At 42.0% G+C, this 576,716-nt stretch overlaps 2 protein-coding genes across 14 annotated transcripts; both read right to left on the bottom strand.

The window, feature by feature from the left end:
• Positions 1-34,804: 34,804 nt before the first annotated feature.
• NRP2 (neuropilin 2) lies at positions 34,805-135,499 on the bottom strand. Of its 10 annotated transcripts, none has more exons than XM_054208715.1 (21): positions 135,358-135,499; positions 133,821-134,103; positions 133,335-133,498; positions 126,628-126,770; positions 126,301-126,404; positions 111,775-111,952; positions 95,251-95,432; positions 90,664-90,894; positions 89,943-90,098; positions 87,900-88,069; positions 86,700-86,855; positions 78,530-78,674; positions 77,978-78,327; positions 76,718-76,862; positions 72,853-72,969; positions 70,161-70,313; positions 60,174-60,436; positions 58,145-58,241; positions 55,648-55,689; positions 38,906-38,974; positions 34,805-38,281 (listed from the first exon to the last, which is right to left on the bottom strand). In XM_054208715.1, exons 5-21 carry the CDS (start codon positions 126,398-126,400, stop codon positions 37,977-37,979), a joined length of 2,859 nt encoding a protein of 952 aa, XP_054064690.1. In that variant the 5' UTR covers positions 126,401-126,404; positions 126,628-126,770; positions 133,335-133,498; positions 133,821-134,103; positions 135,358-135,499; the 3' UTR covers positions 34,805-37,976. The 10 variants fall into 10 exon arrangements, with proteins under 10 accessions (XP_054064690.1, XP_054064694.1, XP_054064691.1 ...); XM_054208719.1 differs by having other exon boundaries at positions 34,805-38,230; positions 135,358-135,498; XM_054208716.1 differs by having other exon boundaries at positions 55,669-55,689; positions 135,358-135,498.
• A 10,554-nt stretch (positions 135,500-146,053) lies between these two features.
• Positions 146,054-572,661, bottom strand: PARD3B (par-3 family cell polarity regulator beta). 4 transcript variants are annotated; one of them, XM_054210091.1, is made up of 23 exons: positions 572,386-572,661; positions 543,837-543,938; positions 438,516-438,687; positions 419,353-419,462; positions 388,577-388,668; positions 378,851-378,937; positions 375,163-375,288; positions 370,445-370,803; positions 365,917-366,056; positions 365,014-365,142; positions 351,088-351,273; positions 344,689-344,859; positions 341,179-341,308; positions 335,444-335,543; positions 333,340-333,455; positions 321,315-321,359; positions 289,759-289,965; positions 288,540-288,774; positions 245,827-245,937; positions 228,109-228,393; positions 197,325-197,460; positions 176,707-176,786; positions 146,054-150,717 (listed from the first exon to the last, which is right to left on the bottom strand). In XM_054210091.1, exons 1-23 carry the CDS (start codon positions 572,503-572,505, stop codon positions 150,363-150,365), a joined length of 3,594 nt encoding a protein of 1,197 aa, XP_054066066.1. In that variant the 5' UTR covers positions 572,506-572,661; the 3' UTR covers positions 146,054-150,362. The 4 variants fall into 4 exon arrangements, with proteins under 4 accessions (XP_054066066.1, XP_054066067.1, XP_054066069.1 ...); XM_054210092.1 differs by having other exon boundaries at positions 344,701-344,859; XM_054210094.1 differs by lacking the exon at positions 321,315-321,359.
• Between the last annotated feature and the right edge of the window lie 4,055 nt (positions 572,662-576,716).

Below are 576,716 nucleotides of genomic sequence, written 5' to 3'. Positions count from 1 at the left end.
CAGCTTCAGGTTCTTACCTGTTTAATTTTAAAACCTTTGTTTTCATGCCATGCAACTCCCGGTGGAAGAAACCCCCTGTAACCAGCCAGCAACTGTCCCAGGGGGCTCTTGCAAATCTGATCTGCGGGGCCCTCTGTGATGCCCACCAGGTAGCTGATGCTGGTTAGGCTGCTGACATGGACGTAAATGCTGTCCTGATGACCAATATTTTCTCACAGCTCCCTTGTGTTCTGCAAGCCTACATTTCCTAGGAGGGTGTCATGGACTTCAGCCTCTTCCAGCTTCCCCATTGCAGCCATATCAGATGCAGCGGTGGCCTTTTGCAGCAGGAGAGAAAGTGCTGTGGTGAGAGGGAGGGGAGAGAGTCTTTCCAGCTGCAGACCAGGGCTGTGACCCCAGGGAGGGCAGCAAGGCTTGCGAGGAGCACAGCTGGCACAAAAAAAAAATCTTGGTTTCTCTTGGGTTTTAAGTGCGTTGGAGCGTTTCTCTTCAAGCTGTGGCTTTCTTGCACGGAGGCTTTGCGTGTGCTGAGAGTGGCAGTGCTCACGAAGAAATGCATTGGGCTCAAACTCCAGGTAAAGAAGTAGCAGCAACCCTGCCTCACCCGGCTGGTGCCAAAGCAACGGCAAGAACAGAGAGGCTGATTTGTGTCAGATTTGGGCCAGTACTCAAGCTGCGAGTCTCCGTTACAACACTGCCCCATCGTCTGAGTTGGTCCACGTTTGTGCCAGTGGAATTTGTGCAGAACTGGACCCTTGCAGTGTTCACAGATATTTCCCAAAGTGATTATTGTCGCCATTTCTACACGGGACACGTGGTACCCAGTTACAGCTTCCCCGTGTCTCTCCATGGTGGTGCTGATCCCCTCCAGCACTGGGACACCTGCCTGAGTCTGGGGGCCTTGAAGCTCTTACAACTGGTTTTGGGCAGGTCTTCAAAATAACGCCTTTGTTGGATTTTATTTTCCATTTGCTAAAGAAAAATATTCTTTAGCGTCACCACATTAGGATGAACCCAACTGGGTTGGGGAGAGAGGTCTAAGGGGTGACTCTATAAGTGCCTAGAAGCATACGGATGGGTTAAATCCAAGACACATGAGGCATCTGGGGTTCTTCTCCGTACATTCCTGTTGCCTGTTGGTGCAGACGTTTATGCAGACGGTGATGCTGCCTGAACCGAGACACACATTAGCATCAGCAGAGGATACCTCCTTCAGTGTGCAGTCTTCTATAATTTGTGCTCTCAGCAATTTGCATGCATTTGCTATGGCTGCTTTAGTAAAGAGCTTTTCCAGTCCAGCTGAGTGTTCAAAGTCAGCAAAGCCACTTGACTTATAGCTGAGAGCACTTGGTGGTTTTTTATTGGTTTTTGTCGTGTGTGTTCCCTCTCCCCACCTGCCCCACCCCCCAAGTTTAATGCCTTGTTTAAGCCTGCAGAATTTAATTTTTCCTGTTAAACAGCATTTGCTCAGTGGAGCTAGCTAGTTTCCTCTGTTATTAATCTCATTTATTCTGCTCTCCCTTGGGTCCTACTGTTTAATATAACTTTTGGGGTTTTTTTCCTCCTCCTTTTTTGCCCAGTGTTTTGCCTATTCCATTTGTCTTGTCTTCTCCATCTCCTTTTTCCTCAGACTGCAACTGAAATTGTTGCTGAAGAGATTCTGGTAAGCAAAATTAGATTCCTAGAACTCAGAATTGTTCCTTGTCAGACCTTATCCTCTTCACTTGGCTCCTTTATCTCTACCAGCTCTGCCCAGGTACGAGGCCTTGCTTGGCAGAGCTACTCCTAATACCCCTAATTAAGAAATTAGAATCAGTCAAGGTCTTGTACAAATATATATGTTGCCTGAGGTAGGCCCTTTCAAAGATGGTGGAGATGAGGATCTTGACAAATAATCTCTCTCAGAAAAATTCAGTGAAGCTGCTGCGACATTTCGCATGCCATGCAAAGCTGGCTGCCTGTAGCAAATTTCCTGTGATGATGCACCAAAAAGATGATGCCTTTATCAGACACTGTTTCCCATTAAAAATGCTTAGAAAGCTACCAGTCCTGCTCGTACCGGTTCCCGGTTTGCCGTGGTGTCGGCTGCTTTCACACAGCCCTGTGCTACAGGGAGCAGTGTGTTTCACGGAGGCTGTGCTGTGTCTCCCTGCTTTTGGGCAGACTTTGCCCACAGGCATCTGCCAGGTGACAAGAGAGCGGGGTGGGTGGGTGGCAGCTCAACTCTTATTCAATTAATTGAATACTTGCAGGCACTCTTTTCCTTAATTTCCCCCCAGTAACATGGGATATTTATCTGCAAGCTTTCTACCTGTTCTGCTTCTTCCTGGATTTCATGACTGGTGCTCAACCAATGCCAGAATCTGTACTGGGCTGCTCTAAGCTGAGTCTGTAAGAGACCAACAATGCATGGATCTTCTAGTGGCTCTAAATGTAATCTAAACTGTACAGAAAATGATGGAGGATACCAGCAGAAAAGAGTAAGTGACTCAATGTGACTAAACCTGTTCATCATCAGTGGGTGACACAAAAAGACACTGTCCTTATCTTTCAGTGCTGGTGCCTGCATGCATTTTGGAAGCCCATCTCACAGGCTGTCCGCTGTCCCGTGCACCTCACCGTCCCTGTGGCACCTGGCAGCACAGCTGGCTTCACCATCACCTTGTGAACTCTTCGCTCCACATCTTCCTCCTTGTCTATGTGTTGCCCAGTGGCTGTCTCCTCCGGCGGACACCCTGCAGGTTTTGCTGTCTTACACCCCAACCTACTCTGGTGGAACCAAGCTCTTTCTAGCAGCGCTCTCTGGTCCTCTCTGGCCTGCTTTTGTCTCTTGTTCAAAGCTCCAGTTCGCAGTCTGTGGAACTATGACAGACACTATTTTTCATCCTCTTGCTGCCTTATCAGGGCCCCCCAGCCCACGTTGCTCACCCTGTCCGATACGGGCAGCTATCCAGGTGTGAAACTGCCTGGCTGGAAAACTGGTGGTTTTTAAACCCATGTTACTCTCTGGTCCTGTAATTGAAATACAGTCTGTGGTGCGTAATTCTTAAGTACATCGAAACTATAAAAGAAAATCCTCTTTCTACTTTGGTCATCCCTAATGCCATAAAAATAAATCCACTCATTCGTATAATTCATAATTCAGCCTCATTTTCCTTCTGCCCTGTTTTTTCACCAGCTGTTTGGGACTTGATTTGCAGTGGAAGGTGGTGTTTGATGGAAGGGATGCACCGATGAGAGCAAATGGCTTCAACCTCTTGCACTCAGAGTATTAAGTTTTATGGCTTTCCCAGTGCTATAAAACAAACACATCCTATCTTATTTTTCATTTTGGTCATCATTCTGTTTATTTTTCTTGCAAGGTTTTATACCAAGATAAGCGTTCTCAGAGGTTTTTGTTTACTCTGGGAAAATGGCTTGGCAAAGGACGGTATTACTGTGCAAGGCTTGCATTGTGAAATTGGCTTATGCCTGTAATTTTTATGTGAAAGATGCCAGGCTGTTAACAATTGAGAATTAAGTTTTCTACCTCTATTTTCAAACAGGTAATTTGCTAATTATTTACCTAGGGATCGTTCCTCGCTAATAGCCTATCTGAGTCCATGCCATGCTTATAATAGTCCTGCTGTCATGATCTGTGCAGGGGAGAAATGCCGTTCCTGGGGCAAAAGTGGAGAAGGAAGGCTGTGGCGAGAGGAGGGCAGCAGCCCGGGAGGTGTCTCGCTCTCCCCTGCAGTCGCCCCGGCTGCCTCGCCGGAGGATGCGTACGGCATGCAGTGCTCAGCAGAGACCCAGTTTCTCGAAGGACGTAAGGTAGCGTTAATGCTGTTAACCACAAAGGTCCATTTGCCCCAGCTGCAGAGCCGGACCCAGGTGGGTGCCTGCTGGGTTGCTCTCCACACAAGCGTGCAATGGTGGAAGAGCGTCACCATCGCAGATTCAAGTATGGCTAAGGCAGGACTGTAGTATATTCTTTCTTGAGATTCAGGCTGTTTTATGCAACACAAGACCGGGACCTGAAAGCCGTGTTTTTGAATCATTTTAACTTTACAGCTGTGATCCATGTTCAGTCTCAGACAGAACCACAACACAGTGGCCGTCTGTCAAGTGCACTCCCTGGTGGTGAGACCTCTCTGTTGGATCAGAAGGCTTCAAATCAAAAGGTTTGCATTTTCTCTTTTCTTCACCGATGAACACTTGCTGGCAGTGCAACACGGCTCTGGTGTTTAGTCCCCCTATGTCTGAACTACACTCAAACAGACCTGTGTCCTCCAGACCAGCACTGGTGTTGATGCTACCCCTGACCTGTGCCAGGCTGGCAGGGCTGTTTGAAGGGACCTCAGTCAGAAGTGTGGTCCTCAGCAAGCACGTGGAGCTGCTGAACATAGTGTCGGGTGCTGGAAAGGTACAAGCAGCGAGAACACAAGCAGATGGCCAAGGGCAGGGGTAAAGGTGCTACAGCTTGCCGCGGAGGGTGACAACCTACTTGGTCCATCAGCTTTAGTTTTTCATTCCTGGTTTTATTTTGTTGCTCAAACTCTGCAAGGAGCAGCAGGCCATTGTAAGAGGTTTTTGTAATACAAATGTTGCCCGAGTCTTTAATAATCAACCCAAAGTTGTTCCTGACCTTCCTGACCAGGTTTATTCCAGAGCATCCATGACGGCACTGATGGCGCGTGCCTGGCAGAAGCAACAGTGCATGAGCTGCGAGACTGGGGCTGGGCAGGGGATGCTGAGGAGCAGGACGGCATCCTCGGTTCCAATTGTTCTTTTCAAACCCAGAAATTATGTCCTGCAATACGTGGTATAGTCTGTGCAGAGGCTCACATGTGCAGAACCGATGCTTTCCAAGCAGCGTGAGATAAGGGAAAGCGTGGGGAAGTGGAATATCTTTATTACTTTTTTCAAGGGAGATTCTCTTTCACTTTTCATTTCCTCTTGTGTTTCCTTTCTGTATTTGTGCTTTAACATTAGGTTTGATATTCTGTCTTGATAGCATTCAAGTGAAGGCTTACACATTTCATCAGGATTGTCTCTTTGGTTTTCAGGGCTGAAAGTCCCAAACAATATGAAGCAGTCACAGCCGCGTACACATCTGGAGTCCTTTCATCCGCTCCAAACAGGCACTTTCCTTTATTCCCATTCACCCTCATTACTTAATTTCCTAAAGAGGCTGCAGCTCTTTAATGCCTGAGTGACGTATGTCAAAATGTCTCGCTAGGCTCTTCCAGTATGTGATAATTCAGTATATCCTGTTTCCAGAGCTGAGGAAATACGTTTCCTTCACTTTAGCTCATTACTCTTTAGGAAATTGCTTTTCTTCAATTATCCTGACAACCTGAATTTTGACAGCTCCAGACTCACTGGATGAAGCTCCTGCATCTCTGCAAACACTTTTTTCCTTGAGACCTCTCTGTCTGTCATCTATCACGTCCTTCCTAGAGAGGACCTTTCGTTTGGGACTTTTCTTACCTCTGCCGATGGAGGCTGGGTGTCAGGACACAATTAACAATGCTGATCCTGAAGGTTTACAAAAAACTGGTTTACCGTCTCCTCTCCGACAAGGTAATACGTTGTTTTGCAGGCTCACGATCTCCATAGGTGAACTTGTATTACCCATTCCTGTGCTAATGTAACTTTTATGGCTAAGTTTTGTAAAAAGAGCCATCACTTGCGTTGTCTGGAAGAGGATCTTAAAGAAAGCATTAGCAAAGATAAACTACAGGGAGCACTCCTCAGCACTTTCTCATCCAAGAGCCACTTAACCTATCCAGAGGAAAAACCACAGATTATCTTGCAGAGAGCTGTCACAAGAGCTTTCACTTACGACCAAATACAGATGAGCCCAAACTTCATCAGTCTGAATATTGCTCTGCTTCCTCCTCTGCGATATTACTTCTAGATGTAGGAAGATGGCCTCCCCCTGCCCCACACCTCGTAGTCCCCAAGCTCCCTCCCCAGCAGCAGCTGGGGGAACTGGCACGGCCCTCGCTGTACTGGTTTGGTCAGTAACTCCAGAGACTTCTTGCTGGTCCTTTCCCAGTGCTTTGTGGTGTCCTCTGATGTTGTTTTAGGAAGCTCAGGTCCAGAGGGAGCATGTCCTCATGCTGAGGCACCTCGTTATCTCATGGCTAAACCAGAAATGTCCTGTGCTCCTGCACATGCTTCTTGATGCTGTAGGCTGCTAATAGCACCTTCCTACCTCTTGGGTACAAGAAGAGAAGCACGTGGCTGTGAGGAGTTCCCATGCCATGTGAGGGAGGAGGCAGCACAGATGGAAATCTAGACCAGTTCATCAGAACAAAACACTATGCCAACATGAGGGACTATTTATACTTAATGAGAGTCTTGCATTTGAATCCTAGACCTCAGTAAGCCCATTTTTTTCTTCAAAGCTCCTTCATTTCACCCACACAAGGGTCATGACTGCAAACCACCCCAACTCTTCTGGGGACTGACGCAGTCAGTCGTCTGTCTGCTGCAGAAATCCCCTTTGCAAGCAGAGTGATTCTCCTTGTTTTCAGTTTCCATTAGCTCTAGGTGACAAGCTGGAGAATGTCAGTCCATGGATCCCCCTGGCCTCTCGCAGGAAAGAGCCTCCCGGCCCTCCCCTTTCACCATACCCCACCAAGAATTACATGTGTTTTATGGTAAAGTTTCCCTTTCTTTAACCAGCCTTCCACTGGCAACATTGGTTAAGATGTGTTTATTCTCCTATGAAGGCAGGCTGAGAGAGTTGGGGTTGTTCAGCCTGGAGAAGAGAAGGCTCCGGGAAGACCTTACAGCAGCCTTCCAGTACCTGAAGGGGGCCTACAGGAAAGCTGGGGAGGGGCTGTTTGCAAGGGCATGTAGCGATAGGACGAGGGACAATGGTTTTAAACTAGAGCAGGGTAGATTTAGATTAGACATTAGGATGAAGTTCTTTACAATGAGGGTGGTGAAACACTGGCACAGGTTGCCCAGAGAGGTGGTGGAGGCCCCATCCCTGGAGACATTCAAGGCCAGGCTTGATGAGGCTCTGAGCGACCTGATCTAGTTAAAGATGTCCCTGCTTACTGCAGGGGGGTTGGACTAGATGAACTTTAAGGGTCCCTTCCAACCCAACACATTCTATGATTCTACGATTTGCTGGAGACCTGCAGACACATGTTGACGTTACTGCCTTCCTAACTGCTGCTCTGAACATGTATCTCATTTTCAGCTGTAATGGACTTCTCTAAGCTTCTCCTTGTCTCATCTTTGACTCTGAACGTTTTTTGGCAGTTTCACATGACAATCTGACGGGAAAGAAGCTTTGCTAGATGAGCGTACCGCTTGCTGATTGTTTTTTTCCTCTTTTGTGATGAAAAAGTTGGGTATTCATAACCTGGGCTCTCCTTCAGGAGATAAGATAGAGTGCCTGGCAGCAGCTTCAGCATTAATGGGATGTCAGGTAACTGGGTCTCATGGTCTCTTTAGGGACAAGCAACTGTGCCTGCCCAGCTCCGCAAGTGGCAGCAGCCTTCTGCAGGCTTCACCAGCTTGCCTTAATTTGGTCCTGGGTTTCATAGCTGTTTTGTCGCTGCTTTTAAGGCAGTCTCGAACCCGCAGGTGTGCTTTCCTGTCGACAACTCTTTTGCCTGCAGTCAAAACCAGACACCAAACTGTGGGGAAAATTAATGGCACCTGCAAATTACGTGTGCTTAAATACTGAGCTGCTTCATTTGCAAGTATAATCGGGTATTTTGGTGTCTGAGGCCTGTGCCTCATGCATCCGCATATCTTAAGCATGTAAACAGCTGGAATTTGCTCTGCAGAATGTTTGCGTTGGCAGGCAGGCACGCTGGTGTGGCTGTGCACAGCACAGTGGAGACGGCTCCTCTGCGCATCCAGCGTTGTGCATGCGATGTTCGTGATCCCTGCCAAAAACACAGCTCTTGCTCTTCCCCTGTCCCCCAGGGGCTTTGGGAACGGCTCTCTGCAGTTCCCCTCAGCACACGTGATTGTTGCTGAGGAACTGAGACTCACCTTAAACCTCACACCAGGGAACCCCTAGCCCAGCTGAGGTCCTGCACCACAGCCAGAAGGTAAGATCTAGGTCCAGGAGACCTGCCTGGCCCTTACTGAGCCCAGCACAGCCTTGGCTACTTATGAAGAGGACCCACGTGCCCTTGGCCAAGAGTGCAGTATTGCCTCATCTTTGCAGAAAGGCAGCATGTGCGTGGTGTGCAAGCAGTTAAATCGAGCAGGGATGCGCTGCTCTTCCTCTCTCTGTTGTTTCCCTCCAGCTAATCTCAAGTAATTTTGAAAGTTCATATTTTGATCTCGCTGTGTACAGAAAACATAACAGCTCCAAACCCTCATCCCGGCAGCACATGGGAATGCCATTGTGCTCACCATCAGCACACATAGCTTTCTGTCCTGTCCCAGGGCTCGGGGCAGCGGGCAGAGTTCTCCTGTGGTGCTCCCCAGCTGGTGGGGCTCAGGCAGCTGCAACACCCTCACAGCCCATCTAGCGGGACCTCATGCTGGGGAATATGGGTGGAGGTCACACCCCAGCCCCATGCATCTGTCGGAGAGCAGGGAGAGGGGAGTTCAGCAGCGGGGTGGGGAGGGGGTCGCATTGCCGGCAGAGGCGGCCGTGCCTGTTGGCAGCCCTGAGCTCTCACCCGTGGGGCTGCTGGGGCAAGGGCACACGGGAACTTCCTGGGGAAATGGAAACAGTGCTCTTTGAATCCAAAATGGCACCTTCTCTGCCAGGTTGATTTGCGGGTGACTGGGAAGTCGGAGGCTCACGGCACTGTCCTCAGGCTCTCTGCTGCCCCACCGGGAGCCAAAAGCCCGAGGGACACGGTTGGCCCCAGGGCTCAGGGCAGGAGCTGGCAGGGTGCAGGACCAACATCGCCTCTTCAGTGTCATGAACACATAGAGCACAACACATGGCAAATCCTAATTTTAATTCTAACATTTCATTGCTGGAGCAGCTGCTTGACCCCAGGCCCTCCATCCTCCTGTATGGTGGATACAGCAGGTGTATGGCTGACGGGCTGTCTGCGCTTCCTCCTGTGGCTGAGGTTGGTGATGTTTCCTGGTCCCCAGGGGGCAGCTTTGATGCCCAGTGGTGTGCAGAGCAACCCTGTGCTTGGCCAGGGGATGCCCGCTGCCCTCCTTCTCCTGCCCCAGCTTCCTCACCTCTCGGGAAGAGCTGAGGCTGCCGTCTCCTCCATGGTCCGGCCGTGGGCAGTGCCGTGCGAGGCCGGTGCTCACCGTCTCATGGCCTGGCCCTTGTGCTGGATAAGGGGGAAACACATCTCCAAAGTGGGATTGCTGAGAAGAGGCTGGGCTGGGTGTGGGACAGGCAGAGTGAGCTGCCGTGCAAGTGGCTGCCCCGCAGGACAGACGGACGATGTGTAATCATTAGACAGGCGAGTGAGCCATGATCAAACGGAGCAGAATTACCTGCAAATGCAAAAAATCAAAGTGTGTCAGGGAAAGCAGGAACACAGAAGGGATAAAGAGCTCAGCATTAGCCTCCTCTTGGGAAGAGCGTCAGGGCAATAATAACTTGCCAGGGCTTTGATTTCTGCTGAATGCCTACGATGTGAGTGATTTGTTCACTGCTGGTGGAAGATTTTGTCGGGGGTGAGGAGACTGGGGGAGCAGCCCACGCTTGTCGGCTCTCTCCGGATAAGGAACTGTTTGATGTTGCGGCACCTCTGCCATGAGAATGAGGAGAGCTGATGGGCTGCTCTGCATGGGCACCTCAGTCCAGCCAGCAGCACGCATGGTCCTTTATTGCTATTTCTTATTATTATTGTAATTGTTGTTATTGTTATTATTCCTATTATTTGTTATTACGGACGCCTGCCAAGACACACAAGCCGTTTTTCCTGCCTTCCAAAATTCCAGCACCTCTTTTGTTAGCTCTGAATCCGTGGGCACGTATCTGGGCAAGCCACAGGCCTGTGGGTGGCAGTGTGGGGGTGTTCACGGGGGCCTGAACTGGGCCAGGTGCTGGGGGGGGCAGTCTGTGCACATCCATAAGACAAACTGTCATTTCTTAATCGTCCTGCTCTTTCCTCCGTACTGCATTGCCCAGACCAGGTAAAATGGAGCTCCAGTACATGGAGTAATGCATTTCTCTGTACCCTTTTGGATGACCAAGCCTTGGTGTCTCACAGGGCTGCGGCCTGGGTGTGTTTGTGTCAAGTTCCTGACACATCTGTGGAAAGTCAGAGCTAAAAGCTAAGTGGTGATGTTTTCAGGGGCAGAAAAACTGACTGACTAAGACCATTTGGCATCCTGTGCACTGGACTCCTGCCCTGGAACATCAAAGGCAATTTGGGAATCAGGCGCCCAACGCTATTCACGGGGAGGGTCAATGTACATTTACATCCAGGCCCTAGACCACACAGACAAGGGTAACAGGGGTCAGGCCCCCTTAGAAGCAAGGCAAGACGTTGCAGTGACTTAGCTGGCATGGGGCTGAGCCTCAGGCCAGGAGAGGTGTGTAGGTGGTGGGATCTGTGACGCAGCCTCCATAAAACAAGGTTAAAGCCAACGGTGCTGTGGCTGGCAGGTAGCCAGGGCAAAGGCGGGATCACTGTTGGCGAAGCTCTTGCAGACCCTGATTTACACTTGCTCCTGTCTTTTCTGGCACAAAGGTGCACGGAGGAGGTGGGCGATGTCCAGATCGAGCTGATTCACAAGGTGGAAGCAGCCAGCCAAGGTCTCCCCTCCGACAGAGGTCTATGTGCCGGCACAGCACCCTGCTAGCTTGGCCGTTAGCCCTCTCTGGGCCCTTTCCAGGTGCAGACATGGTGTGCGGCACCAGCTCTGAAACACACCGCACATGGTGGCAGGAGCACTGCGAGACTGTGGGAAAGCCTGGGCTGCTTGATGAGGCTGTTAGCGCTCTTTAGAAGTCTCCTTATGAGAAGACTCTGGCTTAATCTCATCTCAACTGGAAAAATGCCGATGACTGGAAATGTCATCAGCTGCCTGTGGGCCAGGCTGGCCCTGAGCTGATAAGGAGCAACGCAGAATAAAAATGTCAACAGAAAATTGGAGAAACACAGAGGCTGGTTGCATCTCTTCTCCATCCCGCAGAAAGCAGGGTCCCTCTGCTGCCAGTCCTTCCAGCAGCTGGACTTTCCCAAAAGTCGCAGTGAGAAACTCTGCACTCTATCAAAAAGGAAGTGGCTGATCTCAGTGCTGCAGAGAAAAACTGAAACCCTTGCCCCATAGACTTAAAGGGGGTAAGTAAACCCAAGTTTTGTTGCTTTCTTTAACTTTTTAAGGCAAATCTCGCAATGTTCTGGGCTGGAACCTCGCTTTTTTGAAGCTCTGGCAGATGGTGGGGGAAGGAGACCCAACCAGAAGGAGAGCTGACCCACCTCCCTCGTTGGTCACCTGGAAGGTGGGCTTGGAGCACCACCTGAGCACTAGGTATGGGCAGCAGCTCCTCTCACCCCATGCAACATGTGCACTCGGGACCCCATAGGAACACCAAATACTGCGGCCCTTGGGCAAGGAGTGATGCCAGAAGTAACTATCTAATCTTCCCTCTCTGGCGGGAGGGACATGTTAATTCTCCACAGAGAATGGGGTGCAAAGCTCAAACCTTGCGATTTCCAGAGCAGAAAGGTGTCTGAAAATGTCACCCGGGCCTTGAATACATCTGCATCCCTTCCCTGAGTTTATAGAGAAAATAAAATCTAAAGAAGTTTAGGGAACTATACTTGCACAGCCAGCAGATTATAAATAATTTATGAACTCCTGAAAGCAACCTGTGGCCATTTCCATCTGTGTTTTATTGGGGAATCTTTGAAAGAAAGCTAGGAGCTGGGAGGAAGAGGGGCAAAGAGTGATTTACAAAGGCTGCAGCTGGCATCAGTGCTGCCTTTATGTCACTAAAGCACTGGGATTTATGACTGAGGGAAGATGCAAGTGTCCCTCACGCCACTGGATTCCTTGGCCAAACTCCCACCCTGGGACTTGCTCATTCTGCTCAAGATGGAGAAGCCACCCAGGTTGGTCTCCTCATACTTTACCACACCAGCCCTGATGTCAGCTCTGCCCCGCGAGGCTCCAGGGTGGGGGGGTGTTGTGCATCGTGCATGTGTACCCAGAGGGTAGCGGGATGTTTGTGGATGGTCTTTTAGAGGCTATTGTTTCTCCAGCCAGGAATGCGGGGACAGTCCATTACCAACTCAAACAAACCCCCCTGGCCGAATTTCCCCCAGATCCCTTTTTGACAGCGTGGGATCATCTTAGTGTCTGAACCCCCAAACTCTCTGCCCGGTTCTGGTCTCGCCTTCACCCCCACGGACCCTGTGGGCAGCCGAGCGGTGGCCCCTGACTTACATCGGTGCCGGGGAGCTCCGGATGGGGGCTGACAGCTCCTGGCGGCACCGATGTCCTATTGCTGTCCCTATTGCCCCCGGCATTTCCAGGGGGGCAATTTGGGAAGGGGTGACGGCCGGCCGGGCTCGGCTGGGCTGGGCAGGTCCCGTCCCCGCTAGGTGGCACTCGGGGCTCAGACACCGGTAGCCCGGGCCGCCTCCGCCCGCCGCCGGCGGGGATGGCGGGCGGGGAACGGGCCGTGAGGGTCAGCACGAAAAATGTCACCCCCGCCGGTGCCGTGTCTCTGAAGGGCCGTGGCAGAGGTGGGGTGCGAGGAGGGACGTGGCGGCGCCTTGCAGAGAGGTGGCCGTGCAGGGCCTCGAACTCCGGGTGGGTGCGCAGACGTAGGAGAAAAGAGAAAAGCTTTGCTAGAACTCCTGTTTTTCAAATGGATAGTTTAATCAGTGGCACTAAGTCCTCCCAATTATTTCTTGCCCTGGGTACTGCCCACTGATTAATTTGCTTCGCGTGAATCCAGCCAGCTGTTGTCACGCGGCAAGTAAACAAAAGCACCCGAGTTTTGATGGGACCGCATAAAAGTAATCGAAGAGGTTAATTATCGCTGTTAATTACTTGCTTTGCAGACTTGGTCACGCACAGCACCACCTGGTGCCCCCGGTGCTTGGAAAGCCAGGGTGATGGGGCTGGGGCAATGGCGGCAGCAGGGAAGCCCTGCCACTGGCAGGACACGTGTGGAAGGACCGACGGTTGGGTGGGTGTCTGTAGGTCCAGGCTGGGACAAGGTGGTTTTGTGGAGGCCTCTGGGCACCAGTGGTGTGACCAGGAGCGCGTTTCCTTACCTTCCAGAGTGATTTGCTTAATCAGCCTTGACTTCCTGCTCAATCAGCCCCGGGCAGCGCTGCCGGAGGGCCTTCGAGGGAAAAGAAGAAGGTTCAGAGGCTGGAAAACTTTCCCTGGAGGGAGTCATGAAGGAAGTTTAAACTAATTTAGCATAACAAAGGAAAGGTTAAGAGGTGACTGGATCATCATCTCTAAGTACTTATTTAGGAATGAGACTTCTGGGAGCAGAGGGCTGTTTAATTAGGAGGACAAAGGCATAACAACATACAATGCCTGAAAGATGAAAAGAGGCAAAAAAAGGGGCGTCTCCCTTTTTAATGCTTAAGGTTATCTACTAATGTACTCAGAGACGGTAGAGTTTCCATCCTTCAGTATCTTTAAATCTGGATTAAAGATCTTTCTGAAAGACGTGCCTGGGGTCAGAGAGAAATTGTGAATTTGTTATTCTGTGGCCTGTGTCTAGTAGGAGTTCATATTAAAAGATTTTATCTGATCCTTTGGCCTTAAAATCTATACATCTCCTTAAAATCTATACATCTATACATCTCCTATACACAAACCTACTATGTCATCTGGTAATTTGCACATGACCATGATGTGACACACTTTGTGTCCACCTCACCCCAAAACATGGTCCTGATGTACAGCTGGGACTGCTGTGCTGTCACAGACAGCGGGGTGCCCCTTGAGCCCCACTTTTCCCTCAAGTGGATTTCGGTGGTGCAGCATTTTCCCCCCGTTGGTTTTCTGTCCAGGGATGGCTGAAGACTTGCTGCTGCACAATTTGATGAAAGCATATTTTGTGGTCTGGGCTCTGCTGTTTGCCAGGGACTACTGAGGTGTACAGCATCGTCTGCAGAGGCCGTACGGCTTCATTTCTGCTGAGCTCTGACTACTCTGAAAAGTAACTGTCACTGAATAGTGACAGGGAAACAATACCTGCTTTTACAGAAAACTTTCCAGTTTGGGAGAAGCTGTCCTATCCTGCCCCCAAGAAATGTTCATGTTTCTATTGGCCAAGTCCAAATTTGCCTGATGGGGGCATGAACCTAAAGATTTCGCCTGCCAACTCCTCCTAATTTAAGGCTGCAGCGGTTTGAATTTCTTCTCCTCGGAGTCCTTGAGTTGCTCAGCTGAGCCTTGTGTTAATGCTGGGCTTTGAATTTGCTATTCCACCCTTGAACCGCTATGCTCTGTTGCCCAACCATGCGGTAGTTCCTCAGCTGATGTAAATCAGTTTAGCTCCGCTGCCTTCGCTCCTCTGTCAGGCACCCTGGCTCATGCTGCCTCCCCACAGCCCAGCGCCCCAAGGCAGCCACCGCAGCAGCCTTGCTTGCCCCCACGGGCCCTGCATCGGAAGGTGAGGTTTAGCTAGAGACGCCAATTAAAGTCGGCTGGGGCAGAGCTTCGGTGGAGCGATGCTCTTGTCCTCTCGGTCCTGGGGCTGGGACTGGGCTCTCGTATCTCCCACCCTTTGGAACAGGCAGGTGAAGTGTTGCTGTCTGTCAGCCCCCTCAGTGCTGGCCGTGTGGACGGTTCACCATGGTGAACGTTGCCATGAACAATACGTAAGAAGTCAGTGTCCCTCCGCTAGATCCTTGACTTCAGCAGGCTTCCTGGTGGATTCAGACTTCCAGCATGACTCAGGGTATTGCAGTGTGTCCTTAAGATAACATCTTTTGCTTGCCAGCATGTAGGCTGGCTGCCAACGGTGGGGGAGGAGATCTGTTGTGAGTCTTTTGTATGTGCTCATAGTAAATAGATACATGCCAAATTGATTGCACTTGCCTTTCTATTTCCCTGCTAGGAATTGAAGGAAAAGAAGATGTAGTCTTCCGTGGTCTGCCCCAAACCACTGCCCCACACTGCTTGGTTCCATGGGTGCCTGCAGCCCCTCGCCGCTGCTGCAGCCAGCACGCACCCCAGAAACAACAGCATGGGGATCCAGTTTTTGCAGCATGGTTCAAGATCCCCAACTAGGATGTTCTCCCACTCTGCGTCTGGACATACTGCCGGATGAGAGAGGTGCTGATGTCCCTGGCGATGGGTGAAGGGAACCGGGGCGCAGCAAGGCAATGTGACACAGGGGTGACAGTAGCTGGGGTCAGAGCTGCCCATGGCGAGGGCACCCTGCCTGGGTCAGCCCTTGTCCTGCAGAGCTGAGCAGTGTGCTGGGCCAGCTCAGCCCCACCTCACACCCTTGGTCCTTGCCTATTTGCAAAACCCCAGGACAGCATCAGTTTTTGATCTACTGCCTTGTTGCCAAACCATTAACTTTCCAGTTTAAATGCTTAATACAACGGCCTTATTTTGAAGACTGCCAGCTGAGCTGCCTCTGCTTAGGACTATCATTTCCAACTGTTCTCTGGCAAGATGCTTTCTCAAATGATTTGAAAAAAAATAATCAAAGTTGTAACCACATCTGTGGCTGCCTTTATCTCTGGGAGCAGGGAAAATTAGCTCGGAGGCCGTGAGGTGCTTTCTGAAATGGAAGTCTTCTCCTGCAGACAGCACAGCTCCTGGTGGTGGAAAAGACCAGCCGCTAATGTGGCTCTCACTGAAATCTCCGACACTGGTGTTCTGTGGCTGAGTGAAAAGAGCAGCCTAAAAGCCACCTGATTTAGGCTGTTATCCTAAATCAGCTGTGGGTTCTCTTTATGCACACCATCCAGCTGCGCTGATATATTGGCAGGCTGACCCAGTAAGGAGATCTATAGTGTTAGTGAGTGGTTTTATTTAAATGCTTCTCTTTTTCTATTAGTTCTTCCTAGGTTCTTCCTAGGCTGCGATATCGGTCCTCCACCCTCTCCCAGCACAGCTGACAGAGGAGGAAGCAACGGAAATTTTTGCCTTAGCGGCAGAGAACAGCAAAGGTACAGAGCACATCTGGGGCTGTCTCCTGTGCGTTGCTCCTGAATCAGCAAGCCAAATTGTCCGCTGGTGTAAAAAAAAACCCACCTCAATGGCATACCAATGAGGTTTCACTGGTTTACTGTAGCTGAGGCTCTGTCCGCATCATCTCTAGGAAAAGTTGATTAGGTCCAGTGGATTGCTGACTTCTTTTATGAAGAAGCTGTAAAAAGTTCTTTTCTTCTGCTAGTGCTTCTCTCCGGGGAGTTGTTGGCAGAGCGAGCCGAGTCTCTCAGCAATAATACATTTCAAAGTTATGCCAGCAGAAAAGAAACACAAGGATTTGAACTTGGTAATATATATTTTTTTATGACAGGCCAGAACACTAAAGGGAACCACCCCCCCCGCTGTGCAGACCTCCCCGGGTCTGCGGGGCGCCTGGCTCGCTGCGCCACGGGATGGCGACGGCTCCGACTGGGACCCCATTTCAGGGCTAATCCCAGGGGAGGTCAATAATACGGCTCTTGGTTTCGGCGGCTGTGTCTTGCCACCGAGCCAGCTCCTGTGCTTGCTGGGAGGGACGTAGATTTGGATGGAGCTTGGCCAGCCTCTGGGGCATGTCCCTTCTTCTGACTGCAGACAGATGGGGTCACCTTCTCTCTCCACCCCACTGCTGTAACGCACCTACTGGTCATGGTGATGTATTCAGGTGGCGAGTGGTGCAGCCAAGCCCAAATCTTTGTGCTGCTGTGGTAATAATAATGCTTTCACATAGGAAATGAGTGAATTGTCAGCTGAGACCTCCTCTTTTTGTAATGATTAACCCTCCACTAATGATTTGATATAATATCGGACGACGTTGAGTGCTGCAATATTGATGTTTAATGTGGTCCAAAGCAAGGGCTCAGGAAGCAATAAAGATTTACTCCAGCTAATGTGCGAGGGCTGGGTTGTCCCTGGGCCCCATGCTAGCTGATGGCTTCAAGTGTTTGCTGTGGTGTGGCAGCCTTGCCTAACAGAAGCTGAATTTCTAGCTAATAATTTAATGAAGGCGTCGCTGTATTTCCAATTTCTGGAAAAAGCCATGATTCTTCTTTTGCTACATGTTATAAAATCAGCCCTTCGTACTCCACAGAGACAGGGAAGAGCACCTCATCCCTCTCTTTGAGCTCCTAATGGGTCCTGCAGCAAAGCCTGCACAGGGCCGGGAGGCAGCTCCCAAATGGAGGAGGGTAGGAGAAGTGGAGCACCGCATTGGAGCATCTACCCGATCCCAGGACCCTCCCTGCCCTGCGTATGGCTGAGGTAGATGGAGCTGGCGCAGACTGGTGCCACAAATAAGTTGGCGTGGGAGGAAAACTTGGAAGGACAAATTACCGGGAGTATTGATTCCCCCAGCTGCTTGCAGAGGAATTTCATTTCGCAGCACTGCCAATGACATTATGTGCAGGATCTTGTCCATGGCTGGTTTGGTGGCATTAAGAGAATTACTTTGCCCTAATGAATAGGAATAAGAATATTTCAACCTCCTCCCTGGAAAGTAATGGTGGATCATCAAGTGTGCAGCCAAGTTCAAGTCTAGTCACTTGCCAAGTGAATGCAAATGACAGGTTGTTTTATTTAATGGAGACCATGATGTGTTGGCCAAAACTGTTGTCTCTTTTCTCTGTGGATTGGTTCCCCTCCCCCTTCTAAATCAGACTTTGTCTCTGCTCCTGACTGGCTTTTTTTTTTTTTTTTCCAAGCATAGGAGATTTTTGCTGACTCTTGCACTGAGTCTGTCTGTAGATTGCACCAAAACTCCTGGATCGGCTCTATTTTATGCTGCGCTATGGGAGGAGGTAGGAGCTGGTGTGCTGGTGGTGTTCACCGCCAGCCAGCACTGGAGACGGAGCTCCCTGTCTTCTTCCAGCTTGGAGCCGGTGAGATGCTCCATCGCTGCCCTATCCTGCCGAGACCAAAGTGACATTGTGGAGCCCCACACCCTGGCATCGGGCCCTTTGCTGCCACGGTGGCGTGGGAGCACCTGGGCTGCGATGCACTTTGGTTTGGACCAACCGCTCACTCTTGCAGCACACCAACGCCTCTGCTGCTCAGCTGCCCTTCAGCCCGCCAGCTGCTCCCTTCCAAAGCCCATCCCTCCTCCTCCTCCTCCTCCTCGCTTCCCTGAGCCACCGCAGTTACCCAGAGGTGTGCAGGGGTAGAAGGCCCTGCGAAGGGCCAGCCCCTTGGCTGCTGTACAGGCACACAGCCCAAATGCTGGGCAGATGCGCTGGGCTGCGGGGTCCGGGTGGTGCAAAAGCAGGGCTGAACCCCCAGCCCAGCGCAGGCTCCAGCAAACCAAGGCCAGGAATGCTGCAGGCAAGGAGGAGTCCCATCCGATCAAGGATTTAATTTATGCTACACTTACACGGACTTATTAAACTCTTCAAACAAAGGCCGTGCCTCACCACAGCTCACAAACTAGATCAGTGTGAGACAAAATACTTAACCATTACGAACATGCATTTTCAGCTGAGCCGTGGCATTTTGCTTCATACAACAGTGATGATTTGTAACAGTCACGGCTGAGGGTGGGTTTTTTTCCCTGGTCTTTTGTAAAAAAACAGAAAGTGTTTGCAAAGTTGACTCTGACATCTCAGCTGCAGACCAGTCACCTTTCAAATGCAATGGCTGTGACTGCTCACCGGTGGTTAATCCTCGCATGAAGATTTTTGCTTCAAGAGCTGTAGGGAAGCGGGGGTTTTGTTTATTTGTTCAGAATCAGGGTTCTTTCCTAATTAATTTTTAGTTGACAGGGAGAACAGGTTTCTGCTTTGTTTCGCCAAGTGTTTTGATGTACGAGCAGAGATGTCGTGCGGGATCTGTGTTTGCAAAAGAGGCTGACAGGAAAGATCAAAACTGATTTGTTACGTTTGCAGAGAAAGAGGCTCCGTATCCACAAAACAGAGCAGGGAGTGACTGAAGGCCCCAGACACCAGCATTTTGGAGCTGAAATTGTGGCTGTAAGCTGGTGACCAGAGTCCTGTTGACCTTCCAGCAGCTGTGACTTCATGCCAGGTATCTATCATGTCCTGGCCCCCCGCTCCCACTCCCAGTCTCTGACCTGCCCCGGGCAATGTAACTCGGCACAGCTCTGGGCCTTTCTCCTGTGGGATGAGACCAAGGGTGCCTCCAGCTCCAAGGCTGGGCAGGGCAGGGGCTGCTGGGCAGTTTGGGAATGAGCTGTGCTGGGAGAGGTGCTAGAGGGGTCTCTGACCATTTGCAAGCAAGCCGCAGAATCATGCTGACAATAGGCCTGCAAAGCTGCCTTTTGGTTGGAACCACGCCTGGAAAATCTATTTCCCAAGCGGGGACTTCAGCAGTTATGAATCCCTGACTGATGTGGTCGAAGGACATGGCAAACACATGACCTGTTACCATGATCCGCCAGGCTGGATCCTGCTAATGTGCTTGTTTAACCCTCTCTGACACCACCCAGAGAGGTGGCTTCGGCCTCCGAGTGCCGCCAGTGTCAGCCCTCCCTGGCGCAAAACCCCCATCCCCGCAGGCAGGGGCAGATGGGAGCTCCCTGGAGGAGAGCTGGCTTGGCTGCTGGGAAAGCAGCAGTGGAGAGCATGGGAACAGGCAAGGAACTGGATGCACTGCTCCCATGGAGAGCCCGAGAGCGACTGCTTGCACAAAGGCACACCAGGGCGGTGGCACCAATGGTCCTTGAGGTGGGGGGAATGTCACGTCTTTCCTGACACATGATTGGTCCCCCGGCTCTTTTTCTCCTGTCTAATCCTTCATTTGCAGCCTTTGTCCTTTGCGGCACACCACTGCCAGGGTGGGTGGGCTGTGGTGTGGGATTCTGTGCTGAGATGGGTGGAGGTAGAATGGAAGTCCTGCTTGGGCTCCACAGCCAAAACCTGTGCTTTCTGGGCATGACAGCATGGCTTTGGGGACCCTCAACAGCATGGGCACCATGTGGGAAGCTCTCTGTCTCACCCCACTGATTGCTGAGAAAGTTCGCCTTCATGGACAGGCAGCAGCAGTGAGCTGCCATAGTCCTTCAGGAGAAGTCCTAGCTTGTCTCTAACTGGTCTCTAACAGCACAGCCCTCCTGGGCTGATTGTCATCCACAGTGACACCGTGGCTGGGCCTGAAGTTGTTGCTGGCTGAGGTGCACAGGCGTGGAGCTGGCTGCTCTCACCTCTCCACAGAGCCACGGCACTGCATCCTGACGTTGGCATGAGCCGGTGCTGTGCTCTGTGAGTTCAGGGGATGTTTTTACACAATTGAGGCTGGGAAGGATTGAAGGGATTTTCTTTTTCTTCCCCCTTTTAAACAATAAATAATGGCAAAATCCATCTCCTGCCTTTTTTAAAAACAGCTTCTTTTCCTGATGGATAGATAGATATAATGAGATTCTCAAAGTCGTAAATCTGCTGCGACTTTATTACCTGCATCTGTTGGAGATGATGTGAAGAGAACTTCATACAGAGAGGACTCTTGAAAGGTTACAAAGGGAACCAGCAGTCTTCAGAAAATCTTCATCTAGAGAAAACAGCCAAGAAAACCCGCTTAGAAAAAAAAAAAAGCACTTGAGCTGGATGAATAGGTGTCAGGGCTGAATGCGAGCGACACGGGCAGCGGGGCACCTTGCTGTGAAAGTGAGCTGAAGCCTGAACCCTGCGTGGGCAGCTCTGGTGCAGGAGCCAGCCTGTGGCTGCCATGCACAGCCCTCGCCCCCAGCACCGGGCGTGCGAGGGGCTGGCCGGCACCCCTGCCCTCGCACAGCTGAACAACACACCACAAACGGCAGCAGTGTTAAAGCAAAAAAGCAGAGCTCAAATGCATTGTTGCTTTTTTTTTTTACCCCTGAGGAATCTGCCACCATTTCAGCCTCTGCCCTGGGGCAGGGAGATGGGTGAGAGGCAGCCCCGGGGCTCAGACCTTGCTCTGCGCTGCTGGGTCTCCCAGAGCGGATAACCCCATGGGTGGAGTGATGGCACATCATGGCCTCACCATATCCGCACACTGCCCCACCTTCCCTCTGGGCTCTCACAAGGTCACCAGTGGGTGTCTGACACAAGAATGGGGAAGGATGTAGGAAATGGGCACAGAAAATAATTCTTTTTTAAGATGGTCAGTAGATGAGTGAGGATCTGACTGGCTCCCAGGTGTGCTTGGTGTGGAGCCCTGGCCCAGGAACGGGCAAAACCCTGGAAAGATCCCAGTGACTCCTGAGCAGGTTGGCCATTTCTCAGCTGGGACAGGTACCTGCTCGATGCGGCTGTGGCCAAGAAAACAGCAGGTAAATGAGGCTGTCCCAGCCCGTGCCTTGCCGCAGGGCCAGTCCCAGCGCTGTCAGGGCGCTGCGATTGCCAGAGGTGGTGAAAATGGGCTGGAGATGGTACTGGGAAGTGCAGCCTACTCCTGGAGCACAACGAGCTGTCATGCAAGGTCATGTCTGTGGTGCAATGCAATGACATCTTCAGGATGTCATGGTGCAAGGTGGCAGTTATTTCAGTGGCAGAGAGGCTTAAACCTTCCTCTCCCCGTCGCAAGGAGGAAGATGAAAGGAGGAGCTTTGCTTGCTGGCTTTGCTGCCCCAAGTAGCCTCTGCTCTCACTGACACCTCACCCTTGCTGAGCCAGGGAGGCAATCCAGAAAGCAGAGCTGCAAGCAGGGAGAGAGCAGACGACATCTTTAAGCTGTGATCATTGAAGAATATTAACTGATCTCGGGCTTTGTGACTGCCAAAAAGCGATGCTTGAGCAACGTGGCGCCAGGAATCCTGAAGTCACTTTCGTAGCCTTGGAAAACGCAGCTGCTTTGGGATTTCAGCCCAAGACGGCTGTTATTATCCACTGTGCAGAATGAAGCTTCTGTTGGGAGCTTTTACAAAGGCCATCAGTCTTCCGAAGTAGTGGTTGTTTTTATCACCTGGCAGTAATGATACTCTCTGGTCCCTTTAATATCCGAGCGTGTTCCCAAAGTGAGACCGGGAAACTCATTTAGGGCTCACCCCCTCCAAGGGAAACAGCTTACAATTTTCTGCCAGGTAGCCCTTGCCGTTGTGAGAATGGGCACAGCTCACCTAATAAAAACCTCGCTGACAGACACGACCTCCTGGAGGTTTATCCAAGTCGTTTGTTGTGGAGCAGAGCAACATATATCACGGCTGAAATACGGGCCAAGCAGCAATCCTCATGCATGCGGCGTCTCTGCTGTAATTGATTCGCAGGCAGGACAAATACCTGGCGGAGAGCGCGAGGGTCTCTGAGTGCTCTCCTGGCTAAACCCATATAACGGTGTGTGAAATGGTATTGCTGAAGCCCGTGGCTAAAATCCAGCTGGCTGGCTGTAAAACCACAGCACCCAAAATATGCCCGTCCCTGCATGTGTCAGCTGGGGCACCCGGGATCCAGCTCAGAAGGTAACACTTTAAAAACCAGATCAAAAGTGGTGATCGTTTCCAGTAATGTGTGTGCAGCATCGCATGTGCATTGACTTCCCTTTTTTGGCCAATGCTGAGATTTATTGTTCCTTCAGGTAAATGTTGAATGAGGAAAAGCTTGTTTTGGTTGGTGAATGCAGCAGGTGCCCTGGGTGGGAGGTGCTGCCACCTGCCATCTGGGACCTGTATGTCTTGACACCCCCCTCCCAGGGATGGGGTGAGTGACGGGACTGACGCCACTTCAAACCACAGGGAGTTGTGAATTTTAGGGATACATAAAGTTGACAGGGATGACTCTGTGTGGCACCGTGGTTCCTTTCCCACCCTGGCTGTAAAGCATGGGGTGGCTCTGAGCACACCCAAGTACCTCCAGTAGGAAACAGCCCTCAATTGTGTTGCCTATCCAGCATCTCATATGCACAGGTGGGCGCAGCTGCAGAACTGCCTCCCCATCACTCAGTGAGTGGGGAACATGGGGCGCGGAGGTGCTCAGAGAGGTGTGAAACCCCACCGGACACCCCTAAGCAGCCTCCCCAAAAATATGGGCTGGCTGGGGGAGCAGGTGGCGGGGAAAGGCTGCCATCTCCCAGCAAGCTGCTTAATTTCATCAGCTGCATGGGGCTGCTTTGCCACACGTCCCCCCTGCACGGGATCAGGCGGTATTAGAGACTTGATCCTTGGGAGGTGCTGGGGGAAATGTCTTACGGTGCGAAACCGGAGGAGCTCAGCCTGTTTAGCTTATTAAAAAGAAGATCAAGAGGTGACTTAATTGTGCTGTGTGAGGTACCTTCACAGGGAGAGAAAGGCAGGTATTAAAGGGCTGTTTAATCTAGAGGAGAAAGGCATTGCACGAGCCCGCGCCTGGAAGCTGAAGCCAGACAAATTCAAATTGGGAATCAAACAGACCTTTTAAAAAGTGAGTGTTAATAAAGATTAAACTACCCAGGAGAGTGGCGCATTCCCTTGCCTTTGATACATTTAGACCCAGGCAGGATGCGTTTTTGCGCCATACACTTTAGCCAAGCAGGAGTTACCGGGCTCGGTACAGGAGTAATTGGATGCCAGACGGCCCTGCGTCAGAGAGAGGTCAGGCGGGATGATCTAATGGTCTCCGCTGGCTGTAGGTCCTCCCGGGCCCGGCGGCTGTGATTTGTGTGCTTGTGGCTGGACGGCTGACGGGAACGTGGCTCTACCAAGAAAAATCGGTGGGGAAGCTCAAGGAACATGGCACTGTGTCAGCAGGGACGAGAAGAAGACGGGTGAAGACTGACAGGCATGTGGGGAGAGTCAAAATATTAGAAAGAAAAGGCTTTTAGCCAGAAAGTGTCTTTTTATAAAAAAAAATAAAAATTAACTCTGTGGATGTTAGCAGACATGTAAATTTTTTTGCATAGCCACCCCTAATTTTTGTCACAATTCCTTAAATATAAAACCACCTCTCAAGCTTTATATTGGCCAGAAAATCATGGTTTCAATAGGAAAGCTGCATTTTGGGGAAGGAAAAAGACAAACCATATCCCAATTTCATGTAAGAAGGGTATGTTGAACCGACACCTGAAAACCTCAGTGAGATCCAGGAGCAGCTCAGGAACCACTGAACCAATGCTGAAGTACATTGTGAAATTATTTCCCTCTTTATTTTTATGAGCCGCTCCTGAGGGCGGGCAGGCGAGTATGGCTGCGGAGAGGAGCCTTGGGTTGCCCCTCATCATTTTTAATAACGCAGTGATCCGGCAGAGCTTATCTCCCACTCGGTGCCTGGAGTCACTGCCCCGTCCCTGTGGGACTGCACACCGGGAGCGGGATTTTGAGATGCTGCCCAAAAGTGTGGAGGCATGTGCTGAGCCTCGGATGCCCCCAGCTGAGCCACGGGCTCCTTCAGGAGAGGATGGAGCCTGCGGAGGACTCCTGCTGAGAAGTTGTTGTTCAAGGTGCTTTTCATAATATTTAAAAATATGTGTTTGCTTCCTCTTGCAAATGTTCAAACATCTTTAAAGTGTCTGTGGTGCCAAGCTGCTTCTCGCCCTGTTTTAAGAGAAAATAAGCTTTCTTTAAGGAAAAGGAGCCACAAAAAGCGCAGCAAGCCCAAAGTTAACAGCGAGCAGACCGAAACTAAATTAACACCAGCAAGATTTCAGCTGCCCCTCCAAAATATTGTGTCTCACGGCAAAGGGTCCGGGAAAAGATGGGAGAACAGATTGTTTTAGTGTAGCTTCGTGGTGTCTCTGCGGCACAGATGAAGCTCAGGCTGGGTCCCCTTCCCCTTGCCAAGCCTGCTGGGGGGACTCCCAGCCCCAGAAGTGGACAGCTGGGGGCACAGGCTCGGTAGGGCCATGAGCACCAGTGAGTCCAGCACCGGGGAGAATGTGAGTCGGGACGCTGCAGCTGGCCAGTTTGGAGAAGCATCACCTGCAAAACTGGAGCACGAGCCTGAAAAAGATGCCTGGCAGTGAGAAGGACGCAAGGGACAGGGAAGGAGAGCCTGGCCTTTCTCTGCTGCCATATAGGCGGGGGCGAGAGCGCGGGAGCGTCAGCTTTCGGCCGTGGTGTCACAGCTCCGTGAGGATTACATTGGCCAGCTTCAGTGATGGAAATAGGCAGCTAACAGTGAGTTCCTCTTTGTAACAGATAATAGTCAAAACAGCTTGAAAACTATTCATAATGAGAGCTCTGAGAACAGCCAGTGCTACACACACACAGAGCGAATACTGTCATTAAGCGCTCTTTGGATGACAGTCCCAGCAGTTCATTATCCCCCATCACTGCTTGGGGAGGGCGGAGGAGGAGAGAAAGGGGTGAGGTTGGTTTTTTTTTTTTAAATAAGGCTTTTCTTTTTTTTTTCCTAAATTAATTTCCACTGCAAAGCAGAGCAACAAAGGAGCAGTATAAAGACGGCATCCTGCCTCACCAGTGCCCTCTGAGCTTGGAGCTTGGGGGTCTTGCAAGAACCAGTCAGGAAAACTGGGCACAGTCTGGTGGGGGAAGCAGGGAAGCCTCATGGCGAGCTGCCTGTCTCAGCAGGGCTGAGGGATTGGAGCCCCCAACAGAAGAACGGCATGGACTTGTTGGAGCGAGTCCAGAGGAGGGCCACAAAGATGATCAGAGGGCTGGAGCACCTCTCCCATGAAGACAGGCTGAGAGAGTTGAGGTGGTTCAGCCTGGAGAAGAGAAGGTTCCGGGGAGACCTTATAGCAGCCTTCCAACACTTAAAGAGGGCCTACAGGAAAGCTGGGGAGGGACTCAGGGAGTGGAGTGATACGACAAGGGGTAACGGTTTTAAACTGAAAGTGGATAGATTTAGATTAGATATTGGGAAAAAATTCTTTACTGTGAGGGTGGTGAGGCACTGGAACAGGTTGCCCAGAGAAGTTGTGGGTGCCCCATCCCTGGAAGTGTTCAAGGCCAGGCTGGATGGGGCTTTGAGCAGCCTGGTCTAGTGGGAGGTGTCCCTGCCCAGGGCAGGGGGGATGGACCTAGATGATCTTTAAGATCCCTTCCAACTCTAACCATTCTATGATTCTATGATTGTGGCCGGCACAGGGATCTGCTGCCATGGATGTGAGCTAATGGCACTCCTGTGGGGCTGCAGGGCCTGCAGCGGTGGTGCGGGGAGGGGAAAGGCCAGGCTGCGGATTAGATACGTGTGTGCAAGCCTGGCACAGCCAACAGCAGCCCACGCACCTGCACGGCCATTTGTCACACTCCCTCTGCGTGTCTGCCACAGCACGGCACACGGGATGCCTCTGGGCAGGCAGCCTGCACTCTGCGCCCACACCCCGAGTTCACCCTGCATGGAGCCAGGTGTGCAGGAGTGCCAGAAGCTTGTCAAAAACCCACACAGGGGCTGACACATGTCGCCTTGGGGCACGGAGCCGGCGGGGGGCACCTGTCTGACCCGTTTGCCAGATGTGCAGTGCCTCGCAGGGTGCCTGCACACCTGGCAGCACCTGGGCTGTTCTAGCACTGCAGAGGGTCCGTAGCCACTCGACAGAGGGCAGCTGGGAAGTGGGTCAGATCTCTGGCTCTTTCCTTCCCTTTTCTTGCATGGGTGTTTTTCATTCGGCCCGCGGCTGGCACTGCCACAGCTAATCACACCCATCCCCGCCAGCCGTGGAGGGAGAGCCCGTGCAGGGCTCTGGTCCTTGCGGCACATCCCTGGGAAAGCTTTGCTGCTCAGTGCCACCAAAACGCAATTCCAGCCTTAATTCATTTAGTTTATTTTGCTAACGAATTGTATTTATCTCCATGTTTTCCTTCTTTTTTTAAGATATGGTTTGTAGGTGTATTTTTTTCCTCTGGAAGTGCAAACAAAAGTTTACTTTTAAGACCCTGGCTAACATTTCTGACCCACATTAGGCGGTGGCTCCAGCAGACGTCAGCTCCAGCCTCACCACTCCTTCACAGCGAATGATGCACCAAGTGCCGGGAGCCTCCTTCTCCACGTGAAGATGCTCGTGAGCAGGTTGCAACTTCCTCATGTGGATGCAGGTGGGTGTCTGGGGCTGTGCTGCTGAAGTCCCTGCACACGTGTAGGGCCCCGTCCACATGGGGACTGTGGGGCAGGGGGGCAGCTGGGAGGAGCGGGTCTCCCGGCTCTTGTCCTGCAGTGGATTAAATCCTGTAGTTACCAGTGCTCAGGGAGGAGGTGCAGGATGCCGAGCCTGGTGCGGGCACAGGGGCTGGCAGCACTGTCCGTGTTTGCAGACCAAGCCAAACAGTATCCTGCCTAGGCTAGGTGGGGGCATCAAGAGGCGGTGTTTTATAATAAGCCTCCACATTTGAAAAAGAAGCATTTGTTTAACAGCTTTAAGGTGCAGCTTGAGTCGCCTGACCAGAGGTTTTTTTAGGATGTGAAAATCCCTGCATGCCCAGAGGAGACCTCTGCGCCCTGCTCGCCTGGCTGGAGGAGCCCGGCACCCTGCCACTGCCATCCAAATTTGTCAGGGCATCTCTCAGGCATCAGGAGGAACGCCGACAGGGCTTGTTAAAACTTGTACAAATATTTTCCTAGCCTGCCAAGTCACCCGGGCAGCTGCAATGAGTCACTGTGGCTGCACTGTCAATCCGTCCCTGCGCTTCATCAGCATTATCTCCCCTTCATCTTCAGTATCTGGGGGAATCATCATCACTTATTCCTGAGTCAGGATGCTGAATCTCTTCAATTCCAGCAACATCGCTGCGTTCACAACCTTGTCATTATCCTGAGGCTGATAACCTCAGGCAGAGGTGTTCATTTTTTAAGTCATTGAGCGAAGTCCTGTTTGTGACACCATGAATATCCAGACATACTAGATACGGCAGCCTTTTCCGTCCTCCCAAATCACCTGCCAAACCCTCCACCGTTTGACCCAGCCTCACCGTCCTGTTTAGCCCTTGAAATTGATCCTGGTTTAGAGGAGCTTGGCTGCAGGTCACATTATAGCCCCCTCCTCATGTGCCACGGTCTGGCATCGCTGAGCAGCCCGGCCTGCTGGGGACTGCAGATTGCTATTTTAATGGTTTTATCATGACACCCAAAGCATTACACTGACTCGTTCCCACATGTGTCAGTACTCTGTTTTAATGAGCTTTGGAGATTGCATTGGCAGCGTGGACCTGGCTGTTTGATGGCGGTCAGCGGAGCTAATTAATCTGGTGTGCGCCCAGGGCCCCGCGCCTGCCTGCGGCCCCGGCTGGGGCAACGCTGATAGCGCGGCTGGGCTGTGGCTGGGACCTGAAACTGCCTGAGAAAGTGTGCTTAAAGGGGCCTGTTCTTACCCAGTTCTCCCCCTTAAATTGAGGCTCACACTGTCTCTAATCTCAAAGTCTGACATCTTCCTTTGAAAAAAAAAAAAAGGGGGACTATTTTTGAAATAACGTCCAAGTGGGACTCTGTGACTCGCTCCGTAACGGTGCCATGCCCAGATGAGGATGCTCCTTGCTGGTACTTTGTCTGCATCTGGGCTTCACAGAGCTGGCGGGGCTGGGGCTCACCATCCCAAGGAGAGGGGATGAGCCCACCCCCGAGCCCCCAGGGCACGCAGCCCCATGGGGTGCCTGAGGGAAGGGTTAAGAGAGCTGCTGCCTTTGCCTTTGGCCTCTCTGGCGTGTTTCCCTCTGTGTTTCCCCCAGCCCTTCGGCAGCCTGTGTTGCTGCTGAAGCTGGAAGGAGCTGCTTGGACGGTACCGAGGTGTTTGTGTATTTGAAATTCAGAAAAGCGAGAGCTGCCGAGATGGTTTTTCCTTTCCAGAAGGAAAGCCAGAGTCAGGGCTGGGCTTTTCTTCCTCCTCCTTCTCCCTAAACCAAACCAAAACAAAGTTTTAGCTGCTTCAGCAGTTAATCACTCCCTGTGTGTCAGAAAGAGCCATAGAAAACCCCCTTTGCTCCATAAAACCAAGCAGACACATCCGTCACCCTCCTCGACACAGCTGTCCTGCCGTGTGTTGGCAGGGAAGTGGCACCTTCCAGACACTGGGATTTTCCTGCAGGGCAGCCTGCGGCGGGAGGCGGCACGGCTCCCCTGCCTGTCCCTGTCCTCATCCCTGTCCGGGCTGTGAAGGATGGGTGATCCCAGCGTGGCGCTTGGCTCAGTCACGGCACAGGGCAGGAGGTGTTTGGGCAGGGACCCCAGCACCCAGGGAAGCCCCCCTGGCAGAGGGCTGGGCTCCCCTGGCCCCCTACATGGGTGCAGGACCAGGATGCTGTGGCTCCCCATCAACCTGGCTCAAACGGCACGTGTCACCCATAGGAAGTACCAGGACTGGTTTTCTATGTGTTTGCAGGATGTCTCCTCATCCAGGAAAATAAATAAATCGATAAATAAGAATCGCCGGGCGAGAAGTGATGGCAGGGTGCCAGTCCCAGCCCAGCCAATTCATTTGCAGTTCTCATTAATTTGGGCTGACCTTTGCTCACATTTCCACCACGAGCACGTTCAAAACAAGGCAGACATTTAACTTTGTTTTGGGCAATGTTACTCTAATGTGGCTTTTTTCCGCATAGCGCTCTCTTTTATGGTAATCAAATGTACTGCCAACTTTTCTCTTGCTATGTACACCAGCGAAGGGAACCAGATGCTTTGTGTTTTCCTCTGAAATGTATCTGAATGTTTTTTTTTGTTTAGTGTTTCGGAGGGAGGGCTGGCTTACAGACAGCGTTTCATAAATCCAGCCCTCCCTGCACCCTGTTTCCCAGCTTGCGGCGGGTCCTGGCTGTGGCTCCCGGCTGGATTTGCAGCCTCTCCCCAGCATCGCATGGCAGCAGCCCCCGCGGCGCTGCGGGGCCGATCCCCAGCCGTCCCGGGCTCAGCGGGACAGGGCTGCCACCGGGGGACACCCCATGGGAAGGGTCCCCAGTGACGTGGGGCGAAAGGCGTGTGGGGTTGGGCTGGTCCATCCCACTGACTTCTTGCACCACAGAGCATCTGCAGCCTGACCATGTTGTGCAACTGGCCACAGCTCTTGGGGAACTCCCGGGGGAGCCGAGCCCTGGTTCAGGAGCGGGTTCTGCTGCTCACGGGGAGCAGGATGTGTGGATTTGCGCGGCGATTGCTGGTCGGCCTCTGGAAAGGGAGGCGTTGTGCTCCAGCGCGGCTGAGGACACTGGGACGGTATGGGGCTCACCCCTCCTCGCCGGGCGGTTTGAAGCTGGTGCTCTGCATGGCAGGGGCTGCTCCTCCTTCTGTCCACCCAGGCTCTGAGTTGTTGAAGGCCACCCACGGAATTCCTGCTGTGCAAGAAAAGAAAAACAAGGGGTCTCGGGCAGGACTGACAAAAATACCTGTGCCACCAGGGAACTTCTGGCCATTTTTTATAATTTCTCTTCTCTGCCTCCATCTGTACTTCTGCTGCTATTTTTATAATCGATCCTCTGCTTTCAACTCCTTATCTTCTTTAGCTTTCCCTCTCCTTTTCACTCTTTATGCCCTAAAATCTTTTCATCACCTTTTTTTTTTTTCTTTTTGGGTCTGATTGGGCTTTATTTCTTCTCCTCTGCCAGATTTATATGAGTTGTCAAGTCCTGCAGCCGTTTGTCTCTGCCTGATGACAGACTTGCCTTCCCCCTCCCACCCCAGATCAGATTCATGGCTGTTCTTTAAGGCCCTTTAATATTTTAATGCTCTGACTATAAATTTCATTTTCTTTAAGCTTCAATCCTTCTGTGGGCCTTCCCGGGGCTGGGCTGGCGGGACCCCCCCCCCCGCACCCCGGTGTGATTTGCGGCATGTCACAGGCAGCATTTGGGGTGGCTTTGCTCCGTGCACAGGAGTGGAGGGCAGGGGAGGGGAGTGTAGCAGGAATTCGCTTTTCCTTAAGCTCAGACGATTCTTCAAAACTTGACAGGAATTGACTTTTTTTTTTCTTGCTTCCAAGCCGTGATTTGTTGTGGGCTTGTTGTGCTTTTTATTAAAATGCTCTCGTGGAGTGCTTAAAAAGGTTGGCTTTACCCAGCCCCAGCTTCCGTCTTTAATAAATGCAGCCTCGGCTTACAGTTTTTCCCTCTGATGTGTCAGCTGGGGGACTCGCTCTCCATCTCAAATACACCCAGACTGCTTAAATCATCCTTATTTCTCTCGAAGGGAGAGACTTTTTGCTCTCCAAAACTTTTCACACCCTAAGTTAATAAAACTTCTCTGCTGAAAGGGATGGATGTGACACTGTGCTGAGGATTTCATGGCCGAGCGCTGGATTATTGCTGCGGTGTAAAGGGCTCCCCAGCTCTGGTAAGCACATTGAATGTCTTCTTAAAATATGAGGTTGAAATTCATTTGGCAACGGCTGTCCCTGAATGCTGCTGGAAGAGCTTCCCCCCTGTGCCAGTGCAGTGGAGCAGGATGGCTCTGGAGAAGGACAGCTCTGGGAAGCTCTTCCCAAGGGGCAGCACAGCCCAGGGCCACCTCTGCGTTGTCCCACACAGCCCATGGGGGAGGTGGTGGGGCAAGAGAAGAGCTGCCCTGTGCCTCGGCTGAAGGCCACTCCGGTTGGGAGCGTGCTTCGAGGGCCACAAAGAAAGCTGGGCTTGAAGCCAGGGCAGAGTTACTCTCGGTATAAACCCGAGAGACCAGGAGAGCAAAAACAGTGCCAGAAATTTTGATGGCATTTGTAAAGAAGTCAGTCAGCTCCGTTATTAAGCATGAGATTGGCAGCTCATCCGAAGGGTGACAAAGCAGCCCTGCACCGTGCCAGGAGGGACCTGATAGGAAATTATCAGCAACATCTGGGGCAGCTATTTCCTCTGCATTTGTAAACATTTAACCAAGGAAATGTTAGCAAAGTCTTTTGCAGCAAACAGTCCTCAGCCACCAGCCCACGCTGGCTCATCCCGCAGCCCTCCACCCACCGCAGCAACACAAGGAAGCCGCACTGTATTTCTTCCCTTGATTTTTGGCACCCGGGCCAAGGCGGGGGTAGAGCTGCCGAGTGTTTAATTCAGCGCTTTCCATTTCGGATATTAGTGGTGCAACTGAGTTATGATACAGGAGCCTAGAGAGGAGTCATTCCCTCTCAACACATTATGGATTAGTTATTTTCCTATTAAACTGCTTTCGTCATGGTGAGTTTGTTGCGTTAAACGGGTCGCTGTGTGTAACAGGCTAGGATAGGAAAGCGTTATGCTACCTGACCAGTGCGAGTGACAATACAGACAATAAGATAATACAGAATGCAATGCAAATTTTGCTATGGACATGTACAGAACAAAACTTGGGGTCCCCTCCATGTTTACAGCCACAGGGCTCTGCTGAGCACCCACCGGAGCAGCCAAAATAAGGCTGAAAGGTCACAGCTTGGATGCAGCAAGCAGTGGCACTGGCTGCAGCGGGGTCCCCAGTACTCAGCTCACAGGAGTCCACGCCTGGGGGTTCACCACCGCCTCTTATGTCCAGATGGGGTTTTGGTGCATCTGGGCTGTAGAGTTGGAAGGTGTGAACTAATTCAGCAAAGCTACAGTAAACAACAATCGAACTTCCCCCCGAGGAGGGGCAGCAGGAGCTGCCCAGCGGGGAGAAGGTGCCTTTATAGGTGCCAGTCTTCATGGTCTGAGCATATGGAACCTGGCAGATGTGGAGATGTGAAGGCAAGGTGCTGCAATGGGCAGGGTCCCGTGGGGAGGGGATGTGAGCACCACCCTCCATCCTGCCTGCCAAAGTCACTGCCCACGGCAAAGCCGGCACTAGGTTTCGCTCAATCCCCTTGGACGGTTGAGGATAGCGCCAGGCTCCAGGAGACGGAGGAGCTCTTCAGAGAGAGACGGAGAGAGAGGCGACGGGAGGCTCCACTTGCACCTGCCTGCAATTAATTAATTACGAATCCACTCATTAGCTCAGCCCATGGCTCCCCCTCACTGCCAAGCCCCCAGCTGTCCAGAGAGCAAGTCATTATTTGAAAAGATTTTCCCATTAAACCAGAAAGCAAAAGAATATTTCAAAGAAGAAGGGGCGAGAGAGACAGCAAGGGTGCGAGCACGATTGCAATCAGCTCTCGAGGACGTGCTGGAGCGGCTGGATCACCATCTTGAAGCAGCCTGAGAATGGTGAGATCGATTTCATTAGCCCGCTCAGCCACTGATTGCTCTTGTGCCACATGGAACAGCCCCGTGGCCCCCCCCACGCTCCAGCCTCCGCTGGTGGTGGGTACCCAGTGTGTGCATGGCAAATGCAGCAGGGAAACGGGCCCCCCCGGGTCCCACCCCATGCTGCCAGCCACAGACCAGCCCACCCAAATGCAATCACAGCTTGTGCTAAAAAGAGCCCTAAAGATTTCAGTCTCCTGAAGTGGGCGCCTGCCTCCCCTTCATGCCCAGGCGGCAGCTGCAGCCCAGCTATCAGGCTTTTAACCCAGCCAGTGCACACAGCTGCTTCGCCGCCCGTTTTTCTATTACCTGCTTTCTGCTCCTTGCTTTAGCGGAGGCGCCTCTTTAACCGCAGTGATTTACCGGCGGTGTTACGGCAGGACAGGTCTGACACTGATTGAGTCGCTTATCTGCCGTCTCCGTCCTGCTCGCTGACAGCCTCTCCCCCAGGTATCAATCTGCACATCAGTTCTTTATTCCTGGGTGAGGTAAGAGCTGTCAAGGTTCCAGCTACACTGTCATCTTCATCTAAGCTGCCAGCTGCCCTTCATCGCTTAAAGACCCTCTTAACACACGCACGCTTTGGGAGGGGGCCACCATGTTGGAGGTAAGGAGACAGCAGCAAAATTTCATTTGCTCTGGAGGTGCCCAGGGCTTGATGGATTGGCTCGTGTTTGTCAGATTGTCTTGTTTGTCACCCATAAATAAACAAGAGTTTCCACACTGAGGTTCAGCCCCACTGCTTCTCCAGCCAGCTCCCTGCAGCCCCCGCCGCAGGCTCCTGGCCGGCCGGTGCAGGGCGAGTGGCAGGGTCCTGGGACTCCTGCAAGACACGAGGCTCCCCTGGGCCAGGGCCACCATCAGGGTGGTGGGACAGAGTGGAGAGAAGGTGGAGAAGACACGCGTGTGGGCCAGGCTTGGCTTTGGGATTTGTCAGGAGTCCCTGCTGCCGGACACCTCTGGTGACAACCAAGGTGGGGCTGAAGCCAAATCGCAGAGGACCATGCCGTCCCGGTCACCATCACGGGGCCATGGGACCGGGGCAGGGGCATGCTTGCTCCCAGCACCTGCTCCCTGGCGAGGTGGCCGAGCTGGGACAGTCTGTCCCCCTGCGTGCCCCCGAAGCTGGCTGGAAGGAGGCAGAGAGGGCGCAGGCAGCTCCCTGCATGGTGCCTGTGCCACCGCGCTCTGAGTCACCCCCAGCACTGCCTGCAGCCGAGGTGTCTCCATGGTGTGCCCCCAACCCTCATCCCATCCCTGGCCGGCTGTTACCATGCTATGTGGTTGCACTTCAAAGCCTTGAGTACACCTTTCTGAGCTTTTTTCGTCCTAAATGATGTTTTTCTTAGCCGAGAACTGCACTCCTCTCCAGGATGGCTGACAGCGCTCGGCAGCAGCGCAGAGCGGCAGGAAGGGACCCGTGTCCACTTCTGGGTTTGTGCTCGGCTGCTGTTCCTGGGCCAGAGCAGCCTCCAGCCGTCCCTGGCTCCGGGAGGAGAGGCCGTGTCCGAGCGGAAGGATGCGTGTGTGCACAGGGTCTGCATTACAGCCCTACGTCACCGCGGGGTGACAGGCAGCCTGGGGTGACCTCCCCAGGGGGATGGGTGGCCTGTAGCAAGGGAGGGCGGTGGGCACAGCCCTGCACACCTCCAGCCGTGCCTCGGTTTCCCTGGAGGTTTCTGGCTGCCCATAATCCTCTCAGTTCAGTTTTCTTGTTGTTGCTCTTTCATAAATAAAAAGCCACTGAAACATAATCTCTACCATAATGTTTATTAAATAGTAATTTTAAAAGGTTTTTATACAAATCATATAAACACAGTTTGATTTTTTTTTTGTTTTTTTTTGTTTGTTTGTTTTTTTACACTGAAGAATCACAGTAAAAGCTCTTTAAGTCCATAAGTCCTGGCTCAGCCAGTGAATGGTCAAATACCTTGAACTGCAAACCTTGGAGAAGTTCCATTTCTGCATATAATTTCTTAATGGTTTAATTCCCATGCTCACCCCCGGCACCTTCCCACAAAATGAAATCACCCAGCACTCCCGCCCGCCCGTTAGCGACACATCCTCGCCACGGGAAGGGTGTGGAGGCAAGAGCCCATTTCAGCAAAGGCATTAATACTGATTTCTTTTTTTTTTTTCTTTTCTCTTTTCTGAATTTCACAGAGGGAATTGCGATCGTCAAATCTAATCTATTCGCAGAGGAGGATGTAATGAATTGAATGCACTGACTACTTTTTTTTGTTTTTTCTTTTTCCCTGTTGAAGTTACAATCAAACACAGTTTTCTGTAGAAGAACAGTAAAGCACCCAGCAGAGGTAAGTGAGGTATCGGCTTTGCAGCATTATTGGCCTTGCTCCTGCCCGGCAAGCGCAGCCGTGCAGGCCCTGCCCCATCTGGAAGGGGCGAGCGGGACACGCAGGGGCGGACGCTTCACTGGGCCCGTGCCAAGTTAGTGCCAAGATCAGCAGTACTCTCCTGCCCCAGATCAAGAGATATAGTAACACGAGTCAGTCCCACGGAATAAGTCACATACACGATACATACAGAGAATTCACGTGCGTGTGCAAACACACAATTTCTGAATATATGTATATACGAACTCTTCTCTCTGTACGCCTACTAGACACCATAACATCACCTTTTTAATTATATATTTTCACCTATTGTTCGCCTAAGTCGACTTTTCTACTGTACGGTCCTTTTCCATTCATCCTTCCCCTCACCTGTGGTTTAAAGGGGATAGAATCATCGAGCAGCAGCAATCCAGCTTTGAAATGGTCTGGTACATTTCCTCTTGCTGCCTCTGTTTCTTTTACACAGTTAAATAACACCCCTGTGGAATTTGTCCACCAAGAATGCTAAAAGAAATAAGGTGATTTGAAAGGAGAATCTGAGATACGTTTACTGCCGTTTCTGTGGGACGCACAGTGTGAATGAAAAAAAAATGAAGGCCTTTGTGTGCACGCATCTCTGCGTGTGCGTGTACGAACCGTGGATGTTTTGATGACACAGCTGCTGGTATCTGCTTCCCTGGTAACACATGTGTCTTTCTTACAGTGGAGAAGTCTTTTTTTTTTTTTTTTTTTAAAAAAGAAACTTACTGTCTGTTGGAGCTTTTCGTGAAATACTACACAAATGTTCCTATTCCCACCGCAGCGAGGAGCAGCTGTGGCACTGTCCGTGCTCATCTCCTCTCCAGATGTTGCTCATCTCCGCGAACACCTGGCCTCCCTCCTGCAGGATGTGTTTGCAGGGGCTGCGCAAACTGAGCTTCGCAGCACATCACACCTTCAGCACTCCGCGGTTAGCGAGCAAAAAAAAATCCATCCCCAACCCAAACTATTTGCTAGGCAAAATGTGAAATCAGGATATGTCAGGTATTTCCAAAGAGCTCCTGGAAAAGCAAACCCAACATGCTGGAAAGGTTTCTCACTTGTATGTGTGCAAGCTGATAGGGGCGATCTGTCTGTACTGAATTGGAAATGAAGGCATTGGTTTGGGGCCCAGCACTTGAACTCTTTTTTTCTCCATTAAATTGTTTTCATAACATTCCTCTCCCACGCACAGTGGTAAGTGGAGAGGTATCAGCTGCCAGACAATGTAGCCAGACCACTTGAAAGTAGAAGGACCAGACTTCTTCAGCCGGGCTCTCCCCGGTAGAGAGCGGTGAAGAAGAGTGTTTTGCCGGGGGAAGGATGAAGGCCTCACTTGTTTGACACAGCACTGATCATCAGATGGAGGAAAAATACTTCTAAGGCACTTGTTCAAAGTAAAACAAAACACAGCTCATAAATAAAACTTCGGGTTTTTGCTACTGATCAGGGGCAGCGCAGCTTTGCTCCGAAGGGGATGCGACGGCAGCCATTTGGTCCATCGGCGCTGACGGCGCCAGCTCATGCCCACCAGCTCCAAGGAGAAGGGGAGCACCGCCAAGGCGAAGGGGGCCAGTGGGTGTCACGGCCGGGCTCCCGGGGCTGCAGGCACCCCTCCAGTCTCCTTCCCTGTTCATTTTCCCTCCCTGGCACTTCGGAGAGGCCCCCTTCCCAAAGCTGTCGCCCGAGTGCCAGGAGCTGACTGGCTCTATCTTTTGTTTGCTGCAATTTTCTCATTATAGCAAAAAAAAAAAAAAAAAAAAAAAGAAAAAGGGCAGGATCAAGAGGGGTGGGAGATTCAAAGAAAGGCCTTCCTGATGGAGGCCTCAGCTGTTGCAATCCAAGATCTGGATTTAATAAATGGCTCTTATTCACAAATCACTTTAAGGCTCTTCAGCTTCTCTCAAAGAGGCGCTTCTACACATAGGGTTTCCTTTCTATTTTATTTCTTAATGACTTCAGAAAGCGCTGCTGTTACCATCGACACTAAACCCAGTATCCCACCTTTCCCTCCTACCCGGAGAAGGAAAGTTGAAGGTAACAACATGCTTCCATTTTCAGGACTGGAAACTGCAGCTTCCTGGACTTAGTGTGAAGTGCACAACTCCCTACAGCCAAAGCGGTATCTGGACGGGGTCTAAAATGGACAGGGTCTGTGTGTGTTATTTCCAAAGACAGGGTGGCTAAAGAAATCCCTCAGACTTCTCAGCAACTCCCCAGAGAAAGGAGGTGGGAAATTAAGGTCAGCATTTAGTTTCTCACATCCAAAAGGTAAACCAGTCTCCCTCATCACGTCCCAGCCACTCACATCAGCAGAAAATGAAGATGAACCAACAAACAAGGGTCTCAGTCCCCCCTTGCCCAGCACAGTCTGGTTTGCGGGAACGCCTGCTCGGTCCCGGCGGAGTGCGATCCGCCGGCGGGACCTGGCGGCAGGAGCAGCGCCTCCCCTCGCTCCTCCCGCGCCCCTCGTTCCCTGTTATGGCATTCAGTTCCCATAGAAAACAGCAAAAAAAGTAAACCCCGCCAGCCCACCTCACTGGGCACAATGCCAAGGGTGATCCCCAGGGCACCCGTCAGGCCTCCGAACAGCACTTCTGGTGGTTCATCTTGACCTTGTGCTTGATGCCATCGTACAGCTCGAAGTTGTAGTTCTCCAGCGTGGTGGAGCTCCGTGAGGACAGCCCAGCGTACGAGCACGTGCAGTAGAGTAGCAGACCGGCACAGATGGCCCCGAGGAGGACGCCAAGGGAGCTCATTGCTATGATGGTCACCAGGATGGGATCCAGGGTGTAGAGCCAGCTTTTTTCTTTGTCCAGCTTCGGGGTTCCTGGAGAGTTAGTAGAGAACAGTGTGTCGTTCCTATCCGATCCAAAGTAATCTGCAGTGGAATGGGCACTTATTATCCAGGGATCACTTTGCTTTTCCCCAACCTTTATGCATTTCTCACTTGGAGTTGTGATGGCCTTACAAGAGTATAAGCTCCTCCATGGGTATATCTCAGCAGGGTTTGCTAACCCAGGTCTAGAAGTCATGCAAAGCACCAAACTACCAAGAAAGTTAGTCACCCTAATTAACTTTTACATCTCAGGCGATGTAAACAGCATGCTAGCGCTTTACACCCACTGAAACTCTGGCCCTTCAGGTGCCACTAGGTTCAAAACTATGGAAACAATCTGTCACGGCTCCCAGACTTAATTTTCTCCATTTACAAGTCAAAATGCCACGCAAGCAGCAATTAATGCTTGAAAGATCAGTTCCACTTGTCCTAACACAAATACAATATATTGACTTTGCAAGCTTGCTGGCTGTTTAAAGAGGAAAACAAGAAAAGAAAACTAATATCTTTGTCCAGGCACTAAGGCACCACTTGAGCAGCTCAGTTTTCAAGCATGTTCTAACTCGGAACTCCCATTAAAGCTGAGGTTCGTGAGTGATTGTAGCATCTGATACCGAAACACAAGCTCCCCCAGATAAATTGCCCATGTGGCATTTCAGTACCAACCTGGATCATCGTTGTCTTCGAAGTCTTGCTCAGAGATCGGAAAGTCATCCTCCATTCTTGGGAAGTTCACTAGAAAAACAAAATGGGAAGCACTGTTTGTTTAAAGGGGCCTTTCAAGGAGCTTTATTGCCACTAGTTGCTGGATTACGAGACTGGCCAGAAGAAAGAAATAGTTAAACTACGGCAAGGCTCTTCCTCATGGAAGGAGGAAGTCATCGTCTTCTTCCTTTGGCCTAACTCAATGAATACTCTTGCACACTCGAGAGAACAGGATCTTCCCACTACATCACATTTCATGACCACCAAATGACCAGCTTTTAAGAAGAAAAGAGAGCGAGCGAAAAGCAAAGAAACCAGATAACTTGAATAGCATTAAAATATTGTCATTGGTGCCTGCATAATGGCCATAATTCACTATTAACATACTCACGGGTATTATCGTTACAACTTTGAACAGGATCTTACTGACTATCATTACTTGCCACTAATGCTAGAGCCATTTAGCACACTCTACTTTTCATCTTTTCCCATACATCTTACCGGACACAGAGCTTCAATGACCCAGTTTCTCTTTGGGTTTCAGATGAATTCATAGTAATTTGAGGAAGTCATGTATCATCATTATATGTTTTAATGCAAAAGCTGGTTGAAATGGGGAGAGCGGCAAATGGGTGTCCATATCTAGGCATTTATGTTAACATTTCTCTGATCCAAATTCCTTTTAGTGGTGACATTTCTTTTTATTGTTCAGCACAGATCAAGCACCAGTAACCAAATGCACATGCTGTAATCTGAGCAGAAGTAAGTTATTTTCCTCTGCAGCCTTCCTAGCATTATCTCTACATAGAGTTACCATGGCTCTTTTTCAGTTTTTCAAAAGAAAATGCCCTTTCATTTCCATCTGCTTAGATATTCCAAAGCTGTCTGTAACGGGGTGCTCAACTGAGAAGGCACCTTGAAATGATCAGGAATGCAGAAAATCAGGGACTACTAGAAAGTGGTAGAAGTCTCACCCTTGAAACAGCTGTGGTTGAAAACTAAGGCTACTGCGCGTCTTGTGCAAAAACAGCAAGAAGAGTTTAAAAAGGTTACTTACAAACAACCAAAACCAAAGAATGTAACTTGTGCTCAAAAAGCCATGAAAAGCAAAGAAATTATTCAAAACCTTATAAAAGAATATTTGTGCATATTTGCACGGAGATTTAGGACTTGAAAAGGCCTCCTGAATTGTCAAATCCAATTTTTTGGTATCACAGGCAATGGCATCAGGCAATCCCCGCCAGGGACACTTCAGGTTTCGCATCCAGAGCAGGGGACTCTGCCCAACGCTACGCTGTCCCAACGCCACCTGACTGCAGAGATCCTCCATGCTGGTACTAACGATACCTTCCCAAATACGCATTCTTTGGGCAGAATTGTCTTTTGACCTCAGCGCTCAAAGGATTAAAGGATTTCTTTGAATTTTCAGCAAACGTGGCAACAGAAACACACAAACCCCAACAACTTGCCCCTCCTGACGATGATCTGCGTCTAGTGAGCCACGTAATTAAGCTGACTTGAGGCTGCTGGTAGCTTGTTGAAGAAACATAGGTGCGCACCATCTTCTGTAAATCCCCACTTTAACAGCGAGTTCACATGATTTCTCAACACTTCCAGAACTGACAGGCCCAGATGGCAACATCTTAGGGCTGGGAGAACTGCCTGAGGGGCTCTTGCAAACATTTAGAGCCGAACATGTGGAAAAATAACTTGCAAAGCAGTTCACACGCGGAGTTGTCTGCTTTCCTAGTCCTCCGCCAGAAGACAAGCAGTGAAATTTGCCATCCATGTCACCCACACCACCCTACAGGAACCATAGGTTGCTCGAATATGAGCAAAGGTCGAAATTGGACCATGGTCTGCCCAAGGAGCCCATATGTGGGGAAAGGCTGTTGGAAGTCTTTTGCCTTTCCGTGTTGTAGCTCCTCTAAATTTTGTGTGAGAATAAGCTAGCAATTTGGTGCTTTTTTATTTCCCAGGGTGGCCTTGAGGGAAAAGCCAGAAAAAACAAAGTATCGGTTAATCAACACTTTCAGAAGAACACCAGTTCTTCCAGCCTGAAAGGAAGGAGCGCTGGGAAAACTTGAAAAGAGAGAACATTTATACAAAAAGCCCAGCCCAAAATCTATTTACTCTGCTAGCAGTTTTCTCAGTTCCCCATGCTAATATGACTCCGAGTCCTGCTTAAATGATATCGTCCTCCTCACCCATTCTCCTTCCTCCTCAGGCCTGTGGTAGGCCCTCATTCTTCTGTTCCCCACACGCCATTTCATTGCTATCAGATTGTATTTTGTCATGCAGGGCTTTACGCTGCCTTTGGAAAAAAAATCAGCTCAACGTTTCTTTTTCCATACTGGGGTTTCTCAAGTCATTAACAAAATCAGCTCTGGCTGTGTGGCTGTCTGTGGGAATTGGAGCTGGTGGTCTCAGTTCAGTTCCTAGTGGAGATGATTTCCCGTCACAGAGACTAGCCTGCTATTTGTCATCAATTAGGCTCCTTTGTGACAAATCTCAGCAATATTGTCACAAGCGGAGCAGGCCATGCAAAGTGATCCCCTTGGAAAGCAGCCCCCAGAAAAGCCCTGCAAGCTGCTGGGCAGAATGGGGAAAAGATGCATCGCCCTGTGATGTGGAGAGCTGCTTCCTTGAAGGGCAGCTTTCAGGCACAATTTACTTTGCATTTTAAAAGGCGAAAATGTATACTGGAGAAGGGTAGACAAGAAAGTTAGGGGGAACTGTGTTTAAACAGGAGGAACGCTTTCTCCTGAGTGAAAGGCCCTTTTTAAAGCGTGTATGCTGAACGATGGCTGTGAGTACCTAGCCGGTCGTGCCCAAAAGATGATGTTAGTGATGCTGTTGGAACAGCCGGATGCCGAGAAAGGGCTATTATCTGTTGGATCTGAGAGCACTGCCAGCTAAAAGGCTAATTTGTGGGACCTGAAAAAGGAAGATGAGATTCTAATCAAAGACAAGGAGCGACTTAAGTACCATGTTGGTATGAACTCACATGGAGGGAGAGCAGGAGAGAATTAGTATTTCCAGAGATTAAGGAGCTTTAATGTATATCTGTTGTAAAATAGTAGCAGGGGTGGGAGGGATTGGGGCAGGGAGAGGGTTACTGGAAGGGGGTTGTGTGACACGTGCTCAATACGCTTTGCCAGGGGGGATGGGGGGGACATAAGAGCAGACAAGGTTCTCCAGTGGCCTACCACAGACATACACGTGCTTCCTGCAGGAAAGCTCTCCAAACCTGCCCAAGGCAGTTCACCTCTGCGAAGCCGCCGTCACTGCATCATAAGGACCGGCATGTAATTCCCGGCACCACGCGTGCTCAGCGCCAGCCTGCCTGCATGGGCTCACCAGCAGTGCCCACTGCCGCAGGCAGAGGCCTTTGCACCAAGACAAGAGCCATTGCTTTGGAGATGAAACCCAGTCCCAATTGCTGGAGCCTAAAGACACATTCCTCCAAGGCAAATGACCACCACTGAGAATAAAACTGCTATTTCTTTCTAGATTGACTTTGTCTGGCTTAAGCCTGGGCACCGAGCGCTCGCTGCCTCCTCCAATCCAGGGCAGAGCTCTATCACCACGCATCTCTACACACAGGCATTTGCCGATGGTGGCCGTGGCAGCTCTCGGGCTCATTGTAGGTGAGCAAAATGAGCCTCTCGGCAAGAGGTGCCTTTCCCAAATGATAAATCAAACTTGCAGCAATTTCCAGACCTTTTTGTTGCCTACCTGCAGCCTCTCTGGCACGGGGCAGCCTGGCCTGGAGGGCGCCTGGGATGCACTCTTGCCATCCCAGTGCTCCCCACAGGGGTCTGCGGGCTCTGGGGCTGACCAGGGATGTAGCAGGTGGTGGTGGCTTGTGGGCTCTGCTACCAACATCTTTCACCCCCCAAGAACATCCGCAGCTGTGCCTCCTTGTACAAAAGAGGAGTAGCTGTCTGTCCTCTGGCCCTTTCCACAGCAGGAAACAACCATGTGCTGCTCACATCCCCGAAAACAGCAAGCGCCCTCCTACGTGCTCACCCCTCTCTCCTGCTGCTACAGCATCCATCTCGGTCAGTGCTATCCCGCCCAGCAAGGGGAGTGTCAGAGGTGCAACAGCTGCTCTACTGCCCAACAGCACCCACGAGGGTCTGAAACATTAAATCCAGCTAAGCCCAGGAAAAGGGGGTCAGAAATTACCACTCCCCAGCCTTGTCAGAGAGAGGCAGAGCTCCAGCGCCGCTCTAATCCCCGCTTTTCTCCCTTTGCTCATTCCCAGCCCTTTTCTCTCCGCAGCAATAGCGTGACTCCAACACACATCATTTTGTTTTGACATAGCAGAGCAGCCGCCGTGGCCTCGCCTTGACACCGCTCCATTTGGCAGCGGTGGCGGCGGAGCTGCTCCTCTGGCTGGGAGCCCCGGGGGCTGGGGGGCAACACCTCCCGCCCCCGGTGAATGGGAAAGCGCTTCCCAAAGAAGCAGCACAGGCACCAGGCAGAAACACTCCCTCTGAGCCCCCACTGCTCTATTTCCAGCCGAAAATCTGCCTCACTTCTCTCTTCCCAGCTCCTCCAGAAACAGAGAATGATTTTAGTTTACAAAAGGCTTAAATTCCTGCCAAATTTCAAATTAAAACAGTGCTTTGGCTACAGCTGAGCATTAAAAGAAAGCAAACAAGCAGCCTCTCCCCTGGCCTGGCAGCCCTCCACAGCGCGGGAACACCCAGACCTTATCCTCAGATTGCCTTGGGACTGCCCTGGTGACGGTGCACACCGACTGCGGCACCATCTTCAAACCGGGGGACACCGAGCAGCATCTTGGGCTTCCCGTTCGCAGGGGAAGTGTGGCTGGGCAGGTGAGGACCCCCCCCACCAAAAGCGCTCAGGCGGCGTGCAGTCGGGCTGGGCGCTCGGTGTGGAGGCAAAGGCAAGCAGGCAGCTATTTCCAGCCCCGGCGCTGCCCTGTCACGCGTGGCACCCTGCCCTCGCCGCACGCACGGCAGGTGGCCAAGGCGGCTGCCCAAAACGGGGGCCCCTGCCAGACCCTCCCTGCAGCAGCCATGTCCCCTGTTGCAGCCCGACGCTTTCCCCGGCGCGTCCTGCTTTTTGCACTTCTTGTCGTCACTGACAAAAGGCCAGGGAAAGGGTGGCGGCGGCGTGCATATGTACAGCATTACAGTGGCATCATATAGCATGGTTTTCCTCTCCCTTGCTCTTAGCACTGGACTACCCAGGCAAGAAGCCACCATTGGGGTTCAGTGCTCTCTGCCGGAGCTCACCAGTCCCAAAACGAGCAGCTCCTCGGCACATGAGCAGCGCAAGGGCTCGGAGCTGGGGGAGAAGCCGGCAGCTCTGCGGCATCCTGATATGTTTATCGCCCTCCCCGTTGTTGCTGTTTGTTTTTACAGCAGCAATGGCTAACGACACTATTCCTCAAACTGGCAGTTGCGCCTGCAATCGCTGCTAAGAGCCGCCAAAGCCACTGATGGAGGAGCTGTGGCAGAAAGCCAAGAGGCTGTCCGAGCTCGCCTTGGGGCCCTTGCCTGGTGTCTGCGCACCAAATTCTGCTGCCCTGACACGGGGTAAGCTGGGGCAGCCCTCGTGGAGTCAGCAGGTTTTCACAGGTTTCCTAGAAGGTCAAAAATCCCAACACAGCCCTGCACACAATCCGGTTTCTACCTCATTCCCTTGCATTCCCAGCAGAGGCATTGGAACCCCTCCCTGCCCAGGAAAAATCCAGCCTCACCCTTACAGTCCCGGGGAGAGCAGCCCCACGTTCCCTGCAGCAACCGTGGAGATAAAAAGACACCGTGATCCCACATACAACCAGGGGAGCCATGTTGGGACCCTCCCTGCGGCGCACAGGAGACACCAGGCTTCCACCCTTAATGCCACTTGCTGAAATATGGAGCCCCTACTGCCACCTTTTTTTTTAAAGCAGGCTCTTATACGCCTGAGGTTACCTGCAAAGAGGGTTGCATCAAAATCACACTGAGTTGTATTTACTTTTTTAAACAAAGAGTGCTAATTTTAGCTGCTTTCTTCACTATGATGTGCTACAGACTGAGCAGCACCCAACTCTCTGGTCAATCTGGCTGCGGTGTACATACGGAATAATTAAATCCTGAACGATTCCTCCCTTTTCGTCTGTTTACTTAACAGAATTTTTTTCTTCCTCGTTGGGAAGCCATCAGCCAGTCTCTCCCTCCCTGTTTTTCGCATGTGCATATTTGTTTTGAATATTGCTTGGACAGTCACTGAAGTGTACAAAATGCAAATTACAAGTGTATGGGCTTTGCTGTACAATTGGAGCAAAAAAAAAAAAAGTGGCATGGGTCCACAGCTTTGCTCGTGTTTGAACAGCCAAAGTGAGGGATCACATTTGAATTATTTTTTTGTTGATGGCCTGAATTCCTAGTAAAGCCAGGAAGTTTCATTGCAAAGCTGAGCTGTATGCCAGGGTAAAGAGTACGATAGAAGGAAAATAAATGCAGGAGGGAAAGAAAAACCTCTCAAACTGGCAGCAAAATAAATTTCACGTGAAATGTGATGCTGCTGGCTCCTCTAAAGGGGCAAAAGGTGCACCTGAAGAAGGTGGGAAGGACAAATGCTGTAGCAGAGGTCCCTGTAACAAGCTGGGAGAACTCGGGTGGAGGGAAGGCAGGGCATGCACACCTCTCCAAACCCTCGGTGCTGCGGCACCTCTCCTCCACAGCCCGACACGCAGAGGCCAAGCAAGGATTTTACAGAAGAGGAATGCATTGCCTTTTTCATTATTAATTTTGGTAATGGCTTACCCAGTTTTCGGTGTGCTCAGGGAAGGAGTGCATGGCTCAGCTGAGCTGGCAGCCAAGCCGGCCCCCGGGGCCCTGGTAAGTCGGATGTCCTGTCTCCAGGGGCCCCGGCTGGAGAAATTCTGCATAATCACATCGAGCAATTTAGCACTTAAGCAATATTAGCGAAATCCCCAAACAATCTTAAGTGTCAGTCCAGCCGCCCAAAACTCCCACTAAAGACCAGTACAAATGTAATGGATCTAAAAGCTGCTATTAATGGCGTGATCCCGAGTGCAGCGAGGCTGGGTGCGCGCACCAGCTGGGCTGCTGGGAGCTGGGGCTTAGCCCCAGGTCTGCAGCAGGAACGGGGACTTCACTTTCCTAAAGGATAGAGCCCTGATGCTCCGAAAGGAAACATGGAATTCTGAACACACCACTTTGCTTCAACTGAGTGTTCTTGTTAGCAAAGAAAGAAGGAAGAAAAACCCCACATATTTGTATAAAAATAATCATCATTTTATTACATTCCACACAATACATCTTCAAAGAGTTTCAAATTTCCACAAGATATTTTTCACACACAGGCAACTGGGCAATGTTGGGGATGTCAGGGCTCGAGGAGCGGGGGAGAACTGGGAATAAAAATCTTGAAGTGACCTGTTTTGTCTTTGGTGATTTTGGTTTGAAAGACAGGGTGCCACATTCTCCTCTCTGACACACCGATGCGCACTTGCTAAAGTCCATGGGAGTGAACTTGGTCGAAGCGAGGGGATCGTCTGACCTAGGGAGATTGAACTGACTTTGGAAACGTGATGGTATCATCTGCTGACATGGCTTGGGCTGATCTGAAAATGCAGCAAGCGCATGCCAATATCTCGCATCTGTTCTAATTTGCAGCTGGCTGGGGGGTGTGGGGTGTGTGTGGGATTCCACATTACAAACCATACGCACCGCAACACCAAATGCTGCGTAACAAGGAGGCTCATAGAGAAAGCACCCCGGCCCTGGAAGCCCCTCTCCTGCAAGGTGGCAGGAGCTCTCCTGGGGTCCTTTACACCTCTGCTGGGACAGGCACATCCCTGCCGCTCTGAAAAAGCTTGTGGGAGCCAGGCCTCGGGGGGAATGCTGCTCTGAGCACCCACCACCCTTAATGTCTTCGCCATGCCAAGTCACCCTGGCTTTTTCTGCACTCCCTGTGCGTTTTAGACACTGGCTGCTGCAGCTGAGGGGTCCTGCTGAAATCTATTGAGTAAACAGCATGAAGAGCTGAAACAGGCTGCATGAGTAAAGGCAAGGAGGGAGGGCAGAGTGACACCCCCATCAACAGAGATCCCCTGGGGAGAGGGCTCCTCTGCCATAGGAGCCAACACCACGCATGCAAGCACCATTTGCATTTCCACTTTTTCCCCAGACCAAAAGGTAGCTCAAGACTGCAGGGAATTTAACAGGGCTGCTCGCCTCGATTCATTTATGCAATATTCATGGACAAAGGAGGGGTGGGGAGCACTAGCAAGTTTAGGAGGGGGCAGGGAATCTGATCACTCATCACAAATGAACACAAACAAGATGGAGAACCTTGCTCACTGGAGGTACTTTTTTTGCCTGCAAACAGATTAGAGTTAACGATTCAAACCACTTTTGCATGTCATCATTCAGTAATTTATATAAGGCATTTCCACTACAATACGCTGGGCCATTCAACAGTCGGAGGCGTGTTGGAGGCTCCATCTCGCCTCCCCGGTTAAAGCAGCAGCAAGAGCTGGGCCCCCCAGACGCGCCTGCTAGGCTTTGCTTGCTAAATGTTACTGACGCTTTAAGAAGCAGAACATTAGCAAACGCAAAACTAATTGACATTCTAAAACGTCAACTGGCAATTTTTATGATTCAGCAGCTATGAATTGGGCAGAGAAAAAAACCAAACTCAAAACCCAGAAAGGGGAGTTATACTTGTCCCTTGAACATTTCTAGCAGAAAGACAAGGAGGAGCCCTCTCCCCCTTCCCCGTGTAAAAGCAAAACCATCAGCACCTAGAGGGAGGATACTTACAAAATAAATAACCCTTCAATTCTCAAGAAACTACAGTATTTAGCATCCACCTTAGACCTGCTGAAGTCTATGTGTTACCCTAAGGCCAGCTTTAACAGATACAAACAAAACATTCATTATGAGCTTCTCTGATATAAGGCAACTTTAAATAGATTCACTTGCGGGTGCGGAAAGAGGAGGGTCTCCCCCCTCCCCTTCCAAACAATGGCTGTGTTGTCATGTTGGCTGCAGAAAGAATAAGATGGAGAGATCTTACTTTTTGGACGTCTATGAACCTCTCTGGATTCTTCTAGCCATCTGAGGTGGACATTCCTACTGTCCAGCCTGGCCTCCTCTTCTCATTTTGCACCCGAGACATTAACGCTATCAAACAAGAAACCCAGCCAAAGCTAGATAAGGCAACAAAAAAGCATCGCTGTTTTCCCCAAGTAAACAAATCAGGGTATTTACCACAAATGTGTCCCAGACCTTCCAGAGGGGAGGCAGGAAGGGGGAAAATTAAAAAAAAAAAAAAAAAAGCATTCCCTGTGCAAGTAGAAGCAACAACAAGCAAATTAAAAAGGGGCTGTTTCTAAATATACATTCAGTCAGTCAGATGCACGCGCTCCCATGCACTTGCATACACAGATTCAGCACACCACGCGCACGAGCTGCACACACACGCTTCCAGGCTCGCCCTCAAGTTTCCTTGCAGGTTGCCTACCGGGAGGAGAAAAAAACCCAAACAAACCTACCAACAAAAAAATACTCCCCAAACAAACAAACACAACAAAACAAAAAAAACCCCACCCGACACCCCAAGAGTCCTCGAAAAGTAATCGAAAGGGAGCGTTCACTTCTGAAGTGAAGGGGCGGTGTGTCTCTTCTGGCGATCCAAGATGCAGCATTAGTTTAGAGTTTGTAAAAGATTCGGGGAGGGCTGGGGGGTCGGAGAAGGGACGGAGATGTCTAAGAGTTCACACGTATGCTAGGTAAGGAAAAAAGTGCAAAACTGAGGCAACGTATTTGAAGTCTTAGTTTCTGTCTGTCTGTTTTGTGTTTTGTTTGCTCTCTCGTTCCTGTTCGGCTCTCAGCAGCGTGAGCTGGGGTCTTGCTCTAGTTTTATGGTTAGGGTGGGCTCCACGGCCACGGGGGCCCCGTTGGCATAGTGGGAGGTTTTGTAGGTGATGGAGTGATCGCTCTTCTTGGCCGCATAGCGGAACCGGTGATAGTGGAGCACAAGGGCCAGCGCGACGGAGACCAGCACCACAACAGCACCTCCGGCGGCAATAACGTAATACCAGTAGGCTGGGATGGGCTGCACTGACACCGTGTCCACTGTGGGCTCGGTCCCTGGCAGGAGGGTTGCCCCTGGGGAGGAGACACAGAACAGGGTTGCTAGGTGGGAGGCATGCAGACGCACAAAAAGAAACACACATGCTTTCAAGAGTACAGCACGGAGTAACACGAGGTCCCGGGGCCACCTCCAGTTACGGGGTGTGCTCCTAGGGGGAGGGAGCACAGCCTTGTGTTTGCTGAGCCTGTATATTCAAGTGCCTTTTTTCTTCCCTTTTAATTAATCAGGCTGCCTGGATCGCAATACAAATTCCATATGCACACTATTATTACTGTTATTTCTGGCATCAACAAATGTTTTTTCCCCTTCTTTTTTTTGGCCTTCTCCAGATCAGCCGCCTGGTTTTGTCTCCACATGGCAGATGTAGTCAAGCAGTGACAAAACACATCGCGTTCCTAATTGGAGGAAGAGCATAATTTCAGATGGCCAAGGAAGTTACCACAGGAGACTGGGAAAGAAATTACAGGGAGAAACATTTGTTGTTCTTACGGAAAAGGCAGAGAAGACCAACTCTGTCTGAAAGTGCTCTGCACACAGATCTGGTCTCACTAGGTGCCCCCTTTGCAGACTTACAGATTTCCTTATTAAAGTGAGAAAGGATGGTTATGGTTATTTACACAGGACAGGCTGTGAAATTCAACCCAACACTCACATAAGAAACTCATGCTCTCCGCAGCTTAAGCAAGCCAGGACTATGAATTCATGCCGATGAAGCAAACACACCTAGGGAGGGCTGGAAGAGCACCTGCCTCCCTTGAATTCAAGGGCAGGCAGCGCCCAGGCTCAGCCCAGCCCTGCTTAACCCTTCCTACTCTTGCAGCTGCAGCACGCTGGGAGGCAGGGCATGGCTGCAAGGAGTTGCTCCTGCTTCCCAGGTCATCCTGGGACAGCTCAGCCCACATCTGGTGGCCAGAGGCGCATAGGACCTCACCGCTGGTCCGCAGAATCATGCAGGCACCCGTGCCTGCGGCAGGCACCGAAGAGAGGAGCGCCAGTGTCTGTGCTCACGCCCACAGCCCCAGAGCAGCTCTGTGCTATTATTCCTCCTGCACAGGCTGCTCCCACCTCCCCAGCTTGCGAAGGCACACTGTTAATAACTGGGGAGAGATACACTTTTGCACCACATTTATTTACTGGCTACTTCAAGGGGAACAAAGTCCCCAGGGAAACTCTCCAAAGGGTTTGCTCTGCTGCTGGACACGTTAACCCCCTACTCTGCTCGCCCTCTCGTCTTGCCCCTGGCCCACGGGCTGGGGGCAGCCCCCTGGCTAGGTGCCGGCACACAGAATTTTGGGGGCTCCTACAGCTTGGTGTCAGCATATTGTTGAGCTCTGCGCTAACCAAACTCCTGTTTTGGTTGCTGAGCAGGCTCAGAGGACGCCAAGGGGAGAAAATCAAAACAGTGCAGGATGCACCCAGCTTTGCTAGCAGCAAGGGCGTCTCACAGCATGGCCTCTGCCCTCCCCCCCAAGCACTGCCCTGCCAGCAGAGCCATCGGCTGGCACGTTTGGGATGGAGACGGCTTTTCTGCTGCTGGTGGCACAGGCAATGAGGCAAAAGGATGGTTTCTTTGCCAGTCACAAGGCTTTCCTCCCCATCCCCCAAAACCCAGGCACAGGGAGTGAAAATAAGAATGAACGCTGCACCCAGATGCATAGCTACAACAAAAAAACCCCTCAAAACCAAGAAAAAAAAACACACAGGCAAGACAAATCCTGCTTTTACAGAGCAGGAGGCTGAGAACCACCCACATATTCGTCATTGTAGGCAAGAAATTCGGATGTCTCAGGAGAAGCCTACCTGCCAGATACGCCGCCATCACCCTGTCTTACCCCAGCTGCCTGTTGCCACCAGCAATGGGGGTGGCCCTGTCCCTCCTGCCCACCAAAAGTGCCTGTGGAAGTGTGGGCTGGGCTGTGGGGTGGTGAAGGCAGGGAGCAGGCAGCTCTCCGACCACCTCCATCTCCACCAGCCACCATGGTGCTGGGGAACAAAAGCAGCACATCCCTGCACCTCCCTGAGAAGCTGCTGCCCCTCAGCCAGCTGCATGGGGGACAGCCCATGGGGGCTGCCACCAGCCCCTCACTGGCGCAAGCATGTTCAACGCTACCCTGAGCTTCACTGATAACCTGCCGCTGTCTCCCACTGCAGATCCAGCCAGCCGAGCCGTCCCAGGCCCATACGCATCCCACCACCATCCCCAATGGATCACCATCACCTCGCCTGTGCCTGACAGCACCAGGGCGCAGGGCCAACCCCCAGGAAGACCACGGGGCTGCTTGCTATGCAGAGGCCACTCGTGTTTATGCTTGGTGACAGTCTGTGCTTACATAGCGCCTTGCTCCAGCGAGAGATTTACAGGCAAACAGCCTCTCACACCACTGATATGCACTGGGCCAGGCTGGTGGAAACTGGGTAGGGAGACGAGGGGCAGGTGTCAGGGATGCTGATGGCTCCTAAGCCTGTGGGGGCGCTCCCTTCTGAAAAACAGAGGGGGGGAAAAGTTTCCGTGGCTTCCCAATGTCCGTACATTGCCCAGTGCAGGGCTGGGAGTACAAAGGGTGGGTCTGGCCATAGAGAAGCCCGTGCCATGGTGCCCAGCCTGCAGCCGCTGCCCCTTCTTCACGCACCCCTGCCCTCTGCCTGCATGGGGGTGGAGGGAGACAGCGTGATGCACCTCAGATGATCCTGCTTGTGGGAAGGATCCCTGGGGAATCTCGAGGCATCTGCGAGTTCAGATGCCTCTGCTTGGCTCTGACCTGCTCCAGATGTCCCCATGCAGCAGCCACGGCTGCAAATGTGAGGGGTGGTGCAGACCCCCTCCTTGGCCCCCATTTCCACACCTTATGGCCCTCCTGGGGAGATAGCAGAAATCTGGAGAGTTCATTTAGCAACTGAAGTCATTAAGGAATCACACTCAGTTGTCTCTAAGCCCTAACGAAGCCAATTCCCAACATTAATGATTGTTCTTCCTCACACTGTCAGCCACTAAATATAGCTGCCTGTCCACTCGGCACACAGTGCTGATGTTATCTGTTCTGTTTTTACTGGCTCTCCTGCTCTCTGGAAGTATTCTCTTATATCAGTGGAAAAGTTCTCTGCTCAGGGAGATGGAAGAAAAAAATCCATCTTCTTAACTTAATTTTTCCACTCCCCTTTGCCTTCCACCACACACACACACACACACACACTTGCCCTTCCTTATTTATTCACTAAAGTTCTCATCTTAACAAAGAAATGCCTCCTGATGTTCCTGTCAAGTCTGTGGGTGCTGTGTTTATGCACATCTTGGGGCACAGGTCAGTTGAAACCCAATTTAATCACTACAGGGTGGATGATTTCACGTGGCTGTGCTGCTGGGCTCACACCTCCCACCTGGACAGGTACAGCCCCCTTGAGTCTTACAGGGACCAGTTTTAGAGCCATGCAGCAGAAATCAAAACCCAAAATAAGCAAGAACAAAAGTCATCTGGGGAAAAAACGGAGAAAACCCTTTCCAGAGAGCCTCCTAGAGGGCTGCCTGCTTTGCTCTGCCACTGCCATGTCACAGCTCATATTCCTCTCTAAAATCACTGACATTAACTGCTGTGGACAAGGAACACAGCTGGACTTTTCGTAGATGGCACAGATGAAAGCGAGCATTACGCTCATCTAATCTGAATGCCACAAAACAGGTGTCAGCCTCAACCCCTTAATTGCTACCTGTCATTTCTCCAGGAAGATATCCCTGTCTTGATTTCAGGATACCTAGTGTGGGAGAATCCACCAGTTAGAAAGGAAAATTCTCCCCGCAGTTTGTCTCCACACTCTTTGGAATATGTCTCTTATTTTTAGCCTGGTATTTATCTAACTCCTTGCTTCCAGCCATTTGTTATACCTTTTCTTTATGGGTGAGACGCATCAACTCTCAAATGCAGCACAGTTTAAGCACACTTGACTGGTCTTGTAAGATCCCGACCCACTAGCTGAAAGATATTCCACCCACACAATTCTCTTCTTATTATTTGCCTTGTGATCCTGGAACCTGTAAGGTGCATATTTTCAGCTTTGCTTCCAAGCCAGGAGAGAAAGGATTTGCTATTATTTTTAATGGCACCTGACTTTTTCAGCTCATGATGTAATTGCAGGCGTGGGGGCTACAGAACATCTCAATACTTCCTGCACAGTCTTTTCACTTGAGGTCCCTTTTTTCCTTCAGCCAGGGACTTCTTCCCCTCTTTTTGCCCTCTCCTGTTGGGCATCTCCGTCTTCCCCTCATTTTAATTGCTATATTGCTTTCTCCAGTCTTCATCTTCACTTCTCCATGTTTTCCCTGTGCATTTTGTTCCTTCTCTGGTGTCCTGATTCCAGTGGGAATAGGGTTAATTTTCACCAGGAGCTGGGACAGGACACAGCCTGGACGGCTGACCCAAACTAGCCAAAGGGGTATTTGATGCCATGATGTGACACCACACTCAGTATCTAGCTGGGGGAGCTGGCTGGGGTGGGGAGGGCCAAGAATCGCTTCTTGGGCGCGGGCTGGGTTTTCTGGGTTCCAGTCAGTGAGCAGTTGTATATTAATTGTGTTTCATATATTCCTTTATCAGTATTATTGTTGTTCTTTTCCCCTTTCTTTTGTTGTTCTGTTAAACTGCCTTTATCTCAAGCCATGAGTTTTGCCTTTTCTTCCAGTTGTCCCCCATCCTGCTGTGGGGCTGGGGGAGTGAGCGAATGGCCATGTGTTTCTTTGTTGCCGGCTGGGGCTAAACCATGACACCTGGTCACTCCATCCCTCTGCCCCATCTATGGGATGGCCTGTCAGCCAGGGAAACCTCTTCAATCTTTTGCTGCAGTTGTTCCCCTGTTGTGAGCGGTGCTAGGATGTCCTCCAAGGAGCTGGCAATGGGCAGGCGCCCACTGGCGCGAGGTGGAGCGCTCCTGTGTGAAGGGGAGGTGTGCCTGCAACAGCATCTGCCTGTGGTGCTCAGGGACCTCACTGTGCTGGGCACAGCAAACACTGTCCCTACCCAGCCAGCGTGCCCTGGGGAATATGACAGGGAAATGGAGGCATACAGGCAGCAGGGCATGGGGTGAAGGGCAAAACAAACAACATGAGTTAGGAGGACTTTGGGATAGACTCAATGTGACGTTCAAACTGAATATGACATGCATGTTACAACCCCCAAAAGACAAGGATGCTGTTTGCAAAATAGGTACCAGACCAGGTCCAGAAGAATATAGAGATGGTTTAAGTACGGAAGGGTTGTGAGGCTTTAACTGTCAGCTGAGAATATTGCAGTAGCTTTTCAGTAACACCACAAGCCTGAGCAGCAGATAAATAAGCAGCCTACAAACAAGCAAGCCCAAGTTTGTAGCTATTATACTATGGGTATGACTGTAAAATACGGTGTTATGCTTTGCGCGTGTTCCTCCTGTTGGTAACGCTCCACAGCCTGCCTCACACCCCAGGAATGGAGTCGCGCACGTGAGTTCAGTCTCAGTGTCTACTTTTCTTTTACTGCCACAGCTTCCAGTGCACATACCCACCAGAGACAGCTTGCCCCACACAGATGTGCAGCTGCTTCTAGGGTAGACCCCAGCCATATTTAACAGCCCACCAGCAGAGTAGGGCATGGGAAGAGTACGGACATCATGTCCAACTGAAAGCAAAGGGCGCATTGACTGAACTGGCAAAACAACTTTCAAAGTTAAGGGGAGCCCAAAGTTCACTCTTTATCGCAACACAACCCCCAGATGCATCCCAGAAGAGGCAGGCAGGAAAATAAAATCAAAAATCAAAACATGGGGATAAACCTCAGACTAAACTGTTCTTCCCTGCAAAAGCAGATAGCTTTTCCCACCCCAGAGCAAGACAAACAGCATCACCGCTGACTGCTCAAAGAGTGAGGCAGTTTTTCCAAGTTCCTCACCTTTTCTCTTACTCTGTAGGTTTGATCAGAGAAATGATGGTTTCTATCCTTCAGGCTAATATTAAGCTATTAAATGCATCATTTCACCTTGTTTTCCTTTTATTGACTGTCACCTTCAAAGCTCCTTATGGCAGTTTGCTCTCCCACTTCTACCTCCCAGCTCCCTTCCCCTTCCAAGCAGACAGGCCCCACCGTTAATTTACCAGCAGCTCAAACACCACCATTGCCAGAGCATCCATAAACTAGAGAACAACCTTCCCCCATGCTGACATAAGTCATTGCCACCTCATTTCACTTTTATTTGGCTACCGGTTTTTCATTTAAATCAGTTGATAACTACCCTTTACTCCTTAGCCTTCACATTTTGGGTCTGCTGCCCTTCAGGAGGCTGGGTGCCTCGTGATGGCAGGTTTCCTAATGCTGCTCAGCCCCAAGACAGTGGGACTTGTCTGTTTGTCTGCTCCCTGTCACCTAGCAGGAGTCAGAGGGTGCCACCTCCTGCTGCTGCGGCGGGGGAGGTTTAGCACACGCTTGCCATTTCACTGCTCAGAACATTTGCTGTTTGTACAAGCACGCACATCTCTCTCCTTCGATGTAAAAGCCCATGCCAGCAGAAAGAAACCACCGAGAGGAGTGCAATTTTACCTGGAGAGTAGAAGTTCTCACCTGGGAAAGCTGTGATGGGTTCTGCAAAGGGAAAAAAAAACAACCTAGTATTAGAGAGGGGAATACTACACAAAAGGCCACAGTTCACATCTCCGTTATCTGTAGCAGCCAAGCAGAGCAGGCATGTGGCTGTGCCCCACAGAAGCCACTGGCTGGGAACAACGTGGGGGTGCTTGCCAACCTCAGCGGGACAGGGAGAAACCCTGTTTCAGCGGAGGACTGACCAGACACAATAAGCTTCAACTCAGACACAGGCTTCAGAGAAAAATATGTCTTAGGTTGAAGACCATTTGGATACAGCTGTCTGGCCTGAGTCACCCAAAGAAAAAGCCCCACCTGGCCCAGTGATGAAACCCTGAAACCCCCTAAAATTTCCAAGAGCAGTTTGGTTTCTGGCTCAACTCTGGCATCATTATTCACATGGGAACTGCATTACTTCTGGGCATCGATGCCATGCTTCTCTCCATCTCAGTGCCAAGAAACAAAGGCAAGTGATTTTTTTCCTCTTTCAAGATACTTTGAAGAAGTAATCTATTACAAATTACTGGATCTGAAAAGCAATAATCAGTACTTATTACTGATTACTTTCTCACAGAAGTAATAGACTTCTGATTATTTTTAGATTACTTCTGCATTATGCTTGTGAGTCACAGAAGCAGATTCTGGCTCTACCGAGTGCTATGAAATCATCACTCAAGTTCAGAATGCGAATGACACATTTGTCAAAGGAAAAAATTATTGTGACTTATTAGTGTTCTTTCACGCTAAAAAGGAATCAGATTACTTCCCAGGATTACATTTGAAAAAACAGTAGCCTGTGCTAGAGTCAGCTATTCTCATGGCTCTGGCAGAGAGAGAGCAGCACTGTATCTCTGCTGTTTCATTATTATTTTGATGACATCGGAAATGACCCATGAGTTATGTTAAAGTTTGCAGTGGGAGCCCTTTGTTAGAAATGATCTGAAACAAACTATCCTTATCGGTTTTAAGATTCCCATTCAACTTCCTGGAAATGGACAAATAATTTTGTGTAGCAGTTTGGTGTTATTTTTAGGGCTGGCAATGCTTGAAACTTTGTAATTTATTAATGCTTTTGTTTTGAAATATTAAGCTTTAGGTTCATGAGGCCCAAGACACAGTAACACTGGAGCTAGGTGAATTGCTGAGCTCAAAAGAAGTTAGTAGGAAATGCCATTAGTGTTAATCATCAGTCTTGCTTCTCTTTAATGCCATAGAAGGCAAGGGATTAAAACACCACTGTCAAGCCTTAAATACAGGGAATTTGACATACAGAGTATTAGCTCCTTTGGCAGATGAGAGACCAGCAGAGTTCAAAGCATCAAAGAAACTGGGACCAACGGTGCTCAAGAGCATCTCTGGGGCAGCCCCAATCCCCTGTTCTATTATTAATGCTGGTGCCTGCACCATCTTCACCAGCGCCTGCCTGCACTGGGCAGCATGCGACATGACCAGCCCTTCCCAGGCACAATTCATCCCGTGCCTCCACCCCTGGGCTATAATGCCTCAAAGAGAGTCTGTCCCGCTTGGGTTAGGAGGCACCAGGATCCTTCCCTCCCTCAGCAGAGAAGAGCGGCTTCACTGAATGGGACCTTTCAAAGACCAAATGGGAGAGAGGCCCTGCTCCACCTGACTTTTGGGTTGGACATGGCCATTTTGCGAGTGTTTAATAGTGAAACATGCCTCCCCGGGGTCATGCAGAAGAGCAGGGCCTCACTCTTGCGGGCAGCTCTCAGCACAAATCCCACTAATTGAGTACTGCTGGTCCCATCCTCAACTGGCATGGCTCTAAATCCACATCCGAGCTAGGTGGCGACTGGACCCATCACAGTGTGTGCATGGATATGCCAGCTAGAGGAATAGGGTAGGGCAATGGCTTCGCCAGCAAACTGCTAAAACACATTTTTCGCTCTCCCTCTTTTTTTTTTTAAAGTCCTCTCTGTCTTTCACATTGAACGAATCCACCTGGCTCTTGGCCTGGTTTGGGGAACGGTGAATTCTAGGACAAAAATTTCTTTTGTTATTCTGTTAACATTGCTGTAAAACCCCTCTGCTATTTTATTTCTTATTAGAGAAGACTCCTTTTGAACTCATCGGCCCCTCTAAGCATGTAATACTGACTGACAGCTGGTTTCTTTTGTCCAGCACTTTCCTTTTAAATTTCGTGTATGTCCTTATCACACAGAATAGTCCTTGGTAACCCTCAGCTGCTCTTTCAGCTTTGCTCGGCAGAGACATGTGCTTCCTGCCTCTCACACCAACACAGAGCCTCCCCCCTAGAGACTGAGTCCCCCTCATTTCTTTCATGGGCAAGGAAAGTCCCAGATGAGATCCGGAAACTCCCAGTAACTCAAGCAGGGGAAAAGCAGTGGCCAACTAGCAGCCTGCAAGAGAAGGCTCTCCAGCCCCAGCTTCACCCACCGCCATCCCCAAGCCCGCGGCCGGACACAGCACGTACCCATGCAGTTCTCCAGTGGGATGTCGGTGCCTAGCCGAATGTCATCAAGGGCGAGCTCTCCTGAGTGGCCATTGCGTATAAATCCCTCAAACACAATCTGTGAGAAATCAGAACAGAAATGTCAAGGCTAAGCTGGGAGGCAGAGAGCAGCTGCTGCTCCTGAGGGAGAGGGCAGGAGATCTGCTCCTGACTTCCCCTGCACACCTCCAGATGACCTGAGACTAGTGCTGCTTCCTTGCCCTGCCTCTGCCACCCCTTCCCCAGAGAAAACTACTCTGCAGGGACAGGTTCGGTGGAAAGATCGTTACCTGGTCTGTCAGCACTCGGCTTGTAGTTTGTTCAACTAAATGTCTCTTGCATGGAATAGAGTCAGTGAATCAATGTTCAGCATCACAGGCCATCCCCCGCCCTTGCACAAATGATGCAAGTGGCACAACACTGACTTACAGCAGCAGCAGATTTGGCCCATGATATTAACTGGACTATGATCAGGAAAAGGAAGGGAAGGACACAAAATGCACTGCTACATTAACTGTAAAGTGCTGTTCCCATCAACATTACATAAGAAGCATTGAAATGTTAGAGGAGAAGGGTCAATTTATTCCTACTTAATCACAGGCAAAATATATTTACAAAAATAAATAGAGTCGTTAGCTCTGAGAACTGCTGAGTGGAGAGACTTGCACTATTTACATAATGATGCTGTTATTTAGCTAGTACTGGTATATTCACATTTAACGCACAAAGTAGTCAGCCAGTGCCCATCACTCTTATCTGTAGGCATAGTGCGTTTACTGGTATTTTATTAAAAAGGCAAACACACACATGCAAACTAGTCATGCAGCTCTGGTGCAAAGCTTTTGCTTTCTATCTCCCTGACTACTCTCAAGGGTCCAAATAATTTCCTGGGGCTATGTATTTCACAAACTTCCTCTCCCCACTTTAGTGCCCCCTTTCTCTGGGGTGGCTGTGCAGCCCGATCCTATGCCTGCCTCCAAGGAGACCTCCCTGAAGGGCCAGGTGTCCGTCTGCGCACAGGACAGAGTGTCAGTTCGTCCTTGGGACCACGCAGGAAGCAGCAGTTTGGAGGGGTCAGTGCCTGACAGCAGCAGCTCCCCGGGGCAGGGTCGGGCTGGAAGCAGCCAGAGCAAGGCTCCCTACCAGGGTGGTCATCAAAGCACTGCCTCAGGTCTGCAAGTGAGTGTTTCCTTCTGCTTGGAGGGTGCTGCATGCTGTGCCGATCCTCATTAACAAGTGACAAGAGCAGCCCTGGCTCCCTGGCAAACAGCACGCTGCCTGGAAGGGCTAACCGTGCCAAAGGCACTCCTGGAAGCAGCAGCCTCTCCGCAGGGTGCTAGCGTGGCCGTGCCAGAGGGGCTTAGGTGGCTGCGGTGAGCAGCACGGCTCCCTCCAGCTCATCCCTTCTTTTCCACTGATCTCCTGACATGGGACTGGGCCTTGATCCCACAGTGCTGCACCCAGCCCTCTGATCTGGTCTAAGGTATCTGAGAATTGGATTCACAAATGAACCCGCATTCTCCCTTCCTTCTCCCATGCCAGCACTTGCAGCCGAGGCTGCAGAAGGGCTGTTTGCTGCCTGCCCTTAAGAGCTGGCCATGCCCCCTCCCAGCTTCCCACTTCTCCTGGCTGCAGGGTTTGGGTTTGCTCCCTGGAGCTGTGCACCTGCCTGTGGTCAGACTATCTGATGACCATCAGTTGGGGGGGGGAAATGCACAAAACAAAATGAAAATAAAAGAAGGGAAAATAATTGCTAAAAGAAGGGAAAATAATTGCAAAGCGGGAGATTTGAGGAATATAGAAGGCAACAGGCTGAACAAAGGCCCAAGTCTGTGCGGAAGACAGGCACTCTCTGAATAACAAACAGTGTCGTTTAGTTACTATAGTAACTCGAGAAACACAATGAAAACAGCGACATTCCCTAATGATGAATGGGCCCTGGCTCTGAAACACTGACATAAAGATGCTGAAGATGCTGCCTCGTGCAGCACACCTTCCCCGAGCATCTTACCCGGTACTCCATGTCATAGCTGGGCAAGATGATGCGGCCTTCTCTCCACTCCTCCCCTTGGTCCTCCGTGATGACCCACAGCGCCTTGTGCTCCTGGCTGGCTTCCCGCCAGACCCGCAGCATTACCCCATTGCTGCCCCACGCCTGGTACTGGAAGACCATGCAGACAGCGCTCCGGGGCAGATAGATGATGGGGCTGATGAGCCGGGCTCGCTGGACTTCCCTCCTTCCGCTGCTCTGCAGCTGCAGGTAGTTCTTGCCATCTGTTCAAAGAGGAAAACACCATTATATTATTTTCTGCGGCCACTTGCAACAAGTGTCTCGCCTCCTGCCAGGTGGCTTTGGCAGTGCTGGGGAGACTCTCACACCCATGCAGGAGTGGGGTCTCCCACCAGCACCCTCCCTGTGTGCAGCACTCCGTGCCGCTGCTGCACCCTGGGCAGCCTGGGCTGAGGAGCACACCTCCTTCACCAGCCACCACCGCCTGGCAGGAGACCGACAGCAAAACCAGAAAGTGGTAAGCCAAAGAATCAATATAATTAGGAGAAGTTAAAGAGCAGTTTTTGTCAGAAGTGATGCCACAATAATGACATTGGGAGGGGGTTGTGTTTATTTTGTTGGGAGCTTAGTGAACAAGCCTGAGGCGGGTTTTTCTAACTGCTGGTGCTGAAAACTCGTCTTGGGATGGGGATCTCAAGCTGTGTTCATCCTGCCTCTTTTCATCCCCAGCGGTAAATACTGCACAATCAGGGTCTAGCTGACAAGTTTGTTTTGAGGACACGCACGACAAAATGAAAACCTGGCACTCGTTTTTTCTGTAATGCAGCAAAACAGCCCCTAAAGCACAGCACAGAGGAAGAACGTGGTCCCAGTGAGTCAAGTATGCACAGGTGACAACCAGGTAGCTGCAAACTTGAAGGTTGTTGAAATACCTACAGTAGGGGATTCACTTGCTTTAATATTACATTTTAAATTCTGTCATGCTTTTTGTCAATCCTCAGGGAGGAGATTTGGTACATTTGATATCCCAGGCTGAGACTAGAATTGGAGATACTTGATCTGAGTACCAATAGCAGCAAAAGCCCATGGATACAAATCCCTGGGCACAGCTGATTTGGTCTGGAATCAGTGGTTTCCAGACCTCTCTGATGAGAAGCCTCCTCAAGGAGTTCCCCATTTGCAGCTTGGATGCCTGAAGTCCCTGAGCACAGACTGAAAGCCAAGCACGTAGCTGATCTGATCCTTAACTGCCCCCTCCCATCATGACCAATGGCAGGACAGAGTCCCTTGGGTTGCTCTGACTGCAGTGCCTGCAGTACAAGGTGACACAGACAGGCCAATGACAGATATTGCTGTATTTTGCGTTTCACTCAACAGAGGGATGAACATGCTTGCTTGTGCTACACAGTGGGCAAGTGCCACTGGTGCTTCATGCCAGCACGTGCGAGCCCTGCTGCAGCCCGGGGGGGCTACCTCTGCCCCAGGACCACACCTAAAGGTCTGTTGCTTCCTTTTCCCACGTCTTAGCCTGCTGCGCTTGACAGGCAAAGCTCTGAGCAGCAGCTTGCCTCCTGCTCGCCCTGCTCCTTCTGTGGCTTCAGTGCCCACAGCAACTGCAGAAGAGCAGCGTCTGCACTGAGAATGTTTGCAAAGTGCACCCAAAACACCTCCAAAACTTCAACTAGTGAGACCTGAACTTAGATCCCAATTCCCGAGCATTGAAAGACAGGTCCCACCCAGAAAACAGCAGCAGACCTTGCTGCTGCTCAGCAATCCGGTGACATCCCAGGCCGAGGGAGATTTATCAGTGGTTGCACAGCCACTGGCCCTGGTACAAGTTTGTCACTGCCAGAGAGCTGGGCTGAAACCAACCACCGTGATCTACACAGCTTTCTAAAATAAATTTAGGACAAGACAGCAGAAAGATTTGCCATCACTCTGCTCCTGGGATGTATGATCAAAATATTTCAAAGGCATATCCACTCCATATGAACTTTCGCTGATTTTGCTGCGTGAAGGACAAATCTGTCCCTGACTGGCCACATAAAGAAAGGGCAACATTTTCAGCAATATTTTCTAGCACCTATGAAATGTACTTGGGCCACTTGGCACTTTATGCCAACAAACAGTAGCAGAAAAAAAAGATGAAAGCATGTTTGCTCACTCCTGTTTGAGTGAATCACTTGAAAAAGTACCATGCCGTTCTCTAATGGAGTGTTCTTGTGATTTACCTCGGAGTGGTAGTGGTGGAGGAGGAGATGTGGGAGATAAACAAGTGGAGGAAGAAAAAAAAAAAGAACAAGCTGTACTCCATGCCTAAGGAGCGATAAGGCATAATAAGTCATCAAGGTCTCCTGAATTAAAATCCTCTTTTAGTAATTCACTACAAGCCTCTTCAAAGAAAAAAGCAACAACAACAAGAAAAAAGCAGCAACAACAAACAAGTTGGAAGAGCAAATCAGTCTATGATCGTACAATTATCTCACAGCTGAAATAGTCTCACAGGCAAAACCTTAATAAAAGCGCCAGCCAGGCTCAAGAAGGATAAAATCCAGGTTCTCAAAGTTCAAGACTGACCTTTGGTAATCACAGCCTGCTTGAGTGCAGGGATGTGAGCCACCCTTGGTTCCACCCAAAGCCCACAGCTGACCACAGGGGACTATGTTAATTGCACAGCTGGACACCCCCCCCCCCCATCATCCACACACCTCACTGGGAGTTCATGGTACCCAGCGTTCCTGCCTCCTCTGCTCCAGCAAAAGAGCCTGTGTGCCTCTGAGTCACATCCCTCCCAGGGATAACACTGACCTCCGATTTGTTCCCATTCCTATCAGGCTGTGAAATCAAAGAACCTCCTGAACCGCACCCAAAACCAATGCCCCCCCTAACCACACAGGCTCTTTCAGAGTTGCGGGACCCCTCCCAACCCCTGCTGCATCTTCTGTGGGGAGGCTCAGCCTTTGGGCAATGAACCCAGCTTCTCCCCTGCAAGTAGCAGTGGGTTTGGGTACCATGTGCTCCCGCTCCTGGTAACAGGAGCTTCTGGAATGGAGAGCAGAGCACAAGAAGACATGACTTTCTGTGTCATTTGAAGATGAAATGGCTGGATCACTCTAATGGCTAGTTGGACCTTCTGAAAAGCCCCGCGAATTTGCTGAGACTGACTGAACAAGGGCACTGTGGAGCTAATTGTTGGAACAGCATGTGGGAGCCTGGTGGTTCCAGTAGTCGCTCTGTTTGATACAGTAAATGGAAGCCCTTGGCACAGAAAGCACCTGAAAGGCTGATTTCCCCTGCTAAAACGCTTGAAGGGAGCCTTGCAATGATGAGCTGATCAATTCTTCCAGGATCAGAAGTGCATTTTAATCTCTTTCCCAGAACTTTGCTTTGCAGCCTCTATTCCAGCTAACACGGCAGCTACATCCCCCACTGAACTGGCACTGGTAGTTCAAAGCGCCGGCTCAAAGAAGGCAGGACAAACCTTCTCAGGCGTTTTAACCTACTGCTGTTTTTCCAACTGATGCCACGGCATAAATCTCATGGAAGATTTATGGGATCATCTGGATGTAGGGGAGCCAGAGGAGCGTGAACATGCAACCATCCCCAACCAGACGATGGCAGAGTCGCTTGTACGTGCACGGCAGTGAGCCCCGGATAAATCACCAGCCAGGCCCTGCAAACAAACCATCTGGCCAATGCGGTTTCCTCTTGGCGTGCCTGTCCCCTCCTGCTAGCAAGCCATCTGAGAGGACATTAGGGGCAGCAGGGGATGAAGCCTCGCGGTTTGGGTCAGGCTGCAACCACGAGCCATGGCAGCCGCTCCCTCCGCAAGGTCAGCCTGCCTGTGCTTGGGTCCTGCACATCTCACCCCCTCTCCCGAGAAAAGCACCTTCCCACATCGGTCTCAGCAGCACATCTGGAGGCTTTCCAGCAAAACATGTCGGGCAGGATGTACACAAGCAATTACTGAGATTTCAGATTCCCTCTGCGTTTTTCCCTTGCTGGATATTGTTGAGTTACAGCTGCTGCTCCTACAGAGGACCCACGCTGAATTGCCTTCACTTATGTCCCTCCAAAGGTCACCACACTCTCCTTCGTTGCAGAGCTTGTTTCACAGTGTGTTTTAGTGGTAGCACCGCAGCCCTCTGGCAGCCACCTCGTCTGCCAAATCCCACAGGTGACATCTCTGCTTCGGGCCCTGTCTGCTGCCTGCACAGCCCCAAATGCCACTCCTGACCGTGATATGTCAGGGCTGGGGAGATGTCCCAGTGAGGCCTGATCCTGCTGTCCTTCTACATCAGTCCTTGCCTTTCCCAGGGAGCAGATCAACTCAGAGCCCCTCACAACTGCAGGGTGCTCTGGTAGCAGGGGGATGGCAGCTGCATGAATATGCAGATTGAAACTGGATAGTTATTATATTTTTAATTTTTTTTGGCAAATCATGCAAATTCACCTCAAAAGGCTGCTGTCGTAATTTCAGTGACAGGCCTCTCCTCAATGACAGACTTTCATTTACGAAGGGAAATCAATCCTCCGTAGAACTAATATTTATATTAACTAGATCACTGCGTCTGCTGGAAAATCCCCTCAATTTTGATTATGTGTTAATTAGCCTGCCAAGTCCTTGCCATTTCAGTCTCTAAATCAGTCCGTGAAAAGGCATAAAACCCCACACCTGCCCAGAACCAAGCCCTCCGCCTGCTCTCTGGAGCCTTTCTAATGGACGGGCCATTACATCCTCTCTCTTAATTAAGCCTCACGTCCTCAACAGCGCGGCACAACTGTGAGTCCCACTGCCTCCCCCCAGGAGCGCAGGGAGGGCACGGTGTCCCTGACAAACCAAATGCCAATTAGAGCCTGACATTTATGCTAAGCGAGCTGCTTACCACCGCGCTGCGTCCACCGCCAGCCTGGCAGGCACCCTGCACGCCCCTACATGAAAGGGTGTTCACAGACCCACCTGCGCCGGGCGTTTGTGCATGCACAATTAAAGGCATTAACCGAGCCAGCGCTTCCACCGCACAGGCTTGCACATTATGGCTTGCTCGCGTGCGCACGCTTTCCCGAATCGGGCTCTGTGACTCACAGGCTGCTAAGTCACTGCTGCGAAGCGATGGAGTGATGCACGCGCTAAGTTTTGAGAGACAGTGTCTTGCTTTCCAGAGAGCATTCCAGCCCGGTTTATAAGCAGTGTGTGTCACTGGTGTTTGGGTCCAAAATGTGACTAAGGACTCAGACAGGCGAGCAATGAAGAAACGGGCAAGCCCTAGAGGAATGGTTTCTTCTCCTCTGCCTGCAGCCCGGCCCAAGCGTGCAGGAGCTTTGCTGGCAATGCAGGGACAGACTGTGGCCGTGCCCCTTCTCTCATTACAGACAGTATGGGCAAGAGGATGGCCACAGCCTGGCCTTAGACTGCAGCCAGGGTACTTGCACAGCCCAGACGACGCTCAGCAAACCTCTCATGATGTGGGTACCGGGGTGTCCCAACTCTACTGTGCTGCAGGCAGCCAAGGCATGAAGGACTTCTTAGGGTTTGCTGTCCTCACTGTGCAAACAAGGGTCAGGAGAGCTGCGTACAGCTTTGCTGAGAGGCAATCTGCACCACACATAGTGGGAGCGGGGAGAGAGCGAGCCGAGTATGTGGTTCTCCTTCCCACAGCATGCAGCTGCTCACTCATTGCACAGAAGTGCTTGATTTTCACACCACCCCACATACAAAACTCCCTCCTACTTCAAAGGGGACAGGATTGACCCTAGAGGTCAAAATGTGTCCCCAAGGCAGAAGCCCTGAGAGTAAGTCTCATGAGAGTAAGTGCAGATATCCAATTCAGTCCAGCCCTGCTCCATTAACACCATGAAAATGTTTCTGCTGGTTTGGACAGAGTAGGATCAAGGCCTTCAGGCAGAAGTTCTCATGGACTGCAGGAAAAATATGAAACTTTCCCTTTTAAAGATCCCATGGGAAAAACACAGGAATGGTAAAGGGTCACCATTAGCTTAAAAACAGCTCAACATTTGTTTTCCTTAAAAAATAAGCTCTTAGGAAACTTCAGAGCACTACAAACATTCCTCTGCTGGAAACGCTTTGAAACAAATAAACCTTTCCCTGCAGCGCCTGCAACCTGAATGAGCAGCATTCCTGACCCTCAAAGCCAGCGAGGCCACGGCCCACAGCAGAAGGTCTTGGTGGGTTTTTGCAGCCCAGCCCAAGAGCTATGTGGTCAGGAGAGCTGCAATGTTAAAATCACTTCCTCTTCTGCGTGCGTGTACAGCTGCCAACATCTGAACAGCATGGGGTTCACAATGCTGCCGTGGCTCTGACCCTGACACTGTGCTCACCCGAATGAGAAGCAGCACGTGGCAGAGGTGCAGACCCCACAGTGCTATTCTAGGACCACAAGGTATTTACTTAATGACTGCAAGAAAAAAGGAGGGGAAAAAAAGTGGCTAACACACCAATTCCAGCTTTTCAGTCCTGACTTATTCGCGTAGCATCACTGAGAGCAATGCAACCGCACCTACCAGCTAAGGATATGACCCAGGATCTTTACACCCTTCAGGATCAAGACCCCGGTGAAATTCAAACACAGGGAAGAGTTGAGGTGCCCAACTTACCAACCCAGATTTATTTTCAGGTCTTAAGACCTCTATCTTGACACCAATGGCACATTGCCATTGCATGCAGCAGGAACGGGGGATGAAATCTCATTGAAACTTGAACTTGTTGCTCCTTGAAGCTTGGTAGGTGCAGCTAAGGGGAATCTTTCTACAGATGGGAAGCATCTGAAAATCCATAGAGGGAAAAATCCTGGCAATCTCTCATGGGGGCATGGAAAAGGGAGCAACAGTATTTTTGAGGCTTGTAAAGGGCACGGTAACAGCTGGAACCATGCTGGGTTTCTGCTGAGTTTGGCACTTTGGGTCCACTTTCACCAATGGAGTCCCCAGACGTGTAACAGGAGCCTGCAGGAGAGGATGTGGAGCTAATCCATGGTGCGAAGAGCCCAAGGAACACAGGGCTAAAAAAAGAAATGCAGAGCTGCCTGAAAGAGTATCTTGGAAATAAAAATAGTGGAAGGAGAGCAGTGGGTGTCTTGTCAGTCTCGAGAAGAAGTTCTCCGCGCCAAAGACGAGGAGGAATTGCATGCAGCGCATAAAATGAAATCAGGAGATATCTGAGGAATTCAGGCCTGTCTCTCAGCAGACTTTTCTAATCAAGTGCCTCACAGAGGATATTTCACCATGGTCATTTCCTTCCCCCTCTCTCTCTCATGCAGACTGAGCCAGGGCTCCTCCTTTCATTATTATTTTTTCCCTTTTAATTTTAATTTTTGTTTTGCCATTTTCAGAAGAAATAGAAACATACACCACATGGCTCTTAAAGGCACAGCACATTTACTTGCTACTGTGGAGCAGCCACAGCCTCTAGCTAGGGCCAGCACCTTTAAATCAGAGTAAATGGGGCTCCAGCGGCTTTGAGTTCCCGTTAGCTTTTGCCCTGCCTCTAAACCAAGCACAGCTGCTCTCTGTCACCCAACTGCTCACCCTGGGGTGGGGAATTCACAAGAAAAGACCACCCCGAACAAGGGCTTTTCATTCCTTGCTCCCTGGAGTCTGAGGATGAATTTTCTAAGTAGAAACAAAGTGCTGGAGGGAGCGCAAGGGAAAGGCAGAGGAAGAATGGGGGAGTGTGAACCAAACAATGCTTCGATTCTGTCCCCGCCGAGGGGCTGGCATCGCCTCTTTTTCATGTTTCTCGAGTTGCTTTTAAAAGCCGTGCGGGGAGCAAAAAAGCAAATAGTTGTTTCCTTTTGTGTTATGTCTTCTTAATTTCTAAGAGCAGGACCAAAGCGAGGCGTGGCAGCGGCGCCTTTGCGTGTCGGCCCCTCTGCAGCTCTGGGCTGTGTGGGCAAGGCAGCAGCGTGGCTGCCGGGAGGGCACATCCCCACCCGACCCAGCTGGGAGGCTGATCCCATGGCAGTGCCAACAACTGTCCCTCAGCCTGTGCCTGGTGTCTGCTGATGACTTCTTTCACTGCTGTGGGCAACTCACTTCAGGCCCCTGGAGCTGCTGCCTCCTCCCCTTCCTCTGCCTGTACAGCCTGCAACTTGCCGGGTGCCTGCCTGCACCCCAAAGGTGCTCCAGTGCCTGACTCAGCACAGCACCGTAAGAGAGAGCTCTCCACGCTGGCACGAAACCAGATCACTGAACTCAGCAGGAAAATGTCCCCCCACAGCTGCACTGATGAGTTTTTGCAACTCGTAACTAACTAAGAAAGAGAATAAAGGGTAGAAGGGTAAAAAACAGAACTGCGTGCTGTCTGAGGCAGCACCGGGCTCTCCCGAGCTGTGCAAGTGCGCACACACACGCGTGCGCACTTACAACAGAGTCTTCTAAGAAACTATGGCCAACTAATTGTAGGGAGACCCAGGGGAGAGGAAATGAAATGAAAAATTGAGTCTGAGTTATAAAAATAAGTAATTTTTATCCTACTTGCAGGAGGCTTATATTAATTAAACATTATTACAGTGAATGAGATGGGGAGGGTTATTAAGTCTGGGGCTGGTTGTAAGTGTTCTCTCCTGTTGCCTGAGGCTCCACTGAGCTCCAGATATTAATCTTCTAAAGCACTCAAATGCTGAAGAGATAAACACTTGAAATATGAAAATGTTTTTCTCCATAGCAGACACTGTGACCCTATGTCACGCCAAAGAATTTGTCAGATGTCCATATAGGCTGCACTTACAGCATTACCCTGTCTCTTCGAAAAATGCCGGGCACCTCAGGAGCTGAAGAGAGAAATGATGTGTGCATTTGTGTGGGGGTGATTTGTGTGTGGAGATGTAGCAGATTCTCCTCTTCCCATATGTTTCTGGAATACATATTTTCCTCTTTAGCACTGCCTACCAGGTGTTGGCTGCACGGCTTTCCAACTGGCTGGCGGCACTGCCAATCTGGCCAGTGCCTCTGCCAGGTGGCTAACAGGTTCGCCCGAATGTTTGCATTTTGAGACTCAACCTCACCAGGGGGAGGACAGGGAGGAGCCCGCAGCATGCACAGCTCCCTGGGCACATGGTATGCAGGCACTGGAGTCACTGGGCATCAGGGCAGAGCCGAAGCCAGGTGAGATCAGCCAGTTCTCCCTGGGGGACCCTTGAGTTTCATAAGCAACGAATGACAGTGAAGAGAGGTGATGTCACGGTGATGTAATCTACAGTTATAAGGAAATTGGAAAATGTTCTTTGTGCCACCGGTGCCACAAAGTCAACAAGGGTAAGGACAGGGCACTAGTCCCGGGGTGAGTTCCAAGATGTGAAGCTGAAGAACTTGATATATCAACCACACTGCCAGAGACATAAATTAGCCCTCCAACCCTTCCAACCCATGCCAGCACATCTCAGTGAGGTCCTCCATAAATTAGGCTCTGCCACGCTCATGCAAATCTTCTGCTTCCAAAGCACAGAAGAGAAAAAGAGCAAAAGTCAAACAGCAAGAAGCTGGCATATTTCTGCATTCTTAGGGTTTAGCTCATTCTTCACTTGGAGGAGGCTGAAATCCAGCCTATGCAAGCCCAGAGTACAGAATAGTTGAAGACTACAGGCAATCTGAGCAACATATGGGAAGAAGAAATGCATCTCTGACAAAAGAGGAAATGCATTTTGGGGAAAAAGCATTGGGTCCTACAGAGGACATGTGGATCAGGATGTGGAACAAAGCCCAGACTAACCTACATGGTCACAGTGGATTCAAAGCCCAGTGTCCAATTCAAGGCTATCTCAAGAGGACAGTTAGGATAATTCAGTGCCAGCGGTCACAATCCTATAAATAAGTCATGAACCCATAAAGCAAAGCATCTGACAGCTTCCACAAAAGAAAACGTTCAGGTCTGCACAGCCTTCACGGCTCTTGATAGCTGTACAATAATCAGTCCTACTGAGCCCCATCAGCTCCCTCTTCCTGACTTTGGTATGGTATTAACCATCTTACCAGGCACAGTCTCAGGGCTTGGTTCAGAGTTGCCAATCCAGGTGCTTGTAGGCTGAAAAGACCATGTATAACCCGTTGCCAAGTCGTGTGACCAACCACAGAGGTCTTCAGGGAGATCAAAATTGCAGTTGAAATTTGCAGGGAGACGGAAATCTTATAAAAAGAAATAGAAGCAAAATAAAGTTGGATTAAAAAATGACCCACCCATGAAGGGTTGCTATAAAAAAAACAACCTGAAAGTAAAATAGCTGGCAAGCCATAAATACTGAAGAAAGCATGAAATCTCACTCACGCTCATGCTTTTAACCTGTCTCACATTTCGTCAGCTCCAGGGATCAGCCTTAAGTTCTGCATCATCAAAATGCTCATACCATGTCCTGCGGCTAATCCACCAAACTAAGCAAATATAAAAGCAAGTACCAAATGCTTCCAGACTCTAATCAGCACCTTCTCTTCATCCCCTAGAGCGGTCAAATATTAAATGCCTTCTTAAATGTCAGGGAAGAGCACTTCCTGAGTGCCCTGTGCTCATCAGCCTGTGCTCTGGTTCCAAAACGAGAATCTCAAGTGCTCCAGAAACCCAGCTCCTGAGTGACAGATCTAGCCACTTGCACCAGACGGGAGCTGTCTGTCAACGTGGTGAGCTGTCACTCACCACTTCCTACCTTCTCGTGGAAATGCTACCAGGGGAAACATGGGGCCACCATGAGCTCAAGCTTTTGGATTCTGAGTGAAAGGAGCCAGCCTCTATTTCTAGCTCCACTACGGACTCACCACATGGTCTTTGGGCGAGTCATTTAACTTTTCATCTGTGAAACAGGAGTGGAGCTAATTCCCCTGTGTCAACAGCTTTAAAAGCTCTGGAGAGCCTTCGCGCAGAGACGGGTCTGTGGGCAGGAGGGCACTTGCCAGGGCCTGCACGTAGCAGCGAGGCAGCTGCTGGCTCCTTCGGTTGGGGAAGCAGCCATAAGGCACGGAGGCTGCAGAAACGGTCTGAGACCATCCCAAGCACGTCAGAGACCAATTATAGGCCGGGTTTTTCCTGAGCGAAGAGGAAGTTTTAAATCACAGTGCCCACAAAGTGAGCGATAGCCAGAAGGAGTTGAGTGACTCAAGCAATAGGCATCAGGGGAACTTTGCTGCGAGGGGCAAAGGGCCTTCTTTACATAATCCCTCTTCGAAATAAAACAATGCAGATCATGGATCCTTTTATTTCAATCTAATCTCATACCCTGGAGAGCAGCATTGTTTCTGTTTGGCTGTCATAAATCTGATTGTCCAGAGAAACACACTCATTGTTTACGGAGTATGAGAATGAAAATTGTTGCTAAACTGAGGGAAGCTGGTGGGGAGGCTGGTTCCACGCTCCACGGCATACTCTGCTCGCTCTCTTGCCCTGGACTGCACCCAGGAATCATGTTGTTGCAGAGACTATTACTGGCCTAAATTTCCTGTCGGCAGCTTCCCAAGTGCCTTAGTGGTAGCAGAGTTGCACAGACTTATCACTGAGGCAAAGCAATGAGAATCAGGCCCGTTGAGCTACTTCTGCAACTTGCATTTCCAGAACTGAACTACAGCAGAATCCCGATGCGAGGTGTGAAAAAGCCAATTAATGTTCTTTTTTTAATTTATGTATTTTAAAACCCATTAATTTTTTCTCTGGGACTGGAAGCTGAAGTGACAGAAGTCCTAGGAGCTATCTCAAAGGATATCTTTTCCTCCTGAGATTTCTCGTTGAAGTCCTTGTGTAAATGCCCAAGCCCCAGCGCTGAGGCCCACGCTCTGCTGTCTGCCCAGGGGTGTGCATCTCCTGCACACTGTGCTGCACAACTAACCCTGCACAGCTCTGCCGTGCCCACTCCCCTTAATCTGGACATGTCAAAGCTTTAGATGCTCACATGCCCCCTTGCAAGGAGCAGAAAAATATGATGTCTGCTTTTACTGGTAGGGATCTGAGGCAGAGAGGATTAGTTGCCCCCAGCATTGTCTCTTCACAAGCACAGCGTGTCGTCTAAACTAACATTCAGCCTCTTCTGTAGTCAGAAGAGGCAGGCAAGCACCACAGATACCAAACCATTCCCTGTACATCTGACAGCCATCTAAGACTGGAGGGATGAATTCCTGCCTGGAGTTACTGTTCCCCTCTCTCTGCTGCCTGCACAATCAGCCCAGACTGTCCTCCTAAATTTTAAGCAGTTAATATTAGGGAAGATGATCCTTAACAGATAGGTTTTCAGGACATCAGCCTTCTCTACATGTTGTGATTTACTCCCACAGTTGTGACCTCTGCAAAAGGAGTCTTCCATACCAGGCAGTCTGAATCTCTCCCCTGAATCGCCTTCTGAATTTATGACACCCAGCCAAGGGGATCTGGAACGGAGGTGGCTCTAAACAAGGCACTAAGTGAGTTGCATCAGGTCATGTAAGGAAGCTGGGAGAGCAGCTCTTCGAGTCTTGTACCCTAGGGACTGAATTAGCTGCTATCTCTTGCTCTTGCATCCTTTCTTGATATAACTTATCAGATTTTGGCAAGTTTTGTTTGTTGCATTTTTTTATCTTGGCCTATTACTAATAATATTACTCTAAGCTTTCCAGGAATCAGCTCCATGCATAGAAGCAAATGGGAAGATAAGAGTATTTGATAGCTTTTAACCCATCATTTATTGAGACAAAGATGTGCTCTGATACATACCCTCCTCTTCTCCACAGCTATCACCACAGTCGGTTGCCTCTTCATCAGTTGGGTATGGGGTGGTGGTCTCTTCGCTCTTCAAAGTGGGCATCAGTGTCTCTGCAGTGGGCTTTACATCTGAAAAAAACAGACTAGAGATGCTATTTGCAATAGACAGTACAAAAAGCCCATGTAGGAGGAAACAAAGCAAAAAAAATAATTTCTCATGTTCTTATAATGGCAGGAAGAGATAGAACAAGAACACCATGAAATTTCTACATGCTACAAATGTCAGCATGGTTTGAACTTCAAGTGAACTGGCTGTTTCCGTACGGGAGTTCCTTTGATTTAGAGTCCCTGTTGGACAAGACTCTCCTCTAGACATACATGCTACTTTTTCTCTTAATTTTTTAATCTACGCTAGTGTTGGCAATCCGCTTAGCTGTCATTACTGGATAAGAGAGATCACAGGCAGAATGTCTTTTTCTTTCATAAAGGCATATGACACGTTAAAAAAACACACACAACATTCCCACCAATTGTGCCAATTTATAAAACAAGTCACTCAAACCCACAAATGACGTAACCGCAAACGGACCCAGAGGATCCCCTAGCGTGCTCTGGCTCGCTGCAGAAAGCATCTGGTTTCACAGTCCAGGTTCCTGACTACACTTTCAAAGGGTCTCTGTCCAATTTCCCTCTCTCCAACATGGCCCGTGTGAAACAACCTCCAGGCAGGTGTCAGGGGAAATTTAAGCAAGAAGGGGAAGGATATTAAGATCAACAGTAAACGACATTAGGTTCCAGCAGTCTCTCCTTTTATGAGTACAGCAGGCTTGATTCTTTCCACTTTTGAAAAGAGGCTGCTTTGCTCAGTTATGTGCGATTGTGTTTCTTTGTCGGCACCCTTCAGGATATCATTTAATAAAGCCAGAAGCAGGAGGAAATGCCTAAATACATTGAATATTTTCCATAGGCTCCTTTCTGCCCTTTTATTTTCCTGTTATTAAACATGTTGCACATAAACTCTCCGGGGTTTTTTTACTTTTTTTTTTTTCCCAGTGTCTGTCTTTTGTTCAGGATAAAATACCAAATAACCTCAAAGTCTCTTAATTTGTAAGTTTAAATTTGTTACAACCCCATAAAACCTCAAACACAACCAAGAAGCAAATTGCAAGCAGCCAGGCACAGAAATGTGTCATAAAAAAGAAAAGAAAAAAAAAGCAGCAGGTGAAGGCAACATATCAAAAGCTGCAAGTTATTTAGAGCTGGTACATTTTTTTAGGTTGTTGTTCTTGTATATTGAGATTTATAGCTGAAATGTGACAATGTGGAAGGACCTTGAAAGCCAAGTCCCATACGGGACACAGATGCTGAGCGGATGTAAATCAACAGTGTTGCATTGCCCTGGACAAGCCGCAGAAATATATCTTGAAAAATCAGTTACCATGGCAGAGCTGCAACACGATGGTTACAAGAGATAATGAAAATAGCAGAGAGGACAACGTGATGTGTGAAATGGAAAGTGAAAAAGAGAGGTCTGGCTTGCTCGCTTTCTCTCTCTCCCTGGCCCAGCAAGTGTCTGTGCAACTGGTGGTAACTGCTGATCAAAATGCAAAGTCACTGAGCAATTGAAGCCAGATGTTTGGAACTTCAAAGGAGAGAAAACCAGCTGCAAGTGAACATTCATCAATCTCGACTCTTCAGAAGAAAAAATTTGGCAGGTCTTTGAAAGAAGTCAATTGCTGACTGCCTGCTTCCCAATTTTTGAGCTACTAGCCAACTAGTTTGTGAGTCCAGTTGCTGTTAAATTATCTGTTTGACTCAATAATTAAGATGCCTGTAGCTGATAAGAAATTAAAACAACTGGGCAGGGTACGCATGGGCTTAGGCCCTCACTTGAGTATATTTTCAATCAGCTTGTTTTAATCCCTCTCTTAATCTTGTTCCCAAGCAAGTGCAATTGCCTGGGTTTTCACAGCCAGTTCTGTAACGTGCCTGGGTCCTCCCAGCAAAGGAGGGCTGTATCTTGGCGTTGTCAAGGACTGCTGCATGTAGCCAGCCTGGATTTAGCGTGTAGATAATGCCATGGGCTATCTCTGCTCTCCAGGTTGCATCAGGGATATAAATGCTTTTTATAACATAGTGAATCCACAAGATTACAAGCCCTGCTCTGATTACAAAGCTGAATGCCTGTAGATCAATAAAGCTACGAATATTTATGACTTGGCAGTTGAGTTTTAAACATTACAATGTGCAAATGATTAGACGGCCACTCTGGGAAATGACCATAAAGCACCCTGCCCGGAAAAAACATGAGCTGTTGCTGCTGATATTGAAACTGAACGTGGACATAGCTGTAAAAGAAAATTTGGATCCAAAAATAGCACAAGAAGTTGAGGATGCCAAACCCCTCTTATTCTCTAATTTGGAGGATTGCAATGGAGGGGCTGACATATCCGTGGTCAGAGCTCTTGTGCGACTGCCTCCCTTTGTGGCAGTAATGCCGCACTGTGATGCACCAGCCACCAACGGTCTGCAGAGATCTGGCAGCTGGAGATTCCTGGGAGCTGCCTGATGCAACGATGCGGGAGCTGCCTGACCACTTCTGCATGAAGCTTCAGCTCCCACTGCTTGCAGGACAGCCATGGCGCCTGCTTCTCCTACAACATCCCAAAGATGTTGTAAGATTTAAATTAAGATCTAAGCTTGATCTAAAGTTTAAATCATTTACAATGGATTCCCAGTCCAGGTGGAGATTTGCCATTGACTTCAAAGGTGACAAATTATCATTATTAATTGTGTGTATGTGTGTTCTGTGATTTGCTATTAAGTGTTTGTAATGCATCTCACAGCATATCACAGGAGGAAGGGGTAGTAAAGACTCCACAAAAGGGTGGGAAAAAGCTCTTTGTCTTTTAAGCTTCCTAGAATGGGAATTCTTACAAGAAAATGCCTTCTACAGATGTGTTTATAAAATGGAAATCATACTTCTTTATCACTGACATCTGGACACCAGATTCAGATTTAAGCAGATTATTAAAAAATAAAATAGGTTAGAAAAAGGCACAACTAGCCTCTGGCACTGAAAAACTAGCTTCAGACACAATGAGCTGTTGGGTGCATTTTTGTCTTTTGGGGATGAAACTATGGAGCAATCAATCACCATCAAGCCTCAAAAGGGTCAGAGGTACAACCTCTACCGGTCTCAGTGAGTGTGTTAGACAGTTTTCACCTCTGTATTAAAAGTAATGGTGGCTGCAAGGCATACCGCTTGTGAAAAACAGGTGGGCAAAAGTGAACAAACTTCCCTGGTCTTAGGGATATTGTAGAGATGTTGGAGAGTTAAATCCCCAACCTTGTCTGCAGAAGGATTTCCACATGGGGTTCAATGAGAGAGGAACAGATGTTTTTACATCAAAACCTTATTTTGTCAGCTCAAGATACCTGTACCGGTCACTGAACCCCTCTTTTGCACCTCTGCTTCTCTTCCTATTTTTTTGTCTTATCCATTTGGATTAAAAAGCCCAAATGTTATCTAACACAGAGAGTGGGAAAGCCTGCACAACATCCAGTTAAAAGTTCTGAAAGGAGGGAGAAGGGAGCTGGGGACAAATCCCGGGTGGGTCTCTGTGCAAAAGCTTGGATGGGGGTTCAAACATTGCTGCTACATGCTGTGTCAAGGCCAGTTCCTTTTAAAGTAGAAGTAAAAAGATGGGTTCAGGCCACACTGCAAATCCTGCCATCACGGCTGCAGTCTCCCTGCCACAGTATGACCCTGAGATGGGACAGCAGGGAGAGAAATAACCTTACACTTGCACCTTGCTGGTTTAGCGCCCACCATGACCCTGATGGAGCTGGTGGGCAGAGGCACAGGGGCTCCTACCTGTCCAGTCGCAGCCCAGCACCTCCAGGCGCATTCCTATTCCTGCTGGAGACCACCTCTCTGGGTGCACTCGGACATACTGGGCAGGAACAGGGTCAAATCTTCGGACTTCAGGGATATCGTAATGGATGTTGCCTTCAAAAAGCTACAGAGAGAGAGAAAAAAGGCAAGTGATGTATGCATCCCACATGCTCTCCACCAGACTTGATAATTTGGGTCTGGCAGGGCACAGACACAGCCTGAAATAGTTTAGCTGTCCGACTCACGGCCATTGAGTCCAGCTGAGCAAAAATTGGGCTGTTCCTCCTCAGTTTCAAGAGGACCAGAGAGGCTGTTTCTAAGAAACCTGTACAATCTCTCTTGGCCTCTGCTTTATATCCAGGGGTCAGATTCTGATCCAAGCCACACAGGGAAAGTTGGGGGAACATCTACTAACTTCACATACAAATAAGATCAGATTTGTCCTTTGGCAAATAAAGAAGCTACTGCATGTTCTAGGATAGTGTAAACGCTCAGTTTTCCTCACAGTCCAAGTACTGCTGCTTTTCAGCTTACGTGCATGATCTCAAGTCTGTGGGGAATAAACAGAGTGCTATAGATAGCGCCAGGCCTTCTAAGATTCATTTGTAGGATCAGAAAAAATTAAAACTTCCCCAAATTTTCAGAAGCAGATGAGTTTGCATAAAAACAGAACAGGCAGTATCTTAGAACTCATTAATTTCTTAAGCTCCCTGCCACTCCCATACCACTAAGCAGAAAGACCATGGGGAACTCCGATGATATGGTAAAAGCACAGGGAATTTCAGGGTCACACCAGTGTGGCAAAAGAGACTTCAGATATAGCAAATTTCCCAAAGAGAAGTTGTGATTTATCTTCCTTTTCCAGAGGTGCAAGCCACAACAGCAACACCCTTCCCCTTAAAATATGTAATTAATTTGTGCCAAACATAATTGAATACACCAACTTGTGGGCTTTGACCTGCAGGAGCTGGGAGGAGCAGAAGGTGATGTCCACATCCCCAGGCCTGGTCCACAATAAGAAATTAAGGGAAATTGCCATCTCTGGAGCAAGGTGGAACCTACATCCTCTAATATGGCTTAGGAGCAGGATCAGGGGACACAACCTGGGATTTCATGGTGACAACCCAAACTTCCATGGTCTCTATGGGGAGAGACAGCTAATTTTCCAAGACCCCATCAGGCAGACTAAAGATAGCCAGAAATGTATCTCGCTTTGCAGCTGCTCCAGGCAGTGCCTACCTTGGCTTGCATTGTTTTAGGGTCCTGGATGAAGTCCCAGTCCTTTCCATTCATGCTGTAGGCCACCTTAAACTTCTTCACAAAGGAGCGGGACTCAGTGGTGGTCACGCTGTCCCCTCCACGAGCCCCCTGGATAATGACTCCTTTGATATTCTTTGGGACGCCAAGGTCCACCTGCAGCCACTCCTCCCCAGGCTGGGCTTGAGGGACGCGAGGAAACCAGCCTGAGCGGCTGCTCACCAGGCGGGCCATGCTGGGAGACCAGTCATAGCTTCTGATGGAAGAGGCTGAGATCTGCGAGTCAGGGATGAGGCCAGAAAGCATTCCCAACAAGTTGGAGCAGGGTGAATCTGCAGGGAAGGAAACGGCATGAACAGGCTTCCCCCCTGCCTCCGGGGCCTGGGTGCCTGTCCCCCCAAGCGCATCCCTTGGGATGGGTGCCTCCATGCTGGTCACAGTGTCACCGTTCGCATGCCAAGCAGCCATGACAGCTGCGGGGGGACAGCACCCTGGGACAGGTTGTCAGAGGGACAGGGAGGAGGCAAGCCTCACCGGTGATGCGGCAGCCATACAGCTCCAGCCTTAGGGCGATGCCGTTTTGCCAGCTCTGGGGACGGATGCGCACGAAGCGTGTGAGCACCGGGCTGTGTATCTTGTTGAGAACCACCTCCGTGGCATCCTCGTTGGCCTGAAATGTCTGCAAGGGAGATGGGGCAGAAATACAGTTATGTCCTTTTCAGGTAGAAAGAAATAACCAGATTAGCAGTCAAAATAATCTCAGCAGGGAAAACTGAGGAGAGGCTTTCTGGGAAGGGCCAGCCTCTGGCCAGGGCAAACACCCAGGGGCAGGCAGGGAGAGCTGAGCCGCTGGCAGAACAGCACGGTGGGTGGATGAACTCACCCACCAGGCAGGAGACCCAGGAGCTTGCTGCCCCACTGCCTCTCACGGCACTCCAAGGCACCCCGGACTGTCAGGCCACAGCAGCTTCCAGCTCACGCCCAAACCTAGAGCCACTCCAACACAAATGGCCAGATGTCCCCAAATGCTGCGTAAGATCTTGCCTCCCCTCTGCGGACAAATGGGCTGACATCATAACATGTCCTCGTACTGAGCTCCACCGGGAAACATCGTGTTCAAGCAGCGTCACGAGCCAGGAGGGTGGTGCCTCTGCCTGGGGCGATGAGCCACTGTCCCAGCCAGCCCCTCGCTCCTGCCTCTCTGGCGAACACGCAGCCCGCCACACAGAGACAGCTTTTCGGGGGAGTTTATGATCCGACATGATATGAAAAGGCTGCTGCCTTACCAGATGGCCATAATCAATAACTACCAGATGGACGTTACATCTATCCCTCGTTCCCATTTTTTTAATAGGCCAGATCAGGACTGTATACTTGTGTTTCTGTTTCAGGCTGCAGAGCCATAGCGGGGAAGAAAAGGGGGAAAAGAGGAAATACCAAACCTGAGGGTAATTTTCAACCCTTTCTCTGCCCCCAGCATAAAGCACTAAAGCTCTCGGACTGAGTCTGCAGGCGTTGCCCACTTCCCCTCCAAGCACGCAGGGTCTCAGGACAGGGCTAGGGCATCCTCCGATCTCAGCCAGAAGCCGCATCTGAGATTTTGGCTGGGCTCTTCTGCAGGCTCCTACCCTGCATATGCCATACTAAGCACAGGGGCTCCTGCTACGTTTGTCTCAGAACGAAGCAGGAGCATGTAATCTCTGGCATCAATCTCCTGTCTGAGGCAAGAGTCAAACAATCCACCTGCAGATCCCCATGATCTGGGACAGAAAAAGGGGTGAGGCCATATCCTGGCTCTGGCCTTGAATAGCGGTTAAGAAGCATTTTATAAGCCTCTCACCGCTCTAGGCCTGTAGACAGCACATGTTACTGCTCCTCTCCCAGGATCCAGCACACCATGGTGCACAGAGAGGGACAGCAGCTGTTTGGAGCACCACAACCAGCTGCGGGCTGCCCCTGTGCATCCCCGTCCAGACCGGGACGGCGACACTCCCGGCAGGGCAGGGAGAAGCCACCCTGCAGAGGGCCTTGGTTGCAAATCTGGATGGTAATTGGGATTTGGGGTTGATGTGAACTTGAGCAGAAATGCTAATCTGGAGAATATACATCATGCTGCTACCGTTTAGCAACACAGCATGGTTTATGTGTTTTTAATATCCTATTTTATCCTGTCTGACCCCACTTCCCATCCTTTTCCTTGCTCAGCAGACACCAAATACCCTTTTTTCCAGCAGGAGGGCTATAAGAAGAGTGGTTACTGTGAAACACTCTCCAGGCATGCGTGTGTGTGTGTCTTGTAAACCTGTGGGAACACACACAAACACAGGCTGAAAGGATACATTTCCACACCACAGCAAAGCCTCCAGCTTTCTGTCAACACAGGAGCTGACACACAAGACCTTACCTCTGAACCTAACACCGGAGGACAGGAAATATTTATCTGAGCTGGTGCAACTATTTTAGTACGAGGAGCAGCACATCAGGTCAGCCCAAAGGTCCCTCTGTTGGGGTGGCTCCTCATGGTGGCCCCCAGCAGATGTCTGGGGGCAGCAAGCCTGGGGGAGTCTTCTCCTGGCAACCTCTCTTCGCTTCCCACAATCAGCAGTTTGAAGACTCCATGAGCCAAAGGTTGCATATGGACCAGCATGTTTAACAGTCACTGATGAGGTTTGCTGCTCTTTTTGGTTTAACATATTTCCAGTTTTGTTCTTTTTTAGCTCACTTCGCACATATGAGCATCAGGGGCCAGAATCCAAATTTACACCAGCGTAATTTGTTGCTGACTTCTGCAAAGTCAAGCTTGACAGAAAGCAGAAGCAGGACTGAGCCCAAAAACTTTATCACTACCACATGCATTGCTGAAAGCATCTCTTACACGACCTTAGTCCTAACCACCTGCTTCCAAGAAGAGCAACCTCAATTCTGCTTTAGATTTGGGGACCGGTAATTTCCTCAGGACTAGATCACATTCAACAAGCTACATAACTCAGAATCGGGGCCTTGACACTCTGGACTGCCAGTTTATGAGGGCAGAAACAGCATCCGACTTCCAACGCTAGTATCAGCCACACTGGCAGGACCTGCCCCAGTGAACCTTGTTTCTGAAGAGCCCAAACTGATCACAGCAAACCATTGCTACGCACCCCGTTCAGCGTAACAGAAAGGGGCCATTTTCAGAGGGCAGGTGCTTAGTGCTGTTAGAGAAGCGGGGTCCTCCTGTGTGCCTGCCCTTTCAGCCTCCTTCCCAAGTGGAAATGCATCGTAAGCTCGCAGGTCCCGATGCTGCCGACCAGGGTCTGACCCTGAGCGAATGGTTTCTCTGCACTGAAAACGCTGACCCCAGAGCCCAAGTGCGCCGTGGAGAGTCCCATTGACTCGAACAGGCTCTATATCCTGCTTCAAATTAGCACTCACGGCATGGGAAGAAGTAGCAGGAAAACGTGTGAAATTGGGAGCGCCAAGAAAGCAAAGATTTCTTCCCCCTTACCAAAATAGAACATTGCTATTCCTCCCATCCTATCTGCTTCTCATCCCACTCAGCACATATTTTGAGCCAAGTCTTCGAATGGTGTAAATCAACATATCACCATCGAAGTATAAGAAGTCACAGTAATTTACACCAGCAGAAAAAAAAATATCTGGCTGCGATCTAAGGAGATAGATATATACACACTCAGCAGAGAGCACACATACGCACGCGCATGCACACGCACGCACACACGCTAAAGGATGACGGAGCCAGAAAATGAATGGGAAAACCATTAACAAATTAAAAGCACCTTCCAAGAAGCAGTCAAGGGAACTCATTTTCTCTGCTGCATCAACAAGCTGCCCATCCCCATCCCGTATACTTTACATTTACTTCTATTTTAGTCCAGTCGGCAGGTCTACACATAAGATTAAATTGATAATCAATGAGAGCTGACCTGCTTAATTAATTTGCTGCAGAAAGCAAGTGGTGGGAGATGATGTCTAGGCTAGAGGAGGACTGGGCAAGTTTTCCATGTGCACACACATGCAGGCTCCACACCAACACTTACAAGTCTTATTTCTGACACGCTGGAACCGCTGCAGGGCGATGGGGAGATTTCTGAAGCTGCATTAGTTCCAGTGGGTATGGGAATTGTGCCAACGGCAGAGTTTGGAGTGAAGGGAGTGGAGGGAGTGAAGGACGCGGAGACAAAAAGCACCGTGAAGTTGAAGAGGCAGCGAGTCAGAGAGGGGGCAGGAGGTAACCTCTCTCCTGCTTTATTTATTGTGCTCCTTGGCCACTACGCAATTTCTTGGGGAGCTACAGAAAGTGGCTGGGGGAGGCAGAGGAGAAGGCCAAGGATGGCAGCAGCCCTGCCTTCATCCGTATGTATGTGTCTCTCTGGACCCACTAGATTTACTGCAGGATTATGTTACTCCCGTGGAGACAGAGCCCTGGAACAGAGCATGCTAACAGGATTAGGGCTTCAGGATTTAGACAGAGAAGCATGAAGGAGAAAAGTAGGGGAGATTATTTCCCTTGTCAGATAGGGAAGGCATAAAATGGGGCATATTTGATGGTGGGAGGATTCTGGCTCGAGCGGAGGGTGGATAGTTCCGGATTTATTAAATCCAGGAATAAGGAGGTAAAAGAAAAATGATACTTGGCAACACTCAACAAAGCACAGACGTCTGGGCAAGGCACGGTGTGCTGGGCTGGGCTTGCCAGCACCATGTCTTTGAGAGGTTCCACTCAGATCTGGGAGTCACCAGGGGCATGAGGAGTGGCACTCTGTTAGCCTGCAAAGGAGATATCAGGCCCAGAAGTACAAAGCTGCAGCCTTGCTAGGAAAGCCAGGGCTGTAATTCTCCCCTGGTACTGCACCAAGGGTGAATGCATGGGGCTGCCTTTCCCAAAGCCTGACATCTTTGTCCTGCCTGTGAAAGCAGCAGAAGCAGGTTGGGGCCTGGGGATGCTTCTGAGCAAACCCTCTGCACCATGATGTCTCTGTGCAGAAGCACTCGTGGCCTTCTGGCTGATCACACAAGCGTTTCCTGAGTTTTCCAGATAAAGAAGACACAGGACTGAAGGCTTTTCTCTCCCTCCCCAGGTGAATGAACACAGAAGACCTCATTAAGAACTGAAAGGACAGAGGAATGTTCCTAAGGGAAGGCACAAGGGTCTCCAAAGAGTCATCCTCAATATTCTCTGCCAGCACCAAACACCTCTGACATCCCCAGCTCCATGCACAGTGGAGATATTCAGCTCTTTGCAGCAATTCAACCTGCCTTCTTGCATCCACCTGAAATACCACCCAGGAAGGCTAGCTGATAACGAACACAAAGCCATCAAAATGAGTAGGAAATGGAAAGTGCATATCAGCTGGATCTTGCTGCCATTTCTCATCCATTGATTTGTACAGGTTCTGAGAGCAAATGTTTCAGTTCCATACTCCCATTTTACATACAGAGCAATGAAGGCAGTGAGAGCACACATTCCCAACCCAACCTGAATCCTGAAACCCATCCCATCCCCCAGTCCCTCGCCACACTAGATGGTCCCCGTGAACTGATCTCCACAGTTACTAAGATGGGCGGCTCCGACCACACGGGAGCTGGAACTCGAGACCCTACAAAGAAGGAAGTGGATCAGAATGGATGAGCACTTTGTTTTCTGATAAAATCGTAATAGCTGAATCTGTCCGAAGAAAATGGCCAAAAATAAAAGGTCAAATCCTGCAAGGTGCTCTTTTCCTTCCTTGGGTTGAAGAACGAGATGTTGTTTTCTAAAGACATTTGCAAACCGCTAGATAAGATCTCGGCGCGCACAGTGGGGTCAGTGCCTGGAAGATAACCTCTGGGGCCATCGACCCTGGATGACACAGAGCGGGCATGCAACAGGGAGGGCCAGAGCCAGAGCAGCCTTTCTGGGGCAGGGGTTGTTTGGCCCTGTCTCAAGGGGATGTGCTGTTAGGTAGTAAGGGGCGAGTGTGGGGCAACATGTGGTGGTGGCTGCTCTTCTCCCTGTCTCCTTTCTCAGAGGACACACAGGAAGACAGCTCTGCACCTTCACCCAGGTCGCTGGGTTAGCTTCTCCCCCTGGTCCCACACCCTGGGCAAGGACAGAGCATCACCCCCTGGACAGGGGGGGATGTCTGAGGTGCGCTGGACTAGGCTTTGTGAGGAGCGGGCTGCCAGGCAGGGGGAAAGCCCAGCAGGGATAGGGTGGGAAGGGGAAGGTGTGAGTGTGAGGCTCCTCTGCTGCCTGCTGCAGACCAGCCGCTGCCTTCCCACTGCCTCCCCACCCCAGAAAGGCAGCAGCACTTGACATGGAAACAGCCCAGCCAGTTCTGTCTGCTGCAAGCACATATTAATCTTTTTTTCTTCTGCCTCATCCTGCCTTTCCCGTTTCCCTCACTGAGAGTGCCAGTGGCTGGGGACTTAAAGGTGAGCCATCATGTTCCGCAGGGAAACACCCTGGTCCCACTCTCCTCCGAAACACTGGAGGGAGGAGCAGCGGGTGATGAAAGGGAGGAGGTCAGAGCTCCCCATCCTCAGCAGAGAGCATCATCCCCTCCCCACCCCTCCTGCACTCGCTGGTTTTCTCTTGCTTTAGTTCCTTGATGAAGATGTAAATGTTAGCTGACCTGCCTATAACATGGCAGAGCTTTGCTTTTGGCCCACACAGACGGCAAAATTTCAGAGCAGTGTTTGATATACCCCATATGCCTATGTGTGCATGTGCATATATATATATACACGTATGTGTATATATATATAAATATATATATATATATACTTACATATCTGCATGTATATGGAGGAATAGAGAGTCCCTGTCTGTCCACCCCCTCCTCTCCCTCCCCGCTCCTCATGGCACCAAATCAAGCTGCGGCAGACTTGACAAATCTATTTGGCATGGTTCGCTCCACCGTTGCAGCCTGAACTGTGCGGAGCGCCGCACTGACGCAGGGAGGAATCTGCACCTTGAATACAGACATCTGGGAGCTTGCCTAATGCGGGAACAGCGGGGACTCACGTGGGCTGGGAATGCAGGGCCAGAGCCCCCCAGCAGCATGCCCGTGAGCCAGGGGCTTTGCCCTGGCCCCACTGCGGCTTGGCAGCTGTTGTTCGGTGGGGAGGGAAAGCAGTCACCAGGATGCAAGGGGTATGTGAGCCACCAAAAAGCAATTACTTATCCTCCAGCCTTGGAAAGGGTCTGCTAAATTGAGGGCAGAACATGGGAACGAAGAGAACCCTTTCCATGGGCTGCCCAGGGTGAGGAGAGACAGCCCCTGTTCACAGAAAGGTCTGCCGCAGCCAGTGGGTCCCAGGACAGCACAGAGCCTCCGCACCAGCACATGGCCACTACGTTAGGGTTATACATGAGCTTTGCCATGAGCTGCGGCCCCATAGTCAGCCCGCCCGAGGTCTAGAGAAACCCCGCTGCTGCCTCTCCTATGGGGTGCTGCGCTGCCCTGTGCCTCCATTTCCCTACCCCTAAAATAGGTCTAACACCACCTCACTGGCACTCAAGGAGCTTAAGTACTCCAAATATTGCAGGTATGAGACCCTGCTCAGGGCCTCTGCACAGAGAGGACTCATTCTGGGAAGCAGAGTGAATTTGAACTGTGAGACACACTTGTGGGGAAGGGGAAATCACATGGCCCGGAAGGGAAGGAAATGTCTGGATGAATCCTGGACAAGGCAAACTGCTGCATTTCATGCCAGCAGTGCCTGTGCCAGCAAAGGGAGGGGACAGCTAATTTAACAGAAGTGCTGAGGAAGCAGAAATTGCTGGGACACGCATGCGGCGGGAGGTGTGTGGGACCCCAGCCACCGAGTTCAGGCAGACAGATTATGGCACAGCAATGGGGAGGACCTGAACCATGGCAGCAGTGCTGGTGAGCACCACAGAAGAGCAGGGAAGGGCTTTCCCGAGGTGCCCTTAACCAGGGGACAACCACACGACCAAGGCAAGTGACAGAGCAGGAGCAGCCCAGCACCACAGCTGAATTAACCCCCCTCCCCATATGCCAGAGCTCCCATGCAGACCACCTCGAGCTTGCCTCGCCTGGCCCCACAGCAGCACACGCAAGGCTTGGAAGGGCCGAACACCCATATTTACCCTCCCTCCCACTGACTCCCATCTCTGTGTGCCTCCCAGAAACATGGCAAGAGCGTGCAGCACCTCCCAGGGCTCAATGCACCCTTGCCGACCATGCCTGCTAGCGCAGATCCCACAGCTCCGGCAGACTGAATTGCTCCTCATTATTTATTGTTCATTTTGTTCTCTGGGATGGTGCGATCCCCTCTTAGGATTTGTGCCCTTTCATTTCCAGGCCTCAATAACTCCTGAACTACAGTTTCATGTGGTTTTGTGATTGTTAACCCAGCATGCAGACGGGGCTACAGCCATAAAAGCTCAATGGATCTTGTATGGCAAAACACAGGCTGTGAAAACATTTTCTCCTTCATTTGCAGTCAAATAACATACTCTCACCACCACGAAAGATGCAACAGCAGCCAGGTTTTCCAAGGAATAGTATTTCCTCATTGCTGTGCAAAGGAGAAAGGACTGTTTCTGCTCAGAGCATCATCAGTCTTTTAGCTCTCATCAGAAAAAGGGTCCCGCACAGATTAAACCCTCCAGGCCTGTAAAATCTGTTCTAGTCCCTTCCACCGGCTGCAAGACTCACCAAGGTACATGCAAAAGAGACAAAAAAGCTTTTACCTTGTGGTTTTTCCCATGTCGGTACATCATCCAGTCCTCCCCATTGGTGCTGACCTCCAGCTTATAGGTACGGACATAGTAGCCATTCTGGGTTTCTCTGGAGATGGCACCCTGTGTGGCAATGGCTGTGAGCACAGTCAGGAAGTGGAGGTCCACCTTTCCAGGGGAAAAAGGGACAAGAGAGAAAATGGTGACCACCTGAGAGCCCAGGTTGGCTAGTTAGTTCCTCCCTCTGTCTCTGAAACATGAAAAGGTGCAAATTCAGTCTGTCTCACTCCATCTGTGGGTGCACATTTCAGCAGGTACAAACCCCCTGGGCTAAATTCAGCAGGATGCTTGCAGATAGGACCATAGTAGAAGAGTGACTAAGGATCTTGATGTCTGTCCGTATGGGACCATCACAAAGCCTTCTTCCTGACTCAGACCAAGCAACAGGATCTGCACAGAAGCTCGTGTCCATTAAAGCAGGACAGAGCCTGACTTTTTCCATGTAAAATAAAAGCATGATGTCCAATTAGCAAGTGCTGCAGTTCCTGGTTTTCCCTTCCTCTTTTTTTTTACAATGTGGGTTGAGAAAGGTCAGCAGAAATGGCTTGGTAGCACTGCCATGAATGAAGAATGAGACGTCTGCTAGAGGCAATGACATTCACCACCTCCCATTCCTACTGCCCTTTAGCAAGCGGCGTCTTACAGTGATGTGACACAGCCAGAAGCCCTGGGCAGGCACAGAGTGTGGATCTAACCAGCTCCCAGGGAAAGCCTTTGCTCTGTCAGCCCCCAACCTAACGTTAGACCCCTCACACTCCCTGCATCGCTGATGAGATAAATATTATTCTAGTTGTTTTTCCACATGCCTCCTGGAGACTTTGGTCCTCAGGCCAGTAGTGGAGTCAGTGGCCCTTGTAAGTGCCAGAGGTCCCTCAGTCTCAGGCAGTATGATGGAAAGTCCATCAAGGTTTTAGGCAGGAAGGAGGGGGGTGGGAGAGGGACGGCAGGTCGAGTCAGCCCTCATGCAGGCGTGCTAATGTGAGAGCCAGCCTGTCGCATTTCATGGAGGCACTGCAGCTCCCCTGCTGCTCACTCCCCATGAGCCACAGAGGCAATAAAAAATTCAACAAGCCTTATGGTCAAGGGTCAGTTCAACAGCGTGATGCTCCATTTGGTGGGGGAAGAGGTGAGGGGGCTGGAAAATGTGCGTACCTGGAGGTACTCTTTGTTGCTGTCTACATTGGGGGTCCAGCCGTTGTCATCACTGTTGAGCCGGCTCTGTTGAGGGGTCCACCGCCCATCTGAGTAGGTGGAGGACGCACTGATCTGCATGTTGGAGATCCTGCCAGACTCCATCCCCAGCGGCACGTTGCACTGGAAATCTGGAGCAGACACACACATGCAGACACAGAGATCATCTTACAGTCTCTGTACTTGCCTCTCAAGTGGAAGGCAGCCCTAAACTATCCTCCCCAGCTAACCCCGAGCAAAGCTGCCTGCCTGGAAAGATGAACAGGATCTGCACTATCTTGCAGGTTGTGTGTGCTCACAGAACGGCACTGAAAAATTAAAGATGGGGCAGCTTTATGTTTGCATGGCCTGAAAATGAATATGAAAACAAATACAGTCCAGATCTTTCTTCCTTTCTCTACCTCCTTCATCTTTGCACAGTTTTGACACAATTCTGTCCCTTCCCTCCCTCCATCTCCACCAAGAAGTCCTAAGTCCCCTTGCCACAAAGTTCCCCATCTTCTTTAAGTCCAGAGGTGAAATCTAAGCACTGACAAGGCAAGGAAAATGGGCGAGCACACCGGGAGGGTACTTACTGTTGTGCTGCCAGCAGGAACATTGATGCCTGGAATGGGAAGGTCTAAAGGTTTTGTGTGCATGTGAGAGTATGGATGCATGTGTGTATGTGTCTATGTATATGTATATGTGCATGTGCTATATGTGTTATCAGGCCCACAGGAATTAACCAGCCAAGAAGCTTTAAAAGTCACAATTAGCTCAATCTTATTGTGTATCTCATATATTTTATGGCAACTGTTTCGTAGAAACAATAGCAAAGAAAACTATAGGAAATAGGAAATACTGCATGGGCCCAAGCATGCTACTGCTGCTGTAAACCAATGGGGCTTCACCAAACTGCCTGTGTTTTTAATGTGGTCAAGTCAACCTTGTGTGGAAATGATGGGCCAAGTTATGATCTCAGTGGTATTATTAAAGTTTAAATTTTACACCACCATAAATAAAAACAGGCCTGGCCCTTTAGCAGCTCTTGTGCTTGATTTCTCAAGCTTTGGGTGTCATCCACATTTTATTTCCCAATCCTTGTAAAGAACAGAATAGAAAGGGGATTAAAGAACAGATCAACTGAGTGTGGATATAGGTAATAGTGAAGAGCTCATGCTTGTCTGTAACTCTCACAGCCTCAGCACAACATCCCTAACCCAATCACACAGCAAGAGCCTGTAACACAGCTGCCCTGGTGCTGCACAACCGGTACTCTACCCTGCTCTCCATCATGGGCTTTCAGTGTTGGGTCAGGGACCCCCTCTCTTTCTCTGGGACTGAGGCATGTCCTGAAGGCTGCTTCTGTTGTATCACAGGTTCACTGCTAACAGAGGTCAAGAACTGCAGCTCTGATGTAAAAATACCATGGGAAAACAAACCGAATCTTTCCTTGCCTGCAAGCATTATCACAAAGAACCAAAATGCTCTTCATTCTCAAAACACACAACTTACTTCCTCGCTCCACATCAATTTACTTCCCTTAATAAGGGTTTTAAAACAAATTTTGGTTTGAAATTCTTAGAGCTTTAGGCATTTTTTAATTAGACAGTCAAGAAATTCCAATTTGTAGTTTGGGGCTGTGCATTTTTGGAAAACCAGAGAGAGGGAGAGACTATTTTCCCCCGTGCTTTAATGAATCTGCTGCACCCTCTGGGCTGAAGTCCTCCCCTAAATCCTTTGGGCTGAGCACATACGTGAAGGATTCTATCCCAAAAGGTATTGAGAAGATTTCACAAGCAAGTGAAAAGTCAAAGAAAGGTCAAAAAGTGTGATTCTTACTAAAATCTCACTTCTGTGAGAAACAGAGAACACACCTAGTGTAACTGCTGTCTGCATTGCCAATGGGGGACCAGCCCCTGGACACACTCCTGCCTGCCTCACTCTCACATGTGCCAAGTGAAAGACTTGGGAGAAACAGGTGACACGACTGCCTAAAGTCATATGCACACATTTCCAACTTACTTTCTGGGACTTCCTGCTGGATCAAGTAGTACTGAGCAGAGAAACCATCTTTAGCCACTGCCAGGTCTGTGTGGAAAGTCAGCGAGAGGACGCCGGTGGTTGAGCGGATGTCCGACGGCATCTTAGTGCCACAGTACCTGCCTATCAAGGGGCCGACTGCAAAAGAAAGCACCAAAGGTAACGCCTGCTTTTCCACCGGCCTCCTGGGTCACTAGCAGATTGGCATCACTCAGCAGGGATGCCTTAGCGGGACCGATTGGGATAAAAGAAAGGCTTTGGGGATGGGCTATTTTTCACATTCGCTGGCACAGTGCCATGCAGTGCGCCGTGCAGAAATATCCACTGCAGCAGGCGTTGCTCTGCAATTGCTGGGAAATGCTCCAATCTGCTCTGTTTCCTGCTGTTGGTATGGGTAGGGAGGTCCTCCCAACACTGCATGAACCCACTGCCCTTCCCTGAGGGAGGACGGTGCAATCTTGGAGTACCCCACGGGGCTTTTCAGATCAGTGGTTCCAACAGAGCATTAGTTTGGGGTTTAATACACACAGTCTTCTGCAAGCACACCATCCCCACAGCCGGCCACGGAGCACTGTGATGGTAGGCTGCGTGCTGTAGCCCCATCTGAGGATAGGCACCTTTGGTGTTCAGGCACAGACTGCACAGTTTTGGAGCTCTGTGAGACACCAAGAGAGGCTGAGGACAGCAGCACAGCATGGCTTACCCTGAGGGATGCCATCCCAGATGTCCAGCCAGTCGTACTTGCAGTCTCCTTCCCCAGCCTGCAGCGGGTCATGCTCAAGGTCGAAGAGCAGAAAATGGAGGAGGATTTCTGTCTTTGGCTTGGCTATGATGGTGAAGATACAGTCCAGGTTGTGTGGATACTTGTCAGGGAAACCTGGAGACTCAATAGTGCCATTAGAGGCAGTGAAGTTTCTGGAGCAGTCCTCAGAGCCTGTTGTGTCAGAAAAAAACCCGCAGCCTTAGCAACAATGCAACTTAATACCAACAGCTTGATACACTGTGGAAACCCCATTTTGAGCTTAAAGGCGTTGTGTATTCACTTCTGGAAATGTCCTGTAACCCAAGAGCTGTGTGAATTCCTGCAAGGACCAAGACGGTGATTTTCAAAGCTTTCCACAGGTGGAGAGACAAGGTCTGTGCATTCACTGGAGTGGACAGCATGTGTCTAGATCCCTCACACAGCTCTGCAAATGTAAGCTGTATGCCACTGCTGATCCCCATGCCAATTACTCCAAAAACAAGACTAGGAAAGGGATCCCATCCAAAGGCACCCAAAGCCACGGCTGCAATTTGGTAGGCCATGTCCCCCATGCCAGTGGTGGTGGCCCTGGTGGGGAAGGGAGGCCATGGGAGGCTTCCCCTGCCAGCCCTACCCACTCTCTGCTGGGCTCCCCAGTCACCTGCCAGGAGACCTGTGTCCACTGCCCCAAAGCCTGCAGAGGGGCTGGCCAGCACGCAGGGGGCTGCCGTATGTGGTCCTCGCTGCCGCGACTGCCACCCCTGCTGGCAAAGGGCCACAGCAGCTCCAGGTCTGATGGAGGAGACCCTGTCTGGGGAGGACGCTGCCTGGGAAGGGGCAGAGAGGAGTGACAGGGATGCCATCTCTTTGGAAGAAGCTGTTCCCAGGGGCTGGTCTCCTGCAACCTCTCCCCCTCTCGCATGGACATCTGTGCCTCAGTTTCCTCTTGAGAAAATCAGGAAGCACAAATATTTACACAGTGAAAGGGTCCGGGGGAGGGTGCCAATGTCTCCACTGTTAGCTGGAAACCCTTGGGAAGCATGTGGTTAGGCTGCAGCCCCCCACCCCGAGATCCACGCAAGGCATGAGGGCCAGCTCCAGCATACATCCCTGCTCTATGGCCACTGCAGGAGCAGGGGTAACAGGGGCCGTGGCAGGGAGATCTGTGCTGAGAGGAGGAACAGAGCCCTCTTTCTCACAGACTGAGCCATCCGCACCAGAAATGCAAGTTATTTCTATCCTTAAGGAAGATCTCTGCGTGGCGAGGAGAGCAGACAATGTTGCCTCTTATTTATTGCTGACCTCAGCACTGGCCTCAGCTGCAGCCAGGCCAGCTCTGTGCCCCCTCTCACACAGCCAAGGTGCCTCAGGGTGGCCGGGGAAAGGGGAATTTGTGTCAAGGGGAATTTGTGTCGTATTCATACAACTTTGAAACCTCTGCGCTGTGGAGACAGGACAATAGGCAACAGAAATCGGTAGCCTGGAGCGATCAGAGGCGAAAGGGAATGTTAGAGATGCTGCTGGCCACTGCTGCAACCCGGCGTTAGCATTCACAAAGGTTTCCGCTTTAGTTTTACTGGGACACCCTCCTTCTCCTCTACAAACGCTTCTGCTCCGGCTCTTCCAGGCAGCACGAGCCTTTCCAGGACTAATGGGAGACTTGTTATTCAATTCAGCATTAACCTACAGGAGTCAGGCCAGCAGCCCACAGTAATAGCAGGATCCTAGCACTGCATTATGCAGAGCCTAGCTGGAGAGCTACTCAGGAGAGGCTCTTAATTGACTACCTAATGAAGCAGCCAGCTTTTCTGGTGTGAACCTGTGGGGTAAAACATAGAGGCAAAAAATAAGGCCAAACACAAATCACAGCATAATGCCGTGAACAGGGATAAGGGTGCACTTCGTTCCAAACAGCTTGAAAGACAAATAGATAAATAGGGAAAATAACACAAGCTCTGAGCTAGGGAGAAAATCAAAGACTAAACCTAGAGTTGGGGACTGTCCTCTAGAGACAGGAGAGAGACATAACTATGTCACTGCATTAGGCAACAACAGTTTCCTCATGTGGGGCTCTTACCACGTTTGGCATCTTTGTCTACAGTTTGTCTGATAGCAGCAAACACAACGATCAGGTTTTTTTATAGGGAAGCTGCAGATAATCAACATGAGTCATGCTGGCTTCAGCAGCAAAAACCAGCCTGAGAGGAGACTTTGATGCCCAGCGATGGAGAGCTCAGGCCAGCCCTGCCAAACTGACTCACAAAGCGAGCAGCAAGGAGGCTGGACCAGCCAGGGCAGGCGGCTCTTTTGTCAGTCCACAGACCACTGACTGATACCCATCAGGGGATTCAAAGACTGGTATGCAGTTGTTTGTATGCAGATTGCTTCACGCTCACACCGTGATAAGGGAAATTTAGCACAAGGTGTGGAAATAAATGCTCAGTTGAAAAGAGTTGGTTTTTTTAGGTCACCTTTAAGAAAGAAAGAAGCTGCAGCCACACTGCCTTTACTGATGTAGACAATGACAATCCGATGACCTTTAAAGCTGGTGACACCCTTGCTGGCTATTGTGACTGCTTAGATGGAAGCTTCGCCCATGCCTGCCTGCCTGCAAACAAAAGGCAGGGTTTGCTTGTACGACGGTGGCCCCGCAGCCAGCGCTGCCCACCACCCTCCCTGGGAGCCCCGGGCAGGGGGAAGAGGGGCTGGGCAGGCAAAGTGGGCTGGGGTGCTCCCGGATCACAGGCTCATCTCTGCTCCTGTGCCAAAAGCTGCCTTGCCAGGCTGGATTTCGTGGGCTGTGGCTGGAAGAAAGCATGGCTATTTCTGGAGAGGATGGCTGCCTGTGGGGGAGGCTGCTGGCTATAAGAGCCCCACCACCGCTTCAGGCATGAGGGCAGCTCTGCAGGGACCTACACCAAGGTCTCAAACTCAGCTCTAGGCTCCATCCAACATCCGCTCCCTCCCACATCAGCCCTTGCTTCCTCTCCCTCCCTACCAGCAGCAACAAAATCTCCTTTTCCCATTAATTTGGCCCCTTGCTGGCTCTCACCCAGGCAGACAGGGTTCCTGCCTGCCATCCCTTCCCACAGCCACACTCAGCCTAGCCTAGCCACCTCAGCCAGCTGGACCATTCCACTCTGCCCTGTGCCCCAACTCAGGGCATGGACCCGATGTGAAGACAAGCACAACCCAGCACAGTCTGCTGGGCACAGAGGGGTTGCATGTACAGGGAGAGAGAGACAGGGGAGGCTGAGGTGGGTCGGCAGTCTTCCCACCCGAACACAGGCACTCGCCTCAGCAAACCCCAATAGCCAGATGAACCACTGAACTCTTTTTGGACTAACCTGCATCTTAACAATTAACAAATAGCCGTATGAGCTGGCTGAACCACAACAGCTCGATGGCCAGTTATACAGCCCAGGCAACCACCAGCAACAGCACTTTCCTCATCCACCTGAACCTCCAGACACTGCCTGTCCTCAGCATTTCACAATGAATTTGGGGGGTCCCATTCCCATCCTCTTGCAGCAGAATCTCCACGTTCACATCTACCTGTGACCAGGCTGTGGGCTGCCTGCACACCTCTGCCTGCTGCGCAGCTGGGCCAGGGCCCCTGGGCACCAGTGCCTGTGCTCCCTGCCTTCCTTTTGAAGAGGCTTGGTAAGCCACCCGGTTGTGGCTTACCTTTCTGGTTCTTCACCAGGCACAGGCATTTTTCTTGTGCTGGATCTGATGACGTGAAAGCTGCATTTGTGTTTTCTTCCAGCACACCACTGAAGGAATGTGCGCACAGGGCAGGTGCCCGCGTCCCCATGCAAAGCACACTCTTGTTCCCTCGGTGCACAGGCACACCTCTCTCACCCACACATACTCACAGAGCAAGCACAGAGTGGGTTTTATTTTCTCAAGCCTCCTTCTTCCCAGACACACAATTCTGGCAAATATTTAGACAGAAACACTATTAAAAGGCCTTTGAGCAGCTTTTCCTTTCCTCAATAATAGTTCGGTATTAAACAGAATTATGAATAGTTCCTCTTATATCTGCCTGGAAAGGCGCCGTCTCGGCCCTTGACAGCACTGCTGACAGCAGTCCCTTAAAAACCAGAGCTCCCCAGTTACAAACCCCACTTCCAGGGAGAGAAAACACAGTGTCATTGATCAGCCCTGAATCGCAGCTCCACAGGAGGGGGAGCTCCATGCACTCCTAACGGAGGGACAATCCCCACTTAGCCCTAACAAGCTCCACACATGCCAGGCAGAATACAAGAAAATGCCTCGAATACAAGAGAGCATTTAACGAGTAACCCTGCTTTTGATGCCACACTGTGATCCAAAAATGCATTACCATGCGCCACTAATATCTTTACCTTCTTGCAAATGTGATGCAGCAGACTTGCTTAAATTAAAAAAAAAAAAAAAAAAAAAGAGCCATTTATCTCTGTAAAGCATGCTAAAAATCATATTGAAAAGGTGACCAAAGACATCTCCTTGTGAAGATCATCATGGCAAACAGCCTGAGAGACAGGCACTGACTCAGACACTCACCTGTCTTGTAGATCTCGTAGCGCAGGGAGAAGCCAGCACCTTGTCGTGCATAGTCCGAGGTGAACTTGATATAGAGAGAGGGGCCAGAAGAGATGATGGTAGGAGGTGCTATGTTCCCACAGTGCTTGCCCAGCAGGTCTGCTGCTTCACTGTCCCCATCTCGGATCTCGATGTAGTCATACCTGTGGAGACAGGTGAAATGGCAGTCAAACCATCTGTCAGGGAGATGCTTCGGGATGCCAGGAACAAACACAGAACACTTCTTTATATCTGCATATTTTACAGAACATCTTCCAGATGGGCACCTGGGACTCCGTCACTCACACCACACCACACCACACCCTCCCCAGTACATTTTTCCTTTTTGTCTGTCTGGCTACATTTGAGTCTCCTCCTCTGTCGCTCCTCACTTCATTAATTTATTGCACCCACATCTACTTCAACTTCAGAGGCAACATGCAAAATTTAGAATAAAATTTAACTCCTTTTCCCCAATACTCCTTCAGCATGGGCGAAGCTCAGATACAACTCTCCCGGGGCTGCTCTTCTTCCCTTACCTCACTCCTTAAGTGCCATCCTGCTACTTAGCACAGCTCAGTTTATTCCACTATCCAGGTGGGATTTTGCCAAGCATGCACCAAGAATGAACATAGTCAATGTTCAATCCATGTGAGCGGGTAGCGATTTTGTGCACTGTCTGACACCACACTGGTCCTTTAACAAGCATGGCCAGTACACTTACTTATCACTTGGACCGTAATACTGATCCTCTTCTATTAAGCGCTGAGAAAGGTTTTCTGTGGATGAGAAGTGCTGCGTAAGAGCTCGGTAACCACATTCACTATTGCCTGATCCCTGTATACCCTGTAACCACAACCTGCCTTTGCTAAATCCTACCTGGAGATGTCCCACCTGCCCACTGACGTGGCTCCTGGGCATCTGAATGATCTGGGGAAGGAATGTGAAGGGCTGGAAGAACTGCCTCTCGGTGCAGAGACAAAAACTTGTTGCAAAGTCTGGCTGAAAGGTGAAACTTCCAGATTCTTTCATATTTTTTCATATTTTCTAGGCCATGACTAATGGCAAGGTAGTTATCAGGCTCTGCGTGCTGTGAAGAAACAAACAGCTTTTACGTGAACATCTTGTTCTTCAGCTGCTTTCTAACACCCGCGCTCTCCCGCCCCTCTTCTCCTCTCTGGCCAGCACGCTGCTATTTACAGAAACTGCCCAACTCCGACTGTTTATTCACTTTCTATCAACCTGTTTGAACAACATGCTACAGCTCTTCTCATGGGGCCAGGGAGGAAAAAAGCATTTCCAGGCTGCCAGGAATCTGCCTTTCTTCTTTGTCACAAGATCTCCTGTTTGGGAATGGAGAGTTGAAAGGAGAAGTAGCTTGCTGGATACAGCGATGATCCTCATGTGACTCATTCCTGTTCTGCAAAGCACACATCGGCAGGCAACAATCTCAAAACAAACTTCCAGGAACTCAGTGTGCTCCTCCACAAAGAAAGATGGCCTGGACAGCTTCGGTTTCACTCCTTTCTGGGACTAAATCAGGCTGAGAGCCAGGGGCAAAATGCCTGCAGATAAAATCCTGTCTATGCTGGACCAAGCACTCAGCTAGCTGCAATCACCCAGCCTTTAACTTCGTTACAGACTCAGTTGGCTTGGCCAAGGTGAAATCCAAGTGGTCTTGAGAAGAGGCACTCGCGCAGGAAGAGAATTTGGCTTGGTTGGTGGGTGGATGCACATTGATGTAAATGAAGATCTGTTTCCTCTGCTCTCTCCTCAGCTCTGTGTAGCTCCCTATCACCTCGTGACCCCTTATTACCCTGACATTGTCCAGCAGCACCCTGCGTGACCCCACTAATGTCCATCATGTGTGGCTTGATCCCACTGCCTCCCCAGGGATGAGGAACATGGTAGTGTTAGTGCTTCTTTTAAGTAGAATTTTTTCCTCCTTGTTTGTCTATTTGTTTAAAGTAACACTGAGCAAGCAGCGGGGACATTTTGTTCTCTAAATAACTACTTGTTCTCAGTGTGCTTGCAGCCTTTCCACATCCCAAGTACACATCTGTGCCACAGGACTACCGGCTACTAGTGAAATCATGAATATGTAGCAAAATATTAATTTGGCAAAAAAAAGAATGTTGGCAAAACACTGTTAAGGGAGAGGATTACAAAAGCTGCCATTTGCATGGCACAGGCAGAGGTTAGCTACATCCCAGGGAATCACATCTGTTTGTGTCCTCGTGGGGTTATAACTCGCCAACATAGTACATGGCTTCAACTACTTGACTGTAATGATCACAGCTTCTGCTGTAGCCAACACACCAAACATCCTAGCACTGTCCACATGGCTCCTCAAACCACCCAGTGCTGTGAAGCACATTCTGGACCAAGAAATATTTGCTTATTGAATGGGTGAATAACTTCCAATAATACATACAATTTGGGAATATTGCAATCTGCTCATGGGCAATTTGCAAATGGAAAATTAAAAGAATGAATCTGGTAAGTAAATCATCAGGAAATATTTGCCTCTCTGAATTAAACCCTGTTTGGCTTCATCCAAGCATCTAACTGAACTTTCTCCTACTGGAGCTAATCCTTAATAAATCAAATGTTACAAACAAGTAAAAAAGCCCCTATGAGAAGGTCAGGGAATCATTTTTGCCAAATGTAAAATGAACATAAATGCATGAGTTTTCTTCCCTAGTTAAAAAAGTCTTGGCCCAAGCCCTCTGCTCCTCATGAGGCAAAGCTCTCTTTCTTCAGGTCATATAAACAGTGTGAGTTAGGCAAATGTTACGCTCAGGAGACAACTCCTGCCCAGATGAGCAGGAGCACCTACTTCCTCTCCAACATAGCAATTAAACTTTAGGCTTTCAAAATGAACACCAAAGACACCCGGGCCAAACCATGAAACTTTCAGACTTCAGCAAGAACACCGGCTAAACCCCACCAGAGACTCTTGACATCATGTGCTTCAGTCGTGTCCACGCCTTGGCCCACAATCAAACAAGCTGATAAACCCCATTCTCCTTATGTTGGGTCACTGACCATGTTAAAATCTAGTTTGGCCAGACCTTTGCTTCTGTTAAGCTTAAGCACGGTTTCCAGATTTTGTTCCTCCCGTGTGAAAAACAAGAAACAAAATAGGAAAGAAGAAAGCCCACCCTGGGGATGCTTCCTACTCTCAGCATTTTGAGATAATTACAGACTAGGGCACAGCTGGGTGGGACACATTATGCAACGATGGCATCCAGTGCCCAGCAATTTGCATTTCACTCATATAACCAAATCCTTTGTTCCAGTCAATGTGCACCGACATCCTTGTGGGTTGACCTCCCTGGCATTACCTCCACTGGGCAAGCCGCCATCTCCAAGCACGTTTCATGGCCACTTCTCCCCATCTAGGCACTGCTCCAAAACGAGCCAACCATAAATATGTGAGGGCAGGGTGTAGCATCCGTAACCCACAAGTATGGGTTGGATTAACCAAGTCTTCTTGCGGCCATGGTGGCCGCAGTTGGCTGGTCCTCCAGCAACAGGATATTTTCGGCTGTTGCTTAAGCGGGAAGGCCAGCCAGCTGGTTTGAAACTACCTCAAACAGAGGCTTCCACTAGGAAGTTTTAAGGAAGGGAGGCTAAGCTGAAGTGCTTTTAACTTCCCAGACAAAAGGGGGTTGAGAAAGGAGGGAAACGCATTGCTTAGATGCTCTTCTTGGAGCTGTTTAAAAGAATTAAATGGAAAATGTACAATGCTTACAAATATTGCTGCATTTTTATTAAAGATTTTTAGTAGAAAGTACTTTGCTGATGTTAAGAGAGCTTTTATAAACTAATTATAAAGCACTTCTAATGCCTGTATTACTCATGCTTTCTTGCTTGTTTTTTCCTCCCGTCAACCCTCTCTGCTTCCCAGTCTTTCCTATTTTCTCTAAGCCACTTTGCCGCCGGCTGTCCAAAAAAAGGCTGTGAAGCACAATAAAGGTAAACAAGCCCCAATTGCAGTGATTATGAGAAGGCCTCCACCTTTTCAGTCCTTTTCTGCTGTGAACTAGCTAATCTGCTCCCTGGCCATTGAGCTGTGCTGCACATTCCCCCGAGGCCAGCACAGACCTCCCAGGTGCCCACCCAGGCACTGGTGAGCTCCAGAAACGCTGCGACCCATCTGGGGAGCAGCACCGGAGAGCCCGCACCATTCCTCTGGGTGCTCCTTTCCTGAGGCACACAATTCAGCACAAAGCACAGTTTTGGGACTCATACTGCTCCACACACAATCAACAAACCTATTGCCCCTCAGCCCCAGCTCCTAAGAGATGCTGAGTCTTTCCCCACTGAAACATGCTTCAAGGACATTATGGGGACATGAGCTTAGGATGGGGAGATATACAAATGATAAATAATTCATATGTTTACAGCCATAATATGAGCCCTCCCAACGCATAAACTTGTGCAAGCTTTGCTTCAAAGCCCGAGGAGGGTTAGCTCCCCAGACCAAGTTCTGACCTAGCTGGCAGCTTTCTCAGTGTCTTTGCAGAGCTATGATTTCAAGTAGGTGAGGGCTCTCACGCAGCTAAGCCTGGTTTCCAGTGCTTGCCAGGGCCGGAGAGAGCTGCAAGGCTCTAACCTGAAGTTCCCCAATGTTTCATTTGGAGCTGTTATTTATAGGCACTTCCATGGGGTTTATGACTGCACCTGGCAAACAATAATGATGGGATCCTCCCAAGACCCCAGGACGTGGGAAGGCAGAGAGCAGTGGCTGGCCCAAGGTCACAGAAGAAATTTGCAGCACTGCCAAATAGAAAACTAGCCTTGATTAGACAGATTATATTATATTGGAGGAGTCTGGCCTAGCTAGAGAGAGAGACAAATAGGTACTGACTGCATGCCAACAGCCCCAAATTTGGGAATGTCCCATGTTGACTTGAGCCTTCCAGATCCCTGGTCTGCTTGAACCATTATGTCATGATGTCTCAAATGCATCTGCTGAGAATAGGAAGAGAAACTGCAATTCTAGTGAAATTCAGCAGGTGTTAATACTCTGCAGGTAGCTGGGGCAGGGTGTGGGGAACCTGCTTAGCCACAACGGCAGCTGGGAAATGCAATTGTTCCCTTTGAAAAGGTGGCAGGTAGTTTGTTTCTCAGAAATTACAAATGTTATTAGAGGCATAAAGTTTTTTAAACATCCCCTAAAAAAAGGCTCACTCTTAGAAATGAAATAGCAGCTGCAGTATAGAGATGGTTAAGAAATGGTGAACCAGCAGCTCCGTGCTTGTTTTGCAATCAAGGCGGCGGCTAGAATTAATGTCCATTACATGCTAGCTGGCTTAGTCGATTTTTCTGTGTCACCACCCATCTTCATGCTATTTCATATGCCACCTTCAAACCAAATCCTTATTTCATGGGTGGTTATGTTGTGAAAGACAAGAAAACTTTTCTGTGATGTTTATACAATCTTGAGCAACTGCAGGACATACCCTTCAAAGGTTACATTGCTGCAGAAGCTACTGCAAAATGGTATTTTTTTCATAGCTGTGATAGCAGAGGCAAGCACCTCTGCTGTCTGATGAAACAAGAGCAATGAAGTTTGATCTTAGCTGCCAGCCCTTAATCAAAGTAATTAATTATAAATACAGCAGATGAATTGGATTCTCCTTTGACTTGAACTGGTTTTACACATGTGTAACTCATCATTTTAAGGGTAATCACTCTTAATTTATCCTGGGGTGAGAAGAGAATCGGTCCTCATAGACAGATTTGTGCACAGACCTAAAAAAGCTTTTTACATATGTACATAAAAAGCTGTATCATATGTAGCTTTAGCCTACTAAACGTCCTCTGCTCTCAGTAGAGGCAGACTCCTTGCACCCAGTTTGGGATGAGTTTAATTGTTCTGCACTGACAACAGAGGTAGTTTAAAGCACTCTCGCTGACTGGACTTGGACTTTGGGTGGCTGAACATCGGAGAGATGAATCTGGTCTCAGTCCGCAGCTTGTGGGACCGTTTTTGTCCATGCTGAGGCAAAAGTTGCACAGAGAGCAGGCAGAGCTTGCCCTTGTTTTGCCCTGATGGAAATAACCACCCCTGGCAACAGCAGAGAAAAATAGGCTATCATTGCTCTGCATCTTAAGGGATTTCAGTGACTAAAATGACCAAAATCTGATGGCAGCAGGGGAAGAACCAGGCCTGGGGGGGGGCATAATTGCTTAGGATTTCTCGGAAGTTTGTTTTGAATTTGATGCATCCCATTACATCTTGTGTAATCACAGTATTGTAGGGTTTTGTAATCATTCCACTGTGCTTTGGATTATTTTCTTATCTCTCCTCAAAAGTCTGACCAGAATTTCTGAGAAATGAGAAAAATCCAGTCAGTCAAAAAAAAAGAAAAAGAAAAAAGAGAGACAGAGAGGGAAAGAAAATAACCCTAACAGATTGGAAAACTTCTTCAAAAATGCCTTGAAGACAAAAAATGGAAACTACAAATAGCCTCTATTTATACTCCTTGGGTTGTTTTCACCCCCGTACAAGCACCACTGATGGGAAGAGTGTTTCAGCAGTTACTGCTAACTTATGCGGAAAATAAAAAAAAAAAGGTAGCCAAAATACATCTTGCAAAGGGAAGAATAAAACATAGCTGCAAACTGCTCCTGTGGCAAGTTCTGATTCAGGAGGGAATTTCAGCTCCTAGCTGCTGCGTGCCGCTGCCCCCCCAGAGACAGGAGAGCAAAGGCTCCCCCACACTTTGCCGTTCATCCTCAGGCTGCCTTCTTCAAGCTGTGTTGCCAGATCACTGCAGAAAGGCGCGTTGGAGTAGAGAAGTGCTCTCATCTGGGGCATGTCTGGAAAACCGTTCATTATATAAGAAAACAAGATGTGCTAATGTGCACTTTAGGGGTTTTCTGCAGGCTGTTGTTCAGGAGTTACACATGGCTGTTAATTTTATTTCTGTCTCCAAAACCATCTTTATAAATTCCTCACCCTTCTATCTTTAGCTACAGGGGTCTTTTGTTGCAAGATGTTTTGGGTATTCTTTGGGGGGAAAAAATGATGGTAAAACCAGGAATAAAATATATGAAGCATGTTAAGAATAGCCCCCCTTTCCGTGGCATTCTGCCTTCTGTTGCTGCTCTAAGGGAACTGAGGCAACTCACAACCTTTTCATACCCCAAAATGCAGGACACTTGAGAAAGTGCATTTGCACTTTCCTCCTTCTGCTACAATCCATCTGTGGAAAAAATTAGACTTTGGTTTCTATGTCATTTTCCTGTCACCACTCACAGGCACTTGATCACTAAGAGAAAGAAAAAAAAATGGGTATAATAAAAGATAACAACCACAAGAGGAAAATTTACTGGCGAAAAGCAGCAGAGCAGGCAGAAGGCAGGGGGCAAACGTCCACTTTGCTCGCTTTGCAGTGAGGGGAACAGGCTTTCATCTCCTGTTGGGATCCGGTGCCCAGCAGTCCAGGTGATAGACAGAGACCAGTTTGGGCCAGGCTGGCTCCAGTGGCTGATGGTCTGGGGACTGGCTAGTGGGTGCAGATGAGGATTAGGGGATGCTCACATGCTCTGCTGGGCCAGCCTCATTCCCGGGGAAAACACCCTCCATGGAGCCATAGTGAGGGATGTCCCATCGCATCTCGCTGGCACGGTATCAGTCATGGCCTTAGACACAACATGCCATGAAGAACGAAGGAGCTGGTAATGACTGGGATCAGATGGGAGCTTTGCAGCTCAGCTTTCCACATATCACTCATTTGCACTGGCTTTTCTCAGCACAAAACCGAAACAAACACCTCATTAAGCACCAATTGTATAAAGGAGGTTGCAAGAACAGAGCCCCGACCAGCCCACCCTCATGCTCCTGGCTGCCTACGTCCCTCGTTAATGATGGACGGCCTCCCTAGGACTGGCCCACCATGGGGTGGCTTTCTGACCCTGCGCTTTCTCAGACACAGCCTGTTCACAGCCCAGCTCCTGCCTTAGCCGATGCACAAGTAAGCAAAGCTGTGCCGCCAAGGCTGGCCTGCAGCCTCTGCTATTTGGGCACTTCCACAACAACCTGACCGTGCCAGCTTGTAGTAAGAGCGGTTTCTGGGGCAAACAGCACACCAAACCTGCCTGATCCCTCCTTGCATGCTGTGTAAGTAGCACAGCACAGCATCTCCTACCCCCGTCTCCCCCCAAACTATGGGCACGTGCAGCTCAACAGCCATCTGAACCAAGCCTTGCTGAGGGTCTGAGCACAATCAATGCCTGGACGAGGGTGAGCACTGTGCTGTGCACACACCATGCCTTGCAGCAGCGGTGGCCTCCCGCCCAGGTCTCGGGGGCAGCGGCATCTATCTGGGATGTGGGAGGAACTAGCCACCTGTGAGGGCTGGTCGGTACCCCTGAGGTGAGCTCAGTCCTGCCTGGGACAGCAGGTCGGAGAGGCAGCTCCATTCGAGACGGAAGAGGGAGGCAGAGACGAGGGAGTGGGCTGCTGCAGGGAGCTGGTCGGTACCTTTTCTCCTTAACGCGCTCTGGGAACAGGGGGATGGGAGCGTCCCTGTTTCTCCCACAAACAAGGCCCCCACCACTGCTTTGTTCGGGAGGATTTTCTTTGAAGCAACCTTTTGTGTCACCCTCTCGCTCAGCCACGGCAGTGTGTCTGCTTTGTCCTGCCAGCTCAGCCATGGAGTGTTTACAAGCCTCCCTCACCCTTCCAGGCTGTGGTTCAGCTCCATTGACACTGAAGGCAACAGACTCCTTTCTCGGCGTGTGATGAATCAATTACTTCCTCTGACACTCTATTACTATAGCCCTTACATCTCCAGATTGCAGATGAAAAGACAGGCTGAGAAGGGGGACAGGGAAGGGGAGAGGTCTCCTGAGGTCTCCTTCAATTGAGTTATTGGACATCTGAAGAAATCCCCATCTGCCATATTTAAAGACACAGAGAGATGTTTTGCTCCTGAACGGCAGAAAAATCAGAGGATTTTCACAAAAGAAAACCTAAGAAATCAAATGGGTCAAAAAACTTCAACAAGATGCAGTGAACACAGATCAATGGTGAGTCAGTCCCCTCTGCTGATGGAGATCCCAGACCTTGTTCCTGGCCATGATTATCAGCCAAACATCAGCATTACCAAAGGAACAATGTGTGAGAGCCAGGCATTACACCTTCCCTTTTCACTGCAAAATAACAATGTAAATGAAACCTCACATCAACAGAAGAGGAAGGAAGCTGAGCACATGCTTCAAACTCCCGTGCTGGCGGCAGGGGGGTCCTACTCCTTGTTGGACATCCGTCAACAACCCCAGCTCTGAGGGTTCCCTGGGGGTTTCTAATGCATTGAGCACTTCCCATGCAAACACCCTGCACGCGGCATGGCCCCAGCGGGCACGGGGCTGAGCGCGGGGGCTCTCCCACTGCCAGCAGGCACGTGCTGCCTGTCTCAGCAAAGGGAGATCCCACCTCAAAAAACAGGGACGCACCCTTCTTCACGCTGACCACAGTATCTTCTGTACCTCTGCAAGAAGTGATGTTTGGGGCACCCACAGCACACACTGAGGGCAACTGCCCTGCCAGTTTCTGTGCTGTTTGTAACAGGACTAAGTCTTTGGCATGGGATTTCTGCTATCAGACCCCGCTGCATCAGGGTCTGCTTCTAGCAATTTATTAAACACTAATATCTCCATGTCTGACCCAGCGCTACTTTAAAACTATCACCATACTCCTGGACTGAGATTGCTCAGCAATGCTGTACGTAGATCGCAATAATTCCTTGGGATTCGAGGGGGGAAAAAGAACCACAAAAACCCCCAGGTTATTCGCTCTTTCTAACATTCTACTGATCTACTTGCTAAGCCAGCATAAGGAAGGCTTTCTATGGTGTGTTTGAACTGATATATCAAAGACAGTTGCTTAAAACATCCTAGCTGTGATTAGTAGACCATGACTGCTATTAACTTATAAGGAATTCCAGGATCACCAGACTGTGGTTTGCAACATATTATTACATTGCCATTCAATGGTGGTGTGCAGCCGCTTGATTTAAAGAAAAGGGAGAACTAGTCTCAGACTAAAAACTAACCTCCCCCAATTTTTTCAAATAAGCTCTGTGCTGAGCTCTGGCCAAAAGCAACCAGAAATTTCTTCTGTTTTCAGTCTGCTCTTCGCAGTCTGTTCTTTTTATTTTGCATTCATATTTAATTGCAGAATTCACACCCGGCCAGAAAAGGCTGGGAACGAACCAATCACCGTCTGCAGCGCTCTGACCTGCTCCTGCGTGATGCTGCTACGCGGCAGCCTTTGGAGGAGAGTGTGCAATGCACTGTTGCGATCTAGGCTGGGTTTTTTGCCTGCAGATGCCCAGGTCTTCTCATCTTTATAGGGCGAGGAATTTAAAGTGATTTGCCAAAGCAGGAACAGTAAATCGACAGCAGGGAAGGGGAAGAACCCAAATCTCACAACTCCCAGCCCTGATATTGCTGACGAGTCTGCCACTCCCCTGTTACAGCCTGACAATAGGGATGATATCCATTAAAAAGACTGCACGTAGCTAAGGCAAACAGTTGCTCATTAAAAGCCTAAACTAGTTCCTGTGGAAATCAAGGTAAAACCTCCTGCTGCCTTTACTGGGCTTTGCATCCCTCAGTGGCCAGAGAGGCTGAGTAAGAAGAGAGTACACCACCACTACCTCCTCCTCCTCTCTAGCAGGAAGGAGGGGGAGAGGTCTCTATCTCTAATGCTATTGTTCCCAGTGTCACCAGCTGGGCCTCAATTTGTCATCATGCCAACAGGAAACAAGGTGCAAAACCAGATCTGACTCCTACACACAGGATATTGGTGAGCCGGCGGGACATAGGAGACCCCAGGAGAGTGCCTTTGAGGCCATCATCTTCTGCAGAGCCTGGACTCGGCCTGTCCCTCCAGGGAGAGGGTCTTAGGCACCGGGAAGCACAGCCGTAGGCTGAGCAGCTCTGCGGATAGGCAGCAGAGAGGAGAGATGTGAACAACCTTGAACTGTTAACTCATGTATTGGTTGAACACCGTCACAGCTAACACATTCATTGACGTTTCATTTCGGAAAATAACCCGGGCTTGACGGGAATTATGAACCATATAGCGGATGCTGGACAGAGTTAAAAAACAGTAGAAGCTCATTTGAAGACAAGTTGAGCTGCAGTGTCATGTTACCCAGACTGAATTATTTCCTGTACGTTAGAAATGTTGCTTCTGGCTACCCATGCCACAAATGTATGAGCAAGTAAATGCCTTCCTTAACATCTCATCTTTGACTTCCCCTCTGCACAGTGCCGCAGGAGACACAGTCACTTCCCCTTGCATCCCAGCAAAGAACCTTCCCAAGCCCTGGCATTCTGTAGTGCTTCAAAAGTATTTCTCTTTTCTAAGCATTTTCCCAATCTCAAGATGAACTGCATTATTTCTAAAATGTTTACTAATAAGCTAATTATGCATACTTTTCAAAGCATTTACTAATTAGCTGTCCATAATTGCTGCCTTGTCTACTCTTAACCTTCGCCGGTGGAAGGATGGCTTCTTGCAATATTGTGCTTTTGTTTGAAGGAGATGGTCAAGAGCGCCAGGCTGGATACTGCAGCCACCAGCTGCCTGCCTGCCTGTGGGCACTGGGGCTGGCTGCAGCTCCCCCTGACACCTGAGCGAGGGAATTGGGCCAGCATCTCTGCTGCTCTCTAGGAAGGATGCAGAACTGTTTTGTTCCAGTGCCCAGCTTCCTGGAAGCACAGGAGAGGGCCATGCTGCCACAAGAGGCCTTCACTGGCTAGCTGAGCTCACATGCCTCACCCTTTGTACTGTGGCCCAGGAACACCAGTGCGTTACTGCCAGTGTCCCCTGGAAGGCAGCGCTCTGCGAGATGGGCACTGGGAGCATGTTGTCTTCCTTTACCAAACCTTGGTCCCCTCTGCCCTTCAGGCTGGGAGCAGGGGCATCTCCTGCCACACCTGCTCAGTATCCAGCATACATCAGTTTGCTGAACTTCGTTCAACTCTCTTGGCACCACCGTGGCACTTACGAGGTGGTGACAAACACATAAATTTCCTCATTACAGTGGCCCCAGTTCCTGTTTCTGGAAACCCCCAGGACTTGACATGGGGAGCCAAAGGCAGGAGGAAGAGCCTGACTGCGCCGCTCTGGGCTGTCTCCAATTTGCCAGCTCCTGCACGGTTTTGGAACTGCGGGCCCCTGTCTCCAGAGACCTTCACCAGCATTTGGCATGTGCCACCAGAGGGGGCTGCGAGCCACGGCAGCAGTCCCCCAAATCCTTACTAGGCAGGGATCCCACTGATCTCAATCCTGCTGCAGCATGCGTTAGAAAGGACTACAGAAAAACCCACTGGCGCAGTTTGATTATCAGTCAGGCTTTTTTAAAAAAAAATAAAAAAAATAACGTTCCTCTGGTGCAGATGTTATGACTCAGCTGAAAGGTCTTCTGCTTGCAGAGGGAGCCTGAGGCCATCCGCTGCAGTCTGGAGGGAGCGTGCCCCTGCCATGTGTGTACAGCAACGTCCCGGCACTCAACGGCAGCTCTGCCCAGCCTAATCCTCTGGCAGAGTCAGCCTGAGTGTGGCCGGGGATGGCAGAGTCAGTAGCCAGTCTCGGGAGGGAGCTTTTAATGGTCCAAAGAGAAGCCCAGCAGTGGGAGGGAAGCACGAATGGAAAAGGTGGTTACAAATGTAGTGATTCACACAGAGCTGAGGTTTCTGACTTGGATTTTCCAAGCAAGTAGCGCAGACAGAACGGCGAAATGGCAATCAGGAAGGAGCGGGCAGCATGGCCACGTGGACTGTGCGAGTGGGGGGCCAGCCTCCCCTATTGCACGCCTATTGCAAAAGGTTCAGGTCACTCCTGGGATCACAGATAAACCCCGGCACACACAAGGCTGCCCAGCTACCACCATGCCATGCAGGGAGGGAGTAGAAAAATTTCACCACAGCAGTAGCAGTGTCCTCTTTTCCACTGGATACCACTTCCCTGTTCAGAGAGGAGATACTGACAGTGCGGGGTCGCAGTGTCCGAGCAACAGCTGCGCTTGCAGCACGGAGAGGAAGAAACAGCAAGCAGACGGGCTATTACAATTATTTCCGAATAGTTTGGCAGGTCTCTTATCGGAGCATCAAACTTCCCTTTTGGCTCTGCCATTACTGCTGTGGCCCCACGGCTGCAGGACAGTGCGATCAGCAGCCTGGGTCCCATCCTCCCTGTCACAGCGTGCCCACCCTCCCGCAACAGGGATCCCTGCTGTGCTGGCGCACAAGAGCCATAACGGCAGGAGGAGGCCAATTTTCTTAACCTGAAGTGCCTTCCCAAAGTAAGGCACTTACTTACTCAGAGCATGGGTGAAGCACAGAGACAGAGAGAAATATGTTCTGGGGCTTCAATTACACCCAATTACTCCTTTCATAATGGTGATGGTGGGAGTGCAGTTACTTCTTAATGCAGCTGGACACAGCTGAAAAATAGAAGCCCAGATGTGCCTCCAGAAAAACAATAGCAACAGTCAGCACCGAGCAGCCGCCCCTGGCTACCATCTCCGAGCTCCATCCCCATCTGATGCTCCCGCCTCCGTGCAGTGAGGGCCGGCTGCCGAAGCCGCTGTCAGCAGCCTGCTCTCACTGCTCCGGCGTCCGGGCAGCAGCAGGTACGCAGGCCCTTTCCGGCCAGCTGCCCGGCAAGGGGAAATCACTGACCTTTCCGCAGAGGTCCCCAGGGTGCCAGGCACTGTACAAAACACAGGAGGAAACACCTCCCGTCCCAAAGGGAAATCTAAAACTGACACAAGGAAGGCCAGAAAGAACACAGTAAAACTAAAAAGACTTTTGCAGATATTTTTGTAGGCCTTAGAATGGGTTTTAGGAATGTAAATGTTATGCTTTATGAGGGAGAAACTTTAGCCTAATAAGGTAAAATGAGAAGTCGAAGGAAGAAGTGACAGACGAAGGGGTTATGGTGTTTACCTCTGGCAGCTGGAAGCACAGACTGGCCCCGCTCCCGCTCCGATAGCTGCCAGGTAGCAATACCAGAGTAGAGGGAACCCTGCCTGCCCAGAGACAGGGTGCCACAGCGGGGTTCATCAGCCTGTCACCTTTGTGTGAATATGCTCTATATTAATGATCAGATGTCAAAAGAAGGGCTCTGCCCTGGACTATATTTCTTTGATGTTGAACTCCTGCTCCTGTTAAGGTTCCCACCTGCAGCTGCAATGAGGGCTTTGCTTCTTCATAAAATACCCTCTGATGCTCACATGAGATTTATTACTAGATCGTCACCTATTAGTACTGCTTAATGCCCAAGCATTACACAGTGTTAATAATTGTCTCCTTCTGCTAGGTCACTTGAAAAAAATTAAAAGAATCTCCCTCCTATCATTTTCTTTCAGGCACTGTTTATCATGCACTGCTTTCACTTGTTTGGTTATGCTTTCTGTAAAGCACTGTTCATGAAGTTCTTTCAAATCCACACCTTTGCAGTGCTGGCTCTGGGGAGCAGGCACCCAAAGTCAGCTTGGCTCCCAGCTCATACGTGTGGCCAGCAGAAGCCCAAGTGCACTGTGGATGAACCCTGTTTCACTTGCACACAGGTGGCAGCTGAGGGGATAGAGATGCAGGCAAACTTCACTTTCAGAAGACGTTTGATGTTAATACCTGGTTTCTAGAGAGCAATGTTGCCACAGGAGCTGAGCTGAATCAGAGACCCTGACAAATCCTCCATTCATGCCCCACATGGACCAAAACCCTCCAACTCAAACCTTTCTGCTTTAACTAAAGGCTCCCTTGTGCATGTACATGCAGAAAGGGAAAGGGCGAGACCACGTAGCAGCTCCTCAGAAGATCTGCAACAGCAAAGTAGAAAGCAGCAAAGGGACATCATCTCCAACGCTCAGGCAGCCCCTCCAGCACACACCACTTGCAGCTCAGGATCAGACCGCGCCCTCTCACAGGCAGCCAAACATGGCAAGAGTTGTCCAAAGCGCTCAGAGCTAAAACTGACAGCTTCCTACACATGGAGGAAAAGCCAGGTGCCCATGGGGGTTGCTGGCTCTCTGACCAAATTGGCTTTGCTTGCCCAAGACCTTGGAGAGGCAGAAGCTGGAGTCCCTCCTGCCCAGGCTCAACCCCTGCCCTGCCCAATACATACTACATACTCTGCAGACTGCAAATATAGGCCTATAAAGCTTTTATTACTGTGAATTTGGGGCAACTGGATTACCTATGAGAAGGCTATACAGTTCAGCCTGTACAAGCAATAACAAAATCTGACAGCAACCATCATTCTCACGCGCACTGCCGAGGCCTTGATGTATTCATCTATGCCCACATTAAGCCTTTCTCTACCTTTTCCCCCCTCTCTAAACACAGGCCTGATCCTGCAAAGCTCTAAACGCCTTGCACACACAGTGACTTCAGGGAGAGTTCATGGTGCTCGAAGCCTTATTAGCCCAAGCTTTATCTATAGGGGGTGATGAGATCCCCAGTGACATCAATCAGCACACCTTCATTAGAGTTAGAGGAGGTACACTGATTTATGGTAGCTAAGGATCCAGCTCTACACTTCATAACCTTCAGTACATCATCAAACCCATGCTGAATTCTTTGTTCTCCACAGGACTGATTCTACAGCCCCATAAATGCTTCCCCTGTCCCTCTGTCCTTTTTGAAAACAGAGTTCCCCTCTCCATATATAACCCCCTTTTAATCAACAGGACCAGCGTGTCTGGCAAGACTGCTGTGTCAGGCCTGTTTTAGGAGACCCTAAGCTCCTTCACAGCTCAGGCATCCCCGTAGCTGGCTGTGGATTCCAGATTAAACACACAGGTTTATACGTCTGCTGAGACCATGTTATTAACTCAGCCCTTTATGGTGCCCTTTGATGCCATTAATTATTCTTTACTAGCTGTTAATTGTTTTTCCCGGACATCTAGTTTCCGAGTCCCTTCTTAGAAGAAAAGAGGAAAAAAAAGCAAAGCAAACCAAACTAAACCCCCAGTTTACCAAACGCAGCAGAATAAGCACTGTGGAGAGTCAGATCCAGCCCAAACAGCTCAGGCCCGCCAAGCCCCCAGCCTCACGTGGCCCAAGCCTGAGTCTCCAGCCCTAGGGCACTCTCTGCCATATCACTGCCTAGTTACACTCCAGGAAATTGCTCTGCTCTCCCAGCACAGTTTAAAAGGACAGGGAGGCCACTTTAACACAGAAAAACAAGCTGCCTTTGAACCAAAGTCAAAATAGGCTGAAAGCCAGCTTGCTCTTGCTTTCAGGTGATATCAGGCTGAGTTAAGAACCACCAGTCCAATCCAGAGTCAGCTCATCTTACGTGTCCAAAGCAGCATCTTATAACCATCCAGTTGGTAGAGGCACACTTTCCCCTGAAAGGCAACGAGACACAGGGCTACAGGGACTCAGGACGATGCGTGCTTTCACGTGCTAGGCAAAAGTGGGAAGAGGAGGTGACTATGTACTAGAGAGGAAAAGGAAGGCTCTTACTTGCAGTCATGCTTTTCGATTTCAAAGTGAGGGTTGAAGTTGAGGATAATCTTCTGGTTGGATTCAGGGGCGTAGATGACCCACTCGCAGTTCTGGTGGGAGGGGTAGTCATTGGGGTACCCCGGGGAGGTGATGTACCCGGCATCCTTGGAGTTCAGGCGGCCCCCGCACGGCTGAGCTGCGGAGACACAGAAGGGAAAAAGGCATTGAAATGGGTTCTGGACATCAGCCACGCAGAGTCGGTCCCTTTGGGCCACTGCTAGGGGTGGTCTGATAAAGGCCATTCTCCCGGCTGTTGACATCCATTTAGTACTCTAATATTTCATATTAATCTTTGGGCAAGAGCAATTATTCTACACAACAAACCTACTCCTTTTCCCCTCCACCTCCTGCCACACATACACACCACATTTCACACAGACCAGAGAAGAGAAATAAATGCTCTTGCCGAGGCAATTACGGAGCCATAAAGTAAGAGACAGATTGATATCAGATCATTTGGAGCCGCCTCATTTTATCCCTTCTTTTGCCTCCTTAGCAAGCTGCTCTGTGGCAGTCTCCCACAGCTGCCTCAGGAGACACTGAAGTTTGGACGCATACAACCCTTGATCCAGCTGCAGGAGTGCAGAAAGCTTTGCTGTACCCAAGGAAGGAAACCGAGGCACAGCAGGGCTGATGGCAAGCCCAGACCCGCCGGTGGCAGACCTGAGGACAGCGTCCAGCCCTCCTGGCCCCCGTCCACAGCCCCACGACAGCCCTTTTCCACTCGTTGTGCTCTCCCTCCCCAACCACGCCTGCCCCCACTACCCCATCTCGGCAGATTGGCCTCCTGCCTCCCAAAACCTTTCAAGCTAACCCAGCCGTTGGAACTGCAGACATGGATAATCAGCAGTGGCGGTTTTGTGGGGCTAGCCCACAAATGGCTGGCAACAGCTGCGTGGTGAGTGGAGGAAGCACTCTCAGCTTTGGGTTAGAACAGGCCCTGGAGGGTGATTTCATCTTCAAAAAAACATTTAATCTCATGAACGCTGCAAATCAAATTTATTATTGCATTACTTGCTGGGAGGAAAATCTGCATCACAGGGTCAATTGATAACGCACTACAAATCCCAACAAAGCCCCTTTCTCCATGGGCCCCCTACCACGTGCCACCCTCCCCTGCCACCAGCCCGTCCCAGCGCCACAGCCCCACAGGCTGACACAGCTGCCCTTGGTAGACAGCATTGCCTCCTTACACCCAGCAAAATGGACAAAAACAGCAAAATGGGTAAAACTCAGCAAAGCCCAGGTCTCTCCACAGGGCAGGCTGGCCATAATAGAGGGTGACCCTGATCCATGTTGTAGAAAGGCTTACCCCTCCCTGACAATAAGCAATGGGGTACAACATAGGATACAAACCTTCGTGGGTTGTCCCCACTGTGGGGCTGTCCCCACAGCCTCCCCTCAGTCCCAGAGAGCTATGATCCCACAGAAGGGTGCAGGTGGGCTGTCCTAGGGCCCAGGTGTGCACACCTTGGGATGGGGACAGAGGCACATCCCGTGCCTCAAAGGGCGCTGAGGCACAGGACATCACCCTTGGTGCAGGACAGTAACCACATGTCCCATGCCCCATGGGCTCTCCGAGCCAAAGATCTCCCCACTGCCCTGGTCCTGAGGGTTGTCCCTGTCCCTCCCACAGTGGCACTCGTTGCAAAGCCCCAGGACCACCCAGGAGAAGTAAAGCCTGTGGGCTCAACCCCGTGCCGCAGGTCTGGCTCTGTCCCTCTGCCATGGGGCCCACCAGGTCCCAGGGGTGTGTGTCCCCTGCCAGGTTGTCACAAGCCTGCCTGCTCTCAGTGAGGACATCCCAGCCCTCCTTCAAACTGCCCTCTTGTCACAGCCAACGCAAGCAGCAGGAGCGAAGCAGGACCCCTTGGTGGCAATGCTTCCTGGAAAAAAGCACTTTGAATAAACAACCTGCTGCCTGCACCCTGTCTGCACACTACCTGCACGCTGTCTGCAGAAAATGCACGTGCCCTGTGCAGGAACAAGGACAACAGGAGGACTTTTCATGGGGGAGCAATGCTTCCTCCGCCATGAAAAAGCACTATCTCAGCTTCCTCCGTATTTTTCATGCCCTCTAACACATTAATTCTTCAAAATAACTTTCTTCTCACACACCCAAAGGCATCTCTGCAGCCTTCTCTTTTTTTCTTAAAATAATCCTGTTAGTATCCTGAAAAATATGAGGGGAAAAATCGCAACACCACCACAGAAGAGCTGAGAATATTCAAAAACATCTGGTTTTGTTCCACAGGAGAGCTTGCTCAACACACAAACATTTACAAACCTATGTTCTTGCACAAATCTCTTCTCTCAGCAAGGCATATTTGCCCACACACGTGTCTATGTGGGTTTGAGGGGAGAGAGAGAGAAAAAGAGAGACATTCACGTGGAAGGAAGAAATTCACGGACTTGTTGACATCAACGTACAAATAGACGTGTAATTCACACTTCACTCATGTACGCACTTTCACACCTTCTCATAAAAATTCACACCTCGTTTGCACACATGTCCACCCCCTCCAGCAAAGAGAAATATTCAAGCTGCAGATTATTTTTCTTGGAAAGGGCAAAGTCTCGAAGCAATGAAAATACAGTCAATACTTCCACACCTCGTCATCCCCTCCCCGTCTCTCCAGCTTTCACACACATGCTACCCGCTAGGCTGATACCACCAACATCACCCAGCGCTCAGAAGTTGCTAGCCCCTTACTCGCGCCGGATACTATGAATACTCTGTGAGCTGTTGCAACTCAACCAGTTGGAGGGGAACTGCAATGTGAACAGGGGCGTCAGCTCCAGCTTGCTCCTGCTCTTCCCTGACAAATGAACTCAGGAGCAGAAACCCAGGTTTGCCCTGATCTCAAAACCTCTCCCTTGCCCTGCAAGGCCATCGCAGGTCAGCGGGACTGAGCTAAGGAAATCCCTGGGCTTGATCCTGATTTCAGGTCAGTTTGGTGCCCAAGTCAAACTGCTGGTGGCAGTGAGGACAGCCTGAGTGAGAGGGCCTGGAGCCCAGCTCTCTGTGACTGTGGTCTCTGCAGCAAAACAGGACAAGCAGGCAAAACCACTGAGCGGACAGGAGAACAGCCACATCCCTCAGGTGTTCAGATACCACCAGGAAAATTTCACCATCTTTCTGCAGCAGAAAAAGCCTTCCGCCCACAGAAGACTTATCTGTGTCTCTCAGAGGAATGGATTTTGCCCTCGCATTCATCTCTCCCCAAGAAGGTCCAGAGAAATGAAGGGGGCTGCTTCAGTGCAGCGCTGCCTTGTCCACACACAGCACCAGGCCATGTGATGGGCAATAGCGTACCAGGGAAATAGGGTCTTCTTAGAGTTATCTGAAGAGCAAAATGATTTCAATATCTTTGTAATTGTTCTGTTGGGCTTCTTCTCTTCTGATTCACTGGTATCTAGCAGATAAACACCCACAACAACAACAAAAAAACTATCACTGTGCCCACTGACAGGCAAAGGCTTTGCCTTAGCAGACATGCCAAGCACTGGCTTTCTGTATAAAATCAGGCCTGTTTTGTACACAGTAGAGGGTCAGGCTTCTATATAAATGTGTCTTTTCAAACTGATGCAAACCGTGCAAAAATAAAAAAAAAAAAAGAAAAAAGGTGAGCGGCATGGCTACTGCCCAGGCTGCGTGCTTTGGAAGTGAGACGTGCTCCACAGCTAATGGGCTCTGGCAGCTTTTGCCAGCCCTGAATTCACTTAATAAAATTAAAATTAAATTCTGAAGTTTAAGCCAAGTCTGCCAGGTGCGTGGGACATCCCGTTGCTCAGTAAGCAAAACGCAGGCATTGAAAGCAAACTGTTGGGGCCCCAGCCAGCTTGCAGGATGGAGGGGCCAGTGGAGCACTGTGCCAATGGCAAGGCCACAGGAGAGCAGCCAGGCTCTTCAACAGCTACAGAGGTCGGCACTCGCCAGCATGTTGGAGCAGGCTATGTTCAGGATGGGAAATCCCCAGATCCCCTCCTTCGTTACTGTCCACCACATGACTTATGCTATCCCAGCAATCCTCTCCTTGCAGGACCACCCAACAGGGGAACTACACAAGAGGATGACAAACAAGCCATAGGGACGGGAAAGGAAGACCTGGAGAAGCTCACGAGGGCAGATTCCTGCAAACGCCACAACGTACAGCTGGCAACTGCAAAGCTTCCATGGAGATGGGTATCTGCAGCTGAGCTCCTCACCCTTTTCGAGGGGCAGACCCCTCTTTCCCTGCCCTGACCCGCTGGAGACATCCAGGCTGATGAAATCTCCCCCTGCCTGCAACAAGCAATCATCACTCAGGGGACCCAAAAATAACAGCCAGGCCCCAGGAACCTCCACCCACATTTGGGGTTTTTCAGCTCTGCAGTTCATCAGCACATGCTGAAACCTTAGGCCAGGAGCAGAGCATTCTCCTACTTGAATTTCCTGCCGATTAAACCCCTCTGGATTTCCCTCACCCCAGGAGAGCAGGGCTCACTGTTATTATTGGACCTTCAACACAGAAACTAAAGCCAACTCTGCCTGTTACAAAAATAATCATCACCAGAGAGGCCCATTTCACAACAAACACACATACTACAGCCTCTCAGAGCCTGTAGCGTCCAGCAGAAAACTATCACGTGTTTTGATCTGCTGGGTTCAGTTTACTTTAGGGATGTAATTCAGGGCTGCGCAGAAAATTTAAGACCTTCTTGTTGCCTTAGAGGCAAGCAGCAGCAGCATTGGTGTCTGTGCTGCTCAGAAAGAAAGAGCAGCCTTTGAGGGCAGCAAAGGAGGAAGGGAGAGAGATCCCAGGAATCCCACAGCGGAGGGGTGCATCGCCTGGCCTTGTCACTTATTTCTCTTCTTCTCACGAGGCCCTCACAGCCCAGCTCCACACTCTCATCCAACCACCACAGAAAATTTCTGCGTCCCGGCGTTCAGAGCTGGGCAGAGGAGATTTGCCCTGCCAACCTTCCAACAGCGCAGCAAAATACGGGTCCTGGCACGCACGACCTACTGCTCTCAGAGCTGCTGAACTTAGTGCGAGCCTTTGTGCAGCAAACCCTGCGTTTCAGTCCCTTTAGAGTCAAACAGCTCTTTGAGAAGCAAACTTTTTCAAGGTCCATGTGCGTCCAAGCATTTTGCCAAACCCTGGCACGGAGGGGAGAAACAGATTTCGTCTGCTGAGGATTCATTACCGTTAATGGTCATCCTGCCTCATTACCCAGGCTCTGGGCCTGGGGGAGAGTCTGGGCATGGCTAACGTGGCAGGGGCTCTCCCCTCAAACTGTACGGCACAACGCTCACATCAGGCAGGAACACAAATGCGAACTCTCAGATTTAAATGATACAGCTTAGCCATTGGCCAAGGAGAGAGACATAGTGCAGAGGAAGCTAATAAGATTAGATATTTTATCCCCAGTAGCATAGATCATTTTAGCAGAAGCGTGTTTGCTTTGGATTGCAAGATAAAGCTTCAAAGGCTTCCTGAACAAATTAATGGACAAACACACCCAAACACCACAAAGCACTTCCACGCACATTTCATCCCAGAGCGGTACCCACATCCACCTCTTGGGATTTCACACAACCAGGGAAAGTCCCCTGAACGTTTCAGCGTGGGCTTTTACCAGTTTAACTAAAATTTCACTTAAAAATAGAGGCACAGCAGAGCAGAATTTAAAGACTGCTTCTGTGGTCTGAACTAGGATTTTGTCTGATTCAAAGTGTCTCAAGCCTGTCACAAGACAGGCTCATAAAAACACTGTCTGGGCTTAAGCAAGAGAGGAACGCGCCAATCCATCAGTTGAGGAATGCAGCCGTTTGACCACTTCCTAAGGCAACCGGGGAGGGATGCAATATATTCACTTTATAGCGCTGGACAGCAGTGAGAGGGGAGCGCCGGAAAGCTCAGCAAATGGAACATTTTAGCTGTGAGCCTTTGCAAAAACGGATCATTTTAAATTATTTTTAAATAAGAAGGGAGTGTTGGAGGGCGGAAGAAAGAGGAGATTTGGAGGTTTCTGATACCTGCGCTTTCTTTGCCATGTTAATCCACAGAAGAATTAAGTGGAAACCTGAAATAGAGACCTACTCAAGCTTCACTACGGAAAATGAGAGGGCCAAATCCTGCATGCAAATCCAGGTAATTTGCTTTGAAATCACTGGAGTTCAGCTGATTTCCACACCTGCAGTTCTGGATAGCCTCCTTCCGGGGGTGGCATATCTTTGTACCACTTGAGTCAGTGAAAACCTTGAGCTTTAAATGTTGCCACTTTGGGGTGCTGGTGGTTCCTCCCCCCACTCGCCACCCCCCGCCTTGAATCTTTGATGAGATTTCATATCCTGGTTTTACATGGTGCCACCTCCACTAACTTTGTTATTTGTCATCTTATATCACAGGCAAATGCAATTCCAATAGGGCAACTGGATTAATAGTGTTAAGTCTTTATATAGATATGCACACACGCAATCCTCCCGGCTTGCCTGTGAATGTAATCGGTGGGTCTGGAATTACAACTCCCGGCTACTCCGGTAATCATTCAGGAGAGCATGTGAGTGTGTGTGTGCACGTGCAAGGGAGGGGGATAATTGCATATTGAACTTGCAGGAATCACGCCTGTTTCTCCTGCCTCTGTGTTAGGCTTCCAAGGGTTTTAAGTCTCGTGGAAACACACCGCCATCTCCCAGGAATAGGTGGCAGCTTCAGGAGATCTTCAAGCTGCAGATCGGGCAGTTTCTGAGGAAACCTTGCCGGTACTGCAGGCTGGGAAACAGAGACTCAGGGAAGCTTGAAGGCTCAGAGTAGAAGCAGGAATAAGGCAGAGGCTTCCTGCATGGCAGCCTGCCACCCTACCTATAGGCTACACTAGGAAATAATATGAGGATGAAACAATTTGCTGAGCCACCCTTGTGAATGCTATCAAGAACAGGCTCGTTTGAGGGCCACAGAGAAAAAGCGAGAGACATTTCTAATTCCACACATTAAAGAGCGAGCCATGGATTCACCTAGGATTCCTCTCTAAAGAGCTTCAGGCTTGATGAAAGGTGTTCAATGCCTCTGAAATACTAATTAGCATTGTTATTACGACAAATTCAAGAAGAAAAAAAGCCTATCTTGTCTCTCATCTCCCCTTGTGCCCTCCCAGCTCCCTCACACCTTTCGAGCCCATCTGTCACAGTCCGTTCTTCATAAAAACTGAATCTTGGCTTTCCCCACCGGGCAATGGCAGTTTATTCCTGCCTCTTCCCAAAGCGTCTGGCAGAGCTTCGCCAAATCCCACACGACCCCTGGCTCAGCCCTCCCTTCCAAGGGCCCTGTTGGAGCCGCAGAGCAAAAGCCGGTGCCTTGTCAGTGGGCAGCCCCATGGATGGGATGGAAGGGGAGGGGATGGGAGGAGAAGCAGCCCCTCCGGAGCCCCCCGGGAAGAGGCCCCACGGCAGCTCCCTCCACACACGCTGCCGAGCAGCAGCGGCTTCAGCCTTTATGACGGCTTGCTCAAATCCAGCTACTGCTGAGCCTCACTGCTAGCGCTGAAGTTATTACACATTCTGGCGAGTGTCTTAAACACATTGTTTCCTGCTGAGCACATATTCAGCGGTCAAACAGAAAGAGAGGAAAGCAGGAGCATGCCTGGGGGTGTGCATGAGGGAGAAAGTTGCCAAGGGGCTGTGGGAGCATGCGGGGAAGGGAAGGATGCAGGACCATGTGTGTGTGCGTGTGTCGCAGGCAGCAAGGTGGGGGGGACCAGAGGGGCTCTATGCAAAAGAGAAGAGGTAGAGATTTGTGTGCTTGTGAGGAGAAAGGAGGAACCAGGGAGACAGTAAGCGTGTGCATACATGTCTACATACAACAAGGGGTTGGGGTTTTCCTCCCTCCTCTCCCCACAGGCACCCCCTGAAAAACAGGGTCCAAAGCAGCCTTTGAACAAAATGTAAGCAGAGTGAAAGGACAGCGTCTTTTTGGCTTCACCATCTTCCTAGAAGGGACACAGAGAAAGGCAGGCATTCAAGCCCCACACAGAGAGCACTTCACAGCTAGGGGTGACCCACCAGAACAGCTGGGGCAGATGTCTTGCCTTTGTCTCAAATGCATGGGGAGAAATCAGGGCAGGTTTCAAAGACCCAGAGCCCAGCACTTCATCTCTGGGGCCCGTTTTCTTTGACTCGTCAAGTATGAAGAGGGGGAGAAGCATTCAGACAGAAAGTCTCTGCAGCCATCCATCCCTGCAAGTACTACTTCGGGCTACTCTGCATGCCAACCCGCTGCTTGTACCCCTTTCCCCAACCTGTTTGGGAAGAGGCTGCCTCACCAAGGCTGCGGTCAGGGCCCTGGCCCCCCAGCATTACCCTAGCTGTCCTCCCCCATGCAATCCACAGGCACCACTTGCACGTAGAAAGGGTTACAGATACGAGTTGTGATTTTGAGTGTTTGGCCCTGTGCCTGCTGACCTCGTGCTGACAAACCTCTCCTCCGTGTCTGCGCTTGTGTCTTTTCACTGCACAGGCATCAAGCCTGGCTCAGGATTCGGCCTTCTGAGACTGCGATTTGGCTCAGGCAGGGAGAAGGCTGACCCTTTGATTCTGAGTAAGATTAAAACCATGCTACTGTAGCGCTAAGCCGTGTGCAACACTGCTAGCAACAGCCCTGATTTATGTTGTTGCTAGTATTGCGGTTTCCACCAGGGTGTAGACAGGGATTTCGAAAATAGCCCAGCTACCTCTTTGTCTGTGTGTGTATTATAATTAGAAATGTGTCAAAGGGCTGTTACGGAGTGAGGGTAGAGCTGGAAACGTTCACACCCCGCTTCTGCCCCCACCTCCGTGCCGACACCATCAGCTCCAGCTTGGGTGTGTGCAAGCACATCAGCTCTCCACACTTCCCGGATTAGACAACTGTATTTCCGAGACCCCATGGGGAGACGGTGGCGGTGACTTCACCACACAATGGAGAGCAAGTTTAGCAGCTTCCAGTTTGCTCTCAAGTTGCTGCAATCTGCCCCCACCATCGTGGCTAAATGCAGACTTTTTCTATTTCGATTTCAGATAGGATCACGGGTCTCCGATACAGACGATTTATTTTCCTAGCGCAGCTGTTCTGTCAGAGGTCATATAATTTGGCAGCAATCCCAGTGCTTAAAAATTAATTTTTCCTTATTAATACAACTGGGGGTCCCATAGGATAGGATCCCAGCCTTATCTGAACCTGACAGCTTCCTAAACCCCATGAAGGATACTTTCTCCTTTCAGGCTATCATCTGCGATACAAGGCCACCACGTCCTGGAGCTCAGTGGCACTGGAATTTTCTGCTAAGAAACAAACCCACCCACCTGCCTGGAGCAGCATGCTCCTGGGACAGGGAGCGCTGCCTTCTCCAGCCCAGCAAAGTGAGTTGCTTTCTCATTTTAACCTTTTAGGCCATGCACGAGGTACCAAACACAGAGTAAATATGGAGAAGGGGTCTGGGGGTGGGGGGGGAAGGAATAGGGCAGGGAGATGGGAAGCACCTCCATAAAGCCCCCAGGACCAGTATGCCTGCCTGTCACTCCAGACACCACACACCGTGATTTTTCTGCAGCAGAAAAGTTAGGAAAACAAAATGCAGCATCCTAACCTGGGTCAGAGCCCCCCACTGAGCTTGTATCAGTCGTTTTCGGTGATGCTCCTGACAACTGTCTGACTTCTAGGCTAAAAAAGCTTTTGTTCCCAGTAAGAGCTGAGTTAACAGCACAACGGGCAAAAGGCATTACGCTCAAGGCTTGCGTGGGTGTGTGTGTGTGCATGTTTGTATGTGTGTGGCGGTGTGCCTGCTTGGCAGCAATTTGTTTTGGTCCCTCTCCCCACCTTGCTCCATCTCCTCAGTCATTACTGAAAATACTGGCTTTTAAGCAAAGTATTTGGAAGGCTTCAAGAGTGAGCTTTGCTTGGAGCTGCATAAACATCATCTGAATGGCTCAGTACTTGGGTCACTCAAATCTGTTACTTTCTTACTTGATTGCTTTTTACGGGAAGATGAAAAACACACAGACATCCAGCAGCCTTCAGATTTATCTTCCAGGGTCTCCCACCCACTCCCCTCCGTGGTTATCTCAGGGTTTGCTTGGTTACATACAAATTGGCAGCTGCACTGTTTATCTCTTACTGTAGAAATATTGCACGAGGGTTTTTTCCATGTAGATTATCATATTATTGTCTATTAAAAACATCTCCCCTCTCTACTAACCTCCCTTAGGGAACCTTAAGAGGGACTTTCATAATGGGGGAAGGCTTTCAGATACACCAGACTGAAACATAAATCCATCTACCTCTGGCATGTTTTTCTTACTAGGCTGGCTATTTTACTGGAGCTGAGCATAGCCTGATTGAGGTTTGCGTCCTGTTACCCCGTACCTTTCCTCACTGGGCTAGCCATAAAGTCATTTGGCTGGGTTTGCAGCACCACAACAACATCTCAGCAAACAGCCGCTGGTGTCAGCTGCAGAGAGACAACTTCCTTGCTGGCTCCAACACCATGTGATGCTCTGCTTAGCCGGGAAAACCCTGCGTTCAAATAAACATTTCTTACAGCGACTGAATGGCCTCAGAGACACGGTTGGCTCATAAACCCCTTCCCAGTTAGAAGTCCTGATCCCGAGCCCATTCACGGATAGAAGGAGGTACAAACACAGGCACAGGCACACAGTCGGGCTCTGCAGCCACAGGGATTGCAGCCAGGCTGGCCAGTGCACCCTCAGGAGCCAGCCTCAGGTTACAGCCCGATCTGCCTCAGCACAATACCCACTCCAGGATACCAGACACTGCCTCTGCAACAGGGACCATCTGAAAAGACTGTCGCACTTGGCAGGGGCCTCCCAGGACCTTGCCCTTTCTCTTCACCCCATCGAGTGCCTATTCATTTGTTTTCCTATTTGAACAAAAGATGGGATTGTTGTTTTTTTCTTTCCTTTATAACCATAAGGAAGGAGGCGATGCCAACCGGCAACTGAATGTACACGAAGCATGTTTGCTGGGAACGTCTGTGCTTCGCTGCTGCAAAAAAAGAGGGACTTTCTCAGGCGGCAGAGACTCTCCCCTTTCAAAGGGGTAGCTGGTGGCCGTGCTGCCCCAGGGAGGGGGAAGGCAGGGACCAACACACATCACGCCTCGCCATCCAACGCTGCCTGGATCAGACCGTGGCTCAGGACCTTGTGTCCCCACAGGCTGTCCCAGGTATGTCCCAAGGCCCCGGCTAACAGGAAGGGAAACCCACAGCTCAGCAGCTGCTGGCTTGGTACCACCATCCTACCAGGCAGCTCCCGGGTTGCTGACCGCAGAAGGAGCCCAAAGAGAGCGGTTGACGGCTGGATGAGGCATACCCTTTTCCCCCAGTGACTGCTCCAGGTGGGGACCCTGCTGCCCCCACCAGCCAGACTCAGAGCCAGTGGCCGGGGAGCACAGGACCCGGCCTCAGCCCGCCCTTGCCCCTCTCCCGTCCCCAACGCAAACACCGGGGCTTCATCCCAGCACCTCCTGACAGCCCAGCCTAGCTCTTCAGCGAAGACCAGAAAAACACACTCACACCCCAAAACCTGCCACGAACCCGCCATGTCCCGGGACACCCCGGCGTTCGTAAAGTAAGTGCGGGTCCCGCAGGTACCGCGGGCAGGCTTTCCCGGGGGGCTGCCCGGAGGCTGCCTCCCACGGGCGGGTGCCGCCACCGCCGCAAGCCTCGCCTGCTCCCAGCGCCGCCCTGCACGGCTGCTTGCTCCCTGCCAGATGATTTTAATTTCTCACCTAAAGTTTCCCGAGATTGTGAGCGGGCACGGAGCCGCGGGCATCCGGATGCGGGTGTCCGTGATGCGGCTGGTCCCTAACCGCCTCCCCTCCCTTCCCCCGTGCCTCCCCCCAAAAAAACAGCACGCAACTTTCCAATGTGGCTCCTCGCCCCTTCACGCCGGGCGATGGGAGCTGCGCGGCTACACCCGCTGAGCGCCTTGCCGGGGGGGCCGCCCCATCCCCGCCCCGCCACACGCACCAACCCCCCCCAAAACCCGTACTGCGAAAGCTGCGCGGCGCCGCCGATCCCTCACTTATTCCCTTATGCGATGCCCCAGGCCGGGCAAAGCCCCTGTGCGTGTACCCGGGACCGCGCACGGGCACCCGAAAGTTGGGCGGGCGGGGAGGGCTCCCTCGCCCATGCGTGGCCGAGGGCATCCCCCGCCCTGGCGGGCGCCTTACCTGTCTCCGCCGTGCCTCCGGAGCCGGGCAAGCACAGCCCTAGAAATCCCCACGCGAGAAGAAACGTATCCATCCTTCGGAAGAATTTTTTTTTTAAAAATAATAATAATAATAATAATAATAAAAAAAAATAAAATACAACACCCGAGGCGGCGGGGCCGGGTTTCCCCTCCCTGCCCCGGGAGCGCCGCGTGGGCGCCCCACGCGTGAGAGGCACCGGCGGGTCTCAGCGGGGGCCGGCGGCCTCCCCCGGGCCGGGGCTGCGGTGCCGGCGGAGCGCCTGTCCCCTAGGGCGACCCGCGGGGCCGGCGCCTCGGCATCCCCCGGGGCGCGGTGGTGGCAGCGGCGGCGGTGGCGGTGCGGGCTGGGGCGCCGTCTGCGCCTCCTCTCCCTCCCCGCCGGCGCCTCGCAGCCTTTTCAGGCAGGGCGGCATGTGGCTGTCAGCGCCGAGCGCCGGCGCCGCCCCCCGCACCCGCGCACCGCCCCCTCGGGGCTCCCGCGCCCGCGCACCGCCCTCAGCGGGGCGGTGCGCGGGCGCGGGGCGGTGCGCGGGGAAACGCGGAGGCTCCCGCAGCGCTGGGACGATGGTGAGGGATGGGGGGGTGGGAGGCAGCGCGGTGCGCGGAGCGGTTCCGCGGTGCCCGGCGCATCCCCGGCTGCGCCGCCTTCCCCGAGCGCTCCCCGGGCTGGCAGCTCAAACAAGGAATCAAAAAGAAAAAAAAAAAAAAAAAAACAAGAAAAAAAAACCCAAACCAAACACCAACCCGATGGAAATAATTGCAAAAGAGCAGGGCTGCGCGAAAGGGGAGACACGCAGAAATTGTCAGATGGGGGAGCATCAGGACAAGGATTGTCCCTGCTCCTGGGTTTCCTGCCGCTGCCGGCCGAGATCCAGAGGCGCCGTGCCTCGGCCGGAGCCGCCGTGCCACAGCGGGAGGGTTTACTCCCGTGTTTGTGGTGTAAAGGCTGCTTTAAGGGACGAACGCAAAAGCTCTGCGGGACCGCACCGCAGTTGGCTTGCATGCTCCCAACCAGTTTTCATGACTATGCTCTTTAAAAACGCCAGCCGAGAGCAGTGTTCACGTAGTTCACCTTAAGAGTGCTCAGAAAGTTTGTTGTCTGTGCCCCCGAGAAGGCGAGGAGTCCCTGCCTGGGTCAGAACCACCGGGACCTCGCATTTACTTGCCGTTTAAATTCACAGACCACAACAGGCTTAAAAACTGGCGCCTGGCAAACTGGAGCTAACTCGCACCTCCATCCTGTTCGAGAGCCGAAATTTCAAAGCACACAAGTAAAATGAGCCCTAAAACCCTGCACCAAAAAGCTACTTAAAACCAAATTATTCTTGTTGTTGATCAGTCTCTGGATCATAGATTCCAATTTCCAAATATACAGTAGACAAAGGGATTGAAATTATGTTATCTCAGTTTCTTTAAGTTGGTAATTAGTGAAGAGATACTGGCATGTGGCAGAAGTGAGATACATCATTGTGTGGGTGAGAGGGAAAGTACGAACGTTTCACTGGTATTCATTTAGGGTGATGAGACTAATTATTTTGTACTCTGCTGTCTATCAGTTACGAGTAGCATCACCAGCTCACGTCAATGAAATCACAATGCCAACCTGTTTGAGCGCATTGACACAACACGAACGCACTGAGTTCCTCCGAGGCCAGTGGAAGTTCATTGACAGCAACAGATTTGGCCTGACAGATAGATCTGATATTTCAGCCGTTACCCTGAGGGCTGTAGCATCCCTCTCCCTTCTGTGTGTTTTGATACCTGATTTTGCATGTTCTGTGGCTCAAATGTGCTCCACCACCTGTCGAAGTCAAGGCAAAGCCAGTGGCAACTGAGTCTACTGCCTTATTTATTGTACTTTGATGTGGAATTATGCAACTATTATTTACTACTTGCTTATAGTTAGACTACTATCAAGCTAGCAAAGTGTGATATTTTGTGTATATAAATAGCCCTCACAGACCATAACACAGATATTGGAGCATAATATAAACCCACAGCATGAATCATTCCTCTCTTGAGATGTGCTTGGAAAAGAAAGAGGTTACCAAACCCTAATCAGACATAGCCCCATCTCACACACACCATACAGCACAGGGGCAAATTTCCTCCCATTACATTCAGTCAGAGTTTCCTCTGGTTAAGGTCAATAGAAGAGGGCAAACATGACCTTCAACTGATATCAGCTCTGATCTGCTACTGAGTGAAGAGAAGATAACCCTAGGAAAAAAAATGGTGATGGGAAATGAAGTTACCTGCTGCTCCACAGAGGCTTCTCTCAGCTGCTTTGGAATAGCTCTCCCCAAATCCAGCCCTGTGTTCGGTGTCAGATCTCAGGTCTCCTCTCCACAACATGCCGCTGTCAGGAAAGGAAAGGCACAACTGAAATACCAGGCAGTGCTACTGCAGTTTCAACCACTGCAGGTGTTCAGGACAGGATGACAACCAAGCTGGTGACACCTGCTAGTCCAACTCAGGTACAAAAGAGTTGAAAAATACTTCTTTTGGGAGCATTTAAGACCCAGATCCTCTTTCAGGTGAAGGAACTGAGCACAAGGTGAAGCTATTCACCTTGAACTTACCTCTGCCTGTTTACAGGGGCAGCTGCTGCTGCTGTGGGCGTTGCTCCTCGCCCCAAGCAAGGCTGGACCTCATCAGCTCTCCATGCCGGCAAAGTCCCGCTTCTGCCAAAGGGCTCAGGGCTCTGGCTCTCTGTTCAGTCCTCCTGTGGGTATTTAAAACCCATGAGTAAGCACTCGCCAAACCCATCGGGAACTGCAGCATTTTTCCATATTTGTATGTCAGAAACATCCACAAAACCTCACAGAAAATGAGATAATATGTAATTTAATGGAACTGTAATATTTAATGTACCATCTGCATTAAATTTGGTTGAAAGAATTTTGCAGCCCAAGCGTTAGTCAGATGTGATGCAGTGAAATTTCCCCCATCTCTCTCCTCTCCTCCAGCAGAAAGCCTTCGTCTCCTCAAACGCTGCCCAGTTCCCTGCTGCCGACCCGAAGGCCCGCACACCCAGGGTTTTCCCTGGCACTCTTCAGCTCTGCTCTTCTCTTCCCTCTAATTGCAGCTCCTTTTCCACACTGATCATACAGCCTCATTTATTGGCAATCACAGCTTCCACTTTCTAAATGAGTCCTTCTCACCCCATGAACTGACCATCAGGAGGTGTCTGTAAAGCAGGAAACCCACCAGCTTTTCCTTAGAGCCTTTCTCAATCCTGATTTAAAAGAAAATAAAATTAAAACCAAGGCGTCATGTATTCCTGTAACCTTCTCTGGGCTCCAGAGTAGCTGGACAAACAGGGTCTCTCCCCCAGTTTTATGTCAAAACACACTATTTCCAATGCAGAACTTGACAGCCTTCCAGAGAAAACAACACGGCAGAACTGAAATGGGGTTAGGAATGAGAGTGGGGAAAAATGATACCCAGCCTAGATAAAACCATAACTATTGTCAGTCAGCAGGAGAGCAAGGACTCATACGTTTTTGGCAGGATACCCACGGAGTGGGAGTCAGGGCATGGGGGCAGACGGCGTGGGTTGTCTCCCCAGCGCCCCACGGGAGCGCAGACTTCTTGCTGCAGTTTTCCTCCTCCAGACAGTGCTTTGAGATCCTCAGCTAAAAAGCTCTAAGTGCATCATATAAAATGTTTTTATTAGTCTATCAGGTGCATGATTACGAGATCTCATTTTATAGCCACAAATAGCCAATAATTACCTTAGCATCCCATTAGCCCTAGTCTTCAGCCAGACTATTTGCTCGGGAATTTCTCCATATTCAAAAAGCAGGCCAATACCCCAACTTGGAGAAAGCAGTTTGGCATGTTGCATTCAAGTCCATAAACTTCCAGTGTAGAGGTGGCTTAATTAGCATGCTGCCCAGTTAATTTTTCATGGGGAGTACTGTGGCTGCTAACCTGCGGCTGAAAGCAGCGGCTGCCGGGTGAGCCCAGTGGCTACCCCTTTGGCTCTGTGGGTGCTGTGCAGGCCAGTGCTTGCCCACCGACCCTGCTCCTGCCCACCCCGTTACTGCTCGCCTCCTCCTAACATGTCCACCCCATATTTTTCCAAGCTGACAGCCCAACTGCAGGGGCGTCAGGGAGCTGCTTTCTCCCCCCCCCCTCCTGCTGACAGATATTTCGTACAGGAGGAGCGTTGCTGGCGTGCAGAGGCTACTCCAGCCTTCACGCTGAAGCTCAGGCGGCCGCCGTGGGCCCCGGGCCAGTACCGCCCTGCCGTGGTGCCAGGAGCTGGCAGAGGGCTGCGAAGAGAGATGGGGAGAAACACCACTGCAAGGGAAACAAGGGGAGTGCTGAGGCAGCCTGGAAAGGAGAGAGGAAAAGAAGGGAGGGAAAAAACAGAGGAAGAAGGAGAGAAGAGAGGAGAAGGGAGGTGGCAAAAGAAACAAAGAGACAGAACTAGGAGACCGGGGAAAATAAATAAACAGCAGAAAACAGGGAAGAGAACAGAGGAAGTGAACTAATGGAGTTAAAATCCATCATCGGATTAGCAGAGAGAGGAAGAGCGATTCCTCACGGCTCAGGAGGTGCTTGGCCGTGGGAGAGGTGCAGGCGTGCTGCTGGGGGCCTGCTCGGAGCAGCAGCCTGTGCGGGGGGGTCGGCAGTGCTGGCTGGGGGGAAGGAAAGCCCCTGCATCTTCAGAGTTAATAAAAAAAAGCTTTCAGACTTCAGCAGGCTGACTAAATTAGGCTGAATATAAAGGTGCTGTATTATTTCTCAATACGGCAGCAGTATGAAAGGAGGCAATGGGTTCCTTTTGAAGCAGCTGCTGCGTAATCCAGGGCTTTCAGGTGTACTTCAACCAAACGCTCTCCCGGTTTCAGCAGGTTAACTTCATTAAAGGCTCCATCTACTGCTTTAATGTTCACTGAAATCCCACTGGGTGGGTACATTAGGCAGAAATAACCCCCACAAGATGATTGCATGCTGTTGTTTGGCACAGTGAATGGACCTGTGAGGGGAAATGGAGGAGAGGAGGGGGTCACACAGTGACCCAGGCTGGAGAGGACAGATTCTGAACCACTATAACACACCAACGGGCCTCTCCCTTTGCTAACGGCAGCAGAGGCCACTGCATCAAAACCCCAAGCCTGCAGCAAGCCATCCCTCCTGACCCAACCTCTGCAAATAACCTGCTTGGTTTCCACTTTGTTTCAGTACCCTCCTCCGTGCAGGCACTGGTGCTGGTGCCCAGCTTGTGAGGAAGGCGCTGATCCCCCACAGCTTCTCCTCACCTGCAAAGAGGAGACCATGGAGCTGTAAAAGCCATCTGTCCCTCCACCAGATCCTGGCAATTCTGGCCTTGCTACTGAGGGCTTTGTACTGGGCTTGAGTTTCTTACCCCACTATAACCGTGGGGGTGCAGTTAAGACTCCTGAAAAATCAAATAACCTCTTGTTAGTGTGAGGTGACCCAAGCTCTGGGCATTCATCTGCTAAAAGCACCCAAAATGGCCCACCGACTGTGGCCTCTGCAGGTGCCTACCCACAGAGCAGCATCTGGTCAGCTTCATGCTGGAGAAGGTCCAGTTGGACCACGCTCCAGGTTAAGGTCAACAGCAAATTTTCCAGACTGAATTAGAGGGGCACATTTGTGGACCCCTACCCAGTTACAGTCACAAACCAAGGGCCTCATTTAAAGTCTGCTGAAGCTGGTGAGAGTTCATCCATCAACTTCACTGACGTCTGGATGTGACCCAAGTGGCTGAGCCCTGCAAAGCCAGCATGACGTCTTTAACTGTAAGTGCTGCCATCGACTTCCGCCGGGCTGGCTTCCATGGTGTAAGTGTCATGCTCTGTAGTAAGTACTTACAGGGCTGTGTGCTCGGTATTATAAAGGGCCACGCCAGCAATCTTATTAAAACACCCCTTAAAAATACACAAATTCTTAAAACAACAAGTCATTTAGACACCCCCCCCTCCCCTCGCCTGCAACTTGGCAAACAAATTCTTAGGCCAGAAGCGATTTCTTTTTCCTTATGAACAAAATGCCATTACCATGCTTTGGCTCTTGGCTTGATAGATCCTGGCAAGAAAATGTGTGTGTATATTTTAAAGGGCTTTCTTCTTTGCTTATCATGCTTTAGCTTTTGACCTCTCCTCTCCCCCCTTGCCCAGGCGCATTCCGGTGTTGGCTCCCATGGTGGTACATCGCACAGCCCTCCCAGCAACTGGGGTTAGACACCCCCTACAGCAGATGATAGCACATTCTTCTGGAGCACTGTCATGGGGGGAAGCCTTGAGCTATGAAAGGTTTTATTTCCCTTTTAATCTTTTATTTTCTTTGATGTTCATTTTAAAATAAATTATTGTGCCTTATTTGTATTACGGTACCTGTCTCTGCAAGGACTGGGACCCCTCTGCTGTCCAAACACAGAGTCAAAGACAGTTCTTGCCTCAAACAGTTTACAATCTGAAGAGACAAAGCAGACAAAACCCAAGAGCCAGATACAACGTGGATGACAAGCCTGTGGATTACTTTTGCATTTAGTTAAGTTGTAAACTGTTGAGGGAGAGATTGCCTTTTGACTGTGCCTGTGCAATATCAGAGGTAGGAACTTTCTTTGGATGCTGCTGGATACCCAGTGGTGTGGAGATAGATTTTCAACATGGAGTGCTTAGGTGAGGACGTCCCAGAAAGTCAGTGATTCCTAAGGGAGCCACTGCTTTTCAGCTGATGCCACCAAAAATATGTCAGTGACCCCAAAAAACAATCTCGCAACAGAAAAAGCCATGTATATTCTGCTAATAAAAGACAGATGAGGACAGGAAACGGAACAGATCTAGAGGATCCCAGCTGATAGCTGGAAGCAAGGCAGAGCTGTGTTTTCATCATAGCCAAACACTCCTGTGCCTTGAGAACATTTCAAAGCATGTTTGGCACAGAACTTGCGTACATGCTTACCTTCCTAAAAATGTCATAGTAATGCTATGATCTTGCTGGAGACAGCTCTGCTGGATGTATCAGGCTGAAGATCGTCTTCATAATCCTCCCTTTGACATACGTGCACATCTCAAGTTAGACTTCGCATTTACGCCACTTCTTAGACAAGAAATCCATAATCTCAGAGGAGATCTACCCTGCTTCCTTTCCCTTTCTATGAACATTCTGAGTCACAGTCACCACCCTTTCCCTCTGGGGATGGGGCTGCTTCCTTATCATTGCAGAGTAGTCTTTTTCCCAAGAGGCGTCTTCCCTCTCTCCCCGGGATCCTACGCACAGACCCCATTGATTTTTCAGTGTAACTTCTCATAGAAATCAATGGTGCTAAGACTGCTTCACAGTCAATAGGATGGCACTGAGGCTCATGCCTCAAATAACTACACTGGATGGTCCTTCAGGGAACTGGGATGTGCAGAACAATAATCAGGAAGTTGCCTGGTTTTGGGCAGCTTGTACAGCACATCAGTGTTTTTGCTCTTGTGCTCAGTGCTCAGCTGCCTTCACAAGACATTAGGAGCACGTGGCCTTCCGCAGATTCAGGCTGTGCTTCCCAGAAGTTCAAACTTAGAGCTTAGCACCAAGAATTTGCTGAAATGGAGACATGCACTAGAATAACAACTAATAGGCATGGTGAAATGAGGGGTGGTTTTGTGTCCATGCAGCCACAGATTAGGGGAATCAGTAGGGTCTTTTGGTCTTCTTGAGCCAGAGAAGTGACCCAGGACACAAACCAGTGTAAGCCTGTGGGCAGTACTGGAACTTTACCACACTGTGTTTCACTTCCATGTCAGCAAAATAGGAACAGCTGATACCTTTTCTCTCCCACCCCTTGTCTGACTTCTCTGCTCGATTTCGAACTCCTGAATGGTCTCTCCCCATGCACAGCACAGTGGGTCCAGTGGATACTGTAATACAAACAATCCTCAGTTGCAGGTTTTTCTTTTTCCTCCTCAGTGCGCTACATTTATCAGCACCAGCCATGAGCCCAGCACAGTCAGGCTTTCCCTTGCTCTCAGCACCTCAGAGCATTTGGGTTCGCAAATCTTGCTATTAATAATACATTGTGCAAAGTTGGTACAGAGCTCAAAGTTTTCCATGTGTGTGCTGGAGTTTGATTGTAACTGTGGGTATCATTATCATCAAAGAGACTGAGGAATGGCAGCTTTTAGTTAAACAAATGGAAAGCTGTATTTAGTCTCTTTTGCCACATTGTGATAGGAAAGAATAAAGGCTTTTAAATATATTTTACAGCTGCCGTTTCTTAGGTTTTTCTGCCTTACAATAGTCTCTGTGGTTCTGACTGGGAAGTTGTTGCAAAAGCGTTTTGTTTTTAAGCCTCCTATTGAAATAATACATATTAATTACCTCATTCCTGAGTTGTTTGTTGTGGTGGAAATTTCAGATTGCGGGGTGGAGGGATGAGCTGTAAAGCATCAACAGCTGAGAGGGGGTGCCCTGGGTGAGTAATGAGAGAAGGGGCTTAGATGACACACCGCTAGCAGAGTGCAAAGGAGAAGAAATGTCTCCCTGGAAAGTGAGAAGACAATTGTCAGAGGAGTCCAGGGTTCTTTGTGGGGAGCAGGGCAGAGGCAGAGCTGGGAATGAGGAACGGAAAGTGCTCAGCAAGGAGGCCAGATGGGAGAACGGACAATGCTAGAAAGGAGCAGCATGAGAGCATACTCTTATAAGAGAAAAAAAAAAGAGCTGGATTCATCATACCGTGGCCACCAAAAATGAATATCAATGAAGCAATTAGCTTCATTAGGGACATACAAACGCTGCTTTCCTAGAGGTGTTTAGCATGCGGTTGGATCCACAGGTGTATAATAAAGGTTGAGCTCAGGTTTGTCCTGTTGTGATGGCACTAATATGGTCTCTCTGTCCTATCTCCCCAGCTGTTTTCACAAACCTTGCAGGAGATTTGTATTTCTGATGAAATTGCCCAATGGTTCAAAAGTTACTGTGGCAGCAGCACAGAAACGCATGGCCAAATACCATACATAAGCCTCTTCTTTTCCTTACAAACTTAAGCTAAATGTTTATACGTATAGCCTAATTCTTGCAACACAGTGGTATCCCAAAGGGCTAGGTAGGTTAGGAAAGCCATACTGATTGCAGTTACTCCATTTTACATGATACAACACAGAGTTACTAGACCCATTCCGGGCAGAGCAGAGGCCGCTGTGCTCCTCACCACCACTCACGTCTCTCCTCTATGCTCTAAGAAACATTTTGCCCTTTCACCTGCCAGTGATGAAAAACATGGAGGCCGTAGCTTTCTCTTCAAAGTGCTCTAACATGTTCATACCAAAGATGCCCAGGGAAGGCAATGTGAGCTCCCTCCTTCTCTCGACGCAGTCCCACAGCACTGCCATGGGTCCCGTGAACACCAGGTCCTGGGTGGCTGTCATCCAGAAGAGAGCGGTTACAGTGCCCACGCCAAACAGAAGGTGAACAGCAAAGAAGTCTCATCTGTTAAACACATGAAAGGTGAATTGACGGGAGTTCAAGCCAAGTACTGAAATCTAGCTGTGAATCTGAAAGAAACTAGTCCCACTTTAAAATAAGTCCAAAAAATCCCATCCTGCTTCCATTGAAGTCAATGGCAAAATTCCCACTGGTTTAACCAGGAACAGGATCAGGCCACTTCCAGACAGATTTACAGCCAACACATGCTGTAACGCTCACATACTGCATGCACTTACTTCTATTTCCAGCCATGTTAAAAAATTATAGCAAATGCCTATGGATTTGTGCTATGAGTTATTGTGCTGCTAATGAGAGGAAGAATTACCCGAACATGGTTTAGATGGTCATCGGTTGCCAGCACAGATGAAATTGCTGGGTCATTCACTGGCTTCGTATCGCTGTTCATCCCATTAGCATTTCCATTAGAATTATTGCAAAATGTAACTCAATTTCTCTTTTTTTTTTGGCGGATGTGGGCAGGGCTGTGTTTGCAATTAGATCTGCTAAGAACTGAAGTCCTACGCACACTCTTGTGCCACGCTGCAGGCACCAACGGGACGCCCCTCTGTCAGGACCGCTTCTGCTTAACTGGGGGAGTAGGAGAGGTTCTAGGTAATGAAACAAAACAAAATGACTTCTTACAGCTGAAGGCCTCTACATGTAATGAATGTATGCTCATGCATTGGAAAGCTTTGCCTAATTTGTTCCCACATGCTCCTTGCTTTGGGCAGCTGAGTCCTCTTAAATGTTAACAAGTTTGCGGTCTAAACCCCACACACGGATCTTGTTTTTCAAAAGTGCTGCCGAGAGCCAGCAACCAGTGGGCTCCCCAGAAGCCGCTGTTTGCTGTCCCTTCAGCAACTAGGCTCCATGTTCTTTGCAGCTATCATTACCAAAAAAAAAGAAGAAAATCATCTCATGGCTGAAGCCTCCCTCCCCTCATTCCTCCCACTTGGAAAAAAAACCCATCTATTGTTTTCCTGTAATTGATGAAGCATAAACATTCAGCTCTACAGTTTTACGACTAATCACTCTACTTCTAAGACACGTGTTTGCAGCTATGCAAGGCACCAGCTGCTGTCATTCCAATGGATATTAATTTATATTGTCTCCCGCTCCCGTCCTCCCTGCGCCGACACACAAAGGGAATGGGGTGGCGGCAGGAGCTTTAGATGAAGACATCTGCTTGAAAGGCAGACAGTAGCCGCGCTGCCGAGATTGCACCTGGACTCTCACTAGAAAATCAGACACACCAGTTGCTTCCTGGCACTCCAGGCTTCGGTACACACACAGGGCTTTGACTGCCGTTATTTACTTATGTACCTTACTCCAAGGGAAATGAAATGCTGGGACACAGGGAGGGAGGCAGCTTTCAGGATTAAAACTGAGCTGACTGAAAGAAAATGCCACAGACGTGCGATGCGGTGCAGGGAGTGTGGAGGAAGAACAGGAAAGATGGAGCCTCTAATTTTGCCCCCTAAAAACGTTCTCTCATTATGGTTGGCTATGCTCAGCTCCTCTCCAGAGTGAACTGGCAGCTGCCTGGGCTCCCATGCAGGCTGAACCCAGACACCTGCAGCCCTGGGAAGAGGAGGTAGAGGAGAAGAGGACATGTTGGTTGTCCTTCTGTGAGATTCTACAGAGAAAGAGTGAGCACGACCCTGGTAGCTTAAGCCTCTGACCCCCACTGCAGCATACAAAGTTGGTCTCCCCCTCACTCCCCCCAGCCAGCTCCCAATAACTGAGCTTAAAAGCATCGCACAGAAACTCACAAGCTCTCCCTATCCGCGGTGTGAAGCCACAGCCCTGCATGCAGCAGGCAGAAGGGAGGCTCACAAACCACCGCAGAGTCTGCCACAGACCTCCTCTGGGACTGCCACAAGCCACTTCTCCTTCAGCCGGCACCTCCAGGGGAAAGTCCTGTGCACAGGGACACAGACGGACTAAGGCACTCTGGTAGAACAGCCTGTTCTGCTAAAGCATTCAGATACCATCTCCCAGATAAAACAAAGCTGAGGGTTTGAGTATAGGGGATATGAAAGATTTCTTTCTCCTAAGAGCAGGGCTGTTTCCCAATCCCTTCGCGTTCGCTAATCAAATACCAACGTGACTGGGGTCACATTACATTATGCCTGTCAGCTCTAAGCGCTTACTGTATTTTTCATGTCCTGTCCTGGTCTGCTGTGTTGTGTTGCCGTTTTACCCCCAGAGGCAGCACTAGAAGACTTTTCCTTTTTACTTGCCTTGTGGTTTTACTTGGAAGCCCAGGTCCAGGCTTGGACCCTGTGCTCCCACATCCCATGCAAATGACTAGTCAAAAGTTTACTAAGCAAAGAAGTTCATTAAGCAGTTGCTCTGTGGAATTTAACTACACTAGTAAAGAGCTGAGGGATGGTAACGTGCAGTTCAGATGTGAGGTGCTGTTTGCCTGTGTTTCCTGCAGCAATTTTTCAAACTAAAGAACCATGCTCAAAGTGGGGACATATTTCACTCTTTTTAAGACCCAGATGAACACGAAGGTTTGGGATCCTTTTTTTATAATGTCTGAGCTAGCAGGGTTCCTGAGACAAATCTAAAAATCCTTTCTTTTTATTACATTACATGCCTGAATTCCCACTGCTGTATACCACATGAAGTCACTTACCCTCTGCGAGTATGTATAAAATACTGCTTCTGGTGGAGAATTCTTATCTAGGCATGTTTTATTTCGCTTTTTGCCCAAGGTAAATGAGAATGTGGGTGCAGGTTGGGGAGGGCATCTTTCTTCTCCAATTTTTTCATTACCGTAAGCTGAACCTATTGATTCTGTTGGTAATCGCCTCAGAGCCTGTAGTTATGGGAAGGTGACAGAAACATCTCTTTTTGCTCCACAAAATTTTCCCTGTTCCCTCAGCTTATGGTTTCACTCCCCTGCTCTCCCCACAGGTCTCCAGAGAGCTCTGCTTCCCCAGGGATGTGCAAGTCACAGTGCACCAGCCACGTGAAATATTAGTGCTCCCTCTACATATACACCCTCAAATAAGTCAAGATATTTTGGGATAGAAGTGTTATTTTTAGCATCCCTGTCCCTCTGCAGCAGCCACTGCGAGGAGGAAGCTAAGGAGGAGCACTGACCGTTGTGCCATTAGACAGTTTTGACTGACTAGTCCCACTGAAATATATGACTCCTCAAAGATGACGTTGGGAAGTAATACGTTTTAACAGACGCTCGCCACCCCCTTCTTTTCTATAAACAGAGACGACATCTCGAAGGGGCAAGCTGCAGATGGTATTGTTTGTCTCTTAGCGACATGCATATCCCAGGTTGAAGTTTCATGGGGAATTGTACCCAGGCCACTGGTAAGTCAATATCTCTGAAGTAGTGCCCATTTAAAGGGCTGCTTTCTAGCTGCACTGTCAGGCAGAGACCTAAGGTCTTGAGGCAGATCAGGGAAGAGTTATATCTTACAGTCTCATGTTCCCCAAAACCCTTCTGCTGGATTTCCCAGTCCATTATCCATACTTTCTGTCAAGGTTGTCCAGATTCCTAGGACAGCTGAGCCAGATGATGTTGGGATGATTTACTGAGGGTGTGAGATGACAAACAGGCTGTGGCAAACCTTTCCTTGTGGAAAGAGCTTGGGGAGTGACAGGGGCTATGAAGCATGCACAGCAGAAACTACCACTGCCCCAGCCTATGCCACTTTTTGTCCACACTGAAATCCTCACAGAGCACACCCCCATCAAAGGGAGAAGATTTTTTTTTTGGTATTAGATAAACTCTTAGATGTAATCCGGGATCAAAATCTCAGGGCTTGCCCACACATTGATCTGTATACTGCACCTCCACAATACAACTCCGCGTACAGACCTGTATTTGAAATAACAGCTGTTTTTTTTGGAGGGTGGGGGAGTGCTTACCCTGCTTTTCAGAGTGCCAGTGATTTCTGTGTGCAGCCAGTGCTTCTCTCCATGTAGGAGACGAGTAGTGTTTCTCGCTCTTGCAAGGGTTAATTTTGTTGTGTTTGTAAAGATCTTGGAGAGCTCCAATCTCTGAGTGCCAAGTCATCTCCTGCTTGCTCTCCCTTCCAACTATTATGATTCTGTGGGCCAAATACAAGTTACTTTTACACGTACTGTAGCTCAGTCCAAGAGAGAGTAAGGGTGCAGCTCCGATCTCCAAGCCCTTTCTATACCCACATAGTGCCTTTGTGTCCTGGGGCTCTCTGCAGGAGGGACTCACATAGGTCAGGCTATTGGGGTGCCAAGGCTTTAAAGCTGTGGCCTTGGGAAGGCACAGAGCAGCTGTAAGACAGCTAAGCTAAACACTTTATCCAGCCTCCATCCAGGACCACCAGTTATCCACAGGATCACCAATTGCTGGCACCACTGAGGAGAACCATCCCTTGAAATGCAGCCAAGTCCCCAGGACCTCTTGTCACAGAGGTGAAGGGGACAGCTCGACCCTCCATGGGACAGGAAAACCCCCAAGTGCCCGTGACTATGACCCGACTATGCAAGTGCCCAGGAGAGGTGGAACTGGAAAATGACCCCCTCAGCCCTACCATCCCTCTCCTGCCTCCCTGCTGCTGCCAGCATTTCTCCGCTTGCGCCATGGCAAGGGGGGTGACAAGGGGACACAAGGACCCTCTTTCCCTGACTTTTTGCAGGAGATGCAGATGAATAAGTGGCTGGAGTAGAGGAATATTCTGTGATGCCCAGCACTGTGGGGCTCAGAGCAGATGGGGCCCTGCAGGAGCCAGCAGAGGCCAGGACGCAGGACCTGGAGGAGGCCCCCATCTTGATCCCTAGACATGGGGTGAAGGGCTGTGGAAAAGAGTAGCGGAGGGCTGGGAGGGGGCCAGGCATGAGGCTGCAGCAGGAAAATCCTTCTCCTAGTTGTGCTTCAGACATGTTAGCAAGCCTGGTGCTTGACCCCGGCTGATCAAAGCCTCAATAGGACATTGCCCTCATCCTCCTGCCCTGTCACAGCCAGTGGGGGCATGAGTTATTCCTCTTTTGTCTGTGAGGCCCTCCTCCTGGGGACCTCATCTTCCCACTAATCAAATAATCAGATGCGTTTATTGTTGTGGAAATCATGCCCTCCCCTGAAATGCCTGACCAGCAACAGCTTCCTGGCTTTGTCTGCAGCCCAGCAACCTGGATCCCACCTCTCCTCTGTGTGGCCTGTGGGCCTGCATGAGGGCAGGGGGATGGTCCTCCATATGTTGTGCCTGCAGGAGGTTTGCATTCAGAGAAGATACCGTGTCGCTGGGACACATGAGTGATGGGGAGGATGGCCACAACTATGGTGCTTCCCCTGCCTCTGCAGAAGCTGGCTGAGGAGCCTGGATGCTCTCCACGTCCAGCCACAGTGGCTGTGGGGCATGACACGCCAGCCTGTCCCACCCCGGTTTCCCCCTGAGGCTGAGGGAAGCTGGCTGGGAGCTCTGCTCGCGTGTAGAGCTCTCCCCGGCTGCGGTGGAGCAGCCGCGAGGCAGGCGGGCCCCGCGCCGGGACCCTCACCCGACCTGCCGCCCCTGCTGCTGCTCGCCCCTTCGCCGCCAGGGCCTGAACCGAGACCAGCCGCGCACCATGGCCGGGCCCTGCTGGCCTCCTCACCTGCCCACAGCCCCGGACGCACCACGCCAGGGACCTGCTGCTGAACTGTCTCGTTTCACGGGCTCTCCAACTCAGCCAACAACATCTTTAATTTGTCTGCTGACCCCCCTTGCCCCCCAGACACACATTACATAATGCATATTTTTTTTCCTCTGATCATAATACATATTTTTTTCCTCTGATCCCATGTCCTGTTAGGAAAAAAATGTCCTGACTGCACAGCGCCAGCCTGAATTTTTTGGGTGGATTTTTGTTTTGTTTCTTTTGTTTTGTTTTGTTTTGTTTTTTTGGTACCGTTCTTTTCTTGTGTTTACACTCCCACAGAGCAGCATTTATTAATCTGAGGCTAAGGACAGCTTAGAACACCTTAGCTTGAGAAGGCTTGCACCGGGGGCAAAAGTAAACTGAGCCCGCTCCCTGCTCAATCACCAGCCTGTGCTGGCCCATCGTGCCAGCGCGGCCCCCGGCAGCCGTCCCTGCACACAGACCCGCTCGGATGTGGACAGGACGGCACGTTTGTCTGCCTGCAGCTGAATCACTGTATCTGGAGCCTGCCTGCCTGCCTGCCTTGCACCTGGACCTGCGCAACGCACCTGTCTCTGCTTGGCGTTTGTTGGGCCTATTTTGTGTTTTTGGCGGTCTGGCTTGTAAGCCAAGGCTCTGGCTGCAGGAGGTGTGGGGAGAAGGGCAAGACAGAAGTGAAAGGAGCGGAGTGAACTGATAGGAAGAGTGGTTTTTTTAAATAAATAAAGGATTTCTTAAACATAAAAAGGCTTAGCAAATTAAAGCAGACAAGCAGGTTACTTGGCAGCTAGAGGACAAAACTGAACAACATCCTGGGCACGTAAAGCTTGAAAGGATTCCCCAAAGCAGAGGGCCCTGAGAGCTGCCCTGTGGGCATGGTACCCACACCCTGCTCCGGCAAGGCTGTTTGCAAAGTGTGTTTTCATTCCTGCTCCAGGGAGCACGAGGACAAGCACACGTGCCCAGGCTCTGCTGGGATGGGGCAGCCGATGGGCGCATTGTTGGCTCCCTACACCTAAAGCACAAATCCAGCTGGACTCAACCTCCTTGAAGTCGGTGAGAGAACAAGTGCCTCTTGTTCAGCATAAACATCCAAAAGGAGACGTGCAACCAAACAGCCAAAACAAAAGCCGCACTCCTTGAAACACTGCCTCAAACACTGCCCGTGCCGGGCCAAGGGCTCCCATTGTTCTCCCAGAGTCTGCAGGGCCAGGGAGGACCCCGAGCTCAGCTGGCAGACGGGCTCCTTTTTTGCCTTTGGGACCCAGGGAGCACTGGCCAAATGTCACCGTTGCCAGCCAAACCCGTGACTGATACAAACCACATTGCAGGGTGACTTGAATCATTTGCTGGCATCCCTGAGCCAGCCCCTGTCAGGGGAACAAAAAAGTCCTACAGAAAAACCACCATGATCAGAGCCCCTGCCATGACAGTGACCACCCTGGCCATGCTTTGGGACCTGTTGTGGTCACCACTTTGTCGTCCCCTGTACCCCTCACACGGGAGTCTTTGGGCAGCAGCTATCCTGAGCTGAGGAAGCCCAAGTAGGTGGGAACCTCAGCATGTCCTGCACAGCTGGGCCCACAAATATACTGCCTCCCCCGGTGCCCTGTGTCCCGAGGCCATCAAGGTGACACGTGTTACCCCCAGTCTGTAAGGGAGAGAAGGGTCCCAGGGCTCCCTGTTGTCTCCACACATAACTCATCCCAGGAAGGGGAAAAGCCACAGCCTAAGTGAAGCTTCACAATTCCCCCTCTTTTCCTAATGCTGAACGCAGATGAAAATCCACAGGCGAGAGCCTCAGGAATTCAAACTTGGTGAATGCTGCCTCTGCTCTCAGGAAACTTGGCCAGAAGTAAATGTGCAGAGGAATGTAACCGTTGCAGAAGATGGTGCTTGGCTTTTCAAATCCAAGCTCCTAAATACACTGCGCTTTGGCTGTGATTTAGCGTTCTTGCTTTTCTTTTCCTTTTCTGTTTTGTAGCAACGGCAGTCTAACCACTCTCCAACCCATCCTCACACCCCCCAGCTTTGTTCCCTTCACCGCTCTATCCATTCTGTTGTGCCATCAAAGCAATTTGGAGGACTGAGTTGGGAAATGATCCATGTTAAAAACAGCCCAGGGAAGAAAAAACAAGTCGGTCCTTTTTTCAATAGCAGCTCAGTTACCTTTGTCCTCTCACAGCAATGAGAATCCCTAAAACTGGGGAAGGAGAAAGGATGTGGGGGATGGGGTGGGACCAAGTACTTAGGAGGGAGGGATAGGGCAGGAGGGGGAAAGAGGCAGCACGACTGCGTTAAATGCACGTTGGACTGAGGCCTCACTGTCCTCTTCTTACAGATAAAGAAAAATGACTGGCCTGGAGGGCTTACTTCCAAGGGAGGGAAGAGAAGAACAAGGAATAAGGGAAGCAAGGAAAGACGTTCTCCATGGTAAAGAGGATGTGTGCATGCGCCTCTGTGAACAGACCCAGAAACACCCTTCTTGCACTTAACACTCCCATAACTGAATTAGTTCTGATTGATTTGGCCAAACCTGAATGCAGAGCTGGCAAGTGGTCATGCTAAGAGTGCCTTTGACTTCCTCTGCTTGCTGAAATAACCAGCAGGCTGTTAGGCTGCTTAACATAATCTTAAAGCAGCCTCGTGATTGCTCTAACTTATGCCCTAGTTCCCATCTCCCTAGACGTGCCACCTGCCTTTCCCATCCTGGCCAGGCCAGTGAGGACACGGCCGCTGTGCCATGGCCCCAGTGCCTGCCCGGGAGCGCTCACCAACTGTGGCAACCTCAGCAAATCCTTTCCATATCTGGGGCAGGGACCTCCCTGCAAACTCAACCCACCTCTGCAAATTGTCACTTACAGAGGTGCAGGCGTTGGAGCGACACATAGCATGTGGAAATGCTGCTCTGTCTGAAAACTTCCTCCTGGCTTTGCCGTGCGCAGCTCAGTCCCAGTTGTTCTGTACATCCATCCACTCACGAACTAGGACATCACCGTTTTTACCTCTTGTCTCACTTGCATACATCACTGTAGCCACGGGCTCTCCTTCCCAGAGAGGGAATGGCTAGAAATAAGTTGGAAAAGTAAACTAGCTTTTAGATCAAAAGCAGCAACACCTAAGTATATATGCATGTATTTATTTGCATATATATACCTAGGAGGAAGGGAAAAGGGAGGGAAGAAGGAAAGGAGGACTGTTTTATTTACTTTTATTTACTTATAAACTAGTTTCTTCATATTTGCTCTATTTTTTGTACTCTTTTCATTCCTAGAAAAATTATGGCAGATGAAGCCACTTAAAATTGAAGCTTGCTGGTTTGAAAATCTAGGATGCAATTTTTTATCTTTTTTTTTTTGTACTTTGGATTGAAGGATGTGAAGTATGAAAACTCCAATTTAACAGAGCCTAGAGATTAAATCACATTGCGTAGGTAAGGTTTTGGCAGTGAAGCAGACAGTGCTTCCTAACCAGTACCAAGAATTCAGAGAAGAATGGGGTAGATTTTAATGTAAGTTTACTTTTCTTGTAATGAATTTTAATGACAGCTTTCACGACTGCTTCTGTGATTCATAAGAGAAAATTAAAAACCTACACCTTGAAACTTATACGACAATGCTGCTAACATCTTGCAGCTTCTGGCATTATCTTGGAGAACCTTTCAGTCCTGTTTCTATGCCACATTGTTTTCCTCACAAAATGTATTTTAAATATAAAACATTGAATGTTCATTGCTGCTTTATATCATTTTTATTCATTACCTGCTGGAGGCAAAGGGCACAGTTTTATATAGAATCCTCATTGAATGTCTTATTTTGCAATTTTACTCTACTGTACATATTTCCCAATAAATTATTTTCTTTCAGATGCAGATATTCTTCTGGAAAAGCAAAGCAGGGCTGTTTCCTCTGCATTGAGTTTTTTTGCCATGAGCACAGCCAGCTCGTCTGGCTTGGGTTAGTTTGTCAGGCATATTTTGGGAATGGTTTGAGAACTAATTCCGTTTTAAAGACCATAATCACCTTTTTGGCCCCTGAAAACAGTTCAGGATTTTTGTGCCAGGCCAGCAATAAAACAACTTTTGCGCATGTCAAAGGCTTGTTCTAGACAAGCAAAAAGACGGTTGAGATAAAAATCTGTGTCTTTCTTGCAATCTATACCCACAAAGGAAGTGACTCAAAAGTGCCTGCAACTTGTCCCTGTCTGTAACTACGGCACAGCCCCGGCCCGCACTGCGCGGGAATGCCAGCCCTGGGGGCCGCATGCTTTGATTCCGTATCACTTTCAGGTGCCAGTAGAACTGGTGTTGGTTACCTACCCTCACAGATGGCTCAAGGCTTCTCAGCAGCGAAGGCAAAAGTTGTGTTTGAAGGTCAATGTGGCTTTGAGGATGTCAGCGATCAGGGGGAACCAGGGATGAAAGAGGCAGTTAGGGAAGGGGACGTTGTGGTGTCAGTGGTACCCAGGGAGGTGAAGGGAGGCGTGTGGGGAGCAGGCCATGAGATTTGGGTGGCAGGATGTGATGTAGGGGAGGGGGCAGTGATAGGTGAGGGGTGCCTCTCTCTCCCCATGCTGCTTGATGGGCTTCCTCACAATTCCTACTTGCCCTCCTGCTTCCTCCCTCAGGCACGGGTAGATTTGTGCTGCAAACAGATCCCGACTCTGGGCTCAGTGGAGAGAAAATGCAAGCCTGGGATGCAAAATGGAAATAGGGGAGCAGGGGTCAGCCTCTCAGAAAGCGACACCGTCCTTGTTGGCATGTGAACTTCACACATTGGGGACAATCCTCTCTTCTCTCCACCACCTATTTCCTGATGCCCCCCACCTTCCCCTTCCCAACCTATTTTAATTTCTTATCCCTTTTCCTTTGCTCCAGTTACCTCTCCCTGTGATTTCCCACTCTCCTCCCCCTCACCTCTCCTTCCCAATCCCCAGAGCAATCCTGTCTCTCCGGTTGCCTACATCAGGCATTCCCTTCCAGCTCATGAGGAAAAAGAGCGGCAGAGCTGCCCTCCATGGAGCAGATCCCGTGCTTGGGAAGTAGAATCCCTTCTGTCTCACCTGTTTCCACACTTTCCCAAGCCATTCCTCAGCGCCTCTGCACCCCCTCTGCAGGGACGAGCGCACCAAGCGCAGGCAGCCTGAACAACCTCCTCAGGAGGCCTCCGGAGCAGCTGCCTTTGAGCCAGAGACCTCTGTGGCTTATTAAAAGCCCCAAACGCCTTCTGGGAGGCTGCAGGAGCAGCCCTGCTCCTCTCCAATCTTGATAATGGCATTTTGCTTCCCGAAAGCCTCCCAAGTTGCCCAGCTGCCGTGGTCCTCACCCCCGAGCTGCTGCTACGTTCTGCCCACAGGTAGTGCTCACCTGGTGTCACACTGCAGCAGGTCACCGCGTTTCTGCTGGGGTGAGTAACCAGCTCTGAGACCCTCCGTGGGGAAAGGCACTACATCCCATGCTGCTTACAGCAGAGTGCAGGTCTCTATAAGGGTGTAATCTGGTTCATTAAAATTAATTAACAGTCAAATGGCTCCATACACTTCTTTACGCACACAGGGCAGTGACTGCAAGAGAGATCTTAATTTAAGCCCAGGTCCCAGGGAAGTGAGTGGTGCTGTGGGGAAACCACGGGATACCACCACCAAGGCAGAAGGAGTACCTTCTGAAACTGTGGTCACTGAGTTTCCACTCAGTTTTCCTAGTTTGTCTTTTGTCACTCTTTGTACAACTTTAGCAGAAGGAGAAACTGAGGTATCAGGGTTTCATTTGTCCAGTTTTGAGCTATGAGTGCAAGTTATGACCCAATAACTTTTAAACTTGGCATCTATGTGAATTATAATGTAATACATGCTAAAATTGACTCAGAGTTGCCCATGAACTGTCTCGGACATAAATACAAATATCTGCATTCAAAATGTTTTGGAGTATAGTACACATTAATTTTTACGGAACCATTACTACAATTTCTGCCATATCTTGTGTTGTAAACCTTCTGCACTTTTCTATCCTTCCATTTTGTTCTTTTACTCTCTCCTTTTTCTTTATAGTAAACCAAAATTTTCATCTCAGGCTACATTCTTCCTTCTCCCTGTTCTACTGACTTTTCACTTTAATATCTGCTATTTTGAAAATTACTTCATCTAACATAACGCTCTTGCCTGAACCTCAGTGTGCTCTGCAACCCATAGCTCTGATCCTACAAAGATTTATGCTTCCACATAATCTGGAGTATGAAAAGTAGTGTCATCAGCTTCAGTGAAATGACCCACGTACCTCAAGTTAAGTACCTGTGTAAAACTTTCAAGGAGTCCTAAATCTCTGGCAAGATAGTGCTGCAGCTGTCTCGCTGAAATACAGCCTCAGCTGGCTGGACCTGGTACCTGCTACACAGCCGCCAAACAGCTCGGTTGATACCGACAGCAAGAGAAGACCTCGATGTTGAGATGAAACTGTCTGGGGAACTTCAGCAACGAAGATGTAGTTGCCTAAGCTGAAATTCGCCAAGACGGCAAGGGACTTCTCTCTTGCTTCTCCTTTCAGCCAGGGCTATGAAACCAGGACTCCGGCTCTACAACTGACGACAATGCAAATTTGAGAGGAAATCAAGTTAAGCCCCATGATGTGTTTTTTTTTTTTTCCTACAAGGCAGCGCATGGCTGTTGTGGTTTGTTTTTTTTTTTTAAAAGTCACCTTACCAATTCTGATCTGGCCTCATCACGCGTGATCTTCTATTACCAAATCACATCCAGTGGTGAGGAGGACATTGTAGATACAAAGAAGAGAAAGACTCAACATACAAATACATAATCATATATAGTCTTAAAGCCTTTATTTTAATGCAAAATAAAACAGGTAAAATTTATATAGCCATATGTAACAAAAGATCAAAATCTTTGATGTGGTACTAGAAAAAACCTCTCAAATTGTGTGTTGAATTTCTCCCCCAAAACGATCACACATGATTTTGAAATCAGTTTCACCTAAACGCACAGGTATTGTCAGGATCACAAACACCTCTCTCTCCCCACCAATAACAGAATAATGTCTTACAAAGCCTTCTCTTCTATGCAGAGATAAGTGAATAGGGCTTCCGATTTTGCACATAAGGCTTAGAGACTCTGCAGAACAACTGTGACGGAGAGCAGAGGTGTAGGGCCTTTTGGAAGTGCAAAGCAGCCCCTGCTCAGAGCAGAGGGTCAGGATGGGGCCCTGGTGGAGCAGTCGGTAGGATTCACTCACCACGCTAACTCTCTGATAAACAAATCTGTGATGGCTGGGAGGAGGAGGTAGCACAATTCATCTGTAAAAAAATTAGGCAGCATGTGAAGCTATTTCTAGATCAGGAAGCTGGAGTGAATTGGAATTCAGGGCTGCATGCACTTTTTCAAGGCAGGAGCCTTTTTTTTTTTAATGCTTAGTTCCCCTTTTTTTTTTCCCCTCAAAGGGCAATTGGTATTTCTTTATTCATTTGAGGGGTGCCTATAGAGACTTCTGCATCATAATATATCACAGTGGTAATGTCTGCTCGCGGGCCAAGATCATGGCTCACTAGTGGGTGGTCACTCAGAAAATCCACAGGCTCTTTTTCTATCTCTTAATCTTTCAACTGCTGGGCCCAGCTGGCCCCGCGCCAGAGCCAGAAAATGCAGGCTGCACGCCACCAGCTCAGGAAATCAAAGCTTCCAGCTTCACGCAGGAGCGGGCCTCTCTCCCCCTTGTCTTGACTCCTGTTCACACGCACGCTTATGGCACGCTGCTCCTGCGGCAAACCCAAGCTCTCCCTTCACACCCGCTACGTCAGTAACTTTACTGCTGGACTGGCACATTTTGGATGAGGGAGTGCGAGGCAATTACGTGTCAAGAGCATTTCAGACTCATAATTTTCCCAAACATATGGACATATGGGGAAAAGAACAACTTGTTACTTAACGGCTCTTTTGGATTTTGCAAGTGTGTATTTTCAACCGTCAGTTGTAGCACCTCGTGAATTCTGCGCGGTACATATTTTTCCACAATATGGTGCTAAAATCATACGTTTTACACTGCAGAGAAGCTGACTATATATACTGTAGTTACACATTATACTTTTGAAAATACCGTACCTCTACCAGATATTAAACCAGCAAATGGCAATTTTCTCCCAGAACAATGGCACCAGAGATTGATGAGATTCTCTGTAATGCTTTTCGGTCTTATTCCCCCAGCTAAGTCAGACCGTTCTTCCTCCTTAGCTCCTCACCTGTAGGATGCATCCATATATTATACTTGTAGCACTTTTTTCTTTTTTTTTTTTTGTAGCTCTGTACTGATCTAACAGCAGAAGCATCATTTAATAACGTGTTGGGTAACAACTCAGAAGGTGTTCATTTGATCTGTCCACCTCAACCGAGTGGAGTCGATGCAGTGAAGGGGAGCTGTTAAGGAGAGAATTCAGGTTGTGGGGAGACAATTGCGCAGGTCCTTCAAAGGCTATAAATAACCCAGGAACTGTTTCCATCCAGATTTTATTTGGCCCTGGCTCTTGAAATACTGTAAATAAGTTCTGTTCACTGTGCTGTGACGCCATTTGAAGGGTTAGTTGAGAGTGATTTATAAAGGCAGTAGCTTATATTCAGAGCTGTTCTTAATTGTGGCCTGGCTTGATAAAGCCACTGTTGCAAACATCTTAGTTTCTTTACAGTTGGATCAAATGTATCAGGGGTTCTATTTCAAGGAGGGAAAGGAAAGTATTTTAATTTGTTTTCGCATCACTTTCAGCGGGCCTTCATAACACCAGTGGCTACCCTGTGGCTGCCAAGTCCTGGCTGAGTATCCCACAGAATCTAAAACTCTCTGAGAGAAGTACAAGGCTGTGTACAGCACGTACACGACAGGCAGAGTTTCCTTAGGGAATGTGCCTTATTTACGGAGGGTACCGAGAGACATCCAGCTTTACATCCAACCCTCCCTCCAGAGGTTTTTCCCCTCCTACATTACTAGGGAAGAGGGCAGAAAGAAATGGAACAAGAATCAAACACACTTGCTTCATAATCGGTTGCATTCCTCTCCCTCTCTCCCTCCCACCAGTGCTTCTTCCTGACTGGGTTTAGAGCTGTGTCTGCCCCTGCCCCAGGGAGTCCAGCCCTGTATCTGAATTACGGACACGTTCCCCCACCACCCCAAAGCCGTCTCCTCTCCCCTGCTTCCCAGCCAGGCTGGTGGGTAGAGATCGGTGTGAATACAAACGCTAGAGCCTGCTGGGCCAGCTGGACTGCTGCAAGTGCTCCCCATGCCCTGCGTTATGCCAGCCTCTCACCAGCATTAGCAGCACAGAAGAAACATTGGCTGAGATTAAAAGCTGCTTCTCATGAGGGCCATTACCTGCCAGCTGTGGCCTCTGGAAAGCAGCAGTGCATAGACGCACCCTGCCCTGCGCTTCATGGACCTCTTACTCTAACGAGCCCTTTTCCCAGGGATATCTAGTAAAGAGACACGCTCCTAGCAGGACAGATCTTCCCGGTGATATTTAATGCCTGGGAAGTGACCTATGTGATTTAATCTGTTGCATACCAAAGGTGTCAAAAAGACATCAAAGAAATCCTTGTGCTTAATCCTTAGCCAGGTCACAGTCTCTCCCTGATGAGGAGATGAGCCCAAATGGTTTAATAAAGCTCCCAAAAGGCAATAGTCGAGGAATTAAGGACACTTGAAAACTTCACCAAAATATATTTCTAGGTGGCAAGACTGTATGGTTTCCCTGTGACAAAATCCTTGAGCCAAATCTCTGAGCACCCACAGCCCTGCTGGGGTGGGTAGCACAGGTCCCTGTGATGGGGACATGGATCTCTGACCTCCTCCCAGGCAGGCTGGCTGGCTGCAAGGCAAGCTCAGGCCACATGGGGCAAAGAGCTGGCAGGTACCCCACCGCCCTGTCCCCCCACGGCTCTGCTGCACTGCCAGCCCCCTCTCCCCACCCACACCTTCTCTCTTCCTACGCACTGCTACAAGTAACTTGCTACGAACAGCTATTCTCTCCTCTTCCTCCCAGGCTACAGGGTCTTTAAGCCCCCCTGTTGCTTTCCTTGTCTTTTCCCTCGCCCCTCACTGCGAAAAGCCCCTTTCCCTGCTGATCTGATGGCCCCTGGCTGCGGGAACTCGAGTAGTTTGGCACTTGGCACCAGCCTGGTGCTGCCCAAGGCTGAGCTTCCCTTGCAGGAGCAAGGGTGGACCCGCAGGGACAGGTGCCTTCCCGTGGTGGCAGGGCACGCCACTGGCAGGCACTTCGCTGTAACCCTGGCCAGAGCGGGACGGGAAGGGGCTGCCCTGCCGGAGCCAAGGCAGCACCTGATACAGTAACTTAATATGAGTTATGGAGTCCATGCTCAGCCACTTCTCCCAGGCCAGCTCCACTGAAACCCCAAGAGCGACACTTATTAACAGCAGCTGAGGATCCATTTAAGGAGTGCACACTGTACAACTAAGAAATGCTCGCAAGCACACACACGCACATCTACAGACACACACTTCTCAGGTGGCTGGCTGCCTTGTCCTCTGTGAGCCTGCCCAAGCATGGCGCATAAAGGTTTTCGCCTTACTTCTAATGCAGCAGGTGCGATGAGAGGAGAATCTTGCTACACGAGCGGCAAAAAATGAAGGCTGCAAGATAAATGCTGCCACCACCAAAGAGAAAGAGGAAGACAGAGGCCAGATTACAAATCTGGAAACTGCAGCATCCCATAAAGCGCAGAGCTGCTGGTCTGAACGTGCCTGGAATGCGCCGCTAACTCCACAGCGGTCCCTTGTCAACTCACGGTCACAGCACAGGATTACACAAGATCCCCAGCTCTGCACGAAGTCCGTACTGCATGTTGTGTTCTCACTTAAAGGCTCTACAACAGCACTCTGAAGTAAACTCTGGTGACACCACTGCCCTTATACAGATGGCTACATACTGTATAGGTGTAACTGGATTCGGTGAATAGCCCTGAGGTGTATTAAGTGTTGCGCTTCATTTCCAGCAGCCATTTTTCTATTTTTAAAAGGAATTAAAAAATACTCAACTGGTACCTCATGTACTCAAAACACATCGTACCTCACGCGGCTTTAGTTCGCCTGTTAGAAAGCACCTACGCTGAGCCCAGCTCAGTAAGAACGACTCCAGGTCTCGTGTGCCATTCTTACAGGCAGCTACGCTTGGGAACAACTCTACAAGGATGGTGTCCGGCGGGATTCCTCCCAGGCTTCGCTGGCGAGTCCAGTGCATGGCTATACAGCTGCAGTCATGGGGTTCTTCTGCCTGGGATCCTGTTGCCGGTACTGGTACTGGTCTGGACTGGTCCCACGGTGTCGGACAATTTCATTATAAGCTGGTGCTCGGTGGGACTGAGGAGGAGAAGGTGGCACATCCTGCCGGAGGGGTCCTTTATGCTGGTTTGTGACGGGCTGGGCTGGGTAGTACTGGGGGTACCTCAGTTCGGCCACTCTTGTGTCTGGCGCACGGATGTAGTTCCCCTTAGATGGGTGGACAACAGGCTGTCCTCCTTGGTAGTAGGGAAGATCTCTCTCTTTGTATATTACCCGTGGCCCTGTTAAATATTCCAGTGGCTCTGCAGGTCCACGCCTGAGGAGGAAAAACATAATAAAGCACATAAAAAGGCAGTCTACTAGCTGAGAGACACATTATTGTACTCACAATATATGTTTACTTTGGGAAAGGAAATGCCACCCCAAGCATGACAGATCCAGATGAATCAAAAGAACTTCTGAAGGATAACAAGCCTCCCACCTGCATGCTACAAAAGTCTGTAACACCCAGGACGCTGGAGGAAGGGTCCAGCGCACATCACAGCCCTTTTACAATGGGGGAGCACTGGAGCCCTTCAGCTCCCAAAGTCAGCCTCCTGTGATCCATTTGCCATAATGGAAACAAAGCTCCTTTAAACAATGCATGTTTGACTGAATCTTATCTAGCCTGAGGATAAACAGATGAGTTGGGTCTGCAAGTCTGCAAATCCCATAAGCTTTACATGCACAAATATTCACGCTTTCCAAGCCATTTCCCACTATTTTTTCTTCTAACATGTCAGACTGTAAAACTTTCCAAACACCATAGCTGGAAAAACTGGAACTCCTGGAAGAAACGCTAGGGATGTCAGGATACGATACCTGTGTTTAACGGGCAAGCTGCCAACGGGGTTTCAAAAAAACTCCTGTGATCTAGAAGGTCTGATGTTACAACAGCCTTGTAACTTGTCTGCATCAGTATGGATCTGAGAAGCTCTAGTTCACGTGAAAAGCAACATGTGAACATGTCATCCCTGAGGATGTGCCATGAAGCCCTCTCTGTAGCTTTCTGCATCTTAATTCCATGATTTGCACTAATGAAGCATTGATATTTTTCCCTAGCACAGCTTAACTTGTGATACTTTTGAAATGGCAAAAATAATTGTTCTCACAGACATGTCACCAGAGCATCCCCAAAAGTTCAACTCAATTAGGAATTTTTGCGAGTCTGATTGCAAATGTCTCTGCACTTTGGGCAAAACCTCCCATTGACTGCAGAGGAAGCTTCTCTCCGAGTGAGAGCTAAAGGAAGACGGCAGGGTTTTGACCCAAAACAGGGGCTGAAAGTATAAATCAATTACACCTGCTTTGTGGCTTTGGGACTGAACTCATCAACTGTTTAAATATTCTTTGCATAGATTTATTAAAAAAGTCATCATTCTGGTACAGCAGATCAGGTGTTCACAATTCGTCAATGCCTCTCTTTTGTTCACACAGAGATTTTACAAGCGTGCTCCCCCATTCTTAATCTGGGCTCCCAGACTCCACTGGAACTTGTTTTGCACAAAATAAAACAAAACATGTGGTTTTCTGCTGCACTCGTTTAAGCCCATGGGGTAAATCATGGACATAGGCAATGAACAAACATTATCTGCCTTGAAATGAACCTACAGTTCTCCCCCTGGAATAACTTAGTGCAAATGTTTCCTGTTTAAAATGGAAAGAGCAAAAGGAAGAATTCCAGGCCTTGGACTTTTAGGACCCTACGCTCCCCAGAGACTTTTTGCTTTAAAAACAGAACATTATAAAAGACAGGCACTCCTGGCTTTCCCCCCCCTCCTCCTGGTGAGACAGTCCAGACAAAGTGCTGAAGGGCCTGCAGCCACCCTCTGAGATACTAAAAGGACTCTTAACTGCATGTATTGAGACAACTGCTGTCTCTGCTCACACACCTACGCCTTGCAACAAAGCCTAATTTCCACAGCAGGCCAAAGACTTGTTCCACGCACTTCTATATGAAGACTTGCTCACTAGTCCCATCACACTCAGCATTTAATTCCTCTGTGTGCAAAAACGCACTTCCAATCATAAAAGGCTTCTGTGATGGCAGGAACTGCTTTCTGTCAAGCAGCAAAACAACAGGAACAAATGTCAAACCTACACCCATCATCTTTTAATGTAAGGATAATGCTCAAAATCCTGTATGTTAGATTTTAGAAGATGTTCTCATCAACAGCTAGAATCAACCAAATTCTTGTGGAAAACATTAAAAAGGGACTGTGCTTGGAATCAGATCCAGAATTCACTGAAGAGACAGGTAGCTTTTGGACAGAGCTCTAACTGCAGAATTGAATTACTCTAAAGTAACAAATTCAAAGTTAATTGGTACCAAAATAACTGTTGAGAACAGGACTGAGCCACCAGCATCAACTACTGAGCCTTCAGCACACAGCTCATCCCTCAAGTCACATAAGAGGTCTGGATGTTGCCGCAAAAGAGGTAGATGTGTTTTGCCATCCAGCCAAAAGAGCCATTTCCAGGAGAGCTCAGCCAGTGCCGTTCTAGGAGACAGTGTGACACCGCTGCCACAGAAGCTGTGACGGTGCAGAGGGCAGCACATCCAGGCAGCTTTGACCTAGGACTGTGCAGTGAAGGTGAGCCAAAGCATAAGCATACCAGACCTGAGGCATGTACCCAAGCAGCTTGAGCTTATGCCATCAGGTTGTCATTGCTGTTACCTATGCTACAAAACTAAATCCACCATTGGTTCACTTACAGCTAATACTGTCCCTGGTTGTGTAGACAAATTGCAGAGGGGAACATGCGGGAAGGGCAAAATCTTTCTTTAAAAAATAAAGAAATATCCAAGTTTTTCACTCTCAGCATCAGTTTCCCTTCTCCGAGGGTGAAACACCAATGAAATGTATCATTCTTGAGTTTCTTCCCCAGAGTCAAGGCTTAGCAGCTGGGAGGAGAGGCTGCACACAGAGATAAGGCTTGAATCCACTTCACAGGGATCCTTTAGGAAAGCCCAGAAAGACAGAAGGTATGTGAGGTTTTTTTTAGGAACCTTGGCATTAACAGAAGCAGTGATCTAAACAATGATTACCAGAACTCTCACATGAGTAAAACCTTGGGAAACCCTGGGGAAATTCCATGAAAGATACACTCATGGCTGCACCACACTCTCCAGCTCACTTCCCCTGGTGATCCGCGTGGGTGTTATGCATGCAGATACACATGCTACTATGACGACATTTTTCTTCCCTTTTATGACCAGCATTGCATGTTGAAGCCGAGTTATTTCCTGAGGATTCATTCTTCCCCACCTACCAGCCATGCCCGGTGAAGTCTGCTCTTAGGGAGCTGCTCACAGTGCAAACCACCAGCCTGGGGAGTCTCCTTGAACCTCTCACATGAACCTGCATCTGACAAGTCTGAAAATACAGGAAATCAACAGCCCTTCACTTCCCAAGTGTGTCGAATTAACCATCAGAAAGTCAATCTTTTTAAGGTAGAAGAAACACCTACAGATACCAAGCTCTGGCTGTAGAAATACTGTCACCATTAGGAGTAAGTCTGGGACACTGGGGGCAGCTCCTGGCAGGACGAGCAAGGCTCCTCTGAAGCAACGCCATTCTCACTTGATAGCTCATGGTGTAAAAGTATATGCTGTTGTTTATCCTTAAAGAAATTGCCATAACAACCCAAACCAAACACTTTCTACTTGGCAGCCCCTTGTAGATGCTATGTTTGTTTCTGCAAGAAGCAAAACAACCCCTGCCTTTTTGCTCGGCAGACATTGCCACCTCTGAGGAGGCCCTAATGAAATTCTCCTCCCCTCCCTCACTGTTTTTGTTGGCTCCTGATGAGTTCAGAGTTCACAGGGCCATATCACACCTCCCAAGTGACCCACAGTTTGGGGGTCAAACCAATAACCTCAAGTGGAAAATCAGTGACCCAGGGGAGTGATCAAAAATCCACAAATTGGGTCAAGCAGGTCCAGCCACTCAAAACGACCGGGCCAGGAGTGTGCTCTCTGAGAGGACATGCTGAGTAGGAGCTGCTCTGACCGTCAGCTGTTTTCCAGATTTTTGGCCAGTTGTTTGACCTGGGGGTCCAGTGAAATTAATGGCAGGCAGAAGGTAGGGAAGCTGACACAACATCCTGGGAAGGAACTGATCTCAGAGCTCAAAAAGTGTTTTTGCTGATAGTTAGCTCTGCTGGCTCCCAGTGGAAGATGCATCACTGATGTGGGTCTAGCTAAAGGCAGAGGCTGCCGCTGAAGGAAGCAGCGGAAGGAGTGGAGATAGAAGCACCAAGTTCAAGAAAGGAGCGAAACTGGTAGGGCAGCGTGGAAATGCACTCCTCAAAAATGTAATAGGCAAGGTGCCCCTTAAAATGTTCATTTTATTGTGAGGAAGCGAAATCTCACCTTCCCCTGCAGAGAAATTACAGATCACACGCAGAGATAACTGCAAACACGTTTCATAGACCTGGTTAGCAGCTCTACTGGTTTATCTTCTACATGATTCACCAGATAAGAACTGCGGTTCCTTTTGAGCTTTAAGAGCACAAAGTAGCCTTGTCCAAATAAAGCTTGAGACTGATGTTCCATTAACAGTACATGTGTTGTTATTTTCTCTAGGACAAGTAAAGCCTGAAGTAGTTTGTTTTTCTGCCCTTGCTTTATTTACCTTCCAAGCACAAAGGATATAAAATATAATATTTTCTGGCATTTCTGCAGAATTTTTAAGAGCTTCTGGGTTTATTTAAAACTGAATCAAAGGATTCAAAATACTAAAAGAAAGGCTTCTTTTACCCAAAATATTAGTCATTGAAGTCAAATGGGTATCTGTAGGTGTCAAAAAACCTAACTAAACCACTTTTTGCTTTCTGCAGTTCCCATTTTTTTTAAAGCTCCTATTTCAGTAATTCTTAAGTTGTAGAGAATCTCACAGGGTAGACTGGCCTGAATATCTATTGCTTCAAAAAACAACCAGAAAAAAACCCCATTTCATTTCAGGTTTACTGTGTTTCATTGTTAACCCCCATTTGCAGGTCACCTTTAACATCAGCCATGCGACACATGCTTGGGTTATCTGAAAAGAAAGGAAATCAAAATGACGGTCTGGCTGTTCATGCTGTGCCCCATCATGTTGGGGGTTTGTATTTCATCATGACAAAGAGTTTTTCTTGCCTCTGTTCTATAGGGAGAATCACAGAGGTCACCCTCTTAATACCTGGTAAAAAGCAAGGAAGGGAATGCTCTCTTCTTACATCACTGTCTCCTTCTCACTGCTGAGGGAATATTTTGCAAGGGATATAATCTCACATGAAAAACTGCCTCCTTGCTTTGTCAGGGACTACTTCTTCAAATAAACTTCAAAGACAGTCAGAGACTAAGTGGCAAATGGAAAGCCTGCATTTGGCTGCAGTCTCTTTCATGTCTAAGCAAGACATACAGAGACTCTGGGTGATGGCATCAGGCAGCTCAGCCTGTGATTAAAGAACAGGAGAAAGCAACAAGGTCCTATCTGCGTCCAAATTCTCACTGGAGAACTCTATTGTATGCATTATGATTGCAGGCTGTTTGTTGTCAGCCAGGAGGATCTACTTTTAAAGAAAGGAGAAGCAGATGTAAGAATTAAATTATGCAAACAATCTTACGGTATCAAATACATTACACTGTCTTTTTAAAGCTCATCTCAACATACACTAAAAACAACTGACTGAGAAGACCGTGTAGTCCTTATCTTTCCTGATACAGTATTAAAGACACTGCGGCGCTGTTTGTAGTCAGCGGCACTAAGAACTTCTGTTGCATAATATTCAATGTGCAGATAACTTAAAAAAAATTTTTTTTTTTAAATCACTGCAGGTTTCGAAAAAATCACTGCATGACTCTGAGCTTCATTAAAGTCTGTCTCTGTATCTTAATAGGTGAGATACTCCTATAACAAATATTCTTTGCTGTTTCAGACCAATACTTTCTATAGCCGATGATGGGGTTTGCATTTAAAAAGCCACAGGAAATCAAATTTGGTATCTTAGTGCTAGGAAGAATCTGCAGCACAAGGAAGTGCTCAGTGGCTGCTGTCTGTGAGAAAGGTTTGTACCTCTCAGAAGGCAGCAGATGTCTAGCAATGTCATACTAACCTCAAACACACCACACACAGATTATTTATGGGCTGAGCTGGTGGAGGTGCTTTCTTCTCCTCTTCTTTTATCAACAATGCAAGGCTAAAAAATCAGATAACATAAACGAATACAATCCCTGGCGCTCATGTAGCACATGCCATGTGGTGAGAGCTGTTTTTAGTTTGAGGACTGTGTTTGGAATTCCTTCAGTGTCAGGTTTCCAGTTACCAGACCCTCATCCCTGGGCCAGGCACGGCTGCGGTTGGACTGGATTAGCAGAACACTCTGCAATGTATATTACATAGCTTTGACTTCTATAGGCTTTGCAGACCCATAAAAGTAATGATCATCTCATGACTGCATTACTGGGGGGAAAAACAGAGCAGAAAAATCTCTCTTCTCCCCTTTTTAAAGAACTCCTATTTGTTTTGGATTTGGAGAGGAGGGATGCACACAAGTTTGTTTGAAGAGCACATTTCAGATGCAATGCAGGCAGGCCTGATGCTTTTCCCTTGCATGCAATTTTGCAAAGTTTAACAGTGGCCTTGACTGGTCTGAACGTAAGAGAGCTTATATGCATAGTTTTTCTCTCTCTACAGTACTACGGCTTGGAATATTTAGAAGCAAACAGCAAAAGCACCACAATCCTGGAAGGTAAGTGCATAGACATGTTTATATTACTCTAGATGAAGTCTAGCCTTAAAGCGGCTGGAGAACAAATTCCTTTATTATTTGCAGAGGGACACATTTTGAGAGATGTTGGGCCCCGGCAGCTCCTTGGGCAGTTTTTCACAATTGGAGACATTAAGGCGCCCCACTTGTTTTTACATCCAGGACCAAGCATAAAGTTTAGTCAGATACTAGCTTTCCTTGCAGATAAGCAGACTGCAGAAACAACTGTAAGAAAGGAAAAGAGTAGTCTGATAGATTTAAAACTTTACTATAAGATTATATAAGTTTTCTTATGACAGCATGAACAGCATTTTTCACGCAAGCAAATTGATTGTTCTCAATCCCTAACACAGCAAACTATGTCACAGATTGGTTAACATGAGAATTTAGAGTGCCATTTAATTAAACCCTCTCCCATCAGCAACAAAGCCATAAAACATCGTGTTGCTCCTTCACTCCAGCATTAGTTTATTTTCCACAGCAAATCTCAGACCAGCTTCTGATAATCCCATCCTACAGGCAAAGCTCCCCTTTCTTTCCTTCCCCAAATCCAACCTACAAATATAGGAACTGAGATAATCAGGATTAAAACCCTCAAATCAACAGCAACAAAAACCCAAATATGCTAGCTGGTGCTCTATAAATGCCCAATACGTATTCAAACCAACTAGTCCAATAATCCTTCCTACTCAATTCCCCACTTGTTTTGTTCATATGCTCTCAGGCATGATACATCTCTTCTACCAGGAGGCATAAAATAAAGTAGCACCTATTGAACAAGACATCGCTATTCTGTGATTTCTTCAAGCTTAAAGGGATCTTAAATAGATTGGTACTTTAAGTAGCGAGTCATTACAACATGTGTCATTTCATATGTTACTCATTATTCAACACAACATAATACCGTGTGAGTCATTAACCTCTTGGCATTGGTAACCTACTCTCAATGCTAAGCAGTCATGCTTGTTGCTCAGGAACCCCCAATGCTCTGTTGGGGAGAGACCTGGATGAGGTTTTAAGGTCCCTTTGGTCTTTTGTTTTGCAGATCAGCAGGGGCCGAAAGCTCTTCCCATAGACTAAAAGAGTTCTTGGCCTTTGGTCTCTTGTGACGATGCTGGCCAAGTTACATCGGAGGGGAGAAAACTTCTTTTTAAAGGACATATGCATCTTAAGCCAGCAAGAGAAGCAAATGTTTACATTTCTCAGCTGAATTTTGGATTTCAACGCAGGCTTAAACTAATACAAAAAAGTACTGAACACATGCAGAACTGCCACCACTGGTGCGAGATCCTAAAAAGTTAAATCTTTCTTACGATAATATTTGTACTGCATTATTGTGCAGTAGCTCCAATGGACATCCCTGCCATGAGAAGAGCCAGCTACTTCCCTCAAGAGCAGGCAAGCAATGAGAAGGGAGAGAGACACAGAGGGTGAGACTCCAACGCTGGCCCCAGCACAGCAGCAGCACAAAACCCAGAAATACTATCCAGATCTCTCTGCCTCACCCTAACCTACACTGCAGATCTTTGCTTTTTTAGAGGCTATCAGGGTAGAAATTGAAGGTCCTGTGCTGATTCAGACGATTTTAATTTTATTTAAAAGAAATTCTGTTGCCATAGTCAAAATTCTTCTTCAGAGGGAAACAAACTCAGCTCCAGGAGAGCTCCTCGCGAGCAAGGAAGCCTCCTCCCTTCGCCTATCCTTCACAGCGCTACTGCTATGCACGCTGTTTTTGTAAAGTGCTTTCAAAGACACATAAACCCAAATTCTATCCTGTTCTCATTTTTCACGTGAAATGAATTTAAAGCGTGGTGATTATTCAGCTGTGCTGTTCAAATGATTTTCAACAAATAACAGAAGTCATTAAAAGAATCTTCCTAGGCAATAACAACCTGGGCCCAGGTCTTTACTATTCAGCCGCTGGGATCTTAACACGCTGTCTGATCTTTAGTGGGCTAGTAAAAACCTGTAAGAAGTGGTTATTAATGTTATTACCAAGCTTTTAGGCTTTTTTTTTTTTTTTAAAGCATCTCCCATTTAAATTAAAGCATTCCTTGCAGCGTTTTCTCCCATTGCCATGATGAAGCATGGCTGTCAATTCTGCCTCCAATGGCACAAACTGGGTAGTAAAACCATGCTTCAATAAAAAAAGGAAAATGATTTTTGAAACTGATTGTAGCTGGTTATTTTTTCCTCCATTTCGTCTATTTCTGGGTCCAGACATTCTGTTAAACTCACCGGGATGTGCTATTCCCTTTTTTCCCCTTTACAACAAAGGCAAAGCTCAAGAGCCAGAGGAGAATGATGGCTGCTTTTTGGGGGCGAGGGTGACCTTAAAAACAGGCGGCTCTTATTTCTCTCTTCAGGCAGTATTTCAGTCTCCATTGTTCCCCTACTGCTCATGTACTGATTTGTTCCTAAATAGCACAAACAGCCTGTACGTACATCCTCCCCCCGCTATATGTTCTTTTGTTAGAACCATTAATTTCTATACAGGCATTAGATTATAGATTTCCTGGCTTGCCGCACTCCATTAACACTCTGGGAACCACCCCTTTTCCAGCCAGCCATTAAACACCACCTTTAATAATTGAGATTTAAAGGCTCAGGGCATGATAAACAGCTGAAGTTATAACTTTACAGCTGCCTCTACAGAAGTGTGTAAATCTCCAGATTTGGATAGGCAAATCAGTTAATTAGACTTGCATTAAGTCACAAACTTTGCGGGTGCTCTGACAGCAGACGTCCTGAAGCTGAGCTTTAAATAACAAGGGTCAAACCCCTAAATCCCACCGGGCTGGGAGAGACGGAAACGTCCCACCCGGTGCCCAGAGAGCAGTAGCACTGACTGCAGCTGCCGTGACTTGCAGACGGCCGTGAGCGCCCTGCGACTGCAGCCCCTTCCAGCTGTGTTTATGCTGGCTTCTTCCTTAAGAGCTTCTACAGTTACACGAACATCAGTGCAGCTGCAGCAAGCCCAGCCACTGCTGACTGGACATGCTCTATCTGCTGCCCACGGTGGAGACAACCCTTGTTTTACCACCCCGCATTTCCCCCCTGCCAGCACACAGGTTGCTCTTAGAAAGTGGGGCCCTGCAAGTCACAGGGGCTGAGCGCAGCTTCCCCCTGCCCCTAGAGGAAATGCTGCATGGATGGCCCTGCCTCACTGCTAGCCAGTAAATGTTCAAAGCTGGTGAGATTCAGAGCTGCGGGGCCACTGGCCTCTTTAGGGATGCGGGCAGTAAGAGGTTAACCTTCGGTCGTGAGGCCCAAGTGCCTGTGTTCCATCTCTGCATCAGTTATCTCCCTGTTGCTGCATTTAAAAATACTGTATGTAATTAACTGTTATCAGGTTGTTAAGCAGTGTGCTGAAGTGTGAACTTATCATTCAATTGTTTCCTTTATTTACAAAGTCGCTGCCATTCTCTGAGGCGGCAGCCTGGGACAGGCTGTTGACTTGCTCAGATGAGGAGGGTTTAGCACACCAGATTCTGGTAGCAGAAGCAGATTCGGAAGAGGTGAGACATAGCCGTGAATCTGCTTGGTTCCTCAAACACCCCCTCAACACACCCTGCAGAATAGCTGTGTGCGAATGAGACACACACGCATGCCACTGCTACCAAATCCATCACTCTAACGTTGCTTTGAGACCTGAACCACACAGCATGGGAGAAACGCACAATACAGCTCCCAACCCCTGTAACCCAGCCTTACGGTTGTAGGCAGAGTTTTTACTCATATATATGTCACTAACTTTAATGCCTATAGATATATAAAGCTATGTGGTCCATCCACAGATGAAGATGACATAACTGCTTACTTTCATGCACTTCTACACTCAATTCTTCCCCTTCCTCTTTTCATTTGCTGGACTTTTGTTTCTTTAAGAAAAGTAAATCTGGAAGTCAAAAGTCAACATCACGTTAGAGCACAGGCTGGAGATGGGAGGACATGACAACAAGGCAAGATGCCACATCGCTTGCTGTCCTTTCTGCCCCCCTCCACAAGGCCCAGGTTTGGTTTCCTGGAGACCATGGCTCCCACCACTTTTTTTGGCCACTTTCCCCTCCTGGCCTGGCTTCTATTCTCTTATTTGCTTTCTTTCCCAGCGGCAGCAGCCCTAGCAGTGCCTGCAAGGAGTCCAAGATGACATAAGACATCATCAGATCTATGTGATTTTCTTCTGGGCATTCCTGGTCTGGGGCAGCACCATTCATCCCCGGGTGTGTGGCATCCTTTGCTCTTTGGGAACTCGTGCAATCGTCAATATCCCAGATCCATGTGCATCCCCCCCGCCCCAACACTTGTAATAGAGGAGATATGTAGCTTCTAAACAAATTTCTTCTTTGCCATCTGCACACCATGCCGCATGCCAGATGACAAAATAAAATTTGCAACAGCAAAGTTCTTGGAGCACAGCAACCTTCTAGAGAGCAAGCACAGCCTGTGGCAACACGGTTATATCAGCTTAGTCATGGACCTAGAACAGAAGACATCAGGATGCTGAAACTGGAAGCTGGAGCACACATCAGAAGGCAGAAAAAAATGCTTTAAAAACACACGAAAACACTGCATCCCTGAGCAACGGGAAAGCCATGCCAACAGCTGGGAATTAGCGATACCTTACAGAGGTGACAGCACAGCAGTTGGAAGATAGGAGCAAGTCAATATTGAGATAGAGGGGCTTTGGACAGCACCACCAGGTGCAGACGGCAATTTCTTTTGAACACATATATACATCATGTGTCAAAGACTACCACCTGCAGTGGAGTCTTATGTGCAAGACGTGATGCTGTCAGTAGCTTCAGCTTAGATTATGATGAACATCACCACAATCAGAGAGGCACCCCTGCTCCACCCAGGAGGGCTACTAAATGCCGTCACTGAGAAAAAGAGAAGCAAAAGCACTTCCTGATCTGAACCTGGTAAGAACCTGGCAAAGATTCCAGACAGCATGTCTCAATTTGGCTGGGGGAAAAAAAAAATTAAATAAAAACACCCTCTAACTTGAAACAATCTTTTACATAATGAATCAATCAAACAATTATCTTTGCTCTAGTATGTTCAAATCAAGGGAATCATCATTGAAAATAACAACGAATTTATATAGCTCATTTAAAGCCACAGTAAGCTACGCTGCTGATTCACTAATGAACAATAAAGGTCACTACTACAATATCATTATAAGTATTTTCAGATTGTGCAGTGTGATAGACTTGAAGTGGCATGTTCATGAAAAAAACATCAAGATACTTTGGAGAGGGAGGTAAAGATGGAAAGATATCTGGGCTCTACCTATATACCAGATGGAGAATAGGGAATAACTTGATGGGATGAGGAACTTTGTGCCCCAGACTCATCCGGCCTCAGCCAAAGCCTCTGGATGTCAATGGAAGCGTTTCAATGAGCTTTGGATTAGGCTCTTGTATAGAAGAATGGTATCTGAAAGGGGAGGAGAGGGCAAGGAGAGAATGAGACATCTGTATCCTGGAATGAAGTCAGGAAGTTAAGGCCTGACAGCCTTAGACAGCAAATAAATAGCTAGAGTACTAGATGTGGGTTGCTGAAATGCCACACTCCACGTGGAAACATTCCTTTTCAATTGTATTCAGAGAAAAGACTGACCAAAACGCATCTAATTTATTTTTTACTTTTTGAGAGTTCATGATTCAGAGGGGGGTACATGTACGCAATTACTAAGAAACAAAACATTCTACCAGGATGTACCGCACACCTTTGCTCGTGGACGTTACATCTATGAGTTTTAATAATGTGGCAAATGGGGCAATATAGCAGACCGTGCTCTGAATTGCAGCATCACTCTTTGACTGTTACCAGAACCAGATGCTTCAGAGGAAGCTGCAGTTAGTCAGCAGTTAGTAGGTTCCATAGACCTTACATCATAAAAGCAACCTCTCCACCCCAGAAACTAACTCAAAACAAAGCAACAAAGGTCTAAGTCCAGGTTTGCAGAAAGATGTAGGTTTCAGAAACACAAAACACTTGATGGCATGTCTGTACTTACAAATGTTGACATAAAAAAATAAACCCCATAATATTTAACCTTGACAGATCTACTATTTGAACACCTAGGAAAAAAGCACAATATAGTAGAGAGCCCGTGGTGACTTGAGAAGAATGATGACTTTTCCAAACGTCAATGTTAAATCTCTAATGCTGTGTTGGGTTCCTCTCTAACAAAAATATGTGTACTTCTACTTCCAGTAAAACACCATTTTCTTTAAAAGAACTTTGCAACATTTCAAAGATCGCTCGTTTTTTAATGATCATAAAGTAAAAGGGAGAAATTTCGTATCGTATCAAGCAGCTCCAATATAAACTCAGGAAAACATTCCAGTTTCTAAGTCAGAAAAGCACAAAGCAGCAATACTATTCTAAGGATGCAAAATGGTCTCCAAAAAAGTATAAAACTTGTGGTATAAACTAGTACAACTGAAAATGAAATGTCTAAGGAGGGAAAGACCAGGGTTAAGGGTTCTGTATTGATTTTTTTTTTCCCACATTGGGATTAAAGTGATTTCAGCTGGGACCCAGCACTACAGATGTAATTATAATTTCCATTTATATTTTTAGACTGTGTACAAAGAAGTGTAATAATGGACAGCTGAACATTTTCCATTGTCCATTAAAAACGAAATGTTTCTGTTGAAATCTCTGTAAGACCAAGGACCACTGCAGTAATCTCTCAATAACAGAGCTTTCTTCAGATGTTTGGTGACGAGACAGAAGGGAGAGCTGTCAGCCCTTCACACAAAGAAATCAAACCAAAATGGCATTAAGGTTGTTATTCCCCTCAATAATACTAAAGAAATTCCAAGTTAAGATCAGTAACAAGTCTCTTCAAAGAAAAAGTCAGATTATTCATTAAATAACCTTTCGTGATATTATTTACAGGATATTTAACAAAAAGCATTGCACTAAGGCAACGCTAAGGAGGCATTATTTAAACAACAGAAAGTGCAGGGAGTGAAAAAGTGAGATTTCTCCAAGTACCACTGCCTGTCTGCCATCCTTTACCATGCATGTTTAAGTCCAGGTTTCCTGGAGGCCTCTGATAGCTAGGCAATGATTGCTATTGAAAAGTAAAATGTATTCAAGGTAAAGCAGGTGCTTAAGTGCTCTGATGGATCTGGGCCTAAAAATTCAAGTTGTAAACCCCAACTCAATTTCAAACGACTAATTGAATTAGTCTTTTTTTTTTTTTTTGGTTAAATTCCCTTTCGTTTCAAACCGATCTGCTCTGTGCTTCCTGCCATAAAGCGTGATGCAGTCAGTGCTGCCGCACAGCCCGTACCACCGAGCTGCTTCCACTCGCCATTCCAGAGGGGGCTGCAGCACACACACTACGCGGCAAAGACATCCTTACAGAAAATGCTCAAAACCAGCACGGGTATATTCAGGCAGGCTAAATTCAGCTCAATTCCCCAGTCAGCGAGAAACCCAAATACGTTCAGAGACCCCCACAAAGCTAATTAGAGGACTAACAGAAGTCGAGTCAGCCAGTAAGAAACAGTACGCACAGCGAAGTCGCATAGGCTTTCTGAGCACAGCTACTGGGATCTATCAAGCTTTTAACTGATTTTGGAAACCTTTAATTGCTGAACATATAGTGTGTTTTGCTGACTGAGGATCTTTGGAAGAAAGACTGTTAGTATGTCCTTCTACTCTTTTTGTCCCAGCTATTGTTTTGGGTGGTTGATTTCAATTCAAGAGCATATCACTATTACCTCTTTAAGAAAGCAAAACAAAGGGGAAAACTGTGACCATACCATGCTTCTAAAAATACATGCTTTTTATACTGAAGACATCTCGGTTCTCAGTAAACAAATATTCCTTTTCTTTAAAGCGCAGCATCTCGGATCGAGCCAAAATACATAACAAGAATGCTAAATGAGGGACCAAAACCTGGTGACGCATGGGTATGTACAACAGCACGCTAACACCTAGATCCAAGCAAAAAGCCATTCACATGGATTTTCAACTGTGAAATCCTGCTGAGATTGGTTTTGCTTGCCAGATTTTGTCATGATCTACAACAGACTGCTCTCAAAGTACTTCCCTTCACCAGGAAAACAAAGGCTATTTTTCTTCTTTAAATGAAGAAAAGTGTCAGCTACTCAATACCCAAGGACCCCCGTTGGCTTGGGGTTTTACTTGATAACCTGGGCTGGGTTTTGTTCACACATTTACCGCCCTCTCTCTCCACCCTTGGCTGGAACTGGCTGCCAATTTCCAAGGTGCTGTTTCAGACTATCTAATGCACAGATCCAATCTCCTTGCTGAATTACATCTGGAGTGGAACAACAATGGCAGATAATTCACTTTCTATTAAAGTTAACACTCTCCTCCTCTTGCTTCCCACATATGTTATACAGTTGGACGCGTTCGCATGTTCTGCTCTGTTTTTTCAGCTGTTGCAAGTGCATGAGCTGTCAGTTACTCTGTGTGCAGAGAGAGGACAGTGACTTGAGGAACAGCTTCCAGTTTACATGACTCCTCACCTCATCATCGCTCAAACTTTTAAATGAATCCTGTTGGGCTAGAGGCCCGAAGCAGAGAGACCCTTAGGTGCTCTCTCCCCCGCCATTTTCCCCCTCATTGAATGGTTAATTAGAGCAGGCTAACTTTTAAAACTAATATTTATTCAAACAGCTGGAGGATCCCATCTGCTCCCGCAGAACAGAGCGCAGAAGTGGCGGAGGCATCACTGATACCAGACAAAAGCCAGCAGAAGGTATGAATTCTGTCAATATCGCCATAGTCAGATTAAGTGACGTTTGGCAGACAAAGTTTTCGAGTACAGCAAAGACGCTACCGTTACTGTAAAGATGTGGTTAAGTTTTTAGCATATGCATTATGGTATTTACTATATTTCCAAAATACAGCTTGCTGAAAGTCTGACTAGTGGCCTACGTGCTACTTAACACCAACCACGTGCCAACAAAGTTTTGCTGGTGTGCTTCTGGCATACCCATAACATCTTTACCAGTGGAAAAGATGCTCTATAGCTCATGCAGATTTTCCCAAATAAGCATCAACAACAGAGCAGTATCACTGTGCATCTTGTGCTTTGTTTATGCCGTATTTTAAAGAACTGTTCTACTAGAAAATTTTGTACAGGTGCTAAGTGACAAAATTACTGCTAATTTACATAACTATTAAATGCTAGAACAATGCAATCTTTTCCAAGCCTAGAGATGAGGGTAAAGATTCTTAAGAAAGCAGGAGTTAATTTTCTCTGACAGGGTACAACAGGGGTTTTTAGCTCCGTGCTTGCTCTTAAAGTTATGGTCCATAACTGCTGAACGTTTGCAATTCTTCAACAACCCTGAATTATGTTCATTTTTTAAGTCCTATTTTTACTTCACTTATCTGTGGTAAGATGGGATGTGGTGGTGAAGAACATAGAGAGCAGGCAAAGATATATTCCTTTTTCCAGGATCTCCAAAATATGGAGAGATTGGGACTGTGAATATTGGTGGGCAGAGTTCTCTGGGAAAAAACAAATACCCTAATCAGAGTTTATCAAATTACTACCAGACTGACCCAAACAGCACAGAAATGAAGGAATATGCTTTAACAGTGATCGCATTTCAGTCTAAACCTACTGCTGACTGCAATCGGTAGGAACACATCCATGGATCGCAGTCGTTCTGGATCAGGCTCACACTAGCTTCTACAACATTTCTTGTAGAATAAGGTGTTACTCAACCTGGATCGACACATCCAAAGCACGATTTTCTGAAGTGTCATAGTTGAGGAGCAACATAAAAGCGTTAGGTGAATATATGGGCAAAGAAAGCTGGACAAAAACTTGTGGATTTTAGAATACTCTCTTGATATGTGCTTAAGAGACTTCTGTGCAGAGAAATTAAATATGTCACCTACTTCTGAAATGGAAGCCGTTTGGCTGCCAATTGTATGAGCTGTGTTGAAACAGCTGCTCTAGCAACTGTTTTTACTATTAAATTCTTCAGTGATTCTCTTAATCCCAAATTAGACACCTCTTTCCTTTAATCACCAGTTTATATAAAAGCTCTCTCCTCATAAGGCAGGGTTTCACCACGGATAACAATCACAAACAACTGCAGGTCTGCTTAAAGCGCTGCCCTTGTGTTTCTCTACGGCTCGCGTCTCCCCCACCCTGTTTCTTATTTCTCAGTGGGTGGCACGCTGAGTGCTCACGACTCTGTCCCCTATGTGTTTGTAAAAGAACCCAGAACTATATTTGAGTTCTTAAGATTTCACAGCCTGTCATTACCTTACAGCATGCAATTAAGACTGTCCGCATACAATTCACTTTCCTACTTTATCATCATTATCTCCTTTCCTCTTTCATAGAAGTGTACCTAAGAATACCTATAACTGAACTCACTTTAAATGACTTGCTATTAGAAGATGAAACTTGCCATTGCTTCCTTGTTTTTAACATTTTTCCTGTTGTTTTTTTTTTTTTTTCTGAACCTACTTTGCGAAGATTGGATAAAGGAACGGGATGGATTATGGAGAACTAACTGCAGTCTGCCTCTGAGCGATGGGTGCCATCACAAAGCTGCTGTTTGATTCCAGGAACCTGGCTGAGCGGTGATAGAACATACAGGAGGTTCACGCACAATGCCGTCAGAGCTGCAGGAAGCTTGCTCAAAAAATCCTGATCCAACACCCTTGAAAATCATACGTATTTACACCCGATGCTGTTGGCTTCCTACATTTCTCCTTTTTTAAGTTGTTTTTAAAGCATGTTCACTGACAACCATCTTTCAGTCACACCTCCAGACCCATTTATCATGAGAAAGCCAAAGCCAAGAACTGCAGTGGAATTGTCTTATTTTACAATTAATTTTCTCACAGAAAGAAAAAAAGCTTATTTCCTCACTTTTGCAGCCTAGAGTCCACACTTTTTGATCAGTTCTGATTTATAACCCAACATAAGTAGCAATGTTTTTATTCCAAATATCTGTACCTACAAAGCAGCCAGCTGAGCTTCAGCAGCCTGTTGGTCTCCTGAGCAATTTCAATATCCATCTCAACAATGTAAAGAGAGTATTTGCATTTTGTAGCACACATCTTATTCCCCAGGTTTCACTCAGCACATTACTCTGTTGATGCATTCTATGGGACATATGCTTTTGTTTTTTAATTCGATTTTCTTTTTAATTTGCTACTCACTTATCTTTTTTCCACAGATCCTTCATCTCAACCTAACCATTTTGTACTGACACTTCTTTCTTTCATTAATATTTTGTTCCCTAACAGTTGTTTTGTTCTTTTACTCACTGGAGGCATAACTAATACAGCTTTCTTTTCTGAGGCAATGCCTCCATGACTTCATTAAATTTTATAATATTAATCCAAGCCCTTTTGTTCAAAGGCAGTATTTTCCTCCATCTTTGTATTTTTAGGCTGAATTTGGTGCCCTTAGTTTGAGTGGGAGGTCCTTATGCCTGGTTATACACTAAAATCCATACCAGATCCATGTTTTTTGTAAATGTGACACTTGAAAGTATTTGTATTTACTCCGGCTAGTATCTCCTTGCAAAAAAGGCTGGCTGTTTAGTTTCAAAATATTAATTGACTTTTAAACTATTCCATATTGCATCAACTGGCTTTTTGCTATGAGGAGTTGACTGACTTATTAGAAAAATTGACAAAACCCATCCCTGTCTGCCTCCTTCTACACTTCTAAAGTATTCTTCTGGGACATCTGGTTTTTAGTGTTTTTTTTTCAAGCCATGTCCCAGTTGTTGCAGACATTTTCTTTGCTCAATTTTCTTTAGTTATTCCCATGGAAATTATAGAAGTGGGCTGCTAGCCACAATCCAGGATCTGATGTCATGAACCTTGACCTTTCTGAAGTTCTAAAGTATACTTTTTCAGAATTAAGACTTAATTTGGTTTGGAGAGAGGCATCCTGTTCATTTCAACTGATATTTCTATTTTATTAGAAAGCTGGAGGTATCTTTTACAACCAAATCTCCTTCCTTTTTCATTCAACTTAGAGATTTCTGTAATTGTGATCCTGTTTACAATTTTCTTTCCTCCTTTCAGCCAAGTTTGAGAGAAAGACAGAAGACCATTTTTTGAAACGTCTACAGTATGCTGATCCTTTCCTACCTGCTCTGCTTTTAACGTCTGAGACTCTCCCTGTAGAAGGTATGCACAAGTTATTTATGAACTCTGCATGTTTTTGGACAAATGTGTTTTGACACCATACACAAAAAAGCGCCTTCAGACTTCACAGATGACACCGAGATGATATTAGCATCATGGCACACTGCAGCAGAGTAACCGAAACGAGGTAAAACAGAACAAGTTGCAACAGAGCACTTCCAGCCTTCTCCTGCATGTACGTATCACAAATCCGGTCTCCCACAATGGATTTGGACCCTGTCCTTCTTGAAATACAATGACTTCCCTGACATCTCAGAGACACTGGGCAGTTTCCACAGCAATCAGTTTTATTACCTTGCAGAGTTAAGTAAAGTTAGCTAAGCAAATCTTAAACTGTTTGATATTGGATTTAAGCTAATCTCTTAATGAGCACATCAGCTTGGTTCCCAAGCTTGTGCTCTAGCGTGTGAGAATGATCTTTTTTCTTTGCCTGTATTTCATCTTGGCTGGTTTATTGCAACGTATCTTGGAGGTCCTTGAGTAGGACCAGTATTTCCATTAAAACTGATTCTAAATTCATCTGCCAGGACTTAAAACCCAACTAAAACCATACACATATTTCATTTATAATGAGATCACCACATTGGAAGATACAGACAGATAAGATTTTGCTGCATTTCCAAGGAAAGTACAGCTGTCAAGATAAAGATCCTATTTAAAAAATATCCCTGAGTTACTGATATTACTTTAGATGATTAAAACAGAAGAGGAAGTTAATAATCAAGTATACCATAGAATGTCCTGTTTGAATATTATTTATATTTCACATGACTAGGATGGTGAAATTGAGTGGGCCATTCATTTTTGTGCCCTACTTAGTTCTAATACTACTTAGGACTCCAAATTATCAAGTCTTCTTAGTTTTGCAGTTATGTCAGAGGAATATATATTAAAAAAAAAATTTACATTGAAAATTAAAAAAAGACCACTCACAATTGGTTCCCTTGACCCTCTTCTCTTTATTTTAATCCATAGGAGAAATGGGGGAGATAGATACAGACTTTTTTCAGCTACACAAAACTAAAAAATACTTGCCCATCACTCTGCCCTTCACTGGTTTGTACCACTTTGGAGGGCCTTATTAAAAATATTGTGTATCATATTATGCACCAAAAGTTAATAGGTTTGCTCTGTACCTGTATAATATAAGTCCAGAATCATAGTTTCACTGATAGACTGTGACTTTGGTGACTCTGGACTGCATTGATAAGTTATTACACTGCCATTGAAGTTTTGGTAACATGCTCCCCCTCCCCCCATTTATAAAAATATATCTGCAGGTGCTCTTTTTAACCAGGTGAACAATGCTCCGATTTAAACAGTGCTGCAAGGCAGCAATGGCATTCCCTGTGATACCTGCAAATTCAGTAGAGTCATGTAACAAAGTCAGCTGAAGAGAGAAAGAGTGGAAAATGGAGAGGCAGACTAAGAAGTGGCTGAGCACCAAGAAGGTAACTCGTCAGAAGAATATTTGGCAGAAGATAACTTGGCAGAAGAGCAGCAGTAGTGCAAGACAGAGCAACACTGTCACCGTTACTGAGAACTGCTGTGCCACCGCAGATGGGTCAACACCAAAAAACAACAAGAACATCACATCCCTCAGCTGAGGGCTATAACCACAACTGCACTGCTGGGTCAATGCGGTGTGACATACTGTTGGATGTCGAGGAGGAATGTAAAAATTAAATCAAAGTGATTTAAAGCAAAAAAATAATAATTGTGATTTAAACCAACAAGCAGGGAATTTTGATTTAAGTAACTGATTAAACCTTGCCTTTTTATCTGTGCTCCTTGGTTAGTCAATTCCCATAGGTCGGGAATGCTCTGACAAGTTGATTTGCAGCTAATTATAGTCTGCACTAAAATTGAGATTATTTTTTTTTTGCTAACCAGGAGAATACACTATATACATATTTAAGTAATGTCAGTATATTAATTTCAGATTCTGCTAGACAATGGTGAATGATGACTCTTATTTAATAGACAATTAACTTTTTCTTGTGATTTGTGTCAAGTCACTTTCTGATGGCATTTTTGGGATTCAATTAAATTGCAGAAATCCTGTCTTTTCAAATAAGCTTGGTTAGTAAAATAAAGGTAAGAGCACTAAGATGCAAGAAAAAGCTAATGAAGCTTGCTAAGTAATCCATTCCTTCTCTTTGAGCAACCTTATTTCTTCATGACAGAGGTGTTACAGAAACTTTGCTTTTGATCCAAAGAGTTGGAAATGTTTTTGACTCAACTCTAGAGGCTACCTCATAAATTGACTGCATGGGGACGCCGTCCCCTTGAGTCAATGCTGTTTTCATGCTCTATAGTGTAAGACCTAAGCGCTCAATCCATTCAAATTATTGAAAGGGAGCTTAAAAGATAACATAAACGATCACTGCATAGAAATACTGAAGGAGAGGCAGTTTGCAGGCTTGACTCTTAAAATCTAGCAGAAAAAATATCTACCACAGTAGCCAGAAACTGAAATCGGCTAATTTCAGATTTAGAGGGAAAAAAAGGCATGATCCTTTTAAACAGTGAAATAATTAACCTCTGAAGAATGTAATGAATTCTCCACAATGTGACATCTTAATTCTAAGTTAGATGCTTTTGTAAATACATTTATGAAAGTAATGCAATGGATCAAAATTGGGATTTAGTTTGATACAGAAATGTAGGTCTTTGAGGGCTCAGGCAAGGTGATCAAAATTGTCCTTTCTGGCTTCATACCTAGAAATGGAGGATGTGCTGCTTTTAGCTACTGCTTTAAGAAGTGCAAGTTGCATGTTCAATCTGAAGAGAAGTTTCCAGCATGGTAAGACTACGTGCTGCCACTGTACTGCAAGGCCAGTTCCTTAAGGCGTTTGCAAGTTTCCCAGTTTTAAGATGCATGTAACATTTAAGACAGATATTCCCGTGAGCCAATTACCAGTTTGCTCAGTGTTCTCCTCCCAGCCACAGCAACAGAGCTGAACTCAGCTATGCAGCCTGAACTCATTTTTCCGTGCTAGCATTTTTCTAATGCTCTTACTGCCTTTTCAGCCCCACTCCTTTCTCAACAAAAACATCTGTTTTTCAATAATATGAGGATTCTAGAGAAAGTCTGGAGCATTAGCTTTCCTTTGGAAGCAGCATTTTTTACGAGGAAGATGGCTGAGCTTTCTGATCTACACTCTTGTCACCAGTGTCCCATCTCAGTGTCTGTCAGTCTGCTTTTGGTCACAGCCAGCTTTTCCATCAGCACAGAAATGAACGTGTCCTCGAACACGAGATTTCTCCAAACAAGGCTGCCATTGGCAAGACTGTGATTTACATTAAGACAGATTTCCATAAAAGCAAGCTCAAAAATAAAACTATGAACAAAGAGAGCAGCTTCAGCTTCATATCTGTTCCACAGCTCCACCAGGAAAATATTCTGGATTGCACGACCCAAAAAACAGGCATTAAAAATAGTTTAAATAATACAAGCGTTTTTCTGGCTCCCACACCCTTGCTGTGCTCCTTTTCCCAAAAGATGAGGCTAAAAGGTATAAAAATCAAGCCATTCTCCTCCTAAGCAGGAGGATTTAACATTGCTTAATACTACTACTCAGCACTACTTAGCTGTAGCCCCAGGGCAACACGTAAGTACTGAGCGCAAAGAACTGTATCGCTCTTGCAAAGCCTTCCATTCTGTCTTCCCCACTTTGCTGCTTTTCTGCAGACAGAGCAGCACAATGCCGTGCGAGATGAAGACCTGCCACTCTCCTGCCACGGCCACTTATCATCTAATTCAGATGTTTGCCTCTGTAGACATTTCCAAACTGAGTCTACAGACTGGCATTATTTTACCTAGAAACTTAACTACGTAACTCAGCTGGCCGCTCATTAAGCCAGTCACATACAAAGCCTTCCTCCAAAGGCTGCCGCCTCCTGTTTTCAGCTTTTAATTAAAAATGTAACCTTACACAGGAACAGATCCTCCTCTCAAAGGCAAAAAGGGCATCACTGAGCTCAGTGAGAGCGGGACACTGGATTTGCTGCTTCACCTACTGAAAAGGCAAGCACGCTTGACACAGCTGAAGTCCTCAAATACAGCTAATACAGACTTATATCACCTGAATTTGGCCCATCATATCTAGGCTTAACTTAGCAGCTTCAGAGAAAGACAGAAAAATACAAAACAAAAGGGCAAAGCAGCAACGATGTTTCAAAGCTTAGATTTTTACAGCCCAGCAGCCATGTTCGGGTGGTGCTGGCAATCTGACTTCCTCTCCGTGCAGGGTGTGTGCCTTTGCGTAGGAATGCAGGGACACCAGACATCCATAAAGCTATTTGGCAGGCGATCATTCCTCTTTCTTGCCCAGTGGGGAGGAAAACCAAAGCTCTCTTACTCAGTTTGTCCATGCCCACACACACTGGCATGACTCCTGCTGGCTTCCAGGTAAGCAGAACAGTTTCTCTGTCTAGGTCCCAGCTACTCCTGACATGGCACAGATCCCCTCCTCCCCCCTCATCCAGTGAAACTGGCTGCAGTCCAAGCGCTTTCCTCTCTTTCCTTGTGTGGTGCCACACCAGAGCAGCAGGCAAAGGTCATATCCTCCTGGACTCAACACAATACTGCAATAAGAGTCTGTTTTCCTGCATCTACAACCCTCATCTGAAGCCTCTTTAAGCATCTCTTATTAAACTACTTAAACGGCTAAGCATGCAATTATATACCACGTCCATACCAAATGGAGCTCAGTGGTTTGACCAAGGTGAGGACAGGGACAAAACAAGGGCAGGAAACCATGAGCTAATACTAGAATGCTGGGGAAATGAAAGCTGCTCTTTGAGGAACTACTACCTCTGTATTTCTTTCTACCTGCCTATTTCTTTCTCTTTTTTTTTTAATAATGCTGCCTGTTACAGTAGTATTTGTGGATCCTCCACTGAGAATAGGCTGGCAAATGGGTTGTTTTTACCTGGATTCTTCTTTACTCCTGGGCAGTCAGCCATGAGAACAAAAGAAATCACTCATTTCCATTAGTGGCTGGCAATGAGACTGCATCCCCTTCTTCTGGATTTAGACTTCACTGTAGCAATCTAGTCATTTGTGACTGCCAGGGCTTAATTACTGCAGTAACATGAAACTGCAAAACTTACAAAACCTAAGTATATAAGGCAGCGGGCGGTTGCTGGACTGCAGGCGCACCCAAGCGTGTGCTGTCCCAAAGCTCTGCTCCTGCCAGCATGGAAACCCTCTGGAGACGCGCGGTAATGGCACGGCCTGTGTGCGGCAGCGTGAGTGTTTGGGTCTGGAAGCACACGACCCCTCGGAAGCGTAGGCCCTCTCCCTCTCCAGCATAATCTCCTTAGGCACTGAGAGAAATTACATTCTTCACACCGATCTGCAAAAGCTTATTGAATGTTTGGATGACTTCCGACATGGCGAGTTCCAGCCAGCTAAATACTCAAACCTGTCAGAAGAGCTACAGAGTCACGATTCCAGCAAGTTAAATGGCGGTTTTGGGAAGAACACCGTGAGATTCATGATCTGATTCAGACAGACGTACTTTTTTTAAAAAACCCCAAACCCCAAAACTGCGGGGCGAGCAGTACACACACCTCAGGGACATGCCGAGGATGCAGCGTGTTTGAAAAGGAAGGGGATAGAAGGAATACACAGAACTACAGCAGAATACACTGCTGCATAAAGCAAGGGCACGCCTGCATCTGCAGGGTCGTGCTCAGTTCTGATCATCCTCGCTCAAAAGGAATACCAGTGAAACAAGAAGAATTCAGAGTGATGGAAGTTACTTCACTGGGAAATGTCCATTTTAGAAAGACTGAAAAAAATAAGGTTGATTAGCTTGAAGGGAAGGAAAACGAATAAAAGGAAACATGATACGGGAATGCGAAAACTGTTGTACAGACATACACTGGGCACCAATTGCTAATTTATTCTTGTAATTCACAAGGAAGTACTCAACAAAATCAAAGTTTAAAATAGATAAAAAAGAGTGTGCTTAATTAAACTACACCTAACCAACCTGCAAAAATCACTGCTAAAAACATGCCAGGAGACATGAGTGTTGGAGGACTATGAAAAAAGGTGGCTGTTTACTCAGGAAAGTAAGAATATCCACACTCAGTCAGGAAATATGTACAGGACACGCTGCTGGAAAGCAGGATTCTGTTGTAAAAGCCAGTTACTGCACAGGATGAATTTCCAAAACGCAGACTGACACAAATATCATTTGAAGGCAGTAACTAAACGACAGACACATCTTTTGGTTTAGAAACCATGGACATTAAAAATGCCTACAAACACTCAATAATATCTTGTGAGACAGCCTTTATATATTGGTTTCCAAAAGTAAGATAGACTATGTATTTTCACCTGGAATTGGACATAGCATTACTTATTTATCAATCAGTCTCTCCAGTGACACCTTTGAATGTAAATAGCTCAGTGGAAAAAGAAGCAAAAAGAAATTATTCACTGATTTCCTAAATGCCAGCACTACTTCACAACAAAGAATCTCTTCTTGCTTGTAAATAGCTATTTTTGCTTTGCTTTTACAAGTTATCTTGCTTGCAGGTCCAAGAAGTAGAACGGGCAACCCCTCTAAGGTCTTTCCCAGCCCTCTAATTCTAAAGGGGAAATATTTTCTATTTTTGTTTTCCTACAACTGCTTCCCGCTATCTCTTATAGCATCCTCTCACTGCCCTTTCTCGCTTGCTAAATCTTACACTCCGCTATTAGAACTCCCATAGAAACGGGACTGAAATCTCTGAAACGCTTCCTTTTTGTTATGCCCCACTGGTTTCAGACTAGAATTACTCTTCATTGAGTTGATAAGGATTAAAAATTAAAAAAAGCCCTTGGAGAATTCATTCTCATTTCCACAGTGTTCGGTTAAAGCACAGAGATGCGCTACTGGAACAGAACTGCTAGTCAGACGGTCTTTGCAGCAACAGTGGGATTTCAGTAGCCGTGGCTGCTGTAGCGGAGGCTTTCCACAGCAGTACTCTGTCAATGCCAGCTAGGATTATATCACTATAAACTCGGTCGTTTATGCCCTGCTACGACCTGTTATAACTCTTGCAGAGCCAGCTTCCTCAATGTCATGTTCTCTACCTGTGGATCATGACTCTTGCTGACATGTTCAATGAGAGAGCTTTTTTTTTTTTTAAATTCAAAAGTCCAAATTAATAGTACAGTTATAAAGGTGGCACTAAATCAGCAGCAAAAGGTGACAAGACAAAATTGCAAAATAATCTCTCCTGTTGGAGCTGGACATCAGCTGTGGGCCCATCGGAGGGAGGGTGAATCAGTGTGTGTGTATGAGGCTCGGCGCCGTACCTGGGTAAGGATGCGTACTGCCTCTCCATCCCCTCGAAGTGGAGATTGTATGAGCTCCCATCTGGACCTTTTCCAGGCACCTGTGGAGAGAAGAGTAATTAGAGATGAAGATCAATTATGCAGCCCAGCTACTAACAATGCATCTCAAAACGATAAGCAGAGAGCACATGATGCTGCAACATGCCAAAATCAACAAAAGAAAGGCAGGGGCTCAAAGAAGCTCCAAATCCCATACATAATCTTATCACCGCTAACAAGAAAGGCTTCCATATCAAAGAACAGTTTAGAACGGGTACAATCTTCAGAGCCTTTTCCTCATCTGCGCGCTAGCTGGAATACTCTCTCTCCTTCCCTGGCTGGCCTTCCTCCTAGAATTCAGTTACATGAGGACGTAATCTAATTAAGTAAGCACACCCCTTCTGATGCCAGTGGCATAACTGCTTGAATCAAAGCTCGCATCTTAGTACCGAGTTTGCTGGTTTTTCTCCGCTTGTGTGTTTTGCTCGAGTATAAAACGTGATATAAACAGGCTTTGCTTTCATTCTTAACACAAATCCAGAAACTTTCCCTAACGCCACTGCAAAATTAAGTATCCAGCTGGGAGTTAAGTGCATTTATCATGCTCTGGTGCCATTTCAGAAGTGAAGCATTAGTGCACTCAGTCAAAATGCCAGCTCGCTACTTGGTTTGTTTTCAAGATGGCAACTGGCGTTGGCTGGAGAGCACAATTCTATCAGGAAAGCTCCAACTGGGGTACAAAACGGTGAACTTCAATGCTTTTAGCACACAGGAGCTCTCCCAATTTCACTCACTCAATGCCTGCTGATGGCCCAAAGTGTTAAGAGCCTTGTTAAAATGGAGCTATTAGTCTTTTCCTCCATAAATGCAGGAGGCTCTGACTGCCTTCAGTGTTTCCTACATTAGTATGTATTCCTATTCCGGTGCTGCTAGAATCAGCAGTTTTATAAAGCAATATACTAAGAGGCCATTTAAAATCCCCTTCCCCTTTCACGGATTAATAGCAGAAAGAAAGATTTAATGCCTTTTCAAACATTTTTAACAATTCATTAAAAGGAAAAGAATAAATCACATCAAGCTTTCGGCAAATGCCTGATTACAAAAAAGAGACAACAAACAAAAATTAACATGTTTTTCACATTCTACAGGTTAGAGCACATTTCTGTCAGTCCTTCAATTTATGCACAATACATCATTTTCACTGAAGGGATGTAAAAGCTTCTACAATGGGAAAGGTTATGCACTCAGGTGTAGCAGGTCTAATCTAGCTTTACATAGCATTTCTGTGTACAATTTCTTGTGGACCCATTACAGAAGCCAAGTCCAATGCAAAGAGAGGCACTGTCCCCTGGAGCTACTAGGCAAGCTTAGGAATTGTTCTAGACAAATACCGTTATGCACCTTGCCACTCACTGAACATCCAAGATACTCATAAGTGAAAAAAATTATTTAGCACAGACCTCTTGCTAACTCCCCTTTGTCTGACTCAAAACAGAAAGGAGTCCTCACGGAACTGACGGACACAAGAAATAACCACCTCTGATTTGAACTGACCCATGCTTTAGCAGTGCCTGACTTTGGACGAGCAAAATATAACAGTAATTGCCCTACATTTCAAAAAGAGGGCAGTAGGCTAAATGGATCATTCATTCATTTTTTCCACCGGAAAAAATGACATGTAGAGAGAATTTATAAAGATAGAGTCACTTAGGCTGAGAGTCACAGCCACTTTGGCTGTTCTTACACTGCTAATTTGATCAGGTTGATGATTTCCCTTAATTCACCAGGTACGCCGGTGAGAGAAGAGCTTCCACATTTCTGCTGTTTGATGAAGAAGAATGAGGGGAAAAGAAATGAATGTATAATTTGGTTCACGCAGCACAAAAGCCACGTAGTATACGGTCTGCCTCCATGGCTGTAGATAGGCTATTCATCATGTGCAGCAGCAAGATGTTTATGAGCTAAAGGATGTGCCCGGTAACTCTGTGCATTTGCAACCCTGTGCAAGTTTCCCGGTGATGACTCTCACGCCTAGCAGGAGTGACAGCAGCCAGTCAACGTGCAAAAACACAAACAGATTTGGAATTGCACCAGCATCAAGCAGCGATCCCAAAACTTATACCAGTCACCAGAAAGTAAAAAAATATTTACATCGCAAGGGTGTTTTGCAGCCTGAAACCACCCCTTTTCCGATGGTTTTCCTACAGACCAAATAAAAGGCGATACCCCCCACCAGGTCTGTTTGTATATATGATTTGAGAGACAGTTGCCATAGAAACACCCTGGTGGTGGATACACAATTTTGCTAATTTGGATCCATCGAGCGGCTGAGTCTCCACACCCTATATAAAACCCCCGACGCACTGGAAAAGCATGCTCTGGCTCTGCACAGCTAATTAAAGACTCAGCCATTTCTTCTTCTTTCCCTTCTCCATCTGTCCATGCGACAGTAAAAACGTATCATCACTCAGCCACCAGCAAAATGGTGCCCGGAATAAAATACTATCCTGATGAAGAGAGAAACCGCAAAAATGGAAACACCTCCCTCGTAAAAGTTATTTATGTTTCAGAGAGAGTCAAAGCAAAGGGTTCCTTGCTGCCTTTTACAACAAACTAAGCTAAAAATCGGTGTGAAAGGTACTAATTAACAAGATCAAAATATTCCGGCTTCTCTTCTTTCCCCAAAACAGGACGTTCGCAGCTGGCCCTCAGTACAGGTGCGGAGGTTTTAACCGCACAGTTAATAATCACAAAATGTTTAGGCAAGCAAACAGTAGTCTTAATAAAAAGGATTAAAACCTGGAAGTCCTATCAAAGCTAAACAGACGCTGACCACGAGGTGACCAGTGAGGCATGGGAGCTGACGGAAGGTGCATTACTTTGCTGAGTCCATATCGGAGATGGCTTTTGAGACCAACACCCCAATCAGGAAAGAGAGAACACGACAGCAGATGAAATACACATTTCACAAATGTATGGTAATGAGCAACAGAAAGAATGATCCAAAACACGCTCCCATATTTTTAGGGTTTAAATTAACGACATCAACTTAAATAAGAGCCATCATTATGAAGAGATCATCTCTTAGTCTAGAGCAGCCTCTGCAGCCTCAACTAACAAGCAAAACATGAATATGCAAAAATAATGGGGTAGAGATAAACACAGAAACAGCCATCATCCCATCAGTGCAATTAAAAGAGCAGCATGCTTAAACTGAGGAAAGGAAATGCTATCTTTATCAAAAAACAACAACAAACAATTCATGAAACTTAACTGTTCTGAAGTATCGGTATGGCCAAGCCCTTTGTAGCATGGAAAATTAATAAACTGGATATGCATACGAATCCAAACAACTAGCATCAGGTTGGCAGAAGACAGTAAAGCCTTCGACAGGTTGAAGAAAGGTAAAGCCTCAAAGAATCAGCCATTCCCCAAAAGGCAGAGGAGGCAAAAACCTCTGCACTGGCAGGTTATTCTCCTAATAGCCCCTTTGGGAGTCCCAGTGGATTCTCTGAAGCACGTAGCAGTGGCCACACTTGGAGACAAGGCACCAGAAAATGGGCACGACATCACATCCGTATAACTCGATGCCTTCATGGTCAGGATTTTCGGTGTGCTGGAAAGGCATTTTTCCTACATAGCTAGTAACATTTTTGCTGTACAGGTTGACACCTCTGCATCTTTACGTAAGTCCCTGCCAGCCCTCAGAGGCAGAGCCAGGCTGGTGGATGCGCAGACTGGAGGGATGTGGGCACTGCGCGCTGCTCTCCTCTCTCCCACTCACAGCCCTCAGCAGGGGACCAACGTGAACGGCCAAAAGGCAGAGAAGAACAAGCGCAGGCTGGGACTCCTTCTGCTTCCCTGGACAAATGGAATCCACATTTGTGTAAAGGCAGAAAACTGTAGAAAAATTCATAGTTTCACCTTTCACATGCAGATCCAAAACAGATAGAGAGGGAAAGCAACTGTAAAGAAACAGAGAAAACAAAAGCTGTGCAGGTGTCACTGCAAGCTATGTCCCTGGCAAATACTCTAACCGCAGGGCACTTTGAGTTTTCTAATACACAAGTGTATTAGAAAAATGTATTATCAACACACAAAGTGATAAGCTAGCAGCAAATATCTCTAACCCGTCAATTCTCCCTAGGAAAACTTCCCAAGAAAAAAAAAAAAAAAAGGTGACGTGAACATGCACATGTAGATCAAGCCAGAAACAAATATCTTAGAGCATTCAAATATTTGCAAATAGATTATAAGGCATAAGTAGAGAATACCTGCAGGCAGGTATCATGAAATAAGTCTAGGATACGCCTACAGGAAAATTCTGGGGCTGCAGAAAAACAATTCTTTAAGAGCAGAAAAAGGATTTACTTAATCCTGAAGCTTGAGACTACCTTGAAAACTGCAGAGAAGTGCAAGAGGCCATGTTTTTTCCCAGGAGACACCGCATTTGATTCCTCCTCACCTGCCTACACTGCCTTCCTTCTGGAGCATTTGTTAAAGGCTGAAAGACCAGCTGCTAGCAGCAAAGCCTCCCTTGCCCCTTCCACATAGATCAAGGTGTTTGGGGTTGGACACCCGTTGCGGTGTGAACAATAACAGCTATAGCGATCTTTTTTAAAGTTTCGTGAAGCCAGAATCAACTTTGCCTTGCGCACGTGCACACAGCTGATGGTGAGAGCTACCACACCGCAAATGGAAGCCAGCAGCAGCTCCTTACCCCTAGCAGTGGGGACACACTCGGTAGGACAGCGCGTTTTCACCTGGGGCTCTACCTCCTCACACAAATTCCCACCTGAGCTACCTGAGCTCTGTGCTCCAGGTTCATCCGGAGCGAAGTCGGGAGGCTGAAGACTCAAGACCTTGGCTACTGCTCGTAAGGAAAAGAATGACACGGAGCCATTTTTAGGGTGGCTGTCTCAGAAAGCCACCGTCACCATTCCCTCTCCTGCAGGTATTTCATTTAGAGCTGACTATAGGAAACTTTGATCATCTTTGCAGAGATCAGTTTGTTAAAAAATTTTTTTAAAGCTTTTTAACCAGCTATAGAAAAATCACAGCTCAGAGTTGTAAGTTTCATGCTCTTAAAAAGGAATAATACACACTGGGTGTTGCATTCAGGCTTATTCATTTTTCACTTACACACTAAACATCTCCTTTGCGCTTTTCATTTTTTTCTTTTCAACCCTTTGTTTTCCCCACTTCTGAACAACAAGCCTCCTCCAAACATTTCATCATTAAGATAAAAAAGAAAATGAGGAGTTTGTACTGTCCATTAGATAAGTAGCAACAGCGTAACTTCATCAAGGCTGATGTGATTTTAGCTACACATTTGTGAACCCAGTGCAAAACACTGCTGACTCCACGCTTGAGTCATGCCTGACTTACTTAAAATTATGGGAGATCAGGAAGAGCTTATGAAGATGGGAGTCCTGGGACTCCTAACTTTTTCAACTTATTCACTCTGTACACTCAGGAAAGTCACTTGAGCTCGTGCATTGTGGTTTTCTCCCCATCAAAAATAGCGAGATACTACCGTTGTATGTTATATGACTGACATGCGCTAAAAGACAGGAGCCATCCCAGGAAGGCTGCAGAGCGAGGCATCTGCTCTGCCATCACCCAAGTGCTTGGAAAATGCCACCCAGTTCTCCTTTTTGCCTGAAAGTCTGTGTATAAACATGGCACATGGTACCGCTGCATTGCTAGTACATTTTTCAATAGTCTTGTGATCATCTGTTAAAGGACTTGATTCAGATGCTGGTTTGACCTCTGTTCTCAAAGCTCTTCTTTTGTCTGTGAGCGTTTCTAATCACATGGGTTGAGATTCAGCATGCCAAAAAAGAGCCGTGGTATAACGGAATTTGCCCTTTAACCTTCAGGTCTCCCCTCTGCTGAGACACAGTTGGTTTTTGTTTTCAATTAAGTGAAAACTGAAGAAAAACTGAGAGAGGTAAAAGTGGATTTGTTCCCCACCCCCGCCTCAATGTTTCAAACACAGGTGAAGCACCAAAATTCACCCATTTTATTTTTTTGCATTTCAACACTGTGCCTGGTTTTAGGGACTGCAAGTGAGATTTAAAAGCACTATTTGACTTGCTAACACTTTCTTTAGCTGTCAAAACAGAGGTGGGTTATGTAAGGCAGTGAACTGGATGTTCCATGTGAAATGGGGGAAGTTGATCTACAGGGTCTTCTTAGTGCCTTGCCTTACTGCTGTGATATCCTAATTATCCCACCCTCCAAGACCTCCAGCATTTCCACAGAAAACATGTTTTCCTCCATCCAGCTTTTCTATGTTTTCCATCAAAAGGTAAAAATTAAAAATTCTACCAGTGTCCACGACTCAAAAGAATTTTCCTGATGTTTTCCTTACATACACAAAGAAGGATGTATTTTGCTTTCCTGGTTTTGCAATGAAAGTTGAAACAGTGATTTTGCGTTATTATAACACTCATCATTTCTCCCTCTAATTTGGATGGTTTTTAATAAAGCTCCATTGATTCCACTGAAAGAAATCCCTCCTGGCAAAAGCAGAACACACACGCTGATTGCTAAATATGCGGCAATTATCATATTCAGCAGCGCACTTTAATATCTTATTTATAGATGTATCTATCTATAATTTGCTTTAATTAAGTTGCATTGATTTTAATGACAGAAGCAGTCCTCAAAGAAGAGTCTAATGTTATACGAGCCCATCAGTACTGCTTTACCATTGTTTGGATATAAGACAGCACCTTTAATACTTCTTTTTGATATTCTTAATGGTGCTTTTCTTTGCTCAGTGGCTGCAATGGCAAACCAAGATGATGTTCCACCGGAACTCTCAAAACCACCTTCACCACTAGAGAGAAAGCACTTTCAAATTCCCTGTTACAAACTTGCTTGTAGGACAGTTTTCAAGAATAAGGAAGGAAGCAGTATCTTCCCAGCAGGTCCTGAGAAATCTTGCGTTTCTGTTCCTGCTCCATTTTACAGACATTTTGGGAGTGTAATTGTTAGAGGTTCTCAAATCATGGTCTGATGCCTTCAAAGTTTGTTTTGGATAGTCTGGCAACTAATGTAAACTTTTTTTCTTGTCAACAGCAAATACAGGGTAAATAATTTGGGAAGGTGAATCAACAGATGGCTATAGGTGCCTGTTCACAGCCCAGGCACCAAGTCATGATCTTGCAGATTTTTGAAGTTCTGTTTTCTGGGCTCAGTCACAGGGAATGTTGAGCCTTCTTTCTCTTAAGCACACGCTCACTTTAAGCATTCTATACTATAGTCTGGTCTTGAGATTATTCCAAAAAACACTTGATGCTATTAGAACTGTGACTAAGTTTGTCAAAAAACATCTTGAAGAGCTAAAGGAAGGTATCGCTGCACTCCTAGTAGAGTCTCACAGCCTTGGTTTCTGCTGGGTGCTACCACATACCTTGGCCCTGATTCAGGAAAGCATGCTAAACACTGATGAGGGTGGTTTGTTTTAATTTCAATAGCATTTGATTCCTCTTGGAGGCATTCCCAAAGCTGACATACACCTGCATCTCTCAGTGGCTGTATCTTCTTTTTGGGTGAAAATACACAGGAAAAACATCTCTATCTCTGTATCCAGAACACGTCTTCACACACTTGAATGCAGAATTCTAGTGATGATGATCTCGGCATCTCCATCTCTGAAGTAACCCCATAAGATATTACTGGTTCACATCAATTGAGGATCTATCTCAGAGACTATTGAGGTAGCTTTATAACATTACTTATGCAGATCCTAATGTATCATTCACTGTTAGTATTTTTTTTTAAAGTGAAAAATAAGTGTTTTTTTTAAAAAATCACTGCCTTTTGGAATATATCAGCACTAATTTTGTAAGAATTGTTCATGTTAACGTGCAAGGGCGTGATCTCAAAGGAAAAGCGCCAAAGTAGCTATGCAAGTACACTTTCAGTTTCTGGTCATCATTTTTCATTCACTGATTATTGCTTAAGTGTTGATTAATAGTTATGTTCATGCTGCTAGAATGCATTTCCCTTGGGTGAGAAAAACATCCTTGTCTAAAGGAAAAAAGAGATAGTAATCAAACCATCCTTCCTCTTCCCCGTAAGAAATGCAGACGCACACTCCAGAGTCACTGATGATCTTGGTTTTGCTGGTGAGTAGTTTTGACGATTTTCACTTAGAAAATCAGCTGTATGCAATCAGAACACTACTCGGTCCGTCAGATTGCTATTATTAGCAATTAATTAAATGCTCCCCTTCTGTCTCTCTCTCTATACGCATATATACACATATGTACACATATATACACGCAGGTACACAAATGTACATACTTACAGGCATTGTCCCTTCTCCCTATGCAACAAACACCAGGAACACTGACAGCAGTGCTCCATGCTGGAATTAAGCAGGGCTGATTATCTCAGGATTTACTTTTCCTCCTCAGTAATGCCCTACCTCTTGTTCAAGGAGGTGAAACTAATGGTTTAGGTTTAGAGAGAGCGGAAAATTCTCTATAAAGGCAATAGACTGAGGGAAATACAAACACAGATGGGAACTTTAAAAGGGAAACAGGCTGTTCCCATAACAGTTTAAAAACATGGCAATTGCCTTAGCTTAGTAGAAAACAAGCTCTCAGCATTTGCTGTATCTTGCAACAGTAAGTAGAGAGAAAATAGCAAAGATGGAGGTGAAGCCAAAACTGTGTTTTCAAAAGTGTTTTCGCACAGCCCCACAAAGATAATACTCTGCTTTCTGAACCCTAGCTCCGCCATCCCCCGATCCCTGCTGCTGCAGGACTATGGTTTCCTGTGACCATGCAAAATGAGATCATTTCCTGGCCTGTGTCTGTCTCTGTGGGTGGCTTCTTTTTCCATTAGTCGTATAATATGTTTTGGTTAATTCTACCTCTTAATTGTCTTTAATGAGCACCAGATTTGCGACACCCTCACTTGCAAACGTATTTTCAGAGTAGAGGCAGAGGCCCTTGAGCTGAGAGCAAAACTTAAAAGCAGCAAAACAAAAAAACCTCAGCACCCATCAGCATCCATTCTTTCCAACTACAAGGGGGCATTTCAATTGCTCTTCCACTGAACTAGGCCAATGTAATTAATCTCTTCCCAGCCGCTAGAGAGAATAACTTACCTTGTCACTGAGATACACTTGTGATGCAATATACAGCGCACATAATACGTACGTGTGAATACATTTCTAAAGCAGATCTCCTGTAGTTGTTCTACAATACTGTGCACAATTCCTTCCCCCCCATGAAACCACCCCTCTGCCTTAGCCCGTTTGAAACTAAGCTGCTTCTTGTTCCTCCCAGTCTTGCATTCTTTGCTTCTCTTCTCACTGTAATTAGTTTACAAGACTACTTATCCAGCTGATTACGGCTTTTAAATGACAGTCGTCTTTTCTTTTACTCCAGTTCATTGTTGTGTATCATTTTGCCTTGCTATCTGAATACCCAGTTCTCTAAAGCATTTTCTCATTATGTTATCTCCTGATATAAGGCATTTTGAAATACTTCGTGAGAGACACTGTATGAAGTAAATTGAATTGAATTTTCTCTCAAAGTCGGGGGCTTTCAGCATCTTTCTCTAGCTAAGTCAGCAGAGTTCTTGGCACCAATGCCAGGGTGTAATGGCGATGTTTTGCAGCCCAGCTATAAGCTTGTGTTCTTTTTAGGGAAAATGAAATGACAGTGTCAGTACCTGGAAAGCAAACAGGGGGGAGATCAATATTTCCATTTATGATGAGGATGGCAAAACGAAAATGTCTGGGGTATTTTTGAGGTTTTTAACGCACACGTTGAGCTAATGCTATTTTGCCGTATCTACCTACATCTGGTGTTGGTGCTGAATGTGTACACGGGGGGTATATGCATGCGTATGTCAGGGAAGGAAAGAGGGAGGGAAGGGGGAAATAGCAGGGCATGGAACTAAATTGCAGAGCAAGTAGTGGAAATAGACAGTGAAAAGCTTCCTGCAGGCAGGCGGCTTCACAGGAGAGAGCGAGCCTTTCATTGTCTATAAAATCATGCCTTGCTGGAGGTCCTCAAGAGTAGAAGGGGTAGCGCCTAGAGGCAGTAAATCTCTCACTGTTGTATTATTACATTCTAAACACTTAGCTACTGTACAAACCAGCACACTGCTTCAAGAGAAGAAAAGGAGGAAGAAGGGGGGAAAATGAACAAAGGGAAGAAAAGGAAGATGGCAATAAAATTGGGGAACAACCCCCTGCCACAACTCTCCCCAAGAATAGTTCACATCAAAGAAAAAGAGTAAATCGTCATGGAGTTAAAAGTTAACCTCAACTCCTTCCATTGTGATTTGACACCACTCTGGAACAGCACTCCTAGAATCTGAATGGTTAGTCTGTAGCACAGGGTATTAAATCCACCTTAATCCTGTTAAACATAGATGCCACTAAAGAGAGGCGCTTTCTCAATGGCATCATGACAAAAGCTCTCCACACTGCAAATTCAATATGGTTAACAAAAAAAAAAAAGAAAAAATCCCAAACCTGGGTTAATACTGAGCAAACAACATCAGCATAAACAGGCTTAGAGAGAGGAATTGCTTTCCATATGCTATGGCATCAGGTTCCTCCGGATCTTCAGATACCAGTCTGTAAATGTTACAGACATTGTTTCTCCTGCTTGCAACTGCTGTTGGGTGGCGACCTTCTTTGCTTGCTGATACCAATTTAGCAGTTGGTACAGTTTCTCTGCGATTTGGTACTGTCTGTTGTTTGCTGGTACCAGATGGATACCAGATGGGTAACTGTGGGCAATGGTTCCTCTGTGTTCCAGTCCCAAAAATCATTGCCTATAGGGTCAGTCTTGTCAGTTGACTCCTAAATGGCACTTCAAAGCAGCATTCTGAAAAACCTCAACATCTGTTCCTTACTCCTAATGACCTTAAAAAAATGTTGCAGACATACCTTCCTTTAGCCAGGAGTTACTGTGCATCTGCAGGAAAAATACAACCTTGCAGATGCTCGCAGCCATCAAACTCACTCCTCACTAATGGCAGCTCCAGAAGCCACCACCTCAACTCTGAAAGTCAGCAGCGAATGTGAAGTATAATCAATATATTCTTTTCTGTGGTACCTCCACAATGCAGGAGTTCAGAGATATTTCAAGGCATTTTTCAAACAGTACTTTCAGCAGTGAAGTGGAAGAACAAGAAAACAAAAAACTTAAAGTGCCTTTGAAAGGCGGCAGTGATACCTGAGGGCCAAACGTAAAGCGTGGAGGGAAAGCAAGGAGAGATAAAGTGATGGAAGAGATCTATTTTAAGTATTAATTTGCAATTGGTCTTTCAAATTGTTGACCTAGTTGCCAAACTATAGACAGGAGCTGAAAGGTCAGTTAATGGCTTTGAATACTGCCTACTGCAGTTTCCTCGTACGTTATTCCATATGACTGCTTCTGCTTCTAAGAAAGGGAAAAAAGTTTATTTAGAACAGTGCAGGAGCATTTTGGTAAATTCTCTATATGTGCTACAGCAGAATGCTGTCTACAGAAAAATATAGCTGACATCAAAGCATGTTCCCCACCCCCTGTCTTGCTTCCTGGAGAAGTTATGATAAACAGGTTATGTGTTCCCTAAGGTTACCATGGAAACTCATTCTTTTCAGGCCATCATTTGCAAAGGTAAAATTTGCATTAAAATGTGATGGAATTTGATTTTGTGCATGTGTGTGTGAAACTCAAGTGGGGTCATGCTACCACGCAGTATAGCTATTATTTCAAACCCAGGAGCACACGCTTAAGAGGGAGATCTATTAATCCAAGTAAACACCTCAGTGACCAAATTACAGTTTAATTGCTAACTTGACAGGTATCTTCCCAGCAAATTAAGAGAAATACTTTGAAAATTAGCTTCAAATGCAAATGTAAGTGTTAATACTGATCCACTGGTGGGTACCACTAGGTACTATTTTGCTAAATTCCCCTATAATCATTCCACAGGAAAGACTGAATTTAGATTGTCAGAATTACTTTGTTTTGATGATTGCAGACCAGGGATGGAAGGCACAGACAGGTATTTCAAATTATAAATTTTTACCTTATCTTGAAGGAGTTATCATCAAATTATGAAGTACAGAATATAATTTGATATAACCATGCTCACTGCAATACGAGAAACTTCTGGATCCTCTTAGAATCCCAATTTGCTCACTTTGTTTTGAGTCATATCATAACTTTAAAGTCATACTTTCACTCTAGGTATCTGCTAATCTGACTTTTCTTGGAATACCTGATGGTCTAAAGCCTACACCTGGTCCAGGCCTCCCCTGGGTCCATGTTTCTTGAGAGCCACTGACGTTATTTGTTGCCATGTGCAGCATTGGTCTTCCTAACTTGGGAGTGCGTTGTTTGCAATAGTAATTTTGACAATCATTACTTCCAGCCTATCAAGAAAACGGATGAATGGACTAAACCCAGAAAAATCTTACAATTGGTGACCAGGCTGCATTTTAGAAGAGATACGAGTTTTTGTCCTCTTGCTCCGTCATACACATTCACAACATACATGCTGAATTTTATATACTACTTTATGAAATCTATACTACTCTGGGACACTGGATTATTCACATATCATCTGCCTTGAATAGCAGGACCCCTTTGCAGGCAGCAGGGCCAGAACTCCTATTTCTGCTCGGAAGGCAGACATCCCAGTATCACCTGGATTACAGAATACTCAATATTTCCTATCATACAGGACTTATGACATACAGTTCAGCTGGAATGGCTCTACTTAATATTGGGCAATGTGACACTTAACACAGCACCCAGGCCATTTGATGAGGAAAAAGCATCAAAACCACAGACAGCAGTATTTGCTGCTCTTACTTTCTTATTGTTAATAAATACGGTTGCACAGCAAGTGTTTCAAAAACACTAAAAAAATTTAAAATAATTAAATCAAAATGAACCCTTCAGATTAGGTTGCATAGTGTCAGTATTTTATCAGATTCTTTTCGGCTTTGGAAGTTCCTGCTTACAAATTCAATTTACTAAACAAAGCAAGAACATTAAAGAAGGTTTAAAAAACTAAATGCAAACAAAAATGAAATTGATTACTAACTTCTGCATAACTTCTCAAAACTCAGCACGTTCAATAGAAGGAATGTGTGTTCTAGTTGGATCCCATATTGAGCAAGAAAGACGGCGCTAGTGTTCTTTTTCCAAGTGTTCTTTAACAGCCAGAGTTGAAGTTGAAAGTTGAAAAGAGCTGGCCTTGAGCAGAAAAGCCAAACTCACGTACAGCATCAGCCTTACAGGGTAAATGGAGTTCTCCCTTCCCATATTTTTTACTTTATTTTAATGCAGTCTTGATATTAGATTAGCATCTGCACTACAGACCTTAGACTGGGAACTAATAAAGTTATCCGCCCAATCTCTCTGTGTCTGAGTCAGTGACTTTCTTTTTCATTTTAAATAATTATAACAATGTCGCCTGTTTGTTGAGAAAAATAGAGCCTTTATATATTCATAGATAATTGCTTATACCCAGCACCCAGCGATACATTCTAATTACTTTTCACACCTTGGCTGTGCACTTTTTAGTGTTTTTAACTGCAAGACAACAGTGTAGCCAGAGCACTGACACCCTGACTGCTGAAACTGTGCCTAGGATGAAATTTAACAAGCAGTTCTGCTAATGCATTTTGCAGTGAGGAACTTCACCAAAACTCAAGAAGACCCAAGGCCTCCACCTCGGATCTTGTACTGCAATAATGAGAAGTGCTGCATAGATATACAATAGAAGAACTCAATCCAGAAATCAAAAGTAATCAAAAGTCCATTATTTCAGTTGGCTTCTTTCACGTACTTAAGTATAACAAATAAAAAGATCTGTACTCTGTAGCAGCCTCAATGACATAGTTGTATTGCTTGACCCAGCTTCTTTCAAGCTCGACCTTGTTCTGCAGACACTGGGCAACCGTTGCTGTTTGCCTGACTGAGGTCATTCTGCTTTCCATTATGTTAAATGGACAAATTTTGCAGTCCTTTGTGAAAACTGCTATCTGTTTGACTGGGATGTTATCCCTAGCAGGCAGAGCTGGACAGTGACCAGCATCTTTAGGAAACAGGGTGCTGTCTGGGACAACGGTAGCTAGGCAACTCTTTGGATCATCAGTATTTTTTAGGGAAGAGATTTCTTTTTAATCAGCAACGCACTGAAAAAGAACATAACCCAGGGAGATTAAGCTGTAAGAATTCAAAAAGAAGTCAACCGTGTCAGCATCTATTTGATAAATGCACCAGATACCTGGTAGTAAAGGCAAAAGCTTGTGCCTAAGAAGGGGTCAGCTTTGAGGCCCAGTCTTAGGCCTGATCTAATAAATACCCAAGCACATGCTTAGCTTCAGACATGAATTTCAATGGCATTACAGGCTTGTCTCGTGATGAAAAAATGAGCGTTGTTGTAACTGGGGCCCCTTTCCAGAAGTTGAAGCAGGCCTCTTACTAATGGCCTGAGGAAGAGGAGGTCAATTTTAAAAGGAAACCTACTTTTTTTCTCCCCCTTGTAGTCAGACCCATGAGCAGCTGTATTTGATTCTATGGTATGTGGGGCACTGACTTGCTAGGGGTCGGGACCGAGCTGTCATGGAGAAGTACGTATCGCTGAGGGTAAGGGAAGGTTCAAAGTGCAAAGTGTTAGCTTTAGCAACCCTACATGTGAAGGCTCGGTGTTAAAATCTCAATCCTCTTCCAGCTTCCCCATGGGATGCTGGCCTGAGATTTGACAGAGTGGACGCACACGCTCAGGGAAAGTGGCCACACAGTCGCCTATCTATGGAGTGATCAACAAGCAGACTGAAAACTCTTAAAGCCTATACTGGCAGAAGCTTGCCAAAACCGAAGCAAATCTGAAAGACCCAGCTACCGTGCTACTCAGACCTGCAGTGAAGCCAGATTACAGCCTAGCTCTGAGATGGCTGTTTCTGTGCCCGTTCAACTGTGCCCCAAAGGATAAAAGCTGCAGAGCTGCGGCCTCTCTACGTGCACAACTGCACTACCTGTTCAGCACACTACGTAGCATGGATTACTGTTCACAAACTCCCTTCACCAATATAATTATTACCAGTTAAAGGTTTGTTTCCTGCCTCCCGAAACATACTGGCAAATTAGGAAAAAAATATATTCAACAGAAAACCTCTAGGGCCCTTCATATCATATCAACATGATCTGTGGCAGCTGTCACGATCTCCGTGATGCCCCACTCAAGCTCTCTGTTTGGGCAACATCAGAAGAAACTCTCCTAACTGCAAGGGACACGACTGCTGGCACATGTGTTAATGTGGAACCTCTTGGTGCTGTGAGCCTGCAAGGATGGCCTCAGCCCAGCAACACCTCATGGTTTTGTTTGATGTATGAAATAAGAGAAATGCTTAGTGTTTGTCCTCCTCAGAACTCCCCCCCCCCGCATTGAAATACAACAAAAAGCAGCTGTGTGACGAGGTACCTTGTGGAATAGATGGCATGATGTATTTCTGGAATTCACATAATATTGTTGGGTATAAATAGTACTAGTGGGTTTTGATAAGACGACATATGGCACCAGAACTGTTTCCCTTGGTAAATAAGAGTGTGTACATAGCGTTAGCACAAAGACATGAGCATTTCAGACTCCCCTCTGGTTCCGATAATCTATGCCAAATTCAACCTTTGTGTAAGTAGGAATGACTCCAAACAAGTTAGAAGAGTCAGTCTTTATTACTAGTATTAATGGAATTGAATTTGGCTCTCCTTGCATGTGCCATTTGGAATAGTTTATTTTTCACATGAGGTTTGGCAGGGATTTCTCCAAAATAATTTCCCCCCAAACCTACCCCCAAAAGCCAGCCTGTAAATTTCAAAATCTCTCTGCTTAGTTTGAACAGCTTTTTAGAATACACCCCAATCTGAAACCTTTGTTATACCGAGATAAGTAGTGACTATAAGAAGTTCTTGATTGGTAAGTTAATCATACACCCTAATAAAATGTTTTACATACTGTCATAATTAATACTTTAATAACATATACAGAAATACTTCCGATCCATGGTTTTCAAAGCAGCTATACTCTAAGTAAGTTACCATCTTTTTTTTTTGGTAAATTCAATGTTTTCTACTAATAGTCTGTGGGCTCAGAAAGTCTGGAATTCACAGCAGTTTCTGCTATATGGTTTCACATAGTACATAAAATTGTCAGCTTCTCCCATTGCGCTAGAAGACAGGAATGTTATTATTCTAGAAGCTGGAATTTTGGTTTCTAACTATGGTCCAACACAAACGTCTGTGCTTTTTGGGAACCTAACCTATTTGAAATGCAACATCCTGAACCTGGAATTAATTGATCATGAAAAGTACAAACAGCTCCTTATTCATCCTGAAGCACGCACAGAACCCTTTGACACATTATGGAAAAATAATGCAGTTCTTAACGCTCCTTTTTTTGTTCTGGTTGATTTTTAGGCTTGGATCCCTGCCAGGCACACAATAAAGTACTTGGCCTTTAACATAGACAGGCATGATTCTTCTTTCATACTCTCAACTGGGAACTGACAAAACTCAGTACATTAGAGATTTGTTCCAATCGAAATGTGCACAGCCAGTATCCAGAGATAGGTTTTCTTATATCTTTAGGTTATTTATCAGCTCGCAAATCAGATCTGCAAATAAGAAAACGGCTTTTAGAACCACTTACCATAAGGTTTGGTACAGTGAAGCTGATGTGGTCACTAACAGGTGAAGAACTATTTGCAATGTGGACGGTGTTACATGCATGGACATTAAAAAAAGATAAAATTTCAAGGATTTACTGCCACCCTGAAGGAAAGAATTGATGTTTTAAGTAACTGGATTTGTACAAAGTCGGTAAGAAAATCCAAGTAAATCCTCAAATAGATGATTAATTCCTCATTATTTAAATGCCCCTAAATACAAGTGCAGATGCGAACTTCACAGCTTTGTCTTGACGGCTCCTTCTCTATTTCTCATGATCTGTTATTAGTCTGTGACTCACCCTGAAAAAGAGTGCCCCATGAAAAAGCCCTCCGGCTCCTAGGGAGTCTTGTTCTTGTAGCTTATTGCTTACGTAGTTCTCTCAGGTTTTGACTGACACTGCAGTATATGATAATTCTGCATAAACATATTATGCCTCTTTCTGTAGACCAGTATTAGGTTTGTATAGGATATGTTCATGAGCGCTTTTACTATCTGATGTCCTACTAAGACACGAGTATGTATGCACATGCCTGAACTCTATCTTGCGCTGATACTTCTCAATACACCCTTGCTGTCAGAAAATTTTAGGGTAATACACGTTATACTGACAACAACAGGCACTCATTTTCCTAGACAATATTTATACTTATCATCAGCCTGTCTTTTGGTTAACTAGCTGAGGTTTACTTGAAGATTTGTGATCCACCCTATAGAATTTGGCTTATCCTAGTTCTAAACCTGAAAGGGGGGTGAGGGGAGGAGTCCAAAGGATGCAAAACTCAACAACAAACCAAACCACAAAGGAACTGGAAAAGAATTCCAAAGAATCTGGCTATATACATGTGTCTGTTTATGGAGACACACTAAACTGAATTATTCAGTCAGTTACAAAAAGAAAAAGAACAGACTGTGGGGAAGGGAGAGCAGAATGAAGGTGCAAGAGAGCAAAAAATTCATCCAGCAACAGATGAGAACAGAGGAGAACTGGAAAATGGATGCAGGGGGGAGGAATGGATGACGAAAGAATAGCAGGCCTATTTAAAATGAATTTTTGACCTTATTTTTAAAACATTTATGGATCCCAATTGCCTGTCATGAGATCATTTTCCCTTACAATGCTAGCTTTTCAGCCGGCTCTGCACTTTAATTTGATTTACCCCACTTTAAAAAAAGTAGATTGTTAGAAATACCCCTCCTATTAGAAATTCTGTCCCATTACAGTGTCAGCTAAAGGCCACTTGTCAATGTCAGCTTTATCAGATAGAAATTTGCCTCATGAGTTCTCAGATACTTTTTTGGAGGACAAGACCCAGGGTCCGTTACTGAGGCTGTTGATTTGCAATGGGATAGTGTCTTCTCAAATTATCCTTCGTTTTTCCCAACTTATCTGCATGTTTCATGAGATGGTGGGAAGTGATTACAGCAGCTGCTGTACATTAGAAAGACATCTTATAGGAAAAGCTGGCTTAGGTAAAACAGCTGACTGACAAAAGCATAGAAAGAACTAATGGAGTATTAAAAATAAATAGGGAGACCCAGCATCTTCTTCCCAGCTGCAGCTTCCCTGGTGTCATAACCTCGTGTGGGAAGGAAGAAAACTTATACCAGAAGGTTCTCCTCCTCCTCAGCTGTCTGTTGACTCTTTAAAGAAAGACCTGACATCCTAAAGATTAGAGTAAGTTTTTATTTATTTGCGATTATGCAATTAGTCATCAGCACGTCTCTTCACTGATGAGTAAAGGTGGAAAAAATCAGCTGTTGTTCAGTCTGTATTACCACAGTACTGCTGAGGGTCAGCAGCCCGAGGTGGGAAAGACTACATTGCTTAGAAAATATCATGAGGACTCTCCTGGCAAGATGCTTTGAGACATTTGTTTTCTTTTTAATATTTGATTCTATTTTTGTTTCTTCTTTTCTGTCTGAATGGATTGATGTAACATGTATTTTAAGGGTAAAATTACATGTCAGTGTACAAATTTCAGCCAAGAGTCGAAAGAGAGAAGCTGGGGCCACACTATTTTCCATACCGAAAGACAATGCCCATGAAAGCAAGGCTGGGTGGATCAATGGATGATATTGTTGCAGTGAAGAGATCAGAAGTCTTTGAAATTTGTAAAACACTTCAACGAGAGGAACTGTTGCAGCAACAAACTTCAGAGAATAAAGCCCTCAAGGTAAACTCTGATTTTTGAGCAGACTGCCATTCCTCACCACAATAACATCTAAAAATGTTCTGCATTGGAAGGACAAAAAGAAACAATCCCGATGCCACTATTATTAATCAGTTCAAGATTGAGATACTTAAAGCTCCCTTTCAGGTGCTCTGATTAAGGACAACTTGCCTCACAGGAAAAGCAAAGCCTTGGAAATCAGTAATCTCTGGGCATTATACCTAATAGGAAAGGCTTAAAAGGGATTACCTAGAAGAAACCTTTGTGAATCTTAGGAAACTACACTGGACCATAAATCTCAGCCTCCTCTGAGGATTAATAAAGCTTTATCAGTTTCAGATAAGAAGAAGAAATTCTCAGGCTGCTGAAGAGGCACCACTGGCCCAGTCTGGAGCCTTTGTCAGGACACTTAACATGCCATACAATTTCAACAGAAAGACACATTTGATGCATATTCTCATTTTAGTTTACAAAAGCTACTCAGAAGAAGAATGGCAGCCACATGGATTCCCCAAATTGGGTCACAAAATTTAAGGCAGTAGATTAAAGTTTTATTTTGCTGAAGGTGACAGTTTTGGTAACTGAATCAGAATAATATATACAACAATATTTTTTTTGGTTAATGAACAAATATATATGATAATTTATGTAAAAACACCCCATTTAACTCTATGTCTCTGTGATTGCAATAAAGTCTAGTCTTTCATGGTTTTTTTTGGACTACAACCCCAATCATTGAAGATTTCACTTCAGCATTCACACTGGTAGTTTGGGGGACATTAACACCTACAATGTTAGTTCAAACTTCAGGTGTATTTAGATTCTTATGATTTTAACATAATTCTGTCTCTTTTTAAACTAGAATTTCAAATTTAGCATAAATTGCACCTTATCAAAGTTACATTTTTGAATGCTGGTTGATTATAATTACTTCTAAAGAGACAGAATCCAACTCTTAAACCTGCTCAGGTGGAGCTCTTGAGTACCGCAGTTGTGATCCCATAGACTATAGCTGTTGTATTTATTTAATGCATTCAAAAATCCGTCACTCTTGATTTAATCTCTGGTTCTACCGTGGGTTACTCTTTGGTAGTGGGGTAGATAGGTAATACATCTCTGTGAAGTGTGACTCCTACATGTAAAACAGGGAATACAGCATGTCTGTAACAGTTCTATAGTGTTGGTAGAATGTTATAAGATCCTTTGATGGGAGAGGAGCAAATTATTGCAATTTTCACTTTATAAAAAGTTACTGAGGATGTATCGTGGCCACATTGCTACTGCCCAGTGGGCAGAAGGAAGGGCAGGAGCAGACATGCCTCTATTTCCTCCCTCTCACTTTACAGCTAAGCACAGTGAATAATACTCTCGTTAACCCGGGGAATCACTGGATGAACGACCAGAGTACCATAAATCCTGCTGAAAAGCCTTGATGCTACCACATGTGACGAAGTTTGGCAATGACTGCGTATCTTGGGCTTAAAGAGAGGAAACCTGGGCCTAAATCAAACACAGCAAACAGACAAGTTATTTTTAGCCAAGTTTTCATGTTATTAATGCTTTCTTTGGTGGGCTGGCATTAAGGATTTCTCCATTTCTACCAACCCCCCAAATTCATGTTAAGCTGACACAGGATTTCTGGAAAACACAAATAAATCAGCACCTTCTTCTAACCCTGAATTCTGCAAAAGCACTTTGCATCGCATTGTGGACCTACCCAACGCTGGTCGTAATCAGATGGCTGTGTTCTTCCTTCGTCATCCTCATAGAAAGGTAAGCCTTCTCGCCTGGCCTGATGGTACTCCTTCCGTAACTTCTGGATACGATCAGCGTTCCCACCACCTGTGCAGCCACTGAGAGAAACAAAAAAATGCTAAATAAAACTCACATGTACACACATATTTAACACTTACCAGGTACCCACACACACCGATTTGCCACACCTGAGACAAATGGATTATGAACGTTTGATTGTTCTGACTTACATAGTGCCCATTGGCCCGTATCACACTTATTTTTGCTTTCTTGTATTAATAAAGCTGCTAATTGCGAACTTGATCCCCATTTTTAAAAAAGGCTGTCCCTGTCCAAAGAACTTAACAATTCCAGTACAAGACAAGAGACAACAGATGGATGCAGACAGATGGGGGAGCACAAGGAAACTTTTAACATTCCTATGAGCAGCTATAAATGGCTATCATATTTTAATAATAATGATGATGATGATGATAAGCTGCCAGAAAAATGTTTCCTTTTGCTCCCACGCTAAATGTGGAATTTCCCTAAAATTACATTTGTTCAAGGTAAAGAATAGACTATGTTCACAGAGAAGTGCAGAACGAAGATTTATCTCATAAAAAACAACCTCCCTCCCAATTATACAAAGAACTAAAACATCAACCATGAAAGTACAGGGAAGGTAAGAGATTTTTTTTTTAAAGTGGTAATTAAACAGTAATCCATTTAGTAATCCACAAAGACTTCAGTTTGTATGCTGAACTGCATACACTGCAAACTGCCGTGGTAAAGCTAGTGGAGTTGCTTAGTTTGTCATGTTAAACACACGCCTGTCTGTGTGGATTTTGACCCTGATGAGCCTTCCAAAGCCTTACATCTGGACTTGTGCAACTGTGAAAGCTCAAGCTATACCTGGAAGGATTAAAAAAACAATCCTGAAAATGGCTAAGTATTCAAAAAAACACAGCCATATTGAAAATGAATACGTTAAAAGTTTCCCACAGCTATATCCAGCCCTGCTCTAGTCAGCACTGGGGTGAATACTGACTGTATGGCTCAGTAGCACTTACTGGCATTCACAGAAAATTGTTGTAGAATTTATTTGTGTCCGCCTCCTAAACTCAGACCATTGTTTCTGCAGCACTTCATCATATATTCTCTTAATCTGCAACCTTAACTCTACCTCACCAACAATGAGCTATAGAGATACAGGTTTACTCACATGAGCACAGACTCAGTGGAGCACCTCGTCACTCTGCACTCCACCACCAGCATGCCAGAATCTAGAGAAGCCTTTTATAGGATTTGCACAGCAAACTGAATGTGGAAAGCACATACAAAAGACTGGACATAAACCTATCAGTTCAATAACAAGTAGTTTCTAGTATCTAATAGCAATGTAGATTGGCTGGACATTCATTACCAATGAAGGGAAATTCCACGTGGGGTGCAAATGCAACTGACTATGCAGCCAGGACTGGAAGTGTTTGTTTGCAGCACCAGTATGTTTCCATGAAGAATCAAACACTTAAGTTACTTGCCTTCCCTGGATCCTAAATTATCCAGCCCTCTACTCTACGCAGTCCCAGAGGTTTCAGGCTTCTCTGGCTGATTTACCAAGCTCTTCCAGAGCATACAAAATTTTTCTCATGATCTGCCAAGACAGTGTAGAAAGCTTGCACAAATTCCGTGGACTATTGAGGAGGGGAAAAAAAAAAAAAGTACATTCCCTTTTCCCCTTGACTCCTTCCACAGATAAATGCCTCTGTTCCTTGCATGAATTCTTGTCAAATAGTGGAGAACCTTTTCCAGTTTGCAAAACCCTGGAACTGAGCACTAGCTAATGGGAGCTATCACTTAGAACAGTGGAGCTTGGTCCACAGCTCATGAGCAATACAATACCTGTGAAATCCCCTGACTTTACTTGTGAGTACAGATAAAGCATTTAATTAGGGCTGCTAACATACAGATAAGGCCCAAAGTGCAATGTTGTCCCTGTTGCTTTGCCAACATCATTACCCAAAGCAGCACCAGCTAAGAGAAGGAAACACTAAAATACAGGCAAGGGGTCTAGTTTGATTCCAGCCAATCTGGCTCCCTGCAGCTCTCTGCAAACTGTATTAGCACCTGCCACCAGGGGCCTGATGGCCACATACCCACTTTCTACCTCCAGGTATTTCGTCTGAAGAGATAATCTGAAAATACCATACATATTTTTTTCCCCTTTTTCAAATGCAGTCTGAGATTTACATTGTAAGAGGCAGTACGAGCAGCCTGTTCTGCATTTACTGGAGATCTCCTATAGGTGAACTTCCTTCTGCTTAAACCCATCTAGCCAGTAAGTGGAAGTAGGTGCTGCAGAGATCAAGCTGATTATATATTATTATATATTATACGTTGCAGCTTTTTCTTTGGCAAACCTCTGCCACACCATATTAAAGTACAAACCCTAACCATGAGAATGAGTAGGAACGTTTGAGTGAAAGATAGCAGCACATGGGAAGTTATCCATCTGGATTAGTGTGAAAACACAAGCATAATCTCTGTGGAAACAAGCAGCTCCGTGAAGTCTGATTTCCTGTTCTTCTCTCCTGTGAGTTCTCTGGTGTCCGATAATGGGACTGAGTTCACACTGCAGCCTTTCTCCCCAGCAAGGGCATTCATCTGGGTCTCTCTAGCAGGCTGCTTATTTTCATGAAACTTAGTGATCCAGTATCTTTTGAACACTGAATCACCTCTCAAGTCTGGTCAAAAATGGCCAGCAGGTTCAGAATTTGTTAAAAAGGTTGGGGGAACAGGTTGAAGAGGCTCAGTCAGCACATCAGCTTCGTTTTTTCAGGAAACAGTTAAAGCACCCCCCCCCCCCCCCTTCTCCATGACTGTTTACAGGCACAAATGTAAAAGACATTGGCTTTTGAAAGAGCTGCATATCTAGCTTACCATGAAAGTTCTACCCACTCCTGAGTAATGTGAGATGAATATGATGCCCTGTGCAATGCTCATGAAACAGTTCTGAATTTCAAGTTGGCTCCTGACAATTATGTGAATATATGAACCACATTCAAACTCACCAGATGAATTCAATCAGCACTGTGCAAATATCGCATACATAATCTATTAGTTTACCCCAAAGAAACTGAAGCATTGAATTCAAACAGAATGAAGTCATCAGTAATAAAAAAAAGAAACTGATAAGGCAATATTAAAAAAAAAAAACAACACAATTTTCCAAGATTTGCAGGGAAGATCATACATTGACTGTAAACTATTCTCCCATCTGCCTATAAATACATAATTAAAAAATATTGGTTTGATCAGATAGCAGTTCTCAGACAGGGAAACAGCAGATGAATACCAGTTCAAATGTTTCGGATGCATGACTATTTATACTGAAAAGGGGCCTGAACTTACGGAAGAAATATAAAAACAATACTCCAATCAAAGTCAATTTATATTAAGGAGACTTACGGAAGCTTTTCACCAAGCCTAGTAAGTAGAGCAAACAGATTTCTTTTACAGTAGCTTTACATTTAATGTAGTGCTCCCTCCTTGAGGAGATATAAATATTACAGTCCTCATCATACCTACAGTTTTGTGCAGATCTCACTTCCCTGACATGGCTCCCTGTGCTACATGTTCTTCAGAGAACCGTGCAACCACACATCTGCCATTCCCCTCCACCACCACGTGTTCCCAGGCTCTAACATTTAACGTACCCATGGACTTCTCAGTTGTCACAAGATCGTAAGAGAACCGTCCACTCCGTATTTTGCAATTGATTTCAGAACTATTTCCTAAAAGTATGCTACATGTAAAGAGACTGATTCAGAAGCAGCTGATACTGGGAGAGAACCTGAAACTTTTTAGGGAAGGTTTTAAATAACATCTATCTGGGGGAAAACCTCTGAGAAACTTTACAAAGAATTTAGCAAAGACTCAGATGATGATTTCAAACAACAGTGACAAGACCTGTCCAAAATCCCATGCCACAAACAATCTTAAAGAGAAGTTCAACAGTTCATTGAATAAGCTGCACACATTGCAAGGATTTTATTTTTTTTAATAGAAAAAATAAGTAGTAAATAAAGAGGAAAAAACACATCCCCATCAGCCATTCTGTAGTTTTGCTAGATACAATCCTTACAAAACCAAGGCTTTCTTCTGGCCTGGGAGAAAGAAAGAAAAAAAAAAATAGTCCATGCGATTGTTCTAACCCTCGCTGCTGGGGCTGTACTACCAACTAGATAAACAACCGCCAGAAATCACCATCTTCTGCCCTGTGCCTCAATCTGTCAGAGGCACCATACAGGTTCCACCTTGCCCACTGCGACCGTAAGGGCACCTGCTACGATGTTGGAATAGGCATCCCAAAACAAAAGGGAAACTGTAATTTGGCACAGATTTAGCTTCAAGCTAGCTCTAACATTACGTAAAATATGACTGTGAAATTTCATCCCGTCATCTCTGAAGAGATAGATGAACAAGCACCGTAGCAATAACATTATACACGCAATATGACAGACAAGTTATTTTTTCAAAGAATCAAAATATCATCATCAGTATTTAATACATATGGCTCAGGTTTTGCACCATAAAATCTTCCCCTGTTCTTCCTCTGAGTTGCTAATCTGTATTTCAATCATTCAGGTTAAAAATGTCATTTTTTAAATTAGTGACTTCTTACTGCAGCTCTCTAGATAATACAAAATTAAAAACAAGTGTTGCATGTACAGAGTAAGATGAACCACTTAAAGCTGTATATAAACATACATTTAAAGAGGCAATAAACATTTTGTTTCCAGTGGTTTTCCTAAACACATTAATATTGCACAGGGCTTTTTTGCCAGCCAGTTCTTTCAAACACAGATTTCACCCAGCTGACTGTCAGCCTCTACACAAACAACTGGGGCTTCCAAGTTAAAAAAAAAAAAAAAAAAAAAGAAAAATAAAAATGATTCTTTTAGTGAATTTTCCACTAACAAACAAATCCAAGACAAAACGTGATTCACAGACTCAAGAGAATGGACAATCTTCCATTCACAATCTGCTATAAAACAAAACTAATTTTATATCCTAAAAGGAACATAGTGGTCTGCAAAGATATACAGTATAAATGAGTCCAACAGAGCATGTAAGAGTATCTTTCACTTAAGATAAACTTTTATTTTGAAGTGATAACAAATAAATATTTGAGTATGTTACTCTCTCAGTTCCAGCCCTTGTCTTTCTACCCTGAAGTATTACATTGCTTATGAAGATTTTTCTGCAACCTCAGTAGTAAGAGGGAATAAAAAGAATGGTGGGAAGCGATAAAAAGAAAATCAATGATAAGAACATAATTCTGCAATATTTCAGCTTTCATCTTTGTCAAGCACCAAGAGAAAGAGAGTTTAGGAAGAAATGAACAACTGTTGTTTTCATATGCACTTGAGTAAATGAATAATACTGCAATGAAGACTTGCCAGAAATACCTCGTTGACATCACCGATATTGCCTTGCAGGCTCAGGACTCATCTTTGATGCTCAGCCAGAGCCAGCCTGGGTTTTGGCTATACACACCCCACGCTGAGGACCCAACTTAGGAACTATGTCTTTCTAGCTACTGGAACCATGCAAATGGTTTTATTGGTCTCCGTAGCACTTGCTTTCCTGCTCTGGGCAAAAATACACCCTATGTATAGACAATTACTGTCTTCATCAACAGAGAGGGACCCCACTTAGGACACTTGATTTGGAAAACAAACTACGCTGAAGAAGCTATTTACACTTATTTGAGTTTATTTGAATGTGTACACTAAAGTCCCCGAGTCTTAACCTGCTTTACAGTATTTAAAAAAGTCGTAACCGTGCTTCAGCAGAACATACGCTGTCACCTTTCAATTCTTCAGGCTAACATAAAAGCAGTACTATCACTTCTGTCCAAAAGGTCAAAGACTCCTAGGGCAGCACATGACTACCATTTGTCTGGATGTAAATTGAGCCCTACTGACCCTGTAACATCGCTACTGACCTCTTGACATTAGGAGCTTAGCAGAAAGAAAGAAGATGGTATTCTTAGGTTCATACAGACTGATTAGGAAGAAAGAAGGAAAGAGAACCTTGCATGATATGATTTAGCAGTGTCGTTAACCTTTTCTTTCCCCAAATAACTAATAATATGTTTACAGAAGCCTCAAAAGAACGATTTGAAGATTGAGACCAACAGATTTGTATCACTTTCAGTTTTTCCAAACTGTTTATAAAATATCTCTCAGTGGCTTGACACAAAGCATCCTTTTACAGTTCCCTCCTTTCACATGACATACAACACCTTTTCCTGTTTGTCATGGCAGATGGCCTAGACATTCAGATGAGCATCATCTTTTCAATCCAGGCCACTTCACATCTCCATCACTCTCGTTAATAACTTACAGTTGACTACAGCTGGCCAGAAATAAGGGAAGGTATAGCCTAATTTGTTGCTTTACAGAAACTGAGATTTAACTTCACTGTAACAGCAGATATGGTATGTACTACTCTAACATTAACAGGTTATTTGCAATCGAGTAGGAATGAAACAAAACAAGGGGACATTTTCTTGTTTGTAGCCAGCTTGTCATCTTTACTTCAGAGAAGAGACTTTTTTTTTTCCTTTTTTTCTGCTCAATGTGTTGTGCCTCATCAAGGAAGGCAATCACCAGATTTTAACTAATAATAATAAAAAAAAAAGACGCCTTACAGTTCAAGCTGGTTAATGGCAATGTCTGTTTCTGGCATGTGACCAGTTTACTGCTGTCTTGTTGATCCGAGATGTGCACGTGTCTCTGAAGGGCTAGGAAAGCAGGGAGATTAGGGACTCGGCTGCTGACAACAACCAAACTCTCTATAAACAATACACAATGAAAATAATGAAAAACAGATTTTCCTGGTATTTTCAGTAGCCTCTAGACAATGCAACAGTTTCTGGTTTCTTCACTAAAGATGATATCAATTATGCCTTTTATCCATCATGCAGAAGTCACGTGTGAGGCATAATTCTCTCCAAGGTAATTTCTTCTGGATTTACAGGGCAAAGTACTTAAATTGCCTTTTTTGGCACTTTGTATTACAACACGGCTTGGGAGGGGGTATTTTACTTTACTGATGTAAAGCAGCTGGCATATTTACAATAGATAGGTCACATCAACACAGAGCAGATTTTCAGCCCTGCAAACTCCATTTACAGCAGCTTTAACAATTCAACAAAACAAACGCTGAATGCTAAACTCTTGCATGGAAACGTAGCTCTATTTCTTAACGGCTATCACACCTGCCTGCAACTGGCAGCTACTTTTTTTCACTTGCAGACTATTGCTTTTTGCACTACAGTTTATTAAACTTATTGCTAAAGCTGAAATAATAAGTACTTTACAGACTTCCAATGAATTAGCCATTCAAGAGTCCCTCAGGAATTCCCTTTAGCACACACAAAGCGAAGGCAGGAGGGAGAGAAGGTGACAATTCAGTGCAGTTTCAATTTCTGTACTCCCTTGTGAGGGAAGAATCGACAACCTAAGAATTCTCTCACAGGAGATGCTGCTGCCCGCGTTCTAAAACATATATTGTTGAAAACTACAAAGCCCGGAGAAACTACCCGTCTTTCTCCCAGAAATTAGCTCTCCAAGTTTCACACTAGAGACTATATCCTGCTCTTCATTACACACGTACAAATCTATGCCACTGGCAGAATGGCAGCAACTAATCCTCTATGTGGTTTGTTTTTAGAACACCTGGCCCAGGTACAAATGAGGTAGAAATCTCAACCTCAGCTAAAAAAAAAAAAAAAATAGTCTCTGCGTCTGTAATCCTTTACAGATATAGTTTGCGTTAAAGAAGAAAAAAAAGAAAAAGAAAAAAGAAAGAATTCATTTATACCATGTGCAAAGCATCAGAGAAAAGCATAGATCCCAGCCAAAATGCATCCTTACCATAAAGGGGGCTTTTTTGAGTGTTTTTAATGAATGGTCACTGTGAGGATAACATTAATCCAGCCTTAGGACTTTTACGGGAAAAAAATACAAACGTAATTTATCTTTTTTAACTGTCAGCTGCATTTCTAAAGCTTTAAAGTCTGTAGCTTCCAGCAGCCTTTTGTCTTTCTGCCATGGCAGGAATATCTTGGACAGCTGTAAGAGCTTTGTAAGCTATCTTTCTCAAAATCCATTAGCTAATTCAAGGAACCTAATTAGAGCTGCCATTTTGATGGAGCATATTGAATGCTCTGTATAAACTAGTAACACCATCAATGTTTATTAAAAATTGCAAGAACCAAAGCTCTCAGTTCCGTATAAATATTAATGGACAGATACACAATACTTATTGAAATATAGACGGCGTTATGTCCACAGAAATACTCACAGGTACACTTAAAACCCAGTGTGATGCATTTACTCACAAAGGCTGAAGTACAGAAGGAAAACCTAGGGACAATTTTACACAAACTGTTGAAAATTGACCGGCTTCCATTTACACTATCCTTATGTGCATTAAAGGAAGCAAAGCATACTAAAGATGATTTGTTTCTTGTGTTTTTCCTGAGTAGTATGCTGACAATTTGGAGTGTATTTTGAGCTTACCTCAAGAATGCACTCCAGCTGGAACCGTTTTATAGCTCCTCTTAAACCAGCCACTCCAATCACTGTACTCTGTAGACATTTACACATATTCCAGTACTACACTGTTTAAGGGCATCCAAAGATTCAAAGGGAATTTGCACTGTAGAGCTAAAACTCAAATTTTGCTGTAGACAGCAACAAAATCGGTGAAAGGAGCCAGACATCTGGAGCAATGCTCTCCTACGTTCTGCTATGTAAAAGCCCAACTACAATGAAAAAGCAACTTGCAGACAATGCTACAACACATGAAATACTGACCATTCTAAGAATGTATCAAAGACCTCATTAGGTTAAGCTGTACAAGCATATGCCTTTGGCTGCAGAAATAAAAAGTTTTCTGGCTACTTCACAGCTTCGTTTTTAACTTGATACTTCATAAATGGAACTGCAGAAAACCTCATATGTTACCATTTCAATCTGACGTACACTTTATACGCATCTAACGGTGCCTGGATTCTATTTATATGTACAACTAAATATACGTGCACAGAAAAATCATCAGATTTGCTACAGAAAGACAGCAGATGTTCTTATTAAGCCACTGGCACATGCAAGGTGAAGCATGTAAGCCTTATAAGGAAAGCATTTAACGTTCCAACTACAAGCTAAAGAAAAGCAAAGACAACAAATGAAATTATTTCTAACATATTTCGCTAGCCGCGAGTGCAATGCACAGCAAAAGGAAGGCACCGTTGAGCACGTCTGAATGACTCTTACAATACACGGGGCTTCTCACAGAGGGGAGTATAATCCACATGCACTCTTTGGAACATCCAAACTCCAATATTAATGATCCAAAGTTCACTTCTTCTGAATATATACTAAAATGACACATGAAGCATTTAACAGATGTGCAAGAGAAACAGGCTTCATTATATTTTCTACACTGTAGTAGTGCAAGGGGCTAAAAATCTTATGACAATCTTACCATGGGGACAAATCCTGAAGGAAATTCATTTTAGTTCTCTGACAGAGCGGTATTTCCAAACTACAACTGAGATCTGAGCAGTTTCACAGGAACACGCTCAAAAGTCAAAACATCAGTTACCGCTATCTTCTCTCAGGAATCATATATGGCAAATTTAGCTTGTGGTTATTGCTCAACAGAAACCCTGCCAGATGCTGAAGCGGCTGATGGATTTTGCGAAGTTCTGCCGCCTTCAAGGCCACCTTGCCCACCCTTCCAGCAGCCCTCTTCCTCGGGCACCTCTCCCCCGTGCAGCTGGGCTCCTCGGAGCACATTCCTTCAACTAGCTTTCATCACAAGCTCCGCATCAACAGAATTAAACACTTTTTAAACCGAACTGCATTTCGGAGAAATAGTTCTCAACTCAGGGGCCTAAAGTTAGCAATGTAACTTTATTACTTTTACTATGCAGGAAGCTCCTGGACTTCCAGACATGCACAGCTCTTCTAACTCCTCCTCCTCATGGCTGCAGCTCCACTGCACCTCTGAAATTACTCCCGATTTTCCACTTGGAGAAGTCAGGGCTGATTTTCAGGTGTTTAAGATTGAAAGTAAGCCCTAGTCCTTTTCAGTAACTGTTTTGAAAAATGCTAAATTAAAATAGAAAAACCAAGGTAATGGAATTTTCAAACTACACACAACCATTTCCTGGGGTATCTCACCTGGAAGAGGAAGAGCAAACCTATCGCTCTGCATTTGGGTGGGAAGTCCCAGAAATGCTAAAGCCAGCGTTCTCGTTCAGGCCCATCTCTGTCCCTAGAGAATGATTCTCATATGGTTTCAACTGCCGTGTTTAGAGACACCCCTTACATATCCTTCCACATCTGTTTTTGTCTTGCTCCCTTCATTCCCTGCTCTCATCCTGATGTTTGGAAGTCTTTCCCTTTATACCTTTCAGCCAAGGATGCCAATTTCCTCCAACCATTTACTGGCTCCCCATACAAGCACATCCCTGTCCCACAGGCTGCTCTAGTACAGAAACACCTCCCCTGGTGTGCCTGGGTCAGCGTTTCTCCTTCCAGCACTCCTTGAAACCCATCTCTCAGAAGCATTTCACAAAGCAGTCTGCCAATAATGATGAGGCCATAGGTGGCTTGGGGCACCCAACAGCACTTCTTCCTTTCTGCACTGGTTCAAATGAGCGTGCTCATGTCTAATGCACTAACAGAACGTTAAACTTGCACTACCGGTAAACTTCTCTCTACTCTGAAACACCCACTTATTGCCCACAACTCCGCCCTGACCCAGCACTCTTCCTTTATTGTCCCCATCCTCTGGCTGCTCCAGCAATCCTGCCTCCTTCTCTGTTCCTATTCTTGTCCTGCCCATCCATGGCATTTCTTAGGCTTCTGCGTTCAAATCAGCTCACCCTTCCGCTCCCTGGAAGGTGGGGTGTATGGGCAAGGAGACACTGATCATGCCCTGTTCACCTCATCCTTCATTCCTGGACCAGGAACCTCTCTGGTCCCTGCAGCAGCCAGGAGAACCTACTACTGGAAAAGCATGTGTAGGCTCTGGCAGTTCAGGATGAGCACTTTTGGTGAAGTCAGGAGCCAAGTTTCTATCATGTGTGTGGGAAGTACTCTAAATCTTATAACTTAGTCAATTTGTCAGTGTTCAAAGGGTGGCAAAAAGGCAGAGTCTGGTATAAGACTAGGCTGTGTTCCCTTCCTAAATATAAAGCCCCCGTCTCAGCGTATGGAAAGACTACAGCTTCTTATTGAAAGAATCATATGCTGCTTATTTTTACTTTTTACAGAGACAAAACAACCCCTTGTCTTCTCCCTTCAGCACCCCCCAAAACAGCTACCATCATGTTCCATAAAAATTCAGCTTCAGCACGCCTCCTACATAGGCATTTTCAACCCAAATGGTTGACTGCTCTTTATTAACAGGTGGAAATACAGTTTTCCAATGGAAGTCAGGCCAGCAACTCCCCTCACACAACGGGTGCAGCCCAGGTTTGTATGGCTGTCCCCATCCCTGCCCTGTAGTACTGCGGGCTCCCTGGTCCAGCCACTGGCTGCGTGCTCCTGAAGGCAGCATAAAGCTGGTTTGCTCCTGGCATCCGCGGGATGAGCACCCCTTAACAACAACCACCAGGCACCTTTGAGGTACAGCCTGGTAAGCACATAGTACTCCTGCATGTGCTCCAGATTAAGCTGTAGTCAGCTTAATGAGAGACTTAATTGATGAGTGCTACTTCCTTCACTTGTCCATTAAGATAAGTACAGCACATGGACATTTCAACCCATCAAAGACAAGAAAATGCATTAATTTTGGTTTTCTTAGAGCTGTTAATAAATCTGACACTGTCTGGCAGTTTTCTTCATTTCCTACCATTTGACAGATACTGTGATCACAAGTTACAGAAGATGTTTTTCCTCTGAAATTATCACTCTGGGAATACAAGCCGGAAGGAAACTTTATCAAGATACTGAGAAGCTGGGTATCGTTTTTATTTTTAACTTTTTGTGGTTGGTTTGTGAATATCTCAATGTGATAAAAAAATAAATTCCATCCGGTACTATTAAAAACACATATACACACACATACACTCTACAAATGACTGTATTACAGCAAATAATCACACTGTGTATTTATTAGTAAAAGTCAGTATTCCTCTCGTATAATCAGCCTGGCTCTACTTAGACCCCTTTTACTGTAAGAACTCCTGCAACTGTTTTCTTCCTCTTTCTCTCTCTCAAGTTGACATTTGTATGGAATCAAGAAAAATCTTCCTTAATAATTTTTCATTACTAATGGCTTTTTTTGGTATGTGTATTTGGGAGGAGGGAAGGCAAAGGGCAGGAAAAAGCAGCTTTAAGTGCTCTGCAAATGATCCTCCTGAATCTGGGCCTCATAAATCCGATCAAATGTTATATTTCATCAATAGGCTGGAAAAGCTTTTTTCTCTGCAATGATGAAGCCTGGCTTTAAAATTTATGGTTTCATTTTAGAAATGGACTATAAAAAGAGTCTGACTTAGCTGTCTATCAACTGTAGCTGACATTAGCAAGTTAGGTGTGGACTTTCACAACGTTATATGTATTTTTTTATTTATTATACATGTACATACATACAGAGATATAGGAGGACATGCATATCACTGTGGGTTTGTGCACGCATAAGGACGCAGCTGGCTTTTTTATTTTTAATTTTGTCTTAAAAAAGCATTTTCTTCCAATGCAAGAGGATCTGAGATATTCAGCAGATTAGATTGCAAAGTGATAAAGGTGTCCAGACCAGAGTTGGCTCAAAGATCTGCAGCAACAGAAGCAAATTGCATTTTCCTGCCCAAATGATCGAGATAAAGCAGTTTATTTTGTTCTCATTCGTGGGTTGGTAAAATGCAATTCGGCAATGGCAGAGCAAGTTTCGTGGGGAGGCAGGGAGGGTTTCAATAGGCTGGGGGGAAAAAAAGAGGAGGAGGGCAGGAAAGAATCAAAACGGTTCAGGTGACGGAAGACAATTAGCAAAGGACTGATAGATTCAGGAAGAGGGGGTGCAGACCTTCTGCACCTCTCATGCATGGGGAAGGAGACAGACCCCCCTGCCTCTGTGCAACTCCTACTTCTACTCCCTTCCACAAGCCCTGGAAAAAGAGTTCTGCCTCCCCAAAGAGCGGCTCCTACTTACTCTCCTGCAGTCTCCAGGGAAGGTGAGTGCTGAGAATGTGCCTCCTATTCCTGTTGATGCCAATGTTGATGGGAGCCATGTGAGTGCCACAGCTGGCCTCTACAAGCCCAAAAGCTTTATCTGGCAGCCACAGCAGCAGCTTCCTCAGATGGAGGAGGAGACAGTCTGTGCGTGCTGCCGAAACACCCACTTCTCCTCTCCGGCCTCACCACCAGAGCTGGAGGTCTGCAGCCAGTGACTACTACTTAGTTTCCCCTATGCTTAAAGGCAGCCTCAAAGTGCTAATAGATAATTAGTAATGCTTCTAATAGAAGCATTACTGCTCCCCCAAATCCTCATGCTTGAAAAAGCAAACCACGTTCAAAAAAACCCAACAGAGAAATAAAGTGACATAGCCGCAGCTGGAGAAAGTGAAGCTACACTCAGAATGTTGGGGACCCCATCTCTCTCGATCCGCTACAGAAGAACCTAGTTTCCTAACTCAGACAATCCATGATGGATTATGTGAAAACAGCAAATCAGATCACGCTGTTGAGGCATTATATGAACTAAACAGAAGAGCAGTTAATCTAAATCTCATGTGGGATGGTTATTATTGTGTGTTGCTATTGTTGCTGCTGAGTCCAGCTATAACATCGGTTTTGGTGGCAACACACAGAAAAACCTGAAAGTCCTGTTCCTCATTATAAAATGTGGAGAAATCTTGCCCTGGGGAACATGGTCAAAGCTCATAAGTGATTACTACAGAAAAGGTTGGGGGGAGTGGTTAATGGTAAATGTATTCTGAGTCAAGACCAAGAAAACAAATCTCTTCTTCCATTGCCTCTGTTTCGCAACACAAACAAGATGAATAAATAAAAGAACCTGTTCATGGATGCTGAGGATGTGTTATACCGTGGCCTCAGTTCACTCCTGAAATACCCTGTTGGGAGGACATTCGCCAAGGTTCCTGTCGCCAGCCCCACTGGGGACAGTGGAGGGAGGCACTGGAGCAGCAGGCAGCGAGGGCAGGACCCCACTGCTGCTCCTCTAGCACACCTGCTCCAGGAGCCTCTGCGGACTGTCGAAGGAACCTGGCTCTGTCACCGCGGTCAGTGATGGCACATGCTAGCAAGGGATAATCACTCCTTTGGTATTATCAAGCAGCGGAACACGTAGGGGAAATACCACCTCATCCACTTTCCCCAAATAAAAATGTGTTCTGCTTCCAGCACTACGTTTCTCCTGTAAGTATACAAAATACATTGTGCCTACACCAATTTATGGAAATGAGCTGAAACTGCCTCTATTTCCACAAATGGGTATTTGTATTAACAAAAGGAACTTTATCAAAATTTGATCTATAGACAGCACACCTCTGGTATTCCACATTTTTTACTAGAAGGAGGTATGTAGCAGCGTCACATCACATGAGCAGAAGTTACTTAAAAAAATAAAATCTTGAAATGTTTCAGATTCATACATATTAACCCCATTTAACAATGAAATTGAAAACAATATTGACATGATAGTGTTTTCAAACACAAACACGCTTATTCCAGAAGACATCACAAATATATCTAGCAGTATATTTCTTTCCATAGTTTTCCCATATGTTTCTCCTTGAAGGCTTCAAAATAATCAAACAATTCAGCTTTTCCTGTAACTCATGGACTTTTTCAAACCTGAATTAACTCTTCTATACACAAACATCTTTTTGCCAGTCTGCAAAGAGAAGCTGATGGCACTGCTCAAATTTTTAATTTTTTCCCTTTTCAAAATATTTTCATCTGATTTCCCCCTCCCCCCAAAGGATGCTTTTTAAGTTTTGTTATTCCTTCTTCTTTCCTTGTCTCTTTATTTCCCCAGCTCTTGCCTGAGACTCATCTCCAGCTTTTCTTTTCTTTTTTGTATTTTGCTTGAGCTCTTATGACCTGTTTACAAAGAAAAAACCCACAGAGCTCAAGGGCTAATGTTTTACCCCTTACTCACTATCCCGTATCTGGCTGCAGTCAACAGCAACCAGAATTCATCATCATCAGTGGATTTTCAGTGACATGCACTGTATTTGCTCAGATAATGGCCCCATATATTGCCTTTGAAACGAGGGTGTGACCATTACTTAGGGATATTCTCAAGAGTCAGTAATTGGCATTGCTGCGGGACATGTTTGCTTTGTGTTTTGAAGGCAGACCTGCAGAAAAGCAAGCTTTGAAGTTTTTTTTTTGGATGGTACTGTGCTCTCAGAAGGACACACCAATAGTAACGTAAGCACCATCACCTTTGGATTGGAGCAGGCCATTTGCTAGCTGGTCTGGAGCACAGGGGAGGCACAGGCATACGCTGCCTCTGAAAGGTCAGGCAGACACATGAGGGTACAAGACCTTTCCAAATTCTGTAGCGAGGGCCAGGATAAACAATGTAGGCTGGAGTGGCCTCACTCCAGCTTCTGACAGGTATCTTTCTTACCTCCACATAGTTTTGAGATGGCCTTCAAATCTTTCATGACCGTCTCTGGGACACCTGCAGACAAAACACCACTGCAAGGTCCTCATCAGAGATACAACTCTCCTTGCAATAGGCTCTGCACAGATGTGTAATAAAAAGACAGTCCTGTTCCCACACAGCACAATGACGGAAACAGTAAAAGCAGGTGGGGGAGCGCAAGACAGTATGGAAACGATACTGGTTTGCAGGATGCCTGACAGCAATACTCGGTGTTTCAGGAAGGAGGCAAATGTAACATGCCTATACAGGCTCCAAAGACAATTTCAGAGTTTCTGAGCCTCACTGCTGTTTAAGGTGACTACAGACAGACAGCATACCATTTGCTTGATTTAAAAGAACTCACAACTAGGTAGAGCTACTGGACTAATGGGACCAAGTCACTTTGGTGCCAGGTAACTGTAAAAAGTGTGCACAGAATACCTGTGAGAATGCAGCCTCCAAAATTACTATTTCCAGTGTAGGATAAATGTCCATCCACTTCTCTAGCCCTTAACTTTGTAAGCTCGCCAACTGAGCGCAAACGTGGATCACAGCCTCCATTTCTGGAGCAGGAGAGATGGACATGCTGTATCCAGTCCAGTTCTGTTCACTTGTCCCACCTGGAGAGAGGAAAGCAAGCCAGCCCACCAAGATCTGGGAGAAGAAGGAGGAGAGATCACTTCCATCTGCTGTATTTTTTCTGTAATGGCCAAGGTTTAAAACCCCATGGATGTGCATTATCACTGACTTAAGCACAGTGACCGTATGATTTTTCCTTTCCTCATTTTTTTCTATTCAAGTATATTCTCCATTAATGCACAAAATTACCCTTTTTCCCCCCCATCTAATCCACTGCTCCCCATGGGACAGCCATTAAAATTGATTCATGAATACACTACACTTACAGGCAAAAGTGGGAACGGAGAAACCCCCTCCCCATCATGTCCGTCTCCAGGAGGGAGTGTGAGATACATTGAACAAAGAACCCTCAGATCTTCTGGCACACAGCTTAGAAATCAGAATGTGATTTCCAGTCTGTATCTCCTGCTTCATTACAAAAGATATGGCCCTTAAAATAGGCAATTGGCTTTGACCAGTAATGTTTCAGCCTCTAGCTTCTAGTTTAGTTTTTGTTTTTTTTTTTTGTTTTTTTTTTTTTTCCCCTGTAGATTCCACACTGCAGCAGGCGGCTTCCCTCCCTCCCTCCCTCCCTCCCTCACTCCCCCCAGTCCTCCCCACAACCCCAGCTGCAGCAGTGAAGACACCTAAAGGATTCAGGCAGCTGGACAAAATGCAAGACTCTGGCTCTCAGGCCTCATCTGTGTTACACTCCTTTCACTCCTCAACACACATCTGGATTTGACAAAGTCATGCTTATCAGACAGATGAGCAGATAGTCTGCTATCTGTGCTGTGGTGCAGAATTAGGTCAGAAGAGCATTCTGCCAGCTTGTGTTTTGCTGTTTAATCCTGCATAGAATAGTTGCGGAGACAGCAATAAAGGACAACTCATCACACTAATGAAATTCTTCACCCGCTAAATCCTGGTCAATTTTCCAACCTTGAGAGGAAAATGAAATAAAAATCATATGTTACTACTATTTAACTGCATATTCCAATAGCATAAACTTATGAGAATACAACTGAGGCCAGGAGGCAAATTTATTTTATAAAAATAAATCATGTTTGAGGGCAAACTGAATGTTATAAAAATAAAATCTGAAGAACGGTAGTTCTCAATGTTTAAGCTGTCGTTTTTTGTGATGCCATAGCTGGGTCTTCCAACCGGCCTCGCCAGATGGCCACGTTGGTCACCATCAGAATAGCAGTCTGGAAACAAGTGCCCTACAGCCCTGCCTCAGCATCTGAGCTGGAATGCACTCTGAGGCAGCAGTTCTGTACTCACAGTTCAGAGATATTCCCAGTGCACTTGCTTAAGAATTCCTGAAATTTGTGAAGAGATTAAAGCCAAACTTCTGGTCCCATAGAGGTCAGGGAAAATAACCGAATGTCGATTACTAGCTTTTAAATGTTAATCATCGCTACTCACACTAAAACCTTGTTATACCAAACACAACCCCTCTCCACACCAGCACGTAGTATGAAAATCTGCTTAAAAATACTATTTTAAAAACAAGGAATTTTCTCCTAAGCAGTAGGTAAGCTCAGCTGCAGAGGATTCCAGCACCTACATACAATTTATTGTTTCATGGAGACCGTGCAACCATTCCTCCTCTTACATACCACTGTGCAAATCAGTGTGTTAGTGATGCTTTTGCAAAGAGGGTTTGACAACAATAGAGAGTCCCCAGCCTGCTAAATAAGAAGTGACAACTCCATTTGAAAGCTGTCTCTGGATGTGTTTTATGTGCAGAAATTATCTGTGACAGTTCAGATCAAAATAGAGTTTTCATTTCATGTGGGAGGTAAATGGACGGTAGAATAGGTTACTTTAAATGCTGTAGTCTAGTCCAATTAATGTTTCAGACTTTTTTTGTATGGATTTCTTCCGTATTCTGTGCTCTAAACTTTGGGTAAAAAAAACGTAAACCTCATTTTGTCAATAGCATGATGCGAAGAACAGGCCAAAAGGTAATAAAAGTGGTTAACAAAAACAGTCATGCAGAAGTATGGCAAAAAAAGCTCAAGTTACAGTAATCTGGCTGTGAAACTAATAAGTATAAAACAGAAAAGAAAACATCACTTCATCATTCTTTCAGGGAGAACCAGGCAGGGGAATCAGTTCTTATTTCCCACCTCAATCAACAGAAATTTTGCCACTTACTTTGATGGAAACTGGACTTGCACACCAGTCGTCTTTCCGAGCAGCAGATACAACTCCACATGCTATCATTTGCCTTTCAGATTGCACAACACAAATTTACAATTTCTAGCTTATGTAACTGTACCAACGACAAAATTTATACTTCAAAAAAATGTCAGATCCAAGATATTGCTTTGGCCTCTGACGCAAGGTTGCAGATTTTCATGTTTTGCAGAACATCATACCTGCTGATTTGTTCGAAGATATGCCCCATTAAGTACCAGGCACACTATGTTACTGGAAATAAGACAGGATACAATATGAAAGCATTAATGATTTCATCTGTTCTTGTATCCTTTTATGTACTGTGGCAACTGCTGCGATCTTATCATATACAGTCACTATCACGTTACTACCTACATCTACAGAAAGGATGCATCCACTACCAAATTTATGTGTTTATCTAAATTCAGATGTGCACTGTCACTTTTCTTCCCAGTAAACACAAATTCACATTTATTACCTGCAAATCAATCAGCTGTTTTCTGACCCATTTTAAAGAAACATGTTTTCTTAAAAGGTCTGGAGCCACTGCTGTGTTACTGAAGCACAACAGTGGCTCTTCATGTAGAACCGAAGGGAGCTGTGCTGATTCAGTGCCCGTAGATTCCTAGCTATCTTTTTCAAAGTCGCTGGGGAAACCAGTGGTTCATACATTATATTTTAAGTGTAAGCACAAAGTATTGTTAGTAGAGAAGGTACAGACTCACAAATGAGTGATCTCATCCCAAACAAGGGCCCACAAAGCTTACATAATCTATTTTGTTTATTGCACACTTCAAACAATACATATTTTGAATCTTTTCTGAGAAACAGCATTTTTCTTGGCATGATTTTCAATTTCCACCCACTTGGAAGAGCAGGTGTCTTTACGTATCATCTCTCTACCCTGGGAATAAAGAAAACATTTAGAATAAATGTCGAAGTTGCTTTCCTAAAGTCAAGGGACATTAATTTAAGGTTCCATGGGCATTACAGAAGAACAGACCTCCACTATAAATGCACTGAGCTAGTAAAAACATTAACTGAGACAAAGCATTCAGAAGATAGGCGACCTCAGTATCTCTACCAGCCAAAGACTGAATGCTGGTAATCTTATTCCTCAGAGGCAGGTTTTAACACAAAAGAGAAATTAACATCTATCTATGCACTAGGGTCTTGAAAAGAAAAACAACAGAACAATGAAGCTGCTCAGACATCTGGTATATTTTCCATAGCTAATAGTAATGAGATAGCGGGCAGAGTGCAGATTAAAGGTGAAAAGGTATGAAGGAATACTGTTAATCATTTCAGAAGCCACACAGATATGTAAAAAAAAAATACCAGTACTCAGGCTAATGCGTCAAAATTTTGGGAGGAATTTTCGAGCACTTATCGTATTTAGATTGATAATCTATTTGTAGTGACGCTCAAAGAAAGAGAATTAGACTTCTGCCTATTCATTTTTGGAGACAGAACATGTCACTAAGTACAAGAGACTTTTCAAGCTCTGTAGCAAAGAGGTCAAAGCATCACCACTGATGCAGACAGTGGTATTTACAGAGAAAAGGAGGAAAAGATCAATCTCTTCCCCCCAGTCCCCTTTACTCTCCCTCTCTGAAGCAGCCGCTGCTTAAACATTGCCATTGTATACAGAGGCACAAAATAATTGCCTCCTGCTTTTTTTCAAATCAGGGACAGCAGAAGATGTTAGAGGAAGAAAACAACACCTTATTCAAGTGAAGGACTGCAGACTGTCTGCTTGTAATTTGTGTACTAACAATCAATAACAATTAGGAACAGGTTTATTGCTGTGATGCTGTTCCCCAACCCTCCTCCACAACCTCACACCCCTTTGTCACGTTATGGAGGTATCTGCAGATATGTAAAGCAGGGGCTCCGGCCGCAGAAGGCCTCCTCTGTCATTAACTGAGAGCAGAGCAGAAGCAATCCAGGTCCCCTGGTTAGCAGCACGCTTATGGCATACAAGTGCTCAATTAAAACAGTCCTTTCAGACAATTATTGAGCATTATGGTGGCTCAGGCATAGAAAATAGTTGCCCTCTCCCCACCTTGTCACAAGACAGACCACGTTTTGAACGTGTTTTCATCCCTCTGAAAGAGCATTGCTGCTTACTTTGCAATTGCCAGGCCATGTACAACACTTGCATTAGAAACATGTTCTATGCTTAAACTTACAGGCCAGACTCAAAATAATTGTTTTCCATGCATTTTATGTAAATACCATAATGATCATTTGCGGTTGATTCCCATTTACAAGGTAACAACCATATCCAGGACTAAGTAGGCATCAAAGCCTAAGGGCAGAAGTGTTTATAACAGATAAACTCCACAGCTGAAGGATATGTTCCAGCTAATACTGTTTTGAGAAGAAATGCCCCTAAGATACTATTATGCTGAAAAATTTTATTTAAGATTAAAATTTTAAGTGAATGAAGAAATTAAACCATAAACATGGGTCAAAGACTCAATGATAAGATGTTTGAAATGTTAAAACATTAGTTGGCTCTTTCTCATTTCTCCTCAATGCTTCCAAGTCACCGGAGGGAAGGGGCTTATATCCTCCCAGAGTGCAGATTCAGCAGAGCACTGTGACACTGCAAAACTGTCACACTGACCTACTGGTACACGATTAGGAAACTGGAGAGAAACAAGAAGGGGGGAAAAAAAGTTAAGAGAGCATTTATTGCTCTACAAGTATGTTTTATTTTATTTCATTTTTCTAGCAGTATCTCACACTCACTCCTCTTGCATCTTTTTTTTATCATGAGGTTTTTTTTTTTGTTTTTCTCCACCTCAGCTTGGTGGACTGAAAAAGTGAAGGCAGCTACCTGTTTTGCAGGCAACTGAAGAGTACAAAATCTTTCATGCAACCACTCTCCACTGCTCTCTAAAAATGGCCTCCAAACATCAAGGACAAGTTAGTGATAAAAAAAGATAACCAGTGTGGTTATCTGAAGCAACATGATTTTCTCACACCCTTCTGTCCTAATGAAAGACCTCACTTTCTCTCTGATGCAGGCCACAATGTAGTTTAAGACAAGTTATTTATTTCATTTGCTATAACAGTCTAACATCACTCTCCACAAAATAGTCACAATTCTCTTAGACCATCCCAAGATCAATACCAATACCTTGATCGATATCAACAAATGCTTTGCTGCTGCATGGCCTGCCAGAGAAACTGCTCCTTAGCTACATTACACGTGGACTCCATACGGTGCGAGGTCTCCTTGTGGGGATGTAAGGACAGTCACAGAGGTTGAGAGTATATACCAACTTAACTACATCAGAAGACTTGAGCTGATGAAACAATAAACTATTTCTTGGCTTACTATGACCCCTTGGATTACTGTCTGTGTCAGTGGACTTGTGATCATGGATTGAAAAATAGCACGTTTTAGAGTTTGTCATTGACTGTATGCTCTGCACAGCTGTCAGACAATAATCACAATTATTCTCTTTTTATTCAGCATCCTGTTGCCTATTAAGCCATTTCTATCACATCTTGTCAGTCCTCCCAATATTTTTGCTAGCACAATATTGAGTGATTTTCAGCTTTTCAAAAAACATCCATTCTTACCGTTTTCTGCTGACCAAAAGATCTGGTTCATGCTTCTGCCTACACTTGCTGCCAGCAATGCAGCTTACGAGGTGCTTGGGTAACCTTTCACCACTGGCATCTTGACACAAGCAGGGAGCAAGGTTCCTGGACTCCTTTTAGGAGCAGCTGTTTTATCCTGCTGTTGGATGCATGAACCCTCCATGAGAAGGTTCCCATCAACTCATTCTGAGGTCAGATCTGTGGCCCTGTTAGATCTTTTGTATCTTATTATGTTGAAAGTTAAGTCACTCAGTGGAACAAAAGAATTACGATTAGCAGAAAAATCTTAAAGATCTGCCAGTGTAAATCCCTGCAGAATAATCAGTGTAAAAACAATCTTTTCGGAATATGTCAAGAATTCCCTACATCTTACAGGTGCATAGAGATGACAACGGTTAAGCTGTATCAGTACCATACAGATCTAAGCACTTTGCCGGGGCAAGAGCAGTCATGCTGGAAAACCCTACCAGAGTTACTGCATTGTTCCTGGTGGCAGCAAAACCTGGCAATGCTGGTAGGTCTGCGGTGTGCCCCATGGTTCCCTGTGCTGCAGTCATCTCAACTGGTGTAACAACAAATTCCTGGTGAACTGAGAAAACCAACTGACTGTTTATTTGGAGAACGTATGAGAAACTGGGGGATGTCACTTGAAGGCTCTCAGGACTCCGGCTCCTCACTGCTTAATGAGGTCAGGGGCTGGGGATTGTTCTACCTGTAGCTCAGAAGAACCTGTTAGCACAGGTCCCGCTGACCTTGGATAACATCAAACAGAAGTGAAGAACACTGTGAAAACATTTCTCATGGCTCCACTCAGTCTATGTCCATTTTTCCTGTCACAACTAAGAGTTGCTTCTTTATCCTTATTAGACAGGTATCACTGCTGTCTTGCCTGGAATTACTCAGCATTTTGAAGCAGTCTGGTGATAGCCCTTTTCTCCCCTCTCCTGCAAACTTAACCCTTTGTCCATTACTTTAAGATTTCTGGGAAAGGATGCTTTGTCTCCCAACAAACTTGGACTATTTTTTAAAAATAGCTTGACCAGAAGCCACTAATTTAGCTCAACAAAGTGAAAAGTCAGGACAGAGCTTGCTGTGAACTCATGTCACCACCTGGAGTCTGAACATACAGATGCTCATACATGTGAGCTGGTCTACGCTCCTCATGTCCAACCTCTTCCACCTCCAAAAAACACAGATTCTTAGTATGTACAGACTTAAAAGTCTAGCACAACCAAATCCCATACCCTCACCTGGTGGTCAGTTTTTCTATACCAAGATTATCTCTACAATGAAAGAAAGAATCCCTTTCTTCCATTTAACTAGTAGCACCTAGGAAAGAGGAGTTTTTTGAAAGCCCTGGTTATGGATAGAGTGCGATCTCCCTGAGGTCAGCACTGACACTGGGCTACACGGCAAAGCCTGCACAAGGCCAAGTCACCAGGCCTTTCTCTGGAATACTTGTGTATCCAGAAGCTGGGAGGTGGTAAAGTGAAATGACTACGTTGGGAAGCTGAGGGAAAACCAGCAGATAGTTAACAAAAAGATTGGGAACTGGGCTGAGAGAAAGGGAAAACAAAAGAAAAACAAACAGTTTCTTGGCAAAGGACTTGCTGGAAGGACAAGCCTCACAACTGTGAGCAGCATAATGACCTTCTGCTTGTTGTTTCTTCAATCAGGGAAATGGGACTAGGTTAACATTTATCATTTAACCAGAACTGCAGTGCAGAATAAACCTGACTGAAAACACACCTTTTTTCTTCTTTTTTTTTTTCTTTTTTCTTAGCTAGAGCAACTCTGCAAGGCTAACAATGGGGCCAAAGAGACTCATTCTGACAGAAGACAACCAGGAGCAATGAAAAGCTGGGCATTTTGAAAACCCTAAAGTGTATGAAAGAGAACGGACTACTGAAAAGTAGTGGGAAAACAGAACCACACCAGATTTAACCAGGTCCCTTACACTTTAATTAAAATAAGACTTAGCAATTTTATTTCAGATTACCAAATTCTCACAGGAAGTGCATTTCTCTGTCTGTACTGCTACCAGACAACTGCTAATTAGGAAGAAAATACACAAAGCTACATCCATCCATAATGTGTATCCAGTAAGGTGGATTTCCTTGTTCGAGGAAAATATCCTAGTTACATTGCTTGCCTGCTAAATGGAAATACCACATGCTATTAGGGTTTGCACTTTAAGTATGGAAGTGACTGGCCTATAAACAAGATTTTAACAGCTTCTCTTTTGAACAACTCTGACTGTTTAATTAATCTTCAGCCATTAACCATTCATTTAAAATGCCACTTACGAAATCTTAATTTTGCACATTATCAGCTGGTTCACAAATAGCTATCTATGAGCAGAAGTGTAATGATCTTCCTCTCTCTCTCTTGGAGCTTACCAGCCTTATAGTCATTTCTGGCTTCTTAATTAACCGCACACACATATTAGCATTTAAAATTAAATGCTGTTTTGTTAAAAAAATATCGTGCAGAGAAAAGTTAATACATACACACATTATTCTGGTGCTGATTAAAGGGGCAAGTATGAGCTTTTGGTCAAACAACATCCTGCATAAAGACAGGATTTAGCATCTCTTGCTCACACTAGGAAATACACTATGGCAGGAACACATGCAAGGCCATATGATTTCATTCCAGCTGCATGGACGATCTCATTTTGTCTTTATTTGTATATTTAAGAGGCTGACAACACCACCTGCATTTCACTCTGTATCCTCTGGTATGGTCTCATCTTCCAGTAACAGACCTGCTCTTTCTCCAGGGACCTATCTTTTGCATTTGCATCCAAACGACTGAAAAAATGGGACATTACCAATAAATAGGCAAAATTAACGTAAAATAATTCCATGCAATAATATATCACATAAGAAAAGACAGGGCTGGAGGGGAAAAAAACCAACCACCCAACCCTGAATGCATATGAATGCTGAACACAGCTGCCAAAACTCAGGCTCACCAGCATCTGCAGCAGGACAGTCACAAGGGAGTTGTGGGAGAGCAGTATATAAAATTTTACACATCTGTCAATAAGTGAGGTGATCCAAATGCAAACCCTAGCAGGCAGGATGCACGCAGGCAGATTTGTGACTATTCCTGACAGAATTTATTTCTGCTGAAGAATGCATGGCCTCGAACAAGCATGCACACATTACATGGCAGTGGCTGCTCTGCTCTGGTTAAAGTCTGACAACATCCTTCTGTTTAGACACGCTCTAAAATGCTCAGGGTCACCTGAGTTCCATGAAATCCGGGGTTTCCATGAGAAGCAAACGATAGGGCTAGGGTCCCAAAGTTGGAAGGATCTGGATGAGGAGTTCCTGGGAAATAGTACTTTGAACTCTATCTATAAAGTAGTTTTTCTTGACTTTTTTCCCCCATATAGGCAGGAAATAAAACCAAGGCTCATTTAAATGTGTCCCAGGAGGTCCAGGTACTCAACATTTTCCCTAGTTAGCATAGTGAGTATGCAGTACCCATTCGTCCTTTCTGAGGAAGAAAACCTCAGAAAGGATAAACAGTATCAGGAAACAAAAAACGCAGTACAAGTATAACTCCAGTGGCACTACCTACACTTCTGTTCCACAGGAATTTCTGGACTGCCCTGCTCCCATGAGCAGGACACCTCTACTGAGGGCCACCAGGAACCACCGAACCTCTGCTGTGCTTGCCAATGCCAGTTCAAATTTAACTGTTGTCAGAAATGTATCGGCCAGGAAGGACAGTGAACTGCCAAAGTTAAGTTTCGGTTTAACATTATGGGGAACAGTGCCCAGATCGCAGCCAAAGGTTCAGAAGACCCTGCGGTACCTTTCAGAAAAAATAAATTCCAGAGGTAAGGGAGTCAAAGACAGTCCCAGGAGGTACTGGATAGTAAAGGACAGGGAAACAGCGTAGATGATTTTAGGACACCAAGCAGAAGAGGCTATGTGGCAAGAGAGAGCGCATGGCTTCCTCATACTTGTCATGCTTTGTAAATCAAAATATTTCAATGCATAGTCATAATTCTATTTCCAGTGTAAGACAAGGTATAGTGGCAAAGGGTACGTAGATACCGCACAGCCTCATTCAATTTCTACCTTGCCTCCACACCATCCATCTTAAAAGAATAACCATTCCTCAGTAAAGGACCATCCACTCCTAGGGCAGCGGATTGCTTTTTTGCTATTCAGTGACAAAAGGTGTTGTAGATGGATGCACAGTGAGCGATGCCAACTGCACTTTGTTCTGAGAACAGTCAATTTCTGGCTGACTAGAAATATAGGACTAAGTAACATACCTGGGCAACCCTAACTTGTCCTTTTTGAACAAAGCGTTTTCTGTGCAGCTCTGGATTCCTACAGCCTTTGATTGAGCAGGACGGCAATGACCTACACCTGCCCAAAAGACAAGTGTTTATCCTGCTTTTTTAGTTAAAAATGCTCCCTTTGCTAAATTTCAAACCTCCAGACCCTTCTTACCGTCCTCTCAGGCTTACACATAGCTTACGCGTGCCATTTGGTTTCTCAGGACACGCACAGCAATTTTTTCCTTTGATCTTTTGCAGGGAGAGGCAAACTGCTCAATGTCTTGCCCCTCTCTCTCATGACTCCGGCCAGCTCTGAGGGTGGGACGCGAGGGGCAGAGTTAGGGTCACAAAGAGGTATGGCTTTCATTTCCTCGTTTTCAACTTTGTATGCTGCTAGATTGAACATTCTGGAAGAGTGCAAGTTTCCATAAGGAAACTTTCACTCTGAAATAAGGAAGATCCATTTTTCAATTAATTAACTAACATTGTAAAGTATAAGATCTTGCACAGTGGGATCCAGTATAGCATCTCCAAAAACACAAAGCTGGATCAGACTGGGGCTTTGGGCTCTACTCCTATGTAATAAAAAAGTGTTGGGGTTTTTATTAGTATTTTTAAAAATATGCACCAAGATACAGCTCTGAATCTATTCTTACTAAACAAAGGAAATCTGTATTCATTTTTGTCAGACCAGCACTTTGAAATTCCCCAAGATAAGACACATAAATAAATGAAGAATTATACTTGGCAATGAGTTTGGCATCAGACTTTAAACGTTTCATAGTTCTGGGCTGAGGAAATAAGTCGAGCAAAGTCTCTAGAACCTTTCTGGAGATGTACTCGGGGTGTTTGGATATACTTGACAGCACCATGTTTAAGGGAGGAAAAAAGAGGAAATTGCTTATTCGAAACGTGAGAAAGGGTTGCACCATGTGACATGCCTGACATTTAAGTGATAATAGCGTTGTGCATATGCTCTTTTGGCTTTGGTCTGACACCTAAACTCTGCCATGGTGCAACTTAGCACTGTCATGGTACAGCCTTGATGACTAAACTCGGAGTGATGTGACTTACCACCCGTTTCGGGAACATATGGGCCACAGATCACCCAGCCCCTGCCACAGGCTGGGGAAACGTACAGCAGCTCAGCAAAGACCCTGCGAGTTCCCCAGCTGCACAAGGTGGCTGTGCAGGCTGCACCATCCTTTGGGATGTCATTTGCATTACAGAAAATTGTGGCTAATTAGAAATAAACAGAAAAATGCTTGATTTACAAAGAAATGTGTGATTTTGCCAGCTGATTTTTTTTCACTCTCTTTAACTTAACATTCACAGAATACACTGATCATGCTAATGCTTTCGCAATATTCATTAATAAGGACAATTTACATTTATATAGCACCTCTCTTAGTTAAGAATTCCAAAGCTTTCAGCAAAATATACACAAAAAATTACATCTATTTCACTGAATATAGTCATCGTCGGAATGAAAATCAACAATTGTGAAGCAGTGCAGAAGAACGTTACACAACAGTTGCAAATAAGACACAAAGCAAACACCCAAAAACCAAAAAAGCAAAAAAAACCCCTGAGCTGCCGGATGCAAGTGTAGGTAAAGGGGACGTTAGTATGCGAACAGCAATGTGAAGCAGGTCTGTGTGTGCCCTGAGGAGCAGTGCTCGGAGCAGCAGACATACTTCATAACGATTAAAGCAACAGACTTCATACATGTGCAGCCTCTTGCTTTTCTGCATAGGGAGATTCTCAGTTTAAACTGCGAATCTACTGAGAAGAATGAACCAGGAACACTAGGTGGATTCTGGTGATGTGAAAAGGGAAGGTAAGCGTACACATATCGTGAACAGCACTTATCTGGCCACTACGCTTACTTTACAAATGCCGTCCTAATTTTAAAAGGCATTAATTATGCCAATACATTGCTCTGCAAAAAATAAAATAAAATAAAAATGCACTTCTTGTTTCAAATGATGAGTTTTAATTCTCTACCATAATGATGCATAACTGGAATTCCCAGACTGAAATGAAATAATCTATTCTCTCTGTGTTCAAATCCCCTTTCTATCCCCAAACCCATTTACTTTAGTCACTGATCAAGCTGCACACACTATATTACAAGTTGAGAGTCAGAGGTGGGAGAAAAAGCCATCCATCTAAAGTAAAAATAATAGCAAAACTTTGAGAGAGAGCATGCATGCATTAGCAAGACCAAAGCATGAGCTATTACATGACAAATGTGTTGATAAATGTTCAGCCCTGCAAACACAAAATAACTTTGGTTTGGCTAATAAGCATCCATTATAGCCCTTTCCCATCATTTTGAGGCAGACAAGGTAGTTTTCATACTTGACCCTTGAAAGCAGATTTGGTTTTGTAATTAACATGTTATCCAGGCATTTTTCTTCTCACATCTCTTTCTCCTTCCAGTACTCTCCCTCTAGCACAGATAGATTTTCTTGCCTGAAGTTGCCACTATATTCAACAACTGCTGGCTGAGACCTCACGACCCACTGCATAAATTCACATAAAATTATTCACATTTGGCACATTTTCTCCTGGCAAATAACAACAACCTTTTTGTCTCTGAGACAAAGGAGAGAAAGATTTTTAAAAGGAACAAAGGCAGCCTAATAAGAATCCCACATTTCCTATTTTTTCCTAATCTGGTTAAACAGCCTCTACAAGCCTGAAAAATTCAACAAAGTGAAGTTGTTGTGGACTGTTTGTCTTTCAGTACCGAAACAACACAGATGGAACAGCCTCTCAGCATGACTTCTGATCACGGGCTCAGATATGAGGTAACTTTTCTTGCCTGATAGATGTTCTGGTTTTAGCTTCTCACTGAGTTATTGTGCTATCATGCCATTACAGCTAAATCCACACTAAAATCCAGGATCCCAACACCGAATCCAAACCTGGTTGGGACTTCAGTCTTGTTCACATAGCAAGCCAAGAGTTCATTCAGTTTAGCTACAACCACAATAGAAGCAATCAAATACGAGACGCCAGAGAGAAAGGCTTGAGCATTTCTTTTTGCTGCATGGAAAAACAATGTAGGGACTACACTTCAAAAGTGAAAACATTCACCCTCTTCACCCTTATGCAGTAGAAGAGTTAATAATATGGAAGAAGAAAATTAGCAACGTTATTATGTTTGGAAAGATCTTTACCATACTGTATTTAGGTGAAAAAGAGAGATACTTGGCCCATTCCCTGCTACAAACTTAGATTTATGTCAGAAGTGTTTTATTACTATTTATAACAATGACTCAGTAGACTTTTTAAAGTACTATGATGCCACAAACTGAAAACACTCCTCTATCTGTGCTCGCATATTTCTCCAAAACTAACGAGTGTGGTATCAAATAGCACAGATTGAGGCTATGTGGAGACACTACAGATTGTAACATGAACTCAAAGCATGAACAATTCCTCAAGTCCCCCATGTCTTACTCTGTCAGCTCTTCTTTTCACGTAGACGTGTGTATCTTGCCTACAGACTCATATGTTGGTTTGAAAAACCCAACATCGATATATTAACACCATGATGGTAATGAAGTCTTACATTCTTTTAGCCCCCAAATTCCAGAATCAACCAGTTTTAAAATCATCATAATGGTGGCTACATCATCAACTCAAAGGAATTTCTGTTTTCTTTTTAACCCAGGGAAAAACTTGACCATCTTTCTTTAATGCTATCAACCTGGAAGCTTGACAGTAAGGATTAAAAATTGCTCTTTCCTTCCCACTTGGTTATTGGAAAGACTATGAAAGGCAATCAGTCTTGTGAAGCCACACTTCACAGTCTGCATAAAAATGCCATGATTCCCAGTCCTCCCCCCAACCTAATTGAAAGTGCATAATATCACACAGCTAGGGAAAACTAAACTGTAAACATATGCAATATATCATGCTATCATACAAAACCTGTTACTAATAAGCACTTGATGATCAGCAGGATCGAAAGGGATCTGAAAACAGAGATTATTTTTGCTGCAGGGTAAGAACTTTTCCCCATTGAAAGAGGGAAAAACACTCTCTCAGCAGTGCGGGAATTGGATTGGAGTCAGTTCATTCATTCTGTTTGTGAAATATGGACTTTTCTTTAATGATTTCTGTTTGACTGCTGCCTTGCTCAGATGCTTTGGGGGTACCGCTGCAGCAAATCATGGTTTTGGTTAAGAGGAAATCCATGACTTTCTAGTCAGTAAATACAGGGGTTTGGTGCATCTGAAGAGCCCCCCCGCCTAGTCCCAGGCTCCCTCCCCACCAAGCTATCATTGTTTGTAATGCCAGGTGGCAATATTACCTGTCACCGGGAGCCTGCGGGTAGTGCTGCTTGTTTATTTTTGCATACAGTCCTTCCAAATGCTCCCTCTCCATTGGTGCCGAAGGAGAATCACGTGGATATACAAAGGTTTCTGCCACTGCTGGTGATGATGGCCTGTATATGCTTGCTGCTGGATAAGCCTCTCGGAAGTGGTTTACTCTGGCATAATTTGGATCCACCTCATCATCATCAATGTCAGGTCCAGAATAATCGCTCAGGCCTCTCAGTTGCTTTTGCCGTAACTCCTGATGCTTTGCACCAATCCTAACAATGAAAAAGAAAGCACAAATAGACAGTTGGATCTGCCTCAACAGTGACCACAGACACTGATTCATCACAGAAATTTGGAGCACCATCCCCGAACCCAACTGTTTAGATCTTCCAGTACACTGTGAAACTGGTGCCAGATGCTGCATGCAGCAATTCTGTTCTTTACCTCCAGCAATCACCTTTGTAACCAATGTTGGTTGTCATTCTGATGAAAAAGATTAATGCTGGATATAGTGTGGCTTTTCACAAGCATGTATGCGCGTGTGCGTATGCATGAACACATACAGTTTTAATTCTACACCTATCCTCCACTTTGCAGTTAATATACCTAACACAATCCTGAAACTTTTTATCTAAATTAGCCAGTAAAATTGTTACTGCCCCTTGGTCACTTGACCCACCTAGATTCTCTTAAATACATTAACTTGTGAAAAGTGGATTAAATGTGAACATAAATGGAGAGATGGCACAGTTGTCTCAAATCAAAGGACCACAGTTAATTTGCTGAAGATTTAATTTTTTTAATTTATTTTATTTTGGCTACATAAATGTGGAAATCATGCCTTATTATATAGGGGATAGGGACAAAGTAAAACAGCAAAGAAATTAATAGAAACCTGACAGAGATGAATTGGAACATATAAGTGAATTAAAGACTATTACTGGCAGTACTCCACTGTGATAAAGCCTTAAGTGGTATTACAAAATGCTGCTGCTAATCAGGGCCATTGTGTAATCTCTTTGGAATAGTAAAACATATTCAGGTAAATTTCTAACTCAGCTGATATTCAATGATTCAACATTCATGCTGGAAGGAAAAAAAAACCCTATAGCAAGGCTTTGTGAGCACACAACTTCTGTTAACTGCTCAGCTACTCTTCAGCACAGTGTAATTAAATGCAGTGAGATGGATCTGGCAGAATGCTGACCACAGTACACGATAAACAGCATTTACAGAAAATAATGGAGCATGGAGGAAAAAACAAAGAATGGAAGACAGATACAGAGACGTGTTGCCTGACAGAAGTCAACATTTGCTGTTGACTGTATCTGAAGCATAGCAGCAGCGTAGAAAGAACAGTGTAATTTGTACCACAGGAGAGTAAGTAAGAAGGGTCTACGAGATTTGGTCACCCCAGTGAAGCGTAGGCCTCAGGACTCCACATAGTGAAAGAAGAAGATGTTCTAGAGAAAGTCTTTAAAAGGCATGGAGAAAAGAGTTCCCTAAAGAAACAGATGAGCACATTGGGAGCTTCCAGTCTGACGGACAGGAGCTATTAAATGCAGAATGGGATTTATACTGTTTATTTTATTAGAATTGTATCATCAAAACAAATGCTAATACTTTTCAAATAATTTGTAGCTAAAAAGGCTCACAAATAATTCTAATGACAACAATATGCCTTTCTACACACACACTTGAGTACATTAATATGTATCACGCATTTTTACCACTTGCACCGCTCCAGTAACTGTGCCAGGACGTATCTAGAAGTCGTGCTAGTTTGTAACACTTACAATGTAGTCGTACTTTACAGCGGGATACGCCTGAATGATACAGTCCTTGACAAGTAAAGGAGGTGCCCACTATCCGCTCTGCCTTTCCTCAGTGAAGATGACCTTTCTGCTCCCTAGTACTCGAATGCTGTGTGCCCCACCTCAAGTGCTGCGTGCAGTTTTGGGTGCCTCAATATAAGAAGAAATCAAAGTCTTAGAATGCGTCCAGAGGAGGTCCACCAAGATGGTGAAAGGCCTCAAGGGCAAGATTTAGGAGAAGTGGCCGAGGTCACTTGGTTTGTTCAGCTTGGAGAAGAAAAGGCCGAGGGGTGCCCCCATGGCAGTCTACACCTTCCCCAAGGGAAGGTGCTGATCTCTCTCTGGTGATCATCAGTAGGACGTGAGGAAATGGAATGAAGCTGTGTCATGAATTTCAGATTGGACATCAGGAAAAGGTTCTTCACTGAGAGGGTGTTTGGTGACTGGAACAGGCTCCCCAGAGAAGTGGTCACAGCACCAAGCCTCTCAGTTCAAGGAACGTCTAGATGATGCTCTTAGTTATATGGTTTAGTTTTAGGTAGTCCTGCAAGGAGCAGGGAGTTGGACTTGATGATCCTTCCAACTTGAGATATTCTATGATTCTATGAAATATTTTAATATAAAGACCATGTGAGAGAATAATATCTTCCTAACACACCACTTCTGCTTTCCTCAAGCTCCTGATCCCAGCCCAGATCGTTCATTTTCTTTGATTTTTCTTCAGGTATCATTAAAAATACACACAAGAACTTAATGTAATCTATTACAGTAGTTCTTGGAGATGAAAGGATAAGAAGAAATAAGCTACAATCCATCTATATCCTTAACACCTCTCAAGTTTCTACACTGAGGCTTCCAAAGAATTCCTAAGAATCTCTCCTTTTTTTTTCTTCCTGGAGTTTCTTTCCATGTACAACCACCACCTCCTCCCATAGCGACCTTCACTCCATTTCTCTTTTACTTCACGGTTTCATACCACACACATTCCCTGTTTTGAATTTGAATGGTGCCCCAGGTGAGGACGGGTGCTGTCCTCAAGTGCAACCTCACCCAGGGTAAGGCAGTACCTTGAAGAAGTTGCAGACTTCAAAATGACACAATTATGACTCTATCCACAAGGGAGATTTTATTGGAGGATCGTATGGAGGGCATAGTCTGGTGTCCATATGTGGTAAATTCCATTAGTAAGGCAGATAGTCTCTCTCATTTTACTGCCACTTGCAGTGGCTTAGCTGGCTGATGTGTTCTTGGGACAGCGAGAGTTTAATGGCATTTGCAGAACGATGAGACGTACAACTTATTCTTTGTAAAACTAATGGTGATAGTGGCGCAGACCTTGGTAGAAATCATGCTTTTATTCATAAAGCAATGGACAATGGCACGGGGACAAAGTCAACACTGAGGAGCTGTATATGAAAACAGAAATGAAAAAGCAGTGGTCAGCTCACTTTTCTATCTAAACCACAAACCATTGCTAGCAAATGAGTAATAATTAGAGAACAGCTGAAAGTGCGGAAAGCCTTTATCCTCCAAGGGTTTGTGAATAAAGATAAAAGAGAGATTATGCAGCACGGAGTGGTGGAGGGAGCCAGTCTGCCTGTGTCCGTGAGTGAAGCACCACATTCATCATTCGCATAAAGGAATTTGGGGCAAAGTTATCACTTGGCCCATTCATGTAAAAAACCAACCTTTTTAGGTGGCTCATCATCTGAGAGCACTTGTCGTACTACAAGGACAGGAGTAGATTTCCATTGCAAACAAGGCCTCAAACATCAATGAAGCAGGGAGGGAGGTCTACGCTGCTGTTCTCCATCTTTTATACATGCAGGCACTTCAAGAGAAACCCTCTTGCAGAAGGATTAATATTTTACATGTCCCACATGGGATTATGTCAGAAATGTAAAAACGAAGGCAGTATTTTTGTTTAAAACAAAAATCATGCAAGTAACTGTTAGCAACTGCACCCAATAACTGTCAGTTTGGTAGTAGTCCTTCCATCCAATTATCCTGCTCTTCTTCTACTAAAACGCATAAAGTACTTTGAGATTATTGCCGTCTTCCAGATAAACTCTGAAGAAGCACCGAATGTTCTTAAAAACCTGGGAAACTGTGGAGGGCTTCACCCTCAATTAGGGACCAAAAAAGCCCAAACACAGACTTCAGTGCAGGAATATACCATACGAGGTACAAGTTTCATGGCACACACAGGTCCATGTGGGATGATACAGGCAGAAAAATGGGAAGACACTGCATTTCAGGGAATGGTCTTGTCACACACCAGTGCGGAAGGCATGGCACACAGTCCTGAGAAGAGTCACAGCAGTTTCTCAGAAAATGATGAGCTATAATGTGCTTTGGACCAATACATCACCTGTCCCCATGGTATTTAAGACCTATTTGAAAGTAGTGCAGCACGGCAGCATCACGTGAATCTTGCTTTCATGTCTGACAGAGAGAGTAATTTGTCCTGCTATCAATACTGGTATATTCTGCACAACAAAAGCTGGAATTAGGTCACCACAATTTTCTTTTGTTCCAGTGAATAAGTCTAGTTTCTTCAACTTCTCCTTCTGACTGCAATCTTCAATCGCTGCCACTATTATAAGTCGAACCTGCTCAAGAACAATTATTTCCATTCTATATTATACGGACCAGTCAATACCAGGTTATGTGAAATTCTTCATGATCAATGTTTCATCTTTTCAATATGGCTATTATAATTGCATTAATATTTCTTGTTTCCTTTTTACTCTTCTCCAGAAACCTCAGTGATCAATGATCACTCAGCGATCACGGTGATTTGCTCAGTGATCTCTTTTTCATTTCAATCCAAATGTTCAAATTGGGATAGGGAAACAAACTATCAGATGGCTGGGTTTTTTTTCTTTCTATTTACCTGACCGTCCATGACTTCTCTTATGTTTTTCACCTTTGAAGTTTCTTCACATTTTTGTGAAGTTTTAAATATCATCACTGTATTTCAGCATCACGTTTTCACCCAGTTTTAAACCAATCTCTTCTATAGCACAGCCCAGTAGGTGCCCAGGAATTCTTTTACTGAGGTACAAAAAAATTAACTTGCTGTTCCTTCCATCAGTTCTGTAAATCTCTGCCAACCCTGCTAAGCAGGCTACTTCTGCTATAGCCATTTCTGCACCTACCTCTGCATTTCGCACTATCTGAAACAGCAGTGTCTTTACTCCCCATCACACACACAAAAAAATAAAAATCTTCCAAATCGACACAACTATCATAGCAACCGGCTTACAGTTATTACGAACAATTACTACGAGAGCGCCCCAAACTCGCAGCACAGGATGGGTCTGGTTAAACAACTGGTGCAAATTTGCAACAAAAGATAAAATGTCACTCAGCACCATGATGCTGGCAGTGAAACCAGAGATGAGGAGAGGCACAGGTCACCATCTGAACAATTTAGTGTAGCACTAAAGTTTCTACAAACTTCCTGATGAGGGAAAGGGAAGAGAAAAACTCACACAGAATGAAGGGAAGTTAGATATATTTCCTTTTGGGTATCCCATATCAATCCTGCTTGCTCTCTTCCGCCACCTGAACACCATGCTCTCCAGTTAAATCACTGCACGACAACTACATCAACTTCCCTTAGTGTGTTGCTGTAAAAACACAACCTTTGCACACAAGGAGCCAGAGGACAGGCAACAGAAGTGCCGTACGAAGCAATGCTCTTTTTTTTTTCCCTGTGACCTGTCTTTTTCTCAGTAGTATCCAAACACGTACCCTATCCTAATCTTTTCTGTTGCTTTTGAGACCCACCAGCTATCATGAGAACCTTTCTTTTAAACAAATAATTTCAGCAAAAGAATATTGTTTGATAAAACATATAACCTCAACAGAACTATAGGTAATATTTCCAAAACACGCTGCATCCCATTTTTGGAAGTCAAATGAGGACAGGTTCCTATATACCTAATGTACTTCTGGAAGCAGGACGTGGTATTTTGAAAATGCTTCTCTACACCTCACATACTGTTCAGTAGCACACCCCTGGAGCTATAAATCAAGGAAACGCTGTCATTTATCCTTCAAACAATCTTCCTATCTGACATATCCACACAAATCATATGTGGTGATTTTTCGTGCACTAACACATGGAAAGCTCCATAAACCCAGAGTGCAGCAGCCACAAAAGGGTTAACAGCCCAAATAGCTCCTTCCAGCTGCAGCTCAGACACACGATTGAGTTACTGTGGCTTAACAAGTTATTGTGTTTCTGCTGAGCTACTGTCAATGACCACATATGTATTCGCCGCCTGTGACAAACACAATGTAAAACGCTTTAGCCTGACATCAGTGACAGAGATACTGACAGGCAAAAGCTGGCTTAAAAGACTGCAGCGCACGCAGAGCGAGGCAGCTGCAGGAAGGGATATGGACCACCTCAAGAAAACTCCAGAAGAGCTGAGCAGAAGTGACTTTTGGAGCAGACCCAGAAACGCTTTTGGGAACGGAATGAGGGAGCTAGGAAAAGCGGTAAGAGATACTCCTCGTCTCTTGGCCCACCAGGTGGGAAGCTGGGTGGGTGGCTGGGTTGCGAGCAGGGAACAAGGAAATGCTGAAGCTTCTAAAACCGGTGCGCTAAGCCCCTGTGCAAATTAAAATGCAGCACTTTTATGTTACCAGCACAGTAGCTCAAAGAAGGCCAGGGTCATGAAAAGCCGTGGAACGGAAAGACTGCCTTCAACGGGGAATAAACAGCAAGATATTGGATGCAGTTCTGGAGGCCCAACACCAGCCCTAGCTGCCCAACAGGAGACATGAGAAGCAACTCAGTGGCACCACCAGCTATTAGACCTGGCCACAGTGCAAAAGCTGTGAGAAGCTCAGCCCAGGGGAGACCGTGGACTTTCTTACTTGGAAAGCTGCAAGGCCGCACTTCGCATCAGAACAGTTTTAGATGGGGAAAACCAACCAAAACAGACCCGCAACAAAAAAGCACAACCTTTCCTGAGGTGTTTGAACTCCTCCTCCCTCGTACTCCCCATAAGCTCTGGGTGATTCTGTTTCTTCTGACTTTCCAGGGAAAATGTAAAAGTGATGCAACGTTTTTTTATTTATCATGTACTGATCGGCGTGCTTAGTACTGAGCAGAGCACAAAGAATGACATGGTTTGAGCCCGAAGGTGCCTATTAGGTCTAAGTAGTCAAACCCAGGACAGAAAATGTGGTTGCTGACCAAAACAGCTTATTTCACAAAGGGACCTTGTTTTCTACTTCAGATGAATACAGCAACATTTCTTGTAGGGTGGATTAAAAGCAATAGACTTTGTGGAAGCACAAACAGGTACACGAATGAGCAAGATGCTGGCTAGGTCAATGGAAGATGTTCCTGGGGGCGAAGGACAAATAACAAGCAAAGAAAAAATGTGTAACAGAAACAGGGCCATAGGTCTTTTAGGATAATTTCTGTTCTGATTGCAATAGGAGGAGTAGAATAAAAGCAGGTAGGAGAGTGTGCGTGCAATCAATTTGAGGTATACCTAAACTCCAAAAAAGGACCTTTAAGTCTTCTGAGATCACTGAGATGCTAAACATTCTTCCACTCATTTGGTTTTTCCTTGTGAACAGCAGAACAAAAGCTGCTGCATTGCTTTTTTCCCCACTCATGTGACTCTCCCTGAGATCTACATACCGCAACGATTACTCAATTTACATCTGATTTAGTATCTTAATACTTCAACTGTGATTTTACATAACATTTCTGCTTTTGTCTCTCATTTACCTAATTCATACATATATTGAGTAACGGGTTGTCTAGAGGAAAGCAGCCCATTTCTGCAGGAGGTCACTTAGATTTCCATTGGGTTTAATGTTTTAATTCCTTTCTAGCTGCTAGCAAAATATATTTTGGTAACTAAAATCTTGTATTTTCATTCATTTACATAATAGTGGACTGAATACATCCTGCCTTCAGATATTCATAAGCCATAATCACTGATGGGAATGGGTATATTTCACTTGAATATCTGAGGAGATAATTTCAGTACAGTGCTTTTAATTTTTTTATTTCATAATCTTTTTTCAGACAGACATGGTCTATAATGACATTAACAATCTTATTCAAACCTGCATCTTTTATCAGGAAAAGATTAATTTGTATTTTTTCAACCATCACCTAGGAAGACTCTAGAGGCAGGCAAGTCTCATAGCTAAAAAAATTAAAATAAAATAAAAATCCACCTCTTGCCAGTAAACTGAGGACATCTGATATGGACTCATCAAGACTCAAACAATATCTAATTTAGTATTATCTTTCAGGGTATTCTACTGGAGGCATATTTGTCGAAAACATCTTCCCCATAAGCTATGCAAGTGTTTCTTCATTCCAGCTCATTCTATTCTGCTGGATTTGAACATATTCTCCCCCATAATTAGTATCCGTAATTGTAAACAAGAACAGAAACAGTTTCGGAAATAAAAAAAAAAGGCAAGCCACAAATCCAGGGCAGTAAGAGACTGTAAGTGAGGCTAAACAAGACAGATCTTACATCAGCACTAACTGGCCCTATGATAAAAAACCACCAGGGATACACAGAAAATATTGCCTATTCTAGGCAACTACCCCATACCCGAATAACACTGAACTGACCAAAGAAGCTGCTTTTGGAAGGCTGTACACAAAGAAACAGAGGAAAGAAAAACCTAAGAAGGAGATAGAGCTACACTGACCTTAAAATTTAAGATTATGACAAACTGAAGATCAAACATAGCGCTTTCATGCCACAAAATGAGAAGTGTGAGCTTTGGATAGACAAGACTGAGGTCTTAATGTTCTTCCATTTATTTCAGAGGTGACAGGGAGTGATTACCAACTTACACAGGATCCTGCCCTCTAAAGAAAATCCTGGCTCTAATGAGGTCAGTGCATTTTCCCCCGCCCTGGGAACTTCAATGAGAACAGGATTTTAACTTTGCTGTTAAACCTGAGGAAGTTTTTCTGTCTCTCTTTCGTCCACATTAGTTGTACACTGGGTGAAATGCAGTGGATTATGGAAAGCCAACTACTGGAAAAGCCAAGTATATTATATTCTGTATTTTACTACATTATGTAATTTTCTTTACTCATGACTATCCTGAGTTATTTTTTGAAGCGACAATATCAGAAAGATTTCGGTTGGAAGGAACCCTCTGAAGGTCACTCTGCTCAATCTACTGCTGAAGGCAAGGTTCCTCAGTCTCCTGTCAACAGGATGTTCGTTGTTTTGTGACAATGTGGATTAGATAGTAGAATCATTCCAGGTTTGTCAAAATTACTTTGGCATCTTTCACCTGAGACATTCTGAGGTCTTTAGGAGCTCCAAGCTCCTCCTGCAAAATGGTCTTGAGTCTGTGGGGACTTTGCAGACCATAGGTAAATTGCAGGCCTAGTTCTCAACGCTGATTTAAAGGAATTCTCACGCTTCTGTAATTTGTACTTTTCTGTTAAAAAGATAAGTAAGGTGCTGTGTACATCATACCTGAGTCCCTTTTGCTAACATCAGCTCATTCTGGAACAAATAATCATGAAAACAGAATCAAAATAACAGAATACTCCTAGAAAGCAAGATTTAACTTTGCTTATGTTTTAGTCATTAGGAATGGAAACAACACCAATTGCAGTCAAAGGCACAAATTCACCTCTCCAACCAAGACATCAAGTGAATTATTTCAGAGAAGTTCATCATCAACAAGTATACAGTAACTGCAGTAGACCTGCAGAAAAAAATATGGAGAGACAGACACATCAGTCTATGAACTTATTCATTGCTACTGACTAGCTCAGCTCCAGCAATTGCTGTAGTAGGTATCAGTCAAAACCACTGAGGATTGTAACGCTGTCTTAAAAAAAATACCAGAGACACTGTAATGACCGTGGGAAAACACAACATTGATTTGACACCTCATGAAAACCCAACATCCACAACCACATGCAGTAACAGCTCAGAACAGACCCAGCAAGACTGACACCTACAGAGTTGCCAGGGCCGCCTGTGTTCAGTAGGTGGACATTCTTGGAACATCATCTCCTGCATAGATACCCGCAGCTCCACTTAGCTAGTGAGACCTAATGAGTTCACACAACCACCTCTGCAACTGCATAAACATTATGCCTTCATTTGAATGAAACCCTACTAGTGGAAGGCACAAGCCTAGCTCCGGGTGATACGATATTCCATGCAGGTTTCTTTATTCTACACATGTGACATTGAATCTGGAACCTACTGAACAGAATCTCTCTGTTCAAGAACAGGAATAGTCTCCATCTTTTAGTCTGGGATTCACAGTTTGTTTCTAATTAACAGTCTTGGATTAGAAAGCAAAACTCAGGTCTGACTGAGCAGACAAAGGTATAAGACTTTCAGGTATTTTCGTTTAAGATCACTATGGAGAATCACACGTGCAAACCGATTCCCTGCCTGACGGTCTATCCCCACAAGTTGTATACTCATTTTTATCTTGTAGGTAAGGGAGTTTGAGAACGGGAATTCTGTGCTGCAGCGCTACTTCAAAGTGCATGCTGAAGATTTATGGTAGACTGTCATAAATCACATATGGAAGGGCAAGGAATGAAATGCAGCTTCCAAGTCATTCTTATGCCCTTATTGATTTTGGTGTAGGCAAGAGCTGACCTACATTCAGTACTGCATCAAAGAAAACCCTATGCCAGATTAGTCCGTTTCCTAGAAAGCACTCTATTATTCAGATTGGCTAGTACATTGGCCAGTTTCATGTGTAAAATTTTCTAAGAGCAGTATTTCCGTTTTACAGTGTCATTTTAGAAAATATCAAGTAATAAAACTCCAATATATACAGAAAAGAACCACACATTGGACCATTTATGCAAGAAAGAGCCAGGCTATTGCCCCCGAGCTGCTCTGACCTTTTAGGTGGGCATGTGGCACAGCTTGTGAAAACTGGTCTCCAGAGCAAAATGAAAGAGTGCCTCAATGAAGGATAAACCGAGGATTCTGAATGGCTTGGATGAGAATTTGGGTGCTGAAATTTAGAGGGCATGGCTATGACACCTGGAAAATGCTATTTCCATCCGTCTCCAATACCTGGAATAGTACTGTGACAGATAAAGAAAAAAGCCAATGCCACGTGCCATTCTGTTATCCTCAATTCTTAAAGTTCTTGAGCCATGACAACGTGGGATAAACTCTCAGCCTAATGTTGTCTTAAAAATGTCCTCCAGCAGTGGATTAGCCACATGAAGCAGCTCAAAAATTACCGTTTGGCTTTAAACGCCACATCACAGCCTGTGAAAGGTAGGTGAGAGACGTCTACCTCAGCTACCCATAATCAAACACCAGTCTCTCAATGTTCAGTGGTAGGCTTTTATTACATGTTCTGGTATGCAGAGCAGCAGCAGATCTAAAATGAGAATCATTCAGAATCAATGGGTTGGGATTAATCTGTCCTCCTGTCCAGTGCAAGTGCTGCTACAGTAATAAACAGAAATCTGATAACTTCATACTGTCAGCACAAAATGAAACTATGACCTTGACCTGTGCAACATCATCCAGTAATTTTTTCATAACTTCAACATACCATACTACACGGCTATGATCTAATAAGAATCTAAAAGTAATTAACTGGAATTTTTGAAAACTGAAGCCTTAATCAAATATGTATTCTTATCAGGGTTGCAAGCCAGCAATAAATTGGGACATTTAAAAAACTGGGATCCAATCCAATCCGTGATCTGATCAGGGTTCAATGGTTATAATAAATTGGGAGTATTAAAACTGGGATCACATCCAACACTTTATTTTGTCTAAACCACAGGACCTAGCTGTGCTGCAAAGTCAGGAATACTCAATGAACAGATATACCATGTTGGATTAACCCTTAATAAATAATGATGCACAAACTCATGAGTCCCAAACACACGTGGTTTAGCACAGAGCCTAATGGTGAGAAGAGCAATTACCGACATTTTGTCAGACATCAGGATGAACTATAAGCAGCCATAACAATGCTTTTAGAATTGGCAAGTGGATAACACAAGCACAAAAGCTACACGGGTTCGGTAACAACGTTTGTGTGTATGAGCATGCTTTAAGATGTACTACACATTTAAAAATCATACTTTTTGTAACAGTCTGAGTTTCAACTTTTGATTCAAAACAATTTGGCTTTTCTACTGTACTGCCATGCATGCAGCTATTCCTGTTTTCTTTTTGATGTCCAGTAACACACAAACTGTTTGTAATTAAATATAATGAAACAAATGCTGACAGAAATGGAAAGGAGTTTCACTCACAAGTATTCTCTCATATATAAGTGGTCTCTAAATGTTTTTATTTCTGTAAGATGCATTCCCTTCGTACAGGGATCTTGCAGCTGCAAAATTAAACCTCTGTTTGCCAAATATCAAAAACATATGTATTGATTTTTTTAACTATGGGAACAGGCAACAGGCATCAGAGCTGATAAGACAAGAGAGAAATGCTCTTCAGTCGCTGGAAGGTTTCTGAGAAGTAAAGGAAATTCAGTCTTTAATATGAAAACTGAAACCATTTAATTTTACCCAAATTTGAGATTCACTGTAACTTTGGCATTCAGTTGACACGTTTAGAAAGCAAGGGCCAGATGTTGCTTCTGCTGCTCTAACAATCTACTCAAAACCATAATACGATTAAAAACAAATTCCTCGCTTACTTAATTCCAATGAGGACTACAAACCCAAGACTGTTTTAACAAAACAGCAAACTACTACTACAAACAAGTGCAGAGTATTATTTTTTACATAGAGTCCTTCTTTATTCACCAACTCATATGCTACTTTTAAAAATCACCCCGTTTTCAACAAGATGCTTCATTTTGTGAAATTTTATTCTAACTTCAAGGAAATGTTCAACTCTGCTGGAAGAGAGACTTTGGTCTCAGCAGGAATATTTCAGTAAAATAATCCTAAACAAACAGGAAAAAATAGTTTTCTTCCAATTGATAGTCACTTTATTTGCATTTGAAAGGCAAACAAATTATTATGTGTAAAACTCAAGTGCCTAATATATTTATCTATTTTGTTTTACGATGATTTGCAAACGTTAGAAAATTAAAAAACAACCCCAAATGAGTGGGGAAAAAGATGGAGGAAGGGAGGGAAAGAAATCTCGTTTTGAGGGAAAGAAAAGAGAGGACCTCTTCCAGTATTTAATAATGTAGTGAACATCTCATTGTTAAAATGATAAATTCTGAGTAATTTATACAAAACACACTAAAAATACAGATTTGAGTCAGCTTGATCAAAATAAACCTCAGACACAGCATTTGCCTCTTCCTTTTATGGGCAGATTCTAGACCTTTGGAGCACATGCTTTATTACAGCCAAACTCTTTGAAGCATGAACAAAATGATGAGCTTATTTGAAATAGGGCCTCAGTCCAATGAAGCACTGGACTTGTGTCAGGAAGGACAAACCACCACCTTAGAGAACTGTATCACCACTTCAGTCAGTCCTCCTAAACTATCCATGTCATGAACTTCTGGCTTTCTCCAGCCAACTTTCAGTGACACTGCATTGCTGCAGCACAAGGAACGCTAAGGGAGGTAGGGGGAAAAGAAGAAAATTGTGAAATTTAGAGGAGGTGCTGACTTCATATTCAATTGGACACAGATAAGGCTATTACTAAACAGGGAATGCCTAACATCCTAAGTTCCCATTAACCGCTTGAAGCCTGCAGAAGTAGCAGTTGTATAATAAAATACTGGCTTTGAAAACAAAGAAGGCCTGGGGCTGAGGTCTGGAACAAATTCCTAGCCTGACAAGGACCTTTTAGGAACCTGGACAAGCAGCTGCACTGCCTGCAAGTCAGATTCCTACCCACAGGACATTTTTTTTTTTTTCCTGCCAGATTTTCTCTCTTCTACCTCAACTGTAAGTGCTTGGGGTCAGGCCCAGGTTTCCCTAACAGCAACGAGCACAATGAGACCTTGATCTTGGTGGGGATTGCTAGGGAATACGAGCAGTAAAAAAAATAATGATGTCAGCATTTCAGTGCAGGATGTGGAGCTGCTTCAGAGAACTGCAGCTACAAGGCAGCGCAGAGAGTTGTACTGAAAACTGAGAATAGGACAATGTGAAATGGAATTAAAAATTACTAGGCTAGAGAAATAACACATTCATTTTCATTTTTTGATGTTCAAATCTGAAACTTGGTGGCCCGTAAAAGGGGTTGCCAGGCAAATCTGTGCTGAGGACCAATGTGCAAGCAAGTCCAATCCTTTTGGGAAGCATCTGCACTACAGAGTGAGTGCTGTATACTCTGTCTGCATACGCCTACTAGCTCTAACACATTCTGGATGTGCCAGACTTGTTGCACATGCACCGTACAATTCCTTCTCTGTGCAAGCAGGAAATTCGACCTATTCTGAGCATGATGGACTTACATTCACGCAGCACACCTACGTAAGATCTGATGTTTCCTGTCAGAGACAGAGTCACTGAGCCTGTACCGCACAGACAACCCATAATTGTGCAGTGAACACATCTGACATTTCTGCATGTCTGTAAATCCTGTCAAAATTTCTGGAAGAAGGCTGCATCCTTTATGCAAGGCCTATCCCAGGAATTTTGTGAGATGTTATTGCACCTATCCAATACCAATCAAAAAACTCTTTGCAAAACTGAGACATGGCCTACTCCTGTAAACTAGAAATGCACTTCCGACTGAAAAATATTTCTCAGCTGAGATCTTGGAACAGTATTCTGTTTTCTGGAGAGCTGCCAAGCATATATTGCATGCAAAACCAACATCCAAAACCATGCGAGGTCCACAGCTGCTAAGATGCTGAAATGCACTTGATCATTAATCCTGTCACACCCAGACCAGAAATCAACTATTTTGACCTCTCCCACTAATGTCTAAAATGGACAGCTCACTCTCTGAAAAAAACTGTCAGATGAAAAAATCATAGTATCAGTTAGTACGACAGATCCTGAAATATTTAGGCAGTCAACATTTAAGAAAACTGAAGTTTAAGCAAAACCCCTGACTTTAAGATCGTAATTATTGGATTGAGGATCTTAAAAAGAATTACTTATATAGCTAATCTTCAAAAGATAAAATTAGGTGCGTGTTAACTCTAAAAAAGTTAAATGTTAGAACAGCCATTTATATTTCGTTCAAGCTGTTAAATACAGGATTTGTTCACAAGGGACAAAACATCCTACATTTCTATCCCTGTTCTGTAGTCTATTCTACTATTATATCCCCAGTAGTTTTAGCATATACTCATTTCATTCTCAACAAGAAAAGATTTGAAAATATGCCTACGTTCTAGTAAGCTTCAGTGAAGCTTGGTTTTATAAATATGAGACCAAGTATGCAGGATCGCAGCTAGTGAAGTCATAGAAGCCGAAGATCTATGGTGTGAATGTGCCACAAGGTTTTCTTTGCCAATATCTGCATTAAAATCTTGGACTTGAATTACATTATAGAATTACTAAATCTTGGGACAGAGCTATAAAACGCGTCTTTACTGTCTTATCGAGCATCATCACTAGGTGAACAGTCAACAACTAAGCAAAAGGACTGAATTACCTTCAAGTCAGATAATGCTTCCTTCCACTGATTTTAATCAATTCCCTAAACAAGTTCTTACCCATATATGAGAACTAGCTTCCTTATATAATTCTCCCCTAGGAAAGATAAAGTCTATTCTGTTTTATGATCAACTCAAGAAGGGTTCAATAGTCAGCCTGTAGATAGCCTTATGTGGGCTAACACATACAGCCATGCTCTTACTTCATTTAGAAAGTTGAAGTGAATTGCTGGTTTTTACAGCATGTGTTGCATTGCTTTGAAGATAAAGCAATTGCTTTATCTTGCTCCTCTTCTGTTTTTTTATTTTTAAATTTTAATCCTCCAAACATATAAGCTGTATTACCCGATAAAAAAATAATGTGATATTTCTATTCTTGTTCATTATAGGAGAAGAATCAAATAAGTGAGTTAAAAATATCATCTTGGTTCATCCACTTCTCAACACACCTGCTGTTCTCCATTTCAGTCACAAACTCTTCCAGGTCAAAACTGAAATCATTACTAGAGAAACCAGAATGATGAAGACATTGAGCTGCCAGTTTCTAATGCAGCCTTACCAAGTTACTGTCAATCAGCGACTGTAGTTTAAAAAAAAAAAGCATACAACACTAAAGAAATATTAAGAACAATTATCTTGTGTCCAATTGGAATGTTAGACCCCTGGACAGAAGGGTTCATTCCTTGCAGCCTGCCAACATTTTAGTAAATGACACTGTCCCTTTAACAGATGGGATACATGCTTCTTAGCTTGCCAGGATCCTAATAAAAGACACTGGCTTCTTTAAAATGAAGGACACATACCTCTCAAATTGCCAGTATCCAAATTGGGAGTCAGCAGTTTAAAATAAAGGCACTCATCAATCTGGCAAAATCAAGGACACGGCACAGAAATTTTAAAACAAATGGCACAAAGTTTCTCCTGACATTACTTAACTTAGATGAACTAAATACTTAAACACCGGCTAAGCATATCCAGTAGCAGCACTGTAGCAACTGGATACATTACCAGCTTTTAAGACCGTATATATCAGCAGCAGACTTCAAGGGTTGGGGTTTGGATTTATTCCTGTTCCCCATCAAACCCATTAGCTACCACGTACACGTCTGACCACGCACTGCATGACTGGAATGAAAGCAGGGCGTCTTTTCCCTGGCACTGACCAGCATCACAAAGGCTGGCCCATGTGGAAAGACCCTGCCTGCCCAAAAGGAACCTGTTTCTATTCCATCTCCCAGAGGCAGGATGCTCCAGTGAAGGAAAGAGACTTCTGAAAGCTTTTCCCACGCCCTGACAACCCATATTACTAAAACTTCGACAGTTTTACAGCAACTGCACACACCTCTTAAGAGGCAACAAGTATGCATTCTTAAACTTTTCTGATAGCGGCAATCAGAGGGAAACAAAGAACTCCCTTCAGCATATCACGAAATGCATCTGGAGGAGTTGGGGAAGGGGAGAGAGGAGCTTGCTGAGCCTTGTCAGTACTTATAAACTGTCCCCAGTTCCTGAAGGGCAGACATGGGGGAAAGCAGAAATTCTCTTTGGAAAGATAACAAAGCTGCTAAGATTCAGCACAAAAAAGGAGTATTTTATGAACAAGACAGAGAACCAGGCCTATTGACATCAGCAGTTCTGTTTGTTTCAGTCTCAGAGCAATACGGCAACTCCCAGTGGGCACGCATCCAGGTTCTTGCCTTGCCCATCTCACCCACCCCACTGCTTGCAGACCCCTGCCTCTTCAGACTGATTTTAACCACTTGAACCTGCCTTCTTCCTGCTGTCTCTTGGCATACCCTAGCATTTGTTGACTAGATATTTCTGTAACATGTGGGTAACCAGCAAACTCTGTGCGGAAAAGAAGATGCCCAAGTACAAAAACTACCATTTGATGGCCCAGCCAGCTGAATCCAAAGAGATGTGAAATGATGGAAAACACAGCAGAGGCTGTCAGGAAAGAAGGGAGGAAGTTCTTGCTTTAGAGAAGTAGAGAAAAAAGTTACCAAGTCACCTAGTCATGGGAACGGGCATAGCTGAAACAGCTTTTGACGGAACTGATCTTCACCAGGCTTAGCAGAAGTTGGGATCTGAATAGCAGCTACCACAGTGAAGTGCACAGAAACTGCAGGAGACAGACAAGCTCCTGTCATACAGCAGCCCTGCCTCAGCCAGGAGACCAGTCTAAAGCTCTGCATTGCCTGGACCTGATTGCCAGTGGGCATGGTCTGGGACATCTCCAACCAGGCTGTCTGTCCCTTCAAGCAATCCCTTGCTTTGAAGTTTTTCATCCGATGAACAAAGATGCTGTCACCATTTACTCACCTTTCACGTTCATCTTTCATTTTCTCCAGCTCCTCCTCTTTAAGTATGCCTTGCTTTGGATTCCCCTTCTGATCTGTTTTCCCACTTTTATCTTCTTTTTTCTTTCCAAATCTGTTTAAGATACCAAGGAAGGAATCAGAAGGAAATAATTACTAGTAGAAAAACCAGTACTTATCTATCATAAACCACAGAAATTTTAGGCAATCAGAACATGTGAGCTTTTATCATAGTCACACATATATTTCCCACATTGCAAAATAAGCTACCAGTTTTAAACGGGCCATGTGCAACAGGAAGGACTGATTACAAATTGATTTGGACCCTGCAATTCTGAAAGCTATTGCTTGAAACAGAAAGTTGAAAAAGCCCCACCAAACCTGAAATGCAAGACACTCCAGGGTTGGACTACTAATAGGACACATTTTAAAATGGTTCTTCTTACCACAGGACAGCTCTCAAAGTAATATGCAGTGGCTGTGGTGCCAGCACTCAGAATGGACCATGTGTTCTGCTCTTATCAGTAACTACTGTCTCTCATTCATGTCTGACCTTAATTTAAGGATTTGTTCTTTGTTTAAATGAGGATGCAATCAGAAAGAATAAAATCTTGATATAATCTGAGAGTACAAAACTAGACAGTTCATAAGAGCCCTTTTTTAAACCATTTCTGGGTTTTTCTTTCTGCCTAGTAATATACTATCATGTAATATTTATGCTGTGAGAGTCCTCCAGAGACCCCAATCAGTTTGGGGGTCCCACTGTTCTATATACTGTCCAAAGATGCGTAATGTAAGTCTGCTTTACACAGCCTATAAAAGGTGACCGAACTAGGGAGCTACATTTCATTTCTGATGGAGCTAGACAGAATACTGGGGTCAAGTATGTCAAATATGCTCATGAATTATGGGCCAAAAAGTACAAAAACTTCCCCTCCTCTTCCCCAATTTGAAATTCTCAGTTCCACAAGTAAATGATCAATCTGTGCCCTCCCATACAAATTAATGTGTCCTTGCATGCATGACAACAATGTAAAGAAAAGTTATGATTTCCTCAGTAAATATACCATATTGCAAACTAGTTACTCTGACTCAAAACTGCAAATTCTTCTGTGGAAGTCTGCGGCATTGCCTTGGTGATCTTTCTTTCACCCTTTTTATTTTTCAAGTCAGCCCAAACTGCCTCAAGTGGAATAGCTGAACTACTGTGCATACAGTTAAGCTGTAAATCATTGACTTTAGTTTTCTCCTCTGACCAAAGCAGAAATCTTGCAAATACCCTGTCAGACTCATAAGTTAATGATCCAATTTTTTTGTGAATTTAATCAATAATTCTGAGCTTATGGTCAAATGAAGTTCTTAGGGACTCTGTCGCAAGTCTTCCAGACAGTAAGAACTTGGTTAGAAAGGGAATGACGTGCGTAAGAGACAGACATGTAGTGTGTGGTGCTAATGAGAAGAAGGGCAAATACCACAGGTAATAACATGAGACGCTTTATCATGGATCTGCCATGGACTGTGCTGGGGAGTGGCAAGAGTCATATCTCAGTGCTTGGTTTTCTGTTCCTTCTTACGTGTGCCAATAGAGATGGATGGTGTCTTAAATTCTTTGAGGGATCCTTTGATCAAAATATACATACACCTCATCTACAAACAATCTTCGATTCTTTTTTTATGGTCCCTGCTCATTTCAGTGCTTCCAGAAAGATAGCAGATACTTTCCATGCTTTTGCTTTTCCCAAGTAGAAGGCAGCACACTGATTCCACTGCTGCTTTCTGAGGTCTAGCAGTCCCAAGAGACTGTGGAGCCACAAACCCTATCAGAGGGGGGTGGTGGCAGCGAAGGCAGCAGTCAGGAAACAAGAGAGAGACAGAGGTTGTACATACAGAGTGGGAAGATACAACGTGAAAAGGCCTCACAGGTACGAGACGACCCAGGTGAAAAAGAAAAGCTAGATGAAATTCTGCATATATTGCTCTCTACAGAGATGTCAGGCAGCCAAACAATAAATTGCCTGGGGATGAGCACCAGCAGGCTGCACCTGAAACACCTCTGCTTTCTAACATTTGCACACGCTGGGAAGGTCTCACAGCAGTTTTCTCAAGAGAGGCTGTATTAGCACTTGCATCTTGGTCATAATCCAACTCGGGTACTTTGTTTATATTCAGCCCGCCTGCTTTTCTCCCATAGTTTCAATTATGGGTTTGTGGAGCCTCATATTCAACTGTAGTACATATTGATTTTGAAAACATTATTCTTGGGCATTTCATATTGCTGCAGGGAGTTGGAGTTGGATATGTTGCTTACTCGAGAGAAATGTAAAAAAAAATCTTTAACATACGTCCCTTTCAACTCTAGACATTATTTCTTGCTTACCAGGGAAATACATTTTAAATAAAATAAAGTGACAATTTTGATTGTAATAACTGCCAACATGACAACTCTCAGCAAAAAGAGTGCTGTTTGCTGGTAGAGCTGCTCTTGCCAAAAAATTGGCAAGCTCCTGTGTAGTAATTATAAATTGGGAATAGTGAGTTGGTCTTGATGAAAACAACTTTTGTTTTTTTGCTATTTTTGGCTTCAGATGGGATTTGTGCAGGCTTACAATTTATACCTGTTACACTTAGTATACAGTATATAGCTCAAGGCTAGGGAAATGTTCACATTTTTGTCCTCTTTTGCACATTGCTATACCATAAAAATCCATTCTCTTTTATTATTATTGTAATATGTTTTTCAGCTTAACAAAAATCTTGCACAGGCATTACAAAATAAAAGCAGCAAAAATTTAACACTGTTAAGAAAAGCAATATAGAGTAAACAACATTAAACCACAAAAATCCCAGCACCATCTCTGTCTGAATTTATACACCCTGTCCTGAAATTTATGGTCTGCTCAGTCATGTGTTCTAATTGCCATGGGCTTCTGATGATAAAATTAACTTCCACCCATTGTAATTTTGCATGGATTCGTGCACTACAGGCCTAACGGTTCTCTACTGCTTATAGGAACAACAACAATAACAAGGAGTATTTTTGCCCAACTGGGTTTGATCCTGTTCTCAGGAACAGGTATCAGTGTGAGGCCCTCCACTGAATTCAACATGGACAGGATAAAAACCTATTGTCAAAATTATGCTATGGAATTAATCAAATCCATATTAAAATTCTATGGAAACTGAATGGCTTTAGGATTTGAAGTTTCCAATTCTCCAGGCAACAAATAATTGGACTGCGGTAAAATCTGCCTTCCACATTAATACTACTGACAAAGAATAAAAACATTAATGGAAAAATGTATGGCACACATTTTTAAAGGGTCTGTTTTGCTATACTGTGCACAGCAAAAAGTCTTCATATCTGACAGAACTGATACTCTGAAAACTTTATGTAGCAAACGGAGAAATATAACTAGAAGAACTGAAAACAAATGGATCAGCTGTATCCTCGTTCTATACCCATCTATAATCGGTTTATGTCAAATGAAGCTCCTTGTAATCATAACAACAGTAAGGAAATAAACCCATATCTTCCCAGGTTGTTTGAGTGGCTGCCCCCAGTTCTCTGATTATCCACTGTAAATGGCTGGGAAGTATTGTTAAAGAAGTTAAAGCCCTAATAACCTTAGTATTCTTTTCAGTTGAGAAAATTAATATTCCAACTACTCAGAGCATAGTCCTCCTGTAAACAGAAGTATAAAGGGATTTTCTTTATGTGATCAGACCTCAGATTGATTCAGCCTCATGCGAAAAGCCCATATACAACAGTTGAAAACATACCGTGCAAGAGTGAGGGACTAACTCATTTCTATAAATTTCAAAGGAAAATATGGATGCCCTGCAAATAACTAGCATTTTTTGCCTTAGAAGCATTAAATTAATAAAATCTCTGAATACCAAATATGTGTCATCTTTTTGCAGTATTTATTACCATTCAATTGGCTATAGCATTAAAGCATACGTATACTTCTTTTGAAGGCTTCCAAGGGATAAAAATTAGAACAAACCTTGTATAGGCCTGCTCTGTTATACTTGGGATAAACGTCTCATATGCAAGACCTAAAGCTGTGGTCATGGCAACACGTCGTTTCTATGCAGAGCTGTGAGCTTCCAGATCTCAAATGTGTTGATATTTGCTTCAAGGATTAAAAAGCAGGCAGGTCTATAAAGTCCTGGACTTCTAAGCAGGAGAAACATCTGGTGGGTGGAACCCTAAGCAGCTTGCTGACTAAATTCAGCAGTTTGGATTTCCTAGTTAATTCAGTTGCCCTAGATCAGTAGGTGTCACTGCAGCTAACAGGGGACATAACAGCATTGCAAACATCTGTTGGGAAATAATTCAAGAGGGCATATGACACAGTCAAGCAAGATACAAAGCCTAACAATGTCATAAAATCTTGACATCTCCAGAAATGATCTGTAAAAAACCAGAGTGATTTGTAAAGTACATATAACAAAAGCTCTGGCTCCTAGTCATTTCACGGCAAATGGGGAAAAATGCCGAGATTATTAAAGCAGCTCCCTTATGAAAGACTAGAAATAACCCTTAAAATTAAATTTAAATGTAAGTAAGAATGAATAAGTGAGCAAGAAAGATAAAGATACTAATAAGGTATGATTTTCAGGTCCACACAGGGACTATAAAATGCTTATTAACTGCCACTACTGCCGTGTGTTTTAAGTTATTTTATCACTCAACTTTACGGCAGAAGAAATACTCTAGAAGCAGTGCTGTGCTTTGATTAATCACTTTCATACATACACTTTTACAGAGTATTGAACATTGCCATAAAGATCCTTAGTGAGTCAGACTTGTTGGTGATTACAGGCCAGGCTCATTTTACATTTATGTTAATAGCAGCATTAATGAAATACATCTTTTACCTTTTTAGTGGCTCTCTAAATACCCTAGAGGTTTGTTATTAAATGTTTACTTATTGGGCAGAAGCATGCCATTGAGTATTACACCAGTGGGACCAAGAGCTCTGCAACAGCTGAAAAAAACACAGAAAGAAGAGAACATGTTTTGATAAAACATGTTTCGACATCTTGAGAATGGAGCACACACAGCAAGGGCTGGGCAACACTCTTCAAATCTTTACCAATATCCTAGTAGATGAAAATACCTCCGTGATACAAGTTAAATTTCTGGTAAATGGTCAGCTCTGTGCAGGGACCTGAGAGCCAGGAGGGGTGAGCATCTCTTTTCCTTGCCTCATTGCCAGGCCCGTGTTCCCAGTGACTGGATCCCGTTCCCTCTGCAGAGGCTTCAGCCCCAGTGACACTGGGATGCCCCAGTGTACAAGACCTATTGCAGCAAGACCCCCTTATGACAAAGCCTTGCCCAGGTGCAGGCTTTGACCTGGCCTCCCTGCTTTGGCAGGGCAAGAGAAAAGCCCTGGTAAGACGATGAACACAGGAGAGGGCCATTTCAGCCCCTGCTGCCAGGTGGGTAGTGCCTCCAGTTCTGGGGAAAGGGAGAGGAAGGGGTAGAATGGGAACGCCACTGCTGGGCTGGGCAGCGCCATGTAAACACCAATGCTGTTTGGGAAGTTGGAAAGAGGCTTGGAAAAGAGAAGGAAAAATCCACTTTTAACTAGATTTGGTGAGGTTTGCTTGCCAGCTAGCCTGCTCTCTCCCTGCTCGCCCACCGGCCGGGGCTCGCTCCCAGGGCAGCGCCACGCCACGCCAGGCGGAAAGAGAAGCACTTTCCACAGCAAACAACCGGGCACCTTCTGCAATCACAACCAGCTCCCATGAAAAGGGAAAATGACCTAACCTGTGATTTATTACATCAATGGAGGCACACAACAATTTGTTAAAATCGTAATGCTACCATTATTATTTGTATTTCACAAATGTAGCTAAACTTCATGACTATGAGTATCCTCATATTTAGCTATCTTCAAATTATTTTGGGAGATAATCCACATTATTCTAACGTTGTGATCAAAGTTAAACTGGTTATGGTCAGCAGGAAAAGACAAGGTTATGTAGAAAATGCAAATATAAAGAAATCCACATTATTAACACCAATATATGTTGCTCCTGTTATGTCAACATTAAGCGAACAAGTGCCTTTTTTGTATTTTTTTTTTTTTAAATTTATTGTATCAGGCTGCTGGAGCTACACTAAAATGACTGAGCTTCCAGATCCAGTCTAATGGGAGTAAAACTTATCTTTTTAACAACTCTGATTAAACACAACCTCCCCCACCCGTTTATTTCTTTGATGCCCAAATTAGCATCTTTTCTGCAGCATTCTGAATTAATTAGTACAGTGACAAAGAATTAGTCCAGATAGGATCAAAGCTGAAACCATATTTATCTGGAATTTGAAATTAAGAGCAGAGAGTATTAACCCTCAGCACTTCAAGGAGCTTTCCACATGGCATACTTAGTAAGCCTTCCAGGAGTTCATTCAAAATAAATCAACAGTGCAATTTTTTCCCCACTGAAGTTTTGCTAAAAGGAAAATAAATTCGCCATGAAGCCTGCTACAATGGGGAACTGCTTTTAATGCATACCCTGTACATGCTACTTATTATGTAACTTGCAGGCATCAGTAGAACAAAGCAAACAAAGCTGAGAAAAGACGGTTAATCACATTTGTATTAATGCTTGGATCATCACGTTGTTCACAGACTTAAGGGCTAATGAAAGAATTCCCAGCACCAAATCCGAGAAGCTGCTTGCTGTAACCGCTCACAGGTAAATAATCTATAATCTTCAATGGAGAGGGTCACGTGCAGAAGCGAAATGTCAAACAGAAGCCCTAAATTACACAGTGAAGTTTACTCTGAGAGTATGAACCATGTGGACAGCAATAAAAGAAAATCTTCATTGCTGGTATCATTGTCTCGGATATTATCTGTGTTTCAGTATCCGATAAAAGACTGGAGGCTGTCTGCCATATGAAATGCAAGAAGTTGCTCTTCTGCCTAGAAATTGCAGAACAAAGCCAATCTAAGTAATCACCCCAAAATCTTTTCACCCATCATCTTCCCTAAGCCTTTGAGCCCCTTATCCTTAGTTTCTAAACATGGAACTTGCTCTTAATTTAGATGGAAGTGAGTTACTGTAAGTCATTCTGGTAATTAGGTATTAGGAAATCCTTACCATTGGGGCAGTTCTGTCCATCTGTAGCATATATCAAATCTTACTTCTGCAGCATATGAAATGACCAAAGACAAAAACCAAGGAACGTGATGGTACGCTAAGATGGGTCACCTGAGTTAGAAGCGGTTGCTGCAAAACCACAAAGTCCATTTACTGAACCAATGGAATGGCATAACTCTCATTGGCTATTATGTAAATATAGACAACAGAAGGCAGCTATGAAGAGTCAACCTTCAGACTTCAAGGAACTCATTTTTAGAAAACATGCTGAAGTAGTCTGAGTATTGGAGATAACATTTATGAAGACGGGTCACCACTATTATTATCTGACCAGGAAAATCATGATGTTGAGTGGCAGCTATGCATCTCTTTCCATTAAATGATGCTTCAATCATCTGATGACCATATTACTGGTCTTTTTGGTCACCAGTACAAGAATTCTGCATCCCACATCACAGACATCAAGAAAGAAAAAACTGCAATAATGGAGCACAGCTGTGATTAACAGCTTGATCAGAAGAAGGAAAAAATTGATTTATAGTCAGTCCAATGCAACAAGCCCTGCCTGCTTGTCCACCAGACTGTGGAATTACCCTCCACTCAAGTAAGGAATAATTCCCATATATTCTTACTTTTCCCTACTTTCATACAGCATCATCCATTTTTCCTTCTTGGTTCCACCCTCCAGACAAGTAATTTCTTCTGAAATGAATACTAATTCTCTCCCAGACAGTGCACAGAAACATAGCTATGCCTGCTCTCTATGGAGTCTGCAAATGCCACCTGCCAACCCCAGGGGAACATGATAATCACACCTGTGTCCGGGGCATGGTAACTCCATGTTCAAAGCAAAGGAAAAGGACCAGAGTATTAAGCCCTTGACTCTGCTTTCTTAATTCCTATTTCATAGTCACGCATTTTCTCATTCCTCCACTAAAAGAAAAGCAAGCGCAATGCAGGCAGTTAGGCTAGCAGAAAAAAGATAAATGCAGTTTCTGACTGAACCTATTCCTCTAAGGTTCAGTCAGTAAGACAAAGTAGGAGACAGAGCCTCCCTGTGCAGTCCGTGGATGGTGCCAGCTGCCCCTCCAGAACCACTTGCTGACTTTGTGGTTTTCTCAGATGTGGGTTTGGAAATTCTGCAGTCAAGTGAGAGCCAGCACGCTTCAGTGTCCCCCCAGTGATTCCAGTCCTCTGCAGGTAACTGAGAACCACCTGAAGGTGGGACAAGGAAAGGACCAACTGAAGGGAGTTAAAAGATAGCTCTTTGGTTGCCAAATTTGGTAAGTACAGGCTGCTGAGTTTTTTCTTTAGTTTCATGCTTTTTCCTCTGTCTCTTTCCCCTACTACTAGCCACACGACCCCAGAATTCCCCAAAGTATCAACTACGTATGTATGTATAGTATACATATGTATTCTGCATGTTTATAAGGGGAAGGACTTTTCATTTTTCTCATATCATAACTCTCATGGTATTTGGTGCTTTTCTTAGCATTTCAGCTACTGCGGCACTATATGTGAATCTCCACTCACACTACAAAACTTCCTGCTCAGTCCGCTTGGCTATGGAAAAACAACATGGAACTGTGACATCATCAGAACTGTAGACACAAAACTCATGAGGCAAATTAAATACATGACATTTGCAACTCAAAACTGAAAACCTGCTACATTTGCACTCAGAGCCATGATACTTTGAGGTATCAGACTTGCTAATCATCTCACCACTGCAATATTCACCTTCTCAACCAAACTGCATGCCTTCCTCCCCTTACACACCACAGTGGGGATTCGTTGGAGCTTATATGGCTTTCATGAAGTGAAACCACTCATTGCAGGTTCCAACGAGATTTCCAGGAAAAACATGACCCTTGAAAAATAGCAGGAATACAGAGGACTCCCCTAGGTTTCAACTGGGACGACACCCCAGCCTTATGAAAGCTCTGTTCTCTATGGGAATGTAGTGACTCCCTAGTGACCAATTAACATTGAGCATGTATCAGCATATCCCTTCTACAAATGAAGAAACTGAGACACAAAAGTTAAAAATGACTTTGCCCAGTTTAAAAGGTCCTATTCGCTTTCTCTACTAATCACCTCAGAGCTATGATTACATTATCACTGCATATCTCCTGCCTCATTTTCCAACCAGTTTGCTATGATGCTTTTTCACATTTACTCTTCCCCCCCGCCATCCCCTTTAAGTTTTCTCCTCAGTCATCCCCTCCTCCTCTCCTAACACACTCACCTCCCCCTCCCTGCTCCACACTCCTTTCATATGCTCTGCTGCTGCACTGCTACAGAAATACCTCTTCCTGGAGATTTCTGCTGGAGACTGCAGGAAAGGAATGTGTCTTGGGACTGAGACGCTGCACAGCACTATGCGGTGGAGACACGCTGAGATCTCTACAGTAGCTGAGCTACCAAAAACGGTCTCCACTCTTTCTCACCAGGATGCATTAGCCTGTATTTGAGCTCTGCACTGCTCAGAGTGCTTGAGAAACTCTGAACTAAGAGATAGTACACAGCGAAGAGACTCTTTCTAAAGAAGCCTTGTAAGAGGGAGAGAGATGGTTCTTGAATAGGAAAGGAAGGTTGTAAAGGCAAAGAGAACACCTAAGATAACTTGCTTTTAGGTTTCACAATGAACTTCTGAGGTTAAAGCATCACAAATTCCACCTCTGCGCCTCTACTATAGCTGACATTTTTACAAAACAGTAACATTCAAAACAATGCCAAAATAAGAATGGAGTTATATATACTGTATTTTGAAAGATGTGTTTCAGCATAATAAATAATAGATGGGTTTGCATTTTTAAACTGTTGAAATCCATCCTTCTGATAAATAATACCCCCCTCCCTGGCCTTGATTATTGTACACTACTAATTAGACATAGTAGTTTGTGGTTAACATCCTTCCCTACAGATTTATTATTAGAGCTTGTATATTCTTTTCAGTAGAACTGTGTTAATGGTAAGGTCTGCTGGAGGCCACTTGCACGAAGCCACTGGGAGGAGAAATCTGTTTGCCTGTCAAAACAGTGGCTATCAATTAGAACTGAAAATGTGATTCCTTTAAGTGTCCTGGATGGTAGCAGAGATTTACAGTGATGGATTAGGGGGCTGAATCACTTTCATATAGTCCTAAAGGAAGCTTTCAGACAAACAGCTGTCCACATGAAACAAATTCACCACTATTTTTGAGCAAGTCCAGAAGAACCAGTCTGACCTCCCTCTGCTACTTTCCCAGAAATCCCAGCTTTAGAGCGTTTCATGTGGCATACTGACAAAACCGATACTAGATTATTCTGTGGTCTTCTTAGGAAACCTTGGCTTAGGATAGCTATAGCAACAGGAGAAAAAAAAAACAATGCAGTTTCTGAAAGACACGATGCATCAAAAAAGAAGCAGTGAAACGATGCAATTCCACCGTTCACTGATTCGGGATGCAGCCCTGGCACACAGAGAGCAATTTCCCCTTTGATACAAGCACCCAGCTCTCATTAGCATCAGTTAGAGTTGTGTGGACATACTGATGGGAATATGTTCCCCTGTATTTTGCAGGAAATTAACACCACTCACCTGGGGACTGAAGGAGGCACTGTCTGTCACTCTCAGGCAGCCTCTTTGCCAGTTAATTAAGCAAAAACCACTGCCACAAATCTCAAGAGGAAGCTCTTCCCTGTTCTCCTTGGTACAGAAAAACTGACACAATGCAAAATGTCGGGAGCAGGAGCTGGGAAGTGGTGATATTCAGGGAAGATGAACTTCAGACTGCCTTTGCCAAGATCTTTTGTCACTATTTTTTGGTAGATTTTGAAAATCGTTATTAGAAATCAAATTGATTAGTTATAGCTGAGTTTAAGCTTTAAGAACGATTTAAGAAAGTATTTTCAACTCTCATACATTGTGGCTTTTGGTTACTGGTTATTTTCAGCAGAGGCTAGATGGCATGTATAAAAAACAAGTCAGCAAGACTGCTAACCCTCCAGGACTCCACTCCTAATTTCATGCCAGGAGAGTGACTAATCAATACAGGAAAAAGCAAAGGTCTCCACCATACTCCCCAAATGTGGCTCTGGCAGCTAAAGGACAAGGGTTCAGGATGGGAACGGTTTCATCCAGTTGCTACACAACAGACTCTCTCATCAGGCTGGGAAACTAGACTGAACTTATTAAAAACCTTTCCTCACTGCCATTTTATAAATAAAGAATAAATATCTAACTAAGTGACTAAAATTTTTGGTCAATTACATGAACTACACAGCTGTCATATCTGCTTTCAATAGGGAACTATGCGCCAGAAACTTCCTTTATAAGGTTTCAGTGAAGACCTGGCAATCACTTCTGTTTCTTGAATCTTAAAAGCAGTAATTCTGGAGCAATCAGATAGAGAAATACATTTTACTGGATAAGGTCAGAGGAAATTGCTAGAATAGTGCTTAAACCATGCAGTACTTTTATTTTGCTGGCTATTACAACCATGTAGCTTGAAGGTGCACAAACAACATAAACAGCCCAGATTCCCAAAACTTTCTCGTCCTTGCATATTTCTTGCCTTTCACACATTGACTCCCCGCCACAGATGTTTATACACTATTTTTAGAAGATTTATTTGTTATTGGTGTTTATACTGCCAGCCTGTTAATTTGTGTGTGACAACGTAGGGAAAAATCTCTCTGCTTTCTTTTTCAGATACAGCAATGCTTTGTTCACCACACAAAGGCTTTGACTTCTCACCACCCCCACAGCTCCATGTCCTACGGTTATATTCACTCATTCGGCTATTTGCAGTACTAAACCACTGGTGCTAATTTTACCTGGTGAACAAAATGAGGACAGATACCCTACAAATTCTGCATGTTATCATCTCAGCATAAGAAAGTTAGTCTGAAAAAAAGCTTAATGATGAGGGTGATAAAACAAATGTTAAATTCAGAGCTCATAGCAGTATAGAAGGCTGAAGAACACAGATGAAGTCTGTCACTCATTTAATTAAAACTTCTGACACAGGAGACGCCAGAAGAAAACAGTATCACTGCATGAATAAAAGCTAACTGGTGTTGATAAAAAACTACTCTGGGGTGTGTAGTCCGTCCGTCCGTTAAGGAACTTAACTCTTTTTTGATTCCAAACTGTGCCTGATTCTACCACAATTTCTCCTGATTGTATTAGTTATTAGCCTGTGTCTATCAAATAATTTGTAGGGAAAAACTCTGGCTTACAGTTTACCCATGAATTGAACACAATCAGTACTCATTACAATGAACATTCTGCTTATTCATCATTAACTGCAACTGATTACAGGTATTGTTTATACCTCTTAACCGGATAACTCATTGTTTAAAAACTACCTCCACAAGCAGAGGGGAGGAGAAGCCACTCTGAACTTCTTGAAGAAACATGTTTTGGCCACAGGTCCAAAAATTTACTGCACAAAAAGCCCCCACAACACTATGAACACAGATTTCACCACACGAGCACGCACAGTTGATGAATTATGTTTAACTGAAAGTATTTCATCTGTAAAACAAACTAGAGACTTCACTGTGAAACAACTTAGGTATCCTGATTCCCATTTCTTTGTCTGTATCCTTTGTCTTCTATCATGGTAAACAGTGAAAAAGGTGCCTAATTTATCAACTATATACCACTCATTTATTTGATCTCTCTATGCCACTACTTCTTTCTATTTATTAGATACAACATTTAAGACAGATTTTTTGTCATGATAATCGAGTTGCCTTTGTACCCTCATATTATTGTTGTGCATCTAGACAACCGCACCAACGATGTACAGAATTTTAGATGAAGCTGCATTATTGACTTATAGTGCCATGATGCTGTTATTTTGTTCTAAAACTGAAAAGCTCAGTTGCCTGGCCTCAATTTTGTTTTTCTTCTCATGTGGGGAAATGAAACCCTTTTACCTCTTTCCCTCCAGTCATACAATTTCCTGCCATCTTCTGTCTCACTTGTACATAGCTGTTCACTTGTACCACTGTCTCTTGTCCAGCTGCTGCTGAATTGACAAGTATCACTACAAATGTAGTCCAGTGATCCTTGGAAAAAAAAGAAGCAACAGGATATAGGAATGTAAAGCAGAAATCACAGTCAAATCCAAGGTCCTGAATTTCAATAACTGGAAAGCTGTACACCTGGAAAAAACATTCCCCCAAGTCCACTCACAATAGCTGGAATTAACAACTACACCTTTGTGCTGTTAGACGAACTTCCTCTAGCAATTAGCTGGCATATTCTCTAAATAAGCAGAGTAGTAAAAGCCAGTTAATGCCCCGGTGCTGCTATTGGAAATCCTTAACAAAAATCGCTAGTACTTAACAGATTGGTTGAAATTTGGTTCCAAATAGGGGACTTTCATGTTATGCAGAAGACAGCAAGAATTTTGTCTTATACAATGTGGCTAGTACTGTTTAAAACTGAAATGAAAAGGGAAAGAAATTGAGATACGTAAATGTTCTCATCTTGCTTAAGAAATGCCCAGAAGGTGGAATGGAGAGCCTGAGGAGCAAAATGCCTGGACAAGGGAAGAAAGTAAACAATAGATTTAACTACTGCACTAAGATGCAAAATAATTGCTTTTTGTTGATTTGAATACAAAAGAACTTAGAAGTGGTATTTAGGCTTAAGCAAAAAAAAGACAAGGAAAATATAAACGTGGGATGAACAGACATCAAATATCTGTGTGACTTTTGTTGCGGAGGACGATTGCTGGGGAAAAGGAAACACTAGTATCGAGATAGATGCCCAACAGCACTAACACCTATGCATTACATATCTTCACCTGCAAGTTAATCTTATTTCTGTTAACGACGCTTTTTAAAAACATATTTAGTGGACACCACATTGCAGTTTGTCTTATCAGCACAACTAGTCAAAACCAAATATACACAGAGGCCTGAACGATATCCCACCTGGGAAATCCCTTCTCCTTTTTCTAGCGGTTGCTCTCCTGAATCTAAGCATGGCCTAGGAGACGGAGCATAGGCTTTCTATGTTCTTGTGGTTCCAGTCACAGCACGTGCTAAGGAATATTCGTTTCCCTGAGGCAGGGACAAAGGAAAAAGGTGTATTTCAATCTAGCCCACCTTTTTAATTCCCCTGGTAGGTGGAATGTTTACCATTTTACAGAACATCTGCTTGGAACAAATGCAAACACTGTGTCCTGTGGTATTTAAGCTTTCACACCAGAGAAACTCCATGTCTCCTTTCAACAAAAGAAGTTATTTCTCACATGCGTTATTTTCCTAAATATCAAACACAGAGAGAAAACTGGTTGAAAATAATCTCAATGCAACTTTATCAAGACGTGGAAAAGTCCTTCTAAAAGGAAAGCCATTAAGACAAATCAGGAAAGGCCTCTTTTGCCATCATTAAATAGTATCTTAAGCACAGGATTAAACTTAGCCAGATCACTTATGCTATTAATGACCTAATTTTTTGAACCAATCTTTATCATATCCCTTTACGTTTGAGAAAAAGCAAGCTCTTAGACCCCTCCTCTCCTGAATCATAACTGTTTCCAAGAAACCAGTGTGTTGCACCTTTTTTGAACCTTATACCTAACTCCAAATCAGGACTCAAAAATAACTCAGAACCCCTATTCACGAGATGAAGAATCATAAGTCCTACTTAAATTCCTTTTATTACTGGCCTTCACCATTAGCCTCTGCGCCGTTCGATAGCCAGCAAGAAGCTCCGTTCTTTGAGCTCTCCTTTCAGATCCAAACCATAATCTATTATTAAAATTGTCTCACCTAAACCTTTGCCATCTCTAAGCCATGTCACTACAACACATCCTTGTCCTTGCACAGCATCTGCAGAAGTCAGCTGGCAGAGACTTGAGTTCATTTGCTCACCCCGGTTCTCACAGGTGCCCTTCAGGCTGGGAGCATGCTGTCCGCTGGATTGCTTTTCACTTGGTACTTGTTCATCATGCTAAGACCAGCTGAGATCCTCCGCTTTGAGACAGACTGGAACATTTTCTTGCTTGAGGACCAAAATCTGTGAAACGTACTGAACTTGGAGAACTGTCAGGTCCAGAGATCAGTGAAAAGAAAAGAACATTTTCTTCAATTTTTTTATTTGTATTTTTGTGTGTGTGGTAGTAGACAGAGAGAGGGGAGAAGAGGGAGCTGAGGTAGAGTGATAGTACAGTCAGAAAGCATATGATAATGACCATAAAGAGGTTCAGAGCTTTCTAAAATTTTATAAGATGAACTACATAATAAGGTAAGTGCTTTAAAACAGCACTAATTTTAAAAGTGCAAGCCGTTCCCCTATTTCCTGCAAAGTTGTCAAACACTAAGACAGAAGAGAAGGATGAACTCAGTGGGATAGCTCAGTGTTAAATAAGAACTAGTCAGGCTTCTCTCATGAATTCACCATCATCTAAACTGTGTGATCTCTCCACTCTACCAACAGAACAAAAGCTTAATCCATGTGAATAAGTGAATGTGTCTGTTTCTACGACTCTCTAAAGCTCATTAAAGCCTGCAAAACTAGAAAAACTCATGCTTTCAACAGGCGTTTGCCACCAGTGTGAAGCATGCCCCTCTCCCTACCCCTTCTTCATTTTGCTTATATAGGATGATTTCCAAAGGCACAAAGTTTGGCCTTCCCAAAGCTGCAGAAGCTGTCAGTTCTCTCCCACTGCCCCATATGCTTTTTAAGCTTTTGCACCAAAGCAAGAATGTTCTCCTGCAACATCTTAGAAAAGCAGTTATTAAGAAAACAGTGGCACTTCTGAAGTGGAATGGGTAGGATCCTATAGTAACAGATTCTTCTGTACTAGGAAAGAAACCTCATCAGCAAAGCATCAAAAAAGACAAGAACGGATGGCGGAAACTTCTTTAGCTGCCTGGATCCTCACGGCTCTGACTTCCTCCTCTGACTTCTGCCTATCGCCCTCTCCCAGAACAAATTAAAAACAAAAAAGAAACCACTGTTGCTGTGCCCGACAGGTTCAGCAAGCCTCCTGATCAGCTGAAGAATGTGACAGCCCATAGGGTTAGGAGAGAGACAAAGCCTAGAGCTCCAGTTGGAGTATGGTAGCAAAGGGACTGACAAGGAAGTAGTAGGCTGCAAACAGATTCTTTCCCTGAAAACTTGTTCTTCTGGGCAAAGGCTGGAGGTCATGGGCTAAAGCTAAGTTTGAGGTAACAAACTATATTAACTACTATGAGATTAACAAACTTTCAGCTATACTGCCTGCATACTGATAAAAGGTTGTTTCCCCCTCCCCCTCTTTATCAACAAAAATAAGTCAGTATTGGAACAAGTGGAACTAAAATCGGAATAAACAAGACTATTTTGATCTGACATTAATTGTATAGTAGAGCTTGTTTCGTGCAATGAGCAAATTGGGCATGCCAAAGTTGAAGAAAAGTGAATATAATAAATATAGTCAGAACTTTTTTGTTCCCACCTACTTTTACTTCAAGAAATCCTTAGAACTTCGCATCTGAACTCTTAAAAGAACCCAAAAAACACACATGAAAGACCACCTCTTGTACATTAACACATTGAAAAAAGACGTTGCAAGGCTGCTGCCCAATTTTCTTTTTCAGCACCCCTCTCCTAGGCAGAAGGCATTCACAGGGGAAATGCCACCACTCTGCTTTTATTCAATGCCAAAAATGTACCTACACAAACCCTAGAAGTCCATAATGCTCTGTTTGATAATGAAGCAGGGCAGGCAGACTTGCCTACATTCCATAAATGTAGCCTAGCTAGTATTTTTTCCTGTTATTAACTCATTGGCAGTGTAGATTTTTCAAGAGCTGCAGAGAACCAGCTGCAGTTGGATATAGGGGATCAGCACTAGCCACTGCTGGGGATCTCAGTCCCAGTGCTGTCCCAGGAACATATTCCTTACAGTGTCCTCAGATATCACTGTGATTTGCCACTGCCACAGTTGCAAGAAACCCCAGCCAGATCTTTCCCATCCCTATAATCCCAGTATCTCCCCCTTTACATCTCGGCTCTTCAGCCAGTAACACTCGTGAGTTCCTCTTACTAATATTGAAACTTGCGTTAAACACTTGACCTCCCCTTGAAAGGATTCAAACAACCACCTGCCTGACAAATATCTCAAGCCATTCTGCACAGCTCTAGCCAATACGCGGCTCAGCACTCCAAAAATCGGGGCTGGCACAGCAGCACTTGCGCGAGCAGGAGGGAGCGCAGGAGAGCACGGCTGCCAGCCCAGCACCCAGCATGGCTACAGCCAGTGACCAGAGCTATCGGCTCCAAGTGACAGCAGTGCACATACGGGCAACCTTGAACCAAGCAGTGCGCAGGCAGCCCAGCTGCAAACGTATCCTTTCTCAACTCCCTTCTGAATTAAAAACAAACCATCTAGCCCAAAGCAGGCTCTGGGGAGAATACAACTAGAAAGCTGTCACTTACAAGTGTAAGAAACAAACAAAAATGGCTATCTTTCAAAACACCGTTATCATCTCTTAGGTAATTAACCCTGCCTAGTATCAGGTACGCAGGGAAGGATGGTAAAGACTGGTTTAATTTAAAGAGTTACTCACTTCTGCCTGTCTAATTAAGAGTCAGTCAGTGACCACTGAAATTATAATCTCCCCTGACCCTTGCAGATGCGGAAAACAAGAAGGCAACAGAAGCAGGAGCAATGGGAAGGGAGTCGTGGTGTTCTCCATGTCTGGAAGCACTGCAGGAAGCATCTCCTGACCTTCTCCAGCCAGGCTTCCACCACCACGGCACAGGGCAGCCAGCCACCTGGCAACCAGGGCCCTCGGTGGGGAGGAACTGGCACTTTTCTCAGGTACGTATGTAAATGTTTGCCTACTTGGCTATAAATATATTTAAATATGCACATAATCATACTCATATGTAAATACCCCACATTTTGCCATACACACTTATTTAAATATGTACATACTTAAATAAGAATCCTAACTAGGAAACTGATTTCCCTCTTTCTTTCATCAATGTGGGCCCAACCCAATTCCTGACGAAACAAACAGGAATTTGTAAATTGTCTTCGCTGAGCATTAGATTAGGCTTTAGAAGTCCCCCATGGCTCCCTCCTGTACACACGCTATCAAAATTCTCTAACAGCTTAATATTTCCTGCGGCCACGTATTACAATGATCAGTTCAGACAAGGGAATATCAGGACACAGAGGCCTTGTGAGAAGAGAGGTCTGGGAGCTTCAAGCTAGTGAGAGAGATTTCCTCCTGTGCTCCTTTCAGCACGTACTTTTTCATCAGATAAATATAAATAAGTAGCACAGCAGTTGTTTAGTGAGCAGCTTAGGGACATATTGTTCCCACTGTCCTAATTTTCCTGACACAATTGGTAAATTTAGACATCTAATTAACAGTCTGTGCCATTTATCAGGTTACTCGTCGCTGTTTTTTTTTAAGGCCGTCAATTAAGCTTTCCATACTTTAGACATATTCTCCATCTCCAGACTGAGTCCTAGGCCTCTCACAGAACGATTACAAATGCCTCTAACACATCCCCGTTCTGTTTATATGGGCTTTACACAACCCCAGGGAGAGGAACCTGGGTCATCTGTAAAGCTAGTTTCAAAGAAATCCTTTAAAACCTCTATGTGCGAGATGGTGCAGACCAAGCAGGAGAAAGAATGGAAGAATTTACAGTTCATCTCTAAAGAGTCAGATGGGGTACGGAGTCATCCAGTAAGAGCCACACTGTAAAATATTCACACATTTGTTCACATATTGATAATTATATTTGCAACTCTTACTCTGTAGGCCTTGCTGTTTTATGTTTATAAACGCACACTTTTACCTTTGCTTATTTATCCTCTTTTGTGCTAGTAGCTCTTACCTCTAATACGTGGGATTTTCCATAGTGAAATATTTAACCCTAGCAGTGACACTATTTGATTTCAAGTCCCTTTTATCACGGAAGGAGCAAAGGAAATTAAGAGTATTCAAATAAAAAGGAAGATCTTTTACAAGTTCATTGCCAGACACAGATACAAAAGCAGCTTGTAATGCTATGACAGATATACAAGTTTTGTTTGCAAAGTAAAGAGTCTTTGACCAGATCAATGCTGCAGGCCCGCACTAACATGAATCCTCTTTAACAAGCAGTGCATTTATTATCACTCCTTTACAAAAGAATAACAATCATGTAGCATATAAAGTGTACCCTATTACTTGTTCCCCCCACACAGGTAGGGTAAAACGGGTCTTCTAGTTTATGCTTAGCTGAAAAAATACAGCTAAATGTGAATATGCACCAAATTTCTATAATGATGTTGCAGCCTGAGAAAGGTAGATGCAGCTTGAAAAAGGAAAGTCCCAAGAAAAAATTAGGTTCTCTTCACCCCTGTTTTATGCTCCCAGACCATCCAGATAATTGTCAGATAACTACTACCAGAAGCAGGCAAAGGAAGAAAAAACCCTGCAGAAGTATCAATTCATACTCGCTCAGATGAGACAACACATTTCTTTTTTCTGTCAGTAGCAACAATCCAACTAAAACTGCAAAGGTAATTACCTTCAGGGTCATGCCTTGACCACATGAAACCTGTTTACAGAAACACAGGACACTAAAAATCAAAAATACCTGCAATGAATGTTTACTAGACAAAGACAATCTGTAACATTATGCAACGCCAATGAAAGGTTTGCTACACCTTTCTTTTTACACATGAGCTTTAAACGATCAGTTTTTAGGGTCCGGTTGCTGTTCACTTTGGCAACTTCTACGAAGATGATGGGGCGCGCAGCCCCACGTAGAACTAGAAGTAAAAATTCTGTCCGACATCAATCTAACATCAAATAAGAAAGGCCTCCACTATGCCTTTCAGCAGCTTGCCCAGCTTCGCGTGAAGAAGTCTGACCTTACTGTCTGTAGTTCCAGAGTAGCCCAGCATTTCTGCTCTCCTGGGTCAATGTCAAGGTTGGGTGCGCAGGTAAACTAAATCGAATTTTCAAAAAAATCGCTAACGCTTTTCAGTGCCTTCCTCAGCCCTCCCTGAAATATCTTTAGCTGGGCTCCAATTTTTGTATCCTGCCTGGAGATGAAACGAGGGGCTCTTGAACATAATTTAATAATAATAAACTGGGCAATACATGAGTTTTAAGGCTTTCTGCTTCAATTCTTTTGGTAGTTCTCTCATGCCATGGACAGATTTCTACAGGAGAAGCAGTAACCCAAGCTTGCTGGAATTGTGTTGCACACATGCTTGGAATACAGTCTGGCTGATACAAAGACATTTGCAGCATTTCCTTTCAAGATATTCACATCAGAGATCACCACAGAGTTCCAGAAATTCAGGTCACCGGGAGGTTAATTTTCTGAAAGGGATAAAACATTAGGATTCAAAATAAAAAAAGCATCTTACAAATTTAAGAACAAGGTTGTGACCAGTGGCTAGTGAAAATCTACAAAATGTCTGTGAATAGAATAATTATTAGTGGTTTCCAAGGTGAAAGCTAACACCTTTGACTGAAGAGTAACAACTAACTTGGGTTAGCAGAAACCTTGATTGAAACCATTACGTTTCATGCACTCTCTGTGGTTGATCATGCCTAGGGAGACTTCCTTCATTATATAAAGCGCGTAAGAGATAAATGGAACAAAAATCTCTAGGATAGTTAGGTCAGACGACATATACCACAGTGACACATTTTCTTCTACGAAGCCAGAAATTTCCAGTCCTCAGACAAGATAGATGTGTCAAGTTTACTTTTCAGGGAGAAAAAAAGGTGCTGTTATAGTTCTGGCTAACCTTTGTAGAAACCCTTAATTCACAGAACAAGCGTGGAATCTTGCCTGGGAAAAGCTGATCTCCTGCTTCATGCCTTGAAGCTACTACATGCCTTAAGTACCCTGACAAGATTTTGAATCAGACGATAAGGATGAAACAGACGAAGAGAGACTGTCGGGGCACAGGGAGGGAAGGGGGGGATGAGAACAACAGATGGTAACACTTGTTACGTTTCACTTTTACAGTCCAAATAAGTCTAAAACCCAAAGCAACTATGCTGCTCCGATGTAATTAAGTGCTTCACTAATGTGAAAAACCTTCCTTTATGAAACATAGCAGAGTACAGAAGAAGGTTGCCTCTGAATGGCCACTCCAAAAAACCACCCTAATCAAAGACATTTGCCAGCCTTATCAAATACAGATGCACAAAGTTAGGGGCTGGAGAGCGTATCTGTTAGCAACAAAAATTGGCAGTGAGTCTTGGGTAGATTCAAGTACCTTAAAACAAAATTCAACTCTTCATCATACAAAATCCTAAATAGATTTGGAGGTTCTTCAAAGTCCAAACACACAGAATAATGTTGAACACATGTTTGTCTTCAGTGTACTTTTAACTCAAATTCAAGTATTTAATAAACTAATCCAGACTAGTACTCTCTAGTACATGAGAAATGAGTATGAAGTACTGACCTTAGTGGTGGAGGGGGAAATGCAAAAGTTGGAGAGGATCCAGCTGCATTTTACCCGCAAAGAAATGCCCAGCTTCCACAGCTAACTGTTAAGATCTTGAGAACGTTTGTTTTGTAGAATTACAAGCATGTTCCAAAAACTTGCGAGGCACTACATCTACCTCCATACTAAGAAAAACCACTCTTTTCTTTCAAAAGGAAAATAATAAACTCAATTTTCTGAAGCACATCATGGGAAAGACTTCATTGTATGTTATCTGTGAAGGATTAAGTATGGCTACCCAGAGCACAAAATACAACTCAAAAGTAATGGGGTCTGTGACAAATTAAGACCTTCCTTTCATAGATTATAGTGCATTCCTGTCACATTCAGGCATTTTGAGCTACAAAGCCAACCTAGAGATTGATTGGACTATTTTTTCAATAATTGAAGGGATTATATGCCAAAATTTATATTCCAGTTTTCTTAAAACTTATTGAGGATATTTTTTCTGAATACTAGAAAGAAATAAAATCAGATTTATGACTAAACACTGCTTTACTGAGCAAGTTAAACTTTGGAGTGATGCTACAAAACAAGAGGAACAGTATGTGCAACTGATTTGTGTATTTGGAAAAAAGTAAAAATTACACCACTATAAATAGTAAATGGATTTTTAAAAATACTTTTAGTTTTTGAGTATGATTCTAAGATATTTTTAGAAACCCAGATAATTCTTATTGTTTTTTAAAAGTTAACGATACAGAGAGATGCAACAACCACAATGATTTTTTTCATGAACTCTAAAAGCCCACCAACTACTTAAGCCTTATTTACTGAAAGGGGACCAAGAATCTTTTCTGTGTAAAATAACCTGTGGCTGAACACACAATCAGGAACCTACGTGTTTCAACTCGGTCACAGGTCTCTATCTTCCCACAATTTAAGGTCTCTTAATCCACTGAGCAATAACTTCCTATTGCTAAGATGAGGTTCTTGTCTGTATCAATCTGCTTTTGTAAAGCAACTGCAGAGGTAAACAACACAACTGGCTCTTCCTTCCTCTGCCATTTCATAAAGGTCTGCACAAAGTTAACAAAAAAAGCAAACTAAACCTAAAAAACCCCAAACTATGACACCACTAAAAAAAAAAACAAACAAAAAAACCCAACAACAACCCAAACCCCGTAACAGTGGACGGTTAGACTCAATCTAGAAGGCCAATGGCATCCAGGCCTGTATCAGGAACAGTGAGGTGATTAGGACTAGGGAAGTGATCGTCCCCCTGTACTTGGCACTGGTGAGGCCCCACCTCGAGTACCATGTCCAGTTTTGGGCCCCTCACTACAAGAAAGACATTGAGGTCCCAGAGCGGGTCCAGAGAAGGGCAACAAAGCTGGCGTGGGGTCTGGAGAACAAGTCTTATGAGGCGTGGATGAGGGAGCTGGGGTTGTTCAGCCTGGAGAAGAGGAGGCTGAGGGGAGACCTTATCACTCTCTACAACTGCCTGAAAGGAGGCTGTAGAGAGGTGGGAGTTGGTCTCTTTTCCCAGGTAACAAGCTATAGGACAAGAGGAAACGGCCTCAAGTTGCGCCATGGGAGGTCTAGACTGGACATTAGGAAAAATTTCTTCACTGAAAGGGTTATTAAGCATTGGGACAGGCTGCCCAGGGAAGTGGTTGAGGCACCATCCCTAGAGGTATTTAAAAGATGCGTAGACATAGCGCTTAGGGATATAGTTTAGTGATGGTTTTTGTCAGAGTTAGGTTGATGGTTGGACTAGATGCTCTGAAAGGTCCCTTCCGACCGAGGCAATTCTACGATTCTATGATAATCAGTGATCAGCAACAGAAATCTTTCCTGACCTCTTCTGAACTGCACAACTACATCTCCCTTGCTGCGTCAGGTAGGTTTGCTGTTTACCTTGGCAAGAGATGGGCAGCTGCCATCTGCCCCGTCCCTTAGATGGGGAAGATATTAGTCCCAGATGAGAGCCTGAGCACACACTATCATCCAAGCTACCCTCAAGGTCAACAAGGTGGCAACGGCACAGTCCATCCTCAAAAGGTACTGTACCCTGGGGGAGGATTTCCCCACTCAGATACCAGGTCAAACCTGCTACCAGGCCATCTGGTAGCAGAACAGCCTGAATATCCAAAAAGCCCTTTGAGTCCTTCTACCTCCCAGTGCTGTTTTATTTATGTATAATCCATCTTATTTACTTATTCAGATGTTGCAATAAATAACTGGTGCTTATAAAATGGTATACTGATATTTTTTGTAATAATTATTGCAACACTCCCCCCCAAGACAGATTAGCTAAATCATAGATGTGACTGAAAAACAAAACATCAGCCCACTTCCTAACATCCACTAAGAAATTCAGCTGCCTGACCTATGCTGCCCAAGTTCCCTAAACGAATAGTTGGGAGAGGCAAATAAACAACATAAAACAGTGAAGCTAAAGAGATTACCAATTTCTCTCTTATTTCCTGCTGATCATTGCCAGACTACGTTTCTGCCCCAAAGTGCAGGCTTCATTATTAAAGATGGACAGAATACAAGTATATTCAGCGGAGGCCGGCTGTTCAGGAAATAGCTATAATTTGGTAAACAGCATAATAAACACTTGAGCATCCTTGATGCAATGGGTAATGAGCCAGTGCAGCCATAAGTGTGTACATAACAATGTTAAGATAATACTGTATTTCACATTATATATCTATACACACACACTCATGTAGACATGTCTGCATAATATTTCAACTATTATACTTGTTTGGCTCCTGACATAAATTTATTACTTTTTCCCCTGTATTCAGGTAGATACTTGTAAAAGAGAGCAATGTTTTACTTTCATTCTCTGCTCTTTCTCTTCCATTTTACTTCTACTATACCTACATAAACCATCAGAAGCTTTTGTTCATCATGGCAACCGAATGCATTACACTCTGAAGCTCCAGAGATCCTGGAACTAAATGCAATCTCACAGCAAGTCATCAGCATGTCTATAGCCCATGCAGTGGAAGGCGATTTAAATCCCCAGTCTGTTCTCCTTGCCACCATGGAGAATAATGACAAACCATAACATATCCCATTCATCTAACAGCTGAGAGGGTAATGAATTACAGAGATAATTCAGACACTCATTATTAAAAGATTACAACATTAAAAATGAAGGGGTTTGGGCTTTTTTTAAAGGCAAATGATCATGTTTTCACATAATGTGAGTGAAACAGTATACAGTATTATTGATTCCCAGCTATATCGTAAAGGCCAGCTTGTAACAAAGCCCTCAAATTGAATTACGTTTAAAGTCAGCACTTCTCTAGCCTGAAACTCAATCCCAGTTCATACTGTTTTACTCCAAATGCTGAAAACATCAGGATTATTTAACAGGAGTCTGTAGAATTTCTTGCTATTTTTCTCTGACAGCATTACCCATTTTTAATGAAACTGCAAATGCCCATAATCAATGTTGCTCAATACCATGCTTAGTCAGGATTTAAACAAAAAACAAACAAAAAAAACCCAGGAACACCCCTGCCCCAATACCAGTCTACATTGCATGGTACAAACTACCAAAAAAACTGAAACTGGAACAAAGTGTCTACATTACATGCTGGGCTTTTAAGTCTATGCAGCCCACGGTTCCAAGTGAAATATCAGTGGTTTCACTTCAGAACAAACCTGTTAAGTTTTAGTCCTAAAAAAAATTTTTATCAAACAAACATCAAGCCAGCCCTTCCGTCCCAGGGATCTGGTTACCCATAGACTTTTCAGGTTAATTCAGTGACAGATGAAATATGTACATAACTGAAAGTGCTCCGTATGTACTATGGGTAAATGCATGTTTCCACAGGAGACTACTCAATCATTAGATGCAGGACGCAGCATCATCTAATATAAAGAGACTTTTTAATATAGAACATCTGCAACCTTTCTATCAGCTCCATCTAAATGTCTACCCAGGGTCAATTAAAAAATACCTCAAAAGTTTGATTCATAACCTTTTCACTTTCCCAAATACATTTCTGCTGTTTGCAGGGTAGGAACTGGGAGGTGGGGAGAGGTGGGAGGAGTGGGGGGAAGGTCTACAAGAAAAATTAGGTTGTCAGAAAACGTCAATAGTCACAGCAAATCTTCTGTAAATGATTTTTGAAAGTCTGTTTCACTTTACGTATAACTGCACAATAACAAGCATAATGCCAACTTTCATTTTGGAAACAAGCTGAGAAGGGTATCTTTATGTGGACACAAATTGTAACCGGTTAAGACAAAGGAAAGTCCTGCACCAGGACTTCTATGGGGCAGACTGTGGAGAAAGTACATTTTTGGCTGGTATGGGCAGGGGAAATCTGGAAGTCTACTGCTACAGAGCTCAAAGAAGGGGAATAAAAAGTGATTATTTTATCTGTAACTATTTCTTTTGTTCATTCATTCACATTATATGGTAGACTCCTTTGTAGTGACTGGGAAGGGCTACTGGAGGGGGGCTACACCTCCCTCACTGTCTTTTGCCCAACAGGGCCGGGCACTGTCTCCGCTCTGAACACAGGATGGGGGCAAGGGCGATCCAGAGAGGAGAGCAGCACTGGGGAAGCTCTTAAATTAGTAGTATTCTTCTTCTCTTTAAAGGAAGACAACACACAGTGTCAGCTCCACGTTTAACAAAATGAGAGGCACAAAGGAGGGCAACGATATGCCTTGGTTTTCACGTTTAGTATTCCCTCTCCACTCCTGGAGAGTTGCCATTATTCTTTATTGCTCATTTTCATCCAATAACCTTTCAGCTGAATCTGCTGAGCGGTTTTCTTATGAGTCTGTCTATTAGCCCATGATACTTGGTTTTACTTTGAGCAGGCTTCTTACTTTGCCCAGAACACTTTCAGTGCCACACTAAATCCTACCAGATCCGCAGGGGCTGCAGCAGGAACTTGACTGGCCATCACCATCTGTTCCTCACAGCCACGAGTCAGTGCTTTATCAGAGGTTTATTATTACTACTATATACAGTTTTGGATCATGAGTTGATTTCAGTTAGAAGTTCTTCGTCTGCTCCATGTTATAGTAACGTCACAGGCTGGATTTTTAGAATTAATAGCAGCAATGATTTTACAAGAGAGATTACATTTCTCAGTCTCATCGTGCACACTTTTCTATGATGTTAAACCTTGAGTTCAGTAATCACTATCGTACTTTTCCTAAAGTACTATGAAAGATCATTTCTCTTTTCTAGGATGGTAGATTTCACTAAACAAGCAGACTACAGAGGCTATCAGTTTTTTGTTTAGTATGCAATTTTTCTTTTCTTTGTTTTTCAGTAATGTCACAAATCAATTTTTTAAGTTGTCAAGTTTTCTTTTATTTTCACAATAATCTATTAGGGATTTTAAACACAGTGACTCATCAGATTAATATCCATCTTAGTCCTTATTAAAAGGCTCTAAAAATGAAAAGCAAGAATAAAAATAAGTATTTTTAACTGACCCAATCTTTTTCTTTTTCAGAATTATCCCATGAGGGATATTTGAGTTTCGGAACTGTTGTCTCAACCCAGGCAAGAATATTTAAAATTGTATAAAAATCTAAAAATTCTCGGGGACAAAAAGGCTGTTTCCTCCCCTACCTAACACTGAGTGCTACGTGGCAGAAATAGTACTTCACAGATCTGCTTCCTCCGGGAAATTCAGCCGTATAGTATTAAAGAAATAAAATGAGTTTCTCCCACTTTTTACTCCTTTTAGCCCTGAACAACCAGCAAAGCTAATAGACAAAAACCTGAATTTTATTCTTTTTCATGAATCGCAAGGCTAAATTCCATCTGGAATTATTCTTGTGAAACACGAGTCAAAAGAATGGGATTATAAAGAAAAGCTAAGGGAAGAATTTGGTCTCAGAAATCTTTGTAGGCCGGTAAGAATAAATGAGTAGCTGAAATATTTTTAAGTTCAGACTGCAGTTTTCAGGACTATCAGTTAAAAGGTATTTCTGAAGAAAAAAAAAATAAATCTGATACTGAGTTGCTAAAAGAAACACAGAACCTCAATATACCATTTTTAAATTCACTGCTCAGGGAAGAAGTGGACCTTACGAGCTCTCAGTTTCAAGCTAGGATCTCCCCAGCAAGTCTGAAAAAACATTCATCACTCTCAACTCTACACAGAACTGGGACTAGAGTTAATTCTCCTACACCCTCACAAGCCAAAGGACAAAGAGCATTAGTCACACCTTTATATCAGCTCCCTTCAATCTCACAGCTGTACGTACCCGGGAACACTCTGTGGCTCTCATCCAGTACAAGCCTTCTACGAAGTTCAACAAGCTTTGACTCAGGCCTGCAAAGTTTTGCCACAAAGCCACTACTGTTTGTATTTCTGGGGTTTAAGACCAACCCATATCTCCTTGAAACATCTGCTATTTTTTAAGTTCAGGAAGACCGACAGGCTCCAGGATGCTCTCCACTATTTAGAAATAACTGTTGGTTATTTAGGTTCCCCAAACCCTTCCTTCTGATCACTCTGCTCTGCCTTAGTTGGTGTTTTTATTTCATTTTCTGCAATCAAGTCTGATCACTTGGCAGCTGATCCCTATTACTTCCATTTTTACCATGAAACAATAAACATTTTTACTCTCAACCTCACCACTGGTCATGCAAATTTAGTCTGAGCTTGTGAAATTTTTCTGTTGTCATTTAAATACACGAATGTTAGCTGTGCTTCAAAAGAAACAGGTTATAAAACCTGCTTGGTACAGTACTCTCCCAGCTTTCTTTGTTCTGTGTTTCAGAATTGCTACAGTATATTGACTTTAATAAAGTTTTGTTTTTCAAGAGACCAACACAATTATTACAAGTCCAAGTTCCAAAATGGACAGATACTGAACAAAAACTGCTGTATTAAAGGCCTGTAATGATCTTTCTCTGCTCAGCCAAATGGATTGTCATCTGTGTTGATTCAATACAACTTGTCTGTGCCATTCAATACAATTGATCCCAAGATGCTTTTATAGAGCATTTGGTTATCCTTGAAATTTGGTACCCCGGGGTCCTGGAAAATGCCCACAGCTGGAGCTGTTCTTCAGCAAATACCTTTCTCTATAGCTGATAGTAAAATTGTTCTTTTTCTTATCTTGCTCCTAAAATTCCCCATACGCATTCAGAGAAATTCCGTTTAAGCCTCACTGTCTCATTCTTGATAGCAACATCCACTTGGTGATTTTAATTAAATCTCATGGCTTCAATTATCTGTGTACAGACATGATATCAATTTAAGGTGCTTTCTAGGTTGTGTGTTTGGTTTTTGCTCCTCCCTGATGTTTTATTTTGTCTCCCTCTCTTCTCTTTGGCCATCCTTTGAAACTAGATCCCTGAGAAGTCTACCAATCACAATCTGGGTGTGTGTTTGGGATTTTTTTTTATTTCTTTTCAAAGATCATTTTAAGTCAATATTTACAAACAGAGTGAAACCCTCATACTTCAGTGCTTCATTTACAATCTTCTCCTTTTAGCTTACAAATTAGCATGATGCTTTATGCAACCAATTTAATTTTGTATTTTTCCTCCTCTGATCGCTGCTGTATATGAAATCTCTGATTTATATTACAGATTTCCATATCAACCTTTATGTTTGTAGGCCTATTTTAGGACTGTATCTGCCTTGCACGGTGGTTATTAAACAGAAACCTAGATGTTCAACATAATTTTCCATTTAGCTTTGTGGAAACTTAAGGATAGAGCTGGTCTAAACACTTCTGGACAACATAAAGTGTTAGCCCCTTGAGACAAGGAATTGTCTCTACAGAAGAAAGTGGTCCCAGTTTCAATCTGACTGACATTTTCTAAAGACAACCGTAAGACGACTCACAAAGAAATCTGCTTGACTTAACGACAGCCCAAATTCACCAAGCTGTCACCTACCAGCAACAGCTACACTAGAACTTTCTATTGAGCTTTAATGATTGTGCGAAGACATTACAATATTACTGCAATAAATACGGCATCAAAGCCAACAGAAACCAATGCTATCGCAGACAAGCAGCCTCATGAGGGTGACTTAACCTTTGACCAGTAAATTTGATCTATTATATGCGATTTGTGTCCCAAGGTACTCAGTGAATGGCTGATATACACAAAATAAACAAAGACTGAGAAAGACAATAAACTGACAGCCAAGATCAACAAATGGTCTTGGTACCCTATAAAGCCGTTAATACAATACTCAGTTAAACACGCTTTTCTCCAGACGTGGGCTGTTTCAACATGTTTGAGTGCCTCTGTGTCCTTGAGTAGACGAGTGAGATATAGAGTGATGTGATGAGACTATTCTACCGTAAGGAAGCTCCTCTTAGCTTATGTAGCCCTTAAGCATCTCCTTGTTCCCCTCCTCTAGAGTATTTATAGTACTCAAACACATAAATCCACCACCTCCTCTCCTAACCTTTTGCTGTTCTCATTATAGAGACAGAAATAGCCTGTCAAAGAAAGAGACCCAGCCTTTACTTGATATTCTGGAAATTAATGATACAATACTTTAAAAGATTTATGTGCTAATCTACCAGTTCCATAAAAATGCAAGAATACAGGTAACAGTTTAAAATAGCAAAAATTTGAGTTTCCATGTGTGATGTGTGATTATACACACACACACACAATCTATACACATAATCACACACTTCTCAAAAGAGTTACCTATCTATTTTAATTTTAAAAATACATAGCCTGTAGCTTTTTACTTAAATACATACACTGTGTGACTTTTACTTAAATACATACACTGTAGCCTTTTACTATGGTGTGAATGCATTGTTTTAATAAAGATCTAGAGCAAAGAAGACAGAAGAGTATATAATACAGCTGTCACTTATTGCTTTGCTCTGTTGGATTGAGGCCCCAAGAAATTATTAAACTGCTGAGGTAAATCTTAACTCTTCAGTTATTCTGAACCTTGATCCTCACTTTTTTTCTGCTCTAGGATTGTTGGCTACTTTTCTCTCACTTTTTTTTTTTAATCTTCCCCAGTGAAAGATCATCTTGTCTGTGCTCCACTTTTAATTGCATACAAGTGCATGGACAGCAGTTTATGGTATAATGTAAATTTTCTGTAGCACGTCTAGGGCCAGTAGTGATCTTTCTTCTCACTATGACAGGAACATCATCTTTCAATTTCTTTAAACTCTAGCCTAAAACCAAAAAAGATTAAACTCATTCTCTCCAACCTGAATAACCCCACAAGGTAGAGGAAGCTGGTATTTAAGCCAGAATAAATGTTAAGGATGAACTACATAAATACACTTCTATTGGAATATTTTTGTTAGCGTCTTCTAGACTGTCTAAAACTTGGTGTGCTTTTAATTAGGCCGCTAGAGCACATACTTTTATGAGTGTGGCGGCTTCCTTCATCCCCTCCAAGCATGCAGAAACATGTAAGTCTTTGTAAAACACTGAAATGTCTCTACAATACAGATTTTTAATAGTAATTTCCATGCAGGAGATGCAATAAAACCAAATCTGCTTTATTACAGCATTGGGGACTAAAGCCAGTTAACCACTCAGAATTAGCAAGCTTGCACGCCAAATCAGTTTTCACCACTCACTGGGTGCAACGTATTTCACAGGCAAATCAACAAATTATGCAGTTTACAGAGAACCAGCACCGTAGGATTTACAGGTCTCATCGTCATCTTACAGACCATCGTCAGCATTCATACTACAGATACATAAATACAACTTCCACTTTGTAATTACTGAAATTAGCAAACACGTCACATGCAGGAACAAAGCAGCTAACGCTACTGCTATAGGCAGAGAGAACTCAAAGCAGATCTATACCTAGAAATTCCTCCACATATCTTCCCAAACCATTTCAGCCCAGAGCTCCTGGAGCTCTGCCTGAGCCTGCCTACAGCACCCTCCATTGCTGCTGATGACTGATGGTTTGGGAAGCAACAAATGACAACAAGCTAAAATAGCCTAAATGGAAATTCATTAAGAAAAAGATGGGGCGGAGGTCTTCGGAGATGAAGAGGCACATTAACCTATTGCAGCACTTACACCCATAATAATCTGCCTCTTTAAAGGAAATAAATATTTGCTAATTTCTCTTTGAGCGATTTAGATTGAGTCACTCCCTGGTATATATATTCTAGTCATAGCAGAAATGATCTGCAGCTGTATAGTGGAACTTTCTTCTAAAGAGCAGTGCATTTTTGGTTTTGTGAAATCTTCACATTTTGACAAAGTTTTTCTATTAAGAATTGCATTTTAAAATGCAGACTGCATCAAAACAAACAGGCAAAAATCAATAATTTAACAACATGTATTGCTAAGACGAGTAAATGAATGAAAGTGAGCTTCCTTGACAGTCCTTCCTCACTAGCTATTAGGGAGGCTGAACAATTCAAGAGCATGTGAATGGAAACACGCACTTCCAAATACAGGAGAGGATATGGAAAGCAGATTTAGGGGCAGAGGAAAAGGAAAGCTAAGTTCTTTGAATTGTTTATTTCCTCAATCTAATTTTAATTAAAACCAGAACATTAGGATGTCTGTTATGCTAAGCTACTGTAATACGGATTTCCACATTAGAGGATAAAAATTAAACAAAAAGACAACAAAGGTAGAATGAACAGTGCCCGACACATTACTCACTAGGGTTCTTCGGCTAGAAAGAAAATAGCAGACAACAGTCTGTCACCAGAAAATAGCTTTACAATTCTATTACACATTATTACCAACCAACCTGATAATCTGGGGTTAGTGTGAGGCCAGGTATTCACTACTTTCAAATAAGGGACAATGAATGGCACAGGCACACGGTTCATTACTTCAAACCTAATACTGAAGTTAAATGCTGAAGGACTATAGCAGATACTTAGTGGCCTGCGTATCTTGTACTACATATACACACAACTTTTCCACCTTGTGAGTCCACCTTTAAGACTTGATTATTTTTTTTTTTTAATTCTTAAGCTAGTGGTGACACATATCTCAGAGTTTATATAATATATATACACACACAGAGGGTGATGGCTTTTTTCATGTCAACATTTGGCTCACATTTTATATTTGCCCAGGTTCCTTTTTATTTATTATTTACTGTTTCACCTCAACAATAAAAAAAAGAAATAGGACAGAAGTGGGAAAATGCAAGAACAGAAAGGGGAAAGGGCGAAGACATCTTCATTTTCAACACTAAGAATTATTCAAAGACTTCTAAAGAGTAAGATCAAATTCTCCCAAATGCCCCAGGTCCAAGCCAAGACCCAAGAGATGTCATTTCCACTGAATGAAGGAAGCGAGCAGGGGAACGTTCTTTGAATGTAAGTATTTTTGTGAGGGGAGCACACAATAGCATAACTAACTTCTGTGGTAAACATCATGCAGCCTCATGACCATCGAGAAATCAGAGCAGTCGCTCCTCATGACAAGTAGAAGAAACACACACACAGGGCAGAGCCCAAACTAACAAACTCCGCTAGGCTTATTAGTCAAAAGGCTCTGCGTAAGCTGGGTGACAGCCAGGGCAAGAGAGAGCCTGGCGTGCAGAGTGGGGTAGAGAGAGGAGGAGAAAGTAACAAGAGAAGAGACCTGGTGACAAACAGGCATCGTCAGAGGATGGAGGGCTGGAGGTGCTAAGAAGATGGAGTTAATACTGCAGCTGAAACAAGCTGAATTAACTCCTCGGTAAGGATCAATCCTGCACCTTTGCATTCACATCCTAACAGATCCCAAACAAATGAGGAGAGGTGGAAGTGAATGTGATGCAGCCAAACGTGGCGCAGAGCTGGAAGCTGTAAAGAGCTTTTCTTACTTAGTACTGCTGGTGGAGAGGGACAGAAAGCAGGAGCTGGCATGGAAGGGATATAAAGCCTTACTTCGTCACTCATTTAGTCCTGCCAACGTCCATATACACCACAAAAGTTTTACAGCAGGGGCAAATCTTAGGGAAGCTGAAGGGCTATATAAAATACTTTCTGCCCAGACCTGGTGCAACACGTTGCAGTAGGAAGCGTGCTGCCGAGACAAGCTGGCTGGTAAGCGCCCATGGGTGCTCAAGGCAATACGTCACCACACTTGCCTGTTAATGCAGCCCAAACTGGGAAGCAGACCAAGTTGGTGCTGTGCTGACAGGGGCAGGTGAGAGCACTCAGAACACCGACCCAGCAATGCGATCCACAACAGAGACTGACATAATCCGGAAGCAAGAGGAGCCCAAGCAGCAAGGGAAGAAGCTTCTTGTGCGTGGTCAGGTCTTCAGCGTGTTGTGTCGGAAGAGAGCGAATTTTAGACGCTGCCCCACTGCGTGGGTCTAAGGTTCACTGAAAGATGACATCCCATGTAGGGGGCTTTCGTGAAAGGGGGAAGATGCTGCTAGTTCCCATGATGACAGAGCAAAGACATAAAGAGGAACAATTTGCAGGAAAAAAATGAGTTTGCCCATGTTAAATTCGAAATGACAAATCAATTTTTTCTAGCAAGAAGGCATAAAATCAGGGTAAAAGATAGAAGGTCAACTATAATTCTGAGGCATTATATTCCAAACTGCATTTCTGAACGTAAGAGTATCTGCAGTTCGGAGGTAGCACAGAGAGCAGGAGGAAGCCCCAGCCTGGCAGCTCACGTGCTCGCAGTAGCAAGAAGAGGTGAGGGTGAGCAACCCGGTATTCTGTCAATAACAGTGCGACAGCAGAAAGCTGAGCTTGCAAAGTGAGCTAGGCTTGCTTTCTTTTTTTTTTTTTTTTCTTTTTCCAGAGAATAGACCGATTTTGCTAAAAAGGGATGGGAAGGAAAGTAATAATGAGACAAGGTTACAAGGCGAATGGAGAGATGCTACGTGGAAATAAGAAACTTGGCAACAGGAGATTAACAAATGAGAAAAAACTGGAATCACTGGAAAAAAGTAAATGGAAAGACAGTAAGAAATCCTCAGAAAAGGAAGAATCCAAGAGATTAGAGGAAAATTAGTTTGAGAAAAATTACACAAAAGCTTACTACTTTCTCATTTGCTTAAAAATAAAACTATTTTCCTGCTATACTTTCACAGGAGTAGCCAGACTAGTTTTTAAATGTCTTTATTTATTAATATATTTATCCGAACAACGATCGTATAAAGCAGGGAAATGCCATTATTTTTATTTTTCAGAAGCAGAGGATGACCTTTGTATAAGGACAACTGTGGCTCAGAGCAGCTAAGTGTGTTAACGAGTTGTCTCCCAAGAAATCAGTAGCAGAGCGAGCACTTGAAACAAAGACTCTCTCAGACTATTTTCCTATCTCCTAAAGCATCTCTTGTCCACTTTCCTTCAGCAATCCTGTGTGGAAAAGAAGAGGGAATAAAGAAACCGAGTGGTTCAAAGGGGTCAGTTTTTTCTGAAGCTAACATACCTCATGTGCTCTGAGACTGTGACTACCCCAAAAGGAGCTTTGTTCCTTTTATATGTCAGCAAAACAAAAGGTCAGCCTATTGAAATATTGGTCAGGTCTGACTTTCTTCTATTAATAACAAGTAGAGACGCATTTTTTAAAGTAATAGTTAAATAAATGGCTACATGTCTGCAATCATTTCAACTTAAAATGTCAACTGGATTTGAGATGTCATGTGCATTTAATCAATGACTCTGCATTATAATATAAATATTACTTTGGTTTGACTGCTTTGTCTGGCATAAATCATAATTCAGTGAGATGAGTACATTTCATTTTCTCTACAGATGGCTGTTAATAGCAATACCTATTAAACTGGCACCTGCCAGCACTTTGCAGTTAAGGAATCTGTCAGGAGCCCCCTTCTGTATAATTCCTCTGTTAATTGTTGTCTTCCCCCCACCAGTCCCCCTATTTACCAAGTTCATGTTACAAGAACTACTGATACAGAAAATCAGCAAAACTGCCTTTTTTTTGTGTCTCATGGTGGAACTCATACTCCGCACTGTATTGCTGAGCAACATATGAATTTATTGGTTAAAATGCAGCTCAGGAAGCTTTAATTCAAATTTTTGTGGACATGACTTCAAACCCTCAAGTATCTTTGACCATAACGTGTCTGCACTACATACAGAAATACCCAGTGTACTATAACTTACATGCAAAATCTGGAAGTCAAGTTTTACCCTCAGGTAAGAGATGGATTTTAGAGCAAGTAACAGCCAAGTGTAGTGAATGAAGTATCAACACACTGCCGCAGAGTTTCGTATTCATCAAGAATACACATTGCTTTCTAGGAGCTTTTTTGGAGAAGGCATTTCTTGGGAGAGAGAAGACACACTTAGAAGAAATATGCCACCTCCAGAAAAGACCTGGTCATATTCCCAACAGGACTGGAGTTTACTTCTTTTTTAGCAGGTGTGGCACGCACAGACGACAATATCGAAGAGGCAAACATACATTTAAGTAGACACATCACAGAATTTGGTGCATAAAGTTAATCCTTACAGACAAAGCATGCTGCTTTTTTTCTTTTTTGCTTAGTAATGGCTTGAATAATAATGTTTCAACTTGAAGTGAACATGCGACTATTTCACAAAAACCATGCTCCTTGCAAACAGTTTGTAATTTCCAGTCCTTTTAAATAGTCAGAGGGAACTTTCTGCTCTGATCTGTTAAGTAAATATAAATCTTGTTATCCAAGTTCAGTAATGAGAGTAAGGGGTCTATTCTTCTTCATTGCACTTGCATACATCTAACATTAATGAGATTTATGCATGCATATTAAGAGGAGAACAGATGCTTAATTAAACAAATAAGCCTTTAGTAGGCAGTCCGCATGATCATTTTAGTACAAAACACCCTTATTTTCTCTGGTTTAGTCTGACTATGAACGCAGCCAAGAAAGAATCAATACAGCGGAGGAAAAGAAAAAGTGATACACATAAATTGAGGCATTTGTCTTTTTTTAGTTAAAAATACTTGACGAACTTGAGATACATTAAACTGATTAGGTGTCTCCTCTCCCTCATGCTCTTGTGCTCTTTAAAGCAAACAGGAGTTCTATTCACCAATTTACCTATTGAAAAGTGGGAGTTTTATTAGGCAAAAGGAAATCAAGACCTCTAAATAACTCATCTGCCTCATTAACTGGTGCTGTCTATCAAATTCACAGGCATGATCCATCTCAGATAATTTCGCTATTGAGGAAAAAAAAATCTAAAATAACTTCAGCCTAATTAAATCATAATTTAATCTAGTCTTGTTTTTTTTTTAAATCTATCCACGTCCATACTGATTTTCAGCATCATATGTATGTACATATAAATACATTAAAAAGCTATATACACTGCTTCTCTCCAGAAAAGCACATCTCTATTATTTCCTCTTTCTTCGTTATATTGCTAACTTTTCTTCTACAACACTCAACTTCTCAGGGCAACACAGAGCAGAAAAAAATAAATATCTCTCCATAAGGTATCATAGTGATATACTTAATGGAAGTCAGTATCTGTATATTATGCTATCTACTTTGCAATACCATTACAGGCTCAACAGTGCTGGTTGTAAAAAGTATCATTCTCAACACAAGACCTATAATAGTAATAATGAAAAAAGGGTCATTTCTGTCTTCCAACTAGAATGAAAAATTAAAATCACTAAGGCACTTAGCTCAAAGGAAAATTGGCAAATTAAGGGGACAAAAAATAAAATATTCATGGCTCATATTGTGAAATGGAAGGTAAATAATTTAAGATGAACTGTTATGTGGCAAAGTGCATGATTTCTGAAGAAGAAAAAGCAAATGTAACCAATATGCACATATATATTCCTACTTCCTGCGCCTGCAGTAATCGCGCACAAATACGCAAGTCAGAGTTGATGTGCAATGTTTGTGAGAGATAGACATTTTCTCACCTATACTAATTTTGAAAATACTTGCTCATGAACGAGTGAAGTCAAGTTGACAAGAGTTGCCTTTTTTTCCTGAATCCAGCCTAGAAATAAAGACTGAATGAGAGGGTGTTCTCCCACTGCACTCCAGTTCGGCAAAACCCTTTACTCTGAGTCACCAATTACATACTTGCTCTCAGATTTTGGTACCACAAAAAAATTATGACTTCAGCCTACTGGTCTCTGCCTAGGGGAGCTACCTATTAAAATGCCATTGGTGTGGCTGCATTAGCTAACTTACCTTCATACCCATAAAGCTGAAAGGGCTGCCCAGAATTTTTACAATCACTATCTGGAAAACGTACGGAGAGAGCCATAGACTTATGTTTATTATACGCCAGGACTGTAACAACTGCTATGGGATTAGGGCAGAGAGCAGCACCACACAGCAGAGGTCACATTTCCCTGGTGATTTAAAGGTTCAGTCTTTCTCCAGCTTAATTCAGAAACCAATACAAAGCCTACCTTCGTTAGAAAAGAATATTTTGACAGTATTTCAAAGCGTGGCAATTAAATAACTATAGATCCCGAATTTAAAATCTAGAGTTCATCACCTAGCAAACTGACAAATAATTTTATTATTTTTTTTAATTAACATCTTGGTCAGGTCAGCTTAGTGTTTATGGTGCTAAGTGATAATGCTTTTTACGTTAGTGCTCAGCATCAGGGATTTCTAAAGCCCTGCACGAAGGGGTTAGGTCACCCTTCCAAACTGCCGGCAGAGCCATCTCACAAGACTTCTGACAGTTCTAAACCACTGACGCTACACACTACCTTTATTCAAATGCACAAATATGCTGTTTTACTATAGCGTTGCTCATGAAAATACAAAACACCTTCAAAAAGAAGTCCAGGGAAGCTCATCTGAGGTCCAGCAGTCTTCTCATGACTCACCGTGCCCTGAAAGAATCAGTCAGCTCAATGAGGAAAAGGGATGAACCAAGAACTCAATGTGGCACTGCGTAACTGCTGCTGTTACGGATCTGCATAGGACTGAGTATTATTTATGTTCCAAAAGAGTTTCGGTAGAGATGCTTTTTCCTGAGACTGCATTTAGTCACAGCTCCAATAATGGAAGTATTTAACGTAGTTGTTTTCCTCATATACAATATCAATTTACTTTGCCCTCTGTTGTCTAGCAGTGGGTTATTTAGTGAGCTAGGACAGTGCAATGTGCCAGAAAACATCAAAAAGTAAAATATAATTCTCGCTTAGCCAATGTTACATACAGTTAAGAGTCAGCTTCTGTTGTTCTTTGGACAGCACGTATGCGCATCAAATACTCAGGCGGGCAATATATACATCAGAACCAGCCAAACAAGAAAACAAAAACACTGTGCAGTATGCACCACAGCAAAATTGTACTTTGGATTATAGAGACTTAACTAATCAGTAATAACGAGTGTCATCTGCATTTCAAATCTCCAGTATATTAACCTGCTTTGCTCCAAGTGCCACAGTCATTAAAATGCTGCAGCCAAGAGTTCCAGTTAATAATGGGAAAAACAACAGGAATTTTTAAAAAACAATGATTACAAAAATAAAAGCATGATTTCTTGATGGTGTCCCTGAATCACAGTCACCTAAATAAAGCTTCAATCCAGCAAAAGCTTAGCAGGAAAGCAATCATTCTTTTTTCTCTTTTTTTTTTTTTTTTTTTTGTATGTGTAAAAAAAGACCAGGAACTACAAGTAAATAGCAGCTGAGCAACAGATGAGGCACTAAGCGAAATCTGTTAGCAACTGCTAACAGCTTTGCTATTTTCTGTTGTTAAATTAAAAAAAAAAAAAGTAAAAAACCAATGCAGTAGCAATTCCAATATGTTCAAAAATCTCAGATGCAAAAGACTAAAGCTCAACGCTTCTTGTACTACACATAAATACTTGAGTTTGTTTTTAATATCTTGAAATGCTTTGTTATTGATTATAAGGCACAAACAAGCCAATTCACATGGACATACTATCAAGATAAAACTTGTTATAGCGGTACACACGACTCAGCAAGTATAGCACAAAAACCCCACCGTAGACAAGTGTGACACTTCCAGCAGCTGCTTTAGCCTCAAATTCTGCTTTCCTTTGTCCTTTGCACCTGACCCCCAGTCATTCGCCAGAAAGTGCATGTGTCTTCATTAGCACTGAGCTTTCTGGCAAGATCTCAGAAATATTTTCTTTGTCCTTCTGGTCCTGGAGCTTTCACCACTGAGGATCATTTCCTACTTATCTCAACCCAATCTTGACATGGGTTCAGCGAATCTGTTTTTCTGTTTGGATGCGTCTACACAGCACAGCAGGACTATGCAGGCACAGCTGAAATACCTCTGAGCAAAGCAGCCCACAAATAACAACAACTATGAATGTATCAGTGTGGGGTTCCAGCTCTCGGTAGGATCAATTGGTTACGTGGCTGCAGTCACTGGACTAGTTAAAAAAATTCATGGCATCGCCCGCTCCCAGGCAGATACTCCTGCCACTTGCTTTCTTAACTTCTTTTCTCTTGGGTCTTTCTCTCCTGTCAGTCCAGCAGGGCCTCTGTTCCTTGTTCCTCATTTTGGTGGTCTCCCACGTAGGGGATCACAGCGCAACTACCACTGTATGTACAAAAGGCAAGCTACAGATTTCCCTCTCTATCCAGCTTTCTGCTTCCTTATGGTGCGTACATTTCTAGTGCCTCCTACGGCAGGTTCCCCTTCCAATTTAAACTCGGCATGTCAAAAACTGAGCTCATCTCCGTTTCTAAATACTTCTCTCTACTTCTTTCTCTTAAGCTACCACAAGAATTAGTAGTCACCTTGCCTGCTGCAGAAGCTCACAACTTTGTCGTCTTCAGCTTCTCTCTTTCCTTCCACAGATGTTCTACCAATAAAACATGCCAGTTTCATCTCCACAATGTCATAAAAAATCTGGCTCTTTCTTTCCATCCGTGCTGCTAAAATACTTGATCATTCAAAGCTGCTTACTGCAGTCTTCTCCTCCCTAGCCCTTCTGACACTCAATCCTCACTCTTCACATCGGTGCAAAACTCCAGTCTGAAAAATACCTCTTGAATCTAGTATTTAAACACTATTTGACCCCTTCTAGGTTCCCCCATTAGTGTCCTATTAATTCGTTTAAAAACACTCAGATTAATTGTTTTTATTTTTCATGTCATCCACAGCAATTTCTCCCTGAAAAAAAACCGGCCTGGTTTTGCTAATCTTTAGCAGGACATATGGTCCCCAATTCTTTTGTAAACTCACACTCTTGCTCTTGTGCAGTCTTTACAGGTCATCATCCTTCTTTCACTTTTATCATGGCTGGGATTCCCTAGGACTCTCACCCTTCTCAGGAAAGAATTTATTTTCAAGAACAATCTTATAAATTCTAGGAAGAAACACCGAGGAGGACACAGAACCTCCAAAAACTTCTCAGCTGAACTGTTAGCTCTTACAAACACCACCTCTGTTCATTATAACCTGTTGCTTTCGTCTTTGAGGCTTTATAGAGATTTTCAATGGTGTAGGATACAAATTTCCATTCTGTGCTGCCATACAGATAAATAAATATTATTAACTGTTACAGTCTGCTGGGAAGACAAGCGACATGAAAAGCAAGCTTATGAAAAGAACAGATGTATAAAGCTCGTGTACAACCAAAATGTGAAATATATTCTGAAAAAGGGAATCACTAAGAATGGTAACCTATTGTTCCCAGCTTTTTTGTCAACTACAATTGCTTGTTTTGGATTCTGATGTCATCCCATGTTCTTTCTGGCTCAGGCATCGCACCCCCGTAAGTAAGACTTTGCACTTCAAACCCACCAGTGATACATGAAACAGAATACTTATGCTTTCGTCAGACCTCCGCGTCACTCCCCTCTTCTTCCAATGTCCCTATTCCCGCCAAAGAGTTAAAAAGAATGAAAACAGACATAAAGCTTAAGATACACCAGAGAGTTGTTGAAGTCACCTTCCTAATTATTCAGTGTTTTGACTACTGCTCCGTGTTAAGCCCTATTTCTTCCAACAGTATGAACACAAGTGCACGTGCAGCGCACAGGTGTATGTGCCTCCTCAGCATTCCTACAGAGCCCCATTTGAATGCAGACTGCTCTACCCACGCAGCTTCGTCTTACAAACACTAATAACTGCTGAAATCATGCAAATTTGGCACATAAGCATCCCTGTATATTTTTGACAGTATCTCTACAGTGTTCAAAAGTTGTTAGGACAATTTTGAGGATTCCTGTTGATTATACATAGGAGAAAGTCAGCTAAAACCTTCCATGTCAATATAACACAAGCCATTTGACTCCAAAGGCCATATCAATAGAGAGCTGCAATGCGAGTTCATATATCATTGTCCTAATGAATATCATTGTAAGTGAGTGATCTTGCAGGTGAATTTCTTAGGTTACTAGTTAAATGCATCTTTGCCCAAGCAATGATTGTGGCTTTTGTATGTATTTTGCTTGTCTGCAATACAGCATGCTAAGGAACAGCAGTAGCCTCCTAAAGCTAGCATTAAGCGTTCAGTGCTAGAAGTAACCACATGGTCATACAGTTTAATCTCCTCCAGGTCATCATTAAATTTCATTCACATACCCTATGTTAATTGCAAAGGTCTACTTAAATGGAAACACTTTAATCCTCAACAGAGTAAACAGGTACCAGAGGCAGGGGTGATGGCAACCAGAGTGCCTACAGCACCAAAGGCTGCAGCAATAGCAAGGAACTGGCCTGAAGAACTTCGTCTGATCTCTGATGATTCCAGAGATGCAAACCCAACCAATAGCAACAGAAGAAATCCGAATGTTTGCATGCCAGGCAGGGAGGACAGTGAGCTTTTGAAGCTGTGAAGCAAAGATTTTATGATATCTAGTGGTTTTCAGCAACTGCAAATGTTACTAGACTGTTTACAGTAACACAAGCAATGCTGCTGTCCCGAAAGCTTGTGAAGGAAGCACATAAGCAAGGGAAGAGAAGGCTGAAGTCTGAGTGTGGGAGCGGGTCATGTATTACTCAGAAATATTCCCCACAAAGCCTCCCCCAGCGACACACGCTTGTTTTTAGCCTGAAACCTTGAATCTTTTCTAACATATGGGAATGAATTTCAAAGGCACAAAAAGACATTTTGTCTGCCAAATGTCTTCTGCCTCAGCTACAAGTTTGGTGTAAAAGTATAAACTGCTTTCTTTTTAAATAACATAAACATTATTTTGAGTCCAAGTGAAATAATTTTTCCACTACCTTATGAGAGTATCAGTTGTTTCCTATGCTATAATGAGAATGGGAGAATGGGTGGCTCTTTTGCTTTTTAAAATGCCATACCTCAACATGACACCAAAGCCTTTCTTTTTTTTCTTTTCTGGATCTTCATTTTCTTCCTTCCTTTTCTTCTCTTTCATTTTAGATTTGCCTTTTTCTTTTTTCTTCTCTTTCTCTCTACTTTTCTTGTCTTTTTTAGCCTTGGTTTCTGTGTCTTCTATTTCAGGGTTCCCTGGAAGGGCAGATTCCATGTTCTGAGCTTCTTGACCAGAGTGAGAGCTCTTATCAGAGAAACCATCTGCACACAAAAAAGAAGCGGTGAGGATGGCTACGGGCCACCAAAATGCAAACACATGAAATACAGCATGAATGTCTACAAAGTGCTCAAATGACTCACAACGCTTACTCATTTAATTGAATAATTTAAAAAGCAGACTAAACGTATCTAGTGAATTCAAGCAGATTTCTATTGTAAATGAAATCCAGGGTTATCTTAATTACTTGTTTTCTAGTTATCATTCCCGATGCAAAAATCCTGACACGGTAAAACACTATTCTATTTGAAATCTAGCTTGTTAACTTCCATCAGCTCAAGAAAACTGACACGCTGGGATGCAAACACTGAGAGCTTACTTCAACAAGAGATTCTGGCGACTGACATAACCTACGTAACAAAACAATTTCATTCACTCCCTGGAATCTTTCTGTTTTAATGGCTGAAAAAGAAATAGATAAACTATTCTGTCTGGTTGGAGAAGAGCTGTGTTGTTTCTATTTGGGGGGCTCAGGATCCAAGCACAGTTTTACGCTTCATGCTAAAGAAGAGGTATTTCCAGACTGGAGTCTGTAAGCCCATGGTGACAGAATGAGCAGCAGGGTGCTATCAATGCACTCTGCCTTGTCTATAACAGGAAACAAATTTCCTGGTTGGAGAAGGGGGAATTGTAGACAGCTCTGTAAAACAAGCAAGATAATTTTTAATGTAATCTGAAGAAGGCAGCTGCTTTTTGAAGTTAAAAATCATAATTATTTAAGGATTGAGTTCTAAATCCTCCAACCCACCCCTGCCCCGAAGGAGATCAGTGAAAGACTTTACACTAAACCCAGTCAAGGTTGGATGGGGTACTGCAAAGGCAGCTCTATTCAGTGAAAGACACAAGCAGCTTTTAAAATGCTATCAACTTCAGTTGGACTAAATCACTTGCTTATGTGCTTTATTGAGTTGGCCCTCAGCAGTGCTAAGTGAAGGTGGCTCCCTCTGTAATTGCCATTAGCAACATACCCTCTTCTCCATCTTCAGGTCCATCGTAAGACTTGTCAATGGCAGCTCGGAAACTCTCATTACAGCCCCGACCACGGACCACGTGAGGCCTGGGTCTGTGAAAAGGGAGTTCGTTCTTCCTAACTTCAGCCACAGCAGTCTGAAGACTCTCAAGAGAACTTGACTTCTTCAATCCCAGAGTAGGACCGAAATCTTTGCCAGAAGAGTCTGAAAAAAATAGTAAAGTTTTTACACATAAAACTGCACAGACAAATGAAACTAGTCAGACAGATACATTTAGTTGTGTACTTTTTTACTTTGGGCCTTTGAAATAGTCTGCAATCAATGTAATTTGTACTAAAAATATCTCCAAGTTAAACCTAGTTCAGTAGATATCCCTGTTCAGACTTGCAGGGAACGGCACATAATCCACAGACCTGACAACAGTGATGGGCAACAGCTGGCTCACTCTGTGTCACTTTAAAGCCTGCATCAGTGAAAAGGATGGAGTTGCTTCTTCCCCCTCTGACAGCAATGTTCAACGGGACGCTGCCAACAGTCTCAAGGAGAACATTATCCTTAGACTCCCAAAACCAAACACTGCTACACAACAAGAGTTTCGGTTTTTAGAATGAGTCATGTTGTATGAATGGTTGATATTTTCAAACACGTTTCTCCTGTGAGAAGATATTATTAGTTCTCTCACAGTCTTATCCAACCTTTTTCTTCAAGCTGAAACTGGTGCTATGATATCAACATGCACGCCAGGTTTTTCAAGAAACATATATTTCCAGCAAAGTACAGCTTAACATAAATGATGTTGCTGCCTCTTTCCTTGTTCACAGGCATAAGAAAGCACTTCATACAAAAAAGAGCAAATACCTTTCCAAGTCTTCCAAACCTTTCCTTTCTTTGAATGCTTGACTGTTTCACCTTAGAAAGGCTTTACTTTGTGGCAGCATTAATTAGTATTAATATAATGATAGTAGAATAGGTAAAGAAAAAAGTTCAAATACATGCATACCAACCAATGAAGAAATTCATAGCTTAATTTAAAAGCTTTTGTAGCATCTACATAGTTTTTATATGGCAGAACAGTAAATGTGACATATAGACACCGAGGAAAAGACTTTGCCTTGCAATTATGTCTTCTGTCTTTGAGAACACAAATGCTTTTGTTTTTAACTTTTAAGTGATGCTAACACAAGCAACAGGAGAATATAAGAACAGAAGACCTTCACATACATGTATGTCCGTATACTGTCATGCCTGAAGAGATTCAAGGATCACAGAAAAGACAGTTGTTAGTACTGTATGCTGTGATTTTAGCAATCCTAGAGCACAGGTATTTCTGATCTAAAACAGTGTGATCAGTGAACTCTTAAAGAAAAAAGCTAAGAACTGGCATCAAATAGAGACTCATCAGCAGTGTCTGCATAAAGCAGTTTACACTTCCATTACCTTCAGACTGACACGCAGCTGAAAAGAAGATGTGGGCGGGTGGGGTGTATGTGGAGACAAACAAGTTTAAGGGAAGCCTGGTTGCTTGGTCACACAGTACAACCTTCTTTTGTTCGCTAATTGCCATTCTGGAGATTACCGTTATCACCAAATTAACAAAGTGCTCAAATGGAGTTACAGCAATGACTTGCATACAACATAAAGGTGCTTGAAATCAGTAAGAACTTGTGCATTAGTAAGAGGCCCTGTGGTGCCCATCTCAGGCCGAGGAGGAGCAAAACCAAGGGCAGGATAACCACTGTGAAAGCCACTCAGATCGGCAGGGGTACCGGCCACTACGGCATCTGCAAGGACGCGGACAGGGTGGTCGCTGCCAAGGGCCACCGCTCGGACAGAGGGATCAGCTGGTGGCCATGGCTCGGGGAGGAGGCCATGTAGCCAGTGCTGATTTCCAGGCTGTTGCAGCTACCTCAAACAGCCGCGTCAAAAGCCAGCGCAGAGGTGTTTACATACACATCCCAGTACAAGCTGTACTACATTAAATTAGTGCCCTGAGCTGTGTTACCTGCGAGAAAAATAAGTCTCAAGTTAAATGCCAGTTAGAGCCTGTCTTATATAAAGCAAAGCCAATTACTCAGACTGGACGACTACTTTTAGCATATGAAGGCCATTCCTAAGAAAAGCCATGCCAAGAGCTAAGGTTTGGAGCGGCACACACAAACATTCCCCGCACCAGAAGGTGAGCTCTCTGCTCAGCCCAGCTGCAGTTTGCCCTGCACACACTGTGACATGTTTTTTCGGCAGCTGGTCACATACTGAACATCTGGTTCAGTCAGAGTCACCAAAAGAAGGTTGCCTTAAACAATTGCGTGGGAAACTTGGATTTACTGGCCAAGTATGTTTCTTACTGTATAAATAGTCTTTATTTTGCTATTTTGTCTTACCATGAAAGTTCCCCTGAGGATTTAATTTTAGTAATAACTAGCAATAACTTCCTGGTTTTTGAGATTTTAAAGAGAACACTTACAGTGACTTTCATGTAGTACTTTCAGTTTGCTACTAAGAAGAGGAAAAATGAAACTAAATGGAGCACTCTTTAGCTACCAAGTAAATTCAGAACACCACTACCTTGGAAAAATGAATTTTTTTTCTACTGTCCCCAAAAGAAATGTCCCCACTTCATTGCCTAACATCATCAAATGGTAAAGATTACCTGTATTTCTCTCTAACTGGCAAATAAAGTTACATATCATTGGTGATCTTCCTGTGTTCTACCATTTAAAAGGTGTCCTCATTTATTCAAAAACTTACAGAGAACCTTTAGTCACAGGCTAGCATTACACATTTAGTTGCCCCTTTCTAAGACTGTAATAATTTTGTCTAAAATTTCACTGGCAACATTGGAAGTTTCTCACTATTACTATGAAAATCCACCCATGAAGAAGCACCTGAACCCAGGTAAAAATTAACTGCATTTTTTTCTTATTGATGACAGTAGTAGCCATGCAACTTCATTAAGAAGGGGAACATTCAGTCAAGGAGTTTACATCCTTGGATATTCTCAGCAGGGTTTTCAGTGAGAACCTCATATTTTTGCAATTCAGCTTTAATTCCTTTTTTCTTCCATTGTAAGGCTGCAGCAATCACATATGAGTGTACAACTAAAGATACAGGAGCTGAGGAGTTTCCTTACGCAGGGAGAGCAGTCCCCTTGCTTTCACAGCCAGCATCTATTACTGGATGCTTTAGAGAGAAACGCACAAGGCTCTGCAACCAACAAATACCAGATCCCAGCTAGGGAAACTTCCCTCCCTTGTCCCCCCAGTACCTTTTTCCATTTCTGCAGACCTTTAGGACTGCCGAAAGCCTGAAAACATGAATTTTTTCTCATGGGTAAAAACCCCCCAACCCAACAAATAAACAACAAAACCCCCATCTCATCTTTTACAAGTTATTAACAGGCATTTCTGAGGGTGTGTGGTGTGTCCTACCCAGAATGTGAATACAAAAACATAGTTTGGCAATGAGAAATTTAATTGTTCACTGTGTAAACATGTTTCTTTTTATGGATTTTAAATTCTTGAGCCCTCATTTTACTGTTTTCTGTAGTACAACAATAAAAATTCAACTGAAGCATCCACTTTATTTTTTTTTATAGATGGTGAACTACTTTATGCATCTCTACTGAATTTGAGAGAAACAACAACTGACGTCAGTACCTGCCTACGACTGGCTGAAACCAAGTTGCCGGTTCCTAGATGATACCTGTAACTGATCATCCTTTCACTGAAAGATGGTACTACACGTACCTTAATTTTCTGCTCAATGCCAACATGGCTACTACAGATTTTTTTTTTCCTAATGTACTAGTAAAAGCAAACCGGTTTTCTGTACTTTTATTACTATTTATAGTTTCAGGTACTTCCAGGCTTCTCTTTTTCCCACATCTGTACATTCCTTTCTTTCGTTACAGCACAGCAGAAGGAAACATGCCAAAAGCAAGATGTCAGTCATCAAAATCAAAGGGAAACAAATGACACGGCATTGTGGGCAATGCCAGCCACCCCAAAGGCATGTGTAGAGAGAGTGGAATTGAAGAGAAGCCGTGAATCACTGCCACTCTAAATGAAATACAACTCTTAAGACATCCTAAGCAGTAAACATTTTATATATTTATCACCCATTTTACTTTTTAGATAATGATTCTTCTTGAAAACTGAAACTATATCAATATGCCAAAAGGATAATATTTAGAGGAACATATTTGTGTGAGCTAGACTAATTTACTATTTACATTTTGAAAGATATAGTGAGGTAAAAAACAGTTATGAAGAAAAAAGAAGGGAAAGTGTCACTGAGACCAACAAACTAGAATAAACACAGAGTTGTAATAGATTATAAATAGTCTGGCTCAGTATTTACTGGAGCCTTAAACACACACATTCGTGGTTCCTACTGCACTGCATGCAATGGAGGTGCATGTGTTACTAGGGAAGAGAAAATGGTTACGAAAACAGTGAGTCTTCTACCCTGCGGGTACCGGGATGCTGGAGATCGCACGCGAGAGCTTTTAGCAGGCAAACTGTGCATGAAACATCAAGGCTGACTTCTTTTGTGGTAGGACTCAGAGTGAGATATGCCAACAGCTTCTCAGGAAGCAGCTAGAGCCCAGCGCCTGTTCTGCCTGGGACACACACGGTGGGTGACCTGCCTGATGCCCAACGGAGCCTCACTGAACTCGGGGTCCTACCCCAGCCTAACTGATCCAACAGCTCGCTCTACAGTTAGCTCTTCTTTAAAGGAATTGGAGCACGTTTAATATATCTTTTGATACATACACGTTCCCATGATTTTCAAAATACACTCAAGTTCACAGATCACATATATGTTTGGGCTTTTTACACAAATTAATGTATTGCTAACCTTACATTGCCCCTGCAGAGGTGAGGATAGCAAGCATAGTTTCAGAAACACCCCAACTTTTGTTCAGGAAGGAAAAAGCAGGATTTCTGTTGTACAGGATCAAAAGATATAGGTAGCAGGCTGGTAAAATAGGACCCTCAGCAAAATTTAGTCAAAATATATCCCTGCTGTAGGGAAACCTTTTGTATGGGAATGAACCAAATCTGTTACCCAAGTGAAAGATGTCCACAGATATAAAAGGCAAGAGACAGCCAATAAGACCTGACTGCTTTACTCTCCCCTTAGATCCTTTTGGAAATTTACCTCTAAATAAATACATATTTTAAGTGAAAACTGCAAGCGTCTCTTTAAATAAGCTTAGGGTCAAAAGATAAACATTTGTCATTATTACGGATCTCCATGTGCCATAACCATCAGGGAGTAGGTAGACATTCATGGTTCTTACCCACAGGGTTGCGAGATGATATGGCAACTTAAATTAATCCATGTTCAATTCTTTCTGAACCATTCTGTTTAATGCAGTTTCATTTATTTCTGGTAGGATTCACAGTATGCACAACATCAAAAGATCTTTTTTCCTCTCACTTATATTTTTATATTCAGATACTTCCTCAATCATCAATCGATTCAATGCAGAGAATGATTTAGGAAGGAGGAATTTGAAAGTCATTACATGATTTAGCTTGTGATTTTCAAATGAAGAGCTTTAATAGGACATTTTTGTAGAATAACCTTAATCATACTGTAGCCTTTTCTTCAATACTAGTTTATATAGGTAGCATAGAAAAGATTATGAAGGGTTTGATAAAAAGCAAGAGAAAAATCACTATCTTGCACTCACATATTAAAGACAACATGTATCGTTTTGCTCATTTTATACCTGCTTCATTAGAAGCAGCAATACTGAACACAGAAGAAACCCACACCTGACAGAAAAAAAAAAAATTCTAAGAAAAAAAAGAATTCTAAGAAAGAGAAATCAAAGCATGGGAGAATTTAACAAGTTCTCTGATTAAAGGAGCCAGCTACAGTCTTCAGATTTACAGATATTTCAATCTATTTTACTACATATAATGACTGCAATTTAGCCCGTATTTGCACAAACTGCAATTTCAACTATGAATAATAGCAGTTCACAATTTGTAGCCCAGAAGGTACGCTGAGCTTTAGTCAACTGAAGAGGAAAGGCTTGGAATAAAGCAGCCATTAGGCAAGAGGTGAAAATGCTCTACTGTCATCTTACAAATGTATGCTGGTGTCGTTGTTTTCTATAGTCTTATCACTAACAAACAACAGCACTGCAAAAGAACACATTAATATTTCAAAAAGAATAATATGTAGAACCTTAAACGTCTCAAAAATGCTAATAAGTTTCACAGTGCAACAATATTAAAGCTAAGAATTAGGAGCAAAAGAAGAAAGAGGTTGAAGCAAAAGCACTGGGAGAAATGGCACACGCATTTGCTAGGTTAGTGCTGAATGTTGGACAAAATGCAGCCAAGCCTGTCCTTGCGCAAAGGAACGTCTGATGTTATCTGTTGAAATAATTAGTTTCCTTCATTTGGTTACACCAGTTTAACCTCTGACATAACCTTCCATTCACAATATAGCTCTGCACCCAGTGAAAAGTTTTCCAAGGCATTTGAATCCCTACCCCTGCAGCAGGCGAGTGTTCTCTCTCTAGTTAGTGCAAACTGAAGCTCTTGCCCTTCGAACAGGTCCCAGTATAAATTAAGCTACCTGACCTTCCACAAAGCTCCTCAAGAATATTTATGTATATCAAATTGATTTTGGATATAGCTGTTACAACTTGCTAGAGGAAAACAGCTATAGGAAAAGCAATGCAGACAGGGAAAAGTCCGTTTTTTAGAAAATGTGATCCCCCAGTGATTTCAGGCACCTTGTAAACTGATCAGTCTGGAATTGAGTAGTAGTAAAAAAATTCCAGTGCCCTGCAATTGCTTTACTGCTACTTCCACACCCACCCTCTCTGATAAGGTCAAACATTTCAATCTGGCTTTAAGAGATCGAGAAATGTGACACTTTCTGAGATTAATTGATATAAATTACACTTCTCAAACTAAACCAACATTTTTGTTCCCAGGCCAAAGTTTTACATGAAGTGGGAGTCCCACACTAATATTTAAATAAAGTCACTTTTAATGGCATGAGGCTAACATCTGGAGTGTCACCTTACCTGTGACCTGGGGGACAGAGGAGGAAACTTCTTCAGTAGCTGAACAGAAGAAAGCAAGCCAGTACTTACATTAAATTCATGGTTATGATCTATCTATTTTCTTAAGCCTTAAGCCTATTTTGAAATAAGATGCTGAATTACTACTCAATCCTAGTCATCAAGACTGAAATAATATTTTTTAAAATGACTAATTTAAACCAGAAGTAACAAACTAAAAGGATGCAAAAAGTTCATATTAAGCTTCCTGTTTTCTTTGCTAATTCAAAGCTTTTTTTGAGTTCTTTACATGTGAATGCAGAAATTCTCTCGTATCAATCATTTTATTCACAATTATTTTCTTTTAAAAAGGGATATGTCAATTTTATGCATCAAGTTTTGGCCTGCACACATTTTTACAAACACTCATAAAGCTGCATGTTAAAAATGGCTTTAAAGTGTCATTCGGGGATTAATTTAGGCTATTACAACAACAAGGAAGATGATTATTGTAAAAGAAAAACGAAGCCAAGGCAACAAAGAAAAAAACATTTCAGTTTCACCAATTTAACTTGCAATTAAAAAATAAATTACATAAAACACTCCTTTTGTGTGTGATTTTCCTTATCTGTGAACATAAAGACTAAGGAAAAAAAAAGCTAGATCTTTAACAAAATAACGTAGAAAAAGGATACCTTTTGCTAATAATGGCATTGCTTTTGTACACCTGCCCACACTAATCAGTGAATCCTACATGCTTGAGATATTTATGAGCTCTCTTTATTGCTAACCCCCTCCCCACCAAACTGCCCAACAGCCGCTCTAATTTAAGATGCTCTAAATATTGTTGCCATGGGTGACACATGAACATGGAGTAAGGCAAAGCTCTGCTAATAAAAAGGCTTTCACAGCATTTCAGTCCTTGCTCATAAGTAAAGTTAAAATTTATGGCTTTTAAAATACTGGATCTGAGAGAGGTCAGGTTAAATGGCTGCTAGTAATAAAAGGAATCAATATGCCACAGCATCTGAAGCAGCCAGCAAACTAAATAAACACTTCATCCAAATCCACTTGGCCCTGAATTAAAAGAACATAAAATACTGTATTTATTTTGTTTGCCCTCCACCAGTCCGTGGTTTGCATCATTACATCTGCTAGAATTCTACATAGAGCAGGCAACAAACATATGTTGGCCAAGTAGCAATTAAACTGTATGTCAAGGCTAGGAGCAATTAACTGGGCATTAACCTTATCAGGGAACCACTTCTGGATTAGCCAACTACAAACAAGCAAACATCTCAGTCTGGGAAGATTCTGCAACACGTATTTACAAAAGCTTCAGAGGAATCAGACTTTCTGTCTCAGGCACATACAGAGTAAATGAGCCATTTCCAACAATAACCCTTTATTGATAAACCCTGAACAAAACCAGAATCACCTGTTCCAGTGATTAGGGTGTTCTATTAGCAAGGCAGTTTGTTCCTTACAGCGCTTTAAAATAAAGCAGAGCAACAGAAGTAGTGAACTCACATCTTTTGCTCCTAATCTACCTTTGGTTCAGTTTACAGACTGGTTTCCAGAAGAAGTTATGAAAACCTATTTTCTTCAGTTCATTTGTACATGTTTAAACAGAAAGTGCATAGGTTAATTTTCTGTTTAAGAAATTAATGCACGTTTTGCTTGAAGTTGTCAGCAAATAACCTGTAAAAAAGGTACCTACACCTGTAATCAATCTCTCTACACACACCCAGAGGCCAATCACAGAGGCATGCATATTTTGGAAATTGTTTTGTTTGTGAGTTTAATAACATTTGTCTCGAAACAGTTGGAAAAGTTTATGTCAAATCCAACTCTTGAATGGGAATATGCAGACTTTTGTCAAACCTACTATTAACTAAGAGAAACGCTTATCTGGCACAGCTCTGACTCAAAATCCCTGCAGAATTTGAAAGGATTATGTAGGTTTTCAGCAGAAGTCCTCAGCAAAGCTTCCTTTCTATTTCCTAGTGAGGTTTTTAAGATCATTTGAATGCTTAAAAATTTGATAACAGTATTTTATCATAGATTCCTCACAGCTGAATCCATCGTTGTAGTGATACTGGGTTTTTCACCTAGCTTTATTTTACATGCTTCAACTTCTTCCCCCCCTTAAACTATCCTCTGTATTGAAACTTCTTTGCTTGGTCTCATCATTCCAGAGATGAGGATTGTTTCTAGATCTGCAATGATCCCATCTACTGACACACCAGAAGCTAAAAAGGAATATTCACACATTCTCCTCAACCTATGCGTTTAAATAAGTTGCAAAGTTTAATAAGAAACTCGAGAAGGCAGAGGGTCACGTGAACAGAGAGAACGTAAGTAAAATAAAGACTTTAGTATTGAGAACAATTATTTTGTAGGTCATAAAACATGAAAAGTATTTTCAGGGCTTTCTTCCACAAAACTGAATCCTTAGAAAAATCATGTTATTCATGGAACAAACGGTGAGGAATTTTCCTTCTAAACAGCTGCAGCCAAGGATTTTGCTAAACTGTTCTGTAGTGTGCAAAAGCACAGACTCACACCCAATGACATCTGGCTGTCTTCTGGGTTTTTAACAGACACGATTCACAATGGATTATGATCCCAGCCTTGCTTAAAAATAAAGTCAAAATACCACTTTAGTTATACTGTTAACTCTGAGACCTAGTTAGTCTACACCATTTACTGCTTTAGACTTTACATTTGCTTGGGCATGTATAGTCCAACCCTTCCTTAAGAGCTTTGCAGCTCCCTTGCTAGATATGTCATGATGTGTCATTTTAATGAAGAGGTTATTTTTAAAAAGAAACTGGCAAGGATGTGAATGAGAGCTCAAATAAAGCTGGTTTTGCAAATCTGTATTTTTGGAATACTCGTTACATTCTTAGATGTTTAACAAATGTGCACCTAGCCTTTAATATCCTCCATGGAAAAGGGAACCTTCCCAGATCTCTATGTTTTGTTTCCCCTGCAGCAATTTTTTGTATCCTAGAGATGTTACTCTATTAATTACTGAGTTATGTGTTTAGGATCTTTTCAATATGCAGTTTTGCATTGTTGCAATGTGTTTAAATGGCAAATTAGAAAAGCTAATGGAATTGCCGCATGGGACAAATTAGAATATGATCTTAACTGTAGTAGCAAATGCATACAAACTTTTATTGAGATTTTCTTACCCATTTTTCTTGCCTATGTATGAATGACATTACCTTGTTCCCTTTCACTTGCCTAATAAATGGAGAGGAGATACAAACATGGTCCCAAACATAGTATGGTAACGGACTGCAGAAATGTAAGGTCAAAAGAGAAGAAATGGTCATTCTAATTCTTCTTGGCGACATCCCTCATCAACCAATAGAGACGTTTCTGAGACATCAGTCAAAGCACAATCTTAAATTATGATAAAATATTCCAAATTTCTCCAGGTTTAACATGATGGTAAGCAGCAGCCACTGTGATACTGCAACCAAGATAACTTGATACAAGTTAAGCACAATCAAACTGTATTTTAATACAGACAAATCCAAGATGGCTTATCTTAGAAAAGATTCCTCTAAGCTGGGACTCAATATTATTGGAAAACACATGATCCTGCTCGGTGACTCCATACGCTCTTGCAGCATGAACCAGAGTCTGGCTTCGAGTAGATCAGGATGCACTTGGATAATCAGACTTTTAATCAACTGTATCAGAAAACTGTTACAGTATCATGGATCAGGTGCAAAACTCAGTGCCCAATTCGATCTACTTCAAGTACTCGGCGGTTGGATCCTTGCATGAAATATCAAAATGTGATATTACAGAGGGAACTGTTCTACAGGAACAGGCAGTTATTTCAAATAGATAGCAATCCAATCAAAACGAATCAGTATAATTAAATATCCTAAATTAATAGTGAACTGCAATCTTTGCCTAGAACGGGGTCCTAAGCAATTGATAGCAACTGCAACTTGTAGGAGCCCTACTTGAAGATCAAAGCCTAAGTGCGCTCAAATTAACAGGGACTCTAGAACTGGAAGGTTCATTCCCAAACTGGTTGAAGCCTGGGGGCCAAATCCTCAGCTGGAGTAAATCAACACTTTTCCACTGTCTGCCAGCTTTTAGCAGCTGAGTATGTGTCTTTTGGTCTTTTGTACTCTACTGTCGCCATACTTTGGCATTACACATACCTGTCCACAGAGAGTCAGACAACAGCAACTCATTTTACATTGAGTTACAGCACGAGTGTCAGATGTTAACTAAGTTCAGCCTGTGGTGGATTCAAAGTAGTGATTTATAGGTTAAAAAAGCTCTTTATTATTTTAGCAACCCAGAGAGCCATCTTCAGTTGCCCCCTGGTCCTGCTAAAGGAGTAAGAAGAAATGAACGCGTTTATGTGCTTCTCATTAGGAACCTGTTTACTCTTTGAAAGCTCTGTTTTTACTTATTCAAGGAATCCCAGGTCTGGAAAGAGGTAATAGCTTTAGAAGTATAAGCAGCACAAAGATGCATCATCATAGATTATCAGTAGTTTTAAATGCTACCTGATGCTTTAAGCACATCATCATGTGAACTTTCTGAAGCAAGAGCACCACTGCTAACTGCAGGTCACAAGAGTAGGCTGTTGCAGTGTTTTCCCTGGGTTATTTTTTATCTTGTGTGTGTCTGTGGTGGTGTAGTTTTCAGATAAAAAAAAATAATTTTGGAAATCACTTATCTACGTTACAGCAAATTTTCACTGTGTTCTTTTTCGAGTTCTATGGCATTTTAAAACATTAACATGTATTTATGTATTTTTAAAAGAACACTTTCCAAGTAGCGTATTTTAATTTGTTCCTTTACTTATTTTAAGTAATGATTTCCTCTTCTGCTGATGTTAAGCTGGTTCTTTGGTCAAGATTGATAGAATCCATCCAAAATATGCTGGACGACACTAACTTCTGAAATACTAGTCTGCAGCTTTGGTTTCGCTTGAGACTCGCAGCTAACTTTAGTAGGGCCTGACCTCTAGCCAGAACACTGTCATAGAGACAAAGTAATTATATTAATGTGCAAAGCAGAAATTACTGTTGATCATCAACCAATCAGGAAATAAATCCGTGTACAAAGAAATACTGTCAAATATACAGCACAAATAAATAAAAACAAAAGGTATTTTTGTTAACCCTTTTCTGTTATACTAATTTGAGAGTCAGCAGGTATAAAGTTTTCAAATTCTAATGTGATATTGCAAATGACATACTGCTATTTAACACTCTGAATGGTTTGCAACAATAAATGTCTTCCTTTCTAGTAATCTCATTTTGCATTTTATATTTGGCTAATTTAATACTAAAAGGATAGCACATCGATCTCTCTTTGCCCTCAAAATCCAGATATTGTCCATAAACACACAGTTTACTTACACATGTAGGCAAACATATTTGGCTATATTAACACGCAGTCATACAACATAAAGGTATAAAACTTCATTCTTTGCAATCATGTTGCTTCTCAGCCGCATTTATAAATGCTATGACAATATAAAGATTAGATACTACTATTTGTGTTACTAGCCTGTCAGCAGATTCTTAAAACTAAATAATGAGTATCACTAATATTATTGAAATTAAAAGCTTTTGCTCCTACTACAATAAAAGCCAGTCTCATAAACATTAAGAACAAATGCACACAAGCATTTTGAACAGTTTCAAGGATATTAAGTAGCTCTGCCAGATTTCTCTAGCAATATCAGAATACCTTATTTTGTCTTTTTACAGTGGCTAGTGGTTCAATTTAACTTTTTCACGTTGTCTGCCTGTATAAGAAAATAGCTCTTGGTTCCACGATTACTTTACATAAAAACTTTTGGCATCTGTATGATTACAGTAACTTTTTGTTTCTTCTGTATCAAGAGCGAACACAGAGTCTACCCTGTATCCTATTTTGCGTGAAATATTTTTGCCTTCTTTAGTCTTTTTCTGACTGTGGACCAGTATTTCCTCTGCATTGAGGGAAATTTGGTGAATCTGTGAAATGCATACCATTCCAGTTCCTCAAGAAGATAATGCAAACCAAGCCATACTGTAGTTGGGTAAAGACTTCTGGCAATCAATTACTTCAATAGTTACATAATCTGTAAAACTTCACACATATCACCACACAGTCAATCAGAGTTGCTTGGCATCTTCTTCCCTCAACCTTTAACGAGTATGTCAATCCTCATACTGGATAGTGATACATACTAAGGAATTTACTTCAGAGCAGAAAACTAAAATCAGATTTTGAAACACCAAGGTTAATGTTATGAAAATAAAAAAATGCAACGGTTCTTCTACCATATGCTTAATTGGCCCCCCTGCGAAAAAGCAGTCCCACAGGAAGGAGCAAGAAGCTACTAGTTGGGTTCATATCTTGCCGTAAGAGAAAAAGAAAGTAACGGGTAATCAATCATAATTTCTCTTCTCAGCAACAACCCTGATCAACATTTATGTGTATAATTTTTTTTTGTTGTGGATATTAAGAATTTAGATGTGCTCGCAGAGAAGCAAGAAAACTCAAGAGAAGCAAAATTTATTGAAGATTAGCAGATAAATAGGAACTACTCTTGCCATCAATCTTTAAGTCACTGAACATTTGAAGACAAGGAGAGGTCTTGGAGAAATAAGATAAACTTGTCATATCTTTGTATTTCTCGTTAGGCATTAGCATTTGGTGGTATCAGAAAGAGGACATGGGCTATAGACTTTTTGTCTGACCCAGTATGACCAGTGTTATCTTCTTGGGATGTGTTACAGATAAAAGGTGTCCAGAAAAACAAACAAATCAACCAACCAAACCCCAAAATAAAGATGTCACTGCTTCCTGTTCCTATCAATTCTTGATTGCTTGCATCATGAAAGCACACAGAACCTCTCTAATCATGGGCCAAAACCTCACTGCACTTGATGTTATACCAACTCAAAACAGAATAATATTCAGTACCTCTAATAAGTTTTGATCAAGCCTACCTGTATTTCTGCAATACTGACTCTCTTTTGAGAGGCAAGACTATAGATGTCTTTTTCTGCAGCGATTTATTTACGATTTGTCAACACTTTGTAAAGTACATTTCATCTCCTGCTACATTCCCTTTAGCTCCCTATACCTCAGATGTTTTCTATTTTAAACAGAAAAACACAGATGTTTTGGACAGTATTGATTTACTCAGATTTCGCATTCAGATTGAACCTGAATTGTTAAGATAAGTACAGTATTTAAAATGAATACTGCAAGCATCAGGCCATAACAGAGCTAATAACAAGTTCCTTCCTCATCTTTTAAAGACAACATTATTGGTTCCCTCCTTCTGAACAGCAATATAGAAGAGCTGAGCACAGAATTTCCTAATGGTCTCTTAAACTGTTTTTGCTATTTGTCTATTTCAAGTCAGTTCTACAGAATGGTCCCTTCTTGCTTAGGTGCTGCTCACAGAATGTGTTCATTTTTCTCCAAATAAAATATAAAAACAAACAACAATCTTTAAATCTGTTTAGAACAGAAGCCCTCTGATTTGGAGTTGGTATTTTGTGACAGCTCTAATACAGTCTTATTGCTGACTCTGTCATTCTTCAGTGTCTGTGCTCTTAACTCTTAGAAAAGACTTAAATGATATCCTGTGTGCTAAAGCACATTACAAATATACTACCTTCTAGTTCATTCAGTTTGATCTAAAACAGCTACCTTGAGTAACAACTGATACTGATATTGTCTTATATCAGATGACTGTTAAATTTTAATCACTAGGTTTTCTTAGTCTGATTAAGCAATTAAACTGCCTAACTGAATACTACAGGCAATTGATTTATATGAAGGTACTAAGAAATTCTATTTGAAGTTTAAGAACAATTCCCTACCAAAGATAATAAACACATGAATGCTCGAATTGCAAAAGCATATTTCACCATTAGTTGTTCTACTATTTTTGGCCTTTTCGTTGTTTATTGATTCTATTTACTGAAGCAGTCGTTCCTGGTTTCCTTTTCTAAAAATCACGAACTAAATGGGCACTCTGTTCTGCTAATGCAAATTACAGTGCAAGCGAAGACTCTTCATACACTGTAAATGTAACTCATCATTAAACTGGGAGAAAAATTACTGCCTATGCATCTTTAGCTATAAAAACTTTCTTAAAAATATCTAGGTTCTCTTCTTTCAGTTTGGATCATGAAGTATTTGCTGTAACAAGAGAGAAGGAAAGAGGTGGAGCTTTTAACACCCAGTCATGTAGGTCTGAAAGGAGTTATTGTTGCAGAAACATTTATTGTTGCCAAGGTCTGAGGAACACAGAAATGAGCAGGACTACCTGCAAGGTAAGTAACTGCTCAAAACAAACAAGGGCAGAGTTTGCTCTACATTTGATCATTTTACTGTTTCTTTTACTCTAGGTGAGTATCAGAAGATTCTTGCATCTCCACTTGAAATGAAGTACTAAACATACAAAAGGGTGTCAGAACCTACCCAAGACCCCCCTAAAACCAAAACGGAACAAAACAAAAACAACCAACAATCCAAAACCACACAGAAAACAGGTTGTATTGATCTGCATACATGGTGCTAGGAAGCTGGGGGTTTTCTCATCAAGCAGAAGTTAAGTGGCATCTTTTGGCTTGAAGCAATCAAGCACATATCCACATCTCTTGCCATGAATAACTTTCACTGCCTACACGTACTTTCTCTGTTGCTTCGGCGTCTTGCAGGGTGAAGAGCAGTATAAAAGACAGGTAAGCTACTCACAGACACATCCCACTCTGCTGACTGCTCAGGTCAGAATTTTAAAAGATTACTTGTGGGCTCTTCCACTAAGGGAAGAAGAAGGGTAGAAAACGAAAAGGGAAACTAGGCAAGCAGAGAGTCTACACAGGGATCGGATTTTATAAAATAGTAAATACTTTCTCTTGGAAAATGAATGCTTTAAGATTCCATCTTCAATCTTGTGCCCTACGACTCACAACCCTCCATTTTATTTACAATAGCTAAGATACTTAATCTTTTTATACTGTCACTCTTACTGTTCCAAATCCAGAGGTTTAGGCCCAGCACTAGCTACATGAAGGCAAAGTGATTTTTTAAAGCATATGTGGTTTATAGACTACAGCAGGATCTTTCTACATAGTTTGCTATATTAATAAAGAAACATTTTTATTTGTTTACACATACAGTAATACTGTGTCTACTACATACTAAATAAAATGCATTATTTATTTGCATTTTCCTGTCTCATTTTCTGAAAAGGCTCATGAAAGTTTAATGAAAGTGGATAAGGCAACAGATTATGTATTAAAATTATATACAAAAAATGACCTTAAAGGAGTACTATTAACATTGCAAAGTAAAGCGCTTAGGCTTGGAGAATGCCACAGGAGAGGTATCTATCGTTAACTTATCTCTCTCTGTGCTCTCATTGTAATAGACTTCCACTTTATATCCCAAATACATTATGACAATTTTATTTACAAAACTCCAGCTTCCTTCTCTCAGGAAAGATCTACAAATGTTTTCTTCCACACATACAGCAATTATCCCCCTTTCTTATTCACCACGCACTTTAATATCTGCTCTGACGTAACGTTAAACTGTCCTTCATGCACCTTTTTCTGAAACACCTTATGAAGTAGTAAGTTTTTTAATAAACACTAATGATGTCATTTCAAGAGAAACGTGCACTACCTGTATCTCAGAGACAAGGAACTGGAACAGAAGGATGAATATCAATTCACGTTCCCATTTTAAGATTCTCAAGGCCCGATTCCCCTGCCACCCATTCCGTCTTCTGAACACTTACCATCTAGCATCTCCTGCGCTCACAGCACTACTGCCACCCACTTTTGTTGCAGCCTGAATACACCGAGCACTTCTGAAAACCAGCACACATGCAGGTCAGACACCTCCAAGGTGAACACTCTATCTCATTGCATGTGGTTTGAAGACACCTCCCCAGCAATTCTGGGGCACAGGCACAGCTAGAAAATAATTCCAGCAGCATTTAATGGCTAGAAAACAGAAAAAAGGTTTCTTTTTCCCTGAAGTCATCTACACCGCTAACATCACAGCCACCAACCAGAATATGCCAAAGAGCTACGCATCTTACAACTTCAACAATAAAAGAGGTGAGGGTTGGGCCTTACACAACAGCCTTCATTACCTTTAAGCAGATCCTTCATCTGCTCTGAAAGTAAAGTCTTTGGGAAGAACTCGCTTTTGATTACATATCTCTCACACCATCAGCATTCACTAAAAGGGTCTGAGTTGCCTTTGCAGGCATCCTTACAGCTAGCCTTTCCAGCTTCAGACACCTTAAACCCTCAAACTTACGCCCTTTCAATAGAGTTTGTATATACAGCTTTCTAGGTGTGGGGTTTTGGTGGGTTCTTTTTTTAAGTTTGTTTAGTTTTGTTTGGTTTAAAGAAAAGCAGACTTTTCTTTACTGCAATGCTGGCTGTCACCGTGCTTTCCCACGAGGATTTTGGATCCGCTGTCCTAGATCAGCACAAGCTGGTCTCCCCCTCTCTCTCAGTTCATGTCACCCTTTCCCACTCTGCACCTTCTCACCTAGCCACATGCCCAATCTCCCTTTTCCCTCCCATCCCCATCATCCTTTTCTAGCTTCCCCCTCGCTCCCACTAGCTTGCTATCTTCCCAGCCTCTAGCCATGTATTCTTACCTTTTCCACTCCTAAATAAAAATAAATATCAGAGTTATTTTAGGAGACAGTAGAAGAACAACCTCTGTCAAAAAAAAAGCAAATAAAACCCACGCTTTGCTTGACACTTGAATGGAAAGTTTTACTTCAAACGGCTCCGATTTCACAGAACCTGTAATGGGACGTGTCACGCATAGCACTTAACAGGTGATAACACAGTGACTGCTGCACACTACACCCATACCTGATACACAAAAAGAGAAACGATAAAACAAACCATGAGTAATAGAGACCAAAGGGTTTTCCTGAGACTTAATGATTTACCCATATTTTCTTTACGGCAGAAAAAGAATGACTGTAAGAAAATTTTTCTCCTGTATGTTTTTTGGGTTTTTTTAACGTATTTGCTCTTTTAATATGAACTCAGATTGAGAATTATTCTTTGTAGCTATTTTGTGATGTACGTTTCAGTAATAAGCAGTGAATTATTTGATGCAACGGCTGACAAAATTTAGTCCTGAATGTAATACTCATTCTTTTTTGTACCTTTAAAATTAAAACCGGTGTGCTATTTTTTTTTAAAAGAATTAAACTCTAGAAGCTTCAATCAAACAATTCTGTCATTTTGTTTTCAGAATTAAGCATCTGAGCAGATTATAAAGCAATAAAAAAAAATAGAGGCATCTGAATAACTACACTATATTGAATTTCTCTTTTATAACATCTCTGTTTGTCAACAGCAGTATTACAACTGGCAACCAAAAAAACCAACCCCTTGTTTGAATACAGGAATTTATGCCAACTGCAGATAGCAACAAAAATTGTAATTACATGAAAAACCCAAACAAATCAGTGCCAGATCCTCTGTTCTGGTCCTACTGCACAAAGAGGCTTGAAAACCGCCATAGCAAGTTAACTGAGTTTTTTGTTTGCAACCTTTGTAAGTGCAATCACCCTTCAGTAACGGATGCAAACTTCTAGTGCCAAGTTCTAGCTGTGCTCCATTTGTCCCTCTGCTTGCCAAGTCCCGACCACAGCACAGGAAGGGAACTGATCCCTATTTAAGCTTTCAGTGCAGCAGAGTCAGGGTCTTCCCGCTATATGCCACTAAGGAAACCATCATTCTGAAACTGGGCGAATTGTAGAATTAGGGTCTGCCTCTCTCCAGTGAGAGCAAGCAACTGTCCCCAGGACCTACCTGACTATGCCCTAACGTGCTCTCCTCAACACAGGTGACAAGACGGGAACCATAAGCATAACAGTGCACAGAAGGCTCTGCACGAACTTTGGCTCTCATTCACCAGAATGGCCAAAAGAATTCAATGAAGTAAAGGTTACGTAGATATAACTGTGCTAAGTCTGCTAATGTCCTTGAAAATCTGGAGGTGAAGCTTTCAGGTCACAGATTTGCTCCCCTCCCAGACAGATATCCAATCCACAAAGGTTTCTTTCCAATTTAAGAGCCAGCTCGAAGAGGATGGAAGGATTAAAGAAAGGATTTTTACAACAGAAGGTGAAGAACTAGAGGGGCATGAATCAGATATAAAATAGCCTCAGTAGAAGTGCCAGACTACTTTGGGGGGGGGGGGAATATCAGCATTTATGTTTCCTTAAAAAAACCCAAACATAAATAAGCTTGGTCTCATGGTCTCATGTCGACAGGGATCTTTATTACTTGTAGACAAAAATGAAATGCTTGGCAACTCCATCAACCCATGCAAGGCTAAATTAAGGCCAATGAGAAATTTCATCTATCAAGACATTAGGCAGAAAAAAAGGTAAATGCCAGAGAAGCTTATACGTTTTGAAAGGGCAGCATGGTGCTATTGCCTGAAGTAGGAGAAAAGTATCTCCTGGTAGTCGATGGTAACTCAAAGAAGTGCTTTCTACTCTTCTGTGAAATGCTTTTCATTTGGGTCGCCACTGGTATGTACAGAAAAAATCTCCCACTCTGCTCTTAGTTCAGAAAAAAGCATTTCAGTGGGACACTTAATCAGGGATGATATTCTGGGTACTTTTGGAGTGCTGTGTAGGTAAGTGCTAAGTAGCATTGCTGTACTGAAAGACTCACTAAAAATAATGCTGTTTCATGAGACATACACATAGTAATGTAATTCTTTTCTTCAAAGTTAATTTCTGAACCGTATTGCTCTGCACAGCTTTTATTACACAAAATGTATATTAATACATAGCACCAGCAACCCATTTTATATAATAAAACCTTATTTCAAAAGTTATGGGAAGGAAAACACTGTACAAGATAATATTCCAGAAGTGAGCTGGACTAGAAATACCAATTACTGATAGCTACCTTCAAAATCCTTCTTATTGACATGGCAACATGATGGGACTTCAAAATAAAAAATGAAGAAGAATCATTCAAAGTGGAGAATTATAAATGCTTCCCTGTCTATATTTAAGCCTCAGAAGGTAATGTAACTGACAAATACATGGTACTACAAAATTTAAAAAAAATACCACAAAACCAAAGACAAAGAAAAAAACCAAACAAAACCCCAACAGTTAAATCTTCTGTGGAGCTATGTAATTTTTAACTTTCAGACAACTAGTTAAAAAAAAAAAAAAGAAAAAAAAGAAAACTGTCTCCTTCCCCTCTTCAGCCAGTAGCTCATTTAGTTCAGTGCTCTTCTTCCTACGTCTCATACTCCAAAATGTAAGTTAGAGGGCCAGATGTATTATCCGGGAAGTTTTCCAAATTCATTAACTCCTTGGCACCAATGACTTCAGGATAGCCACTGCCAGCACTGAATATTATGCCCAGCAAAAACCCAGCTCCTGGAGGGAAAGGATTAATAAAATGAGGCATTCGGCAGTGGCTGTTGGTCTCTCTGGTCACAACAAGCAACTAAAAGAACGACAGTAGCTGCCAACACTGGTCACAGCCAACTTTTCAGTATCTAGTACTCTGAAGGTCTTTCCTGAACATCTGCACATCATTCACCACAAAGCTTGAAAAGTGCGCAGATACTGCTTGAAGTCAGAGAAAAGACTGGCAGGAAGGCTGTGACTCCAGTTCTAACTGCAGAGGGTGGTAAATGTTACCCAGCGGCGTTAGAATCACATGGGCACTTTCTCCTCAATTACAGAAGGTGCAGTCTGAGGCAACTCATTTTGCTTTCTGAAATGGATGCAGTCTGGCTGTCACCAGCTAAAGGGCTGCTGACTGAAGAGCCTTACAAGGCCCTAGAAATGCAGCAGACCTGATGGATCCAGTTCCTGTTTTCATCTTTCTTCTTAGGGCCAGGGGGGAGCTCCATGAAGGAAACCAGCTTACTATCACTCATAGAGGCACTTTCATGAGCCATCTGTTCGGACACCATTACCAGAAAGGCTCTCTGATTTAAAGATCAACATACAGCAAGAGATCCCCAGAATTTTAAATGTTAAACTTGTTTTGCTAGCCGCCGTGCCTTACTTTGAATCTCCACAGCTTCAATAAAAAGCACACCACATTCCTTACATTCTTCAAACGTCAAACTTATTGTTTCTTATTCTTTGATTAGGGTTAATGCCAGCTGTCCTTTTGTTCAACATTTTGCTATCTCCAATCACTTCAAATTTAGTAACGATTCTTACTGGGTATGATATTCCAGAATCCAGCGATACCAAGATCTCAAGTGGTACTGACCACTTCTGTGGAACTGCAGTACCTATTATCCTGTGTGAAATTCTGCACTAACACAGTTACGCTGCTTCTGCTTTCAGAGAAAGCTTTATTTCTGCCTGATATAGCAACCCTCACATAGACACATCCACCATATTTACAAGCTCTCCTACCCTCACATCAGAGACAACCTGGAATACGAGCCAGCAAGAAGCTCTGACTCAAAACAGAAACTTTCAGCAAAGACATGCAATGCAGCCGGCGCGGCACAGACAGTCACAGGGAAAAGTATCACCGGGTCTCGGGAAGTGAATGCATGTCCCATATAGCCTACAACCGATAACTCGTGCCAGCACCTCACCATGTACTAGAGAGAGTATTTCAGCTTGCAGCAGATAGAGACGCCTGCAGGCATGCCTCCCCTTCACTCCACTGCGAGCTGACACACACAATGTATTTACCAGAGAAAGATGATCACTTATTTCAAATACTAGCAGGCCTTACAGTAAGTGGATGCATTCATTACAGCTATTAAAAGTCTGCACTTTATTTCATTTTATACTACTTAAACATTCTGGGTTTTTTTAATACTCTCTTGACTTGCCTCACTGAATTCTGCACAGAACAATATTCAGCAATACTGACCAGTGGGAGAAATAGCAACTATGAAGTGTGAAAATCAACCCCTCCCCTCACCCCTCCCCTCAAGCCTCAGTAAATATAATGATATGCCCAGAATCACTTCAGGAAATTAAAGAGGAAAGAAAAAAAAAAAAAGAAGTAGAAGAAATATGAATGTATGAGTTGTACGAGTATCTTGGCTGGAAAAAATTCTTGTGTGTTGGATTTTTTTTTTCTTGCTAGTCATTTCTCCTACTTCTATATCATAAGGGAGCTGTAACGTTGGGTAACTGCTGAGCATGAAATATCCCAGGTCACATTAAACAAAGTTCCTGCCCCTTTCTCTGCTCCTGGAGCAAAGAATACTCCCCAAGGAAAAAGGCTGTTGGTTTGCAATCCCTGGATGCCAACAATTCATACTGGGTAGTGCATAATTCCCACATTGGTGAGATGTGATGGAAAAGAAGTAAATCTTTCACCTCTATTGTTTATTTTTGAAGACTGTAGTTGAATATCTGCCAGACCAGGCCTTCTCCTCTGAGAAAAGACCATCATTACTGCCACGCACACTTTCCACTCCAAGTTTACCCACACGTAAAAGCGAGGCATTCCTAACACCCAGAATCATGCTCCAGCATCTTGCTCTAATAAACTTAATGTCGCAGCTTTAGCAGGCATTTCCCTTGCTACGCATTCACAGCAGTGCTCTGTGTAGCTCCTATCTGCAGGAACTCTTGAGTTTCATTTCATGGGGGTCAAATTGAAAGATCTATCTTTGGTACACTTTTAGGGCACAAGCCTCCCTCACAGAGGAGTCCAAGCTGCTCAGGACTTTCGGGCATATGTACATGCACTTCTGTTCTTAAAGTGGGAACATGGAAAGGGCTTTGCTGTTGAAGCTCGGGTCGTTTTACTACGCTTTCGTAGTACAGAAAATTCACATTTGCTGGGTGAGACAGAGTGAAATAAAAGCTTCTGCTCAACTTATGCTTTTACAGGGTCATTTGTTGTCTGGTTCAGCAGCTTTCTGCGATCAGCTGGATTGAAAGAAACCCTATCCAGTCCCTGTGGTTCTTAAGGAAAATTGTCCTCCTTTCTGTCTGAGCTGCCTGTTCACTCTAGCTGGCATGTACAAAAGCTTCTCTCTGCTTGTCAGACTCAGCTGCTCCCAAGGACTACTTAGTCTTCTCTCACTCCTTCGGACAGGACCAGCCCAAACAAAGCTAGAAGGCAGCCATAGCCCTTTAACAGCAAGTAACATCACACAGGGAAAAATACACAAACCCAAGTTTCACTGGCCATTAAACAAACCTCTCAGAAACTCACTTTCAGTTTAGTCTTGAGGACAAGAAATAGAGACTCAAACTTGCTTTCCCACTTCCTTTCTTCCAGCACAAAGACATCTCTGAAGAGCCGCAAATCTTCTTTCATCCATGCCTCCTCCCTCAGATGTGTCTCTCTACCCCCTCCACCCCCAGCCAACTTCCTTCAGCTCAGGCTGATCCCAGGATCAAAACCTGTCAGTTACAAAATCATTCTTCTCTTCTCCTGAACTTCCTTTTTCTTGCTTCCCTTGGCTAAACCAGAATACTATTCTTTTTTGTAGAGTTACTTTTTCTGCTAGGTTAGTTCCCCCCACAACAGCTCATCCTGTCATTGTAAGAACGATAATGCCGTCATAGAGAGAAAGGGGGCAGAGACATGTGGGTAGGCATTTATGAATACAAGGGTATCATGGGGTACTCTCCAGGAGACAGGAAAACATTAAATCAGCTGTGCTATGTTATAAAAACTCTATCACAGATCCTTGAGTTTGCATCCATGCTGCAGTTGGTCTGCCTTCAGCTCTGCTGATCCTAAATCTCACACAAGAGCACTGAGGGAAACAAGTTTCTCCTGCGAGTTTGTCATTGTTCTCAGCAGACCAGATCTATTCACTTTAATGACTGGTTCATCAAAGAAAGATCAATGGGCACTGTTCTGCCTTATCTTAATACAATGCACACTAAGAGTCAGTCACAGAACACAAAGAATTCCTGAAATCAAAGTGAATAAGTGATTTAACAAAAGATTCTTGCAATTCAAGGATGAGACAGCAGGGATGCTCTTCTTCAGTTTGCAGAGGTTTATTGCCATTTTTTAGTCCCTGCTCCCACCACTGGGAGAGTAATTTTATCCATGACAAGTAAAATAGCTTTGGGGAAAAAAAAAAATTTCAATGTTAAGTTTGGCATTTGAATTTAACAAAGATATGGTTTGACTTGGCAGATAAGGTGATTTAATAGGCAGCTGCCTCTGAAAGCCACAGCTGTCACATCCATCCACTTGCTGAGTTTCCCTTCTACTGGCATGCAAACTCGCCTCTCTCAAATGAGTGGTTCAAGTAGATAAGCCCAGCACTATTCACTTCTGTCTTTCTTGTATTAGTTTTTAGCTAGTTTAGCTCTCTCAACCGTCTCACCAGCTAAGCTGTGGGACCGGAATAAAAGAAGTAATGGGAACCAGGCAGCTGTGGTTAGGAGGTATGGTGACTAAGACTGCCTCTTTTGGCAGCAGCAAGCATCAAACCACACCCTCAAGTGAGGGATTTTTATCAACAGATGACTTTTCTCAGGACCTAACAAAAAGGAGGTCACAACAATCATCATCACACAGCTAATAAAGTCTTCAAAAATACGAAAAGAAAGCTGTCAAAGGAATAGTTACAGCTGGTGAGTTACTGGGGGCACACAATGATTCTTCCCAGAGTAAAAATGAGAGCTTGTTTCCCTCCGTAGAGGAGAACCACCTAACTAGTTATCCTGTTTATCACTGTTTATCAGCCACATAGGCCTGGCAGGCAAGGGGGACTGTAAAGACTGCCAGTCTGGCATTCAGAAGAAATTTTGACCAAGAAACTGCTTATCACTCAAATTCAACAATACAACAAGTTCTGTTAATTTAGAATAATTTTTCAAATGACAGGAACTGGTAAGTGTCCAGCCTTCCTTTTCCTGAGCCAGTGAAAAATCAAACTTCTCATGCAGAAATACACACAACTGGGGGAGGAGGAGGGGAGAGGGAAGGAAGAGAGAGATTGCCATATCTGTCCCATTTTTAATAGCCTCTTAAAAATAATCAATATCTGGAATGTCCAGTTTGAGCTAAAAAAAAAAATATTAGAACTTGACAAGAGTTCTAATTTTGTTTTCATCTTGTTTCAATATACTTTCCTGTCTCTGACAGGTTAAAATACATGAAGTTCCAACAGACAAATGAAAGTTTTTCTAACTGAACATTCATACTTCATATTTAGCACTCTAAATACTAGATAAAATTAAAAGTGCATTTTTCTCAATGCTAATTCTTAAGAGTCAGCTCATGAAAGTTGGAGGCTTGGGATTTATTCCTACAGAATTTGACCATTAAGACATGAAAAAATCCTGCGGCCCAGCAGTTCAATATTATGCTGTCCTGTCCCATAGACTGGGTCACAGCATAGTTTTAGTTCTTTTACAGCCAGGCAGCGTTAAACAACCGCCACCATCACTCACAGCTCTAACCAATGTAGATGGTTAGGACAATCTACAACGTGAAAACCATTATACATATTAAAACCAAAACAAAACCAAACACAAACCAACCTTAAAAAATGAAGTCCATTTAAAAAAGGGTAGTAAAGCCATACTGGCGTAGAGTATTAAGTAAATTAATGTATCATCCTAGTGTCACTAGACAAGCTGTGTTTGAAGATAAGAAAAAAAACCCCAACAGTAGGCAGAGATTCAATGAAAGCTAAGCATTTTAACTTTTGGACTAGAAGTCCTTATAAACCCCAACAATATAATAGAGTCAATATAACGTCTTTGACTTTAGACTTTACCAAATGTAAGTATAGAAGAAAACATTAACTCCGTAAGTGACCTGCAGGAAAAATTAATCTTATTTTTTGTTTCTTGGCTGCATGAGTCAATACAGACTCTCAGATGACAACAATTTATTTGGAACTATATGGTCAAAAGTACACTTTGCTTGGAGAATCATAATCAAAGTTGATAATAATAACAACAACAACAATATTATTAAAAATATCACCACCACTAGGAAAGAATCATCCAAGGAGAGAAGCCCAAAGTGAAGGTAACAGTAAAGAATGAAAATCTTGCAAAAATATTCCCAGTAATAAAGCATCAAACTTAACCCATAGCTTAAAGATTCAAAGCTTAAAGAGGCATGGGTTATGGGTAATACAGTGTACTGAAGCATCATAGAGAGATACTTGCATTTCGTTTTGTGTCAGTCCAACTGAAACAGCACCAAGCACCCCACTGGCTGAATTAAAGGAAAATCACATTGCACAGCTTCCAGTGCCACCATAGTTTGCTTGCCCCTAGTACCGACGCCAAGATATAGAGGTTAGGTTAGGCTACATTGGTATTGCTAAGGTATACTGCAGGCTGCAAAGTAGGCAATTCCTCTTCACCCTCATAAGAATGATTGACACAGCCAAGTATTACACTCTTGTTATCAAAGAGAAATAAAATGAACTAAGATCAGTCTTTTTTCTCCTCTCACAAATGCAAAGACAAGTGTCAGATTCTATGTGCCACATGCTTTCACTTAGATAGTGGCAAGGTCCTTGTTTGGACAGGCACTTCACTTGCATACGCCAGGCAGCTCAGCCATTTACATGAGTCTTTTCAACTGTGGATCTAGTTACTATATATAAATCCTTCTGAACTCAGTACTAACCCAATGCCCCCTTTGAAAAGCTCAGCTTTAATAACATCTACAGCAGTGAGAAGGGTTGTTTAATAAAATTATGAGATCTGACATGAGGAGAGGAGAACACCACTTCCCTAAGCACCTCTTTGACATAATTGTGTTACCTGCAAATCAAAAGCAAAACAGAAGCCAAACTTACTACAATGGCACTAGTCTCATTCTCAAACAAGACCAGCAGCATCCACTAAGCTTTCTGTAGTCCTTCCTAACCCCACTATTAACCCCCAACAAAATCCTTGATTAAAAGAAAGCCTTTTGTGCTACGTAAGCACGCATAAACCACTGGATTTTACTGGTGTTCCAATAGCTCAATCTTTGCACAATTCCTCCAGTTAAAAAAAAAACCAACAACAACAAACCTCTCCAGTTTTGTCTGCCCTTCCAAGTCTGAACTCAAATTGCAGCAATAAGCTTAGCCTAGCCATTACTCACACTTTTACTGGAACAACCTTTAACACACTGGATTCTGCCTGCACCAGACCTTATTTTGACCCTGCACCAGACCCTACTTTGTCACTGCAAAAGACAAAGCTGGAGTTCTTAAAATCATAGTTTATCTTTATATTTGCAAATTTAGCAGTGGCTGGGCACACCTGAATATACTAGCATGTAATCAACTACACTGTAAGTGTTACAATAGCTCTTCTGCTCTCACAAACGCTTCTTAGAAATGGCTCAGGAGTTAGGATACACCAGGCACAGCTTCCAGAGGCAACCTGTAGCCATCTTACAATAGAGGCTCAGAGCAGAGATGGGGATCGTCCTGTGCCACTTGAACTTTAAAGCCAAAGGTGACATTCAGCTTACACTTGTATAGATGCAACCTTAGTATCTCACAGACTTACTTCACCTACCAATGCAACCATGGCTTTCTCAATAGGCCAGAGAGCCTATCCTGAAGGTAACGGTGAAGCTTAATCTGTAGCACCTTCCATACCCTATTCCAGTGGGTCATATAAAATCTACGAATAAGCCTAACTTTTCAACCACTCCTGTGTCCTAAAGTATAATCTTAGTCCTCATCCTAGCCATACAAAACCTCAGTAAACTTTATTTAATGCATAATACATCCTGGCATTAAAGGATGAAGAGATACAGCAAGATCTTTAACCTACCTTATTCCAAACTATCTCCAGTCCCAATCTGAATCCTAATTTAAGCACAACTTGAAGTTTACTCCTTTTAAACTCCTAGTTTGCCAATACATGAAGCAATAGGGACTGGAGGTCTACCAGACATGTCGGCACTCAGACCTCATCAAAGCCCTGACCTTGCAGGATTTAGCTGTATGCCTACCTCTTCAAGCCTTCTTTTCCAGAACACTCATCCTACCCACAGGCTGAAACAGTAACCTGGTAACCATACTGTCAGCAAAATTAACAGTAAGGAAGTCCTGGTGTCAGTGGTCAGTCTGGCCTAAGCCACGACAAAGGGGCAGAACCTGACCAGCAGCATCCTTCAAAATATCCCAACGGGCCTTTTCCTACTCAGGACCTAAGCCTATGTCTTGCCATATAGCATTAATTCCAATTCAGCTTGGTAACAGAGCTACCCCTGTATTATTCAGTCTTGCCACTACTAATCCATAGCCCAGTCACATGTTCCTCACATAGCAGCGAGCAAGAAAATAAGATCTTCAACTCATCTTGTCTCAAAACTGTCTTGAAACATAACCACAGCCAAAAGCATGGTCTAGTGACATTAAAATAAAAATAGGAAAGCTTTTTTGCCCATTTTGCTAATTAATATGTCAGAGCTCATAAAGACAGACCCATCAGCTTTTCTCCAGCACTGCATCATCTGAAAGAGCTGTGTCAGCAGAGACCTCACAGCAGACAGTCAATACATACTAAAAGTGTTCTAAGCAGTAAATCAGAACACAAAAAAAGAATTTCAGAAAAAAAATAAAAATAGCTGTGAAGAATTCAGTACTCTCTTTCAGTATTTGATATAAATCAGGTTATATTTGATGTACAAGAGTCTTGCCCTTCCTTATGAAGGATATCCTCCTAGCTGTCCTGGAATTGCTTTTCTAAAAGTCTAAGAGTTCATGGAAAAACTGAGCTAAAGTTTTCTGATTTTTCATCTTTGCAATTTTTCAGGGATCTTCTTTGCTTTACAATAGAGGCTCCACTTGCCTGCTTCTCATTCTCATTGCTGAAACTGAGTTTAGGTAATACGGATGCGCCATTGCTGAGCACACGCAGAGCTTACAGAGGACAAAATCCTCCTTAGAGGATTCAGAGAAGATGCCTTACACACACATGCTGAAATATGGTCTTTTCCAGAATGGGCTGAGTAGGTAGCATCAATACAGTCGTGCTTTTGCCAATGGTATCGTGGAAAACGTTTGCAACACTCGGAACACCTGTAAGCACTGCAGGAATCAATTCACAGATGCACTTCTGAGTTCTGGTGAAACACACCAACGAGTCTCCAGCCATCTTCCCATAGAACATGCTTATAAGCTCAGGATATGTCCAGACACGCTTCTAAAAATCAAATCTACCTTTTAAGGAAAAAAAAAAAACGAGCAAAAAGGAACTGCTGTTTGTGGGTGCAATATATAAAAAGACAGAAAGATGGGGCTACACATACAGAGCCTTCTAATGCCTTGGTCTTCTGCAGAATTGTGATAAAGCTTTTTGAAATGAATGCATGCTACTAACTCCTGCTCAGTAACACGTAATACGTGAGGGATAAAGTAGCTATACCAAAATCTGAGACTAAATGCCTGAAGAGCCACTGCCCCAGAAGGAATAGAAAGGATATTTCCCTCGAGAGAATTACTCAATTGTGTATTTTATAGAACAAGTCATGTTGAAGGAGAGAAGGGATAATTGCATTGATTGTTAGTAGGTGATAATTAATTCTGTAGAGAAATATGTTTAATTTCCTGAAGTCTTGAATAGGATGGAAACTCTTAGTTCTGTAATGAGAAAATAACAGTGTTTGCTCCCAGCACAAGAAGCTGCAATGTCTTCCTCAGCGTGTTCTTAAAAAAGGTACCTATAAGGAAGGCAGCACAATGAACGACGTTAAAACAAGAGTTCTGTGATGTGACTGAATGCCAGCAAGATGCGTATATGACATATAATCCCAAAAAGCATACAGTAAAAAGAGACCAGAGAAAAAGAACACTGTGTTCTTGAACAAACCTTTAAAATAAATATTTGAATGGAACGATGAGAAAACTGAAACTGCTGCTTGATTTCTCTTTATGAAGGGTTAGGGAATGGAACAGAGAGAGGGGAGAAATATTTTGCAATAGTAATTGAACAGTATTTAAAGTGGACCAAGAACCAAGAAAGATCATTTACACTCCAACCTTCTCAGAAGTCAGCTGCTTCCTTTTATTCTGAAGGGGAAAAAAAAGAAACAACCTGCAGGATTTTTCACGTCTAATCCTTAGGTGATCTGTTGACCACTGATTTTAGTCTAGGAAAAAAGCTCTTAGGTACATGTAAAAGGTCTATGAAGGATAAGTACAGCAAACAAGCCAAAGTTCAATAAGCATGGGTCCACATTTTCATATAAAATTCGTAGGTGTCTTCAAATAGAAAAATTTTCAAAGCCATGTTTTTCAAGAATACGGAGAAGTGTGCAGAAGAAAGATCAAATGCCGCTAAAAGTGATATTATAAAGCTTAATGTACCTATAACAACAGATTGCCAAAGAGTTATGATCTCACCAAGTTTCCTTCCAATATTCTTTGATAACAGTGAATTCCACTGATCTTTGGAAAACTGCATGATGTTGCAATGTTTGTAGTAATTTTTCTGCACAGGAAAAAAACTCAAGGGCAACACCCATAGCTTCTTCAAGTTGACAAGATCATTTCTCTTAAACTTTCACATTCCCAAAACAAGAAGTTGAAAGAGTTTTTCCTCCCCAGGAATGATAATGTTACAAGACATATGAACTACCCCTTGATTCAGAAAGAGAATCCAAGAAGTTCACAGACTTAGGAAAGATGCCAGAAAAATTTAAAAAGAATTTATCTACTAAGTTCAGGAGAAGGTCTTCAGATAAGGAAAATCCACACCAGAGAAATAAAGAATTAAAGAAGGACACCCCGTTGCACAGAGAAGGAACACCATAAACAATCAGGAATCTCATAGTTGACCTTCCTTTACATGAACTCAGCTTTTTAGTTCTATCAAAGGAGTGGAAAAAGGCAACGTGCAGTCACGCTACGAAGGGGCAGCCTGAAACTTCAGGGTTTTCTGACATCAGAAGAGATTGCTGAATAACTTGAGTTCCCTAGAAAGTTTAAGGTTTCTTATGTATTAAATAAGTAGGTACAGTAATGACAGCACTATGGACTGATTCCTTTTCCTACTACGGCCTGAAAAGTCTTAAGAAAAAATAAATTATTTCTACTGCACAAGCACAATGGAAGGACAAGCTTTGGCATTCTTTTTTTTTTTTTAATCTGGAGAATTTTTTTAGTGTTATCTTCAATATTCCTGGTAATGGAAGTGGACCTCATAGCAACGAGAAAAAGCAGGAAATGTTTATATCTTTCAAAATACATATAGTTTAAGTCTCCACACTCCACAAGACACGTTGTACTTGCGCTTATTTGAAAGAGCATCTTCTTCAGCTTACAACACCTGCACTGAAAAAATTGTTACAGCTCTTTCTGCAAATAACTCCGCTACCTGCACTGCCTGGCAGAGAACAATCCCTAATTCATCATTGTACAACTTGGAGTCAATGCATACAAAGTAATGCCTTAATTTGCAGCTCTTTTAGTCACCACAGGTTCTGTAAGCTGATTTCATTTACTGCCCATATTACTTTCAAGTTGCTGACTTTTCCTCCAAAATAGGGGAACAGCTTACCCGACTTGTGTCCGGCCAACAAACCAACTTTGCTTTCATCTGCCACTGGAGGAATAAAAGAAAAGACACAAAGATCAGAAACTTATTTAAATTCACAAGCCTTTGAAACACTGTCAAATTATTTCAGACACACAGCATCCTGAATCTTTAAATTATAATAATTTTTAAAAAGCCTTTTTTTTTTCTTTTTTTTTTTTTTTACCTAATCCACCTGGGATGCTTCAAAGTCCAAATATCTGAATGAAAGCCCACTGAAACCAATAAAAGGACTACCAGCAGTCCTTGTGGGTTACATATCAGGACCTCAGCGCTTACACACTGAAAACTCAGTTGTCAGAAGAGCAATTGCATTTGTAAATAACTCATCTTGCCAGACAAATCACAGGGCATAGGAGAGTTGTAACATTTTCAGATCAAAAACCTCAATTGGTCAAAAGAATCTAGATGTAGAAACCTTTCCATCTGCAAGACACCTCACTGACTCACAGGACCCTCTGCTGACAACGAGGTCTCCCAAAAATCGATTTTTTTGGAAGCCTTGTGCTTTTTTCTATGTTATGATTTATCTGTAAACCGTACCTTTTGTAGTATTTCACAACATATAAAGAAAGATGGTTCCAGTAGCAGCAGTTTGCAGACAGACTAGTGGTGGAGCAAATTCTGAACGTAACAAAAATTCTAATTTTTCTTCAGTAACTGTATTTCGGTTTATTATCATGTATCTCATGAAACTAATTAAAACACTCTCCCAGAGGGCTGAGGGGAAGAACCAATCACCAGTTCTTAAAATGAATTCTATGCAAAGAAATGGTGCTAATGTAACGTTAGGGATGATAAAACAAGCACAGGAAATGAATGTTAGGGTTGAAAGCTTATCCTTCAACCCTGCCTGCCCAAGCACTCCCTTATATTACGTCTTAGAATGTGATTTCTTTGTATGATAAAATAAATTGTCAAGTCATACCAAAAATACTATAAATGGGAACTCTTACACAAGCTTTGCATAGTGGTCACCTTAAAAAGCTTACATGCAGAGTTATCGGTAATGATCCAGGAATGTGCTGTTTTCTACCCAGGAAAGAGCAGTGCAGTACTTGGTGACATTTAGGAGCTACTACTGGGAAAATATCACAGTAAATGTTTTCTTATGTTGCCTCCCCACTTCACTTTTAGGGAAGCTTTTCCCCCCAGAAAACAGAATGAGATTCAGGACTGGGATTCACAACTGGAATCGTGAATCCACAACTGACCAATGTATCTCTTCTATACGTATTTAATCTGATTACCGTCTGATTATCAGCAAAACTGACATGGTGTAGTTTTGTTGTGGGATGTAGATGCTAATAAAGTAAGACTAATACTGTATGTGACATTACGCAGAGATGCTGCAAAACGAAATAGCAGTGGCGCTAGTCAAAATTAGAAGTGGAACCAAAATTCAAGGCACTACCGTACTCCTTCTCGTTTAACTTTTCTTCTAGTTTTTTCTAGTCCTTGGAAATAACTGTTTACCTCCTTGCTATGCAGTTTGATCCTATAATGCAAAATGACCAGACAAGGATTTGCTATAAGAATAGTTCAAATTCCTTTTCCTCCTCCTTCCCCCCAAATTTATCTCTAAGCAGAACAACGATGGAAAACTTTAGTCCCAAAGGTTAGTGTTTTGACAAGTTATGATTGTGTGAAAACAAGGGATTATAATGGAAACTGATTTGCAACCTTAATTATAGCAGTCACTAATGGCAACCACTATAATATATGATAATTACTTAGAGTAGGTTATATTACAGTACATAGGAGCTTTAAAAAAAATAGATACCAAGGTTCACAGCATTTTTTAAAAACTATGCTGATGACTTGGTTTGCCTGAAACTAAGTTTTACATTATTAAAAGCGATAAATCCATTTAACTTAATCACACTTTACACACCAGCTTCACACACAAAAATTAGATTTTAATACTGGAGGGGAAAAAAGGAAGAATAAAATGATTAGAAAATGAAAAATAATCTTACCAGAATACAAGGTTAGTGTTATGAGTTTGAGCACACACACACAAAAATGGGGAAATGCAAAAATTAAAGTTTTATAGAAGAGTTTGAGCAAAAAATGTGTGCCCCTCCACAGGGCAACTTTCATTTCACGGGATATTACACTTAGGCAATGACTTCTAGGTTTGCCATCTTTCATTAGAGAGAACAGGAGTGGCACAGACAAGTCCATTGGATGAGAATCCCATTCCTTCCCTTATTTCCTCCGGGAACAAGGAGAAGATGACAGAAGAGAAGGAAAAGGCTAATATGAGATAAACACTTTGTATGCCAAAGTTGGAAACTCTGTAACTGAAGATTTCATTTAGGAAGTATATAAGATGTCCTATTCCACAAAACAGCACTTGAAAACACTGCTCTGCATGATGTTAAAAATTCATGCAAGCATTCAGTTATGACAAAAATAGTATTTCCCTTCCCTGGCCATCTTCCTTGGCTTTTGAAAAATTTCTTTTCTAAGATTCTACTAGTGTTGGCTTATCTTTGCAGAAAGGCACCCAAAGTATTTTAAAGAGGGAAAAAAATACTGTCTACACTTAAAACTCAAGTAAAAAAAAAAAAAAAAGAATTATAATTATTTTTATATTGCAACATCAAAGAGTAATTACATTGCAACTAACTATGAAAAATTTCAGCTCAAGAGGATCACACTTGGGAATCTGCAGTGCCAGGCTGGAACCTATCAGGAAAACATTTATAACAAAATTTAAACTGTAATTATTTTTATGAGGACACTAGAAATACTATTCATTCTTGAGCTTGAATTGTTAAATGGAAAACATTTTTTAAAAATGAAACCACCTAATTTGGGAAACGTAGACACAAAACTCAAACAATAATATGGGAAGGATCAATGCAAGGGGGTAAATACATTCACAAACAAGAAGAAACTTCTTAACTTGTAAATCAAACAAACACTTTACGTTTTGAAACATCCCTGGAACTCCAGGGGATGTTAGTTCACAAAGTTATTAATGTTTGTCAATATAAAACATGCTAGCTCTTTTAAAGTAACATCTATAATCTAGGAACCGCATTTTCACCACAGAAGCCAGTTACGTGTTCATCGTCAGTACTTAAAAGCAATTGCTGAAATAAAAGTGACAGAAGTTCTACGGCTATTTAATAAAAGCGTGGACATTTGGGGGACTGGCAAAACCACAGATTATGAAAGATGGAATATTACTAAAACAAACAAATCTTTCCAGCTGATAGCAAACAATTGCTACTTTTTTTTCTTTTCTTTTTTTTTTTTTAAACTATGCCAACAACCACAACAAATGGCAAAACCCCCCACCCTCTGTGCCACGAATTATCAGATGTATTAGGATATCCTGTGGTAATATTCTATAGTGTTGTTTTGTTTTAAGAAAATAAGCAGTACTGTTCCTCAAAAAGCACCCAACAATGCATCCATGTCCTTCCACATAATCTTTTGATTGCCATTTTCTGTACCTACTCAAGATAACCAAAGTAGCCATTTTATTTGAACTGCATAATTTTCAATGGTTTAGTACACAGCAAGCCTTCTGTGCTTCCTCAAAGTTTGCATCACAATACAGTCCAGGTTTACTTAAAGGTCAACAAACTACTCCCCCACTAGGGTTTAGAAAAGCACAAATGAATGCTGCCGCCAACTGTCATAACCAATTTCTGTCTTTTTGCCCCATTCAACCGCTATACCATTATACTATTTTTCCGCAAAACAAGGAGTTACTACTGTTCACAAGATACAGCTTACTACTATTCAACTTAGTGCCTCTTTTCTGAAGGATCCGTTTTGCACATTGACTAAGAGCTACTTAAAATCTTCTAAACATGGCAAAGTTACTTGTACTTCTGCTGGACAAACTGACACATACCTTTGAACACCGGCTGCAGGTCTGCACTCAGAAAAGAAGCAAACAAGCATTAAAATGACAATCAATGAGAAATAATAAGAAAAGAGACTGAAACATCAAAGAATTTCCTAGAAAACAAATTTCCTGATACCTTTATTAGCCTATAGGAAGTCCAATATAAAATTTTTACACGTTAATCAATTAACAAGGGCTGTATTCCCAAACCACACGCTTCCGTGCTTTTTAGAATCCATCAGTTTCTAAGGTATAAACACACGAAAATAAAGCAAAGCTACAAATTGGTCACTGTTTTTTCTGATGAATTGTATCCTTACCCAGCCCTTTCATCATAATGAAGGCACTGCATCATCAATTAATTTTAGTCAATGACAGTGCCGATGACATAATTCTCCTGCCATTTTTATTTTCTTGGTAAAGCGCTTCCCCATCTAGGAGCAGCATAAATCACTCAGCAAAACTGTGTCGAATGTTGGCTCACAACCATCACTTCGAAAACGCTGCTTGTTATTCTAGGTTTGCCCTGTAGTACTGCATAAAAAGACTACAGGCTTTTATACTAAAATCTACAGGAGCAATAAAACGTGTGTATTAGGAAGGGTAAACTTGCACTGTCTTGAAATATTTTCCTTCAGTAATTCCCCCTCCTCCCATCTTTAGCGACAGTGAAACTTCACATACGGTTCCCATCTCTCCTGTTCTGGGATCACCTGGTTATCCACCAGCTACTCGTTCTTGAAGGATTATGAGTCCTTGACAAATTCTTGTTCACTTCGATGTTGACAAGCAGTGAGTCTAGCAAAAAGCTTGCACAAGGGCCAAAGATAAATTATACTTATGCAGTAAAAAAGGTAAACCTTTTCCAAAATGGCATCTAACACAACATTTGGGATGCCTTGTTCAGCACAGTCAAAGACAGGAATAAATCACATCCAAACCAAGATTCTGGATTCTTTTTCTCACCTGTAAAAGGTTTTCTCTAATGAGATTTTTCAGAACAAGTTTGTTAGAACTGATTTAATACTTCAATTCAATTGTATTCAGAGAAGGTCCCCAAGGAATACATCTTGTGTGTCAGCACACGAGAATGAAAATGCCTATGCCTGCATTCGCTATTACTACTACTTGTTATTGAAGAACCACCAGTACAGTTGATGCTGTCCACATTTACCTTAAAATGAAAGATTTTCTCATGGCAGAAAATAACATTGCTTTAAAATTTCACCACCAGCGTGATGGAAAGTTCTTCGCTTTCTTCTACTGGCACAACAACTACTCATTCCTGAAGGTCATGCTGCTAATTGAGGCCATCACGGCTTCTTTTACACTTTTGTTGCCTTCTCTAATCCTCTCTCACCTCTGTTCCAGAGAAACTGTATTGGGCTAAAACTTATCCAACTCCCCTGTTACACATCTCCCGCATGTCATTAACACTTCTTCCAAACTCCAAGGGTTAAACCACAAGTTCCTAATCTAATCTGTCATTCACTGGTTGAAAACACTGATAGGGAACAGATTTAAGACAAAGCGTGGGGAACATTTTTATAACAAAGTGGTCTTAAAAGTTACTCCATTATCATCTGTACTTCGTTTCTCATAGTAGCTATACATTAACTTAATTGCTATTTTCTCCCCCAACACTTTAATAATCTAAGTGCATTAGCAGATCAACTCACTTCAAACTTACACTAAAGCAGCATAAGAAGCTACCACCTCAACCATGTGTTACCCCTTTTCTCAGCTCTATCACCGTCACAGCTCACACAATGCGCTCAAGTCTGCTCCACAGCAAGCTTCCTTGAATCTTAGAAGAGTTTCTACAAAACAAGTTGATATTCCCTTCTGCCCACTTCTCCCTTTATGCCACAGCTCACCTTCTCCTCAATTGCATCAATGCAGATTCGGTGTAAAACTGAGTAACGCAATTGACCTTGTTACAAGCCATTCTTTTCATACAGAATAAACCTAATTTCAATCTCATTTCAATTCAATTCAACTCACAGTGTCCCTATCACTTAATAAATGATTTTGTTTCATTCCCTACTTATAAATCTTACAAACAGAAATTTGAAAGTCATTTAAACTAAGAAAATTGCCGTGTTCATTTCTAAAAATTTATTCTGCAGAGTGACCTCAGAAAATACACATCTAATCTGACAGTACTAGGAAGTTATTCATGACACAAACTAGAATATTTTTAAAATATCTGATTCTTGATCCCAAAGACAAATCACAGCCATAAGCAATATAGTTTTTCCAAAACTCATGACATTTTTGTTTTTGAATGGTTTTTCTCTTCAAGAGACGATCTGTTAAATTACTGTTATAAGCCAGTAACATTGAAAAGCCTGTTCGAATTCTGAGACATCGTCTTCTCCATTTCCTCATTAATGTTCTAATGAGCTTAACTGGCTCCTAAATGCAGTTCTGAAGTTGGTTTCAACCCAAAGCAACCCGACAAGTGTATTCCATACATACAACATAGTTAACAAAATGATGATTTTAAAATACCAAACTACTTTTTGTCCCACTAATACCAGAACTCTCACTAAGGACCTCCCAAAATGTATACTTTTAAGTGTATCTGCATCAAAATATTGTTTAAAAAAGTAATCTCCATTAGCTCCGCCTGGTCCTCATTTGGTTACATTTTGAGATATTTATTTCAATATCCAAAATTACACTCAGAGTAAGAACAATCTGTTTCAGAGCAAACCACAGAATAGCTAATAGCTAGTACCATCTTGATTGCATTTTCCACATCCTTCTGGATGTGAAAAATTGGTTTCTCTTTGTTTCAAGGTGTTTTAAAAGTATGAACTGTAATCGAATGCATCCCTTCACTAATAAAGAAATTGGCATTTAGTTAAATATTGGCTTCCTTGCAGAATACTCCATACCTTATATCTTGCATATTCACGTGCTAATTATTCCTAAATACATACATAAGTTAGCCAATATCTTTAATAAATATGCCCCAAGGTTAAGGGACTCTGAGTATGTCTAATGATGTTTTAGCAAATAATATTTCACTCACATTTAAAATCCAGTAAAGGACATTTCCATTTCTTCAGGCTGTAGAGTTTAATCAGTTAAGATCTATGGGTTTCTGCTTTTAATGGGGAAAGGAAGGGGGAGTTGAACAGAACCTTAGGATAGCGGTCACGGGTTATTATACCAACATCCTCAAATATAACATAGTACTTTGCCTGAATTGATACACAAAAAAATTGCTATATATTCATATACTCACACGATTCAATTTCATGTTGCTTCAGGTTAAAACAAGCCACACTTTCATGTGTTTGAATACAATTCCCATGACTGTAGTTTTTACAGTGCATTTATGCATAGCCTAAATCACTCCTGTGCATAAAAATGTACGGAAAATAAGGGTGCTGGAGATAATAATAAAACACGTTCTTTCCTTTCTTTTTCTTAGAGCACACCAATTTTCACCTTCGAATACAACATTAAAAAAAACCATCCACATTGCCATTCATTCTCCACAAAAATTACCTTTTAAATACAGCTAAAAGAAAGAAAAAACACTACTGAAAATGGATTCTGATGAATTATTATATAGAAATTCTTCTCTAGACAACTTTGGTAATGTATGAGAAAACGTGTGTGTATAGAAGATTGTTAAAGGAAAGGGAAAATCATCCTTCCAATGACTTGTATAGAAACCATTGATTTCTTCTTCATTTTCAATCTGCCGTTAAGTTTCAGAAAAAGCGTACCACTTAGGTGAGAAAGGACAACACAACATTTATTTCTAGCATTTCTGGATTTGTTTTGCTTATTTTTAACACTATGCTGTAAGCACAAGTCCAAACTTGGCATGCAGTCTAAATCTTAAATATAGGCACGCACTCTAAGTCAAACATCGGTTGGTCCTGAACAAATTCTTGGAATCACGGCGTAAGGAGAATCTTTTCTTTGCTAACATATTCAAGCACCATCATCCATAACAAAAAAATGTATGCAACTGAGTGGATGTGTCAGGTGCCAGGATCAGCAGAAGGGCTCTTTTGTCACCGCCAGTTCAAAATAAAAGTAGAGAAGGCAAAGAAAAGATATACCATAAGAGACAGGATATGAACTCTACCAGCGATCCAGAAAGTGCCGTCATTATCTCAACACAGCGGCATGGAAGAACATTAGGACTGATAAGGAACTATAATATGGATATTATAGCTGATATGGAACTAATCTGTACCCTATTATTCTGGATGAAGCTGTACATTTTGAGAAGCCTTTGACCACTGTGTAAATGAGGGATGCTAAAGCAGGGAACCAGTAACCCTGTCTCCATACACTTTGTGCAAGAACACCTGTACGTATTAGGCAAGGTTCTGCTCATGTCTGCAAAACCAAAGAAATTACCACAGTACTTGCCTTTTTGCATATTTTTTTTTAATTTCTATGACAGTAACTCAGTAACTCACACATGCCACTAATTTTATTTTATTTCTTTTAAAGTAGACTCAAGCAAAAACGAACTCATCTACAAATAGCTTGAGTCCTTCAAATACACCAACTTCAGACAATGCTACTTTTGGATTCACGCTATTTGTGAATTTAGCAGTTAAGACTTGTATCAGCTCATACGACCCATGGCATGTTCACGACCGCGTAGACCCCTGCCTAAATAACCAGGTGGCAGTGGTTATGCCTTCTGCTCCTGTCCAGCTGCCCAATGTGCAATACAGAAATGCACCAAGAGTCAATAAACTAAACCATATCTGCCCTGCTGGCAAGCAACCTACAGATTTGCTTCGGAGAATGACAATGACAAATTGATTCAACGTGTTAGCAGTACTGAACACGTTTTGATCACCCATCCTTATTTCCTGATATTCACCGAGGATATTAACTTAGAATTATAATTATTATTATTATTATTTTGTAAATAGATATAACTGGAAAACAGATTAAGCACTCAAAGGTTTCTGGGCCTAAAATATATAAAACTGAAAAGATAAACATCAATGTTAAATAGGTTTGCATTGTGAGTCTATGTAATTATAGACTAGTCTTTACTTAACAGATTTGCTTCGTGTGTATACATCAACCCTCATCAAAGCCAGACCCTTACTATACGATTTCATTAGATCCCTGTTTTAATGAATTTACTATTTACTCATAAGGTTCCAAATTTGTAGCAATATCTGGATTCTTGGGTCTCTTGTGTTTAAATTTTTCTGTTGTCTGCCTTTGATGATCCTTCTGATGGTGATGCCGTTATGTAATTCATGCCTCTGTAATCTTATAATTAGGCAATGGATGCATGACACGAGTTTCAAGGTAAAGTAGAATGTTTCCTAGCTGAATAGCAGTACAGATTTCACATTTATGCCCTGTATTACACCAATTCGGTTGTCTGCTAAGTTCATGATGTTATCCTGGTCTAGAGACATAGAGGTGATTTCTGGACCTCTGAGACAGCTTGATTTAAAAGGAAAGAAGCTGCATCTAAGTCACATTTTATAAAGTCTCAGAGCTCTCCCCCTGGACTCTAATTCTGTGATTTTTTTCTGCTCATCGTGTTAGATTTATTTTGGAAAGGACTGGAAAAAGTTGAGAATAAAAGCAAAATAATAACTGGGCAGCATCCCATCACTGCTTAGAAAAAGAGGGCCTAACCGTTACAAGCATTTTCAGATAGGCAGCACCTCCACTTTGTTACCAAATCTGCTCCATAGTTCCTCTGTGGTGCTGAACAAATCTTTCTCACAAGCTCAGCTCTGGGTCTGGAAGATGAAGACAGCAGCACTTCCCATCTTTTTTTTTCCCTTTTTTTTTTTTAATTTTTTTTATTGTGGCAAAGAACACACTGAAATCAATGATGGGTACACAGCTGCACGTTGGGATGAGAAGCTACTATGGGTCACGACTGCAGTTAAGTAATGAGCAAAGTATAAAAACAAACTAAGAAATAACTTCCCTTTGCCAAAAATCCATTTTGGAATGTGCATTATATAAGTGCTCTATTTGGAAGCACAGGTTTATATACCAAATTTTTGGGATTTTATTTGCATTAGGAGAATTTTATATTGCAGTTACTTTATTTAAGATTTCCACATTTCTTTTCCTTTTACCCTTCCAGCCAGAAGCTTCTGTTTAAAAATCTTTCAAAAGGTGGAAAGTTGAGCATGGTACTTCACTGCTTGCTAGAGAATGACCGCAAAAAGTCCTAGCTTTTATCTTCCTCAGTTTCTTTATTTTCCAAGCTATGTGCAAGCAATTTTACTTCACCTATTGTTATTTATATAACACAGGATGGGTACAGTTCTTTCATAGTCCTTCCAGTCCTTTAAGTGATTCTCTCAGGTATTTTCACATTTCCATATACGAGAAGGATAAAACATTAGTGCCTCCAATCAGACTGATTATTATCCCTTTTGGTTTTTACTTCCATAGCAGAAGGGGCATTTTCAACAGCTACCTTCTACGAGCAACAATTTTTGAAAGATCTTAAAGACATCTTTGAACCCAATCTTGATTTTATTTTTTGCACCCAATTTTATTTTAGTTTTTAGCCACTATTATTTAGCGACTCTCATACATTCTCAAAACATTTTTTCTGGGTGTCAAGAGCAGATTGCTTACACGAATTTGAATCTCACGCTAAAAATGAACACAGACCAGGACCAAAGGAAGTCCAAGTTTCCCAGCAGTTCTGAATATGCTCCCAAGTGCACTCCCATTGCCTAACTTTACATTGGTGCTTGTGAGCATTCTTTCCAGTCACTTCTGTGGGAGCTGTAAGTAAACCTTTCTGAAAGAAGATTCAGTAAAGCTGAACTTAATTTTTTCTAGTAGGCTACATACAAGATATGTTTTGACTCAAGTCTATAAAGTCATTCCCTTGTTGAGGAGCATTTCCATTCTTAAAAAAAAGAAAAAGATTATCTAATGCATTACTCTTCGTCAAAATGGTGGAACAGAACTGCAAAAGGACGAATTTCTGGTCTGGTCATGCTGTAGCTTTAAAATTCTGCCTTAAGAATTCCCCTAAATGAATTCTTATCTGTTCTTATCCTGCGTTAATAACTGTTTGACTTTCCTTACACTCCATTAGAGAAGTACACACATTTCATGTTATATTAAAATATTACATTAAGATGACAATAAAAATCAACAACACAAAAACTAAGACTAACCTAGAGCATCTCAGGAAAAAAAATCAGCACCATGAAAAAGCTACCTTGAAACTACATATGAAATTAATCAGTTTCTATTAATGGTGTACAAAATCTGATCCAATAACACACACAAATCTATGATTAAAGACATCCTAATGGTAGGTCTCAAAGTTACTCCATCAACACTTGAATTTGAAAAAAACCGAAACAGATAAAGAATGAATGCCACAAAGAAGAATTAAAAGGATAATTAAAAGCTTATTTGGTTTCCTTTGAGGCTTAAGAACTTTGTGAATTTTTCCTTGAATTCTCATTAAAACATGACTCCGTTTTCAACTGCAATAACCCTTCAATCTTCCACCCGCAAATGCTTTCCCAGCATTGAAAGAACCATTTACTTTCTGCTTCACCCACCCTGCAAGATTTTCTGCACAGCGTTGATGGGTAGAGGACCATAACCTTACCACTCTTCAAGCATTTATAAAGATCTACTGCAACGCTTTGATTGCCTGTGTTTGTCACTGTCAATGAAAAAATATACAACTTGTCTTAAGAAAGTTAGCCTTTGTCCAGTGTAGTTTTGCAACCATTTATATTCTGTACGAAAATGACATTTGTTATTGCTGTTTTGCTATATTTTTAAGACATATAAAACTCGTACAGCAATTCTTTCTGCTCATTTCTACAAACGCTCCCTCTTTTCCTCAGCTAAGATTTCAATACAATGGATAGAATGGCCTTTAGGAAAAAAAAACCCCAAAACACAACCTTTCTTCAGCTTCAATAAAAAAGGGTACTTGCAATTAGATGCTACAGGAAGCAGACCATTGTCCCCATGCTGCAGCTCCTCTGCAGAACTTACTCCCTGATGTTTGTGTTTAAGAAACAAAAGCGAGAAACAGAGGATGGTGCAGATGGGCTAAGGCTAAAAAGCTGACCTATATGTCACCCCACCCCTTCTTACCCAGATCCATGCTTTTTGAGGCTTTCAGATTAATTGATTCAGACTGCTTGGCCGGTGTCAAAGATCTGAAGTTGATGTGCTGATCTGTTAAATGCACTGCTGAATTTATGATGGGGCTGCAGGGAAAAAAAAAAAAAAAAAAAAAAAAGTGACATATTTAGGCACCATTTCAAAACACAAATGAACTAATTAAAGTATGCACAAATATACATGTCTTTCTTCCTCCAGTTGCTTATGGCCATGTATTTTAAAATCAGTTATTGATCCTCAAACTTTCTTTTCTGAGATTTAACACCTCCAGTCACTTGTTTTTCATCATGGATGCAAATACAAACGTAAATGCTTAGTGATAATTGCTTTTAAACAATTTGCTTTTTATTTAGCAGAAGAAATGAGGAACGTACCAGTACCTGCTTTTTTTTTTTTTCCTTGGAAAAATACTGCCAATGTACATGGCTCAATTTTACTTCATCTGCTAATAAAAAGTTTTTTTATAGTCTTGCACCACTTATGCAGAGGCTGCAGCCTGGAGGTCTTATGGAGGTCACAACACTGAAGAATTCCAAAGTATCATGGTTTGGGGTTTTTTTTGGTTGGTTGGTTGGTTTTTCATTATTTTACTTCAAGTTCTGCAAATATCTAAATATTTCAACATTCCACCTGAGTGAAACTCAAAGTAACTTTCACCTATGAAGAGTCAATACATCTCACTGAAAGGCATCTGAAATCTTCAGCGTCTCTTTTCAGTTAGAAATAAAATATATTTTTTTAAAAATACTCTAAAACCAGAAAGCCGTGACAAAATTAAAAACATTTATTTCATCAAAAGGTTTGGTTTTACAGCGTCAAAACACTTTGCATTTCAGAAAAAAAATGGGGAATTTAAATGAAATCAGAGTGACCTGACACAGCAATTCAATTTCAACAGAACTTAAGTTCCAAATGGTTGGAGAAAGGGCCTGTAAATTCATCCTCATTTTAATACATCATTATCATTTAAGAGAACGTTTTTGCTCCCAACTTATTGAAAAATTAGGAACAGATTCTGGCAAACAACTGCAGTTGAGAATTTAATGCAGATTTCCATTAGCCTATGCAGGCTTTTGTTTGTTTACCATGTCATACACACCTGCTTAGGAGACCAGAAATTATGAAATTACTCTATGTTAGCAAAAGTTACAAGAGTCTTCATTGTATGAAGAATTCAAGGTATCCATAGTAAAATATATCTACTCTTCAATACTATGTGCAATGAGTCGTTTAAAGGGTAGTTTTTAGTCACATCCATGCACACAAGGACAGAAGTATGTCTAAGTTGTTAGTTGAAATGCATACTTTCCTAATATCATGGCAATAAAACAGTTGCACGACTATCCAAACTGAATACACACAAAATGAGTAAACAGAGTTCAACACTGAATTTTCAGCATCGAAAGTCTGACAGGTTGAAATGATACTTTGATTTGAATCCTGTGCTACTTGAGACAAAGTATATGCCATCCAAATTTCCGTACTTCCTAAGGAAATCAGAGCTTGTAGCTGCCATCAAGCACACCAGTGTTTACAGAAGGTATCATTGCAATATCTCAAAAAGCTACCCAATGCATTTACAACCGGTAAAGCGTCCATTAATTTTTCCCCTATGCATTTCAATGCTCAATCTTACTGAAGCTTCCTTTTGTAACCTCAAGAATGTCTTTGGCTGACGTGTTGCATAAGAAGAATCAGTTTCCTACAAACATTTAAGAGACTTCAGGCACTGCAACTACACGTAGCACCCACTGGTATAGTTTTAAATTCACTTTTTTTTTTTAATTGGGATAATGTTTCAGGATTCTTTTTGTTTTACTGAACACAGTCTTGGTATTGTGATCCATATATCATGGATAGCAGGCATACCGCAGTTTATGAACAACTGAAATGAACAATGCACTAAATGCTAAAATAACATTCCCAGCTTATATTAAGGGATCGTCCAGGTGACTAAAAACGGTGCTACAAATTTTTACAAAATAAAAAGCGATTTAAAAATCAATTAGAACTACTATTACAACCACTAATAAGCAATTAGGGCTGTAACTATTAAGAATAGCCAATGTCCAACCTATGATTATAATCCTCATTCAGCAGATCCTCACTGGGATGCGGTGGGAGAGGTGGAGGGGTTTCATTTTCACCATTGCCACGATCAGACACTGGCAACTCTGAAATAAAATTTAAAAAGGGGTTAAATAAGCTGCAGAAACAAGTACCTCACACCAGTTCATCGATCAATGACTGGACTAGAAGGCCTCAAGCAATGCTGAAGTGAGTCACAAATTATTCAAATCCCTAAACTAACTAAACTAGAATTAAAATCACACCAAGCAGAAAATATACCCCTTGGGATTTCCTGAAGGGCTGATTTTCAGATTTGCATATGCATAATTAAAGATAAATATAGGGAAACTTTGTGCTTTATAGTGAAGTTGAGCACAAGGCACAAATTGCTTTACTCCATTTGAATGGATTTTCACTTCTACATAGCTGCATCCGAACCTGATTGTAGATTCATGCTTTCGTTCCCTTTGACGAGGAGCACTTACGACCTTTCATGTACAGAAGAGAACCACATTCTCAGCAAAGAATTCAGAAGAAGAAAAATTTCTGTTATCCCATGCCAAGAGAAGAAAGAGGCATTTCTAAATTACAGTCTAAATTTTCCTACCATTACGGTAATAACTTCTTTACCTTTACAAAAGACATTCAACTCACACCAGAAAATTACTTTGGACCAAGAAAAACACGAGCTACTCAAATCATTCAGTGGTTTGCTAAGCAACAACACTTACATACCTGCAGTATTTAATATGACTGCTGTGCCTGCTGTAGGCCACTTCATTATTGTCCTTTAAATTCACCTCTCAATCAGGTCAGACTCAATAAGGTCTTACCTTACAAAAAGCCCCTACATTTTTCAATGTAGAACATGTCTTCATCCCTCCAAAACTTAACAGGAAACCTGGACACTTAATAATTCTTGGGTTTCAATGGCAGGTAAGCAATTTAACAATACTGATATACCACCCTTCCACGTGAGCTGTTCTGTTGCATTGAATGTTGCTCGTCTTTTTGCACAATCCTGCATGAAAGTACTAATCTAACTTGAGAGAAAAAAGCTTTACACGGAGGGGATCAAGGCAGACAGCAATAGATTATGTTTATTAGATAAAAGCACTGAGATAGTTCCCTAAAAGCGAACAAACAAACAAACAAAACCCCAACCGAACCACACTATTACCTCAAGAATCCTATAAAACGCCTATTGGCTGGATAGTCTCCTAAAGATCAGAAAGACAATAAATAGTTCAAACCCTGTATCTCAGGAAACGTGAGAACATCATCAGAAGACAGTCAAGGTGAGCAGACAAAAAATTCTAAAAAATATCGATTGCCAGCCTGACGTAGAAAACTGGTATGCTACCTAACATATATGGACACTGGCTTCTGGCATTATGATCCTGTTCTTCCAGGTTGCAATTTAAGGACAGCAAACAGAGATGAGAAGCAAAATGCAAGTTCTCACAGTAAAAAGAATTTAGAACAGAGGGAAACTCATACTGTTCAGTGTCATTAAGTGATTTGAAAGATGAATCAGAAGATGAAAAAAATTAACTCATGTGAACACTGAGAACTACCAAAAATAAGCAGACTATGAGGCTTCGCAAAAAGATTGCGGATATTAAGTAAGTAGGAAATGCAGGTGAAACTCCCTGTCAGTGACTGCGAAGTGACACACATAGGAGTAGTGGAAAACTCTTGACACATACACAAAGGCTATTACCTTAGCAATTACTACTCAGGAATGATACAATAGAAGTGCACTGGGTCGTTCTTTGAATATATGCTTCCAGAAGTCAAAAGGAAACAGACATTCAGAGCCTTAGGAAAAGTCCAATCACTCCACCTAGAACTCAGAGTTAATGGTGTGCCTAGTTTATAGATAGCACCTAAGGTTTCCTTCTTCCTATCAGAAAAAGGAGGTAATATAATTCAGAAACATAGAAAAGGTGGCAAGGGTAGTTGGACACATGTAGAAACATTCCTACAAGGAACACAGACTAGGATTCTTTAGTTTAGAATAAGAAGCAATAAAAGGTGATACAAGAGGAGTCTATGAAATTGTAAAAGCTATGCACAAGGTGAAAAGGAAGCTCTCCCCGACGGTCTCATACATAGCCACTAAAAGGCACTCGGTGTAACTACCAAGTAGCACACCTAGCACAAACACAAAGTAGAATTTTTTTCCTGTGCCATTAAGTCATGGAATGAGGATGTTTGGGGAATTAAATTTAAAAAAAAAAAAAAAAAAAAAAGTGGGCTAAAAGTTAGAGAGGTATTGATGGCACAATGGTCCAGACAGAACCTCTGATTAAGGAAGTCCCTAAGCCACTGACTACCTGAAGTAGGAAACAGATGCCTGATGGAAGAAAAGAGGGGAAAAAAAAAAAATTCACAGCACACCCTACACTGTGCCTTACCCTCTCTGAGCAGCCTCCCATTGCAATAGCTGGAGAGACTGAGCATATCATGTAGTTACATTAACTTTGATTCACAGTAACTGATGCGTCATTTCACAAAGGCTGTTTGGTGAGGGGTTACCACTGGCATTTCTCCTGCAGTACACAAACGGTACACATAGAAAAAAATCAGACTTCCTGAGAAAAACGGAAATGATCACAAGCGACTACGGCTCCTAGCAAAATGGGAGCAGGAGCAAAAGAGTGAGGGAATTTAACCTAAGAGGCAGTCACTGCCTCCATGTTCAAGACCTCAGGAAATGATCTTAACAGATTCAGAGAGATCAGAGGACCAGCTAAGCCACTAAAAAAAAAAAAAAGTACTGAATTTTCAGATCTTAAACAGTTTAGGAGAGTAAATAATTGAGTCTGTCTATAAGACACGTGTAATGTTTACAAGCAAAATTTAAACATTAATTTTAGATTTCACTTAATTTTCTATCTTGACTTTACCACACGTATGAAAACAGAGATACTTGTACAACCCATGGAGACTCAGCAGTCTATGGTAGTAGAGAGAGTTTATGATTATTCTACTAGTTAACCAGAGAGATGACAGCATTTCCCCATAACCATTTATAATGTAGGGTTATAAGAAATATATAAGAACCTCTAATGAAACACATTCCAGTAATCTTTCAACACCAGAAATGTAAAGCTGCTGGCACTGAAGTATCAATTCTCAAAGAGGTTGTTCTAAAAAACACTGAATCTGTGCAACAGCTTGGCAGCAAAAGAAGTGAGGACCTGAAGGCAGCAAGTATTATTCATGCAAAAATAGAACAAACACTGGCATTTCAATATTGGATCAGTATCCCCTCCCCCTTTATTTAAATATCCACAGGCAAGACAAAATGTAATGTTTTGGCTATAACCATTTTTCCCTAGACATTAGTTTTTCTTGCTCACGTATAATAAAAGACTGTTAAAACAGACAGCAATACTATCAGGCCAAGCTTCAGTGTATTTTTGCTGAGCTTTTACAATAATTTTATTGGTAGGAGCAGTGAATGATACTGGAAATAACTTACCAGAAAACATTAATTGAGAAAGTGACATTTTATTAAACGTAATACAGCTCCTGTCATTAAATTCCTCCAGTAGATCCTGTATTATGTTAAAAATCTCTTCTGTCTCGTATTATTTTTTGTTAAAATGTACCAACCATACTTCTACATACAAGATCTGGATAGTACACCATAAGAACGCACAAGGGAGTGTTCTTGCCCGTCACAAGAAGCTCACCATGTCTGTAACATCCTTAAACACACACACAAAACTAAAGTTCATCACTGAGTTAAATGAGGGCTGTGCATAGGCACAGTGTTTTGCCTTTACAGATGCCTTGAAAGACTGAAGACAAAACTTTATGAGAAACAGTGCAAAAATTTTTTTTACCCAATGACTGGAAATAAGCGACAAGCTCATATGGGATGTAGAATGAGTATTAGCTCAATAACAATTAATACTAAGATTTCAAAATTAGAGAAAAATTTCTACAATGTGTAGGACTACTGTAAGCCAAAGTGTCTGTCACCAAGAAAATTTCAGATCAGAGCCCTGCTGCAGACACCCTGCTGCTTGGAAGTGCCTGGGCAGTTCTCCATTAAGGTCGCTTAAATTTTACTTATCAAATGCCAAATATTCAGCAGAAATCACAATACAATGATACTTCTAGAAATATCTTTTGTCATCTGTTGTCCACTGAGTCCAATTCCAAACCGCTCCCAGGCCATGGCTGGGAAGCCCCAGCCATGCCAAACCCTGCCTGACAATAGCCCTCAGCAACACTCCAGAGCATCCTTTCCACATCCGACACACATTCTCTTCTGAGGCCATCACATTTTTTTGCTATAATACCTTCTTACCATCATTCTTTAATTAAAACGATGTCTACTGAAAACAATTTTATGAATGAGCTGCAAACCAGTCATCCTGATTTTTGGATCGCAGTTGGAGAATCCTTATCTGAAAGTACAGCTCTTTCACATATTTTGTTTTGAACTTTATTTAAGTGACAAGCTACCCATTGCCATTCACCTTTATCAATGGCTCCCTGGCAGTTGCTTATATGTTTTTTTTAAGGAAGCACTTAAAGGTTTTTGCTGCTTTCTGATCCTTTGGCAATGGCTAACTGTACAGGGCAGGCTAGCTCCAAGGATGACCCTTTTCTCCTGTAACTACAGAATCAGTGTAAATTCCATAACAAAAGAAATATGTGGCAGATCTAAAAAAAGAGATCTGATCTTTGAATATTTACAATGCTCGAGGCTATATCTAATTATTTGCCAGGAGTTACATTGTCAAAATATTGAAGTCAACACAAATTATTTACCCCTAAATTATATGGGAGTTTCTCTTGAGCTTTACGGATAGGGACTCTTTGGTTTTGGTTAGAAGTACTCCATTAAGTCATCACAGCAGCCTGTGAAATTACTTTTTGCAGGCCACCCAGATTCCACAGTTGTCTAAGGAAGTGGGAAAAATCATGCATAATTCAACTACATCAAAGAAAATTTTTTTCCTACTGGAATGTATTTAAGTATGTGCTTGGCTTCAAGGATAAGAGCACACTTAAAAGGATAGGGGTCAAGACCATCTCAAATACTTAAACTTTTCAAATAACTGGTCTCTTGCTGAGCCAGGTGCAAATTGGACAGATAGTAGAGTATGCCATCAGAAATGAAAGAAGACAGGAAAATAAGTGGTCTTAATAGCTCTTACTTATATGCTTGCATACGCTCATATATATAGGTTTTCTATGTACAATGTACACATCTACATAATTTTGTTTAATGAGTTCATTAATGTAATTCCAATTTGTAAATTAAGGGAACGTTTCTAACCTTTGAACAAATTTTACCTTTAAGTCTAAAATAATCAAATTTACTTTATGAATATCACCCTTCTTATTAATTCATTTAGCTTACAATAACCTGGGACATAATCTAAGAATTCAATGCAAAAATCATTGCACTCATTAAAGATATATAGAAAATAAACATTTTGACAACATATATTTTGCACTCATCATTTGTTTTTTATCCAACGTTACGTGTTGGGGCAGCGAGCTAGAAACTGTTACTTAAACTGGAATTTGTGCCAGGAATCTAATTCACAACTTCTGAGTCAGCTCTCCCACCCTCGCTGGATCTTCAAGCCTCAAAGTAACATAGTGTGCACTTACTCTAATTAACTGCTTTTCTAGTGGCTGTGGATTTCAAAAAACAAAACCACAAAGCACTTGCTTTTAGCACACAGAAGGATATCTAGAGATTACCTTTTATTCTTTCCTGAGCACTGCACATTACAAATTGCTGAATCATAGAATCATTGCGTCGGGAAGCAGCTGCGAAATTATGACTCCCGTCAAAGGCTGATTTTTGAAAGACTCCCTGGTCAGAGCGTTCCTAAAGGAAAAACAGAACCACACATTGTAACAAAAAAATTAAATGTTCAACAATGCAGAGGGATTAGCCATCACTACAGACAGTGCACAAATACAGTATAATGTCATGTTCACTGAACATTGCTTCCTTGCAAATGAGAAACTTGAAAGATATCTTCAAAATGACTGGTTTTGCTGACCACGAAAATAAGACAATATCTAGGCAATAACAATCGTTAAGAACGATGCACAAAAATGAAGACGACTTTTTTTTTTTATGACCCACAACTGGCTTCATTCAAATTCTCCATCTGGGAGGGCAGCTTGTGACATTGTCAACACAAGAACACGGGCAATGCCAATGGTATTTTTCTGCCAGCCAGCTGGTTCCCTTCTCTCCGCGACTGAGTGCATATGTTCTGATGATCACACACTAGCGCGGTTTTGCAAGGAAGGAGTTACACCAAACTCCCAAGCGCAGGTCTTCTGGCTAGCAGCTAAACAAACTCCTGTCACACCTCTAGTCAGCTTTTCTTTTGCGACATTTCCCCATCACCATACATGCCATATCGCCTAATTTATTCTCCTGAGCAGTTGCTCAAAAGAAAAAAAGCGGGGCGGGGGGGGGAAACAAAAATCGCAGTTTCTAAAACTGGGACGGACCCAGAAAAGACGTTTCTGTACTTGTTATTCAGGGAAAACAGAAAACCCACACAGGGGAATATTATGGCTAGTTTTCAAAATAACCTTTATAGTTTCTGTGATTTTATATTTGTTTTTTGAAGGGGTCTCCAACTGGCTTCTATTTTTAAAGCGCACGTTCGTTATGCCAGCAAATGTTACACTAAATATATCATTCCTTAAATTTCATAGTCACATCTACAGAAGAAATGCATGTATCTAACCCATATAATTTCTTTGTAAAACGATGCAAGAGGTTTAATGCATTGGCAAGTGACTGCCTGCAAACCAACGCATGAGAAAGGACAGCATGTTACATCAACTTGCAACTTGCCTTTCCAGCTTAATAAAAATTAAAAAATAAAATAAAATAATAAATAATAAAAATAAAATAATGATAGAAAATGACAATAAAAATAATAATAATGATGATACAGTAAAAAAATGCCCCTCAGAACACAAAACAATGCTGGGATGCTCACGGTGACAATATGGCTACAACTGCAGTCTCAGTGGCCAGGCAGCACATGCAACATTCACTCCTCTGGGCGGCACGAGCCATTTGAAAAGGCTATTTCGAACCTCTGTGCAGAAACACACACACCGCACAGCCACTGACAGCTATGGTTCTTCTCATTACTGGAAATTCTTTAGTTTACATAAGATGCGTTACATCGCGAGGTCCACATTTACTACTTTCTCATGTATAGTGCTAGCTAAATTAAGCCTTGCAACATCCAAACTACTACTACATCGGAGACTTATAGCCGGTGGGGTAGGGAGCCTTAAATTAACAGCAACAACAAATCTGCTTTTCCAGCTCTTTGATAAATGACACAATCAATATCCCAACAACTGATCAGTAACCGGCCTAATTAGAGTATTCAGCTTATAAAACATAGCTGCCATGGAAGACCTCCATTAGCGTCCTGACCAATAAAAACAATAATGCGTTTCTAAACGTATTCTCCTTCTACCATGCTGAGACACAATACTCAGGAAGCTGTTTTGGGGAAAGGAAAGAATGGGCAACAACCCATTTCTGCTATGGTCTCCAGACTCAAATGGAATTACAATTGAACCTGAAGACTACCCTATAAAAATTAATTCCTGTCTAAAATGAATTTGATTCAATCAAGACCTCATTATGCATTCTTCATAGGGCATGAGTCAAGATTATTTACCTCTGTAATACATCTGGATAATACACAAAACTATACACTTAACTCTAAAAAGCAGTCTCATGCTTTTATTGGGTCAATCTGATGTCTGATTCGAAGTTTTTTAAAAAATTTTGGCTTTTGTTAAATGAAGAAAACTTGCAGGAGTGAGCTTTATTTGAAGGTGAGCAATCTTTCTTATGTCCCAAGAGTGCACAATAAATATAACACATATTTTATACTTCTTTCTTAGAGCACAATGCCATGTCACATAGAAAAGGAAAGCAAAAATGTGTTTTCTTCTAACGTATTCCAGAATTGCTAATGAATATTTTTCATATTTTCCTGTCACGATTGACATCAGCAAGGCTTTTACAAAGTGTCCTCCCAACAAAGTTAGTGCATAATGTCTGGAAAGCAATATAATTCTAAATCTATTTCTTAATCAATCAATGATGGTAGTAATTCAAATAGAAAACTACCAGGAAAATATTAAGAGTTAATTATACTGAAGGATAATGTATTCTCTTCCCCCCTTTGATATTTTATGCAAACACATCCACAAACATGATCGTTCCTAACACTTTCAGATGTTCTAGCAATGCTTATTAAATAAGAAGCTTGAAATCAACTCTTGGAATGCTATAACAGGATTTATTACAACCTTTTATGCCACAAATCCGCTTGTATATATTTTTTATGTTAAGGAAATCTACAGATGTTGAAAAACCAATGAAATATTTACTCAAGGGTCAAAATTAAAACTGGGGTGAGTTTTAAGGGCAGCTAGTACACATACATTCATATTATCTATGTAAAGACGAAGGAGTGTGTGTATGCGGCATGCATGCATGAAAAAGAGGAAGAAGAGAGATCACAGAACCAATCCTTTTCAAAATAAGAGGCAATCGGCAAACATCAATTTATATGAGGTCCAGAAAACATAACCATTAAAATGTCTGTCTTCTCTTATTTTTTTATCTTACTTAAGCAAGTTTTATGTTAATCAACTCAGAAACCCATCCTGAAGGGGTGACCTTCATCTGACCAGGGAAAGTAAAATATTAATTCCTTGAAGGTCGGAAAAAAAAAAAAAAAAAAGATTGAGGGACGGGACAGGACCAGAACACACGCCCCACAAAAAGTGGAGTGAATTAAAATACAAATGAAAAAGAAAAAGCAAGAGTGAAGTAAAATCCAATAGAATCTGATCATGACAACAAATGAAATCAGAAGGATTCAATTTGTCTGTATCTCAGCTACTTGCCTTGAGGAGGTAGCAGATAGTCAAAATTACATCAATACCTTAATCCTAAATTAACCCTTTTGGGGACCACATTTGCTTTTGTTCTAATATTTGTCAAATTAAAATAAGAGGCAACTTTTAGCCTGGCCTCAACAGGAACAGCAAGACCAGGAAACACTGTGTGAATCCAAGAAGTCAAGAATTCATTCTGCCAGGAGGAGCTCTCTGTCACCAAGAGTTTAGCCATCATCTCTTGTATGCAAAAACACTGGGACTGGAAAGACATTTGTCGCATAAGTGCATTTACTGCTTCACCTCTGTCTGCACCTCTAGTCTCCGGAGAACTACCAGCTGGATCCTCCCACGAATGTTCCCCTCCATGGACATGGAGCGCCTCAGTGTTTCCATAGCCTCATGATTTGACTTGCCCAGAAGTGACTCCCCATTTACTGCAACAAGTTGATCATTTACTCGCAAACGACCATCCTACAAGCAAAACACAAAAACAATTTTTTTTTTTTTTAAATAAAGAGTTATTAGGCAGAGGTGCTACATACAGGAAAGAAAGATGCAGACAATCAGACATTGCTTACTAAAATTTAAGAATCAAGAGACAACATAGCACCAGGTCTTTAAAAAGAAAAACCTTTGTGCCCATTAACTGACCATTTTTTTCCTCCATTTACTACATTTTGGCAAGAGTTCACAAGGCAATTACAAACACAGGAGTGCATGCACACGCTGCTGGTTCTCTTGCACGTACAATTTAATTTGTACCAGTTCTAAAAAGAAAACAGGAAAAGGAGCTTTTGGTTAGTTAAAAGGACCCACACCATAGTTGTTAGTGTCTACAGCGCAACCACGAAGGAGTACTGCAACATATTTCCATGCAGGGTTATCTGCTGTTAGGGTCTGGTAAGAAACAGCTCCAAAAATTTTGTCTTATAGTCTCACTAGGGTGTATCTTGTCACAATTACCATGCCACCATATGGGGTAGTGTTCTCAGTTCAGAATGGTCATTAAGGCTTAAGCATCCTTATTTTAATTAATGTGGTCCACGTATTTTAATATCCAAACCTGCTGCCAAAACCAAAATTAGAGCCATATCAAGTAGCCTTGCTTTGAAACAAGTCATTTCATTGCCAAGGTTAACTGACATTTGTGGGTGTAATAAAATTGTGGACACTGCTATTTTATGATTTATGAGTCCTATTGCTGTTGTCATTATTATCTGTGATTTATTTCTTTTCATAAATGCATGTGCTGTGGACTTTTCTCTCTGTAACAAGAAAATAAGGTCTATTTAATTAAGAGACAAGAGTTTCTATTAAAGCTCGTCAAGTTCACAATTATCAGGTTGGCATCAGACCTCAAAAAAGGATGAGAAAGAAACTGAAGACATCCAATACAGAAGGGCAGTGAAGAAAGAACAGCAGGGAAAGAACTCGCCTAGAAATACATTGATTGGTTAAAATGAATCTGATTCATTCATAGGCTCATTACATATTCTTCCCATAAGGCACTCGTCTGAACTGTTTACATATTTCATGCCTCTAAGTAATCCAAAATATACACACTTTTTTATTTTTATTTTTTTTCAATCATTAAGATGTCCAATTAACTATTTGGCTATTGCTGTCAAAGCTAAGTCATTCGTGCTCAAGTGAGCTACAGTAGCTGTGACAAACCCAACTTTCTTAAGTGTTATTTTTGTTGGAACTGGGTACATCATCAGCACAGCAGAGTATGAATAGCCATAGAGCTGAAGAAGAACAGCGTATAACCAGAATCCAAAATAAACTGGGAGGGACAAGATGATGGAAAGACAGAATTGGGATATGAGTCATTCAGTGAAGGAAAATGAAGAGAAATAAAACTTTTCTGGGGAGGGTATGGGAATGGAAGATAGGAAACAGCAATGCCAGTTGGAAAAGATCCTGAAACCTCTCCCACCCCTCTGCTGAATATTTTACGCCAACATAAATTTACATACAGCCAAAGTCAATAGGTTAACCCCACCCTTTCTCTACATACAAAATGATGCCATCCCACATGCTGAAGTTTAGAGAGAGAAGAGTTAACATTGTTGAGCAGGGAGTTTTATTATTTGCACATGTTGCAATTCCTTTGTGTTCCATCAAAATCTGCTGAAATGAATGGAGCGATTCATGGCAAGAGGAGTTTGAGGGAAAAAGATGCTATTTTTTGTGAGTTTCTGTAAAACTTTGAAAATTTTACAGGTCCTCATGTCCTCCTGCTGTGGTCCCACAGGTTCTTGGATTACTTTTTTCCTTTCTGTGGATTAACACCCATGTATAAATATCTGTTAAAGCTTCTTACTAAAGTATATACAGATACATTCTCAAATGCATCTTGTCATGAGTACATCTGTTGACTATGCAATTGTCCTGAACACAATGCGTATTTTTAAATGAATCACTGCAGCGTCAGAAACCTCTGACTTCGGCCGATTTTTAATTTGCCTTGTAATACTTTTGTATGAGACTTTGTATTTATTTCTTTATATTTTAATAATGTCAGTAATTAAATAACTTGTTTTGATGCATTTCCCTTCTTCCCACTCTGTTACATGCTCCACTTAAATGCAAAATTCAACTTGAATTTCACATGTCAACTATCATTGGAGAAAAAAAGCTATGCGTGCTTTATAAATGCTGATCAACTACACTCACTAAGTCACCTGTACAAGGTAGGCTGGAAGACAGCTGAACACCATTTTCACACATGGTCAGGTAGAAGTTATTTCAGGAAAAAAAATCCTCTTGCTATTTTAAAGACTGGAAAAAAAAAATCCCAATATCTAAACAGTTTCCAAACACAGATTTTCACATCACTGGTGTTATGGCCTGGTTTAGAAGTCTGAACTGCAAGACAATCTGCTTGGCTCAAAACAAGCTAAATGTTGTTTTAACACGTTTTTTCTTTCATCTCTGAAAGGTAGGTTTCTTTGTGGCTTCCAAGTAGAAAAATAACATTTGGCATTTCAGCAAAACAGTTTTCAAATGCCATCTCTGAAACTGCAAGTGAGCTATTCTAATAAAGGGTAAAGTTACTGTTCCCTTACTTATTCAGAAAATGTTGGGTTGGTTGTTTTTTTTTTATATGGAGACTCACAGCAAGCCTACAACCTACCACCCCATGGCTACCATCTTCAGACAGGCAGTCACAAGACTCTCATGCTTTTTACAGTGGAGCAGGGAGATATAATGCCATGTTCTTCATGGCCTTGTTTTTAATCAAAGCGCAGCTAGTTATTTCCCTCATCACATCAGTGACATTTTTCTCACAAGGAATTCCTTGGTGGCATTTATTGGATTCATCCGATTTCCCCATCCACTGCACACAACAAGCAATGTTTACTGCCACAGCACTCAGAAGCCCCAAGAAGGTTCAAGCTACACCATGTTTGATATGAACAAATGCACACAAACGTACAAATATTCCATTATTTCTAATAATGGCTCTGCTGCATTTCAGCTGCAGTAGACAGCAAGTACCTGATCATCAGGAATGCATCACAAGTGAAAAGCCAAGATGTCTCAAGATGAATAAGGCTGAAATCCCTAAAGTTATGGGGAAAGATGATGCATTTAAACTCAGTCAAATATTAGTTTTTCCTCACATGGAAGGCTCTGCATAATTACAAATATCAAGTATTCTAGTAACCTCTTTATCTTAGGGATGATAAAAAAATAGACACTTCAAAAATTACAAAATGAGGTTAAGAAGAGACACATTGGTTCAATCAGACAAAGTAACTGTTTTTATTCCTGCAGGATACGGTGTTAGAACACTCACTAAGAACATTAAGGCATTTTCACTTTATTTGTTTTTGTAGCCAGAGCAATAAATAGGCACTGGATCTTACTGTAACATGTATGACACAAGACACGTTGGTATTTTCTAATATCTTTAGCTAGCACAAAAAAATCATAAAGTATAGAATTAAACACTTCTATTTTCCCTTATTTTTTTTTTTAACAAATCCCTTACGGTGCTTCACAATGCCACTAACACATCAGCACGAGGTTAATTGAAAAAGCTTTTGAAGAAAACAGTAGGAAACGTTGGCCTCTCTTCAGACCTTTGGTTCATACCGATAACAGATAACAGTAACCAACCAAAATTGTCTGTATCTCATATGGAACTCTCCATTCTAAAACACACATTGGTGGTGAAAGAAATTTAATGTATCAAAACCTTTATACAGCATCAGGACAGAGCATTTACTTCAGAAGTGAAACAAATGTGTTGAAGTTCAATGTATTACATGTCTTCTTTTGAAGACAAGTGGTGACTGTATAGACAAGGAGATAAAGCTCCTCCTTATATTAGCATGATATCAGAAAATCAGAACAAATACTAAACTCTAAATGCAGAAGTGAGAAATAGTGAGAGAATTCTCATGTCAGTGAGCATTATGATTTCCTCCTGTGATAGTTTCCCAAGAAAACTTTGCACACCAAAAAGCAAATGCTAAATCCATAATACTCTGTTTCAGAGTTACAACTGAATAGCATGGGAAAGTGCTCTGGACAACTACCAGCTGGAAAGAAAGGCTTTTTAGTGAAAAACTTGCTACAAGACAACATTCAAAATAAGGACAATAAGGACATCTTTAAATATTTATGCACAAATATGTGCACACTTTTTAACTTGATACAAGAAATTTTATTAATTGTTAATACCCTCTTTTGTTCTATATAAAGATCATTAGACAGGAGAAAGACGGCTGGTCTCCGTGCATATGCAACAGTAAGCTGTGATTCTTAAGACATTGCCAAAATGACTGCATTCTGTGAGTACTCATATAAAACACACAGGAAAGATTCTCTGAACAGTTCTGGTGGAAGCCAGAACCTCAGCTACTATCTCATTTGCTCTGGAGCCTACGCTCAGATCTATTACTACACAGTTCTAATTGGTGAAAGGGTTATAATGAGGTAGAACAGAGGATAGGTCACAGGACCACAGGTTATCAGAAGACAAAACCTTCCAGTATGGTGACTAACTGTGCCAGTTGCCCATTTACTTAGGTGTGAGCATAAAAGTCCTGCTTTATTAGTCTGCAGACCCCTCAAGCCAAAATTAACTGCTCTGGAGTAAGTAACTATGGGAGAATAGAGAGTGGTAAACATACAGAGCTAGAAAGGGTTGTCTCATGTGTCTATGACGCGACAAGTCAGGTAGCTAGCCTGTTAATGCTGCTGGAATAGGGCTCCACAAGCTTTGCTCTTCAAAACAACGAGTTTATTCATGGCAATATACACTGTCTTCACAACTGGTGTGGACAATTACTCAGGGAACACAGAGCTGGGAAAGCACGGAGGGCAGCCTCGTTTTTACAACAGAATGAGTTGTACTCTGTAGCAGACATGCACATAAATTGAGTTTATCCAGCCCTAGTTTGGCCAATCATGCCTTAACTCATTTCTGATCTACACCAAGTAGATGAGCTTACTCACTCGTCATTTAGCCCCGAGTTAACTACAGACAGTGTTCTGAACTGCAAGTACCAGGCTCAGTTATACTGGAGAAGATCCGAGCCTTGAAATAATTGGGGGACTAGGATAGGTAAATAATAGAAGCAGGGAAGTATTAAACATTCACATCAAAGCTAAATCCTTGATTATTGCTATTTACCAGCTGCTGTAAATAAGCGATCATGAAAGTTGTAATGCTGTGGATTATCTTACTCAGCAGGCTGATGTCAGTAGAGGAATTTACATACACTGGATTCAAAGGTATTTTTACAGAAAAGAGAACTGTGAGAATTGCTGAGATAACACAAGAGAAAAAAAAAATCACATTATGGATGCACAACAGCTAAACATGCTAGCCCTGAAAGATTAAGACTTTTGCTTCTAATTTCAAGAAAATTACGTTTTTCAAGTTTTATTTGGGAAAAAAATGCAGTCAACAGATTTCCTAAATATTAGAAAATAATTCAAATACTTTTTAATCATAAAAACGTACAACAGGCGTTGCATAGTTCTTAGATGGAGCAGAACAATTCATAATACTGTCATTTACCAACTTAATATTACCAATTCAATCCACCTCAGGAACAATTGGTAACTTTTTCACAACTGATGCCAGGCTTGCATTTTTACTACAATGGCAAAAAATATTTTGAATAAAAAAAAGAAAGAAAACGATGCACTAGCTTTTTATTTACAACACAAATTAAACACATAATCCTTAACCTCACAGAATTGCCAATTTCTAACTTTTGTAAAGAAGTTTGTCTTTTGATTGTTTTTTATGGGTCTGCCCCTATCACTTTGTGAGGACTAAAGGCAGTGCAGATAGACAATAAATGTAGATATCTAACTTCTCCGTCACCGAGTCGAGCAGCACACAAACTTTACCATGCACTTCTGTGGGCTGTGGGGAAGCTGGGAGGCAGCCCTCCTTGTGCCCACACCCCCTTATCCTTCTCCCCCTTCCCCATTTCCTGCAGCATCCAAATGCCCCCTGAGGTTTCCACCAATTCACTTTCTTTGTGGCAAACCCTACCACACGCTACACCAGAATCTTGGGACAAAACATTAGCAGATTTGCAGTTCACCTAACGAAATGAGTGACAAAAAGGTATTCGTACCTAGAACGCTTATCAAGTGAGATTCAGTACCCAACACAGAAACATCACAGTTCTAACATAGTCATCATCTGACGTGTTTCTTCCATACCTTAAAAGCAGCACCTCCATGAATAACAGATTTGATGAAAATCCCAAGATCGGCTCCAGTCTCCCGAGATTTGTTGCCTTTTAAGCTCACACCAAGTCCAGCAGAGCCAGAATCATTCAGAGGAATCTCAAAGGTCAGTTGCTCTGTGGTTTCTGGAGAAAGAATACTGCAGTTTGGCTCTCCTTTCTGTTGGAGAAAACAAGGATGAAAATACGGGTGAAAAGGGGGCAGAGACAATGCACAAACTTGTTGTATCCATAGGTTAATGTGACAAGAAATAGCCCTCTTTTCCAGAAAGCAGCTTGAAGCAGCAGCCTTATAACCAACAATGCATTTAGCTGACATTTTGTACATGATCTGGCTTAAAATGTTATATTTTTAATCATACCTAGGAATATGCCTAAATAGAAGGTAAAATAGCTTAGTTCCACATGATATAAAACTGACGTTGCAGCAGAATATAAAAAATACATTTATTTTAAACACAGCTGCATTAAAAACGTAAGCCATAAAACTCTCAACATCTTTACATGTAGCTCACGGACTGTAATGATTGTTGTACTGTTAAATCCCATTCCGCTCTGAAAATTGACTTCCATCCTTAAAAAATTATCCTTCCCTTAAACCTGTCTACAGAGGGAAGTTGGTGTAACAAAAGTGAGGGTGAGAATTGAAAACGCAGTAGCTTATTCTGCACTAACTCCCTTTGTACATACTTTTATTCCATAGAGGTTTGGGATTTTTTTTCCTTCTGGTATAGGTTGATCCCAAGATTTTTCCTACATTAGATTATTGTTTACAGGACTGCCAAGTCAAGTATCCATAGCTAGGAAAGATCAGAAACTTTTTTTTACTGTACACTGTATCTCCAGTTTTGTAGGGTTGGAAGTTGGTGGCGAGGGGTTTGTTTTGGTTTTTTTTAAAGCAGGTTAGAATCATGACATTAAACACAATCAAATCTTTGCCTAAAATATTCATTCTGGCACTCTACAGAAATAAAACTAGGATAAGGAGACCTACTATGGAGTAAAGTATTCATGGAATGTATTAGTGGAAAAGGCCTTATGCACCACATCTGATTTTATTCCACTCTTCCTTCTCCATATAACTCTAAGACAATTAATTAGTTTATGTTTCTTGTCATTTGGATATTTTCTATTCTTTGTAACAGTAGTGTTAAAAAATTAATTGGAAAAAACTATGAAAAGGAAATACACAGATAAGCACAGGTTGAAAAAAATGACCGTGGGTTGCTTTCAAAGGTATCAAAGTCTTATGTGAAATTATCAAGTAGAGGCCACACGCAGGGAGGAGTGTAGTAGCTGGGCCAATCCTGCTTTTACCTAATGAAGGATCATTTCCAGCGCCTGAGCTGCAGGATATACAGTATCAATGCAATTGTTAACAAAAGTGCCAGCAGTACAGATGTTTTCTCAGCAGCCAGAGTAGTTCCATATATTCATCTGTTATGCTGTCTGATCAACAAGAAGTACAATCACAGAACTAAGAGCAGAAATTAATATCCTGAAGCAACAAAAAATTAGAAACAGTAACCGCTAAGCATACTTTCATTTATTTCAGATGCCCTTTCACTGATGAGAAGCAGTTACAGGCTAGAGAAGAATCGCGTGAACCAGAGAGCTAGGACTATAAACCTCAATTCCAATATAGGCCATGCTCAAATTCTTCCTGGAATGCAACTACATGATATTAAGTCAACACAATTTGCCCAACTGCCAAATATGAAAATGACAAAGCACCAACACTGACAATTGTTTTGATGCAGCACTCCTCTGCAGTACCTGCGTAACTCATTTGTGCTTTTGTCTTTGTTCACTAGAAGTAGACAATTCTCAGTTACAAATCTGTAACTTTTATTTCTTAGCTGTGGATATAGAGACATCCTGAACGTAATCCCCCAAACCTACTAATTCATTCTTACTACTGTGAACAATACAGAATGATGATTTGTAACCACTCCTGCTCTGACTTCCTTCAAAAGAATCAGCGTAAGGAAAAACCCCACTATTACTGTCCTTCTAACATAAGCATTTTGCATTTAACTTTTTTAAGGTTTTAGAGAAAAGAGTTTCTGCCCAATCTTTTGTTTTTCAAAATGCACGTATTCTCATCAGCCGATTCAGAACTCTGAGATCAGAACTCTATTCAAATGGCACATCCTGTCCAGATTTAGACGAAAGACATTTTTCTCGGGGTCCCAGACACGTGATGTCCCCTGCAGCCCTTCTATTCTATCTAGGAGTCTATTTTGTATTACTCTCCTGGTCCCTTAGGCGAGCAGTTCCTGTGTGCTGCTGCCATTCTTCCACTTTAATCCATGACACGTGCAGCAGACTTTTGCCCCTTCTGTACGTCAATACTTTGGTTTTGTCTTTCCCAATACCAAAAGGAAAGCAGTGAGGGGGGTTGCTCTCACAGGATATAAAAGCCCATCCAATCACAAATTGCTTCATAATGTTACCTTAAGATGAACTTGGACTTAATGTAAAACTGAATTTGGTCACATTGAGATCAATTTTTAATGGGGATTGCTGAAGGTACACTCTGGCACAAAGGCTATTATTGTGAAAAAATAGGAAAAGGTGGCACAGTACTTTTGTTAAGAAAAAAATTATGTATTTTTTTGTTAGTTTCTTTCCCAGGAGTATCTTACCTGCTTCACTTTAGCTCCAAGCTGTACATTAATTTCAGACTAAAGACTTCATGCATTTGTTAACACAAACTTGTAAAAACCCAAAGACAACAGGATCTAAACATGTCCCTCAAGCCAATATATGAAAATGAACTAGGCAGATGTGTCTGCTTGAATTTGAGTGAAGTGCTTTAATCAATACCATTCTCATTTGTACTATCGCCCTTGTTTCTGACCCACCCATAACAGGGATGACAAGGCCAAAGCCCCCCTGCCATGCCCAAGGCCTTGGCAGTGCTGGGAGCAGCGGTGGCTGTAGGAGGCAGGACACCGTCCCCTCCACCGCAGCACGGGCACAGGCTCCGTACCAGCACTGTGCTCAGTTCTAGGCTTCGAGAAACAAGCTGGATGGATGTATTCCACAGGACAGCAGTCTAGCAACCTCGTTTAACCTTGCAAAAAAAAAAAAAACCCAAACCAAAAAACCAAACCAAACCAAAAAGCCTAAAACAGGCCATAATGATAGTCTTCAAAACACTTTAAAGTAACATTTTTCCCCTTTTTCTTTGCAGGCGATTTTTTGAAATATCTCACTTAAACAGCAGGCAAGGAAATGTTGGTCAGTCTCAAAGAAAACCTTCGCCCTCGATATCTAGGGAAAAAAGACTAGGTGATCACTAGAACTCTCCTACTATAAGCTTACTGAGATAACAGTATTACATGTAGTTTTGCAGTATAACTTAGTCCAATTTTAGTTTCTGATACAAATAAATTGCTAAAAGCAGAGTAATAAAAAAAAAAGTAAGAGTTGCTCAATGTTCTATAATATTTCCCAACTTCCTTTAACATAACTATGCTGTGCATTAGCTCTTGTTAAGTAACCTACTAGATGACTGTCTGCACGCCTGCATGTGTTATCTATCAAACATTAAGATGCATTCTGCAGGACCCCAGACAAGCACAGTAAATTTCTGTCAGTATTTCATTTCCTCTGCTTTCCTTAGTACTTAATTTGGAATTCGTAACATTTGACTACCATTTTCCTAGCTACAAGTCTCTGGAAAACAGATAATTTCATCATACAAAAACCTTAGTAAATTTAATTTAAGCTTAAAAAACAGCTGCTTTTACCCATTACTGGAGAACTCTCTAATCTTCCTTAAAGTCATTCACAAGTGTTTCCTATTCAACACAGCCCAATTATCCTAAAAATCTCTCCTTTTCATTATTTATATTCAGCCTTACCCTAAGATCGAGCAAAAGTTGATTGAAAAATAACGCTGAATTTTGTTCAATAGTACTATCAAAAATTTGTTACCCGTGAGGGAGGGTGAATGACATTTCAATGATTTCACAGGGACGGCTAACTGGAAAGGAGATGTACATCTACAAATCAATGATGAATTCATTATAAGACCAAGTAAAGTCTGTTTAATTCCCTTAAAATTTTCATTCACTACTCATTGCATGGCATCTGATAGCAAATGCCTGGTAGTCAGTCTATAACATCACGACTCTTTGATGCAAATAAAAGATTTAGAATTTTCCTTTCTGGGAGAATGTGAGAAGCAGCAGAAATGAGGAAAAACAGAGGAGAAATAAAAGGGGGTGAACAGAACCTCGCAGCTTGATTGCATCCTATACTCGCTACATGGTTTTAAACTATTATCCTGATGCTAGTGCTCTTCCCAAGGAATGCTTTTTCACTGATCACCAAAAAGATCTCCAGCCATCCTCAAATTAACGGCTCATCAATTAACTGCCTCATTTGGGCAACTAATTTAATGAGTGATGGTTCCTGTTCCTAGAATATGCAGGTTTGAATATTAAATGCTGCTAATGACTCACAGAACTGGATTCCCACTCCCCCTATTTCCCTGACTTTGCTAAAACATTATTGCAAGACATCAATACTTTACAATAGAGCAACCACCATCAGCTGAATTGTGGTCTGGTACAGGAAGTCCTCTCCAATACACTAAACCCTGAATTCTCTATTAGAAACACTTCTCACCTCAAAATCATACTAGAATCTGAATTCACTCAAACACAGAATGAATGAAACGAGCTGCAACACAAATATATTTCTAGCCCAGGAAAAACTTACAGTCTAATGTTATAAATTACCCAGTCAAGAATCACGTCGTGTATTTTCCATGACAAATGTATCGCACCTCAGCACTTCAGGAATTAAATGACAGTATATCACTGAAGTAATTCCCTATTGCAGACATAGGTAAGTAACCGAGTGGTGCTATGATAAATGAGAAATCTTCACATAAATCAAAGTCCAGGTATCCAGGTGATGAGACCTCAAGTTGGCAAGAGCTTTGAGACGGCCTGGCCTGTATTTTTCCTTTAAGATATATACACAGAAGACAGCAAAAGGGATTTTAAACTCTTAAGTTTTATTAAAACGTACTTAGCAGCAAACCAGGTTGAAGTTAAAAAATAAAAAAAAAAAATTGGGTGAAAAAAATTAAATGAATCAATCTCTACTGCTCACTTTGGCCTCGCTAGGCAGGTCTTTCCTTCAGCTTTGCTAAATCTTAGCCCATCAGCTTTCAATGGCTTCTTCAGCTGCAACAAGCTCTGAACAGTCCCCTCTAGATATGCACATCTCGCTTCTTGGTCCCCTCTGTAACCTGCTGATGTTTGTTCCCTATTATTTATAGAAGTCTGCCAGCCTCAGCTCCTGCTGCAAAGCTCCCTCCTGGCTGCACCATCCAGCAGTCTGGATACTTCCTGAGCTCTCTCAGCCACTCAGGGAAGACAACCATCTCCTCTCTTTCTCCAGGCAGTTTCTCCTGGACCAGAGCGCAGCAGTCAGAGGACATCTAAGAGCCAATCCTTCTGCTTGCTGTCCAGACCCAGCCGCTAAACAGAATGGAGCAAACACCCAAACAGGTATCACCCCTCACAAGGGAAATCAGGACAGGAATGTTTTAATCTACTGAGATACCTCCATGGGACCTCAGTAAAATAAATTCTGACATTTACTGAATCACCACAAACCAGACAGAGAAGTTCAAAAGAGTTTATGAAGGTGAGAGAATACAGAGTTTGCTAGATTTAAAAACAGAAAGCCCTAATAATATGTACTAAATAACGTTCAGCAATGCAGACTGAAAACCTTTACCTAAGCGTCTCAGGATACATTTGATTAATTGATGTTCTGCCAATGATTTTATTTAATTTTTAGAAGCACATCTATACCTCAGGTCTGTGATTTCTTAATTAAAAGGCTATAATAAAGGATTCTTAAAACAACCTAAAATTTGACTCGTATATAATTAAGACTCACCAACAAATTCTCAGTATTTTAAAGAATAGACAGAATATACTTTTAGCCTTCTCTTATTCCCACAACACACAAAAACTGTTCAGTCACCAGTACAAACAGAATTGTAACCTTTGAAAAAAGTAGTATGCATTGTATTCTTCCCCTTTCTACTTAGTCCATGGTTATATCTACTCAATATTGTGTCAATCCTCTGTCTACCATGGGACACCACTTTCAATTAGTCCTTTTATTTAATCTTACAACGCCCATTCTCATTGACCACAGCACTTTTGATCTGTGGATTTATGATAATCTAATGGATATCTCTCACTGGAAAGGTTGCCTTATTTATCCCTATTGTTCTTTTGCCAGAAGAGAAGCTTACAAAAAAAAAAAAAAATAGCTCCCACTTAAGGCAGGAAGGAAATAGCATTTGTTTAACACAACAAGAGACCTTTCAGTACCTGTCTGGTGCCCTTGACCAACACACTATTATGGTCTCTCAATATGCTGGCTGCCCCTTGCCTGGCTGCTCATTTCTGATAAGAGATGCCAACTCCCTGGAGTGCCATTCAGAGCTGAGAGCAAAAGGCAAGAGACCCAGGAGGATTATTTTCAAAGGCTTATGAAGGAAATAAGACATTTACATGCTTTTGCAATTATTTTCTGAAAAAACCTGTAAAAGTTAAAGAGCAGCATTTAAATTGTGGCACCACATAACTATTATTGGCAGAAAAGCTTGAAAAGAAGATACCTCCTTATTTGCACTATTCTCTATGCTCTTTCCAAGAGCTTAGCCACAATTAAGAAATACTTTGCTGACAGCTCATTCACTCACTATAAAATCTATGCTATTTTGCAACAGATATACAGGAACACTCTTGAAAATAATAGTTCAAGGTAATGCACTGCTGTAATCTTGTCACAATCTAGTAAATAACTGAAGTCGTTGCTGCATGTATTCATCTTTAGCATTTCTGACAGATGCTTTCATATAGGCTTCTTTAAAATCATCTCTATTCCGTACTGCAATAAAACTAAATGGTCACTAACAGCACACCCTGCTAAGACAAAAAAAGCCAATAGCGAATCCATAGAGATATATTACACTGTACTTGGATACTTTTTACATTAACACAGTACACTACAAATTTGTGTCATATTAGATGGAATGGTTCTGGTTTGAATTATGTAGACTCTCTGGAATTATAGCTTTGAAAACTGACAAAACTAGATTCAGCTCTTCATCCAGCGATACTGCATTTCACAGTTTACTATTTGATGTCACAGGACGCTTCAAAATGGAGATTCTCCAGTTTGCTTGACATGCCTATTCGAGATCCCATAGCAAGTTTTACCTAATGAAATGGTTTGTCCTTACAAAAGAGTTTTCTGATTCGGTGTGGCATTGCTCTTCAACTTTTAAAAATGCAGTCTCACTCAACCTTTTAAGTTACATAACTGTAGGAAACAGAGGGAGAAAAATTAACGAGTTCAGTCCTCAATCAAGGTGTGCCCCACTGTGAAAACACCCACTTTCATCCCACATACTGAGTTAGCCATGCACTTAAACACCCTACTGAGCTGGAGCCTTATGCAGTTAATATACCTTGCCACTTAGACCCTAAAATTTTATCACTCATGAAGATGGAAGACTGCATGGTATTTTCAGGGTGAATTTAGGATTGCTGTTACTGTATACTTTCAGAATATATTCCGGGCAAACAGGTCACAACACTGTGATGTACAAATCCAACTCTTTACTTGATTTACTGGTTCCTGTTTTAAAGGGATGGTAAACCAAGCAATAAGCAGTGTATAATTCTTTTACATCTACTTCAAACACCACATTTTACATTAAGTCAGCCTAGGAAAATTTTTTTCATGGATTCTAAGGCAGAGAAACTTGTAAAAATTTTCATACGGTACATGGAATAAATCTGGTGACCCTTGTAAATGGCAAGGTACTACAGTTGCCAGTAAGATTTAAGAATTGCCCAAATACTTGGGTTTTATTAAACAAATACTGTAAATCTGGATAAATGCATCTAAAATGTACATAGGCTCAATTTATGATTAAAGTCAGATTTTATATGCCTCTATCCTGATGTATACATACTTCTGATTTCACAGATTAAGGTGGGCTCCCAAACAATTTTGGTCAACACCAGAACTGAGACTGTGCTGTCAAGTTATTGAGGCCACACCTTGAGTATTGTGTCCAGTTTTGGGCACCTCAATACGAGAGAGATATCAAGGTGCTGGAGCGAGTGTAGAGGAGGGCAACGAAGCTGGTGAAGGGCCTGGAGAATAAATCTTATAAGGAGCGATTGAAGGAGCTGGGACTGCTTAGTTTGAGGAAGAGGAGGCTGAGGGGAGACCTCATCGCTCTCTACAACTACTTGAAAGGCCATTGTAGAGAGGCTGGTGCTGGTCTCTTCTCACAGGTAATTAGCGATAGAACAAGAGGGAATGGGTTCAAGCTGCAGCAGGGTAGGTTTAGGCTGGACATTAGGAAAAAAATTTTCACAGAAAGAGTGGTCAGACACTGGAATAGGCTGCCCAGGGAGGTGGTGGAGTCACCGTGCCTGGATGTGTTTAAGACTCATTTAGATGTGGTGTTAGGGGATATGGTGTAGGGGAGAACTTTGTAGAATGGGGTTGATGGTTGGACTCGATGATCCCAAGGGTCTTTTCCAGCCTAAATGATTCTATGATTCTATAAGTAAACAGTTTTTATTTCCCAATGCTCTGAGGTAGGGTTTCTCAACTTAGGAGTTTTGGGCAGTAAACCTCTAAGCAAATACAGTATCTCATGGTACAAGTAACATTATGTTTTCTCTCCTTGTCTCCACTCTAACCTTTTCTTTACCAGCAGGGAGAGCACCATCAGAGGTTCTTGCAGGCAATGGGTGCTATTGATCAGAGCTTTCAGACCACCCTTTTAAGGTTCCTCATATTTGCTGGAAAATAGGAAGAGTGGGATCTGAAAGACAAATTATTGCTGGATCGTAACACTTTGATGGGTTTGACAGAGAAAGCAATAGTAGACCAGATGCAATAAGGTCTCTGCAGTCTCGAAAAGGCTGACTACCGCTATCACATGGAAAAGCACAGTAAACATATTTTATACGTCGGTAGCTATAATAGCACTTCACAACATGTAAGAGCTCATTCTGCCATTGCAAAATTGTTGGATCTAATTTAAATGTAGTTTAAATTAGTTAAATTAAAAAAAACAACCACTTTTTAAAGGGACATGAATTATTCAAGCAATTTATTCCCCTTCCGTAAGTTAGGGAGTCCCACAAAAAACCAAGGATAAATAAAGGGATACTTTTTGCCACACCTTCTGTTCACAGTGACAGGAAAGACTGCCACGTTCCTTCTAAACAGTGATCTCTTACTGACTTTCACAATGAGCACAGTAACTAATTAAACCTCAGCGCATAGTTTCCAGTACTCTAAGCTATAATGAACGAGCAACCATCTCCTGACATACATAATGAAAGCTGAGAACCTTTGAGGGGCTGCACTAGACAATGTTTTCACTCTAGAAAGATACATTTGCATAGACACAACCTACACTCATTTCTCAACTATTCTAGACAAAGAGAATCTACAGGTCCGATATTAAACACTTGCCTTCAAAAGTTCTTGGAAAAAACCCAGGACTTTTAAAAAAAACCTACATAGTTTATAAAGTTATTCAAGATGAAAGGTGCCATGTGTATTCACAATAGCCTTCCTCTTCATTATGTAGAACAACTCAAGACCTGAATCTTGTGTATATTATTAAAATCCAATATACCTATATTGACTTTTTTTTTAGCTATCAGATTCTTCTCCCTTTGAATAGAGATAACAAAACAGAGAATTGGTACTTGCTGGAATCGCTTTCTGACTGAAATTATTTGACCGTTTCTGGTTAATTCAGCACTAGAATCACTGGTTTGACCTACAAAAACAGGTGCAAAAATGGTTAAATCTAGGTTGAAATTTCATCTATTATTTCCTGCACATAAAAAGGCAAGAAACAATTAAAAGGAAGTAATAGAAATTAAGCTTTGAATATTAAAGACAAAAAGGACAACACTTCAGGCAAACAAGTTCTCCTTCAGGCACAGAAGTTCAAGGTAGTGGAAGGAATTAACTAGGAAAAGACCGAAACATAAAAGTTAATCACATGATAACAAAAAAAAAGCTTAATTGAAATTGCCACTCATCCTGCTTCCTTCTATCCTGGTATAGCACATGTGTAAAAAAAGACTCAAAGATCAACTGCTATATTGTATATGTTGCCATTCTTCTAGCTTTTGTTGTAGAAATGCTGGTTTATTCCCTTTCCTCCTCCACTCTTCAGGGATCAGAAGTTATAGAAATAGGGATTACAGTTGAAACTGGTAAGTCAAAGCTATCTTTAGAACAAGAAATAAAGCATATGCAACTTACACTATGTACGTGCTCTAACTTAAAGAAAAACGCAACAAAATATTTTTGGTGCTATATTATTTCTGGCAATTGCAGAACTAGCAACTAGCACATTCCCCTGCTTATGTGCGTCATATCCACTATCCTCAAGGCTCATGAAAAATAACAAGAATAAAACTTGCACAGGGTCATGGAACAGAATGGGCTACACCAGAGTTGCTCTGATTCCAGTAGCTTTGCTTGTTATACCAATGCAGGGATAAAGAAAGAGAAGGGGGAGTAAGTGATCTTTATAATGTTATTAAAAGAAATGGAACCTTCAGATCAGACATTCTCCCTGGAGAAAAAACAAAATGCAACAAATACACATGATCAAAACATTGTATTTTCAAAACACAACAGAACGATAGCCACAGTTTGATATATATTCCATTTACTTTGATAAGAGCTGCAAAATCCAAACCTGTTCAGTTAAGCCAGTTTCTTTCTGAAATATTCACCATCCTTCAGAAAACAATCAGTGTTACACAGTTAAAACCCAAACATGCCTTAAAGAACGCACTAATCACCGGCCACTCTGTAGACTGTGGTAATTAAGTGAATCAAGATCTTCCCCTGAGTTTTGGAATCGGCTCCTTACTCAGCTGCTACATTGTCAACAGCTGGCATGAATTACTGGGAACATTTGGCTAACTGGATAATACGGAGGACAGGCTGTGGTTGGTCCAAATTCAACTTCACTGATCTACTTCAATAAAAAAAAAAAAATAATTTCATTAGATCCTCCTTTTCTTTTTTTAAAACTGTAATGACACTACAAAGACTGGGTTTTCTATTTTATTCCCTCATTATGTGCAAACAATGTAACTGCACAACTCTCAGATGCTGCATGGGCTAGCGTAACTGAAGCCCCAGTTCCCTATGATTTAATAATGCCTGTTTGCAACACTGATTCATCCTCACCCATATCACAGCTCTCTCTTGAATGGTGTGGTAAAGGTTTGCTACTCTGAATATATTTTTCTACTTGCTAGCAATTAATCAGCATAGATCACAGTAACAAAACCCCCAAACTCTGCTCCTGTCTAGCTTACTGAAGAGAAAATATTCATGAGACCAAGATTTCTCCAAACTGCAGCTTTGTTACGAGGTAAAGTCAAATTATACCATTACAGACGCACGCAAGCAAATGCCACCCACTGTTACTTTGTCACATTATTTGCTTTGTGCCCATGCAGCTACCAAGTTGTCTCCAGAGATCAACGTAGGAACCCAGTTCCAGTGGAGCAACATGCACGAAAGTGGTTTTGTGAATGGTCTCTAGTGGGTCCAACTTCCAGAGGTAACTTTGCTGCAGGAAACTGTGGGGAGTGACCACATTTACTACGTGGTTCCTCTCCTTTTCCTTTCAACAGGTAACAGGGAATCTAAAGAAAACAGCTTCTCAGGTTACAGTCCTTGGAGAACTGCTAAAATCAAGAATGACTCTGATACAAAGCAATTACCCTATTATTGCCAGACATTAACAAAACCCCCAAGTATTTAGGTAAACTCTGCACACATGTTACATAGTCAGAGCATACAGTTACAGTTGTCCTTGAAAAATATTGGATTATCCACTGCCTTTCCTTCCAAAACCAAACAAACATTTAAAGTACTGGCTTTTTTTTCCCCCTCTTTGATCAAAACAGCACTGTAACTTTTGAGGTAGCAGAGGATTAGTCCAATGTAGTATCATGACTAAAGCTAAAAACAAACAAAAAAGCTAAACCAATTTTAATGTATTTTTTTTAAGCTTTGCTGAGACTATTCTCAGACATCTCATGAATTCTAACAAGCATCACGTTAGCATCAACATCTGGTAGCTTAGTGGTATGGTAACCCACACTTTAGCCGCGAGCTACCAAACAGATGTTGCTGAAAGGCTTTTTAATTTAGAAGGGCTGGTTCCATAAAATTATCTAAGGTATTTCAGTAACTCACATTTGTATTATATTGTACTTGATTGGGATAACAAGAAATACAGAACAGTATTAGAATTCACATATCATCACCGTTACAGTGAGGGCCATCACTCATGCATCATTCTTTTGCAGAGAACGCAATCTAAGCGAAGGTCAAGCCATCAGGATAAACGTGGCGACTTTCTGGATTTCAATCATGCCAGTCATAAGTAAGTCACCTTTTGAAAGGTAGTTAATCCTTGCTGTAGGGACTAGAATTTAATAGCAGGCAATTGTGGCAGGGAAAAATTATAAATGGCTTTTAGATTCTTCCAGTCTTTTATACCCCCACGCTGTTACAGTGATTTCCAAGAGAATTTGTACTATGACAACACAGAATATTGCATAATATTGGGGGAACAGGAGAGAAAAGAAGAATACATACTTTTTTAAAAGTACAATTTTCAAGTAATGTGTTTTATATCTCAAAAAAGCCACAAGAAAGGACTATTGATAGGTAGCCTTTTCAAAAAAATAAGCTCATATTTAGAAAAGCTGGTGGAAGAAAAGAAATTCTAAATATCATAGTTAATTTAGTTAGTACTTTCAGACTCAGAAATTTCCTTCCAATCCACACAGACGCTGGCTCTACAGCTCAGGGCTTACTAAACAGAGCATGACAATGACCGTGGTGCTTTGGGAATCGCTGACAACGAATGCTCAATTACAGGGCTGAAAATATTCTGCCGTTACACTCCTTAAAGATTACACAATAAAAAAGGAAAATGAAAACAAAAATAGTTTTGTTAGGACACTTCACAACTGCTCTACTACAGGAAAAAGCGGGCATCAGCGGCTCGAGAGGAAAGGCTCACATGAGAGAATCTGAACTCCCCTCCGGCTTCTTAGCCTACCACAGGCAACAGACATCTCAACAAGGTCCAACTGGTAACAAGAAAACAAGAGGAAAACTGCCAGCAATGTTTCGTGAGGAAAAATAATGGAGGATTTCTGTAGAAGATCCTGCTAACAGTCTAAAGCGAAAGGAAAAGCAAGAAGGCGGCATCTTAAGAAAAGAATGAAGGCGGTTTGTGTTCTTTAAAGGAGATAAAATGAGACAAAAGCAGGAAATGCTGTCCTTCCCTTATCCTGAGAACTACTTAGTGAAAGGTCAAGTATAGCCATCAATCACGATAAGGAAGAGGTGACCAAAGAGATGACCTTCTTTGAGGGGAAACAAGTATGTATCAGATAGCACATTTACACTGATGTAGTCCTCCTCTGTCTATGTGAGAGAAAAAGAGGACACAGTTCCATGCCAGCATTTAAAAAAAAAAAAAAAAAAAAAAGTTAAAATTAAGAACTTGAGATAGAAGAAAACTGGACATGCAAGAGCCTATTAAGTCAAAGACTAGTGACCAAGGAATTGCATCTAAAGCAGACAAAATCAAATATCCATCAAAATCAAATGTAAGTATAAATAATTCTCAAACACAAGCCTTTACAGTTACCCTTCACTGGCTTTCTCAGCCAACAACAGTTCATTTCTATGTCTTGGGCTAGTTTTAAAACATGGAATTGTTTCAATATCACTCTTCAGGGCAAAATAAGTTTACCAGCTCTCGAGGTAGAAAGGCCTCCTCCTGACGAGCCACAATCAGACAGACAGTTTCCCCTTGCTTTGTGCTCCTCAGCATAGCTACAAGCTCTTCCTGGGTCCTGCCAGTGATGTCCCGTCCATTCACCTACCAGACGCAAAAGAACAGAGGCTGTCATACCTGTGAGGAGTATGACTCTCTTTTGTCATTTTCACCTCAACTAACACAGGTGTCATTCAGTGACTGAGAGCAAAGAAGAATTAGTAAGAGCTCCTACACTGTCTCCCGCTCCAGCCCTGCACAAATCACTTAACCTTTTTTCCCTTATTTTCACCATCTGTTAAAGCAGGTCTGTAGTACTTAACCACCTTGCAGGGGGTTTGTGAGGCTTAATTAGTTTGTAAAGCACTTTGAAGATGAAAAGTATAAAAACAAGACCTAAGTATTATTAAAACTGTTTACCTTAAGAGCTTTTTGAGGTTAGTAAGTAGAAATAACCCATTAGAGATTGAAGTCACAAGATATCTGAAAATTTTCAACAGACCGATTTGAGCAAAATTGCCTTAAAATGAGCACTTAACCACCTCAATATTAATCAGAGATTTTTGGACATGGCTGAAGAGGCAAGACATGCTTTGTTTCTAAACTGATACATTTATCTGCTTTAAGAACCAAGATGTTATCAGATACCCCTTGTTCAAACATCCCACTGACTCTTGCGAAAAGCCCCTTTTTTCCAAATCGTGGTGTAAAATACTTGCTAACAAACAAAAGCCATGAGACTTTTTTTTTTTTTTAAAAAAACCAAGGTCAAGAATTTTAATTCCATACATCAGTAGTATATAGAAGAAAATAAAATATTTATGCCAAAATCAGCGATCAATACTCAGCAATGCAAATACAATGGATGTTTATCCTAACCTCCAGGATTCTGTCTCCTGACTGCAAACGACCATCTTTTACTGCTGCACCTTTGGGTAAAATATTCTTCACAAAAATCGGACCAGGGCCATGTACTGAAGAGTCTCTGGTAACCACAGTGAAACCAAGTCCTTCTGGACCTACAAGGTCAGATAAAGAGCTCCCAACATAAATTTCAATAAGCAAATGACGATCATTAAAACCAAGTAAACAATGTCAGTAACATATCACAGACACTCATTCAGGTTAGCTCTTAATAAAAGAAAGCAAATAAAAAGCTGTAAACACAAACCTATTTTCTGCATGGTGTAGAGAAGAATTCTATCAACGTCAAAACACATGCTCAAATCGTCCTGCAACAGCTACAGATGGAAATACTTTTGGATAGCCCACAATAACACAAAATGAGCAAGAACTATCATTTTAAAGCATTTACCTTTTCTCAAGGTGGTTTTAGTATTAGCCTTCACATTAATGTCAATAGTCTTTAAACAAATCAGAACAATCTGAATTGTTTATTTCTGAGCATAAATATAATGCAGTGGGTTTTACTGAAATTTGGTGAAAAGTAGAAAAGTCACACAATTTGAATGCAGAAATTGCTGGCTACATGCTGTTAAGAAAGGACAAGTGATATTTCAAAGCTTCCATTCATGAATTTTGCTGCTTGGAAATAAACAACCTCCAGTGGTAATAGATAAATGTTTAACAAATGCTTAGGGAGTAAAATCGGTATTAGCAGGTATTGCTCATAAGCCACCAAAATGACCCAGGAATAGCAGGGTCCGTAGAAATCTTTTTATATTGAGCAGGATTGCTACCCATGTGATAGTTTTGAGAGATATCATGTCAGTATCACATTCCTATCATTTCTAAAAATATAAACTACTGTTTCAAAAGCAAAAGCATTACATCTGAAATGAGGAAAATTCTGAAGCAGGTTTTGTTAACGCAAAGCTGAAGAGTTCAGAAGTAAAAATGAGTGATTTAAGTTAAGAAATAACAAAATTTAAGAAATGACAGCTTGATTACATTCATTATGTGTTAAAAGAATAAAGTTACAGACAGTTTTTAAAAGGGCCACTTCTACCATCAAATTTAACTCTCAGCCAAATCAGAAACAGAAATTAAACAGAAAATATAAACGCTAATTGGGACCTGCTTAAGCACATTTTACTACATGTGCTTAAACCTGTTACTCCATGCAAAGACAGACATCTGTATGGAGCAGCAATTAAAGATATACACACAAAATTCGGCCTGCTGACAGCTGAATAAATACAGATGGAAAGAAAAGGTTTCATAGAATTGCAGAATTGTTTAGGTCGGAAGAGACCTTTAAGATCATCAAGTCCAACCTTTAACCTTGCACTGCCAAGTCCACCACTAAGCCACGTCCCTAAGCACTACATCTACATGTCTTTTAAATATCCCCCGGAATGGTGATTCCACCACTTCCCTGGGCAGCCTGTTCCAATGCTTGACAACCCTTTTGGTGAAGAAATTTTTCCTAATGTCCAATCTAGACCTCCCATGGTGCAACTTGAGGCTGCTTCCTCTTGTCCTATCGCTTGTTGCTTGGTATAAGAGATTGACATCCACCGCACTACAACCTCCTTTCAGGTAGTTGTAGACAGTGATAAGGTCTCCCCTCGGCCTCCTTTTCTCCAGACTAAACAACCCCAGTTACTTCAGCTGCTGCTCGTAAGACTTGTTCTCTAGACCCCTCACCAGCTTCGTTGCCCTTCTCTGAACATGCTCCAGCACCTCAATGTCTTTCTTGTAGTGAGGGGCCCAAAACTGGACACAGTCCTGGAGGTGGGGCCTCACCAATGCTGAGTATAGGGGGATGATCAGTTCCCTAGTCCTGCTGGCCACGCAACTTCTGATACAAGTCAGGATGCTAACTGGCCTTCTTGGCCACCTGTCCACACTGCTGCCTCGTATTTAGCTGGCAGCTGACCAACACCGCCAGGTCCCTTTCCACCAGGCAGATTTCCAGACGCACTTCCCCAAGCCTGTAGCACTGCATAGGGTTGCTGTGACCCAAGTGCAGGAACCCGGCACTTGGCCTTGTTGAACGTCATACCATTGGCCTTGGCCCATCGATCCAGCCTGTCCAGATCCCTCTGTAGAGCCTTCCTATCCTCAAGCAGATTGACACTCCCACCCAACTTGGTGTTGTTTGCAAGCTTACTGAAGATGCACTCAATCCCCTCGTTCAGGTCATTGATAAAGATATTAAACAGAACTGTCCCCAATACTGAGCACTGGGGAACACCACTTGTGACCGGCCACCAACTGGATCTAACTCCATTCACCACAACTCTTTGGGTCCAGCCATCCAGCCAATTTTTTACCCAGTGAAAGTATACCCGTCTAAGCCACGAGCAGCCAGTTTCTCCAGGAGAACGCTGTGAGAAACAGTGTCAAAGGCTTTACTAAAGTCCAGTAGACAACAAATCTAGGCAGACTTTCCCTCATCCATGAACTGGGTTGCCTTGTCACAGTAGGTGATCAGTTTAGTCAAGCAGGACCTGCCTTTCATAAACCCATGCTGACTGGGACTGATCACCCGATTGCCATGTATGTACCATGTAATGGCACTCAAGATGATCTGCTCCATAACCTTCACTGACACCAAGGTCAGACTGACAGGCCTGTAGTTCCCTTGGATCCTCCTTCCGGCCCTTCTTGTGGATGGGTGTCACATTTGCTAACTTCCAGTCAACTGGGACCTCCCCGGTTAGCCAGGACTGCTGATAAATGATGGAAAGTGGCTCACTGAGCGCTTTGACAGCTCCCTCAGTATCCTTGTGTGCGTCTAAATGGTGTAGCAGGTTGTTAACCATTTCCCCTTGGATTGGGGGGGAAAAAATGTGCCTTCAGTCTGCTCCCTATCTTCCAGTTCAGGGGGCTGGGTACCCAGAGAACAACTGGTCTTACTATTAAAGACTGAGGTAAAGAAGGCATTGAGTACCTCAGTCTTTTCCTCATCCTTTGTCAATATGTTTCCCTCCACATCCAATAAAGTATGAAGATTCTCCTTAGCCCTCCTTTTGTTGCTCATGTATTTATAGAAACATTTTTAATTGTCTTTCATAGCAGCAGGCAGATTAAGTTCTAGCTGGGCTTTGGCCCTTCTTATTTTCTCCCTGCATAACCTCACAACATCCTTGTGGTCCTCCTGAGTAGCCTGCCCCTTCTTCCACAGTTCATAAACTCTCCTTTTTTTTTTAACTGAGTTCCAGCCAAAGCTCTCTGTTCAGCCAGGTGGTCTTCTTCCCCACCAGCTCCTCGTTTGGCACATGGGGACAGCCTGCTCCTGCGCCTTTACTGTTTCCTTCTTGAAGAATGTCCAGCTTTCCTGGATTCCTTTGCCCTTCAGGACTGTCTCCCAAGGGACTCTGTCAAGCACGCTCCTAAACAGGCCAAAGTCTGCCCTCTGGAAGTCCGAGGTGGCAGTTCTGCTGACCCTCCTTCCTCACCTCTCCAAGAATCAAAAACTATAATTTTGTGGTTGCTATGCCCAAGACAACCTCCAACCGTCACATCACTCACAAGTCCTTCTCTATTCACAAACAACAGGTCCAGCGGGGCACCTTCCCTAGTCGGCTCAACTCACCAGCTGTGTCAGGAAGTTACCTTCCACACACTCCAGGAACCTCCTAGACTGTTTCCTCTCCACTCTATTGTATTTCCAGCAGATATCTGCTAAGTTGAAGTCCCCTATGAGAGCAAGGGCTAGCGATTGTGAGACTTCTCCCATGTGCCTATTTAGTCTGCGTCTTCATCCTGGTTGGGTGGTCTATAACAAACTCCCACCATGATATCTGCCTTGTTGGCCTTCTCCCTGATTCTTACCCGTGAAGACTCAACCCTATTGTCACCATCATTAAGCTCTAGACAATCAAAACACTCCCTAACATACAGGGCTATCCCACCACCTCTCCTTCCTTGCCTATCCCTTCTGAAGAGTTTATAGCCATCCATTGCAGCACTCATGTGAGTCATCCTAGCATGTTTGTAGAAAATAAAAAAGGGAAAGACAGGTAAATTTGTGGTCAACTTCCTAGACAACATGAAATAGAGCAGTGCATGTTTTTAAACATACCTTTAAAAGAATGTCATAACAGTGCTGGTCAGTTTGCACAAATGAATATAAATAACAAAGGTTACCAGCAGACAATTCAAATTTTTATTCTATACTTGCAAAAAGGCTGAATCATCTCTTAATATCACATGTTGCTAATGAAATACCTTCCACATAAATCAGTAATCGGGATTTTTTAAATCAGCAAGTCTAGATAACACACATCCACAATTTACGAGAAAGCTGACTGTTGAGAACATTACTGTTAACATTCCTTTACCTTTTAGAATATTCTTTTACCTTTTGGAAGTCTTGGAACTTCTATACCGTAAATAACTTTCCTGTACTTTTAATGTCACTAGTTTATTTAAAAGCTAAGGTATCAATATAGAGAACATGATACAGAATTAATCATATCATCTCCAGAAGACTTACCTTTTTTTAGGTCTATCTTTATTTTTTTTGCATTTTTTTTATTGCCAAAACCCATAAGGGGAGACAGTGAGGGAGAAGATGACTTTCTACCCAGACGTGGGAGGTTGGGGCTTTTAGCTTGTTGTAGTGTTGCCTGTACACCTGCCTCCAAGCTGCCTGCTCCAGAAAGGTTAATCGTTTTCAGAGCAGGTTTTGGATGAACTGGAGGTGGGATCTTTGTTTTTGGAACTCCTTCTTCATTATCCAGAAGACAAAGGGGAGCAATAGCAGACTTCTCGTATTGTTCTCGATTATATGGAGGAAGAACTTCCAAGATGACACTTTGAAATTTCATTGCCTGACGGAAGATGTCCTGAGCCCTTTAAAAGAAAGGTATGAAAATTCACATAACAAACTGGAAAATTTGGGCAAAGTTTGGAGTTGTTTACAGAGAATAAGACAAAAATTTATCCTGAATGTGAAAAACCACCTTACCTTCAACATTTACAGGGTCCCTTTTCTAAAAAAGTACACATGAAATAAGACTTCTAAACTGCAGCATTTCCTTATATTTCAAGTAGGAACAGCACATCTGTCAGGATTGTTAGGCTGCTATGAAAACATATCAGCCAGAATAAACTAATGAACACAATTCTTCATGTAGCACATCAGGAAGGGAAGGTCTGATGGCAAAAGCTCATCAAAAGACTCCTGAAGTTATAGCTTGCTACTTTCTTCAAGTCTTTGCCTGTTACATATTTTCTTGTTGGCATAGAGGCACACTGAGCACTTATGACCGATTGCTCTGGTGGATACATCTACTATGAGCAAGCTCAAGACTCCATTTTTTTCCGCGACTACAGATTAACTGCCCCTTAGATTCCTTCATCATCCCTAATGCAACTGCTGGCTGATTCCACACCAATAAAAAAAGGATGAAGGTATGGGATATATGGACATCTTCAGAAGAAATATTGTGACTGCAAATGGTGCAACAGAAAAGGATAATGATATGGGATATATAGACATCAGAAAAAAAAACAGCGAGAGCAAAAGGTGCAACTATTTGTGTGTTTCTACATAAACGGATAAACGAATAGGTAGGTATTACTCACATCTCTCAGACAGTAACCTCTTGATAAGGTGGATATGTGGACTTTACTTAATCAATGTCTTTACAGATGTGCTCAACTGCAACACCAGAAACCGTGTCAGAGCATTTAGTGAAAACTACTCCCCTTAAACCAATTAACATGGTAACAACACAGTGTTTGGGTTCCCAAGCATTGCGAGGCAATTAAGACAAGTTGGCCAAAGCAACTGTTCATAAAGCTTTCCCTCCGTTTTGAATAACATGTAGATTTGGTCAATCAAGACATTTTACGAACCCTAGATGCTAAAGGAACGAAGGAGACTTCTCTCTTTCTACGCTTTCCTCTCCTAGCTTCTGAAGAACTCAAATGATTTTCTTCCATACTGCAGAAGACAAACAGAAGTAGTAGCTGAAGCATATTTTGAGAACGAAAAAATCAAGAACTTCTGCTTAGCAGAACTGGGTCAAGAGGGGAACAAAATAATGGCCAAATAAATTTCTAAATAAATCATGGTGTCTTTTTGAAAAGAATTTACATATCTCCCACTTTTCTGTAGTGTGTTTGTCAGTCAGGCAAAGTCAGTATTTCGCTGGGTAAGACTTGGGTTTGGATTTACACTCAGTTATGCAACAAGAGCCATTGTTGAAAGTACTTCCAAAATAACAGGTTTTGACATTGATACAGAAAGGAAGCCACTGCAAACGTTAACATCTTGAATATACACCTACTGCTTTCCCAGATCAAGAGAGCTACAGAGTACCTCCACCTCGCAGCTGCAGGGAGGGGAGGGGCTGTTTCAAGAGGTTTTTTTGCAGCATGAAGACACTGAAGTCAGGGGGCAGTCCCAATGGATACGCTGTGGGAAAGAACCATCTTGGCCACACTGAGTGCAAATGCACCAAGAGTCAGAATAACCACGTTCATTGACAGGAGACACTGCCAGAACAGAAACCTCAAACTTGGAAAAGATAGGTAGCAGGGAGAGTGTTATGGGAAGGTATTCTTCCAGCACCACTCTCACGGGTTAGGTTTCAGAACTGTAATAGCACCATCCCAGTGTGTCTGCAGGGCTTATAGGTTACCTGGTCACCTACAGCCCGTGAAGATTTTCAAGGATAGACCTTACCCTGATCGTAGAAACCATGGCATGCTCCCAGCATGAGGATGTAAAGTCTTAAGCACATTTCTTTCACACCCCATCTTCATCCTTGCAAGTAGCCACTTGGCCATGTTACAAGGTAATTTAATAACTCAGTTTCAGGAGATGAATATTTTAAATATATGAAAGGGAAAATATAAGATCTCCTTCAAACAAAAAATAGTGGAAATAACGCAAGACATCCTGTGGGAAAGCCTAGATGCAGTCTTCAGGGGCAAAATAACTGGCTGCACTTCAAAGAGAAAAATAATGGATGGAGAAATTTACATTTCTTGAGACCCCCAAACGCATACTTTAAAGAAATAAGGGAGTCAATTAAAAGAGGTGCTAGAAACTCTGCAACACAACAGAATGTAATTGAATAGATTAACAGCAAATGAAAAAGCAGACCAACGGTCCCAATACATAAAACTATTATAAACATGGGAATACAGAAAGTAGGCTGCTGCTATTACAGCTGCAGAAGCAGCAATCATCAGGAGCAATACTAGAAAGTCTCTGCTGAAAACAGAAAGAGACAGTATGTAACAGTCTCTGCTAAGTGTTAAAACAGCTTTTACAAGGGTTATGAAGAAACGTCAATTTGAAACTAGCAAACAGATTTTCCTCTCAAAGGACAATCTGATGACTATTTCTGGGTCAATAGTCATCAGGACAATACTTCATCACATCCATTACAATTACTGCGTTTCTGTAACCGGGATTGTCAGATTAGTACAGCTATGTCAGGCCAGATGAAAACTAAAAGGCGTATTCACTGAAATTAGTTTCAACCCGGAAAGCTGCTTTCTTTAGCCATTCTCAACAGCCAGGGAAGAGAGATGATGCAGACAGCTATCCTGGAAGGCAATTCGGGAGAACAACATGACAGGACACGGGACCAGGCTAGAGCTTGTCCAAAATACTCCCCCCAGTCCGCACTGCCCACCGTTTTTCTCCTTCGATCCACTGCAACCACACCACTTGTTATTGTAACACAAGGTGAATTAGGCCAACTAAACTGGGCCCTGCTCTGAATCACTTTTAGTCACTTTCTCTCTTTCATTCTCCAAGACAGACAGATCTTTTAACAAGACTGGCCTCTCTAAACTAACAATTGTCTTTGTAAATATCCCTTCCAACTCCCAAAACTTTACACAAACTTGGAGAAGCAAAGTGTCCTGTATTTCTCATTTTGAAGGGAAGCCTGATGGAGAACTGGAAAGTTTACAGCAATATTTCTAACTAAGTGACCTTACAGAAAAATACGCAGAGTCCTCCACTCCACAGACATCTCATGGGCTTAAAGCCTCTGGAGATTTAGTTGCATTCTGAAGAGAACAGAAAGGAGATGACAAATTTGTAAAGAAAAGACCACCTACCATTTTGAAAAGAGAGGTTTTGGTTCATGCAAAATCTCATTTGAGAAGGATACAGCTTCATTACAAAAACTGCACAGGTGAGGCAACAAACATTTTAATATGATACCAACACTTATGTTCCGATAAAGTTGGTATCTTATGTAGGAACTTGCCATGGGTGGAAGAGAATGGCATGGACTATATCACAACAGAATATATTTACCACCAAACATTAAGAAAACAGTAACTCAAAAACCTATCATGAAGCAAAAAAGCACAGCCTCAGAAGCAAGGTAATACCTACTATAGAACTACACTGATTTTATGAAAACCTATTTTGCAAATATTTATCCCTAACAGTGAAATTACTTATTTGATTTTAGTAGAAACCTTGAACATTTGGATTACTGTTTAGAAAGTTAAGCCTCAACTCCCTTGAGATCTCAATAGATTTTTGTTATAAACAATCACTCAGCTGTCTAAACATATGGATTAAAAGTAAAAACAAATTACTATTTAATTACTACAGCAAATATCTGTGAAATTTGAGAGGCTATTCTTTTGTGCAACAATGTCACATTAATTCACAGACGATCAAAGCAACCTGTTACTTAAAGCAATTTGAGATAGATAATAAATGTCAACAGATTTCTAATAAAAGTCATAAAAGGTGAGATTTACCATTTAGCTCAACTAATTATAGTTTGACAGTACTAGTATTTTTAAAAAATTAAATGCTCAAAAAGCTACAGCACACAAACCCAAACTTATTTCATTTGCAAAACAACATCGAAAAACATGCTGTGATGCTGACTCATTCTGAAGGCCTTACGAGGAACAAATTACAAAGAAAATATGGAAAAAATAACAGAAGAATTAGAAAGTGAAGATAACTATTAAAAAAACCTTAAAGCTATTTAAATTAGGTAAGCACAATATGTTCACTAAGACTTCAAGAAGATTCCTCTCCTCAAATTTCACCTTATTTGGAGGTTTCAGAAAGAAAATTACAAAGTTTCTGCCAGGTATCTATTTTATAGGCATTTTATCTGAAATACATATGAATCCCTTTGCATTAATCACTTAATAAACACAGCATTGTATAAAATCCTGGATAGTTAAAAGTATCAGTAAACCAGCACTTACTGTGCAAAGGTTTTATCTGTAAGGTCCACATGGTTAATCTTCACAATGCATTCATTTTCATGGAACAGCCCATCACGCCTAGATCTGCTATTTTCTTCAATACCACGGATGAAGAGTCCCAGCATCCTAAAAGGGAAAGAAAAAAACCCAAAAAAGTGAAAACTATCCTTTATTCTGCTGGTATGAATTTATAGCAACTAAAAATAGATATTAATCTCTACTGTGTGTGAGATGAGATAGACCATTATGAAGTCCTTAAGCTAGAGAAAGGATTTCTAGCTCACTCTTTAACTGACAAGGAGAGGATTGCAAGAAACACCAAGAAAAAATGCTGGACACTAATGCTATAATTGCTAGAACTTCAGGAAGCATTAAGTCCTGTAGGTCATACTTGGAGAAACAGAGGAAAACACCCCATCCAGTTAAGAATTTGAATGTAGCTTATGCAATTATTTGTCTCCACTAAGTAAGATTACATTGCTCCAAAGAAAAGCACAAACAGATTAAAAGTAATTTTCTAACTCGACTATAAAAAGCTAGAATAAGACAAAAAAAATAAAAAATAACCACTATTTCTACATTTGAAAAGTCTCTGAAACTTTTCCATTTCTAAAGCCCCTCATTTCGACACATCACAGCAATACTATTTATTTATGTGGCAGGAGAGCAGCAGAACATCAAAACCTAAGCTGTTTGTTACCAGGTTATGTGCTAATTGAAAACTGAGGTGCGGCACGGAAACTTCTGATAATGGGTTAAGTGAACAAACGTGGGTGATGCAAAATTCCAGTGTGGCTAACTCTGCTGGGAGCACTAGGCTATTTCCGACCTACCGTATTGCAGACCACAACCCAACATAGATATATACAAAGATACCAGTATAATGTCCGAAAAACCTGACAACTACCTGTTTGTGAAGACCTTTCATAATCAAGTTTTATCCACTAGATTTCCATACCACACCAGCACCAGACAGACGACCTTTAGAGACCATTTTCCATTGGTTATACTGCATAAAATATTAACATGCAATTTCCAACATGCCAGCACTCCAATCACAAAAGTTCTGTATTTTTTCTCAGATTCATGACTGCCCCTCATACTTAAGTCCATTCATCAGATTCACAGCATGCCATTAACTATTTCAAATGACGCTATATTCACCTTGTATTTGATTTTAGATTTACTGTATAATAAGATTTAAAAATTTATATTTATGTCACATGAATGTACTTTAAGTGAAAACGTGGTTTCTACTGAACATTACTTCTTTAAGACATCTCAGAAAAAAAATGATTCAATCTATCGCATGAAGATTATCTTGCATCCTGTGTCACCCTTCACTAAAGGACTCAAAGGGAGAGTGCTGGTGAGGGGCTGCAGCCCTACTGATGACAAACATCCAACTAGTGGCAATCAGAAAACTAACTGCTAAGAACTAATGAAATATGATTACATTAAGATGCAAACCAGTAAAAGTAGAGAAATAAAAGAAATGATGAATTAAGTCAATTCTATGATCCTCACTAATCTGGTTGTGTTTAGATGCCGCATTCACATGAGGCAATACGATTGCCCACTTGCCTGAAACTCGTTCTCTGGCCTGTGGTACCTGAATGAGTGACTTGAGTTACGTACGCTGTGGCAGCTTAAATTCATTGCTCCATTACTTTTTACCATAGCCTCAATTTTAGCATTGTTTTAATGCACTATTAAATTTTAATTTCCCTTTTTAATGATATCTAGGTGCAAAAAGAAAGGGGAAAAATTATTTCCATTAGTTTTGTAGTTCCTGTATAAACTAAGATTTTGTGAATTAATGCAATGTTTTAACTACCTCTAGAAAAATTTTGCTCTGCAGCAGCACCAGGCTAAAGCCAGAATTACCTTATTAGAAAATAACTTTACAATTGAAATACCAGACCAAGTTAGTCATGGCCTATGTGCCCCCATAAATTGTATCTTGTCATTAACAGACATAAAAGATGCTCTCCTGTACTTTCTCATGTTATGATGAGTTAAAATTTATACGCTAGTCTCAGGCTTGATTAAATAAAAGGGACAAGCGATTTAAGTCACACTAGTGCTTTTGCAAAGATATCAGTATGGTTCTGCCAAGGGTCATTAAAATTAAAAGACAGCTGTCTAAACAAGTAGCCTGGCTGTCAAAAAACCTCTTTTCTCCGAGGGATTTCCAAAAGCATTTGTAAATAAGGACATAGTAAGACGCACGCAACACAGAACGAGGAACTCCACTTTTTCTTCATGGAGATCTTTAAACTCTGCATCCAACACAGCAATAACTACAGTACAGAACTGTACTACAGTCACAATAATCACTGATTTTTAAAAGCTTACCATTTCATTACATTTTTTTACCTAATGATCTTGAAATACAGTGTACACACTACAACCTTTATGGCATGGCTATGACAAAGAACTATTGTCTGCATTTCATGATGCGGTAACAAATACAAGTGCCTTTCTCGAGACAAACAGGCAGCTTGCAAAGCCAAGGACACAACTCAGACCTCCTACACTTCCCATCGAAGACCAACTTTCTCCTTGAGACAGTGACGCATTTTTTCCAGGCAGCAGGTGGACATAATTTTCCCTTTTGACAAACTAAACACTCTGAATGAATTTGGGTCCACTTACAAACTCAGATCTTGCTGAGAAAACACTTACACACACAGACTTTTACAATGCAATTTAAACTGTCAAGTTCTCTGTCCTACATGCAAGTTGACAAATAATAAAACATTTAAGAACTATAAAATTTTTACTTTTGCAATAATTGTCTTTGTGTTACAGGCACCATTTTACTATAAAGTAGTGTCATTTATGGCACTGACAATTTCCCATCTCTTATTCAGGGCTGCCAGCGTCAAATTAACACTCTGGCTAAGCCTCTGTATGTCAAATTTGAGCCTAGAATTTCTAATTTATTTATTTATTTATTTATTTTAACATCTGAGTTATATAGCTTGAAAAACAGTTGTAATGAAAATGCTGACACAGTTTTAACTATAGTGCATCAATATGAGCATGCTGCTATAATAGGTTTTTGTGATCTCAAGAGACTATGTTAAATCATTTATAATTAAAGTAATTGTATTGTGACAAAGAAAGGTTCATGGTATAGTGCATATTTTTATAAATGCTATACAACCAAATCTGAACGGTGGCCTGAAAAAAAATGCAAGGCATGACCAAGCAAGCAATTTTTTTTTACTTTTCTTGTCTGATATGTCATTAAAGAAGGGCCCATGCAGAGAAATCCAATTGGGGAAAAAAAAACACCCAACAACAAACCCAAACAAAAAACCCCATGCACGACCCAAAACCAACCCCCACACCCACAAACCCAACCCAACACCACAAAACCCAGTCAACCCCCTAGCTCCCAAACCTTCACTATTACATAATTCTACAAAGAGTCTAGTTTACCATTCAGAGAATAAAACCAGAGGCAATTAAAAGGACATACATGAACAAAGGGGTTGGTATTGTCTTATATGTAACTTAGACTAGTAAATATTTCGGTAATGGAAGACAGTGTCATAGACTCAAGTGCCCATTTTCTTTTAAGCATTTCTTTTCCTTATAGTGAAATAGTATTTTAAGAGAGCCACAACTGAAATTCTTTCATTAATAAACTCCTCGAGCAACGCAGAAAATAGCTTACCGTCCACTCAAAGATGAAAAAAAGGGCACTACGTGTATTCCCAAGGGTCCACCTTCCCCAGAAATCTCCACCGTTTTTGTCATTTCACTAAAAAAAAAAAAAAGAAAGCACAGGGAAAACACATCTCATATGTGACTTCACAGAACTCTCTATGCTAAAAACAAATTCCTGATTGATCAGACAGAAGAAATGACAGAAAAAACATTAGACTCAGAGCACACTTATACATAAAAGTACGATGAAATGTAAAATGGCTATCAAATTCTTTAATTTTGTTTAGATTAGGATTTGTGTACTTTGAAAGGGAAAGACACCAACTACTGGACATTTTCCTAAATCAATCCCTAAGTAAATTAACCAGAATATTAAAGAATAAGCTTTTAAGTCAGGAGAGACTTCATTTAAAAAAAAAAAAAAAAAAAAAAGTTATTCTATTCTACGTGTTCTTAATTTAAGCTTCACATGAGCTGCTTCAGTCAATTTCCCCACGGGGACACATTATAAACATGAAGATCACACATTAAGGACATCAAGCCAATAAGCAAATTAGTCAAATTATATTTAAATATCCTTATTTCTGCCCTCAGTTGCATGCAAACTCACTGACAAACAAAGAACAAAACAGACTCTAATGAAAAGTGCAACTCAGCTCATTTTATCAGGAAGTTCTCCTCCTCAAACACCATTATCAAAAACCTCTTTATTATCTCTGACAGATTTTTGCTGTTTCACGGCTACGTGCTGTTTCATTTCCTATTGAGTATTTTACACTGCCAGCCTTACAGTGACCTGAACTCTATTCTGGGTGGTCATAATTTGAAAAGGAAAGTACTTGAATTGGCTAGAACGTCAAAGTGGGGGGAAAAAAAAAGAAAGAGAGAAATGAGTAAGGTCTGTATTCTAGCTGATCATGTTCCTACTTTCTGTGCTAGTCTACACCTTCTGTAGCACTTCCACCCTTCAAGTCGTACCGAACACCATCGACACTCAGCATTAGTGCCAGTGGACTTCTATTGGGTATTTCCATTTATATTAGAACAATATATTCAAGCTATAAGAAGCTCTATGCTTGCATGCCAATCCTATAGTGTTTACAGAACATGTAAAACTGAACCAAACGGCCACTTTATATACTGCCATGAGTTAAAGACTCAGTCTAACTGATGCAAGTGCAGGCTGCTGTTGAGAAAGAGACTTCTGACCTTTCTCCAAAAACCATACAACAGATCTAGAGGATGCCCGTTTGCAAGATGAGAAAAATGACCAAGCCCCCAAATGATTTTTTTCCTAGTACAACAACTTCCTCTGGAATGAGTCGCCCGATCTCACTGACCCATGGTCTTATGATCGTTTGATTTGATGCAAGAAGAAATGCACAGGTATAAGGGAGGAATCTGTGACCACCCCTGAAGTGAAAACACACAGTTACATCAGATCAGATGCCACATAAAAACACATGGCACAGCTAAGTGCTCTCTCAAGGAGGACAAGTACTGCAAATGGTCTTACACAAATTCTGGCATTGCTTCCTAATAATGCAGGAACATTTATTAATTTTTTTTGTTACGAACCTTTACCCAGTTGCATAACGATTAATCAGAAGCAACTTGCCTTAGATACAATAATTCTTAGCTTGGTCAGCTAAATATGGAAGACGACTGTGAAATAAGTTACATCATTTTCTTTTGGTTTTGGAGTTTGTGGGGCTGGGTGGCGTTTGTTTGTTGGGAGTTTTGGGGAGGGGTTTTTGTGGAAATTATTCTTCCAGAAAAGCTGACACTGCAATGAATTTATATTCCAGAAAAAAGAAATGGACAGACCCTGAACAACAAACCCCGCTGATCCCAACATAACAGATTTTCATGTTACTGTATTTATAACACACACACACGATCAACAGGGATTTCTATTTGCTGATTTTTTTTTCCTGTACTCCCCTCTCTTCATGAATCAAACAGGGAAATCCTGACAAAATCTTCCTGTAGGTATTTTTAGAAAACATTTTTCCTAATGAAATTGGTCAGAAAAGTTAATCAGGGTGGTTACCAAAAACTCAAACATGCATGCATAGGAAATTAACTCTTCTTTCAGTTCCATCTTCTACTTCCTCCAATTCTCTTAACAGACAAAAAAAATAAATTAGAGGGCTACTTTTATTGTCTTTTGAACTTCTACAGAATCAAAACATATGAGCAAATAAGTAGCCAGATCCAGAAAATAACTGAAACTAGTGAATGGGCTTTCATACGTACAGGGAAAATGTAATAAGTTACAGTTGTCCCCAGATAACCCCGTGCTGCTCAAGTACCCCAGGGAAGAGTTGTCTTCCCAAGTAACTGTAAAATAGAGCAGGAATTTTTTTCAGGGCTATCACAATAGACAGGTTAACTGTCATATTAAATGAACGCACTTACAGTTATAAGTAGGCTCAAAGCCAAAGAAAACATACAAGTTTATTTTTAAATCTAACACGAAAACTACACACTATGAAAAATAGATTTCTTTGTGAGAACAACAGCCAACACGTATGTTGTGTATTACTTTTAAAAACATTGTGCTACATCCTAGAAGTTACAGATGTACTAAAGCACTAAATATCTATACTAAGAGCTCACTCTATACAAAGTACTTTAGAATCATATTTTTAATCAAAAATCTATGAGTCAGAATGACTTTTCATTCTCAAACAAATGTGATTCTTACTTACATCTGAGAAGAAAACTGCCCTTCACAACGCCGTTAACAGATCTTTGAGGCCATTCTTTTTATATTATACCTATGAAAGCCTGACAGTTAAAAAATTAAAAGTAGGATATCTGGGATTTGGGGGTTTTTTTTTGCTTTAGGAACCTCAAAGACTCAGAAAAACTTGACATCCTTCATTCATGCTATCCATCTTCCAGCAAGTTTAATCTGCCCACAAGAACAGCTGAATTCCAGCAGCGTACTTTTCCACACTGGCTTACTGTTTACACTATACTGGAGACAGTATTCGGCAACAGGGCAAGGGGGAATGAGATCCTAAACAGGATGAGCTTTAAAAATACTAATAACTAAACTCGACAGGCACAAGGGACACCAAGGTGCCGGGACTCTTTAATTTGACAGTCAAGTTAAAAAACTGGAGGAAGGGGGTGGGAGAATGCAGGATGGCTTTCCACTGCTAGTTGATAGCTGTGGTATTGACAACAGAGAGGATAATTTATGGATTTTCTGCAATATTCAACATGTTTTAAAAACAAACAAACAAACACCCAAAACAGGAAAAAAATAATTCTAAAAGTCAGTAATCTAGTAGCGGCCTATTCCTATTTTATATCTCCCCTATACATCTTAAATACATTTTGCAGTAAAAGAAAAAATTAGTCTGGCCTACCAAGTCAGCATGAAAGACCTGGAGTCCAACTGCTAGCTGCGGGGGAGAGGCTGGGAGCATCGGTCAGCGATGCCCAAAGGGTGCCTCAGTGTGCCACACTGCTAGTATCTCCTGCATGTTCTTCAAGGAGCAGACAGAGCTCCGACAGAGCTCCTACCTCAGAAAATACTGTCCTCGCTGAGTTTGCAACTCCATTTCTATGGAATACGTACAGATATGTTCTTAGAGCAATCAAAATAAGTGAACTTTTAAAAAGTATTTATGTCAGTGACATTTATCTGAACTGCAGGGCTCCCCACAACTAGAAACATGGCACACAAGCTTCTTCAAATGCATGCCGGCATCTCCCTTCCCACCGCTGCAGTAAAGGTGCTTCAGAGGCCTCAGTGAAGAGAGGGACAAGACCTGCCTAGCATGACCTGATTGTGGCATCCAAGACCACATTCAGTGTTGTACTATTGATTTTTAACCTGAAGAAGCTGTCATTATTTACTATTTAAATTCTTCATTGCTTGAGGTTTATTGATTTCTGCCAGATTCTTTACAGTCTATCACATTTGTCAGGAAGGCTCGCCATGCATATTTTTAAAAATGGTGATGAGTACAGCTTAGCAAAGACAGAGATAGAGAAGATGTACACATTTGTGTAGTGAGCATGCTCAGCAGTCCATTTGTAGCACGGAAAGCAAAATTTAAATGGAGTGCTGCACATTGAGTGGTGAATCAGTCTGATCTTCGGATTGGCAGTCCCCTTGCTGTTGAATGCTATAGCTCCCTCTCCTGAAAACTGTATCAAGAATTAGCAGTTTGTTAGTTATGCCATGGAAAAAGATCTGTTAGCCAAAAGCTTCTCTACAAACTATCCAAGAATACTACAGAACCAATCTCAACCACTGAGCACACAGATGCTTAAAAGGGACCTCTCTCCAGAAATAAACATTTTTGGAGTTTTGCAGCAGGACTTGGTTCGCTAAAGCGCTTTGACCTTCCCGAATTACAAATGCTAGGAGAACCTTGGTAGGATTTCTCTTGGAGAATGCAGTAGATGCGGCCTAAAGCAAACTAATTGTTTTGCAACATACTGAAGACAGTGCCTTGGAAAAAGCTGCTTTCTGCATGGGTTACCGGGCAAAACTTGTCATCATGTATCTGTCACAAGAACATACTGCCTGAGTAAACACAGATCAAGTATTTATCATTCCAATGGCATATTCTTTTGCCATTTTAGTCTTATTCAACACTTGCATGTAAGTCTTCAACCCAGGCACAATATAACGAAGCAAAAACCTTTGAATACATCATTGAATTCCTCATATGTTTTTAAGAAAAGGTACAGATTAGTAAATTACTGTATCTGAAAAAAATCTTTTAGCACAGGATGTCAATATTTCCCTTGCAAACAGAAAAGCACAGCTGATATTCTGACATGCTTTGTGGTGTTTTTATTGACCACAGCCAAGTAAAAGGCAAAAGAAACGAGACACAGATGCAGAGAGCTCACAGATGAAGGTACTGGGCTACACCTCATTGCTTGTTCTTCACTTGCACCTCCAGCCCCACTGACCAATGATGCCATTCCAGGGGAGGAGAGCATCCATGAACAAGGGGTGCTGACATCTGGGAGGGAGCACAGGCCTACAAGTTACTAAAGGGAATTCTAAAGAGGAAGCATGCCCAGATTTATCCAAATAATGAGGGTGATGACTCTGTCCGTGTATTTCTTTCACATCTTAAAACAGTACTGTTGCTGATGATGAAGTATTTGTAGCCATTCTTCCAGACAGGCTTCCAGAGTATCCGGCTCAACTAAAGCTGCCAGCGCATTTCCCACCCACCTCCTACCCCTTTTCCACATTTTTCCTTCCATCTTTTAAACTAGATGCTCAAAGCACTGATGAAAATGTCTTGAAAGCCCTGAAGAAGAAACTGAAGCTCAAGAGGTTAAAGAGTGTGAATACACTCAACAACGAAAATCTGAGCAGTATCTAAACAGGGATGGAGAGCACCCTGCAAGGAGAGAAGAAAGCAACTGAACCTGCAGAGTCAAGACAGAGCTTTGCAGGCACAGTTAAGGAAACTGCTCACTCTGCTTTAGAAGCAATGGGCACATTTCAGCTGCTTCGTTCTACACAAAACTAAACAAACTATCCACAAGCTTAAATATTTACTATGAAATGCTGTCAGAATCTTCCAGTTTCAGATTTGAAGAGGTAACCAATGCTCCTAACTAAAATGCTCCTACTAAAAAAAAAGTAAAGATGCTACTGTAATCCAGATTTTTTTCCCCACTAAAATTAGTTAGTTCTCATGAGGTTAACTGTATAAAGGTTTAGAGAGAAACCAGACAAGCTGCAGGCACCAGGTTTTTGTGCCTTTTTTTCTTTAAATCAAGTTGTTCCACTTCTGCGTTGTTAGACTAATGAAAGACACAGAAGGTTAAAAAAAAAGTTAAATACGGAGAAGGAAAAAACACTGCAGTTACGCTTTAATTATGTATCTATAGTGCTTAAACCAAGGAACTGACCCTGACCTCTGCTAGAAAGAAGTGGGAAGACAGCAAAACAGAATATAATGAAAACACGTAATGAATTATCCATGCATAAATTACCCTTTGAGTTCCAACTAATCCACTGCTATTAAGCTAAACATCCACTTCCAAGCAGACTCGTGTTTACTCTTCCTTAACACAGTCATTTTTACTAAGAAAAGAAAAGCAAGGTTTTCAAAAACAGTATTACTACGTATAGTGTGATAAGGGATTCAATATTAAAGGTTGTGACAAACTTCTACCTGACTTCTGTAGAGTATCAAGATCCTGCTGTTACCTTAAAAATCTTTCAATCCTAGTCCAGAACATGAAAGGAAGCAAGGAAAACCACCAGATTTTATACACTGATGGCATTAGCTTGGCTTCCCTTATTCTGAACATCATCTTTACTAGCAAATCCAAAATAAGAAATCCACCTTCAGAAATTACAAGAAGATTGCCATTAGTCCTGTCCTTATTTATTCCATTAAAAAGCATGCCAACATCCCAATGTTTCAAATCTCTCTTCCAGCAAAGTTCAAGTCTCAAAAGGTTAAATTTAAATTTTCAGACTCCTGAGTGATACAGTCCTGAAAAGTTTCCCAGTGCTTTTACAGTGAAATGTTTTAAGGGAATCCAGGCAAAGAAACTTCCTTCCTATTAGCTTCTGAATGGAGGAGCTAAAAATCCTTCCCACTGCCACTCATTTCATTTACTCAACATGCAACTAATTTTACCTACTTAAATCAGTTCACTTATTTTCCTCAAATGGAACAGTTTTCCTACTTGAGTGAGGAATATAAAACAAGCCAAGTCTGAAGCCTTTAACTTCAACTGACCAGGCTTCACAATCATAAAATATTAATCATGGTTGTTTTTTTTCTCCTTCCCTCTGAAATACCCATTATTGGCTGGAGTTAGAGAAGGGACACTGACCTCTTCCAGGTTAGTGCTCAGATAATTTTCGTAGGTGACTAGCTGCTATTTTGCTTAAGTGCTATAGGTCATAATGATTATCAAACTCAGTGACAGGAAGGAATATTTTTCTAGTGAAAGCAGCAGGAACAATCGTGGGTTTCTTCTTTATTCATAGCACGGAGTAGCCTTAAAATTTAAATTCTTTGACTTCTGAAATTCTGGTGGATTTCACAGAAATACCAACTAACTTTGTTTTACAACATAATGGGTTCTGAAGTCCTCTAAGTTCACTGTTTGAAGAAATTGGAATTGATTACAAATACTTGCATATAATCTACAATTTTGAGGAAAAAACTCTTATACTGCCCATCTCCACACTTACTGGCAAAAGAGTGTTTTTAAAACTCTCCTCAGGACACAGGAAGCACAAGTAAGGTATATTTGGTAATTATTTTACTGTGAATCTGCATTTAAAGAAACACTACTCCTTTCTCTTTGTTTTGGTGTTGGTTTGTTTTGGGGGTTTTTTTGGACAACGTTTCTCCTTAATACATTAGTCTCAATCCAGACTAAGACAATTCATTTTATCTCCAAAAAAATTACAACCAATGCAGAAAGGTTCTTGGGAATACCTTGTTCTGGCCAGTTTTCCCTCTGTTCCCTGTCTGTTCAACACTCTGATGCTCAGGGATCAGCTGAGTGGGCCTCAATCTATATTCTTTATCACTTTTCCTTGCATCCTCCTCCACCAACACAGTTTGCAGGATTCAACAAAAAAACTGAGAGATCTACCGAAATCTAGGCTTGAATTATCCACTGTTTTGTGACATGCCAGAAGAGAGCTGGTCATTGCAGAAAACTGAATACCTCTGAAAAGTATCATAGAGGTCTTTCTCATTGTCAACGTTTCCAATAGCCACCAAAATCAGGTTATGAAGATGAAAAGCAAATGACTATCACAACGTTCTTCTGAAGAATCTCAAATTCAAACAATAACTTGTTTAGCTTGATAAACAATAATGTGCTCTGAGAAAATTCCTAAGAGGACTCAGATGCTCTAAAACACCCTAGTAAAAGCATAAGGACATCAGCAAATATGAGCATAGCATGCACAGAGTTTGATTAATCCCCATGACAAATTAACGGATCAAGAGACAAATAAGTGCATGTATTTGGTGATGCATAATAATTACCTCAGGTGAAACAAGCTGTAGAAGTCTATAGCAACATTCCATAAAGAGAAAATAAGCATTAGCAACCAAACTGACGAAGTTCTATACCTGCATGATGAAGGCTAATCAGCTAGTGTGTAACTTAGAGGCCTGGCAGGTGCAGAGAAAGCTGGAAGAGCACTCCAGTTCCTTTTCAGAATGAGACCATTCTAAAAATATATATCAGTACCAGCAGGCAAGAGAAAAAACTACAAAATGGCATACAAAGTAGGTGACAAGGAGGCCTCCAAGAGGGAGGAAAGAAGCAAACAAACAGATGAGTTGAAAAGCACAACCTTACCAAGACAAAAAAAATCTCTCCTAGAAGAAATGAAATGATGACTCAAAGAACGAGAAAAACTAAGAAATTAACTCTCTTGCATGGAAAAGACTAATTTTTGACATGCTCTAAAAGGAAAGGTGATCCTTCTATCAAAATCCTGGCATGGCCCAGAACACCACCAAGGTTAGAGTCCCTGCTCTTGCAAACTTCCCCACAGGCTTTGGGTATACAACTTCAGGCCTCTTTCCCAGACCCCATGTAGGTAAAATGGGAATATTAACACTTGGTTTTTCTCAGGTGTTTATAAGGATAAATGCTTTAAGATTAAGGCATGCAGATACTGTTTATTTTATGGTTTTTATTTTATACTGTTTTGACACACAACTATAAGCTGCAAAATTACAGCAAATTATTATTTGCTATCATCAAAATCGAAACAAATTAATTTTAGACATTTTACCTGTCATGCAGAAGTTTGCCATATAACACTTCTTAATTTTATTATACAACGTGCTATGATACCACTACAGTTCTGCAACAAACACAACATACTGGACAAAAGCTTAATTCCTTTGCCTGCACAAAAAGGTGACTGCAGCACAACCTGAATAACCAGTCAAAACTGAAATTTAAGCTTATGGTGGGACAGGAGAATAGCAGCATGGAAACATTTTGCTCTAAATTTGCCAGGTCAAATCCTCTATTACCACCACGGAGGATCTGACTGACCTACTTTGTGACACTGTATTTGGAGCCTGACTTGTTCATTTTGGTGTAACAAATGTAACCTGCAAAATTTTTTTTTCATTTCATTTCAGACACTTAGAAATTTCCCTGTGATTTCAGGAACAATAAACCCTGAAGCTCATTATTAAATCTCTTAAGAACACCTAGTTTCCTCTTGTTTCAACTATGCAGCTGAGGTGGCATTTTAACTGAAAAAGATCATTTTAGGATTATATGGTTCAGTTGACTGGTTACTTATTGATATATATATATATACACACACTACCTAATATATACTAATATAGATATATATACTACCTGATATTGATATACTACCTAAGAACACCCTCTACCTTAAGATATTAAATATCTGCAGGACTGAGTAGAAAGCAAAAAAGCTGACTATACAATGGTAGCATATTTCCCCCTTAGCCACATATTTCACCACCACCACAATAAAATGCTTGATATTCATCAACAAGGGTAAAAGACTGTCACGCACAAATATGTGCTTCAGTATATGAATTGAGTGCGTTTTTAGGATGGGAAAGGGACAAGAAGGAAGAGATCGTGATGATGATGAACACAATGCAGATTCGCAGGTGCAGCTGGAATGAGAAGTCAGTCTTGTCTTGCATGTTGATAAACCACACTTGAGTCAGCACCAAACAGATGATTTTCCTACCTGGCAGGGAGCCGGGCCCTCTGAGCCAACAAAAGTTCTGTGGGTCCAGTAAGGTTCATCTCCCCATCCTGAAAGGATACCTGGGAAGCACCCTGTTGAGAGATTTCAAAGCACATTTTCAATCTATGTACATATTGATGCATGTAGAACAATGGCTGTATTTATATTTTTGAGTGAATATTTGGAAGAGAAAGCAAATCATAAGTAACATCATCTCACTGACAGTGAGGGCTGAGGGACCCATTCTGTATGTGGCATGTACATAACATGGCGTTCTGAGAAACAGGAGGGTATCTCATGTCCTGCTCCTCACACCGGCGTCCCACTGTGCTTCCCCTGGAGAAGCCTGTGGTACTGTTTCCTTCGCTGCCTATCGAACCCGAATGTCACTCTTTCCCATCCTGAGCCACCTCCTTTCTCACAACGGATTCCACAGACCTTGGATAAACGCAATGGCTTTTTTTTTCCCTGCACTTTCTATCCCTTAGTAGCATTTATCTGGCAAAGACATATTTTCACAGTAACTTCACGGAAGAAAAAATTATGTAACCATTTAGCGAGACAGAGAAACACGGCGCAGGCAGGGACCTGACATTAATGCTAGAGCTCTTGAAAACCATTATTTAACTTAACTTTCCTTTTCTGTTCATTAGACTCTTAACGTTTGCATTTTTTCAACTCTGGGAGAGGGAAAGAGGTACCACTGCGATAAGTCCACTGTCAGCAGGTGATATATTAGCTTTAATGTACTGTACTTCATTGCGACCCTTATGGCAATAATGTAAACAGAGCAAAATTCGTAACACAGACCTTCTTTGGAGAGGTCACTTCTGCCAACTCTGCAACAGGAATATAGCTGGAAGACATAAATCTTCAGCTGTCAACACACTAAGAGAATTCAATCCAGAGCTTGATCTTAACTAGATAAAGCCTAAAGTTAATCATTATTTTTAAGCTGTTGCAGTGGTACAGTTTTCCAGTGTATATACTTGCCATATCAAGTTGTCTCAAGGCAAAAGGTAGCAACGTTATAAATTAATTCCAAAGAACAAAGCCAACTAGATAGGTAATTTAATTTTCAATAAAAGCTCTACACTGTGTATTAAAACTTCCAATTTCTCTCAAAAGATGGCTCTACTCAGAAAGATAGCTTTAAAAGTTTGGTGTTTTCAGTCCCTCAAAGATTTGTAGAACTTATTTTCAGGAGGTTGGTTTTCATTTTAAAAAAGAATCGCGACCAGCCCTGCAAGCAAACCTTTGGAATATAAATCAAGCTGGATCCCCTTTTAGTTCACACACCGCTTTTGAACCCATCATATTGGTAGGAATTCTCTTTGTGTGTTAATCAGAGCACAAGCCAACAGACTTGGCTTCCACTGCAAGACCAATATAGCTCACTGAACGCAAACTTCTGTCACTAATGGAAGAACTATTTTAAAAAACGCATATAGAGTATGTGCCATCTTTTCCAATCCCTTTTCACAGTGGAACCACATGTCAAGGAGCAATTCTTGTTATATGAAGCATATTCCATACTAACCTCATAAATCAGGAGCTCAACCTCAAGCAGCAACAGAAATGTGACACTCGGCCTTCATATGCTGACTTCATCTTGAAAAAAGAAAGCGCCTTGGTAGCAACAGATGCCATAAGCGACAAACCTTTTAACAATAATGCTCCCAACAAAGCTAACCTCCTTTAGCTAACCACTAGTACTACAAAGATTCTTTTTTTGGAAGGTTGAAAACAGCCAAGCCATGAGCAGATTTTGTGAATTAACTGGACTTTCTTTTCTTCCAGACACTGGCTGCAACACGGTGCTGCTCAGTGCACGACACACAACTTGCTACTCATATCTCAGAACTGTTTTGCTATTTAAAGCCTCCCTTACAGTCTATACAAGTCTGCATAAGCTATGTTATTTCTCTGTTTCTGGGCTTTTGGTTACTGTAGTGTGGTTATGTCCATACTTGTCCTCCATCTCCTCTTCCTTCAGAAACAGATTTCACAGTAAATGACAAAAACTGATGTTCGGAACACAATCTCATGTCATGTTTCTGTTGACCGATTCACAGGTTTTAAACCCCATGGAACCATCTTTTGATCAAAAAGTCTAATCTCACACTGGGAATTAGATTTGTTTAGTGACACAGCACAATATTGGTAAGGGCACGGTTGCACTCCAAGGTAAGTAAGAGGTTTTTACAAGAAAATGGAAACCAACAGCTCTTTTTTTCTGCTAAGGACCAGACCAGCAACAAGTGTCTAGAAGCTGGATAACTGGGTTATTACAGATATTAGGGGTATCAGACCTTCAGAAGAGGTCTTCAAGAACAGATTTAAAAACATGTCACAAATGTTTCAAGGCATGGTCATTCCTGTGACAGAAAATAATCGTCCAGCCTTGTGAGGTGCCTGACAGTCCCACATTTTCATCATTCCACAAGATAAGACTTCTGTGAGGAATTGAAGGATGAAGTTTGGAGTCCGTAACTGCAATTACAGCTGGTTGGGGGTTTTTTTTGCCTTTTTTTTTTTTTTTTTTTTTTTTTTTTTAAATTTAAGGGTAAAAGCTCCTAAACAAAAGCTACCCTCTCCTGAGCTGGACAGAAGTGTGCCGAGGGACTTCAAAAACGTGGCAGAGGGAAGTTCAGTGTCACAGCCCCATCCTGCACACCACTGCCTGTTATGATTTGACGGCATATAGTGCTCACCCATAGCACAGATTATCACATGCTCAAGACAGTAAACACAAAGCCAGATATACTTAAAGTCTTAACTGATCAAGGAAACATGAACCATAACACTGAAATTATGATTGAGGTCTCTGAGAATAACGTTAGAGCTCCAGTCACGCAACAATCACTACAAACGGACAAATTCCTTTCATACTTCAGCATTTCATTAGAAGCACAGCAAATTTAAACAGACCATCTCCTGCTCAACTAGCAGAATGATAGCAAACCGACAATGCACAAGTAAAGACACCATTAGAAGGCAATGATCCAATACACACAAAAATTCTCAATCTCTTCTTCATATTTTAAAGACTGATTGTCAGTTTTTCAATACTAGCAGAATTAATGACACTGACTGCCAAAACTTGACTCGAACTCAGCTGACAGTGTAATAGATTTACAGTGACAGTATTGCAGTTTTTACTTAGGAAACATGAATCAAATGCAAAATAGTGTGGTAAAAACAAAAGCCAAGAAAGCACAGGCACCTAAGAAAAATGGAATTTTTAAAAATTTATGTACATAGGGATAATATGAATCAGGGAATTTTTCTTAGTGCTGCAAAAAGCGTGTTCTTCAAATTAGGACTGAAGCAGAAGAGAGGGATGCTATTAAATAATAGTCCTCTGCAAACAACAGTAACCCAAATGCTTGAGAATCTCATATTCGTTATATGACAGCTCTCAAATTAGGTAAATGCGTATGTGTAACTGTAGAAAGAGTGACAGAGTACATACCAGTAATATTTTCTACTCTGTGAACACGCACAGTCTTCTCATTCAACAGTCAGCACGGACATATATTAGCCCCAACAACAAATACACTGGAATCAGCCATGGGTCTTATTGAGGTTAGGGAGTATGATACATTTTCTGGTTTTTTCTTTCATTTTTGAAAATGCTCCTTTCATAAAAAACACAAAACACCCTGGGGGGGTGGGGAAAAGCAATAGTGACACTTTTCGACAGAGACATGAAAGTATCCGATTCTGGCTAGAAAAAGAGAGAGGAAGAGACAGAATTGACTGAAAACGGTCAAAACAACTGTTTCTGTTTCAAACAAAGGGCGCAGCCCTGAGCAGCTAACAGAGCAGAGGCTGAGGGCCCGGCTATCAACCAGTCCCATTGCTCTGTTTTCACTATCATTGCAACCCAGAAAACCTAGATTTTCATATCTTTAAAAAACTGCACCAGATCTGTTTTCTAACTAAACTCTGGTTATAGTGTAGTTTTGCATTACATTTTAGCTAAAAAGAAATCTTCTGCTGAGGTTCTTCTGCAGCAAAATTTTGCATTCACCCAAGAGTGGACTATAGCACCTAGCCCAGTAAGACAGCTTTAAAAATATTCATGGGCCACCAGTGGCCATAAAAGGGCCCTAAATCACCTCAATTCTCCCTGATAGGCTCAGAATACTATTCTTAAGACAAGAAGTAAATTTGCAGGTAGTATAAAATTCCAAATATATCACTTTTAGAAAGCTAGATAGGAAAAAACATCCTCTTCTACTTTGAAAAAAAAATCTTATTAAACAATATCCAACACGAGACATACCTCAGAACTAGATACATTTAGAGAATAAGAATTCTACATAAACAACTGGAGAAAATCCTGAGTGCAGGGTATAGTTGCAGTATAAAATGATCATTAAAGACTAACAATAAACTTGAAGGAAATGAATAAGAGGTATTAATAGGAAATACACATGGTATCCACTCAAACCAGGACTGAAGCGGTCTGGTATACCCAAGGGAAAGTATCTGCATCTGAAACTTTCTTTTAATGACGAAGTTAAAAGTGAAAACGTTAGTCTGAAGTTCCAGTTTACTGTATTGTATTCCCTGAGGACATCGGCTTTTTAAAACAAAGGAAAGGCAACCAAACCCTATAGCAGAAGGTCAGGGAGCAGGGTGGCACGCTGCAGAGCTCGCTCTCCCTGCTTGGCCAACTTAAACCTTCTTCCAAGGAGGTTCAGTGGGAGTTCAGATCCTACCGACATAACAAACAGTCAGATGCAAGGAAACCCGGGGGTGAAAGGATGCTTAGTTTACAAATGCAGGAAATGTCTCATCTACTGCTCTCACAACAGACAACTTTAATTACTGTATTTAAAAATTGAACATTTTTAGCAACACTTCCAGGATCATGTGAGCATTTCTGACAGCCAGAATGAGTTTAAAAAGCCATAGCACTATTTTTAGCTTTAAAAATCAGCACTTTCATAAATATTCCCAAACGAATTAGTCAGTGTTACAAAGTAAAGGTGTTTACCTTTAGTTACAGCAAGAAATGCAACAGCTGGCACTGCATACAGAAGATGATCCTCAAGACCGTACAGCTCAAGGAACACATACAAATGCTCTGTTTTGTTCAGCAATAATATAACCAAGCACAGGTTAAAATATGATAATATTTTACACATATCTTGATGTAACGTCCAACAGTTAGATACAGAGCGGTTTTCAAATTCTGGTCAATCGTACACGACTGTGCCTCAGAAAGGCCTCTCCACGGCTCGCTTTGGTCTGTTGGGACAAAACATAAGCTGTGTGTGTATGTGCGTTTCTGAAACGGCTAAGAAGCTTCATTTGACTACAATAACCAGTGCCACCCTCTGACTGCAAAAACAAGAACACAGTGAACCACAGGTTTTAAAAACGTTTGAGACTCAAAATCGGTATCTAGATCCCCTCATTTGGCCTTAAATCCACAATGGGCCTAATCAAAGCTGTGGCCCTAAAACCCTACATTAAGAAAACAGTTATTTTATCTTTATTGCTTGCAAAGTACAGAGTCAGGCTATCTCAAGGCTACGGAACACTCTGACAAGTGAAACACATAACAAGCTACCAGTTAGCAGACACCTGTTCTTAAAACACCTTTGCAGAAGAAAAACATTTGTAACTGGGGAAAAGCATTAAAATCAGGGGCTCTGAATAGGTTAAACATTACACATTGTAAAATACCAACTTCCAAAGAGCTACACAAAACTCAAAGTCATTCAAATACTAGATACGAAAACAAAGTTGGTGTCAATATCTGCGTTTCACCTGTTTAGCTAACACCTTTCATTACAATGCTAATACCAGACTACCACCTTGCCTACACAGCTTTATGTAACACCCCAAACCAACTCCTAATTCTGAAATATATTCAAGAATGGTTTACTATTGCAAAAGAAGGCATAACAATGCCACAAAAAATTTCCATATTAATTTTGTTATTTTAACATATAACTTTCCTTTTTTTCCATCTAAATAAGCATAACGAAGTATCAAACATCCTTTGAAAACCAACAAATCATTGAAAACTGAGTTGCTTAGTATGCTCATAAACATCACAGAGCTTGTCCAAACGCGACAACGTTGATCAACATCCACGTGAGCTGTCATTCTTAAACAAGTGTATTTATAACCACAGCTAATTTATCTCAATTAAAAAATTCCTAACCATCTAACATCACCACAGTATAACTATCACCAATATATCAAGAATGGAAACCAATGCAAAGCAAGCTAATAAAATGCTGCTAAACTAAGGAAAAAATATTAGTGTTTGTTACTCCATATTTCTTACTTTTCCAGTGGTCTGCTTGATTTAAATCACTCTGCCTACACAAAACACGTTAAATATTTTTAAGCAGCTTACAATACTTCCATTTCACTTACTGATTAAACTACATCATCCTCTCAACTATTCAGAATGACATTCATTTGAGATGGATAATTGATGCAATTGTGCAGTATCTACAAATGCAATTAATTACTTGCTAAAGATAATTTTTAGGCAGGCAACAAATATGAAAATAAGAATCATACAGCTTCTTTCAATGTTGTCAATTGAAATGTATTCTGCTGGACTGGTAAAACATATTTTTCAACATAAGAATAGCCGTACATCTTCAGATATTTTTAATAATATGCAAGTGGATTCATGTTTAATTAGCACAGCACAAAGAAAAACCATACTATAGTACCGCTTTTAGCAAGTACATGACATTTTTGGGAACCAGAACAGCAACATTTTCCCTCTCAGCTACCAACAGATTTCTTGAATATTGTGGTGTGCTTTGGTCCTGGCCCTTAAAAAGATATTGTAAACCAAGGGCATAAATAGACACTCTCCCGGCAATCAGTCGGGAGCAAGAAATTATTCCCCCGGATTGCTTGCTAACAACTCTCTGCTGAGGGTTATCATCACAGCTGAACTCTGCTGGCAGATTACATACACTGCGGTGGTGTTCAATGCAGAAATCAAGCTGGCTGAAACCTCCTTCCCCGGCAGGTCCAACTACTTTGGCCAACTTTGCACTGAAGCATATTAGGAGCAACTGTATCATGTGAGCAGTTCAACTGAAGTACTCAGTACCACCGTGAAAAGTGGGACAGGAACACCTTAAGCGCACGTCTTTCAAAAATTATTGCTTATGCCTTAAGCTCAGTGGTCAACAACTTCTGTCAAAAGAGCGTGAGGGCAAATTCTCAATAGTAAACAGGGCACTCTCACAGTGAAGCTAGGGAGAAGAGTACCTCATGGGGTTAAGCATGGGAGGCATCGTCTTCTACCCAGTAGTAATTAGGAATTACTTCAAGGTGCCTGCTGACTTTGGACCAGTAGTAATTCGCAATTACTACTGGTCCAAAGTCAGCAGGCACCTTGAAGGCCCTGCCTTCTACATTGGCAAGATATTGTTAATATCAAACACAGCTCCCAGGGAGCACAGGAGTCAGCAGGAACCAAAAACAGAGAAGCCTCAGTTCTTCAGGGACACAAGCTACACCAATCAGTTTGTCACCTCTTAAATCCCACTGAGCTCTTCTGGAAATGTTCAGCCTCTACACGTAAAATACACCTTGCCAATACCAAGCTTCAAAATATTCTCCCTAACCCTTCCTGCTCTACCTGCTTACAACTTGTTTCCAGTCTTAACCATTCAGAAAATCTAGCTGAGGAGTGTTCTCTGCATGGAAACAACAATGCTGTTTCTCAAAGTCCTACACAAACAACAAGTTCTTTATTTTTGAGAGCAGCAACGATTGGTTGAGGCCTAGAGATCAAAATTGTTACATATAATTTTGGTCATGACAGTCTCCAAGAGCCCTCAGCTGAAAAACTTCTCTAACACTGAGAAAAAAAAAAAAAGAAAAAGTAAAATTTCCACTAGTTGTAACGGTACCGGAGTTCACACCTTTCTTGGCAGTTGTTTTGATTGGGTGAAGGGAAGGAAGAGGTGCAGCCTGAGTGCCTAAGTACTTCCCTTTGTGAAGGGCTCAGAGGAAAAGAAAAAAGGAAAAATTGCCTCAGTTAAAAAGACTCCAGAAGTAGCTTTCATGCACATAAAACTCTGGACTTAAGCCCAACATTTTAACAATTTCCAGGGTGAGGTGTGAGCAATGTCTTTTCCAAAGCAGTAGGAAAGCCACTTTTAAAAGCATTGATAGCATATTGATAAATATTTGGATTTAGCACCTCTACTGGCCAAGAACCAATTATTGAAGTGAAAGGAAGTGTTTCAGTAGCGGGGAAAAAAAAAAAGGAAAAAAAAAACCCAACCCAACAAAACCCAAAAAACACAACCCCCCACCAGCACCACCAACCAAAAAACTACTGGAAACATACATAATACGGAATTGTTCACGACTTTTAGGAGCTGTCAATATTGGAATAATTACTGAATGGATGAGTAACTGGCCAACAATATGATCATTGGCACCTTTAAAACCAAGGATACGTTTATTACCCTTCTCCCTCATTTATCACACTGATTTTAATTGCCTACTTTGATCAGGTAGGCATTCAAACATACATGTGCTACGGAATGCTTCTAGAGGGGTTTGCATGACAGAAAACACATTAGGATTCTACAGGGCATACAGAATGTTAGAATATTAACCTCTATTTTCTACCATTGGAAAACATGGGTGTCTGCCCTGTATCAGACAAAAATTAGTTTACCAATACCTGCAGAAAGAGGTAAAGTCAACATATAGTTCTTTTCCTCATGAAGACTATATTAATAGGAGAAAGTAGCAGCAAAATTAGGTAGAGAACGTTACTGACTTAAATACACCTCTACTGTTTCTGAGTGTGTCTACATGGTCTTTTGAAGACATACACGGGCTCTCTGCCTACACCACAAGCCAACCAGGCACTACAAAGAAGTATTAGAAGGTCAGTGTGCCTGAGCAAGTATTATTTGCGTCTCAGCAAGATTATTAATTTGAGCTCACCCATGCTAAGAGTGTTTAGTCTAACATGAAGCATGGCGACTATTGTGCCTAGGTTTTAGAAGTCACCCAGATAAATCCTGAGAATCTGCTAGGATATTAATATTCATATTTTATTTACCTTTTAGTGTTCTAATTATATTTTAAGGAGTATTGCTAAATTTATTGCCCAGAAATCCATGGGTGGTCTTTTATTTGCAGAGAACATTTACCAGTGCTCTCAGCAATACAAGGCAGTGAAGAAGCAGGTGTTTCCAAGCTAAAACTTGTAATTTCTTCTGTATCATCCACTTGGAAACAAAAATCTACGTTCAAAGAAAGTGCACAACCTTTGGACATTTGAGTTACTATATACATTATTTGTAAGCATTCCCATGGCAACAAGCATCATTTAAAAACTGCACTATCATGAGCTCTACAAGCGCACACTAATCCCTTCTCTTGGTTGGAAATTGCCATTGGGCAATTGATATTGCAAAAATAGGAAAGAAATTAATATTTCTACAAGAAAATACACCAAATTTTCTCACAGCAAGAGAACATCAGCATTACGTTCCCTATCTTGATTCACTTTTTTAAGTCTCCTAAAATCTTTAATTGACAGAACCTTTTACGAGAGTTTTGCAAACTACAAATCTATATTTTGACTCCTTTCTTGTTTGTGCAAAATGGAACTGGTTGTATTCCTTTTTAAAAGTAAATGAAAAAAATCTCTGAAGCAATTATACATTACATCAAGATAATTTCTTCATGAAGGTATTACTTAGTGAACATCTAAGTCTTATCTAGACAGTCTTATGTGTGATGCCACATCACCATTTCCCTCAAAAATAGAATTCAGATTTTATTCACACCACAGAAAATTGCTAATTTTGAACACTTTAAAAAAAAAAAAGCAACATAACCCCCCCCAAACCGGCACACTAATGCACAATACAGAAAATTTAAAAAAAAAAAAAAAAAAAACAAAACCAAAAAAAAAACCACGACACTTTACAAATGTAATTGGAGTACCGAATAAAAACTTCCTGCTTTTGGTACACTAATATGCCCTCAATATTACCTGAAAGGCTTCTAAAGAATGTGTATTATCTAAAAGCTGAACAAACAAATGATGCTTTAGTCTCACATCTTTAATCCTTGCAATAAATCCTTTATTGAATTCACCTGTCTTTTTCATCCAAATGAAAATATGTATATATTTGCTACCACCAGCAATGACAGTGGCAGCAAACAATGGTTTCTAAAATTTAAAAACCACACCCATTTTCAGCATTAAAAAAGGGACTTCACTAAAGTTTGTATTTGATATTTTGCTACTAATTCTCTTTATGAATGACGCGTATAACGTGATGCCATAAACAAGCTAGGTCGGTCAATAGCAATCCATAGTTCTGTTGATTCTGTAACAGCAAGGAAAATCAAATTGTTACCATCCATTGGCCTGTTAAGCACCGCTCACAGCCTGCAAGAGCCAACGTTAAGCTGTGTCTTTGATCAGAAATCTCAACTCATTGCTTTGGAAATTAAACAGTAACATCAGTAAGGTGCTGTAATGATATAAGAATGCTCTTTATCTTGCTTTACGAGTCACTGTCACGGCCATATTTAAGTCAAGATGACAGTCGCTTCAGTAACTAACACCAGACGAAACTTCGGAAAAAGATATAGCTGATCACATTGCTTTCATCTTCTGAGACATGCCGCTGTAACGCACCACTAATCGTGATGGACTGAGATATTCCCAGTAATCAGTGGGTCACACTCACACCCAAAGAGCACCTAGCAGCAGCCCCCTGGGCCCACCTCTCCTCCCAGCAGACAGAGCCGTGCTTGGGAACGCGCGGCCCGGCCGAGGCACCGCTCCGTTCCTCCTGAGCTGGATTTGCCACTTGCGGTGCATTACGGTATGTTTTCCTCAGTGTACAACATATGTTAGTAATTGCTAGTTATGTTACTACTATTCCTCATATGGGATTATCATAGTGAAGCAACAGCACTGATTAATCAATTAGCATGGATTCATTAGAGAAGAGATGAAAGATAGGGCAATGTAATTGTGTTTACTGAACAATGGATGACAGTGTGCTTAAAGCCCAGGATTTCTAATAATACACAGCCACCTAGCATGATATATACATAACATTCTGAATATTTAGAACATTCTGACTGCAGAACTAGAGAGACAACAATCAGAATGTGACTGTGTGTGCAAGTAACGCTGGAGCGTGAAGAATGCGTAGAGGGGAGAGAGCACAAGGCAGATGGTGCAGTCAGATGAATATTTCATAGCTTTAACTAAATCCTTGTAGAACAGCTACATCATTTCCTATAGTCCAGTATGCACAGGCGCATCTGCACAATACAGTGGCCAACAGTATAACCAGTGAAAAAAAAAGGTGTCACAGAAACATTATTAATCAAGCCATGTTAAGCGGACGAATGTGAAAAAAACAGCCTGCTTTTTTAAACACCAACAGAGCCCACTCTCTATGAAATAAACACAAGCATACAGAGTAACTTAGAAGCTTTTCCTCCAGATGTCCGAGGTGCACATCCTTCACTGCTTGCCCTTGTCAAAGGTTGAACACTGAACTGACATCAGCAATTAAAGAACATGAATACCAAACTCCCAGACATGTCTCATGTTTCAATATACGATCCCCTTTAGGCACTAATGCAATATCCAAAGACCCCTTCTATCTAATGCTTGTATACAGACTAGCTAGTAATGCATACGGATATCAAGAGATGAGACAAGAATTAATTTCTTGAAAATATGGTGCAGTCAAGAGGTACTGAAATATAGCTTCTGCTGCACTCTGTTTGAAAGGCTGAAGGCTAAACAAGAATGTAAAAGGTTAGGGAGCAAATGCTTTGCTAAAAAGCTAAGGTAGAAAACATACGCACTATGCTCCATGAAATCAGAAATCTTCACATAAATCAAAGATCAGGGTCCCACGAGAGACCCAATCTATAGCATGACAAGGACTTCAGTGCTCTTGGAGACCCACTCATCCAGTGTTTTCCCAAGACACTCCCACAACGTGCCGGGGAGCCACAGTTTGTGATTAGCGTGGAGCTTCCTCAACCTGGAATCCAGCCCTTGAACACAAGGCACTACAAATTACATTGCCTGTTTAGATTAAAGGCACTTTCATTCCTGCTGGGAGTTAAGCGTTCCCCCTTAACTTTGTGGGCTGCAAATTTATTTACTTTTCAGAAGATTCAGGCATTGAGTTAATGAAAGACTTACCAGCTTGCTTCAGTCTAAGTGGCTTATTGGTAACAGTCTGAGCATCATCCTGCAGATAACTAATATTTAACAATTTTCTCCATACTTAAAAAGATGTTAAATTATCAAAATAATTTTTTAATGTTTTTTATATATATACACATATGTATAAGAGAGCATATGTGTGTGTGTATATATATATATACACACACACACATATATATATATATATATAAAACTTGCAGGTGAAGTTCTTCCAAAACCATATCTGGAGGTCTCACAACGTATCTCAATACAGGAAGGAATCACTTCTCTTAGAAATCCTACTCTCTCCTTGGCTCTGGCCATTCTCCAAACCAAATGGCCAACCTTCATTCTCAACAAAACCTCCCCAACACTGTGGCTAGGGTGCCATCATGATGGCCTAAGAAAAAACCCAACGCAAATAGGTCTTGCCAGGCCTCTATTAAACAAGTAAACCCCAGATTAGAGATGCTCCTAAATTTCTCTGGCATACTTTAAACCTAACTCTAAGAAAGAACTTGTCAGAGGAAAACCAGGCCATCAGTCTTGAAGATGTTTCTAACGGACCATGAGAACATCTTAACCTGGACGGCATGAAACAAGTGAATAAGGGTTAAAATGTTGTCTGAATCTCTTCAGGGAATTGAGAGTTGCCTGCATCCTTGCCTGCAAATGGATGAAAACACACTGCCCTACATAAAGCCCTTGATCTTGATCCCAATACTCAATGGAAATTAAGGCAACTGTGTACAATTCTGTGCAACTGTATACAAAACCTTATTTTAGGATCTGAAATTACAGACACAGTACTACCCTGAATTTATGAGTGGATATTATTAATAAATCTGAGTTGACTCCTGCGAGCCAAGACATTACCATCACTGGCTTATCTTAAACCTAGCAGGCAATTTAAACTACAGACGGATCACCTGAGAGTATATTGTTATTTCCAACAAATCCTTATGAATCATAATGGTATTTTCGACCTCTCCTAGGATTTTTAAAAGTCATCAGAAAATAACCTTTCACAAAATGATCTGGTTTCATGTTAATTATTAACTGCATCTTGAAATAACAGCACTGGTTAGTAAATAATTTGACAGCACTAAAAATTGCAATGAAAGAAAACAGGATTTATCACATGGTTGAAAAAGCGGGGAGAACAAAATATCTTATGCAAAGATGTATCAGCATATTCATTGGGAATAAAATAGTACAGCAATAATAAAGCCATCTAGATGAATTAAGCTCAGGATATTATAACGAGCCTAGTTTTACCTGTTGATCAGCTTATGAGGGATGATCTTATACAGTTAGAACTCTCACAACCATGATTTTTTTTTAATAATTTAAAGAAAATAAGCAAAGGAAATCACACAGGTAACTTTGTTTTCACACTAGAAAGCTACACTTATCGACAGAAATTGCTTTTTTTTAAGTTATAGGTGGACTTAATTGCACTATAGTTGTTGACTAACAGCAGCATCTTTAATTGCAAGAACAAAGGTCAGAGAACTCATTGCTGTTGCTTAGGTGAGCACGACAGGCGACATGAGCAAATGAGTAATTCTCTAAATGACAGAAAACAGTGCGAGTCATCAATTCTCCTCTTCCTTGCATGTGTTCCTGGACAAACATGCTTGTTTCAATTCAATGCCTGTTTCTTTGCTTTTGAGAAAAATAGGAGAAAAGTGTGCCACGGGAAGAGTTGGTAACAAAAAGGTCTTCCAGCAGAAATTTTAAATTTTTATTTATTCCTGTTTTAAAATAAACATTCTCACTTATATCAATGATTCCCTAGAAACAAAATATCCCAGAGACATGTTTAGTATGTGTTTGCCACAAAGTGGAAGAAAATAGCTAATCTATCTCCTCGCATGCCTTTACATAGCTCCATCATTTCCTAACCTCTCCACAGAAGATGCTCAAGCTGGTTTCAGATATGCAGAGAAACTACATAGCTCCGTTGTTTCCAGCTCCTCAGAACTCAGAAACCAAGAGTACGGCACCAAACAGCCAAGTAAATCAAGTCCCAAACTACTTTCAATATGTGTCAACTCAATACCTAACTACTACTTCCTTTCACAGCTAGGTCTCAACCAAAGCAAATCACATCAGAGCACTGCAGCAAGTTCCAAAGTACTCTACACAATAATTAACCCAGTGAGACACAAGGATGTTGCTCATGTTTGCAGATATGCAGCTTTCATTTCAGTATTCTATTAAATTCTGGATATTTTTAGAAACATTTTGAGTGGATATAAAAGGCTATGTTTTCTTTCTTCTTTTTAGGCTAAGAAACTCAAAATTTACGTGCTCTTTTAATACTCAGAAGATGTTTGATCATGTTCAGCAAGACTGAAAAGCTGAAAGCTTTGCTTTACAAACTTCTAGTTTCACCTGCACCACTATCTCCAAGACTGCCATTTTATTATGATTCACTAAATGAAGGAATCCAATTAGCATACTCCATAACTGCCTTGGACTGAGCTGTTTGCTCTTTGTTACCTATTTGACTCTGTCTCAGACAACGGTACGAAACAGAAGATGGTGAAGCAAACTGTAGTGAAAAGCTGTTTCATGAGCTGACCCAGAGGCAACGCAGTGAAGGCGGTCTTGGAAATAACGTGGCTAACAGATCTTTTTTACATGTAAAGTAGAAGTAGCTTATTAAAAAAAGAAAAAAAAAATCTTAGTGCCAATAACAGGACCACCCAAACCTCTGCCTATTTCTAGAACACATCTCTGCTGCAGTTCATCCCTCCCAAACTGCAAACCACCTTCTTCAGATTTCCTCATTTTTACAATTCTGCGTTTTTTATGGCTACTTGGAAGGGCCAAAGTCAGTTAAGACTGTGCTTGTACAGAAGGTAAGGAATGTGACTGATGCACAAAGAAGTGACTCAGTACATCTGAGTACTTTATGATGCTTCTAAGATAAAGCACGTGAAGTGAGATTAATTTAAACACTAGTATTTCCTTAACTTACAATTTCCTTGGTATTTTAAGAAATGTGTTGTCCTGATTTCAGCTGAGATACTGTTCCTTTTCTTTCTAGTGGTTGCTGTGTTTTTAGATTTGATGTTAAAGTAATATCAATAGTGCATATTGTTTTAGTTGTTGCTAAGTGATGTTTGTATTAATCAGGGACTTTTTTCATATTCCCATAGAAGACGAGAAGGAGCATAGACAGAACAAGGGAATGTCCAATGGAATATTCCATACCATAAACAATACTTGGTATACAAATGGGGGTTGGTGCCGGGGGGAGGAAGGGCGGGATCCACGATCTCTGCTCAGGTCAGCCTGGGCAACCAATTCACCAGGTGCTGAGCCTGACTTGTGTCTTGTACATTCTTCTAACTATTATTATTATTATCCTTTTCCATTATTGTTCTATTAAACTGTCTTTATCTCAAACCATGAGGTCTGTTTTTTTTCCTTTCTCTTCCTTTTCTCCCTCTTCTCCCTACCCTTCTTGGGGAGGGGGGGAGTAGGGGAGGAATGAGAGGATGCGTGGTCCTAGTTGCTGGCTGGAGTTAAATCATGATGTGTTGACAGAAACTTTGGGCGACCTTAACAGTAAGTTAACAAAGTTTTTACGTGTGTGAATTATTTAAGCTTTAAAGCTTCAGTACAATATGCTTAGATACAAAGCACAGTGCAGTTTTGTTTACCAGTTAAATATTTCAAATATTATTACTTATGAATAAATCCAACATGAATTATCTAGGTCTGGTTATAATTAGAAATATTCCACAACCAGAAATTCTGGAAGACCAGTAGCATGTTGGGCGTAAGGGGTTGGGTTGTTTTTTGTAGGCTTTTTTGTTTGTCTGACTTTTTAAGAAACAAAATTACCTACGTCAACTTCACTGAAATTTATTATTTAGAAAAGCAAAATTACAAAATATTTTGTACAGTGAAGTTTTTTACGCTATCACATAGAAAAGCAAAGCATTCTCTGAAGACTTCATAATTGCATTATAACAATCCAAAGCACCGCAAGCTGCTAGACTCTGCTTGCCTGTTTTTTTATATTGAGCACTACTAATCTGCATGTTTAACGGAACCAAATCACTCCAATGTGTTCTAAGTACTCAAAAGGAAGGACATTATCTTTTCTTCTAGAAAGAAAAGGTAGAAAGAAATAGCTTCAATGAGTTACTTTGTGAAAGAAAGAACAAGGTAGACTTCCTAAAGAAAGGCCTCTCATTCAGAGATGAACTTTACCAAATTCAAAAGCAACTGAAGGAAGCATTCACTGCTTTCTTCTGAGAATGAGCTTAATAGTCAAGGACCCCTGAAACATGGAACATCCTGCAGGCACGAGCAATACATCCTAGACAAAAGTAGCTCCCAATAGAAAAGAGGATCATGGAGGGAATGGCATTTTTTCAAGTACCTGTGCATAATCTCATGCAGGGCTTTAAATTTCAACAAAAAAGCACGGTGAATTGGGCTTGATATTTTAATAGGAGGTACTGGACACATGAAACAAAACACTGGAATAACAGGATAATACTGATCTGTGCTGCTAAGCTGATGTGCTACTGCATTTTAAGCTACTCAGAGCTTCTCCAATACACACTCACTCCTGTACAACGGTAAGAGAGCGATCAAGCCTGGAGATCACAAATAAAGGGGCCTGGGGAGCTAAACTCCGACTCAAAAACCAGTCTGAACAGTTCGTTCCCCTCAAGCGTGAACTGCCTACAGCACAATGAGTCCAGGTTCTAAGAGGAACAGAGATGAGGCTTTCCATCTGCTACATCCTCTCCCAGCAAATAACCCTTTCCTGTTTAAATGGTTATAAGCTTCAATAGCAACAAGTTTAGTTAGCAAACCTTCACTGGAACTTAAATGGAAACCTAAGCAGATCAGCTTCAGGGATAATTATACTTGATATGGACTGAAAATTTGTTTCCTTCCTTTGTGCAAGAATCCCCATGGCTGTATTCAATTCCAACAGCTACAAGCACCATCAAGCCTGGAAAACACAAACACAAGGATCCAGGGTGCTGAACGCAAACTGAAATAAAGTTTGAACAGTTCTTTTTTTTTTCCCCCCTCAAGCCTGAACTGCCTTACATCTTTGTAACAATCAAACAGGAACTGTTTACCATAAGAAAGCAAATATTATTTCTATTGTTATGGCTATTTGGACATCTGATAGCCTCAGGCAACACAAAGGGGCCCCAACAATAACAGCTCAACTTAAAAGTCAAAGGGCAGATACCTGTGAAGTGAGAGATGACACAGAAACAGCAGTAGACCTTGAAGTGTGGTCTGATGGAAAGAACCTGAATGCTTCAGAGTATATTTCATTCATCCTCACAACCCTCTTGGAAGGCAGAACGGGCATATTTGATCACCGATGGTGCAAAATACTAGAAAACCTAACAGCAAAACACTCTTCCCACAAACCCCCTCTAGGGAAAAGGCAGAGGCTATCAGCAGTTCGGTTCAGAGGCATTCAGGGCTCTGGCAGGTGGCACCGGAGAATGATTCTTGTCAGGTTCTCAATCGGCTTGCAGAGAGGGCAGGAGTTGTTTACTGGAGAATTATTTTAAAAAATAAAAGTTGTTTAGTTCTCAAAATATTAACATGAGTGACAGAGAACCTCTGTCAAAGAAAATGTTACCTGTCTCTAGCAAGAGGATCCTTTTATTCTTTAGCGTCCAGGATGAACAGGCATAGAAGTTTTAAGGTATTAGTACATCATGGCTACTGCTTACAAGCCTGTTCAAACTAGTGGAAAGGACAATACCGGATTTCCAGTTCCGCGTTCGGCTTGAATTTTAGAGCTCCACAACGGAACTCAGAACACAGGTGAGGTACTGGCTTGAAAATATATGCTGGGTTCTAGGCACAAGTAGTTTCAAATTGGATTAACAACGGGACTGGAAACCCACAGCTGGGTCTCCTGGGTCTTTACTTACATTCTGCAGTGGTGGTGATACTTCTTAGCACAGGAAAAAGAAAAGGGCAATTACCTTTCTGCTGGGAAAGGGGAATACAAACCACTACTGCATAGGTAGGACTGCAACCTCAGGAAAGGACCTCACTCTGCCACTTTGGAGAAAATCATGCTTTTTTGTGCAGTTGCTGCTTCTCACCAGTAAGGAGAGGTGCATACATGCATACAAAAGGCTTCTACAGGGGTGTAAAAGCTGTTACGTGTTTTCAAAGCTGGTCTAGGGACAAAGACTTGTCATTCCCCTTTAAATCAAAGATTAATAGTAACTGTGCACCCAAGAACTGTAACAGTGAGAGAATATTTGCCACTGCTATTTTGTATTTTATTGCTGTAAACAATAGCTTCAATCTGTGGCCAACAGACCTCTTAAATTCCTTGACTACTTTTAGAACTTCATAAAAAGTAACCGTGAAGCTCACTGTCTTTATTGGAAAATTTTTGGGAGTCCACAAACCAAAAAAAGTGAAGTTATAAACCGTACTTCAAATTATAAATTGATTGGCATTTCTGACAATGGCAGAGACAATGACTTTTTTTGTTTTGTTAGTGGAAGGACAGAAAATTCTGGGGTTTTTTGTTTTTCATAGAGATAAAACTGAAATGTACCAAGGACTGCTGCTGTTTTTCCTCCTGGATTCACTTCGGATTTATTTATGGCAGGGCTTTCTACCTTTATCTGCAAATGTCACAATTGAGCTAGTGACTTTTTATAGCTTCTTGGTTTAATAACTATGGTAGATACAGCACATATTCTGCCTCTGCCCCTCTCTGAAAATAAACAAAACTAATCGGGTCTAAAAACTAGTTTATATCTCACTGTTCATAGCAAATAGAAGGAGCTGGGCACAGATAACCTAATTTTCACCTGTTTCTGCTTACTGCATATACACTAACTCAATTTAGATTGATCGGCTAATGTTTGCAGACTTACTACAGTGGCACAAGGGTACTACATCCATTCAGTTTATTTTTAAAAAAGACAAACCAAGATGAAATGTTGTTCGTGCTCCTTTTTAATTTTATTTTAGCTCTTTGTTTATCTCTTCACTTCAAAGCACTTCCAATATGAGGCACAGTTTCAGTGTGACAACTTTGTAAAATTAAAACAGAAAAAATGTGCCAGCATCAATCTGCTTTACATTGGAAAGCACAACAGCCTTGAGACAGAAATGACGACTTATGAGAGCAAGCTATAATGAACCCAGAAGTGCTATCTGCAGTAGGAAAAATATATTAGACTGGAGGCTGAACACTCCTGACACAATTTGTCTTCCTCAATAGGAGCCTTCTGTTCCTCAGTTGCAGTGTAGTCAATTCTGACTCCAAAAGCAAGGGAAAATTATCAATATGAAGCCCCACAATTCTGTTGGCTAGCATTTCTTATTTCACCTGAAGCAGCTTAAAGTCCAAATTCAAGCAAATGCAGCACAGAATAAAGCTGAGTCTGCAAGAGACTTCCCCCGCCTGTGGCCTGCCACTGCCAAGGCAGGACGGAAGGAGGGACGGAAGCTGCCCCAGCAGTGGGAGCTCTGCAGGGCAGGGTGACCCCCGCCAGCCCAGAGGCACCCAAGCCACCTGCCCCACCAGGAACCCGGAGAGCCACCCAGGGTACAGTCCTGGCAAGTGGGAGCAGAGGCTGCCAGCAATCGCAAGGATATGAGGCAGGGTGGCCCTGCCACCCTGTCTCCCGTGACAGTCCGTCCCTGGCAGGAACAGGCAGGGGTGCAGGGCAAAGGGCCCAGGGTCCGAGAGGGCTCCAATGCTGCCAACTGGCTCCCCATTCCCCCGTTCAAAAAAGCCCAAATCTCATGGCAGGAGAAGCATGTTAGTAAATACCATCCTGTTTAAGGGGGAGGTTAGAGACAGTTAAGGGTCTGATCCCAGCAGTACCAGTAAAAATCAGCAGTAGGTGCTGAGCCCTTCTCAAATTTCACTATTGCTGGAAAATAAATTTTACTCTCTAGTGAATTGCATTCTCAGACTCCTTTGCACAGACCTCCTTTCATTATCTGTGAACTGAAATATATTTACCTTTTTCCTGTTCTTTTCACAACAATCTATCTAAGGCACAATCTCAAGCCTTTTAAAATACATTGTTAGCAAAGGGCGCCACATGAACATATATACAGCATGTATGCCAATGAGTGGGTAGCACTACTTTATATTGCTTTCCAAAGACATCCACTAAAAAGAGCTTCTGGTAGGCTCAAAGCAGAGACATTTTTCTGTCTTCTGCTTGAAAAAACTTTTTTTCTTTAAGAGCTGGTGAAGGCTATGAACTTGCTTTCTAACTTTTCATTTGTACCATTTTACTTCATACACATATATCAAAAGCCTAGATTGATTATTTCATCTACTTAAAAAGCAAAAGAAACAGGTTATAAATTGAGTATATCAAATAAAAGAATAGTTTCTCATTTGATTTTTCAAGTGCAAACTTGACAGAGTTCAGTTAGGGCCAACCAGCCTTAAGTGTGCATTGTTGCAGAATGAAATACTAGCAGCAGTGGAAAAGAAAGCTAGACCTGAAGTAATCTTAGTAATTAAATAAAAAAAAATAAAAAAGAAGTATTTCTGTGGCAGTGATCATCATAATCATATGAATATATAATAGTATGTAATAAATTCTAAATATTGAATCATTTTAACAAAAATTAAATCACTGTAAACCTAGAATCTGCACGTTAGACCTGTGCTTAAAAGATAACCGGTATCAGACACTATATAAAAGTAATTTTAACAGAACTAACATCAATAATTTGATGTTTTATACACTTGTATAGTATTATAAATACACATTATTGGCAGCAGATTTATTTCCCAAAAGTGTTATAATCTGTTGGCATATTGCCACACTTAAAAAAAAAAATAATTTTATTTACAGGAGCATGCATCTGGTTCTAATGAACTAACTTTACCTGGTAATATCAGTGTTTGTATGATTGATGACATCAACACAATAGCGTCATCAACGTGTCTCTCAAAACAGCCATTTGAAAATGACAACTGCATACAAACTAGACACTGAAAGGTAAAAAGGCAGAAAATCACAGCTGGGCATAAAGCCATCATTTGGTTCAGTGTTTTGTAAACCAAAAGATAGCTTTGTTATTATTAACATGGTAATCCCTAATCTAAAAGTATTTCTACTGTTGACAAATTCCTGCTATGTTTGGAGATGCTTTAAGCAGAAAACCATACACCAGAGATTCTTTTCTGTGTATTAACTAGACTATCAATTTGACCATAACACAGTATCCATCTCAAAGCATCCTGGCTAGCAACGTTCGGATCTATCTATGAACAGTGATCCAGGCGATTTCCCTTCTCTTCTGCATGACGGGATGGAGTGTTTTCCCAATGCTTAACAACAGGGAATCAAGGATGGACAGAACAGGCTGAAGACTGAAGTGGAACTGACTTCTTTCACCCCAAGAGTTAATTCTGCTATTTGCAAGTTTACAGGGTAATTTCTAAGTAATAAAAATATTGTGTAAAAACTTGTCTAGCCCATTCTGACTGTCTCTACTCCTCGAAGCCTCCCTGTCAGTAACTCAAGGAGAACTTGTAATATAAGCTAAGTATATAGTCTTTTGCATTTTTTCCACAAGGAGCAAAACTTTCTGATTCAAGCTGTTCTTACCACTATACAGCAGACCACTTCAGTCATCAATATTTTCAGGGTATCTTTTGTAGAATATTCTCCCCTCAGATATACAAGATTACTGAATTCACTCTCTCAAATGGAAATCTGAGAGCATGCAAGGTGGCTCACACTACACATGAAGGAAATGCACATACATTTATCCGTGTAGCGTACGTTAGTCACACTGGCCTCGTAGATGGTCTTTGTGCCACAGAATTTTCACCAATACCATTAATTAAGAAAAAGCCCATCTTTGCAGAAGCACATAGAAACATCTGATGCCTAGGCAGCTATGGCAGATGCCTCACAGATCTGAGGAAAATGTTCCCTATGTTCTTTTAAAGAAAAAATATGGTTAAGACACTAATTCTTTGGGTAAAGAAAATACCACTACAGGTACTTCTGAGAAACAAACATATTTGCCACTAAGAACTGCAGCATTTCACAGACTTTATTTATTTATTTTTAAGATGAAACATCCATACTTCGGCTACGTCTTTTGAAACCAAATTGAAGGGGATATCTTTCTTCCTGCTGGATAAATAGAATTTTTTCTTCTTTGTGACTTAAAATCCATTTAATCTGTGGGTTTTTTTGTTCCCTGGCCTCTTCTCCTTTTAACATGCTTGCTACTTCTCACCAAAGTGTTTTGTAAAATTCCCCTTGGAATATGCCTCTTCTGCATCAGAAACAGAATTCATTTGGGCTCTTACGGAAAGTGTCAAAAGATGAGGCAATGACGAATAACTGGCCCTTGCTCAGTAGTGCTGCTGGCAGAACTTACTTTACCCCAAAACGATATATTTCTATTTGATTCCCATTCTGCTGCTTGAAGGACAGAAAGATTTATGCAGATCATTAAAGAAAGGGAGGTGTGGGGGTGGAAGTGAACTCACGATTTGAGGAGCCTTCACCATATTTCTTAGACCGACATGAGGTCAGCTGAAAAGGAGGGGTTTCCTTTTGTTTCTGTAAAGCTGACAGATACACCATGAAATCGATTGTACTTGGTAATTCCAAAAAAGCAGAAGAAAGGAAAAGGAGGTGGCCAATTTATCTCCACAGGTGTTAAATGTATAATCATCTCAGATGCACCACTATTAGCTGAATGGAGCAAGCACGCTACAAGAAACACAGCAGCTCCTTTATTTGAGGTCCAAGTTCGTATCACTCTAAGCCAGCTGCAAAACAGACAACAGAGCGAGTGCCAACACGGAGAGTGATTCTGCTACCTCTAGGATACCATGATATGCTCTCAGCCCAATCATGTTACATGGTACGGCTCAAATACAGTAAATACAGTACTATGAGTATCCCTTGGGACAGATGCAAAGAAGAAAGCTGTTTTACTTGAATTTTAGAAAGAAGCTTGAGAATCCATATGTTCTAATTGAAATCTACATTAAACCAAGGCCTAAGCCAAGATGAATTAAAGGCAAAACTTATTAATATTTTGAAAATATAAAAATAATTTAAAAAAACATAAGCCACTACTCAACTTGATTGTCAAGAAGAAAAAAAAAAAAAAATCAAAAATCTTACGGGAGCAACTGTTCCTGTAAGATCTCTCATAGGGGCCAAAGTTTGGGGGGGGTTTTTTGTTTTGTTTTGGTTTTGTTTGGGTTTTTTTCTTTTTTATGATACTGCTTGGGATGTGTAAAACTTTGAACTGGCAAATACCTTTGTTTGGGATCTGAAATACATCATAAGAACAACTGTGCCAGATCAGACCACAGGTATGTCCATCCTTGGGTGCTCAGGACCAGAATACCAGGGCGCCTCACAAACATGTAATTATTGTCCTTCATAGTGCAGGGAACAGTGACAACAATTTGCTCTTGCATCAGCTCAGTTATTCTAGAGTCTAATCACTTCCTTTTTAAGATTTACTTATTTAATAAATTGTTTATTTATTAGGTTTTATTTATTTGAAGTTATTTCAAAGAAGTTCTACCGCCTGAGTTATGACAAAAGGTCATATTAGACTCACAGGTCAGAAGAAACCATTGCAATTACTGACAAAAATCGAAGTTGAGATGTTCATTTGAAATCTTGAATCTCACTGCATCACCCTTACCATTTTAGTCTATATTCATAGTAGTCTCAGTTTACTATTCCCAAATCTAACAGGTCAAATACCTGCAACACCAAAAGCACACAATACACAGAAGCACTAAAATATTCTTCCCTTCATTCCAGTTGTTATCGTAAGAAATTGCTTCATAGGTGTGGAGTAAATTAGGATCTGCTGCCATAAAAAAACCTGAATGTGCAAGTTTCAAAGAACACTATGTTATTATTACAACTCGAAAACCTGTAAATCCAGATTAGCTGAGACACCAACTACACGGGAGAAGAACAAATCCCCAGATAAGGTCTCTCCAACAGGATGGGTGATTTAGTGTCTAAGGGGCCTCTCCTAAAAAAAAAAAAATTAAAAAAAAAAGCACACATCCTTTGTGAATAACTATCAACCCTGTAAGAGAAACAAAGCCACAGATGTCACTTTCAGAGACACAGAAATACTAACCAGAACAAGAGCAGTGTCTCATATATCAGTGCACTGCAAGATGACGTATTTAAAAATCCAAAATCAGTTTTTTCCTAATGTCACAGCAACGTTTGGGTCTAAGTAAGTATCAAAGATCTGTGCCATTATTCCCAGTTGTCCACTGGATTCCTATGTTTATGGAAAAAATTATTTATTTAGTATCAGCGTTTCAGTAGGACAGTGACTGAGAAGCTATTTTATTTTAGCTAAATGTTTCTAGAGCTTGACAGTAAATGATATGCATGAGCCATGTTGACTGTCATCTTCCACTTTTAATTTGACTGTCAGACATACAAGTAACTTGCTAATGTTTCATTCCAATTTCAGCGCCATGAGCCTGTTGAGTAAGCTGCCTGCTAAAAGCTGTTCCAGATGGAATGACAGTATTTTGTAGGACCCCAAAGATGTAGCTATAGAGATGAATACGTGTCAGCAGCATTGAAAGCATGACCTTTTTTCCCCCTTTTTTTTTTGTCAGCAGTTCTTATTTCCACCCTATAATTTTTCCACATTCTTTATAAGATAGGCCACATGGGAAAAAGAGGGAGTTTAAGTCTCTCAGCCATCTTCCATCACCTGCAATCACATCTACCTGACTACACGAAGCAGAGGACAAAGGAGGAAGGTTTATAAACAATCAGGTAGCTTCAAAATGACAGCCAAGGCCCCAAATTTATTTTAAAAAGGAAACAAAACCCAGCCCTCTACTAACATAAGTTCCTGAACGATAGAGAACTTCGATGGTTTTCATAATAGATACTTTCTCTCATGAATAGTCAGTAAAAAGCCTGCACTCCTCTCATTGGAAACAGGCTTTAGAAAACAACACATTAACAATGAATAACTTCTTTTACCGATTGTACCATTTTTACTGCTAATTTATATACTATATTAACGTCACGTAACATTCATTATTAGCTCTTATTAAAATAAATCACAAAAAGTCTACTTATCCTTCTCAGATAAAAATATGTAAATTACACCTACTGCTCATCTTAAACAATACAGGTAAAATAATACACCTTTTCTGAAACGCAGGTTGTGCAAGGAACACAAAGACGACTTTTTCCCCCCACACACGTACCTCTCTGCACCCTCAAAAGAGGAAATTACCTCAGGGCACTTCTGTCCTTTTTCAGATGATCAATTCAGTATTATGAAGTATTACAAATATTTCATTTACATTTCTTAGTTTTTCCTCTACAATATAAAGTAATTTCTGTTTGACGCAGAATGCCACAGCACACAGTACAAGGAAAGGGGAAAAAAAGCAGCGCAGGGTTGAAAAACAACAGAAAGAATTGAGAAGGAATGGCTTTTGTTACATTTGACAGCCCTCAGCTAGCTGCATGGTTGGATTTATAAAAGGGTCTTTAAGAGCAGCAGTTTTTCATGGTGTAAGAGTGCCACACAGCTCTGGTTCCTGCAGTGCCTCACACCAACAACTTCAAAACTAACTCACTGCAGATGTCCCTATGATCATCTAATCAGACATCAAAAGCAATACACTGACAAGCTCCTGCGCTGATTAGGAGTGTTCTATATATGTTCTGCAGCGTAAACAGACACACAGTAGTTGCTTTAAAAATGGATTCACCCACATCAGAATTCCCTTTTAAAAACCTCAAACTGTTCGGAACTCCCCAGCTGAATGACAGGAAATTCTTTTAAATCTCCCCAGATTTTCTGTTCAGCTCCACACAGCAGTATTTCAAGAGCGGGAGTTAAATTATTAATAGGAAAACTTTACCAGAAAAAAAAGTAAATGCCTTCCAGAATTTAAAAACCTTGCTATTCTGAATGGCAGTCCGAGAGCACACCACCTCAGGGAAAGCAGTCTGGCCTCTACCTGCAACGTACACTGAAATACCCGAGCTGTGTTTCCATCTCTACTTTGTTTGTTGTCTAATTATTATATGTCAACAAGTACTGGATTTAAAACATTACAAGTGCACCATCCTTCCAGCACTGCTAGCTCTTGAAGAATTACTGCATTTCTCCCAATCTCTGGTTTCCTGCTCATAGCCCACCTCCTGGAATCACATAACTATGTGAGATTTTCATATTGAGATTCTAAAACACGCAAAGGGATCAGAAATTAAAACTACCTGATGTAGTCAGGGTGAGTAAACATAGTGGACAGAAGTTTTACCTTCTAAAATCAGACAATACAACCCTCATGGCAGCGCAGTCTCTTAGCTCGAGCCTTAGCAGAAACCCTTTGGATCAACCCAAGGTACAGACTCTACAGCAATTCCATCACTGTGTCACAACCAGACCTTTTCCGCCCTGCCCTGCTTTTAAATAGCCCGATTAGATGAAGTAATATTTCCACCTTTTTCTTATAATAAAATATCCACACATTTTGAAAGTACTACTGATAATCTTTATCTCAAAGCCAAGCTCTGATTGTAGCATATCTTTGTGTTTACGTATGTACATAAAGTAGTGTGTAAAAGGAACAAATCACAGAGCTGCATCATGCCCACATTATGCTAATCTGCAGACGCTTAATCAGGAAGGCTAATACATTACAAACACAATTAACGGCCAGAAGAACCAGAGGAGGTTTCGACCTTTTTTAACAAGGGCTTGAAACATAAAAATGTTCTGATTATATATGAACCTTATCCAAAATTGCAAATTATATGTCCACAATGCATAAAATACAGTCAATTTCAAGTCACATCTAGGTAAAAATTGAAACTGTATTGAGCCACTGGAGCAACTCTTCAATTGATCCAGCATCTCATTGTATCTTTAAATACGGATAAATGCAATTTAATCAGCCATTCCCATTGATTAACTCGAAGTTAACCTAAGTATTTATCGAGGAAACATGCAACTATAAAAGAAAAGAAAGTCATGCTGAACATAGCATCCCCATAATAATCAGCAAGTTAACAAGAGGAGGTGAAACCTTAGTCCTATCAGAATTAAGGCAAAACTTCCATCAAGTTAAATAGGACCACAATCCTCCATCTCAAACTCCTGACAGATCAAGTCTTCAGATAGTAGGGAAGTCTGTCCCTGGGCAACGAGAGAGATAAGCAGAAGTAATAGCTCCAGAAACGAAAGTTCAGATTTTTTAATTGTACCTTAGCAATTACTACCTAGATGAACTGGACTGAACAAAAGTACCAAAATGTATTCCGCTCCCAAAAAGTTCAAAACCCCAAAACCAACAGAATCCCACAATTCAGACTTTCTGCCCCACTGCGTCTCATCTTTATCAGAGTGGAGCTTGAGTGGAGGGATCCAGCTAGGAACTTCTGAGCTGGCGCAGAGAACCTGAATCTGCAGCTCCTCTCAGTAAGCTGGGGACGAGTGCTGAGCAAGCGTTAAGTGGCCAAAGAATGCTTCCTCCCTCTGAAAGCCTTCCACTGTCTCAGTCACACAGCATGGCTTCGCTCCAGGGGAGATCCCTGGTGGAAGACTTCACGGCCATTGCTAAGCCCACGTTCTGCAGCCAGGCCATTCACTGCCAAAAAGCAGCTGGACCAGCACTTGGCTATTGCCCTAGCAAAGCTAAGGCCACCAAATTTTTCAGCAAAGTGCGTTAAACTAGTTACACTGCCCTGAGGTCCTCTCTGGAGACCTAGGGAGGGAAGTTTCCATTTTTGAAAGCCTGACCAGGGCTCTGCGATTTTAACTAGACAGAGGATATTAACAGTTGCCTTCATAAATTAACAAATTCATTAACAAACACCTTTTCTTCAATAACAGATTCAGATGTTTGTAAGCCCTATTTTTCCCTGATTACAGTCTCCAAATTTTTCAGTGGCAGCTATCACAATAAGGAAGGAGAGGATTGGACGAAAAAAGAAACTCAAATTATGTACCATCTGTTAAATGACTTCCAGTCTGAGAGAACAGATGCTGGACTTCACTATCAGTTTTTGATTGATCTAGAAGTACTTGGTTAATTGGGGCTAAAACTACAGCTGAGACAAAATAAATGTCAGAGAAAATATGAAAGAATAGCTCAAATTCTTCTCAAACTACCTGGTCACTCAGAAAAGAATTTGTAATTTTGGTAATCATCATATGGCATGAAAAAAAAAAATCTTCCTTTGAAGATTTGGTATAACGTCTAAAAAACAGAATATACATTCTGCTTAGATTCTACAAGTACTGTAAACAGCTCAAATGGTTCATCAGGTTCATCCACTTCACCTGAACTGGATAGTAATTTTCTTCTCTGATATTACTGCGTGTTTGCTGTTTTATTTTATGCATTAATTACTGTACATCTGTCCTGCACTCTCCTAGAGACAAATCAGTGCTGTATTCAGAGATTCATGAAAATCGCCTCTCAAAAATCTGATCCACTACCGCTGTATCTGTACATAGCATATGAAACAGCATATAGTGTAACTACGCATATTTCTACATAGAACCAAACTGTAGTTCTACATATGCCAAACACCAAAACGCCAGAAGTGCCAAAACAATTAAGCTAATTATGGAAGTCAGTTTCAATTACAAAATGATTGCTAAGATAATTGTGGTATAAATACAGAGACTTAATTTTTACTACATGCACTGAAAATTGTTTCATCTACCAACAGCTCTGGTTTTTCTAACTTGCGTACTCGTTTGTGGCAAAGGAAATGCAGTATTAATTTTAAACTTTCAGCAACAATATACAGAACAAATGAATTTTCTCTAAATACTCCTTTAACACTTGCATGACGGAGAGTAGCTGTATTCAAAACGCAGTGTACAATTGTTCGTGCCATGTTTTTTCATTTGTCAGATATCGATTCTTCCCTGTGTTTTAAAACAATCTGTACCTAATTTAACCTATGTTATTTAAGCTTTCTACGCGTCCCAAAACATTATGCCAAAGCATATTTCAGTATGATTGACGACAAGAGTTTTAGAAATGGTACTGTTGCAAAAATAAGAGCTGGTGTAATGTATTTTGCTGTTAACAGATTTTCACTTTAACAATAAAAACTTTCAACCTTCTGGGCCTTTTTTCCCCCACTTACATGACATTTTAAAAAAATCCGAGAGCCTTCTCCACTGTTGTTATCTGTCCAGCTCTGACTGGTACACCTACAGCTGATGGAGGGATGCTCTGCGTTTTACGCATAGAGAATTCCTTTAAGCCTAGAGGATTCTTGTGTACTGATGCAAGTTGACTTTCTATTTACTTACCTCCTTCACATGAACTTAACTGTAAGTTTAGTCTTAAATCTTCGGCTGAAAAGGTTCCCACCTCCGGCATGTGTTGCCGAACCCCGGTTCTTTGCTCCTGCTCCCTAATGTGCCAATATGGCCATTTGCGGAATGTCACTATAAACTAGTTGTGATCTAGGCTGAAACGTCCCCCTCGCACTAAAGGAAAAGGCTGGGGGTTTCTGAGTGTTTTTCATTTCGAAACAAAACAGGGATCGATTGGTTTACACAACTGGGGATGGGGAGTGAGTTGCAACACTGTATAGGGAAGCTAAAGGGGAAAAGGCATAAATTTCACAAGCAAATGAAAGCAGGTGGAACTGCGCCATCATTTAAGGCAGTATTCATTTGGCATAAAGTATCGCAGAAGCAGATCCACCAGAGCTTTCCAGGCAAACATCAAGTTTATGAAAAAGCTCTGTTCTGCTTGATACACTTATGTATCCCAGCTGACATTCAGAGATTCTAAAGAATTCACTCTTTTTATAAGTAATATAGGAACACCTTCCCCACACATAAACAAAAAGCTTCAGGCCTTAAAATTGCAAAGTAAAAAAAATGTTGCCCAAGTGTGGCCAAGACAGTATTACTTTTAGAAGACTGAAGACAGCCTACAATAACACCTGATTAAGAGTCACTGCACCCTCACTAATTGTGTCTTTGCTCTAATATTTAGTAATAACTATGTTGAAAACAAATTTGTCCTCAAAAAGGAAGAGTCAGGATGAAAAACAGAAAAGTGAGAGAAAGAAGAGACCATGCAGGGTAGTAGCAGGGTACCAAAGGAAGACTGAAACGCCATAAGAAAACAAGGGAAGTGAAAAAGGGTGCAAAACCAACAATGCACCTTAAAGGGTAAGTACATTTTTTCCACTAAGCAATGGTAAACTGGACAGTAAGACACTGAACAAACAAGCAATTGCTAAAAGTTCCGTTCATATTCCAGTGCCTTATGTCACCATTGAACTTTACGTAAATATTTTATTTTTAAAAAAGAGAACCACTGTTAATTGACTGTATCATTTAAAATAACCATTTTTGTCCAGAGGAAACTCCTTCCTTTACAGAAAACGAGTACAATGCACTTTGTTTTAGATTCAAATTCATATCTAACTTATAAAATTCCTATATGCCAACGAGTAAAAACAGTTTTTGCCTTTAAGAAAAAGGTGAGTTACATGACACCTACTGCCACAACATGCTTGAGACTGTGGTCACTGGGATGAGAAGCACTTGGGTGGAAGTCAGCAGGTGGGCCCAAAGCCGGATCGCTGCTCCTGCGCACTAGAAGCGGTGTGCCTAAGAGACAAAATAAACAGCAATGGTTCAAGGGGGCTACATCAACACAAGGTAAAGCTTCATGTGATTTAACTGAGTGGTGTGCAGTGCTGAAATACGAGTTTTTCTGTGGCAACACCTACCTGGTAAATTACTAGATTTGATGGCGTTGTGCCATTTAGTATTTACTAACCTAAAAAAAAGAGAATATTTTAAGCTCTGTTATACAGACTTTCATCCACGAGCTGCTAAATTAGACAAACAGGAGAAAAAGGCACCTTCTTAGAAAACCAAATAAGTAATTGCATGTATCTGTGACCACATGTAGCATCAATTTCTGACAGGGAAATCATATGCTTGATCTAAGGAATAACTGAACACAGGAAGAACTGGACTGCTACTGTTGGTTCCTACAACTGGTACTGGTTACTTAACTAAACCAGAACATGGCCTAAAGCCTTTCACTTGATACTAAGGGTAGTTCTCATTGTGGTGTTCTGCATTAACCCACCAAATGAGATCTCACAATCTCATTTTCAACTGTTCCTTACTTTCTCCTCGTGCGTGTCCAAAGGTCATACTGAGCAAGTGCTTCCCTCTCCCATACCAATTATACAAGCCCACATTTAACCTGTATGGAAGGTCGCTTTGAATATGATGGCATGACCATATACATATCTATATATCTCTCTATACATATATATGGTCATAAATTTTATTTCCATAAGCTCACAAGATGCAATAGTCCGTCAGCATCACTTCTGTGCCTTCCCAACCTGAGGCATGTAAATGACAGCTCAGGCACAGGTTTTTGGTATGGAGGCAGCTGAAGGATAAACGGATAACTCCCTACATTAACTTCATTTAGTAACTAACGTGCCTTGGGCTGGCTTTGCAGAGACAGCCTAAATAAGGATATAAAGAGGAGAGGGGGAAGAGCTTTTATTCACAGCAGATCTGCCTCCCACTACCAACTGCCAGGATTCCCAGGGAACAGACGTGGGCAGTTGCAGTCGTTTCAGAGAAGCTGTAGACTAAACAGCTTCCTCTTGCAGGCATCTCCAATTAGACTCACCAACTATTCACGTCTATTCTCGTGCTGTCTGGGAATAACCTCAAAGACCAGTCAGCAGCTTCTAGTGACACAGCCATCCAGTTAGCAGAACACACTATAAAACACTCCCTGCAGACCTTCCAGGTGGGGCAAGAGGGAAATCTTTAGTAATATGAGAAAGGAATTTCTCACATTATCCAAACTGTAACTAAACAAAAATGACATTTTTTCCCCCAAGTCTCTCCAAAATAATTTATCTATAGGTAAATAAAAAAAATGAGGAGAACCATTGGTCTAAGACAATAGTTTTTCAAGTGTTGCAAGTGAGTGAAAACAAGATTGTAATTGTCAGTTATAATATTAATTATAGTGGCTGGGACTGACGGCAGCCATAATTACTAGATCTATAATAGAAGTTTGAACGTTCAACAGTTTCCTCATTAGAGAGATGCTAACAAAGCCATAATGATTGTACCACATTCACTCACAGCACAACTTTGTAATTATAGCTGGAATAAATACCAGCACCTGACGCTGAGGAACAACCAGAGAACCTAACGCTCTTACCCTTCCTCATGGCGAGCAACAGTTTTTATACCCAGGTAATCCCTTCTATCTTCACTTATGCAGGAAATCAATAAGAAAAGCAAAAGTAAGACTTAAATTTGTCTTGAGGTATTGAGGGAATGCTCAAAAATCAAAAGGTGAATACTGTTTTTTCTTCCAAGTGATTATCATCTTGATATCAAGAGCTATGCATGTTTTTACAAGGCAATTCTGAAGAAAGGGATTGATCACGACATTTATCCATTTTGTGTGATTTTCCAAAGGTGTCAGTAGGTCAAAAGGAGCCACATCTCTCCAGTCAAATCTTCCTGTTCTTCACATGGTGCTGAAGAGGTTTTTTTTCCCCCTCTAAGCACATTTGATAAAAAGGTGTATAAAAGCTAAAGCCAAAAAGCGTTGGATTTTTAAGTCACTCCCTTCTTTAAGATAAATACTTATTCCTTAAAATAATTGTTTTCCATGTATGACCAAAGTGTTTCTGGTGACCTGTATCCAACTTTCAGTCTCTCTTCAATACAACAGTTTGAAAACAGATGCTGAGACACTTTTGTATGATTCAGCATAATTTAGTCTCCAACTCCTTTTAACATAAACATGAACAGTACGGAGAAACACTCTTGCTAAAGCACCAGAAAGCTCTTTACATTGGCACTTTTATTTGTAAAACTTTCACAACTCAATGAGCCGTATTCTAAATTCGAATTACAACATACTGTTGCTTATACTCCTCAAGGCCTCCATCCCAGCCCCTTTTCTCATTTCTGCCCTCCTTTTTCCACAGTGAGAAATCAACAGTAACCCAAAGTGGATTAAAAAAATTCCCCACAGTCAAGTAAAGAAGCCAAAGATGAAGGGGGACGTGAGGGGATGGAACACAACCCAACCCAAAAAATCACTTGTATCAAGCTCACTCTTTCTCCCAAAGCCAACACTCTGAAACAGATCTCTCCTTTTCCGGAGCTGTCTTCTACAACCAGCTCCCCATTGCTCTCTCATTGCTCTGGCTGAGCCAAAGATGAGGTTTCCCATCGCTGTGACTGCCGGGAGACAGGACCCTCATTTGTTCCAGGGCCTCCCAGTTTCCGCTGCAGTTGAAAGCTGTCTCCTGTACCGCACCATTCGCATAATGCTTGTCTAAGTAGACAGGACCATACATCAGCACTTCTGCCTCCTCCCTGTACCGACTGCTGCAAGGTGCTGTTTCTACCACATTCCCCCATCCCCAATTCTGAAGACCTTTTTCATTTGCTTTCTGCCACTGTTTTACAGAGAAACTGAAGCAAAATGGCATTATCCAATTCTCAAGTTTACAGCTGTTTGAAGTCTGAAACGAACATTTGCAGGAGCATTATAAATTCAGTTTTCCGATCTGGGAAGATGGCCGTGCAGCTATTTGCTTTCTTTTTATTCCTGCACGTTTTTGTTTATTGCCATGAGGTTATGAAATTTATGGTGCTAGTCTGGAATGCTTCCCTTCTTGCACAAAAACAACTGGACTTTTTCACCATTGCCTACAATGCTTTCTCTTTTTTCTCTATTTGTTGTAAATTTTAGGGTCCTACAGATCATTTTCTTGTTGAAGAGAAAAATGGAGTCCATTTGGTTAATTTTTTAAAATATATTTACTGACATATAACATCATTTCTTTTACAGAGATATCACAAATTGTAACATCTCTGTGAAGCAAGTCAGCTGCAGTCTTTAGCTAAAATTACCCAAAACAGTCCCTCTGGCCCTCACTGTTTTACATGCGTACACCTCAAAGACACTGGGGCACAAAAGCAACCTTTTATTAGACAAAAGTAAATCGAACCAAAATGCGCTCTCTCACAGGGGAAAACAAATGGCAAGCAGGAAAATCAGACGAAAGACTTGAGATGACGCGGTACTCTCCTCCTTTGCAGGAAGAATCCCTTATTCTCTTTCAGGAGACAGCAGTTCTCAGTGGCTCTCCTCTCTCTATCTCCCCTCGTCTTCTCTGCAGCTCAGGCTGCTCCCTGCCATAAGAACCCCTTCCCTGCCACTCAGTGCTCCAGCCTGCGCCTCTCCTGCAGGCTCCTTTCTTTCCTCAGCCTCCCTCGCCTCTTCTGCACTGCAGATGCAGGGCTCTTGAAAGCCAAGCACTCTGGGAAGAGAGAAACCTCCCCAAATCCCACTGCCCAGGACTCAACCTGACTCAGGAGTCGGACCACATCCATTATACATACAGACCTTGAATTTGTTCGTCACTGTCTTCCTTAGACATGGATGAAATGTAATGAAAACTCATCACTGATACCATTTATTATAGACATATTATAGACAATTATACATACTTACTTAAAGAGATTCTGATATCCGTTTTCTTCTGTCAGGAAACAAAATGTTGCCTTTTTCCTTACTGGTTTCCTTTTCTCATGCTGTGTTTTCACATTACTCTACTCATGCTATCGCATTTGTGCTGAACATTCATAACAGCCAGTGTAAGCTCAAGCAGAAAATTCATCTTTCCCCTGAATGACACACAGAAAAACTTCTTTCTACAGATCAAGTTGATCATAAAACCGTGTTATTTACAAGCATTACTGTTCTGTGCCAGAGGAACTCCGATTAAAAAAACTAGTTATCCTCATCTCACTGCATTGCATCAGTAATTTACAGACAAGGAAAATTCAAACACATGCCCAAGACTAAAATTTTTCTCACGATGACAACTTTTAACCTCAATCACTGCAGGGTATATTTCCCCTTCTTTCAAAATTTGCACAGAGTACCTTTTGTTATGGTACCATAGCATCTTCTAAGCACACGTGGATGTCTCAGCCTTATTCACAATACATACTCTTTGACAAAACTGATAAGAAAAAGTCCTGCGGTTTTCCTTCCTTAGAGGAAACTCTGTATCATTTACTTTCAAGCCATATAGATCAATCTTTTCCTTTTGCTAGCATCACCCTCAAAAATTAGTATCTACGCAGATTCATGGTTAACAGTGTATTTTCCCTGAACTCTGATGTTTTGGAAATATTTTTTTTTTAACTGCAAATATGGTTGAAACAAGCATATGGTAGAAACTACACTTAGATTTAAATTGGTTACATCAGGAAAAAAAAAAAAAAACCAGGAGAGAGAAGTTCTGCCATTTGTGCACAATTAAAAACTGAAAACTTGCATCAACACAATGGCAAAAGAAACATTTCCATGCCAGATGTGATCCTATTTTCTTATTTTGTTTTTGTTGGGTGGGTTGTTTGTGGTTATGGTTTTTTTTAATTCCACCAAAAAGCTGCCCACAGACATTAAAACATACCCTGAATAGGAGCGCACTTTGCCTCACTTAAGCCTTGTGGCGAATCAAAAATCAGCATTTGAGGTTAGCAGGGGGCTGACTAACCAGACGTGATGGGTTTAAGAACACTGCGCAACTTCAGATAAGTAATGTAAGGTTTGGAGTTCAGGATCCAAACGTGGTCAGGTGAACGCTGCAGCTCCAGCTGTCCCTCCTGGGGTCCACCTGAACTCTTCAGGGTCTCTAGGCTCTGAGGTCTGGAATCAAATCTGATGCCTACATTTAGACAGCCAAGTATCTCTCAGGGTGACCACTAGCACAAGTAAAGATTATTCCAACCCTTCCTTAATTTTGCTCTTGAGCTCTTAAGTCTCCTTGCTCAGGAAAGCACAATTCACCTCCAGGCTGAAATCCTTTTATTCTTCAGGATTTAGGTTGCAGGTTGCTGTTACAGGGCCAAATTCAGAAAACTGCTGAAGACACCCAGAGCTTATCACCCACAAGCATATTCGGTAGATTGTGCTATCTATAATGCAGTCAAATTATGTAATAAAAATTGATTTTAGCATTGCTTAGGGTGCAAACATTCTCAGATGACTTGGGTAAGCTGACAAATCGAGCAACATAGGAAATGCAAGCACTACATTAGTGGCATACAACATATTAGGAGGTTTGTTTGTTTGTTTTTCCAGGTAAGAGGGAAGAACTATTTTAAAGAACAAAAGATACACTTAGACAGAATTCCATAAGCTGGTAGAAAGAGATTTACAGTAAGTCACCTACACAGTTAAAGTCATAATTTTAAATTCTGTTCCTGCATATAAAAATGTCAACTATGATGGGAAAAAAGCTGTCCATCAAGTCTGTATCAAACTGTCAACTGCTAAAGGCCATATCAATGACAATTACTCTGCTGCCTGCTTCCAAATTACACTTGCCTGGACAGACAGACAAATGATTTTCTCACCTGCATGTGCCTCGAAATATTTTTTTAGAGCTCCTTCTGAGGAAATCACAACAAAATTTCAAGTCAGAGGTGAAACAAAACACCATAAATACTACATGCATGCACATACAAATGTGAAATTGCACTCAGGCATAGACGATTCTTGGCTGGAAGATCTCTGAACAGACACAACAAAGACAACCCCCATTTAAACCAGAGAGCCGTAATGACTTTTAAACTGGTCCTGTCACAAAACAATTCAGGCACTGGAAACAAAATATTACAAGCAGGATATTAATTTGTATTTAAATATAGGAAAAGTCATTAATATATGGCTATTTTTCTTCTTTTTATCAGAGAATTTTCACATTTACAGGCATACAGACAGTTCTGCCGGTCAGCACTTTTTGAGAGCACTAAGCAATCAGTGTGGGTAAATTTGGTCACCCTCAGATTTATTGCTTACCACCACCTGAGGCATCCTGTAATAGTTCTGCTGTGTACTTAAAATGTAGCTGAGATTAGCTTGTACGTTCTACCATGTGATAGGACTGTACCATTTCTTTTTTATTTTTTTTAAATAGGTAATGCTCTGACGATGTGACTTTTATGTTTAAAGCTAACTCAAATTGCTCATAATAGCACCTATCAATACAATTTCAGATCTACAGCTATCTGTTCTTTCCAAAGTGCACGCTGCACTTTTTAAATTCCCATGGATACAAGATTAGATTAATGAACTAGGATGATGTAACAGTTAAGACAATTGACTTAAATCTATAAACAGATGAAAATCCATTTCCAGCAAGCTCTCTCTTTTACGTATTAACCCACTGCAGAACAAAGTTATTTCCCTACCCTCTAAATGAGGCGTATTGTTTCTTACGAAGAAAAATAAAAGCAATCGCCTACAAGTAAAACCCATTAAAGGCTTGAAACAGAGATTGTTTTGGGGTGGTGTTCTTCAAAAGAATAATTTTCTCTGGTTGCACGTGCTATAACATATTAAGTCAGATTTCAGTTACGAAGTGCACAACTTGTTCTCACTGTTTTATGACCAGAATGAGGTTTCCTTGGTGTTGTCATTGTCAGGAAATGAAACTGCCTAATGAAACCCCTATGGAATATGTACATTTACACCTTTTGGAGTTTCAAAGATGGACACGTAAGAATCACTTATGTACGTTTTTTTCAGTAACAAAGTTAATCTAGATCCCATTTTCAGGATCAAAATCCACATCCGTATAAAAAGGCGGCAACCGCTTCTCATCTTAAGGCACTAGGATATGTATGTACCTGCAGAAGACGTACAAGTAACGCTGCTACTTTCTCCCTGTTTCAAAATTTCTCTCAAGAAAGTTTCCAGCTGAAGGACAGTATCAGTTTGGATCTTAACCAGGTATTCTTTTCTTACACTTAAGGCCACAACACATATCAGATCTGCAGTAATTTCAGGATCTTCTCGCTTCTGTCAACACAGTGCTCCTATTTTCAGCTCTTCATGAGACAGACAGGGGATGTGCAGAGTTACTGGAGTGCTGGGAGCACCATGACTCTGCTCCACAGGGTCTTGGCTGCAGGTCCCACGTGGAAGAGACCAGGCAGAAGGGAAGGAGCTGCAGCAGAATCCCCCCGTCGCAAAGATTAATCACTGCACTCACAACAGGGAGGTGTGATTTTTTTTCCCAACCCGAGCTCTAGCAAAACGTGCAACTCTTATCCTTGCTGGGCTGACTGATTAGGAGCTTTGTGAGAACACACTGGCTATTACCAACAAGAATCAGCACTTTCCACCTCAGGCCAGGCTCTCTCTTAATTCTTGCCCAGGTGAAACATCTTTGTGAACCACACCGACATTGTGCCCCCACTGACTGATGCACAGCCTCTAAATTCCAGCTTCAGACACAGGATTAAAAATTAGAGCAGCTTCAAAGATTTTCTGTTTTTTAAGTATCATTTAAAAAAAATAATTACTTTGGGTTATATTAGAATTTCCCTATACACACACAAAGTTTTTTGGTTTGGGGTGGGGGCTTGGGGTTTTGTTCTGGTTTGTTGTTTGTTTTTTTAGAATGTAATCTCTTTCAAATGGCATTCAGATGTCAATGGAAACTAAACTTTAGATATACTTAAAAATACCAGTTGCCTTAGTCATCCAACTTGCTGGACACAGCAGAAAGCATTCATCTTATTAAACAGACTGGTTTTTTAAGCAGCATATTATCTGTAGTTACTGAATTTAAATCAATCATTTTAGGCTAATATATCCTATAAGATTTTAAAACTAATAGATCTCAGATTCTCGCACCTCATTTTTATTCACAGATTGAAAGGTGAAAATAAGCATTTCTTCTATTTCAATTCCCAGCCCATTTCTCAACTTCAAATTAAATACTTAATGAACTGTACTAGTTGAATAAACTGACACAAAGAAAATATTCTGTGCACCTGCAAAAGAGGCCACGCTGCCAAAAGCTGGTTTAGCACTTCAGCTAACATCAGTTACAGGTGCTTATGCAGTCACTTTCCACAGTTCAACAGTTTAATTTTCTTTAAAACTTTGGCAGCTAAACTGTACAGCTTGAATATCACTTTGGTAGCATTTTATTGCTAGTAGTAGAATAGTAAAATACTTTTTTTTTACTATTTTAATGGTATTTGAAAGGAATATCACAAATTACAGCATTAGTATAGGCTTTTGTAAGATTTAAACATGACCCGTGTTTTATATACCTGATCTAAAATAAGAAGCTTTTCTGTTTTGACCTTTCCTTGAAAAAGAAGTCCTATTATGATTATTTTCTATTCCGGTCATGGAAAACTAGTTTTAGTCTCAAATTTCAAACTTCTTCCTGTAAATTTTAAAAGACATTAAGATAAAATAGTGAAATCTCCTGAACTTGAAACTTTCTGGAATGTTTCAAGGAATGATAAGAACATAAGAGCAGCTATATTGAGTCCACCTCACCCATTATCCCGTATCTAACAGTGGCAGCAAATACTCGGGGAAAGCGCATAACAAAGTGTTGTATCTTACCAGCTTTCAAAAAAGTAATGTTTTAAAGATTTCCAAATCAGAGTGGCATCTAGACCATATTTTAACACTCACTGGTGAGCCACCTCCTGTGAATTTGTCTAATTCTATTATAACTCATTGATTTTTGGCCTGTAATACCAAATTACACAATTTAGTTGAATGCTTCATGAAAAACTTAGTTTTGGGTTGTTTTGCTTTGTCATCTGTTGAATGATAGTTTTGTTCGATACTCCTAGTTTTCACATGGTGAGGAAAGTGAGTAATCATTCCCTATTAATCTGTCTTAATATTTAAAATGGTAAAATGACTATTTCCGTAGGAAAGTTAAAGAGGACTCAATCGCAGAGGGTCATTTGTCCCTTTTTGAGGGACGGTTAAGAAGAGATGACCAAAATGCTCTGAAGGATTCCTCTTTCTAGTGAAAATACTACATCCTTCTTTGACTTAATGTCTACACTAAACAGGCTTCCCTCTAATGAAGCAATGAGTTGTGAAGAAAGCAAAACATAAATCAACAGCCAGTGTGTCTATGGGAAAATTGTGCAACATATTGGGAGGGATGTGCATCTTTTGCCAACTGTGTTCAGGAGTAGTAAATACACAACTCTCCATCTTACTTGGCTGAGATTCTAGATATCTGTTGTGAGAAACAATCAAAATCTGAAGTGGCACTTCAAAGTAAAGAGACAAAAAATTAACTATCAACTAAGGCTCTTGAAAGGGTAAATTAAATAGAAAGCAATGAAAAAGAACTACATGGCAACAGGCAAACTGAATCATTTAACTGTGATTTGTAACTTCTCTAATGATGACTTTCATAAAGATGGGTTCGTCTGTATACTGGAACATGTTCATACGGAAGCAAACAGTAAACAATCATTAGCAAATAAACATTGCAAAAAAAATGTGTAAAACTATATATTAGTTTGGTTTCTTAAGAAAAAAAGCATGATTACTACTTCAAGATCTTTTGTTGGAAGTCTTTTTTTTTTTTTTTTTTTAACTTGAACAATTTCAAACTATCAATCAGCCAAGCTTAGCAGGCTCATTTTCAACATGAAATACACATTCTGCCATATTGCCTCAGAGCTAATACAGCATATAGTACTGTAGAGATCTATAAACACACATACACACTCCTTTGTCTTACCTAGCACTAGAGTGCACTGACAGAGATTGCACTATAGTCTTCCAGTATGATACTATACCATAGCCTTTCAAAACCTTCAGCTACAAATATTTATCTTATTAAGTGATCTGTTTCTTTTTAAGAGATAGTACTTTTGAAGCTAGCTATGCTTCATAACAATATACAAATACTTGCAAACACAGCAGCATCACAAAATTAATAAAATAGACAAAAATTTTAGGAAAAACACTGACATCAGAAAAAGCGTGTCAAAAAGCAGCATAGATGTTGGTACTAGAATTTATTTTACATCATTCTAAGCCCCATTCATCATCATGCCCAAAAACTTTCCCTGAGGCAATAAAAGGCTGGAAATGAACACCTCGGCTAGAGAGCTACTGCAGGAACATGTGTAACTTGTGATGAAAAAATATTTTTCTCCCTACCTAACTTATTTTCACGGGGATACCCCTTGGCCCAAAGTGAGGCCCATTAAACCAAGTGCAAAGGGAATAGAGACAAGGAGAATAATTGAGGAGAAACAATCTTAGGGGGAAATCAGAGGCAGAGGGGCTATTAATAAGAAAAAGGGTTATTTGGTAACCAACTATGCCCATACATTTTTTTACCTACACTACTACTGAATTCTTGGGTACACAGAAAGGAAGGAAAGACTAGCTTGTTTTCTAAATGGGCAACCCAAAGCCAGAGAAACACATGGAATTCTTTTTAATATATATCTTTGCAGAAAGCATTTCTGTATTCTTTTACTGCAATACAAAGATAAACTTTAGCTATGCTGGTGCAAAGCTCATTTCCATGAATCAAGGACAAGTGAGTAATACCAAGCTTAAGTCATGAGGTCAAAATATACCAAGCCTGAACTCTGACTGAAATGAAAAGTTATCTTCAAACCTTTAGCTTGCCTGAGAACAGAAACCATTTGTTTTAGGAACACAAGTAGACTTTAATTGATCATCACAATTCTTTAAAACCAGATTAAACTGAATGCTGCAGAGGAGAAAAATCTATCAAGTATAGTGTCATCCTCACAACACCTCTGACAAACAGCTCAGAACAACGTTTGATATCACTACTATGAGAGCAGCCTTCCAGTGCAGAGAAAGATAATAAAGTCATATTTGCTTAAGGAAATAAGCAGTATTGCCTCAAACCACAGAAGGCAGCATGTGCTTCTGTAATGCATTTCTTTTGAAACTTACCAATTTCAAAATGTTAATTTTCCCTGAATCATACAGGATAGAATTACTATATGCATGTAGTACCCTCAACATTGTAACTCTCAGCCAATAAACTGACATTGCAAGATTAAGATGAACAGCATAGCTTTTATGTAAGAAAAAGTGTCTTTCCTACTTAGTCTGACACAGCATGTATGCTGTATAGAAGCATTAGTAACATTTTGTTTATCAAATGAAATTTGCAGCTCATACCTGTTTTCATACCTTTTAAAAAAAACATAATCATGTGGTTTCCTCTGTGTTTAAAAATACACTGTCTGTATATCTGTAGTATCTCAACACCAGCTTGAAAGAGGATGAACCAAATATATGCTGTTTGAAATGCCCCCAAGCCTACATACAATACTTCCACTTCAAAGCAGATGAGAAAGAGAAGGAATTCTGTCCGAGCTCTGAAGTCTGAGCACAGAAACAGATGACATCCATAGCCTGGAGGTAACAATTTAAGCCCTGTCAGGCCTATCAAGGGATAAACTTCCAAAGACTCCTGGAAGAAACCTTGCCTTCAGTTCCCTTGGACTTCAAACTAAAACACTGCCAATGGAAGCATCTCTGTTGCCTGACTTAGCAACTCAAACACGTAGGGGCATTCAAACTAAATAAGTGTTTTGAACAACCCCATGAAGTGTGATTTAAGCTAGAGAAAAGCCCAAACCCACAGGAATATATTAAGCTGATTAATTATATCCTCTATCTGAAACATCTTCAAGGAAATTCAGTAAGAGTGCAAGAAACCTTTCCCAAATGTTAAAGAGACATGGTCACAACACCGATGACTGTATCAAAATGTAAAACCAAAACTTTCTAGGCTAGTACTGTTATTATCCTGTACTAGACCTACCAAGGGCAGGAGCACTCCCAGGTAGCAATCTCTGTTTTCAGGAAACAAATGTCCACTGCGAAGACACTATATATCATGTCCTGAACTGAAAGAACTGTTCAAAAGCACAAGTGTCTCAACATAGCTTGAACTTCAGCTATCATGGCCATTCATAAGCTTATTTTAGGAGAGAGACTAATCAGCCATTCCAACCATCATTTGCACCCAAGTCTTCAACCTGCCTAGAACACTGATCCAGATGGCCTTTCAGTGGGAAAAGACACTTGCCCTACTTAGCAGTAGGAGTTAAACTCCTATAGTTTACAAGACAATTTCAAAGCCTGCTATCAATAGCTGTTATAAGTAATTATTTCTTTATCTAACCTCAATTTTAACTAAACATTAATAAAGGTAAAATTCATTAAGAAGCTAAATTTTATTGTAATAGCCAACAATCAAAGTATAACACTTGTACTCAAGAAAACAATTTCAGGAATTGTACTCAAGAAAACAGCTTCAGGAATTTTTAACCCGATTCCCAAAGAAAGGGATAAAGAGGAAAGAATAACTAAAATGAAAAAAAAATCCCCAAATATCGTGGAGATACCGACACATACCTCACTTTTTTCCCTACCTTCGTATTCACAAGTGACAAGTATCACCAAATACTGTCTGTCTTACTCCAGGCAAAATCATGACTACTTAACACCAAGGAGAGGAGCAAGAGAAAAGCAACAGCTAAGTTTGTGTGCACTCGACCATCGTTTATCAAATAAAGCAAATGAAACACTAAGCCAGTCATGAAGGCATTTCCAGCTCAAAGTGACATGTCCATAAAACGGATCCTCCATAAATAAATTAGTGCTCTCCTTCCTCCCCACATTGACTGAAAAGGAACAAACAAACTGACACGATGAAAAAACCCAAATGGCTAAACCTCTTACTCCGCCTTTCCTTTTCCACTACCTACTATGCAGGGAAAACCACTAGAAAAGAACACTAAACTACTAGGTGCAAAAGGAAACCAGAAGGGCCAGGAGCACGCTTACGGGTGCAGAGAAAATTACAAGATGGCTTAGGAGGGCCAACAGAACTGCAAACATTAAAAACTCAGACAGTTCAACTAGTTTAATTGAAAAGCCGTGTAAGAAATTGAAAACTCTCCTACTAAAAGCAAAGCACCTGTACTGGCATGTTACATACCTGAAAAGTTATAATGACACACTACTGCTTTTTTTTTATTTAAAAAAAACAACAAACTAACATTTCTGAAGTGACTCCGTCTCATGCTCTGCAGGAATAGCTAGCTTGCAGTTGAAGCTAATGATCACACAAAGCATTCCTTAGAAACTAATGGTCTATGAAGAAGCTCACTTTCACTGGACATTAGCTTAGCAATAGCCTGCAGGCAACTGCCTAAAATATCATGGATGCACCAATTTCATAAGCACATGATTACTGCTGGGTAGCATTTATTTGGAAAAGACTTACAAAAAACTTCTACTTGCTAAACATCTAAAACAAAACACTTTGAAAATATTTTAGGAAGATCACTTTACAGATAGCCTGTTAGTTGCTACCATAAAGTTGTGTTTTACCACTCTACGTTGCTAGTGCACGTTTAATAATTCTAACAATAAACACGTACGTATTCTAAAACCTCAAACTATTAGCTAGAGAACCCCAGACAGGAGTGTTAATATCCTTAATATACATAACCCCAGCCATCATGGGCTCCCTAAAGATCTCAATGCACTGCCGAAGAATGTCATCCACTACCCCAGCATAGCTATCTTTAAGATGAGAGAATGACTGTTTAATCAGACATCAGCAAGGAAACAGCAGTTTGGAACAGGGAATAAAGGCAATCAACTAAGGTTAGTCTTCTAAGGGTATACAAGTTCAAAAGTGATGCTTAACGTACAAGAGCCTTTATGCCAGGCAGGAGAAGGACCAGAAGAAGAAGAGTCGGACAGCCAGACAGACACTGAATTTTAAAATAAACTCTTTCACTAGGGTGTAGATTTACCTTACATTTACCATGGGCTAAAGTCATGCAGCTAAAAGTATTCAACGTAATGTGATTTCACTGTTCATTGTAGGGTTTTTATCTGTCCAAAGTTTTATACCTAAGAAACAAGGTAAAAAACGGCAATAAAGAATTTACAACCGTATTTGGGGTTAGAGATGTTGAAGTTTATCTCTATTCAATTTTTCAAATGTAAATCAGTTATTTAGGCATTTAGTTAGCTGTAGCGTTCTTTGCAAATTCTTGTAATGTCACATCACTAGTGCACTCCGGGAAGTTCTGCTCACAAGAAACAGTCCCACAAGAAAAGCTCTCTCTGCTGCCAGTTCAGCAACAGTGTCTCAATGTTCTCTACTTACCCACAGAAATACCAAATCAGTAGATCATTTCTTCACTGTTTCAAACAGCTGATTGGACACATTAAACAGTAGCGTGCTTCTCTAAATTTTGTAATATGTATCTATTAACAGCTGCTTTATTACCATTTGTATTGTAGCATGAAATGTATTCTTTACCCAATCGCATTTTCAGTCAAATGGGAATTTCCTTTTATTTTTTACAACAGATCTATATTTATTTCATTGTCAACAGAAATATGTACACCAAGATGTTCAGTATTAAAAAAAAAGTTTGTTTTTATTTTGGTAGGAGAAACTGAGTACAATTAAGAAATCCCTGCCAGCTTTGATTTTCTTTTGCACTATACTTGAATTATGGGTGAAAAACAAAAAGGGAACTGGAGGGGGAACTGAACCCAAGGCCCCTCTGCAAATTCTACTTTCAGTACTCTTCTGCTCACTAAACCAAAACAGGCAAGATACCTGGAAGATCTACACTGAATGGAAACATAATAAGCGATGCCCCTTCCCCCTCTTCAGGTTTCTACAGAGACGCAGCATTACTTGTCCAACCCACCCAAACAAGAACGAAGACAGCAATGGTGCTTCTCAAAAATCTGTAGTCATTGGGGGTGCAATTGTGACATCAGCATTAGGCTTTCATCTACATCTGAATGGATGATGGCAGGTTTCAATAGATAAGTATTACATCTCCTGAACGCAGAAAAAGTAAACTGTGGAGAAACAACTACTTCATCGTGTCACTGTTTCGCTCATCATGCTTAATAGGAAAACACCAGGATGCAAAACCCACTAGCAAATTGAGACTCACAAGTATCAGAAACTTCAGTAAAGCCTCTTCAGCTGTAAGAAACAATCAGGTATTGCTTACTTTGCAGGCCAAATTCAGACACTGTCAGCAACAGCACCTGATACTCCAGCTCCGCGGGAAGAGGGGGACGTGCTCAAGTATGTTTGCAGATACTGTGTTCATAAATGCTTAAAGTCTTCTTACATTTTTTCTTAAATTAAATGTAAGAGCCCACAATTTCACCTGTTTGAGAACACTGAGTTAGCTTTAAAAGCAGACATGCATTGATTTCAGGGAAAAGCAAACAAATAGGTGAATGATTTCTTGAACTGTTTTAAGGAGCTACGTGCCAAGTATTAAGAAACTAATTTGATAGTAAGTAAAATAACAAACTTACTTTTTTGCCCTAAAATTTTGCCAGTATATGCAAGCAATGTAAGATATAAGATACTTTTAGCTTTCTAGCCAAATATAAGATTGTTTTTATTGTGGCTCATTTTCAAAGTTACAGATGACAAAGGGCAATTTTTTTTAGTTAGGGTTACTAACTACATAATGGAAAAAGTATGATTTCAGACAGAGTCAAGCTGATCAGTATTGTAAAGAATCAACCACAAAAAAAAACCATGAAAGAAGTAACCACACAATAAAAAAAATTAAAAATCCCCCATCACTACCATCTCTATGTAGCCAGTAAAGGCTAGGTGTAACATATGATTAACTTAACTGGATCAAATACACAATTTATAAAAAAGAAAAAGGTTTGAAGGCAATATCTCAAGTGCCTTTTCTAAAATCAGTGCCAACTCTCTCACGTTTGAGTACAGCGGCGTTTAGTTTCATGTACTTATTAAGCATCAAGCTCTAAGCGTTCTCTGAGCAGATCACTAAGTGGACATTGTTTCTACTTAAAAACTTGGAGCTGGTTTCATAGAATTCAAACCATCCACCAGAAATTAATAGGCAAAATTGTTCCATAGTCTGACAGTTTATATAACAATAGATTCCCTGCATTTCATCCCTAAAGGCATTCTGCAAAAATACTCTAAAAAGTAAGCACACGACAGTTCTCGAAACACAGCTCTACGATGGAAAGCAACACTTGCTCGCTATGTATATATCTAATCGCATCCTTGCTCCCAAAGTAAGACTAGCTTTTTAAAATTATTATTATTACTTATTTCTGCTAGAAAGTGGGAGTCAATTCAATAATTAGACAGGGAGCCAGACTGCTGTGGTTCATGCATCAGTGATATTGATGCAACCAAATTGTCCTTCTATTTCTTAATTTACTTTTCAATTTCCCTCTAGTGGAAATAGGGACATAATTTAAGGTCCGGAGACTTGTACAGCAAACAAAGGCAAAAATTAAGTCTAAAGAACTGTAATCCATGATGTAAACTCCAGAAGAGAAACAATTAGATTTCAGAGTGCAGCCTGAGTTTATAGGACTGAATGGTAGAAAATCTTTCATTTACCTTGTAAAATAAAACAATCTGAAAGATAACTGTTGAGACAAACACATTATATTTATGTTCTCTATTTTAAAAAGCAAGCACCCATTTAAACTTCAAATATATATTTGTATTGCACTGAAAATGAAACAGAACCCTAATTGGGTGCTCTTCTCATGTTGTATTTCATCTCCTTTACACTATATAGTAGAAGGATTCCATAAATGCTATGGAAACTGAACTACCTGGTAGCTTATTGGTAAGCTCAATGGCTCTAGCATTTAACTGTTTTACATATAATTAGAATCATAGAATGGTTCGGGTTGGAAGGGACCTTGAAGATCATCCAGTTCCAACACCTCCCACTAGACCAGGCTGCTCAAGGCCCCATCCAGCCTGGCCTTGAACACCTCCAGGGATGGGGCACCCACAACTTCCCTGGGCAACCTGTTCCAGTGCCTCACCACCCTCACAGTAAAGAATTTCTTCCTGATATCCAATCTAAATCTCCCCTCTTTCAGTTTAAAACTGTTACCCCTCGTCCTAACACTACACTCCCTGATAAAGAGCCCCTCCCCATCCTTCCTGTAGGACCCCTTTAGGTACTGGAAGGCTTCTATAAGGTCTCCTCGGAGCCTTCTCTTCTCCAGGCTGAACAACACCAATTCTCACAGTCTGTCCTCATAGCAGAGGTGCTCCAGCCCTCTGATCATCTTCAGCACGCCTAATTGTGTGAGACTGAAATACTCTGAAATACTTTTTTTCAAGTATGGCTCAGAAGTATACGGATAACAATCTCTACTTTCTGAAACATGCTAAAATGTCTTTACACAGTGTTATTTGAAAATACGCAATAAATGAAGCAGCAAACCATTCAACCATTGGACCTTTACCCACAAATTTTTCCATATCTCATGCTTACCAAAAACATAGCTCAAATACATACAAGTTACATATCTTCCCAAGATTTTTAGGTATGAAAAGTGTGTGTCATTAAATAAAGAAGATATTTTTCTATGTTCTGGAATATAGAAAAAACAGAAGTGATCCATTTATACAGAATTTTGCATCTAAAAATTTTCATGCAGCTTGACTATCAATATTTTCTACATCAGGCACAAAAAATGAGCGCAGGTTTCCGTTAGAAGTTACACAGTATCATCCAATGAGCTTTATTAGAAATTTTATTCTAGCTCATTGTTTTTCTTAATCAGCATTTTCCTTTAAAAATGCAATTAAAATAAACAGACAAGTGAACACTCAATTTCTGAAGTCGTAATCAGACTGCTCCATGAAAATACCACAACCAGAGGTAGTTTTTCCATCCTTACCCCACCCGGTTACACTCAAAAATTTACTGCGCAGCATTAGGAGACCACTAGCAGTACTCAAGGATACAGGGTGAACTGGATGATGAGCTCTGGTGGAATGCAGAGAAGTCTCTCCTGAGCATCATTCGTTTGCTAAACGCTGTCAGCGTACTACTGCTTCACAGGCAGACAGTAAGAGGATTCACCTTCAATCTGTTTTTGAAAGCTTCTATATCTAGTATCTGGGTGACAGCTTAGCCTGCTCTCAATCCAAAAAAGTCTTTCAAATTGCTTTGTGTTCAACGTACAAGACTCTACCTTTTTATAATTGGAAAACGGTGTCTGAACTCTGGGCCTTCCAGGCACACTGAAACAACACAGGCAACTAGAGTTGCAGAACTTCACATGTTACCCTCTGATATAAGAGGGAATTAAGCAGAAGCCTCTCCTAATCACAGTTTGCTCACCTTAGAGTCAGATAGGCAAATAGACCCTGCTGCGCAACTTCTTCAAAGGCAAAGAGCTGAACTGTTTGCAACCAGTATCTCCCTTCTACCTGCCACCCCCCACTAGCTCACATAATCACGAGTATTTGCACACAGCATTTTTACAATCATTGAACCCAGGTTCATCAACAAAAATGCTGAGGTTTTTTTCAATGACTTTGTTATTTGAAAATACTTTGCATAGGTTTCATCTCTTCCGCTCTCAGAAGATTACAATGAAGGACTGTCAGCAACCTACCCAGACAAGGAAAGGAGAAAAACAGAGACCCCAGCTGTTTGGATGGGCATAACGTACAGCAGGATACAAGGCTCAGGTGCAAATTTGCCATGCTCAGTTACAGTCTTCAGCATCCATTCTTTGAAAGACCAACTTTTGTCATTAAAATTGTCTTCACTGAAGCCCAAGGCAACCAATGAGGTGCAAAAAATTTTCTTTAAATACGTAAAATCAGACTACAGACACACTCAGGTAAGAAGAAAGAAATACAAAAGTACTATATATTGGTCAGAAAATTAAAAAATAACCATGCAAGATATACATACCCAGTTTTAGGGCAGAAGGAGTCACTTCGATCTCACCACCGATCGGCTGAAAGGCAGCCAGCTGAGCTGCTACCTCCGTCTCAAAAGAGTCTGGGCTATTTCTATCTGTCACGTTGCCATTGGTGCCATCAGTCTTATGGTGACTTTCTTGCTCATCATAAACGGCAATCAGCTATCAAAACAAAAGATAAAACAGTTTGTATATTTACAGTATTAGCAAACATCACCTTTTTTTTTTTTTCCCCCAAAAGCAAAATTTATCCTTCATTGGAGTACAAAAATAACGATCTTAGAACAGCTAACAATAAACGCACAGATTCAGGAAAGCACGTGCATTTGTGTTTAAATGCATGGAATTCAATATGACTTAAGTATATGCTTCAGCACTGTCCTGCGCTGGCATGCTTTTCTCAGAATTAGCATGCTACCATTAGCGAGCATTTTACATTGTTCCAAAACATTTAGGGTTGAAGGTGCTTAAAAACACAGAACAGCATTTAATTCTTGTGAGTGGAGGGTGTTATTATTTTAAAAAAATTTAGTGCTACTGACTGACACACTGCACAAAGGTAACACAACCATGGAAGCTGCACTGAGAGAGCAGATACATGTTTTATTTATAAGTACATAATAATTACATTCCAAGGACAAGATACATCCGGCAGAATGACAGAGTGTGGAGTTTCCCAATCGCCTCTGTAAGGATGAAAGTCTCTTGGTTCAGCTAGGCACACATACACAGGCATCTCTACCATCTCCTCCCATTCTCTCCTGCAAGCTTATACCAGATACATCGCTTCTGAAAACTGTCCCTCAGTCACTGGCTCTTCCACAACTTCAGGCACGCAGGAAGGTCAAGATTAAGCAACAACAGACTGCGGAGTTTGCTGTCCAAACTGACATTAATGTTGACATACAAATGATAAAGAAAAACACCAGAAAAATCATTTTTGCCTCAGTTAACCTGGCCTCTCACTGGGATGTTCCTTTTGGTCCCTACTAATACAAAGTCATCAGATAAAGCGTATATAGTTTCATCAACAAGTGACTCAGATACATGTGGCTGGGTGTAAATTGTGTTACAGTTCCAGAAAAACAGTTAACTGTGTTACAGTTCTGGGAAAACAATCAAAAAAATTATTAATTCCCAATGAATCTAAACAAATTAGAAGACTTGCTGTTCTCAATCAATGGGACACTTGACACCCCAGAGCCCTCTCGGAGAGAAAAGGAAGTAACAGCAACAGACTCAAGCACTTTTCCTTCCCCACTACCTGACATGGCATAGCTCTTGTGCCTTACAATGATAAACACTTTGCCTAATAAGCATTAAACAAGGTATCTTCATCTTAAGGTGTTCATTTATTTCACTTTTTCTGAACTCCTTAGGATTACACCAAAGTTTTTCTTAGCTAATCCTGAAAAAGGCCACAGCATACACAACCAGTTAGGCAATATCACGATACACACAGACACAAGTTTAAAGGATTGATTTACTACTTTCTCTCTCTCTCTGTGTTATTTTAAGGTATGCATACACACTCTCTATATAAAAAATATTAGTACATCAAATCTCCTCTGACGCTTCCAAGACACGTGTCAAAAATTATATCCTATGATAAGTCGTATTCTGAAACAAAGAGACAAACATTTAAAGGAACTCGTTTGCCTACAGGAAAAAGTGAATGTATGAGAGGGTAAAGAAAAGAAAAATGAAAAGAAAAATCCTGAAGTGCTTCTAAGGAAGAAACTGACATTTTCAGGTCTTACACTCATTTATAATTTGGTTGCTAGAAATATGTCAGCTCATGTTTACCAATGCATATTTCAGAAACACACAAAACCCCTTAAATAATTAGGTAGAATACTTGCTTTCCTTTTCTATATGGAGCCTGTTTCCTTTCTGTGGCCACACGAATAACTCGTACAACATACAATTTGCTTTTTATTTGTCCAAAGCATATTGGAAATACCAATCCCAGTAACAAAGACAACTGTCTTTGCACCTTATTGCTGCATTGCAGGGAAACTACCCAAGTGTTCACACTGAATTCACCACCAAGCCAAAAATGCTGCCATAGAACCAGACATCAACAGACCATGGCAATTTTCTCCAGTACCAAGAAAAAAACCTACGGTGTCTTTTGTTTCTAAAATGACTATTCATGTCCATATTATTATGGAAGCCCATCATGACTCAGGGAGTCCCACAACTGTTGCCCACCAAAAGGTTTGCTTTCTCAATTTCACTTTTGCTGTGGTAACTTAATTCCGAAGAAAGGAGCAGTTACTAATGAAGAGGAAATTTGAGATTATGTAGGACTGTGGCACAGAAAGCACTTTAGATAATAGTAGGATACGAAGTTCACTTGAGCATTTGCAATGTAGAATAGAGTAAATGGAACTCAGCTGTGATTTGATAGGAATAAACAAGTGAATTCCTCAGCTGGATCAAGCTGAGTTTCCTCACGGTTTCACACCATAGCATATTAAATCCTATATTAAGTTGTAATACTCTACACTTACTGCCCCAGGATGTTGCAGAAACCAAAAGTAGGGACTGCCTCAAAAAAGTTAGACAAACTGATGGAAAATACCAGCAAGAACTGTTAAATGGAAACACACAAGCACTACCTCAGACTCAAAAACTCCCAAAATATGTACTAGTGAAAACCAGAAAGGTAAACCAGGAGAACGCTATATGTTAAAATTAACCTATATTAAGCTATATGTATTCTTATACCATTTTCCACTGGTCACCAGGAGAGACCAGAGCGGCAGTCTGGCCCTGCACTGCCACTCTTGCAGGCTCATACATTATGGTATTGGGACCAGTGCTGTTTAACACCTTTGTCGGCAACATGGACAGTGGGACTGAGTGCACGCTCAGCAAGTTTGCAGACAATACCAAGCTGTGTGCAGCGGTCGACACATTCAAGGGACAGGACACCATCCAGAGGGACTTGGACATTGGGACAGGCTTGAGAGGTGGGCCTGTGCAAATCTCATGAAGTTCAACCAGGCCAAGTGCAAGGTCCTGCACCTGGGTCGGGACAATCCCAAGTGCAAATACAGGCTGGGCAGAGAATGGATTGACAGCAGACCTGAGGAGAAGAACTTGGGGGTGGTTGGTTGATGGGAAGCTCAACATGAGCCAGCAATGTGCGCTTGCAGCCCAGAAAGCCAACTGCATCCTGGGCTGCATCAAAAGAAGCGTGGCCAGCAGGTCGAGGGAGGTGATTCTGCCCCTCTACTCTGCTCTGGTGAGACCCCACCTGGAGTACTGCATCCAGCAGTGGGGCCCCCAACAAAAGAAGGACCTGGACCTGTTGGAGCGGGTCCAGAGGAGGGCCACAAAAATGATCAGAGAGCTGGAGCACCTCTCCTATGAGGACAGGCTGAGAGAGTTGGGGCTGTTCAGCCTGGAGAAGAGAAGGCTCCGGGGAGACCTTATTGCAGCCTTTCAGTACTTCAAGGGGGCTTATAAGGAAGATGGGGACAAACCTTTTAGCAGGGCCTGTTGTGACAGGACAAGGGGTTATGGTTTCAAGCTAAAAGAGGGTAGATTTAGGCTAGATATAAGGAAGAAGTTTTTTACAATGAGGGTGGTGAAACACTGGCACAGGTTGCCCAGAGAGGTAGCAGGTGTGCCATCCCTGGAAACTTTCAAGGTCAGGCTGGATGGGGCTCTGAGCAACCTGATCTAGTTTGCAGATGTCCCTGCTCATTGCAAGGGGGTTTGGACTACATGACCTTTAAAGGTCCCTTCCAACCAAAACTATTCGATGAAGGCCTGGTGGGGATCCTAGCTAGCGCTGCTACTGCAGGCAGTGGCGCTGCCAGTCATGGGGATCGGGGGGCCTTCCCCGTCAGCTGAGGGAGTTCTGTAGGCGTGCCTTGAGCTCAAGTTGTGGCTGATGTGTTCAAATGAGTCAATCTGCAGAGGGTCTAGGACATTAGTGAACAACTCAATCTGCAGAGAGTTTTGCGTGTTAGTTCTGTAACAGAACCTGATCTATGGAGGGTCCAGGTTAAAATAAAGTTTTGATTGTTACAACTTTGTTGTGTCATTGCTCCACCAAGGATCCTTAAAGCACCTGCCACAGTGTTGGGTGACACTTCCCAAGAACTAACAGGTTACAACTCAAACAGCTGCCTTAATAGCTGGTCAGAAATGAGTTTGGTTCAGGCCAAATGACATACAGAAATCACAGTGCCTGAAAGTAGATAAACCCTCCATGTCTTCACCTGCCTAATTATATGGAAGGACTGAAAATGGTTTGAAGATTGCATCAACTCGACTTTGGAGAAGATTTGGCAGATAGGGAGACTCATGTCAGCACCTCTTCTCCCAACTCCTGTAGAGTCAGGCGAAAGAGGCCCCCTCTGCCACCATCCCCATTCCCAGTTCCCACACTAGCCATGCCAGCGCTCCATTTTCATACTCCGTGCTGGAGCAGGCAGGGCACAGGCGGAAGCGGACAGCAGGCAAACACCTGTGATACATCCTGGCAAATGGATGGAAGATTTCTCAGAGCTAAACCACACAGGCCTCACACTCATCTGAAAGCAGGGAAGTTTCTCGCAGCTGTCATTCCTCAAGCGACTTCAGCGAAAAGCCCACAGTTCCTTAGTCTAGACCTAGGCACTATTTTGACAGATTAAAAAACCAAGGAAAGTGTATTTCTGTACAGTACAGAACACACCATTAATTAAGTGATCTAGAGTTAAACTCCCATTTTTTAGAGAGTGTGGAAAGGAGATACTTCCAGTACTGCATGTGGAGGTACCAAAGATGCAATGCCTTTGCTCACCAGTGTGATAAACAGCCATTTGTCTTCTCAAATGTTTATTCAGGAGAGAACTCCTCAGGACTGCAGTTGTAGGAGCACCTTATCGGTAGCAATTCTAACATTATAAATACACTGCTAATCAATCAATGCATTATAAATATCAGCTTCAACCTTTCAGAGGGAATGAATACAATTAAGATTATGTAAATTAACTATTCAGAAATAATTGTAGTAATTGACTTCTCATTTCCAATATGGAAAATTCTTTAATTGGAACAGACTGCAAATCTCTTCGGATGGAAAAGAACTTCAGGACGCATTAGGAAATCCCCCACAAACATATCGTGAAAACAACATTGATTACAACACTAATTTTTTATTTACCTGTTCAACATTTATAAATACTGAGAGTTCAGTAGGTCAGATGATTTTTATTTTTTTTAAACACATCAAAATATCACTCTAGACATTTATAAACTGTAGAAGTTATGCTAGTACTCTGTTGCTGTTTTGTACACTTGCTGTACTTAAGCGTCTCTGGTTTTTTAAAGGTTAAAGAACACAAATATTTACTGTAAGAGGTATCTATGTATTTCTATATAGGTAACATGGTTCTAACCCCAGTATTGTTGCAATTTCTATTAACAACCTAGCAGTTACCTACACAATCAATAAATTATCAAAACTTAGCACTTATCTGTCATTTTTGATTACTAAACTCCTCCCTACTTACATTGATGTAGTCACAACATAAGGCAGCAATAATGAACAGTGCAATTTTATTAGCATTTTTGTTGATCATGAGTGGAAAATTCATTGCAAGGCAATGTAGGCAAATTTTAACTTCGCATGGTGTCCTGTGGTACAGCTCTTTCAATATTTTATTGCTAATTCAATTGCAAAGTGTGCAGAACATTAAAACAAGATCATGTAAAAATAGACAAAGTGTTCCCATATCCCTGTTCCCATGTGAAATGTTAATGTTTTCTGGGGGCTCTCAGTCCTTCCAAAACTCATTGCACTCTACTCATAAGCCCAAGCTGCAGCTGCAGAACTCTGTTGGAGCGCTTCACCGTGTGCTGGGAAATACACCATACGCACAAGAAACAGTAAAAAGAAGTCCTTCCAAATGAAAATTGCAACAGTTTTGTTTTAGGGCTAGATAATTAAGCTCAATTAAATATAAACCATTTCGCGGGGCTTCAGAATTTCAAAGAAAAACATCCCCACCTTTGAACAATTAGCAGAACTTTACAGATCTTGCTTTAAGGCGCTTGTCTGTTAAGCCCGAAACAGCTGACTTTCCATTGCCCTATACACCATTTTAAATAAAAGGTTTCATAATTATTTCTCTCTTCAAACTACACTTTTGACAACTAGATTACTGTTAATAAGGTTAAAACCTGTATGTTTTACTAGCTTTTCTGTACTGAATTAGAAAATAGACACCACTATTTCCTTTTTGACCCCAAGCACCAGGCATGTACACAAGGTACTAAGGAAGATATGGCAAAATAAAAGCTTGCTTGCAATTAAATTAATCAGCTTTCAATTACTGTCAGGATAAAATCGCTAAGAGAAGTTCTCAGTCACAGGCTAGCATCAGTACGTGATTGAAAAGATGCAATTTTCAACAGCTGGAATGATATATTCAAAAGCACAAAAAGGAATTAATTGCTCAAGTTGTATTACATTTTTCGTTCATGGAAATCTTTCCTCTTAATTTTTTCACATTCAAAACTTTATTTACATTATTCTCTCACTATGGACAACAAAAGGTAGTAAAACTGTCTGTTTCTTCGAGAAGTTTTTCACATTACCTTGCTCTCAAATTGATCCTCAATTTGGGATCTGTAGGATTTAATCTTTTATTTATCCCTGTACATACGTAACAAAGAGGTAGAAAGACACACAGTGTTTATATATGTAACACGCTGATATCAGAAAACAGCAAAGTTTAAAATAAAATTTAAAAAAAAAAATTAAAAGATCAAAACAATTTGAAGTCTCCCCAGGTGCTTGCACCTGCAAACAACCAGACGCAGATGGAGAAAGGCTGCAGGTGACAGCAGCCTACGTATGACCAGTGCAGAAAGGGAAAAGGAATCCCCCCCACCGCCTTTCTTTCAGCAAGGTTATATGTTTGGGCAGGTCAGCTCTTTACAGCCACCTAAGACACTGGAGCACCAGCACCAACACAAGATAAAAGTAAAATTACCTCTTCAAGCCAGTAGCTCGCACCAGGCCATCTTAAATTCAAAATCTGACATCTACTTTGAGGCTGCTATGGCCTGACTTTCCTCTTTCCCCAACCACTAGTTTCTACTGCTCCTTCTTGCAAGTGCTACAACTTGCTAGATCCACGGTGAGTCAGTTCAGGGAACTAGACCAGTAAGAAAAGCAACTCTCCATCCTCCAGCTGCTCCATCTCTGAACAACGCAAAACAAATTTCTGTCAACACATCACTGAGTTAACATCTCCTTGGACTCCCGCTGTCTGTAATCTTGCAGTAGTGATGTATCTCTGTCTGTTAACAAAGATGGACCAATTTTTGTGCCCCTATTCCCATGACAGCACACTGAAGTGCGGTGCACAGACATGAAGTCTGAACACAACATTTTTGCAGCTCTCTCAAGGAGTTCATCTTCCTAACAGAAACTCTTCTACGGGCACAGGTTATACCTTTTAACTTATGCCCACAAGGCGACAAGAATATTTTAGATCGAGGCAAGAAGACCAAGAATAAAGTATACCATATGTTGAACAAAAAAACTTCATAGTGCCACTGTAGAAGTTTCCTCAGAACTCCACAAACTCATTAATGTAAAATCAGATTTTATATATTACTATGAAAGACTCCTGTTCAAATGGTTAAAAGATGAAAGACTGGTAACAGTGCAACATAGACAGAACTAAGGTAATTAGGATACCTCAAAAATGGATGAAAGTGTTATTTAATTTTTCAATTTAAAACTTTCCTGGAGCTCTACAGCCTTTCTTCCATGTTCTTTCAAGGTATTCTTCTGGCATACACTGATAAGTATTTGAAATGGTATTCTTGCATAATAGTTTGCCCTGGAATTCCTTTAACTTAAAATAAAGGCTGTCAAGGAAAAGTACCAATATACACACCATATGGCAGCCTTCCTTCACACCTACATATGAAAACAAATTACAGATACATTACATGAAAGCTATGGTGATTAGCTTATCTTGTTTACCTACATGCCAAAACCACATACACCAAAGTATCTTCACAGAGACCACCTGACACTTTTCCTACCCTTATTATTCAGCTTTCTTTTGGTACTGTCTGAAAGTAGCCAAGAACAGAATCCTACTGCACGCAGTACAAGCACTGGTAGCCTCTGCTCTCAAAACTCTTCAAGGATACAAGGAAAATATGAAATAGGAAGAAAAGCAGCATGCCTAAAAAAAGAGAGAGAAGACCCAGACCAAGTCCCAGCTCAGAAGTCCCCCAAGTCCCCCAGAAAGGGGGAAGGGAAGGGAGTGTGCCGGTGGCAGGGAGGGATCCGTACCCAAGTGACAGAGCAGTTGTTTTGGCACAACCCAAGGGACAGAGCAGAGGACAAAAAAGAAGAACCAAGGGTGGAATAGCTGAGGCCAGGACTGGTAGAGCCCTGCAGGGTTTATTTCGATTTAAATGCCCAGGGCCACTGGAGGTCCTCAATACTGCCAAGCGATTCAAATGTTTGTATTTCACCATAAATGGGCATCCTGGCAAGAGGTGATACTTTAAATAACGTTCTTCATAAATTAAGCTGAGATATTCAAATTATCACTACGCTGTAAAAGTTTGTCCAAACAGTGAGATGCCAATTGTTTCTAGTCTTCACATTTTAATCAACAGATCTACTTCCCAAAGAAATCTGGAGTTCCTTTTCTTGCCCATCACTTACTACATGTAAAAGAGAATTAATTAGAGACAGCCACGTGTAAAGAAAGGACTCTTGCTGACCCTCTGGAGCTCCTTCTCCAGCCTTCCTGCTGTGCCTGTGCTGTGGCACTGGTAGTTACCCAATGGGGGTTTTGTTTGCTGAAGCACATACTTGAACTTACTAGATCTGTGGTTCCCATCACAGCCATGGGAAGGGGTTCAAACTCTCCATTGCTTCTGGGAGATCAAAACTTCTGGACCGCTTTGTTACTGCAAGCCTTGCATTTAGCTCTCGGGTTTGTCACTGAATTTGTGTTAACTAGCTAAATTTAGGAACCTGACTTTCCAGATCTCTAAGAGTTTCTTAACAGCCTGCTCTAATTTTTCTTGCAGCTTTTGTTGTGTGGGTTTTCGTTTGGTTTTGGTTGGTTGTTTTGGTTTGTTTTTTTTTTTTTTAATTGCTATTTTGGGAACATCCTGAACTATTCTACAAAGGTTAAAAAAAACCCAAAACACCACAACTGTATTAAGAAATCATGCCTGAGAAAACCCTTTTGTGCACGCTTTTCAGAAAGTCTAGCTGTTGTTTTTGTGTGTGTGATCAAATCAAAAGATATCCTGATCTTCCTGTTATTTCCCTGTAGCTGAACTGGCAGGTTTGGGGCTTGTTTTTTCTTTTTGCCTTTTTTTTTTTTTTTTTTGAAAGGTCATGTCAAAAAAAAAAAATCTACCTGATTGATGAGACCTTATATACTACTACTTCCTGTCCAACCTATTCCTTCATGAGCACACGTGACTGTACTTCAAACAATGCAGCTGATTGGGTACTTAACATTGATATTTGTGGCAAAGTTTGATGAGCCCTTCAACCGTGACTGAGATGTAATTTTTTAAGCCACTTAGTAACTACTTGAGAGCTGTTATGGAGATCCATAGTAACAATACAGACATTCCTTGAGGGCTGACTGTGGGTAGCTTCCCTGGCAGATATAAATGCTAGTGCTAAAATGTCAAGGATTTATAATTATGATGGCGGATGCATAAAACACATAAAACAAGCCTTATTAGTGTTGATTGAAGTAAATATACCAAGGGACATTCCTCCTTTCTTCTGTAAAAGATTCATGTTCAATGCTATTTGTAGCCTGCCACAGTCATTATGTTTTCATGTGAAATAGCTTCTGAGTTTTGCTAGATAACAAATGCCCTTTGTTTTTATTCTTCCTCTGTCCAAGTGAAAAAACAAATGGAACAAGGACTGTAAAACGCACGACTGATGATTTCCTTTCTGTTTACCTTGAAACTGAGTACCTCTATGGACTTTACGGAAGAGGAGCTAATTTTGGAGAGTCCATTTAAAATGGCACTATAAAAATGTAGATAATAATATCAAAGACTGCATTACTTACTAGAACCGTGCTTGTCAAATGCACTTACTGTAATCAGTCACTGAAAAGGAAAGATGTACTGTGTGCCACGGTATCTGAAATTAGACAGTTTATCCTTAGAAATGAAAAGTAACACCTTAGTTACTATATTGTGGGTAAGCATCAATAAATGTTCACTTTCATAATATGAATTATAGTAATTCCACAATATGAATTATCTTACCTTAAAATACTACTTTAATGCTAAATTAACAGCTTAGTCCAATTCTATTGGCAAGTCTCCTATGAAACACCCACTAAAACAAGCCAGTAACACCACAAAAATGACTTTGTACTAGAACGAACATCTTTGTTGAACAGAGAACCCACAGTAACACTGGATACTCCAAGCCACCCATGGAGAAGCGAGGCAGGGAGTGGAAAGCCAGATGAGGAGGGCTCAAACCGCTCCCAATTCCTGCTGCAGCACAAGGCGTTCCTGCAGCCCACTCTGACTTCAGCAGGCACCTTGCCTGTCAGAAGTATTCAGCAGACCTCTCCAGCAAACTGCATCAACCTCTTCTCCATAACTTCTCCCCTCCTTTCCAGATGTTTCTGAAGTCCTGAAAAAGCTGATGGGTTGTAAAAATCCAGCCGTTTGGGCATTCCTGATTTAAGGCAAAGAAATGTGTAATGGACCGCTGCTGAGCATTCAGTTACAGACAAAACTGCAAGAAGAAATTGGGCAGCTCTCGGACTCGCAAGCTTCTTCATTGCTGGGGCTTTTAAACAGGGTTTCTAAGGAACCCAAAGTGGGGACAAACAAGCATCAATCCAGCCAGGGCAGTCACGTGCAAGGTGGTACTAGGCATGTGGATTCACACTTGATAGCACACATAGTACCTTTTGTCCTCCTTTCTAGTAGTTTCCTTCCCACTCTACTCACACCCTGTGCATACTTTTCAGCCCATGCAAATGCATGTTTGTGGACTCTCCCAAATCCCCATTAACTGCCTTTGATCCCTATGATGCCATTTAAGGCGGCTGAAACATTGCACAGCTTTGTATTAAAGGGGCAGAAGCTGATGGGGAGACAAGAGAGAGGCTGTTCCCTGCTTGCTTTCCCCATTCCAGTCATGTCTGATCTGGATATAGGAGCTCATAGGGCTGAAAGCGAGCTAGGAAAAATGAATTTAGGGAGTCCATCACCATTTCTGCTAACTGCTCTGCTTGTAAACCTGCTTTGCTACAAATGGTTGAAGAATACATTGGCCTTCAGTACACTGCCAGGTGTACCTGCAGTACCAACAATTTTTACTTGTTCCCTCTTTTCTAGTGTCTCAACTGCATATAACGAATACAAAATTTAAGGAAGCAGAGTCCTCCAAGGCAGCTTGTTAACCTTCAGACTATATAGACGTGAAAATCCTCAGAAATTTAAACCAAAGGAAACTGTGGTGAAGAGACATTATACCATTTCAGTAAGATCAGAGAGTATAATTGAAATTCTTAGGAATTTGCATGGCTCTTCATACTCTAGGCAATCATTTATGATGTTAAAAAACACTTTGTATTTGTAACTAAGCACTTAAACTTTCATATCTTTTCCAGATTCCAGTTTAGCGAGTATGGCCCACAGAACAATTTAGGTTGGAAGAGACCTCTGGAAGCCGCTGGTCCAGTCCTTCACTCAATATAGGGCCATGCTGGCACTTAGCTCAAACTTTAAAGTTGGCCCAGGTTGCTCAGAGCCCAACCCAGTTTTGCGCATCTCCAAGAACAAAGATTTCACAAGTCTCTGGGCACCTGTTCCAGTGCTCAACCACCCTCATGGCACAAAAGAAGTTTCTTGTATTTTATTGGAGCCTTCCTCATGACCACTTACTGTCCGTTACATTACCTCTTGTATTCTCACTGCAGACTTTTAAGAAGGTAGAGTGTAGTCTTCTCTACACCCTCCCAATTAAGTAGCCACAGGCAGCAATAATATCCCCCCTTATCCTATGAAGTTCACTCAACATCTCCCCCCACGTCATGTGTTCAGTCCCTGATCATGTTGGTGACCCTGTGCTGAGCTTGCTCTAAGTATGTCAATGTCTGTCTTGCCTAAAGGAGACCAAAACTGGACACAATAGTCTAGCTGTGGCCTCACAAGTGCCAGAGAGAGGGGAGGAATCACTTCCCTTGACTTGATGGCTACACTCCTGCTAACCACTTGAATGTGCATTTAGCCTTCTTAGCTGTAAAGCTAAAAAAAACAGATCAAATTCTACCCAGCCACTCTTTTTTTTCCCCCCCTCTCACTAATCTGACAGTACGCATCATGTGCCAAGTAAGTTTTTGCTTTGGCCAGAATTACTCAAAGACAGCATATGAATTAGCTGTTTATTCAATTTTTAAATGGCTTTGATCTTTTTAGAGGACATTATGGGGCAGGGGAATGGAATTTCAGAAGTAACAAAAAAAATAAAAGGCAGCACAAAAAAATACTTGAATTGTAAAACCCATCAGAAAGTGTAAAACCATCTGTACAGCATAACACACACAACAACTTTCATTAGTACAGACAAGCTTGATAAATCTTGGGATGTTGCCATACGTCATACAATTCTCACACTGTGTTTCTGCCTGTGCAGAAAAGCATTTCAGTATTTACAACTGCCAAGAGTCCTATTCTTACTGATGCCTAGCTTAGTGAGACTGCATTATTTGCCCTGTCTCTGACAGTTTATATGCCAGGCTCTAGAAAAGGCAAAAGTAAGCTTACAAAACTGGTTGTCACCTTGATGAGGAAAGGTCTGCCCCTAATGATAAACTAAGGCTATCAGTCTCTACTAGCTTGTTGTTATTTCTGTCAATAAACAGTAGTCTTAGGGGGTTTCTAGTGCATTATAATAACACATACATACCCCTTTGAAAAAATAGAAAATAAACACCCTTTGCCTTTCATGGAGTGACCTCATTTGCAGAAGAGTCCTGACCCTATCTGCTTCAGCAGAAGTCAGCTGACCTTGACCTCAAGCTACCACATCCCTAAAGAAAGCTCCTAAGTGTCACGATCCTTTTATGCATAAAATTTGAGACAGAGAATAACAGAAGAGGGGAGAGAAGTTTAACAAAACTGCAACAGGAATGTCACCAAAATCCTCAGAATGTATTTAGTAATTGGCTAATTCACACCGTTTGTTTTATCGTACTCATTAATAGAAGACTACAAAGTCAGTCATTGTCACTCACACAAGAACTGTGTTTTCTTTTTTTTTTTTTTAAAGGCAAACCAGTTTAAGAAGTCTACAACAACTAAAGAAGAAACCTATAGAGTTATGCTCTCTCAGAAGATCAGTAACACAAAAAATTGTGAAACATCCAGAAACTTCAGAAGAAGTGTGGTGGTTCCAAACACTGCAGTTCCAGAAATATATGTTCCCAAATGAACTACCAGAACAGAAGGGCTAGAAAAAAAATATTTTGACTTGACATCTTAATGCACCATCACTATGAAAACAATGAAACTAAAAGTAAAATTTCCAGAGATAGTCACAGCTCTGGCAATAACAAAAAACCCTTCAGTGACAATTACTCATTTCAGCAATCAGTTCACAGCAGACATCCTACTGCTGCCTTGCTCATTATACTCCTTAAAAGAATGATCTACATGTTATAAATTTCAGTCATTTTTTACCCAAGCATTAGCTGCCCACAGCATAACTTCAGAGTTAAGTTTCTTAATTTCTTAGTAAACGAATTAAATGTTGACATCACGTTCAAGATCCACAGTAAAATTAAACATACTATTTTAAGGTTTTCTAACTGAATTAGAATCAGAATACAACTGAGAAAATGGCATTTGCAAAGTTAGTAGCAGCTGTGTATGTATACACGTATGTTATGCATCCCTTGGACACAAATGTGTTTGTAAGCAAACAAGACCTCACATATGTACCTTTCGACTGCCCATGCATTGGTACTTGTTACCCAAATACGAACACATCCTAATAAAACCAAATACACATGAAAAAATAACAACCATTCAAAAAATTATAACACTAGGAATGTTCTTGTCCTTCTACAACAGTATAGGATCCAAAAAATAAAACCAAACTACATTTTCTCTAAGTGATATTATAATTGCTTGTTAGATGGATTTTGACACGATCCTCATTTCCAAGGCTGCATTTCAATGCCCTATTAAGTATAGTGTTGAACATCTACTTGATACAGAGTTTTGGAACATTTAGTTATAATAATGTGGACTGCAAGTCTGACCTCTGAAAAAATGATTAAAATTATCTTAACATTTCTTAAGGAGACTATATTCTGTAAGAAAAGCATTGAAAGAAATGGAAACTTTTTTGTTGTATTGCATATACTGCAAAATAGTAAACATGGTTCCTTACCTACACTAATTAAACTTTTTATTAGATCATAAAAAACACTACATAATATATTTAACCAAGAAGCTGAATTCAATTAACTCTGAAACATTGTTTTAATGTGATCTGAAGCTTTCTTTTTTGGGAAAAAAAAGTCTTCATGCTTAGGGCATAGTTTAATTTTGATTACAGTAGTTCAAATATTCTGCAAAACAGTGATATGTCTTGGGAATAAATGACTTCAGACCATTCAGATCATTACTCAGAAATTTCAAATGTGATTTTTCAGAGAGAAGCTTGTTCATCCATTTTCCACTCCTCATTACAAATGATAAAGGGGCCTATTCATAAAGCAAAGCATTTTTAATAAAAAAAAAAAAAACAACTCAAAGTGAATGATATACCAGGCTCCACTTTCAAAAGTAAGCTAAACTACTCCATAAAAAAATGCGATGGGAGAGAAGTGAAATATTTTCAGCTAATAGAAAATTCTCCCAAAATGTTTCAGTTCTCAGGAATCTTCAAATATCTTGAATATCATGAGGAGTCATCAAAACTGCAGCCACATAACTAGCCAAGTACTTTAGCCTCCTCCAGAAAAAACCACGGCTATTCCTTGATCTACATGTGCCGAGGTCTCACCAGACCCCGTAAAAGGGAATTCATGTTTTAAAAAAATATGAACGTTCAAGTCAGTAGAAAACGCAACACTGATTCAGTTCTTTGTCTACATTTATGGAAGATATTTGTCTACATTTATGTCAGATTTTTTTAACACTTTTTTTCTTCCATTAAAAAAATAAAAAACCACCACAAAAACAAAACCAAAAACTAATATGAGAGTGACATTCAGTTGCTCCAAGCGTACAGCTTTCCATTCTTCTGTTGCTACACCACACCCAGCGTTAGTCCCCTCCAGGTAAGCCACAACTCTGTAACAGCACACTCTTTGAGGCTTCCTAGGCTTCACAAAACCCAAGGAAAAGAAAAATCCACAATGAAAAATTCCAGACAATGTAACAAATATATTCAAGCTGCCTTGAATCCTTACCCTCCAGTCAACTTATTTTCTCTCCAAGAGACCACGAGTGTTTTTTCACACTTCGCTGAAATCAATTCTCAGGAGTTCCTATCCAGTGTAAGTTAAATATCTTTCTATTAGTAATTCAGCAGGCACACACACTGCAGAGCTTGACACTGGCCTTCAGAAAGACCTAAAATAACTTCACTCCTGATTTAAAGATCTGGGTGCCTAAACTACTTTAAAAAATAAATAATAATATAAAAAAAAATGCCCCACCACATAAAAGCAAAAGAACACACATCACACTCTTTGCAGCAATGAATGGGAGCCACAGCTAGCAAACGCAAAGGTGTCCACTATCCACTTTGACACAAATTGAAGAGAAAGATGTTTAAGAGGCAAAAATGTCACTCCTTTCTCTCTTCTCTCCGAGTTTTAACTTTAATCTAAAAGTTAAATTGGGGCACCACACAGTCTGAAGCTGCAGACTGGCACCCAAAGGCCAGGCTCAGTTTGGTCGCTGTTACTGGGAGCTCCGTGCCGAGCACTGACACCACACCAGAATGGCATTTCCAGCAGCCTCCCCCAAAGGTCGGTGCCCAGAAGTGCACCCTTCAGGTATTCCCTGCAGAGAGATTCAGGGATTTCAGAAAAGCTGAGGAACAGAAAATAACAGAAGTTCATCTACTGTTAAGAAATATTAAGATGCAGAGGAGAATCTGCCAAATATCTATTGCACAATATCAAAACAGAAGTAATTGATCATTGTGGGTGGATAAAAGCCTGGGGTTTTTTCCTCACAGTTGCATTTGAACTTAGAATTAATTTTAAATAAGTTAGCCTAACACAAGTCAAACACAAAGACGTTATAAAATATGTGACAAGGGGTATGCAGTCTAAACAGCAGTTCTGGCCAGGTTTGTGGTAAAAATCTGATTTTACTCTTTGCCTTCTCCTGTAGATACTGTTTAGGTTACCTGGGAAAAATACATGGTTTCTAAATCAAAATGAGGTTTGCAGAGCTCTGCTTCCAGTCTGGCGATCCTTCTTCTATGTCAGTAGTCTACTAATAACTAATTAATCCTTGGCCTCTTGACCTTCAAGGCTTTAGTACAGGGAAGAGGCAAGAAAGGCAGCTCCACCGTCTTCCCTGGGCTCTAGTCCAAAGTCATCGCAATAATTACCAGAAGGCTTCTGCTACCTATTTCTCTCCTTCCCTGCTTTCAGACTGTATCCAAGAAACTCTACCGGTTCTGTTGACCCTGCAGAGCTCTTAGTCTTTGAACTTGTCACCCAACTCCACCAGGATTATAATCATTTATACTAGTCATTTCTGATCCACTGTTCAACCACAACTCGGCAGCATGGAGAGCGGTAGGCTGCTGTATCATCTGTAAGGTAATGTAAATTAGACTAAAAAAAGTAGCAGGATTCCACAGCCAATTCCTACCCTCCACAGGATTGCTCACAAGTAGCATGTTCCTGTGAAACATTTTAAGGAAACTCAAACTATCGAAGAGGGGAAAGCCTCGAGCTAACCACATGGAGCTAGAGCTTCCTGAAGAGATAAAATGATGAGATCCTGACAGCCGTAGCTGCCACTTCTTGGCAAAGAGTAGTTTATCTCGGCAATTCAACTCAACAATAAGTTTATTCAAAATGAAAAATCAGCTGAGAAATGAAAAGCAGGGGAGCTTACTGGTCTTACTTTCTTCCAGCCTCCGAATAAAAACTAAATGCAAGAGCTGAGCACCATTAGGCTCCAAGACCCTGAAAGACTCCTCCTGGTCTCATCTACTCTATCAGACACATAGTCTATCACGCATCATCTGCAAACTGCTTCTGTTCAATATACCAGCTTTAAATGCAAAACTCTTCCCAATACACATCCAGAATGTTTCCCATTTTTTCTTAACTAAAATTCATTTTAGTTCTCTGCAGCTTTAATTGAACTTCAATTACTAAAACTAGGTTGATACAAGCCATGAAGAAGAAATTAATATTCTACTAAATAAGAACTGTCACTCAGCATTTCCTAAGCTAAATGTAAAAATTGAGACTCTGAATAAATGTATGTTAAGTATCATTGCATAAATATGCATATAATGCACTTCCCTCTTCATAAGTGTTAAATTTAATGTAAAGACATTTAATTGCACATCAACATTTTAGTTGTGATCAATCACTGAAAATCAATGATTCTTTTAAATAAATGTAGAAATACATTTAATTCAAATCCCATTACTTTAAATAAATTTTTTGTTTACTTTTGAATCACTTAAGACTTCAGTCAGTTCGCTCTCCAGTTAGGAAACAGGACCTCAGGACATAAGCCCACTAAACACAAAAACAAATTTTCCCTTCTGCAATCAACACAGTTGTTATGGTGACAGTGAAATCAGTTGGTGACTGAAGTTTTTCATCCAAAAGTGCATCACTGAGGGTCTATCCACACCCAATCTCTTTACCCAAGTTTTTTTTATGCCATTAAAATATTCCAATCCTATTAGAATGCAAATATAAAGGGGTAGAGAGAGCACACATAATACCATTAACAGTCAAAGATTTCTTGGTCCCCATTATCAGATATTAATTCTCACATTAACTGATGTTTTGTAAAAAAAAAAAAAAAAAAAGAACAAATCCATTAGCAGCTGCATTAATAGTGAACAGAAGAGGCAACAACTGCTGATGTGATTATGCACCTAACCCTTTTTGAAAGTTTCTGTATCTAAGAGCAGCAAACACTCATTATTTCAACTTTAATTTCATACCAGGTATATAAGTACAGGTCACTGAAAGACAGCCTTGACAGGGTCTACCCCCAACTCAGTATCTTCAGCAAGCTTTGAAAAACAGTCATTTTTAGCAAGTCTCTTTGTGGTTTCCTTTAAGGTCTTTTAAAGTCATAATATGGAATTTTGGGTGGGAAGAAGAAAAAACAGTATTTTTGCGTACAAGGAGCATATTGCAGTTTCAACTGCACCAAGGTGGCAGGTGCCAGGCATGAGTCCACCAGCAGATGGAAGATCCCACAGAACCACAGAATCATAGAATGTGTTGGGTTGGAAGGGACCTTTAAAGATCATCTAGTCCAATCTCCCTGCAGTAAGCAGGGACATCTTCAACTAGATCAGGTTGCTCAGAGCCTCATCAAGCCTGGCCTTGAATGTCTCCAGAGATGGAGCCTCCACCACGTCTCTGGGCAACCTGTTCCAGTGTTTCACCACCCTCATTGTAAAGAACTTCTTCCCATCTCAAGCAGGCACTTGGAACATTCTCAACTACCTGCCCAGGTGTATCTTGTATTGTGGAAACTCCTTTACACACTTCTCTGTTGCGTACGATGTATGTGATCCTGTCAGTGGGAACAGTCAAAGTAACCCGTCATTTCACACAGGAGGGAGGATATCAAGCAAACAGCTACACTTTAGTTACAAGCATACAAACAGCATTTTTCCACCCTAGAAGTGACTTTATTCCTAGCGAATGGGAGAATGAAAGGTAGATCCTGTGTGCTAAATACATGACTTTCAACACGACTTTCATTCTCTCTTTGACAAATTCACAAGTCCAAGATTCTTAAGTCAGCACTACGTAAACAGAAATAAAGTAAATTCACAGCACATCACTGTTGTAGTCATATTCCCACTCCCTGCAGGAATCTACCATTACATTGCCTCATCTTGGACACATGATGGCCAACTTGATTAGTCAATAAGATCTCCCCCAAAACATCATTAGAATTGCCCTAAGATGTACTGTACATCCAACCAGATCATAGGCTCACAATATTCAGTAAGTCACTCAACTAATATTCCCTCAGATACTGTTAAACACAAGTTACATCATCTAAGGCACTAATGGAGGGAGATTTATCTACATCACAGATACTTTCTTCTACATCTTATGAACATGAAGCCTACCGACCAGTAATAGCCCTTCTGAAAAGTTTGGCACTTCCACTATTCCCTCACAGATGTTCACATTACCAATTAATCATCACCACAGGGAGTCTCAGCACAGAGGCTAAGGGTTGAATACACTCACTTCAATCTTACTTTGGAACCCTTTCAATATCTTCCAAAACAAAACCAAAATATAAGTAAAAAACATTAAAGAACTCAAATGTATTATGTAGCACTATGGATTGCCCTATAATCACGAGGTAAACTGATTTTAAGGTACCACAAAATCCTAGTTCTAGCTCCACTACCATTATATAGATTCGGATGCCTTTAACAACAAGGTAAACTGATAATCTATGAAATTTAGAGCATGTACAAATACTATTTAAGTATCCTAAAAAGAAACATGAACTAAAAAATAGCACCTCTGCTAGCAAACAGGAATTACAAAGCATTTGATTACATTTTAATTCAACACTTCTTTTTTAAAAAAAAAAAGTATATCTACTACAAACAGTGTAAGACAATATGAAGGTCTTCTCCATATTCTTAGTGGATGACATATTGATGTCATTAAAGATTTTCTATTTCCACAAACAAAAAAATACAGAACAGCTACACTCCAATTCCTTAATTTTAAGTAAAGTACCTAAATGATACATCTCCAGCAGACAAACTGCATTGGTTTCATTACGTGTATTTGTTGCTAGCAGCACACTATTACACTGACAATGGAAGACCACAAAAATAACCAAGTACAAAAAGTGTACTCTCTCTGTGTATATATGTATGTGTATATAAATATATATCTTTAAGGAACACCTGCAAAGTATGGCAGAACTATCATTCCTACTTCATAAATGGACATAAATGCTCAATGAAGCTGAATTATCCAAGATAGTACAGGTTATCCACGACAAACCTAAAGTTAAGCCTACTTTTCCTCAAGTCCCAGGTTAGCACTACAACCATGCAATTATCTTTTTTCCTTACCAACATTTTTCATCGACAGTTCAAGTGCTTTACAAAATCTTGATCTTAATTTTACACACAGGAGAAGTGATGCGCTATGTCAAATCACTTACCCATGACTGCCCACAAACCCAAGGAAACATCTCAGAACAGAAGGTCCTGCTCCGTGCGCTACTGAACAGGCCACAGCAGCCCCGCAGGTCAATGGAAGCACCCCTGCTGCAAAGAGCAGTAAGAAATTTTCCTTTTAAAAAGGAAAAAGAACTTCAGCTCCACCATCCAGCCTGTTTCAAGTGCAAGCAAGCAGATTCCACACAAATAGAAAGGCATTTGAAATTCAAAGTCTTTATTCAGGGCTTCAGGTGAACCTTCAGTTTTCAAGAACCCTGAGCTCCCAAGGAATACACAGAACTGCACTGTTATAAGAAATAACATCGTTAGAAACCTCACCATGTAATTACTTGCACTTTTATTACTTGCTGAAATGTTTTATTGGGAGCACATATAGTCATGTCTACAGAGACATGCAAATATCATTACGCAGAATTGATGTGCTCTCCATAAAGCATGTTTCCAGCTTGGGATTTCTTTGCTTGTGTGGGAACAGAAATCCCATACCAAGAGATGGGAAGTTCAGAAGTGCTGATTCACACTGCAGAAGCTCTCACTCCTGACACTGGTATATACTCTAAAATAAAAACACTCAGCTGCAAGGCTCATATATAGAACGTGGTGTTAGAAAAAAAAAAAACATCCTTAATTGTCCGTGGCTGACGAGCATACAACATTCTGATTTTTTTCATAAAAATATATGTTTCTCAAAGTTCATCTGTTTTATGACAGACCAACATTACATCCTTTCCCAAGTCTCCCACTTAAGCACACTCTTACAAAGAGGGAATATATTTCAGCAGCCTCTAAAGTAGTTAGGTCTTTCGCAAGCCATCATCACTGTTTCTATAAAGTAGTGGAAGAGAAGATAGTGTTTCAGAGTAGACAAAAAGATGCAGAAACCAAAAGGAAATGCATAATTCAGTAGGCAAATACTAACAAAAACGCATGACGAAATTCTTGATATGCACTATAGGGATTTAAGTTTCAAGGTCTTCACATCCTCTAGAAACATTCAGTTTTCTTTGTTGTAAGAGAAGGATTTCAAAACACATAAAAAAAGCATTAACCGGTAACTGGAAAAAACACATACTACAAAATCTCGTTTCAACACAGTTTAGGCAAAAGTGTTGCAAATGAAACTTTATAGGAATTAAGAGACGAACAGCTACAGTATGCTCTAGCTTTCAGTAACAGAGACTACTGGAACTTAGAGAAATTTTAAATATTCAGGACTCATCTAACAGCAGCTTCAAAATCGGCAGAGATGTATGAAAGAAAGCCCAAGTTGTTAAAAAATTACAAGCCACAAGTAACTGAAAGACAAGAGTACTCACATTAAAAGTAGGCATATATAAAATGCATCCCACAACTTTAAAAAATATATAGCCTGTATTTTAAAGTGGGGGGAGGAGGGGATATAAGTACTTTCCTATATTTTGACGACAGAGAAGGAACTAAATTATAAATGACACCATTCTAATGAACCAGAACAGATTACAATCTTTTTTTTATTAAAAGGTATGCAAAACCAACAAATAAAATGCATCAGAGCTTGGTAAAGATCAGTAGTTTAGCCTCAATGTTATCTACTGCACATCTGCCACACCGCATTATCTTACTACTCAAGCATCATTTTTGCATTTCAATGTAGTAGCTCCATCAGATTAATGCCCAAGACATTTCAGCTGTGTTTCAAGTAAATAAGTGGACATACAGGAATATTATGCATGGCCTGTATCATTGACACTAAGCAAAGAAAATGCGATTAGCACCAAATTGCATCTGACAGGAGAATCAGAAAGCTGTCAAACACAATGACATGGATTCAGTATTTAGAAGGTAAAAGGGGGAATAAAGAAGCTGGCCAGTCTGGCATGGAGACAGCAATAAAGCACAACAGCTATGATAAATTAATTCATTTACTTATGAAAAATTAGAGGCTTCCACACGCAGCTCTCATTTATAATCTTGTCAATCTAGCAGAGTAAATAAAAAGCCTATACAATGCACAGTGGGAGGGAAGAAAAAGAAACAAAAGAGGGGGAAAAGAAAAAACAGATTTTTGCATTTAATCTAACAGAATAATTTCTTACATTAAATCACACTGGATCCAGCCTTTGATAGGGGTGACTAATGCAAGGATACATTATAGCAGTGGTTACTGTGTTTACTAGAGACACAACGTTAAAACAACAGGAAGGTTGAGATCAAACACTCAGAAGCCGTATAAAACAAAATGAATTTTTTACATGCAAGAGATGCTATTAATACGTCTATCAAAAGGATAGCAGAAAGAGCTACAAGGGAGGGAAGTGGAAGTAAATTCAAAGCACCAGCCCCTGGGAGAAGAGCAGGCTCCAGAAGGAGGAGATGCTTGTGTAACAGCTGCCCGGTGTGGCCATTAACAGCCCTCTGCCTTGGAAATCCTTTTCAGGGAAAATAAGCTCTGCATCACCCTGCAGCTCAGTCTCCAGTGTTTTCCAAGGTGCTCTCCCTGGATCACCAGGTAGACCCAGCAGCTAACACCTCAACAGCAATATGGCTACAGTAATTTTCTCAATTGAGATCATTGTTATATTAAGGAGATCAGAGAAATATTGCCCTTTCAGAGGAATATTTCAACGACCACCATTTCTGGCAATTGTCAGTAGGTGAGTTCAGACCAGGAAATTATGAACTTCCTGTAATGAAAGAACGAACTATCCATATCTAAACAGAACAGTATGGAACACCACCATGAAAATGTAAATATCCGTGAAACAGCAGCAAGGACAACTGCCAGCAGCAGCACAGAGGCTGGATTTTCACCTTCTGGTATTTCACATTTTGACTGATCACTGCAGATCTATTAAAATCCTATTTATCCTTAGATACATACCTTGGCCATAAAGTGTTTAGGGTACAGCCAGTTGATACATAGTCCTAAATACTAGAAAGATTGTTCCAAAACCCAGTGAAAAGAGGTCCAAAACCCTGCCACTTGCCAGGCATTTACTCTACAGCAGCCTAAAAAAGGACTCCAGGAGATGAAAAGGCCATTGTGCCCCAGAAATAGGTTAAAAGTTGATGCCTACTCCAAAAAAGCCAGCATAAAAAGACATGCCAGTCACTAGCAGTTTTCTCCCACCATTTACTACACATCCAGCTTACACCGGAGTGACAGACTGGGAGAGACGAGGCATCTTGCTGACGAGCATGCAAGAAGTCTGTGGCAGATACCGTTTTGTGTCAGAGCCCATCTCATTTAAGACTAGGACTGATGGTTTGCCCAAATACACCATCTCCCTCTCCAGTGTAGTTCAATCTACACGACAATTTTATTTTATTTTTATCAGAATGTATGTGGAGTGGTGGAAGAAACAGTGAAGAAGGAAAATCTCACCCCTACATCAGACACACCAGCAGAGAGCCAGGCCTGTGCCACAGCACCAGTTCTGTCAGCCTCCTCACTGGCACTAGTGTCGCTGTTTACATCCTAACCTACATAGAGTTTAAAAAAAATGAGCAGTTTTTACAGGGCTATTTTGAAATCTGTGAGATACTTTAGCACAGAAAATTTTCAGTTCACTGTGGAGGAGCAATTGCAATAAACCTATTTTCAGAAAACTGTTAGCCCTGAAGATTTTGAATTTTGTACCTTTGCCACATGCCTCTAACCAGTAGGAGTTTTTTAATATACATTAACTAAAATATTTTCATATTGGTCTACAAATTAAGTACTTTGTATCCAATCCTATATATGCAATTCAATGCACATATACCACTGTTTTAACACCTTCTGTTGCAAATCCACAGATTATAAGTGTTGGAGGGCCAGCTGGGGTTTACTTGTGAATTTCTGCAAGATTCTGGTTTTCTTCCCCCATCTAAACTAAAACATGCAACCCTTATGCTCGTGGAGCCAGCCCTCCAAATCTGGGCTTCTTGCTGGCTATGCAGGAAGATAACCAAAAGAAAGACGGCCATTGCTTAAACACCTAAGAGGAAGATCAGTAAGCAGTACTAGTGGCGCAATTCAGCTCCTACTTGTTCATATTTAGAGGCCTAGTGAAAAATTACATGTTATTGAAATAAAGCATATGAATTTATTTTCCCAGTGTCCTGCATCTTCAGAACAAAAGCCCCAATCCTCTAGCTTCCTATAGTGGAATATTTGCTACATGATCATCTGGAAATAATGTGTTTTACACTACTTTTTTTTTAAAAAAACAATAAGAAAGTGCAAATAGTACGGTTTTAGCATTAGCCAGTACTTCAGGTTGTCTGTCAATTTTCGGCCTGCTTTGCTTTTCCATCATTGAATTTCACTCAACCTTTTGATTGAAGTCAACCTTCATGTACTTTATGATACCAACAGTCGATGCCCAGAAGAGGGCATAAGCGACCCTGGGGAAGCCACAGGTCAGGCTACTGAACAACATTTATGAACCAACCACTCAACCTTTAATCGGTCAAATTCACAACCATAACCTCAAATGAATTTTTAATTCCTTCATATCTGACTTTTACAAAGCTTCGAGAGAAGCAATTTAAAAGGCTGCACAATATGCATCAGTAGCAACACAACCAGAAGAAAAAAAACATAATTATTAAATGACCTCTACATCAAAAGTCTCAACATCTAATTCTAAGTTTTCAGCCAATTTCAAGCCTTAAGTAATACAAAACCTGCACAAATACAAGTTTACACGGCCTACGTGAACTCAGAGTATAATCAGAGTAAGGAGAAGAAGAAAAAAAAAGAGCCTGATGGAACTGTGTGACATGAAAGCTACAGGAAATACTTGGTGCCTGGCTAAATCGCCATACAAGATAGCGCCTGTTCATGACAAGCTACTTCATACCACTTAACTGTCCTTTTAAAGCACGTCAGAAGTACACTCTTCAGCATAAATACCTTTTCATTTTGACACTACCTGCTACACTAAGGAAATGTTGCATTACAGCTCATGTATTACAGCTATGTTGTATTACAACTCACAGCTTGTGATCAAACTTGTTGTACCCTACCTTGGAGCAGAGTTTTTCCTGTTTTGTTGCTTTTAAAATACACAGCTAAAGAAAACAAAACACCTAACTGAATAGATATGTTAAGAAAATGCCTTTTCTTAAAACACCTATAGCTACGATTGCAAGAAGGTAGAGACCAGATAACTGCACAGCCCCACTGTCACTGAGAATTTCACAATCAGTCAGGATACAAAGCATGACCAGCTGCAAGATCTTGTTTGTGCATTTGCGGCTCAATTAAAATATATTTTTGTAAAACATTTTCCTATTATCTTTTCAGCTGTATTATTGCAAGAGAGTAACTTTAGCCCACAGGGCTGAGACAAGGAGCAATCGTTGACGATATGGTAATGTTGGAACAAGCACTTCAGAACAGACAGGATAAGAGTTGAATTAACTGTTCTTTACTTCCTTTCTCCTTCTACCCCTTTAATCTATTTCACTCTCTCCCTGCTTGCCTGGTACATTTCACTCGTTATAAAACTGGTATGAGCTCTTTATCCTTTTTTCAAATTTCAAGACAGGCATTTATTTTAAGCTCAGCTGCAAACAAGTACTGAATTGCAGTCCAGGTAATTTATTTTCATTCCTAATCTGCAAGTTCAAGTAACTGCAGAGAGTATTTAAATATTTCAAAATACTTAAATCTCAAAACTTCATAAACCCGAAAATTTCAAAGGAAGTCCAACTAGGTACAGACTAGGACCCAGGTAGTGCAGTATTTGGCCTTTTCAATTAAATTTGGGGAATTGTCTTAACCTCTACATCAAACATGATAAAAACTGCCAGGAATTACAGCTTTGCACAGTGCTACCAACACCACCCTAGCAAAAAGATCAGTGCAATTCACAGTAACAGTGCAGCACAGCCCAGTGCATAGTCCATTCCCACACAAAGCCTCTCTTGTGTACATGAAGAGAAGTAAAAGCATGTTGGCAGGTGACTTTCTGGAGAGGAGACCGGTCCCTTGCTGCTCGCCCAGGAAGCGAAGCAGAGCTGATGGAAGTGCTGCTCACCGATGCCATAAGAGGACAAGTACAGCATCCGAGTGCCACAAACACTCATCCAAGTGCACATGGGCTTGAGCTCCAAATGCATTTGAAGCCCTTCAAGGGCAAAAAGGACTAATGGTACCACCAGGGCACCAGACAGTTTTAACTTTATATCTCAGGGCCAACACAAAAATAAATTTCTCCATATTCACCTTACAAGCCACTACTTACCCCCATCCTTACCCATCACCGGCAGCACCCGCTGTCTTCCCTCACATTTCTTCAGCACCTCAAGTCGCAATGATATTAAATAGATGCCATTGATAAGGCATGGGAACAGAAAAGCAGGGAGACTACATGTGTATCTGAAACCATAACTCAGGATAATCCTTGTTGATTAAAAGAACAAAACCATTCAAGCTTCAAAGCAAGTTTGGAGGCTAATAAATGCCTTGTACCCTAGAAGTTAAAGATGTTACGGGGTCTCAGTGGGGTACGAACACTGTGCCATACTGTCTTTTTGTCAGAAATCACACTTAAGGTACCTCCTTTGTTATCTGATAACAGCTGAATTCTGGGGCAGCAAACAGATCATTAATTTATAAAAAACATCCCAGAGGAAAAATTACAAAAGTATTCGCGTCTTTCTCGTGGGGGCATTGAGGGCAGACCCACACTGCAAAGGAAGATGGGGCTGTGGCAGAGGCAAGTATGCTCGTTCTCCTCTAACCCAGCCAGCTCAGGTAGTGGTCACAAGGGACCAGGAACGGCAGGGACCAACAGCCTGCCCTGGGCAAACAAGGACTGTGAGCCTCCACACAAAGTGTGCCAGGTCCCACCGCTGCTGCTGCACCTTCACCAAACTTATTGCCCAAATTAGCGAGCCTAAAGGAAGCTCATGTATAACTGTGTTGTTTCAAACTGAGAGGCAAGATGAGGTGAGCAAGAAAATAAGTAAATAAATAAAAAAACTGGTATCAGTACGCTTGCCCCAAATGGTCTCTTGCCTTTTGCCATAGCTGGAGTAATTCCCTTTATTCCCTGCTCCTCACTCCCACACCAGCAGCAAGAACTGCAGCTGGCCCAGTGCAGTAAGAAAAACGACACAAAAACACTCATCAAGAAGGTGCTTATTTAATACATAAGTCTTCCATGACTACTAAACTTCCCATTTTTTCCCCCATTTTCCCCAATTTATTTACTTCCTACCTCTAGCGTTATGGTATCAAGGATGACCTGCATAGATTAATCATTTTGCCTTCAACGCAAATGCCTAAAAATTCTTACGCGCTTCCAGCAAAAGAATTTACAATTTGTTTTCCTGAAGAAAGGCAACCTGACAGTTCTTTTAAAACATGCACTAATACAAAATTAATGACAAAGAAATTGTTTATCTCGTCTGGTTTGCGAACATTTCTTTATATAAACTAAGGTATTAGCTAAATAATGACTGCCATAAAGTATTTTTCATTGAAAGCACATGTATACAAATTGACAGACAAAATGGCAGCCAAAACAAATATTTAGCATTAAAGGTGAAACATTAGCTGACAAAAAAAGCAAGGAAATTCTAAGTTAAGGCTTTCTATCTCTGCTTTTCATGTTACATCTAAACTTCAAACAGCAAGTGATGTTGCACCACTCTCCATTACAGTAGGCATGCAAAATAAGTAAGGCAAAACAGAACTGTGAGCAGAGTGTCAGCAATACCTTTTGATTTCTCTGCTTTTGTCAGCTTGCATCCAAACGACAGCATAACTTTGCTATTAATTGACTATGTTTGTGCTTTCCAGTCTCCCTGTACCATGGGACGGCACCTTCCCTGGGTTTCCTTAGGAGTGAAGAAAAAAGTCCTGTCTCTTGAGAGGCAATTAAGACAACCAAAAATAACAGCCTTCCACAGAAGGGTAAAGAAGCAGTATCAGACAAATACAGAAAAAGCCAAACATAACTGCTTTTAAATTAGATTTGAATACGCTAAAAACAATTAAAAACTCAATGCGTTTTTCAGAAAATAACCTAAGTAATCTCTTGTTCTATAGAAAGCAAAATTCTTCACTGTTTTTTTACCTGTGTGGAACAACTGAGCAGATGCAGAAGCAGACACAAAGGACCTTCATAATGATAATCATCCAACACATAACCTAAAAAAATTAACTTCAGAATAATTCCACCTCACAAATCCGGAATACAGAAATATTTCCTAAACACAATCAGATACTAAAAATCCTTTAGATGGACAACTCTATCAAAAGTTATCCTTAATATAAATATAGCTGCCATAAAACATATTTAAGTAACAACTTCTAGTGCTCAATACAGAGACATCTAGAATACTTATTTAAAAATAAAAACCCAGAGAAACCACTACACATTTCCCGTCCTGCTCTCCCCACAAGAACAAACATCACTGCTTCTAAGTGTCTCGAAAAGTCAAATCCTCTTGGCCACTAGCTATCAGACATGGATTAAATTTATACTGGGGTTTAGACTGATGATAACCAACATGCCAGAGACAACGTACGTTGGAAAATACTCTCAGCACACCTGCATGGTTTTGTCTGCCATAGGTTCCTGTACAACAGTCCTTTAACAAGTTCTACTTAAACATTCTCAACTCCAAGAGAAGAACAAGGAAGAGATGAAGATCCATACAGGAATCAGAGGCCACAAAGGACCCAAGGTTCATCTTTCTATCCTTTAAAACTCCCAGGATTTCCTCTGTGCAATATGCCAGATGTTGACACCTGAAGAGATTTCCTCCCTCTCCCCAGGTAGCAGCTTCCTGCTTTACTTGCTACTGCTGAAGTCAATGACAGACTATATTATATCACTTACACTTTCCAACTGCAGGAGTCAAAATACCAACACGAACAACTCACGAACAACTAGTAGTTTGCGAACGTAACTGTACATCAGCTGCTCCCAAGAAGACAACAGGCACCTGCAAACTTTGGATAAGCTGGTTTTCAGCAATTCTTATTGCACTCACTGCAATGAGCTATAAAGTCTTATAAAACATATATTGTCCTAATGGATAATACTGGTTATTTAGAAAAATTGAACCACTATTGTAGAAATCCTTAAAGCTACCTAGATACTCTTTGAAAGCTTTATTACAGTTTATAAAGAAAAATTTGGCCAAAGCATCAGTTAGTCTCTATCTAAAAATGAAAATAAGGACACAGCTGAGATGCACCTAAGAAATCACACAAAATACCTGACGTATTAAATTGTCAAATAAAAAAACCCACACTGGTTCTCTAACAGCCTTCTGACACTTAAAAATTGTTGAAAAAACACACTCCGTGTATTGTAATGCAGATGAATCACTTCAATATCCCAGGAAGTTTTGCTCATATATTCTGAGCAAGTATAATTCTACATCTCAATCAATTAACATACTCCCAGGCTGCACTGCTTAGGTAAAGCTACACATTTCTGTTCTGTCACAGGTTACTGATTTCAAGAGTTTCACGAAATTGTTCTTTTAGAACTCACTGGAGATCTGAGAAATTAGGAAGAGGTTTTTTAAAAAAGTAAAATAAAATCTGTCAACAGCTGTTTCTACAGAAACAAACATTGAACCTGCAATAATGAGGTGAGATTTTTTTTTTAGTGGCCCGTGAGAATTCTGTAAAAAAAGTTAGCAAGGTCCTAAAAAAAAAATCACCACTTTTCAAAAGAGAATCCAAATAGTTTATGTTGCCTTCCACTGAAACTTAAAAAACTAAAGAAGTGCACCTTTGTATATAAAACCCAAAACTTTTCATAACAACAGTTCACATACTAAATACAAGATGCATGTTTAGCCTCAGATTTAAAAAAAAAAAAAACCAAAAACAAACAAACCACAATAAACCCCCAAAACAACCTAGCAACCCAAGCCAAATAAAATAACGAAAGCCCAGTTTTTAGGATTTATCTTACAGCATTGAGAATGATTTCTCTGCCCTTTATTGCCAATAACAATGAGATCCACCTAATGCTTTATGAGCCTCTTGGAAGATCACACGAGATCACAAACTGTCTTCCCCAAATCCCTCTTCCCCAACCGCCCCTTTCCACTCTGAAGCGTAGAGCGAGGTGAGCGGGGAGGAGAGGACAGAAAGCAGCCAAAACTCCCACCCGCGCCAGCCGAGCCCTTGCATCTGTGCAGCCCAGGCAAGCAGCAGCGCTCAGCCAACAGCCCAGCAGCGGCAAGAGAGCTCATTAAACAACCTGCCAGCACCGGCCCCGTAAGCTGGAATCACAACAAACCATTTAAGCCAGCCCATAAAGATTTATCACAATCCATTTTTTTTTTAACCTACAGCTTTTAAGAATTTGATTTTTAAAACCTAGAGCACTAAATAAAGCCGAACCACCACACTAGCTCCCACAAAATACGATATCCCACTGACACTCACCCCCGGAAAAACAACTTCTCAACTTTATTTTACATCATAAATTTGCACACCAGTGTAAGTTTCAGTGAGAAAAGAGCTGACAGCATGAGAAACTGGTTAATAGAACCTGCAGCAAATCTGTGGAAAAGCTACCCCATGCTCAATTTTCATTTTAGCCCATGAATTGGGTCAAGCAGAATTACTTAAAAGAAAACACGCAAAGAAAATGTTGGTTTAGAAGCTTACCCAGACAACAAAAACTGTGCCAGACATACGACAAGCAAGGTGCACCCAGTATTTCAAGTATGGAGTATTTCATTTGTTCTTTACACAGGATAAAAATCTGCTACAAAACAAAGACTAATCATACCAACTCAAGAAAAATCTATCAATCTGACACACACTAAATATGCATTAGATCACTCATCAAAACTATCTTTTTAATATCAAAATTAATTGTTTGGCAAATAAAAATACATTAAGTATTTTAGTTTTAAATAAGCCATTAAACCACAATACCAAAATTTGTCATAGGGGACGATACACAATCATCTAAAAAAATTTACAATATCTGGGTAGGAAAACTGTGAGTTAATGAAGAAACTGAATTTTCACTATTTAAAAGGGGACACAAACATTCTGCTACGACATCTGTTCGTAGGTTCTACTGCAGCAGAAAACCAGAAAACTACCAGAATTTTAGCTGTCAAAACAAATCCTCAAATTAAAGAAAGGAGGAGGAAGTAAGTGCTGAACAATTACACACTTCCAGCATCACAAGTCTAGCATTTAGTCAGAAAAAAAAAAAAGTATGCAAGAAGCACGGATGCAGTCTTAACACCCAGCCAAATGCTAGAAGGATTACTAAATTGGAAACGCACTCAGACACACACTCAGGTTTACAACCATTTACTGAGATCTGTGAAAAAACGTGGAGTCAGACTCAGGAGTTACTTATCACTGCCAGGGCATCTAAACCCATGCTCAACTTTGAATGTATGCACAAAATCTCTTTGGTCCAGGGACAACTCAGGACATTGAACACTCGCTTACGTGGCTTTCTGGGCAGGGTCACTACAAGTCTCTTCTTCCAACTCCTAACACTAAAACCAACATGACTGCGTTGGAGAGTGACTGTAGCACAGCCAAAGATACTTCCACTGCAAGATGGTACAGCATGGCACGGGAGAACTCCTTTAAAAATATTAGGATATTCTTAAATTTAAAAGACAGCTTTTACTTACCTGAACTCATGAGCCACATGAAAAGCAATTATTTCTCATTTACTGAATTTAACGTTTAGTTTTTCAACAGTCCTTTCCAGTTTCATTTTTACTTCCTCTATTGTAACCACCTCTTTAAATAAAGCATTTTGTAAACCTTAAGTGTTATGGCACGGATTCTTGAAGGCAGATTTTTCAAAACGTTCACTTTTAATAACGTAGTGGCCTTCCTGAACAATATACAGCTAAGTTTTAACAAGTTGCTTTAAGTGGAGAAACCAGGAAAAAGGCACTTGCAAAAATGCGACAGCATCATAAGTGAATTGGGACATAAGCTGCTCAACCAGCATTTCATGTACTAAGGAATACTGAGCTGAGCGTACAGATCACAAACGTAGTCCTCTCTCCTTCAAGCATTTGACATTACAAAAACCAACACTAATCCACTGTTTTTGAAGAATACTACTAGAGACCGATATGAGAAGAGTCCTGCTGACCACGGCTTTACACAAATGTTTAAATTTCAACAGGTGGTGTTCACGTCACATGAGCTGACCTGACTTCCAAAGAAAGCAAGGACATCATTCCAGTAGCTACTAGTACCACGAAGAGTTCAGAGATTAGAGAATCTGAAAGCAAACAAACAACAATTTTGGAAGCTGAGCCTGGATTCCAGCCTACAATGAAAGCAGAAAACAGAAGCACAATCTAGATTTTCAAAATCCCCTTTGAATCTTTTTTTTGATGTGTTATAAATAATATTTTAAAAAGGAAACTGCCACAAATGTAACTGAAATGAATACTAGATATTGGAAATACCGATTTCTAAAGTTTTCTAGTAAGACAGGATCCCAAGAAAACATGTAAGAACTGCAGTAGGCATCTGAGGAATACAGCGCCGAGTTGAATCAATACCAGGAACCCCATGTAGGCACACGACCAATCAGACCAGCTTTAAATGTATTCTTCCTTCCATAAGGCTAAAGAAAGGAAACAGTCATTGAAGGAACAGACTCTTCTACTAGGGTATATATTGTAGAAGTAAAATATTTTCTGTTCATATGAATGACAAATTCCTTTGCATGCACACGCGTTGTTTCATACTTTTGCTATGGAATTGAAAATTCAATACTGTCACATTGTTAATCCCCAGCAATACCTACAATCAGCAGTTACTACTGCATGTGTAAACAGGTGCGAGGCAGTGCATATTTTTCCATATTTTATGAAATATATTCCATGATCTTAAGGCAGGTGGGTAAATCAAACTCTTCTCCTCCCTCACAAATTGAATTTGATACCAGACGGCTGGCACAAATTAGGTTGTGATCTGATCCAAAATGTTTCATATTAAAAAAGGAAAATTCCCAACAGTACTTCATGTTTTGTATAACTGAACTATACCAAGCAGACAGGGAAGAATGCTTTTCTGTTCAGCTGATCAAATTAAACAAGCAAATTCAGTCTGAAAATAATGCACTGAAAAGTGTAACAGCTATTCCTTTTTGCTCTACCACAGAACACATTTCTTTGCCTATAAAAGAGGGAAATGCACAATTAAGAAGCTCCGCTTCTGGACCTTGAACACAGAAAGACCAGTCATCAGAAAGCAAGCTTATTTAATTTGCAACCATTTTACATTCACAAAGGTCTGAAGTGTTGGACTTAACCATCACATTTTTCTATCGTCCACATAACCATCAATTTAGAAAACCTCATCCAGATTCTAGGGCTGGTTCTGCAGCTTGCGACCTGCCGCCTCTTCCCCCTACCCCTCCTCTTCATTGTAGCATTTATAGAGCAAAGTTTTAGTCTACATCACTTCCTTGGGTTAGTTATTTGCTGGTGGTACCAGGAATAAAGCAAACTGGACTCCATGCAGCAGACAATGAGCTACTTTCAGAAGTCATTTTTGGCGATTGCTGTGAAGGGTCCAGCTCTGCATGCAGCGGAGCAAGTCTTCCAGCGCACAGAACGTGGATGGCAGGGAGCTGGCAGCAGCACTGCTCTCGCAGGCAGGGAGCAGGCAAACCACTGGATGAAGGCACTGCCAGAACTTCATTAGTTGTGACAAAGACTTGAACCAAGAAAGCAAGTGGTTGACACATTGGGTTTTGCTTTAAAGATGCATCTTTGTCTTTGAGCAATGTCTTTATTTCCAAATTAAGTGCCTCCTCCAAAAGGCTACCTAATAGTCAGGATGGTGCTGAGCCCCACAGCCCAGCAATCCCAGGAAGGTCCAGCACTGCGGCAGCAGCTCACCCTGCCCACAGGCACAGCTCCGCTCCTGTAACCCTCCCGGCGCAGGGAGCATCACGGGTGAGTGCTAGCACCCAAGCCCTCCCAAGGTCTGCGCCCTGGAGATCTCCTCAAGTCGTACCTTAAGCAATCACAGGGCCTGCACTGAAACCGATGCAGCACAATGATCACTTCTGAAATGGGGGAAAGTTGACACAAGCACTTTGTTCCTTACATAACTGCCATACAGCACTCTGCTCCCTCAATCACGGTAATCTCCTTCCAGCCGTCCACCTGAACATCAGACAAAAACACATGTTCTACTGATACTTATTTACATCTCTTCTCAAGTTAAGTTACAGAAAAGGAATAATTCTCCGTCAGGTCAAATTACACCGAGATCAAGATTTTAACAACAGACATAGATAACCTTATTATCAAAAACAGAATTACAAGAAGTGTTTGTTTTCACGTCTAATAATATTGCAATATTTAACACAATGTTGTAATCGACTCAACATAAGGCAGCCTCAGAAACTAAGATTCATATCAGCCTTGGGGAAAACATTGCGTATTTCAGAAAACAATTAAAACAATTTGTGCCGGCCCATCTGACCACCATCTCCAACACTGCAAAGTCAAACTATCCATAACTTGCTGGGAAATTTGGCAGAAAAATAACTCAGCTCAAAAAAATCTGCTGCATTTGCTGTTTTCATTATAGAGACCTTTCACATAGCCTACGCAACATCTATGTTTACAGAACCTGGGTGCTCATACTATTAAACATCAATACAATCTGTGTTTATATCATCTCCATACTAATCAGATCGATTACTTCTGATATATTGCCCTGTCACACCACCGTAATACTAATCAAACAAATGGAGCTGCAGGGAGATGAAGCTGACATATAGGCATTTAATACTGCTTTTTTCTTCTCGGTTTTTGTTTGTTTGTTTTAAATACCCATGGGCACCACTGCCACAGGAAATAACGGAACTGCCAGCAAATCACTAGCACTACTCAAGTAGTGCTGCACAGTTTTGTTAAGGGTTATCAAATAAGAATTGAATCCAAGATAGTATGACAAAAACAACCTTGAATGAGAAATGAGGCTAGTGGTCTCGCTTCACTTCTAAGAGGCAATTAGAGCACACTATTTGAGAACACCCCAAGAGTGCCTTAGGGTAACAGCAGGACACTGAGTAACAGTCATTTGCCTGGTCAATCCTTACAGAACTTTCTCAAAAGACACACAGAGATAACCTTGCAATTAAAAATGTCGTTGTAAACATTATAGCTCTGCAAATTTTTATTACAGTAAGATTCTTTCACAGTTAATCACTGTCTGCTGTAGTATTCCTGTACAAAGAAATTTAACTTTAAGTAGTTATTATCTTTTGAATTCTCTTTCATCTCTAGAAGCAACTAACATTATTTCTAGAGCGCTATTAATCTCATTTACAGCTAGTAAACCAAGATATAAACTATATCTATAACTGAGGCATGCTTTAGATATTACAGAGCTGTTAAAAGCATTCCAGTTCATTTATAGGTCTATTATTTAATGAAGGCATACTCCATCTTAATATATAATGCCAAAAACTAGCCCAGGAAAATTTCTTTTCATTGACCCAGAATGGACTAATACAAATAGCAGAAAACGTAAATGTAACGTTGCTTTTGAACGCTCTCTGATCTAGCTTTAATTTCTTCTTCTGTGCCTGGAAATATCAATTAACAATTTTTTGTAATAGATTATTTTTTTCAAAGATTTTTTTTTCTTTCAAACTAAAGAAGTGCTTTGTAATAAAATAAACATTTATACAGCATTTTCTCGACTTTGACGTCCACGTTTTTTTGAGACACCATGAACAAGAAAGAGGTGAATTCTAACCATTGGTACTCTCGTCACAGAGGACAAACAGTCTACCAGCCCACAACAGCATGGAAACAGGTTACTCCATGTGTAGATCAAACAACTTTCATAAAGATAACACCTATACAGATAGGCATTTTTTCTCACGGAGTTACTGTCAGAGCTACCATGCATGCAGGTTAGTCTCTTCAAGTAGAGAGCCTTCTTGACCAAGATGGCCAGGACGGGTTGCTCTGTACTGATGGCACACACATTTTAGCCCTCTCTGATCTGATGACCAGCACATCTGCCACTTGATCAGAACTGACAGCAAACCTCATTGCATAAGAAGGTAATTTAGGAAAGGGCTACGGTGACCATATAGGAAAGAGCAGAAGCGAGCTGCTGGCCAGTACGACTCCTCTGGCCAGCAGCTTGTGCAAGTCCTGGGAAAGCAGGGAACAATCCGTATGGTGAATGACTTCCTTTGGTGGACCAGATTCCACTTGGATCGTTTGCTGTAAAGCGAATACAGCCGGTGTTCCGTATAAGTTACAAAAGCTGCTTCTTTAAATGAAAATGCAGCAAGAGGGGAAAGGAAAGGTATTCTAGAATATTGCTTAAAAAACCCCACCATACCATCTATAGACAGAGACATAAATATTTAACATGTTTACTGTACTGAATACTTGATACCATTCAAGAAAATAAGACTATTTTTTAGAAGTATACATTAGTGCTGTTGCAAAAGTATTATTACTAATTTCAAAGCACTTGACTTACTCCACCTGAATCATCTTCTCAAAAAAACCCTCTAAGCAAAAAAAAAAAAACCTGTTCAGTTTCACTACTGCTTAAGTTAAAAACAGGAAGATAACGAAAATCCAGAAAATTATTCAGAAGCTATAAATGCTACCCTTGCTTTCTTAAAACACATCAACAGAAACTTTTAATTTAAAAAACTAAACTCTGTTCTTAATTTTACACATAAATGCTTCCAAATCGCTGCAGCAGTAAACAAACTATAGCCAGCCGCTATTCATTTGGGCCAGAGGAGTAAGAAACACTCCTGAATACTCCCAGACCTCAGAAGAGCAGTAACAGAGAAACTGTTCAGATGAAGACAATATATATGTCTGAATTCATAAGTCCTTTCAGTAAAGGGCTGATGAAACCCAGTTGCACACCATCAAATATCTGTTTCATAAAATGGGAAGGGTCACGGGTCTGCCATGAAGCCCCAAGCCCAGCCTCACACAGCTGATTCCCAGGCAAACAACTGGACAGATGTGCTGCAAAACAGCCTGTAGAGGAGGAAGCAATGACGAAAACACTGCACTGCCAAGGTAGCTGCATGCCTCACACAAAGAATTCGCAATGAATAAACACAGAGAAATTCTGCTACTCTAGATTGTATTTTAGCAATGTGTTTCTGCTTCTTCCCTCCCCCTTAGTTTTAATACCAATCACTTGGAACACAATAAGACATTCGCTCAGAGTTGATCTACTCCTGCTGCTTATTCTTTGCCCAATATCTGAGCCTACCACAGCATCGTAATTAGGGCCATGAAGATGATTAGGTTCGGAGTCATCAGGACTAGAACTGGGCACAACCTGACATCTTCCATTAGGCCGGGGGAGACGCAGGGAGGGTTTTCTCACACAGGTCTTCTCAGTTTTGCCTTCCACATACAAAGCCTTCTACTGTCTGCCACACTTCGTTTTGTATCTTGCCTCGGTTACAGTCCGAAGCATGGATTAAGTCAAATTTGTTTTAAGATCATTAAACAGGGCCTGAAGTTTCAGGTTCACAGGGAAATCAAGTGAGTTTCTTCTAGCTCCATTGTGCAAGTTGAACGCCGCTCTAATTACGCTGTCAAACTGAGGATTGTGAACTCTTAATAAATAGAGACCTGTTTTCATGCAAATTTTACTAGTAATAAAAAGATAGGAAGAAAAATATGTCAGCAGAATTGTTCCTGTAAGCAAAATGTTTTTCAAATGCTTTCATGAGTTGTCAGCAGCTCTAAGTAGAAACAGTTACCAGGGTAAAGTCTTGCAGCAGCAGCTGAAAGTTTTCAGTCAAATGTTCTACTTGAGGCCAATATAGCAGAAAGCAAAAGGTAACATCTAGAAACACAGCCACAACGGTCTGCATGCCAAGATTTATACAGAAGCAACACTTGCACATGAATGGCTTTATTCCCATTAAACTGTATAAACTGGGGGGGAGAGCATTTACAAGAAACATGCAGTGAGCACGCATGCCTTCACCCATACCAGTCACCTACCCTGCCACTTTCAAGTTCTGCGGGACACAGCAAAGGGCAACATACGTCCAAAGCCAGTTCTCAACATACAGAGTATTACAAATAAGACTGGAACTACAGGAAAATAAGTGCACTGTTAGAAGACAACAAGGGCAAGATTGCCACAGAAAAGTCTCGATGAAATTCTTCCAAATAATTCTCCCACCACCACAACAAAAGGTAAGAGGAGGATGGCACAGAATCCAAAGAATAGGTAAAACACAATTGAAATAATTAGGCTCTTCAATTTTGACTTTCTAATGTAGTCTATGGAGTCTAGAATAGACACAGTACTGTTGAAGTTGATGCAATAATAATCTATCGATGACTTTGTTTTTACCCAGAATTAATAACAAGTTATGCTAATTTAACAAAGAACTTTTGAAAAAATTAAGCTACTGATCACCAATTGAGACCCAGTGAGCCTGCAAGTCACAGGGCTCCAGGCTGCTCTACAAAATGGCAGTAAAGAAATCATTTACCTACTGCACAGGGGTGCTGTGACAATTAATGTTTGTAAAGCGCATTGAGGCTGAAAATTACTAGATACCACGCTAAATATTAATTACCACAACTACAACACAGAACTGGAATTGTCATAGTGCTCTCATTGTAAACTCTGCTCATTGAACGAGCTGAAAAAAGTTCTCAGCACCAAGCTGAGGTGAGCATCTTCTACACAGACGTATGAACGTGCTTAACATGCCGTACCTTACCAACCGTACTGCGAGGTGTCATTCTGCGCACACTTGCACAGATACACAGCACACGACATTCGTTTCTGGCTGTAGTCATGAAGATAGCTCATGCATACAAACCATCTGGCTACAGTTTCTCATCTGTCCATTGCTTCAAGCCACTCTATAGTTTTGGAGAGCGTGAAGGCCGTTTTCAAGCATGCCAGTGGTTACGGACCACAACAGCCAGTGCAGCAGCCAGAGCTCAGTAACAGTTTGTGATCTCTCCATACAGATGTTTTGGGAAAGAAGATAACTTTTAAGAGACACCATAGTTCTAAACCCAGTGGAAACTGCCTCATGTCATAGTTTTACAGCTTAGTCATCTTCTTCCTTTGTGACATACAGCTCTTTAAAAGGGACTAAAACAAATAAAACAATTTAAACAATGAAGGAAATGGCATCTTTAAAGCAGATAATAAATTACAGAAAATCAGCAGGAGATGCAACCCACGTGGAAATATCGATTCTATTAAAGTAGCAGTATTTTGCCCTGTCATCTGTTTAGAGTATTTTAAATAAAACGAGTTCAAGAGGAAGATGAGGAACGCCCCCATTCTGGGCTGGCAGCAGCCACATGTGCTGCATGGGAAATGCAGACCATGACACTAGACAAATTTGAAAATTCTAATCAATACCACATCCATCTCATTAGCCTTCCTCACTGAAGGAAACACTACAACCTTTTTGCTCTCAGCCAACCACAGGCATACGTATAATCAATAACTTGCAATGATATGAGGTCAACTCATGCAGCAAAGATACTTCCAGTATGGTTCAAAAAACCACTTAACCATTCTTGTTAAGTAAGTGAACAGCCTGTTTTGCTTCTACCTCAGTCACTCGGTTTCTTTTTTTTTTTAATAGGAAGAAGATAATAAAACATTAATTGAATGTGTCAGAAGAAGGATGTCACAAGAAGCATATCAATACAGAGAGACATTGCAGCACATGTGCTTTAAAGTAATTGCAGGATGCTGGCTCTGCTCCTAAATAATTATTACATCAGTTATCCTATTCCCTATAGAGTTATGCAAATTTATTTATTTATTTTAAAGATAACTTGCCCATGGGAAAGTAACTGGTGTGCAGCTACACATTTGCTGTAAATTTCTGAAAAATAACAATGAGTTTTACTTGATTGCTTGTAAAACATGCATTTTGCTGTCTTCCCCAAAGTGTTCCATGGAACGCTCAGGCAACTAGTCAAAGGAGGCAGAGGCACAGAAGATACAACTACACTGATGTCCTACAGCCACGTTAAACATTTAAAATCTCCTCTAAGCCTCCACACCTCACAGTAACAACATCAGCCGTGATTTTTACACCATTCTGAATGCCTTGTACTGAAGTAGCAAGTGAGCATTCAGGAAAAAAAAAAAAGCCTCAGCTGGAAGTTATACAGAAGAGAAAAGTCAGCTAGCAGTTTGGTAATAGGAGGTAATAGCCCACACCCTTCCTTTCTACAGAGAAGAATTTATCTCCAGCTGGGATTTTCTACTGCACATAAGAAGTGAAACACATCCAAATAGTTACGCAATCACCACATCTTTTCCTATTAAGGCAAAGAAAACACTGTGCAGTTTAACTGATTGTTGTAAGCACACAGTCTTGTCACTCCTTCTGCAAACCAAAATCCCTGCTCAACATCAGTATGTGTCCAATTAAACATGCACTGTGCCTGGCCTTTGTATATGGCTGGCAGAGATTCTTCTCTAATTCATCGGGTACTGGCAACCATGAAGCCCAGTGACAGCCATGCTCTAGAGCTCAGGTTCCCTAGCCTCATGATGCACAGCAGCCTCTAGGCAAATTTCTCATCTTCCGTCTTTTAAAAATTAGTGGGGAAAGCTCTTCAGCACAGAGACCCAGATCATTGGAAGTGCCCTATAGTCCTATCAGAACTTCATCAATGAGAACCTACTGGTACTCCTGGATCCCTGCCAGATGGTCTTTCCAACCTTTTGAGAAGCCAGCGATCCCTCCTTCTGGAGGATGAGACACATGCTGCAGGGAGAAACCTGTCTCCTTGCCTAAAGCAACTTGGTTGATCCATTCCAATAGATCTCTCTTCACTTGCCTCTCTTGAATGCCCTTATAAAAGATGCACAACAGAGATTTTTTTGAATGCATTTGAACAATATGCAGTGTGACTAAAAAGGGGATCCAACACTGCTAACGCTCAAATACCAGAAACTAGAGCTCAATAATTATAAGGGACAACATTTGGGATTTAAAAAACTATATGTAATATAATAGCTTTTATTTTACATTTAAGGGTCTTTCATAAAGATAGGAAGTTTTTTTAGATTCCCACCCAATTCCTCCTTCCCACTGAAAGCTGTCATAAGAGACTGAAGGGGGAGACTCTTTTACTCAAGGAGTTGCCAACTCTCAAAACACATTAGTGCATATCTCACAATAATTGATCTTATCTTCAAACTACAGCTGTGGGATGCATTTCAGGAGATGAGAATTTCAGCTTTGACTTGAAGGAAGTTTGTCACTTTTTGCAATCTGGAGAAATGCTTCCAATCATGATGGTACGCCCCATCAACCAGGAAAATTACAAAGCAAATAAAGACACTGCTTTCTTCTTTTTTAAATATCATTTAAAGGCAAGTCAATCTCATGACTAAGGAAAGGACTCATTGCTGAAAACAGAAAACTTTGTTAAAAGTAGATGACAGAATATTTTCTGAGGATGGAAGTTAAGACAGAGGGATACAAATGTATGTATACACACACACACCCCAGAAAGGCTTTAGCAGATTTCTTCATCTCTAAAAGAAATATAAAGCACAAATAATCATAGTGACAATGAAGCTTGACAGTAGGAGTATACAAAATAAAAGCTAACTATTAATAAAGTACCATTAACTCTTCCTCTGAGCATCTTCCCAGCTCTAGACAGCACATTATCCCTACATTAATCTAGGAGTAGTCGTGCAGCAGTAAATCACTTTGCTGATTATCTATTTTTATCTGTTCTCTGTTATTTCTCTTCCATAATGGAAACAAATAGCCAATGAACAAATTCCAATTTTCTTCTTTTCTAGCCTTAGTATCTAAAGAAAAATAAGCATAAGTGTCTTGTTAAAATGATACAATGAATTTCCTTCATCAATAGACTTGAAAAGACCCGTTACCCACTTACCCTCTGCACATTCCCACCACCCTACCCCCAAGTCCCTACTAGCACCTCAATCTTTTTGCTTTTTCAGACAATGCAATGACCAGCTGTGCTCCTCTAAGATAACTTGGAAAGCTATCAGACATCACATCATCAATTTCACTCCAGCATGAAGACAACTTGTAAAAAAAATAAACTTCAGGATACACAGACAGAATATGCACAAATGTATAAAATGCCAGGCTTAATGTGCCTTCTTTCTCAGACAAGTGCTATTTAGGATATCACTAAAGAAGTGAGGAAATATAGCTTTACAGCATCTTACATTTCTTTGTATGTTGTGGCCAAACCACACATCTGCCCAGATTCTGCTGTTAGAAAACAGAGCAGCTGGGGTTCTTCATCGCTACCCCTCCAGAGGGGGTTTTACTGCTAGTGCTCTACTTTACACACAACCACCCTTTGCAAGAGAATCTTACTAAATGGCAGCTTTTCATCTCTAAACTATCCAAAGCGGACTTTGAAGCAATAAATCATTTAACGGGGGGGGGGGGGGGGGGGGAGATTGTTAAAATAAAGCACAAGAACTCTAGTTCAGTACAGAAAGAAAACCAGAAAACATCATTACGGTGGGGATGGCAAGTAAGTGAACAAGCAGGGCCCTCTTAAGCTGACTTTTATACTTGAGACATCTCAATTTTAGTGATAGGAAGCCAAGAAAAGTAAAAGAAATTTTGGAAGACTCTTGCCTGGACAAGATTTAAGATTCCTTTCAACATTCAATGTTGAAGCAGTGTACAGATTATTTTTGTTTATTTGTTTTAATCTGCCTTGTCTTTTAAGCACCAAGAGAAGCCTGTTCATCATGACAGTAAGGCCCAACAAAAGACCCTGAGGCTAAAATCCAAATATACTGAAGCCCACTACAAGCTATTAATCATCCTGTCAAAACCTCTTTACTGTAGAGCTGTATCTCTGCAAATTCTGATGACAGACTCTGAAATTCAAATTATCTGTACTGGTGTGTACGTATCCTCTTTTCTAAAGAAGATGTGAGCATTCCTATTAAAATTTGTTAATTTTTGCTATTTTTAACTTCAGAGAACATAATTTTATAGTGTTACCAGTTACCACTTCCTCTCCTTCTTTACAAACAACTAAATTATAATTTTTAGTGCAACGAAAATTACAGGAATGGAAGGTTTATAGTATGCACTCTTACACACAGATGTGAACAGGGCAGGAACAACAGAAGACAGAGTCAGCACCCACCAATTACTGCTTTCTACTCAGATTAGAGTGCTCATTTATTATAAAGGAAAAAGGACTATAAATGTTTTTCTTTTCTTAAAACAGTCATCCCATCGTACATTTCTTTGATAATGACTTCCTTATAATATCTTTCCTGTGACAGAAAGGCATCACAGAACCACCTTCAATAAGGAGGAACAAGAGGTCATAAGATGAGTCTTAATGACTACGTCAAGCTTTTGAAAAAATCAGGGGCTGAAGTCAGTTACCTGTAACCACACCTGGCAAATCCTCAGAGCTCAAAAGACTGAAGTGCCTGAAGAACACAAGTCCCACTGCTGCTCTCTCCCTTTACAGAAATATAAAATCAAAATTAGGTGCTTAAACAGGGAATCTGGTGGCTAACTTCAGCTAGCCATGTTCTAAGGGCTTGGCCAGTCTTACTAAGGACGATGCATTTTTCCAAATACTTCAAAGGCAAAAAACCAATACATGCACCAAGTTATAGACCTCATAAAATTTAAAAAAAACAACCAAACAAACCAAACATTGGCTATTCCAGAGCTTCAGCTACCAGTGTTACAGACAATCCACATCATCCACTTTATACATCACATTTTAAATTGCTAGGGTTAAGATCTCTGCCTAAAGTAACTAACCCTTCAAGCGACCCTTTCAGAGAACCTGATTTACTAGTCTTCTAACACCAGCACTAACAGTTAGAAAAATACTCGCTCTCCCATGGATGCAAACACTTGTCCCAATGAGACACCACTGTTAGTGCATTCTGAAGCGGTTACATACTTCAAATAACACCATAGAATCATAGGGTTGGAAGGGACCTCTGGAGATCATCTAGTCCAACCCCCAAGTGGTATCCATTCATTTCAGAGGTCTCAGCCTCTGTCTACAATTCAAACATACATACTTGACAAAGGACTCTGCTGCCTAGTTCTTAACCGTGTGCTCAGACAGCCAGACAGAGCTACAACAGACCAACTAAAATCTCATCTATGAAGTCACAGAATCAGTAGACCTGAGCACAACCCAACACACACCTCTGAAGCACATCCATCTCCAACAATCTAGGAACAGCGTTCAGATTTCTGTCACTCCTACTGCAGAAAACTTATTTGCGGTTATGGCTTTAGCTATCCACTACAAAAGGTCTGTCAAAACACACTGGTATATATTGCCATGTTGAAATTTACAGCTGAGCTTCTTGGATGGCTTTTATTCACACAACAGAAAACATGAGACTAGCTGAGACTTCTCATATACATACAAAATTGCCGCAGAGCATTGATCCAAATTAAGCAAGAGAAGCTTATACACTAAAGTTGCAGTGTTGTAATATTTGCATACAACAGCCAACTAATATACAGCAATGATGTATGACCTATAATACCGTAATGTTTTAATACAGTGCAACAGAAGTTTTTCAAATTTCTTTAAAGGTTTTTTAATTGTTTTACACTCCATTCATTACTGTAAATACTTAAAAAAAACCAGACTAACTTTAAAGTGGAATATGAAATCTGTACAGATTAAAACATCAGTAGCTCCATACAAGAATTAAAACATGTAAAAAATACTATCACTGCCTACATAATGGTACAAACATCTTAATCCAAAACTAGGGAAAAATAATTGTTTGATTAGGATCAGGATATATAAAACAGGATCCCAGAATGCTGGCTTTTGTTCAGTGTCCTGTTACACGATGTCTTGTGCAACTCCAAGCACCACCTGCTCAACAGTATTTCATGCCTGTAAAATATGAGCAGTTGCCACAGTGCAGCAGCATCAGGAAGAATTCATTAGATACTGTACTCATGTGAACACTATCCAAAAGTCAAGGAAGACAGAAACATGAACAGCTGATCCAGAAGAGCAATTCCTATCTTCCTGAGCAACTAACAATGCCAATTTAATATTCCAGATGAGCATACGCATAAAGAGGTCAACATTTAGATACTTGTTTACAAGTATCTAAAGGGTGGGTTTAAGGAGGACGGAGCCAGGCTCTTTTCAATGGTTCCCAGCGACAGGACAAGGGGCAATGGGCACAAGCTAGAACATAGGAAGTTCCGTTCAAATTCACGGAAAAACTTCTTTACAGTGAGGGTGACAGAGCACTGGAACAGGCTGCCCAGGGAGGTTGTGGAGTCCCCTTCTCTGGAGATTTTCAAGACCCGCCTGGATGCAGCCCTGAGGGATGTGGTTTAGGCAATCCTGCTCTAGCAGGGGAGTTGGACTAGATGATCTCTAGAGGTCCCTTCCAACTCTGAAGATTCCGTGACTGATGGTCTACTGCCAGTAGACCAACTGAACACTGGAGACTGAGCTACCTCATTCAAGATGGTCACTTCCAGGGCTGATAAGCATCACGTGGAAAAGATAACACTTTGCAGTACCATTCCCTGGGGTGCTGTCTGTTTTCTACAGATAGAAATTCAGCCTCCGGGCTGTCAAGATAGCATCTTTTGCAATATTCAAACCACATAAATTTAGAATGCAGAAAGTATTTTTCTATTCCTTTGCAAAGGACATGCAGTCCACATGCCTGTCCCCCACAAAGTCAAAATGACAGCTAGATAGAAGGAAAATTAAAAATAAGGAGAAATAAGAATATTTTGAGAGCTTAAGTAGTCCGCAAAACATCTAATTGATTTCAGTGGTGTTTGAAAACTTAACAAATTGTGGTGCTTACCATCATGATTACCTGCATACGTTAACAGCTAAGGACCTGAGCAATCCAGTTAGAGTATCCAACACAGTAATTTACTGCAATTAACTACTTCAAAGGTGACCTTTATTAAACTATCTCACCAATACACAGGATTCTTATTTAAGCAATAAACAAAACATTTAGCATCTCATATGTTATTTTCCTATATTTCATGCTTTGGCAGCACAAAGCAACATCACAGTTATGACAAGAAGAGGAAATAATGGGGAAAACATACTTGCAAGTTAACACACCCAGGTACTACTAAAAAATAGCTACTAATTATCACATCCCTGTACTTGTGCAGGGGACAGATAATCATGTAAGCTACCCTGACCCCTGCATGATTACAAGATCTTCATCAGATTCAGTGGGTCAGTTGCATTTACAATACATTCCACTATCATTGACAGCCTGATGCACACACAATGCCTTTATGATAACTCAGCTGTCAACTTTAATAATACCTTCATTGCCCAGAGGAGCAAGTTTCAGATGAAAAATTGTGCCTTTCAAGTAGGGTGCCCATTGGCTACAGCATACTTACTTGCGAGGGCTTGGTTAAACAGTGCCTCTTCACTTCCCAAACGTATACGGGCTACGACATGTGCTTACTCATCATAACTCTTCAACAGACAAAGCCAGCCCAAAGTGAAATACAGAAACAAGAGAACCTGGAAGAAGAGTCCCTAGCACTGTACCTATTTACAGAAGATCTTATAGCTCCATCTAGCTCTGCATGATGGAAATCACTAGGACATCTAAGAAACTACAACCTAAAACCCAAGAAATCTCAGCCATCACATACACACAGCGATGTGGGATAATACTAGCTTGGAGATGTACTAGTTCTTAACGGACACAGTTGTGATCATTTTTAAAGGTAAATTACTTAACCACTTCTGTGCATGTGTGTCTGTTCCCTTACTGTGACCATCCTCTTCTCAGCTATGTAGTTCATTACATGAAATGTCTGCTCTGTCAACAGATGAAACAATGGGACCATGGATTGCCTATTTTGTGACCTAAAACACTTCTCACTGCCACACTGTTTCACGTGCATTATAGCTATAGGTTGTCACCAGAGATAAGCGGTGATAATACTGACATGGATACAAAGAGATGCACCTGGCCGACCAGAGGCTCTATCCTACAACTCAGGAGACACCTCTGAAAGCAGCTGCAGCCTGCAACAGCAGGAAGAGATTCTGATGAGTCCTACAAGGACGGTCACTTGCAGAGGAGGATATGGTTTCAATGGATACCTGCTCAATACTGCTAAATAAAGAGGTATATACTCATTTATGTCAGAACAAAACATCAGTAAGGCAAAAGGTCATTAATGCCCTCCTTCTGTGACAGTAAGTTAACTTTTATGGATAAACTAATTCACAACCTCTATGCCTTAGCTAAAGTACTATCATTTTGATTCTTTGGAGTGAAAACACATGCAACACTTGAACACTTAAATAAGAATACTTATAAAATACATTCTCTCAACATTTTTCCTCAATTTATGCTCATGCTTATTTAATTAGCAACATAAATTTCACTGTTTAAGCTTTCCCATTAAAGATTCTTCAACAAGTCATCATAGTGTGTACTTGTAGCAAATTTTCTTGCCACAGGGAAAACTATATCCATTACAAATCCAGAACTCCAGTTTGAGATCAGGATAAAATACTAAATAAGATTAGCTTGGCAAAAAAAGGGAATAGAGCTCTGCTAATGTTCAGTAGGACACACTGCAGGTAACTGGACTTTGCCAACTACATGTCAAAAAAATGCAACAACTTCAGGAACCATACACATATAAAATAACCCTCTTCCTTTATTGATACGTATAATTTATATTCTTTCCAAAAAGACGCTCTGTATTTTTGAGCAAATCTGCATGAAGTCTCCCACTTCATAACTGCTATTAAATCTTAACATAAGAAGATGAAACATAGCTATTGGAAAGATGACATCAACATCTTTCATGGCAATTCTTGTGATTTTTCTAGATTATCAAAATGAGTTTTTATATATATATATATAGCATCTTATAAATACCATTTCTTTAGGATTCTCCATCAGTAGCATATTCCAACATTCCTCTCACTCCTCCTTGTGCAACAGATTGCTGAATGATCACAAAGTAGCAGCAGACAATAAAATTTCGCCAATTTTATTTAGGAAGTTCAGCACCTTTCAAAGAGGAAGGTCTCCACCAGTATTTGAATTTCACATAGACTACCTCAAACATACAATTTATTTTCTCATAGCTGGAGTAACAACCTTGTATGTTACACTACTAAGTATCTCTATCCCCTTTTGTGGAAAGACTTTCATCACAGACTAAACCGTCAACATCTGACCACTGTGCTAGAACAACACAAAATGCTAAGAGGAATACACTGAAAACTAGTAATCAGACGTTAAAAAAAAAAAACAACCCACCCTTTTTTCTACATATTAGGCTCTCTTTTCTAGAGTACTTACAATTTGGATATTTCTCGTGCTTCCGAGATGCTGTGACTAAAAGAAAAACCAGTTGCCAAGCAGAAACATTCACGCAAAATTCTGTGTTGGGCTTGTCTTTAGAAGGCCACCTCACAGAGGGACGGCAACCAAAGTTTCCAAGAATAACTGAGCCTGCTCTCGACAGCCTAATTACCCAGTGTCAGTCTTCAATACCGAAGTGCTAGCTTTCAAAAAATGGAAAGATTTTTCATAGAACTTCCACCTCAGTTTTTAGCATTGCAGCTATTCTCTGAGGCTCATCCCGAACTATTTTGTAGCAAGGTGCAGATGGAACCACCACCTCATCAGGAGATGGCCACGCAGACAAAGGAAGCTCACCTGGTGAAGGTGATTCCACTGAGCAGCAGGAGGCTTGTCACAAAGCAGAAGCATAAGCTGATGGACTACGGTGTTGTTGGGGAGTTGGTTTGTTAGGTTTGGTGTGGGGTTGGGGTTTTTTTGTTTTGTTTTATTGTGGTTTTGCATAGGTGTTGTTCTGGGGTGTTTTTTTTGTTTTGCTTTATTTCTTTGTTGCTGCTGTTTTTTCATGGTAGTGTTTGTGGGGTTTTCTATTTTGTTTGTTGGGGTTTTTAGTTTGGGGGGTTTTGCAGGGTTTTTTTGTGGGGTTTTTTGTTTGGTTTTTTTGTTTGTTTAAAAAAAAACACATGAGAACACAAGGTAACAGCAAAAGCATAGACTTCAGGGAAATTTCAGGATGCTGGGGAAGGGGTTCCTCTTCGGCCAACAGAGCTTCATGCCGTAGCCTAGGGCATCAGAAAAGGAACTCTACCTGAAAATTAGTGAGAAAATAAGCCTCCTTCTTGCATGGACAACGGAAATTTAACAAATCCCTGTGGTATGCTTATGAAATGCTCTCATGAAGAGGACAGACACTTCAAGATCCAAGTTAAGCTAAGCCCAATAAAAAGAAATACAAATCTTTACAAATTCTGAGAATAAGTTGACACTACTGAATTCAATTACACTTGTAAAGCTCACAACAGACGTTTGGATACTTCAACATCCAAAGAGACAGTGCCTTTATCAATATAGGCTGGGCTAAACAACAGCAACTTGGCTATCACAAAGCCACTGCCCATGTAGGGCCACTTTAAGTGCTACAGGAAGCACACCGAAATATTCCAGTGTTCCAGAGGGGCAGCTGTGATCAGTTCGTCTTTGTCTTATTTTTCAGAAATTCTTAGTACAGATGAGAACAAGTTATTCTGCGTTACCCACCCAAGGAAAATTGAGAAAAACCAAAGAACTACTGAAAATGTAGTCTGTTTCATACCCAAAACTGTAACCAGGCTTCTAGAATAAGATACCGATAGTGGTGCTGTTCTTAGTGACAGGGCAAGGAAACAGGGAAACCTGACATCGTGTTACTATTTGCACCCTTTGAACAAAAGCAGAAAAAGAAGGACACAAATCTGTTACTCAAAATATTCTGATCTCTGATCAGGTACCCCAGAACCAATTAGAAAAAAAACCCTCTCCCACAAAATCTTTATAGCCAGTTCATCTAGTTCCAAACATTCAGCTGTAAAAATCTTAACAAAATAAAGTACTCTGATTAAATTTCATTTTCCATAGTCATCAATACTGCAAACACAAATACAACTTTCCTTTTAATCGTCTGTATTCAGTTCCTGAAAGACACAAGAAGCTACCTCAAGAAGATAATATGCTCTCACCTTGCAGAGTGAAACAAGTCCTTCCATACTTTATCACCTTCTTTTTCTCTGGGACTCTAGAATGACAAGGACAGACTAGGCTTTCAGCCTTCCTCACTTGCAGGATCACACCTGCCTTAGCTAAGCTACTGCTTTGCTCTGTACAGAGCTGAAGGTACTGGAAAAATGCCTCAGTGCTTTAAGGACTACATGTTTTTCTGCTTAGCATTAGAAGTGGTAAGCATCAAACATTGATTATAATGCCAATATTTACGCCATGTTATATCTGATATCTTAAGTTATTTTTTTCTTATCTGTTAGCACAGAAAGAACACACATCACTTGCGGTAATATAAAACATCAGTGTGGCTCTGCTGTACAGCAAAACTTAATGGGACCTGGCCAGAAGATACACAAGATAGGAGAGGTCTTTGAAGGACAGTCACTACCAAAAGCAATCCCTTATTTGCTAAAGCCTTCTCGCACTCCAGCTGGATTTACATTGCGAGGGCCAAAACAGTAGTTGCAGAGAGCAAGTCACATGAGGATTTTCCTACGCAGAAGAGATTCAAAATTGACTAACCACGTACCGCTCAAAAAGCATCGCAGAAGTTAGCTTTCCCCTTTCCCCAATTTCTCAACATCAGAATTGGGGAAAAAAGAAAAAAATTGATGCAACAACATCACTCAATAATCCATCATCACTTGTCATTTATAAACAACATTTATATTCAAGATCTAAACTAAACATTTTCCCCTACTACAATTATCTTCATTTCTATTCCTATTCTCATGAATCTCTGCATTGCAAGAGCAGAGATCTTCAGTAAAATCTATCCATTTCTTCAACATGTTGTCCAGCAACTTCTTGTCCAACAGCCCATGGCATCTTGCAGCAGTGTTCCCTCTCTCAATGCTACCTGCTAGTCTTTGTATTTCACAGTTCTCTTCACCCTAGACCATGTTGCCCCTCTCCTCCACCTCTGCATGCCCTAAAAATCCTACAGAGATGAAAACATTGTTCAAACACAGCCCAGATCAAATAGAAGTTATTTCTGAATTTAAAAAAAAAAAAAGAAACCATCACAATGAGTAAGAGATGAAGTTTACTGAAAACCCTTAAGTTTTTAATAGTGCCAAAGATCTCAAAAGAATTTATACAGCAATATTTTGTTGGTGGTTTTTTTTTTTTCACATAAATTAAGGACACATATACAACTAAAACTACTGTTGAGGTTTAATGTATATTTTACCAAAACAAGTAACTTTTACTTAATTAACTAGACACTGACAACACCATAAATCCTGATTCAGGCTGGGCTTCATATTAATCTGCTAGTCTTCATATTAATGTGCTTAAAATTCCTGACTTTAAAGAACGAACAAGGGCCGCATTACAGGCTTATAACAAGGTTAAGCTTGAGAAGTTCTATTAATACCCTCCCTAAGGCTACCAGGAAATTCCTTAAAGCAAGCAAATTTTTGGCTTTGCTGTGGATTATGCTCTAGGGTAGTTTGTTCTAGCTCCCATAAAACGATGAGTTTATCTCATGTCTGCATCAGCAGCCCGTCTCCTTTTGGGGGCTCATCGGCTGAGATGCTCATCAGGAGTCACAGAATAAGTTAACAGTAAAATCTGGAATTCTGCCATGTTCACTCTCCATATCCCCCACATAAATTAAGTTTTAACTGACTGTCAAGCATCTGATTCATTTGTGAGAAATAACAGTTTTATCTGTCTAAATTCCAGATACTCGAGCATAACTGAAGCCCTTAGAAAAAAGTGGTAATCTGTTGTAATGGATCCATGATAACTGTGTCTACACACAGTTAATGCACTACCACATTTCCTGAGTCTGAAAGGGTAGGAGCAAAATCAGGTTCATCTTCTTCCTTAACTATAATCTTTTGCATTTCTTTCTTTAATGCTTCTTCTATATCACAACTGTGACATTCGGAATTCTAATCAAACAAGTTGTCATAGATATGCAACTCCAAATGAACCTGAAAACTAATGTAGAAGTTTACTGCTAAATAAAACTAAACGTAACTTTCTTTTTAATTGCTCAGGTCACTGCCTTAAGTCTTAAGACTTACTGAAAAACAACTCCAAAATAGTTTATTTCAGTAGAGTTACTGGGGAAATTCAGAGGAACCAGAGAATGATCTCAAAAGCCTGTAAATAAAACAATTGAGCACAGCTTAACACAGCCAGCCGACTCAGCCGGACTGTGGAGACACCAATTCAACAGCTATTTTAAGAGGTCCAATTTAGTGAACCCATGATTAGTAATTGCCTTGCCTTGTTCTGCCATCCAGAGAGGATGTTTGCAACTATTTCAAACAAAGGAATGATTGTTGAAGCGTTGAGAAGGAGAGAAATTGATGTCCACAAATAAAGTTACATTTATTTCTATAAGTGATGTTTCTGAAGTTCAGTTGAACAACTCCTGCATCTAGGGATGGTAGCCGGCTTTCAGGTGTATGATAAATAACTCGGGGGGAGGGGAGGTTGGGGGTTGTTGTTTTGGGGTTCTTTGGTTTGGTTTTTTTAACTAAAAACTGCACTTGCGATTTCCCCTGCTTAATTGGTTAGGTCGGTCTTATATTAAAGAGCTTGGGTTTGTGAGATAGCCCGTTTGATAAAAAAACCCTGCGGGACTGTTAGTCATTAAAGTAATACAGTCTATATTAGACTTTTCCATTTATTTTTTTTTCCCAGGAATAAAAGCGTGCTAGCGCTATGCTAAAAACTTGGCCACGTTTCTTTGATCTGAAAAACAATAATACAGTGGTGATATTAGAACTGTTCCTAATACAATGAACTCATTGCCAGAGACCATTGACTTGACTTAATTATGTAGATTTCCTAAAACATGTTCCATTTGTCCAACCAAAGCCTATATCAAGAACGTTTTTGCACCTGGGGTATTAAGATATACAATACATGTTATAAGCTAGCTTCAAATACTCTAAAATTATACTAAACTTATCCAGGAGAAGGTGAAAAATTTTACAGTTGTTTTAGTATTCAGAAGTCTATCTTTTCCAATTAGAAATCAGTAACTGCAACGGAAGGGGAGATTTTTCATGCTGAAGTAGCAGTCTAAGTATGCTGATTAAGTTTTACTCTTCTTCTTCTTAGCTAGTAAACACAGTATTAACAAACGTGTGTTTTAAATGCATTCAATCTCCCAAAAGATGTATGGCTGATTTATAATCTGATCGAAAACAAAGAATCATCAGGAGCTGTATATATCCACTATTTAGTAATACTAACAATGCATCAGGAAAGTATCAACACCCCCAAAGTAAAGGCTAAACTGCAAAATATATTTTACTAGTATACATATCTTCCTGTTAAATGAAATATACTGCTAATATTTCTTCTACCTGTTTTTTTTTAATTATTTTTTTTTTTTATTCAAAGTTTGTGGTTTCTTCCTGTGGTTCCCTTCCTGGTTCTCCTGGAAGAGAGAACACATTTTTGATGTTTTACAAGGTAGTTGCTTCCTTAATATTTCTATTTATAGTGACTCTGGAAATCTATTCAATTTAAGACATATCCAAGTAGTTATCATTCATTCCTCATTCCACACTGCTTTTTAGGTACCTTCCATACTTAAGCCGTTGATTAATCTGTCTTAACCAATCTGTTAAATTCTTACAGTGTGTCTGTTCTACTGTGAAGCAGTTACACAGAACACACTGCAAGAAGGCATCTCGAATATCCCTTTACGCTAAATGCATATTCTACAGTTAATAACAACAAGAATTATTAATAAATGCCCTTTTTCTTTCAACAACATTAATATCATCATAAGCAGGTGTCCAAAATTTGATTTCCCTGCTTTGAGTCTTTGTAAGCTTCCACACCAATTCAAAGTTCTCAATTTTTGAAGCAGTTTCAATACTACATAACGCTTCCCTATCCTCTCAAGAAAAATAAACCATGTAAGGAACATGTATCATAGCTCTTCTACCACCAAAGGTGTGGGAGACAGTGTGGAGGAAATCCTACAAAAGGTGAATACTATATGCATTTGATCTCTCTTCCTTCTCTACTGCCTGATGAATTTTGCAGATCTAGTGCAGAAGAATAACTTATGACAGAAAAGGACAATCTCTTCTACTTACTCATGCCACTTGACAAACATAAAAGAGCAATCACTCTCGAAACAACCACCCAACAATTCTGGAATGCAGTTGAGGGTAGGCATGAATGGAAAAGCTGACAAAACAAGTATTTTCCCCACAATTTTAAGGAAATTCAAGGGATGTGTTTTATCACTGTCCTTCATTGCTGGTTTTACTCCAGGTAAGTTTTCTCCAGGTGCATCTTTCCCAAGACATGCTGACTCTCTGCTGATGCTTCTCTTTATTCTGCTTCTGATATTTGATTTAGGAACCAATACATTTCTTCAGTTAGTAGTTTAAGAAGTTAGACTGTAAGACAGACTTCAATTGCCAGGAATTTACCATTGGCCTCAGAAGCATAAAACAAGACAGCACAGGAAAATTTGTACAGGACTTTTCTCTTCTCTAGTCAAAAACACTGCATAAAAACTAGTTTGGGGATTTAAGTGGTATGGAAGCCAGTAAACATCTTGAAACAACAGTCCTCCAAAAGTTGTGTCAAAAGCTCATACTGCTTCACCCTTACTACCAGGTGTTGCCAATAGACCTTAAAAAAAAATCACCATTTTCATTAACAAAGTAACAAATGTTTTCCAAATAGAAATTTTGTTTCACAATGGAAGAATGTATCTTGCACAGATATGAGACAATCCAAACCAGAGTGTCATCCTACCCAGCAAGTCAGTGCTCCACAGAACGCCAGTTTTAAGGTGTATGTACCAAGGCCCGACCGATGTGCCTCTAAACCCTTCCTCAGAGAATCACACCAGAGCAGATGTGGTGAAGAGAATACGGGCTTAAAAGCACAGCATCTCCCTTGGCCTCAGCTTTCACCTTACTTTCCAACCTTTCATTCCTGGACTTGTGGCATCAGAGTCTCTGACCAGCAACACAGTGTGTCTGAATACCTTATGGGGCATCGTTTTCAACAATGAAGAGCATTACCTAGCCTAACAACCTTGCACTAATGTTCCTTGGTGACTTTTGTCAAATTGAAACCTTGTTAAGTAAGCAACTGCAGATGCCATCTCAGGAAGAAAAGCATAGCACAACTGCTGAAAAAGAAACTTGTAAACATTGCAGTAACAGTATGATTAAAAAAATATATAGATCAGCATGTGAAATCCATCATCTCATGCTTTCTTAACATATCCTTAATTCTGTTTTTTTAAAGTAATATTTCTGAGGCTTAATTGCTTCACTTAGATTGATCCAGGATGTTCACACCGCAGTAAAGTTAAATGCACAACTTAAATAAGTTAGCACTTAAAAATGGAACAATTAGAACTTTTATACAATTAAGAATTAGGATCCTCCAGGGGACTGTCTGCAAAATTACTACTTGTTCCTGTTACATTAAGGCACAAGCCAAAGGCAAATTGACTTTGCCTTCTGGGAAATGTAATGATCCCCAGAAATTCTCTGCTTAGAGTTAAGTCAATTGTCATTCATTAATTCCCTATTCCTGAAAAGGGATTCTGCTCCAGCTTCACCTTTCTCTCTTCTGCTCTTACCATTCTTTGCTGACAAGTTAATTCTCAAGATTTCAGTGTTAAAAACAATGTGTGTGTGCATCAGTGCTACACAGATTTGCCAGGTTCAAACAATTTCATATTAAAAGCGACTTTTTATGGCACTTTACCACAGAAGGTACTACACACTGTTTGTGAGAGCAACTGAAGCTCTTTTGCTTTTACCTTTTAAGAATTGCAATCATAAAAATTGATGACCCGGGTTTAGTGAAGCTTGGCAAACTCAATATAAACGCTATGTGAAGAGTAAGGACAATGATGTCAACTAAAAGCAGCACTAATGCCAAAGGAGAGACCCAGCTTTAAGTTTCAGAAAGCCGGTTTAACAGAATGCTCAGGAGTTCACAGCTTCCGCGCAGTTGCAGTTTGAGGGCTTGTGTTTTCCTTCATTGTTGCCAGCTTATTATTTTCATAACCACTCTGTTTTATCACTGGTTAGAAGAATAAAGAAATCTAGTTCAGGTTCAACATCTACTGAGCTGTGTTTCTGTCAGACTGTCAAAAAGCATGTCACATGTAACGAGAGACAGAAAACACACCGGGAACACTTACATAGGAGCAACTGAACTGAAATTTCCAATTCATTGCACACATGAATCCTTTTATTCAAAGCCAACCTAATCAAAAAGTGTTTCAAAACTGAGCTTAGTGCTACATTCTAAGATTGCAGGTTCTATTCCAACTTTTCAAGGCAAATTGTTAGAAATGAACCAAATGACTTCATAATCTCTCTCTTCCTAGTGACTGTATGGTACGAATAATGGGAATCACCTGGCAAAAAAGCTGCCATGGCAATCTACTTTCTCTTCATGACCCAAGATCGCAAAAGTCATCTTCATCCTACCGATAACTTGTCTTTCTGTCTCGCAAGTGGAGTTTGCAGTTGGAAAATGAGATGTAGAAAGATATTTGAAAGGGGCTGGACATGTCTTTTCTCACCAGCACCACAGCATCACATTTGAGTTAACTGAAATAAGACTGTACTTTTTAAGTTCCATCTTAAAATTTAGTTAGCTCTGAAACACACTTCCAATTTTGCACTGAGTAGATCTGAATTACACACAGGACATTTCAGAGGCTGCAGGGTGATTATATCAGGCTAAAAGCATAATTACAGATAGATTAGAAAAATTGTAAGGATGCTCAAAATCTTGCCTTCTCTTTTTAACCCGACCTGCCTCCACAGCGATTTAGCAGCTCAGGCCTTCAGCGCGTGCTGCAAAGGGACGGCATGCTGAACAAACTGCTCTCGAGCCAACGAACCAGGACTTATTACAGACAGTCCCAAGGGACCTCACTATGCCAGCTGTCCCCGAGCCAGCCTTCTGTCTGGTTTCACACAGAAGTAATAGTAGGAAACTCCCTCATATCCACACACGCAACACTGTTCTGATCCACGAATCTTGAAAGCAAAAGCTTCTGTGAGAATATTGCTTCTCTTTAACCAACTATACAGTTATTATTGGACCAATAATATCAGGCAAAATCCATCTTGAAACCAACCGTAGTCTAAAATATCCAACATTGTTCCTTTAAGATCTACCCAAATTATTAGATTTTTAAGTATTTGCTTGTCCCAGCTAAAAAAGGAATTTCACTCTACTAACCTAAAACTCATGCTGATGAAGGCTTCAATCACTAAGAACTACTTTTTCATAGCTTCAAGCTTCACTACTGAAGGAGGCCCTCAATACTCTATCATACACAGTCCAGAATGTCGTGAGAGGCAAGAGCACTGCAACAGCCAGAAAGTCACATCTTACAAAGGTTTAACCAGTTCACATCACATCCTATTGTGTGCAGATCACTAACCTGGTCTCATCTTCCCGTAAGACAAGAACAATAATACCTACTACTGGAAAGTGTCTCGAGCACTCTTGCTCTCAAGCTTCTAATGCACCTTATCACTATCTTATTTTTTGACATTTTTATTATTCTAGCATGGTAGGTTGTTCTCCACACAAGAACACCACAAGCTTATCCTGGAGTGTTTGTTTGCTTGGGGGTTTGTTGGGATTTTTTTGACAGTCAAAAAACCAGGTTTTTGCTGTTTTTTTGACAGCAGCATCAAACCAAGTAGCCTGTACACAGCGTTGTCAAGTTACCCAAGTAAATCCAGTATCACGTGGTTGTGTTATTCTCACATATGCAACAACAAAAAAATTTTTTTCAAAGCAAGGATTTCTTTGTTTGGGGAACAATTACTCTCTCTCTGATATTAACCAAATGAATAGCAAAAGCAGAAAAGCAGCCCTTAGCATTGCATTCTTCACCTGATCTTGAGATCTTGACTTTGTTAGCTGGATTTTTATTTTTTTTTTAACCTTCCATCAGCAATCCATCATACAATTTAAAATAACTTTCTACACAAGCTTTCAATGAACCGCACTCTTTCAAGCATTATAATTCAATTCTGTCCATGTAGAGGAATATCACTTCGGTTTGTTTTTAGAAGAAAAAAGGCAAAATAGCTAGATCTACTTTCAATTCCACAGCTTACAAATCAAATAGATATAAGCTTTCGGGCCTCTTCTTTCTCTGATGACATTGTCAACACATTTAAAAATTAAGTAGCCACCCAGAGGTTCTGACTCTGGTTGTATAACTCTAGAGACTAAGTTTAAAAGGCCACAAGAAAAATAAATGCTCTATTATTTACATTCCTGAATTATGAAGATCATGGCAAGAAATCTCTCTGCAACCCTCGCAACATACCATAAAACTTTCTGAAGTAGTAATTTCTAAGTATTTTCAGTCTTCACAGTGAGTTATTCAGATATTAAATTTCTTATGAAATTAACATGACCTCTGGAAATGCAGCATCTTAAATTATATTACTTCACTTATTTAAATTCCATATACCTCATTATGCTTTATGCATTATTCCTAACAACTTCAGAATATTAGGAAGTTAATTTCCAAAATTACCGTATTTTATTATTAATGTTGCTCCACTAAAATCAAAGAAATTTAAGTGGAAATAAGGTTCTCCGTACAGCTTTCTAACTCCCTGAATGGACTGCAGCTGCTAAAGGCAGGAGAGGACTGCCTGGCTGAAGCCAGGTGGTATCAGGGAGGTAACTCTAAGCAATTCTATGATAGCAAACCAGAGCCACGGTCAAACACTTTCCCTCAGATCTGCTAGAAAGGTTTCACCTATGGAAGCCTGGGTTCATATTCATGAAATATCTTCAGAAATCCATTGGTATGACAGTATTGATTCCCAGTTAGCCTCCTAAAACTACAAAAATAAGGGTCACACCTACAAAAAACCACAAACAAACACCTAACCCAACTCTGAAACTAAAAAAAAAAAAAACAAACAACCACCAACACAAAAGGAGGGGGCGGGGGGGGGGAAGAGAGAAACCAGCCATAATACTACCACTGACTGTCTGGCACATACAAATTGCACATCCATGTTGTGGCTACTGCTCATATTAGTGGCATCCTGCTACAATAGTACTAGTAAATCTGCTTAAATTTCCCAAGGTAAAAAACTATAATGCCATCAGATCTTGAAATCATCCATATTGAAAATACCTGATTCTGAGCGTAACTCTTCCAAACAGAATCATCAGAGTGAGATCTAATGAGCAAGAGCTAAAACAAGATAATGAATTCAGGAGCGACAAGAACTGCAGGCTGGAGTGTGCTCTCATTGAAATAAATGTGGCTTAACTCAGGCTTAACACTGTGCAAATATGTTTGCTTGGATAAAGACTGAAGTTTAGAATTTGAGGAAGTCTTAGAATGAGTTTTGAAGCTGCTAACAAACATGCAAGGTTTACTCAGTCTTACCTAAATAGCACTTCACAGTTCAGTTTTGGATTACTTCTTATAGTTCTCTGTTCTATAGCATAAGCATTGAGCTAATCCAAAAAGTCAAGTAATCACTTCAGTAGGATGTACAAGGTACATACAGAAACATTGGTACATTTGATAGAAAGGATTTTTTACTCTTTCATTTCTTTTGAAAGCACAACTGATATATTTTGAGATCAGGGTTTAGTTTTTCCTTGCCAAGCTTGAGACATACGCAACAAGTCTTAACCCAATTAGTTGGAAACCAATTTATCTATTTAACATATGGGTGAAAAACAGAAAAAAGCCTTGCAGGTAATGAAAATGGCACAGACCTAGAGGAGGGATGACACCAGAATGTCCACTGTTTAATTTCATTTACTCCCTCATGTAACACCAAAGGACTTACCCACCAGCCCTCCAATCCAACTGCCTCCTATGCAGCACTGCTGGTCTTTCTACATCAATTTTTATCAATGATTGAGACTTAAACTCATGCTCTTCACTGAAGCATTTAATTCAATGCAAGTGTTAACTCTGATGTTGAGGGAGTGGGGCAGCAGGGGAAGGGAAAAGTATCACTGGTGAAGCATCAGGTTATCTACTTATCAGTAGAAGAAGAAATAGGAACAGCTTGCAACACAGGAAAGTTCACTGGTGTTCTGAAAACCTATTTCCTTTGTATTCTCCCTACATTTCAGACACACACACACGGGGAAGGTATGCACAAATGGATTCTGACAGATTGCAAAGCTTTCTTACCACCTAACAAAAGGGATACTATTTTATTATTTTTCTTCATTCAGTTTTTCTGCCTCTATCTTCAGGGAAGCATCATTTAGAACAACATAATATAGCATAAAGACACATATTCTTGGCAATTAAAACAGGATATTTTAACGCCACAAAGTGGAAGGCAGAACATTCTACTTCAAGTCTTGAAGAAAAACTGTAATGGGCTTTTTTTTTTTTTTTTTTTAAATCAAAAGGACAGTGGTGCAAAAATCTACCAATTTTGGATACACAGACGTAGTCCTCTGACAAAAATAAGCTTAAAAAACCACTCTTAATAATACTGTTTCAAGAAGCTTTTGTTACAGATACAAGATACTCAGGAAATTCATGGCCAGGATCCTGAACTCGCTAACATTGCTTTAATGGCTTTCTTAGTTTAGTAAGGAAAAATACGATGATTAAACATTAATAAACAAAAAAGCCATCACCAGTGAGGAGGATGATTAGGTGTACTTGCAAGCTACTGTTTTGACAGGAGCTACTGATATAAAAAACATCGCACCCTTGCTAACCCAGACATCCATGGGACATCAGACAACCAGGATCTTCAGCACGGCATTCCTATGAAACCAGAAAGCGCAGCAGTTGGAAATAAGGCACAAAAGCAGCCTCAAATATTAAAAAAAACAAAAACAAAAATAAACAAACACAACAAAAAAACCCAAAAAAACCAAGAACACCAGTTTAAGACACTTCCTCCTTTTTTCTTTTTTCCCCCCACCTTCTCCCCAGAATTTTTTTTAGAAAAACTGTATCCTTTCAATACCCGCATTTGCAAGCTGCCCAGCCAAAGTCTAAGGAGCCAGGGGGCTACAAGCACCTGTGAATTCTCTGTACACACCGACCCAGCAGAGCACGAGTTAGTCCTGCTCTGGAAGTGCACAGGCACAGCAAGAGATGACTGGCTTCATAAGAGACACCCCACATGCTGGGTTGTATTACGAAGAAACTTAGCAGAGCTCGCCCCAGCCAGAAGTAAGCACACATCAGCTTCTCACCTGCTATCAGACATACCCAGCCATAACCCGATACTCACTGATGTCACCAGAAAAAGGCAAATGAGCTGCAATTGTAGAGAAGAACCACAAAGGCAACTCTAACCATGTAAAAGTAATTGTATTAATAGGGGAGAAATCTACAAACTTAATTTTCTCTCTGTAATGGTACAACCAAAAAATCCCAAATCAGGATCCAAAGGCATCAGACAGAAAACAAACAAAAAAAAAGATATTTTCTATTTTCAGGGACATTCCATAAATCTCATAAAATAAACAGTGCCTGGCATTTACCATATCTGAATTTCTACAATCCCTTCCCATGATGAACTTTGGGAGTGACTGAATTTCAATTTATCTCCATTCATATTGTGATCACAGAACCATAGAAGCCGCTGGGCAAGAACAGTGGGTATCTGGAAACCAGCACCTCCATTACAGATGTTTTCACTGCAGAACCTACAGCCTGTTAGCATTGAACAAGGTCAGTAAGGAGAGCCCGATGACTGGTAACACACAAAAGAACGTAATTTAAAAATGGACAATTTTTTTCTTTTAAACTGATTTTCCATACTAATTCCCCATAGGAGAGCAGGCTTCTTTCATCTGCTAAAGCAGTTATCTCTAAGATCAATCTTAATAACTACTTGTGTTTCAATAACCAACCAATCGTTGTGAGAAGCCAAAGAATAGTACACAAAAGGTACGGACTTTGACAGACTCCTTCAAAATTCTATAAGAATGTATTAAAACCTAATCCTTAGGGGGAAAAAAAAAAAATCCAACATTGTCCATAGTGCTCTGTCATGTTAGATTTTTCTCTTAAGATGTTAAGAACATTACAGTGAAATCACCTAAACTGAACAAAAATATTTGTGAATATTCAAAGATTTCAAGTGATGGTAAAGCACCTTAGACACACTACAGAAAAAGAATATATTCAAAGACAGTATGAAGCTACAAATAAGCTTGAAAAACTAAAATGTGCCATTTGTCAAATTGACAGCCTAAAGTAGCTCACTTGCAACGACTGATGCGTATTGCATAAAAAGCCAGAATATTAAAATCCAGCAAAGAGCCAAACAATAAATTACAACGTATCTGTACATCACGCCTTTCCCCTTTTATCAAAGCACACTATCTGTTATGCTTTCTCCCCACCCCTTACAACAAGGTTTTACAGATAACATCTGTACATGTTAAGGAGTAACCAAATGATTAACTACAACTGGGAAGAAGAGTTAAAAAGAGAGAAGAGATACTGGTATTTAATTTCCTAACACAACAGTATTTTGCTAGTCTGTGAAAGGACAGCTAGCCTTTGAGGAACTGGACAAAGGAGTTAACCACTCGCACATTTTACGTACTCCATTGAATGTACTGGGGCCCAAAACCAATTTATTGGTAAAATGACACTTTTGAGCTAACATTACACATTTAATTAAAGTCTATAAACATTAGTAATATTTAAAAACTAGTAGAAGCAAGTACTTTGTATTAACTTAATTAAAAGGAACGTAGGGGGAAAGAGTGGATTTTCAGTCCAGAAAGCAAGAACTAAGCTGGATTCTTTTAAGATGGATGCTTAAAAACAACTGAGAGGGAAAGGAAAGCCCAAAGTCTTACCAGAAATTCCAGGTTCCAAATATAAGAACAGACAATCACAACTTGTTTCCAAGTATTCCTTAGTTCCTTTGCCGCTGCTTTTCCTGTGAGTTGAAGCTACATATGAAGTCGGCTACAAGGAAAAAATGTGCCACCATATTAGTGGCTGACTACCATTAGGAGTGGCCGACACCAATTAGGAGACTATCAGCTATTAGAATAAAACTGCTCTTATGCTGATTACAGTCTTATTTGGTCAACATGACATAAGTCTCCTAACCTTTTAAAAGAAGTAATAATATTCTCAGCAGTAATTTCAGAATTAACTAAAAAATAAGAGGTGAGCTCTTTTTGGAGAACAATGACTTTAGAGCTAGAAAACTTCCTCGCCTCAGAATGCGTGTGCTCTTACACGCTGCAGGATTTAACGGTGCTTTCATTGGGGAAGGTCATGTCCCCTGTGTAGGCAGGGCCACAAAAAGCCTGTAAAACTGAGCACCAGATTAAAGATTTCTGGGTTTACTGCGAATGAAAGAGCACTGCATTTCTAAACTCTACTGCTAAGAGGGCAGAGGTGAGACCTCTGACTTGGGTATTCTGGGAGGTGGGGGAGACGACACACCAGTGGTGTTGGTTTGTATTAAACATCTGTCTTTCACTGACTGCTGCACTCCCTCTTTCCTCCTAAGTCTTCGCCGCTGCTCTGCGCTCTGAGTTCTCTGTGAAGTCTCAGCCCTAAGACCTGCCAGGTCTGCTTCAATCCAGAAAGAAAAACGTCTGTTCCTAAACTGGGAAGTTTTCATCAAAACCCTTTCAAGTTCTTGACGATGTAGTATTTAGAAATTATTTAAATGATTCCATACTGACTTGTCAGTATTTTTATGCCAATACTTACACAACATATATTACACTATAATTAAATTTTTAGTCATTAGTCTTAATATTTTTAAATGTTAGGTTGGATTGCACTTTAAACATGAAACTGTATGAACTGTGATAAGGACACCCTCCATCCTCCCCCATTTATTCACACTGTATATTTACTTGAAGTAGAACATTTTTCTACATGCAGAGCATTAACACCAAGGAACTGCTTTTATTTAAATAGCAAGTACGTATGACCCTGAATTCATTTTATCTCTGGCAAAAATGTCACCGGACAGAAAAACTGTATTAGTAAAGAATTCTAGTCTTTCTTACAACTGATGGTTAGTGCTCACTTTACTGGGAAAGTGTGAAAATGTATAAAATCCAGTACATCCTTCTTTCACAACTAAAGGTCTACTTAAAGCTTCAGAGAAAGCTTGAAATAGGTATCATATGTTGTGTGGCTTTTACTTTTGGCTGACTTCTCATAAGGCAATGCTTTGCTCCTTTTTTCTCTCTGCCCTTTTTTTTTGTTTTGTTTTAAAAAAACCACACAGTATGGGAAGAGACTCACTGTAACTATGAAGTGTCAGAGAGCTTGCATCCCCCCAGAAAAAGCAAATCACCATCTCCTCCTTTGTGAAAATAGCAGCCCTGTTGATAAGACTCCAGCTATTTATGGGACCATCCTGAAATTCTCACTTCGGCTAGACCTTACAAATAGGCTATGTAGTGATCAGCCACAGTTACCATCTACTCAGAATGGTATCTAGGCACACACAACGAAATCCAGCATTCTCACTGAAAGACAGGAGCCATCACGTTTTGTTAGTTTTCATAAACTCAGAGGGCTTAAAAGCAGAGTAGTACTTCTACCACAAATTCTATAGCTGATTAGCATAAAAAAGACAGCTAAAAATTGCTCTTACAGGTATAAATAAATTGGCACATATGAACTGGGCATTCTCTTACAAAGATGAGAATTTGGACTACCTCTAAGAGCCCCTGCTTGGCTGTGTGAGCAGCTACATAAATGGACTGACAACACAGAAGATGGCACAAAGGTGGAAAGCCACTTGCTCAAGTTCCCATTCAGGGTAGAGGGGAAAAATCAAAGAGGCTACAAAGATAGCAAAATAAACATTTTTAAAGCTTTTCTGTATTCAAGATATACTCCAAAATGCACTTCCTTCTACTATGAGTTTTGAAAAACATCGCATGATCATATGATAAAGGAGGTCTTTTGCAGAGGATGCACTTGCATGATGCATTTAAAAAAAAAGTCATTAAAAATGTTTACTGTTGACGTTTTTAAAATATAGGGACAATAAAATTTTAAATTATGTATTGAAACACTTGAAAAATAGCAGGCCGTGAAGACTGCTGGAATTGCAAAAAACTGGATCATTCTCAAGTAAAAATTATCTAATCAATAACCTGAATCTGATCTGGTAAGATATATGAAATTGATGAGCCATTTATAATCTGCCAAATAAAAGTCACACACAGTGAAGCCTATTTTGAACATTTTCATTGTATTCTCAAACTAATATACACACCCATTTTAACCAGCGGGAGTTCCATTGTCCCTAGCAGTACCTGTACACAAGCGTTTGCCACGCATCCTGTTATGCAAAAATTCAAAAGCATGCAATTAGCCACGGAATTTTACAGTGAGGACAAACATTAACATTAGTCAGAGATGTCTTTTATCCCCTCCGAACAAGTAAAAAAGTCAATTCGCACCTACATGTGAATTCTACATATAAAAATGTATGTGCTATAAAACAGGCTTTTAAAACAGTTTTAAAAAACATGCATGGAATTTCATTTGCACAGATGAACAAGTGTTTAGTAACCTCATTTTCTGCACAACAATGAACATTTACTAAAATTTCCCACACTCTGTGTGCTTGTTCCAGCTGCACAGAGAAGCCTGAAAAAATATTCCAAGCCACCATTAACGTCAGATTGCTCGCATTAGTTCTAGATACAGTAACATCTCAATAACAGCAAGCATGGATCATTGCCTCCTTCACATTTATTAAAGTCCTACAGAATTACTTCTTTAAACTTGTGTTTATTTCCAAGAAATAAACAACCACTTAAGGTAGTTACTAGTAAAACTAATGACCCAAATATCTGGAAAATGAAAGCTGTAAGAACTGAAGACTGCACCCAAACCAACCAAATATGGAATCCACCCCCTTAAATTCCATTAAAGCACCTATTCATTGTCAAGACTACTTGTGTGATGAGGGTTTTGGTTTTGTTTTTTTATTTCTTCCCATTAACCTAGAAGTTTTCCTCCTTCAACTGAAGGATGCCAGCTTTCTCACCACCATGTCAGTGCCTCTTCACCTCTACAGTTTTACTGCTTGGAATCAAGAGTCTATTGTTCAGATGTGAATGCCTGTGCTATACCCCAACTCAAGTCAACTAAGTTTCATCATCTCCAATCTCATTCCAAAAAAACACTCGTCTGCATCATGCATCTGCATTTAATACAACACAATTTGAGGACCGAGTATAAGCAGTAAAGTACTTTATTAGAAGTAACACCAGAACTAGTTTAAGAATCCAATATAAACACTTCTGCATCTCATCAGTATCACTAAATTCTTACAGCTATACAAACACATCAATAAACCACCTCTCTCACCCAAAAAAGTGCTGGCTACGTAAGTTGTATCACGTAGAAGTTCAAAGATAAATAGTACATTGGGAAAACAGTAAATTCAACATGAAGTTAAAAATATGGAGTGGAAGAATAACTAGCTTGTGAGAAATAGGTCATTTTCACAAGATATAAAAAACTCCTAGCAGCATTTTTCATTTATTTCCAACAGATAATTATGCAATCTATATAAAATTTCTAACCAAGTTCTACATTTGCTTAGTAATGAAACTTTTCTCCAACAACACACAGTTTTCTATAAATTGTGATTTACATGGGTATACAGGTATTTGTGATATTGTTTTTGACAGCTAACTATTTAAGCAGTTGAGTTTTTCTTAATAGATGATGATGTTATTTCATCAGAAGTCCTGGAATTAAGTGAACTACACCAAGTAACCAACAAAAAAGGAAAAAATAAAGCGATACCTGTAGTTTCATGGAGCAAAAAAATCTGGAAATCTGGGCAGTTTCCTAGCAAAAACTAAAAGTATGAAATACTTCCCAAGGTAGCAGTGAAATTAAAACAAGGGTGCATGGACACAATGTAAGCATGGTATCAACCTGAGGCAGTGATATAGCATTTCCAAACAAGGCTAGAGTAAAGCCCCCAAGGATTTTAAAATGCAATGTGCTTTCTTCTTTTTTAAAATGAAGGGGAAAGAAAAGCCCTCACATTTCACAGATCAAACCGTGTCTACAACAGGCTAAAGCATTATAGAAGACTGCATTTGGTTGCAACGCATGCGATAAGGTCTATTACGCATTTAGAGCTAATCTGATATAGTCTGTCACGTCCAGCTTTTCCCCCCATATCAACCCGTCAATGGATCAGGGAATCCAGTAATCACACAGCCATGTTAGCTCAGTCAGTCACAACATGAAGTGCAAGGGTATTTAAAGCTGCTGCCTTAGTAGGAAAGCCTAGAAGAAATCCTTGGGTGTGCGGGAGTAATCCTGTGCTTCAGTGTCAGCCCTCAAGGATGCTGTGTTGCAGCACACAAGTCTTTCAAAAAGCTCTGCAGGAACACTTGTGCAATAGCCCGAGTGTACAGATACAGCATTCAACCTTCCTGCATTAACACCCACCCTGGAATGGTTTTCCTCCATAGAGCACAAAGACTATGAAAATTAAACTTCCCATGTAGCCAGCCACAAACCAGTCATTCTTATGGAGAAAAGTCCTCATTAAAGCAGCAATCACAAGTGACTAACCCACGCCTGAGCCAAACTCCGTGTTAGCTGTAATGGTCTTAGACACAATCTTTCTTCTTCACACAACACAGCTACTTCTCACTCTGTCTGATTCGGAAGAAGCAGAGGTGCTACACTGAAGCGTAATATGCAACCTTCACTTGATATTTATCTCCAGGGCAGAAAATAATTGGATGTCACACCTACTAACTCAATTTCATTCTGCTAATTATTCTTTAGTGATATTTCTTTTTTCTTTTTCTCCCCTCGCCACCGCATTCTGAATAGGATTAATGAAGTCACTGGTGAAATTATCTTGAAGACTATTGATCATATACATACAGTAACTACCCCCTCAATATCTCTTCGGAAAAAAACAGCATATTAAAAAAACAGATCAAGTTTGATAGATTTACATTGTAGTCTTCAGAGAACAAGATCTAAGACATCTCAGTATATAAATTTTTACTTGAAAAAAGCCTAAGACATGGTTATTCCATTCTTACACCACTGCAAAGAACTAACCAGTGATATAAACAACCACTGAGCCTACGTCAATCCAAGAAACCCAGATCTTGTTTCTGCACCATTCACTTCCCCAGCACTGCACAAGCTTCCACATAAGACAGGTTTTTGTTCTTAGTCCTCAGAGTGGTTTTCCAAGAGACTCACAAAGGTTAAACGCCAAAAATCTTTACTGTCTTGTTTCTGTTATTTAGAAAGTGTATTTACAGGAAAATATATTTATTGCTAATGTTCTCTGCCAAGTATGTATTGGATTCAAGTTTTGAGAAGAGTATGACTATTTTGTCAGTTAACCTGCTAATCCAACGCCTGAACTAGGAGCAACACACATGGCATAACAAAGAGAAGATAATTTGCTGTTGGTTAGCTTTGATTGTTTTATTTGGGTTTTTTTAAAGGCAAATTTTACAGAGAGTCATAACGTAATAAATCTTTGCACAATTCTAAAGACGGTCCAATGCCTAAATGCTATAGAACATTTAACATACACAAGTGCTAATCAATTGATGCAACCTTCAACCCCAGAAGGACTGAAAGGCATAAAAAAATAGCAAAATATGCAGCAATATTGTATAAAAACTTGGTTTGAGTATGCAAATTTTCATAAGGAGGGCTGATTCAAGGTACATAAGAAATCAGTCACATGATTTCACAAGTTAGCACACACAAAACAAAACATCCGTGCACATCAGGATAGACAATATCTAGAGATTTGCAATTACTATATGCCATTATCCTTCAGAAGAGTATGACAGTTCAGCGGGATGAAAGGCTCCCAGGTGGCCTCTCCTGGCCACTGGATGTTGGTTTGGGGAGCCTCTTCTGAGCACACTGAGCTGTGGATGAGCTGTGCAGAAGACAGGAGAGGACAGGCAGCTGACACAGAATCTTCCCCGCTTCCCGCTCCCCCTGTGCCCACGCAGTCTCCTCTACAGGACAGCCAGAGGCTGAGCCTTCCCAAGGGAAGCAGGGAGAACACACACAAACAGGCCTTGGAGGTGGCATAAAAAAAAAAAACCCAAACAACTTTTCTTTGGCACTAGTAGAATTCCAGAGTATTTGGTCTTACCCCAGAAGCCACTAAGGGCTGCTGAACTGAAAACAAACCTAAGAACTGGGCACAATGGAGTGGGGTTTGGGGAACTGCTCTACCAGCCCTCTCCACTTTCTGCCACACTCCATATTTATGTTTACTCCTTTTAAGCGCCCTCACTGTTTAGTTTCTGCCACGCTCTGTATTTATATTCATTCCTTTTAAACACCTTCTCTATTCTAGTTTCTGTTATAATAAAAACACAGCTTTCAAGTCCACAGTTCTGATAGACAGATAGATTCCCCTTAAAATGGTGGCAGAGGATGAAAAATACTACCTGCAAACGTTGGTCAACTCAACATCCCATCACACATATATAGAGGTTCCAGTTACTAAAACATCGCTATGAGATTAATATATGCATAAGAATTAAGTTTGCCTCCCTCAACATTAGTTTAAGGAGGTAACCACTTTATACAAAAGTATTTATGTGAGGTACCCTGGAGACTGTACATCAGACCCACACCAGCTAAAGGGACTGCTTTGTCAGCAGACAGGCCTGTCTCAGTAAGCCAGTGGCAACCTGCCAGAAAAACACTGTACAACCTGCAATATAAGATACAATACACACAGAGAGAAGAACAGAAAAACAAAAAACAATGACAGCATTAATTACTTGAACAGCTCGATGACTCACAAGCACGACAACATTTATGCCAAGTTAGCACGGGTATTTCTTCCTGCTGGCTAATTCCAACATTTTGATCCTGCCATCAAAACAAGTTTCATTTCTACCCACCGGCTTGCTCCCTGTATCCCAGTTGCTCACAGAGGATGGTCTTGCTCAACTCCATTGATCTGGTCCCAGAGTGTGGTGGTTGTGATTTATTTCTTTAAAAACAGCATCACTGCTGAAACGGCTTCTCCTTCGCTCAGCTAGGGAAAAATCCATCCTAACACATTTGAGCATCATCTTTATTTCTTATTAGTACATTATGGTACGCTCTCCCCTGCATTCCACAGCTCTAGGAACACAGAGAACACCAGGATTACCACACTGCATTTGCTCTGTTCATATAATCTAATAACACATCTCCCCACACTGGCCTGTGCATACATATCATGAAATTGTAAGAGAATCTTTGAATACTCTCGCCCTTCAAATCAGGTTTCCTTCTACTCTTCAAAAAAATTATAAAGCAATTTAAGTCACAAAGGACCAAGTTTAAACACTCTTCGAAAACATAGGCTAGCATCAACTCAATTATCTCGTTAGCTGTACAAATACTCAATTCCCATTTTCAAACCTACTATACCTACAGGCCTTAGCTACCCCCTGCAAATGCTCACATTTGATATTTCTTCTTTTTGCCTTCTATGTCAGAGGCGCTTACACCCAAGACTGTTTTGCAAATTGAGACAGAATTTTTTTCAGTACCTCATTTACTGGTGTAAAGCAACTCCAATATTGAGAAATAATAAGTATTAGAAATATACTGAAAATAAAACAAAAAAAATTGAAGACATTTTATTTGCTGTTTCAGCAAATTCCACTCTTAAATTGTGAATCTGGTAGAAAGGGCACAGACATAAAGTGTTTTGTATACAATAACTTCAAAAAATATGCAAGTTATTTGTTTTTCTTTTAGTGTCGTCTAATAACTCATACAAGCATCCTATAATTCTTAAAAAGTATGGGACAGACCTTGTGAAAACTAATAGTCCATTTATCACATTGTTACTTGAAGTTAAACAACCAGAATTCTAGTTTTACAATCTTTCTTCATCATTTTAGACACCAAAATTATTAGCCGTTGACTCTGGCCAATATTCTTAAAAAATATGGACTCCATAATTTAAGCTAATAACTACTGTTGCTGAGGTTTCTATAGTTACTCACGAAAGGGTCACAGCTCTCTGAAATACATGCAGTCTCTAATAATAAGCTCCACCATAGTACACTGACAACCTTTAATGATTAATTAGGCTAAGACCAATTTCCTGGTAAAGCACAGAATCCCACAACACACTTTACCTACTGAAGCAGCAAACAAAACAACTTTAGATTTTTCAGAAAAAAAAAAAAGTGCTTTTAGGTTGTAGCTTTGTGTTCTGGCAGAAGAACCCCAATTCCATGAGCTCCCCAGCTCGCCACAGCCCACAGCAGCAGTCAGCACGGCAGAGTTCCCACCACAGTTCCCATCACCGGGCAGGGTGATGACACTTTGGAGATACCTCCTTATTCTCCCACCTTTCCTCTCCGACTCCGACCCCTCTCCATGGTGCACTCCTCTCCATGGTGCGTGTGAGTTTGCATTAACCTCCCTGGAAGTTCCCTGAAGGGATGAGAAACAAAAGCAGCACCTGTGCTGCACAGAGCACTTAGCAACAAACTGCTAGACTAGGTAGAAATCAAAGTGCATCAACAGATCAAAGTATGGGACAATATCCGTCAAAAGATCTAACACAATAAAACACAATACAATGGACTTGTACATCTCTGAATTGCTGCTCTCATGTTGGCATTTTGATTTTCTATTTCTTTCTCAAATTTTTACTTTGCTCTTACCTGAACAACACAGGGAGTAATATAGAAAGATAATTACCATTAATCACTTCCACTTATTATATGGTGACATTTGCTTGGGAAGAAAATGGAGAAGAGTTGTAGAAAATATTTAAGAAGGCAGAAGTTTAAAAAAATAAATGCTTTCAGGCTATAAATCCAAAATATCATTTTAAAGCCAAGCAATGTAAGAAGTAGCACTACTTTGAATGTTAATGACAAATTCCGTTATTTTCACCATGCCTTATGTGAGTAAGAGACCACTTTCATCTACAAAACTCCCACTTTCAATCGTATTTGTGACACAACTGAACTTAATTTTGTGTTAACACATGTCACTCTTGGAAAATTAAGCCCCTTGTTTCTCCATGAGCTAAGAACTTCCAGCCCACTTACAGGGCTTCACCCTTACACATGCCAGACTTCTGCCTACATGTGGATCAATCTGACCGCTGAAAATATGTTATAGATACATATACACAGAGAAATACATATTTATTTGAATAGATATACACCGAGACATAGAATGTATTATTATACTTCTATATTATTATATAATAATATATATCATATTATTGTCTCTAATGTATGAGATACGCACAGAGCTGCAATATATATCTAATATAATGTATTACATATTATATATCTGTATATAGCTGTATTTATATCTACAGTTACATATTAGCTATAATATGTAGTCATACAATATATATATGTGTGTGTGTTTATAGCTATTTTGTGTATTATATCTAAATATAATATCCTGTAAAAGGAATTGCAGCAAGTCTCTATATAAATATAAATAAAACAGGAGTCCTAGAACCCCGTCCCTGGAAGTGTTCAAGGCCAGGCTGGATGAGGCTTTGGGCAACCTGGTCTAGTGGGAGGTGTCCCTGCCCATGGCAGGGGGGTTAGAAATAGACGGTCTTTAAGGTCCCTCCTAACCCGAACCATTCTATGATTCTATGATTTTTCAGGGGATCTAATTCTTAAGTTGAAAGAGAATGGAGCTAGTTAAAAAGCTGAAAACACAAAACAACTTTTAACCTGTCAATACTACACCAATTTTGAAGCCAACAATAGTTAATTAATTCATTTCTTAAATCCTCTGGGATGAAGAGATAAGTTCGCTTTGCCTATGAATTGCTCTAAATATTAATTTTTGCTTGCCTACTGGGACTAAATCAAACACAGTTATAATGGTTACTGTGGTTACAGCGATGGATCAAGAAAAAACAGAAAAGTTATTTAACCCTCAAAATACAAATGAAAAGCCTGCAGAAAACAGCAAAGCACTACTGTCATTTACACGATAAAGAAAAATACAGATCCACATTTCATGCAATTTCAGAAAAACAAGGTTCGTGATCCCAAATCCCCAAGAGGCTGATTTTTTTCCCTCAATACTTAAAAAATACAAAACATTTACACTTTTTTTTTCCCAGAACATAGCCATAAATATATTACTATATCTTCTTTACAATCATTATAAAACAAAAAACAACGGAAAAAAAGTATTTTACCAACTACCAAGGGAGGAGAAGAACAATGTCAGGATGGTTACACAGTCTACCTAAAAGGTGAAGGTGGTGCGAGGGGGGACATGGAACACTCAACAGATACTATTTTGCCTTTAGCAAGTTAACATAAAAAGTGTATTAGCACAATTTTCAAGTGAAATTGTATTGAAATTATCACAGAAAAGGTCCATCTGAACAGGTCTGCACTTTACATGGCATTGCTTCCACAAACAGCACTAAGAGATAACAGCAGAAACCCACAGCTGTGAAGAGAGGTATTAAAACAAGAACAACCACACAAAAACCAACCACCTTGAAATAGTATCCTTTCAAATCAAGCAGCCATATTTAGGGGTTCTGTAAGAAATTGCAGTTATGCACTAAGCCACACTTAAGGGTGATAAGAGAACAACTCTCCTACCCCAGGGCTGGTTTCCTGGCAGCAATGCTGGCACAATCTTTTCTCCAGCTTCCAAAGAGAGCACATGCCGCACATCACCACCAAGGACACAGATACTCCAGAGCTGCTGAAGTGGTGGCAAACCCAACGAAATCAAAACAAGGGATGAGGAAAAAAAAAAAAAAAAAACAACAAACCTCAGAACCTTTTGAAATTAAAGAATTAAAGAAAGAAATCTAGAAAATAGTGCAACTATTTTAATAGCCATTGCAGCAAAGACATGTAACTGAGGTTGGGTTTTCTCATGCATGCAGACACAACTCTTGCTACACCTTGTGAGTGCTATGGCTGCCCTCATCTGCAAATCCTACCCAATCCTAGCTATTTACTTAATAATAAATCTATTTTACATTCTTTTATTTTTTTATCTACTGCAGGTTTTTCCGCCCTTTCTCAACTAAAAATTCACATCTCTATTACAAAGTGGAAAAAATTACGCAGTGCCAGAAATTGTAGAGTAGTTTTTTTTAAAACTAGAATTTTCATGTTTTCTGTGATGTGTTTTTGCTTTCATTAGCATGGTTCAAGAAGTGGAAAATCATCATCCACCGCTTCTCATAACAGACAGTGTTAATGAAATCATCATATTCATTACTTTAGGAAAAAGTTGGAGGATCAAACTTCTAATAGCCATACAACAAGCATTAAATAAATCCAAATACAGACGATCTTGTACATATAACAAGGAATTTTCCTAAAATATTAAAAGCATTTTCTACTGCATTCTTATTTCAAGGATATTAACATAGCAGCCTTTTTTCCCCACTCGCCTGTAGAACGTAAGAGCTTCGGCTAAGACACAGCTGCAGTTTGGCCAGCTTCTCAGACTAACCTTGCAGTTTCCATGTACACATGGAACAAGGCAGTCCAAGGAAGCATAAATATTTCAGTAAATTCCAGGCTTTCTAAATTATATGCATCATCAGTCATCCAAGGCTAGAGCTTCAGACAGTCATCTGCAAACAACGTATCCTCTGATTTCAACAGAGGTTCACCCAGATCCTACCAAAATTCAGCCTTCCCCCTGCATGTAATAATCCAAGCATGTCACCTACTGTCTGCTTGTGTTTTATCATCATAACAGCCTGATGCATCACCAAGCGTAAAAAATTCTCAATCTGCTCTCAGAAGTTTACCTGCCTCATTAGTCTTCACATTTTTGTTCTGCAGACTAGCAATGACAAAAAAATATAAGTTATTAAATGCAAGCTATAGAGGCTATGGAATTAGACATCAAGCCCACATTTTTTATTGCATAATTATATTGAGAACACACTACTCTCAGCTCCAGATAGCTCTGATTCGAACATTAACATGCTTGTTCTGAAGATGAGCCTGCCTTCTCTTTTACTATTGTCTGCAGATGTACATAAAGCAAGTTTTGGATATTGAATTACAATCCAATAAATGATTTCTAGTTTGCTAGTTTGGAGAGAGGAACAGATCCAGAAGTATTTCACAAAGCAATACGGAAACAATTCTCAATTCCAATAACGTTTATCTCCCCACAATCTGTGTCCTGCTGCATTGTTACATCTAAATCATCATCTTTTCCTTCTGCCTAAGCAGCATTTGAAGTTCTTCTAAGAAAAGACTTGGTGTCTTCAAGCTACTTGCAAAGTTCTGGTCACTCTGTGACAGCACTTTCACGCATTTTATACAAAGGAAAGGACAATACGTAAATCACTTGAGATAAATGGTCTTTTTGCTCCTGAGTTCATTATTTACTGTGTATGTAAATTATGCCTAAGGAACACACTAATAATAAGTTCACACTGCAGTAATATCTAGTATTCCTACATAACAGACATCATCCACAAAACTCACCAGCCTGTTGAAATACCGTTAACCAGCTCATCTCCCAGAAGGGCAGAGAGATGTATTCATTTTAGACCAGATATTTTACAGACACTGAACTATTTCTTTCATTATTAGTTTTTCTGCTGCCTCGGGACAACTGTCAAGAGTTCTTTCCACCTCTCGCTGCTTCTTCTAGAAGTAAATACAACCTTTCAGTGCTTGTATTTTCAACAGAAATGGGAGTCTGTAAAAAAATGGGAAAATATAAAGGAGAGCATCACTGCTGTCATTTTGAAGCAGCCCAGCAGCGAAAGGGGTAGAGAAGATGAGACTACATGCAATATGGCTTTCTGGTCCATTACTAGTGTAAGAAATTCACTGCATTACACTAGGCAAAACAAATCACCCCCTTTCCTATTCTTTCTCCACTCACACTGTACTTTAAAGCCCTATGTATAAGATAGTATTTCCTATTAAATAGTTAGCTGTTTCATTCAACAGGAAATATTTCCACTTGGTACAACAGACAAACTCCACTTTCAGTTTTCTCCACAAAGAATTAGAGAACAACGTGATTTCAGTGATCTACGAGTAAAAGTCCTTTCCATCACATTAATATTTTTAATATCAATACAATATGGAACATTTCCAGTCTTTTTAACATATTTTTCAAAGGTGGAGAAATCCTACATGAAACACAAAAGCAATCAACTGCTTTATCTCACAGACCTATTTAATTGAAAATGGAGATATTATAACCAAAGTATTTTTAAGCATTAGTTACAGAAGTGCTGACTCATTAGGCCACTATTGCAAGAGGCTTGGTCTAAAACCGGTTCCTACCAGGCTTTCCTTAATGATAAATTTAATTAATTGTAAGCAAGCCAAATGACTCTTATATCAAGTGCACACACACACAGAGGTATACTAAAGAAGAGCACAATTCACAGTTCAGCAATTTTAGATGGGTAGGACCAAAGATTATGAAAAAAAACTCCTCAGGGACAGCAAAAAAAACACCAAATAACTTTGCCCAGCGTCCTAAGATGCTGACTCAAGACAAGTAGAAGAGTTAGCATGAGAATAATAGAAGAGCTTTGAAAACTCATTTCATCTTGTTATTTAAAATATGATCCTAGGATTAAATCTTTGGATTTTAAAAGCACCTGCATCAAAGTTCAATGAAACAGCAATTTCTGGTTTCATGAAATCTGACATCTCTGGGTTTTCTTGCAAAAAGAGGCAGACCTGGAACTCACAGGATGTTTTGCCGTTACTGTAAGGCTCTACAGGAACAAACTGCTGGCTTGTAGCATACTAATAATAGACTTAAAGCTAAATAAGTCCAATGCTCTTGTCATCCATCACTCTGCTAGTGTTTTAAGCCACTTCATCTATACACCGAAGCAGTGAAGGCTGCATAAACCAAAAAATTATTTTTTAAACAAGTGTTCTTTAGACACGTACCTGCATACATACTGTGACAAGCTAGATAGTATCGTTGTGAGCGGACAGGAGGAGAAAAGAGCAAACTGCTCAATGAAGTTACCAGGAGATAGGGACACTAAACAGGTAACAGTAAACAAGACCAAGAATGCTGTCAGCAAGCTCGCCAACTCTTCCACCCAGTGGCAGTATGCTGCCCTCTATCACAGAGTTTCCCAAAGCTACAATTAAGCCCAATGCCTACTAGAAAGACCAGAGCTACTACTTCACTGGCAACTTCTAAAGCTCATGAAAATTAATTTGAAGGATGAAATTAATTATGAGCAACCCAAACATCACTTAGCTTCTGTACAGAAGAGATCAAAGACCTTCATTAGCTCCCTCATTTTCCTTGAAAGTTTCTAAGAAATCTCTCCAGCAAATAACCCAAGTTCAGCATAATACAAATCCGCTTTAGTAACAAACTCCAATTAAGGGTCAAAAGTTCCGTCTGATGACGCTTTCAGTTAGGGCTATATTACAAGCATTGAGTGGACAGAATAACAGACTGCATCAGGCCAACAGCACGTGATAACCCCAAAGGAGTGGCACAAAGAGAGATCAACTAAAACTAAGGGGTCTAAGAGAAGGAAGAAGAAAAAGGTTATTTCTAATTCAAAGGAGTTTGACATGCCCCTCTTTTCAGTGGCAACACTTTCTTCCTCTGATCTGCAGATGAAAAGAGTGTATAAATGGAAGGAAGGGAAATCCAGAAGGAAAGGGAAAAGACTAAATCCACATAAGCAATTTTCTTTAAGCATTGACTTGAATTAGATGACCATGCAAGAAACAACTCCATTTTCCAGGCTTGGCAACATACAACGGCAACTCTAAAACAGAAGTGCTCATTCTGTCATATGAGAAAGGGAAAACAGTAGATCGAACTCAGAATAAAAACTTAATCTGCTCATGACATCATAGCAACACTCCACAAGGTAAACTTTAGCCCAAAGAAATTAATGTTGTTGTTGCTGGGCTTGGGTTTTTGTGTTTGGTTGTGCTGTTGGATTTTTTTAACTGAGAAAGTTCAGGCAAGACAGGGTACTCCTGTGATGTATCCTAGCAGGACAGAGGCTTCCTACCCTGCCAACAACACATCAATTGATAAGCCAGACCTTTTAAGAAGAGTAGTGTTTCCCTCTTTACCCACTGACACCTTAAAACAATGGAAACAACGTACTTCTCTCGCTGCTTTTTCTCTAAAAATTAATGGAAAAATAAGTATTAATATTTGCTTCCAGCTAATTGCCCAGCTTATTTCATGTGACACAGGAAGATATGCTCTAGGTAAGTTACCATTTGATTTTCAAGTTTCCATCAACTTCTCACCTGTCAAAAAAAGTCAGAGCATCAGAAAAGCTATTTCACTTTGCTAACCTTGACTACACAGAAGTTGAGGTTTAACCACACAAGAGAGCTCTCTACTCCTTGTACGCAGCAGGTAAGCCGAGTGTTTTCAAGCTCTCAGAATTTTGCTCCCTGGGTGAAGTTTGCCCCTTGAAATTTGCATTCCTTTAGGACGAAGGCAAGAGTGACAAAGCTACTCTCAATGACTGAATACTATTTCTTTTTACAGACATCCCATTAATGTCTGTGTAATAAAAACATTTTTGCACATTCTGATCTTGTGGGCAGTGACATTTACACCACTGCGCACCACGTGCAAGGCCAACTCCAACAAAGGAGAAGGCAGGGGGATGCAGAGAGAGGCCAGGACAGGCCACGCAGATGAACACAGAACCTGGCATATCACAGTGCGCTGGGAACAGCACAAGAAACTCTCTTCCATCCTTACATCCAAAACAAAAAAGGAGAGATTATATTTTCGACATGAGTGCTTCAGTTAATATTTCAACACAACTTTAGTACTCCTGTCTGATCAGTTGGTTTCCTTGTTCAGGGGAGGAGCGAGGGAGAGGCGAGAATATTTCAAAGTCCCAAAGATGTTATTTGATACATCAAAACCCAAAATAAAACTTGAAATCTTAAGTTTTGTGCAGGGAGAGCCCTTCAGGTAGACATAGCAATAATTATCCCTGAGACCCAATTCTCAGACTTTAATGGTATTGCTGCTTAACAGTGGATAGGATTCGTAATTTCCATAGTAAGTGCACATTTGTGTCACTACTGAGAGAAGAATAAAATCATAAAAGCCTGAAAGTGATTATCCTACCAACAGATACAAAGGTCTATCGCAGACTGATGAGCCCCTGGATGTTATGAACACTTCCTATCCTATATGTCAACCTGGTGAAGACACCCAAGTGATTTTCTTTTCTTTTTTTCCCCTTTTACTGGAATTCAGTAAAGTGGGTAAAGGTTATTTAACCCACTGCTTTCTAGCAAGACAGACAATTGATACAGAGGCACATGACATTGGACCAAAGAACAGGTGCCTTCATCACAAGGAAGCATCTCCTAAAATCTTTGGGAGCTACGAAAAACCCCGTGATTTGCAAATTTCTGCTCCCAGTGAAAGACGAATTTGAGTATGCCTTCTTCAGCACAGACACAAAGCAAAATTTATTTAAAGAAAAACAAAAGCGTAAACCTTGACACAAAGTTATCTAGCCTTACACCTTTAATATCCTCCAAGAGAAAAGAACACATACGTGACAGTTCACTATTTTGTCCAGTTCACCACCTCAAAATTGGAGGGGGGGAGGAACTGAAATGAGCATAAGACAACTGAATACACAACAGCTAACAACGAGATACCACAAAAGAGCTTTTCCCATGAAAAATGAAGTCTCTCTTCCACTCTCCATGTGCATTCCTCTCCCAATTTTCTTTTTGTCAGTCCCGTGCTTAAAAATAACATTAAGTTAATAGACATTTTCACTATTACAGAATTCTGAATAAACATTAAAATAAACTTCCCGCTATTTAATTTCTAGAGTAAAACCCTTAAGTGATAGGTACCTTTCAGTCACATATTCTTACATTAATAAAATGAAAATTTGTCTACAGATAACGTACATAGTATTATCATCCCTCCTGTGGGGGGGAAAAAAAAAACCAAAACACAAAAACAAAACCAACATTGCTGAATTCACCAGGAATTCATTATTCACATATATTGTTCCCACAGTAGGAAACTATCCATGTGGTCAGATTTAACACTGTAGCAGTTTTTTGCTAATATCCTCCAATATGGATCAAATTTTCCACATCTATCCTGAAAAGTGTTCGAAAAACAGGGCCCATTAAGAGTGAATTCCTTCCTTCCTGAATACACGCCCTTTATTGAGATCTCTCTTCAAGCACAGACAAGACAGACACATCGAAAACAAATGAAAACTATGTTTGTGGTTATAATAAACTCTAAAAAAAAAAGTAATTCTTATATTGTGGCTTTCCTTTGCAACGCTGAATGTTCAAAAGTCGGGGAGCACCTAAAAATGAAATATCAGAATGGTAAACTTGAACCCACGAGCAAAGTAAGGAGGCTGGTAAATACAAGCTAAAGATGTTTTACAGACAGGCATTTCCTGAATTTTCCATTCTCAATACCAAGGCACAGAAGTGGTCCAGGATACTTTCAGGGAAGGGGAACATAACAGAGCTTAATTAAAACCTTGGCCTATCAACACGTTTCATAAACTCTACCAACTCTATTTTAGATGACCCATGTGACCTAATTATAATTTCATTATAACCTGGGAAATAAGTTTTGTTTGCATTAAAGATAAGTAAGCAACCACACAATATACATAATAGCAACTTTTAACACCCTACCTTACCAAAAGTTATCTGAAATGCTTTCTGCATTTTCTGTCTTCTCTTGTTCTCATGAAGACCCTGATGAAAATGTCCAGATAAAATGGTATTTCTTAAGCTGTCCTCTCATTAGGGCACCGTTACATACCATATATATTGGTTGGATATCATTCTTCTAGGCACGTTCAGGCACCTCCGGGAATACTGAGGTTATACACAGTTACATATGAAAACCATTATCAAGTTTAAATAAAAGTTATGGCCTTGACCCATCACAGATGTTAATTATAGATTTTTGTGCAACTTGCTAAAGTAGGAAACAAAACAACACTATTTTCCCAGTCATGAAATGCTGGTTCCTAGAGGACAGGAGAATTTGCCATAGAGATGTACCTAAAATGAAAGAGTAAGGAAGAGTACATAAAAGATTTCATACACAGCAGACAGAAGCCATTTCTAACTGATCACTTACTCCTATTTTAGGCATGACCTCCATATGACTTACTGTGAACTTACAAAACAGGAGGGTAAAATCAACATATTTAAACATCATTCTAAAGGTGAAGACTCAAATATTGAAGGTGAGGGGCAAGACCTCTATCAAGAACTACAGCATACTAAGAAAACTGCAATTCTTAAAACACATGCCATAAAGCAGACGTTTTCCCTAAAAAGATAGAGATACCAGTACAAATCAATCATATATCTGCTCCACCACCTTCTCCCTCCAACAAGTTTTGCCATTTCATTTCACAATAAGATATGTACTCTCCCATACTTTTGTTGTCTGAAATACTCCTGATTTTTGTTGTATGTGCTTAACACCACAGCCTGCTGTCAGCAGAAATCAAGACAGAACAGAGCAAGTTGTGCCTTCTGCAAGCCTGCTGCTTCTGAAAATAAGTTATTGTGACATGCCTCACGTGATTTTTCTTTTTTGCCTTCTCTTAAACTGGCTTATGTGCAAAATTAGACTGATGTTTAAACAGTGTCAGGCTGTCAGAGGGAGAAAACGACAGTGCTACTGTGACATGAAACATGACAAGAAGAAAGATTAATCACTTACTCGAAAGTGAAAAGTTGAATACAAAACGCATAACCATGTGTCTCAAATTTATTATAGTAGGTGAAAGACTGAATGATGATCCCAAGATATGCTTCATAAATTCCAGTTAACTGAAAAAATCAGTTAATTATAACAGCAAACATATTTTAAAAAACAAAGATGATAGAGTTGAAGGGTAAAGAATTCCCTAGGGCAAAAACATTTGCTTTGGGGTTAAAATTTATATACATACACCTGAAACAAGTTAGCTTCCTACTCAGCACTGGAAAAAAATTTCCGAACAGGAAACAATTCTGTGAGAAGAAAGGAGGGCATAAGAATTCAGCTGTAAATAAAGCCAGAAAGAGTGCTATGGCTACAAACTGTTTCAACTGTTCATTCTGCTATTTCATATAAACTCAAGTACAGCAGGATATACACCTAAAGTATTTTTCACCTCCATCTCCATCACATTTCCATTTCTCCCTGAAATGCGTCCTATTTTGGGGCACCTTGCAGAATGATTTCTCAGTTTTTGTGCAGCAAGTGGGTCATGCATTAGTTTGTTTATTAGACACGTCTGAAGACTGAAAAGGTTAGTCAGTACTGCTGTTAGCAAATAGGTTAGCAAACTCTGCTGGGGAAACAAAAAAGGAAATAAGAAAATATAAACTAATTAACATTAAATGTATCCGTAATAATGCAATAAGTGACAATCACAATTTCATGATCAAGGCTTTTTAATTCTTGAAGTGATATTTTCTTCCTAGCTGCAGCACACATGAATTTCTTCACTGGAGTGAAGGATATAAAAGCATGGAAATAGCAGGTGATTTACTCCAAAACGATGCAGCAGAAACCAACACAAAAATACTACCCCTTTTAACAGAAGGTTCTTGCCTCCCTGGCCCAAGCATATCTAAAAACTCCTTTATGTGCTCTGTAGTTAAACTGCTCTCTGAAAAATAGTTCCCTATCAAACCTTTTTCCCTTTCACACATTTCAACCCAATTAAAGACAAGAAAGATTAGTGTGAAAGAGACAGTTAATTTTAGAAAATTTATGCATAGACCCAAATGTGTTTAATTACTTCACTATTTCCCACATGCAGGAAAATCATTTTTAAGTAGGCTGTAAAACAGTGTTTTAAAAAGTAAAATCAATGGCAGGAGCAGTCCAGCACAGAGCTATCAAGTGGATATCAAATTAAAATTTAGCTTCTTAAACACTTATTTCATTTTTTCATCAGATTTTTAAAGAAAAACCACAAAACATACTCAAAATTGTTCACTTACATGTTTATCATGAGGACACTGTAAAACTTTAGGGAATTTAAGACACAATGAAACTCTCCTCTCCCTTTCCTTCTGTCTTTTTCCCTTCTCCCAAGAAAGAATAACATAGAAACAATCTCTGTGCTTGAGATAAAACAAACAAAAAAAGCCCTAGTTCAGTTTACCCCTCGCCTATACTGGTACAAAGCCGCCATTCCACAACGACCCTGCGAGGGGAACACAGCAGAGGAGTCCAAGCTGAAGAATGCACAGAAACCTCATTGCGCCTTCAGCCTCCTACAAAACACACCAAAACCACGCATTTACAAAAGTGTTCAAAGACTATATTTTTAATTACTTAGTTTTGCTCCAACCCATGCTCACAGTACCCAGCATCACTCATTTAGAAAGCCGACAACAGAAGACTTAGGTCTTACAACTTCAGAACCATTCAACAACAGAGAGTTGGGAGTTTTCACTGTTTTTGTTGCGGGAAAGGAATAAGGAAAAGAGGAGCAAGAGGAAGAAGAAGATATCCAGGCTCAAAGGAAAAAAACAGTACTTTTAAATAACGTTTGTTGAGCCAGAGACTTGAGAACTATGATTTGACAACTAGATTTCATACAGCTTTGGATTTCATATGGAGCCAAACTTGTGAGTGTCAAAATGCATGTTATTTGCACCTAGAGAACTCCATGTGAACCTTACCAGTTTAATTATCCATTTTCCCACAATCAAAATATACACACCATGTATTCTTGTACAAATAAACCTATGCAATCTCTTGAAGTTGCCTCAACATTGCAGAATAGGGAAAGAGTACCTTAACAGCTGTTTAACGCTTAAATGACCAGGCTTAAACTACTGGGAAGTGGGAGCTGGAACACTTGGAGGCCCACTCTTCAGCCATGTATCATCAAGATAGTAGAAACTCACATTTTGTTCAATCTGTCCTCATCCTTTCTTACTTCACCACCAAAAACACTTCAGGAGCCTTTATTAGCACAAAGTTATTCAGTTACAACACAGCCCTTAAAAACTTTGAAAGTCATATAGTGCCCTGCTTCTTTTCAAATTTACAATTTGCTCGAGAACATAAGAATCAACAAGGTGTGTTCAACAATAGTCTATTTAAATTAGTCTGTTTAAAATCTATGGGAACAGAGCATGTGCTGATGCACAATGCACAGCACGAGCAGCCATCCAAAAGCAAATAATCCACAGTCTAAAGGCATGACAAACAAGGACCAATTGATTCAGTGTTCAAATGTTACCACATCTAGGAATCAAAGGGTTTCAATTCACCTTTAAAAGGTTTCACCCTTCTGAAAAGAACCATACGTTGACTACGACTTTTTTCTCCAAGTCTTTCTGTATTTTTCAAAGACAAATGGTCTATTCATGTGTCATTTAAAAAGCTCCCTTAGTTCTGTTTATTCAGTTCTGTTCTTAGCTGAAGCAGAAGTTTTCAATTGACATATATAGCACAAACTCAAAACAATATATAATTACAAAAGGATTACACTACAAGCCACTGCAGACTGAATATCTTTCTCCAAAACACTGACGTTCATCCAAACAGACAAATGAAGAGATACTACCTTGTTAAAAAGTCTGGTCAAAAAAATCCAAAAGACAACAGTATGTAAAAAATATGTGATCACACTATTCAACTGTTAAATTTATTTATATTTTGCACTGCTGAAAGCTAATGCATGCAGTAACAAACAACTGAACTAAATACAATATTTTTTTTTAAAGTGTTTTGCATTAACAACTGGGAAGAACAGCCCAGTATCTAATTAATAGAAAAGGCAATTCTTGTACAAGTTAAATGACATGTCTCTTAGACACACTATAAAAAAAAAAAAATCAACAACTTTGTTTCAAATTTCTCAATACTAGCAGGCTAACAAAACACCAGCTATTAGAAATAATAAAAAGTGCTAGATGACTCCAAACCCCCAGTTTTTCTTTCTTCTCCTGAAAAGGTTTAATTGCTTAAAACATCACTGCATTCAACACGCGGAGTATTATTCTACCACTTAACTGGGTTTTCAAGCCTTCTTTCACAAAATTTTCTCTTTGGATCCACTTCACGTACAAACCCATTTTAAAATATAATGCACCATGCTCCTGCCATGCTATATTATCACTAACACAATGAGCTAATGAAGGAAGGGGGCTAGAAGTATGATTTCACTAGCACTCTAACACCACACACCAGGTTACCAAGGAGAGTGGGAGAGAAGATGGGAGCAGCAACCAGCTGGAATAGAAGACAAGACAGCCCGAGCCATCCATGAGACACAAAGCAACAGCACAAGCCTTGCCAGACCCTACTCAAACTTTTTACAAGGGAACTTGATCACATAATCAGCAGCAGAGCTGAGGTAGTTCAAAGATTTACAATGATGGACCAATGTACTCCAGTGAAATCTGTACTTCTGACTTTAGATTTACAAGATGACAAATCCTTACCTCAATACTTGGCACTGCTGATCCTCCAGTACCATGCCCTTACCAAGAACAGGTCCCGGTGCATGCTGCCCAGCAACAGGGGGAACAGCTGGAGACCCAGTAGTAATATACTGTACAGCTCACACCCACGCTGGGGATCTGCAGGTCTTGGGGAGAAAGCAGATAAAGGATAGAATCCCTCTGCAATTTTGAAATTTTAATTTTGAAAAAAAGAGAGTGTCCCAGTGGCACTAGGCATTGCAATCTCCACAGCACCTTCCTAGAGCAATTATGGAAGGCAGGGGCAGGCTGGGGTGAGGGGAGACTAACACAAACACAGCTCCATGAAATCCTACAGATCCTCTGCGCAAGCCGTTGAACAGCATATTACTTAGTGGTATCGGTAACAGAGGCTCAAACAGCACGGCTTACCACACCACTAGATAATTCATTCTCTAGGCTGAATGTGTGAAAGATCCAGTTGGCTCGCTTCTAAAGTCCTGCTCCCTTGGGAGCAAGCTACAAGCCCACTCTTTGGCCAGGTAACTGCAGTGTACAAAGCACTCAGCTCTCTGCAAGGCGTGCTGTCTCATGGCTTCTGTCCTATGGACATTTTCCTCCCTGCTTTACAAGGTCAGCAACTTGGCCACTCAAGGACAATTGACAGCTGATGCTTAGGTCTGCCATTATTTCTTGAGCACATACCGATTACAGTGCCAAGTTTCCCAGAGTCAGAAACACATCTCTGAAAAGCACTACCAGCAAGAACAAACACGTGAAGATGCACGCCTCCCAGCTGAGAGTCAGTGTATAGTACCTGTTTAACACTTGCTAGCAGAATACGAACCTAGAGCCTCCCTTTACTATCAGCAGTGCCCCCACGCATAATAGGAGAGGACTCTGGCATACGGACCCACAGCCCTGCAGTTGCATTTGTGGCTGACCTTCTCCATGCACAGTAAATTTTACTATTACAAACACTTCTGAACTGGCTGTGGCCATTTTGAAATACTGTCTGCCTCTTGCAATTCATTCAGCTCTACACCTACAGTCTTCCATAAAGCACAGGTGATGAGGTTTAATAAGTCTGTTGTTTGTGAAGTGCCAAAAAAAAAAATATATATTTAAGATGTTCCTTCTGTGCTCCAATACTTTGCCAAAATAAAGCAATCTCCTCTAAAACTTGGCAAACTCAGCTTGGATAAGCAGTTGTTTGCCACCCTGACAGAGCCTCTCAGACTTTGTGTTAGACTTTAATAAAGAAATTGTCTTGTCTGCAATATGTTCATCAAACCAACTATTCTGTATCTATTTTTTCCTGGCAAGACAGCAGCTGGAAAACAAGGAAGCTAACATTAAAAAAACTGAATAAGAGATGTGGTTTGCACATTGGGGAATTCTCTGGAAAGCATGATTCAAAGGGATTTAAAATGGTAACGGACCACTCAAAAAGACTACAGCTTCTCCATGGCAGTAGTTTATATTATAAGGACCATCTAACCTTTTAGGCTTTAGCTGTATAAAAGAGCAGAAAGTAGGTATATGATGCAATTAATATCATTTATAGTGTTAGTGAGATAAATAGATGTATAACGCATACGGTTCTGAATGTCATACTAAAACGTGTAGGGGTAAGCGTGTAAATGCACACACACACAGAATGAAGAGAGGAACAGACAATGGTTGCAGGCCAGAGCAGAGGGAAGCTCTCTGGTGAGTGATCCAAGGAGTTTCACCCATTCAGCTTTTCCAGAAGTTCAGAGCTGATGACATTAACATACATATTTTCTCAGAACAAAAATTTAGACAACATCTGCTTATCAAATGAGAATCAACACTGAAAGCTGACACTGGACACATTCAAACTGAAAGTGAAGTAACCCATTTTGAAAAGTGACAGTAACCTGTCCTTTGCCCAGATTAACATATCCTTTTCCAAACCATAAAATGGAAATTGCTTGGTACTTGCACACTTAACAATATTGGGGGGCGGGGGGGAGGCACGGTTAGCAATTTATTGAGTTTGTAAGATGATGATGTGGAGATGGAACACACTAAAATCCTTCCAAATCTGCAAACCATTGTTCCCTAGGCCAGCTAAGTAAGTGCTACTACAACTCACATCATGCAGCAGTGGTTTGGGGTTTCTGCTTGGGGTTTTTTGTTGTTGGTTTGTTTTTTCCTCTCTCCAAAAAGTGAGAGCTCTAAAACCACAGATGTTACAACGAAGCCAGGAAGAGGCAGGTTCTCACAAGAGGCAAGACTAGCCAGGCCTAGAGGAAGACAGATCAGGAATTAGTAATTTGGTGGGGAGACAAGCCATTGGGGAAACCAGCTGTGTATTACCACTCCATAGGCTGGTTTCCAGGTATAGACAAAAAAAAAAAAACACACAAGAAACACACAAAAAGAGAAGCTTGTCTGTTGTTTTGGGGGATTTTTTTGTTGGTTGGTTTTAGTGGTGTTTTTTTTTCTTTGTTTGGGTTTCTTTGGTGTTTTGTTTTGTTGTTTAAAAGTCTCAGGAGATTGCTTAGTCTTTCTCCTTTACCTTAAATACATCTTTTTACCTAATACATCCAACAGCTTTGGGCTAAATTCTCAAAATTTACTGGCAATGAAGAGCATCCTCTTTCATTACACTGTAGCTTTCCTAGATCTGACACTACCTGCACTTAATGTCAATCACTTTTCAAACACTGAGTCATCCCTCATGAGAAAAACAAAAACTTAAGATTCCTCTGCCTAACCCAAGAAGAACTAAGAGACAAAGAAAAGATCTGCTTTCATCTCTGAAAGGTAGGGATGAAACTCACCACCCTCTCCACACAAGGCAACGTTCTATATCTTGTTACTAATTTCCCATAGGAACTACGGTAAATTGTTCAGGTATGTGCCAGAACGAGCAGTATTCAGCCTTCCTTGTAGGAGGCCCCCCATTAGAACTACTGGTCTAATTCTAATCAAGGCCTCAGGATTCACCCTATCAGGCTGTCAGGTCACGCTGTACTATATTAGTGTTACTGCTTCCTTAAACTGAAAAGCATCGATTCCCAGTCACACATTACGTCTAGTCTTTCAGAACAGGTTTAAGCACATGAAGATCATTCCAGTGCTAAAGGTGTTTGGTAAAGATTTTTAAATTACACCTTCTATCAAGTGAAAGTACTTCTAGTAGTCTATATACTCTGTGTAGAAGTCACCTATATACTCTAGACTATGCATTGGCTGGGTAGCAAGTGGAAGTCACAGCACTGCCAGCTATTCAGGTTGCCTGAAACCTCACAGCTTCAAAAAATAAAACACCATTAAGAACAGATGCATATTTCTTTGACAAGTTTCAACTGCTTGGGACAAGGGGTTTCATTTGTTTGGTGGTGTTTTTTCTTTAAATATTTAAGTGCATCTTGACATGATGGGTTTTTTTGATAGTGTTTCAAACAAACCAGTTCAACTGATTCAGAATATCTTACCTAAGCAATTCAGATAAAAAGATAAGATAAATTAAAACGAAGGAATGGGAGCTAGGTCAGATGGGAAGAGTAACATGCAGTCCTAACAATTAGGGACAACAAGCAACAATACATGAAGATCTCAGAGGGCTAAAAGACGCTTTTGTTTTTCTTGGCAGATGAGCATTCTAGTGGTTTCCTTTTCAAATGTTTGCACTTTCAAAACAATATATTAGAATAAACAGTTCATCACCTTTAACAGATAGTTTGATTTTTCTCTGCATCAGATTTAGTCAATAAAGTGTCTTCCATTAACTGCATAAAACTATTTTCCACTACTTGAAATCATACTGCAGAATACATTCACCAGACAACTATGACAGTGTTTATGATGTATTCACAGTACAGTTCTGGGTTGGTTTTTTTGTTTCTCAAGAGTAAGGAACATACCGGGGAAAAAGCTAAGTACTGGAAGTCCCAATAACACTCACTGTTTACAATGCAATCAAATGTTAACACAAGGTAAAGATACTTCAAATGCTGTTTTGTTGTTTTTCCTCAGTTCTACCTTATATAATTTGAAGATATTTAAAGTATGTTTACATTACCATCTATTCTCCACAAGAGTGGCTAGTGTTACTAATTAAACAGCCAAAAAGAAAAAGGAATAATTGGAACCATTATTCATGTGCTTTACACGTTTGCAAAACTTTTAAAAGGGACTTTCTGAAAAAGTTTCACAGCATATGTTTCTATCTGTATTAACACAAGGATACAGGTTAAAGTAATAAATAAGCCAGAAAAAACACTTCTCACTTGAATTTCCAAAAGAGTTTCACAGCATATGTTTCTATCTGTATTAATACAAGGATACAGGGGTAAAACCTGGGACTAAATTACGTGACATGCTTTGGCTACCAGGTAGCCGGACATAGTCATCCTCACTTCTCCTCTTCTGCTATGAGGTTACCAGCCAGGTACATCCACTACTACGTTTGTGCACATTCACTTTCAAGCCCTGTTCTATTACCAGAATATAGTTAATTAAAGCAGACAAGCAAGCAACCCACAAACACCCTATGGCTAATGTTTATAATGATCCAGGTCATTCTGAACCTTTTGACAGAACTCTCCCAGCGCCTGCTGACAGATATGTACAAATTCGGTTTTTTGAAACAGACGCTGATCAATTAAGTATCACAGGACAAGAATATTCTTTTCAGTCAGTCTACAATCTCTATTTCCAGCTCTTATACTACTTTTAAAACCTCAGAACTGTAGAATTATTCATATCCTCATTAGTTTTAATGAAGAAAAGCTGGGGTTCCAAATGCTGCAATTATCAGGTTTTCCTCTCCTGTATGTGGACAATCATCAAGTTTTCTAAACTTTGAAGTGGCATGGCTAATCAGCATAGTTACAAAACCCTTTATGCTGCACCAAAATCCCTTTCCACACAATTATTTTTTGTCCAAGGAGGTGAAAACCAACTCTTCTGCAATATTTTTGCCATCATGAATAACAGCTTGTTGGTTAGCAATCTCCATTTAGATGAAGCAGTATATAAATTTAAAAAATAAAAAAGCCCACGCACCCATCCTTAAACCTAATCTCATTTACATTCCTATGAGGCAGGATAAGAGGAGCTCATCCTACAGGCACCTTCTCCCAGGGGGAGCAGAGAAGACTCCAACACTATCAAGCTAGGTACAAGAGTAACATTCCAGAGCAGGAAGGTGCATAAAGTGGTATAGGACAGTTCTTAGAAATCTTAACTGAACATGTAATAAGTATTTATTCACATATTCCCTGCCAGCAGCAAACAAATGGAATTTCTTTGAATAGAGGGCAGTGATAAAAATTAGACTGTGAAACAGGAGCAAAATCTGAAACTTGTGAGCTGCTACAGCAAAGAGGGCCCGGTTCAACAAAGCAGTGCAGCGAAAGGAGTGAGAGATGGTCCTAATTCCCCCCAAGGACATATTTTGTCCCATTCTGGTGTATTATTGCTTAGTAACACACAATTTGAAACTAATGATCTTCCTGTAATGATCTTCCTTCAAGCAAAGAACAGGAGCCTCAACTCCTCATATACCACAGCAGCATGACCTCTTCATGAACACTAGCAGCACTACTCTCCCCCTCCCCAGAACAACTGCTGCTTCTCACCTCTTTTGGCAGGCACAGAGCCCACAAAAGGAATTACTTTGGGGAGCCTTCCAGGTAACAACAACAAAGTTTTATGTTTGTGTCGGACAAGTTTAAATGCAGATCAGTTCCTGTACAGTTCCAAAGGGCAAGAGGACTGGGTGGAGACAGACAACACTAACTCTTTTGAAAGTAAATGCACACTTAGGCCAGCTCTAAGCTGCCAGGAAACCACAGCCAAAGCAAAACTAAGCCTAAGAAACATTCATTGTCTTTCAATGGCCCTACTGGAAGCAGAGCCTTCATACACTGAAGTTAAACCCCCTTTTCCAGAGACACAGGCAACCTATCGGGCCACATAAGCACAGCTGTAGACAACTGCTGCCATCTTCTCTTTCTCATGAGAAGACCAGGGCAGCATTAATTGCTACTGTCTCCAAATGAATTTACTTTTCCGCTTTGTGTTTATACATGAGACTCAATAGAATTCTAGCTATGAAGGTGTTACTTGAATTTTCATTGTGGATGCTACTATACAGAGTAAAAAGATAGAAGCCGTCATCTAAAAGGAGAAATTAAAATTCTTCACCCCTTTATTCATCAATTAATATAACCAGTTTTTAGGGATGGGGGATAGAAATAAGAACTACAGTTACAAGGATTATAAATAAGGCCAGTGGGTAGTTTTAGCTTCATATAGATCTGGTAACTTGAAACTAAATACACCACACACGGTGATCAAAGCTCCTCACATAATACATTTCATACCTACCTTCAGCAGTTTAGCATCAGTGCTACAAAGGTACAGTAAAGTATCTTAAGACACCTTGCTCCTGTTGCTGTATTGTTTGTGCATCTCACTATGATTGTTCTATACTGAGCTATAAGAACTTCTTGATCATACAGGGTTTTTTCCTCACAGCTTTGATTGTGATGGGGTAGATATTAGATATAAATGAAAGTTTGGAAAAACCTTCCTTAAAGGCTGAACATAAAACGATGTAAGAAGAAACATGCCATCTAAGAAAAACTTCTCAGAAGTGTTAATATAAAATGCATTAGCACCATATGAAAGACTCCTCAGATTTTAAACATGTAAAACATTAAGATCAGGAAAATCTCAGTACTCTGAAATTCAGTTCTTTGATTTCTTATCAGTCAGTAATCTCTGTGTAGTCCCAGGAAGGCAAGCCATCATAACTTGAAAGTGCCACTAATATAACCTGGGTCGAGCTGAACCTGGCAGTTTAAGCTTAGGACCTCAATCAACAGCAAATAAGGACATTTCTTCAGCAAAAGAACAACTCTAATGGAGGTTCTTCCAAGAAAATGATTAGCAACTTGATTGCATTAACTTGATTGCGCAATCTACCATAGTATATTTTATTATCCTCTTGAGAATTGTATCTTAAAGTTAAAAATGCACTGGAAAAGGTGTACTTTTTTTGAAAAAAAAACCACGCTAATTACTATAATTATTATAGCCTGCTAAATATATATAAGAGGAGAACTTGAGTTCATCAAAGAGTTAGCTCTTATCTTATTTGAAAAAGCAAGGAAGCCATGAAGTTGTTTTGTTAAAAGGAGAACAGTCACAAAAAAACCCCATAGATTTAAAAACTAGCCATTTTTAATTAGAAGTCATACACCACATGAAAAAAAATACAACTTTACAAAAACAGTGGTATAAGGCCATGCACTGTTTTTATGCTAAGAAGCTACATAATGCACATCTGCATACTTAATTGACTAGCTCTTTGTGCATTTTTATCTTAAGTTTTGGCTATTTCTTGTCTTCAACTCAATTTTCAACACGCAGCAGAAAAAGCATCCACAAATGAAGCCTCCAACCAAGCTGAAGTGTACACGTCAACTTCAGTAATTTTAAAAAATAATTGTTTAGAATTGCCCTTTGTCGTCTACTGTTTGCAACTGACATTCCTTGTCATTTTTCTACCATTAGATAAATGTATTTTAAACATATGGGAAACTAAAGGCTATTTTTTATTCTCCAAGATTCAAATACAGTTATCAAGCATTACTTTACCAGATACTTTGTTCCCACAGCTTCTTGTGGCAGAGGAAGTCAGTGTAAAATTGACTGAGGAGCTTGAACTGAACAACTTAGAGGCAACCTGCAAGGCCTGATTTTTTTCCTCCAGTTCTAGCACTTGCTCCCCAAGAAGAACAGTGCAGGACAACCTCTTAGCGTTTCTCTGCTGCAGCTGCTCTCTGGCCACAGAGCTTGACCCAAGGTAACACCAGAGAGCAGTGAAGTTTACAGCTGCACTCGTAGCACACAGCCTGGTCTTCCTCCTCTGATACACAGAAAAGTGCGTCCTCGCTGTGAACTCAGGCTGTCAGCTACTGGACCAGCTATTTCTGAGGCAGAAGGCTTCCTTCTCCACTGCAGCCCCTGCCCCTGGTACAGGCAATAGCAAGTGTGCTCTAAAATCATTTTCTAAAATCTCCTTTGCTCTCCACACCACTTCTTTCACACTCATCCAAAATGGTTTTTTAACAACAGATAAATTTCAGTGATCCTTCAGATTCAGGCATCCCATGTCGATTCTTAAATCTGAGTGACTTGCAGAATGTCTCTTATTTTCAGATAACATGGTGAAATTCTGAAAGCTGAGGAAAATATCATTGACTTTCCTTCTTTTAAATAGCCAGCTTTCAGTGATACGAATAGACAGTTCTTCCACTAGAAAGTAGGAGTTTGGACACCAAACCCAACAGAAAAAATTAAGACATTCAGAGAGATGGATATAAAATAAGAAGCGTTATCCACTATTCAACAGCAAAAGTGAACTTCAGGAAGCGTCTGGCATCCTTTCGTGGTTAGTAAGATTTGCCACACAAACCTGAAGTTAAGATAACCTTAAACTTCAGGGCACAAGTCCCCCCCCCAAAAAGTTGGCATGTTTTTAAAAAAAGGTTTTCATATTTCTGCCTCTCAAGCATCCATAGTAGCTACTGTTGCAAAATGACCAATAAACAAGACAAGTCAATAATCAATTTGTCTGTCACTCACCTTCCCCTCCTTACTGTCTGCTATTCTTCAACTTTAACTTCTGGATTACCTGACTTATCTCCTAACAGGGAAGGAATCTTTAAAAACAAGGATACAATTATATGTCTGAATAGAGTTTGGGGTAAAACAGCAAGAACCAGACTAGTAGCACTACAGCAGCGAGAAAACAACTCTTAACACCTTTATCAGAATTCAAAAAAAAAAAAAAAAAACCAACAAAAAAAAACCAAACCACACAAACACACAAAACAACAAAGGAACTGGTACATGTGGAGCCACTGGTACATTGAATGGATTCAGTCAAGGGCTTGTAGAAGGTGGCAGCACAACAAATACATTCTCGTACTAGAAAGTTCAGAATATTTTAACATTATTTCATTTTTTTCAGCTAGACTACTTGTTCCTGGATGTCATTTCTTATAACATTTTCCTGAATGTTCCCATGTGCTTAAAGATATTTTTTTTTGTTATTTCATTTTTGTTTGGCTAATTAGCTGAACTGTGACTACATAGAAGCAGCATTGTATCTGGACCCTCAAACATGCAATTGTGAATATAAGATGTATTTTTCTTTTTACTCAAGTTGAACTATTGTTCCGTCTGTCTTTGAAGAAAGGGAAGAAAACTGAAATCCTTTAAGACTTGAGTCTCCAGATTACTGTAACTTAATTTTGATATTAACGCCATCTTTGCAGAATGATAACGGAATGAACAACAGGAAAGCATTAATACTGAAGAGAAGCAGGCTATGAACACAGCCAGCCTTCTGGTTCTTTGCAGAAGATACTTCTAAACTCCCAAAAAGACAAAGGCGCGTTCTCTTATTCATACACGTTCTCAGAAGATATTTACTGTATGACAGGTATAGCAAAGGATAGTGCTGTCTCCATCCCTACAGCCTTTCGCACACAGCAGCCTCTCCACCCCACAAAGCAGACACTAACTCACACTTACTTGGCACTTTTAGTAGAAGACTACTACACTTCAGCTACAAAGGTGCCACCTCAGATGAAGTATGGAGCCAGGGTCCTTTCCAACCTTTTCAAGTGAAACTAAGGCAGGCTTTCTGTCAGGCTCAATATTGCATATACCAGGAAGCTAGCACATAATCAGATTAAGTGTGCATTTTTCATAGCTATTTATATGTTGTTGTTTTCCTCAAACATGTCAACTGTGCCTTTAATAAAATAAGGGTTGATGTCTCAAACCTGCACACAAGAATTGGGTTGGTTTTGTTTTGGTTTAAAACTTCTAGGAGGGATTCACTTTCACAATAGCAATGGTATCAGGCCATCTCACTAGTACACCATTACAATATCTCCATTACAACAGGAGAGTTCTAAAACACAAATCCCCAATTGTAACTGCTGAAATGTAAGCGAGATTTCTACCAGTATTCTAGAACTTTAAACAAGCTTCAACTTTCTGGAGGGAAGAGTCACAGGAATTAGAAGAACAGAACACTACATAGGAATTGTGCACACCGAAAGAGTTTCCCAAAACAGTACCAGTTCCTTGGGCCAGAACACAGTCACTTCTGAAAAGAAATGAATACTAACACAAAACCTCACCTCCTTCACCACTGTCCTACACAACAAGGTTTACCACAGTAGGAATTTATAATTCCTTGTATTGAAGTAGTTTTTGGAGGCCTCACTTAAAAACAGAACAAAAAGCCCCCCCTTCAATGCATTTGCAGTCTAAGTAGGACAAGGGAAATAATAATCCAAGGCATATAATAAACCACTACGTGGAAGTATTTAAGAGCTCAGCTTACTTTATAGCGAGACAACCCACCAAATTATCTTTCCACAACAAGGTTACATTATTTTCACAAGGCACATCAATCCCTTGGTAAACATATACACTTGTGTACTTATATGCACTTAAGCATCAACAGCGTATATAGAATTCCAAGTACTTGTTTACATCAAGGAAAATCAATAAGGAATAAGCATCTTCCACCAGGTTATGCTTACACAAAGAAATATTAAGCTCCTTTTCATCAGGACATTTAAATGTCCATTCTACCCACCACTGTGACCAGATGCACTTGGAATGGCCTCCCTCCTTCCACTCAGCTCATTGTTTAAGGAACAGAAACAAATAGCTTCAGTTGTCCGACCACCAATTAGCTACAGTACTTAGTGCTCAGATGACAAAACACATTTCAGGTCGAGACAAAGTGTTACGGAGGTACAGCTGAATATTCTCCAAAACCCAAGTGATCCAGGTCCCAAACCTTCTGCCTGCTGTGTTTTTAATACTCTTTTATTTAAAATGCCAAAATACAAATCGGAGAGTAGGGGGATCAGTAGAAAATCAAATTAGAAAAGCACAAGTTTCAGATTTGCATATATCTTACATAAAAAGGATTTTAACTCCAAAATCCCCCCGTTAGCATTTAAATAGGCAATCTTATTCCAAAACTATCAGGAATCTTATTAGTGTCACAGATCCACTGTCATGGTTAAGTCTTTTTTTTTTTTTTTTTAATCTGAGAAAAGTAATGGAATATTTATCACAAATGGAAAAACTCTGGTGGTTACAGATGTTCAGAGAAAGCATTCACAGTTCAGAATGTTCAAACACAAACATTACACTGGAAAAACTGGAAGTTTGGAGTCCATGTGGTAAGAACCTTTATAACCATATTTTTTACTTTCATAGCAGGTAGAGCTGAAGTTAAGTAACCACTGTAAAATGTTCCAAGACAATATCTATTTTAAGAAAAATTACATTATACAGTACTAAATATGTAAAAGCTTATGATTTTTTGAGGATAAATGGGAGGTTAATTTATGCACACAGGCACTATGTTATGGCTCTAAATCTAAAAAACTGAATTTTCTTTAATAAGCTAAGCAACATTTGACCAGGTGTCTGTTCTTAAAGCTACGAACTTATCTTGAAGCACACTGCTAGACCTGAAGTTTATTACAAGAATGTTTCCAGTAACCAGAAGCACGTGATTGTGTAATTGCACACCCCGGAATGTAATACCACACTTTAAAAATGGTTATTTTAATGATTACGCTAATGAGTTCTGAACTTCCAACCTATGTGCATACAGTTTCATAATTACACAGCTTGAAATCCTCATCAGCAAATCCAAATGCTCCTGAAATCCAAATCATTTTATAATCTTGAATAATGCATGGCACCTCTGCAGCAAGAAATTAAAACAAATTTCATAAAAATGCAAAGCTTCATAATCTGTATTCTAAAAGAAACTGCATTACCAAAATAAAGTGTTGCTTAGTAAGTACTAATGATGGTGATTTTTTTTTTTCCGCCTTCCCTCTGGTACTCACAGTTCAGATCCCACTTCAAAAATAAACAGACTAACTCCTATCAAAATATCCTTTTAGATATATATGGTGGCTCACAACATATCCTACTACACAAGAGTGAAATCAGACATCTGTTTCCTAAACAAGCATTGGCTCAAAATGGCATAAAACCTTTTCTTCCTGAAAAGTGTGAAAACATATTTTTTTTAAATAGGCTGCAGCTTGACTGGCTTGCATACTATTTCATCAATAGCAAAAACAAATTTCCATCTTAGTTCATCAAAGGACCAGCAAATCAAGGTCTACAGTTTTTCCAGAAGGAAGCTCCCCACATCCCCAATGACTTTGTTTGTTTGTTTTTAAACTACAGGTAAAGCCTAAATAAACTCAACAGAGGTTTCTATCAGGCATCGGCACTATCTTTTTGAACAAATTAAAAAGCCTGTGACTCAAGATGAGGAGAAAAGCCATCATCACAGTCAATGCAAAAGGATAGATACTGTTTTGATCAATTTTCTTGTGTCTCGCATCTCTTCTCCATATTTTAAGGTGCTGAAAAGGATAAAGTTAATTTTTAAAATACACCATTTCTAATACTTCCTTTCCTTGCAGAAGCATGATGCATAGCTAATTATTAGACACCTAAAGAATACTTACACCCAGACTCCCTTGATAGAGCAGAAGTCACATGGACGTTTTATTCACAGTGGTGTCTATTCTCTTTATATCTTCATTGCCCAGAACAGGCTAATAATATTTAAGTAAACAAAGACTGTCAGCAGTAACAATTTCATATCCCAATAACTTTGATTATGCAAAATTACAACTGACACCTATTACAAATTATTTATACAAGGCAGAAACAGAATACTCTGAATCTAACAGATAAGAATACTGTATCATGCCTTTGGAGGTTGTAATCATGCTATTCAGAATAAAAGTTAAATCCATTTTAATTTTTACCAACATAGGGTTTGAAAGATGAATGAATTATTAGTTATCCTTTTTGTTAATCAAATTTTAAGACTTCTGCTCATCTGTACGATCTCATTACTTGAAACCACAAAATACGAATGCAAAACCAGAAGCAGTAAGGAAGAGTCACAGAGACAAATATCTACACATATTCTGGCAGAGATATTAACCACAGCCCGAAAATTATACTTAGAAAAAAGCATTAAAGCCAAATCAAAGAAAAACAGCCCTTACATACCAATTTTGACAAATTTCTGCAACTTCACTTTTCCCCAACTTGAACATACCAGGCTTTTTGATCTACTAATCCTCATTAGCACCAAGGAACTAAACCTAAGAATTGTCTGCCTCTCTCAAACAAGGCATTCAAACTTACAGAAGTGTAAACAAGTCTCTGCCAGAAGCACTAAGTATCAAAAGTTTGAAGCATATATTTGCTGCAACCAGTTCAACAGTCAATGAAAGGACACACATTAAAACAATATCTTGGCCATGGTATTAATCAACTAAACGTCATAAAAAACATTATGTGTCAACAAAATACTAATGCAGAGCAAAATTCACCACCTTAAAGGAAAAAAAAGCTATAATTATTTTTTTTCCTTTGATGCATACCTTTTTTGGTGCAGATTTTATGAAAGACACAGAGTATCCAAGTTACAATACACTAATTTGGACTATCCTGTATCCATTGCACACTTAAAATGTTACCTCCACATTGTAAGAAACTAACACCATTAAATTGCTTTCTTTGTTACCAGACATCTCTCAGGTCTTTATTCTTTATATCGGAAGGATTTTATATATATATATATTATTTTTTTAAACTTCTCCAGGGAAAAGCTGGCTCATACGCAACAACTTGCAGAGCTGCCTACATAAAAAAATACTGCAATATGTACTTCAATAGGTAAAAATTCGCAGCTGTAACTAAGTCTTATGTATCTTCCTTTGGTTTTCCTAAACAAGAGTTGTACCGTTGTACAACAAATTGAAGAAGAAATACTCCATTCCAGTATCAGAAAGTTACAAAACCCTAAAGAAGATACCAGAAAGCTCAATTACACAGCAGTCCAGAGTTTGAACCACATTTCTCTAACTTAAGCATTTACTTGCATGGATCATGTATTTGAGAATCAAGCCACACAACAAAAGGATCTATAAAGTGTGACTCAGGCTACGCTAACCCACTGGAAAGTAATTTAAACAAGCCAACATCGAGGCCTCTGCCCCTGGCTCACAGGGGAAGTTTTTAAAGCAGCAATGCTGTAACTCCCTGTTAAGAGAAATTCCCTCAGAATTCCCCAGCCCTCTGTTTATTCTTTAAACTACTGAGATATTCCTGCCCACTTGCCTTGTTATTTCAAAGTCATTTTACCATTTTTCAGCCTCCTTGTATAAATCATTTTCCTTATCACTTCAGCTACTCTACTGCCACACCTTCTCCACTTACCTCAACATTACTGGAGGGAACAGAAACTGTTTAAAGGTAGAATTACTTCAATATAATTTTATTTAAATAAACATGTGCATTAGAGCGTGCCATCACTTTCACGGCCAGAGTAACAACCCTGAAGGTCTACAGAGCCAAATCCGGGTCAGAAAATAACTTCTGTATAAGTGCTGTACCCAGCCAGCCAGCACTCCCAGTGACTAAACCTGCCTGGAAACAATGGAAAAGTTCAGAATCCACTGACACAAAACATGCCTGTCAGGTACTTGGAGAGATGTTTCCTTTGTACAATTACATCAGTCTTGAAGTTTATACCCACCTCTGAATCCAAATGTTTTTGTCGTTTTGCTGAAACAAGCGCTCCAAACCAGCCCCACACTCACAATACCATCACTGAAACTAAAAATATTTGCCAGCAACTCCATCTGAAGTAAGCTTTAAATGAGTTACTTTGAGTCCTCTACAAAACCAACTTCAGCCAGATCTCCAGCCTCTTATCAGGAGCACGCGTGGGCCCAGTAACCATTTTGAACAGCCAGCAGATGATTTCTCTAGCATTTGGAGACCTTCCAGGAGGCATGTTTTCTCAGTATTGCATTTCTGCTGGTAGTGAACTGAGACGGAAGAATTCATTGATTTTGCTATTTAATATTTCATTAAATGCTTAGCCAAAATAATTATCTGAACTACACTTAATTCATACCATTTACTTGATATCATCATTAGAAACACTTAAATGACAGTTACAGTCCCTACAAATCTTGAAAATGTCACTGTTTCAGCATTTTATTGATGTTGCTTTATTGATGTCCCTCAAAAGCTTCTGTTGCTGTTAAAGAACAAGGCACACATATTCAACAAAGGAGATATCCAAGGAAAAACTATTTTTAAAACCATACTGGCACACTGCTTTTCCAGTATCAGTGCAACGTCCGTCACAATCACATACCCTTTTCCTTCCACTCCTTAAAAAAACAAAACAAAAAACCCACAAAAAGAAAAAAAAAACCCAAACATTAACCCACAGGTAAACCACAAAACAGCCCCACTTTATACTTAAAGCAGTTGCACTGCTAACAAGCAAGCTTCTGGAGAGGTTAAACCTACATCACCTTCTAGGAAGACAAGCCTAGATCACTTGCCAGCAGCACTGATAAGGAAATAGTGTCTTTACATAAATATTCAACAGCTTTGTCAGCCAAATTGCAGATACTGCAATACCGCACTTGCAAGCACAGTCTTACCAAAAAAGCGCAAACAAAAAAAGCCAGCACCCCTGACAGCAGACCATCATCATCTAGTTCAGAAGGGCTCTACTGATAAAAGCATACCAATAAGCATGTTTTGTTTGCATTTGATCGTATCAAAATATGAACATATACGTTAGGTTAGACAGAAGCTGTAATTTCCACGTAGACTTTTTATACGTATCCAGAGCGCAGAACTTTTCTGATCTAAGGAGTTATTAACAGCTTAAACTTTTTTCCTGTAAGTTAAGCAAGTTTTAACTTATTAACACAGGGCTTCATTACAACTTTTTAGTCTCCTCAGGTATTGAAAATGCAACTCCATACAAAAATCAGAGGGCAACCTAGATGGGTATGTATGTTAAGATCTTGCATTTAAGATGTGCCAAGCACAGGCCCAATGTGCACAATGATCTAAAGTGAAACGTTTTGTACTCATTTTTTGCATAGCTTAGAAATTTTCTTAGGGCATTTTCTTCCTCAAGGGAAAAAGTGATTTCTAGTGAGACATCTGTTAAGAACAGCGTACAAAGAGGACTCCATTTATAGCTTCAATGTATTAAAACCAGACAATTTAAATAGCATCTTTTTATTCAAATGACAAAATTTGGGTTTTTGAATTCATTAGATCTATCATTCAGAACAATCAGGACACGAACCACTAGCTAGATAACTCAGTGAAAACAAATGATTTTTAAAACTATTCAATGCTGGCTTTGACATCTAATTCAGGCCACAGATCACTGCTGAGGCAGCAGCAGCAAGGGGGGCTCTCACCATAAAGAATTTCCAAAGCATTTTCACATGACACATGTTACCAAGCACATATAATACTAATTTAGATCTGTTTTATATGCAAGTAGAACAAGCCACCCTCTCCAACATGCGTAACTGTGCTGTTGGCAGCAATTAATTTCACATACTGTACTGCCTATTTACTGAGTTTTGATTAATTTTGAGTTCAAGAGGAAACCATGAAGTTAACGTAAGCAAAGCTCAAAAACATTGCTGATCCCAGTAACGTCCATTATGAATCCCAGTGCCACCATTTCAAAATGTTGGAAACTGACCATTTACTCCATTTTTTTGTTCCCTCTCAATCATTTACTGACCTACAGCAGCATTTTGCTGCTTACCTCATGAGTAGCTGTGCCTCCTTAACAGTCTATTGTTAAGGACTGTCAAAAGCTTTTGAAATTCCAAATAAATTACATCTGATAGCTCTCTCTGATTCACTGTTTTGTTGCTACAGTGAAAGAATTTCAATAGATTAGCAAGCACATTTTCCTTTGAAGAAACTGTGCTAATTTACTGCTATCAAACTACGATCTAGAACAGATTAACCCTTAAAAAAAAGCACCAGCTCCTTTCCTCTGACACTAAAGAGCTTGATGGTCAGCAATGCCAAAAACACCTTTGGTTAACGGCACTGAGGTTAAGTGTAACACTTATTTTTTTTATAGATTGACTGATTTCATGAGAGACTGCATTACTGTCTCAGATGCATAGGAAAGGATGACAAGGACAAGAGAGCAAAGCTGTGGCCTATTCATTTATCACACATGCAGATAATTATATCCAAAGAGAATCAGAGCACAGATAAACGTACCAAAAATTCTTTCATCTATTTAGGGGCTTTGAACACCAAATTAGGTATCAGGTCTACTGGAGCTAAATATCTCCTCCCCTTTTTGCAAAGCTTAAAGATCCCCTAGCCAATATTCTCAGAGTGGAAAAGCACTGGTCAAGGCTCAAAGGCTAACAGGCCACAATAAAACTATTAAAAATACGTGTAAGCCTTTTGTAGGGTTGGTTCTTTGTTATCAGATCATACCACACCTTTTAATTAGGTAGTATTGACAGGTCCTTACACACACTGTTAAGGGGCTATGGCCCAACTCCACTCTCAAATGAAAGAATTATTGACCTCTCAGCCAGCAGTTCCCTTAGATGACCATATGATTCTCCTCTAGTTTAATCAAAAAAACTGATTTATTACTGCAGCTGTTCAGCAAGTCTTACTTATCCCTGTTTCACCAGGGCCTTCTGAAGAAGAGGAGATGGCAGTGATGCACCACATGTAGTTGAGAGATCACAGGAAGAGAAATCGAGAAGTTTGCTACATTCCTAAATCACCCCAGACCACTTCATGGAGTAAGATCCCAATTTCCTGGGGTTTTTCCTCAGGGTAGCCTCAGAACTACAGAGTCCCACCTAGCAACGTTATAACAGAAGATGCTTAAACCTACAGCTGTGTGTGAACTAGAAAATTCATCAGCAACACACGCTCAGCCAGTGACACCCACCAATAAAGTATAGCAAAGGTTTTGGGAACGAGTTAGAAATTAGATGATATAACAAACATTCTGCAAACTACTGCTCATATTTGCCTAAGTGTTCCTGTATCAGTACTTCAAAGAGAGGAAATCCTGGGTGGACCAGTTCATTTTTACTAACTGGTGAGAAGGAGCAATGCGTTTCCCTTTGCTGTGGTATCCCATTTTGTGACTTCTTATGCTTATGGTCTTATGTTTTATATACAGCTGTGTCAATCCTCAGAATCCAGTCTTTAGTCTCCAAACACTACTGGAAAAAAAGTCTTAGGGTGTTTTAACTTTCAGTAAACATGGACAAGCAAGAAATACAAGCTTGATTAAAAGAACACATACCAAACAGAACTCCACTGTTTTTAAGAATTCCCACAAAACCACCCTAAAATGACAGTGAAGTACACTTCAGACAATTTTCTCAGGTACTGAGAAACAGCATCCCATTTATCATAAGCAAAACATAAACTTTGTATTAAGTCACTGAACAATCAACAGCATACAAAACTAGCATTTCTGTTTGCAATATACAAAATTATTTTCAAAGTCACCAAGCATATGGCACTGTAAATATACAAATCTATTTGTCTGAAAGTATCCCATACTTGGATCTTCAGTTTCAACTCACGAGATACATTTTTTTCCTCTGATTTTATGAAAAAAGAAAGAAAAAAACAGCAAAGCATTATAAATTATACCGCTCCTACTCTATGCTGAAATAAGTCACCAATAAGTTTCCTAAAACTAAATTTTCCCAATAATTACAAAAATATTAAAAGGGGCTTCTTTGCAGCTACTACTTCTCTGCCCAGAAAGGATATCTATCTTACTTGAATTGAAGGTTAGAGACTCACGGTTTTTGAAATTAATAACTGGCCTCCTTAGACTTTCAGTAGCAAACCACAGAAAGTCCTCCTGAAATTTAACACAGCTGAGGCAGCTGTTCTTGTCGTCACAGGATTTGTCTATTTACTTTGTCACACATATTCAACCATGACATTTGAATGATTCTCAAAAACTTAATTCTAAGCAAAGGAAGAGATTATAAAAGATATTTTAAGTGGCATAAAAAAAAAGAGATGTCTCGCAAAATTCACATTCCTTCACCACTCTATTTTCATACAGTAATAAAAAGAAACACAGAACTGCTTGAAAAGGTTAAGTCCTAAATCAACTGCTAGGCTCCTCTGATGATCTTCATTGCTTTGGTCATGCTTCCTTCCCCCCGCCCCTTCCAGTTCTACTCCAGAAACAGAGCACTACAGCACCTATGGGCAGATGTGTTTAATTTAAGAATATTTAATACCCACTTCACCGGCCAGATGTCCAAGTAGCATTAGTTATTTGAAAAGATGCAGCAAAAAGCAAAGGCAGTATTTTCATCAACGTTCTACCTTATCTTTGTCTTCCACAACATCTGCCAGCACATCATCTGGGTCCAGGATTCCTCCATCTGTATATTCCAGGTGGTGAATATTGACCCAGGAAGCTGGATCCTGTAAAACAGACATAAGACTTCTTAACCTCACCTTGCACGGTTTAAGTGCCATCAGACAAAGCAGCTTTGTACCCCATCTGCTTCCCACCCATTTCCCTCTTTAATCACGAGGTAGAAGTTTGAAGTCACCACCTGAAATTGAAACAGAGAGAATGAAAACTACAGACACATAACAAAACACTATCTATAGAACACTAGACAAAAGATCGTTAAAACTTACATTTCCATTACCTTATCATACACTAGAATTCTTCACTTAAGTTAAATAGTTAATTAAAAAAAATAAGGAGAAGTTAAAATAATTTAAAGAAAAAAGTTTTTCTTTTCACAGTAGTTTATAGTTGGAATATTTGGGTTATTATCAACACGCGTAAACATATATATAGACATGTACCACTCTTGACAGTTTGGAGAGGTATACATATATTTTTATATATATATAAAAAATACCCTATTGTCACAAAAACCAAATTAATAGAATAAATAAATCACAGTTTGTTTTCACAAGTAAATGCTCTCAAATTCCAATGTAAAGTTGCGTACCATATTAACAGGCATCATGTTAGTTTTCCAAACTAATGCTTTCCTCATATCATTAACTACTTCACTTCAGTAACTGGGAGCTTAGCCATCACTCCACTGACCCTGAAGCCAAAAGGCTCAGAGTACACTGCTCAACGACAAATTCTCCCTGACATGAAATACGAATCAGGGAGCAGACACATAGCCTGTAACACTGTCCCCACACCATTACAGCTGCCTGCATACACATAACTTCCAAGGGCGACAGGGTAAGTGGTAGTTACATTTGAACTGCCGTAGTTAACATTTGAACATTTACCCCATTAGGGCCAGCTAGTGTGGTTTAACAAACACATGGCAGCTCATCAAGTCACAGCAACATGTTTGAGTACTCTGGTATCAGCCGTGATAATTGTTGAATTGGCACATCTTATGCAGTACACTGAAAAAAGGAAACATGCTTAAGAAAGAAGAACGGAAACATTTATATTACATCTCTATCTCCAGTCCCTTCTTCCTCATCAAGTCTAATTAGATCACAGTTCTCAGAAGCAAAGTGAAGCACAACAGACACACTACATAGACTAGCGAGTTCCTTATCTCTAGTTTCAATATTCCTCATGTAATGAAGCCCCTGAGAAGCAGGGATATTCCACTCCATCTTTATTTATGGGCTTTCTATAACTTTGGCCATCAGGTGATGCAGACAGCAGATAATTCAGGATAATACCATCATAGGTACAGATGTGGATCAGTTGGATTAGGCCTCTTTTATTGTATCATCAGTAGGTTGCAGTCAAAAAAAAAACAAAAAACAAACACAAGAAAAGCCTCTACCACAACCACCCCAGCATTACTAATGGGTCAGCCCATCATGCCAACATCAACTTTGCTGGTGAACTCTAAACAAAATGCTTTTCCTGTTCTGACCCACGTAGCTTCCACAGTTCAGTTTCAGTTCTTCCACTGACACGTACTTGTTTGGGCTGTTGATGGAGCCAGTTTTCTTCATAGTAGCTTGCATGGTTCTATGGTTTTGGATTTGTGACCGTAACAGTGTTGATAACACAGGGACGTTTTGCTGACACCGAACAGTGCTTACACAGCATCAAAGCCTTCCCTGTTTCCCACACCACCCCACCAGTGAGTAGGCTGGGGATGCACAAGAAGATGGGACGAGACACAGCTGGGGTGGCTGCCCCCAAACTGACCAAAGGGATATTCCATGTAGTCCATATATGACACTGTGCTCAGCAATAAAAGCTTGGGGGAGAAGGAGGGGCAAAGTTGTGCTCATAGCTTTTGTTTTACCTATTAAACTTAAACCTTTAACTGTCTTTACCTCAGCCCATGACTTTTCTTACTTTTACCCTTACCATTCCCCTTCCCAGCCCACTGGGCAAGCAGTGAGGAAGGCTTAGCTGCCTTAGGTTAACCCACAGCCTTTTTACCCCCTTGCACTTGTTTGAGGGTTAAGTATATCTAAGGTACAGTATGGCTGAATGACAACCACCCAACAAAGCACATAAGAGTATCTCTATTTGTAACACATCTGTTTGGTCGGCAATTTATCTCTAACTACAGTTACTTCATTTCACACTGAAACCACCCATTTGTGAAATAGCAAATGTTTGTTCATTCTAGGTATCAGGTGTCCAAAATAACAAAATTTAAGAAAATCAATTAACATGCTTTTGTCTCTGCGAAGTGATGAAGTGTAGATAAGTATTACAGCTCAACGTTCTATTTTAAAGCCTACGGTTTAAGTGTTTTACCATAAGAACAAAATTCTAAGATGAAAAGGCAGAGAGGAAACATACCTCTGTGCAACAAGCAAGCATGTTAACTTACATCAAACAATTTATCTAATGCAGAAACCTTGTGAAAGAGTGTCACTTGACCCTACCAATAAACTAACGAAATATGATTCTCTCAAACTGGAATGCATCAGTAGATACAGATGTTCCTCCTGAACCTTTTAACTAATGCAATCACAAAAGGTTTCCATAGTTAGCAACACTAAAACAGCATACTTGAAAACCACTCCTCTTAATTAAACAAACTTCTGCAGCTAACATCTTTGTCTGAAGATATATTAAACCCTGTTATAGGTATTACGCTGTTTAAGTGTCCTGTAGAGAGAATAAAGCTGATGTGAAAAAAATAAACAGCTAACTGGAATATTTTGCTCTCAATGTTCGCTTCTATTTGTGCTTCAGTAGCTGCACCAACCCAGATGTGTCATTGAAAAAGAGGCAAAGGAGTGTAAAAGCTTGATTGTCCCAACAGAATGCAGCAAGTTGGCAGGAAGTAGGCTCAAGACACACAGACACCCTAAACTATATTAAGCTTAACAAATTCCTAACCTGCCTTTTATTTTGGACCACGACCAATACAGTAATTAAATGGTTTTGTTACTGCCCATATCAAGAGAAAGTAGTCTCTAAATCAGTCTGAAAGAACGAAAGATGCCATTCCTCACCAATCTTTTGGAGCAAGTGCAGCACACCTTAGATTCCTGAAAAGAAAGGAATGACAATTCACACTGAAATACAAGAACTAAAACAGAACAGAATTCACAAAATTTCCTTAGCAGAAAAATACTTCTTAAAAGTTTAGGCACCACTCCCACACAGGCCATGGCCTTTCGATCTCAAGGACTCCCCAGTTACAGTAGCCACCAGAAACTACAAGACTGAACGCTTGCTGTTTCAGAAATACAAACGTGAAACCGGCTTCTATTAACTTAACCAGAACTTCATCCCTGAAAGTTAAAAAAAAACAACTACTAAGCACAGAGAGATGCTTTTTATAGTCTTGTTTGATGAAGCAAATAGTAACTACTGCCAGATAGACTAGGTGGAGGAAATTCCCTCTGCACAGTCACAGAAGTAACAACAGTTCATCCAACCAGCAAAATCACTCACCCATTCAAAGTCAGAGAACACTTTCTGTTCTTTGGATGAACTCCGAACACTGCCATGTGCAGGACACAAAGTGTCTATATAAAAAACCCTAAAATCTATGTAGCAATTTCTTCTGTGCTTCTTTATTCCCACCAAGAGTCCAGACAGCTTCAATAAAAAAAAACCACCAATATTTTAGCTAACTTACCATATAAAACAAGCCATTAACTACCAGCAGATGTAAGAGTTGAAAATCTTAAGTTCCAAATACCATTTCATCCACGTGATGAGTAGGTGATGGGACAGTAACAGGAGGAAAAATGAATGTGCATGCATGCACATACACACACTGGTATTTTACACATTATTTGGTGCTCAAAAGGAGTAGAATAGGTCTGAAAAATAACTGTGGTACATCCAAGATAGAATAACCATCGGAGAAATTGAAACTTTCCTTAGAAAAGGACAGTCTTACTTCAAGTTTTTTATGTTTTAATAAGATATGACAATCACAAAGAGCATTAAGAACACTTCAGGTTTCCATATATTTTAAAGCCACTAGGTAGGAGACTGCATTTCCAAAGTAACAAGTTAACTTTATAAAATATATCACTGGAGTTCTTGCAAAACAGACAGCTTTTTTGTTTCTGCAGTATTTTCTGAAAGGCCTGAAAGGAAAGTCAGAACCCAGTGACACCAGTAACTGTGGTTAGAAATGGTAGGCTGCTGCAGTGTTACACATGTGAAGGGTTGATCCCAGCTTGCATACTTTTGTTTCAATGAAATAACACTTCGTACATGTTAAAAATCCCGCAGGACAAGTTTGTTTGGGTTTTTTTGTTTGGTTTTTGTTTGTTTGTTTTTTAAACTGAGAGGTTCTAGTGTGAGACTAAAGTCCTCTTCTAATGCATGACAGTGTCTAGAATGATTCCTCACAGTATCTTCTTAACCATCATCACTGGAAGTTCACATGCTCAAGAAGAAAGAATTAGCTTTGAAAAACAACAGAATGAGTCTCTTGTAAAAATACGACACTAACGGCAGCATAGAAGCTCTAGGAAGAATTCACAGAATCACAGAATTATAGGGGTTGGAAGGGACCTCTGGAGATCATCTAGTCCAAGCCCTGCCAGAGCAGGGTCACCTAGAGCAGGCTGCACAGGAACATGTCCAGGCAGTTTTTAAATGTCAGAGACTCCACCACCTCTCTGGGCAGCCTCTTCCAGTGCTCTGCCACCCTCAAAGTAAAGAAGTTCCTCCTCATGTTTAGGTGGAACTTCCTATGCTCAAGTTTGTGCCCATTACCTCTTGTCCTGTCCCCGGGCACCACTGAAGAGAGCCTGGCCCCATCCTCCTGACACCCACCCTTTAAGTATTTGTAAGTGTTGATAAGATCCCCCCTCAGCCGTCTTTTTTTCCAGTCTGAAGGGACCCAAATCCCTCAGCCTTTCTTCATAAGAGAGATGTTCCAGTCCCTTAATCATCTTGGTAGCCCTTTGCTGAACCCTCTCCAGCAGTTCCCTGTCCTTCTTGAACCGGGGAGCCCAGAACTGGTGCGGCCTCTCCAAGGCAGAGTAGAGGGGGAGGATGACCTCCCTCGACCTGCTTGCCACACTCTTCTTGATGCACCCCAGGATGCCATTGGCCTTTTTGTTTACAACTGTTCCAAAAAATCCTAACAGCACGAGTGGTGAGAAGTTCTCTTACAGCACGGCATAAAACCCTTATGCAGAAGTTTAGCTGAAGCACACAACAGAAACAGCTACCTATGTAAAGAAAAAGTATGAATCAGTTACCTGGTGTAATCCATAGCAGCACTTCCCAAATGAATATTGAACAGTTACTTTAATGTGCATTTTACCTTAGGGCTGCAAGTCATGTTTGTGTTTAACATCAAGCCACTTAAAAGCTGTTTATCATCATTTCCTTTATGTGTGGGAGAACACTTTAGGAATTACTATGCAAATATTTACCAAATGTTAAATTAAAGCCAGGTCACATGAATGCACAAGTGAGACGTAGGTAGAGAAGTGCCATAAATTAAAAAAAGTGGTTTTGACATTCATGTTGCCACAGAATCCTAACTTAAATGTTGCCACCTAATGCAACACCTTCAGTGTTCAAATAGTCTAACGTAGGTTCAAGAATTCTTCTGTGCACATTTATTTTTCAGTGAAACACATATTCAAGTGAAAGACCAATCAGTCTATAATTAAGACACTCCCATTTATTATTAGTTTTTTTATATACATATATAGATACACATTTTTGATGTATCAAAAACTTGGCACACCATCTTCATTCCTTTTGTTCCAAACTCAAGTAGGAAAGCGTCAGTCTACTTTTCTGAAAATCAAAGCAACATACTTCATAGATGTTGCAGTTCATATAGTGTATTTCAGACTGGTAATGAGCAAGAGAATCCCAACAAGTTTAAACACATTGCAGCTGGCCCATCAATAAAATAAACAATCACTTAATGATTTCACAATTATTTGTTGTTTGGTGCTGTTATTTGTTCTGCTGTGCAGAATGCATAAAATTAATTGCAATCCCTAGCCTAGAATTTCTAATTTAAATATGGTAAAGATAGGATGCACTGAAAAATTCAGAAGTAGGAATGACTTACTAAGACTCCTCCCACAATTACTTCTCAGGCAGATGTTTTAGAATCACCTCCACATTATTGCTTCACTAGCAAATAGACTTCAACGAAATACAGCATGAAAAAGGATGCATTTAAAAAAATGGAAATCACATATGCCTGCATCCACATCCACAGCAACAGAGTAAACGCTAAATTGAACTTGGGGGAAAGGATTGGGCTCTGGCTACACTGTTTTCTGTCATTTAGACAGTGTAAAATAAGATTAAAAAACCCCACAATCACAACGTATTTCCAGATGAAAGGGGGTAATTTAGGTTAAGGTCAGTAAGACAGAGATATTCTGCCATTTCATTGTTCTTAGATTGTATATTGCAATGTGATCTACTACGTCCCAACATACAAGTAGTATTTAGTGATTTCTATGAGCATTCTAATGCTACCTGATGTATCATTAGCCACAGCCAAATAACACTAAGTGTTAGTTATTCTCAAACCACAGCTTGCAGAGCAGAGTACAATAAGGGAGTTGGAGAGGAACAGATGGATGAGATTGGTCACAGGCTCAAACTTCATCTATAAATCCTTCTCAAAAATTTATCACCAAATTAGAACAGCATCTAGCATTTTTTGTTTGTTTACCATAACCACTTCCAAACAAGCCTGAAGTGGTGCTTCTAGTCAGACTCTGCATTTCAACTGCCAGTTACTGGGCTGCCACCATCAGCTGTAGTAGAGGTGGGGGTCTGGTTTTATGGGAATATGAATACTGAGTTCCCAAAACTCAACAGCTGATCAGGAAGCGTTTCCATACATGTTATCACTGCTGGTTGTTAAATATTCCTCAGTCACAGCAGCAGGATTTCTCAAGCATGATCTAGAGCTGAATGGTTAGATTACAGCAACAATACAAGGTACATGCAATTGAACGTCCTTATACAACCCAAGAGAAACCCTAGTAAAAACATACCACACCCTGACCCCCAAGCAGGCAAAGAACTACGTTCCTATGTGTGAAGACAACTGAAGTAAAAGAACTGTATAATGTCTGTAACAATATTGTATGTTGCAGAGATAACATTTTTATGGAGTAAAAGCAAACACAAGAAGCTTCTGTAAAAATCAAAGACAAACAGCTTTCTGCACAAGAGATTAAGTCTGTTCCAGACATCTACACTGAATTTAGCAGAACCTAGCACTGATCAGATCCAGATAAGCCTCCCTATATGAAAGCCAGTAAAAATTAGGTCTTCTTTTCGCAAACTTGCAAAAATAGAGAAAAAGCAACATTTAGGTTTCGCTGCTCAGGAAGCTTCCAGACTTTAGTTTGCATTACAGTACAACAGAGTAAGTTACAAACCCACATTTCTAGGTCTCACTGTTGAAAATAAATTCTTACTTGGAATTAATTATGCAGTTGAACAGTAGAGCTATACAGACAGTAAAATTAAACAAGACATTTTTAATCATTTCTAGTTGGAATTTAAAGAGCAGCAGAAACTTTCAAGATAATACAAGGAACGTACACATTACGCACAGTGAGATAGTAAAAAAGAGATTCCTCATGTATTTCACAGTATTGTTGTTCTCCTTCACCAAAACTCTGAATCTGTTTGCATTAGAAGTTAAAATGCTTTAATATGCTAGAGAAAAGATAAAACTTCTTTATATCCTTCTACCAGCTGAAGTGACACACATTCTCTCAAGTCAGTAATATTTAAGGAAAAGGTCTATACTGATTGAGCTCAAAGGCAGAAATTAACGTTGAGGCGAGGGCAAAGGACAGAAAGTAGTCTGCTCAAGGAAACTGCTTTTAAGCATCCAGCAGTAAAACCATGGAAAACACAGAAGGCCATACAGAAGAAATAGTCCTAGAAAGGCGACCATAAAAGGTGCTTCCTAACCTACCTTCCAGATAAAACAAAGTACTATAAAGTCACCTAAGAAAGGATCTTAAAAGTGGAATTCTACCTTAACTGGGAGGTGATGGAGAACAGAAAAAAGTTACTTCCAAGCAATCAAATTTGTGAGTACATACAAGACAAAGTTCTTCACTTTTAACAGTAAATTTAGCCGGGCCGACTAACAAGCTTTCAACCCCTGCCACGAAAACATAACTTCACCTCCCTTTCCGTAGTATTCGCAAATAGCATGGGCATTTTCATTTCAGCTGATATAGTTACAGGCCTATAGCCCTGAAACTGTTCTTTACCATAAGCTATAAAGTGAAGCAAACAAGAAATTAAAAAAAAACCAAAACACAGTATTGACAGTGACATAATTCTGAGCAGTGTTTGCATCTGTCAGCTTCCCACTAGGAAGGCATCTGCCAATGAGGAAACCCACCTCAAAGCTCTAACACTCGTAACTCAGCGAGAGCTGCTCTCTCACATTTCCCTTTCTGCAAGAAGAGGTCCAATTAAACAAGCTACTTGAGTAAATGCTTTTTAAATTATAGGCTGTACTACGTGATGGCAACACATTTAAGTACACAGCTGAAGTAATCACAAATATCCTACACATTTCATCAGGCTACGGTAGGACACCACTGCCTGCTACATGAGGGCCTCTTAAAATGAGTTTTCACCTAATAGTAACTTAAGCAATCTTAGACCAATTACATCAAGAAAATTAAAAGACTACTAGATTACAACATAACCATTGAGCATGGTATCATCCTAAAAACACTAGCAGGCAACTCCTATCTAAAATTTCTCCACGGTAAACCTCCCTTATAAATTCACATTCAACAGTTACAGTGTACTGAACTGTTTCCGAGTTCAAAGTCAGACACTCAAAGCAAATAAAAATTGTAATTATCTGCATGCATGAGGAAGATACAGGAAATAAAGTAACTGAACAATCCTTAAATCAAAACATTCTTTAAAAAAGCAAAATCTTAACTGCCAATGAGAAACAAGGTTCATCTTTTCACAAGGATTAAAAAGACATCAACCACAAAAAACCCGAATCTCTCAAAAGATCAAAATACTTTTTAACATGGGTGTTTATTGGAGAAGGACACAATCTGTTCGTGCCTGGCTTATGTCAGCTTATGTGTCCTGATTTCAGTACAGTAAATGAAATGAGAAATCACAGGAAGTAAAGCCAGTCTAAATAATATATCCATGATGTTTTGTTTCTGGACAAAGCACACATTTTGATTTTCAGATAGGTCAAGAAGTTTTCTTCACACAGTAAGACAACACAGAAGAAATTTTACTCCTCCTAACAGGAATAAATTAAACATTCAAATATAAGGTGAACCAAAGACTTTTCTTAAAGCAACACAATTTGCCCACTGTTTAGAAGATCTGCTTTGAGACTACAGCAGAGGAAGCTATTCCATGTAAACAAAAAATTTAAAAAAAAAATTAAAAAATCTTATTTTATGGATTTTATACACAGACTAAATTTTTGTTTAGATTTATTCACTGTATCTTTCAAGATTAGTTGCATGTTATCCTTCCCTCAATATTTTTTTTAATCATCATTGGATGTGATATAGCCAAATGGTGCAATTACAGAGTAGGAAACAAGTCCTGTAAAAAATAAAATTTTACGTAAGGTCACTTTAAATACCCGGTTTCAAAAGTTTCTGTCTTTGAAGGTGCTAAAAACCTGATGTCAAAACAGGGACTCTAATCAGATCAGGTCAGTAGAGAAACAGATTTATCTTTGTCACTAAGTTTGGTTTTATCTCAGCACATCTGCAGTTTTTGTGAAGTCTGCTCACACTGTTTGCCTTGCTGGCTCTTAAGGATCAGAGCGAAAAGAGCAAAACAAACGGAGACAACCAAACAATTCATGCATAAGGCCTACGGAGTACCACAGACTTGTGACAGAAAACTGTTACCCATCTGGGAAAGGGCAGAAAAATCTTCCCTTGTTTTCCTTTGAAGTCAAGAGGACTACTGAGTGAAGGCAGACACAGTCAACAACCAGAAAGAGCAGATTCATTTTAGTCTTTGACTAACACAGTTTAAGCACAGCTTACTATCAGCTTTATATTTAACATGCTAAATGGTCACAAAAAATCACTAGTCGGTACCAGAGAGCCTAGAAGATTTCTTGATCTTTAACCATCTTCAAATTCTTATGTTCTGAGAAATTAATAGGAGTAGGTACTACTATGACTACAAGTCAAAACACAATAGCAAGGACTGATAACCACTTCTTTCCGTCTCCTTCACCTATCCTCTTCACACCACTATGCACCATACTTCATTTTGGATTAATGAAACTCATCCTTCTCCCATTCTTTTTCTTCCTCTTTCCTTCTCTGATCCATTTTCATGTACAATTAACAGATACAGTTCTTCTTAAGTAGAGGGAAAAAACAAACACAAGTGATAATAGCCACCTCCTTACAGCAAGGCTAGCTTAGACATCAGAGAGCTTCCATCTTGGGCGGCCTCTCAAGCTGAAGATGCTTGCTACAAGCAACCCGACACACAGGTTATATATGCGCCACCATCATCTCAGTTTCATTTTTTAAAAATGTCACAGTTCACATTTTAAGATAATGATCCTGCTCTGAGCTCCTGAAAGAAACACAATATAGCACAAACACATTGAAAGTTCTTCAGATAGGTTATAAAGTGTAGCAAAGGCAGCACGGTGAATAGGTTTCCTCCACCCACATCACTCAACACCTGCATACTGTAGGCCACAGCAGAACAGAGGGATAGTGAATCTCTACTGTCCCCAGAGACAGTGCTTGCAAGGAGTGACTAGAATATTTCTTGTTCTTTAGCCATCTTTAAATGATTATGCTTTGAGAAATTAATAGGAATATGTACTAATAAAAAGTCTTTTCATTTTTCACAAGGCAGGGAAGGTAGTTATTGATCTCCCCTAGTGAACTCCACTATGGCTAGAGAGCAGAAAGAAGAGAAAGTTGATTTATCCTTGCAATTGAATATGCAAGGGGAAAAATACCCATTTCCCATATTAGGTCTGAAGAGGAAAACAGAAAAAAAAAAACCATAGAGACATCCTTAACATGGAATTCCCAAGATTCCAAGGGTCACAGCACAGATATATAAATCCAAAACAATCCAGAACACTGTAAATTACACTCAAACTTTCATTTGTTTTGCAGCACTGGAACCCTTCAAAAATAAAGGCGTTCCGACTTTATACTGAATTTTAATGAGAACCACTCTCTGAATATGGCCCACTACCTGAATAAGAAGGAGGGAGGTGATTGTCCGCCTGTACTCAGCACTGATGAGGCCACACCTTGAGTATTGTGTCCAGTTTTGGGCACCTCAATACGAGAGAGATATCAAGGTGCTGGAGCGAGTGTAGAGGAGGGCAACGAAGCTGGTGAAGGGCCTGGAGAATAAATCTTATGAGGAGCGATTGAAGGAGCTGGGACTGCTTAGTTTGAGGAAGAGGAGGCTGAGGGGAGACCTCATCACTCTCTACAACTACTTGAAAGGCCATTGTAGACAGGTTGGTGCTGGTCTCTTCTCACAGGTAATTAGCGATAGAACAAGAGGGAATGGGTTCAAGCTGCAGCAGGGTAGGTTTAGGCTGGACATTAGGAAAAAATTCTTCACCGAAAGAGTGGTCAGACACTGGAATAGGCTGCCTAGGGAGGTGGTGGAGTCACTGTGCCTGGATGTGTTTAAGACTCATTTAGATGTGGTGTTAGGGGATATGGTGTAGGGGAGAAATTTGTAGAGTGGAGTTGATGGTTGGACTCTATGATCCCAAGGGTCTTTTCCAACCTAAATGATTCTGTGAGTAAAATACAATGTAGGGAATACAGCAGTAGAGGGATCACATAACCCACCTTTACATTACACTCCAACGTTTGATATTTAAAAATATTTCAGTGAAGAACAAGTGCTCAAAACCAGAATAGGCAAAGATAGTTGGAGACGTGCATTTAGATAGAGGTCCACACAATGCAGTTGTAACAACTACAAAAAGAAACTCCCCTTAAAGCCTCACATTAAACTAGAGTGCACTCTATGTCAGGCTCTGAATCCAAGATAACTATACGAATACAAGAATGCAAGCGTGAACTGATCTGCAGTTACAAACTGAGAATATCCTTCAGCTCATCAAGCCCATTAGACTAGATTGCTTCAACAATGTAGAAACACAAAAGACTCACCCCCTACTTAAGTTAATACAACAGCTCCAGAACAACATTTTAAGCTTTAACTTTCATATCCCAAGTTCTTTGTGCCAAATATTAGCTACGATACTCAGAGTGTTATTTTTACGCTAATAAGCAAACTGCTACACAGCTACAGGCACCTGGCAAATAATTAATTAGCATCGAGTCCGGCTTTTTGTTTGATATCTGAAGGTAACACTGAGAGGAGTTGAGGGACCACAGTCAAATTTCTTGAAATCCAACTTAAAGTGAGCTCACGGAACTATAAAGCTACTCCTTCAAAATGCCACCCATTTTTCCCACTGAAATGAGGGGGGAAAAAAAGACACTTAAGAAAATGAGAGGTATGTGTACAAGACTACTGTATTTCAAAAGCAAAGTCCAGGTTAAGTGAGTGAACAACATAGCTATTTTGCCAACTAAAACTGAAGATACCTTAAATTCAAACCATTCAATACAGCTACAGATAACAAAAACACAGGCTGGCTGTAAATTCACACAGCTCAGTTTGTAACAAACTCAGCACTGTAAATCTTGAACAAAAAATGATAAATGGCGCAGCATCCACAGTAAGAGCAGCCACCACTTCAGTCCTGAATCTAGGAACTATCTAAGATTATTTTATTTACAACTTTGGGCCTTCCTTTGATAAAGTGATTCATGTATTTGCAGCTGACACAGGACTGCTTATCAGAAGCAGCTGGGAGTTTAAAACGTGTGATTGAGTAACAGCAGATTCTGAGCTACACAACAGAACACAAATGCCTGTAAGACAATGCAGATCAGGTATGCTGAAATCCTGTAAAACCTTATAACGCAAACCTCAGCTTTAGACAAAGCTCAAGTAAGAAAAGATGGCAGTAAATCACAGAAGTATATCCTTAATTCCACATAGAAAGCCATTATGTATCTTTGGAAGAAAAAAATCCTCTCCCTCAATCACATGAAAGTATTTCACTTATTTCACAGAAAACAGTAGGACTTTTCCGCTGCAGTGCCATCCTGTTTCCTGCATGGATCAACCACTGAGCAGAGGCTGGGGAGGAATTTTGCCAGCACTGTCAGTAAGGCCAATCAGACCCCAGACCACCACTGTATTCTCACACTTCCACGGCTGGTGCGTTGCACCAATGGCACCAATTCCCACTGGTGCCACTTGCCGTATCAACCCTAATCAGTTCTCTCCATGCTCTCTATCAACCCACTAACAGTTACAGTTCATTGCTCGCTTTAAAGAAGTGGATTTAATAGTGGATTTGGGGTCTTTTTCCTCACTCAGAAGACAGAGAAAATACATGACCTTTCACAGTACATTTGGTCACTGTCCTCCAAAATAGAGCCATTAGGTACAACTGTAGGCCCCAGTGCTAGAAAGATGCCGAGACAGCCACGGTAGTTTTAAATATCCAAAGCATTAGAAGTATTTGAAGATGTAAGTTGAGTCCCTTTGAAGCAGAAGTTCATTACAAGAGGAAAAAAGAAAAAAAAATAAAAAGGTGGTGGTGGAAATTAATAGATCAACTAGTAATTGGGTGTGTGGGGAAGGAAATAAAGGATTTTTAACCATACAGGTGTTGGAGCAAGGTCCGTAATAGATGAAGCTGTTATGTGCCACTTTGTTCTTAGACGGAACACTACATTAACCAGCTTCCCTTCTCCCTTTACTTCTCAGTAGCAAAAATGATTGGGTCAAGAACATTCTGAAGGCACAACTAACAGGCAAGCACTGCCTAATTCCATAAAGATTAGTCAGCTTCACTGGTTCTGGCTACTGTTTGAAAGAAAATGAGCAGGAAGTTTAAAAAGTCATAAAAATATTTACCAGCATAATACTACACCGTGGGAAATATAATCTCTCTTACATTTTGTGTTGTATTAATAAAATTTATATTATTGTAGTACAATACAATATTGATAAGGTTTAGTATTTGACTTCTAAGATACAGCAAATACACCTGGTACCCAAACGATCTCTACTTCTAATCATATTAGGAGAGCCAAGTGACAGAACTGGATGAAATCCAAACAAGGACAATTCTCTCAACTCCTGAGATTCAACTTCCACCTTCACCTGACTGAAAATACAGAACATGCCAGAATTTACACATCATCAAAACTTTATGCCATATGCCTAACCACATCTCATGAAGTGGATTTTGGCCAGATAGAAGACAAAGAAAACAATGAAGTTATTCACCCTTTCATTGAAATGCAATACCACTAGTGTGCAGAAGGGTTCCTGCTGCCCTGCCCCTTATCCTGAAGCGCAAAAAAAAGAACTGCTTTCTCCTGCTCCTTCAAATATCTTCAGGAAAATAGAATCACAAAAGAGCTGGGAAGGAACAGCTTCAGAGATTTAAAGGAAAAGAGAAGGCGGCAAAGCAGAATGAAAGTCACTGCAAAACAGCTACCAGACAGGTAAGTACAGCATTTAGTTCAAATGTGGAAAATGACACCTGAGGCACATGTTCCGGTTACTGTTTGTTCTCCAACCCTCTGACAAGGAATCTCTTTCCAGAGCTTGCAGGAGGGCCACATGGAAACTTTTCTTTCACAATTTTAATCCAATCAGTACAACCACACAAGGAACTTCAAACGAAAACAACAGCCGGTAAGCAAACTTGATTAAGTGCTGCATTTGCATATATTTTGCAACAGTCCTGAGATGCCATTACAACGTCCTTTTCATTTGCAGTTTGATGCCATCCATCACCCATACAGATGGGTCCAATTTACTTTTCAGTCAGCTACTTCATTCATTCTCTTTGGGCTACACAACTGCATTCACATACATTGGCTCCACATACTATGCTATGCTCAAGCACCTATAAAAGCAACATTTCACTGCAAAATGAAACAAAGACCTACTGGAAATGCCTACAGCAAACAGGACATAACGTAGCCATTTTACGCAATGCTCAAGGCTAACCAGGTGACAGGAATGCTTTATCACAATGCACTGTCAATAGGCCTTCCAGTGTAACGTTATCTTCTCATTAACAGAGGTGATTATATCTCAGTTTCTCAACTCACATACACAAACACCGCTCACTGACCACTGACGAGTTCAGCTGGAAGATGCTGAAGGCTTTTCAGCAAAGTAATTGGATCTACTTTCACTAAATTTTATCGCTACATGCAGTGCCTGAAAAAGGAAACCAGCACACCCAATGAAGCAGCTGATTCTCCTTTTTAAATGGCTACTAAGTAAGGAAACGGCCATTGTCAGTTAATAGAAAAAATGATAACATCAGAATTTGCTGGTATAATGGTCACATACAGCAAGTGATTTGGCCTCCTACAGAACCTGAAACAGCTTTGGCTGTATTGTTACAGCTATCTCTTGCACAAACTATGAAGTTCAGCTCCAAAACAAAAAGCAACAAGAAAAAAGCCTGAAAATTCATTAAGTGAGCTTTGGCAAGATTATAACAGTATTAAGCAGTTTGATCATTAAACTGTAGCTTGTATCTGTAAGTAATAACTCACATATTTATCTAAAACCATCACGTGAAAAGTATGATTCACACTCATAGTTTAAAAACTAAATCCAGCTTTTTTCTTCCCAATTAAAAGAAACTCCTTCCTACAAAGCCTCTCCTATCAAACTTTTTTCCTCCCAGATTGCAGAAAAACATTTTTTCACTAACAAAAAACAGTAGTATGAAATTTATCATGCACAAGATGTTTCAAAATTGAAATAACATTTTGCAGAATGTTAATAGTCCACTACAACCTATTTCAAAACAACTACTGTGCAACACAGTACAGGGAGCTAAGACATGCACTGTCAAGTCCACTTACTAACACTAACATCCCGGATTTTGCTATACCATCAAGTTGGGTGTTTTGGTTTTTTTTCTTTAAAATCCCTATTGATAAACCAAACAGTTAATCTCTAAACACACAATGCATAAAAGGGATCATTTCAAACCAGAAAAATGGAAGACACTTATAATCACCACACCATTCACATCTGAATGACAGCTAAACATAAAGAGACATCAAGCATTCAGCCATCTGGAAAGAAGCTGGTATTTTTTTCATATTGTCTATTCTCAAACCTTTAAGGCAAGAGTCAGAGGTTGACCAAGACTTCCATTTAGTAAGATGCTCATTTCATATCTACAGCCATTAATGAACCGCAATATGAACAATAAGCCAGACTCCTCCACTTTCACCGAATTCAAAAGACAGTTGTATCATACCAAGAAAAACAATGTGTGTACACTGACAGATGTATGTTTCAAATGTAACATCTGAAGTTACCAAAAAGACCTGCCTAGTGTTGTCCTACTGTCTTTGAATATGCCTTATTTAATAAAATTATGATAGCAATGAATATACATTTTGTTCTTCCAAACCAGAAACAATATGATGGCAACATACATAAATGCAAAATTAATGATATATATATAAAAAAAATACCACAACCAAAGGAGGTATTCATCCTCTATTCAGAGTCAAATGGTAGTAAACGCTGCTGCAGCAAAACAAACAAAAACATCACATTGCAACTACAGCTAGCAGAGACCTGGGACAAAGAGAATGAGGAGGAGGATTACACAGTCCAACTTTAGCACTACATTTTCAATACTACATGAAAGGTCTAATAAGAAAAAGCACACTGCATGCAAGTCGTCTACTCCTTTCAGTTTCTGACTTGCTGCAATTACTCCTCCACAACACACAAAATCTAATTTAAATGAAAGATGGCCAAATCAACATTTTTCCAGACTCAAGGATTAAGGGGTCAACACTGGCGTACTCCCATCTGATCCATCTTACTTCAAGTGGAAGTATGTGAAAAGGGTAAGAGTTTAGAGCAGGTTTTTTTTCTGTTGACAGTTTTGAAAAATAAGTGGATTGAATACAATAGCAATCATACGGAGGAAAAATCCCTCAGAAGTAGTATATTTAAAAGGCACAGGCCACAAGTGTTCTTTCAAGCATTTCTGAATTATGTTGAGTATTTCGAGCAAAAATTAATTCTTAATTTTGCTATCTGTAAAGCCAGTGGAGTGGTTTCTATGAGGGTATTTCAGGTACAGTTAGTATCTCCCATCAGTCAGCAGCTGAATGAGAGCTATCCAGATAACTGCTGCTAAAACATTAACATAGAGGACGACTCCGGATTTTCAAGTGCTAATCTTCTTGCCTAACATAGAGGAGTCATCATTTATCATTGACAAGACAGACCCTACTGTTAGATTATATTTTTCCCCAGACAGAAATATATACTTTTTTAAAAAAAAAATAATTTAAATTCCTTTTTCACAGCAGTCTAAACAATACCCGAATCATGACTACTACTACACAAATATCGGTCTTTCTCTATGCACAATATCAAAAAGTCAATGAAGCCTCTCCTTTTTGTTGCTCAACACAACTATTTCAGGTTTCCATCTCCTCGGGGAGTTTTTTTTTTGTAGCTTATAATGCCAGGAACTCCTGAAACATTTGTTCAGAATACACTCGTTACAGCCAGCAGGGGAAAAATAATTGTGAATTGGCAGCAGCTAGGTTTTTCAAATGAGCCTAATTCTGTGGGAGCTGAGCCTGTTAGCTCCCTTCACTCCTTCAAAAGCTTCAGCAACTCTTTCTACCCCACACAAGACATAAGATTCAATTCAAGGGAGAAATCCCCTTTCCAGTCTTCTATTCTTTGGGCAGACAAACAACAGGTTGAGATGTCAGAAGCTGGAGATGACAGCCAAATTTCCAACATCAACTGAAAAAAAAAACATAGGCCATCTTTGTTAAATAAGGCTACTGCTAGAAACAGACTTCTGAAAAATATGCCAATAAAGTAAATTTTATGTTAGTATACTGTTGTAACCTATCCTACAAAATGGGAAGGGGGAGGTGGGACAGCCTAGAGGAAAAGACAATTTCTATAGAGAATCTTAGAGTGAGTAACCTAAAGAAAATACAATTGAATTCAATGAGTTAAAGCGAAGTATGCCACGTATTTGGCACACTGGAGCACATCACATATTTCCCCAAATTCAGAGGTCCTTACTCAGGATGAAATAAACCAGCTTGTAAAAATAATCCAAGACAACTCCTTACTGTAGCCAATTATTGTATTTATTAGAAAAAAAAACAAACAACAACGTTATACTGTAACAGAAAATCATTGTTATAGCCAACAACTTTTTAACTCAGTGTCAGTGGAAGGAATGTGGTTTCGAGGTAACCTGCATTTTCATAGCATTCAAATGTACAGACATTTGATTGATGCAATAATAACAATAATCCTTACTCAGCAAAAAAACTTCCTGTATGACTTCTGGTTTCCATGCAGGCTTTCATGTAGACTGACAAACAGGTCAAGTAAAAAGCAAGATAATTAGTAAGAACTTCTTTAAAGAAATAACTTAAGTACTGAATGGAAGACTTCAAGATCATTTATTTTAAAAGCAGAAGCTTGTTTCAGTTAAAAAAAAAAAACATACATATGAGATGCAGTAAGATCATCCAGTTCACTGATGACAAAGTATGACACAGGTCAGAGGATCAACAAAGGAAGTTACCCACTTGGATTTGTCCTGGATAGACTGAGGAACAGTTTTCATGAGACAGGTGCATAGGCCTTACTATCCGTGAAAGAGAAAAGGTATGACTACGCCTTTCAAGGTTTAGACGGCTGCAAATTGGCAACCTCACCTTGATCAGATTCAACTCCTGAATTATTTCTATTTTTAGAAGAGCTACAGACACACTGCACAAGTAGCCTTGTTTAGTGCTTCCCCTACTTCCGCACTACTGTATTTCTGTCCCAGCTTTGTGGTGTTTAGCTCCTTGAATAAGTCCAACAAAATTCTGAGATGAGGACCCTCCATCAAAATCCTTACTGACCTAGTTAAGAAAGCCTTATAGAAAAGGTTACAGCTGGCAGACGAGAGCTTCAATAGCCGCTCAACCAGGGATCCACAGGAAAGATTCTGCAACTGACCTCTAGGCAGGAGTTGCAAGGTTAGACAGCACATGGAATTCTCACAAGCTATGGAGGAAGATGTTAGTTACGTAGAGCTCCAGGTCACATGCTATCTTCCCTATTCATAAAACCCATCACTTACAAAAGGTCTGTATCCAAATCAGTCTATAGCCAACACTTTCACTAACAACAAGTCTTAAACCTTAAGTTTGCAATCTGGTTTCACTTTCTGGCTTGCGCTCAGAAACAAAACTGGCAAGCAGAGAATGTTAGTGGAAAACTTCGTAATGCTCAAAATACTATCCATCAACTTCATCACCAAATGATCACAGGAGATTATTAAAAAAATTATCATAGTCAGTTTAGGCAAAGGTCACAGCAGGCAAACTGTGCCACTAAGAATTGCATTCAACAAAAAAAAAAAAAAAGCCTGACCTACAGGAACTGAAGTGAATGGTACCTACATTCAGTGGTAGTTAGACCCCTTAAAACATAGAAAAATGGTAGAATTGTATTCCAAACCTTCTACATGAAATTCTGACCTTATCACCATTAATCACATCCAGCACTGCAAGACTAACAAAAAGAGAAAACGAAAAAAGACTAGGAAACACTACATGCTCTCAAAACTTCTAGTTTGAGGAGAGCATAAAAAAGGAGCTACCTCTATATGAACGTCACCAAAATTTATAAAGATGCATTTAATTTAAGTCAACCTGCCCCACAGACACACCAGCCAAGAGAACAGTTGCAGAGCAGGTACAGGCATCTTTTCAACCAGTCACCTTCTGCAGCAGCTAAAGATTACCCATCTATTTACTGGAAGGGTAGAATGTTCTAATGGTAGCTTTCAGGGAAATGTGAAAACCCTAAAAACACTAACTACTTTACCACCACCTTTCACAGGTAATGGGAAGGCATAAATCCATGTACGAATTAAAAGAAATAATCCTCAACTGTAGGATGGTCTACAGGAGGATTCTCAAGGTCCATTCCTGAGTTCAGACACAGGACAAATCCACCATATACAGAGGATTAACCCATCAGGATTTATGACTTGTCTCTCCTTCAAAGGTCCAAATAGTGACATGTTGGATTCTAACCTCTTTGGAGCTGGAACTACTCTTAGTTGACACCAAATTAAAAGAAACAGGAGATGATTAGATCAAGTAAATTTTTCTCGTCTCAGAAGATCTGTAACTTAGATATGCAGGTTTGCCAATAAAGATCAGCTCAGCTGTTGATGGATTGATAAGAATGAGATAGTATCTTCTATAACAATGTGAAGGTCTCCTAAGGTTTTAGGGAAGAGAGATGAACAGAGTAGCTGATTAGGCAAAAAAAATAAAAGAAAAAACACCACCACAGATCTTCCAGGAATGCAGGTCTCGGAACTTCTTTGGATTGTATCAAGTTCTCCTTTAGACTAAGCACTCCATTTTCTTCTACTGATTGAGAAATTACTGCATTTTTGTATAGGGAAATAATAGGGAGGGTGCACATTAAGATTCACCAATAGCTAGTATTTGGTTGGGAATCTGGAAAACATACTATCACACACGCTGTACTGCAAAACTATTTGGCTCAATGGAGCCTCATCTTTGAGGTCGAATCCCTAGCCAGAAAAAAAAGAGCCCAGAGCCAGCTGTTAGTCTCTACCCATCAGACTGAATTCTGCAATTCCAAATACCAGTCTTTGTTACGCTACAATTGTTCATCTTCCTCCATATCTACCATTCATACAAACGGTATCCTTATCACCAGCTGTAAGAAGCATGTTTATTCAAACATTCTGCAGTTTTCTTTTTCATACATGTAACAACCAATAAAGAAAAGCATTGAAGCAAGGGGCTCTCGCTGTGGCAATAAATGCTGCCAGTGTATTCCGATGAAACCAACAAGCAACTTGTCTAAACCTCCCAATTCAGGAGCATTCCCAAGAGCAAATCAGCGCACTGGCGTAGTGCTGTGGCACCTGCCACAACAAAGCAAACCATCAGTTCTGAATGGATGTACTGGTGGCATAAAAATTACAGGTTTACACTGGAAAGTAAGACAGATCTTGGTGACATTAAGACATTACAACCACTCACTTAATGGAGGTGTCTATAGCGCAGTCACTAGGCATAAGAAAAAACATTTACAGAATCAAGTCTTACACATTTCCTCTTTAAAGTGAGGATAATGGTCCAAAAAAAGTCCTATCCAGTACAATCAGTAATTTCTTATAACACAAAGTTTTCTTTACAAATAAATTATTGAAGAAATCCTATGTAAGAAATAAAGTACTGATAAGACCTACATAATTACCATAACAACATATAACCTGATGGGAACAAAAAATGCTTTTATCAATAAGGAAGATACTACGCAAGTACTACATAGACTTTTTTTCCAAAAGTTCTTGTAACATGCTCATTTTCCAAATTTTTTCATATGAAGCAGCTTCAACAGTATACAAATTTCTCTAGGGCACTATCTGGTCAGCGGAATTCAGAAGTCTGTTTCTATCAACAAGTCGTTCACATGTCATTTCTGTTTAGTCAGGTCCCTGACATAAAATGGGTACATCTTTATGCATAAGCAAGACTCAAGAATGAAATATAAAAATACAAAGCAGAATCCGTTTTCAACAATACTAATTGCTCAAGACCTTTAGCGTGGTTATATTCATTAAGGATGAAACACAGGCATCTTAATAGGGGGCTAGAGGGAGTTTTCAGTAATGAAGCAATAGGTCTTCACGCCCAGGAAAGCTGCAGTTATGACATTAGCATCATTAGGAAAGCCTAAAGAATGTTCTGCTCAATGGGGGAGGAAATCTGCTGCTTCAGTAGCACGATGCAAGACTCTGCACAGTATGGTGCGATTCAACTGACCTATCACACTGAACCAGTCAGGAGGAAAGTATAGCCAGATAACATGAACCATTAATCCCAAATAATTGTATCTGTTAAAAACAAAAAAAAGTTTTTAAGAAAATACCAATAGAACACAACCCTCTATTTTCAAATACTTAGGGAAAAAAGATTAAAGCTGCAGTTTATGCAGCAAGAGAAAGCACCACCTGGTTCCATCCTATGTCAAAGAATTTTTTTTTAAACATTTAGACTACCATACTACATGGTGCTTCCCAAGTTGGAAACAAATCCACAAAAAATACCATTTGGGGTTTAAATTTCTTCACAAATTCATACAAGACTACTAGGAGTTCATCTTCAACTGGGCAAAGAGGAATAGGAAGCAGTCACTACTGAGAACTCTGTACTACTCTTCAATGGCTTCCTTCTATGACTGTTTTAACACTCGCTTATTACAAAATCTTTGCTGTTTCTCAAGTAATAACAACAGAATAGTATTTGGAACTTGATAAATATGCTCTGGGAGACAAAAATGAAAACTCTGTATTATCACATACACTGAAGTCTAACCTGCAGTATTTCCAGGATGATTTATTCTCATTTTGCCTACTGTATTTTCACCAATTTTATCCAGCTGTACCCTTCAACTAAGCTCCCCTGAAATACATTAATATCAGGTAACTTAATATTCATCCAGAAGTTCAAGTTACAGGGCAGTAGTCTGCTTCTTAAAAAGAAGGAAGAGGTCCGAAGATTTTTTTTTTTCAGGTTACATAAGTACGTAATGTCCTATGAGGCATTTTCTATGACAAGTCTGACTACATCCAATAGCAGATTTCGTTTGGATTATAAACACCTGTTCGAAACATAACTTCCTTTTTCTTTACTTCCCCTACTTACGTGGCCTGTCTTCCTACATACATATATGGGACAGTTACCCATAAACTCATACAACAGCAACGACAAAGCAGTGTATCAAGTTATATCGTCCTTTTTTAGTATGATATCATAGTGGACAAACCTGAAGGCTGAATGCAGAAGTGATAATTAAGCTGTTTATTGAAATACGTCAGTTTCCAAGACAACGTAAAAGCTCGCTAACACACTGTAGCTGATTGAGCAACACTAAGACAAATATGGGAATTAATGGTTGAAACATTTCCTAGCAAAAAAGTACTTAAAAACAGAGCTTAGAATTGTTTTGGTAAAACAAAGATTATAGATTAATCCCATCCCTGTTAGAGCATAAAATAAAATAAATTTTCTAAGACAAACTGGGATAGAAAAACAAACAAAAAAAACAACGTAGAGACCGGGTCCAAGACAAAAGTGCCACATAAATACAACTGTATTACTTTGTCTTTATAAAGAACTAAATACCTTCAATTTGTCCAAAACAGAAAAATATTCATAACAAAGGATTTCTTTCAAAACTTTCCATATATATCTTCTGAAGAAATATGTTACGTTTCTGCAAACATTTTTTGTAAGCACAGAGTTTGGAGTCAAAATGAATTGTCATTTTCCCTACCCGCAATGTTTTTAGAGAAAATACAAGAACATTCAGTACTCCTGCCTGATGGCTGATTTACAACAGCAACATGTAATTCCAGAAAATTAATTGTCACGTTGTGGGGCAAGCAAGAACAGAAAGAAAGGGGAAAGGTATTTTATTAGTAGAAATCAGCAACTGATACAGACAGTCAGTGTGCAGCATTAGTTCTTTAAATGCAGCTAATTTGGGGAAGATCACCAATACAACCCAAATAACCCACTATTTTCACTGTAAGCAAAAATGCACCATTCTTGAATGAACTTAGTAGCTGTATTATTGCTTCCTACTCAGTCTGACTGCCAACTAAAATTACCATACCAGAATCAACTGCTGGCTTCTGTACATTCTCATCACTGGAAACACACTCTGATGCCCTCAACAACTGGGGATCAAGTCCCTGTAAGATAGTTCAACTAACATTTGTCTGTATCAGCATTCCCAAAGTGAGCCTCTCAATAATTTAACTACTTAAAATGACAAATTTTAAACTGATATTTAAACTACAAATTGTAGCGCTTATTAATTTTACTACATGGCTTCCATATCCCACCCATTCAACTGGCTTCTATGAACAAGACTTCAGCCAGCCAAAGCAGACATTCCAAGCAACTCGTTTAGGTAAGAGCCATGCATGCAAATGTGAGCAAATTGATACACAGACAATAAACACCACTTCCCCATCTCTGCCTCCTCCAGTAAGATAAAGAACATCTGGAGGAGCACGATGGTTTTATACTTTTTTTCCTGGGAAAAGTTTCACTGCAGCTTAAAGAAAAGTCACTGTGGATTTCACTTGCTAGTCTCATAGTCATTCTTTTCCCCAGCCGTATATCACTTTCTGTACCAATAGCATTAAAGGCCTTCAAGTTAGCAAACTAGCATCTCCAGCTGAACCAAGAGCTTCACTACAAAGCTGGTAATTTGAGTATGGCATCCTACTTAGAGGAAGCGGCATTTCAAAGGGGAGAAGTATAAGCACAATGGTGCTTTTAGTTTGAATGCATTTAGCCCTGTATGGATTGAGGAATTGCTTTCAATGGAACCACGCAGACCCAGACACCACAAGAGTATATGAGACCCTTCAGTGCTGACCCAGAACCCCTCTTTCTCCTTCTCTCACCCACATACTCCGGGCAAAAAAAAAAAACCCCACAAACAAACCCAAACAAAAGGTCTCTCAATTCTCTGGAAAACAATCAATGAGGTACGTGGTCTTGCATCCAAGGACCATGTCTTACAGCCACAGAGGTGCAAACACAGTAACAACAGGCACAGCAACCCAAGTATTTTGCAGAACATCTGCTCTCACTCAAGCCAAGAATCCTAAATACAACAGATAACATGCAAGTGCTCCCCAAGGTACCAAAAATACCAAGTTACAAGAAATACTAAGGGACTGGGCTGACAATAAAGAATCATTAATCCTACAGTATCTACCCATCAGCAGGAAGCCTTAACACACACATTGCTAAACAGCAACAAAAGCAGATCCTGAGTCAGAAAAAAAAGTTCCACCAAGCTTCATTTCACTGAAACACAAGTCACTTTCCAAGAGGACAGTCACTTCCCTGACAATTCATTTACAATTCTCACAAAGCAGCTGATCAACAAAACTCTTTCTTAAACATCTAAGACCACTCACATAATGAAATCTCAGAGCAGCAAAATCTTAGTTGATACTGTAATACAGAGAATTGTTCTTAAGTCCAGAGTGTTACTTGTTTCCTCCAGTGAAACAGACAAGATCTGCCCATTCCTAACTGCAAACAGTACCCCTAAAACCCACTGCTAAGCTCAGTAGCATCAAAAATAATCACCCTCCGATTTTTCAGCTGAAACAACAACCCAGTATTCTGGTTTAGTTAACGAAGGAATTGGGCCTTCATGACCAAACCTTGCCAATATGGCCCAGCCAAAAAACCAAATCAAACTTGCTACAAAAACGCAGCAGGCTACATTAAGCAACTGCCTGCAGAATTCTCAGCTTTTTACCAGAAGTCTCACAGTAATGACTCAGTCATTTACTGCATGAACTTTCCTTTCATTACATGTATAAAGTACTGAGTACTTTAAACCAATTAACATTATTGCTATTTTATACATAGGAATTGAAATATTTTACAATATACAAGAGGTAATATGCTAATCTCATATACTACCCTTTACCAGTCAAGTGACCGCAGTATAAAAGCAAAACTAGGCTTCCAGAACAATCCCCAAAGTACAGAGCCTCTCACACACATTTTTGTGGTATTTGACAGTACCATAACTAATAAAAATTTCCCAAAGCTTGTATCCTAGTTACCTTTTTCTTTTTCCATTCTGCAACTATGAAAGATATTCCTTGTAGCAATCTTCCTTCCTTCTCCAAATACTTTAGGCACTTTAACAATACCATTTTCCACTTTGTTCTTTTAGAAGATTTTAACACTTCAAAAAAAATTAGATAAAGAACACTTAACATGCCAACAGAAACAGCAGCATTCCGCCACAGGAAGTATTCCAAGCATTCTAAATATTTTGAAAAGAAAAACAAATCTTCAGTTATCTTTAACATAAACCTGTTTACGTGCCCACACCTCACAGCAGATTTTAGCTGCTGATTATCTTGAGATAATCCCATTCTCTATAAGATTCTACATTTTTGTGAAGAAAGTTAATTTTGGAAAGAGCCAATAGAAGGACAATGGCAAAACACCCGCCCCATCCATGTTAAGTTGGAAAAAAACCCTCCACAAGGTAATAAAATTAATTGTTTGTGACTTCTTATGATCTCTTTTACCAACCCCAAATTTTCCCTCAGGAAAGAACACTAACTCCAAATGATGCTTGACAAGATAAGAGGAAATTTATCTGTTTATCTTTTTGGTTAGTTCCACTGCAAATCACCTAGATCAAAAATGAACTTATCAAGGGACTGCAAGAGAACTGTTTAAATTTACAGTGAACAGGGGAGAGAGCAGAGAACAGGCGCAGAAGTCATAAAACTTCTAGTGACTTGAATGAAAACCTGTTCTGTACTTTTCACGTCCTTAGGTTGCTTCCCCCACCCTGCCTCTTTACATGTCCTTGTACAAGCTCTGAATCACCATTACTTGAGGGGAACACCAATTTCTGGACAAACTGGCCTGTGTCCACTTTGTCCACCCATGATGCAGAATACAGAACTCAAGACTTCTATAAGGAAATAGCCAGAAAAAAGAAACACAACAAGGTCAGAAACGTGAACTCTGGCCTCTGGCTGTCCAATAGAGAAGGCTGGATGATTTTGACCTCACACTGAAGGGGGCACAGGAGATCAATGCTTAGCATAAAAATAATTTTCTTTAAATATTACCCAACTAGCAAATTGGGTACAAAATCATGAGAAACTAATTGGACCACAGTACATCTTAAGTGTCTGGCATTTATCTGAACCTTTCTCAAGTTGTTGCAATTTCTCTCCTATAAATTGCTTATTGAAAATTCTAGAACAGTCAAGGCCTTAACTAGAAAGGCAGACACCCTTCTACTCCTTTCTAAAGGAATTTAAAAAACAAAGAGAGAGAAGGAAAGGCATTTGAAGTATTTATACAAAAGCTTTGTAGGCCACCTTCCAGCCATCAGCATGAGATTAATTCCGATGTCATCACAAGCACAAATCAAAGGTGAAATCAAATTTTAAATTTCTTAGTTCAACTCAGCTGAAAGTAATTCTGTTTCTGATAAACTTCGCTCTGGAACAGACACCATATGCCTATTTTAGTACTCTGAACCATACTTCAGCGCAAAAGATCTCACTGACTGTTGGCTGTAACACCACCAAGAATTCTATAGACATTTTGCAGTTATTACACACACACAATATTCATTAGGAAAAAGATTTTTCATGCTAAATATTTGTCAAGTTCTATGTATCTTAAGGCAGGTTAAAGCACTGCACTTGCTCAGAAAGACTGACAAGGTGACCACTATAATCTCTACCACAGAGCAGTCTCAGCTAGTCATGATGGATTTAACGTATCAGTAGCAAGTTTCTCTCAAAATAAACCTGCAAGAACAAGAATTTTACTTCCAGTTTAGCCGTCAAGATATTAAACAATTGATTGGGCATAGAAGAAGCCAGCACAGGGCACAAAATAGATCCCATAAGCCATTAGCTGTACTTTTTATTCAGATGTCTTAGGAGGATGGACAATTCTCCAAGCCCTTAATTCAGGGCTTGTAACTGGCATGTCTTTCAAAAAGCAGTATTTGCAACACGAGGCCTTTCATCAGTATTAAACAGTATCCCATTAGCTTTCAGCACCTGCCTCTTGGATGAAAAAGAAAAAAGTATTTTTATGCTCAATTAGGTACAACCTAAGAAAAACTCAAGCTCCTTTCATGCAAAGGAAGTCATCTAGCCCTGCAGATAGCACCACACAGAGCAGCTGATGCCAGAAAACACAAGCTTTAATGGCAATAACTTAAGTTATGTTTGTGTCTGTATCAAGTTTGTTAGTCAACATGCACAGCGATAACGTCAGAAACCTTAAAACATGTAAAATAAGCCCTGCTAGCTCGTTAACTGAGCAGAACACGCTCCCAGCCCGCCAGCATCAGCTGTTCACACAAAGTATCTGGCGGGGGGGGATTCACAACACGGGCTCACGCGGGACGGGCGCCACCACGACCATGCCCCGTGGGCACCACGGCCGCGGGGCCCGGCCAGCCCGCCCCCCCCGCGCCGCCGGCCGCTAACCGACCCCCGGGCCTTCCCCCAGGCCACCCCTCGCGCCGGCCGTTACCCACCGCCCCTCTCGCGCCGGCCGTTACCCGCCCCCTCGCTCCGGCCGGCCGTCCCCCCGGTCCCGGCCCCCCTCGCCCCCCAGGCCGGCTCCGCACAACGGCCCCCGGCCCGGCCCCCCCGGGCAGGCAGGCGCGTGCCCGCGCCCTCACCTTCTCCTGGGCCTTGCGGTACCGCTGCAGGGCCTGCTGGGTCAGGTCCCGCACGCGGAGCTGCCCGTCCTTGCAGGGCACCACGATCCCCGTCCGCCCGAAGCACACGGTCACTTTCATCTCACCGGACCGCCATACCCTGCCCGCCGAGAAACGGCGACCGCCGCCGCCGCGCGGCCCTGCCCGGCCCGGCCGGCGGTGCGCGGGGGTGCGGAGCAGGTGCGGGAGGCCCCGGCGGCGCCGGCAGGTGCCTGTCCCCAGCCCCGCAGCGCGGCGGGGGCGGGCCGGCAGGTGCGCGCGGAAGCCCCGGGGGCTGCGCCTCAGCGCGCGCGGGCAGCGCCGGGAGCGAGGCCGCGGCCGGCGGCCTCCTTCCGCCGCGGCGGGCCGCTGTGCCCGCCCCTCCCCGCCCGGCTCTCCGGGGAGGCGCGGGCCGGGCCGGGCCGGGCGGGGCGGCCCCGTACGGCGACGGCGAGGCCGGGGGCGGCGGTGCCGCTCAGCCGGGGCACAGCAGAGCAGGGCAGGCCGTGCCGCGCCGGGCTTAAAGGGGCCGCGGCGCCCCGTGGGTCAGCCCGCCGCGGGGCACGCTGTTCCGCCTGGCCCACGGCGTGCGAAGCGGGGCAGTTCTCCGGCCTCCCTGCGCAGGCAGTGGAGGGGTGCCCGCCGCACCCCCCGCGCCGTGCAGAGCTGGGCACACAGACTGCACCCACGCAGCAGCACCCACGCAGCTGCACTCTGCCCAGTCCTCGCGTGAAATGCTGACTTGTGAGAGCCCGTTACGGGGGCATCATGCTGTAACGCGTGGCTCTGCGAGGAAATGACACTCTGGCGTGCCCTAACAGGCCTAACAGCCCTCCCTGCCAGTGCAGCGGTGCTCCTGCACATAGAACCATAGAATCATAGACTGGTTAGAGTTGGAAGGGACCTTCAAGATCATCCAGTTCCAACCCCCTGCCCTGGGCAGGGACACCTCCCACTAGACCAGGCTGCTCAAAGCCCCATCCAGCCTGGCCTTGAACACCCCCAGGGATGGGGCATCCACAGCTTCTCTGGACAACCTATTCCAGTGCCTCACCACCCTCACAGTAAAGAATTTCTTCCTAATATCTAATCTAAATCTATGCTCTTTCAGTTTGAAACCATTATCCCTTGTCCTATCACTCCACTCCCTGATGAAGAGTCCTTCCCCACAGCGCGGGGTTGTCTCGCTGTGGGCACAGGGCACGCACACACGGAGCAGGCCCTTTGCCACACAAGATACAGCTCAGCAGAAGCAACGCACAGAAACCTGCAGCACGGTGGGATGACCAGGGCCACAGCACAGCCCTTGCCCTGCCAAGCGGTGAAACATACCCATGTGCACAGCAATGCGCTGCCCACCCGTGACCTACCGAGACAGTGACATGATGTGACATACACTTTGCCACACCACACAGCAATTTGCAGGCACTCCCAAGCACCATATCTAATGTGCACCATACAGCAGCACACACAGAAAGCCCAATACAGCTACAGCCCACTCCCTTCAACTTGTGGTATGGCAAAGCCGCACAACCTGCTGGATGGGATGTCAGGCTCTGCAGCACTCTCCAAACACCCGCTACTCTGCAAAGCACATTTTGCCCCACAAGGTGATAGCAAATAGTGCCCCCTACCACCAGGTCACATACAGCATAGTGCAAATAAATGAGACAGCCTGATACCATTACAATCTTAACAGACCAATCTACACACAGAGGTGCGTACAACTGAAAATCACCACAAAACAAAGAAAAGGCAATATAAAAATACCTCTAAACCACCATATGACATCATACAGAACAAGGGGACTATTGCTGCAGTAAAAATAGATGCCCCACCAACTCAGATTAGCATTCAAAAAGGCAGTCCACACCCTGTGCTGTATAACATAACCAAATGACAGTACCAGAGCAGTTGCTGTAGAAGCGTGCCAAAACAGCCCAAGCTGGAAGTTAATGTGAATGCTGAAGTTTGGGGATGAGATGGGGATAGAGCCACATAAACTCCAGCAAGTGGAAAGTTTATGCTGGTTCCTTAGGAGCAGGCACAGGCAGAGCGTGGAACTGCTGAAATAGTAAACAATTCCTCCTTTCCTTTCCAAATCCGGACATGTCTGCCACCAGCCTGCAGCATTTCAGAGCAAGTCACAGGAAAATAATCTATTAAACCATATTTAGAACTGCTTTCCCTGGGCATGTGCATGTGTGTGCATGTGCAAGTGCACAAATGTGCATCCCATGTGCTTTGAAACAGAAAAAAATGATTTTTTTTCCCCTCCAGAGCAAAGCAGCAATGCAAAGGAACAGGAATATTCTGTTTCTTCAGGAAACGCCATGGGTAAGGTAGCACAGGTAGCACGCCAGAAACACTCCCAGGGCAGGTAGTGCCCTGGTTTCTCGTGGGTCAGCACCACCATAAAGCATTCATCACGCAAAATCATTATTCCTCCCAACTGCTGGAGGGACCAGCAGATCAGCTAGGCTACGGAAATGATTCACATGAAAAATAATCGAGGAGGGCAAAAAGGGAAGTCTTGGTATAACTCCTAGCGATTCTGTAAGCTGAGTTTGTAAGGAGAGAGCAGCAGGGGTACCTGAATCAGGGAGGCAACAGCTCCTCACGCCTTTCTTTTTGCTCTTGAAAAATGACAAGGGGGAGCAGTCCCATGTAGCAGCCTCAGAGCCGAGTTAGTGGGAGCAGGAGGCAGGGGAATTCAAGGCACTCCTCTATCTCAGCTGCTGACATGCCGTTGGGAAGCCCCAGTCCCTGTGCTTATATGGCTTAGGCTACAGAGCACAGGGGGTTTTAGGTTAATAATTGACTGTGAACATAAAAGCTTCTCTTGCTCTCTGTTTCTCCCACCCTTTCCCCCTCTCGCTCTGTTTATGAGCAAGGTCTGACACATTCAGGAAAAAACAAGGGGGTTTATTGTTGGGGTTTTTTTTCTCAGATTCTGAAAACGTGATATGCGCTGTAACTGGGGTTGGATGGAGCTTGTTGACAGAGACAGTGTCTTGTGTTAGACCAACTGATACATCTGGAAAAAATTTAAACCATTTTGGCAACAACTCCATACCTGAAGCATAAGCAACAGGTTCCAAACTGCCTATGGTTACACTATAAGGACCTATAAGTTATTTGAGAAATGAAGAAAAGAAAAGCTTTTCTTTAAATGGGCTTGCTAAGTATCTTACAGAAACTGAGATTGTATTTAATTATCACACATGAACAAGGGGGAGGGAGGAAAGGTTGCAGAGGAATCACCAGTGTGTTTACTGTCTGCTAGTGTTTGTTTGAACGTTATGTATGGTGTTGCAAATGAGACAATATTGTGTTCTGGGTGCACTACATGTTTGTTTACACTGAAACAGTCTGAAAGTCTTTGAAGCCAGCTGGTAACAATTAACACCTACGTATCAAGGTTTTACCTGTAACTATCTCTGCGACTTCAGTCTGCACATCTTTCTGAAAAGAAACCCCTTGCTTTACCAGACAACTGGCCATGATATTTTTCTTCTTGATGTGGGGAGCAAGAAGGACGCAGCACTTTTTTCCAAAAGTAAGTTCCTCCAAGGCAGCGAGCAGTGTGGCAAGAAAAGCTGGCATATTGGCATGGCTGAGAAGCCAAGTATGGGAGGGAGGACCAGGAGTGCTGAGCTGGAATTCCCATAAAAAAATCTTCTTCTTAAGAAACTACAGCCTGAGTTGCAATAGGGTGAAAGAGAGCTGAAGGTAATTTTTATTTATCAGATCTCTACATTATTTTCTCCTGCACAGGATCATCAGGAAGTATGACCAAAAAAAAATACTTTCCTGGAAAAAAAATACCTTTGGAGCTGAAGACTTCCAAACCCCAAAGCAGCTGCCGAGTCACATACACCTCTTCTTGTTGGGCACACAAAACTAAGAACTGGGTCATCAATGTCATCCTTATGCCCACTTTTAACTTACTTACTTAGAGTAAAATACAACTTTTAAAAATGACTTATAATGAGGTCTTGTTTTTACTATACTGTTGTGCATTGAAGAAGGGCTGCCTGCTTGGTTCTTTTATGGAAATCTAAACCATATTTCATTCTAAGAAGATTATCAGCTAATGCTGTAAGCAGCATAAACTGGTTTTGCCCCCCAGAGGAGGACTGCTGCTCCCTCCCTGCCCCAGCTGTTTGTTCCCATCCATTCCTTTTTGTGTGCCAGCACGCACCGTTGTGGGTCTGTGCAATGAGATGCTGTAGAAATTAATTTTTTTGCCAGATTAGCTTTCAGCCAAATCAGTTCTGCAGAAACCAGAAAATCAGGAGAAATCAGAACTC

The sequence above is a fragment of the Rissa tridactyla genome, chromosome 7 (assembly GCF_028500815.1).
Source record: "Rissa tridactyla isolate bRisTri1 chromosome 7, bRisTri1.patW.cur.20221130, whole genome shotgun sequence".
Classification (NCBI taxonomy): Eukaryota; Metazoa; Chordata; class Aves; order Charadriiformes; family Laridae; genus Rissa; species Rissa tridactyla.
This window is presented reverse-complemented; position numbering and strand designations above follow the sequence as displayed.

Coding starts and splice junctions, on each gene's coding strand:
- NRP2 (XM_054208715.1), bottom strand. CDS start 126,400: ATGTTGTGGAGAGGAGACCTGAGATCTGACACCGAACACAGGGCTGGA. Junction 111,953..126,300: donor AAGCCTCTGTGGAGCAGCAG/GTAACTTCATTT, acceptor GTGTCTCCGCAG/CTCAGCCGTGCGGGGGCCGC. Junction 55,690..58,144: donor CCCACTGGAGAACTGCATGG/GTACGTGCTGTG, acceptor TTCCCTTTGCAG/AACCCATCACAGCTTTCCCA.
- PARD3B (XM_054210091.1), bottom strand. CDS start 572,505: ATGAAAGTGACCGTGTGCTTCGGGCGGACGGGGATCGTGGTGCCCTGC. Junction 341,309..344,688: donor GACTAGAGGTGCAGACAGAG/GTGAAGCAGTAA, acceptor TTTTTCCTTTAG/GAACGCTCTGACCAGGGAGT. Junction 150,718..176,706: donor CAGTACGCATCCTTACCCAG/GTACGGCGCCGA, acceptor TTTCCTCCTCAG/GCGTGGACCTGCAGAGCCAC.